This window comes from Salmo salar, chromosome 22, assembly GCF_965601325.2.
Source record: "Salmo salar chromosome 22, fSalSal1, whole genome shotgun sequence".
Taxonomy (NCBI): domain Eukaryota; kingdom Metazoa; phylum Chordata; class Actinopteri; order Salmoniformes; family Salmonidae; genus Salmo; species Salmo salar.
The window spans coordinates 12,010,807-12,587,522 of NC_138312.1; the positions used below are offsets into that span (position 1 = coordinate 12,010,807).

The following is a 576,716-nucleotide window of genomic DNA, read 5'->3' on the forward strand; positions in this document are numbered from 1 at the left end:
CATGTGCATGAGGGCGCACACAAGGATCCCGTTTGGTCATCATGTAATGTAATGTATTCCATTCGCAGTATTCCAAACAGGGGCTCTTGTTTCTAGGGGTGCCCAGGAACCGGTTTGACCATCAGGTAGGCATTCACTTTATTTTTCTTTAAAAGGTCTTGAACAGTCAGTCATTCTAATTCCCATGTAAAATAGCCTTTTGAGTGACTGAAATATCGCACATAATATTTTTTGAGGATAGAAATCATTTTTCTGTCATGGCTAACTACCAGGAAGTTTGAAAACAAAGGCTGAGTGGGCAGGGAGCTTATATTCATAAACTCACCTTCTGACAGGTCTTCGAAACACTTATGTCAAGAAACTTAGATGAAGTGTTGCAGTAAAATCATCTCAAGCTAATTTGGTGATACAGAAAGCAACATTGAAATTGCATCAAATGATGTCAATCTTTTTAATACATCACCTGTTTGGCACATGCGGTTCACAGCAGCACTGACGGATGACAACCCGACAACTGCATCAGTTTTGAATGACCCCCCCCCCCCCGCCCCCCTTTTTGTTCCATGCTAGCTGAAGACGTAGCTAGCCAGTAACTAGCTAACACCAGACACAGATGAAAGGGGAAACATAAGTATCTTTGCCATAGATGAATAGTATAAACTTTTAATTATATTTGCTGACACCCTACAGTGACATTTTGGCACCATTAGAGTAGCTATTTCGTTATGTAAACCCCGCCCCTCCGCAAACACACCTTCTCCGTTGTTGGTTACAAGGCGATACTTATTTAAATAAGAGAATATCATGTTACCATTGGTGTATTAAAAAAGTGAGTTAGGGTAATGTCACCCTATCCCCTTAATAATCCTGCCTCGTCAATCCAAGGATATGGCAACCATTAACTTTATGATCAAACTTTATCAATGTAGAAGCAAAAGTAATTTTTCATACTTCGGTGATCATACTTTTATCTGGTTTCATACATATATCATTCAATTTCATGAAAAACATGATTTTGCCTGTTCGTGACCGTTAAGAAATTAGATTTAAACATTGCAGACCATGCTTTCTTTGCATATTTGAAATGTAGTGGTCAAGTCATGGTCAACTATCAGACAGAGTTCAAAGGTAGTTTGGCCAAGTTATTGCAACATTGTAGATTTGTTACACATTCCATGGTGATAAGCACCATTGTTAAACTCTGCCTGTGTGATAATTCTGGGACTCATTAAATACAAAATGTTGTTTTTCTGGTCTTGCTAACATTCTTCAATTAAGATAATTGCTTAAACTAATGGATTATTTCATGATTTTGATTCTTTCTAAACAGGAGAGTTGTAAGAACGATGAGATCCTCCGGTTCCTGAAGTATATAGGTCCAGGAAGTGGCTTTGAGCCAAAATTCTCACTGATGTGAATGGGGAGGATGCCCACCCCCTGTTTGTGTAGCTCGAGGAGAAGTTGCCATTCCCCAGCGATGACTCCATGGCATTCATGGGCGACCCAAAGTTCATCATGTGGAGCCCTGTCTGCAGGAATGACATCTCCTGGAACTTTGAGAAGTTCCTGGTCGGTCCTGATGGGGAACCTTACAAGTGATACAGCAGAAGGTTCCTGACCAGTGATATTGAGGATATATTAAGGAGCTCCTCAAGGTGAAATAAATTGTCCAGGCAGAGCTATTACAGTGTTGGTGTTGATAAGGATGGAGAGAGCCTGACCACAGGGATAACACACAGCGTCTTCACTCTCCAGTCACACATCTGCAGTCACACATTTGTTTCATATTTTATCACAATATCCCCTCTCCAGGACTAACTGCTTTTGCTATTAGCATCTGCCTCCTTAGGCATATGCCGGCTGCATTTGTTTGGCTTTGCTCTCCTTCACAGGATACTGCTGTTGTTTAGACTCTACTGAATGAAGACATTCCTTAAAGCCTTTTTTTGTAAAAGGTTTCTAATAAAGTTGTAAAGGCCTGAATCTAACAGGAGTATATTACTCATGTTTCGCAAAGACCACACTGTTAAAAATAATTCCTGTAATTCTTTACAGTAAATTCCTAGCAGCACAGTAGATTACTGTAAATTTAGAGTAAATTACTGGCAGCACAGAAGCTAGTAAATTACTGTAGATTTACAGAACCTTTACTGCAACACAAATGTACAGCTTATTACTGGAATACCTGACTACAGCAACATTCTGTATTTCCATCATGGTTGACAACTCCACGGTATGCCCCTCCTAGAATGTAAAGAACCTTGTTTTGACCCTTGACAACACGCTGTCATTCTCTGCATACATCAAAGCAGTGACTCCCTCCTGCAGGTTCATGCTCTACAACAGAGGTGTCAAACTCACTCCATAGAGGGCTGAGTGTCTGCTGGTTATAAGACCTAGACAACCAGGTGAGGGGAGTTCCTTACTAACTAGTGACCTTAATTCATCAAATCGAGTACAAGGAAGGAGAGAACATGCAGACACTCCACCCTCCATTGAATGAGTTTGACATGTGCTCTGTAACATCCGTAAAATATGACCCTACCTCACACAGGAAGCTGTGCAGGTCGTAATCCTGACGCTTGTCATCTCCCGTCTGGACTCTGGACTACTGCAACTCGCTTTTGGCTGGGCTCCCCAATTGTGCCATCAAACCCCTACAACTTATCCAGAACACTGCCGCCCGCCTGGTGTTCAGCCTTCCAAAGTTCTCCCATGTCACCATGCTCTTCTGCACACTCCACTGACTTCCAGTTGAAGCTCACATCCACTACAAGACCATGCTACTTGCCTAGGGAGCAGCAAGAGGAACTGCCACTCCCTACCTTCAGGATATGCTTAAACCCTACACCCAAAACCGAGCAATCCCTTCTGGTCTTTTGACTCTTCCACTCCTTCGGGAGGGCAGCTCCCGCTCAGCCCAGTCCAAGCTCTTCTCTGTCTTGGCACCCCAATGGTGTAACCAGCTTTCCCCTGAAGCTAGGATAGCAGAGTCCCTGCCCATCTTCCGATAGCATTTGAAACTCTACCTCTTCAATGAGAATCTTAAATACGCCACCCGTACCACATCTCCCCCCAAAATAAAAAGAAATAAAAAGATTATCGGATGGGGCCACAGTGTCTCCTGACCCCTCCTGTCTCAGCCTCCAGTATTTATGCTGCAGTAGTTTGTGTCGGGGGGCTAGGGTCAGTCTGTTATATCTGGAGTATTTATCCTGTCTTATCCGGTGTCCTGTGTGAATTTAAGTATGCTCTCTCTTTCTCTCTTTCTCTCTCTCGGAGGACCTGAGCCCTAGGACCATGCCTCAGGACTACCTGACATGATGACTCCTTGCTGTCCCCAGTCCACCTGGCCGTGCTGCTGCTCCAGTTTCAACTGTTCTGCATGCGGCTATGGAACCCTGACCTGTTCACCGGACGTGCTACCTGTCCCAGACCTGCTGTTTTCAACTCTCTAGAGACAGCAGGAGCGGTGGAGATACTCTCAATGATCGGCTATAAAAAGCCAACTGACATTTACTCTTGAGGTGCTGACTTGTTGCACTCTCGACAACTGTGATTATTATTATTTGACCATGCTGGTCATTTATGAACATTTGAACATCTTGGCCATGTTCTGTTATAATCTCCACCCGGCACAGCCAGAAGAGGACTGGCCACCCCTCATAGCCTGGTTCCTCTCTAGGTTTCTTCCTAGGTTTTGGCCTTTCTAGGGAGTTTTTCCTAGCCACCGTGCTTCTACACCTGCATTGCTTGCTGTTTGGAGTTTTAGGCTGGGTTTCTGTACAGCACTTTGGGATATCAGCTGATGTAAGAAGGGCTATATAAATACATTTTATTTGATTTGATGATTATGTGAACTAACACTGACACTTCCCCCCCTACTAGCTCTGACCTTGCTGATAGCTACTTATTGAGGAAAAATGAACTTACTATGACTGTGATATGTGGTTGTCCCAGCTAGCGGTCTTAAGATGAATTCACTAACTGTAAGTCACTCTGGATAAGAGCATCTGCTAAAGCAGGGGTTCCCAAACGTTTTCACTCGGGGCCCCCCTTCCAGCATTGGGGAACATCCCGTACCACCCCTGCAGGCGCGCACACGCACCATGTCTATTTCTATGGGCACAAGCACTGTTCATGACACAAACTGTTCACACCCCTTTTGTTGGTGGATAGAATTTTGCAGTTTTAAAGCTTATTTCCTGCAATTCTTCATACTTGTCATGGGGTGCAAACAACATTTTGCAGTTTTAAAGCACATTTTCTTGCAATTCTATATATTTTGCCATGTCTAATGTGTATTCATATGATATTTGAGTGACAAAAAAATGACAACTATCTATGGGCAAAAAAAAAGACCTAATAAAGATTAACTGACATGGGCTAAGTTGATCTGGACATTTCTGACAAGTAATAAATAGCTCTCTAAGTTAAGCAATAACTAACATGACAAGAGGAACTGATGATGCACTATCTAATTTCGAAATTGCATATTCACTGTGCCACTGTGCTAAATGACTAAAATGTAGAATTTATTGTGCATTATTGGAAGCACAGCGGTAAACTGTTGCAGATTTACAGTGCAGGTAGCTTGTGCCAATGGCAGGCAGTATTTCTGTTACATGTATTTGATATGTACTTCAATACATTCAATACCTATTTTGTCATTTGTATTTCACTGGCCTGAACTACAATTCACTTGGCCTATTTTGTAACAGAATTAGAATACATGTATTTTGTATTTTCTAATACAATTATATACTTAAGTAGCCCACTTAACTAAAACGTTCTCAGTAATGGTAACAATATTTTTACTTGCTATGACTGGTATTTTCTTGTTTACCTATGGATAAGAGTACCTACTAAATGACCATAATGTAAAAATGATTTCATGCAATGCATGCTCCTGGGTATTATTCTAAACAAGGCCAAATTTGATCAAAATTCAAATAGTTTGAGGGAATAATAGCCAGCAGTGTGCTATGCAAATATAATTTTTTTCATACTTACATTTTGGTCATTTAGCACAGAGGTTCCCAAACTTTTTTCACTCAGGCCCACCTTCCAGCATTGTGGAAATTCCAACGCTTATTTCCTGCAATGACATTTTGTCATAGGGTGCAGAGAACATTGTGCAGTTTTAAAGGTAATTTTATTGCAATTCTATACATTTTTGCCATGTCTAATATGTATTCATGTAATATTTCAGTGACTAAAACATTACAACAAATTCTATGGGCCAAAAAAACCTAGCCAAAAAAACATTAGCTGACATGGGTTAGTTGATCTGGACATTTCTGACAAGTTATACAGTGCATTCAGAAAGTATTCAGACCCCTTGACTTTTTCCACATTTTGTTACAGCCTTATTCAAAAATGGATTTAAAAAAATGTTCTACACACAATATGCCATAATGACTGAAATATCACATTTACATAAGTATTCAGACCCTTTACTCAGCACTTTGTTGAAGCACCTTTGGCAGCAATTACAGACTCGAGTCTTCTTGGGTATGACGCTACAAGCTTGGCACACCTGTATTTAGAGAGTTTCTCCCATTCTTCTCTGCCGATCCTCTCAAACTCTCAGGTTGGATGGGGAGTGTTGCTGCACAGCTATTTTCAGGTCTCTCCAGAGATGTTCGATCAGGTTCAAGTCTGGGCTCTGACTGTGCCACTGAAGGACATTCAGAGACTTGTCCCGAAGCCAGTCCTGCGTTGTCTTGGATGTGTACTTAGGATCTCTGTACTTTGCTCCGTTCATTTTTCCCTCAATCCTGACCAGTCTCCCAGGCCCTGCCGCAGAAAACATCCCCACAGCATGATGCTGCCACCACCATGCTTCACCGCATGGATGGTGTCAAGTTTCCTCCAGACATGACGCTTGGCATTCAGGCTAAATAGTTCAATCTTGGTTTCATCAGACCAGAGAATCTTGTTTCTCATGGTCAGAGTCCTTTAGGTGCCTTTTGGCAAACTTCAAGAGGGCTGTCATGTGCCTTTTACTGAGTATGTGCTTCTGTCTGGCCACTCTACCATAAAGGCCTGATTGGTGGAGAAGGATTACTTTATCCTATCCCAGGTATTCCTTAAAGAGGTGGGGTTTCAGGTGTCTCCGGAAGGTGGTGATTGACTCCGCTGTCCTGGCGTCGTGAGGGAGCTTGTTCCACCATTGGGGTGCCAGAGCAGCGAACAGTTTTGACTGGGCTGAGCGGGAACTGTGCTTCCGCAGAGGTAGGGAGGCGAGCAGGCCAGAGGTGGATGAACGCAGTGCCCTTCTTTGGGTGTAGGGACTGATCAGAGCCTGAAGGTACGGAGGTGCCGTTCCCCTCACAGCTCCGTAGGCAAGCACCATGGTCTTGTAGCAGATGCGAGCTTCAACTGGAAGCCAGTGGAGTGTGCGAAGGAGCGGGGTGACGTGAGAGAACTTGGGAAGGTTGAACACCAGATGGGCCGCAGCGTTCTGGATGAGTTGTAGGGGTTTAATGGCACAGGCAGGGAGCCCCGCCAACAGTGAGTTGCAGTAATCCAGACGGGAGATGACAAGTACCTGGATTAGGACCTGCGCCGCTTCCTGTGTAAGGCAGGGTCGTACTCTGCGAATGTTGTAGAGCATGAACCTACAAGATCGGGTCACCGCCTTGATGTTAGCGGAGAACGACAGGGTGTTGTCCAGGGTCACGCCAAGCCTCTTAGCACTCTGGGAGGAGGACACAATGGAGTTGTCAACCGTGATGGATAGATCATGGAACGGGCAGTCCTTCCCCGGGAGGAAGAGCAGCTCCGTCTTGCCGAGGTTCAGCTTGAGGTGGTGATCCGTCATCCACACTGATATGTCTGCCAGACATGCAGAGATGCGATTCGCCACCTGGTTATCAGAAGGGGGAAAGGAGAAGATTAATTGTGTGTCGTCTGCGTAGCAATGATAGGAGAGACCATGTGAGGATATGACAGAGCCAAGTGACTTGGTGTATAGCGAGAATAGGAGAGGCCTAGAACTGAGCCCTGGGGGACACCAGTGGTGAGAGCACGTGGTGCGGAGACGGATTCTCGCCACGCCACCTGGTAGGAGCGACCTGTCAGGTAGGACGCAATCCAAGAGTGAGCCGCGCCGGAGATGCCCAACTCGGAGAGGGTGGAGAGGAGGATCTGATGGATCACAGTATCAAAGGCAGCAGATAGGTCTAGAAGGATGAGAGCAGAGGAGAGAGAGTTAGCTTTAGCAGTGCGGAGAGCCTCAGTGACACAGAGAAGAGCAGTCTCAGTTGAATGACCAGTCTTGAAATCTGACTGATTTGGATCAAGAAGGTCCTTCTGAGAGAGATAGCAAGAGAGTTGGCCAAGGACGGCACGCTCAAGAGTTTTGGAGAGAAAAGAAAGAAGGGATACTGGTCTGTAGTTGTTGACATTGGAGGGATCGAGTGTAGGTTTTTTGAGAAGGGGTGCAACTCTCGCTCTCTTGAAGACGGAAGGGACGTAGCCAGCGGTCAAGGATGAGTTGATGAGCGAGGTGAGGTAGGGGAGAAGGTCTCCGGAAATTGTCTGGAGAAGAGAGGAGGGGATAGGGTCAAGCGGGCAGGTTGTTGGGCGGCCGGCCGTCACAAGTCGCAAGATTTCATCTGGAGAGAGAGGGGAGAAAGAGGTCAAAGCATAGGGTAGGGCAATGTGAGCAGGACCAGCGGTGTCGTTTGACTTAACAAACGAGGATCGGATGTCGTCAACCTTCTTTTCAAAATGGTTGACGAAGTCATCCGCAGAGAGGGAGGGGGGGGGAGGGGGAGGAGGATTCAGGAGGAAGAAAATGTAGAGAGGAGGAAGTGAAAAGATGCCAGGTCCGCAGGGAGGCTAGTTTTCCTCCATTTCTGCTCGGCTGCCCAGAGCCCTGTTCTGTGAGCTCGCAATGAGTCGTCAAGCCACGGAGCAGGAGGGGAGGACCGAGCTGGCCGGGAGGATAGGGGACATAGAGAGTCAAAGGATGCAGAAAGGGAGGAGAGGAGGGTTGAGGAAGCAGAATCAGGAGATTGGTTGGAGAAGGATTGAGCAGAGGGAAGAGATGATAGGATGGAAGAGGAGAGAGTAGGAGGAGAGAGAGAGCGAAGGTTGCGACGGCGCAATACCATCTGAGTAGGGGCAGAGTGAGTAGTGTTGGAGGAGAGCGAGAGGGAAAAGGACATAAGGTAGTGGTCGGAGACTTGGAGGGGAGTTTCAGTGAAATTAGTAGAAGAACAGCATCTAGTAAAGGTGAGGTCAAGCGTATTGCCTGTGAGTAGGGGGGGGACGGTGAGAGGGTGAGGTCAAAAGAGGAGAGGAGTGGAAAGAAGGAGGCAGAGAGAAATTAGTCAAAGGTAGACGTAGGGAGGTTAAAAACATCCAGAACTGTGAGGGGTGAGCCATCCTCAGGAAAGGAACTTATCAAGGCGTCAAACGTTTATTGTTTGAATAACCAATTCAAACAATAAATAATCAATCTGTCACGTCCTGACCATAGAAAGCTTTTATTTTCTATGGTAGAGTAGGTCAGAGTGTGACAGGGGGTTTTGTCTAATTTATTTATTTCTATGTTGGTTCTAGTTTCTATGTTGGAGGTTTTGTCTAATTTATGTATTTCTATGTGGGGTTCTAGTTTCTGTATTTCTATGTTTTTTTGGGGATGATCTCCAATTAGAGGCAGCTGGTCATCGTTGTCTCTAATTGGGGATCATATTTAAGTTGTTGTTTTTCCCAGTTGGTTTTGGTGGGAGATTATTTTGAGTAAGTGTATGTTGCACGTCTTCGTCACGGTTTGTTGTTTTGTTTATTTGTATGTATTGCATAGTTTCACAGTTATAACAAAATGTGAAACGATAGACACGCTGCGCCTTGGTCTCCTTCATCATACGACAAACGTGACACAATCCAACTTAACTTATTCAAATCAAAATCAACCCCCCCCCCCAAAAAATGCATTAAATCAAATAACATTTAACAATTATCCGTCTTTTAATTTATTAGTAGGTCAGTCATGGGTCTGATTGACAGTGTGTTAAAAGGTTTAAGACCCATTTACTGTCAAGGCTGTGGGTAACTGGTGAAAGGAGTCAGGCGCAGGAGAGCTGAGATGCGTGGACAAGGTATTTAATACAATATAACACCAGTATACACAAAATACTATGGTGCGGGAAAAATACCGGTACCACGAAAATAAACAGGCATAATCACAAAACCCGGCAGCAATATACCAGCCGTAGGATAGAGTCTTCACAATAAAACAAACACGCACACAAACATGGGGGAAACCAGAGGGTTAAAATATGTAATGAGGGAATTGAAACCAGGTGTGTAGAAAACAAAGACAAAACAAATGGAATATGAAAAGTAGATTGGTGATGGCTAGAAGGCCGGTGATGTCGACCGCCGAACGCCGCTCGAACAAGGACAGGGACCGGCTCCGGCGGAAGTCGTGAGAGTACCCCACCCCCCCTGAAGCGCAGCTCCAGCAGTGCGCCGACACCGGCCTCGGGGACGACCCGAAGGGTGAGGCGCAGGGCGATCCAGATGGAGACGGTGGAAATCAAGCAACATCGAAGGGTCCAATACGTCCTCCACCGGCACCCAGCTTCTCTCCTCCAGACCGTACCCCTCCCACTCCACGAGGTACTGAAGTCCCTTCGCCCGACGCCTCGAGTCCAGTATGGATCGGACTGCATGCACCGGGGCCCCCTTGATGTCCAGAGGGGGCGGAGGAATCTCCCGCACCTCAGACTCCTGGAGTGGATCAGCTACCACTGGCCTGAGGAGAGACACATGGAACGAGGAGTTAATACGGTAATCTGTGGGAAGATGTAAACTGTAACAAACCTCGTTCACTCTCCTCAGGACTTTGAACGGCCCCACAAACCGCGGACCCAGCTTCCGGCAGGGCAGGTGGAGGGGCAGGTTTTGGGTCGAGAGCCAGACCCGGTCCCCCGGTGCGAACACCATGGCCTCACTGCGGTGGTTCTCTGCGCTGGCGTTCTGACGCCTCATGGCCCGTTGAAGGTGCACATGAGCGGCGTCCCACGTCTCCTCCGAGCGCCTAAACCAGTCATCCACCGCAGGAGCCTCAATCTGGCTCTGATGCCACAGCGCCAGAACCGGCTGGTACCCCAGTGGGCACTGGAAAGGGGAGAAGGTTGGTAGAGGAGTGGTGGAACGAGTTCTTGGCCATCTCTGCCCAGGGTATGAACGCCACCCACTCCCCCGGCCGGTCCTGGCAAAAAGACCGCAGAAACCGACCCACATCCTGGTTTACTCTCTCCACCTGCCCGTTACTCTCGGGGTGAAAACCTGAGGTAAGGCTGACCGAGACCCCCAGACGTTCCATGAACACCCTCCAGACTCTTGACGTGAACTGGGGACCTCGATCAGTTACTATGTCCTCAGGCACCCCGTAGTGCCGGAAGACGTGTGTGATCAGGGCCTCCACAGTCTGTAGGGCCGTAGGGAGACTGGGAAAGGGAGGAGACGGCAGGACTTAGAAAACCGATCCACAATGACCAGGATCGTGATCTGACCCTGTGAGGGAGGCAGATCCGTCAGGAAGTCCACCGACAGGTGCGACCACGGCCGTTGTGGAACGGGTAAGGGTTGTAACTTCCCTCAGGGCAGGTGCCTAGGGGCCTTGCACTGGGCGCACACCGAGCAGGAGGAAACATAAACCCTCACGTTCTTAGCCAAGGTGGACCACCAGTACTTCCCACTAAGACAGCGCACTGTCCGACCGGTGCCCGGATGACCAGAGGAGGGTGACGTGTGGGCCCAATAGATCAAACGGTCGTGGACAGCAAAAGGGACATACAGACGCCCAGCTGGACACTGGGGGGTAGTGGGCTCTGTACGTAACGCCCGCTCGATGTCCACGTTCAGCTCCCACACTACAGGTGCCACCAGGCAAGAGGCCGAGAGTATGGGAGTAGGATCCATGGACTGCTCCTCTGTGTCAAACATCCGGGACAGTGCGTCTGCCTTCGCGTTCTGGGAACCTGGTCTGTAGGACAGGGTGAAAACAAAACGCGTTAAAAACATGGCCCACCTTGCCTGGCGAGGATTCAGTCTCCTCGCCGCCCGGATGTACTCCAGATTGCAGTGGTCAGTCCAGATGAGGAAAGGGTGTTTAGCCCCCTCAAGCCAATGTCTCCACGCCTTCAAAGCCTTGACAACAGCCAACAACTCCCGGTCCCCTCGTCATAGTTTCGCTCCGCCGGGCTGAGCTTCTTCGAAAAGAAGGCACATGGGCGGAGCTTTGATGGCGTACCCAAGCGCTGAGAGAGCACGGCTTCTATCCCAGCCTCAGACACGTCTATGAACGCCAAAGAGGGATCCGGATGAGCCAGCACGGGAGCCGAGGTAAACAGAGCCCTCAGCTGACCAAAAGCCCTGTCCGCCTCAGCTGACCACTGCAAACGCACCGGTCCCCCCTTCGGCAGTGAGGTAATGGGAGCCGCTATCTGACCAAAGCCCCGGATAAACCTCCGGTAGTAGTTGGCAAACCCTAGAAACCGCTGCACTTCCTTTACCGTGGTGGGAGTCGGTCATTTACGCACGGCTGTAATGTGGTCGCTCTCCATCTCCACCCCTGAAGTGGAAATGCGGTACCCTAGGAAGGAGACGGACTGTTGGAAAAACAGGCATTTCTCAGCCTTGACGTACAGGTCATGCTCCAACAGTCGACCAATCACCCTGCGCACCAGGGACACATGCTCGGCGCATGTAGCGGAGTATATCAGAATGTCGTCGATATACACCACTACACCCTGCCCGTGCAGGTCCCAGAAAATCTTGTCTACAAAGGCCTGGAAGACTGATGGAGCATTCATCAACCCGTACGGCATGACGAGGTACTCATAGTGCCCTGAGGTGGTACTAAATGCCGTCTTCCACTCGTCCCCCTCCCGGATACGCACCAGGTTGTAAGCACTCCTGAGATCCAATTTTGTGAAAGAGCGCTCCCCGTGCATTGACTCGATCGCACTGGCTATGAGAGGTAGCGGGTAACTGTACTTCACAGTGATTTGGTTGATGCCTCGATAGTCAATACACGGGCACAGACCTCCATCCTTCTTCTTCACAAAAAAGAAACTCGAGGAGGCAGGTAAAGTGGAGGGCCGAATGTACCCCTGCCCCAGAGATTCGGAGATATGTTTCCATATGTTTCCATTTCCGCCGTCTCCTCTTGCAACAGGGGATACACGTGACACCTGGGAAGTGCTGCGTCTACCAGGAGATTTATCGCATAATCCCCCCGTCAATGGGGTGGTAATTGAGTCGCCTTCTTTTTACAGAAGGCGAGAGCCAAATTGGCATATTCAGAGGGGATGTGCATGGTGGAGACCTGGTCTGGACTTTCCACCGTAGTAGCACCGACGGAAACCCCTAAACACCTCCTCGAGCACTTTCGTGACCACCCCATGAGAGCCCTCTGTTGCCACGAAATAGTGGGGTCATGACAGGCCAACCAGAGTAGGCCCAGCACCACGGGAAACGCAGGAGAATCAATAAGGAAGAGACTGATTCTCTCCTTGTGACCCTCCTGCGTAACCATGCCCAGTGGAGCGGTGGCCTCCCTAATTAGCCCTGACCCTAATGGTCGACTATCTAGGGCGTGCACAGGGAAAGGCATATCCACAGGAACAATGGGGATCCCTAAACTATGAGCAAATGATCTGTCAATAAAAGTCCCAGCTGCGCCTGAATCTACGAGTGCCTTATGCTGGAAATGCGGGGCCCACTCCAGGGCTTTCCCTGAGAGGCAGGAGACGAGGGCGGCCACGCTCTCTCGGCCAGAAGGAGCCGGGTGGACGGTTGCCAGGTAGAGCTCTAGCTGGAGCAAGAACCCCTGACAACCCGTCGCCGTTCCATCATACTCCCTCGGGAGGGCGAGCCGAATCCCACTGGGCCCGGGTGAAGGAGGGGTGAGTGATGGTGAGACTGGTGGTACTGGTGGAGATGCTGGAGGGACTCCTCTTCTCTCCCAGCACTCCATAGTTTGGAGAACGCGATCCATGGCGCTGCCGAGATGTTGTAGCATGGCAGCGTGCTGCTGAACTCGCTCCTTAACCCCTACAGCCAGGGCACCTGCTCCTGCTGACTCCATTCCGAAGGGGTGCGTGTTTCTGTCAAGGCTGTGGGTAACTGGTGAAAGGAGTCAGGCGCAGGAGAGCTGAGATGCGTGGACAAGGTATTTAATACAAGATAACACCAGTATACACAAAATACTATGGTGCGGGAAAAATACCGGTACCACGAAAATAAACGGGCATAATCACAAAACCCGGCAACAATATACCAGCCGTCAGATACAGCCTTCACAATAAAACAAACACGCACACAAACATGGGGGAAACCAGAGGGTTAAAATAATGAACATGTAATGAGGGAATTGAAACCAGGTGTGTAGAAAACAAAGACAAAACAAATGGAAAATGGATCGGTGATGGCTAGAAGGCCGGTGACGTCGATCGCCGAACGCCGCTCGAACAAGGAGAGGGACCAACTCCGGCGGGAGTTGTGACACTTACACTCTGATCTGTCCCCTATATACATTAACTTGTTATGGCACAACTACCACATATCAGTTACATTGGTACAACATTCTCAGTAATGGGTGCAACAAGTATAGCCACTTACAAGGCACACATCGAAATATGTTAATGAGCCAGCGATTCTTTCCCCTCAAACTCAATTTTTCCACAATGCACCTGAATTTACAGAATGCCGATGTAAATAAACAGCAAAACAGTACTTTAACATTAAATTGTATTTTAATTTAAAAGAAAATTATAACAGTGAATACGTAACTATAATTTACAGCAAACCAATTAATATTTGCCATTTTATATCACTAGCACTTGTAGAGGCCTTAACAAAGTCTTCTAAACTGGCAGTGACTGCAGGGAGAAACAGATCAAAAGGACATTGCTAAACACTGAACCATTAAAGGTTTGAGACTTGCTGCCACTGATCTGTCCTCTGTATGCATTTAATTGTTAGGGAACTACTACCACATATCACTTAAATTGGTACAGCACTCTCACTAACGGGTGCAACAAGTATAGCCTCTTACAAGGTATTCCTCAATTTGTTAATAAGCCACAACAATACCATGCACCCAGAAAATATTTTTGGCGCTCCAGAATTACAGTATGGTACTGTATTCTGTGGGGTGGTATTGAATTACAGTAAATTACTGGCAGCATAAATCCTGTTGGGGCTAGGGGGCAGTATTTTCACGGCCGGATAAAAAACGTACCCGATTTAAAGTGGTTACTACTCTTGCCCAGAAACGAGAATATGCATATAATTAGTAGATTTGGATAGCAAACACTCTAAAGTTTCTAAAACTGGTTGCATGGTGTCTGTGAGTATAACAGAACTCATATGGCAGGCAAAAACCTGAGAAGATTCCATACAGGAAGTGCCCTGTCTGACAATTTGTTGTCCTTCTGTTGCATCTCTATCAAAAATACAGCATCTGAGCTGTAACGTGACACTTTCTAAGGCTTCCATTGGCTCTCTAAAGCCGCCAGAAAGTGGAATGGGGTGTCTGCTGTCTCTGGGCAAAGTACAGCAGCAGAGTTTGTAAGTGGTCAGCCTGGGGACAGTGAGACTGAGATGCGCGTTCACGAGACTTCTCCATTTCTTTCTTTCAGCCTTTGAATGAATACAACGTTGCCCGGTTGGAATATTATTGCTATTTTACGAGAAAAATAGCATAAAAATTGATTTTAAACAGCGTTTGACATGCTTCTAAGTACGGTAATGGAATATTTAGAAATGTTTTGTCACGAAATGTGCTCGCGCGTTACCCTTCGGCTAGTGACCTGAACGCACGAACAAAAACGGAGGTATTTGGACATAACTATGGATTATTTGGAACAAAAACAACATTTGTTGTTGAAGTAGAAGTCCTGGGAGTACATTCTGACGAAGAACAGCAAAGGTAATCCAATTTTTCTAATAGTAATTCTGAGTTTAGTGAGCCCCAAACTTGGTGGGTGTCAAATTAGCTAGCCTGTGATGGCCGAGCTATCTACTCAGAATATTGCAAAATGTGCTTTCACCGAAAAGCTATTTTAAAATCTGACATAGCGTTTGCATAAAGGAGTTCTGTATCTATAATTCTTAAAATAATTTATGTATTTTGTCAACGTTTATCATGAGTAATTTAGTAAAATCACTGGAAGTTTTCGGTGGGTATGCTAGTTCTGAACATCATATGCTAATGTAAAAAGCTGGTTTTTGATATAAATATGAACTTGATTGAACAAAACATGCATGTATTGTTTAACATAATGTCCTAGGAGTGTCATCTGATGAAGATCATCAAAGGTTAGTGCTGCATTTAGCTGTGGTATTGGCTTTTGTGACATATATGCTTGCTTTGAAAATGGCTGTGTGATTATTTTTGGCAGGGTACTCTCCTGACATAATCTAATGTTTTGCTTTCGCTGTAAAGCCTTTTTGAAATCAGACAATGTGGTTAGATTAACGAGAGTCTTATCTTTAAAATGGTGTAAAATAGTCATATGTTTGAGAAATTGAAGTTATAGCATTTTTGAGGTATTTGTATTTCGCGCCACGCGATTCCACTGGCTGTTGACTAGGGTAGCCCATAGAAGATAATAGACAGAAAATTACTGCAGATTTACAGGAAAAGGTTTTTAGATCCAAAAATATAGTATGGTGCTGTATTCTGGTACTGAATTACAGTAAATTACAGGCAGCACAATAGACAGTAAATGACTAGATTTACAGGACAAATATATAAAAAAAATACGGTATGGTACTCTATTATGTGGGGTACAGCATTCTCACTAATGGGCGCAACAAATAGAGCCTCTTACAAAGCACGCCTTGAAATATGCTAATGCTGTACTGTTTTTAGAGTTACAGTAGCTAACTAAAGGTTTTGCTGTAAGTGTACAGCAATGTGTTGCAGTGAGCAGAAAAATAAATATTATATTAAAGAATTGTTTATTGGTTTGCTTTTATTTTATTTTTTATGTAACTACAGTAATGAGGTCATTTAGGAGTAATTAAGCTTGCCAGTTGACAGGTTGAATATTAATATACAATCAATCAAAGATCTGTTTTTGCAACAGAGCAAAGTTTTATAGTACAATCAAAAGAGTTTTAATATTAGTTATAAATTATATGCAGGCCCACTGAATTTTTGGTGCATACATGTCCCTCGACAAAGAAATATGATCTTTTTTATTGCCTTGTTCTCAGTCACCAAACAATTCACTACAAGTGGCTTGTTTTATGTTCTGAGTCCAGTTTGAGTCTTTCCTGAGGACTTATTCAGCTGTGACTGAATAAGGGACTTCTCATTGAAGAAAGAAGTCATTGAAATTAACAGAAAGATCATACTCCCGCTACATTTCTAACACAATCTCTAACATGCAGTTATCTCCTTATGAACTGGACTCAAATATTATAGGGGAATGTATTATAGGGGCATGCCGCCACCTACTGTATTGACTGTGTATCAGTCTAGTATTCTGTAGTATGAATTCATTACACTTTGTGAACAATTGTCTTACCAGCTAACACTGCACCCATTAAAACCTCACCACTATTCTGGCCCTATCTGATCCTACTCCAGGCCAGCAGCCTGGGAGGACAAGACACTATTGTTCAAAACATCTTGTAACTCTTCTGCAGTAAAATCTTGTACACCCAAGTACTTTCTTCGCAGCTGCCACCACATCTATCCTCTGTGATTTACGTTCCATTTCTGCAGTACAATTGACAACCAACGGCCATGACCGCCAAAAAAAAACAACCTTACTGAAGTTCATGTTATTCCTATCACTCTCGATTGGCCTCGGCCTACTCACAGGGATACTCTTAAAGAACCATCACCCTGGACCCATCTTCCTCTACTACTCTCTTCACTGCCTCAGCATACGACACCTTCTGCATAACTCTGATCCTGGCAAGCTGCATTTCTCTCACCGGAAACCAGCACCATGAGTACCCCTACAGTTTACAAAAACTACTTTTTCCACCGATACTACACATTCCTTTGTCTCATGTCCTCCTGCCCACTTCTCACATCTCGGAATCTCCCTCCTATACACTGCTGCCACATGACTATAAGCTTGACACCTAAAACCCCATAATGGATTCAGGACAAAAGCTATCACGGGATAACTGACACATCCTAAGTTGACTTTATCTGGTAAAGACTCTGCATCAAAACTCAGTAGTAGAGACAGTGCCTTCTCTGTTTCACCACGCTCTCCACCAGGTCTACGTCACAACAAACGGCGGCTGTCACAGACACCAGGAATCTTCAACTACAGTTGATCCTCCTCAACATCTAACACCACTCCAGTTCACTCCTTTCAACGACACCCTGCTCCGGAGAGGAAAGCAAGTCACAGTTCTTCTCCCCAGTCACATGGTGTGGAGCACACGCTCCCTATGGATGGCAGAAAAAAATAAAACGATGCGGTTTCACATCGAGTCACTTTCACTGACCCAACATTCCCCAACCTCTTCTCCACCCAACCTGACAGCCCATATGGATCTGCCAGAAGGCAAGGATCCATTCTCTCCAAAAATCCCACTCCAGAATCATATTTGTCATCATCAGGATGAGGCTCAAACTCGGTGGTCTGCACCGTACCTGCCACCACAGTAAATTCATCCTCACTCTCGTCACGCTCAGTTTCCTCTGCATTCATTCAAAACATGTTCCCCCTTTTTTTTTTCCTGTCTGCCATATTCTCCTTCATCAGATCTTCCAGAACGCTTGTGCATTCCCACATTCCATATTTACTTATAATATGTTCCACTTCTCTCCTTTTTTTTCTCTTTTCACAATCTTACCCACATCTCATGTTCAAACCGGCAGCCGTACTGTCTGTGGTGATAGAGGCTCCACTTCTATGTCCTGATCACCACACATGGTTCAGCTCATTCTCAAACTCCAGTTTAGCCACCAGATCCTCCAGAGGCTGGATATCTGAAGTCCCTTTTCAGGGGACACAATGCAAGCTTTGAGTGGATGACTGGTGTCCTTTATATGTAATAGCTTTGTGTCTCTAAACTAATACGAGTACTGACCTTAAACATACATTTGTTTAATGTGGCGAAATGAAAAATAACTACCAGTGTGATCATCACAAATGGTAATAATGTTTTAATACTAACCTAGAACTTCAAGTTGATCTTTAGGGAATGGAACTTTGAATTTGCTTGACAGTGCAAAGTCTTCCTTTTTATGCCTTTCTACTCCTCTTGCCTTTTGAATGACAACGTTTCAAATTAACTCAACATAACATTGTTATAGGCTAGTAATTAAGTTTCCTTAATCTCTATACCTGAAATATTGTTCCTCAACTTGGAGCTTTGTTTGTGGGTGACTGAGTGAATCCTTGCTGGACTGATCAAGAGAAGAGGGTGTATAAATAACTGCTGCTGTAATATCCTCCATTCACGGTTGCAAGGCTTCAGTTAGACCTTGTCTCCTACAAGCCTGAAACAGTGTAGACAAGAACATTGTGGGATTATTTAAAGATATACTCTTTGAAGAGGTAGGGTTCTTTTCGGAATATGCAGGGACTCTGCTGTCCTAGCTTCTGGGAGAATCTGGTTCCACCACTGGGGTGCCAGGACAGAAAAGAGCTTTGACTGGACTGAGCGGGTGCTGCCCTCCTATAGGGGTTGTAGGGCCAAGAGACCAGAGGTGGCAGAACGGAGTACTCGGGTTGGGGTGTACAGTTTGAGTGTAGCCTGAAGGTAGGGAGGGGCCGTTCCTCTTGCTGCTCCGTAGCCAAGTAGCATGGTTGTGTAGTGGATGCAAACTTCAACTGGAAGTCAGTGGAGTGTGCGGAGGAGCATAGTGACATGGAAAAACTTTGGATTAGGACCGTGCGCCTCTTCCTGTGTGAGGTAGGGCCGTACTCTACAGATGTTGTAGAGCATGAACCTGCAGGAGCGAGTCACTGCTTTGATGTTTGCAGAGAACGACAGGGTGTTGTCCAGCATCCAGCCAAGGTTCTTTGCACTCAGGAAGGGGGACACCGTGGAGTTGTCAACCGTGATGGAGAGGTCTTGGAGCGGGCAGGCCTTCCCTGTGGGGATGAGCAGGGCCGTCTTCGAGGTTGAGCTTGAGGTGGTGGGCCGACAACCAAGCTGAGATATCTGCCAGGCACGCAGAGATGCAAGTCACCACCTGGGTGTCAGAAGAGGGGGAAGGAGAAAAGTAGTTGAGTGTCATCTGTATACAGTTGAAGTCAGAAGTTTACCTACACTTAGGTTGGAGTCATTAAAACTTGTTTTTCAACCACTCCACAAATTTCTTGTTAACAAACTATAGTTTTGGCAAGTCGATTAGGACATCTACTTTGTGCATGACACAAGTCATTTTTTCAACAATTGTTTACAGACAGATTATTTCACTGTATCACAATTCCAGTGGGTCAGAAGATTACATACACCAAGTTGTCTGTGCCTTTAAACAGCTTGGAAAATTCCAGAAAATTATGTAATGGCTTTAGAAGCTTCTGTTAGGCTAATTGACAGCATTTGAGTCAATTGGAGGTGTACCTGTGGATGTATTTCAAGGCTTACCTTCGAACTCAGTGTCTCTTTGCTTGACATCATGGGAAAATCTAAAGAAATCAGCCAAGACCTCAGAAAAAAAATGGTAGACTTCCACAAGTCTGGTTCATCCTTGGGAGCAATTTCCAAACGCCTGAAGGTAACACGTTCATCTGTACAAACAATAGTACGCAAGTATAAACACCATGGAACCACGCAGCAGTCATACCGCTCAGGAAGGAGACGTGTTCTGTCTCCTAGAGATGAACATACTTTGGTGCGAAAGTGCAAATCAATCCCAGAACAACAGCAAAGGACCTTGTGAAGATGCTGGAGGAAACAGGTACAAAAGTATCTATATGTATGTAAACATTATTAAAGTGACTAGTGTTCAAGGACTATGTACTATGTGGCAGAGACTCCAGACAAACATGGATTATGAAGCTCAAGCCAGCGACGTCGACTAGAGCTCAGCCTTCAACACCATAGAGCCCTATTGAATTGCGACTTCCCTGTAGTGTCATTTTTCCTCTTTGATTGCCTTATGAAGGTTGCAGTGGGTCTGTTTGTACATGTCCATGTTCCCAGTCACCTTGCCATGGTTAAAGGCGGTGGTTTGCACTTTCAGTTTTGCACAAATGCTGCCATCTATTCACATTTTTTTGTTTGGTTAAGTTCTAATCTTCAGTGGGAACAACATCCTCTATGCATTTCCTGATGAGCCCGTCACCGAGTCAGTGTATACATCAATACTATTCTCAGAGGCGGCCCAGAACATTTCCCAGTCTGTGTGATCAAAACAATCTTGTAGCATAGATTCTGATTGGTCAAACCAACACTGAACAGTACGCACCACGGGAGCTTCCTGTTTAAGTTTCTGTCTACAATCGGGTAGGAGCAGAATGGAGGCATGGTCTGATTTGCCGAAGGGAGGGCGCGGGAGTGCCTAGAAGGCCAGCACCCCGGAGTCACCTCTTCACTGTTGGCGTTGAGACTGGTGTTTTGCGGGTACTATTTAATGAAGCTGCCAGTTGAGGACTTGCGAGGCGTCTGTTTCTCAAACTAGACACTAATGTACTTGTCCTCTTGCTCAGTTGTGCACCAGGGCCTCCCACTAGTCTTTCTATTCTGGTTAGAGCCAGTTTGCGCTGTTCTGTGAAGGGAGTAGTACACCGCATTGTACGAGATCTTCAGTTTCTCGCATGGAATAGCCTTCATTTCTCAGAACAAGAATAGACTGACGAGTTTCAGAATATATTTTTTTTGTTTCTGCCCATTTTGAGCCTGTAATCGAACCCACAGAAACTCAACTAGTCTAAAGAAAGCCAATTTTATTGCTTCTTTAATCAGTACAGTCTTCTGCTGTTCTAACATAATTGCAAAAGGGTTTTCTAATGATCAATTAGCCTTTTAAAATGATCAACTTGGATTAGCTAACACAACGTGCCATTGGAACACAGGAGTGATGGTTGCTGATAATGGGCCTCATATAGCCTTCCCTGTAGCTCAGTTGGTAGAGCATGGTGTTTGCAACGCCAGGGTTGTGGGTTCGATTCCCACGGGGGGCCAGCAAAAAAAATGTATGAAATTGTATGAAATGTATGCATTCACTACTGTAAGTCGCTCTGGATAAGAGCGTCTGCTAAAATGACTAAAATGTAAAAAAAAAAAAAATGTAAATATATATAAAATATATGACAAAACAGACATCACGACGAGACAACACTACATAAAGCGAGACCTAGGACAGCAAGGCAGCAACACATGACAACACAGCATGGTAGCAACATAACATGACAACAACATGGTAGCAACATACGGCAGCAGCACAACATGGTACAAACATTATTGGGCACAGGCAACAGCACAAAGGGCAAGAAGGTAGAGACAACAATCCATCACGCAAAGCAGCCACAACTATCAGTAAGAGTGTCCATGATTGAGTCTTTGAATGAAGAGATGGAGATAATTATATATTTTTTTTAACTGTCCAGTTTGAGTGTTTGTTGCAGCTCGTTCCAGTCGCTATCTGCAGCGAACTGAAAAGACGAGCGACCCAGGGATGTGTGTGCTTTAGGGACCTTTAACAGAATGTGACTGGCAGAACGGGTGTTGTATGTGGAGGATGAAGGCTGCAGTAGATATCTCAGATAGGGAGTGAGTCCTAAGGCCTAAGAGGGTTTTTATAAATAAGCATCAACCAGTGGGTCTTGCGATGGGTATACAGAGATGACCAGTTTACAGAGGAGTATAGAGTGCAGATATGTGTCCTATAAGGAGCATTGGTGGCAAATCTGATGGCCGAATGGTCAAAAACATCTAGCTGCTAGAGAGCACCCTTACGTGCCGATCTATATAGTATGTCTCCATAAACTAGCATGGGTAGGATGGTCATCTGAATCAGGGTTAGTTTGGCAGCTGGGGTGAAAGAGGAGCGATTACGATAGAGGAAACCAAGTCTAGATTTATGGATGACCTGCAGCCTGTTCAGAATGTCGCTCAACAGTTGAGGGATACTGATACATTGCTTGTAAATTACATGGATTTTGTGGCGTTTATTGCGCTGCCCAAACAAACAAGAAGTTGAAGAGGGGACATAATTGTAGGTGCGGCTGAAAGGTTTTTGGGTCTGCAGGAATCAACAGCCAAAGCATTGCCGGGAAAACTGAATGAAGATGTTTCTCCCACATAAAAAAACATCCCACTGTCAGTGTATCTTTTTATTTATTTGTTCAACTTTGTTTGATATCATTTACTACCCATACAGTAGGTGGCTTATTGCACATACAATGTGTGTGAACGCCATTAAACTATAGAAGAAGAGAACATTGTCAAAGTTTTTTATATTTTTTATAACCCAAGATAAACCACAACCTGTCATTTACAATGGGCGCAAATTAATCATACTGTACAAAACAATCAAGGAGGTGGGCAGAGCTAAGCAGAGCCATGCATCTTATTGGCGTGATCTATCATATATTTGCATATTACCATTAGGGAACGTCTATTTTGAAGTGCGCGTGTGTAATAACTCAACTTGCCCTTGCACTCCTAAACGACGCCATTTTTTTTTACAACTTCGACAAGGGGTAAATTCTACAAAACTTTGTCCACTGTTCATAACATATTTTAGTTTTGGGAAGAGAAAATCTACTGAGCTCAAATGTGTCATCGATGAGAAAATGTGCAGAATTTTGGCCAAAATCCATCTCGATCCATGTTCTCCCACTGGGCTTCCTCTCATCCCCATATGTGGTTGTGAGTGGAAACACCAACCGGATGCTTCAGATTTATACATCCGGTGAAACATCTGGCTCATTGTTTGGTGATTTTGTTTTCCACGTCCCCGCCGCAAAGCATCTTGGGAAGAAGAAGGTGCTGAAGACCAGTAACCATTTTTCCTGTGAAATGTGAAAGTACTTGAATTGTTTGCAAAACCTATTTAGCAAACAGATCATCATCGGGAATCTCTTACAGGTTTTTTAAAATTGTGAGTTAATATGCTTCTGTACAGTTGTTACGTTACTGTTTGTTCTTGAGCTAGCTGGTTCGTTTTAAAGCGTAACCTTAGGTCATTAGCTAGCTAGCTAACGTTAGCTATAACGTAACTTTAGCAATGATAGAGTACTGTCTTATGAGTCACCATGTAGCTTCTGCTTCTAGTAGACAAGCCAATAAATGTTTTCTCTCTCCCCCCCCAATCTTTGATAGTCGTGACAACCATTGAAATGGGAGCTGATAAGCGGTGAGTAACAAATTAACATAACAATATAACGTTAGTGAACTGCACTGAGGTCGGAACACAATCGTTAGTTTAATGGAAAAATCCACTCATTCCTATTTAGTGTCACGAAACACTGCATTTTTTTGTTTAATGTTTCGTTTTGTCGTTTATAATAAGGTTGGTAACAACGTGGTTGAGAGCTTTGGGCCATTAATTTAAAGGTCGCTGGTTCGAATCCCTGGGCTAACTAGGTGAAAAGTCTGTAGTACCCTTGAGTAAGGCACTTAACTCTAATTACTCCTGTAAGTCACTCTTGATAAGAGCGTCTTCTAAATTACAAAAATGTAAATCTGTCAATGTTACAGCTCAAGTCAACTACAAAACCCGCAATGCTCTGTGGGCTGGTGAGGTAGCTATGCACAGTAGTACCAAAGTCAATATCAGCATTTGAAATAACTAAAATAGCCTAAACAAACGGCAACATCAATTTAGGAGTCTACAATCTCACCATGTTCAACCTGCAGATCGATGTGCCTCAGAGTGGAGTCTGACATCCGCAACGGCACCATGCAATGCACTGACGAGGCAGACAAATAAGAGAAATCTGTTAGACCCTCTTAAATTACAGCTTTCTGGAGGTAATATCGTAAGAATGGAATCCATGGTTTATTCGAGAGAAGACAATCTCCCGCGTTGACGTCAGCCAGCATTGAAACCTGCCATGTTTGATAATGTCCTCTAAAAGTCGTATTCATGTCCAGTGTCGTGAGAGCTGCTTTATCGGAATGCTACGTCATACCGACCAAATTTCTGCCTGCTTAAACGGCAATAACTCAGATGCCCAGGGAATCGCTAGAACATCGCTCAGCTGCACAAAAACAATAACATTCTAAACGGCTATGTCTTTAAGACGATGTGGAGCTGGCACGGGAGATGGGTCACAAAACCTACATCAATGGGATATGCCACTTTACTCAAAATTGTGCATTTATCCACACTGCGCAGCCGAGAAGATTGAAATAGTGCATGTTTTCCCAGAAAACGGCCCTTTTTATTCTCATTCAACCTACCAATAGCCACTGCAGCCATTATGGAATGGCATGTCGCGTTGAACAGAGCTGATTGGCTGACACAGCCATTTCAAAATGGCTACAGTGGCTACTGCTAGTTAGCTTGGGGATGAAAATGGCAGTTTTCCAGGACAATTTGCAGTATTTAAATCTTCGATATATCAGTGGCATATCCCATCTGTGCATTGAGGTACATTTTCCCACCTATATCCAGCGCCGGCTTCACAGTGTCATATGGTAACCATGATTGCGTTCTGACGTCAGTGCAGATCAGTGTAAACTAACCTCTGCCGAGTCCCCAAGGAAAAATGGAAAGAGAGCCTGCGGGGCGACTTCAGCTTTTGGACCTTAACAAGGCGACACTCCATCTTAACCCCTCCTCCACATTTACTGGATTGGTTGAACAGTGCAGAGGAGAATCTACCCTGACAGACCAATATGTAGGGGGATCTAGGTTCAGGTTTTCCTTTGACACCTACTTTGTTTGGTTAGTGTAAACAAGCGTATTGGTAGGGTCTGTAAAGTTAGCTAGATATAACATAACACTATGTATTGCTTACACTACCATTCCACGGTTTACTAGCAGTACAGAGTAAACAACTCTCCCTCCTAAAAACGCAATGAAAGACATCTGGTAGGGATGTGCGTCTTTCCCTTTCAAGATGAATTGATACATAGCTACATGGGCTCCGATACGCGATATGATTTCGTTTAAAAGGATTCAGTGTGACTGTTTGATTGGAGGAATGAATCGATGCAATTTGGTGCGATATGATTCGGTGCCCCAACATTTGTTGCATAAACACATTCATTTCCCATTCTAAATTCAAATCTGCTGCTGGTGGAGCTCATGTGTTGGGCCTCTGAGCTGGATCTGTCTGAGCTGACTTCTGTGTGTGTAAATGATATGTCTATCAGTGGTGTAAAGTACTTCAGTAAAAATACTTTAAAGTACTACTTAAGCTGTTTTTTGGGGTATCTGTACTATACTATTTATATTTGACTACTTTTTCTTCACTACATTCCTAAAGAGAATAATTAACTTTTTACTCCATACATTTCCCTGACACCCAAAAGTACTTGTTACATTTTGAATGCTTAGCAGGAGAGGAAAATGGTCCTATTCATGCAGTTGTCAAGAGAACATCCTTGGTATCTCTAATGCCTTTAAACTGCTGGCTCACTAAACACACATGCTTCATTTGTAAATGATGTCGTGAGTGTTGGAGTGTGCCCCAGGCTATCCGTAAAAAAAGAAAATGGTGGCATCTGGATTGCTTAATATAAGGAATTTTCAATTATTTATACATGTACTTTTGATACTTAAGTATCTTTAAAACCAAATACTTTTATACATACTAGTAGTATTTTACCCCCCCCCCCCCCCCCACACACACACACTTTTGATCTGAAATCACCATCACCCACTAATACATTTTTCATTTTCTTCAGATTTAAAAGTGTTAGTAATGTATCAATATTTAGCTGTGACATAGCCAATGAATATGTAGCACAACTTTGGATATTACGCCACTCATCATTTAATTGTTTCCACCTATCTAAAAATGACCATATATACTGATTGTTTAAAGCAAAACTTAACAAAAGTATTGCTCATGGTGAACCTGAACAATCGGTAAAACACAATTTTCAACAGAGCATTTTGATAAAAAATAACCTAGCAAATTACATTGGTTGTCACTCCACTAATAAACCCTAACATTGTGCAAGCAGCCATTTGACAAACATTTGAATGCAAGAATAGGCCTACCTTTCTTTGGCTAGTGCGCACACGCACAGCGCCACGCGCCACGCACAGCGTGCAGTTAGACTAGGCTACTGCTATAGCCTGGGTTTGTTCGGCATTCAAAATGACTTGTAGATCAATGATTGTCAACATAATGACATGCTCAGTTCGACACTGAAGATGAGGTATTTTCGGAAGGTAGAAAGTCGTTTTTAGGAAGAAGAAAAAAATGCTGGTGAACTGGCGATTTGTAACATTTCAATCTTTTTCTGACCGATGCGTGCTACATTTGGATCTGTTTTGGGTCCCGCGGACTGATGCACTCATTTCTTAATCATTTGAACCGGGGACCGATGCGTATCGGTGACTCTTCACATCCCTAGCATCTGGCAGAAGTAAAATCATCCATAAACACAAATATCATTTTTTTTATATATCTTATGATCGGGTTTTCATTAATTTGATGTAATCTTCAAACCCATTCAAAACACCAGCGACATGAACACTGAAGTAGGAATGAGTCACTTGCACAGGATATAAACTGGTTAGGGCGTTAGGCAGAGTTTCAGTGGCATTCACAATATAAGGAAGCAGAGTGGTTTGCAAAATAACACTGACTAAATCCCACACAACAATGCAATAGTAGATTTGTTTCTGCTTGAAAAAACATAATTGTAAGGGTTATGTTGTTAAAATTGTAAATAATAGTACTTGGAGGTTATCTTGAGCCATATAATTACATTGGAACCCATTTCTTATTCCTTGAGTGTGTCAAAATTAGATCTGCGTTTTGACTATGTGCGTATGCCTGTGCGCACAGGGTGAGTCGCACAGAGCGTAGCGGCAGATACGGTGGCAACAATCAGGGCCGGGGTGAGAGGCGAGAGCGAGGAGACCAGGAACGAGAGCACGCCATGCGCCGCTGGGGTGAGGAGAGACGCATCGAACGCTACGATGGAGGGGAACACCGGGGGAACAGAGCCAGTCCAGAGGTATGCGTTCCGAGTCAGACGCCCAGTGACATGACTTGGCTAGGGAGTGCAGCCAAAACCAATCTTATTGACGACTAGGAGAATACACTGACCCGTGCTGTTTTATCCGCGCCAGCAGAGAGAACGGAAGCGACAGAACAGCGATAGATCTGAAGAAGGCTACCACTCTGATGGAGACTACCCGGAGCAGGACTACAGGGAGGAGCCAGGGGAGGAGAAGGAGAGTAAGACCATCATGCTCCGGGGCCTGTCTCTTCACGTCACAGAGGGAGACGTAAGTTCTTCTTTCTCTGCTTTAGACCCCACCCACCGGTCAATAATGTGGTTTGTGCAAAGAAGAGTAGACTATACAGTGAAACTAAAGGAGATGTTAGCAACTGTGTAATGTCAACTGAAACGTGTTGCAGAACTGAGGGCTACGGATTTAAATGTTCTTGTGCCTTCCAGATCCGAGCTGCCCTGGACCAGCTGGAGGGACCCCAGCCAATAGATGTCCGGCTGATGAAGAAGAGGACAGGTGAGACCCAGGCGTTCCATGGAGTCCCTCCTTTCCCCCCGCCATCTTTGACCACAGGGCCAATCTGCTTCAATTGGCTTCAGTTTTGCCATAGCAACATAAAAATCTGATGAAGTCGTTATGAATTAATGTCAAAAGCAAAGAAACAATATTTTACATTCTGTTAAGATGTGGAGCGAAAAGGTAAGTAAGAGCATCAGCCAGTCAAGCGCTGTTTTCAAATGAAATAATACATTAATGCATATAGGCACACTGAGGATGTATGGTCCAGTGTCACCCTGCAGGATTTCTTGCTATGGCAAAACCCAAAATTAAGGGCCCACTGTTTGCCATATTGGGTCCTGAAGCAGTTTGTGACAGAGTTTGAATGTTGTGCCCATGGACTCTGACTAACACTCCTCCCGTCTATATTTGAATGCTGTCTCTAGGTATAAGCAGAGGTTTCGCCTTCGTGGAGTTTTATCACTTGCAAGATGCTACCCGATGGATGGAGACCAATCAGGTTGCTTCACAATCGCCAAGTCTAGTTTTTACCTTGGAGATCTGGAAAAAAAAGAGAACCAAATGGCAACCAAAGTGAACTGAATAAGAACAAAAAATGATTTGATGGAAATGTGGATTTAAGTTGGAATTTAGTTGGAGAATACTATATTGGAATCTTAATATGGTATCCATAAAGACTGCATGGTTTTAGGGGTTAATTTAACTTTTCACTGATAATTCTTTAATCTCACTGCCCCCCATATTTTCAGGGTGTAAGACTAAGGTTTTAAGACGTTCGATGTCAGTAAAATTGAGCCATGTAGCCTAATTTAACGGAAACTTACCTTAAAACACTTTTGAGATTATAGTACCCTGCAATCTGACTGGTAAGATAACTCAGGAAGACATTTTTCTGAAAAAAGATAGTCAAAGGCCATCGGGGAAAATAAGGAATTCTGGCTCCTAGCCTAGTGTCCTCCAAATTTGAGCACTTACTTGTCAGTTGATGTTTTTTTTTCTTTTTAGTGATTGATTCATGCTGTACTTCTTAGCAAATTAATTTGTCTGTTGGAAGCATATCCCTGGTTCTAGGGAAGCCGATCAAAGTATCTCTATCATGATAACATACACACTGCTCCGGCTCAGTCTGGACACTCGGGTCCCAAACACCTTAAGAACCCTCTGTACACAAGCTCACATACACATCCTTCCGTCTGTCTTTGACACAAACGCCAACCGGGGTTCCCTTCCCTCCTTGCCAACACTGCTTGTATTTTGGGTGCAGCTAGAGTGAGACCTGCGCCAGCCAGGAAAGCTTGAAATGACCAACATTTTGTCCCCCCTCTTACAGAAACTCCTGGTCATCCAAGGCAAGAGTGTGGCCATGCACTACAGCAACCCCCGGCACAAGTTTGAAGACTGGCTCTGCAACACTGTAAGTTTCTGCTCTGGCTTGACTCCATATCCCACCCTGCCTACACTGTTTTCCCCTTCCACTCCTATCTGAAATGCTGTCGTGACAATGTTAGGCAATCAATTGTTACCTTATAGTCCAGAATGAGCTCCTGCCAAATGACTTTGAGCACATTGTTAGGTGTAGGAATGCCTGATTTTATTAGTTGCCAGTGTGAGCGTTTGGCTCAGGTAAGCACCCAATGCTGCACTGCTTTTAGTTTGCTATTCATCTGAGGCAGCGGTGTCCTGGACCTAAGTAGCTGTATTTTCAATAAAAAATGTGACCGGTTGCTTGCAGTGCGGCCTGTACAATTTCCGGAGGAGGCTGAAGTGCTTCAGGTGCGGAGCATCCAAAGCTGGTAAGTAGTTCCTGAATCAGGAAGCCACTGCTTGCACCCATCTGGATGGCCTGAGACAATGCCATGGGGCTACGCACAGGTGCAGGCGCAATAGAGAATACAGATACAGGGCTCTACAGTGCGACCATTCTACTCTCATATGTGTCTAAATATTTTCATGTGCGACCTGGAATTTAAAAAAATATATATATATTTGTCATTGTGCTACTAAATTTCTTTGTGTGCGCCTACATTTTTCAAGTTAGCGCACATGTGCTCCTTGTAATGAAAATACATTTAAAAAAAGGTCCGCGTAGAGCCCTGACTAATCACATTTCTTAGTATTGTGAACAAACCAGATTTAGCTGAAAACGTACTTGAGAATTGACAGGTGGAATAGCGAGGATGTCAAATCCCTGTGGAGCAGAAACATTTTCTAACTCATGTCCTGGGCTCTGTCATGGGTACTGAGGGCGAGGCGACGCTAATTCCCTGCTCTCATTCTTCCTGCTTTTCCCAACAGAGTGTGAAACCAGCAACGCCACTGGAGTCCGAGAGACCCAGCAGAGCGGAGACTACTACGGCGACAGTGAGTACCTCTCCGCCGTCATGAAACTAAGTCCTGTCAGATGACCGGGGGGGGGGGGGTCTGAGAGCCAATGGGATCACTTATACTGAGTGTGTGTGTGTGTCCTCTCCAGCGATCATCCTTAGGAACATAGCCCCCCTTACCACTGTGGAGGCCATCATGACGGCCCTGGCCCCGTACGCCAACCTGTCAACCAGCAACATCCGTCTCATCAAGGACAAACAGACGGGCCAGAACAGAGGCTTCACCTTCGTACAGCTTTCTTCCCCTCTGGTATGCCAGCCTTTCAGCAGAGCTCTCAACATTTTATTTGGTTTGAGTTTCTTTACAGAGCGACCTTTGTATCTTCAGCGATGTTTCCCTTTTTCGATTGTTAATGGTCAACTGGTGTTTCTCATCTTTGGCTTGGTTTAGTGGAGTCTGTATGAACTTTTCTCTAAGTGAAATGACTATGTTTAGTCTTAAGTGCTTTGTTGTTTCTGCATCACAGGAGGCTTCTCAGCTCCTAACCATCTTACAAGGACTGCAGCCCCCTCTCAAGCTGGATGGGAAGACCATCGGTGTGGACTATGCCAAGAGTGCCAGGAAGTGAGTGTCCCGTCAGTGATGTCCTTGGTTAGGTTTAAGAGATCTCAATGGTTAGAGTTATAGTGTTCTCAGCATAATTCCAGTGGAGGATGTCCTCGAGGGCATAGAGATGGAGATGTCTCCCTCATCTCTACTCTTCTTGGTCTCTTCAGGGATCTCTTGCTCCCAGATTGTAACCGGATCAGTGCCTTCTCTGCGGCCAGCACAGCCATCGCTGCTGCCCAGTGGTCCTCCAGCCAGGTAAACGCGCACAAACCCACATCTCCTCACATACTAACCTGTGACGTTTTGTTTTCCCGATGCACATACTAACAGTCAGTGTGTTCCTTCCTAGCCACAGCAGGGTGCTGAAGGACAGCTGTCAGAGTACAGCTACCTAGAGGAGGGCTACGTTCCCTACACACAGGTACGGTGATGGTTACCCCAGTCTGTAAATACCTGGGATGCATTGCAGACACTGCTGCTTCAATGTGTGACTGAATGTGTGCCTTGCTGTGTCGATAGGACTACCAGGCCTACTACCAGCAGGCAGCAGGAGACCTCTCCCAGGGGAACGGAATACTGGGCGGTGAGAGGCAACATTTGCATTCAGTGTCCATGCCTTTTTTAATAACCTTCTAATTTGAGGAGAACGCGTGTAATAAAGCCTGGGTGTCTTTTATTCTCAGCGGCCCCAGCTGCTACAGGAGTGGTGATCTCACAGGTTGCACAGGTCTACCAACCCCGCCTCATCAGTCACACTGCCACACAGGTGAGTCTCTGTCTTTTAACCTTTGGGGCTGGTAATACACACACCGTCGCCTTTACTGCACCACAGGCAATATGCTTGCCGATAAAGATTCCCACAATGACCAATTGTGTGTCTGCAGGCACTGCAATTGGCCCAGCAACTGGAAGCAAAACAGACCGGCGTTCACTCGGCAGCTGCAACCATTACAGCGCCGGTTTCCACAGCAACAGCGACACTCTCTGGACTGGCCACAGACACTGGTAAGAGCCTCCCTCTCCTGTCTAACTGGCACTGCAAGTTCCAGTGCCGAATGAAGCATAAAAACTTGGTGGAATGCTTTCAGAATTAAAATGATCTACTCTACTCAAGCCAGGTTTTTGATTGTTTGTAATCTTCCATACTCTTGTCTTCATCCCCAGCTGTTCCCGACACCTCCACCTACCAGTATGACGAATCCTCGGGCTACTACTTCGACCCTGAAACTGGCCTCTACTACGACCCAAATACCCATGTAAGTACCCACACACCGGTCAATGTTTTCTGTTGCCATTTTCAAGGGTTCCACCATGCCTCATGAGTTGACTGACAGTTATCTTCTCTCCTCCAGTACTACTATAATTCCCAAACACAGCAGTACCTGTACTGGGACAGTGAGAAGCAGACGTACGTCCCTGCCTCAGCCGCCGACCAAACTGAGCAGACGGCAAACGCAGCAGCAGCTAGCAAAGAGGCTAAGGAATCCAAGGAGAAGAAACAAGAGAAGCCCAAGAGCAAAACGGCTCAGCAGGTACGCAGAGGAGACCGGGATCGCTTCAGATGTCAAGGCGGTACAGCTGTATATAAGAAAATGGAGGGGGCGTTGCCGTCTCTACATTCTGTTGGTATCAGGACAATGTCATGAAACCCTTGTTGCTGTCAAGGGGTGTTGTATTAAAGTGTGTGTAGTTTGACTGAGTTGTCATGCTCTTTCCAGATTGCTAAGGACATGGAGCGCTGGGCGAAGAGTCTGAACAAGCAGAAGGAGAACTTCAAGAGCAGCTTCCAGCCCGTCAGCCAGGAGGAGAGGAAAGAGGCCGCGGCCGCCGACGCAGGCTTCACACTCTTCGAGAAGAAGGTAGCCATTTTAGGTCTATCCATGACGATTAGAATCCTGTAGAGCAGGGTTTCCCAAACTCTGTCCTCGGGACCCCAAGGGGTGCACGTTTTTGTTTTTTGCCCTAGATCTACACAGCTGGTTCACATAATCAACTAATCATCAAGCCTAGTGATAGGGCAAAAATCAAAAACGTGCACCTCTCGGGGTCCCAAGGACCGAGTTCGGGGAAACGCTGCTTTAGAGGACTCATGCAGTGACACTTTTGACTTGATGGCATCAGATTGAAGAGGTGACTTGATGGCAGTGACTAGTGTTGTTGTGACTTTGCAGCAGGCTGGAAGCTTGGAAATGCTCATGTCAGAAGCAGTGCAGCGCCCAGAGGAGCAGGCCCCAACCAACTCAGCCAAGGTAAGATATTGATACTAGACTCAAATGTATGCTCAGAAATGACAGATCATACATTTTATCTTCCAGTCTTGTATGGTACCTACTTGGTTGTATGGTAACTATCTGGTCGTGTCTTTCCCCAGGTTGGTCTGGTGGCAGCCTACAGTGGGGACAGTGACCCAGAGGAGGGGGGTGCAACAGAGCCGGAGCGCGATGGTGGTGAGCAGGGCCAGGATCAGCTGACCGACTGGAAGAAGATGGCCTGCCTGCTGTGTAGGAGACAGTTCCCCAATAAGGATGGCCTGGTGCGCCACCAGCAGCTCTCTGACCTTCACAAGGTGCTGATCACTGACCCCCAGGAAGAACCCCACTTTAGTCTACTCACTAAACTGTTATGAAAATGAACATCTATTATGTGAAAGGAGCTTGTTTATGTATGAATTCAGTGTGAAGGGATCTTGATCTTTATTTGTCTTCAAATCCCAGCAAAACCTGGAGGTCCACCGCAGATCTAAGCTGAGTGAGGCTGAGCTGGAAGAGCTGGAGAGGAAAGAGACAGAGGTGAGCCTCAGACATGAAGACTGTTGGTTTAATGTTACTGGTTGACTTTTGGTTAATAGAAACCCTGTTGCCAGTTTTGTTTCTACATTCATTTTCTATTTCCCTCCCTGTGAACAGATGAAGTACAGAGACCGGGCTGCAGAGAGGAGAGAGAAATACGGCATCCCTGAACCCCCAGCACCCAAAAAGAAGAAATTCACAGCACAGCCAGCACCAGTCGTGTAAGCTGCTATTGTGCTATAATCAGGCTTATTCTTATTATCATTGTTACCCAATCCTTTGTATATATTTTGTGTAAGAATTTTAAGATGGGCACGTTCTTTCCCCACCCCCCTTTTTGCTGTGGCAATAGTATTTTGTCGGCATGTTATAAATGTACACTGTGAAGTGAGATTGGGTAACAATGATTGTGTTGTCATTTCCCCCTTCTCCTCTGCAGTAACTATGAACAACCCACCAAAGACGGTCTGAACAGTGACAACATTGGGAACAAGATGCTGCAGGCCATGGGATGGCAGGAAGGCAGAGGTCTGGGCCGCAACCAGCAGGGCATCACTGCACCTATTGAGGTGAATCTCGTCCAGTTAAAACCAGTAATAGTGCTGCTTCAACCCAAAAGCAAAACCTGTGAAGATATCTTTCATATACAACAAAGTCTGTTAAATTTGCTCTTGTAAGTGCAGAACCGCGTTGTAGTGGTAACACTCCTTCACATATGCACCGGAGAACAGGGTTCAATTTTTGGGTACACTAACCACTTTCTCCCTCTTGCCTGTCTCCTCGCCTAATTAATTATTTATTTATTTATATATTTGATTTATTTATATTTATTTATAACATATATTTGATTTTATTTATATTTATTTATAATATATATATTTTTTTTTATACGCCAGTGTTGAACGGCTTTACTTATCTCCGACCCGCTATTATCTCCCTACAGGCCCAGCTGAGGGCGAAGGGAGCTGGTCTGGGAACCAAAGGCAGCAGCTACGGCCTGTCTGCCTCAGACACCTACAAAGACGCTGTCCGCAAAGCCATGTTTGCCCGCTTCACTGAAATGGAGTGATTTGCCAAATATACCTGCCTCCCAAGAACAGCCATATCCTACTGACCTGGTGCTATGTTCCCTGGGTTTCTGTGTGGGGCAATCCCCATCCCTGGGCATCTTAACATCTCTCCCTACATTCATCCATAAACAGACGCCTTGAGATAAAGGGATTGTAATGGCAGAGATTACATGCTTTATTAGGGGATTGGAGGGAGGGCCTTCCTTTGCATTTCTTTGGATGAATTTCTGAGTGCAGTCACATTGTGTCATCAGTCTGCTAGGGAATAGGAAAACGGAGAAAGGACTTGTCTATTGGAGAAATGTAAAACTATGAATTATGTAGTTTATGATTTGTATATATTTTATTGTGTAAGAATTTTAAGATGGGCATGTTCTTTCCCCACCCCCCTCTTTGCTGTGGCAATAGTATTTTATCGGCATGTTATAAATGTACAGTTTGTATGGTATGCGTTCTCATTTTGTACAGAAAATATTAAATGAGAGTGATCAACCAATTAATGTGGACTTCATTGTGGATGCTGAGCATAATTCTATGACTTTTGCAATCTCTAGGTAAACAAGCTGTTCAATTGCAGACTTTGCTTTAGCTTGCACTCAAATTACTACTTTTCACAAACTTGGTGAAAAATGAAATCTAGAAGCGCATTCCAAACTTGGGGGTCGGTCAGTAAAAAAAAAAAAAAAAAACATTGAGAAACTTGTATTTGTTTATAGTTTGTATGGGCTCTTCAGTCTACAACCATCTTGGGTCGAACTTCTGAAGTAGGGCCCCTTCATTTAATTTCAACCTAAAGTAAATGTTTTGCAGATGCAGTTGACCCCCCCCCCCCCCCCGTTTCCTCCCACAGGCATGGCCATTCTACCAGAATTAAGATGTAGAGTACTGCAGACTACCGGCTACCCCTTTGCCATTAGGACCTCCCTGGTGTCTCACTGTACGAGGTAAGCAACCCGGTGGAGCTAATTTACTAGGTTTAGCATTGTTGAAAGGATGTGTTTTATTACAGCTCCCTTCTACTCTTCTGGATCTGACTAGATAGTTGTCTTTGCTTGATATCAATTGCTGTCCAATGGACTGGCTACTGTTGCGCTGTAGTTTGAGTCTGGTTCCAAAGACTCTATAGAGGTCCCATTCTTCACGCAGCTGGTACAAGAGCAGTGACAAGTGGTAATCGTTTCGACCGTAGGCAACATTGAATTAATTACGAACTGTGCTCTATTGTAATCCTTTTTCTGACCGTCGGTATCGCCTTCTAAATAAGAGAACCATGTCTCCTTGTATGCAAAATAGTATAACAGTTTTGGAAAAGTTGTCTTGACAACTGTCTGCAGTACTGATCTGTAGCGTTCTATAGCGGTCTCACGTTTACTAGTACAGTTTGTAGATTTGCTTAATGAAGTTGTCATTAGTTGAAGCACAAAGAACTGGTTCAGTTACTGATAAACTAAAGCCAAGTCACAAATGCACTATTAGAAACATGCAAGGAGCTGCTGAGGATACTATTTAATACTCAAATTTTTATTTTTTTTGCAAGGAAACATCTTTTTTTGGGAGGGGGTATTTATTTAAAAAAGATTCCCCCCCCCCCCCCCCCCCCCTCCAACAAAAATGGTAGGCATGGAATACCATTGACAGCCGTTACAAATAACCATCCCACAATAAGGAAGTGGGAGCTGAAGGTTCAGGGTCCCCTAGACTATCTCTTCCTCTTCAGCCCACTACTTTGGTGTGCTGGACCCACAAAAGCAAACAAACCATAAATTGCCCTAAAAAGAACACAAAAAGACAAACAGGAATTACGTAAAAAAAAATATGCATACTAAAAACAACTAGATTTGTCATATGGCTGGCGATTAAGAGCACCTTTCCTTTGTATATGAAAATGTGGCCCATACCTCTTGACGAGTTATTTGGTCCCACTTATCAGTAAAATGTTGGCCTCTTACTTACTTTAGCAATCAATCCTTCTAGTGTATAATAGTGTTTGACAGTTATTTTTGAAAGAATTCAGTACTAACATATTTGTTTTCTGAGTTTAAAAAAATCTAACCTTCCCCAGCAGAATCAAGAGATTGTATATCGTGTTGCATCTGTCCCTTAAGTCACCCAATATAACTTTGTAGAGATAATAAAATGGTGTAAAACTGAGTAAACGCATACAATACCAGAAAATGTGTAACAAATCCTCCACTTCCACATGACAAAAATAGCACGAAGGGGATTCTTCGATAATCCATATTTGTAACGTCTTGTTAGTAGCCAGAAATGTAGACAATATCTTCGACTGAAACGTTCGGATAGTGAAGTCGTCTGTTTTATAAATCAAACCAAACTAAATCCCTTTGCAAGGGTTGGGAGTATCAAACTGCTCTGAGTGGAATTTGTTTGGGATGGCAGCCAATTTATTTTCCAAAAGAAAATTGTACATGTCTATTGATTTTTATCTCTAGTTAAGCATCTGAGATTTAATGAGGTCTAAAAAAAAAAAAAGTTTATTTCCCATAACTTTTTCTTCCATTCTGTTAGAATTGCTGCAGTAACTGATTGTAATTATGATTTGTACATAGTGTACAAAACATTAGGAATACCTGCTCTTTCCACGAGACTAACCAGGTAAAAGCTATGATCCCTTATTGATGTCACTTTTAAAAACCTCTCAAATCAGTGTAGATGAAGGGGAAGAGACTGGTTAAAGAAGGATTTTTAATTGAGACATGGATTGTGTGTGCCATTCAGAGGGGGAATGGGCAAGACAAAAGATTGAAGTGCCTTTGAATGGTGTGTGGTAGTCAGTGCCAGGCGCACCGGTTTGAGTGTGTCAAACTGCAACGCTGCTGGGTTTTTCACGCTCAACAGTTTACTGTGTGTATCAAGAATGTCCATCACCCAAAGGACATCCAGCCAACTTGACACAACTGTAGGAAGCATTGGAGTTAAGATGTGCCAGGATCCCTGTGAAATGCTTTTGACGCCTTACAGAGTCCACGCCCTGACTAATTGAGTCTGTTCTGAGAGCAAAAGGGGTGCAACTCAATGTTAGGAAGGTGTTCCTAATTTTTTGTACACTGTAATATCCCCATACATTGTGCAGTGTTTTAAATCAAATACAATTACTCTCAATGATTTAAAAAAAAATACTTTTATCAGTACTTTTGAATTCAACAACATGATTAGGCTCTTAATTTCTGTAATTCTTTCTGGGGGATGGCTGTGGTTTTGGACAGCTCTTCCCAGGTGTGTTATTAGGGAGAGAGATGATGGGGGGGGGGGGAGCTAAACTCCATTATTTTCTCTTATATCAAAGTAACCCAGTAAATAATCTGATCTGTCTGAAATCATTGGCTCTCAATAATGTAGGTGGGATTTCAACTTTGTTGGAGCGCACAAATGCAATGGTTGGTGATTAATTTAAAGGACGAGACGACTTTTCTGGACCTTTCCTCTCGACAGCTTAAATGTCCCAAAGCTTCTGCGCATGTGTGGGATTCTCTACGTTACTCAGGCTCTGCTCTACTTGCAGAGAACCTCCCTTGTGCATTTCTTACTGTCAATTGTGAATGCAATTTTTTTTGTGAGTTTTACCAGTGAAATGCCCATCTGCATACCAATCATTTGATCTGTTTCATGGGGATATGATTTTAGATCTTGAGTTATAGGCTACAGAAATGTGACCATTTTGATCTCAATCATCCTAAAATCTTATAAGAAATTAGGGTGTGCTTTTTTGATGCTATTATATTTGGTTCTGTTATGTAGAATACTATCATTATCTGATCCTGCAGACATTGATGAAGCTTTGCTCTAACTTTATTGAAAGGCCACTGTATGCCAGTGTAGCCTGTTCTCAACAAGTAGAGCAGAGACTGCGTAAAGTGGAGAATCTCGCACATACATGTGCAGAAGCTTCGGGACTTTTAGCTGCAGCCTGGTCTCATAGACTAGACGTAACATAGTAAATGTAAATCCGAGACACTAAAATTAGTATGTTAATTAGGACAGGAGGGTGCTGAGGGCCAAGCTGGCAGCGGTTAGTGCTCTGTAGAGAGGTCTGGCGGTGGGGAGCAGCAGAGGGCAGGGTTGCATCTCAGACTGGATCATCCTGCTTGGATCCTGCCTCCTCAGTCTTTGGACCTGTCAGGGGTAAAACCAGAGGAGATTAAGAACCACAATCTCCTCTGGTCTTGACCACATGCAGGCTCACTGCCTGCGTAGTTCCAGAATCCTGGTGACTATGAAGTTAAGTTGCTGCACCTTGTCATTATCTCTTAACGTTTTCTGAAGTGTCTTAATATCTGGATGTCACATTAGTTATTTCATTTGCAACAGTTTTGCATGTATTCACAAGAAGCCATGGCTTACTCACTAATACAGTTATTAAATAATTGTAATAACAACCTGTCTATTGCATTATTCATTGTTGCTCACTAACTACCAATAGATGTTTCTTAGGGCATATGACTGCCATGACTCTTTTTGTGTGAAGATTACCCAATTTGTGCAACAGGGAAGCAATGGTATTCCTAAACACTTTTTCGGGATCGGTGTACCATCCACGGGACAGTTGAGCTAATGTAGGCTAATGCGATTAGCATGAGGTTGTAAGTAACAAGAACATTTCCCAGGACATAGACATATCTGATATTGACAGAAAGCTTAAATTCTTGTTAATCTAACTGCACTGTCCAATTTACAGTAGCTATTACAGTGAACGAATACCATGCTATTGTTTGAGTGCACAGTTTAACAAAGTTATTAATTAACAAATTTGGCATATTTGGGCAGTCTTGATACAAAATTTTGAACAGAAATACAATGGGTCATTTGATCAGTCTAAAACTTTGCACGTACACTGCTGCCATCTAGTGGCCAAAATCTAATTGCACCTGGGCTGGAATAATACATTATGGCCTTTCTCTTGCATTTCAAAGATGATGGTACCAAAAAAATACAAACGTTTTTTCCTTCTTTGTATTATCTTTTACCAGATCTATTGTGTTCTCCTACATTCCTTTCATATTTCCACAAACCTCAGTGTTTCCTTTCAAATGGTACCAAGAATATGCATGTCCTTGCTTCAGGGCCTGAGTTACAGGCAGTTAGATTTGGGTATGTCATTTTAGATGAACATTTAAAAAAGGGGTGACTCCCACTCTCTAATTTGTATAGTAATTGCCCATTTCAAGGAAGAGTGCAGTGCCAGACAATCATTGATTTTGGTGTGTGTCATCGTTACAGGCAGTCACGGTTTGTCTTTTCACAGGTCAGCCGGAGTGTGTGTGTCATGAAGACAAACAGTGAGAGAGAATTCAATAAGCTACTGAAGGTTCTCTATATCAGTCAATGATGGCGTAGAGAAAGACGCACAGACGAACACACAAGTAACTGCCTTTTTCTTTCTCTATAATACCTCAATTGTTTTCTTTCTCCATCCCTATTCCAATAGTTACATCAGCAGTTCAGTGAAGGAGATCAAGGCTGCTTGTTGGATCACACTGCTTGTTTGAGTCACTGTTGTTTTTGGCATCACTCTGTGAATTTGAGAGACCTTTCAGTTAATATGTGATAGGTGTCACGAGAATTTCTATCTCAATGTTCTAACAACTATTGTTTTCACTCCATCTGTATCCTAGAGGTTGTAAATCTCCAGTATTAAGAAACAGTCTCAGCATACAAATGATCAGTTCTTTATTCAGAGAGCTCTGCCCTCTCAAGTTCAGAGTCCATCTTTTATACACACATCAGTCGAACCCCACCCTGCTTTAGGAGGGTTGTATTGTTCCACTGTACACATGTTGCAGAATATGATAAACAATGTGTTATATTTTCTGCAAGCCTAACAGTTTCTCCACTCCACGGGTGGGGACAGAATGTCCTGTTATTGGTTGCACAAGTTGTCTGTCGATAGCTCCTCTTGTCATTTGTTTCACTGCTTACATAGCTAAAAAAGGAACACAATGTCCTAATTTTATCCTGCCTACGCTGCACACATTATCAACTTATAGTCTTGTGTCTAATGGATTTCACACACAGTGATACAGTTTCTGGGTGAAATATCTTAGTCATTACTTTAAACATATAAATTCTTCTATCAATAGGGCATTTACTGTTCATATAGGGCCCGATTCACACTTACGAAATGTACGCCTTTCCTACGCAGTAGTTGGTATTTCAGACTTAGCTTATCCAGGTGTGTAACATGCTTTGCAGGCGTGGTTCCCTTGTGTACTCTGAATATATTTTAATTAAACCGCTGAAAACCCTCCCACTTGCTGGCCAACTGATTTTATCAGACTCACTAGAATACATAGAGAGAACTGTTTCAGAATATAGATCGGGATCAATGAAAAGCCATATGCATATTGGTCTCTGTTTCAGCAGCAAAGTGGTAGATTTAAAAATAATTTATTATTATTTAGGCACATTTTGGGGATAGGAAATATGTTGGAATCATTATAAAAACAGGTTTGGCGAGCCTTAACGCACAAAATACACTACTCAAAAAAAATAAAGGGAACACTAAAATAACACATCCTAGATCTGAATGAATGAAATAATCTTATTAAATACTTTTATCTTTACATAGTTGAATGTGCTGACAACAAAATCACACAAAAATAATCAATGGAAATCCAATTTATCAACCCATGGAGGTCTGGAGTTGGAGTTACACTCAAAATTAAAGTGCAAAACCACACTACAGGCTGATCAAACTTTGATGTAATGTCCTTAAAACAAGTCAAAATGAGGCTCCGTAGTGTGTGTGTGGCCTCCACGTGCCTGTATGACCTCCCTCCAACGCCTGGGCATGCTCCTGATGAGGTGGCGGATGGTCTCCTGAGGGATCTCCTCCCAGACTTGGATTAAAGCATCTGCCAACTCCTGGACAGTCTGTGGTGCAACGTGGCGTTGGTGGATGGAGCGAGACATGATGTCCCAGATGTGCTCAATTGGATTCAGGTCTGGGGAATGGGCGGGCCAGTCCATAGCATCAATGCCTTCCTCTTGCAGGAACTGCTGACACACTCCAGCCACATGAGGTCTAGCATTGTCTTGCGTTAGGAGGAACCCAGGGCCAACCGCACCAGCATATGGTCTCACAAGGGGTCTGAGGATCTCATCTCGGTACCTAATGGCAGGCTACCTCTGGCGAGCACATGGAGGGCTGTGCGGCCCCCCAAAGAAATACCCACCACACCATGACTAACCCACCACCAAACCGGTCATGCTGGAGGATGTTGCAGGCAGCAGAACATTCTCCACGGCATCTCCAGACTGTCACGTCTGTCACATGTGCTCAGTGTGAACCTGCTTTCATCTGTGAAGAGCACAGGGCGCCAGTGGCGAATTTGCCAATCTTGGTGTTCCCTGGCAAACGCCAAACGTCCTGCACGGTGTTGGGCTGTAAGCACAACCCCCACCTGTGGACGTCGGGCCCTCATACCACCCTCATGGAGTCTGTTTCTGACCGTTTGAGCAGACATATGCACATTTGTGGCCTGCTGGAGGTCATTTTGCAGGGCTTTGGCAGTGCTCCTCCTTGCACAAAGGCGGAGGTAGCAGTCCTGCTGCTGGGTTGTTGCCCTCCTACGGCCTCCTCCACGTCTCCTGATGTACTGGCCTGTCTCCTTGTAGCGCCTCCATGCTCTGGACACTACGCTGACAGACACACCAAACCTTCTTGCCACAGCTCGCATTGATGTGCCATCCTGGATGAGCTGCACTTCCTGAGCCACTTGTGTGGGTTGTAGACTCCGTCTCATGCTACCACTAGAGTGAAAGCACCGCCAGCATTCAAAAGTGACCAAAACATCAGCCAGGAAGCATAGGAACTGAGAAGTGGTCTGTGGTCCCCACCTGCAGAACCACTCCTTTATTGGGGGTATCTTGCTAATTGCCTATAATTTCCACCTGTTGTCTATTCCATTTGCACAACAGCATGTGAAATGTATTGTCAGTGTTGCTTCCTAAGTGGACAGTTTGATTTCACATAAGTGTGATTGACTTGGAGTTACATTGGTGTTGTTTCAGTGTTCCCTTTATTTTTTTTGAGCTGTGGCAAGAAGGTTTGGTGTGTCTGTCAGCGTAGTGTCCAGAGCACGGAGGCGCTACCAGGAGACAGGCCAGTACATCAGGAGACGTGGAGGAGGCCGTAGGAGGGCAACAACCCAGCAGCAGGACTGCTACCTCCGCCTTTGTGCAAGGAGGAGCACTGCCAAAGCCCTGCAAAATGACCTCCAGCAGGCCACAAATGTGCATATGTCTGCTCAAACGGTCAGAAACAGACTCCATGAGGGTGGTATGAGGGCCCGACGTCCACAGGTGGGGGTTGTGCTTACAGCCCAACACCGTGCAGGACATTTGGCATTTGCCAGAGAACACCAAGATTGGCAAATTCGCCACTGGCGCCCTGTGCTCTTCACAGATGAAAGCAGGTTCACACTGAGCACGTGACAGAGTCTGGAGACGCCGTGGAGAACGTTCTGCTGCCTGCAACATCCTCCAGCATGACCGGTTTGGCGGTGGGTCAGTCATGGTGTGGGGTGGCATTTCTTTGGGGGGCCACACAGCCCTCCATGTGCTCGCCAGAGGTAGCCTGACTGCCATTAGGTACCGAGATGAGATCCTCAGACCCATTGTGAGACCTTATGCTGGAGCGGTTGGCCCTGGGTTCCTCCTAATGCAAGACAATGCTAGACCTCATGTGGCTGGAGTGTGTCAGCAGTTCCTGCAAGAGGAAGGCATTGATGCTATGGACTGGCCTGCCCGTTCCCCAGACCTGAATCCAATTGAGCACATTTGGGACATCATGTCTCGCTCCATCCACCAACGCCACGTTGCACCACAGACTGTCCAGGAGTTGGCGGATGCTTTAGTCCAGGTCTGGGAGGACATCCCTCAGGAGACCATCCGCCACCTCATCAGGAGCATGCCCAGGCGTTGTAGGGAGGTCATACAGGCACGTGGAGGCCACACACACTACGGGCCTCATTTTGACTTGTTTTAAGGACATTACATCAAAGTTGGATCAGCCTGTAGTGTGGTTTTCCACTTTAGTTTTGAGTGTGACTCCAAATCCAGACCTCCATGGGTTGATAAATTGGATTTCCATTGATTATTTTTGTGTGATTTTGTTGTCAGCACATTCAACTATGTAAAGAAAAAAGTATTTAATAAGATTATTTCTTTCATTCAGATCTAGGATGTGTTGTTTAAGTGTTCCCTTTATTTGAGCGATATATATATATATATATATATATATATATATATATATATATAGCGTTCTGTTGGTGGCAAGAAATTTATATAATTTAAATTAAAAAGTGCTGAATCAAGTGTATTTTATTTTTTTTTTGTACCAGTTCATAAACCATGTGACATGGAATTGGTATATCAAATCTCTTCCCATTTTATTTTACAACCTGTATGGCACAACAGTCAACATTTTTGTCCTCAAACGAAGCTGGTATATTTTTCTATTTATGCCAGTTCCTTTCTGCCAATTTGTGTCTTTTAATATATGACAAGCAAACAAGTTCCCTACCTTTTCCACGTGCCTCCTCCTTTTTTTGTGCTAATGCTGCATTCAGTTGGTTGTAAATTTGGATTGAGCAGATATTCCCATATACTGTATTTTCGATAGCTGCATATGTGACAATTCCTCTGTTTCTCTTCATAATATCATTAATAAATACACATTTCTAACATTTTTTCCATGGATGTTTTTTTATTTTTATTAATCAGTATATTTGAGGTTAAACATAACATTTTTGTAATATTTCTTCTATCTTTTCTGGAGGATAAAACTGAAATTGTAACCAGCTTTGTATGGCTTGTTTAAGAATCGGCGATACTTTTAACAAAATTTCATTATCAATTAGTCGGAAATGAGAAGTTGTAATCTTTATAAAGGCAGTTTTTTAACAACGGATGAGCCTTTCTTAATAATCTACTGGCGAACCATTTTGGGTTTAAGTATGAGTGAAGCTTTTAGTGAGAGGTTTAAAGCTTTAATATTTAAGAATTTTAGCCCCCCATATTCACTATATAAATAGGCACGTTTAATTTTGTCTGGCTTAGCATTCCAAATGAAATGTTTTTCTCAAATGATTTAAAAAACGAGTCGTTTGGAGTAGGCAGCGCCATAAGTAAGTAAACTGTTATAGGACCAAAGAGTTAATCAATGTGATTTTTTTTCTCCAAAAATAGACCAGTATTTACCTCTCCATGGTTGCAGAATCTTATCTATTTTTGCAAACTTTCTATTGAAATTGATTGTGTTAAGTTAATTTATATTTTTTGAGATGTGAATACCAAGTATGTCTACTTCACCATCCGCTCATTTTATTGGTAAACTACAAGCTAGTGTAAACCCTATCTTTTATATATTTTTTATTTTTACAATCCAATACCTAATATGGTACACTTGTCATAATGTAAATGTAAATGTAAATAATTAGGTTTTAATCCAGAGGCTAGAAAAGTGATCAAGATCTCAATAAGACTGTAGGAATCCAGATTGCTGACGTAAGAAAAAACTAGAGTCGTAGGCGTATGTTGACACTTTTTATCCCCTGGATTTCTAACCCCTTGATGTTCTTGTTGGATCTCATTTTAAGAATCTATTCTTACTCTTAATAGTAAGTTGAGACCCCACTGAGTCTCCCCTCCCCCTCACTTATGCCTGGAACTGGCCCTGGTTATCAACATTAGTACCATCAGACAATAGCCACTTTAATATGTCACCCCCATTTCTCCTCATTTACACCTACCACCGACTCCAGGCTACAGCTATAAGTCTAGACACACAACCCCTGTTTACAAAGGGTCTAGAGACCCTTACAAATGTTGTCTAATAATATTTTACATGTGTTCATATGTGTAAGACCTCTTACATGGACTACATGTTGGTCTAATAATATTTTATGTTGCATTGTACTTGTAAGTACACAGTTGACATTGTGGTCATAACAAGTGATGGGGAAACAAAGCTTCCTGAAGCATTAAGGCTTTCTAGCCACACTAGTGGCACCTGCTGGTCAAAATAATGTAGAGCAGAGTAGCCTTTTTGTCTTCTACTGAAACCAATACCAATCAGGTGGTTGTTCTACAAAACAAATCCAAGGACGAGCGGATAAGAGGCAATCCGTAATTTCGATTAAGACATTAATGAGCGAGCTAGGACGGATGTAGTCATAACTTTGTTCAGCACTTTTGAAATGTACAGTGACAGAATTCAGAACATGGGTTGTTCTTACAGTATTCTCCCTTTACACCAAGTCAGAACCATAGGATAAATAAAGGGGGCATATAAGTAGACAATGAAAGCTCTTAAAATATTAAATGATTACATTTCTCTAAAATAGGCTACATGTGTACCACCAAATCAGAACAGTAGGCTAAGTTATGAGGGGGAAAAGCACCAAATTATTAGGGTGAGGCACATGGGCTACTAACAGCTTACTACACAACATACACTTAGCTTTACTTTCTTAGCTACAGTATACAAATCTCCCTGGCATATTACATCATTTATGCAGCAGCATACAAGACATTTCTGGACACCCCTTGTTGTGCTGTACTAACTTGGAGCTGCCTTACTCAAGAAAGAGTCCATGTTTGTATGCGGCTTTATTAACTCAATTATATATATTTTTTACATTGTTTGCAAACTGGTATGTGACCTGTATTAATGCCAAAATAATATGCAAAACAGACAACAAAATTATATAAATATACAGTATCAGTCAAACGTTTGGACACCTACTTATTCAAGGGTTTTTCTTATTTTTTTTTACTATTTTCAACATTGTAGAATAATAGTGAAGACATCAAAAAAAATATGAAATAACACATATGGAATCATGTAGTAACCAAAAAAATTGTTAAACAAATCAAAATATATTTGAGATTCTTCAAAGTAGCCACCCTTTGCCTTGATGACAGCTTTGCACAATCTTGGCATTCTCTCAACCATCCCTAAGACACTCGTATCACACCGTAGTGCCATCAGACTTCTGATACCAGTGCAGGATGAAAGGGAGCCACAAAATGTGAACCTCCTATAAAAACAATGGTATAGAAAAGTATTTTGTATTTTCAAAATACAAACTACAGCTCTTAAAAGTATCTTGTTACAAAATACATTTGAGTGTAGTTCAGCCCAGTGTAATATAAATTACAAAATAGTGAGAAGTCATTTAAATACATATTTCAAATACATGTAACAAAAATACTGCCCGTCTTTGGTTGCATTTTAATCGGGATTGGAATGATTTTAATATCCATTTTTTGTAGTCTACTTTTACATTTTTGGTCTTGAGCTAGGGTATGGCTACTGCAAGTGCTTAAATAAGTCACCCACCACCAACTACATTAAGTCACTGAACCAAGTCACACAGCAAATTCTCCAGTTTTAAATCAACACTGACAGTGTTAAATTTAACACTATGCAAGTGTCAAGACCAAAATACAGGTCCACACTTTTCAGTGTTAAATTTACACTGTGCTTAGTGCTGATGCTATTACACTTTGTCAGTGTTAGGGAATGAACACTTACTGTTATGCAATAACACTTGATATTATTCTTAACAATAGGAAGTGTATATAGTTTACACCAACGATGTTATGCAATAACCTTTTTTGTAACACGAGGAAGTTTTTGCACAACGCTATTGTTACAGAGGTCCATATCTCTTGACAAGGTGGCTTGTGTATATAGTTTGCACCAATGGTGTCATCAATAACACCTCATACAGTATTTGTAACCATTACACAAATACTTCTGTATCTCTTGATAAGGTCGCTTGTGTTGGATTAAGGACATTACAATAATATTTACGAGTATTTAATCCCACATGCTCTTATGTAAGCATTTACAAAAACTTCATGACTGGCAGTGGACATGTTCAAACTTATTAAAATAACCATACCCCAGTTAAACTGGTACAACACTTCCACTCATGGGTGGCCAAAAAGAACTAATTGAAAGCCACGCCTAAGCCACACCGCAAATATAATTTCCCAGTGTGCCTTTGAGTGAATTGTACTTACCACCCATTACTATTTGTTAGTGACAGACAGTTGCTGAATTCATTCATTTTCAATCATGTGGACTTCACCAAGTGAGCTCCTATTGGAGGCAAATATTATCATTAAAATGAACCTCTTTAGGACAATACATTAAATAGATCATAAGGCCTTACTTTGATGGCCAAGTTTTACCCTAACACAGTGTGGTTAGGTGCCTCTTGGTTTAAAGGCCACGTCAGGCCTGCAAGTCACATTATGCTGGATTGCAAAGTGATGCGTAATTCCTATTTGAATCCAGACAGAGTTAGGTCCTTCAACAGCTGGAATTTGTATTCACCCGCAACCTGCATTCAGAATAACTTGCATGTCCAGAAGTAAATAACTTTGAAAGTAAAACTAAGATTTATTCTGTAATCTGAGTTTAGATGTATCATTTAGCTCACTGACGTGAGTATCAACATGTCGTGTGTAAGAGAGCGTGAAGGCCATGACTTGAATTGTTACCGTCATGTGTGTTCCTGCATGTTAGTTCTTTCTGCATTGCATAGATCAGTGTTTCCCAAACTCGGTCCTGAGGACCCCAAAGAGTGCAGGTATTCAAATAACCAAATCTTAATGATGAGTTCATTATTTGAATCAGCTGTGTAGTGCTCGGGCAAAAAACAAAACTTGCACCCCTCGAGGTCCCCAGGACTGAATTTGGGAAACACTGCCATAGATACGTTGTCATATGTTAGATAACTCGGTCTGCAATGACCTGTTGTTACTACTACACTACACAGGGCAGTGAGATTAGAAATCTTGTTATTGAAATAAACAAGACAAGTGCTGTGGAAATGAAATAAGTTTGACTTTAACTGTACACAGTATCTAGACCCCTCAAACTCAACTCTGGACCTCAAAGCCAGTTCCTCTGCGTTTTTTCATTGTTCCTCTCTAATCAGGGACTGATTTAGACTTGGGACAACAGGTGGGTGCAAATAAGGATCAGGTAGAACAAAAAAACAGCAGGCTCCGGACCTCACAGGGTAAGAGTTGAATACCCTTGCTCTAGATGGAACACCTGCTTCTGATGATTCACATGGTATTAAAGGATGTTGTGTGAATCCAGATCATCTGGGATCCACAGAGACAACATTGTAGGCTTTGAGAAACAGTTATTAAATACATGACGGGTGGTCTGAGACAATACCTAATCTGTTGGCATTCTAATTCTCTTGACTTTCTTTTGTGAATGCAATTTTGAAATGGACAGTAAAGATAGTTGCCTTTTACACAAGTTGCAGAAGATGTTATGTACAGTACAATACAATTTTCCAGGAAGCAGGAGAGTGTGCTCTTATGAAGTTTGATGGGGATTCGTAAACTTTTTCATTTTTGAATTTCAATGCAACTTTTTTTTTAAACCCACTGAGCTGCGCATTCTTCCTATTGCATGACATGTAAACATTTTATGATTGCACATGCTTTATCTTTTAGTAATCTGATCATCTTGAGGCCTTTATTGTCTGAAGCCAACATTATTCTACAGTGCCATACGTGAATATGCTAATGCAGGGCTCTCCAACCCGGTTTCTGGAGAGCTACTGTCCTGTAGGTTTTTACTCCCACCCTAATCTAGAACACCTGATTCTAATAATTAGCCGGTTGCTTAGTGACAACTAGGGTTGGAGCGTAAACCTACACGAGGATAGCTCTCCAGGAACAGGGTGGGAGAGCCCTGGATTAAAGGAATTGACCAAGGGGATTTAGAGACTCCATAACGAAACTCCATAACGAGACATTATCGTATCTTCCTCTCTATTTACTCCAGTCCACATTCCCATTTTATATTGTAATAGGCTCTCCTGCGTGGCTTCATTCTTCCCAGAGGTCTTAGCGTGCTGTCACTACTTTGGTACAAGCCGGTTTACTCTGAGGCCTGGATGTGGTGAAGCAAGGTCATGAGGGTTCTGTGAAAACGCTCGCTTATACTCAGTCTTGGGAAACATAATAAACACATTGACCATGGAATGCACCATCCTGGGTTTCATAAAAGGGTTCAGAGGTGTAGCACTTGAGTTTGATTGAGAGCATATTCACATTTATAGTGCTTTATATTGTACTAATCCACACAAATGAGCCACATTACAATTCCCACCAAGTGGGTTATCCCTATTGGCACGTTATCCTAGAGTGTTTGCCTTTCACGCCAATGACCAGAGTATGCATCCCTGTCTCACCCTTCACTGCATTCGTTTCAGAAGTGAGATGGCGGCAGTGAGGCGTTCGGAACGCACAGCCGGATATGTGAGCAGGCTGAAGTGGTCATAGCATGTGCCTTTCCGTTCGCAGGGGGCAGTGCAGCGATCCTCACTAATGAGCCATGTTACAATTCCCACCAAATGGGTTAACCCTATTTACACGATGCATAGAGCGTTTGCCTTTCACGCCAGCTACCTGGGTGCGCATCCCTAAGGCAATCTGCAGCATTTCCCAGAATTCAATACCCAGGCCTCAAAAATGCCTGATAAGAGCCATGAAGAAACCTATCCCGTTTCACTGGAAGAGGAATAACAGGGTTTAAATATTCTCCCAGTATGGTCTGCAATTGTTAACCAATCAATAATCCACCCCTTCAATAATGACATGAATAGAAAGAGTTAATATTAGCGGAGTACCAAACAATTTGTTTGCGCACTAACCAATTGAATTGATGTCATCCTACCAAACTCTAGACATAAGCAGCTCTGTGACACCACAGCTGCTTACTGAATGTGAATATATATATATATATATATATATATATATACAGTACCAGTCAGAAATGTGGACACACCTACTTATTCAAGTGGTTTTCTTTATTTTTACTATTTTCTACATGGGAGAATAACACACATGGAATCATGTAGTAATCAGGTATATTTTATATTTGAGATTCTTCGAAGTAGCCACCCTTTGCACACACTTGGCATTCTCTCAACCAGCTTCACCTAGAATGCTTTTCCAACAGTCTTGAAGGAGTTCTCACATATCCTGAGCACTGGTTGGCTGCTTTTCCTTCACTCTGTGGTCCAACTCATCCCAAACCATCTCAATTGGGTTGAGGTCAGGTGATTGTGGAGGCCAGGTCATCTGATGCAGCACTCCGTCACTCTACTTGGTCAAATATCCCTTACACACCCTGGAGGTGTGTTTTGGGTCATTGTCCTGTTGAAAACGCAGCAGGTAGCCTAGTGGTTAGAGCATTGGGCCAGTAACCGAAAAGTTGCTAGATCGAATCCCTGAGCTGACAAGGTAAAAATCTGTCGTTCTGCCCCTGAACAAGGCAGTTAACCCACTGTTCCTAGGCTGTCATTGTAAATAAGAATTTGTTCTTAACTGACTTGCCTAGTTAAATAAAGGTTAAATAAAAAACAAAAAAACAAAAAACAAATGGTGTGTCATTGCAGAATGCTGTAGTAGCCATGCTGGTTAAGTGTGCCTTGAATTCTAAATAAATCACAGTGTCACCAGCAAAGCACCATCACACCTCTTCCTCCATGCTTCACGGTGGGAACCACACATGCGGAGATAATCTGTGTCTCACAAAGACACGGCGGTTGGAACCAAAAATGTCAAATTTGGACTCGTCAGACCAGATTTCCGCTGGTCTAATGTCCATTGCTTGCGTTTCTTGGCCCAAGAAAGTCTCTTATTCTTATTGGTGTCCTTTGGTAGTGGTTTCTTTGCAGAAATTTGACCATGAAGGCCCGATTCACGCAGTCTCCTCTGAACAGTTGATGTTGATGTGTCTGTTACTTAAACTCTGTGAATGTATAACTCTGGGTCTTCCTTTCCTGTGGCGGTCCTCATGAGAGCCAGATTCATCATAGCGCTTGATGGTTTTTGCGACTGCACTTGAAGAAACGTTCAAAGTTCTTGACATTTTCGGGATTGCCTGACCATGTCTTAAAGTAATTATGGAATGTTGTTACTCTTTGCTTATTTGAGGTGTTCTTGTCATAATATGGGCTTGGTATTTTACCAAATAGGGCTATCTTCTGTATACCACCCCTACCTTGTCACAACACAATGGATTGGCTCAAATGCATTAAGAAGGAAAGAAATGCCACAAATGAACTTTTAACAAGGCACACCTGTTAATTGAAATGCATTCCAGGTGACTATCTCATGAAGCTGGTTGAGAGAATGCCAAGAGTGTGCAAAGCTGTCATCAAAGCAAAGGGTGGCTACTTAGAAGAATCTCAAATATAAACTATATTTTGATTTGTTTTACACTTTTGTGGTTACTCCATGATTCCGTATGTTATTTCATAGTTTTGATGTCTTCACTATTATTCTACAATGTAGAAAATAGTAAAAATAAAGAAAAACCCTTGAATGAGTAGGTGTGTCCAAACTTTTGACTGGTACTGTGTGTGTGTGTGTGTGTGTGTGTGTGTGTGTGTGTGTGTGTGTGTGTGTGTGTGGTTTTTTTAACAGTTAACTTTTATTAAAGTTTTGTAATCACTTTTATTTGGTCAAACCCTGGAACACGTGACTCATGTGACAAGTCACGGTCCATGTTTGGGGAGCCCCTTGTTTGTAAGTTGAATTGGAAGTTGGGAGAGAACTACTGTTGACTTTACTCTTCTATCATTGCTCTCTGGGGTTCTGAGATCAAGGTCTGTGTTTGTGCGTCTGTTTGTGTGTTAGAGATGGGGAGAAAAAGGAAAAACGAACAGATGGACAGAAAAGGAGGTAGGGACAAGATTCGAAATGGGCTCTCGCAATTCTTGAGATTGCATTGACAAAATGTAACTCTTGGATGGTTATTTAAAAATATTTTAGTAGAATGACAGTTCACACGTGACATGTAGGTGGTCTTGGAAGTCCCGATGGGCTGCAGATATCCTTCTGATATTACTACTTCTCAGGCACAAATGTGCTGACTTGCTTCTCAGCCCACCCTGGGGTTTGCCATATCTCTTTATAATCAGTGGTCTGTTATTCTTTCTCCCTCCTTCTCTTCCTCCACATTCCCAATTCCAGGAAATATTACAAGAGGACGGTGAGCCATAGAACCTTTTCCCATCTGCCTATTAAAAATGTTTGAAGATACTCTACACTGCCTTATTTCTCCAAACAAACAGAGTGAGATTGAATGGCATGGACTCTGGTCCAACTCTGGTCCAGGTTTGAAGCAGCAGGATCTGGCCAGGGTGTGGGGGACACATGGCCCATGCGAGGAAGCAGCAGGTAAGCGCATCCCGGAGAGACCTGGACAAAGAGCCTCTCTGTTCACCATGTTGGTTTGCACAGGGGACGAGGAGCCACGTCGGGTAGGACGAGGGGTGTGTCTGTTTTCCTAAGGATCTAGATAGAAGAGTCGAGAATGGTTGAGTTCCTACGATGCATCTCCCATGGCTTTCAAAGTTCTCTCGTTTATTCTGTTTCTATATTGTTTCCTGTACTACTGTAGTATGACAGAGATGAACTCAAAGCCGTCAGTGAACTCAACACCACAGTGCATGGCCACATAATGATTAAGCAATAGGTTTTCCAATTTAGCAAATTTTCTATACAGTCCTCACCATACAGAATGTAAAAATGTTTCTACTTCATGTTCATCATCTCCAGCACCACCCTAACATCAACATATGTGTAAATGGTGCGTTTCTATGTTTTGTAGTAAAAAAAGATAGAGAATAAGTGTTTCCAATGACATCATCGGTCTGCAGCGTGTGATTTTGACCAATTGTCAGTAGGCATTTCCTACTAATTGTCTACTAATTGGTTGATGATGTCAGTGGAAAAGCTTATCTTTATCTTTTTTCCTACAAAACATAGAAACGCGGCATTTTCATATATGTTGATGTTGGGGTTGTGCTGGAGATGATGAATATGAAGTTGAAATATTTTGACATGTCCCTTCAAGCTAGGTGAGACAACATATCACAGTCAAATATACAGGATGCAAACATTCCATTGCACTAAACAATGGAGTATACCAAACTTTAGGAACACCTTAAAAATAGTAATATTTTACACACACATAAGCAATAATTTCTGATGAAAAAACACATGAAAATTGGTGTATATATAATTTTGGAAATCAACTCATCAAATACTAACCTTAAAGAGTGATTGCCGCTAAAAGGCAACTTCTTGTTTGAAAACAGCCTGTGTGGCATTGATATGAGTCAGAAACATTTATTATTGTGTCATAAATTGACTATAAAGTATAAATAGGATATTTTTTATCATAAAGTCAGTCTGGTCCAAAACTGAGATTTGAGAGATGGTATGTCACAGAATGAAGGGTACTGTAACAGTTTTCCTTAGGTTGGGCTTGTTTCAATCCTGCCCACATGCCCACAGCTGGCAGGACCCAAGTAATCATCAATTCGGAGAGTGCAGCTGCTGCGCGGGAAGTATATCGAATGTCAAACCAAATTGACCATGAACATTTGATATTCTTATCCTTATCTACAATGTACATAGGACAGTATTTGAAATGGTCAATAGCTCCAAATTTCAATGACTTAAAAACCTCAAACCAATTATAAATTGTAGAAATTCATATACAAATATTGAAAAAAAAATTGTAAGACAAATAAAAGATGTGCAACATTAAAATATTGTTTCATTTACATTGTGTAATTTATTGACGATCCCTAATGAGCCTCAGAGATAGCCTATCCAAAGACAAATCAACTTTGCCATGATTCTACACCAGCCAGCTGAAGCTAATTGGCGAAAGAAGTTTGGCTCGTTTGAGTGGTAAGGCGAAAGCAACCAACTGTAGATGAAAGTCGAGGAGTAAAGTCGGGGGAGGTGCATCTGTGACAGCTGAAAGTCGGACATTGATGTGGTTTTTCAACCTCAAGGCGGTTTATAAAAGTAGTTCTTTATAATGCTGAAATAAACATGTCTCCAACCCCATATCACACACAAACTAAAAATATCTGTGTAAATTCAATTGGTGAGGTAGCCTAGTGGTTAGAGCATTGGGCCACTAACCAAAATGTTGCTGGTTTGAATCCCCAAGCTGACTAGGTAAAAAAATCTACTGATGTGCACTTGAGCAAGGTACTTAACCCTAATTGCTCCTGTAAGTTGCTCTGGATAAGAGTTGCTGCTAAATTACTCAAATGTGAGAGAGAGTCTCACATACATTTGTACATATCCACTGTATACATGAATTGTGGCAAAGTTGTTTCAGTCGCATTTTCATTTGTGTGGGTCAAACAAAACACCCTAATGATTGGTTGACAATAGAGCCTCCCACAATGAAGGCGATGGATGCAGGATGAGATGTGGTCTAAGGCACTGCATCTCAGTGCGTCACTACAGACCCTGATTCGATTCCAGGTTGTATCACAACCGGCTATGATTGGGAGTCCCATAGGGCGGCCCAGCGTCGTCCGGATTTGGCCGGGGTAGGCCGTCATTATAAATAAGAATTTGTTCTTAACTGACTTGCCTAGTTAAATAAAGGTTAAATAAAATATACAAAAATAACAAATTCAGCACGATCACTCAGTGGGCACGTTTGAGTGGTAAGGCGAAAGTAGACTGTAGACTGTAGACGGAAGCCGAGGAGTAATGTTGGGAGAGGTACATATGAAGCGACAGCAAGTCTGACAACTTCTGCTGTTTCTAGAAAACGCGACAATGGCATTCACCTTTATTATTGCCGATGAAGTAGATGATATGGAAATTCCACTTCACCTACAATATATATTCCATTTTATTCACAATTAATAGAAAATCAAGCAATTGGAATTTGTTTGGTGAAAATATTACAGACAAGACAAATTGTAGGCTATAACAGACACAACGTTACAGTAACATCTAGATAAATACATTAGCTATATTATTCGCAAGTAGGATATTTCATTGATTTATGTTAGAAATGTGGATCACATGTAGCCTATGTAATTAGATTGGAAGGATGTAAGGATGAAGATGTATTCAAGCTCTAAATAGTCATCCCCCCAAAGAAAGTAAACATGCATTGATAACCAATGATAGGTGGCAACATCAATCACTTATGATCATGTAGTGCCCTTTGCTTCCCAAAGAAACAGAAGGTTGTCTCCCACAATGCTTATTACATTAGAAAAGACCGAGCAGCTGGGTCAACCCAGCATGAAAGTGAATAAAAACCCAACTGATGGTTAAATTAACCCATGTTTGGGTAATCCAAAGGTGTGGCCAATTGGGGCGTGGCTTTCATATAGCTCTTTTTGGCCACCCCATGAAAGTACATGTCATTACTGGTCATGTTAATGACATCAACAACCCGACCTGGTGCTTTTTTTTAAAGAAAACAACCCAACTAAGTGACCCAACAACTGGGTCAAAATAACAATGTGTATTCTGTCCAATGTTTACCCTAATTGGGTTGTTTTCAACTGATCATTTTTTAAAGTGCAGGCTTGGCTCCATCACTTAGACACAGAGGAAATCGTTTCTTTGTCTGGATAGACCAGAAAATGTGACACATCACTCCCTGACACTTCAAGTCAACTCCACTGACAAAGTGGCAGTTGAGAGCAGACAGATGGGGCTTTCTGGCGCTATAAGGCACTGGACCCTGCGACTTTCACAGAGCACTTTGTACACCAAAATGTCAGTCGGAACCGGTTCAGAAACGCTCAAAATCGTATGTTCTGGAGCTTTATAACCAGGCAAGTCATGCTTTTTCAAGGCTCCACTGATTGGCTCCATCCAGAGTGGCATGGCTGGTGCTTGGCATTCCATGGAAGATCATTCCCCTCTTTGTGTGATGGTTCCTTCCCCTGCTGGCACCACAAGGCTTTGTGTAAGCCCCTGTGAGATTGGTCCAACACAAGGACAGGGGGGAGATCAGGGAGGTCATCGGGTACACAGAGTGAGGATGTAATTAAGTCCCTTTGTACAATCATATTACTACAATTAAAGTTTCCATAATGATTTGTCAACTCTCAATTAAGACATCAGTATGGTGATGCCGCATGGTTACACATCTAAGACTTACGTTGGAGTCTGAGATTCATTCAATCTGGCAGCAGGTCAAGAAGTCAACTGTCAAATTCAATCAACACTTTACATCAAGGTTTATTTAAAAAGCATTCATAAAGGGGTTTATAAGTAGCTTATAAACTGTTAATTATTAGTTTATACATAGTTCATGAATATGCAATATACTGTTAAATACATTGACTGAAATTGTTACCTCAATCAGGCTATTTGCATTGCTGACAAACTAAAACATACAAAGATACAAAGTACAGTGAAATACTACAAGTCAATTACTGTACTTGATAGGGAGTTAATTACTGTCTTCACGATAGGGACGGACTGGCCATAGGGCAATTCTGGCAAATCCCAAATTGGCTGTTCCCTCTTTAGCCCGGGCCTGTCAATTGGGCGTTTTGCATAAAATTATCATTATTTGGCTAATTAGGGATTTGATAGGAAAAATGTGGCCAATTTGGTGCCTCACATCTCTGAGCCCTGCATTGTGTGCCATTGCGTACCATTATGAGACTAATTTTCCACATTCATTCAGCAGGCACTTTCAACACTTTCATCTTGTTTACAGTACTCAGGATTGGTCAAATCCTGGTGCCTAGCTGACCCAGTTAGTTAGTAATGCATGTATGTACGGTAGCCTTCAGTTCAGCTTTCCAGGTACAGAACAAACAAATAAAACCAGTCATTATGAGATAAAAGAACGATTTCACAATGTAGGGTGACGTAGGGAGAGGGACTTACGTTACAGCTTTACACTTAAAAATGCTGCAATTTGGGTTCTTTGGTAACCCAGCGCTGGGGACATATTGGACAGAACACGTGCTGGGTTATTTTGACCCAGCCAGTTGGGCTTTGTGAATAACCCAAAATGTTGGGTTGTTTGGATTACCCAAGCATATTAATTTAACCATCAGTTGGGTATTTTTTACTTTCATGCTGAGTTGGCCTAGCATCTGGGTCTTTTTGAACCTAATACTTAGCTTGTTTTCAGGCGATTTGGATTTTAGATAAATCTTAATGGCAACCCGTGAGAGTAAATGTAATTCCTGTTCCTCATTCTAAGTTTACATACGACAAACGTATGTATTCCTTCATTTGTTTAGCATTTTACACATTCTTCTAGAATGTTATGATTATTAATTATAAGGTTTATCACCATATTGCATCCCAACAATTGGCTTTACATAGGCTTTTAGGGAACTCACACAGTTCTCTAAGCCTTATTGAAGCTACAAAATTGTCAATGTTTGACCTTAACAGATGAACAGAAATGGTATTTGCTCTCACCGGTGGCTAAAAATAACTGTAACCCACGCCCCTTACTAAACTACACTTCCAGTCTTCTGATCTGACCCCATGAGTCATAGCTCAATAACCCAGCAACAATATCCCAGCATCAACAACCAAACATTGCTTTTGGAAAGAAAACAACCCAACTAAGTGCCCCAAAACCTGCAACCCAGCAGTTGGGTTAACCAAACAACCCAGCATTATTTCGAGTGTACACACATTGGCTGAAGAAACTGAACGACTCTTCACAATAACTAATTTGGGGGTTGAATAGATTTCATTAGGTCAACTCTGTGTAAGGTCCTATTATGGATTTATTTAATATGAAACAACACAGAAGTGAGATTTTCCTCACCAATAGTCAAATGAAAGTAAAATTAAACAAGAGTTTGTCGATTTCTGTATTCATTTAAAATCAAATGTTTTTTTATTGCTCTTGAATTAAATATTTTACTGTTTTTAATCTGCAATCACTGTTGAATCACTGTTTCAGACATTGACGTCCAGTCAGGATAGGCAGGGTAGGCAATGCCTGCCCTGTGACAATGTAATAAACAAAGCCAAATATGAAAAGCCCCCCCCCCCCAAAAGGGTAAAAGGTACACATTTCTTTGGTAAAAACAGTAGGATAAATACACATGTAGGTAGAGACATTCCATTCTAGTTCTTTTTTGTTATCTGTGTCACATTCAATGCCTTCAAACTCCTGATCATAAATAAACCAAGGCGCAGTGTGCATGGAATTCCACATCTTTTAATGAAGATGAAACTCACCAAACAACAAAACAGGAGAAAAACAAAATGTGGCATTCTGGGCTGCTCACAGGCAGCTACACAAAAACAAGATCCCACAGTCACAGGTGGGAAAAGGCTGCCTAAGTATGATTCCCAATCAGAGACAACGATAGACAGCTGCCTCTGATTAGGAACCATACTCGGCCAAAAACAAAGAAACAGACAACATAGAATGCCCACCCCACATCACACCCTGACCTAACCAAATAGAGAAATAAAACGGCTCTCTAAGGTCAGGGCGTGACAATCTGATGTTTTTTTCTCAATGATTCTTGTTTTTTATCCTCAATAATGTGCCGTTTTGGAGGGTTTGAAGACTGGAACGTCAACAATAATGAAAGTTAAGACCAGATAGAGGCAGCATAAAGGAGCAGCTCTACAAGACGTGACACAACAGGCAACCACATTTTCCCTCACTGCTAGCTGTTGGGCAGGCGAGCAGTGAGTACTGGACTGTCCACTTGTCTGAAATGTCATTACCAATTAATACTTTTACTTGTACTTTACTTGACTATTTATACTTTTAACAACTTTTACTTTTACACTACTACATTCCTTAAGAACATTTTTACTTTTTACTCCCATACATTTTCCCTGACACCCAAATCTACTTGTTACATTTAGAATGCTCAGGCAGGACAGCAATATGTTGCAATTCACACACCTGCCTCTGATCTGGCGGACTCACTAAACACAAATACTGTGTTTGTAAATGACATCTGAGTGTTGGAGTGCGCTCCTGTCTGTCCGTAAAATTTTTAATTAAATCATGCCGTCTGGTTTGCTTAATATAAGGAATTTACTGCGTAGAATTTACTTTTACTCAAGTATGACAATTGAGTACTATTTCCACCACAGTACTTAAGTACACCTAAAACCACATACTTTTAGACTTTTACTCAAGTAGTATTTTGCTGGTTGAATTTCACTTTTACTTAACTTATTTTCTATTACGGTATCTTTACTTTTTCTCAAGTATGACAATTGAGTACATTTTCACCACTGCCAATAGTATTTGCCTTCACTGTAAACTACAAGGCATTTTAAACTCAAACACTTCTAGTAAGTTGAACTCAAAGTCAATGAAGATGTCACATCAACTGAATTTTTAAAAGTTATGATAACAAATGACCGTTTTTCACAGCATGTCCTACTGCAGGTAGATTTTGGGGAATTATTTTTAATATCTGTATTTTCACATGTGCATTTAGTGATTGATTAATCTAATCTAATTAATCTAATGCAACACAAATATAAAAAACATATATTTTTCTAAACTAATCCAATCATTTAGTTAGATTCTTTGCACCCGTTACTGAAATGGTTGTTTGAGTTTAAATGGCTTAGGTAGTCTCCTCACACGATTCCTAACCCTGGCAGTCATTATGAACTCTGGATGGATTCCAATAGGAATTACAAATCACTTTGCAAGCCAGGAAAATGTGATTTGGTGGTTGGGTTGCAAAAATCTGGCAGGTTTTCCAGAAATCCCAGTTGAAATATTCCTGAAAATCTTTCAACCATTTTGGGAAAGTTACTGGAATTTTGCAACCCTATGTGCATGCCTGGTGTGGCCTGTAAACCATGAGTTTCAGACCACTGTGTTAGGGTAAAGCTAGGCCATAAAATAAGGCCTTATGAGATATGTAATAATGCATTGTCATAAAGAGTTTAATTATAATAATAACATTAACCTAGGACTTCACTTGGTGATGTCCACAGTAGTGGCAAAAGACCATGTTCATAATCATCATCGTTGCCACTGTCTAATAACGGATGTAAAAAAGAACGATTGCAAAAATTTGTTATGTAAAAATTATTTCATACTCCACATTTAGGGGGGCCACAAGGGGGTCCAAAATTGTTGTCACAGGGGCACTGGCCCTGTGTTCAAACCATTTTAGACATGGGCTGCATCTCCCTGTCTTTCCTGGTCTAAATGTTAATTTCTTTACCAATGCTTTTATGCACTCTGGTCGAAAGGGACGGTTCCGTCAGGCTGACATGCTCTCTGACCTCCCTCGGGGCGTGGCTACTTACTGTGCAAAGTTTATAGGAGACAGTTATCTCTTATGGCTCCTAAACACATTTCTATCTTAACAAAAATACTTTCATAATTGTTAATATTTCATGCACAACGTAAAGAATGGAGACTTCGTACATTTAGTGTATATACTTTCAAGTTATAGTATTTCCTTCATAACATTTTTAATGACATCACAAAATAACAACCCATATGACATTATTATTCTTTAGATCACCTCTGACCATTCCCCACATTCTTATGTTAGAAATAGTGTTCCAGTATTCGCTTTTGAACGTGGGAAAGTTTCTTGAGACATAGCACATTCCTTTGTGGATTTTGGAGCGGGAGACCCAAGATCTCCTCTCCTTTAATTTACGACAGGGTGTGAGCTGTCAACCCCCCACCAGCTCCCTCCTCCCCCCCTCTGTGGGTGAGAGAGGGTCTGGTTACTGTCAACCGTTGCCAAACTGATCTGACCCATTTGGATCCTCACAGGACTGTCAAGACACTGGTCAAAGACACTTAAATCTTTTGTCTTGCCCATTCACCAATCCATGTCTCAATTGTCTCAAGGCTTAAAAATCCTTCTTTAACCTGTCTCCTCCCCTTCATCTACACTAATTGAAGTGGATTTAACAGGTAACATCAATAAGGGATCAAAGCTTTCACCTGGATTCACCTGGTCAGTCTATGTCACATGAACTTGTACTTGATTGATGAATTAAGGTCACTAATTAGTAAGGAACCCCCCTCACCTGGTTTTCTAGGTCTTAATTGAAAGGAAAAAAACAAACACCTGCAGACGCTCAGCCCTCCATGGAATGAGTTTGACAACTCTGGGCTATGTCATGGAAAGAGCAGGTGTTCCTAACATCTTCATTCCCTGTTCTCATAGAATATAAATACATTTCTCTATTTGTGGCAACGGAAATTAACATCTGGATTTAAAAAAAATAATTGCTGACCGTATTGGTGGTGGTGGTGTATCCAGAAGAAGGGCCTCTCATGGGGCATACTAGGGTCTTGCTGTTCAGACATGTTGACTTTGGTGTGTTTCTGTGGTTTTTGGCGGGACAACCAGTCTCCCACAGAACAGGATGACGCACTACTCCTGTGCCAATGAACAAGATTCAAGTGGAAGTGGTTCATTTAGATGTTCAGGATCATTGACCTCCTCAGCTTCTTACCACACCTTCCCATTTTGATTTATATTTCAGTCAAGGGTTTGGGGTTTGTTAACCCATAACCTATAACAAATACCACAGACACTTCTTCCATTCCTATCATTGACACTTGTGTATCGTTTGATCTGTCTTTCAGATATGTCAGTTAATATGTGTAAGACATCTTCCGTCTTACTGCTTGTCAATGTCCAAACCAGTTGCGCCACTGAAAAGTATCTGATTCAATGCATAGCTGTGGTTGATTTTGTCCTGTACAATCTCAATCCGTTACACTAGCACCAATGGCAATGATCGATAAACAGGGAATGGAAAACTGGATCCCACTGAAGGATTGAGACAGAGGCCAAACTCAGTGGGGAGGGAAGACAATGTTTTGGGAAAAACCCTGCAGTTTTTTATGTATCAAACGCTCATAATGGATGATTATTTACTCATTTCAAGCAGACAAAGTATCCATGGAATAAAGTGAAAATAATGTGACTGTTTTGCATTTCCTCATAATAGGAAGTGCTATCACATCAAGTATAATACTTTTCCCTCTGTAAAATAGAGCTCAACACGACAAACCATTCCAATCAAGACTTCTGAAACAAATACTCAGTGGTCATTATTTCATCTAATTAGAAAATCACACATTAAAACCACATCAACAGCACAGCAATGTCTAAGCTCTTGGCTCTGGGGTCTAAGTAGCCCCCCTACCAGACATTCTCAGCACGCACGCACACGCACACACACACACACACACACACACACACACACACACACACACACACACACACACACACACACACACACACGTGTGTTTTAGGGTTGTTTACCAAAATAACCTACAAGTGCAAGTGTGGCAGCATAATCCAACCAAGCCTGCTGCGGAACCAATCAGTTAAATCCAATTCATTAGTGAAGTGTCACACAGCCAGACTATTCATCTGTCAGCCCAAATGGTGACCTCTCCACCTCTGGCTCTCTAGCCTTATTGTTCTCTCTCATATCTCACCAGAGGCATCTGCTCCACTTCCCGTTCCATTAACACAGCATCCTCACATTAGAGACCTTGGTGTCAAATCTCTCTATGGTACTGTATGGTAACCAATTAGGCTTGCTGATGTGACTGGCAAATATGGGAGTAGTCGGCGTGCCTTCCAGGTCCAAGTCCAAGTGCCTTGCATGAAGAATAAGAATAAAGTTTTGAGTAGATATTGCTTTCCACCCTATGGAACCCTTTCTCGCCACCCCAACATTTTTCAAATGTTGATACTATCTCAAAATGTCTAGATACTATCTAAACATTTTGACATGCTAAGTCCCCAAAAAATTTGGGGGGGTATTTCGAGTTACTAACTCTACATTTTCAGATAGTAGACCATACTTATAAAATATGTTAATTCATTTTTTATCCCTTTTCGTGATATCCAATTGGTAGTGACAGTCTTGTCCCATCGCTGCAACTCCGTACGGACTCGGGAGAGGCAAAGGTCGAGAGCCATGCGTCCTCCAAAACACAACTCTGCCAAGCCGCAGTGCTCGCTTAACCTGGAAGCCAGCCACACCAAAATGTCAGAGGAAACACTGTACAACTGGCAACCAAAGTCAGTGTGCATGCGTCCGGCCCGCCATAAGGAGTCTTTATAGTGCGATGTGACAAGGACATCCTGGCCGGCCAAACCCTCCCCTAGCCCGGATGACGCTGGGCCAATTGTGTGCCGCCTCGTGGGTCTCCCAGTCGGCTGCAACACAGCTTTGGATCGAACCAGGGTCTATAGTGACTCCTCTAGCACTGCAATGCAGTGCCTTAGACTTCTGTGTCACTCGGAGGCCATGTTTATTCATTTGTAACGTTGTGTGATGATTCCAGAGGTGGCACCACAGGAGTGTTTTCTTGGGGCCCAGAGTTTTCCTGGCTAACCTAACCAGATCAAACTCCGGACCCTACACTCAAAGAAATGCTGGGTTTAAAACATCCCAATTTGGGTAAATACAGTAGTTGCTAGAACACATGTCAGAATATTTTGACCCAGCAGTTGGGTCACTTAGTTGGGTTATTGAGCTATGATCCACCGGGTCAAATCAAAAGACTGGAGGTGTGGATTAGAAGGAGTGTGGCTTTCAGATAATTATTTTTGTCATTCCAGTTCATGTTCTGTTGTATCTCCATCACATGTTAAGGTTGAGCACTGACATCTTTGTAGCTTTTGTGAGCCTTACCCAAGAGTATGAGTTCCTCAAGTGCCTATTTATATCCAAATGTTCGGATAGTTACCACTTTGTTCTAATATTTTAATAATGTTATTACAATATGTAATGTGCAACATTATTGAAGGACAATTTCAATTTGCAGTATACAAACTTTACACAAACAGTATACATTTACTCTCTCACATGTGACTGAAAAATAACTAATTAAAATAACCAGATTATCCAAACATGGCTTAATTTAACCATCATTTGGGGTTTTATTCACTTTCATGCTGGGTATTTTTTAATGAGGCGTTGGGGGCGTGGCTTTCAGATAGTTCTTTTTGGGCACCCATAAGAGCAAATGTCATTCCTGTTCAATATGTTAAGTTTCTACACTGCAAACTTCCCCTAAATAAATATTTTTGCACATTACATATTTTAATGTACATTTAAAACATTATTGTTTAAATATTGTAACAAAGTGGTAACTATTCCAACATTGGGCTATGCATAGGCTGTTGAGGAACTCATACACTTGTGTAAGCCTCTTTAAAGCTACTAAAGTGTCAGTGCTCAACCTTAACATGTGATGACTATACAACACGGGAACTGGTATGACATTCACTTTCTCGAGTGGCCAAAACAACCCAACTAATTTACCCAACTGGCTGGGTCAAAAATAACCCAACGTGTTTTCTGTCCAATATTTACCCATTGCTGGGTTGTTTGGACCATACAACACACTGCTGGTTCACTCATACTCCCTTCTATTCTCCTACTCTCTGCTCAATAAAATCACAGAAAATACTAATTTGAAAGGCAGAAATCATGGCTAAGATATCAGATATGTTAGTACTGGATATGTAAAATGATTAAGGGAATACCAGATACATAATATAAAATTTTCGGCGAAAATGACATACCCAAATCTAACTGCCTGTAGCTCTGGACCTGAAGCAAGGCTTTGCATATACTTGATACCATTTGAAAGGAAACACTTTGAAGTTTGTGGAAATGTGAAATTAATGTAGGAGAATATATCACATTGGATCTGGTAAAAAATAATACAAAGAAAAAAATATCATTTTTGTTGTTGTTTTATTGTTCCATCATCTTTGAAATGCAAGAGAAAAGCCATTATCTGACTTCGGACTCTAGGCGCTTTTAGATTTTGGCCACTAGATGGCAGCAGTGTATGTGCAAAGTTTTAGACTGATCCAATGAACCATTGCATTTCTGTTCAAAATGTTGTATCAAGTGTGCTCAAATGTGCCTGATTGGAAAATATATACATTTTCAAGTAAATAACTGCGCACTCTCCTCAAACAATAGCATGGTATGTTTTCACTGTAATAGCTACTGTAAATTGGACAGTGCAGTTAGATTAACAAGAATTTAAGCTTTCTGCCCATATAAGATACAGTTGAAGTCGGAAGTTTACATACACCTTAGCCAAATACATTTAAACTCAGTTTTTCACAATTCCTGACATTTAATCCTAGTAAATATTCCCTGTATTAAGTCAGTAAGGATCACCACTTTATTTTAAGAATATGAAATGTCAGAATAATAGTAGAGAGAATGATTTATTTCAGCTTTTATTTCTTTCATCACATTCCCAGTGGGTCAGAAATTTACATAAACTCAATTGGTATTTGGTAGCATTACCTTTAAATTGTTTAACATGGGTCAAATGTTTTGGGTAGCCTTTCACAAGCTTCCCACAATAAGTTGGGTGAATTTTGGCCCATTCCTCCTGACAGAGCTGGTGTAACTGAGTCAGGTTTGTAGGCCTCCTTGCTCGCACACACTTTTTCAGTTCTGCTCACAAATGTTCTATAGGATGGAGGTCAGGGCTTTGTGATGGCCACTCCAATACCTTGACTTTGTTGTCCTTAAGCCATTTTGCCACAACTTTGGAAGTATGCTTGGGGTCATTGTCCATTTGGAAGACCCATTTGCGACCAAGCTTTAACTTCCTGACTGATGTCCTGATATGTTGCTTCATTATATCTACAAGAATTTGCTTCCTCATGATGCCATCTATTTTGTGAAGTGCACCAGTCCATCCTGCAGCAAAGCACCCCCACAACATGATGCTGCCACCCCCGTGCTTCACGGTTGGGATGGTGTTCTTCGGCTTGCAAGCCTCCCCCTATTTCCTCTGAACATAACGATGATCATTATGGCCAAACAGTTCTATTTTTGTTTCATCAGATCAGAGGACATTTCTCCAAAAAGTACGATCTTTGATACTTTTTAAAAACCTTTTTGGATAGATGGAGATAAATCACCACATAACGCTACAAATTAAGAAACATCCTATATGCAGGGGTTAAAGCAAAAATATATCCCACGACTGAAACTTAAGTCGATCTCAGGTTGAATGTCTGGGGCCAAGTTAACCTCCCCTTTCATGTAAGAAAGTCATGACCATCATGCTTTTAGGGAAAGAGGATCATTTTGTACATGTATTAGTTTGACCAATTCCAGTCCTCTTGCTTAGGGGGTCTGGATCCTCCCCGTGATAAGTTTTATGTAGAAGGACTGAGAAGCTCAGTTCTGGTTACTTTATACTCCAAAATGAATGAAAATGAAATGATGCTGACACCATCTAAAATATTATTTCCACCTCCAGAAATTAATCCAATAACATACTGGTAAAAATGATGTTTTTAACATATTGGACCATGCTTATACCCGATGCATGGTCTATATAATCAGATGTTCTATTAGCAATAAGCATTATCCCCTGATGAACTGATGTAGCATAGTGGCTATAACATGTACATAGGCTATAGCATGGGGTTTGTCCATCTGCATTTACCCAATTGTCGTCACATTCTGCAATTGTTTTGCGAGGCTACGTCAGCCGATGTAGGCTACGTCAGCCGGTGGTCGTCTACGTCAATTGCAGCCGTGTATTTGATCTGTGCACGTGCCAGCACCAGCAGCGCAAGCCTCCCTTTACGCTTATGTTTGAGTAAAGTGAGTTTGGAAAAACTGAAAGTATGCATCTTAATAGTTTTCACATACAAACTTTACATGTCTGGACTCAGAATCAAAAAGGCTTCCTAAACACAACATGGCAGAATGTTGCCTGATTTCAAATGTGTCATGATTATTAGCTCTCTGCTGCACACATTTCATTTTTTCATAAAATAAATATTCCATCCTACATTTTGGAAGATTTAGGCTTTCTGATAATATATTGTTTTCCTTAACGCTGTCCCATAAGGGTACAAAACCCCCCAAGGAAAATCTGATCTTTTCAGACCATTTACTAAATGAATATCATAAAAATAAGCACTCTTTTCATAAGAAAATACAAGTTGGACATAAGCTAGTATTTCACTGCCTCTCAAAGCTGATTCTGGGGTCCATTCTTCCTTGCTGTCATTGTCCTAAAGCTCTGTCCTCTCTATCAAAGGGTAGGATCCTAACTGCTTGATTAGGCTCCTTTGACCTATAGAATGTCCCTGTGTCCATTGCCTGTGAATGTCAGTGGATATTTTGGTAAAAAAAATTGACCAAGGCCATCATTTTACATAATTGTACACGTCTTTCATTGAGCATGATCTTGCCCTGAAAAGTAGCCTAACTGCACAACGTTGCCCTGAGGCAACAAAAATGGGTATCCTAACTTCAGCTTGCCCTTGGTAGAACTCAGCTAGTGGAAGCAAACATCTGTGCCTGCATACTACCTTAAAAGACATTCGCTTGAAAAATAGCCAGTATACACTACCTCAAAATAGTCCGAATGAATCTACGTTTATGCTGAGGAGGTCATAGTCCTGCAATTTTAAGGCCTTCTCACACTTTACATTGGATTCAGTCTTCTACGATTATTATGTCACACCGTGCGATGTTGCCAAGTTAAAATGTTAGATGACAACTGAATAACTGAAAGTATGCATTTTAGTAATAGTTTTCACATAACAAAATGTATATGTCCGAACTCAGAATCAAGTAGACTTCCCAAAAAATGGTAGAATGTTTATTTTGAATGGCGATTTTGTGTGTTTATCAAAATCCCATCAGGTAGCCTGATTTCAGATGTTTCATGTACTGTAAATAAGATTATTGGGGAAATCGTTCTTCTTTCAAAGCATGTAAACGTTTAAATAAAATTATTATATTAATCTGACAATACACAATAATCTTGCCGGCTTGTAACACCAGCCACACTACATGATAAAGACTCAACTGAATCGGCAGACACAGACCCTGTCACGTTGAACTAGGCAAGACATCCGACAATTGTTTTACGACCTAAGAACTTGCACACGACATGTGACGTGAAAACTTTATCTGAGATGGCAAAATCGTGGCATAAGACTGTTAAAATCATACAGTCTGTGCTGGCCTTTAAAAGTTGGGTGCATTAAAACTTGCCGTCTCTCGTAGACAACAAATACTTAATTAAAGAATCCCGTCCATAGTTCCCACTCCTATAATTTTTTTTATTTAACTTTTATTTAACCTTTATTTAACTAGGCAAGTTAGTTAAGAACAAGTTCTTATTTACAATGATGGCCTACCAAAAGGCAAAAAGCCTCCTGCGGGGACGGGGGCTGGGATTAAAATGTAAAAATAAATCAAATATAAATATAGGACAAAACACACATCACGACAAGAGACAACACAACACTACATAAAGAGACACCTAAGACAACAACATAGCAAGGCAACAACACATGACAACACATAACGAACTTCGTCTTGCCACAAGAAAACATTTTGTGTGCGCGATCAGCGGGAAAAAAAACAGCCAAACACTAAAATGAAAACGTTAACGTTTTGTCATAATATACTGTATATAAAGAGTTTTGACTGGGAAGCATACCAGAGGTTTAAGAGCAGCCACACTAAATGATAAAGGCTTCACTGACAGAACTTTGTTGGGACCTATGACCGGAAAAAGTGGTACTTAATTGGCAGACCTAGACCTGTCATTCTGAATGAGCCAAGACATCTGCCAATTGTTTACGCCCCAAGAATTTGCCCACAACGTGAACATTTTGTCTGGGATGGCAAAATCCTGGCATAGAACGGCTAAAATCGCACAGTCTGTGCGGGCCTTCAAATTAAATTGAATAAAATCAAATTATGCGGGATGCAGAGTCTAAAAAATATAATAAAAATACAAATAGGGTAACACTTACCTTTAAGGGGTTCAAATTACAGTGTAATTACATGTGTAATTACACTAAATTACATGTGTAATTACACTGTAACACGTATTGTAGTTAACTGTAACAACTGATAGTTACAGTGTAATAATATGTAACTGGTAGTACTTGCGTCCTGTAATTACAGAAGTGTAACAATGAATGCTTGTTACCATGCTTGTTACAAATGGCTGAGTCACTGGCTTACTAGTGCTCTTCCATGCCGTCCCTAGGAGGGGTGCGTCAAGTCGTGCCAGGATTTGTTTGCATACTCGACTTGAGTGGGTTGAGTCACTGTGTCACGCCCTGACCTGAGAGAGCCGTTTTTCTCTGTTTGGTTAGGTCAGGGTGTGACATGGGGTGGGCATTCTATGTGTTGTATGTCTATGTTGTCTTTTTCTTTGATTGGCCGAGTATGGTTTCCAATCAGAGGCAGCTGTCATTCGTTGTCTCTGATTGGGAATCATACTTAGGCAGCCCTTTTTCCCACAGTCAGTTGTGGGATCTTGTCTTTGTGTTTGCACGCCTAGCTTTTCGTTCATTGTATTGTTTATTGTTTTTTCTGGTTCTCATTTATCAATAAATATGATGAACCCAACTCATGCTGCGCCTTGGTCTCCTCCTAACGACGAACGTCACACACTGACGTGATCTTCCTGTCTGGTTTTGTGCCCCCTCGGTGGTGGAGGAGATATTTTGTGGGCTGTACTGAGCCTTGTCCCAGGGTAGTAAGTTGATAGTCTGTTGATATCCCTCTAATGGGTTGGGGGCTATGCTTTGCCAAGTGGGTGGGGTTATATCCTGCCTGGTTGGCCCTATCCGAGGGTGTCATCGGACAGGGCCAGAGTGTCCCCTGACCCTCCCGTCTCAGCCTTCAGTATCTATGCTGCAATAGTCTAGGTGCCGGGGGTTAGGGTCAGTCTGTCCTATATGGTGAAATTCTCCTGTCTTATCTGGTGTCCTGTGTGAACTTAAGAATACTCCCTCTAATTATCTCATCTCTCTCGCTCTCCCCTCCTGGAAGTCCTGAGCCTCAGGACTACCTGGGTGATGACTTCTGGCTGTCCCTGTCCCAAGTCCACCTGGTTGTGCTGCTGCTTCAGTTTCAACTGTTCTGCCTGTGGCTATGGAACCCCGACATCCTACATTGTCCCAGACCTGCTGTTTTCGACCCTCCCTCTCCCTCCCCCCCCCCCCCCCCCCCCCCCCCCCTCTCTCTCTCTCTCTCTCTCACTCTCTCTACCACACCCCCCGTCTTGACCTCTGAATGCTCGGCTTTGAAAAGCCAACTGACATTTACTTGTTAGGTGCTGACCTGTTGCACCCTCTACAACCACTGTGATTAATATTTGACCCTTCCGGTCATCTATGAACGTTTGAACATCTTGAAGAACGATCTGGCCATAATGGCCATGTACTCTTATAGTCTCCACCAGGCACAGTCAGAAGAGGACTGGCCACCCCTCAGAGCCTGGATCCTCTCTAGGGTTTTTCCTAGCCACCGTGCTTCTACATCTGCATTGCTTGCTGTTTGGGGTTTTAGGCTGGGTTTATGTATAAGCACTTTGTGACATCTGCTGATGTAAAAAGGGCTTTATAAATCAATTCAATTTGATTTGTCAGGTTTCCACTAAATTCACCAACTTATTGTTTCGCTTCTTCTCAGCTGCATCCGATTCATTAACAACTGTGACAAAGGTTGGGTTCCCTTGTGGATGCGTGTCTGAGAGATTAGAGCCAATGTTCAATGGGCTCCAATTACTTAACCATGAATGTGCACTGCTCAAAATATATCTCCAGTCAACGTTGTTGCTAGCACTTGCCCCCAAAATATAGCGTACCGTCTGGGTTAACTTGGTTGACTTTATGGAAACAAATTTAATACGAGTGTAGTCCCAAATGAGGAATAAGACACTATTTCAAAGCATAGTACATGTAATGTTTTGTTAAGTACAATGCAATTACTAGTTGTTACACAGGAGTTAGCTAGTTAAACTGGAGTGATTCTTGAGTGGTACTTGTAATGAATGTGTAATTTGTTCTTAACTGACTTACCTAGTTAAATAAAGATTATATAAAAAAATGTAAATGAATACTTATGCAGTACATTACCCATCCTGACAACCTGGCCCTCATTTTTTAAGTCTCTGGAAATGCCATCCAAGTGGGAGAATACACACACTAGTATTTGCACTAATATTTGTACAATATTAATACACTAATATTTGCATAAGTATAATGTAATTACTATGTGTTACACAGAATTTAGCTAGTTAAAATAAAGTATATCTTGAGGGGTACTTACTTGTAATTCTAGTGTACCTACAAAGTACGTCACCCCACCTGACAATCTAATCGTCAGCTTCTGAAAGCGAAATCCATGTGATAAATAAACACACTAGTACACCACAGAGTACATGCAATATCTGCATAAATAGAATGTAGTTACTAGGTGTTACAATTTGATTTATCAATTTCTATATAATTAGTTACTGTAGGCCTAGAACACATTACAAATTGAAAATGCCAACAAACAATAGATGAGCTTCTACTTTAGTCAACTTTATTGCAACATGTAAAAATACCTTACATTTCTTACAAAATATATTGTTAGATTAATAATGTGATTAATTAGAACAATAACACAAAAATAACTATTCTAGTGGTGACTCAAATCTGTCGCTTATAGAATGGTGAGTAGCCTAGATAGCTAGTTTAGAAAATAGGGATGGTCTTTTTCTCCCAAATTTTAACATTACAAGTAACAATGGAAATCAACAACTCTGTCTCTGTCTTTATATGTTTCTTTCTTGTAAGCAATTTCCCATCCTGGAGTCTGAGACCTGGTGTAAATCTGTGGTAAAGAAGAAGAATGTATGGCAATTTAGCATTAGACACTAAGTTACTCTATACTTGTTATCATCATCATGCTTTCTATAGTTTAGGCCTATAGCTAGCTCGGCCTAGCTAGTTACCTAACTAGTTCTTGTGTTATTCAGCTAGCTATAAAATTGCATGCTAACACCAAAGATTTTTATAACTAAGCCAAGGTAAACAACACCCTTTTGTTTCCAATGGGGAGCTAGTGAGTCAAATGGGCAGAACAATCAAGGAGGTGGTCAGAGCCAAGCATGAGCTAGCAAGATCCTATTGACACATTCTAGCATGTATTGCATATTTCCATTAGGGAATGCCTAGTCTGTGAAGTGCACGTGTGCAATAACTAAATTTGCCCTTGTACTCCTTCTAAACATCAGATTTTTTTTAAACTTTGGCAAAGGGAGTCCACTCTGTTCGTGAAATATTATCAGTTTGGGGACAGATAACTGTACTGAGATCAAATGTTTCATTGATGAGAAAATCCTCAGAATGTCAGCCCAGTTCCATTTTGCTCCATACTCTCCCTATGCTTCTGAGCTTCCTCTCCTCACCATATTTGGCGAGGAAAGGGAACTCCAACCTATTGCTTCACATTTATATTTCCAGTGAAACATCTGGGCCATTGTTCTATCTGTGCTAACACTAATAAATTAGCTAGTGTTTAGCTACATTGAATAGGAACACGTAGATCTAACGTTAACATACTAGGTGTGCTCCGTCTGAGTCACTTTCAATGGGGGACTTGGCTAGGTAGCTGGCAAATGCTAGCTAGATAGCTAACTTTCTATGCAAAATTGTCCAGCAGAATTCATGTTTCCCCCCAAAAAACCAAATAAATTGCATGGAAAATGTACTTTCTCTCTCCTGTCTTGACGTTTTTTTGGCTCGTCTATAACACTTTTTTCTTTTGCACCAATCTATTATGTCTGGATTTTACACAATGATTGTTTTTCTCGATCCCGTTCTTTTACAAGGGGCCACGTTTAAGGTAATTGTTCTTTTTGAGCATGTGCAGATGGGCAGACATTAAGCATGAATTCCTTGAAATGCCTTAATTCCTGGGATAAATAAATAATAGCACCAATGCATCACATCCAAAAGTAAGGATGCTCTTCGAGAGTTTGTTTTCTGACCATTTTAAGTGTATTTATAAACCATTATTTGAATTTCAAACAAAAGCTTGACCTGGGCCTGGAAATCAGACTCCAGAGCCCTTTATAAGCTTTAAGCAGTGACCACTATTTCTGGCGCAGCCAGAGGTCGGCACTCAGTGCTAGAAAATGGTTTTCTCTCAGTGCCTTCAGGAGTTGCCAATGTTGATCGTAAACGATGTCCACAGAATTGCTTGGGCCACTATATCAGTGCTGAAAACCAAATAGGAGGACTTTAAATTCTATGTGTCGTTTATTTAACCGATTACAAAGGTATGTATACTTAACATTATTAACCAACTAGCTAGCAAGCTAGGCCAGCTCAGTACTTGCTAGCAGCGACAGCATTGGCCAGCAAGTAAACAAAAGCCAGCTAGCTAAACTAGTAAACAAAACTACCAAAGTTAACTTACTACCTGGCGATCTAAGCAGAGGAGATCGGTTCTCAGTTGGCTAACACATATCACAGGGTTGTGTAGGCTGAAATATGGTGTGTTGGGATGCTATCGGCAGTGGTGTAAACAAAAGTACCTCAATTTAAAGATGCACTCCAGGAACTTAAGCACAACAAATTTGTGACATATAGAACGTATTGGACTCGTAACATATCTTACAAATTGCACACACATTTTGTTTTTGCAGGATGTAACATCATACAAAATGGATGACGTAGTACTCAACTTGACGACGTAGTAAACAAAAAATGGGGAACACTTTTGGCACACGAGCACCACTTCAAAACTACTGGCTGAAATACAATAACAAATTGAGAGTGCATCTTCAAGTAAATAAACTTAAGTTGTTTTTTTTGAGTATCTGTACTTTACTACTTTTACATTTCCTCCACTACAGGTCTAAAGAAAATAATTTACTTTTTACTCTGAATACATTTTCCCTGACACCCAAAAGTAGTCATTACATTTTGAATGCTTAGCAGGACAGAAAAATGGTCCAATTCACTCACTTATCAAGAGAACATCCCTAGTCATCCCTACTGCCTCTGACCTGGCGGACAGTATATATTATAGTAGTATATATATATTATATTTGTTTATTGTTCCGTCTGGTTTGCTTAATATAAGGAATGTGAAATCATTTATAGTTTTACTTTTGATATTTAAGTTTATTTCAAACAAAATACTTTTAGACTTTTACTCAGAGTTTTTTACTGGGTGACTTTCACTTTTACTTCAGGAATTTTCAATTAAGATATCTTTATTTTTACTCAAGTATGACAATTGGGTACTTTTTCCACTACTGGCTATCAGTACACTATAATTACAAGTAAGTACTCCTCAAGATAAACTTAATTTTAATTAGCTAAAACTTTTTTAACAACTAGTAATTACATTGTACTTATGCAAATATTACATGTAATCTATGGTGTACTAGTGTGCTCCCCCCCCCTGATCGTACTTCCAGAAGCTTTAAAATGAGGGCCAGGTTGTCAGGATGGGTAATGTACTGCATAAGTATTCATTCAATTTTTTTAATTTAACCTTTATTTTACTAGGTAAGTCAGTTAAGAACAAATTCTTATTTTACCTTTGATGGCCTACCCCGGCCAAACCCTGCCTTAACCCGGACGACACTGGGCCAATTGTGCGCCGCCGTATGGGACTCCCGATCATGGCCGGTTGTGATACAGCCCTGGATCAAACCAGGGTCTGCAGTGATGCCTCTAGCACTGAGATGCAGTGCCTTAGACTGCTGCTCCACTCAGGAGCCTGAGTGCACATTAGTTACAAGTAAGTACCCCTCAAGATACACGTCATTAACAAGCTAAATCCTGTGTAACAACTAGTAATTAGATTGTACTTAGGCAAACATTACATGTGCTTTGAAATTGTGTTTTATCCCTCATCTGGGATTACATTCAGTAATAAATCTGTTTTCGTAAACTCAACCAAATTAACCGAGATGGTACGCTTTACTTTGAGGGCAAGCGCTAGCAACAACAGTGACTGAATATATATTTTGAACAGTGCACATTCATGGTTAAGTAATTAGAGTTTGTTGATCATAGGCTATAATCTCTCAGACACCCAGCGCATGCACAAGGGATCCCAAACTTTGTCGCAGTTGTTAAAGAATCGGATGATGGTTGAGCAGACGCAAAACACTAAGTTGGTAAATTTAGTGGAAACCTGCCCATTTGTAAAAAATAAATGTTACACTTCTGTCATTACATACCGCAATACTACCAGCTACATGTTGTTATTACATTTTATACAATGGGTGGGTCTAACCCTGAACGCTGCTTGGTTAAAACCGCATTCCAGCCGGTGTCTATTCCACAAGTTTCCACCAGCTAAATCTATGATGTTAAAATGCCTATTTACTCTGTTCAATCTGACTGTGTCATATTCGTGTATGTAGGTGGCAGGGAAGTCAGACGCAGGAGAAACCAAATTGGTTAATCTGGAGTATTTAATGAAAACGCAAACTCCAAAACCAATGTACAAAATAACATGGGTAAAATATACCCGTCGCACACCGATACATAAACCCACGTAACATAACATAACAAACAATCACCGACAAGGACATGAGGGGAAACAGAGGGTTAAATACACAACGTGATTAATGGGATTGGAAACAGGTGTGTAGGAAGACAAGACAAAACCAATGGAAAATGAAAAACTGATCAATGATGGCTAGAAGACCGGTGACGTCGACCGCCGAGCACCACCCGAGCAAGGAGGGGCATCAACTTCGGCAGAAGTCGTGACAGTACCCCCCCCTGATGCGCGGTTCCAGCAGCGCGTCGACACCGGCCTCGGGGACGACCCGGAGGACGAGGTGCAGGGCGATCCGGATGGAGACGATGGAACTCTCGAAGCAGGGAAGGATCTAACACATCCTCCACCGGAACCCAGCATCTCTCCTCTGGACCGTACCCCTCCCAGAACACTCGTCCGACGTCTTGATTCCAGGATGGATCGAACGGAGTACGCCGGGGCCCCCTCAATGTCCAGAGGGGGCGGAGGAACCTCCCGCACCTCAGCCTCTTGGAGCGGGCCAGCCACCACCGGCCTGAGGAGAGACACATGGAACAAGGGGTTAATGCGGTAATAAGAAGGGAGCTTTAACCTATAACATACCTCGTTCTTTCTCCTCAGGACTTTAAACGGCCCCATAAACCGCGGACCCAGCTTCCGGCCGGGCAGGTGGAGGGGCAGGTCTGCGCCCACTTTCTGGTGCCGCACGGCGCACTGTAGGATGACATGAGCAGCGTCCCAGGTTTCCTCCGCGTGCCGGAACCAGTCGTCCACCGCAGGAGCCTCGGTCTGACTCTGATGCCAAGGAGCCAGAACCGGCTGATACCCCAACACACACTGCAAGGGAGAGAGGTTAGTGGAGGAGTGGCGGAGCGAGTTCTGAGCCATCTCTGCCCAGGGCACAAAATCCTAGCAATAGACCTCAGAAACCTACCCACATCCTGGTTAACTCTCTCCACCTGCCCGTTACTCTCAGGGTGAAAACCCGAGGTAAGGCTGACGGAGACCCCCAGACATTCCATGAACGCCCTCCAGACCCTAGAAGTGAACTGGGGACCCCGATAAGACACTATATCCTCAGGCACCCCGTAGTGCCGAAAGACGTGTGTAAACAGAGCCTCCGTCGTTTGTAGGGCCGTAGGGAGACCGGGCAAAGGGAGGAGACGACGATCCACAACAACCAGGATCGTGGTGTTACCTTGTGAAGGTGGAAGATCGGTTATAAAATCCACCGACAAGTGCGACCACGGCTGTTGTGGAACGGGTAAGGGTTGTAACTTACCCCTGGGTAGGTGTCTAGGAGCCTTGCACTGAGCGCACACTGAGCAGGAGGAAACATAAACCCTCACGTCTTTAGCTAAAGTGGGCCACCAGTACCTCCCACTAAGACAGCGCATCGTCCGATCAATCCCAGGATGACCAGAGGAGGGTGACGTGTGGGCCCAGTAGATCTATTGATCGCGGACAGCAGACGGAACGTACCGACACCCAGCTGGACACTCAGGGGGAACGGGCTCTGCACGTGACGCCCATTCAATGTCCGCGTCCAGCTCCCACACTACCGGCGCCACCAAGCAAGAAGCTGGAATTATGGGAGTGGGATCCATGGACCGCTCCTCTGTGTCATACAGCCGGGACAATGCGTCTGCCTTAACGTTCTGGGAACCTGGTCTGTAAGAGAGGGTAAACACAAAACGGGTGAAAAACATGGCCCACTTTGCCTGGCGAGGATTCAGTCTCCTCGCTTCCCGGATGTACTCCAGATTGCGGTGGTCAGTCCAGATGAGAAAAGGGTGTTTAGCCCCCTCAAGCCAATGTCTCCACACCTTCAAAGCCTTGACGACAGCCAACAGCTCCCGGTCCCCCACATCATAGTTTCGCGCCGCCGGGCTGAGCTTCTTAGAAAAGAATGTACAGGGGCGGAGCTTTGATGGCGTACCCGAGCGCTGAGAGAGCACAGCTCCTATCCCAGCCTCAGATGCGTCCACCTCCACTATGAATTGCAAAGACGGATCCGGATGAGCCAACACAGGAACCGAGGTAAACAGAGCCTTCAGTTTCCTAAAAGCCCTGTCCGCCCCAGCCGACCACTGCAAACGCACCGGACCCCCCTTCAATAGTGAGGTAATGGGAGCAGCTACCAGACCAAAACCCCGGATAAACCTCCGGTAGTAATTGGCAAACCCTAAATATCGCTGCACCTCCTTTACCGTGGTTGGAGTCGGCCAATTACACACGGCTGCAATCCGGTCACTCTCCATTTCCACTCCTGACGTAGATATGCGATACCCTAAGAAGGAGACGGACTGTTGAAAGAACAGGCATTTCTCAGCCTTGACATACAGGTCATACTCCAACAGGCGACCAAGTACTCTGCGCACCAGGGACACATGCTCAGCGCGTGTAGTGGAGTACATCAGAATGTCATCGATATACACCACTACACCCTGCCCGTGCAGGTCCCTGAAAATCTCGTCTACAAAAGATTGGAAGACTGATGGAGCATTCTTCAACCCGTACGGCATGACGAGGTACTCATAATGCCCTAAGGTGGTACTAAATGCTGTCTTCCACTCGTCCCCCTCTCGGATACGCACCAGATTGTACGCACTCCTGAGATCCAGTTTAGTGAAGAAGCGTACCCCGTGCATTAACTCAATCGCCGTGGCGATCAGAGGTAGTGGGTAACTGTATCCCACTGTGATTTTATTTAGACCTCGGTAATCAATGCATGGGCGCAGACCTCCATCCTTCTTCTTCACAAAAAAGAAACTCGAGGAGGCAGGTGAACTTCAGGACCTAATGTACCCCTGATGCAGGGATTCAGAGATATATGTCTCCATAGCCACCGTCTCCGCTTGTGACAGGGGATACACGTGACGCTTGGGAAGTGCAGCGTCTACCATGAGATTTATCGCACAATCCCCCTGTCGATGGGGTGGTAATTGAGTCGCCTGCCTTTTACAGAAGGCGAGAGCCAAATCGGCATATTCGGAGGGAATGCGCAGGGTGGAGACCTGGTCTGGACTTTCAACCGTAGTAACACCAACGGAAACCCCTACACGCCTACCTGAGCACTCTCGCGACCACCCCGTGAGAGCTCTCTGTGGCCAAGAAAAAGTTGGGTTATGACTAGTTAACCAAGGTAGACCCAGCACCACGGAATAGGCAGGAGTGTCAATAAGGAAAATACTAATTCTTTCCTTGTGACCCCCCTGCGTCACCATACTCAAAGGAGCTGTGGCCTCCTTGATCAACCCTGACCCTAATGGTCGGCTATCTAAGGTGTGAACGGGGAAAGGCACATCCACGGGTACAATGGGGATCCCTAAACTACGAGCAAGAGCTTGATCAATGAAATTCCCAGCAGCGCCTGAATCTACTAGCGCCTTATGCTGGGAATGCTGGGAAAAATCAGGAAAAGTAACAGACACAAATATATGTGCAACAGAGGGCTCTGGATGAGAATGGTGCCTACTCACCTGGGGTGGCGCCAGAGCACCCTGCCTGTTACCTCGATTCCCAGAGGAACCTACCCGGCACCGACCAGCAATGTGACCTCTGTGGCCACCCATGGTGCACGAGCGGGAACCCCCTCCAGTCTCCCTGTGCACCCTCCCTCCTAGTTCCATGGGAAGAGGAGAGGGAGTGCAGGAGGATGGAACCACCAGACCCCGATCTGGACGTCTGCGAGCAGCCAGCAGGTTGTCCACCAGTTGGTCGAAGATGAGGGTGGTGTCTCTGCAGGCCAGCTCCCGACGGACGTCCTCACGCAGACTGCAGCGGTAATGGTCGATCAGGGCCCTGTGATTCCATCTCGTACCGGCTGCCAGGGTCCTGGACTCCAGGGCGAAATCCTGGATGCTCCTCGTCTCCTGCCTCAGATGGTAGAAGCGCTCACCCACCGCTCTGCCCTCGGGTGGGTGGTTGAAAACTGCCCGAAAACGGCGGGTGAACTCCTCAAAATGGTCCAACGCCGCATCTCCTTCTCCACACACAGCGCTGGCCCATTCCAGGGCTCTCCCGGTAAGGCACGAGACGAGGGCGAAACTCTTCTCACGGTCAGTTGGAACTGGGTGGACTGTGGCCAGATAAAGTTCTAATTGGAGCAGGAAACCCCGGCAGTTGGCAGCACTCCCGTCGTAACCCTGAGGCAAGACTAGACTGATGACACCGGGTTCCGGTTGGCACGGGGCGCTTCAGATAGACCCCGGTTGGGCTGGTGGAGGCGCTGGATGAATTCCATGTCTCTCCCAGCGGTCCAGATTCTGGACAACGCGATCCGTAGCTTCTCCACATTCTCCTGGATGCGCTCCTCCACCTCTCCGTCTGGGGTATCTTCTCCTGCTGACTTCAAAATGCAGGTCGGTGATTCTGTCATATTCGTGTATGTAGGTGGCAGGGAAGTCAGGCGCAGGAGAAACCAGATTGGTTCATCTGGAGTATTTAATGAAAAAACAAACTCCAAAACCAAAGTACAAAATAACATGGGTAAAATATACCCGTCGCACACCAATACATAAACCCACGTAACATAACATAACAAACAATCACCAACAAGGACATGAGGGGAAACAGAGGGTTAAATACACAACATGATTAATGGGATTGGAAACAGGTGTGTAGGAAAACAAGACAAAACCAATGGAAAATGAAAAACTGATCAATGATGGCTAGAAGACCGGTGACGTCGACCGCCGAGCACCACCCGAGCAAGGAGGGGCATCGACTTCGGCAGAAGTCGTGACAGACTGCGCAATCCACTGTCTCAGTCCAGCCAGGCAATTTATAAACTTGAACTCCACTATAAAAAGTATCTAGACATTATCTCACATTTATTTTAAACTAACATTTCTGAGATTTGTATAAGCCTTGCTGTCTGTCTCTCTGACATTTGCAACATTGTTTCAATATTCAAATTCGATCTCCTGCTGTCCAAATAGTAATGAACGTGTCGGGAGTCGGGACGAGATCGATAGGCAGGCAGCATTGCTCAGCCAGTCGAAATCATGAATCAGCTGGAATAATTTTTATAGGTATATACAAATAAATGTCAATTGAAAATCAATCAAATGTATTTATAAAGCCCTTCTTACATCAGCTGATGTCACAAAGTGCTGTACAGAAACCCAGTCTAAAACCCCAAACAGCAAGCAATGCAGGTGTAGAAGCACGGTGGCTAGGAAAAACTCCCTAGAAAGGCCAGAACCTAGGAAGAAACCTAGAGAGGAACCAGGCTATGAGGGGTGGCCAGTCCTCTTCTGGCTGTGCCGGGTGGAGATTATAACAGAACATGGCCAAGATGTTCAAATGTTAATAGATGACCAGCAGGGTCAAATAATAATAATCATAGTGGTTGTCGAGGGTGCAACAGGTCAGCACCTCAGGAGTAAATGTCAGTTGGCTTTTCATAGCCGATCATTCAGAGTATCTCTACCGCTCCTGCTGTCTCTAGAGAGCTGAAAACAGCAGGTCTGGGACGGGTAGCACATCCAGTGAACAGGTCAGGGTTCCATAGCCGCAGGAAGAACAGTTGAAACTGGAGCAGCAGCACGGCCAGGTGGACTGGGGACAGCAAGGAGTCATCAGGCCAGGTAGTCCTGAGGCATGGTCCTAGGGCTCTGGTCCTCCGAGAGAGAGAAAAAAAGAAAGAGAGAAAGAAAGAAAGAAAGAAAGAAAGAAGAAAGAAAGAAAGAAAGAAAGAAAGAGAGAAAAAGAGAGAAAGAGAGAGAGAATTAGAGAGAGCATACTTAAATTCACACAGGACACCGGATAAGACAGGAGAAATACTCCAGATATAACAGACTGACCCTAGCCCCCCGACACATAAAGTACTGCAGCATAAATATTGGCGGCTGAGACAGGAGGGGTCGGAAGCAGCTTAAGGGGTCGAAAACAGCTTAAACAAATGCAAATCCAGCTACTCTGCTGTTATTTTGGCTTTTTGACGTGACTGTAAGTTAGCCGTTGGCTAGCTAGCAAGCAAGGGATAAGAACGTTGCCAGTCATAGATACATAACAAAAAGACTGAACGACTGGGTTGCGTCTCTAGCAACCCTAGATTTGTGTCGGGACTATATCTTGTGGAAGGATGAAATAGTATGAATAAATGAATCAAAATAACGTTTTTAATGAAAATATGTCAATCATTTGAATATGTTGGTAACCCGTTGTTGTTGTCTCAGGCTTACAACACCCGTGCCAATATATCCTCCAAACACCGGCTTCCCTGGCATTATCACTTAAGTATCTATGAGTGTTTACTGTTTACTACAATACTTGCTACCGTGTAATTACACATGTAATTACACTGTAATAAGGATCCCTTAAAAGGAAGTGTTACCAAAAATGGTAACACAAGAGGAATCAACTAAAATACACAAGTATGGAGCTAGCCTACAGGGTGTAACAGATCAATGTGCAGGGGTAAGAGGTAAAAGAGATATGTGGCCTACATGAAAGCAGGGTAAAGTGACTAGGCATGGGGATAGATAATAATAAGTGTACAGTAAAGAACAGAGTAGCAGAAGCATATGGTGAGTGTAAAATTGTGTGTATGTTTTGTGTGCACGTGTGTGTTTGTGCTACAGGCAATAAAAACTCAGAACATGAAAGTGAAGTGATGAGCGAAATGAGAGCCAATTTTCTGTAGTCCACCGTCCGTATCATTTTCTCACCGCGCGCAGAGAGTGGGAAGCATGAACGAACAGGATCTAGGGAAGGAGGCGGAACTTAAACGAGCTCAACAGCTCAGCTATACTTTAGACCATATACAAATGCCGTTAATATCTCAATCGACAATTTTCTGTTAGGCTACTACGAGAGATAATTGAGTGCGCGCGATTACGGTAGAGTTTATATAGAGAAGAGACCTAGGAGTCAAGAAACAGAAGAGGAAAGTATCGAGATAAAGTAGATGTATGTGTAAAATGTCTCATTAATCGCGGAATTCATTCGAAACAGCGTGGCACTCGACTCAACTGGTAAGATTTTAGCATATTCCAGTGTTTCATATTCCTGTGATTTGTGAAATGTTCGAACGTTTTGATCGATTGTTCCGCAATTTACTAGCCAACATAATTAATACAAACTTTTTTTTCTTCAAAACTATAGCTCGAGAATTGCATTTATGAAATAAACCCAATTGAGCGTAAACACATTGTTATAGACAATAAAAACTTCAAATAACCATTCCTTATTCACATGAATGAACAATGCCTTAATATCAAAAATACGATTTAATATGTCTATTTTTGTATTTATTTTGATCATCTTAATTTGCCTTGACGCGTAAATTTCACCACCATCTGCCTTCTTCGAAGGATTCAATTATAAATTAATTTCATTGTTTGTAATTTGAAGACTACGTAACACTCACATTTTAATTTGATATAGCCACCTTTCACAATATCTTTTGTGCACTCTATGTGTGATGACTCAAGTTTAATTGTCTGATAGCAAATGCTATGGTCCCTGATATTAACAAAATAATAGTACACTGTGAAAATAGAAAGACTCAAAACACCATGATTGTGTAATGAAACCATGATCAGTAGTGCACCTAACCTGATATTTTGTGTTTGGAGGGGTGTTTGAATCTAAACCCAATGCATGTGTTATGATACACAGAATAAAAAAATAAAAAAACAGAATAGAAGTACTCTGAAACATCCAAAGTGGTTCTTCAATCTGAATATTGTTGTTTTTAAGTCTTGTGAAAGTGAGTGTAAAAGGCAGCATCAAAACACAATATATGTTTTAAAAAAATGTCAGACTGTGTCACTGCTACAATCAAATGATTAAGAAATGCAAAAAGTTTTTCGGCTAAATATTGATTGACCATATGGAGAATGGAGAATTCTCTATGAATTCTCTATTCTCTATGGAGAATATTTTGGGGTGGAATTCCACCTTTTTCTATGCTTTATAGATTACAGTGGTGTAAAGTACTTAAGTAAAAATACTTTCAAGTACTAATTAAGTGTTTTTTGGTATCTGTACTTTCCTTTACTATTTTTTATTTTTGACAACTTTTACTTTTACTTCACTACAGTCCTAAAGAAAATAATGTACTTTATACTCCATACATTTTCCCTGACACCTAAAAGTACTCGTTACATTTTGAATGCTTAGCAGGACAAGAAAATGGTCCAATTCATGCACTTATAAAGTCATCCCTACTGCCTCTGATCTGGCGGTCATCCCTACTGCCTCTGATCTGGAGGACTCACTAAACACAAATGCTTTGTTTGTAAATTATGTCTGAGTGTTGAAATGTGCCCCTGGCTATCCGTAAATAAAAAATAGATAATGGTGCAGTCTGGTTTGCTTAATATAAGGAATTTGAAATGATTTATACTTTTACTTTTGATACTTAAGTACATTTTAGCAATTACATTTACTTTTGAAACTTAAGTATATTTAAAACCAAATACTTTTAGACTTTTACTCAAGTAGTATTTTACTGGGTAACTTTCACTTTTACTTGAGTCATTATCTATTCATGTATCTTTACTTTTACTCAAGTATGACAATTTGGTACTTTTTCCACCACTGATAGATTAGGAACAGGAGGAGATTAAGAAGGAGCAGTGGCGTGTATTCATGGCTGCCAAAAACATATAAAATAATTTACAGTGCCTTCGGAAAGTATTCAGACCCCTTGACTTTTTCCACATGTTGTTATGTTACAACCTTATTCTAAAATCTATGATTTTTTTTTCTCCTCATCGATCAAGAAATCTTTGCAAATTTAAATAAAAAATAAAAACCGGAAATATCACATTTACATAAGTATTCAGACCCTTTACTCAGTATTTTGTTGAAGTACCTTTGGCAGCGATTACAACCTTGAGTCTTCTTGGGTATGATGCTACAAGCTTGGCACACTTGTATTTGGGGAGGCTGGACCACTCAAGGACATTCAGAGACTTGTCCCGAAGCCACTCCTGTGTTGTCTTGGCTATATGCTTAGCACACGTTGTCCTGTTGGAAGGTGAACCTTCACCTGGGTCTGAGGTCTTGAGAGCGCTGGAGCAGATTTTCATCAAGGAGCTCTCTGTACTTTGCTCCGTTCATCTTTCCCTCGATCTTGACTAGTCTCCCAGTCCCTGCTTTTGAAAAACATGCTGCCACCACCATGCTTCACCGTAGGGATAGTGTCAGGTTTCCTCCTGACATGACGCTTGGCATTTAGGCCAAAGAGTTGAATCTTGGTCTCATCAGACCAGAGAATCTTGTTTCTCATGGTCTGAGAGACTTTAGGTGCCTTTTGGCAAACTCTGAATGTATCTCACTGGAGAATGCATCCGAGCCAGCGAAACAGCGCCCCTCTGTCTCTGTACGTGTAGCCCCCCCAACATTAATAGCCAATAAGCGTTGAGCTAAACTGAGTGTGCTAAACTGTAAATGGGCCTGGCGTACCAAAATAAAGTGTCAATGGAAGCAAGTTTGAATTTGGCATCAAACCAATCCCAGTACATCAAGCCAAACGTCATTGACAGAAGAAATGTTGAATTGTTGCATCTCGTTGTGTTGTTGTCCTCTGGTGGCTAGGTAGCTAAAATGGACCCTTTCCTAAATTAGCCATGGATGGAGATAGGGATTTGGACTTGTGGTTTTAATTAATTATCCGTACTGGCCAATAATTATAACAGCAATTGTCATCCAACCATAAATTCCTACATTGTGCCTCTGGTCTGAGAGGATGGAAGTAGCTAGATATAGACTAATGTCAACCAGCTGGCCAATTGTTGCACATGAAAGGAAGTTAGGGTAGCGAGCAAGCATTTTAGCCAGGTAGCCTAGGACAACAAAAACTAAAAGCGTGTACTGTATGACAATCATAGACTTTTTCGGCAACATGAAAGAGAGCAGAGGGCATTGGAGTTTCTCTACAAGTAGGGTGAGTCAACATGTTTTCTTCTTACACACACACACACACACACACACACACACACACACACACACACACACACACACACACACACACACACACACACACACACACACACACACACACACACACACACACACACACACACACACACACAGAAATCAGTACCATGGGAAGCCACATCATATTTACCTTAAAATTGATTGGACTAAATACTTTTTGGAATCTTTTAGTTGTCACTGTATTAGGCTAAGCATAGGTGATGTGATGATGTTGAATTTGAAATGGTGCTAGTGGTGACAGCTCCTGATTTCTTTGCGAGTTGCGGTAATTCTCTGGTGTTCTAAATCAATAGTTGTTTAGTAGTCCGAATATGTCGGAAACAATAACTTGATTGACCATGCTGTAGGTCATGTAACTGTTTGTTAAATGCAATATGCTTTGTGGACTCTCCGGTTTTGTGATAAAACAAAAGGTGTGATTGAATTTATTCTGCCACTGCGACTTCTTATTGTCTCGGCCTAGGCCTGTATATCACGGTGGCAAGGCATATGAACTAACAGGTTATAGAGAAAACAACGAAATTATCACAACACGTAGATTTTAATATGGCTTTTTTCCCCTGGCTTGCCTTCCCCAGTGATTTTACCCACGCACCGCTACTGAGAAGTAGTCAAAATGGGACAGGCGGAAGCGGGAATTTAACCCCGATCGTAGGTTACATTTCAGGTTACATTTCATTGAACTTTCATTTGATTTTTACACACTCATCCACACAGCAAAAAAAAAAAAAATTCTGGGGTGAATTGAAATTGACAAAAAAACAAAAACACATACTGAATGCAAGTCATTTCAATGATTTGTTCATTTCATTTGACCCAAAAAAACATTTACAGTGAGGGAAAAAAGTATTTGATCCCCTGCTGATTTTGTACGTTTGCCCACTGATAAAGAAATGATCTGTCACGTCCTGACCAGTAAAAGGGGTTGTTTGTTATTATAGTTTGGTCAGGGGGTGTTTGTTTAGGGTGTTTTTTTTAGTGTATTTCTATATTTATTCTAGGTTTTCTATTTCTATGTCTAGTTTATTGGTTTGACCTTCAATTGGAGGCAGCTGTTTCTTGTTGCCTCTAATTCAAGGTCCTATGTAATAGGGGTGTTTTGTCCATGGGGTTTGTGGGTAGTTGTTTCTCTGTATAGACATTTTGTCCTTACAAGACTGTTTTTTCGTCGTTGTTTTGTTTCAGTGTTTTGTATCACGTTCTTTCTTTAAATAAAGAAGATGAGCATACACATTCCCGCTGCATTTTGGCCCACTCCTTACGACGAACGTGACATGATCAGTCTATCATTTTAAAGGTAGGTTTATTTGAACAGAATAACAACAACAAAAATCCAGAAAAACGCATGTCAAAAATGTTATAAATTGATTTGCATTTTAATGAGGGAAATAAGTATTTGAGCCCCTCTCAATCAGAAAGATTCCTGGCTCCCAGGTGTCTTTTATACAGGTAACGAGCTGAGATTAGGAGCACACTCTTAAAGGGAGTGCTCCTAATCTCAGCTTGTTACCTGTATAAAAGACACCTGTCCACAGAAGCAATCAATCAATCAAATTCCAAACTCTCCACCATGGCCAAGACCAAAGAGCTCTCCAAGGATGTCAGGGACAAGATTGTAGACCTACACAAGGCTGGAATGGGCTACAAGACCATCGCCAAGCAGCTTGGTGTGAAGGTGACAACATTTGGTGCGATTATTTGCAAATGGAAGAAACACAAAAGAACTGTCAATCTCCCTCGGCCTGGGGCTCCATGCAAGATCTCACCTCGTGGAGTTGCAATGATCATGAGAACGGTGAGGAATCAGCCCAGAACTACACGGGAGGATCTTGTCAATGATCTCAAGGCAGCTGGGACCATAGTCACCAAGAAAACAAGTGGTAACACACTACGCCATGAAGGACTGAAATCCTGCAGCCCGCAAGGTCCCCCTGCTCAAGAAAAGCACATATACATGCCCGTCTGAAGTTTGCCAATGAACATCTGAATGATTCAGAGGACAACTGGGTGAAAGTGTTGTGGTCAGATGAGACCAAAATGGAGCTCTTTGGCATCAACTCAACTCGCCGTGTTTGGAGGAGGAGGAATGACCCCAAGAACACCATCCCCACTGTCAAACATGGAGGTGGAAACATTATGCTTTGGGGGTGTTTTTCTGCTAAGGGGACAGGACAACTTCACCGCATCAAAGGGACGATGGACGGGGCCAAGTACCGTCAAATCTTGGGTGAGAACTTCCTTCCCTCAGCCAGGGCATTGAAAATGGGTCGTGGATGGGTATTCCAGCATGACAATGACCCAAAACACATGGCCAAGGCAACAAAGGAGTGGCTCAAGAAGAAGCACATTAAGGTCCTGGAGTGGCCTAGCCAGTCTCCAGACCTTAATCCCATAGAAAATCTGTGGAGGGAGCTGAAGGGTCGAGTTGCCAAACGTCAGCCTCAAAACCTTAATGACTTGGCGAAAATCTGCAAAGAGGAGGGGACAAAATCCCTCCTGAGATGTGTGCAAACCTGGTGGCTAACTACAAGAAACGTCTGACCTCTGTGATTGCCAACAAGGGTTTTGCCACCAAGTACTAAGTCATGTTTTGCAGAGGGGTCAAATACTTATTTCCCTCATTAAAATGCAAATCAATTTATAACATTTTTGACATGCGTTTTTCTGGATTTTTTTGTTGTTATTCTGCCTCTCACTGTTCAAATAAACCTACCATTAAAATTATAGACTGATCATTTCTTTGTAAGTGGGCAAACGTACAAAATCAGCAGGGGATCAAATACTTTTTTCCCTCACTGTAAGAATAAATCCAACTTAATATGTTGCTTGAAATGTAAGTATATTTTATGAGGATAACCAAAGGATATCAAAACAATGATGAGGTCGACCCATTCCCACTTTTCCAACTTTTAATGGTGTCAGCAAATACAATATCCTGCAAACCTCTAGTTACTGCTGGTGTATTGAGAACTTTGCACACCAATGCCTGCCAAAATGGGTTAAACTGGCAAATGATCAGATACATATATCAATGTTAAACATTAAAATACTCTAGAAGAAGTGAGTTCATTCTGCAGTAGACAGGATTTGAAACACCATTATAGTTTTTAGAAGCTATAGCGAGAGGAAACAACACCAAAAAATAAAGTATCTAATTCTGCGCTAAACAGAACTCGACACACCAAAATAGGGTTTTCAACCATAACCAGTGCTCCCAGTCCCTGGCAAGGTGTTGCACAACAGTTGATTAAGTGGTATTACAACACACCATGTAATGTTTCAAACTATCTCAGGATGATTTAAGGTTTTGTCTCCTTCACTTTGGTGGCAGCTCAGTTGCCATTAGTTTGGTGTTACAACGCAATTTTAACAGTGTATAACCCACCATAGCCTACTGAATATGTGAGTTTGGAAGTAAAATCCTTCACTGAATAAAACAAAAAAAGAGAAAAAAAAAACCGAGACGGGTTTGAGTGAGAGGTCTAATTGATCTTTCCAAGTTGCCACACAACGCTCCAAAGTTTGCATAGTTCCTAATTTCAATGTACTTTTATGACTCAGAGATGAGTCTTTAACTATAAGGTGCAATTTGAGCTCTCCTAGCTGTGCCGTTGAGGAACTAAAGCAAAGACACTTCTAGTTGTTTTCTTTAGAACACACCCCTGCATCCCTGCCTTTACACAGTTACTGCTGTTGTTTACGCAATCCAAAAACAGTCCATTTATAAATCTCAATCTGGGTCATGTGGTCATAATTTGAAAGCTTGTTCTGTTCAACATGGCTAGCTAAATTATAAAATAGGATTTTACGGTGTTAGGCTTTCACTAACACCGTAAGAGAAGATGATCGTAATTTTGGTGCGCATATGCAGTCATGAGTGCATTCAGATGCGTGGTCCGCAGCAAATGTTCTTCATAATACAACAAACATACCCTGGGTTGTTCTGAACAGAATGAGGCTATATCATCTTGTAACTTTACATCAAGTATAGTGATCATAAACGTTGTGAGATGGAACTCTGTTACATTCATTATTTGATTGGGAGAAAGCCATGAATAATACAATGAAGCGTAGCATTCCTTTTCATGTAGCCTATCGAATGAAGAGAGAAGGGAATATTGGCTTTTTTTTTTTAAACAGCTAAACACAAGATAGTTAAGGAGAGTCCTTATATACACTGCTCAAAAAAATAAAGGGAACACTAAAATAACACATCCTAGATCTGAATGAATTAAATAATCTTATTAAATACTGTTTTTCTTTACATAGTTGAATGTGCTGACAACAAAATCACACAAAAATAATCAATGGAAATCCAATTTATCAACCCATGGAGGTATGGATTTGGAGTCACACTCAAAACTAAAGTGGAAAACCACACTACAGGCTGATCCAACTTTGATGTAATGTCCTTAAAACAAGTCAAAATGAGGCTCAGTAGTGTGTGTGGCCTCCACGTGCCTGTATGACCTCCCTTCAACGCCTGGGCATGCTCCTGATGAGGTGGCGGATGGTCTCCTGAGGGATGTCCTCCCAGACCTGGACTAAAGCATCCGTCAACTCCTGGACAGTCTGTGGTGCAACGTGGCGTTGGTGGATGGAGCGAGACATGATGTCCCAGATGTGCTCAATTGGATTCAGGTCTGGGGAACGGGCGGGCCAGTCCATAGCATCAATGCCTTCCTCTTGCAGGAACTGCTGACACACTCCAGCCACATGAGGTCTAGCATTGTCTTGCATTAGGAGGAACCCAGGGCCAACCGCACCAGCATATGGTCTCACAAGGGGTCTGAGGATCTCATCTCGGTACCTAATGGCAGTCAGGCTACCTCTGGCGAGCACATGGAGGGCTGTGCGGCCCCCCAAAGAAATGCTACCCCACACCATGACTGACCCACCGCTAAACCGGTCATGCTGGAGGATGTTGCAGGCAGCAGAACGTTCTCCACGGCGTCTCCAGACTGTCACGTCTGTCACATGTGCTCAGTGTGAACCTGCTTTCATCTGTGAAGAGCACAGGGCGCCAGTGGCGAATTTGCCAATATTGGTGTTCTCTGGCAAATGCCAAACGTCCTGCACGGTGTTGGGCTGTAAGCACAACCCCCACCTGTGGACGTCGGGCCCTCATACCACCCTCATGGAGTCTGTTTCTGACCGTTTGAGCAGACACATGCACATTTGTGGCCTGCTGGAGGTCATTTTGCAGGGCTCTGGCAGTGCTTCTCCTGCTCCTCCTTGCACAAAGGCGGAGGTAGCGGTCCTGCTGCTGGGTTGTTGCCCTCCTACGGCCTCCTCCACGTCTCCTGATGTACTGGCCTGTCTCCTGGTAGCGCCTCCATGTTCTGGACACTATGCTGACAGACACAGCAAACCTTCTTGCCACAGCTCGCATTGATGTGCCATCCTGGATGACCTGCACTACCTGAGCCACTTGTGTGGGTTGTAGACTCCGTCTCATGCTACCACTAGAGTGAAAGCACCGCCAGCATTCAAAAGTGACCAAAACATCAGCCAGGAAGCATAGGAACTGAGAAGTGGTCTGTGGTTACCACCTGCAGAACCACTCTTTTATTGGGGGTGTCTTGCTAATTGCCTATAATTTCCACCTTTTGTCTATTCCATTTGCACAACAGCATGTGAGATGTATTGTCAATCAGTGTTGCTTCCTAAGTGGACAGTTTGATTTCACAGAAGTGTGATTGACTTGGAGTTACATTGTGTTGTTTCAGTGTTCACTTTATTTTTTTGAGCAGTATATATATATATATATATATATATATATATATCAAATAAAATTGGTTATAGCTTAAAGGCTTCGGTTCGGCTGGCGTCTAGTGTCTAAAAATCTAGAAAATAGCAGCAATAGTACTCCTTGTCTATCTTGAAACGCATCAAAATAGTCTGAATTAATCTAAAATGACCCATGAAATCTGTCATAAATGTGTACTTTTTGCCGAGGAGATCTTAGTCGCCCAACTTTACATCTACATCTAACTAAAATGTTTGGTGCAGTATTTCTCAAGTGAAAAAATGTGCATGAAAATGATTAGTCTCTCTTTGAATGACAACAAACTAAGGATTCTTCTTTGAAGAATCCCTACTGTTGACCAACACCGATGAAGTGGCGTAGACTTTGGCTACCGACTTCGGCTTGCCTCGAGAAAAAATGTGTGCACGAACAATTGAAAAAAAAACTTGCAGAAGACCAAACCTAACAAAAGCGTCACAAAATGTCATAGTATATGCAAAAACTGCTCCGAACTGTTTCGGCTGAGAAGCATGTGGATGCCTTAAAGACCTGCATAGGACACAGAGAGAAAGAAACAATATTTAATGACTGGACATTTTGCCCTGCTTTGGTGGAATTCTCTCCTCTGTTGCCTACATTCCTCTCTTGCGTTCTGTTTCACATATTTATTGAAATGGGCTATAGTAAATAGGAATAGGCAAATTACTCTGAATGTCTTTTGTGTGCTGCCCTGCAGTGTGCTGCGATACTCTGTTCTTTACTGCGTAGCACCAGTCAATTTCAAATAGGCTAAACCATCGTCTGTCACATAACAATGTCGTTACCACGATCACTGTCAATCATCGTCGATAGACGATGCCATCATAATATTCCCCTACCCTAGCATCCCGTGGTATTGTCATGAAGAAGGCAACAAGTAACCTAGAGACCATAAAACAGTGCATGCTGGACATCAAGCACATATCCCGAAATTAATGTGGTAATTGACACTAATGTTTCACTAATGCTCGCTCCACTAAGGTTAGTTTGAGCACAGTCTGCCACAGTCTGCCATGTGTCAAGTCTTCCTATTTACTGCCCCTGAGATGACCATTGAAAGGTATTTTCTACATAATCTGTTGAAATGACATTTCAGTACATTTCAGTGTGGACCAGTTAATTTCGTTGAAACTGACAAGTGTTTCTGGCCAGCTGGGGCACATATTTATTTTGGTGGAGTTTGACTCTAGACCTGCATGAGTGTCCATGATTTCCCGGGACAGGAGCTGGGGTGTGATGCTTTGGACTTTGGCCTTTATCTAAACACTACTAACCAACACGAGGGGCAGGGCCAGGGTTCATGAGGCTGGAGAACAGGGCAGATAAGCAGGACCACGGTCAATGATCCCCCAGCTAGGCCATGACGGATTGGATTAGATCAGTGGTCACCAACCTTTTCTGAGTCAAGATCACTTTCTGAGTCCATAAGCAGGCCTGAGATCTACCACTCAGATTACATTATTTTAACAGATTACATTTAAAGAACATAAGCCTATGCAACATTAACCTATTAAAAACAGTTCTGTAGCAATGAGGTTTGTGCAGTAGGCTCAGCCAGGTCACCCATTATACAAGTCAGTATTAGAAGTCCATCCAATTCTGAGGATATTGGGAAATGAGTTGGAAATTGGCCACTAGGGGCAACAGTGAGCGATGTTAACTTCAAGTATGTTCCGGTTTTGCTAGAGTGTTGTGGATGTCGATGGGTGTAAGCATCTACCTCTGGTGCAAAATGTTGCATGTGTTTGAATCCAGCAATAGAAAGTTGTTTTGAGATTTTTGTTTTAGCCTATCCCAAACCTTAACCCTTGCCTTAACCATTTAGAGTTCATGCCTAACCTTATGATTTCGGAGTTAATGCCTAAACTCACTTTAAACACTTCAAAATTTGACGTTTGGAACAACTTTCGAAAAGTGACGTTTAAGAAACATGGATGAACATCTAATTCTGACCTGAGACTGTGAGAGCTTGTTGGTAGTGTCACGATCACACTGTCCTCGAACTCCCTGTCATAAATAAGCCAAGGCGCAGCGTGCCGGTAATTCCACATCCTTTATTTAGAAGTGAAACCGAACAAAACAATAAAGAGGATAAACAGAAAGAAATGTGACGTTCTGGGGCTGCTCAAAGGCAGCTGCACAAAAACAAGATCCCACAACTCAAGGAGGGAAAAAGGGCTGCCTAAGTATGGTTCCCAATCAGAGACAACGATTGACAGCTGCCTCTGATTGGAAACCATACCTGGCCAAAACATAGAAATAAAATACATAGAATGCCCACACCATATCACACCCTGACCTAACTAAACAGAGAAAAATGGCTCTCTCAGGTCAGGGCGTGACAGGTAGGCTATAGGCCCAATTCATTATCACAGCATATTGGCTATGCTTGAATTGCCCTACTAATGTTGTTCTTCTCAGACAGTGTAGAAATGATTTCCAAATTGTAGGTATATGATCACACTGGTAATAGATTATTTGTTGTATTACTTGTGAGGCACAGCTGAGTGAGCGTAATAATTAGCTTTTATTTTATTTTACTGGACTGATGGCCTGCATCTGATGGTCAGTCTAAGGGGAGGGAGGAAGGGAGAGAGCAGCATTGAGTCTGCATCGTGAGGCTGTCTAACCGTCCCTCCGCTGTCCCTCCCTCCTCTGTGGAAAGGGGACACAAGTCTTCCAGCTGATGGCGAAACTCAAGTCGCATTGCATTATTTCTGCCTCATGCACCAAATCATGTTGTCATTCATATGGCCAGAGAAAGTGAAATATTCCTTGATATTAAAAAAGACACAAGCCGCTAATAATAACAACACTTTGCTGTACCCATTCAGTGCTGGTTGTAGCGTGAGTGGAAGCAGGGAGAACAAGCATTTTATGGCTTATAAAATTGTTGAACAAAGTGTTGACAGTGCTGAATAACAACTTAAGCATGACCTTACTTATAAAAACAGCAGCTCTTTGTTGTATTCATTGAGTCTCTGTCAAGTTAAGGTTTTAAACGTTTTGAAATCTCACAGTATCAATTTTGCTGTGCGCTCAAGGCTTCTTTTTACAGCCTATGGCTCGAGAAAACTGGGTGATCTGAGCTATCTGATTGGCCAGCGGTAGGCCTATAGGTGCACTTGATTTGCTCTCTGGGCCTGCCGGGTTTGCAGAGTTATACCTTCAGACACATGAAATGGTTCAAAATGGGAAAACTTTGCCATCCCGGTGCTAGGGTAGCTGAATCAAGTGCACCTACCACCAACAGCGCTAAAAGTAAAAAAGAATAATACAGAAATGTTTGATGATCGACTAGGAATGCCTCGCGATCGACTGGTGACCACTGGAGTAGATGATTGGTTGACCTGGCTCAGTATTCAAGATGTGATTGGTGGGTGGCTGGGGACCAGGCTGGATGGGAAAGGGGCCCAGCTGTACTCTCCTGTCTGTCTGAAGTGAAAAGCCCTGTGAATAGTTCTGTTTGAGCCAAGCATCCGGCTCTGTTAAAGTGGAGTTTATTCTTATCCCAGTCCTTTCTCTATCTGGGCCAGACAGGCCCCCTTCGGACCTGACCTTGTCACATTCTGTATTAATATACACTACCGTTCAAAATTTTGGGGTCACTTAGAAATGTCCTTGTTTTTGAAAGAAAAGCATATTTTTTGTCCATTAAAATAACATCAAATTGATCAGAAATACAGTGTAGACATTGTTAATGTTGTAAATGACTATTGTAGTTGGAAACGGCTGATTTTTAATGGAATATCTACATAGGCGTACAGAGGCCCATTATCAGCAACCATCACTCCTGTGTTCCAATGGCACGTTGTGTTAGCTAATCCAAGTTTATCATTTTAAAAGGCTAATTGACCATTAGAAAACCCTTTTGCAATTATGTTAGCACAGCTGAAAACTGTTGTTCTGGTTAAAGAAGCACTAAAACTGGCCTTCTTCAGACTAGTTGAGTATCTGGAGCATCAGCATCTGTGGGTTCGATTACAGGCTCAAAATGGGCAGAAACAAAGAACATTCTTCTGCAACTCGTCAGTCTATTCTTGTTCTGAGAAATGAAGGCTATTCCATGCGAGAAATTGCCAAGAAACTGAAGATCTTGTACAATGCTGTGTACTACTCCCTTCACAGAACAGCGCAAACTGGCTCTAACCAGAATAGAAAGAGGAGTGGGAGGCCCCGGTGCACAACTGAGCAAGAGGACAAGTACATTAGAGTGTCTAGTTTGAGAAACAGATGCCTCACAAGTCCTCAACTGGCAGCTTCATTAAATTGTACCCGCAAAACACTAGTCTCAACGTCAACAGTGAAGAGGCGACTCCGGGATGCTGGCCTTCTAGGCAAAGAAAAAGGCATATCTCAGACCGGCCAATAAAAAGAAAAGATTAAGATGGGCAAAAGAACACAGACACTGGACAGAGGAACATTGGAAAAAAGTGTTATGGACAGACGAATCTAAGTTTGAGGTGTTCTGATTACAAAGAAGAACATTCGTGAGACGCAGAAAAAATGTAAAGATGCTGGAGGAGTGCTTGACGCCATCTGTCAAGCATGGTGGAGGAAATGTGATGGTCTGGGGGTGCTTAGATGGCGGTAAAGTGGGAGATTTGTACAGGGTAAAAGGGATCTTGAAGAAGGAAGGCTATCACTCCATTTTGCAACGCCATGCCATACCCTGTGGACAGCGCTTAATTGGAGCCAATTTCCTCCTACAACAGGACAATGACCCAAAGCACAGCTCCAAACTATGCAATAACTATTTAGGGAAGAAGCAGTCAGCTGGTATTCTGTCTATAACGGAGTGGCCAGCACAGTCACCGGATCTCAACCCTATTGAGCTGTTGTGGGAGGAGCTTGACCATATGATACTTAAGAAGTGCCCATCAAGCCAATCCAACTTGTGGGAGGTGCTTCAAGAAGCATGGGGGAAATCTCTTCAGATTACCTTAACAAATTGACAACTAGAATGCCAAAGGCCTGCAAGGCTGTAATTGCTACAAATGGAGGATTCTTTGACGAAGCAAAGTTTGAAGGACTCAATTATTATTTCAATAGAAAAATCATTATTTATAACCTTATCAACTTCTTGACTATATTTCCTATTCATTTTGCAACTCATTTCATGTATGTTTTCTTGGAAAACAAGGACATTTCTCAGTGACCCCAAACTTTGAACGGTAGTGTAGTTCAACTCACAGGACAGTCTTTGTTGATGTTTTTGATGTATTGTTCCAGCCACCTATAGGGTCACTATACAGTATTTAAAACATTTTAATATTTCACCTTTATTTAACCAGGTAGGCTAGTTGAGAACAAGTTCTCATTTACAACTGCGACCTGGCCAAGATAAAGCAAAGCAGTGCAACACAGAGTTACACATGGAATAAACAAACATACAGTCAATAATAAAATAGAAAAAGTCTATATACAGTGTGTGCAAATGAGGTAGGATAAGGGAGGTAAGGCAATAAATAGGCCATAGTGGCGAAATAATTACAATATAGCAATATTGAAATGGCTGCTGGTGTGTAACTGGAGTTGTACTGTAATGACCTGTTGAGGTTTCCATCCCAGAATATCACAAACGATACCATGGAATGCCATAGCTTTCATGAAGGAAGAAATTGTCACGGCTGTCGAAGGAGCAGACCAAAGTGCAGCGTGGTTGTAGTTCCACATTTTCTTTAATCCGTGAAACGTTGCAATACATAAATAACTGAATAGACAAAACAACAAACCGTGACACAGAGTGAAACAAACACTAGTCAAAATATAATAACCCACAAACCCCAGGAAGAAAAACCCCTACTTAAATATGATCTCCAATCAGAGACAACGAGGACCAGCTGCCTCCAATTGGAGATCAACAAAAAACTCAACATAGAAATAGAAACCTAGAACATAAACATAGAAATACAAAACATAGAAAAACACAAAACACCCCCTGTCACGCCCTGACCTACTCTACCATAAAAAATAACCTCTTACTATGGTCAGGACGTGACAGAAATGCTAATAGTTATGACTGTATAATTCTCGTTACAGTACTGTAGTACTGATATTTTGATATTTTGATATTTTGATAAGTTCATCATGATCTTCCATGGTGAAAAACTAACAAGATAGCTGCTGATGTATAAAGCAGCTCTAAAGATCCTTATTGGAGACTCACCGAGACACTCACTTTCTTTTACTGGCTGCTGCTGTACAATACATTCTGATATACAGGTAACTGCCAGAATAATGAAAACACTTAAGTAAATGAGGTATACAAAGTATATTGAAAGCAGGTGCATCCATACAGGTGTGGTTCCTTAGTTAATTAAGCAATTTACACAGTGCCATGTATTCATTGATGCCAAGGGAAGCCAGGACTTCCCAAAATATTCCATCAATTCTCAAGTGGCTGAATCTGACCGGAGAAATCATCCAAGCGAGGGAAACAGCTCCCCTCTCTCTCAGTATGTGTAGCCCATGTATCGGATTCTGTCTGGACCAATAGATTATAACATGTTGCCGCCGTAGCATTTGATTGATTGATGCCAGCAAGCATTTGGCCTCCCTTGATAAAAAAAATTTATAAAGGAATTAGGCAACTGTGGGTGGCCCTGGTGTAGCAAAATGCCTCCATGGGAGGCCAGTTTGGATTTGGCTTCACACCAATCAAATAAATTCCTACGCAAAAAGTCATTTTCAGAAAAACGTGTCTGTTTCTGGTCTGCTTGTGTTGATGTCCTGCAGTAGCTAGCTTGCTAAATCTGCCCTTTCCTAAGCCATGGATGGAGATGGGGATTTGTACTTGTGGTTTTGACTTAATTCTCTTTACAGGCCAATGATTATGATGACGATTCAGATCTAACCATAAATTACTATATTGTGCCACTGGCCTGAGACGATTGAAGTTCAATATGTAGCCTAGATGTAGCCTAGTAGGCTCACGTTAACTAGCTAGCTAACTTAGCGGGTTCATTGTTAGCCATGCAAGGAAGTTAGGCTAGCAAGCATTTTAGCTAGGTAGCCTATAAAAATAAAAGTGTATGAGCCATAGACCGTTTTGCCAACATGAAAGAGAGGAGCATGGCATTTGCATTCAACTAGTCTACAAGTAGCGTGAGTTAAAAAAAAAATGTTTACTTGCGCATGCACACACATACACCTGTACAGACATAAATCCTTGCCATGGACAGACTCATAATATTTAGAACAATTGATTGGACAATTTTGTTTTCAATCTATTAAACAAAGCATATAGCCTTGTTTATTTGCTGTTTAAATGTTTAAGTTGAAATGGAATAGCGGAGGCAGTGCTCCTGTTGTCTTTGTGTTGACTTGAGGTAACTGTGGTTCTAAATCAGAGTTGTTTTTGTAAACTGTCATAAACATTAACTTGCTTGACCATGCTGCAGGTCATATACTGTAACTGTTTGTTATGTGCAATATTTGCTTTGTGAACTTCACCGGACAGATGTTGCTCTCCGGTTTTGTGATGAAACAAACGTATGTGTAGTTGAATTTTCCTCAAAACTGTGTGACTGTTGTCTTTTTGTTGTCACGGCTTTACTGTATGTCACGGTGGCGTATGAACGAATGGGTTATAGAGCAAACAAATATCACAACATACTGTAGGTTGTAATATGGCTTTTTTACTGGCTTGGCTTCCTCAGTGATTTTACCCAGGCACCGCTACTGAATTTACATCCCATTAACATGCTTCGGGTCATGTATAAAAATGCTGGCCAGGCCATTATTTTGTCTACCGTGCTGAAATCTAATGTTATTTGTCACATGCTTCATTATCAACAGATGTAGACTAACAGTGAAATGATTACTTACGGGTCCTTTTCCAACAATGCAGAGTAAAATAAAATATACGAAAATGCAAATAAAAAATAGAAATAGTGACACGAGGAATAAATAACAATAACAAATACAAATACCATGGCTATATACAGAGTTCCGGTACCGAGTAACAGCTTCTACCCCAGTACCGGGGTTAGAAGCTGTTCAGGGTCCTGTTGGTTCAAAGCTTGGCGCACTGGTACCGCTTGCTGTGCGATAGCAGAGAGAACAGTCTATGGCTTGGGTGGCTGGAGTCTGTCAATTTTTGGGATGACAATGCCCCGAGTGGTCACTGAATTGTTTGATGAGCATGAAAACGATGTAAAGCATCTGCCATGGCCGTCTCAGTCACCAGATCTTAACCCAAATGAACACTTATGGGAGATTCTGGAGCAGCTGCCTGAGACAGCGCTTTCCACCACCATCAACAAAACACAAAATTATGGAATTTCTGGTTGAAGAATGGTGTTGCATCCTTCCAATAGAGTTCCAAACACTTGTAGAATCTATGCCAAGGTGCATTGAAGCTGTTCTGGCCCGTGGTGTCCCGATGCCATATTAAGACACTTTATGTTGGTGTTTCCCTTATTTTGTCACTTCACTTTATGTTGGTGTTTCCCTTATTTTGTCAGTTACCTGTATCTGTCCATTGCTAGGCATACAAATACGATTATTTCTTAATACATTTGAATCTACAGACCCTGGTTTGATCCCGGGCTGTATTGCAGCCGGCTGTGATCAGTCCGTAGGGCGGTGTACTATTGGCCCAGCGTCGTCCTGGTTAGGGTTTGACTGGTGTAGGCCGTTATTGTAAATAAGAATTTGTTCTTAACTGACTTGTCTAGTTAAACAAAAGGTTAAATAAAGAATGACAAAATAAACAAGGTCTAGTTGTGGCCACAATTTAACTAAATTGTGAGCGACTGTTGACAGAATACATTGCTTGACTGCCGCGAGGCTGATAAGCAAAGTTGTTTGCGAACTACAGCCCCCAAAACGATTTTTTCTCAAGTTTGTTGAGCAGAGGCTGTGTATGTTTTGGTTCTACAAAGCTGTGTCCATCATAACATTCAATTGGCAATTCATTTAATTTATTCTTGCAACATGTGATCAGTTCTAAACATGTATTTTTCTTCTTTATGCTCATGATCTATTTCCCTGCACGCATATCACAGACAGTTGGCACTTGGTGGTTGGAGCATATCTCTGGAGCTGCTGAGCCTGGAGGAGCATGATTAATCCTGCTGTAGGACTCATTGCGGGCAGCACTAGCAGGTCAAATGAATGACTAAATTGAACGAGTCCGTCAGAAAAATAAATCATGCCTCTCCAGTCAGTAAAGAGTCTTTCATAAAGAATGAATCGTTCGCAAACTGCACATCACTAGTAGCTTGTGAAGTCACAAGTGTAAGCAGAGCCAATGGAGCCATCCTGACCTGGGCTCAGACCCAAAGTTGTGCCTCAACTGTCAGAAGAAGCGAAGTAGCGCCTGGAGCCTAATTGCAAAGTGGCTCTGTGGCTAACACTCTGTTACCAGGCTGTTACTTAGAGCAATGTTCCCTCTATGTAACCTCTATAATGAAGTCAGCTCGGGAGGTTCATTTCTTTCATAAGAATTCTCAGCTGGGTATGTGTTTAATTCAGTGCCACTGACATTTTATTTTGCATACCTGTCCTATCATGTAGGTTGATTACTCACTTTGCAGTAAGTTGACATTTCGCCCCTGTTGCTTCTAAGAACAATGCTTAAAACTCTTTTGGCATAGGGGGCAGCATTGGGAAGTTTGGATGAAAAGCGTGCCCAGAGTAAACTGCCTGTTACTCAGGTCCAGAAGCTAGAATATGCATATACTTAGTATATTTGGATAGAAAACACTCGAAAGTTTCCAAAACTGTTAAAATAATGTCTGTGAGAATAACAGAACTCATATGGCAAGCGAAAACCTTGCAGTTTTCAAGTGAATGCCTATCGAATATCCAGTGTCTGTGGGGTCAGATTGCACTTCCTAAGGCTTCCACTAGATGTCAACAGTCTTTAGAAGTTGTTTCAGGCTTCTATTGTGAAAGGGGAGGGAATAATTGCACTCTAAGCAGATGGCCCAGGTGAAAGCCTTTAGTTTAGTCACGTTTGTGGCCGTGAGCGCGAGCTCCGTACCCTTTCCTTTCTAATGAAAACAGTATTGTCCGGTTGAAACATTATTGAATATTTATGATAAAAACACCCTAAGGATTGATTAGAAACATCGTTTGACATGTTTCTATGAACTCAAATGGAACTTTTTCGACTTTTCGTCTAGACTTTGTGTCCGCGCTTTGTGCATTTGGATTACTGGACTAAACGCACAACAAAAAGGAGGAACAAAAAGGAGGTATTTGGACATAAAGATGAACTTTATTGAACAAAACAAACATTTATTGTCTAACATGGAGACCTGGGAGTGCCATCAGATGAAGATCATCAAAGGTAAGTGATTAATTTTAATGCTATTTCTGACTTTTGTGACACCTCTCCTTGGTTGGAAAATGGCTGTATGGTTTTTGTGGCTAGGCGCTGACCTAACATAATCGCATGGTGTGCTTTCGCCGTAAAGCCTTTTTGAAATCGGACACAGCGGCTGGATTAACAAGAAGTGTATCTTTAATCGTATGTATAACACTTGTATCTTATATCAATGTTTATGGTGAGTATTTCTGTAATTTGATGTGGCTCTCTCCATTTTCACCGGATGTTTGTTTGAGACAATGCATTTCTGAACATAACACGCCAATTTCAAATTAGGTTTTTTGACATAAGGATTAACTTTATCGAACAAAACAAACATTTATTGTCTAACATGGAGTCCTGGGAGTGCCACCAGATGAAGATCATCAAAGGTTAGTGATTCATTTTAACGCTTTCTTCTGACTTTTGTGACACCTCTCCTTCTTTGGAAAATGGCTGTATGGTTTTTTGTGGCTAGGCGCTGACCTAACATAATCGCATGGTGTGCTTTCACCGTAAAGCGGTGAAATCGGACACTGTGGTTGGATTAACGAGAAGTTTATCTTTAAAATGGTGTATAATACTTGTATGTTTGAGGAATTTTAATTATGAGATTTCTGTTGTTTGAATTTGGCGCCCTGAAATTTCACTACCTGTAGGCCAGGTGTTTCGCTAGCGGAACCCCCTTCCCAGAAAGGTTAAATGTTTTCCTCACGACTCCCTCAGGCTGAGGGATTTTCTTGTGCCTGCAAAATTGGTTTTGGCTCTATGACCGAACCAGACCATTGAGGAGAGGGGGAGTTTGCATCACTAAATGGTTTGTGTTGGCTTTGCTTAAACAGGTTTGGAAAGGAAGGGGTTCATTTGCGTAAAACCATTTACACATGTTTTGTTTTTACCGTGTTTGAAAATGCTTTGGTTGCTCTGTGTTTGCTTGGTTTTTGAGGTTGAATACATTCAGTTGTGCAACTGACTAGACATCCCTATTCTAGGGCTATTCTTATGACGCTCAGCCTTTTTTAACCTACTGCATGTAGACTTCACGTTCTATACAGTGTGCTGTCACAGAGCTTTAGCCATTAGGGGGTGTGTTATTACACCATTCTAACTAATGGTCTATGGAAAATATCATGGTTTTCCATTACAGTGGGACCACTGAGTTACATATCAAATATCACCCCGGCTTCAGTACATTTCAATGGTTTCCAGCAAGCTATAACGATTGTCGCCTGACGTGGCTGAATTTGATGAGATGTGGTGTAACTGAGTGGAACAGCTGCACTTGAGATTATCAGCTCTATAGCTCAACGTGGACTGACTGCCCATGGCACAGAGGCACCCCATTCCCGTCGACTCTGTCGCTAGATTCAGTCCACTTTGCTCTCTGTGTATGTATCCCCATGCACACTTCTTTGGGTTCTCTCAGCCCTGGTACTGTGAGAACGGGATGGAGGATCAAAGATGAAATGGTGGTCAAAACGTCCACAGCACTTTTATTTTGTGGGAAAACATTTTTGTTCCAATCTTTCTTAATTACAAGGTAACAAATTAGTGAACAACTATGAACAACAAGATTATTTTGTGGCCAATAGAAATTAATGGTAACTAATGTATTGTCATTTTGGGGTCATTTTTCTTGTAAATAAGAATATAATATGTTTCTAAACACTTTTACAAACATATTCTATTCTTATTTACAAGAAAAATGATTGAACATGTATTTCAATATGATTGAAATAGGCTTATAGCCTACTGCCCTTAAACTCAACGCTGGACCTCGAAGCCAGTTCCACTGAATTGATTTAATTGTTCCCCTCTAATCAGAGACTGATTTAGACCTGTGACACCAGGTGTGCAATTAATTATCAGGTAGAACAGAAAACCAGCAGGCTCCGTACCTCATAGAGTAAGATTTGAGTACCCCTGGCCTACTGTTTATATTTTAATGCAGTCATCTCAGTTTTTATTTGAAGCATATTGTTATATGTCACTTGTTTGTATCAATTGCAAAGACATTGGAAACGTATTTTGTACTGAAGTTATCGGCGGTCACAGAGAGATTCTATGTATAGCGGAGATCTTCTATTTTTGTTCAGTGTACATACAGTACCAGTTAAAAGTTTGGACACACCTACTCATTCAAGGGTTTTTCTTTATTTTTACTATTTTCTACATTGTAGAATAATAGTGAAGACATCAAAACTATGAAATAACACATATGGAATCATGTAGTAACCAAAGAAGTGTTAAACAAACAGATTCTTCAAAGTAGACCCCCTTTGCCTTGATGACAGCTTTGCACACTCTTGGCATTCTCTCAACCAGCTTTGTGAGGTAGTCGCCTGGAATGCATTTTCATTAACAGGTGTACCTTGTTAAAAGTTAATTTGTCTAATTTCTTTCCTTCTTAATGCATTTGAGCCAATCAGTTGTGTTGTGACAAGGTAGGGTTGGTATACAGAAGATAGCCCTATTTGGTAAAGACCAAGTCCATATTATGGCAAGAACAGCTCAAATAAGCAAAGACAAACAACAGCCCATCATTACTTTAAGACATGAAGGTCAGTCAATCAGGAACATTTCAAGAACTTTTAAAGTATCTTCAAGTGCAGTCGCAAAAAACATCAAGCACTATGATGAAACTGGCTCTCATGAGGACCGCCACAGGAAAGGCAGACCCAGAGTTACCTCTGCTGCAGAGGATAAGTTCATTTAAGTTAACTGCAGCTAAGAAATTGCAGCCCAAATAAATTCTTCACCTAGTTCAAGTAACAGACACATCTCAACACCAACTATTCAGAGGAGACTGCATGACTCAGGCCTTCATGGTTGAATTGCTGCAGAGAAACCACTGCTAAAGGACACCAATAAAAAGAAGAGACTTGTTTGGGCCAATAAACAAGAGCAATGGCGGAAATCTGTCCTTTGGTCTGATTAGTCCCAATATGAGAATTTTGCTTTGCCAATTGAGATGGTTTGGGATGAGTTGGACCGCAGAGTGAAGACAAAGAAGCCAACAAGTGCTCAGCATATGTGGGAACTCCTTCAAGGCTGTTGGAAAAGCATTTCAGGTGACTACCCCATGAAGCTGGTTGAGAAAATCCAAAGAGTGTGCAAAGCTGTCATCAAGGCAAAGGGTTTGCGACTTTGAAGAATCTAAAATCTAAAATATATTTGGATTTGTTTAACACTTTTTTGCTTGTTCCCATATATGCTGAGAATTTGTTGGCTGCTTTTCCTTAACTCTGCGGTCCAACTCATCCCATCTCAATTGGGTTGAGGTCAGATGAAAACACCTATGGGAGATTCTGGAGTGGCACCTGAGACAGCATTTTCCACCACCAACAAAACACCAAATTATGTAATTTCTTGTGGATGAATGGTGTCGTATCCCTCCAATAGAGTTCCAGACACTTGAAGAATCTATGCCAAGGTACATTGATGCTTTTCTGGTGGCTCGTGGTGATCCAACACCCTATTAAGACACTTTATGTTGGTGTTTCCTTTATTTTTGCAGTTACTTGTATAGTAAGCATTATGTTCAAATCTTAATTAAATCGCAGTATCGAATCGCAATGCAAATAGAATCGGCACCAAAGTATTGTGGTAATATCGTATTGTGAGGTCCCTGGAAATTCCCAGTCCTAACACACACACACACCCACACACATTATTGTCATCTTTGCCAAGGTGGACTGGAGATGTTCCCTTTGTCTCTAAGAGCTTAATGGACGTTTGGCTTAGGATGGTGAGGAGCGAGCACTTCCAGGCTGTCTGTGCTGGTATCTTGTGGTGGCTGCTCCTGACGTACCGACACACGGACTGGGCAGTGGGCATCTCCTCATCCCTCCACATCTGCCCACTGCCTGCTCTGGCTCTGTGCCCGCCCTGTTTCCCCCCCTGGCCAACAGATGGAGACTCTGAGTCCAAGGAAATGGAACTAAATTGACAGCATGCTACACTGATGGCTTAAGATTAAGACATCAACCAAGTAATAGAATGAAGAATGGAAAAAGCTAACACGCTGAAGTGTTTTCCAGACAGATGTGGCTAGGGGACAAGGTGTTTATAGTAAGGTCAGTCACATTGAGGACGGCTATAGGATCCGCTGAACACTAATAGAGCTGACGGACAGTGAAAAATAGGTTGCCGAAAATGCTTCCTTCCACTCAGCCTGTTTTCACCCACCTTACACCTGGCAACACTTTTCAAGAGGGTTATTTTGAGTCAGATTGCGACGGCAACAAGGAGCTCTCAGGTGTTTGTGTGGCTAATGGGTTACATAACAGCACCATGGAACCGTAGGTTAAAGGATGACCCTGCTGTGTAGCATGGTGTGACAGGTGTGGTCATACCCTCTGTAGAAGGAGATACATACTGGGGTGAGGGCAGGGGTGTGTTATAGGAACCCCCCCAACCGGCCCCAACCACCCCCAACGGGCCCCTGCCTGTAGAAGTGGATGAGGAGCATGGTGTGGAATGCACACCCCTCCTGAAGCGGATGTGGTACATGGTATGGTATGTCAGAAGGTATTGCTGGCTATTTAAGACAGCTGGGACAGGAGCTTCAAAAACACATGCAGTAATGCAGAGACAGCAGTTGATGCCTGTATCAACATAGTTTGGGGATCCTGAGTGGCGCAGCGGTCTAAGTCACTGCATCACAGTGCTAGGGGTATCACTATAGACCCGGGTTCGATCCTGGGCTGTATCACAACCGGCCGTGATCGGGAGTGCCATAGGGCGGCGCACAATTGGCCCAGCGTCGCCCGGGTGAGGGGGTGTTTGGCTGGGGTAGGCCGTCATTGTAAATAAGAATTTGTTCTTAACTGACTTGACTTCCCCCGGGAAAGTCTTACATTAAAGTATAATTCTAAACCTGCCTCATATGAAGATTACAGGCTGTTGATGGTGTGTCTTTGCTGCTTGACAGGACGAAGTCACCTAAACTTGGGCTTTTTATGGTTGTAGGTCTCAGCGGCCTGGCCCTGTCTTACTTATATGGCCTCCTCCTCTCACTCTGTTCCTCTCCCAGGGTCAGCAGCAGCTGTATGGCAGGGTGCGTCTTTGCTGCTTGACAGCTGTATGGCAGGGTGCTGCTGACGTTTGTTTGTTATGCCATGTGGCTCTGTGTGTCACCAGAGCAGGTCAAAGTGTTTAACAAGTCGCCAGAGCAGGTCAATACTGGCTGATTAACTATGTTGACTTTGGTGTAAAACAGAAGCTACCCACGGCCACTAATGGTCCCCACTCACCTTCATTCCCCCCGTTTTGCAACTAAAACAAGCATGTCTGGGGCCTCCCGAGTAGTGCAGTGGTCTAAGGCACTGCTATGTAGTGCTAGAGGCATCACTACAGACCTGGGTTCGATCCCAGACTGTGTTGCAGCTGTCCGTGACTGGGAGACCCATAAGGCGGCGCACAATTGGCCCAGCGTCGTCCGGGTTAGGGGAGGGTTTGGCCGGCCGGGATGTCCTTGTCCCATCGTGCTTTAGCAACTCCTTGTGGCCGGCCGGGTGCATGCACGCTGACTCGTGTCGCCAGTTGTACGGTGTTTCCTCTGACACTTTGGTGCCGAGCAGTGTGTCAAGAAGCAGTGTGGCTTGGCAGGGTTGTGTTTCAGAGGACGCATGGCTCTCGACCTTCGCCTCTCCCGAGTCTGTATTGGAGTTGCAGCGATGGGACAAGACTGCAACTACCAATTGATATCACGAAATTGGGGAGAAAAAGGGGTAAAAAGTACAACAAAAAAATTACTTATTAGACAAGTTTAAGTTAGTCTCTTCACGTTTCATCTGTTTGCTTCAGTTTAGTTCCAAGGAAATACACTCCTGGTCTGTGTGTTGGATTGGGTTGGGTAGGGTGGGCACAGTGACACATACAGTACAGAGTAAATAAGGGGTTATAACAACCCAATATAAATATACGAACATTGAAAGATGTGTGTGTGTGTGTGTCTGACTGTGTAAAGATGGAAGTGGACTCTTCTAACAAGTGGATTCTGTGAGACGTCTTACTGTTGGACCCATCTCAGTAACAAGAGGACTACAAGTAAAGGACATAGACAGGTTGTACAGCCAGCTGCTCTATAAATACACACACACACACATAATGATTCCATGTGCGTTCATATTCTCCAGAGTGCAGAGCTTTCTGGGAACAATTCACCAAATCCAATGGGACAACATGATTGAAATTGATTCAGAGAAGCCTATGGCAAAGGCTTGTATGATTCAGAAAATCAATTACGATGTACTTACTAACAATGAGTCACAGAGAAAGGAACGTGTTGTTTTTATAAGCCATAGTCAATGATTACAGTTGTAAAGAGTGGACGCTACTCCATTAGTACAACGGTAATAAATGCATGTACTGGGATCTTCCTGACGTAACACCCCTATCCAATCATATCATTTTCATTTAATACAGTGTTTACGTTGGGAAATAAACTCCACACGTATTCAAATATTTACATTGGGCCTGACAATGAGAACCGCATCTGTAGCCAGAGAGCATTGAGGAAGTGAATGAGAAGAGAAAATTAGCCAAATAAAGTGTAGAGACAGGAAATGCACACAGTGGCCATACAGAGACTGGGGGCTAAAGGTGCAGAGCAAAAGAGACAGCAGTATGAGAGAGTCTATAGAGGCCTGAGATACAGTGAAACGTTCTGAAACAAATTCACACAGTGACAGGTCGGATAATAAACATTGCTTTAATATTCCCATGCTCAAAATGAAAGATGAGGATACTTTGGTAATTAGAGTGTATTTGATGTAGTGGGCTTATATATCTTGAACTTGAACTCAACTATAATGTTATTTCTGCCCCCAGGGACACTAAAGTGGCCTAGCAACTCAGCAGAAGCAATATGCTATTATTGAGGGAGATCTTAGCACTACACATTCCATAGATTATTTCTCACCCACAAGGGGATAGGCACAGTCCATGTGTATTTTCTGTGTGTCTCGCTCTTTGTCTGTGTTTATCTGTCTAGTGGAAATTGGGTGTCTTTTCTTTGACCCTGAACTGACCATCTCACGTCTTCCAAAAAGTGTGGTCTGCCAGTGTCCTAGATCATCAGCCAAGGCCATGGAGATAAAATGGGGCCTAAATAGACACATGTAAAACATATACAGCTGGCCTTCTGCTGACTCATCTGATCTTTAATAACCTTTGATAGAATAAATCCTTGATCTATCTCCTCACTGCTTGATCCAGCTCCTGCCAGGCAGCACTGCACCCCACCAAGACAGAGAGGAAAGATGAAAGATTGATCTTTTGCAACCTTTCAGAATTAACGAATGATGTTACATTTGAACCTTTACTCATATGTTCTTCATTTCGAAGCTGCTGAGAGATATTCAAGGTCTCCAATGAACCTCACGGTGGCTCAGTTTCCTTAAGTTAATCCTATATTGTGATGTTCACTTTTAAACTGGAGTGGTGGTGGGTGATCCATTACCAGCTGTGTGGAGAGCTGCGGCTAAAGATGCTCTGCCAGGCAGGGTGACACTTGTTGTGGTGACACAATGGGGCTGCTGTCTTCACCCAGGAAGCAGCTAGATAACAACAACAGCCCATTGTCTGTGGAACGGACTCTTCCGGGGCCTCTGATCTCACAGAGGAAATTGGAAATGGGGTAAATCGGTGTCACTGAGGTCATGCAACCCAGTGGGGAGTAACTACACCATCATCGTAGAAAAGATAACTCCCGAACATAATTAAATAATTGATATTGGTCACATGCCCTGAATACAACAGGTGTAGACTTTACCATGAAATGCTTACTTAAGAGCCCATTCCCAACAATGCAGAGTTAAGTAAGACAAATATTTGCTGAATAAAAAAGGAAATAGTAGCACAATAAAATAACAATAACAAGGCTATATACAAGGAGTACTAGTACCGAGTCAATGTGCAGAGGTACAAGGTAGTTGAGGTAATTACATGTAGGTAGGGGTAAAAGTGACTAAGCAATCAGGATATATACCACTGATCAAAAATATACACGAAACGTGCAACCATTTCAATGATTTTACTGAGTTACAGTTCATATTAGGAAATCAATCAATTGAAATAAATAAATTAAGCCCGAATCTATGGATTTCACATAACTGGGAATACAGATATGCATCTGTTGGTCACAGATACTTAAAAAAAAGGTAGGGGTGTGGATTAGAAAACAAGTCACTATCTGGTGTGATCACCATTTGGCTCATGGAGCACGACACATCTCCTTCGCATAGAGTTGATCAGGCTGTTGATTGTGGCCTTTGGAATGTTGTTCCACTCTTTTTCAATAGCTGTGCGAAGTTGCTGGATATTGGCGGGAACTGGTACACGCTGTTGTACACGTCGATCCAGAACATCCCAAACATGCTCAATGGGTGACATGTCTGGTGAGTGTGCAGGCCATAGAAAAACTGGGACATCTTCAGCTTCCAGGAATTGTCTACAGATCCTTGCAACATTGGGCCTGGCATTATCATGCTGAAACATGAGGTGATGGCGGCGGATGAATGGCACGACAATGGAATATCGTCACAGTATATCTGTGCATTCAAAATGCCATCGATAAAATTCAGTGGTGTTCGTTGTCCGTAGCTTATGCCTGCCCATACCATAACCCCACCGCCACCATGGGGCACTCTGTTCAGAACATTGATATCAGCAAACCGCTCACCCACATAACAGCATACTGTCATCTGCCTGGTACAGTTGAAACTGGGATTCATCTGTGAAGAGCACACTTCTCCAGCGTGCCAGTGGCCATCGAAGGGGAGCATTTGCCCAATGAAGTCGGTTACGACGCCGAACTGCAATCAGGTCAAGACCCTGGTGAGGACATCGAGATAAGCTTCCCTGAGATGTTTTTTTTTTGTGTGCAGAAATTCTTTCTTGTGCAAACCCACAATTACATCAGCTGTCTGGGTGGCTCATCTCAGACCATTGCACACTTGCTCAAAACCTGAGACATCTATGGCATTGTGTTATGTGACAAAACTGCACATTTTAGAGTGGCCTTTTATTGTCTCCAGTGCAACATGCACCTGTATAATGATCATGCTGTTTAATCAGCGTCTTGATATGCCACACCTGTCAGGTGGATGGATTATCTTGGCAAAGGAGAAACGCTCACTAACAGGGATGTAAACAAGTTTGTGCACAAAATGATTTGAGAGTAATAAGCTTTTTGTGCGTATGGAACATTTCTGGGGTCTTTTATTTCAGCTCATGAAACATGGGACCAACACTTTACATTAATATTTTGGTTCAGTATAATAAACATAGTAGCAGCAGCATATGTGAAGAGTGAAAGTGTTTATATGTGTGTGTGTGTGTGTGTGTGTGTGTGTGTGTGTGTGTGTGTGTGTGTGTGTGTGTGTGTGTGTGTGTGTGTGTGTGTGTAGCATCAATACGCGTGTGTGTGTGTGTTTTGTGTGTGTGAGTGTATGTAGTATGTGTGTGTGTGTGTGTGTGTGTTGGAGTGTGCAAGACAGTCAAAAAATAAAGTAAAATAAATAAATAAGAAAGTGGGTCAATGTAAATAGCCTGGGTAGTCATTTGATTAACTGTTCAACAGAGGGTTTGGTTTGAACCTCGTGATCACCCTTACAAAATCGTACCATGATAGTACAATGAAAAAAATACAATGGTGCTATAATGTTTTTTTGGTCACTGCAGGGCAGGAAAATACCATGGTAATGTTGCAAATAGCAAGGTATTTTCTTGCCACATTAGTGACCAAAAAAACACAATAGTACCATGGTATTTTTTTCATTGTACTACCATGACAGGAAAATACCATGGTATTTGCAGCAATATTTTTGTATTTTCCTACCGTGGTAGTGACCAGAAAGACATAGGACCATTGTATTTTTCCCATTGTACTACAATGGTACAGAAATGTACCAGGGTGGTACAATGAAAAAATAGCATGGTTTTGTACTAGCAGCATGTATTGCAACATGAAAGCATGGTAGTTGTTTCCAATGTATTGTCATGATTGTCTGTGTCCCACTATTTTTCAGGTAAAGTGACCAAAAACATAGTATGGTACTCACATAATGCAACATTGACTTCTCGCTCTGCAATGGCAAAGCGTAGGCAGTGGTGGGAAAAGTACCCAATTGTCATACTTGGGTAAAAGAAAAGATACCTTAATAGAAAATGATTCAAGTAAAAGTGAAAGTCATCCAGTAAAATACTACTTGAGTAAAAATCTAAAAGTATTTGGGTTTAAATATACTCAATTATCAAAAGTAAAGAAATTGCTAAAATATACTTAAGTATCAAAAGTAAAAGTATAAACCATTTCAAAGTCCATCTTTTTTTAATATATTTTTTTCGGATAGCCAGGGGCATACTCCAACACTCATTTACAAACAAAGCATTTGTGTTTCGTGAGTCCGTCAGATCAGAGGCAGTAGAGATGCCAGGGATGTTCTCTTGATAAGTGTGTGAATTGGACCATCTTCCTGTCCTGCTAAGCATTCAAAATGTAACTAGTATTTTTGGGTGTCAGGGAAAATGTATGAAGTAAAACATACATTATTTTCTTTAGGAATGTAGTGAAGTAAAATAAAAAGTTGTGAAAAAAATAAATAGTACAGTAAAGTACAGATAACCAAAAAAACGACTTAAGTACTTTACACCACTGAGCGTAGGCCTAGTACCCTCTTAAACCCCTTTAGCTCATAGTGATAAACAAGAACGCACATGGTCTAGTAGTGTAGTGTACCCTCTTACACCTTGGGAACCGTATAGGGTATGGTGAGAATAATAAAAGGAGTCTGACACCTTGAAGATAAGGTTTAAAATAATGAGTTTATCTGGCGCTTCTCTCTTCAATACAGTTTTCAGTTGGCTCTCTCTCTCTTCAACGGACTAGGCTACTCGAATACAATTCTAAATAGCCAACATCCTAAAAACTATTTCTAAAAAGGTATCACCTTATATCATAAAGAGATGCTTTGATCTCAAGCCCTTTTTATGAACACATCTTTATTTTATGAACAAGTCTTATAAATTGATATGTTCTTGTTCCAGCTTATTAGCGTACACCTAATATGTTCTCCCTGTTGATGATGCTCATTATACATTAAGGTTGAACCAAAAGATTACATGTAACAAATACGAAAATAAATACGAAACAATTATGTGAAATTGCATTAAACAATAATGTATGCTGATGCTAATATGATGTACAATATTCAATTATGTTTCTATATGATAACAATAGAGTAATATATTTAATATGCCATAAACTATATATATATATTTTTTTTAACAGTTTCACTAATTCATTTTAATCAACCTAATAATTATGACACACCCCTCACTATTGTCATTGGTTTCACTAATTGCACTGTTTGTCTACATAACCTGGTTCAAGTATTCATGACATCACCCTGAGGAAGGCACAGTGATGCCGAAACGTTGGTAAATACCCATTAAATTGCTGGGAGTTTATATATGGAGTGTGCGACTTTCTTTATTTTGATAGTTTATAGTTTATTCGCCGTTAGTCAGCACCTCCACACAAACAAATGTTTCTGGGTGTGTGCCAGCTCATGTTTTTTAACATGTCATACCTAACAACAGCAAGTTACAATGTTTCCCTTTGTTTACACTCTCTGTGTGAACTTTTGTTGGAGTCCTCTGTCGCCATGACTATGAGAGGCTAGCTTGACTGGAGCTAACGTTAGCTGACGTTAGCTTCTATGCTAACGGACTCTTATAAATTAAACTATCAAAACATCATTAAAAAAATGACAATAATATATTATCACTCTGCTTAACTTGGTGTTTCATATCCTATGCTTTATAACTTGCTTACTGTGAAGATAAGGTTTTAAATAATAGTTTTATCTGGTGCTTCTCTCTTCAGTTTTCAGTTGTCTCTCTCATTCAAATGACTCCTTAGGCGTGTTCACACTCCACATTAGTCCAGGTCTAAGAGCCTCCTAAGCGAGTGTTCATACTTACACATTCTAAAGTAAGCTAGCACCATCCTTAGCCCAGGGCTAGCTGGCCCTGCTCCAGAGCACTGACTTTTCAGCATTAGTCCCATAAACACTGCCAAAATAGCCAGTGTGAAACGGGGCCAAGAACAACGCCTAGAATGCTCACTGTCCAATCATAAAAGCAGCCCTTTCCCTTAATTGACATATGCTCGCGGTGCCTGTAATGTGTTCTGCACATTATTTTGATGAGAAAACTCATGCTATTTATTCCTTCCGTCAGAGGACAAAAACCAAAATACTTAAATCTGTGGAAAAGCATAGGCTACCATACTGTTTATTTCACATTCTCACACATTTCTGGTTGGCAATACAGGGAACTTAAACATGAGCAAAAAACAATACTATTAATACAGTAAGTATTACCCCTTTTTGACAGCAACTATTTCCTTTTTCATTGATGTTACAGACAAACTAGTGGTAGGAAATGCCACTTATCAGAAACGTGCCTATACTGGTATATAAATGCATCAGTATAATACCAACTAACCTCTTTTGACCTTGGTGGGTTTATTTATTTAATGCATTATACTGCCATTGTACCATGGTAACCACAATTAATAAAGATGGTACCATATAATAATTTTTGGTACCATTTATCATAGCTGCGCGTTACCATGGGCTACCGAGTGGCCCAGCGGTCTAAGGCACTGCATCTCAGTGCTAGAGGTGTCACTACAGACCCTGGTTTGATTCCAGGCTGTATCACAACCGGCCGTGATTGGGAGTCCCATAGTGCGGTGCACAATTAGCCCATCGTCGTCCGGGTTAGGGTTTGGCTGGGGCAGGCCGTCATTGTAAATAATAATTTGTTCTTAACTGACTTGCCTAGTTAAATAAAGGTTAAATTAAAAATAGATTTAAAAATTATGTAGAATGCAGGTTAAAGCCATGGTATTTCCATGATCCACATCTATACCATGGTATAAATGATGCAATACCATGGTATTATATAGGTTCATGGAAGTAACATCATACTTTAAAGCTAAAAACATGGTACATTTCCATGATTCAGATTTTTGCATGGTATAAATGCAATGCCTTGGTAATATTTAGGTACAATGGCAGTACCATGGTAGTACCATCATACTTCAAGACTAAAACCATGGTACATGTCCATGATTCAGACTATACCATGGTATATGTGAAAGTACCATAATAGTACCATGGTATAAATAAAAGTACCATAGCAAATATTTGTAAGGGCAGCTGAGAAATGGGCTTCCTGTGTAAATACAGCCAATGTATGCAGGAAGTGTTTGAAACAGGTCATATCTTGGGTGTTGAAGTGAAAGGTTTACTGTGTAAATAAGAGTGGCCAGATAGTCATTAGCAGAGAGGGAGACTCGCTGTTCAGGTGTATTGCGGAAGTCAGTTGGATGTATTTACAGAAACGCAGTATTAACACACACAAGTGTCCCCAAATGGTTGTATCCAGAAGAAACACAAGAAGACAGACAGAAGAGTAGCTATGGGATCTGTGTCAATGAAATGCGTTCTGTCTCTCTCCTCTAGGTACAGTATCTGAGGGAGCAGACTGAGAGGACCACACCCAGTGTACACATACCACACGAGCCAAACAGACTTCTGGGATAACTGCTGCTTAGAGTTATGGAGCCGGCCCAATCAGAGATGAGCATCTTGGGATGCTCGCCCAATGGGAAAGGTCACAACCTAGGAGATGACAAGTATGTGCCTATGAAGACCATGCCAGAGGAATTAGACACGTGAGTTTCTTTTTGCTGTACTTCTACATTATTGTCACATAATTGTATTGTTCAACAACCACAACTAATCAGAATCAAGGCTTTGCATATCTGTCTGATAAGCATCTGAAAAGTTCTATACACTCACCTGATTGTCTTTGTGCCTCTATACCACAGAAACAATACAATACAATACAATGAATTTCATTCCAATTGTTTTTGAACTGATGCTTTGATATTATTATTGCATAAGGGCGGTGACATTTAGCCCGCTGTTGTGCCCAGCCCATAGACTGGAGAGAGTAATGGGTTTTGTGCTGTGTTGTGTTAAACTGTGAATGTGTCATGTGTTGTCATCATTTACCTACCAGTATGGAAACCAAAGCCCATTTAACAGTCTGTAAATGTCATCTGTGTTTTTCTAAAATACAGTAGCCTGTATTCATCAGGGTTGCTGTCAATTCCTTTTTCAATTCAATCAATTCTGGAAATAAACTGAAATTCTAATTTCAACCCTGATATTCATCCACATGATTCTATCCAAAAGTGGGTAACTTACCCTCTAATACAGACACCATTTGACAGACAGAACTCTTAAAACCCTGTATCTATTTCCACCATGCAAATTGTGTTTTGCTCGCCCAGTCCTCCTTGCTAAGTGTATGACATCAGCAATGAGTATGAAGTGTTTATACGCCGTGAATGACGTCTGAACAGACAATATAACTGATTTCCCGAGTGGTGTTTGTGTTCCTAAGTGCATGTTTGCCTTGTTTTTTGTCCCATCGCCTCCCTTGGATCCTTTGTTTGCCACACAGAAATGGTACTCAAAATGCCAGGTATGTTTATACTTCAGATATACAGTCACACGGACACAATCTCTATCTAGTAGGCTCACTGACTATGTAACATCATTACCACACAAACAATCCTTTAAGTGAAGCATGTTGTCACTGTTTTGACAAGAAACTCCCTTCTACCTGTGTAGCTTGAGTCCCTCATTTTAAGGTGCAGATTTTAGTGACTATCAATTGTAATGTCCTTTTCTGTTTCGTCCAGGTTTGATGATCCTGATGGCATCCTGGAGAGTGAGGAGTTTTTGCCCAACGGAGATGGGAAGAAGCCCATGCACTTCACAGATGTTAGTGTGACTGACTTTACTATCGCCACAACTGAAACATTACTCACTGGGCTGTTTCCCAAATGGCACCCTATTCCCTATGTCGAGCCCATATGACAAGTTGACATGGCCACAATTGTCATCTATTTCATGTTATGATGGATGTCGCTCATAGCCTACATGTATTTTTTTCTTTGTTAAAGCGCATAGATGTGCATGAAACTGTAAGCAAAAAACATATGCAGAAATGTGCCTTTCTGCTTTTTTAATTTTGTTTAACGTCAGTGGCCTAGTCAAGGAAGCATCATGTAGAATATATTGGCCACACTCCACTTACCAAGACCATTGCCAAATGAGGAGCACTGTCACCTGATTTTACAGTAAGCCCTGAGGTGGTGTAATGAGCCTACAATGGTACCGCCCAGCACATCTAGAAGGGAGTGTATTTCATACCGAATTCCTCACTTGGGATGACGTAGAGGCACCTTCTCAAGGTGATTTCAAGGGTAGAGTTGAACCGCTAGGGACCTCTAACTCAACTCAGGACCTCAAAGGCAGTTGCACTGCTTTTTTTTCATTGTTTCCCTCTAATCAGGGACTGATTTAGACCTGGGACTCCAGGTGGGAGCAATTCATTATCAGGTAGAACAGAAAACCAGCAGACTCCAGACCTCATGTGGCAAGAGTTGAATACCCCTGCGCTAGGGCCAAAAAATAGCTAGATTAACTACTAAAATATCAAAATATATCACTTTTGCAACAAACTGTCAGAATTAAGACAAGAATTTACATGTTTCACTAAAACTAAGCCTAAATCATCTGGTTTTCGATTATTATTATTTATTTTTTTTACATGAAAATTACTCTTTAAACGGTTATTCGTCTGTGCCCATGGGATAACCCTTGGAAGAACCCTTTTTGGTTCCATGTAGTACCCTTTCTACAGAGGGTTGTACATGGAAACCAAAAGGGTTCTACCTGAACCCAAAAGGGTTCTCCTATGGGGAAAGACGAAGAACCCTTTTGGAACCCTTTTTTCTAAGAGTGTACCCAGCTAGCACATTTGGTTCCTTGGAAGTTGTGGGAACGTAACTTTTTAGTTTTCCTTTGGTTCTGGGAATGAAGCAATACGTTTCCTGACCAGTAAAGCAGAAAATGATTTCAACATTCTTGAACTCCAAGCACAGATAGGACACATGGAAATTAATTTGCTTAGGCATTAGTCATGCAAACACATACATTTTTTCTTGTGGCACGGCATCAGTAAGATTCAAACCTATATTCTGTTGTCTATCCATGGAATTAGTCCACTGTACCACCAGGATGAAACTAGCATACCATGTTTTTTTTTACTTGTACAAAACTGTTCGTTTTAGTCTATTAAAACAGACCCCATTTCAAAGGAAACAAACATTCATTAACATTAGGTGTGGCCAATTAGTGGGCAAGACTAACATACCTGAACTCACTTAACAAGGTCGAGGATAGTTTTGTTGAAGCTGAGAACAGAATATATATTTTTTTCAATAACATTCTTTGCACATTACTAATGTTTTCTTGTGTTTTTATTTTACCTTTATTTAACTAGGCAAGTCAGTTAAGAACAATATTTTATTTTCAATGACGGCCTAGGAACAGTGGGTTAACTGCCTTGTTCAGGGGCAGAACGCCAGATTTTTACTTTGTCAGCTCGGGGATTCGATCTAGCAACCTTTACAGTTACTAGTCCAACACTCTAACCACTAGGCTACCTGCCACCCCACCCCATGGAAAGGGTTCTTAATGTCCTGAGAACATGACTTTAGATAGAGCCATGAGTAAACCTGCAGAAAATGTTATGCTGAAGTATTGAAATTCCCACAGGAGAACATTGTTTCTTAACGTTCTCTGAACTATTAGAGAATATTCCCAATGTCAAACCAGTTGGAGAATGTTCCTAGAACATTACCCAAATTTAATTAAATGTAACCATGTTTGAACGTTTAGTAATAGTTCTGATAAAGTAATGAAATACCAAGATCAATAACTTTATTTTTGTAAAGTTCCTTAAATGTGCTGAGAATGTTCCAAGGCCAAGCAACTATCCTACACCAATCCCAGAACGTTCTTGAAAGGTTGTATGTAAAACAACCATAGGACAACCACACTCACACCAAGCTCTAAGAAACATATGGTTATCAGAAAATGTTGTGCTAGCTGGGTAGAGAATAGGGTGTCAATGGGGTGCCATTTGGGAAGCTGACACTATGCTAATGACACATTCGGCTTGTCACATTGCACTTTACAAGAACATGAATTTTGAAATGTAAGAAAATCTGAACTTTTGAGCTATACATAATTATTGAATTAACTAAATCTGAGATTGTTGTATTTGTTTTTGATTAGTTTGAGGGAAAGACGTCTTTCGGCATGTCTGTGTTCAACCTGGGGAATGCTATCATGGGCAGTGGAATCCTGGGACTGGCCTATGCCATGGCCAACACTGGCATCCTCCTCTTCCTGTAAGTCAAACTGTTAGCTTTCTACACGTCTCTACATGTCTGTAATAATGACTGTAAGTCGCTCCGGATAAGAGCATCTGTTAAAGTACCAAAATGTAAAATCCTGCCCATGCTTCTTAACGGTCTCCTTGTCTCTCCGTTCCCCACTTGGCTTAGTGTTTATGTCCTTACTCTTCTCATAAAACCCGGGAAACTGCAAAACGACACACTGACTTTCAAATCACTGACACAATGAGCACAGACACAGTAGGAGTCACACATTAGCTATTGGTTGGTCTCTGTTGATAGTAGCACTGCCAGCTTGTTGTGATATGACATCCCTTTGCTTAACAAGAGAGCCTGTAGAGAACGTGCTCCCCAGTCCCAGTTATAGCCTTTAGGTTGCACATAGAGTCCACACTGTGGAAGGAGCCAGGGTGGGGGTTGAAAATAGCCACGACCTTCGCTTGTAGGAGAGAGCTGGGACAGCCAGGAATGCTATTTGCCCAGAGCCCCAGCTTGCCTGCCTCAAGAAGGGTGCTGTGCCTGGGTGGGGGGATAAGGGGCCAGGGTGGGGCTGGAGGCAGGGTAAGGGTCTGTGGTGACGTGACACTTCTCATGGCATGATCCACACTATCCCCTCCCTCCCATCCTCCAGTATTCTCCAACTCTTGTCCCCGCCCCTGTGGACACATACAGGCCCCAGAAAGGCCACAGCCCAGAATAGCCCCGCCTGCCAGTCCCCACGCCACTGGCCCCGTCTGTAGCGTTGGACATGTCCTCCCCTCTCCTTGCTCTGTCCCTCCTCCCTCTGCCCCCCCGTCCATCTCATGGAAACATACAGCTCCTGTTTATCGCTTTTGTGACTCCAGGTTATAGTACAGGAGAGCTTGGGTTCAAAAAGTTTAGACAGATATATTTGTTTGGACTTTGAGAAGCAGGAATCAATTCACATGGATTTGTTTTACTGTGTATTCTGCCCCATGGATGTTTCTTTCCATCCAAGTACAGTATTATCGACTTTGGACTCAAAGTATTGTCTTCTGGTAAAAGTAAGCTGATAAGTCTAGATTCCTGTAGCAAGCAAAATGTGATCAAATTTCCAAGACCTTGTTCCAAGTCCTATCTTTTCCCATGGAAAAACAGCCAATGTTATATTAGCAACTATATTGGATATTGGTTGCATTGTGGGTGTGACTGACACACAGCCTTCTTTGTCTCTCAAGGGTAACATACTGTAAAAAAAAACAGGGTTTCTCAAGGGAGACCTAAATAGATGTTCTCTGCCTCCCTCAGCATATTATCACACCCTAGCATTTCCAATGGGATGTGGGGAGAGCTCTGAAATGTCATTTAAACACGAGCCCTGAGAACTCAGATTCCACGCTCACAACGTGACATTTCCTGGACAATGAACCAAACCAACCATTAAGCAACTCATAATGGCTCTCATGACTCCTGCACTCTAAAAAAATGCTGGTTTAAAAAGCAACCCAGCACTGGGTAAATAGCGGGCAGAACACATGTCAGGTTATTTTTGACCCAGCACTTGGGTCACTTAGTTGTGTTATTGAGCTATGCTCAGATGGGCAGTATTTCTGTTACGTTTATTTAAAATTTGAATTTGAATTACCTCTGAGTGTTTTGTATTACACTGGGCTGAACTACACTCCAATGTATTTTGTGACAAGATACTTTTGAAAGCTGTAATTTGTATTTTCAAAATTATATACCATTTCTTTATAGTGGTTCACAATTTTGTGGCCCCCTTTCACCCTAAATTGGTATTAGAAGTCTGATCGGACTATGGTGTTGATAAGAGTGTCTGCTAAATGAACTAAATATAAATGCATATGTAAAAATAAACAATTGCAAAGGATGCCAATGTAAAATTTTGAGTTCCGCCCCGAAACAAGGCTAATGACAATACCCAGTGTGCTTTGCAGTCGCTCATTTTCACATATAAATTTTGGCCATTTAGCACAGGGTTTCCCAAACTCGGTCCTGAGGGCCCCCCCTGGGTGCACGTTTTTTTTGTCCTAGCCCTACACCGCTGATTTAAATAATCAAAGCTTGATGATGAGTTGGTTATTTGAATCAGCTGTGTAGTGCTAGGACTGTGCTGTGTCCAGGGTTGTTGCTGGTGTTAGGGCTGTGACTGGGACCGGGAAAACCTGGGTTGGTGTTTGGGCTGGGTTGGGTATCAGGGGGTGGTGCTGGGACTGGGGAAAACAGGACCGGTAACCAGGAACTGGGGCTGGTGCTGGGTCAGGATCTGTAGAGGGGAAGAAGGAAAATCTGAGGAGCAAGTAGACACACAATGGAGCCTTAGACCTAGAGGTCAATGGTGGTACTTCCCTGTCGGCTGCTTTCCTGTGGGCTGCTCGGCTGAAGATATTTTGTCCCTCCTCCATGCCTCGTCTGGTGGTTTGGTGCAGGGGATGACACTGGAAGCTGGGAACTGGGTTGGTGCTGGGACTGGATCTGCAGAGGGGAGGAAGGACAACCTGGGGAGCAAGCAGACACCCAAGGGAGTCCTAGAATATTGTGGCACTCCCCTGTGGTCAGCTCGCTATGGGTGAAGGTCTGGTGTTTGGTCCCTCTTCCATGTCTCTGCTGGTGTCCTGTTGCTGGGTCTGGTGCTGGATCTGTAGAGGGGAGGAAGGACAACCTGAGTAGTGAGCAGACACAACTGGAAGTGATGGTACTCCCATGTGGCTTTCTCACGTAGGTCTAGATCTTTGGTCCTTCCTCTGATTTGGTGATGACTGGTTCCTGATTCTGGTGAGAGGGATAAGTGTAATGGGAGGAGGGGGAAATGGATGGAGAGGGATCAGAGGGTGGGAGTGATGGAGGGTATGTTCATCAGTCTGGGCTAGTGTTGGAGGAGGAGCGGTGCGGCGATAAGGCTGGATGCTGGAAGACAGAGGGAGCAAAAAGGGCCCACACCCACCTGTCCACGGGGCACTCCCAAACAGCTGGTGGGTGTCTTCAGTGCGAGCGCCAACGTGGGGGCAGTTCTCTGTACGTAGCTTGTGCTGTCTATAGATGGATTCCCTAGTGGGGAGGCAACCATGAACAGCCGTCTGAGGAAAGTTCTTCTGTTCGGAGTGTGTTGTGAGGGTTATGATGATGGGTTGTTGGGGGGGTCCAGGTCTGATCATTTAATTACAGATTAGGACGAGGGCTTCTAGTGGGTTGTTTGTGTTGTTGAGTAGGTTCTTGGTTGTTCACAGGTCTTGCCATGTCTCCCCACTGACTACCCGGTGGCCCTGGTGGTTCTTGGAGGGGTGAAGGCGGTTTGTAGGGTCCGGTTTGGAGGGTCCGTGGGGTCTGGACTGAGGCTGGCTGGCTTGCTGCTTTGTGAGATCAGGGGCGGGGAGGGCTAAGGGAGGTGGGTCTGGGTCACTAAGTAGTGGACGGAGCGTAGCCTCTGTTGTTTCCTAGCGTGATGGTACTGGGGAGGTTTTGGATTCCGCCCACTCCGGTTGGGTCCGGTCTTAACCGGACCAGCCATTTTCGTTCCCCAGTCCAGACATGGTCTTTGTCCAGGACCCTCCTAGCTACTAAATGGAGGGTGGCTAAGCTGCTTAACCAAACTTCTATGTTCTAGTTCTGTATGCATTCCTTGTTAAACTATACTGTAACTATCTTGGATTCTGTGGCAGAAAGGGGGTATGCTCAGATTGTAAGGTTCTGTATTTATTTTCTTAGTCAACCTTGTGTTCTGTTTCGAAGTGTTCTTGAACGTAGCCCTGTATCTTTGTGTTCTTGAACGTAGCCCTGTCTTTCATTTTTGTTCATTGATTTAACCTGTGTCAGTTAGTTCATCTGGTCTCTCAGCTCATTTCGTTCAGTTCATTCTGTTTGTGTCTTTGTGAGGTATTGTTCGTTTTGTCTCTACCAAGCCTTTTCCTAGCTCGTTTGTGAGAACCAGTTATAGCCTTCAGTTCTAGTTTTGATTCACCTGCCTGTTTGCCTACCTGTGTATAACCATTGCCTGCCTGTGATCACGATTCCTGCCTTCTGCGAAGGCGAAATAAACACCTGCCGCACTCTGTGCGTGAATCTACCACTTTTTCTCCCTGAGTAATCATGACACAGAGTTTGTTACACAGGGCTGAATCTTTGCACTTTCTGAAATATGACCCAAATTGGGGGCCTTGAAACTAACTTCAAATTATTCCCGTGGCCTTCACCAGGGAGTTCAGGTTAGACGGCACAACGCCCAAACGGCTCTGGATAACTGCCCTACTCTTGTGTAAGCCTTATTAAAGCTACAACAGTGTCAGTGCTTAACCTTAACATTGTTGACAATACAACAGAAAAGATTAACAGAAAATTACATTTACTCACGGGTGGCCAAAAATAACTACCTAAATGCCAGACCCCTACTAAGCCACGCCTCCAGTCTTCTGCTATGACCCAGTGGATCATAGCTCATTAACCCAGCATCAACAACCCAACTTAAAGAAAACAATGGGTTGTTTGTGACCCAACTGGCTGGGTCAAAATAACTCAATGTGTGTTTGGTCCAATATTTACCCAAATTGGGTTGTTTTCAACACAGCATTATTTAGAGTGCTAGAATGTCAGGGCTCAACCTATGTGCCCACACTGTGGCCAGATGCTAGGATCCTTACCTCTACTGTGGTCAGTAGTCTAGGGGCCTCCATCTGGCTGCAGGGGCCGGACTCTGAGGTCTGGGAAAGGTGACGGTACTGGGAGCGCCCTCTGACCATCTAGGAATGCTGACTGGGGAATGCTCAGCTCCCTTCCTCAGGGGTCAGTGCTTCTGTAGGCAGACTGTGGCTCCTCTCTGGTCTCCCTTTCGGCACAGGGGTCTAAGAGGGAGATGGGTTGTGGGGAAACGCTCTTTCTCAGATTACACTGGGCCAGGATTGCTGGAAGGAGAGGTATGTCCTTTGTTATACCCCCCCCCCCCCCACCCCCACACACACACACAACTCGCTATTGAATTCTTACCCCAACATGATCTTCTCAGACTGTTGGCAACATCATATATTATTAGCATTTTCATAACATTTAGAGTCTGCTGGGAAAGCACTTGCCTTTATTAACTCTCTGGGCTTGAGCCCTGAGATCACATGGCTACAGTTGGTAGTTAGCCAGCCAGTCGGCTTTGTTCTAGCTAGTGTACTTCACTTTCCCTTCATGATACAATTAATGCCTTTTCAGTGAAACCTTAACATGTTTCTTTTTGGAATTATACTGAGGCAGTAATCTCAAACTGTAATTTATTTTGGTTTTATTGGCTCAAAGTCAAGCCACTAAGTGCAAGGGCTTGTCATAGAAATGTGTGTGTGTGTGTGTGCTATTCTTACATATTGATAGAGACGAGCTGAGGAGTTCACTACTACAGTTAGTTCTGAGCTTGTTAGTTGTTATGCTCAACTAACCTCCTTTTATTGCACTGAAATGAGGCAATGACATCTCTTATCATGGACAGTTGAAGTTGAAAGTTGACATACACCTTAGCCAAATACATTTAACCTAGGTTCTTCACAATTCCTGACATTTAATCCTAGTAAAAATTCTCTGTTTTAGGTCAGTTAGGATTACCACTTTATTTTAAGAATGTGAAATGTCAGAATAATAGTAGAGGGTGATTTATTTCAGCTTTTATTTATTTCGTCACATTCCCAGTGGGTCAGAAGTTTACATACACTCAATTAGTATTTGGTAGCATTGTCTTTAAATTGTTTAACTTGTATCAAATGTTTCGGGTAGCCTTCCACAAGCTTCCCACAATAAGTTGGGTGAATTTTGGCCCATTCCTCCTGACAGAGCTGGTGTAACTGAGTTAGGTTTGTAGGCCTCCTTGCTCGCACACACTTGAGGTCCGGGCATTGTGATGGCCACTCTAATACCTTGACTTTGTTGTCCTTAAGCCATTTTGCCACAACTTTGGAAGTATGCTTTGGGTCATTGTCCATTTGGAAGACCCATTTGTGACCAAGCTTTAACTTCCTGACTGATGTCTTGAGATATTGCTTCAATATATCCACATAATTCTCCTCATGATGCTGTCTATTTTGTGAAGTGCACCAGTCCATCCTGCAGCAAAGCACCCCCACAACATGATGCTGCCACCCCTGTGCTTCACGGTTGGGATGCTGTTCTTCGGCTTGCAAGCCTCCCCCTTTTTCCTCCAAACATAACGATGGTCATTATGGCCAAACAGTTCTTTTTTTGTTTCATCAGACCAGAGGACATTTCTCCAAAAAGTACAATCTTTGTTCCCATGTGCAGTTGCAAACCGAAGTCTGGCTTTTTTTATGGCGGTTTTGGAGCAGTGGCTTGTTCCTTGCTGAGCGGCCTTTAAGATTATGTCGTTATAGGACTCGTTTTACTGTGGATATAGATACATTTGTATCCGTTTCCTCCAGCATCTTCAGAAGGTAGTTTGCTGTTGTTCTGGGATTGATTTGCACTTTTCGCACCAAAGCACGCTCATCTCTAGGAGACAGAACACATCTTCTTCCTGGGCGTATGACGGCTGCGTGGTCTCATGGTGTTTATACTTGCATACTATTGTATGTACAGATGAACGTGGTACCTTCAGGCGTTTGGAAATTGCTCCCAAGGATGAACCAGACTTGTGGAGGTCCACCATTTTTTTTCTGAGGTCTTCTGATTTCTTTAGATTTTCCGATGATTTCAAGCAGAGGCACTGCGTTTGAAGGTAGGCCTTGAAATACATCCACAGGTACACCTCCAATTGAATCAAATTATGTCAATTAGCTTATCAGAAGCTTCTAAAGCCATGACATACTTTTCTGGAATTTTCCAAGCTGTTTAAAGTTAACTTAGTGTATGTAAACTTCTGACCCACTGGAATTGTGATACAGTGAATTATAAGTGAAATAATCTGTCTGTAAACAATTGTTGGAAGAATTTCTTGTGTCATGCACAAAGTAGATGTCCTAACCGACTTGCCAAAACTATAGTTTGTTAACAAGAAATTTGTGGAGTCGTTGAAAAACAAGTTTTAATGACTCCAACCTAAGTGTATGTAAACTTCCGACTTCAACTGTACTTTCTTTCCCTCCTTCCTCCAGGTTTCTGCTGACTGTTGTGGCGGTCCTCTCCTGCTATTCCATTCACCTGCTGCTCAAATCCTCTGGCATTGTGGGTAAGCTGGCCCTCGTCTTCAATTGACCTCATGCTTCAATAGTGCGTGTGTAACAACACTGTAACCCGTAGGGATGGGTCACACTATTGCTGAACCATTGATAGGAGATGATGGTATTACATATTGAGGGATGCTGCAGTGTCAAGTCACAGGGATTGGGCCAGATGGAGCCAGATGCCGCACTAGCATGTCTTGATTAATTTGGTATTTCCCTGTAATTCTGTGAATAGTTCCCCAATGGCCCAGCATTAAGGATGTTTACAAAACCTTATATATTGTTCTTCATATTCAGCTATAGGGGCCTAGCATGGAAATAGAGGCCCGGCATGAAAAACCTGTAAATGAACCAGGGGATTCTACACTGACTATCTAACTAAGTGTTGTTTAACTTACTACCTGGGTGTCCCCCTGTAAAGCTGTGTAATGATGATGTTGCGCAACCCGCTTCCTCTCCCAGGAATCCGAGCCTATGAACAGCTTGGCTACAGGGCCTTTGGCACCCCAGGCAAGATGGCCGCCGGTATCGCCATCACACTGCAGAACATCGGAGGTGAGAAGTCACTGTGGTCACTGGTCTAGTGTCCCACAACACAAATCTCTGTGTGTTTGTACAGGCTATGGTGTTATTATAAATCACAAAGCTCAGCAGCAGACAGGCAGACTGTCTCGTCTTCCTGGCCGTTCGATTCACCTAAAACTGTTCACTTGGAGTGCAGCCCTTCACATTACCCACCTATACTTTAGTCCATATTTACATAGCGCTAATACAGCCCTAACTTAACCCTTATGGTTTCAATATGCTGGTCTGGGAAACATGACAGTAGACATTTGAGGAAAATATCTCTCTTTGTCTGTCTCCCTCTCTCTCCCCATCTCTAGTCTCTCTGTATGATATAGGGGAGTATTCGGATCTAAGGCCAGCCGTCCAGTATATATTATATATATTTTTTATTTAACTAGGCAAGTCAAACAGCTGCTGCCGTGGATGTGGTGGTGTGTTGGCAATGGTCAGACTTCCCTCTCACTGCTAACAACCACTGAACAGTGCAGTGGCTGCCTGCCTGGCTGGCTGCGTGTGTGTGTGCTTGGGCAAATCCCTAGCTGTGACAGACACAGTCAGCAGTAGTCAGAAGCCATGTTACCAATCTTTGATTTGTTTCGGGACCTGATAAATAGCTTTAAATTGTTCTAAATCTATTTACAACTAATGCCTTTTGAAACCCACTTTCCACACCGTACCGTATTTTTTTCTAGATATCTGTAAGTATTTCTTTCTCGCTCGCTAGATAAGGCGGGATATTTTTGTGTCTGTAAAATTAAGAATGCAAGAAATGGATATGGAAATGCCTTTATGTGCAAATATTGGTATAATAACCATCATATCATGAGATGACATGTCGTGTGGTCCTCCCACCACGACTCGGGAAAGCATACCGTTTATTAGGCTGAAATAGGTTATGATTAACTTTACAAGGTTGTGAAAGTGAACGCGGTGATTGATGCTCCTTTCCAATAAATGTTGAGGGTCTTACTCTGGAGACGATGATGATCGATGCTTTGCTGGTGTTTGACCAATAAAAATATTATTGCTTGTTTCTCCATAATAGTCCATAATAGTCTGTCCTACCCCCACTGTATCTGCCAGCTGTTGGGTAGAGCGCACGCGCCAAGACCAGAGTGGGCACATACGCAATGTAACGAAACCATTTTTTGGGACCAAACCATCAGTAGAGTTGGTTTGCAATGGAAACCCATTTCAACTGTATTATTTAAGTTATTTTATTGTGCAATATGTCACCATGCACAGCCTTTTATCCCCATCAAGTTAATTTGATGGAGAAAAAAAATTCAGGTGGGAAAATGTGCATATTTCATGCAGATTGTTGAATATTCGCATGAAAATCTGTTGCCAGTTGAATGGATACCAAGCTACTGACTGTGTCACTCATAGTTCGGTCTGTCTCTATTCCCTCACAGCCATGTCCAGCTACCTGTACATCGTCAAGTCTGAGTTCCCATTGGTCATCCAGGCCTTCAGTAGAGCGGACCCCAACGCTGAGTGAGTACTCATTGGTCTATCCACTAGATCTACCTGAACATTTCTCTACATTCCAGTGCCCCGTTTAGTAGACAAATGTTTGCACATAGAAAATGCATGAGTAGAGTCGATGTGATTCCTTCTTCTACATGTCAGAGGCATGTTTGTTCTATAAAGTATATTCATATCTGAATGTTCCGCACCGTTGTGCTCTGCTGAACGTTCAGATGTAGGCCACTGCCTAGAGACTTCCCTTTCTGCCTTGTGTAGCTTTAGCTGGTAGCTGAGCTTGTACCATTACCCAGGCTCACCTGGCATGGGCTGTGGGGTGGCGTCCTCAGAGGTTGGTGCAGTGTACAGTGGCCTGGTGGCCTTGGCCTAGTATTCCAGGGGAGGGGTGGGGCAGGGGCGTGAGTCTGCTATTGGCTAGACAGAACCAAGGGGATTGTCAGGCATGGCTAGCACACACCACTTCTGCCGGTCCAACCCCCAGGTTGAGGTGACAACTGCTCCAAACAGCAGTATTGTGGTGATGGGGGTGGTGTGTTGGGGCGCAACTGCAGTCCCTGGCAGTAAGAAGGGGATTCCTGCTCTGCTACTCCCCCTGGCCGGATCTAAAAACAAACTCTGGACTAGACCGGAGAGGACAGGGAGTGCTGAGAGCTGAGCCCTGTCCTGCTCTACCCAACCAGCCAGCCAGGCAGGCTGCTCTAGGAAGCGTCATTCCACAACTCCCTTCTCTTTTAGTCTGTCCAAAGGGCTCAGCCCTGCATCAAAGCACACTGGCTATAGTTGACAAGGGGGAGTTGAATACATGAAATAAATGTACAGCAGTGCAGCCAGAAGAGCAGTAAAATTATGTTAATGGTGTTGAGACGGCTTCACCATACGTTCTCTCTGCTCTAGGTTTGACCCCTGTTTGTTATCCGGCCTGATGTTCTGCCTCCTGTCTGTGTTTATTCGTGTCCTGTAGCTAAGTGTTTCAGTGTTGTAGTTATGCGTGTGTGTTTCATTTCTGGGAGAGGGCAGATATTTCTCCTTAGGGATTTTAGAGCTCTTTGAAGGCCTATCAGCACCCTTTGTTGTTGATGAGGAGGGGTGTGACAGATTCAAATTGTGACGTGGGGGTGTGTATGTTGGGGGTAGAACCAGTAGTATGTTGGTTCACGCACACACATGCTCATGTGACAGCTGACAAGTGGCCAACTTCAAGAGGCCACACTCAATGTATTGTCAGCCCAGGCCCAAACATGACATGAGTAAGCCTCTCGACGCCCAAACATCCACCCACTTACAGATGTTCTATAGACTCACTCTCTCTCTCTGTCCAATGGCCAGCAGCTAGTACTTTTGTAACATTCAGTTTTCTGGTTTCATTTATCAAAGGTGCGTGCGCACAGAAAAGACTAAACCTTGCACGTTTTTCCCCAGAGGTTGGTATTTAGACATTTTGAAATTGACGGGAAAGTGTGCGTATCAATATTTTGTTTATCAATACATGATAGAAACACAATCTCCTGCCTTGGTATAGGCTCTGAGATTAAACAGGCTATTATGTCGTGCTCCTATCGCACAGCAATACTGTAGCCTACCCATACTGTCATAGGCTACCGGTCTATTTACTGTCAGGCATTGTTGTCTATTCAATGAGCGATTGATAAATGGTAGCCTAATACTTGTCGGTGGCGGGAATAAACCAGTCATATCAGAAAATGAGAGACATGCCCTGCAATATGATTATGATTTAGGCCTATATAATAAAAGTTAAATGAATAGGAGACATGCTGCTATGCGATCTTCTTACCAATGGGAAATGCATTTGTTTTATGATTAGGCCTACGCTTTAATGTTTTTATTAGCGTACCATTATTATAATTCCTGTGCATCAAGCACCACCTCCGTTTCACCCAAAATAACAATATTTGCTTGCAATACAGTTGCTCAACCACTAGAAGTTATGCTTAAGCATGGTCTGAGATTTGCGTGGAGATACGCACACTTTATCGTCAATTTCTTTGCTGGAAAACTGATGCGTAAAAGGTTTAGTCTTTTCTGTGCGCATGCATCAGTTTTCCTGCAAAGGTTGGTAGGGGTTTGTTTACAGTGGGGGAAAAAAGTATTTGATCCCCTGCTGATTTTGTATGTTTGCCCACTGATAAAGAAAGGATCAGTCTATAACTTTAATGGTAGGTTTATTTGAACAGTGAGAGACAGAATAACAACAAAAATATCCAGAAAAACGCATGTCAAAAATTTTATAAATTGATTTGCATTTTAATGAGGGAAATAAGTATTTGACCCCCTCTCAATCAGAAAGATTTCTAGCTCCCAGGTGTCTTTTATAGAGGTAACGAGCTGAGATTAGGAGCACACTCTTAAAGGGAGTGCTCCTAACCGCAGCTTGTTATCTGTAAAAAAGACACCTGTCCACAGAAGCAATCAATCAATCAGATTCCAAACTCTCCACCATGGCCAAGACCAAAGAGCTCTCCAAGGATGTCAGGGACAAGATTGTAGACCTACACAAGGCTGGAATGGGCTACAAGACCATCGCCAAGCAGCTTGGTGAGAAGATGACAACATTTGGTGCGATTATTCGCAAATGGAAGAAACACAAAATAACTGTCAATATCCCTCGGCCTGGGGCTCCATGCAAGATTTCACCTCGTGGAGTTGCAATGATCATGAGAACGGTGAGGAATTAGCCCAGAACTACACGGGAGGATCTTGTCAATGATCTCAATGCAGCTGGGACCATAGTCACCAAGAAAACAATTGATAACACACTATGCCGTGAACGACTGAAATCATGCAGCGCCCGCAAGGTCCCCCTGCTCAAGAATACATATACATGCCCGTCTGAAGTTTGCCAATGAACATCTGAATGACTCAGAGGACAACTGGTGAAAGTGTTGTGGTCAGATGAGACCAAAATGGAGCTCTTTGACATCAACTCAACTCGCCGTGTTTGGAGGAGGAGGAATGCTGCCTATGACCCCAAGAACACCATCTCCATCGTCAAACATGGAGGTGGAAACATGCTTTGGGGGTGTTTTTCTGCTAAGGGGACAGGACAACTTCACCGCATCAAAAGGACGATGGACAGGGCCATGTACCTTCAAATCTTGGGTGAGAACCTCCTTCCCTCAGCCAGGGCACTGAAAATGGGTCGTGGATGGGTATTCCAGCATGACAATGACCCAAAACACACGGCCAAGGCAACAAATGAGTGGCTCAAGAAGAAGCACATTAAGGTCCTGGAGTGGCCTAGCCAGTCTCCAGACCTTAATCCCACAGAAAATCTGTGGAGGGAGCTGATGGTTCGAGTTGCCAAACATCAGCCTCGAAACCTTAATGACTTGGAGAAGATCTGCAAAGAGGAGTGGGACAAAATCCCTCCTGAGATGTGTGCAAACCTGGTGGCCAACTACAAGAAACGTCTGACCTCTGTGATTGCCAACAAGGGTTTTGCCACCAAGTACTAAGTCATGTTTTGCAGAGGGGTCAAATACTTATTTCCCTCATTAAAATGCAAATCATTTTATAAAATTTTTGACATGCGTTTTTCTGGATTTTTTTGTTGTTTTTCTGCCTCTCACTGTTCAAATAAACCTACCATTAAAATTATAGACTGATCATTTCTTTGTCAGTGGGCAAACGTACAAAATCAGCAGGGGATCAAATACTTTTTTCCCCCACTGTATGGCCTCGGGCTCTTTAAATAGAGTTGGGTTTACAGTGATTCATACAGTCTGACGGCTGGATTAGGGCCTGTCACGCATGCACGCGTGAGCACACACACACACACACACACACACACACACACACACACACACACACACACACACACACACACACACACACACACACACACACACACACATTTGTTTTACTATCCTTGTGTGGACCAAGCAATTGATTCCCATTCAAAATCCTATTTTCCCTAATCTTAACCTAAAAACTTTAAACCTAACCTTAATTCTAACCCTAATTGTAACCCTAACCCCTAAGCCTAAAATAACCTTTTTCCTTTTGGGTACCGGTGAAATGTTCCCACTTGTCCAAATTTTACTGTCCTTGTGAGGACCCCTCAGAGCCTGGTTCCTCTCTAGGTTTCTTCCTAGCCACTGTGCCACCTAGCCACTGTGCTTCTGCGTCTGCATTGCTTGCCCTTTGGTGTTCTAGACTGGGTATCTGTAAAACACTTAGTGACAACTGCCTGCTTTATAAAATACATTTGATTTGATTTAGAAGCATGCACAACACAGCTAATAGGAGTTTCAGGAGTTGAATGGGTAGAGGGCCACATATTCAGGAAGAGCAGTACAATAGGTAACAGGCAGCTGGATAGAACAGGAGAGGGTTTGAATACAGGGAATAGAATGCTGTATGTAGAAGATGAACGGTATTGGTGAAATGAGGTGTTGTGAATCTGAAACACTCCGAGTGAGACAGAGGGAGATGGACAGGTGGATCACACATGGGGCTGACATAGGGTCCAGGACCCCCTAGACCCTGATCTGTAATGAAATCATCTGGACTCACTCAGTCACGGTCTATGCTTCCTGTTTTCTAGGGACTCTCTAAAGTCCCCTCCAACCCTCCTCTCCACCCACGCACACACCAACACACAGACAAAGGACAGTGCGTTAGCCCACTGTGGGCCGTGGACCAGACAGCCCTGTCTGTTGTATGGTCTTGCTCGCAGAGAAGTTTAAGAATAACAGCCTTAGCATCTTAACCAGGAGCCTATATGTCTGAAAGAGCTTCTCATACCCAGGTTGTAGGATACAATGTGCTGTAACAAGGGCTCAAAGACCCTCTCGCTGAAAAGCGTGTCAGGCTGTGGTTGTATTTTGGTGTAGCATTTAGCCGTCCTGCTACTGATTTCACCTTGGTGTTAATGTAACTACAGTAGCTTGTTCACAGCAAAGTGGCAGCAGCAGGACATGGCCAATCAGGCCTGAGGTATTTCACATAGACACAGTAAAAGACAATTCGATTTCAGGAATCGTTCTCTCAGACTGAGCCCAGGGTATACAGTAAGTGGCACTCAACCTGTGCCAAGCCACCATGTGATCCGACCATGGGGTAAAACATGTATCCAACATTCTCAACACTGAGCATGCAACATGTAACACATCTCAGTGCCTGGTGACGTTCACAAATGCATGAAGTGCACATGTGAACACATGCAGACCGTTATAGGTACAGTATGTACTGTTTATGGCTATTTAGGACCCTCAAATCCAATTTTTTGGCAAATCACAGTTTTAATGGGAGGACGTGTGTTTCCCATATACTGTATAGGAGATGCATGTAGAGGGGCCTGGCCAGTGTTTGGCTGAAGGGAGGGAAAGGGATGGAGGGGGAGTCAGGCTAAGAATAGGATCTCCCAGCCCAGACCTGCTCCTCACACGTACTGGAGCACTGCTCAGGCCAAGGCCCTGTGGAAGGAAAGTATGTTTGGGTCAGGGGAGGGGGTGGGTGTGTGGGACTGGGGGGTTGAAGTGAAGTGTGTTTGGGTTGGAGGGGTAGTTAGTACTTGAGGGTATTTGGGTTGGGGAGGGGATAACTAGAGGGATATGAGGAGAGAGATAGCTGCCAAAAAGCAAGCGGGATAGCGTGGGAACAGGGTGATTCTCAATCATTGAGAAGTTCAACCTCAGTGTTGTTTAGGCCCCTATATGCCACCCTTATTGGAACCGTAAACTTCAACATAAATCAGTAGCCTTACATAAGAGAGTGGCTTAGACCCGCGTGTCAGATGAAAAGAGCAACGTCTCGCAGCGACAACGGTTAGAAATGGACATATTTCCCCAATAAGCGCTACAGGCGTTCCACTGTAAATCAAGGCTGTTTCTATGGCTCTCACAGAACAGACCAGAGCAGACTATTATTCAGACTGGCAGTGACTCAGACTGGCAGTGACTCAGTCGACCAGTCAGCACATGCCGTCATCAGATGAATGATAATGGAAAGTAAAGGAATCAACATTTTTAAAATGAATAGATTTGGTTTACAGTTTCATTATTTTGACCTCCCCACAGTCCATTGGAAAAGGAAGTGTAAACTCTAACATAGTCTATTTGCTAGAAAGGTATCTTGGCAGCATAGATAAAGTGTTTCAGTTTTGAAGCTCATTTCCAGCAATTCTACACAGTTTGGCATGGAGCTAAGAGCTAAGAGACAATATATTCTATACATATACTGTCCATACAATGCATTCAGAAAGTATTCAGACCCTTTGACTTTACAGCTTTACACACAATACTGCATAATGACAAAGCAAAAACAGGTTTTGGAATATTTTCCACAACAAAATGTACTATAAAACTGAAATATCACATTTACATAAGTATTCAGACCATTTTCTCAGTACTTTGTTGAAGCACTTTTGGCAGCGATTACAGCCTTGAGTCTTCTTGGCTATGACACTACAAGCTTGGCACACCTGTATTTGGGGAGATCAGGTCTCTCTCTGTTTTTTTTAATACATTAGCAAAAAATTCTAAACCTGTTTTCGCTTTGCCATTATGGGGTATTGTGTGTAGATTGAGGGAAAAAATAAATGTAATCAATTTTAGAATATGGCTGTAATGTAACAAAATGCAGATAAGTCAAGGGGTCTGAGTACTTTCCTTCTGTATATATACAATGCCTTCAGAAAGAATTCAGACCCCTTGACTTTTTCCACGTTTTGTTATGTTACAGTCTTATTCTAAAATTGATTGTCCCAGATGCGACGGCAATAGCGTCATCCGTGGATCTATTGGGGTGGTTTGCAAATTGCAGTGGGTCTAAGGGGTCGGGTAAGGTGGAGGTGATATGATCCTTAACGAGCCTCTCAAAGCATTTCATGATGGCAGAAGTGAGTGTTATGGGACGATAGTCATTTAGTACAGTTACCTTCGCTTTCTTGGGTACAGGAATAATGGTGGCAATCTTGAAGCAAGTTGGGACAACAGAATGGGATAGGGAGAGATTTGGCAGCATTGTGAGGGTTAACATGCTTAAATGTCTTACTCACGTCGGCCACGGAGAACAAGAGCTCACAGTCCACGGGAGCTGTGGTGGACCATGTCGGCGGCACTGTGTTTCCCTAGGAAGCAGGCGAAGAAGGTGTTTAGCTTGTCCGGGAGCAAGACGTCGGTGTCCGCGACATGGCTGGTTTTCACTTTATAATCCGTGATTGTCTGAAGTCGTGTCTGAGCCGTTGAATTGTGACTTCACTTTGTCTCTGTACTGACGTTTTGCGGTGGTATGTGGTGGTATGCACTTTCAGTTTTGTGCGAATGCTGCCATCTAACCATGTTTTTTTGGTTTGGATAGGTTGTAATGACTAAAACAGTAACTTCAAACCTTGCTTACATTTGTATATGATCACATATATCTCTCTATGCGTGGAAATACTTTGGAACAGATTTCCAAAATGAAAATCACTTGGAGCTGATTTGCTGGTGTTTTTAGTCTTATGTCCCACAACAACAAAATAAAAAGAGAACTGGGGTGCAAATAAAATCAACCGTGTGCCGCCAGTTGGGGAACCCTGCTGTAAACTGTCATTATGCTAACGCTAGCTATCATTGGCTCGTGAAACTACCGCTAACTTCCTTCATACTGGACCCGGAGACATAAAAACAGTATCCAGAGTGGTATTTTGTTGCAGCTAGCGATATTAATAAAAAAAAATATATATATTCCTACCCCCCCTCAAAATAAATAAATAAAGTAATTTGTGGACCCCAGTTTGAAAACCCCTGCTGTAAGTAACCTCTCTCCTCTGTCTTATTTTCCCTCTCTCTGCTCTCTCACTAGTTTATGGTACTTGAATGGGAACTACTTGGTGGTCATGGTCTCTATTGGCATCATCTTACCATTGGCCCTGATGAAGCAGCTCGGTAAGTTGCACCTCTTCTCCCCTCCTCTAACCTCTTTGTTTTCCCTCAAAATAACATCAACCTTGTATGTGTCACCAACCAGGTAACAAACCAAACCTGTGTTTACACAACTCAATACTGTTTTACTTAACAGAGCTAAAGCCAAGCCGTTATGCTCTGGGAGATAAGGTGTTAAGGTCCCCGGCAAGGTTACTAATCAAGTTCGCTGTACCACCACTACAAAAGTACACACACGGCTGTCAAAAGGTTAATTAGAGTTACCAGCCTCAGAAATTGCAGCCCAAATAAATGCTTCACAGAGTTCAAGTAGCAGACACATCTCAACATCAACTGTTCAGAGGACACTGTGTGAATCAGGCCTTCATGGTCGAATTGCTGCAAAGAAACCACTACTAAAGGACACTAATAAGATGAAGAGACTTTGCTGTTGACATTGTCTGTGATTTATTCACAAATCAAGGCACACTTAACCAGCATGGCTACCACAGAATTCTGCAGCGATACGGCATCCCATCTGGTTTGCGCTTAGTGGGACTATCATTTGTTTTTCAACAGGACATTGACCCAACACAGCTCCAGTCTGTGTAAATGCTATTTGACCAAGAAGGAGAGTGATGGAGTGCTACATCAGATGACCTGGCCTCCACAATCACCCGACCTCAACCCAATTGAGATGGTTTGGGATGAGTTGGACCGCAGAGTAAAGGAAAAGCAGCCAACAAGTGCTCAGCATATGTGGGAACTCCTTCAAGACTGTTGAAAAAGCATTCCAGGTGAAGTCAGTTGAGAGAATGCCAAGAGTGTGCAAAGCTGTCATTAAGGCAAATGGTGGCTACTTTGAAGAATCTCAAATATAAAATATATTTTGATTTGTTGAACACTTTTTTTTGGTTACTACATGATTCCAGATGTGTCATTTCATAGTTTTTATGTCTTCACTATTATTCTACAATGTAGAACATATTCAAAATAAAGAAAAACCCTTGAATGAGAAGGTGTGTCCAAACTTTTGACTGGTACTGTATTTATGTACACTACCGTTCAAAAGTTAGGGGTCACTTAGAAATGTCCTTGTTTTTTAAAGAAAAGCAATTTCTTTTGTCCAAAATATCAAAATTGTTCAGAAATACAGTGTTGACATTGTTAATGTTGTAAATGACTATTTTACGCCTACACCTTCCAGCTACAGAGGCCCATTATCAGCAGCCATCACTCCTGTGTTCCAATGGCACGTTGTGTTGTGTTTATCATTTAATGATAAACTTGGATTAGCTAACACAACGTGCCATTGGAACACAGGAGTGATGGCTGCTGATAATGGGCCTCTGTACGCCTACGCCTTCCAGCTACAATAGTCATTTACAACATTAACAATGTCTACACTGTATTTCTGAACAATTTGATGTTATTTCAATGGACAAAAAATGTGCTTTTCTTTCAAAAACGAGGACATTTCTGAGTGAACCCAAACTTTTGAACAGTAGTGTGTGTGATTTAAATGATGAGGTGGAGGAATAGAGGGGTGTGATAAGGTTCCCATTGACATGTGGAGGTCCTGACATCATTGACAACACTCATGGGTCGTGTAACACAGCAGCCTATCAGACCCTCACAGCGCTCCCTCTCTCCTGTCCTGGTATTGGTGCTGCCGTGGAAATGTCAGAGGCCCAATTAGCTTCATGTCTCCACGGAGCTCAGAAACATGGAGTAGACAAGCAGAAGACAACACTAACACAAATAAGACCTTGCATCACACACACATTGCATCCACTGGGAATTATGGTGGCTCCATGCACCTGCAGCACACTGATTTCATTTCAAGAAATTAAGCGAATCAATCACCTCCTTTCACTCTACACTGGTATTCATGTCCATGTTAAAGACATGTAATCGGAGGTGGCCTTTCTCCAATTCTAGTGTAGTCACCCAACTCAATATAACACTGTAGAAAACCTCCCTGTAAATTACAACTCCAGGAGTCAGATGTGGGTTGAATGGCAATGAACTCACAATTCTATTCCATTGTTTCTAATATAACATTTGTCATTGTTTTGTGCTCTACAGGCTACCTGGGCTACACCAGTGGTTTCTCCCTTAGCTGCATGGTCTTCTTCCTCAGTGCGGTAGGTTTGCTTCTTCTCCATCGTCTCTCTCCATTCGTTAAGTTCATCTTATTAAGTGTCATTTTTTATGTCACGTGCACAAGTCCAGTGAAATGCCTTTCTTGCTAACTCAAAACCCAACAGTACAATAATCAACAACAATGTATTACTAGAAAAAAGCACACGAGAACTAAGAGCAATAAATATGAAATACACAAAGTATGCATACTAAACTCAGCAAAAAAAGAAACGTCCACTCAGTCAACTGCGTTTATTTTCAGAAAACTTAACATGTGTAAATATTTGTATGAACATAACAAGATTCAACAACTGAGATATAAACTGAACAAGTTCCACAGACATGTGACTAACAGAAATTGAATAATGTGTCCCTGAACAAAGGGGTGGTCAAAATCAAAAGTAACAGTCAGTATGTGGTGTGGCCACCAGCTGCATTAAGTACTGCAGTGCATCTCCTCCTCATCGACTGCACCAGATTTGCCAGTTCTTGCTGTGAGATGCTACCCCACTCTTCCACCAAGGCACCTGCAAGTTCCCGGACATTTATTGGGGGAATGGCCCTAGCATGCTGGAGGGTCATGTCAGGATGAGCCTGCAGGAAGGTTACCACATGAGGGAGGAGGATGTCTTCCCTGTAACACACAGCGTTGAGATTGCCTGCAATGACAACAAGCTCAGTCCGATGATGCTGTGACACACCGCCCCAGACCATGACCCTACACCTCCAAATCGATCCTGCTTCAGAGTACAGGCTTTGGTGTAACGCTCATTCCTTCAATAAACGTGAATCCGACCATCACCCCTCGTGAGACAAAACCGCAACTCGTCAGTGAAGAGCACTTTTTGCCAGTCCTGTCTGGTCCAGCGACGGTGGGTTTTTGCCCATAGGCGACATTGTTGCCGGTGATGTCTGGTGAGGATCTGCCTTACAACAGGCCTACAAGCCCTCAGTCCAGCCTCTCTCAGCCTATTGTGGACAGTCTGAGCACTGATGGAGGGATTGTGCGTTCCTGGTTTAACTCGGGCAGTTGTTGCCATCCTGTACCTGTCCCGCGGGTGTGATGTTCGGACTGATCCTGTGCAGGTGTTGTTACACATGGTCTGCCACTGCGAGGATGATCAACTGTCCGTCCTGTCTCCCTGTATAGCTGTCTTAGGCGTCTCACATTACAGACATTGCAATTTATTGCCCTGGACACATCTGCAGTCCTCATGCCTCCTTACAGCATGCCTAAGGCACGTTCACGCAGATGAGCAGGGACCCCAGGCATCTTTCTTTTGGTGTTTTTCAGAGTCAGTAGAAAGGCCTCTTTAATGTCTTAAGTTTTCATAACTGTGACCTTAATTGCCTACCGTCTGTAAGCTGTTAGTGTCTTAACGACTGTTCCACAGGTGCATGTTCATTAATTGTTTATGGTTCATTGAACAAGCATGGGAAACAGTGTTTAAAACCCTTTACAATGAAGATCTGTGAAGTTTTTTGGATTTTTATGAATTATCTTTGAAAGACAGGGTCCTGAAAAGGGGATGTTTCTTTTTTTGCTGAGTTTATATACAGGAATTATTTAAAAAGTCAGTTCACATCATCTGAGTGGATGAAGGTTTATGTGATTTGTCACTCATAACTTGGCAGATCTCCTTATTGGTTCCACTCTCTCCCTGTATCTATTTTCATAGGTATTTCATATATGGGAATGGTTTGTGTTGATGGCAGTAAACACATCAAAGGGAAAGAGCTCAACCAAAGTCCTTAGACTGACTCACTCTAATCTACTGTGAAATGGCTTTTCTGGGCTCTGTGATACTCCCTCTCCTTCCCTCCTTCTTTCCCCATCTTTCTCGTCCCAGTCCTCCTGTTTCTTCATATGACACTGACCTCTGAGACCTGTTGCTGCATTGCTTGACGTGTAACCCACCTCTCTCGCTCTCTCTCTCGTTCTCCCTCTCTCTCATTCATCCTCCTCTCTCTCCTTCCTCTTCCTCGCTCTCCCTGCAGGTGATCTACAAGAAGTTTCAGATCCCCTGTCCCTTCGAGGAGTTCTCGGCAGCCAATCACACAGTGTCTCACCTCGACATTCACCTAAACATCACTGACAACCATGCTACCCATGATAATGGTCTGGTACATGAGATGGATGACTCCCACTGCGGTGCCCGTATGTTCACCATGAACTCTCAGGTATAGCACACCAGACTCGAGGCCCAATGTTTCACCATTGCCCTCGTTCACATTGTCTGTGTCCCAAATGGCATCCCATTCCCTGTGTTGTAAAAGTACTTTTGACCATAGCTGGTCAAAAGTAGTGCACTACATAGGGAATAGGGCACTACTTGAAACGCGGCCTTTGCTCACCTATGTACTGCAAAGGTGCAGGCCATGTAAGTCTAGTAGATGAGTAAATGAGCGGTCCCTCTGAGGTAGTTCAGTGGTCTATGGTAACACTGGGCGTTTGTGTGTGTTTCCTTTACAGACAGCGTACACCATCCCCATCCTGGCCTTTGCCTTTGTGTGTCATCCTGAGGTTCTGCCTATCTACACTGAGCTCCGCAAGTGAGTATGCCTGCCCTTTCCTGCCCTGCTCCGTCTGTCTCCACACAGTGCCTCCCTAGTGTCAGCACGAAACCTGGCATGACACGTATATAGTATATGCAGCCCATGTGGGATTCAAACCCGCAAGACCTTGTTGCGAGCACCAACTGAGCCGTTGGATTGTCAATGCTGGCTGTGACGTTAACCAGTGTGTGTGTGTGTGTGTTATTCAGCCCTACTCAGAGGAGGATGCAGCACGTCTCCAACCTCTCGATCCTTGTGATGTACACCATGTACTTCCTGGCTGCTCTCTTCGGCTACCTGACCTTTTATGGTGAGCACTTTCACTTCACCACCCATGCCCTTTCCTCTGCCTGAAATATACTGTACTCATGACTATGTGTGCTATAGCCTCGAAGGCCCAGGCTTCTCACGTTACGTTCGAAAGCCCGGGGAGGTTCTCCTCAGAAGGTAGTCTAACGTGGGTTGAATATCTAGATGGAAACCTATCAAGTATTTTCCATGGGTGGAGTTCCAAAGAGACATTGTGTTTCGAAAATAAAATCTGACTTGCAACAAGCTAGCATGCATAAGATACAAAACAAATGCCACACTGTTGTGTGCAGTAACGTATAATTGAACAGAAACATTATGTCCTTTTGGGATAGTCCCCTGTGCCTTCATGAACATACTGAATGTTATTGAACAGTTGCAATGTCAGTTTTGTTGAATGGAAATTACAATAATAAATTATTATTACCCAAACACTTGTTTGCAGCGAGTTGCCTCAGTCTATTGGAAATAGGAGCATAACTCTCCCTTGTGGTCATTATGTAGTACTGCACACTACACTGTACTATTATGTTATACCTTGTGACACGTTGGATTATGTGTTTCAATGAGGAACAGCCGTCATCAATGTCTCAGTCAACACAAGTACGGCTTAGTTTGGGTTTTTTAGTGTATAATACTGTACCTCTTGATGTTCCCCCTGATGTTACCTTTACAGGTAAGACCGAGACAGAGCTGCTGCACACATACAGCAGGATCGACCCTTATGACACGCTGATCCTGTGCGTGCGATTGGCTGTCCTCACCGCTGTCACACTGACCGTCCCCATTGTGCTCTTCCCAGTAAGTTACACCCCCCTCCACTATACACTCTTCCCTCGTTTAAAAGACAGGGAACTGATATTGTATACTAGCTGTTGGGGTGGGATTGGTGTGGGGTCTGAGGGGGGTTACTAGGTGGCTTTTGACCAATCATTTGGATTCCTCATGTCTTAATCTGAAATGATGGGTGTCGTGGCTTGCTGAATTGAGATGCTCATTTGAAGTGGGATGACCCTGTTGTTTCTGAGAGTACCTCACGGATTCCTTTACTTTACTGCCTTTCCCCCTCCTTATCTCTCTCCCCCTCCCTCCTTATCTCTCTCCCCCTCCCTCCTTCTCTCTCTGCCCCTCTCCATCTCTCTCACGCTCTATCTATCCCCTCAGGTGCGGAGGGCTCTGAATCAGATGTTCTTCGCCAGTAAGTCGTTTAATTGGCTTCGTCACGTGGCCATCGCCGTCACCCTACTCTCCTTCATCAACATGTTGGTCATCTTCGCCCCCAACATCCTGGGAATCTTCGGCATTATCGGTTAGTTGCACAGATTAAACCTAGAAGTGTAAACTGTAGCCCTGCTCTCCATCCCACTCACTTCCTCCATCCTCTTCCTCCTCCAGGTGCCACATCTGCCCCCTGTCTGATCTTCATCTTCCCTGCTATCTTCTACATCCGCATTGTGCCTAAGGAGCAGGAACCCATGCACTCCATCCCCAAGATACTGGTGAGCACATATCTCATCCTCTCCCCTGTCTCACCCTAGCCATACGCTATATCACCATAGCGTGATGGCATCTTTCTAAGCCTCTCCACGATAATTGTAATATGATCTTTATGATTAGTATTGTGTCCTTATGGTTACTGTATGGTTATGGTTACCCCGTTAAAATACATTCTAATGATGGTGTTTCCTCTGTCCTCCCAGGCCGCATGTTTCGCTGGTCTGGGGGTCGCCTTCATGATCATGAGTTTGAGCTTCATCATCATTGATTGGACAACAGGGAGCAGCAACTCTGGCGGTGGCCACTAGAGGCCGCCCTCTGCACTGTGCAGGCCAGGGTCGGCAAGGGGCTGGCAGGGGCTTTGAAGGGAATCCTAGGAGTGTGTGTTTTAGAACTGTTTCATATAATTGATGCACTATCCCCTCTGTGGTAGAGCAAGGGTTAGAGGTTAAGGGACAAAGTAGTACAGACAAAACAGTCTGTACTACTGTAACGCAGTATGTAGCCCTGCACAGAGGAGTGCTTTATATGAATCATCAGCACTAGACATGGTATTTTTTAAATCATGATAATGTGTATTATTTATGAGTGGGATAGTGCATCCAAGTCAAAACATAATGGAAAATCCTGAAGAAACTCATGATGGCTTCCCTTCCCCCCTCCCTTCATCCATCCTCCCATCCTTATTTATCTCTTTTCCATCCGCCTGTTTCTTTCCCTCCGACGCCTTAATTCATGTCAACTGCAGCTAGTACTGTACAGAAGAAGCACAGATGGAGGTTTGGTTGAATCGCTATGTAAAGGAAGGAAAGGAAAGCACATGACTATACATTATATGTCATTTGGCATCTTTGTATGAGATAATCTGACATTTTGTCAATAGAAGAAATAGCTACATCTATAGATTAGGTGAGTGCTGTAAAAAAAAAAGTCTGCGGCTGTCTTGTATCCTGTCTATCACTTTGTGCCAGTAGCACTCAACTTAACCATCAAAGGGTAGTAGGCTTTTCCAAATATTCTATTGGCACTAGCACACAAAGATACCGTATATTTTCTCACAAGAGTGCATTTAGCCTGAGCTGTTTAATGTGCCAAAGCTAAGGCTGAACGTGGTTTGTGGTTGTCGGGCTTAGTGCAGGCTGATGTCCCATGATGCATTATGGTGTTCAACTCTTGCTGTATCCCTGGTACATACAGTACACTCAGATAATGTGGCGTTCAACCAACCACACACATAGCCTTTTCGTTGAATCAGTAATGTATATTTATTTAACTAGCTATATCCATGTTTTTTAATTTCACAAGTGAGCTAATAGACCTCAGAACAAAGTATTTAACTATATGATCAGGTATCTTGATAGACCTTATAGATGGTATGCGCAGTCTATAGTCGATGATTTTGCATATTGGAGGGTTTAGGTGACAGTCGAATGTGTAGGAGGTGAGCTATAGGGCACTGAGCTGATTAAGAAAAAAAACATATAGAGCCTTTTACATTCATGTTAGTTAGATGATCAACTGACATCCTAGATACAGAATTGACAGATTTTTATGATCAATTGTGTTTTAATTTAAGATCAACAACTTAAACTTGCCTTTTTAACACTAATAGCACATATTTCACTCGTACTTATATTTCTACAATTAATTTGTAACCCTCGTTTTAAATTCAGTACAGTTCAAGTGAACCCTTTCAGTTATTACGAATGGTTAAGCTTACTGTTTTTGGCATGACAAAATATGGAGGAAACGTGTTTTAGTTATGCGTTGGTTGTGACATACTGTCCGTCCATGTTGTTGAACTACTCTTTATTGTATTTTAATATCTCTTTTCCACTTGTTTTGTGATTGATCTTGTGGTTGAAGTTTTAGTGAAGGAAAGCTGATGTGTCACCTGTCCAGTCTGTCTGGTGATTGGCTGATTCATTCATGAATTTACCATAACTACTGTGATATTCAATCCATAATATGTTGATGTTTGGGCTCTATTTCCAAAAACGTATCTGGTCTCTAACAGTGAGGTCTTGTGATCGAGTACAGTTTGACAATTAAGTGAATTGTGATTGTTAGATTTTGTCTGATTCGACAGCCCAATGCCCCTTCTTAATGCTTCTCAATTGTGTAGTGGAACATTAAACACTGTGACATCATATCTCTCAAAAAACCTAAATAGCATTGTTACATTGTTACTAATATATTTTGGCAAGTAACATTGTTACTAATATATTTTGTCAAGTCCTACGTATGTATGTAAGACAATTGTACCTTTTTATTTTTATTTTATTCTAAAACACTGCAGCCGGTGTTGCTTTCTCTTTTGTACATGAATTGATTTGAATTTATAATCAAGAGAATGTTGAGCTGTTTCTTTTACTCATCAACAGCTAAAAGGTTATTGCATGTATCTGACTCAACCCTATATTTCTCCTGGTCTTGCTGAGGCAGTGGTTGTGGTAAAAAGGAATGCCTGGTTAAGACCAGTCAAGGAGGCAACAGTTTGCCATAGACTGGGATTAGGCCTCTTCTGTCTGGGATTGTGTCTACATATCTAGCTACTACCTAACTGTTTCTCTCTGAGAGGCCTTGCTCTTCAATATTCGAGCTTTGCTACCACTATTATAATGTCAGAGGCAACATTCTCAACATTTTGCCTCTTTCTCTTGTACCCAAACCAAACTATGCCAGCTGGTTAACCTGTTGTTATAGCTCTTGTTTTACCTTTGCAATTTATTTCTAAGGAAATTAAAGGACTATGAGTGAATAACAAGTTACATATGAATTTTGGGCTTATAAAGTGGCTTATATAAATAATGTATATAAATGTAAACCCTTTATATTCTTGATGCATATCTAGCTTGTATAGTGTAAATAGCTGGGACAGTTTTAGTCTGACAATTAAAAAACAAATATAGAAGTTTTTACACCTGTGTCACTTATGTCCTTCGTTTGTCTACTATAGCTAATCTAAGTGTTCCTGCTCCATGATCCATGGACCTGTACAGGTTAGGCAAGGACAGGGGCATAATAATCTAGTGGAAGTTCAGCATTGCCTTGACCAGCATGGCAGACCAGAGGAACATGCACTACTGCACAGCTGAACTTGGCCTAGATCATGACTGATGATCCTTGCTTAACCTGTACAGGTAACATCAACTCAAATGTTTATGGGACAACAAGGGGACATTTTCTGGGCAGCTTCCAGCTAGGTCAGATTTTCCCTTCACGTCAAGAGAATTATTACTAATTTCCACCACTTGAGGGCACTACAAACCACTCCATAATGTAGTTTTGTGCACTGTGTTATGAGAATGTGTCTTCTCCGATGCTTCAGTCGACCAAGTACAGAAAATAACATGGTCCTTTTTCATGTTCCAATGTATGTTCAGTGTAAATCTAATACATGTTCAACTCCTGCTACTATTCTCAGATGAATGGGCAATTGAAGGTCATAAGCTGTATTCAGCTCAAGTAAAAACCCCTCACACCATCCAAACATTTCAGACACTGTAGTCATTCATATGAAACATAAATCTTCTTTAATCACTATTAAAAATAACAGCATTTTGGAGAGGACTAACTGTTCCCAGTAGGCCCACATGAAACAGACTAAAGATCAGCTTGAGGGTCCCTTCAACAGAGCATTTCATAGTTGATGGCAGTATGAAAGGGTGTTTTCTTGTTAAGTAGTTAGTGATGGTATAAAATGTGTGTTCATGAATAGGCTTTTGAATATGAAATCATATGTGAATAGTTTGGATACCAAAGAAACCAAGAAGAATGCATCCATCGGTTTAATATGTTTGTGTTATTACACTTGTGTCAAAATCCATCAATGTATCCATTAGCCTATATATTAGCCTGCACTGTATTACACTCTATAACGCCTATGTAACTAGCCTATAATATAATTGTAGGCCACTTAATGTAAAGTGAGATAGATCCATGTCTATTTTTAGTGCAGTCTATAGCTAGTGCACATGTTTTATTGTCATCACATCCCATGTTCATTTACATGTATGCACACATTTCTTAGTTATCTGGAGAGAGAAAAACATGGATCCCTAGATAATCAGACCTATTAAACAGTCATTTAGTTAATAAATTAGTTAATAGACCAAAAATAACGTGTTCTAAACCTCTCCGCCAATAACAGCTATTTTTCAGTTCTCCCTTCCCCACTCAGACCACACCCAGACAGTCCTTGCTAAATTCTTGCTTGATAAATTGCCCTTCTAAGAAGCTATTTTGGTTTATTTTTGACAAGTCATTGAAAACAACCCAGAAATGATTTGATATTGAGATAAAAACGGATGCGTTGGACATTTAAATACAGTAGGCCTATTGCATTTCTGCAGAAAACTTCACAACGGGTGGTTAGACAATAAGAATTGTGAAAGATCTATGACGTCACATATCAACTGGGAGCAGAAAGGGTGCCAACAAATCCCCTTAGAAAGCAGGCGGCAGGTTGGCAGCTGAAGTGCACCAGCAGTTTCTCCAGATTTCCACTGGATAACTATGTTTACTTGACTGCGCGTTTGAGTCTGGGAGCGCAGTCGCTCGTCCATGTGATTGGATTCCACCTTACCTTCACTTGGTCGGAAGAAACGTAGGAACGAGGAATAAGATTGATTGTATCGGCGCGGCTGTCAGAATTGATCATATTGATAATAAACGGTCAACACTACATAACCAATTCGCGTAGCCACTCGAGATTTGACTGCAACTTTCTGCGGCATTCTTTGACCTCCAAGAAGATTGCTCTGCGACCGACAGGATATATTGATGGAACGTTAGTTTACATCACTCAGAATAACGCAGCCGAGGACCGACTTTTTTTCTGGACATTTTATGCGTGCCATAAAACTAGACATCCTCTATTTAGTATAGCAAATTCGCACAATCACGTCTCTTGAACGGGTCGGGAAGTATTTTGGAGAACCGTTTCTCTTGTGTAGGCATATCAAACAGAAGTCAAGACGAAATCGTTCAAGAATCCTTGCGCCGGCCGTCAGTGCGCGCGTGCTTTTGGAAACATGGGTTGTACATTAAGTGCAGAAGATAAAGCTGCTGTGGAGAGATCAAAGATGATTGATAAAAATCTCCGCGAGGATGGAGAGAAGGCAGCAAGGGAGGTAAAACTGCTCTTACTAGGTAAGGGTTGCCGTTTATTCTTAATCCTTTGTTTGTCCGGATGGACGGATAGCCAATGTACGTTCCTTGTTGAGCTCTGTTTCTGGGCTGAGTGCTTCAAACTCTTTTTATTAGAATTTCCCGCAGGTTTGATGTGGTAGCGTAATGGGTTGAATTGTCATACACCAAACAAGCATCGCACATCCATCACCACCTGGTCTCTTGCCACGGGTAGGGGGTTAATCAGCAGCGCGCACATTTTTATTTATTTACGTAAACTGCTGTGTGGTCGACTGTGTGCTGATGCTGAGCTTTCTCTGCCAACGCCGCAGAAATAACATAATTCGTGTACCAGGGAACCAAAAGCAATTATCCTAGTGCAACAGAGCTTTCGATCAAGCCGATATTTCAATGAAGTCCATTCGTTCATCAATGTGGTTCCGAATTCTACCATGCATCTGCTTAGGTAAAAATGAACATGGATGAGTCATCAAGTCAGTCAACATTTTGTTCAGAACAGGTAGCGACATTCCTATTATTACACAGCTTTATTACACAACCCGTATTGAACAGGCATGCTAATGTGTGCTGGAGAGTGATTTTGACAGGGATTTGTCAGGAATTTTACAGATTGACAGCAGGGTAGTTGCTAGGATTTTAAGACCTTGAGGGCTTAACCCAAAACCAGTAGGGGGCTCCGGGGGCATCCTCCCCTGGCAAAAAAGGGAATTTCAATAGCTAAATGCATGAATTTGGTGCACTTTGTGAGTAACATTGAGAGATTAAAACATTGAGAGATTAGATATTTTTCAGGTAACTTGCAAACATGCACCTTCTCACCTACCACAGCATACGCTGCCACTAATAAATTACAGTAGTTATTGTGGGTCTCTATACTCTGGAACACTCTCTACTCTGGAACACATTCAGTGCATCTAAAATGTATTGCCAAAAACCTTCATACCACTCAACAGCTTAAAACAGACTCTGACCTGTCTAATGAGCCAAACTGATTAAACAATCCCACAGAATGTCCTCACCCTCTCTCTCACACACAAACACAAAAATGCAGTAATTAGAATCCATAGAGCAGCGTTAAGTGATACAGTCTACTCTGTGCTCACCCATCCTCTGTCTCTCTCCATCGCTTTCTCTGTGTCATCTGTTGCTGTTCTTGTCTGCCCTCTTCTGTTGCTGTCTCTTAGTCTTCTATGTTGCTGTCTCATTTGTCTAACCTCCTCTCTCATCATGTCCTGGTTGTAAAAAAATGTAAATGTATAAAAGAAAATTGATAGTAATTTCAGTCTTTTTCACCTCACTTGCAAATTTGTTGTTAACCTAAAAATGCAGTGACTGCCATTAACTTCTTTGGGCTCAACTCCCGTTAACGGGATCGATTTGACAACATCTGGTGAAATGGCAGAGCGCCAAATTCAATTTTTTATTATTTTTATTTTACTTTCATACATTCACAAGTGCAACACACCAAATTAAAGCTTAACTTCTCGTTAATCTAGCCACTGTGTCAGATTTCAAAAAGGCTTTATGGCAAAAGCAAACCATGTGATTATCTTAGGACAGCGCCCAGCATACCAACACATGAAAATCAGATTTTAACCCGCCAGGCGCAACACAAAAGTCAGAACTTTAATTCATGCCTTACCTTTGAAGAACTTCTTCTGTTGGCACTGCAATATGTCCCATAAACATCACAAATGGTCCTTTTGTTCGATTAATTCCGTCGTTATATCTCCAAAATGTCCATTTATTTGGCGTGTTTGATTCAGAAAAACACTGGTTCCAACTCGCCCAGCATGACTACAAAATATCTAATAAGTTACCTGTAAACGCTGTCCAAACATTTGAAACAACTTTCCTAATACAACTTTAGGTCTTTTTTTACGTAAATAATCAATAAAATTTAAGACGGGATAAACGGTGTTCAATACCGGATAAAAACAATGTGAAGTGTGTGACCTGGAGCGCGCATCAAAACATTAGAGTGCACTAGGCTGGACCCTCGTTCTAAACTGCCGTACTTCTTCATTTCTCTAAAGAAAAACATCAACCACTTTCTAAAGACTGTTGACATCCAGTGGAAGCGATAGGAACTGCAAGCAAGTGCCTTATAAATCTAGATACACATAGAAACCCATTGAAAACACTGTCACCTCAACAACAACAAAAATCCTGGATGGTTTGTCCTCGGGGTTTCACCTGCCAAATAAGTTATGTTATACTCACAGACATACTTTTAACCGTTTTAGAAGCTTTAGAGTGTTCTCTATCCAAATATACCAATTATATGCATATCCTAGCTTCTAATCCTGAGGTGCAGGCAGTTTACTTTGGGCGCGTTTTTCATCCGGACGTCAAAATACTGCCCCCTAGCCCAAAGAAGTTGAGAAATCAAGGTACTCCCACCTCTCCTGAATCTCAGTTTGCAGTTGCTCTTCAATGTCTCCAAGGCCCTACACTACTGCTAAAACTCTTCCAAGACACCCTAGTAGCTTAGTGCATAGCGTTTTTCTCATGGTCACGCAATGAGTTCAGAGCTCTCTTCTAATTTGTGTACCCGGTGCTGATAAAATGTATCCTTACTGTTTCTTCTGTGTTGTCTTCCATACAGTCTACAGGACAAGCAGAAGGCTGCATTTCTAACTAATCAAGTATTCTAACCAATCAAAGGTTTCAAAACATTTGTGTTGAAAGGCCCTCTTTTTCAAAGCAAAGGGGTTAAGGGGATACTGGGGTAGCTTAATGGAAAATGTTTCTTTTTTACAGCCAAATCTCTATTTTTGATGTGAATGGGCATGAAACTTATCCCAAACGAAATAGTTTCCCCCCCTCATCAATCTACACATAATACCCCACTATGACAAAGCGAAAACATGTTTTTAGGAAGTTTAGCAAATGTATTCAAAATATAAACAGAAATAGCTTATTTACATAAGTATTCATACCCTTTGCCATGAGACTGGAAATTGAGCTCAGGTGCATCCTGTTTCCATTTATAATCCTTGAGATACTTCTAGAACTTGATTGGAGTCCACCTGTGGTACATTCAATTGATTGGACATGATTTGGAAAGGCACACACCTGTCTATATAAGGTCTCACACTTGACAGTGTATGTCAGAGAAAAAACCAAGCCATGAGGTCGAAGGAATTGTCTATAGAACTCCGAGACAGGATTGTGTCAATGCACAAATCTGGGGAAGGGTACCAAAACATTTATGCAGCATTGAAGGTCCCCAAGAACACAGTGGCATCCATCATTCTTAAATGGAAGAAGTTTGGAACCACCAAGACTCTTCCTAGAGCTGGCCGCCCAGCCAAACTAAGCAATCGGGGGAAAATGGCATTGGTCAGGTGACCAACAACCCGATGGTCACTCTGACAGAGCTCTAGAGTTCCTCTGTGGAGATAGGAGAACCTTCCAGAAGTTCAACCATCTCTGCAGCACTCCACCAATCAGGCTTTTATCGTAGAGTGGCCAGATGGAAGAAACTCCTCAGTAAAAGGCACATGACAGCCCACTTGGAGTTTGCCAAAAGGCACCAAAAGACTCTCAGACCTCTCAGAAACAAGATTCTCTGGTCTGATGAATCCAAGATTGAACTCTTTTGCCTGAATGCCAAGCGTCACGTCTGGAGGAATCCTGGCACCATCCCTACGGTGAAGCAAGGGGTGGTAGCAGTATCATGCTGTGGGGATGTTTTTCAGCAACAGGGACTGGGAGACTAGTCAGGACCGAGGCAAAGATGAATGGAGCAAAGTACAGAGAGATCCTTGATGAAAACCAGCTCCAGAGCGATCAGGACCTCAGACTGGGGTGAACTTTCACCTTCCAACAGGACAACGACCCTAAGCACACAGCCAAGACAACACAGGAGTGGCTTCGGGACAAGTCTCTGAATGTCCTTGACTGGCCCAGCCAGAGCACGGACTTGAAACCAATCTAACATCTCTGGAGAGACCTGAAAATAGCTGTGCAGCAACGCTCCTTGTCCAACCTGACAGAGCTTTAGAGGATCTGCAGAGAAAAATGGGAGAAACTCCCCAAATACAGGTGTGCCAAGCTTGTAGCATCATATCCAAGAAGAGTAAAAGGTCTGAATACTAATGTAAATGTATTTCATTTTTTTTTTTAAATATAAATTAGCAAAAATGTATAAAAACCTGTTTTTGCTTTGTCATTATGGGGTATTGCGAGTAGATTGATGAGTAAAAAAATCTATTTAATACATTTTAGAATAAGGCTGTAACGTAACAAAATGTGGAAAAAGTCAAGGGGTCTGAATACTTTCCATAGGTACTGTATATATTGTATATGTAAAGAATATCAAGAACAATCTAATGGGTGACAATATTAGCCTATCACTTGTGAATGATGCCCAGCATGTGTGCAGTAAGGCAAGAAACTGTGCATCCCTTTTTTTGCGACCTTTTTCAAATCATAGTCGCACACCTCATGTACAGTTGAAGTCGAAGGTTTACATACACCTTAGCCAAATACATTTGTAGCCTAGCCCACAGGCCTATATGTTTTGATAAGGTTTGTATCACAACTAAAGTGGCCAAATAACTTCTTATAATTATGCACATTAATACGCTTTACAATGGGTGTCGAGCGTGACTGTCATACATATGCAGGGCATGAGTATCAAGTTTGGGGAAGATCATTCTCAGCATAAAAATGCAAATTTATAATTAAGGCATTACATGCATAATCACATTTGCGGTCACTTTTTCCCGCTATTTGATTGCATTTTGGAACATTCGCGCTTGTAGCCTACTGCCGTGTGCGCATTGCTGTGATTATGTGAAGAAATAGCCTAATAGTTTATCAAGATTTTTAGCTAAACGTTCTGATCTGTGGCGTCAGCCTCATTGCATAAAAACATTTTTTTTTATGATAGTTTGTGTTAATTTGGAATTTATCACATCCCACAACTGTCTCAGACTTTGTTTGGAATATTTATTTCTCGCACAGAATAGAATAGGTCAACTTTTGTGCTATGGGGGATAGTAGATTGACATAGGCAGTTTATGTCAATCTACTATCCCCCATAGTACAAAAGTTGATAGGCTAGTGCTTTTGCTGTTCGTTAGGCCTACTCAACTTGTTGGCTGACGAAAAGCAGATGTGGACAGTTCTTCCAATGTCTTCAATATGCGCCTCAGAATTGGATAAGGACGTGTGCTGTTGTGTCCCCGATGTGTGTGTTTTCACTTGTAGCCTGTGAGAAGGACCCGATCGTGTGACGGGCATTGGCTAGTAAGAATTGAGCTATCTGAGAGAGCCATATGTGTGAGAGGTGGTTCAGAGCACGCAGAAGGGAGCAGGGAATTATAACTATTATATTCAGGCCAAGGGCACAACAGCCACTGGCCGCAAGAGGCATGAATATTTTTAGGGGACTTTGCGGACACACAACGGGATGCCGCCGGGAAATTTGAAGCATTATCAAGTGCCTGTCAAATTGTGAATGAGAGACTGATGAACTGGGTACAGCCTGCGCAAGAAACAAAGCAGAGCTCATGCCTTTTATGCAACTTTTTTTCAAATCATCATTAGAGTCGCATCATGCAGCCTTAGAATGTACACTGCTCAAAAAAATAAAGAGAACACTTAAACAACACAATGTAACTCCAAGTCAATCACACTTCTGTGAAATCAAACTGTCCACTTAGGAAGCAACACTGATTGACAATAAATTTCACATGCTGTTGTGCAAATGGAATAGACAACAGGTGGAAATTATAGGCAATTAGCAAGACACCCCCAATAAAGGAGTGGTTCGGCAGGTGGTGACCACAGACCACTTCTCAGTTCCTATGCTTCCTGGCTGATGTTTTGGTCACTTTTGAATGCTGGCGGTGCTTTCACTCTAGTGGTAGCATGAGACAAAGTCTACAACCCACGCAAGTGGCTCAGGTAGTGCAGCTCATCCAGGATGGCACATCAATGCGAGCTGTGGCAAGAAGGTTTGCTGTGTCTGTCAGCGTAGTGTCCAGAGCATGGAGGCGCTACCAGGAGACAGGCCAGTACATCAGGAGACGTGGAGGAGGCCGTAGGAGGACAACAACCCAGCAGCAGGGCCGCTACCTCCGCCTTTGTGCAAGGAGGAGCAGGAGAAGCACTGCCAGAGCCCTGCAAAATGACCTCCAGCAGGCCACAAATGTGCATGTGTCTGCTCAAATGGTCAGAAACAGACTCCATGAGGGTGGTATGAGGGCCCGACGTCCACAGGTGGAGGTTGTGCTTACAGCCCAACACCGTGCAGGACGTTTGGCATTTGCCAGAGAACACCAAGATTGGCAAATTCGCCACTGGCGCCCTGTGCTCTTCACAGATGAAAGCAGGTTCACACTGAGCACGTGACAGACGTGACAGAGTCTGGAGATGCCATGGAGAACGTTCTGCTGCCTGCAACATCCTCCAGCATGACCGGTTTGGCGGTGGGTCAGTCATGGTGTGGGGTGGCATTTCTTTGGGGGGCCGCACAGCCCTCCATGTGCTCACCAGAGGTAGCCTGACTGCCATTAGGTACCGAGATGAGATCCTCAGACCCCTTGTGAGACCATATGCTGGTGCGGTTGGACCTGGGTTCCTCCTAACGCAAGACAATGCTAGACCTCATGTGGCTGGAGTGTGTCAGCAGTTCCTGCAAGAGGAAGGCATTGATGCTATGGACTGGCCCGCCCATTCCCCAGACCTGAATCCAATTGAGCACATCTGGGACATCATGTTTCGCTCCATCCACCAATGCCACGTTGCACCACAGACTGTCCAGGAGTTGGCGGATGCTTTAGTCCAGGTCTGGGAGGAGATCCCTCAGGAGACCATCCGCCACCTCATCAGGAGCATGCCCAGGCGTTGTAGGGAGGTCATACAGGCACGTGGAGGCCACACACACTACTGAGCCTCATTTTGACTTGTTTTAAGGACATTACATCAAAGTTGGATCAGCCTGTAGTGTGGTTTTCCGCTTTAATTTTGAGTGTGACTCCAAATCCAGACCTCCATGGGTTGATAAATTGGATTTCCATTGATTATTTTTGCGTGATTTTGTTGTCAGCACATTCAACTATGTAAAGAAAAAAGTATTTAATAAGATTATTTCTTTCATTCAGATCTAGGATGTGTTATTTAAGTGTTCCCTTTATTTTTTTGAGCAGTATATTAAAAATACAAACGTTGGGCAATATGTTTTTATCACAACTAAAGTTGCATAATAACTTTCTTTGTTAACCGCTCAACACAATAGAAGTATGTGCACACTCCCTCAAATCTTTTGGAGAAAATATCCTTTCTATTTTATTCAGCTTTGTTCAATTGTATTCTTCATACTATAAAATAATATAAAATAATGCCACGGAATTCTAAGCAAATCTTGTCTGCTAAATTAACTAGTGTAGCCCTCAGCCATATGGCATAGCCAGATCAGGGTCTAACATAAGGACAAGGAGTATGCTTGGAGTATGCTTAGGAGTCTTCTTCTGAAATAGACTACATTTTCTTCATATCATGTTTCTTAAGACTTGTCTAAATTTCATAATGGATTTATTTTGATGGTGTAGGCTATGGATTTATTAGAGTTTTTAAAATGTAGCTGTTCCAAAGGTCTGCATCAGTGGCTTGAAGTCTGTGCATGGATGCCAGAAGATGCTAAATGTGTTTATGTTAATTAACGGTCAATTACCATGAGACGGGGCAGTTGTTTGCTTGACAATCACCGTCTGACAAAATGTCATGACCGCCACAGCCCTAGCCTGGACCATGAAAAACATCCCCAGACCATTATTCCTCCTCCACCAAACCTTACATTTGGCACTATGCATTGGGGCAGGTAGCGTTCTCCTGGCATCCGCCAAACCTAGATTCGTCCGTCTGACTGCCAGATGGTGAAGCGTGATGCATCACTCCAGAAAACGCGTTTCCACTGCTCCAGCGTCAAATGGCGGCGAGCTTTACACCACTCCAGCCGACGCTTGGCATTGTGCATGGTGATCTTAGGCTTGTGTGCAGCTGTTTGGCCTTGGAAACCCATTTCATGAAGCTCCCTACGAACAGATCTTAGAGAGTTATGGAGATTGCATGGCTGTGTGCTCGCTTGTATACACCTGTCAGCAATGGGTGTGGCTGAAATAGCCGAATCCAGTAATTTGAAGGGGAGTCCACATACGTTTGTATATATAGTGTGTTTGGCTTCATTGTCTTAGTAGTGCCATTAAATTGTTATCCAGTAGGCTATTCCAACATGCACAGTGTGGCCACTTACTCTCTGAATCCCATGTTATCTGTGTCATATCACAATTAGCTTGTACTTTTCTCACGTCTGATTTCAATACCACCCTCCTGTTAGCACTCAAACCCCCAAATTGAACCATCAGTAAAGTATTCTGGTCCCAGGGAAGATGACTTCATGGCCGAATAATAGAATCAATGCATTGAAGAGTATGTTGTGAACAATAACAGTAGCCTGGGTAACCTTCGTGTTATTGCTGATTCTTTAATAAAAAAAAAGAACGTTTTTACCCCCAATTTCATGGTATACAATTGGTAGTTACAGTCTTGTCACATCGCTGCAACTCCCGTACGGCCTCAGGAGAGGCGAAGGTTGAGAGCTGTGCGTCCTCCGAAACACAACCCGCACTACTTCTTGACACAACGGCCGCTTAACCCAGAAGCCAACCGCACCCATGTGTCAGAGGAATCGCCGTATATTGGGCGATCGTGTCAGCATGCATTGCACCCAGCCCGCCACAGTAGTCGCTAGAGTGAAATGGGACAAGAACATCCCTGCCGGCCAAACCCTCCCGTAACCTGGACGGCACTGGGCCAATTGTGCGCCGCCTCATGCGGTTCCCGGTCGCAGCCGGCAGCGACAAAACCTGGACTCGAACCAGGATCTCTTGTGGCACAGCTAGCACTGCAATGCAGTGCCTTAGACCACTGCACCACTCAGGAGGCCCGTTATTGCTGATTCTTATCCCAACCTCAAATTTGTTGGTACACTACAATATTAATCACTCCTTTCAACTGCAGTGCTGGAAAAATAACAGCACGCTAACTTGTAGAGATTCTGAGTATTTTGCAGGAGCCTCAACAAAACAAAGTACTGTATCTACGATACCACACATTCCTACCAATCACAGTTCTGTAAACAAAAACACCCAATGTTTTCACTTCTGCTGAACATGCCTATTTGCATGATGATCTACATTGGAACCCTTCAAGGTGCTCAAAGCAAAGCCAAAGAAAATATGGAAATATGGAGTAAATTATTGCCCAGGGTCCTGAGTTGCATAGGTTCCCGGTTTGCAGAGGGAACCACAATGGAGTCGTATGTCCTGTGATGTCCCACACTGAAGTCTTATGTCCTGTGATATCCCACAGCGGAGTCTTAAGTCCTGTGGTGTCCCACACTGGAGTCTTATGTCATGTGATATCCCACAGCGGAGTCGTATGTCCTGTAATGTCCCACACTGGAGTTGTATGTCCTGTGATATCCCACAGCGGAGTCTTACGTCCTGTGGTGTCCCACACTGGAGTCTTATGTCATGTGATATCCCACAGCAGAGTCGTATGTCCTGTAATGTCCCACACTGGAGCTGTATGTCCTGTGATATCCCACAGCGGAGTCTTACGTCCTGTGGTGTCCCACACTGGAGTCTTATGTCATGTGATATCCCACAGCAGAGTTGTATGTCCTGTAATGTCCCACACTGGAGTCTTATGTCCTGTGATATCCCACAGCGGAGTCTTATGTCCTGTGATGGGTGTAAAGATGTTACTGTAGCATCTGCTGACAAAGCTTGGCTGTACAGTACCTCTTTCATCATCTTGGCCAATGTTCTGGAAGAAACACTCTGTGCCTGAATACAGAAATCCTCAATTTGCACACCGTCTCGCTCCCTGAAAAAGGGCCAAAGTTGAAAGAACTACATTTTGGGGAGCTGCCGGGAAACTAAAACTCTCAACCAACTATATTAAAAGCAGTAGAATAATCTCCCCATTTGAATGTCACCATCGCTGTTTTTATCAGTGACCAAAAACCATGTTCCATTTTTAATGGAAAGATTTGTATGGAAAGCCAAGTTGAAGCCAACATTAGATGTTGTCATCATAATAAGCACACGTGGTTTTACCTCAACATCCTTCAATTGTAGTGGCGGGAAACAAATGATTGGCCATGGATAATTATAAGGGAGCAGGCAAACTGATAAATTGGCTACAATAATTACAAGGACATTTCACGCACCAAATTGTGAACATTTTGATTTTCCAGTACTTGAATTTCTGAGCTCAAAATTGAAGTTCAAGTAAGCTACTTCAAGCCTCTTGTATTGTTTAAAAATGTATTTATCATGTTATTTCATTACCAGATCATATTGTGAATAAGCCCACTAGGCTGTCATTTTCTGTCATTATATCCAGAATAATTAATAGGAATAGAGTTTTTCCCAGCACTTGGGCAGTTCACAACAGCTGTTCGTCACTTGACTGTCAATCGGAAAATTCTTTCCTGGATCAGATGATGATGTGTGAAAATATCACGGTGTAATTAATCAGCTCGACACCAAATGCGCAACCAGTATTATGCATAATTATTGAAGAACCAAGTTATTGAAAGTATCGATTTAGGTTTTAAGTACCAGGTAAGGTGACTCTTTCTGTTAGAAGCATTTGAATTTGCTATCGCATTTATTCTTTTGAATTTGTGTGCCCATGAAAACTGTTTTCACCATGTAACATAAGGAGAAACTAAATGTTACGCAGAAAAAAAAACTGACCGACAGCTAGAGCAAGGATTCTTACAGGGTAAAGATTTGATTCAAATCAAGAAGCCAAACATGATAAAGGATTAAACATACTGTAGGTTTTTAGAAGTCGTGAAATTGATTGAATATAGCTATGATTCCGACCTAATATCTTAATGTAATGACATGATAAAAATTGGCAGATTATTATCAATGACTTATCAACAGATGTAACAAGTTGTCCAGTGTAGGAAACACTGACTGGTACTATAGTTTATAGAAAGACCCATAACCAATGCTTTATTAAAATATCATGACTAGCCAAACAGTCAGACATTTCCGTTTTTTCTCTCGGTCTTTCAACTTTGGCCCATTTTCAGTGAGCGAGATGGTGTGCAAATGGAGGGTTTCTGTATTCAGGCACACAGTATTTCTGTCAGAACGTAGGCTATAGCATTATATCTTGGCCAATGTTTAACAATGTATTTCAATATGGACGCAATGCAATTAGATCAATGTGTACTGCAAATCTGTTCAACATATTTAGCAAATATGGGGCAGGCTATTTAATGAACTAGGCTATAATGGACTAACATTGGAATTGGAGTTGATGGCAAAGCAATACATAAAATACAGTAAATACTCAACTTGAAGCAGCTACATATTTAGCCATGAAGCACGTTCTGATTGGCCAGTGAGGGGGCCAAGCTTCGACACACCCACAACTTGTTTAATTCATCAAAACCCAGCCCTTTCGAGTCATGGCCAGCTACTGCACCCATAATTTTAGTTTTTTATAAATTACCTGGTTCATCAAAATCCCCCCCCAACCTATAACGCTACTGCCAGCGCTAAGATTTACCATTCCGTTGTTTGTTAAAATAGAGCCTAGAGAGAGAGACAAGTCATATGTCAGCACCAGGCTGAACACCTTCAGATTACAGAGGGACATGATAGGAAACGAAGATAGCTAGTGTGGATAAGAACTGAATAAGCTCTCTGCAGATGGAATTCTGCCCATTGTGTCTTGTGCAGCAGTAATTGCCTGTGCTACAGGGACACAGTCAGATAAGAGGCAAAAAATAGATTACCCAGACAAACAACCCACTCTCAGCGCAGGACAAGGAGTACATGGAATCTGAACAGCTTGACATTGGTCTAATCAAAGTCAACAGGCAAGGCTATGTGTAATTTAAATCCTCAGTGGAAGTCAAATAGCTTCTGCTAGGGTGTCCAATCAAAAACACATATTGTAGATCATTCTCTAAGAAAACTAATGGTCCAAACCTCATGTCTCATGTTTAAGTTTTTTCCCTAGTTTTTATCCCTTCAAAAATCAGGAAAATTGCATTTGCATCACCTTAGCTGGATTCTGTGAAAGAATGAAGGCTACTGGCTACCTGACAGGCTCACTTTCCCATTGAACTAGTCATCTTTATTCTTGACCAGCTTGATGATCACATTGCATTGCACATGGTGGTCTTGGGCTTGTGAGTGGCTGCTCGGCCATGGAAATCCATTTCATTAAGCTTCTGACAAACAGTTATTGTGCTGACGTTGCTTCCAGAGGCTGTTTGGAACTCGGTAGTCAGGACAGGCGATTTTTACACGCTACACACTTCAGCACTCGGCATACTCGTTATGTGAGCTTGTGTGGCCTACCACTTCGCGGCCGAGCCGTTGTTGCTCCTAGACGTTTCCACTTCACAGTAACAGCACTTACAGTTGACCGGGGCAGCTCTAGCAGGGCAGACATTTTACCAACTGACTTGTTGGAAAGGTGGCATCCTATGACGGTACCACGTTGAAAGTCACTGAGCTTCTCAGTAAAGCCATTCTACTGCCAATATTTGTATATGGAGATTGCATGGCTGTGTGTATGATTTTATACACCTGCCAGTAACGGGTGTGGCAGAACCAGCCGAATCCACCAATTTGAAGGGGTGTCCACATACTTTTGTAAATATAGTGTATCAGAATACCTCTCTGTGGTTAGTAACACATTGTGGCTATGTAATATTTGGGCAGTAAGCACATTTATTTTGGTTTCCTGGTGTTGGCAGCTGTGACAAACACTAACCAGATATGTTGCACCTAATGGCAAAGAAAGGTGACGTATGACAGGTTTTTAAAACGCTGTGCCTGCTCAGGTATCTGGAGGTAGGGAAAGGTGTTTTGGGAGATGAAATATAATACTTTGACCAAGTGTCAATGTAACTCTTCTTTTGTCCTCACTGCCAAGCTCCAAGAAAGGATGTGAGTAAGGTGAATTGCCCTGTGTAAGTGTTGCCTAGTCTAGTGTAAAAGGATTTTCCGATTACAGAGCAATGTAGAGGCATGCTTCTTCTCTTGGACACTGTAGACCAGGGTACCGCAATTATATTGAGCCGTGGGCCGATTTTTCCTTGAGCGGATGGTCGGGGGGCTTATAAATATATAAGTAATTATAAATTATAAATAATTACTACACTGCAAATTGACAGCAAGAATCCCAAACAGATATAGTATTTGAGAAAAACAGAACCATTTCAAATCTTGATTACATAGGGATGCAATCACATATGCTTCTTTTCTGTGCGTGGGAATACTTGGGAACAGATTTCCTGAAGTAAAATCACGTTGAGCTCATTTCCTGGTGATTTTACTTCCAAAAAAACTTGGAGAACCGTGCTGTAGACATATAAGGGAATCTCTGCGTAGGCTATACTGTATGTACAGTGCATTCGGAAACTATTCAGACCCCTTGATTTTTTTTCCACATGTTACGTTACAGCCTTCTAAAATTGATTAAGTTATTTTTTTCCCCTGATCAATCTACACACAACACCCCATAATGACAAACAGCTTTTTAGAAAGTTTTGCACATTTATCAAACATAAAAAACAGAAATACCTTATTTACATAACACCGGTCTCCCGCATGACCTGCATTCTGTAGTACAGACATGACCTGCTCTCCCTTATGTAAGGAATTAGGCACTTTCCCATGTTTAATACAGTATGTATTGTAGACTGCACAGTAGCCTAATAAACAAATAAACACATTTCGTTAATAAAATAGTGATAAAAAATACTCTTTCAAAATACAAATGTTGATTTATTTATGGATCCATAATGAATTATTATGGGGAAAAATATCACTGATTTTCAGAAGTATTGTAACAAAGTTGTCTAATGATGAAGGCAAACAATTTAGAATCCTCCGCTCCTGTAGCCGACTCCCGACATCACGTACAGCGTCATAGAAACCCTGAGGCTTTCGTTTTTCTCTGAATAGAAACACCATAATATTAATCAAATTAATTAAGCCAAATTTCTTAAAATCAATCCCATATACTATGTTATTACAAAAAAGGTTTTAAATTCTCTGGTAATGCCAATACGGAATAATATCAAATACTTCTCAAAGATACCCTCTGGTGGTCAAACTAGCAATATCTTGCAGTAACAGAAAAAATGCCTGAGAATTAAATGACGTGCTACGGCAGCACGCAAGGTGTGCCGCAGTATGACGCAACTTTTAAAGGAGGTACCACTGTATTCACACCCTTTGCTATGAGACTCAAAATTGAGCTCACATGCATCCTGTTTCCTTTGATTATCCTTGAGATGTTTCTACAACTTGATTGGAGTCCACCTGTGGTGAATTCAATTGATTGGACATGATTTGGAAAAGCACACACCTGTCTATATAACTTACCCACAGTTGACAGTGCATGTTAGAGCAAAAACCAAGCCATGAGGTCGAAGGAATTGTCCATAGAGCTCCGAGAGAGGATTATGTTGAGGCATAGATCTGGGAAAGGGTACCAAAAAATGTCTGCAGTATTGAAGGTCACAAGAACACAGTGGCCTCCATCATTCTTAACTGGAAGAAGTTTGGAACCACCAAGGCTCTTCCTAGAGCTGGCTGCCCGGCCAAACTGAGCAATCGGGGGAGAAGTGCCTTGCTCAGGGAGGTGACCAAGAACCCGATGGTCACTCTGACAGAGCTCTAGAGTTTCTCTGTGGAAATGGGCAGTCCACCAATCAGGCCTTTATGGTAGAGTGGCCAGACGGAAGCCATTCCTCAATAAAAGACACATGACAGCCCGCTTGGAGTTTGCCAAAAGGCACCTAAAGGACTCTCAGACCATGAGAAACAAGATTCTCTGGTCTGATGAAACCTAGATTGAAATCTTTGGCCTGAATGCCAAGCGTCACGTCTGGAGGAAACCTGGCACCATCCCTACGGTGAAGCATGGTAGTGGCAGCGTCATGCTGCTGGGATGTTTTTCAGTGGCTGGGACTGGGAGACCAGTCAGGATCGAAGGAAAGATGAACGGAGCAAAGTACCAAGAGATCCTTGATGAAAACCTGCTCCAGAGGGCTCATGACCTCAGACTGGGGGCAAAGATTCACCTTCCAATAGGACAATGACCCTGAGCACACAGCCAAGACAATGCAGGAGTGGCTTCGGGACAAGTCTCTGAATGTCCTTGGGTGGCCCAGCCAGAGGCCGGACTTGAACCCGATCAAACATCTCTGGAGAGACCTGAAAATAGTTGTGCGGCGACGCTCCCCATTCAACCTGACAGAGCTTGAGAAGATCTGCAGATAAGAATGGGAGAAACTCCCCAAATACAGGTGTGCCATGCTTGTAGCGTCATACCCAAGAATACTTGAGGCTGTGATCACTGCCAAAGGTGCTTCAACAAAATACTGAGTAAAGGGTCTGAATACTTATGTAACTGGGATATTTCAGTATAAATATTTTTTTAATCAAACATTTCTGAAAACCTGTTTTTGCTTTGTAATTATGGGGTATTATGTGTAGATTGAGGGAAAAAAGGATTTAATTCTGGAATAAGGCTGTAACGTAGCAAAATGTGGTCTGAATACTTTTCGAATGCATTGTATGATGGATAGGTCTGCCGATTTGATAGATGACTGCTTATACATTGCGTGTTAGTACACACTGTAGATAGCATGTAAAATATCCCCTCCATCTATGGCACTTCACAATCATTCAGTAAATATGCGTTTCATGGCCATTATAGAGCTTTAAAAGGAGAGATGGGATCGATCACGTGCACATCAATCCATCAGTTAAATAACAAAACAGTGTAACCTGTCCCCATACATGCTTTCTTTGTCATACCAAACTGTTGGGAGGATGGAAAGTATTGCTCTGTTGGTGAAATTGGTAATCTCTCGGTCCTGGCCTTTTGTTTAACAACATGTTTTTCTATTTCAGACCTTGACCTATAGGTAATCCTTTCATAAATCGTTTTCACAGCAAGTTTTCTCCAGCTGTTCTTACCTATTCGATTCTACTTTTCCACAATTTCTGTAAAGCCTCACACACATTATTTGTGTGTGTGTGTGTGTGTGTGTGTGTGTGTGTGTGTGTGTGTGTGTGTGTGTGTGGTGTGTGTGTGTGTGTGTGTGTGTGTGTGTGTGTGTGTGTGTGTGTGTGTGTGTGAGAGAGAGAGAGAGAGGAGGTACCGTATGTAAGCGAGAGAGAGAGATCGAAAGAGAAGAAACATGAGAAATCTCTAGTGCTGAGCGATTACCCGAAATGTCGTTTTTTTTCCTCCCGGTTATTAAACAACTAATTGACCTATGTTGGTTCAATTACTTGAATTCCATTATGTATTTATTTTTGTGAGCCCAACATGCCGTTTTTCTAGAGAGAAATCAAATAATTCACAAGAAATCAAGTCAAGAACAATGTGGGATGCTGTGCTGAAGGGAGTAGTTTTCATTAAGCAAATATTCAACGTAGTTCAGCGCAGAAACGTGGTAATTAACTATAATGACCATAATCTAGGAGAGTACAAGATAGTATGGGGAGTGCATATATCACTTTGGCTGGCTGCTACTGTCTGAGCAGAGATGAGGTGATGACTTTAAGGAATGGAAAAATAATAATAAAAGTCCTCAAATAAAAACTTTGAAGTAATAAACTATTTCAGTTGTATATATTACTTAGTCATTTCTTATTTTTCTATTGATGTCTACCCAATGTGGACCTGACCGAGACAATGGAATATTTTCTATGTTTTAGCAACTTAATGTTCACTCTTTTGGGGTTTGGAATTTCCATTCTAAAGCTCTAAAATAATTTTCTCATCATTATTTCATAATGCATTTAATGTATTTATTATGGATCCCCATTACTCTTCCTGGGTTCCAGCAAAATTAAGGCAGTTACACAATTTTAAAAACATTCCAACACATTCACAACACACTGTGTGCCCTTAGGCCCCTACTCCACCACTTCCACATATCTTCAATACAAAATCCATGTTTACTTGTGTGTATACCCTATGACAATCAATGTACCCTTTAATCATTTATCATTGGAAAGCCTAGTTTCACAGCTATCCATAAGGCACATTTTCAGAAGGTTCAGGTCAACAGGACTTTGACATCTATGGTACATATCAGAATTACCTGTACAAATTGCTTTTAAGAGGAAACCCTGATACATTTTCAACTTTGTTTGACAAGTGGTTCTGAAATGTCACCTTTCAAATTATATATAATATAATTCACTTTGAAAGCAACACATACAACTTTTGTAAAAAAAAAAAAAATGTAGCCCATATTGTGCCTTTGACATTAGAGTGTTGGAAGCCATATTATTCCATGTAGTGGGTCTTTACTTTGGTGATAGAAGCACCAAATTGCACACACACAGCTAGAACAGGGCTTAAAAAAAGATTTCTAGATACGAGGCCATCACAGGATTCATGCATTCATCCCACCAGAAGCCTGTTTCCAATATGGCCGCCAAACAACTCAATGGGGTCTTATTGGATCAATTTTGCATGACCATACCTGTATGAAATATAATTGTAGTATGCACAATAATATCTTAAAATGTACATAGTGATTTCGAATACACAAGCAAATGAGCCAGGTGTGCCAGATATTTAAAAATCTCACATGTTATTCTATTAACTGTTTTCATAAAACAGAGGACTAAAATGTAGGCAGCTGACAGATACCATAATATGAATTACCTAATAGCAATTACTATTTACAATTTAGCACATCACGGGTGATCTCACCAGTGATTTAAATAATTGAGCAAAACACATAAAAAAAATCTGACGATGGGTAGTTTGTGTGCTTAGAAGGCCAGCACCCCGGAGTCGCCTCTTCACTGTTGACGTTGAGACTGGTGTTTTGCGGGTACTATTTAATGAAGTTGTCAGTTGAGGACTTGAGGAATCTGTTTCTCAAACTAGACACTCCAATGTACTTGTCCTCTTGCTCAGTTGTGCACCAGGGCCACCCACTCCTCTTTCTCTTCTGGTTAGGGCCAGTTTGCACTGTTCTGTGAAGGGAGTAGTACACAGCGTTGTACGAGATCTTCAGTATCTTAGCAATTTCTCGCATGGAATAGCCTTCATTTCTCAGAACAAGAATAGACTGATGGGTTTCAGAAGAAAGTTCTTTGTTTCTGGCCATTTTGAGCCTGTAATCGAACCCACAAATGCTGATGCTCCAGATACTCACTAGTCTATAAAAGGCCAGTTTTATTGCTCCTTTAATCAGTACAACAGTTTTCAGCTGTGCTAACCTTCACCGTGGCTTCCCTGTGGCTCAGTTGGTAGAGCATGGTGTTTGCAATGCCAGGGTTGTGGGTTCGATTCCCATGGGGGGGTCAGTACAAAACAAAATGCATGAAATGGAATGTATGCATTCACTACTGTAAGTCGCTCTGGATAAGAGCGTCTGCTAAATGACTAAAATGTAAATATCCAACATAATTGCAAAATGGTTTTCTGATGATCAATTAGCCTTTTAAAATGATAAACTTGGATTAGGTAATAACATGCCATTGGAACACAGAAGTGACGGTTGCCGATGATGGGCCTCTGTACGCCTATGTAGATATTCCATTAAAAATCTGCCGTTTCCAGCTACAATAGTCATTTACAACATTAATCTCTACACTGTATTTCTGATCAATTTGATGTTATTTTAATGGACAAAAAATTCGCTTTTCTTTGAAAAACAAGGATATTTCTAAGTAAACCCAAACTTTTGAACGGTAGCGTATATATTTTTTTTATTGAATATTTAAAACATACAATATACTTGAGGTGAAGCCGCTCAACAACTACATCACATTAGTCATCTAACAGACTCACATCCAAAGCGACACACAGAAGCAACCAGGGTCAACGCCCTGCTCAAGGGCACGTCGACAGATCTCCCACAAGGTCAAAAACGAGGACCCAAACCAGCGATCCATCAGCCACCAGCCCAAGCTCCCAACCGCCAGGCCACCAGCCCTCCAAGATTCCACCCCACAGTTTCCCAAGAGCTACCCCTCAACCATCCAAGACCCCCCATGCACCAACAACCAACTAAATGAGCAAAAGAGAAAGACAAAGGAAAACAGAAAACAATGCAAAAAAACAAAAGACATCCAAGTACTACAAAAATCATAATAGCAAGGTCAACTGCATATAAATACTTTCGCTAAGAATATTCGTATATTAGTAATTGACCCGGTCTATCCAGATCTCCCAACAGTACTATTTCTAGGGTCAATTTTAGATCAATGTTATGCATTTTCAGCCATTCCTGAACCTTAGACCAGAAACGGGCTACCTGAGGGCAATACAAAAATAAATGAATGGTCTATTGATTCTGTATCCTCTCAACAAAATCTGCAGGGCTTTGATGATTTTATGCCCCACATATTCAACATTTTGTTGGTGGAAAGAATTCTATATAATAGTTTTAGCTGAAAAGCATGAAGTCTTGAATCTTGCGTCATTTTATATATCAACTCATGGAATCGGTACATCAAATCTCTTCCCAACTGTTTTGCATGGCACAGCTGTCAACATCCTGGTCCTCAAATTAAACTGGTAAACTTTCCTATTTATGCTATTTTTATTCTTCCACCAGTTTTGATCCTGTATATTGGGCAGACAGACCAGTTCCCTACCTCCTCCCTTTGCCACCTGTCTCCTCCATTTTTGGGGTAATGCTGTAATCAATTGGTTGTAATCTTGGATTGAGCAGACCTTCCCATACAATTCTGGTAACTCCATGAAAGACATAACTCTACCATTCCAGTTTACAATAGAATTTAATACAACATACAATCATGTACCTATAACTAACAGTACAAAGGAGGACCATACAGGGTACCACCACAGTGACAAGCGGTTGGTACCCCTTTAGGAAAAATCTAAACCTCTATTTCTGAGAGTGTACTGTAAAATCCCTATGGGAAAAAAGTATGGAATGCAGGGATGAAAGAAAGAGTGATAAAAGAGCTGCCATTGCTGCACTGCTATCACACATTTTCCACCTCTAGGGACACACAGTGCCTTCAGAAAGTATTGACTTTTTCCACATTTTGTTGTGATATAGCCTTTGGGGCAGCAGGTAGCCTAGTGGTTAGAGCGTTGGGCCTGTAACCGAAAGGTTGCTGGATTGAATCCCCGAGCTGACAAGGTAAAAATCTGTCGTTCTGCCCATGAACAACGCAGTTAACCCACTGTTGCCCGGTAGGCTGTCATTGTAAATAAGAGTTTGTTCTTAACTGACTTGCCTAGTTAAGGTCACATTTTTATAAAATAATAACTCAAAATTGATTAAATGTACCGCATAATGACAAAGTGAAAACGTAAAAGAAAAAATCGAATCCATGGAACATTTAAAGAAAATAAAGACAGAAATCTACTTTACATAAGTATTCACACCCCTAACTCAATACTTTGTAGAAGCACCTTTGGCAGCAATTACAGCTGAGTCTTTCTAGGTAGGTCTCTAAGAGCTTTCCACACCTGGATTGTGCAACATTTGCCCATTATTCTTTTCAAAATTCTTCATGCTCTGTCAAATTGGTTGTTGATCAATGCTAGACAACCATTTTCAGGTCTTTCCATAGATTTTCAAGTAGATTTAAGTCAAATTCACTATCTTCTTGGTAAGCAGCACTAATGTAGATTTGGCCTTGTGTTTCAGGTTATTGTCCTGCTGAAAGGTGTATTCATCTCCGTGTCTGGTGTAAAGCAGATGGAATTGTATTTTTATTTTAACTTTATTTAACTAGGCAAGTCAGTTAAGAACAAATTCTTATTTACAATGATGGCCTACCAAAAGGCAAAATGCCTGCTGCGGGGATGGGGGCTGGGATAAAAAAAATAATTTAAAGGACAAAACACACATCATGACAAGAGAGACACCACAACACTACATAAAGAGAGACCTAAGACAACATAGCATGGCAGCAACACAACATGACAAATATATGGTAGCAACACATGGCAGCAGCACAAAACATGATACAAACATTATTGGGCACAGACAACAGCACAAAGGGCAAGAAGGTAGAGACAACATTACATCACGCAAAGCAGCCACAACTGTCAGTAAGAGTGTCCATGACTTGGCATCTTTGGGGACCCCCATGGGGACATAGTGTAGTTATGATGGCCAGGCTATTTAGATAGCTAGGTAGGTTAGTTACGCTAACCAGCTAACATGGGCTAGTTCAGGGCTGTCAAACTAATTTTCCCCGCAGGTTGCATCTGGCCTATACTGTACTATCTTGTATTCCACCAGCTGTTTTCTGAAGTGCCTGCTGTGTAAAATGTTCTTGTGTCACGACCATACGTGGTGGCAATACATCAAGCTCAGTGACAGCAGCTGGAGTCCTGGCTGTCAAAGCTGCTTTTTGTGACAGTACAGTCATGCTCGGAGAGCCCCTGTGAGGGGACAGGTGTTACAGCCACACACTGAATCAGCAGAGCCAAAGACAGAGACTTAATTCATCAAAATATAACTTCCTTTGTTTGACACCTTCAGGAAATTACAGAAAAAGACAGTGTGGGAAGGAAACTAGTGTGTGGAGCGTGGGAGTTAGGAAACAGTAATAGAGAGATTATAGAAATCAGGCTTTGTAATGTTTCCTTGGCTTGAGGTTCTTATGACTAAACAGGACCAGTGGGAAATACCAGAGCAGGGTTTTTCCAAGCCTCAAATTAAGACAAGCCTATTCTACTCTGTTCTGATCCTGGCTACAAAAACTCCACCAATTATTTTTGGGGAGAATCGGTACAGTTCTCATTATAAAGATCCCTTGCCCCTATTCGGGTACCTCTTGGGATGCAGGAGGATAAACTTTATTATAGCCTGAGAGAACCTAGACCTTTGAATGAGTTTCAAGTAAATGTTTCAACTGTACCATTACCACATGCTCTTAAAGAAAGGTTGTCATAACATGGAAGTCAAGGTTGTCCCATTCTCTGTGAACAAAGGTAGAGAAAGGTAAAGCCATCAGAGTGGATTAAAAAAACAATTCACTCTCAGCCCTGACGGTCCCTCCAGGTTAATGGCGCAAGATTAATTGAATGTGACTAATCTATTCTTTGACGTCAACAAATGCTCTACTCTCTTTCATAGACACACACCAAAGGGCATTTATCTAGCTCTCCCCTAAAGTGTTTTCAGGTAAACCATTTATTTTGGGACTTGGTGACAGGTTAGCCCCTAGCAAGGTCTCTGTGACTGTAAAACGTGGGCCTTTTGTCAGGAATCCCGCTTCCTGAGTCTGTTTTCTGCCTGAGCTGACTGTTTTTTGTTTTGGAGTCTGTTTCCTGAGGTTCCTGAATGCACCCTGTCTGGTTGCCAGGTGACGAAGCTAGGCGGGAGAACTCTTGATTACCCGCACCTGCATCTCATCAGCCATCTGCACACCTGGTCCTGATCATCACCTCTTCTCTTCATAAGCCCTGACCTGACATCCATTCCCTGCCGGATCATTGGCAATGAACAGTATGTTGTGTCAGCGTATCAGCCTCAAGTTTACTAGAGTTAGTTTTGTTGTTCTGTATTTTTTGCTTGCCGTGTACTCACCTCCGTTTACTGTCTACAGTCATTCTCCCGGAACATTCACCCCACTCCTGCCTGGTCGTCGGCGGTTTGTGTGCCATCGTTGGATCTGCCTATTCACTCTCACCAACTTGCCTCCGCTGCCCGCTCCATCTCCTAGATTATTCTGCTTTCACATTGGAGTCTGTAAATAAATACTCACCTTCGTTCTACTCACCTTGTCCTGGTCTGCTTCTGGGTTCTGCTTTAGAGAATCGTGACTGAACGATCCGGCCAAGAATGAACCCAGCGGACCTGGACTCCGTTCGCCATGCCATTACCCATCAGGAGAAGATGTTGGGACAACACAGCACGGCGCTACAGAAGATAGCGTTTTCGGTTCGGAACTTTTCTGCTAGTCTGACGAGTATCCAGGCTCAGCTCAGTTTGCTGGCGGATCATCCACCACCTGCTTCACCCCTCTCACCTGTCGCTTCTGGAGCTGTTCCCTTCTGTGAGCCCAAGGTCCCGACGCCTGATAAGTACGAAGGGGATTTGGGAAGATACCGTTAGTTTCTTGTGCAGTGTGGATTAGTGTTTGATCTGCAGCCCCACTCTTACGCCACAGACAAGGCTAGGATAGCTTTTGTCATTGAACTGCTGCGTGGGAGAGCTCTGGAGTGGGCTTCAGCCGTATGGGAACGAAAGGACACCTGCATGGCGTCGTACGAGGAATTCACGGCAGAGATGAGGAAGCTTTTTGAACATCCTGTCCGAGGTAAGGACGCAGCTAAGCATTTGTTCTCTCTTCGCCAAGGAGCTCGCAGTGTGGCAGACTTTGTTATCGAATTCAGGACATTGGCTGTGGAGAGTGGATGGAATGAGGTGTCACTACAAGCGGGTTTTTATCAGAGGTTGTCGGAGCCTAGTGATCTGGACAGTCTGGTAGCATTATCTATTCGGGTGGATAACAGAGTCCGAGAGACGGAGGAGTGTGGGGCCAAGACTGAGATGATTCTTCCCCAGAACTTTGTCGTGGGAGCAGTCACATGGAGGATTGAGAAGGTTCTGGCGGCCCTTCGGACGCTGCCCGGTCCCGGTAACGGTCCACTCGGTCGGTTGTTTGTGCCTGAGTCTGTCCCTACTGCCGTCCTCCAATGGTCCCACGCCAGCAAGATGGCTTGTCACCCGGGGGTGGCTCGGACGATGGCGTTACTACGCAGACGATTTTGGTGGCCTGCCATGGGAGAAGATACCCGGAGGTTTGTTGCTGCATGCCCAGTATGTGCACAGAATAAAAGTGCCAATCGGGCCAGCTCTGGACTTCTTCACCCCCTACCTATTCCCCGGCGACCATGGTCGCATCTGGCCCTGGACTTTGTCACTGGATTGCCCTTGTCTGATGAACACGGTCATTCTGACTATTGTGGACAGATTCAGCAAGTTCGCCCACTTTGTACCGTTCTCCAAGCTTCCCTCTACCTCTGAGACGTCTGAGATCCTGGTTAGGGAGGTTTTCAAGGTCCACGGGTTGCCCTGTGACATAGTTTCTGACCGTGGTCCTCAGTTTACCTCTGCTGTCTGGAAATCCTTCTGTTTGGCCATTGGAGCTACTGTCAGTCTCACATCTGGATTTCACCCCCAATCTAATGGTCAGGCGGCGAGAGCCAACCAGAAGATGGAATCCACGCTGCGCTGCCTTGTCTCCTCCAACCCCGCCTCTTGGGCCTCTCAGTTGCCATGGGTCGAGTATGCCCACAATACTCTCCCTACATCTGCTACTGGGCTGTCTCCCTTCCAGTGCCTGTACGGTTACCAACCTCCCTTGTTTCCTTCTCAGGAGAAGGATCTCTCGGTACGCTCGGTCCAGGCCCACATTCGTCGTTGCCACCAGACCTGGCATCGGGCCAGAAAGGCTCTCCTTAGAGTTTCTGACCGTTATCAGCTCCAGGCGAATCGTCGCCAGATTCCAGTCCCCGCTTATGCCATCGGAGATAAGGTATGGTTGGCTACACGGGATCTTCCTCTGCGGACTGAGTCGCAGAAACTGTCACCGAAGTTCATTGGTCCGTTTGTGGTGGAGAGAGTGATCAATCCTGTTGTGGTTCGACTCAAGTTGCCTAGAACTCTCAGAGTCCACCCCACCTTTCATGTCTCCTGCCTCAAGCCTGTGCACCTCAGTCCTCTGCTACCCCCTCCACCTCCTCCTTGGATGATCGGAGGTGGTCCAGTCTACACGGTGCGCCGCATCATGGATTACAGACATCGGGGTTTCCAGTATCTCGTAGACTGGGAGGGGTATGGTCCTGAGGAGTTGGATTCCTCGGCGTCAGATCCTTGATGATGCCCTCCTTCGTGACTTCTACCGCCTCCATCCTGGCGCTCCGGGTTGTCCGCCCGGTGGCGTTCGTCGGAGGGGGGGTACTGTCAGGAATCCCGCTTCCTGAGTCTGTTTTCTGCCTGAGCTGACTGTTTTTTGTTTTGGAGTCTGTTTCCTGAGGTTCCTGAATGCACCCTGTCTGGTTGCCAGGCGACGAAGCTAGGCGGGAGAACTCTTGATTACCCGCATCTCATCAGCCATCTGCACACCTGGTCCTGATCATCACCTTTTCTCTTCATAAGCCCTGACCTGACATCCATTCCCTGCCGTATCGTTAGCAATGAACAGTATGTTGTATCAGCCTCAAGTTTACTAGAGTTAGTTTTGTTGTTCTGTATTTTTTGCTTGCCGTGTACTCACCTCCGTTTACTGTCTACAGTCATTCTCCTGGAACATTCACCCCACTCCTGCCTGGTTGTCGGTGGTTTGTGTGCCATCATTGGATCTGCTTATTCACTCTCACCAACTCACCTCCGCTGCCTGCTCTGTCTCCTGGATTATTCTGCTTTCACATTGGAGTCTGTAAATAAATACTCACCTTCGTTCTACTCACCTTGTCCTGGTCTGCTTCTGGGTTCTGCTTTAGAGAATCGTGACACCTTTGGACCTGGGCTCAGATACTATTTAGGGTATTACAATTACTTTCAATGACATTTGGAATGAAGTATTTAGATGTATTCCTTGAATTAGATTTTTATTTGAGAAGACAAGTAGTTGAATATTGGAATGTGTTGACTACAGTGACTCAAAAACCCATGCATTCGAAATTAGTATTTGAAATGAGTATTTCAAAAGGCTTTCAAATATTAGGCTATTTATAGGAAATTATTTGAAAATATTTTCAAATACTTCCAATATAAGTAGTTGATTTGCCCACATCATTTGAAAATACTCAAGTACACAGAAAATACATATTTAAGTAAATAATCCAATACACTTGTATTTGAACCGAGGTCTAGTTCCATCCCATGCCAGTGACAGAGATACTAATGCAGCTATGACAGTGTCATTTCATATGTTTCATTGGCTAGGGTTTTTCAGTGAAATCCAGCATGCAATCCTGGTGAGAGGGATGATGAATAGACTAGTGTTAAATCAATGAGACGTCTAACCCATATCATGCACATTCATCTGTTTCATATTAATTGAAACACTAATCTAATGGTCCCAGTGCAAATACAAACAATGTTATTTACCCAGAGGGATTTGGGTGTATGTGAATAACACCCTCTGAAGTCAGTAGGCTCTCAAACACAACATTAAAGAGCTAGAATACAGGCCTGTAATCCAGAAATCATGTTATAATCTTGTGATTACACCCTGAGCTCAACTTCACACCACATTATTTTCCTGCCCTAACTCCACCTCAATGTCTACTCCACTGCCATAAAAACATTTAATGAATCAATATATAAAAATCGAGGCAAACAGACGCAATACGATTTCTGGTTCACTCAACTTTGCGGCAGAAATGTTCTGCTAACATACATTATTGAGTTGTCTCTACACATTTGCCAAAGTTTAGTAAACTAGAAATAGTATTGCAGCTGGTTGCTTAGATTTTTTTGAAATTGACAACTCTCTACTTAACGATGTAAGGATATCATCTGAACTATTTAAAAGAACAACTGAAGGCAATATACAAATTGTCTGGTTTGAAACGACATGTGGCATCGATATTTGTCAGAAATGTTTATTCTAGTGTCAAAATTGACTAGAAAGTATAAAGAGGATCATTTGTGTCATAAAGTCAGTCTCATCCAGTCTCGTCCATTACGCAGCGCCTCTGACTTGTTTACATAAGACAACACGTCACCAATGTTATGTTGAAAGAACACTTGGCGCTAAGCCCTTTATGGAGTGATCACTTGTGTTTCATAGTGATCACTCGAGTACGACACTGTTTTGGGCAAAAGGAGAATTGAGATGATCGGAGTGCACTTGAATCCCAACAGGCCACTTGTCAATATTCAAAAATTCAAAACCCGTTCGCGAGCATGTTGTGTCCTCCCGTGACCTGTTTAGTAACATGATTCACTGTGAAATACTGTCATGCAGATGCACACTCGTAATAGATAGTGAGAAAGTTGAAAAATAAATAAACAGCATCAAAGCACACGTTGCCACTCACCAGATAAGGTGATTGTGGCCTGGCTTCTCAATGTGCCTGCTTTCTACTACTTGCTAGTTTCATTGACAATCACAGAGTTGGAACTTAGCTAAGTTCCAACTCTGTGATTGTCAATGAAACTAGCAAGTAGTAGATAGCAGGCACATTTTGGGCACTGTGTTTTTTATTTACGATAACTTGACAGATTAAGTTAATACATTATTGTTCTCAGAAATCAGTCCTGAGCGCATAGCCGGACTTTCCCGACTAGATACAGTGTATTATTTGTATTTGTTATGGATCTCCATTGCTGCTGCCAAGGCAGAAGCTACTCTTCCCAGGGTCCAGCAAAATGAAGGCTGATATACAATTTTATAAAATTACAATACATTTCACAACACTTAAGTGTGTGCCCTCAGGCCACTACTCTTCTACCACATATCTACAACACAAAATGAATGTGTACGTTTGTATAGTGTGTATGCATGTGTTTATGCCTGTGTGTGTGTGTGTGTGTGTGTCTCTTCACAGTCCCCGCTGTTTCATAAGGTGTATTTTTCTGTTTTTCTTTCATCAGATTTTACTGCTTGAATGAGTTACTTGATGTGGAATAGAGTTCTCTGTATGCAGTGCACTGACTAGTTTTTCATGAAGGAAGGGGTACAATACGACCGAGCAAGGAGAACAAAATGCCCGCTCCTTTTTCTTAGTATCAGTAAATTGAGTCATGACGGCTGCCAACCACATAGTCAGAATTACACCCAAAGGTATTGATCGGAGCCCTAAGCCCTCTCTGTGTCTAGGCTGGCTGAAGCGGTGATGTATCGACTGACCAGAGACTAAGTACCCACAGTGACTAAGAACTGACTGGTTGGACAGCTGCTAAAAAACAACAAGTTCAGAGAAGCGGAGGAGGAAGGTGCCATCTTGTTTAAGAACATTCTGCAACTAATTTCAGCACAGTACCAATTTAAACTGATTGATTTGTTGCATTCTCAAGAATTATTATTGACATCAGTTTCTGACTAGAACTAGTCTGTGTTACCAAACAGAAAAAACATAGTCTGGAAACATTGCTTGATCGTGCCACACACCAGAGCTGCGGCTTAGAAATTGGAGCCAGCTAGATTATTAAATTAGCTTTAAAAATGTCAAATTCTCTCAGCTTCTTTGCAAAATGTGTAGATTATCATGAGATTAGCTATTAAACTGCACATTTTTCTCTCTTCCCCATGGAAATATGTGTAGAATTGTAGGAAGTTAGCTGTCCCCCCCCCCCCAAAATAAATCATCAGGCTTGCTCAGACCTGGCTGTACACCACTGTTTAGGATTGTGGTGTGCCATTTTTATTTTGTGTCAGTAATCAGTCTGGCCCAATTCTGTTGACATGAAAGGACAAGTCTTAGACTTAAATAGTTGTGTTGATTTTCGCACCCACCCACGCGCGAGTGCAAACGCGCGCACACACACAATTACCTCTGGAGTAAAGCGTTGTGTGGTGGCACATCACTGTAAACCCCAAGCTTGTCACACAGCCACCGCAAAGACAGAACAGTAAATGGCACATGCTGAAATCAAATCTCACGACACAACTTCCTCTAACTCCATTGATCCCTCAACCAACCACTAGTTTGGTTGCTGACTAGGAAATATTTAGTGTCTGTGTGAGACCTTGAGACCTGGCTGCCACAAGCACTAACCTGACATGTCACTGACAGTTGAGAGACAGATGTCTGGGTGCTTGATGACACGACGAGGACATGTCATTTCCTCTGAGAGAAGACCTCACACTCACAGATACTTCAACAAGAACACAAACATGCACTCACATTCAAAACTGTAGAAAATAGGCTCAAAGGCATACACTTTAATCAAGAATTACCCTTTGTTGACCACATACAGTATAGAGTACGTACTGTACACTCAGATAGAAGGATAACAAAAGTGGTATAAGTTACTCAGGGGAATGTGACTGAGCCTGTGGTGAGCCAGCCATGTCAAGTCTGCACTGAAAATTGGCCGGTGTAAAATAACCCAGTGTTCGTGCTACTAACCAGAGTTGAGTGGGATTGTGCCAGTTTTACTCAGTGGAGAGTAAAACATTACCATCAAAACCACACTCATCAGGATCATATTTCCCAGCATGCTCTACTGCAGGTAGAGGTTTTTGGGTTTGTTTTTAACCCTTTGATGTGTACGATCACATATTTGTAATCATTGTTGAGTGGTCCCTGTACTGTACTGTTACAAATATGTGATTGGAACAGTAGCAACAGAACGTATGATGCAACAAATGCGTATATACAGCATTGTTGCCTGAAAAGCATCTCAACAATGTATTGTATTGATGGGAAATAAAAGGTCTTCACAACTTTATTTCTCAATTTCACCTTTTATTGTAAAAGATAAATGTATACTTCATCATCCAAGCATCACAGCCACACTCAATCCATACACCAGTCTAAATAACAGGTTGCACTGACAAAAAAGCAGTTAGCGACTTGTTTACAATATACCACATCTCTGGTGAGCACAAGGGAGAAATGTAATATTGTTTAGAAAAGAGATGCGGTATATTGTAAACAAGTCACTAACTGTTTTTTTATTTTACCTTTATTTAACTAGGCAAGTCAGATAAGAACACATTCTTATTTTCAATAATGGCCTAGGAACAGTGGGTTGTTCATGGGCAGAATGACAGATTTGTACATTGTCAGCTTGGGTATTTGATCTAGCAACTTTTTGGTTACTAGTCCAACACTCAAACCACTAGGCTACGCTGCCGCCCCAAGCTAACTGCAGTTCAATTCTTTATGATGGCAGCCATGTTTGTTTATGTTTGACTCCCTAACTCCCTATTCCCAGAATGCCATTCACTATAAAATGCAAATAAACAAAGATGGCTGTGCCCTTTGCCCGAACAATATTAACTTAGTTTGGCCACTTTTCAGCATTTTACAAATCTTCGATGTACTTTTACTGTGTATAAAAGAATCGGAGCACATGACTTGACAAATGTTTTACAGTTTTACAGTTGATAAATCACAAATCAAATCAAATTCTCTCACAGATCATCGCCCCAAACACAAGCACACTGCTTAGCCTAACCGTAGCACAAAAGCTACACAGGTTTGCCAGATTTGGATGAAGGGGGGGGTTCATTTTCCCATCTGGAGGCCCAATAACATTTAGGGTATCTCAATTACTTTCAAAGACACTTGTAATTAAGTATTTAGATGTATTCTTTGAATTAGATTTTTATTTGAAAAGACAAGTAGTTGAATATTGGAATGTTTGAAACTACACTTGGAAACTATTTGAAAATACTCAAACACACTGACTCAAAGTACTACAGGGAGACAAGACGGACAGCTGATCGTCCTCACAGTGGCAGACCACGTGTAACAACACCTGCACAGGATTGGTACATCCGAACATCGGCAGGTCCTAACCAGACATCACCGGCAACAAAGGTCGCTGGACCAGACATGACTGGCAAAAAGTGCTTTTCACTGATGAGTTGCGGTTTTGTCTCACCAGGGGTGATGGTCAGATTCGCGTTTATCATTGAAGGAATGAGCGTTACACCGAGGCCTGTACTCTGGAGAGGGATCGATTTGGAGGTGGAGGGTCCATCATGGTCTGGGCCGGTGTGTCACAGCATCATCGGACTGAGCTTGTCATTACAGGCAATCTCAATGCTGTGCATTACAGGGAAGACATCCTCCTCCCTCATGCGGTACCCTTCCTGCAGGCTCATCCTTACATGACCCTCCAGAATGACAATGACACCAGCCGTAATGCTCGTTCTGTGCATGATTTCCTGCAAGACAGGAATATCAGTGTTCTGCCATGGTCAGCGAAGAGCCCGGATCTCAATCCCATTGAGCACGCCTGGGACCTGTTGGATCGGAGGGTGAGGGCTAGGGCCATTCCCCCCAGAAATGTCCAGGAACTTGCAGGTGCCTTTGTGGAAGAGTGGGGTAACATCTCACAGCAAGAACTGGCAAATCTGGTGCAGTCCATGAGGAGATGCACTGCAGTACTTAATGCAGCTGGTGGCCACACCAGATACTGTTACTTTTGACCACCCCTTTGTTCAGGGACACATTATTCAATTTCTGTTAGTCACATGTCTGTGGAACATGTTCAGTTTATGTCTCAGTTGTTGAATCTTATGTTCATACAAATATTTACACTTTAAATTTGCTGAAAATAAATGCAGTTGACAGTGAGAGGATGTTTCTTTTTTGCTGAGTTTAGTATTTGAAATAAGTATTTAAAAATACTTTCAAAAAGTAGGCTATTTATAGAAAATGATTTGGGGGGGGGGGGGTAGAAATGGGGGAAGGTATCATGGGGGCATATGACGCAGGAGATATTACTATGATGGGGGATTTATCAATAAATGGGATAAAAACACAGGAGTTTATAAGCTAAATAAAAATAAAGAGCTGGCAACCCTGAGTAATGATAGTTACAATCTAAGTCAGTCGAGTGAACCATCCCTTCACCTCGTTTTGTTATAACATCTTTGGTCTGACAGGCGTTTATGTGACAACCAGAATGCATTGTATGTCGTCAACAAACATGGTGCCACACATAGCTGGCATTTATCTTAGCATTAGCTCATCATAATTAGTAAAACCTTCCAAAAACTATTTTACACACATCATATGTGTCCATTACAGTCTATTGAAGAATCGGAATGCATGATTTGTCCCCAGTACTTGAACATTTTAATAAAACAGTAAATACATTATGCTCGATACATACATACGGTGTGCTACTGTAGAAACAACATGACATACAGAAACTATAATGATGATGTAATAAGACACTTACTTTGATAGGAACAAACACATGTTCAAAGTTATTATTAGTAAGGAAAACAGCAATGAAGCCAATGCGGGTGCCAGCCGGAAAATGTGCCAGGGGGAAACATTTTGTGCAAGTTATTTTCTGACTGGAGATGCTTAAATGTCTGCATACTTAATCTGGGTAAACACTGGGTAAGTGCTTGGTCTTTCGTCGAAGAGAGAAGTTTGTCCGGCTCAGTAAAGCCTCAAACATAAATTGCCTACAACAGTGAAATGGACTCCTTCTATGCGAATTAATGAAGAGGCTGAGCACACCTCAATTCAAACTGTTGTTAGAAAATTATTATTTGAAATTGACAACTTGCAATATAGCCTATACATGCAATGCATTCGGAAAGTATTCAGACCCCTTGACTTTTTCCACATTTTGTTACGTTACAGCCTTATTCTAAAATGGATTAAATAAATCAGAAATCCTCATCTATCCATAATGATGAAGTGAAAACAGGTTATTTTATTTATTATCCCTTTTTTCTCCCTAATTTCATGACATCTAAATTGGTAGTTACAGGACTCTGGAGAGGCGAAGATCGAGAGCTGTGCGTCCTCAGAAACTCGACCCCACCAAGCCGCACTGCTTCCTGACACAATGCTCGTTTAACCCGGAAGCCAGCCGCACCAATGTTCGGAAGAAACAGTATACACCTGGGGAAAAGGAGATACCTAGTCAGTTGTACAACTGAATGCATTCCTCTGAATCAGAGAGGTACGGGGGGCTGCCATGATCGACATCCACGTCTTCAGCGCCCGGGGAACAGTGGGTTAACTGCCTTGCTCAGGGGCAGAACGACATAGTTTTACCTTGTCAGCTCGGGGATTCGATCCAGCAACCTTTCGGTTACTGACCCAACACTAACCACTAGGCTACCTGCCCCCCTGGTGACCGTGTCAGCGTGCATTGCACCCGACCCACCACAGGAGTCGCTAGAGTGTGATGGATCAAGGACATTTTTAGTAATGTATTAATAGAAAAACAGAAATCCCGTATTTACATAAGTATTCCGACCATCTGCTATGAGACTCCAAATTGAGCTCAGGTGCATCCTGTTTCCTCTGATCATCTTTGAGATGTTTCTACAACTTGATTGGAGTCCACCTGTGGTAAATTCAATTGATTGGACATGATTTGGAAAGGCACACAGCTGTCTATATAAAGGCCCCACAGTTGACAGTGCATGTCAAAGCGAAAATCCAATCGCTGCCAAAGGTGCTTCAACTTAGTACTGAGTAAAGGGTCTGAATACTTATATAAATGTGATATTTCAGTTTTTTTTATTTGAATACATTTGCAAACATTTCTAAAAACCTGGTTTTGCTTTGTCATTATGGGGTATTTTGTGTAGATTGATGAGGAAAAAAATACTATTTAATACATTTTAGAATAAGGCTGTAACGTAAAAACAAAAAATTGGAAAACGTCAAGGGCTCTGAAAACTTTCCGAATGCACCGTAATTAACAGGCAGCATGTTTTGGTTTGAGGGCAGCGTGGGTTAACGGTCCTGTTGTGTAACAAATCACATTTTGGAACAGTGAGTACATTCTGACATCACACACACACACAAAAAAACTCACGCTGTGGCGACCTTTAAAGATATTTGGAACTAACGCATCAAAAAGGTTTTTAATCTGTGTTTTTGCATGTATTAATTTATTGATTTATTCAGATCCCCATTAGCTTTTGCCGAAGTGGCACCTATTCTTCCTGGGGTCCACAAAAAACACAAAACATGACAAGTAACAAAACACAGAGACAAGGACAGTCACACAAATAAAAAATACAATGATATACAAACAATAAAAATAAAATAAAAATAATACTAAACAATAGAATTAAAAACATTGTGTGTGTTAGAGTGTGTTTGGGTGTGTGTCCCCTCACAGTCTTTGCCGTTCCATGAAATGTTCTTTAATCTTAAGGTAATTTTGAGTTCCAATGCGATCATGGCTCTGTATAATACTGTGCGTTGATGTGAATTAGTTTTGGACTTGGAGACTGTGAAGGGACCCCTGGTGGCATGTCTTGTGGTGGCATGTCAGCTATGGGTGTTTGAGCTGAATGTTATTTGATTATGCAGACAATCTGGAATTTTCATTACAATAATACTAGAAGATAAGCAGTTAATCTCTCGTCAACCCTCAACCAGGAAAGACTGCCATGCATGTTGTTGTTAATTCTGTAGGTGGAGTTAAGGGCAAGGCGTGCTGCTCTGTTTTGAGCCAGCTACAGGTTCTCTAGGTCATTCTTTGCTGCCCTTGACCATATTACTGGACAGTAATCAAGATGGGACAAGACCAGAGCCTGAATAACTACAGTAGTACAGTTGATTTGTGTCAAAAATGCAGAACATATTTTTATAACAGACAGACCCCTCCCCATCTTCACAACAACTTTGTCAATATGACTTGACCATGATAATTAACCATCCACTGTTATACCTAGGAGTTTAGTTTCCTCAACTTTCTCAATGGTCACACCCTTTAAGTATAACTCCAGCTAAGGTTTAGGTCTTAAATAATGTTTTAAACCAAATACAATGCTTTTAGTTTTAGATGTATTTAATACCAGTTTATTATGAGTCATTCATTCTGATACTAATTAACTCCTTATTTAGAATTTGGGTGCTGATAGAGTGTGGAATCATCTGAATACATAGTCATTCTAGCTTTGTGTAAGACCAGTGGCGAATCATTTGTAAAAATGGAAAGAGTAACAGCCCAAGGTAACTGCCCTGAGGGACAACGCACTGTACATATGAGGTTAGAGAAGCTTCCATTGAAGAACACTCTCTGGGTTCTATTGGATGATTAAAAAAAACTCTCCAACCATGTGATGGCAGGTGATGTAAAGTCATAGCAAGTGAGTTTCTTCAAAAACTATTTAGGATGAATAACATCAAAGGCTGCACTGAAATCTAACAATACTGCTCCAACTATCATCTTATTATCCATTTGTACATTCATTGATTAATTAATATTTTGCTACACAATCACAAATAACATTTTTCTAAACAAATCAGTTAGATATATTGCTCCCGGTATTGAAATGGTTGTTCCAGTTTAAATGGTTTAGATAGAGTTAGGAATATTGAGAAAGGAGACTGTCATTCTGCATGCAGGTGAATGAACATTCCAACTGTCGGATATCCTAATTACATCACTTTACAAACAGCATAATGTGACTTGCAGGCCAGATGCAGCCTGTAAACCAGTAGTTTCAGTACACAGTATTAGGATAAAACGAAGCATAATGAGAGTTGCCTGTCAAACAGTTTAATAATAATAATATTTACCTTGAAACTCACTAGGTGAAGGCTACAGGATTGAAACTGAACATATTCAACCACCATGTCTGTCACTAGCAAATACAGTCATGGGTGGCAATTCTGCAATTCACTTGAAAAGGAAAGGAACACTGGGAAATTATAATCGAGGCATGGCTTAGTGGGGGCGTTGTTTTCAGTTATTTATTTTTGGCCAACCGTGAGTGGAAGTGTTTTACCAGTTTAAGTGGTCTATGGTCATGTAAATTACATTTTAGCATGACTGCGGTCAGTTCTGAAGTCTGTAAATGCTTACATAAGAGCACGTGACAAAGTTCAAAATAATATTATAATCTCACAATGCTGAGTGATCTTGTCAAGAGATACAGACCTGTTGGCCAGGGTTCTCTCAAATCAAATGTTATTGGTCACATACACATGATTAGCAGATGTTATTGCGGGTGTATTGAAATGCCCGTTTTGGTTTTTGCCCAAGCACTAAATACCATGTGAGGTGTTATTGCATGTAACCTATATACACGTCCTATTGTTAAAAATTACATGAGGTGTTATTGCTTAACACTAAAAGTGTTAATTCCCTAACATTGAGACAGCGTCAGCACTAAGCAAAGTGATAATTTAACACTAAAAAGTGTGGACCTGTATAGACACTGGACCAGTGTTAAAATGTATCACTGTCAGTGTTGATTCAACACTGGAGGATTTGCTGTGTGTCTGTCGATTTGAGACAGACGTGACTCAGGTCCTGTGGCTCGATGGCTGGGTGGCTTCCAAGGAGAGCATGCCAGTCTGTCCACCGTGAACAGGTCACTGCACAGTTTATCTTCCTAGTTTTAATGTAACTGCATTTACCTAATTGCTTTTATGAACTTGAACCTAATTGCTTTTATGAACTTGCCTCCCAGATATGGATCTGACTAACATTACACAGACTGCTATTCCATACTCATACAAATGTTGTGAAGTGTACTATTCCATACTAAAATGTGTACAGAGCACATTAAGAGGCATACAGATTGGTTTATTAATGTCAAGATATATTCAGCTGTGGAATGTATGTGGTTGTGCTGTGGAGCTGGGAACTCCCCAGTGCTACAAGCCATTTATTAACATCTAATGCTTTTGGCCTGGAGGTAAGAGGCCAGGCCTAGCCACCCAGTGTGTGTGTGGAGGCAACTCAGAGGAAGAAGGGGGAGGACCATCCTCCTCAGTAAAAAATGAAATAAATAAGCGAAACCAAAAAAAGCTATCAGTTTTTGGCAAAACTATACTAAATCTATTCATGTCACTAAATAATTGATTAAAACATTGTTTTGCAATGAAGGTCTACAGTAGCCTCAACATCACTCTATAGGTTAGCACAATGGTCAATCAAATTTAAATCAAATGTATTTATAAAGCCCTTTTTACATCAGCTGATGTCACAAAGTGCTGTACAGAAACCAAGCCTATAACCCCAAACAGCAAGCAATGCAGGTGTAGAAGCACATGGTGTAGCCGGAGGACAGTTTGTTTCCGTCCTCCTCTGGGTACATTGACTTCAATACAAAACCTAGGAGTCTCATGGTGTTCACCCTCTTCCATAGACTCATACAGTAATTATGACAACTTCCGTACGACATCCTCCAACCTATCAGAGCTCTTGCAGCATGAATTGACATTTTGTCCACCCAATCAAAGGATCAGAGAATGAATCTAGTACTGAAAGGATAAGCTACAGCTAGCTAGCACTGGAGTGCATAACATGTGGTGAGTAGTTGACTCAAAGAGAGAGAAAGACAATAGTTGAACAGTTTTCCACAAATAAATGTATTCAAAAATGAAGGATGCAAGAAAGAGGGAGAGAGAGACCTGGCTATATTTCATAGTATTTTTTTACTTTCACTTGCTTAGCTGGTTTAGCCTACACAAAACACCTAGCTCAATCCAAGAGGGATGCTTTGTTAGCTAGCTGGCAATGGCTATCCAATGCTGGAACTCTTCCAAGTCAAGGTAAGCTTTTGGTTTTATTAATTAATTGCCACCGGGGACTGCTGGTGTAACCGCTAAAGTGCTTGCTGACTGTACACTGTGCTGCCTGATTGTAGCGGGTTTACTAATGCATTAGTTCTATTAGCTATATTGACTATGACGTTAGATGATATGGTGACAACGATGTAGGCTGTGTGTAGAGGTTAGAGGTTGTGATATGAAGGTTTGACTTGGAAAGGTTTTTTCTCCTGGTCACAGACAGCTGATGTGTTGTGTGCAGTCCACAAGCGAAGGGAAAAGGTAAGAGGAAGAGAGCGCGTAGATGCGAGAAGGAATTACAACGAGCAAAGTGATCATGCGGTTTGTATGTGGCTGCTATTATACTGAACTGTGTTTGCGTGTGATCAAGGGTGTATTCATTCCGCCAACTCGGTTTAAATACATTTCTTAAAATGGAAGCATATGTAACGAAACGGGGATAAACATGCCTGAATTTGTCCAATAGAAACTCTTGTTTGCAACTGTTGGACTAACAGTTAGATGCAGGCAAGAGTGTGCAAGGCGGTATTGAATGTGTCCCTGTCAGTCACCTTGATTACAAAGCATTCGACCTGTGTACCTACATTGTTAACTTCAATTAATAGACTAGTTTGTTGCAACCTCATGATGGGTATAGGTACATTTGAATATCATGAAGTAGCCTAAATCTATAAATGTTACATTGAGCTGGGTAAATGGAATATGAATGACAGTGATCCAATATGCTGTAATAGAAATAAAGCCATGCTCATAATTTTTTTAAAATGTTTTTTTAATTTAATTTTGTCCTCCCTCATCTTAAAAGGCACCGACCGCCACTGTGTGCGGTTGAACTGAAGGGTCACGTGGTGTCTGAACACTGCATGACATTGCCTTTCTGTGGGTGTGAAGTTAGGGTAACGGTGGGGAAGAGAGTGGCAGTAAACATCAGGAGTAAGTGTTAATTATTGTTTTAGTACCAGCCATTGCGCAGATAACTAGTTGGAGAATGACTGCTGATCCAAAGTCCTGTGCAGTAACAGACTATTTGACCAGTAATGATATGGGTGGCCACACCAGTTATCATTGTGTTTCTGTGGCATTAAAATGCTTAGCTAGTTCCTGTTCATTGGCTTGTAGCCTAGACAGCAAATTGGCCAGTGTTGATTTCAGTGTAACATTTCTAGTGTTGATTCAGGAGTTAAATTCACTCTGTTAGAGTGAAATTAACACTCAGGGGTGTAAAATAATTCCAGTATTGGTGTTAATAATCAGAGTTATTGTTTTAAACAGTGGAGAGTTAAAAAGTCCCATCAAACCCACACCCATCATTATCATATTTCCCAGCATGCTATGCAGGTAGATTTTTGTTAGGATTGTTTTGTGTTTTTGCATGTACATTGTTTGATTGATTAATCTTCAACTACACAAAGATAAATAGCATACATTTTTATGAACTAATCCAATCATATTTTTTGCACCTGTACCTGTCACTGAAATGGTAGGTAGTCCCCTCACAATGTTCCCAACCGTCATTATGAATGCAGTTTGCGGCTGAAGAAGTATCTAACTCTTGGCTATTTTTCTAAACGAATCCAATCAGGTAAATTCAATTTATTGCCCCCGTTACGGAATGGTTTTTCCAGTTTAAATGGTTTAGGTAGTCTCCTTTACCAGAGTTCCTAACCCTGGTAGTCATTCTGAATGCAGGATAGATATCTTAACTCTGGCTGGATTCCAAAAGGAATTACACATCACTTTGTCTGCCAGCAAAATGTGACTTGCAGGCCTGATGTGGCCTGTAGTTTGTAAACCAGGATTTTCATAACACCACTGTGTTAGAGTAAAACTAGGCCATCAAGTAAGGCCTCATGATATATGTAACATAGTAGTCTCATGAACTTACATTTTTTTATGATAACATTCACCATGGTACTCATTTGGTGAAAGCCAGAGGCCTTTAAAAGGAAAGCATTCAACAACCATGTCGCTGTCATTAAATACATTCATGGGTCGTAACTCTACAATTCACTCGAAAAGGCAAATTAGGCTTTACGCCATAGTGTTAAAACACCCCAAATCACTTATAGTAACATTGTTTTTGCATAACACTAAAGGAGTTAACTCTAGATTAACACTAATGTTGAATAGAAATAACACTGGGAGTGTTAATTGCCCTATAGTGTTACATTTGAGTAAAACTTGCAATGTGTTAGTTTACCATTTCGAAGTGTTACATTAACACTCAAAATGTAACACTATATTCAGAGTACTTTTTACACTCTGTAGAGTGGGACCATATGTTATCTTAGCTAGTGTTAAAATAAACTCTAAGTGTTGATTTAATATTGGAAAATGTACTGTGTACCTTGCCTCTCATTTAGGGCTGTGTGTATGTGGCACACATGATAACACACGTACAACTACACAAGTTGTCTGATTCTCCCAGAATTAGATATTTTCCATGTGGACTATCAGACTGCTGAACACTTGATCTGGACTGACCACTGGCTCTGATTCTCCGCACACACTCCCAGACTACGACCACTATTATTATTGCTAGATACCGCACATTTTAAACACTTTCCCCTTCAATCTCTCTTCCTCAAAACGTGTAAATATTGGACTATAAATTCTGCCTTCCTGTATTATGCTTATGTTCAAATGTTTATTCTATTCTACTGAGCCATTTACTTTATGTTCTTATCTTTTATTATTTCTTATTGTCGTTGCATTGCCAAGAAGGAACCTGCAAGTAAGCATTTTTTGGGACGGTGTATTCGATGTGTATCCCTTACATACGACTAATAAAAACGTGAAACTTGAAATGTGAATGTATCAATGTGCATGAGCAGTGCTGTGTATGTATCCAGTCCCCAGGGGGAAGAAGATGGATCGCACTATTTGCATGCATTTGCAGAGCTTGATGTAGTGATATTCACTGAGACGACCAATCCATTTTAGCCCCAATCAGACATTTCTGCTGAGTGGACCCTAGCCTTTGCTTGACCCCTGTTTGTCTTGTAGTTGTAAAAGGCATTTGTCATTGTTTGTTTCAATTTCATAGTCGGGTCTTTTATTGAAAATTCACTCTGATTACAGTCTATATCAATCAACCAATCCATCAAATCAAATTACATTTGTCACATGTTTCGTTAACAGGTGTGGACTAACAGTGAAATGCTTGCTTACGGACCCTTCCCAACAATGGAGAGAGAAAGAAAAGGGAGAAATAATAGAAAAGTTAAACACACAATAGTCGATGTGCAGGGGTATTACGTAATTGAGGTAGATACAGTGTATGTGCAGTACCAGTCAAAAGTTGACAAAGCTACTCATTCAAGGGTTTCTTTATTTTTACTATTTTCTACATTGTAGAATAATAGTGAAGCCATCAAAACTATGAAATAACACATGGAATCATGTAGTAACCAAAGAAAGTGTTAAAATATATATTTTAGATTCTTCAAAGTAGCCACCCTTTGCATTGATGACAGCTTTGCACACTCTTGGCATTCTCTCAACTAGCTTCACCTGGAATGCTTTTCCAACAGTCTTGAAGGAGTTCTCACATATGCTGAGCACTTGTTGGCTGCTTTTCCTTCACTCTGTGGTCCAACTCATCCCAAACCATCTCAACTGGGCACTCCATCGCTTTCCTTGGTCAAATAGTCCTTACACAGCCTGGAGGTGTGTTGGGTCATTGTCCTGTTGAAAAACAAATGATAGTGGGACTATGCGCAAACCAGATGGGATGGCGTATTGCTGCAGAATGCTGGTTAAGTGTGCCTTGAATTCTAAATATATCACTGACCGTGTCACCAGCAAAGCAGCCCCACACCATCTCCTCCATGCTTCACGGTGGGAACTACACATGCAGAGATCATCTGTTCACTTACTCTGCATCTCACAAAGACATGGCGGTTGTCACAAAGACATGGCGCTTCTCACAAAGACATGGCGGAGTCCAAATATCAAATTTGGACTCATCAGACCAAAGGACAGATTTCCACCGGTCTAATGTCCATTGCTCGTGTGTCTTGGCCCAAGCAAGTCTCTTCTTATTATTGGTGTCCTTTAGTAATTGTTTCGTTGCAGCAATTCGACCACGAAGGCCTGACTCACAAAGGCCTGACTCGCAGTCTCCTATGAACAGTTGATGTTTCTGTTACTTGAACTCTGCGAAGCATTTATTTGGGCTGCAATTTCTGAGGAAGGTAAATTTAATGAACTTATCCTCTGGAGCAGAGGTAACTCTGGGTCTTCCTTTCCTGTGGCGGTCCTCATGAGGGCCAGTTTCATAATAGCGCTTGATCGTTTTTGCGACTGCACTTGAAGAAACTTTCAAAGTTCTTGAAATGTTCCGGATTGACTGACCTTCATGTCTTAAAGTAATAATGAACTCTAATTTTTCTCTGCTTATTTGAGCTGTTCTTAACAAGTAACACCTGTTATTTGAAATGCATTCCAGGTGACTACCTCATGAAGCTGGTTGAGAGAATGCTTAGAGTGTGCAAAGCTCTCATCAAGGCAAAGGGTGGCTACTTTGAAGAATCTCAAATATATTTTGATTTGTTTAACACTTTTTGCTTACTAAATGGTTCCATATGTGTTATTTCATAGTTTTGAGGTCTTCACTATTATTCTACAATGTAGAAAGTAGTAAAAATAAAACCCTGGAATGAGTATGTGTGTCAACTTTTGACTGGTACTGTACATATTTCAAATATTTTGAACAGAAACACTGCCCATCTCTGTCTGGGATGATGGTGTTTATGTGAGCCATGACCAGCCTTTCAATGCTTTTCATGGCTACAGGTATGAGTGCTATGGGGTGATAGCCATTTAGACAGGTTACCTTGGCATTCTTGGGCAAAGGGACTATGGTGGTCTGCTTGAAACATGTAGGTATTACAGACTGGGTCAGGGAGAAAATGTTAGTGAAGACAATTGCCAGCTCATGCTCCGAGTACACACCCTGGTAGTCTGTGCCCAGCGGCCTTGTGAATGTTAACCTGTTTAAAAGGTCTTACTCACATAGGCTATGGAGAGCATAATCACACAGTCGTCCGGAACAGCTGATGCTCTCACGCATGGTTCAGTGTTGCTTGCCTCGAAGCGAGCATAGAAGGCATTTAGCTTGTCTGGTAGGCTTATGTCACTGTCCAGCTCGCGGATGCGTTCCCCTTTGTAATCCGTGATAGTTTGCAAGCCTTGCCATATCCGAAGAGCGTCAGACTATGTAATCTTAATCCTGTATTGATGCTTTGCCTGTTTGATGGTTTGTCACAGAGCGTAGCAAGATCTCTTACAAGTGTCCGGGTTAGTGTCCCGCTCCTTGAAAGTGGCAGCTGTACCCTTTAGCTCAGTGTGGATGTTGCCTGTAATCCACGGCATCTAGTTGGGATATGAACGTACAGTCACTGTGGGGACAATGTCGTTGATGCACTTATTAATGAAGCCAGTGACTGATGTGGTAAACTCATCAATGCCATCGATCCCGGAACATATTCCAGTCTGTGCTAGCGAAACAGTCCTGTAGCTTAGCATCCGCTTCATTGGACCACTTCCGTATTCAGAGCATCACTGGTACCGCCTTGGCACTGTACTCGTGCATGCAGGCTCGCACGCACACTGTAAAAAAACTTAACCAATCAGCATTATTCTGTGAGTTGAGTGGACTTCAAAAGAACAATCATTTTAGCTAATGTGTTAAAGTTTGTTTACTCAAATGTTCGAAGTGAGCTGAATTTGAACAAGCTTATTGAGTAAAATTACAAATTCATGTTTACTCAAAAACACACCCATGATTATCATATTTCCCAGCATGCTGTATTACAGGTTGACTTTCAGAATTGTTTGTGTCAATACATTCGTTTTTGCAAGTACATTGATTGGTTGATTATTCTTATGCTACACAAACGCATACATTTTTCTAAACTAATCCCACACGCACAATGCTTCAGGAAGATTTTATCCCCATCTCTTGGAATTACATGTGGTGATGGGGAAATTAAGCTTCCTGAAGCGTTGAGGTTTTCCAGTCAATGTATTGAAAATACACTACATGACCAAAACTATTGACACCTGCTCGTCGAACATCTCATTCAAAAATCATGGGCATTAATATGGAGTTGGTCCCCCCTTTGCTGCTATAACAGCCTCCACTCTTCTGGGAAAGCTTTCCACTAGATTTTGGAACATGGCTGCGGGGACTTGCTTCCATTCAGCCACAAGAGCATTAGTGAGGTCAGGCGATTAGGCCGGGCTCGCAGTCGGCGTCCAAATTACATTTGCAAAAGGTCGGAAACTTTCCGGTAAATTTTCGCAATTCTAGGTCTTGTGGCATATTTTGGTTAAACTATCCCCAGTTCAAAGGAATTGCAACCCTCTGCATGCACAGTGCACTCTTCCATCACATGTATAGTTGATTCTCATGATCTTGCACACTAATGAGATGCTATGGAGCCCACACTACGACACTGAGCCAAGGACTACATGCTTTCTGGTAAGTTTTGATTACAATACTGGGTGGGGTGAATGTATTTGATATGACATACACAATTTTTTGTTAACTAGTAAATAGCAGCCTAGAGCAAAGTGTGTTTAAATCAATTCTAACTTGTTAACAATTTCTGCTAGTTAGTTTTTGATACCATGTGTGTTTAAGCTTGCTTGAGCCTGCTAACTGAGTAGTATTAATTCACCTGTTTCCATACACATTTCATTTTAAAACATTTATCTTACAAAGAAGTTGTTTAATCTAACTGCTTAACTATTTATCTGTACAGCAACACCACTGTCTCTCCATCTCAGCCAGGCAGTCGCATTGTGCTCTGGTTGCAGTATCATCTCTTGCCCATATGTGAAATCAAGAAAGATGCAGAATCATCTGGCCAAGTGCATCAAGTTCCCTCAGCACTCACAACAAGCAACCTCTGACAAAACTCTCTACTTCTATTTGAGGTGAAAATGATGAATCAGACACCGTATCGATAGCAACAGCTCATGGTCCTCATGTAATCAGAAGTTTTTTTTGACTCAATGGAGGAACGTAGTCAGAGAAATGTCTTGCTCGAGCTGTGTATGCAACTGGTTCACCTCTGATGCTCACAGGCAGTGTGTATTGCAAGAGATTTCTGAATTTTCTTCGCCCAGCATACACCCCTCCAACCAGACATGCTTTATCTATTAATTTGCTGAATGCAGAGTTCAGAGTTCAAGTGATGGTCAAGCAAATCATAGAGAAAGCAGACTATTGCAATCATCTCTGATGGGTGGTCGAATGTTCGTGGGCAAGGAATAATTAACTATATAATCTCCACCCCTCAACCAGTATTCTACAAGAGCACAGACAAGGGACAGACACACCGGTCTCTACATTGCAGATGAGCTGAAGGCAATCATCAATGACCCTGGACCACAGAAGGTATTTGCACTGGTGACAGACAATGCTGCGAACATGAAGGCTGCTTGGTCTAAAGTGGAGGAGTCCTACCCTCACATCACACCCATTGGCTGTGCTGCTCATGCATTGAATCTGCTCCTCAAGGACATCATAGCACTGAAAAACAATGGATACACTCTACAAGAGAGCCAAGGAAATGGTTAGGTATGTGAAGGGTCAAGTTATAGCAGCAAAGTGAGAAGAATAAGAGCACCACATTGAAGCCGCGCAGCAACACCCATTGGGGTGGTGTTGTCATCCTGTTTGACAGTCTACTGGAGGGGAATTAGTCTCTCCAAGAAATGGCCATATCACAGTCTGCCGATATGGACAGCCCCAACAAGAGTATCCTCCTGGATGATGTATTTTGGGAGAAAGTGGTAAGCAGCCAGAAACCTATACCAGTAGCCATTGCGTGGATTGAAGGAGACACTGCCATCCTGTCTGATGTTCAGACTCTGCTTGCAGATGTAAGAGAAGAAATCCATACTGCCCTGCCCACTTCACGGTTGCTCCAAGCAGAGGAAACTGCAGTTCTGAAATACATCAAAAACGTGAAGACTTCTGCCTGAAGCCCATACACGCCACAGAATACATGTTGGACCCCAAGTATGCTGGCAAGAGTGTCTGTCTGGTGCAGAGATCAACAAGGCCTATGGTGTCATCACTACCGTGTCTCACCACCTTGGCCTGGATGAGGGCAAGGTTCTTGGCAGTCTGGCGAAGTCTACTTCTAAGCAAGGGCTTTGGGATGGAGATGCAATATGGCAGTCGTGCCAACATATCTCATCAGTCTCCTGGTGGAAGGGACTTTGTGGATCTGAGGCCCTTTCCCCTGTTGCCTCCACCATCCTCCAAATCCCACCAACATCAGCCGCCTTAGACTGGTCCTTGTTTGGGAACACACACACCAAAGCACGCAACAGGCTGACCAATACAAGGGTTGAAAACCACAACCCATTTTCAGTGCCCTGGCTGAGGGAAGGAGGTTCTCACCCAAGATTTGACGGTACATGGCCCCGTCCATCGTCCCTTTGATGCGGTGAAGTTGTCCTGTCCCCTTAGCAGAAAAACACCCCCAAAGCATAATGTTTCCACCTCCATGTTTGACGGTGGAGATGGTGTTCTTGGGGTCATAGGCAGCATTCCTCCTCCTCCAAACACGGCCAGTTGAGTTGATGCCAAAGAGCTCCATTTTGGTCTCATCTGACCACAACACTTTCATCCAGTTGTCCTCTGAATCATTCAGATGTTCATTGGCAAACTTCAGACAGGTATGTATATGTGCTTTCTTGAGCAGGGGGACATTACGGGTGCTGCATGATTTCAGTCCTTCATGGCGTAGTGTGTTACCAATTGTTTTCTTGGTGACTATGGTCCCAGCTGCCTTGAGATCATTGACAAGATCCTCCCGTGTAGTTCTAGGCTGATTCCTCACCGTTCTCATGATAATTGCAACTCATGATCATTGCAAAATCTTGCATGGAGCCCCAGGCCGAGGGAGATTGACAGTTCTTTAGTGTTTCTTCCATTTGCGAATAATCGCACCAACTGTTGTCACCTTCTCACCAAGCTGCTTGGCGATGGTCTTGTAGCCCATTCCAGCCTTGTGTAGGTCTACAGTCTTGTCCCTGACATCCTTGGAGAGCTCTTTGTTCTTGGCCATGGTGGAGAGTTTGGAATCTGATTGATTGATTGCTTCTGTGGACAGGTGTCTTTTATACAGGTAACAAACTGAGATTAGGAGCACTCCCTTTAAGAGTGTGTTCCTAATCTCAGCTCGTTACCTGTATAAAAGACACCTGGGAGCCAGAAATCATTCTGATTGAGTGGGGGTCAAATACTTATTTCCCTCATTTAAATGCAAACCAATTTAATAACATTTTAGACATGTGTTTTTCTGGATTTTTTTGTTGTTATTCTGTCTCTCACTGTTCAAATAAATCTACCATTAAAATTATAGACTGATCATTTCTTTGTCAGTGGGCAAACGTACAAAATCAGCAGGGGGATCAAGTACTTTTTCCCCCTCACTGTATGTCGTGAGTGTTGCAACCTTGGACTGATGATTTTTTACATGCTACCCGCTTCAACACTCGGCGGGCCCGTTCTGTGAGCTTGTGTGGCCTACCACTTTGCAGGTGACCCATTGTTGCTCCTAGACGTTGCCATTTCACAATAACAGCACTTACAGTTGACCGGGGCAGCTCTAGCTGGGCAGAAATTTGAAGAACTGACTTGTTGGAAACGTGGCATCCTATGACGGTGCCACATTGAAAGTCACATTGGCCATTCTACTGCCAATGTTGTTTATGGAGATTCCATGGCTGTGTGCTCGATTTTATACACCTGTCAGCAATTGGTGTGGCAGTCTGATTATTGTACTTGACGGGTGGCCGATGTTCATAGGGATGTTGGAGTGGGCCTCAGGTCAACTATTTCTGTGTTATCATTTTAGGCACTTTACCAACCCACTCATGACTGCTGTAACAGTGAATCCCGATTGAGTCATAGAAAGTTTGGATGAAACTTCTAAACATAATTTTGCTACCTCTCAGCATTTTGTCCTGTCATTCTATTGAGTGACATGCTAAGCTTGGTGTAAAATTGTGTTGGTCAATATTGACCTGAAGGCACTAACATGACTGTCATGGAATCGTTTAATGCCGTCTAAGAAAACCATATGTTATGCTACTGATTTTTGCTTGTAACAGCAATGACCAAATTGTTTGTGTGGCCATACATTGACCCAATGCAGATTTGATGAAAGATTTGACAAAGTTTCTCTGTATGACTAATGTGTGTTCTGCTATCCTCTGTGGTGTCATCGCAAGTCGGTGGTTAATTCCACTCATCCTTGCAAAATACCACTCAGTGGTTTCAACTATGTTTGTCATTTCTTGTCCCCATCTTTTCTTGCATGTACAGTGCCTTCAGAAAGTATTCATACCCCTTGACTTACGCCACATTTTCTTGTTACAGCCCAAATTCAAATTTGATTAAATATATTTTATTTCTCACCCATCTACACAAAATACCTCATAATAAAGTTAAAAAAAAATTGTAGAAATTTTAGCACATTTTTTTTAAATGAAATCTCATTTACAGAAATATTCACACCATATTCACAAGTCAATATCCTTTAGAAATCACCTTTAGCAGCAATTAAAGCTGGGTAAGTCTAAGAGTGCTGCACACCTGCATTGTACAATATTTGCACATTTTACTTTTACATTTTTTTCAAGCTCTGTCATGTTGATTGTTGATCATTGTAGACAGCCATTTTCCAGGTCTTGCCATAGATCTTTAAACTGATTTATGTCAAAACTGTAACTAGGCCACTCACGAACATTCAATGTTGTCTTGGTAAGCAACTCCAGTGTATGATTGGCCCTGTGTTTTAGGTTATTGTCCTGCTGAAAGGTGAATGTGTCTCCCAGTGTCTGTTGGAATGCAGACTGAACCAGGTTTCCTCTAGGATTTATTTGGATCCTAAAAAAGAAAAGAAAAGAAAAACTCCTTTGCCAGTGACAAGCATACCCATAACTATGCAGCCACCGCCATTCTTGAAAATATGAAGAGTGGCACTGTTATGTTGAATTTGCCCCAAACAATGCTCTGTTCAGGACAAAGTAAAAAATAAAAATAAATCAGTTGCCACATTTTTTGCCGTTTTACTTTAGTGCCTTATTGCAAACAGGATGGATGTTTTGAAATATTTGTATTCTGTACAGTCTTGGCGAAAAGTTTTGAGAATGACACAAATATTGATTTTCACAAACTCTGCTGCCTCAGTTTGTATGATGGCAATTTGCATATACTCCAGAATGTTATGAAGAGTGAGCAGATGAATTGCAATTTATTGCAAAGTCCCTCTTTGCCATGCAAATGAACTGAATCCCCCCCCCAAAAAAATCCACTGCCACAAAAGGACCAGCTGACATCATGTCAGTGATTCTCTTGTTAGCACAGGTGTGAGTGTTGATGAGGACAAGGCTGGAGATCACTCTGTCATGCTGATTGAGTTCGAATAACAGACTGGAAGCTTCAAAAAGAGGGTGGTGCTTGGAATCATTGTTCTTCCTCTGTCGACAATGGTTACCTGCAAGGAAACACGTGCCGTCATCATTGCTTTGCACAAAAAGGCTTCACAGGCAAGGATATTGCTGCCAGTAAGATTGCACCTAAATCAACCATTTATCAGATCATCAAGAACTTCAAGGAGAGCGGTTCAATTGTTGTGAAGAAGGCTTCAGTGCGCCCAAGAAAGTCCAGCAAGCGCCAGGACCGTCTCCTAAAGTTGATTCAGCTGCGGGATCGGGGCACCACCAGTACAGAGCTTTCTCAGGAATGGCAGCAGGCAGGTGTGAGTGTATCTGCACACACAGTGAGGCGAAGACTTTGAGGATGGCCTGGTGTCAAGAATGGCAGCATAGAAGCCACTTCTCTCCAGGAAAAACATCAGGGACAGATATTCTGATATTCTGTAAAAGGTACAGGGATTGGACTGCTGAGGACTGGGGTAAAGTCATTTTCGCTGATGAATCCCCTTTTCGATTGTTTGGGGCATCCGGAAAAAAGCTTGTCTGGAGAAGACAAGGTGAGCGCTACCATCAGTCCTGTGTCATGCCAACAGTAAAGCATCCTGAGACCATTCATGTGTTGGGTTGCTTCTCAGCCAAGGGAGTGGGCTCACTCACAATTTTGCCTAAGAACACAGCCATGAATAAAGAATGGTACCAACACATCCTCAGAGAGCAACTTCTCCCAACTATCCAGGAACAGTTTGGTGACGAACAATGCCTTTTCCAGCATGATGGAGCACCTTGCCATAAGGAAAAATGATAACTAAGTGGCTCGGGGAACAAAACATTGATATTTTGGGTCCATGGCCAGGAAACTCCCCAGGCCTTAATTAATCCCATTGAGTACTTGTGGTCAATCCTCAAGAGGCGGGTGGACAAACAAAACCCCACAAATTCTGACAAACTCCAAGCATTGATTATGCAAGAATGGGCTGCTATCAGTCAGGATGTGGCCCAGAAGTAAAATTGACAGCATGCCAGGGCGGATTGCAGATGTCTTGAAAAAGAAGGGTCAACACTGCAAATATTGACTCTTTGCATCAACTTCATGTAATTGTCAATAAAAGCCTTTGACACTTATAAAATGCTTGTAATTATACTTCAGTATTCCATAACATCTGACAAAAATATCTAAAGATACTGAAGCAGCAAACCTTGTGGAAATTAATATTTGTGTCATTCTTAAAACTTTTGGCCACGGCTATTCAGCCTTCTTTTCACTCTGTCATTTAGGTTACTATTGTGGAGTAACTACATTGCTGATCCATCCTCAGTTTGAGTTCTGTAATTGTTTGTCACCATTGGCCTCATGATGAAATTCCTAAACGGTTTCCTTCCACTCCGGCAACTGAGTTAGGAAGGACGCCTGTATCTTTGTAGTGACTGGGTGTATTGATACACCATCCAAAGTGTAATGAATAACTTTACTATGCTCAAAGGAACATTCAATGTCTGCTTTTTAGTTTTTACCCGTCTACCAATAGGTGCCCTTCTTTGCAAGGCATTGGGAAAACTCCCTGGTCTTTGTGGTTAAGTCCGTGTTTGAAATTCTCTGCTCAACTGAGGGACCTTACAGATAATTGTATGTGTGGGGTACAGAGATGAGGTATTAGTTCAAAAAGCATGTTAAACTCTATTATTGAAACTTAATGTGACTTGTTAAAACCTCTTGGGGCTAGGTGGGACGCTAGCGTGCCACCCGTGGTGCACTCCATCAACAGCAGGTGCATTTCAAGAGCGGCAAATTTGAATCCAAATAAATGTCAAAATTCAAATTTTTCAAAAATACAACTATGTTACACCATTTGAAAGATAAACATCTCCTTAATCTAACCACGTTTTACGATTTCAAAAAGGTTTTACGGCGAAAGCATAAATTTAGAGTATGTTAGGACAGTACATTTACAAGAGTTGTGTGTAATGTTTTGTCAAGTCAAAGACAGGGTCACCAAAACCATAAAACCAGCTAAAATGATGCACTAACCTTTTACAATCTCCATCAGATGACACTCCTAGGACATTATGTTAGACAATGCATGCATTTTTAGTTCTATCAAGTTGATATTTATATACAAAAACAGCGTTTTACTATGGCATTGATGTTGAGGAAATCGTTTCCCTCCAATAACCGGCAGTCAAGTCAGCGTCACAAATTAAATAATTAAAATTAGAAAACATTGGTAAAATATTATATTGTCATTTAAAGAATTATAGATTTACATCTTTTGAACGCAATCAACTTGCCAGATTTAAAAATAACCTTACTGGGAAATCACACTTTGCAATAATCTGAGCACTGTGCCCAGAAAAATACGCGTTGCGATACAGACTAGACGTCATGTTGGGGAGATCTAAAATCGAAAATACTATGTAAATAATCCATTACCTTTGATTCTCTTCATCAGATGTCACTTCCAGGTATCACAGGTCCATAACGAATGTAGTTTTGTTCAAAAAAGTTCATCATTTATGTCCAAAAATCTCCGTCTCGTTAGCACATGATGTAAGCCAGCCGGACTTCTCGTCATGAACGAGGGGAAAAAATATATTTCCGTTCGTTCAAACATGTCAAACGTTGTATAGCATAAATCATTAGGGCCTTTTTTAACCAGAACATGAATAATATTCAAGGTGGACGAATGCATAGTCTTTTATAACGTATTGGAACGAGGGTACCCAACATGAAGTAGCGCGCCAGGTGTCTAATGGGACATCACCGTTCCATGGCTCTTGTTCGGTCAGATCTCCCTCCAGAAGACTCAAAACACTTTGTAAAGGCTGGTGACATCTAGTGGAAGCAATAGGAAGTGCCAAAATATTCCTAAACCCCTGTGTTTTTCAATGGGATAGGTTTAAAGTCAATACAACACATCAGGTATCCACTTCCTGTCAGAAAATGTCTCAGGGTTTTGCCTGCCAAATGAGTTCTGTTATACTCACAGACACCATTCAAACAGTTTTGGAAACTTTAGAGTGTTTTCTATCCATATATAATAAGTATATGCATATTCTAGTTACTGGGTAGGATTAGTAACCAGATTAAATCGGGTACATTTTTTTATCCAGACGTGCAAATGCTGCCCCCTAGACCCAACAGGTAAACAAATCTTTACTCCTGAATTTATTTAGGCTTGCCATAACAAAGGGGTTGAATACTTACTCAAAACATGTCTTTAAATGTTTTATTCATTTGTAAAGATTTCTATAAACACAATTCCACTTTCACATTATGAGGTATTGTGACACAAAATCTCAGTTTAAACCATTTTAAATTCAGGCAGTAACACAAAATCAGGAAAAAAGACACGGGATGTGAATACTTTCTGAAGGCATTGTATATGGTATATACAGTATATCAAATATTATTCAGTACACTTTGAACACCCCCCACCCTACCCCTTTTAACCATTTGATTACATCAGAATGATAATGACGTTTAATTCTTTTCACTCCACATTTGTCTCTGCCTTAAAACTGGAAAGTACCGGTTCAGAGAGAGTGATTACCATCATCAGCCAGTGTTTGACGTCAGTAGTCAGTCAGTCCCTGTCATTATGCTCTCATCATAACCTCTGAAGCTTACTGTCAGGCTTAGGCCACTCTGGTATTGTTCAGTGTCTTTGACCTGAGGTGACACAGAGGAACACACAAACTCCACTGTGAAGTAATTATGTGGCTGAGCGGAATCTGAAATAATATTGAATTAAATCTGATGATAGCCCAGCCATCAGTGCGTCTCACTGTCGGAGCCAGCCTATCTGTATATGATACCATTAACTAGGCTTTACTTCCACATAATTGACTTAAAGGAGCCGCTTGATTGAAATATTAAATCACTACTGTAATTATGAAACAGAAGATTTGTTGGAAGCACAAGCATAGGTTTCTTATCAGACGTGTTTAATGCGCGTTATAGTGAGTTGAATCACAGCCCTGTGTAACGATCGTCGAAAGGAGTAGACCAAGGTGCAGCATGGTATGTGTTCATTTAATTTGTCACATGTGCCGAATGGAACAGGCGTAGACCTTACCGTGAAATGCTTATAATTACAAGCCCTTAAATCAACAATGCAGTTAAGATTTACTAAAACTAAAGTAAAAAAAGAAAGCAACAATAACGAGGCTATATACAGGGGGTACCGGTACCGAGTCAATGTGCGTGGGTACAGGTTAGTCGAGGTAATATGTAAATGTGAATAGTCACTTTACCCTTATGCATGAATAATAAACAGCAAGTAGCAGTGTAAAAATGCAAATAGTCCGGGTAACCATTTGATTAACTGTTCAGCAGTCTTATGGCTTGGGGATAGAAACTGTTCAGGAGCCTTTTAGACCTATACTTGGCACTCCGGTACCGCTTGCTGTGCGGTAGCAGAGAGTTATGACTAGGGTGGCTGGTGTCTGACAATTTTTAGGGCCTTCCTCGGACACCGCCTGGTGTAGATGTCCTGGATTGCAGGAAGCTTGGCCCCAGTGATATTACCCACTCGCCATCAGATCCTTACAAGGCACCCCGACCTACGTCCCAGATATCTCCGTCTCTTTCTCATGCGAATGACGGGGATTTGGGCCTTGTCAGGTATCTGAAGTAAATCCTTTGCGTCCGAATCGTTAAAGAAAATAAATCTTTGTCCAGTACGAGGTGAGTAATCTCTGTCCTGATATCCAGAAGCTCTTTTCGGTCATAAGAGACAGTGACAGAAACATTATGACATTATGTACAAAAAAACCCCACAATAGCACAAGTTAAATAAAGGTTAAATATATATATTTTTTTAAATGTTAGCTGCCGTTTTACGGGCTCCTATCTCCTCCGGCGCCATTGTGTGTACATTGATGAGGGGGAAAAAACAATTTAATCCATTTTAAGGCTGTGATGAATAAGGCTGTGATGTGACAAAATGTGGAAAAAGTCAAGGGGTCTGAATACACACACACATGCGCGTGTAAATCAGGGATCATCAACTAGATTCAGCCGCGGGACAGTTTTCTTGAGCGGATGGTCAGGGGGCCGAAACATAATTACAAATCATTTGTAATTTGGGGTGGCAGGTAGGCTAGTGGTTAGAGCTTTGTAACCGAAAAGATCGAATCCCTGAGCCGACAAGGTAAAAATCTGTCGTTCTGCCCCTGAACAAGGCAGTTAACCCACGGTTCCTAGGCTGTCATTGTAAATAACAATTTGTTCTTAACTGACTTGCCTAGTTAAAAAAATGGTTTTATTATTAAAGACTGCAAATTGACCGTAACATAATAATTTGACTAAAACAATCATTTCAAACCTTGTTTACATTTGTATACGATCACATATCTCTATTATGAGGGGGAATACTTTGGAACAGATTTCCCAAATTAAAAATCACTTGGAGCTGATTTCCTGTTTTTTTTTCCAGTGTTATGTCCACAACTTTAAAATAAATACATTCTCAGAAAAATTGGGGGACGGGCAAAACAAAATGAATCACCTAGTTGGGAACCCTACTGTAAATGAAGGGAAAACAGAGACAGAACGACAACATGTGTGGCTCAGCTTCAGTTCAGCCCCTCAAGCCAATACCTAAACCAGTCTATCGATTGTACTCATGTACCTCAGACTCGATGAAGTGGACCTCTTATTTAGTTTAATAATAAGATCAATTGGCTGGTGTTTTCTGGACGTTATCAATACAATACTGTCAGCACACACAGTACTATGGTTCAGGAGAGATGGTTATAGCGGAGTACCGGAGGCAGGGATAGGGAGAGGATATATCCGGCCTGGTGAGGTCTGATCTGCTTTTCCTTTCATCTCTGTAGCCCTGCCCTTTCTAACAAGCTCCTGATGAGTGAGGAATCCTGGGTAATTGTCACTGATGGCCCCAGTCTATGGTTCTTGTCAGTTTTCACTTTAGATTATTTGCAGAGGCTTGATTCAGAGGCGTGGTGCTGAATACAGGCAAACAAAGCTGACAGACACGGTGGCCAGAGAACTATGCCTAAGAAATGTGGAGAGCACTGAGACCAGGAGGGACAAGCTGACTGTTTGAAAGGATTTACTCTGATGGTCCTAGACAGTGTCCAAGTATTGCTCCTCACACCACTTCACACCCCCTGCAGGGAACAGAATGGCCTTCCTACAAGATAGTATGTAAGCATTTATGGTCAGTGTGTGTTTGTTTGTCATGTAGGCATTCTTATTCATTTGGTCTTCACGTAGTAGTAGCAGCGCCCTATCAGATGTTATTCCACACCATCAAAAAGAGCAAACCACTGGGGCAGAGAGACAGAAAGGAGAAAACTCTCAATTGAGTCAATACTTTTGCTTTCAGGTAATGTCTAGGCAAATAGGGAGGGAGTCTGAAGCACAGGGTTTGTTGTGGAGCTGAAATTGATTGGCGAAACACTTGAGCTGTTAGCATAGAGCCATATCATTTCTCCCCGCCAGCGTGGGTGTTTGCATGTTTGTATATGAGTGTGTGTCCCAAAGTGTGCTTGAGTGGAAAGTAGAACAGTAATCATCATTATGTGCATTTGTGTTTTGAGTGATTAGAGCGATTAGTGTGAGACAGTGGTGAACTGTGGCTATTGGACCTAGGCCTTCAGTGGGGGGAAAGTGTCTTCCAATATGTTTTACCAAATAAATTACAGAAACATTGCTTAATGCACCAACTAAATGAAAACAGGGCTGAGGCTGAGCCACACTTCGGGCTGCCACACACAGAGACAGCATCTGCACAGATAATACTACCAGCAACAACAACCACAGTGCTTACACAACCCATGGTAGCCGTACGCCATCACTATCACACTTTTACCAAAAGCGACAACAGTGACAAAGGATGTAAGTCTGACAGGCTCGTGATGTGACAGCAACCGTAATACCAGCACACTCGATGTAGGAAAAGCGCATTTTGTAAAACAAATAGGGCCAATAAAAAATGAAATCACTTCCCATTACCAAAAACTTTCATTCAGCACACAGTTTAAATGTTTCACCAATATACTTTTTTTTCAAAGAGATAGCTAACATCAAGAGAGCTGCAATAATAATAATAATTAAAAAAAAGTTCCACTCATTAGATGCTGATCATTTGAAACTGAACTTCTTGTTGAAAGTTCATCTTGAAAAGGGTGAAGCTAACAAATGAACATCCTCTTCGATAACACACATTGCAGCCGCTATACACTTAACTAGCCAACAAACTCTAGCTAATTAGACCATGGGAAAATAGACCGCTACAAAAAATACACTACTGCTTGCTATTGCGACCTGTCGGCCTTCCATACGTTTTTGTAAAAATGGTCCCACCAATCACATTGCACGTCAAAATGTGATTTGTTGATTCCACTGTCACTCCAAAAATTATGCCCTAATGCAGTTGAATGGTAGATGCCTTCTATCTAGCTTCTGAGTTCCTAGCCAATGGCTGATTTAGCTAGCTTGATTTATCTCCCCAGAGACCGCCAAAGAAAATCCTCCTTTGGATATTTCTCTTTAGTGTTAACCCTTTCCTTTCCAACACAAATTGAAGAGATTAAATCAGAATACCATTGAAAATATAATTTGAATACTATTTACAATGCCTTCAGAAAGTATTCCTACACCCTTTGAATTATTCCACATGTTGTGTTATAGCCAGAATTCAAAGGGATTAAATTGTTTTTCTTAATTAACTCATCAATACCCCATAATGACAAAGTGAAAACATTTTTACACATTTATTGTAAATTAAAAAAAAAAGTATTCACACCCCTGAGTCAATGCATGTTAGAATCACCTTTGGCAATGATTACACCTAGATTGTACAATATTTTTTTAATTCTTCAAGCTCTGTCAAGTTGGTGTTGATCATTGGTAGATGGCAACACTTGAAAATGGCTATAGATTTAAGGTGATTTAAATAAAAACTGTAACTAGGACACTCAGGAACATTCAATGTAATCTTGGTAAGCAACTCCAGTTTATATTTGGCCTGTTTTAGGTTATTTTCCTGCTGAAAAGTGAATGTCTCCCAGTGTCTGTTGGAAAGCAGACTGGACCAGGTGTTCCTCTTGGATTTTGCCTGTGCTTAGCTCTATTCCATTTCTTTTTATCCAACAAAACTCGAGTCCTTGCAGATGACAAGCATACTAATAACATGATGCAGCCACCACCATGCTTGAAAATATGAAGAGTGGTACTCCCTAATATGTTGTGTTGGATTTGCCCCAAACATAACGCTTTGTATTCAGGACATAAGGTTCATTTCTTTCGAACATTTTGCTGTTTTACTTTAGTGCCTTATTTAATGTTTTGGAATATTTATATTCTGTAAAGGCTTTTCACTGTCATTTAGGCATTGTGGAGTAACTAATGTTGTTTATACACTAGTTTTTTCCCATTAAACTCTAACCATTGGCCTCATGGTGAAATCCTTGAGCGGTTTCCTTCCTCTCCGGCAACTGAGTTAGGAAGGACGCCTGTGTCTTTGTAGTGACTGGGTGTATTTATACACCATCCAAAGCCTCGTTACTAACTTCACCTTCCTCCAAGTGATATTCAATGTCTGCTTTTTTTTATATACCCATCTACCAAGCCATTCTTTGCGAGGCATTGGAAAACCTCCATGGTTTTTGTGGTTGAATCGGTGTTTAAAAATTCACTGCTCAACTGAGGGACTTTACGGATAATTGTACAGTATGCGTGGGTTACAGGGATGAGGTATCCATTCAAAAATCATGTCAAATACCATTGCACACAGAATGAGTCTATGCAACTTATGTGACTTGCTAAGCAAATCTTTACTCCTGAACTTATTTAGGCTTGCCATAACAAAGGGGTTGAATATGTATTGACTCAAGACATTTCAGCATCTAATTTTTATTTTATTTTTTTATTTCACCTTTATTTAACCAGGTAGGCTAGTTGAGAACAAGTTCTCATTTGCAACTGCGACCTGGCCAAGATAAAGCTTAGCAATTTGACACATACAACAACAGAGTTACACATGGAATTAACAAAACATACAGTCAATAATGCAGTACAAAAAAAGAAAACAAAAAGTCTATATACAGTGAGGGCAAATGAGGTAAGATAAGGGAGTTAAGGCAATAAATAGGCCATGGTGGTGAAGTAATTACAATATAGCAATTAAACACTGGAATGGTAGATGTGCAGGAGATGAATGTGCATACTGGGGTGCAAAGGAGCAAGATAAATAAATAAATACAGTTCTTGAATGAGGTATTTATGAGATAGATGGCCTGTTTACAGATGGGCTATGTACAGGTGCAGTGATCTGTGAGCTGCTCTGACAGCTGGTGCTTAAAGCTAGTGAGGGAGATATGAGTCTCCAGCTTCAGTGATTTTTGCAGTTCGTTCCAGTCATTGGCAGCAGTGAACTGGAAGAAAAGGCGACCAAATAAGGAATTGGCTTTGGGGGTGACCAGTGAGATATACCTGCTGCAGCGCATGCTACGAGTGGGTGCTGCTATGGTGACCAGTGAGCTGAGATAAGGTGGGGCTTTACCTAGCAGAGACTTGTAGATAGCCTGTAGCCAGTGGGTTTGGCGACGAGTATGAGAGTGTACAGTACACTCTCAACTAATGAGAGTGTACAGGTCGCAGTGGTGGGTAGTGTATGGGGCTTTGGTGACAAAACGGACAATATATTTGAAAACATAATTCTACTTTGACATTATGGGGTATTGTGTGTAGTCCAGTGTGACAAAATCTCAATTTAAATCAATTTTAAATTCAGCCTGTAACACAACAAAATGTAGAAAAAGGTCAAGTGGTATTAAGTTTCAATATTTACAATGCCTTCAGAAAGTACATTTATATACTGCTCAAAAAATAAAGGGAACACTTAAACAACACATCCTAGATCTGAATGAAATAAATAATCTTATTAAATACTTTTTTCTTTACATAGTTGAATGTGCTGACAACAAAATCACACAAAAATAATAAATGGAAATCCATTTTATCAACCCATGGAGGTCTGGATTTGGAGTCACACACAAAATTAAAGTGGAAAACCACACTACAGGCTAATCCAACTTTGATGTAATGTCCTTAAAACAAGTCAAAATGAGGCTCAGTAGTGTGTGTGGCCTCCACGTGCCTGTATGACCTCTCTACAATGCCTGGGCATGCTCCTGATGAGGTGGCGGATGGTCTCCTGAGGGATCTCCTCCCAGACCTGGACTAAAGCATCCGCCAACTCCTGGACAGTCTGTGGTGCAACGTGGCGTTGGTGGATGGAGCGAGACATGATGTCCCAGATGTGCTCAATTGGATTCAGGTCTGGGGAACGGGCGGGCCAGTCCATAGCATCAATGCCTTCCTCTTGCAGGAACTGCTGACACACTCCAGCCACATGAGGTCTAGCATTGTCTTGCATTAGGAGGAACCCAGGGCCAACCGCACCAGCATATGGTCTCACAAGGGGTCTGAGGATCTCATCTCGGTACCTAATGGCAGTCAGGCTACCTCTGGCAAGCACATGGAGGGCTGTGCGGCCCCCCAAATAAATGCAACCCCACACCATGACTGACCCACCGCCAAACCGGTCATGCTGGAGGATGTTGCAGGCAGCAGAACGTTCTCCACGGCGTCTCCAGACTCTGTCACGTCTGTCACGTGCTCAGTGTGAACCTGCTTTCATCTGTGAAGAGCACAGGGCGCCAGTGGCGAATTTGCCAATCTTGGTGTTCTCTGGCAAATGCCAAACGTCCTGCACGGTGTTGGGCTGTAAGCACAACCCCCACCTGTGGACGTCGGGCCCTCATACCACCCTCATGGAGTCTGTTTCTGACCGTTTGAGCAGACACATGCACATTTGTGGCCTGCTGGAGGGCATTTTGCAGGGCTCTGGCAGTGCTTCTCCTGCTCCTCCTTGCACAAAGGCAGAGGTAGCGGTCCTGCTGCTGGGTTGTTGCCCTCCTACGGCCTCCTCCACGTCTCCTGATGTACTGGCCTGTCTCCTGGTAGCGCCTCCATGCTCTGGACACTACGCTGACAGACACAGCAAACCTTCTTGCCACAGCTCGCATTGATGTGCCATCCTGGATGAGCTGCACTACCTGAGCCACTTGTGTGGGTTGTAGACTCCGTCTCATGCTACCACTAGAGTGAAAGCACCGCCAGCATTCAAAAGTGACCAAAACATCAGCCAGGAAGCATAGGAACTGAGAAGTGGTCTGTGGTCCCCACCTGCAGAACCACTCCTTTATTGGGGGTGTCTTGTTAATTGCCTATAATTTCCACCTGTTGTTTATTCCATTTGCACAACAGCATGTGAAATTTATTGTCAATCAGTGTTGCTTCCTAAGTGGACAGTTTGATTTCACAGAAGTGTGATTGACTTGGAGTTACATTGTGTTGTTTAAGTGTTCCCTTTATTTTTTTGAGCAGTGTACTTTAAAAACTGCAACAATTGTTTAATAAATCCTTACTCTGAAGGTGTAGAAAGCCCCCATGGTAGAGGGCTGCATTCCCGCGGGATGCCTTCCGAACTTGCTGGCCCTGACAGAGATCATTGCAGTGCGGTCTGCATTTTTCATGCTGTGGGTGGGAGCCGGCAGCCAGAAAGACGACTTTGGACTGAAAATATTTTTTGGATCCCGCAGAATATTTGGAAAATGGTCATCTTTCTGCTTTTTATGCGTTAGCTTACCTATTGTATTGTTGAGGACAAACTTGTTCCAAGGATCAGGCAGAGCTCATTTTCCAGTTTATAAGAGTTTATTCAAGCAATTGCAAGGAAGTTCCCCCTCAGGATAAAGCCAGAGAGAAACTTGATTATTTACAAGTCACAGTCTTTATACACTTAATCTACACAGAGCTGTTTAGACTTCCTAGGGAGGTAAGCTTACAAAAGAGATAAGGTGTAATTAGCTATACTCCCTTAAAGCATTAAAACAAATAAAAGCAGGTTTTAACCAGTTCTCACAGCCCATGTGTCTAAGATACGGCCCAGTATATCACTGGGGCCAAGCTTCCTGCCATCCAGGTCCTCTATACTAGGTGGTGTCAGAGGAAGGCCCCCCAAAAATTGTCAAAGACTCTGGTCACCAAAGTCTTAGACTGCTCTCTGCTACTGCACGGAAAGCGGTACCAGAGCTTCAAGTCTAGGTCCAAAAGGCTCTTTAACAGCTTCTACCCCCAAGCCATAAGACTGCTGAACAATTATTCAAATGGACAAAAGGCACAGCACACCAACATTAAAACCTCATCACAACTGTAAAGTATGGTTGAGGGAGCATCACGGTTTGGGGCTGCTTTGCTGCCTCAGGGCCTGGACAGCTTGCTATCAGACGGAAAAATGAATTTCCAAGTTTATCAAGACATTCTGCAGGATAAAGTAAGGCTATCTGTCCGCCAATTGAAGCTCAAGATAAGTTGGGTGACTCAACAGGACAACGACCCAAAACGCAGAAGTAAATCAACAACAGAATGGTTTAAACAGAAGAAAATCCGCCTTCTGGAGTGGCCAAATCAGAGTCCTGACCTCAACCCAATTGAGATGCTGTGGCATGACCTCAAGAGACCAGAAATCCAGAATATTGCTGAACTGAAACAGTTTGTAAAGGGGAATGGACCAAAATTTTGACCGTTGTGCAGGTCTGATCCGCAACTACAGAAAAAGTGTGGTTGAGGTTATTGCTGCCAGAGGGTCAACCAGTTATTAAATCCAAGGGTTCACATACTTTTCCCACCCTGCACTGTGAATGTTTACACGGTGTGTTCAATAAAGACATGGAAACGTATAATTGTGTGTGTTTGCAGAAATCCAGGTATTTCCAAAGGGTTCACATACTTTTTCTTGCCACTGTATTCGGTCTCATTGAAATCGAGTAGGCTGCCTATGCGTGGGCGGATAATCACGTGGCAGTTATCTTTCCAAGGAAATTAACTTAAAAGTGATTAGACTATAGTGGAGGGAGCGCAACAAAACATGAGTCAAGGCGCATAAAAAAACCTGATAATCATTGAAAAGGGAAAGACACAACGTGTGCTGCACAGGCTACCATGGTGAGTGAGCGTTGCACCCTTGCAGTTTCTCTTGAGCTACGTATTGAAAAATGAAAGTCTTTCCCCCAACTCTGCTCTCTTCAAACTACGCCTAGCATATTGGCTGATATAATGGCCACTTCTGAATCTCTGGTAATTTAACCTATTTCTTAGGATGAATCAGTCCTGAACAGATCTCTACCTCATGGTTCCTCACTGGTGTGAGATTAGTTTCAATGATAGGTGTTTGTTAATATCCCCTCCTGCTTGGCATGAGTTGAAAGGATAGAGAGGTGTGGCGGTAGCCAGGGCTACCTGCTGATGCATGCTGCTGTGTATCTGGGCTGGTGGTGCTGTTGTGAGCAGCAGGGCCAGCTGATGGGAAACGCAGGCCCCAACCCGGGCCCCATACATCCCTGGCCTTCCCTTCCTGGCCTGAGCAATACTAGTTCTTATGTGTGGGTTAGCAGCGGACAGCACAGGTGGGTAGCAGCAGGTAGGATTCGAAATTAGAAAATTAGCCTTCGCTCATTTCTTTTGCTGAATACAGCACCAGGTGTAAACTGAGGGAGGTGGGTGACATGCTGCGTTAGAGAGATGATACTTTGTTGCTCCTTGCTGAAACAAGTAAGGTGTTGTAGCAAACAAGGCAACACCCTCCTTCCTGCAGCAGCAGCACATGCTGTCAAGAGCGGAGGAAAAGAGAAAATGCGTCTTAAAAACACACTTCATTTTCCTATTCAAAAATCGGTGACCGTGGTCATTTGGCTGACCAATAACAGTCATCCACGCATCTCCGTGGACTGAAGTAATTGCCTTTTAGATGCTCATCTTTCCCCTGCATCTGTAAATGTCACTTTGAAATGGCTTCTTGGTTGTGACCTTTAAATTGAACAAAAGCTTCCACAGAGATCTGAGGTCATCTATATTCCCTTTTATCAGCCTGGTTGTACACAGACAGACACCACACAATATTCACTAGTGGCTAATGAGAGTCGCACTCACTCCCGCCATCTCCATCACCCTGTGTCAGTTTCCATTGAGGCTAAAGCAGACGAAAAAGAGAAAGAGAGCGAGCGAGAGAGCGCGAGAGCGAGCGAGTGCGATCACGCTGCTAGGTCTGTCCCCTGTTAGTCTACTTTAGCAGGGCTTCATAAAACAGAGCCTGCCTTTGAGTGGAAGGCACTTAACAAGCAACCAGTCCCACCACCATGCATTTACAATAATAATCCACTATTAAGGGTCGTTGTATTCCTGTTCAGTCTTTGTCTGCCGTTTCATGTCTTTCCTAATTGTCTGGGTTCAGCTTGGCAGAGTAGTGTAATTAGAGCGCCATACAACAACTGGCCATCCCACTGCCAATGACTGACTACTACCGCTTCCTCAGTCTCACAACCAACTTCCAAAATAACATCATTCATATGGCCTCTCTTTATAGGAACCATTCAACGTTCTACTGCAGCTCTCATGCGGTATCAAACATTTGGCTGACATATCTGGGGTGTGAAACTGTATGTACTTTGTGATGTTCTCAAGGCAACACACAGAGACAGAGAAAGACAGGACCTGTCTGTCACCTAGGGTAAGGACAGAGGACCACTGGGAGAGGGACTCGGTGTAACAGGCTGCAGGGACAGGAAGTATCAAGTCTCACATAGCCATACCTCCAAATCACTTTGTTGGAAAATGTTGTATTAGCTGAAACGGCTAGAATGGTCTGCTGGATTCCAGCAGCTACATTTTGATTGGATGTTACATTTCAAGAACCCTCCCCCATATGCCTGTAGAAGGGGTGCTGCGAGTTGTGTTTGCCACCGTTTTCTGAGTTGAAGACATTACAACTCCTCTGCTTGAAAACTAAAAAAAAAATGCCATGTCTACCTACAGGCTATATTAACATTAGTGTATCAAGTGTGGCCGACAGTCTGCTATTTATTCAATTGAAAGTCACCACAAACACGGCATAATTACCGTATTTTGATGGGGTTTTAATCTGCGATTTCCCGGCCATCCTCACACGCTGTTGCTCTTACGGCACTAGTGGCCACCTTTTGAGCTCCGCCCAAGCAATGCATTTGATTGGTTGGATGTGTTGTGAGGCGTCAATGGTTTCCACCCTTTTGTAGCTACTTTCTGCAATGCACTTTACCAGGCTTTCCAATTCGGGAAGCCTGGTTCTCAACAAGGCTAGGAAGTATCCATTCAAACAAGTTCACACTAGGCTGCACGCTGGTGCAAGTTTGTTCAGCTGATTGAGCATGGTTTGCGTAGTAGCCACTATCCATGTCAGCGATGGAGAGCGGAGTGGTTTTCAGAATAACGAACTAGTGTTAGATGGGTGAGCAAAATCTAGATGTTTTCATTTTTTTTAGACGAGTTCCACGTCCTACAAGACAGATCGGTTGAAGGACGGACGTGGGGTAGGAGTGACGCCATCTAAAGTAAGACAATGGCTACGATCGCCATCTCTGAATTATGCAGATCTGAAGTCAGTGGCTGTAATGATGTTCAGAACACTTGGGCCTGAGGTTTTGGAGAATCATTGGAGGTGTAAATTGTTTCACCAGCTCAATGTCTACTTAACTTAAAAGAGACGAAAGAGAAACAATAAGTAGACCTAAAGCTGAACTTGCACTAGTCCTCCGGTTTGTATCATACATTTCTCAGTTCGCTGTACTACCCACTGCAGGCAACTAGAGCAGAGATGAGAATCAGGTTAGAGACAGATAGTCCACACAGAGAATGAAAAAGATGTAATCCTCTTTCACCATCATAGAATCGCCCAATAGTTGTGTCCAAGAGCCTAGCTCTTGGACACAAGGGATTGTTATCTTTCCTTCCAACTCATGTCTGGAGTTAGGAATCTCATCACATACCAACATGACCCACATCTACAGCCATTGAGATCCATCAGGTATTACAGCAGGGATGGGCAACTGAAGGCCCGTGGGCCACCCCTTTTGATGGCCCTCCGAACAATTTCCCCAAAAGTCACTCAAGCGAGTTAGAATACACAAGGTGTGATTTCGAGCTGTGGTTGTGCATCAGCAGTTTCTCTTATGTAAATCACTGATAGCTGACATGGGCATATTGACTTACAAAAATGTGATAGTTGGCCATAAAACTAATTTAGCAATCTAAACTTACCTGCCCCCATTGATTTTGTTAGTCAGTCTCACTCAAATATAATATTAGAAGTTGCAAACATTTTTCTCCACCCTATGGCAAAATGCGTACAATTGCAGGAAATTAGCTCTAAAACAGCAAATTTTCCTTTCCGCCCCATGGCAAAATGAGTAGAAAGAATTGCAAAATTAGATGTGGGTATGCAGACCAGCAAGCAACCGTGGCCCTTCATGATGAGTTCAGATTTTTTTGTGGCTCCCACCGCCTTCAAAGTTTCTCATCTCTTTATTACATCTATCAAGACTACCATCGCTGCTGTGTATCTGGACACAGCAGTAGGATTTTGCATTGTCAGTAGGCAGTGACATCACAGTGATGCTGTGGGTTACACAGAGAACATTTCTGACTGTTTACCCTTGATATCAAAGTTTGTCCTGCCCCCTCAAAACAAAGCTATTTCCACCACTGCTGCTACAGCCAAGCCCAGATAAAGTTACTTCCTCCCACTCACCCAGCGTTGTCCTTGCTTGGTGTAGCTTCGCTAAACAATCCACTTTGTTTCAGTTCCACAGTGCATGGACACATAAAACACAGTTTACTGAACATACACATTCTTACGAGACGGACACACAATATGTAAGTGGTCATCAGTTAATTTGCACTTCACTTTTAGTTAAATGTTAAAGGGTCACGAGACGTTTGCAATTAATGGGTTGTACAAAAAAACCTACAAAAAACCATACAATTGGAACATGTTGCTCCAGAACCACTGCAGAACTTGATATGGGGTTGCTATTCATTGTCGTGCTCATAACAGTAGAACATAAAATACTGTATCAAAAAAGCTACAGATACGACCTGCCGATAGTGTGGAAAGAGCGGCTCGCTCTGCCTACTGTCTCCCTCTCTGAAATGTCACTACCCTGCCAAGCTAAACCCAGCAATTTGGAAGGAAAGACACGAATTGGCTCTGCGATGCCAAATGGCAGATAAAGACTGAACAGGAATACAACGATCCTTCATTAAGAGCGATGGGCCAGTAACAAAACGGTAGAATCCCCATCTGACTAGGTTAAAAATCTGTCGATCTGCCCTTGAGCGAGACACTTACCCCTAATTGCTCTTGTAGGTCGATCTGGATAAGAGCATCTGCTAAATGACTCAAAATGTAAGGTCAGCTTCATGATTACAGTGAGAGCCATTCAAAGAGAATTTGAAATAAAAACAGAAGATCAAGGTGTACTGTAAGTTTGACACCATCAGGCTTCACTCTCCACATATACAGGGGCTCTCTTTCTGTGGTAACATCTGCAACATCCTCTGTGTCAGTTGGCTGTAAAAAAGGTGGAATCTTCTTTATATCATTGTCGCCATAGTAACAAAGATCTGTGGTTAGCACAAGGCTGTTAGCCATGCATAAGTCCTTCTGCTGCTATTTCCAAAATACAAATCTCACACTCCGCGTCCTACATATTAAGTTTATTTCCAAAACGCTATATCCACAAATGTTTCATATTTGGTGTTCACCATGGTGTTTTTCCACCAGAAGTGATTGCTTATGGGTACCTTCATGTATGTAAAATATTACGTTCTGATTTTATTACATGTTAGGTGTGTATTAAAGTGTACAACACTTTTGTTTAGCCTTAATGGAATGTTTGTATACTGTATATTTGACTGTGATAGGTGATTGTCTCACCTAGCCATCTTAAAATGAATGCACTTACTGTAAGTCGCTCTGGATAACAGCATCTGCTAAATTACTAAAATGTCAAATATAAATATTTTATCAGATCTCATATTACTGTATTGATTAATTTAATATATGTCACAAATGTAGGAATGTGTACAGTTCTTTAAAAATGAAGTTCTTTTACATTTGACTGTAAAAGCTAGCACTGCTACTTATTTCTCTGAGGCGGAAATGTAGCGTTTGGCAAAAAAAATAAAAAATGATTTGTCTCTGAAATGAACCATCAAATGATAGATTTCAAACAAGTACATGTCTGTCATTGAACAACCCCATGCAATGGTTAGAGAGCTTTTTCACTATCTTTTTCTTAAATTCTTTAAAAACAAAAGCTAATTTGCCAACATTTCTGAAAATGGATATAATGTGTTTTGGAAAGAAACTCTTCGTATGTGTGACGCTGCACTGGAGTATGACATGAGGACAGAGAATGTGTCCTAAATCACACCCTATTCCATATATAGTGCACTACTTTTTACCAGGGACCATAGAGCTCTGGTCCAAAGTAGTGCACTATAAAAGAGAATATGTTGCTATTTGGGATGATGACAGAGTGTTTGTTTCTCTGAGTGAGGATGCTAATGTCCCTCTAACATCAGAGCAGCCGCTACTCTACTTTACACACTGATTGCAGCTGAATCCTGTGGATAATTTATGATTACCAGGGGAGCTGTAGGGAGAGATGAAGATGTATTGTTGCTGATAGTGTGTGTGTGTGTGTGTGTGTGTGTGTGTGTGTGTGTGTGTGTGTGTGTGTGTGTGTGTGTGTGTGTGTGTGTGTGTGTGTGTGTGTGTGTGTGTGTGTGTGTGTGTGTGTGTGTGTGTGTGTGTGTGTGGTGGTGGTAGAGCACATGAGGGTTAGTCTACAATGTGCTTGCTCTTACATGTTCAATGTGAATGGTACAGACCATACATGTTTAGGAAAGAGAATGGTTTCATAAGCTACCCTGGGGTGGCAGGGTAGCCTAGTGGTGAGAGTGTGGGACTATTAACTGAAAGGTTGTAAGTTCAAATCCCCAAGTTGACAAAGTACAAATCTGTTGTTCTGCTCCTGAACAAGGCAGTTAACCCACTGTTCCTAGGCTGTCATTGAAAATAAGAATTTGTTCTTAACTGACTTGCCTAGTTAAATATGTTTTTTTTTATCTGGAACCTGGCATGGTACATCAGCTAAACTGCTGCATCCCTGGCACGGGCCATGTGGAGCAAACAGACGGTATGAGTACTGCAGCTAATCTAATGAAATGTGTGTCCAGATCTTTTATTTCCAAGACCTTTAAGGGTAATTATTGAACAGATGGCTTTCCCTGGGGCTACACACAACTTGCTGACATAAGTACATACAAATGGCACATTTGGGGCAGTGATAGTCCATTATGAATAGCTGCGTAGTAAAACAAGTCTGGATACGTTGAAGATATAAAAACCCAGGTCTGCTTTGGAAAAGCCTTTCTTGTATTACAAAACCCATGAGTTGCATCTGACTATCTTGTTGAGGTCTTTTAGGCTGCTACAGTATATCACGGCCCTGAAAGCAATACTTGATGCAGAACACCGTAGGAATAGACCTGGTCTTCCTTGTTTCTTCTAGTGCAATTGGTTCTCTGAATCAGTTCAAGACCTCATTCACTCGGGCCTCCTACGTTATATTCGCTCAGTGTTTAGAGCAGATTGTGAGTGGTTTAACGTGGCAATAGAAGGAGAAATAAACAGTTCTCATTTACTCTCCCTCCCCCTCACCATCTGACACTGGAGGTCATCTTATGCCTCCTACTACAGTCTTTGGTGCTTTGTACACCTGTGGTGCATTTATTACACACTGCTCCCTCCATCTCCTTTCCCCGATTTCTACCGCAGGCTCTGGACATTTACACCTGGATCTTGCAGCTAACTAGCTGCTACCTGAGTGACTATTGGCAACGTCGGTCACGGAATTAACACACATTATTACGGAGCTAGCCAGCTAGCCAGCTGAAGAGTTCCGTCAGCCACTCCTGGGCTATTCCTGAGCTAGCCAGCTGAAGTGTCTCCTGGGCTACAACTCACCTATCCTGACCCGTTTTACTGCCGATGCAGAGCCCCATCGGGTCTTCACGACTGGACCACCGACGTTATCTGCCCGAGGGAGTTATCCAACTGGCACCTCCGTCGCGACGTAACCTGATCTCCCATCTGCGGCCCGCTAATCGTTAGCTGTCTTTTCGGCTGCGATCTGAATAGGTCTATCGGACACTTTTCTTGGGCCACTATAACTAACTATTTTGCCAACTTGGACTGGTCCCCCCTTCCACACGGAACCCCACTAACCCACAGACGGAAACGCACGAGGTGGCTAAAAACAGACCTCCCTCCCATCTTCCACCAGCTTGCTACCTATGGCCCGGCTAGCTGTCTGAATCTCACTGGACCCTTTGATCACTCGGCTAAGCATGCCTCTCCTTAATGTCAATATGCCTTCTCCATTGCTGTTCTGGTTAGTGTTTATTGGCTTATTTCACTGTAGAGCCTCTAGCCCTGCTCATTATACCTTATCCAACCTCTCAGTTCCTCCACCCACACATGCTATGACATCTTCTGGTTTCAATGATGTTTCTAGAGACAATATCTCTCTCATAATCACTAAATGCCTAGGTTTACCTCCTCTGTACTCACATCCCACCATACCTTTGTCTGTACATTATACCTTGAAGCTATTTTATCGCCCCCAGAAACCAGCTCCTTTTTCTCTCTATTCTGGACGTCACAGACGACCAATTCTTATAGCTTTTAGCCGTACCCTCATACTTATTCTTCTCTGCTCCTCTGGGGATGTAGAGGTGATTCCAGGCCCTGCAGTGCCTGGCTCCACTCCTACTCCCCAGGCGCTCTCTTTTGATGACTTCTGTAACCGTAATAACCTTGGTTTCATGCATGTTAACATTAGAAGCCTCCTCCCTAAGTTTGTTTTATTCACTGCTTTAGCACACTCTGCCAACCCGGATGTCCTAGCTGTGTCTGAATCTTGGCTTAGGAAGTCCACCAAAAACTCTGAAATCTTCATCCCTAACTACAACGTTTTCAGACAAGATAGAACGACCAAGGGGGGCGGTGTTGCAATCTACTGCAGAGATAGCCTGCAGAGTTCTGTCCTGCTATCCAGGTCTGTACCCAAGCAGTTTGAACTTCTACTTTTAAAAATCCACCTCTCCAAAAACAAGTCTCTCACCGTTGCCGCCTGCTATAGACCCCCCTCGGCCCCTAGTTGTGCTCTGGACACCATATGTGAACTGATTGCCCCCCATCTATCTTCAGAGCTCGTGCTACTAGGTGACCTAAACTGGGACATGCTTAACACCCCAGCCATCCTACAGTCCAAGCTTGATGCCCTCAATCTCACACAAATTATTAATGAACCCACCAGGTACAACCCCAAAGCCGCAAACACTGGCACCCTCATAGATATCATCCTGACCAACGTGCCCTCTAAATACACCTCTGCTGTTTTCAACCAAGATCTCAGCGATCACTGCCTCATTGCCTGCACCCGTAATGGGTCAGCGGTCAAACGACCTCCACTCATCACTGTCAAACGCTCCCTGAAACATTTCAACGAGCAAGCCTTTCTAATCGACCTGGCCCTGGTATCCTGGAAGGATATTGACCTCATCCCGTCAGTAGAGGATGCCTGGTTATTTTTTTTAAATGCCTTCCTCTCCATCTTAAATAAGCATGCCCCTTTCAAGAAATTTAGAACCAGGAACAGATATAGCCCTTGGTTCTCCCCAGACCTGACTGCCCTTAACCAACACAAAAATATCCTGTGGCGTTCTGCATTAGCATCGAACTGCCCCCGCGATATGTAACTTTTTAGGGAAGTTAGAAACCAATACACACAGGCAGTTAGAAACACCAAGGCTAGCTTTTTCAAACAGAAATTCGCTTCGTGCAACTCCAACTCTAAAAAGTTCTGGGACATTGTAAAGTCCATGGAGAATAAGAACACCTCCTCCCAACTGCCCACTGCACTGAGGATAGGAAACTCTGTCACCACCGATAAGCCCACTATAATTGAGAATTTCAACAAGCATTTTTCTACGGCTGGCCATGCTTTCCACCTAACTACCCCTACTGCATTCAACAGCACTGCACCCCCCACAGCTACTCGCCCAAGCCTCCCCCATTTCTCCTTCTCCCAAATCCATTCAGCTGATGTTCTGAAAGAGCTGCAAAATCTGGACCCCTACAAATCAGCTGGGCTTGACAATCTGGACCCTTTCTTTCTAAAATGATCTGCCGAAATTATTGCAACCCCTATTACTAGCCTGTTCAACCTCTCTTTCGTGTCGTCTGAGATTCCCATAGATTGGAAAGCAGCTGCTGTCATCCCCCTCTTCAAAGGAGGTGACACTCTTGACCCAAATTGCTACAGACCTATATCCATCCTACCCTGCCTTTCTAAGGTCTTCGAAAGCCAAGTTAACAAACAGATTACCGACCATTTCGAATCCCACCGCACCCTCTCCGCTATGCAATCTGGTTTCAGAGCTGGTCATGGGTGCACCTCAGCCACGCTCAAGGTCCTAAACGACATCGTAACCGCCATCGATAAGAAACAATACTGTGCTGCCGTATTCATTGACCTGGCCAAAGCTTTTGACTCTGTTAATCACCACATCCTCATCGGCAGACTCAGTAGCCTTGGTTTCTCAAACGATTGCGTCGCCTGGTTCACCAACTACTTCTCTGACAGAGTTCAGTGTGTCAAATCGGAGGGCCTACTGTCTGGACCTCTGGCAGTCTCTATGGGGGTACCACAGGGTTCAATTCTTGGGCCAACTCTTTTCTCTGTATACATAAATGATGTCGCTCTTGCTGCTGGTGAATCTCTGATCCACCTCTACGCAGACGACACCATTCTGTACACTTCTGGCCCTTCTTTGGACACTGTGTTAACAACCCTCCAGACGAGCTTCAATGCCATTCAACTCTCCTTCCGTGGTCTCCAACTGCTCCTAAACACAAGTAAAACTAAATGCATGCTCTTCAACCGATCGCTGCCTGCACCTGCCCGCCTGTCCAGCATCACTTCTCTGGACGGTTCTAACTTAGAATTTGTGGACAACTACAAATACCTAGGTGTCTGGTTAGACTGTAAACTCTCCTTCCAGACTCACATCAATCATCTCCAATCCAAAGTGAAATCTCGAATTGGCTTCCTATTTCGCAACAAAGCATCCTTCACTCATGCTGCCAAACATACCCTCGTAAAACTGACCATCCTACCAATCCTCGACTTCGGCGATGTCATTTACAAAATAGCTTCCAATACCCTACTCAACAAGCTGGATGCAGTCTATCACAGTGCCATCCGTTTTGTCACCAAAGCCCCATATACTACCCACCACTGCGACCTGTACGCTCTCGTTGGCTGGCCTTCGCTTCATAATCGTCGCCAAACACATTGGCTCCAGGTCATCTACAAGACCCTGCTAGGTAAAGTCCCCCCTTATCTCCGCTCACTGGTCACCATAGCAGCACCCACCTGTAGCACGCGCTCCAGCAGGTATATCTCTCTGGTCACCCCTAAAGCCAACTCCTCCTTTGGTCGTCTCTCCTTCCAGTTCTCTGCTGCCAATGACTGGAACGAACTACAAAAATCTCTGAAACTGGAAACACTTATCTCCCTCACTAGCTTTAAGCACCAGCTGTCAGAGCAGCTCACAGATCACTGCACCTGTACATAGCCCATCTATAATTTAGCCCAAACTACTACCTCTTCCCCTACTGTATTTATTTATTTTGCTCCTTTGCACCATATTATTTATATTTTATCTCTGAACTTTCTTCAAACTACAAATCTACCATTCCAGTGTTTTTCTTGCTATACTTTATTTACTTTGCCACCATGGCATTTTTTTGCCTTTACCTCCCTTATCTCACATCATTTGCTCACATTGTATATAATCTTATTTTTTTTTATATTTAAAAAAAAAAAAATTCTACTGCATCGTTGATTGTATGTTGTTTTACTCCATGTGTAACTCTGTGTTTTTGTATGTTGTCGAACTGCTTTGCTTTATCTTGGCCAGGTCGCAATTGTAAATGAGAACTTGTTCTCAACTTGCCTACCTGGTTAAATAAAGGTGAAATAAAAATAAAAAAATAAAAAATGTAGTGTCCTAACCAGACGTTCAATTGGGAATTCAGAGGTGGGGGAGAACTGTTTGGAGGGGTTAGGGTAAGTGGGGAGCTGGGATTGAACATAAGGCGAGGGTTAGAGTTATCAAATGTTATTTGTCACATACACATGTTTAGCAGATGTTAATGCGGGTGTAGTGAAATGCTTGTGTTTCTAGCGCCAACAGTGCAGTAATATCTGACAACGTCAAGATTAGGATTATGGCTAGGGTTGAACATGAAGCTAGGGTTAGGAATCGATGTACTGTTTTAGGCAATGTATTACCATTTTAGGGTTAGTACTTTTATCCTGGAGCTCGGCTCAACTTAACCACTAGTCCTAACGCTGTTTAAGCCCCCTGTTAAATGGATCATATAAATATTCCAGAGAGAAATATGTATGGTTGAGAGAGACCTGCTCATGTGTCTGGCAAGCCATCGACTTACTGTACTTCCTTATCCTCACTGGATGCTAATATTGTACGTGTACACTACCCCCTTAAGCACAGAGCTGGCCCCGTCATGCACAGACCCAAGTACCGCGTTATCGTCTGTGTGCATCTACTGTATGAAAGAGTATTAGCCACACTTTACCTAGACGACAAGCCTGCCTCTGAGTTGTCAGATATATTTATTACAGAAATCTGAGTGATGTTTGGATAGAGGATTCAGAGTGAACGGTCCCTTCACATCATATTGCCTAGCCATACCACTGTGTAGTGCAGAGCAGTGGAATCGGCTACTGCACTATCAGGCCCTGGGAGGCTGTTGACCTACACTGTAAAGGGTTACCGAACATTTGACAGTAGCTTACAGGCAGCTCGTGGCAAGTGAAATTCTGTATTTCATATTACAATACACCTACTGTAATATACTGTATCAAAGCAAGTACTGTGTACACAGTACAATACAATAACATTTACTGTAAGATTTTTCGAAAAAGCTACCATAATCGGAATCAATAAATGGATGAATTAATGACACAAATTGAGGGACGGGGTTTGTATTTCACAGTATTTTACTGTAATTACAAGGTGGGGATTGGTGAAAGCTGTTTGGCTGCTAGGTAAAGTGTTCACAAACATTACAGCATGTTAATTTGGATTTTGTGTTTAATAAAACAGGCTTCCAAACTGGCAGCAACTACAGGGCAAAACAGAGCAAAAGGACATGGCAAAGTGCTCAATCATTTAAGGTTTAAAAGGTCCCGAATAGTCATTCTGATGTAAAATAGGCTCTTTTTTATACATCTCCTATTTGGCATGTCTTTTGTAATGCGGTTCACAGCAGTACTGATGGATGTGTTGACATGACAACTGTGTCAGAGTTTTGAATGTCCCTTCCCCCCTTTTGTTTACATTTCACATTTACATTTTAGTCATTTAGCAGACGCTCTTATCCAGAGCGACTTACAAATTGGTGCATTCACCTTATAATATCCAGTGGAACAACCACTTTACAATAGTGCATCTAAATCTTTTAAGGGGGGGTTAGAAGGATTACTTTATCCTATCCCAGGTATTCCTTGAAGAGGTGGGGTTTCAGGTGTCTCCGGAAGGTGGTGATTGACTCCGCTGTCCTGGCGTCGTGAGGGAGCTTGTTCCACCATTGGGGTGCCAGAGCAGCGAACAGTTTTGACTGGGCTGAGCGGGAACTGTGCTTCCTCAGAGGTAGGGAGGCGAGCAGGCCAGAGGTGGATGAACGGAGTGCCCTTGTTTGGGTGTAGGGCCTGATCAGAGCCTGAAGGTACGGAGGTGCCGTTCCCCTCACAGCTCCGTAGGCAAGCAACATGGTCTTGTAGCGGATGCGAGCTTCGACTGGAAGCCAGTGGAGAGCGCGGAGGAGCGGGGTGACGTGAGAGAACTTGGGAAGGTTGAACACCAGACGGGCTGCGGCGTTCTGGATGAGTTGTAGGGGTTTAATGGCACAGGCAGGGAGCCCAGCCAACAGCGAGTTGCAATAATCCAGATGGGAGATGACAAGTGCCTGGATTAGGACCTGCGCCGCTTCCTGTGTGAGGCAGGGTCGTACTCTGCGAATGTTGTAGAGCATGAACCTACAGGATCGGGTCACCGCCTTGATGTTGGTGGAGAACGACAGGGTGTTGTCCAGGGTCACGCCAAGGCTCTTAGCACTCTGGGAGGAGGACACAAGGGGGTTGTCAACTGTGATGGCGAGATCATGGAACGGGCAGTCCTTCCCCGGGAGGAAGAGCAGCTCCGTCTTGCCGAGGTTCAGCTTGAGGTGGTGATCCGTCATCCACACTGATATGTCTGCCAGACATGCAGAGATGCGATTCGCCACCTGGTTGTCAGAAGGGGGAAAGGAGAAGATTAATTGTGTGTCATCTGCATAGCAATGATATGAGAGACCATGTGAGGATATGACAGAGCCAAGTGACTTGGTGTATAGCGAGAATAGGAGTGGGCCAAGAACAGAGCCCTGGGGGACACCAGTGGTGAGAGCACGTGGTGCGGAGACAGATTCTCGCCACGCCACCTGGTAGGAGCGACCTGTCAGGTAGGACGCAATCCAAGCGTGCGCGGTGCCGGAGATGCCCAGCTCGGAGAGGGTGGAGAGGAGGATCTGATGGTTCACGGTATCAAAGGCAGCAGATAGGTCTAGAAGGATGAGAGCAGAGGAGAGAGAGTTAGCTTTAGCAGTGCGGAGAGCCTCCGTGACACAGAGAAGAGCAGTCTCAGTTGAATGCCCAGTCTTGAAACCTGACTGATTAGGATCAAGAAGGTCATTCTGAGAGAGATAGCAAGAGAGCTGGCCAAGGACGGCGCGTTCAAGAGTTTTGGAGAGAAAGGAAAGAAGGGATACTGGTCTGTAGTTGTTGACATCGGAGGGATCGAGTGTAGGTTTTTTCAGAAGGGGTGCAACTCTCGCTCTCTTGAAGACGGAAGGGACGTAGCCAGCGGTCAAGGATGAGTTGATGAGCGAGGTGAGGTAGGGGAGAAGGTCTCCGGAAATTGTCTGGAGAAGAGAGGAGGGGATAGGGTCAAGTGGGCAGGTTGTTGGGCGGCCGGCCGTCACAAGACGCGAGATTTCATCTGGAGAGAGAGGGGAGAAAGAGGTCAAAGCACAGGGTAGGGCAGTGTGAGCAGGACCAGCAGTGTCGTTTGACTTAGCAAACGAGGATCGGATGTCGTCAACCTTCTTTTCAAAATGGTTGACGAAGTCATCCGCAGAGAGGGAGGAGGGGGGGGGGGAGGGGGAGGAGGATTCAGGAGGGAGGAGAAGGTAGCAAAGAGCTTCCTAGGGTTGGAGGCAGATGCTTGGAGTTTAGAGTGGTAGAAAGTGGCTTTAGCAGCAGAGACAGAAGAGGAAAATGTAGAGAGGAGGGAGTAAAAGGATGCCAGGTCCGCAGGGAGGCGAGTTTTCCTCCATTTCCGCTCGGCTGCCCGGAGCCCTGTTCTGTGAGCTCGCAGTGAGTCGTCGAGCCACGGAGCAGGAGGGGAGGACCGAGCCGGCCTGGAGGATAGGGGACAGAGGAAATCAAAGGATGCAGAGAGGGAGGAGAGGAGGGTTGAGGAGGCAGAATCAGGAGATAGGTTGGAGAAGGTTTGAGCAGAGGGAAGAGATGATAGGATGGAAGAGGAGAGAGTAGCGGGAGAGAGAGAGCGAAGGTTGGGACGGCGCAATACCATCCGAGTAGGGGGAGAGTGAGAAGTGTTGGATGAGAGCGAGAGGGAAAAGGATACAAGGTAGTGGTCGGAGACTTGGAGGGGAGTTGCAATGAGATTAGTGGAAGAACAGCATCTAGTAAAGATGAGGTCAAGCGTATTGCCTGCCTTGTGAGTAGGGGGGGAAGGTGAGAGGGTGAGGTCGAAAGAGGAGAGGAGTGGAAAGAAGGAGGCAGAGAGGAATGAGTCGAAGGTAGACGTGGGGAGGTTAAAGTCACCCAGAACTGTGAGAGGTGAGCCATCCTCAGGAAAGGAACTTATCAAGGCGTCAAGCTCATTGATGAACTCTCCAAGGGAACCTGGAGGGCGATAAATGATAAGGATGTTAAGCTTGAAAGGGCTGGTAACTGTGACAGCATGGAATTCAAATGAGGAGATAGACAGATGGGTCAGGGGAGAAAGAGAGAATGTCCACTTGGGAGAGATGAGGATTCCAGTGCCACCACCCCGCTGGCTCGATGCTCTAGGGGTATGCGAGAACACGTAGTCAGACGAGGAGAGAGCAGTAGGAGTAGCAGTGTTATCTGTGGTAATCCATGTTTCCGTCAGCGCCAGGAAGTCTAGGGACTGGAGGGTAGCATAGGCTGAGATGAACTCAGCCTTGTTGGCCGCAGACCGGCAGTTCCAGAGGCTGCCGGAGACCTGGAACTCCACGTGGGTCGTGCGCGCTGGGACCACCAGGTTAGAGTGGCAGCGGCCACGCGGTGTGGAGCATTTGTATGGCCTGTGCAGAGGAGAGAGAACAGGGATAGACAGACACATAGTAGACAAGCTACAGAAGAGGCTACGCTAATGCAAATGAGATTGGAATGACAAGTGGACTACACGTCTCGAATGTTCAGGAAGTTAAGCTTACGTTGCAAAAATGTTATTGACTAAAATGATACAGTACTGCTGGCTGGTGGAGTAGGCTAGCTAGCAGTGGCTGCGTTGTTGACTTTGAACGTGTAGCTGGCTAGGTAACCTCGGTAGTTTCAGTACTACACCTTGTCATGATACAAAGCAACTTTGTAGCTAGCTAGCTAACATAACACTAATCAAGACGTTCCTTGTAGTGTATTTAGTTTCAACAATGCTGCTCGTCGGTAATAGTTGGCTGGGTTAGGAAAAATGGCGTCGCGGGGGACGGAAATAGCTGGCTAGCTAACCTCGATGGCTGGCTAGCTAACAATTATCAAGCTATGACAAAGACAACTAAGTAGCTAGCTAGGTAACACTGCACTAGTCAAATCGTTCTGTTGTAAAGTATTAGTATCTACAGCGCTGCTAGTCGGTAACGGTTGGCTAGCTGGCAGTGGGTTAATGATGACTAGGTGTGTTGAGTAAGTCTGGCGCCGCGTCGCGGCTGGCTAGCTCACCTCGATAATACTCAAACTCAAACTACACAATTATCTTAGATACAGAGACAGCAAAGACAACTATGTAGCTGGCTAACTAACACTAACACCACACTAATCAAGTCGTTACGTTGTAATGTAATAGTTTCTGCGGTGCTGCTAGTCGGTAGAAGTTGGCTAGCTAACAGTGACTCCTGTTAGCTAGCAGCTAGCAGTGTTGACTACGTTAGGAGGACGAAGATAGCTAGCCTCGATAATTACTCAGTTACTCTAAACTACAGAATTATCTTTGATACAAAGACGGCTATGTAGCTAGCTAAGAAGAATTGCTCAGATCAAACAAATCACGCCGTTGTAATGTAGCGAAGTGTAATATTACCTGTGGAGCGAAGCGTGGTGCGACTGCTCGCTCCAAACCGGAGTCCTCTGTTCCATGCTGGCTGAAGCCCTAGCTAGCCAGCACCTAGGTAACACCAGACACCGATGAAAGGGGAGACATAAGTATCTTTGCCAAAGACTAAGTGTAAACTTTATTATATTATCTGACAACCTACAGTCAAATTATGGCACTAATAGAGTAGCTATCTAGTATATAAACAACGCCCCTCCGCAAACACCTTCTCCGATGTTGGTAACGAGGCGATACTTATTCAAATTTGGTAAGAATAGATCAAGTTTCCATTAGTGAATTAAAATGAGAGTTAGGGTGATGTCACCCTATCCCGGGGTGAGGGCTGTTTTCTAGGACGTCTTGGGTGGTGCGTTGGGCAGTGCCTGTGGAAAGGTCCGGGTCTTCGTTATTGTCTGGTGGAGGGGGTAGGTGGGTTTACAGATCTTGCAGATGGCTGTGCAGGCTACGGCCAGATGGCCCAGTTGGTCGCAGTTCCTGCCTGCCATAGTAGTGGACGGAGCCTCTGTTACCTAACGTGAGGGTGTTGGACTCCGCCCACTCCGGTTGGGTCCAGTCTTATCAGGATCAGCCATTTTAGTGCCCCAGTCCAGACGTTGTCTTCTTCCAGGACTTGGGCTGTGGCGGTCACTACATTTTGTCAGCTGGTCAACGGTAATTTGGTCAACGGACTGCTGGTCTAACGGTAATTTACCATTAATTAACATAAACACGTTTAGCATCTCCAGGCCTCCACACATACAAGTAAAAATGATATCGTTTTCAATTTGGCAGCCATTGCGCATATGAAGGGGCTATGTTGAGCATAAAAGAGAATTTGAAACAGGTCCTATATGCTAGATTTAGAGTTATTTGGCAACTTTAGTTGTGAATGATACAAACCTTAGAATGTTTTAGGAATCAAAACATATGGGCTGCATGGTGCAGCTATAGGCTATTGATTTGAAAAAGTTGCAAAAAAAGCTTGCGTTCTGTTCCTTGCCTCAGGCTGCACAGCTGTTCTCTCATCAAGTGATCATATTTTCATCCATTAGACTACTCTCAATTGAATCTCGTATTTATTAATATGTCAAATTAGTATAAATTTAGAATGATGCATTATCAAATGGGCAGAAACAGGGGGGGGGAAAAACATGGTATCTGTATGCACGAATAGTGAACGGGGGCCGCAAGCTTTCCCACCGGTCCGTTTTGTAGGCTACTTCGGTTTTATAGCTGAGCATGTGCTTAAGATGAGTAGCTGATAAGACTTATTTCACTCCACACATCCACCACTGTTTTAGGAGCATGGTCTCGCTGCCCCAACAGATGATATTCTGCGAAACTCTGTATGCTATGGGCTCTCCAACCTTGTTCCTGCACCTACCCAGTGCTTCATTTGGGAACCAAGTAAAATCTGTTCGGTAACGTCGATAGTAACATGTTTTCTCAACTAAACATATTTATAAACTGTTGACAGCCCGTCTGCGCACTCGGGAATGGATTAAAGGAGAGAGGATATGGAAACGCATGGTGATGAGATTCTGTATAGCTGTCACCCAATTATGAAAATATAAATATGCCCTATTACTAGGGTATTCAAAATCAAATTGTACGCTAACTGTAAGCTGCGCTGCACAATCAATGAACCAACAGCGTCGCCTAGGGCATGCTATATGTTCTCTCCCATCCAGTATGCATAATACAGTCCACACTCAATGGTGATTACCCAAATGTATTTAATTTGAGTATAGGCTAGACCAATTATGTACCAAAGACATCTTAAATCAGTTTTGTTTTATCTTTTTCTGACATGCATAATATGCAATGGGCTATGTATTGTATAATAGCACAATCATAACCTTAAGAGCTGTCCATTTTGTTCTGTTAGGCTTTGAAACATCCACAACCACCATGTTTTACACACAGAATTTCAAAAGCAGGTTGAAACTTTCTTCAAATTGATCATCACAGTGAGGTGAGTTTTAAAAGTACTATAGGCCTTCTGTTTTGATGATCAGTGTTTGATGTGATTTCCTTTTGCATTTGCATTGATGTTAGAGTGGTTAGAGGGACAATAGAGCCCTGAGTACCAGGCCATTAGGACCTGCTGGTCATTAGCAAGTTGTGTACCAACAAAGTATGTCCAGAGTGCATAAAAGGAGCTTACCATGGCTCACGTGGAATTTTACTGCGGTCATGACTGCCGGTGTGACCGTAATACGGTCACCACAACAGCCCTATCCAGGACCCTCCTAGCTCCTGACTTGACAGTGGCGAACCTGCATAACTAAACGTATATGTCGTAGTCCTGGATGCATTCATTGTGAAGCTGTACTGTAACTTCCTTCTATTCTGTGTCGGAAAGGGGATATGCGCAGAGTTTTTTAAATGGGGCTGAATCTTTGCACTTTCTGAATTTTGACCAGAACTGTTATAGTAACTGGGGTGGGGGGGGGGGGGGGCTGTGGCACTGGGAGTTTCAACAGGCAGTTCAGGTCAGATGGCAAAAAGCCCATACCTCTGGAAAACTGCCCTGCTGAATTCCAGGCGGGCCATGGTTTCTGGTCTGGCAGTTGTTTCTACTGCTGCTGATCCCTGGCGATTGGCTGCTCCATCTTCGGCAGCCTCCTCATTGGGGATCAGCGTCAGTCTCACTGCACAACTGAACAATATGGCTGGTGGCATTGTCATGCTGGAGGGTCATGTCAGGATGAGCCTGCAGGAAGGGTACCACATGAGGGAGGAGGATGTCTTCCCTGTAACGCACAGCACTGAGATTGCCTGCAATAACAAGCTCAGTCCGATGATGCTGTGACACACCGCCCCAGACCATGACGGACCCTCCACCTCCAAATTGACCCTGCTCCAGAGTACAGGCCTCGGGGTAACGCTCATTCCTTCGACGATAAACACGAATCCGACCATCACCCCTGGTGAGACAAAACCGCGACTCATCAGTGAAGAGCACTTTTTGCCAGTCCTGTCTGGTCCAGCGAAGGTGAGTTTGTGCCCATAGGCGACGTTGTTGCCGGTGATGTCTGGTGAGGTCTGTGGAACTTGTTCACTTTATGTCTCAGTTGTTGAGTCTGGTTATGTTCATACAAATATTTACACATCGCTGAGTTCATGTTCATGAACTGTTTATCAATGATAAAACATTATGCATTGTTTAAAGTACTTTAGGTAAGAAAATTGGCTTGTCCCAGTAGTGGTGTAGAGTTGTAGTGACATATTTTGGAATTTAGAGATATCTATTATTTTGAATGCTAGAAAGTTAACAAAAGTATGATAAAATATACACAAAGTATGTGTACACCCCTTCAAATTAGTGGATTATTTTTCAGCCACACCTGTTGCTGACAGGTGTATTAAAAACATTTTTTTTTAATAAACGAGCACACAGCCATGGAATCTCCATAGACAAACATTGGCAGTAAAATGGCCTTACTGAAGGGCTCAGTGACTTTCAACGTGGCACCATCATAGGATGCCACCTTTCCAACAAGTCAGTTCATCAAATTTCTGCCCTGCTAAAGCTTCCCCGGTCAACTGTAAGTGCTGTTATTGTGAAGTGGAAATGTCCAGGAACAACAACAACGGCTCAGACGCGAAGTGGCTGGAGTGGTGTAAAGCTCACCGCCATTGGACTCTGGAGCAGTGGAAACATGTTCTCCTGAGTGATGAATCACGCTTCACTATCTGACAGTCCGACAAACTAATCTGGGTTTGGCGGATGCCAGGAGAACACTACCTGCCCGAATGCATAGTGCCAACTGTACATTTTGGTGGAAGAGGAATAATGGTCTGGGGCTGTTTATCATGGTTCGGGCTAGGCCCCTTAGTTCCAGTGAAGCAAAATCTTATCGCTACAGCATACAATAACATTCTAGACCAGGCCTGGGAAATTATTTTCCATGGAGGGCCACATTAAAATATATTTTTGCCATCGCGGGCCAGAATCATATTACAGGATTATACATCATGTGCATGACTGTGTTGACAGACATATCTACTGTAAATGACGTCCAGATATGCTACTTATTTTACTTTTTTAACATTCACAGAAATTAGCCACATCCATGTTCTCCTTTTGGTAGGCATTTTCATTATTAAAACATGCAAAGAAGTACACAGAGGGAAAAGTACACTGTGCATTCAGCACCACGGACAGAACTCTTGTTAACAGGTATGCACAAAAACACAAGAAAGCGAGAGCTCAACATTACATTTAAACTACTAACTGTGAGGAGTGAAGTCTCTGATTGGCATTGACTAGAGCAGTGAACTTAGGTATAGTTTCTCGCTATGCGCAGGATTGCTAAGAGGTGAGTCAGTAAGAGATGATCTGTGCCTTGACCTGTTATATTTAAGCACTGAAAATGTCTGTTCACATACGTAGGTTGACCCAAACAGTACAAACATCTTCTGAGAATCAATCCTAATCTTTGGAAAGTTGTTCATCAAGAGAGGCATAGAACCTTGTCAGTGACATTGGAGAACTATTCAAAACAATCACTGCATCAGACTGAAGATCGATGAGTTCAAGTTGCTGGTCAGTGGGAGCGTTATCCACATTGAAGGTGAAAGGAGACGAAACCAGCAGCATGTCATTTTCAAACACTTTGAAATCCTAAAAACGATAAGAAAACTCACCGTTCAAAGCACGCAGCAGCGATGTATACTTCTCCTGCTGGTCATCTGATAGGGAACAGACTAGTAGTGTCGGAAGGTGAGTGATATTGTTGGCTTCTACTTGGCGGGTCAGGAGGAGTAATTTTCCCTTGAAGGCTTTGACAAGGCTGTACATCTGATGTGCAAAAAGGCCCTTCCCTTGTAGTTAGGAATTCAGTTAATTCATGAGTGCCATGATGTCCACTGTGAAGGCAAAAAAATCAGCCAACCATTATAAATCTCGCAGTTGAAACAGGAAAGGGCCTTCCCCAAACTGTTGCCACAAAGTTGGAAGCACGGAAAAGTCTAGAAATCCACATATTTTCCTTTCATTTGCAAAAACTCTGCAATCTCCGACTTCTGGTCCCACAGCCTTTTAAGCATCTTCCCCAAACTCAGCCATCTCACGTTTGTGTGGTAGGGGAGATCTGCATCACCCGACTCTGTCTCTTCCAACAGTGAGACAAACTGCCTGTGGTTTAAAGATTTTTCTCTTATGAAGTTTACCATTTTGTCACATCTTCTCCTGCTCCTCCGGTGTAAGACGTCGCTGGAATACTAACCACCGGTCCTGGGATTCATCATTACGCACACCTGGCACTCAACATTACGCGCGCCTGTCAACCATTATGATTTGCACCTGGACTTCATTACCTTCATCATTTCCTCTTCTTTATATGTCACTCTCTTATGTTCACTCACCAGTTGGTATTATTCTTGTGTACTGGCGTGTAGCCACATGGAATTGTCTCGTTCATGTTTTTGTTGTTTTATTGAACGTTTCACCTGCTTCCCGACTCACAGCTCCATTATTACACACTTTTGTGACTGCATTACACAGCATGGCTCATTTTCAGAACACATTTACAGAGCACCTCCTGATGAATAATGCAATGCAGGAAAATTATTTTCTGATCTGGGTCCAGCTCAGCTACTTGATCTTGTATCCTTTTCAAAAGGCCAATGTTTTTTCCTGTGAAGTTTGGTCACACTGGATATCTTTTCAAAACTTAGTCCCAGCTTTGCCACACACTTATTAACCTCCTCCAATAAATCTTTCCCTGTGGTTGTGCTCTTCATTGACTGCACTGAAGCAAGCTCCTCTGTAATTTAAAGGTCTGGGGTTATGCCTCGTAAGAATATCAACAACTGCGCTGTGTCACGAACATCACTGCTCTCATACCTTGTCTTTCAACTGTTGTTCCATTTTCTCTGCAATGTCCTCAACATGCCATGTCACTGTTCGTCTTGACAGGGAAACATTTTCAAACAGCTCTTTCTTGTTGGGGCAAAGTATTGCTTCAGAGTCAATTAAACATTCTTTAATGAATTCGCCCTCTGTGAATGGCTTGCTATGTTTAGCAATTTTGTGGGACAGTACTTGGCAGTACTTGGCTAGCTCTCGCAGTTCCGTTGTTTACTGGATGCAGTTTTGTGAAAAGTTCTTGCTGCTTTTGCAACTGAGAAAGCAATGCTTTTGATGCAATTTTTTGGGGGGGCTGCCTCTTTACCTCCTGAATAAGAGGATACAACGCCTCGTAATTCCGTCGTTCCCTCTTCGCTTCCTCCAGCTCCTCCTTCGGGCGCTGGTACTCCCCAGCCTGGCTCCATGGACCCTTTCCATCAAGGATCTCCTCCCACGTCCACGACTCGAGATACCTCCTCTCCTGCTCCTTACCCTGCTGCTTGGTCTTCTTTTGGTGGGAGGTTCTGTCATAGGCGTCGATGAAAGGGGACCAAAGCGCAGCTGGTATAGTGCTCATCTTCTTATATTATCGTAATAAAGTGAACACTTAAACAAAAATAACAAACCGACAACAGTTCCGTGAGGTTCTCAGACTATACAGGAAACAACCAAACCCCAAAGCACACAAAAACAACACCCCCTGCCACGCCCTGACCATACTACAATGTCCAATGCCCCCTTTACTGGTCAGGACGTGACAGGGAGTGTTGGGACCAGTTGTAGTCTTTCAACACAGCGGCGCTCTCTTTGCACACTAAGTGCACAGCTTTCCCTGATGCCTCAATAAAAAAATATTTCTATGTCCACTCTAGCTGGAACACCCTACATTCCTTGTCTACTTTCCTTTTCTTTGAAATCTTGGGAAAAAAAATTATTGCTCAATTTCTAGCTAGCTACTATTTGTAACTGTGACGTGTGTGTCAGCCTGTCAGTTACTGTCTGTCCTCGTGCAGTTATTTATACGTGCCTTCAAAATAAATGACCCACAAGCTGTGGGAGTTAAATCGTTACACAAAGCCGAGTATTCTTTGGGGTTTTCATTTGAATAACAAATACGTTTTTCAAAACTTTGTGATCTGAGCATGATTCCGCGGGCCGTATTCAACCTGTCATTAAATGTTTTCCACACACATAGCTATGTGTAGCCTATTTAGACACCAGGTCCCCACAATTTCCCAATATTCGTCTTCCACACCAAATAGCCTGAAGCCACAGGGTTCTTCTCACAGGCTCTATTTCTCTACGTGGGAGCATTGCGAACATAAGGTCAAGATTTTTTTACCTAGTTACAATAACACAGCAGCTTTTCGGCATTTGTCATTTCTGTATAACAAAAAAAATCAACTATGAAGTTAGCTTTTTTACAATGGGGGTCAATGGGCGTGGTCGAGGGGAATTCCTTCTTATGACATGAACACAGACTCAGAGTATCAACTCCTAGCTGAACTCTACGTCACTGCTACTGACAAATCACATGCCATCAATCATCTAAAAGTAATCTAAAATAATTAATTACAGTTTTGTACAATCGCTAGGACCCATTTCTCAATACTTGGGTCACTTTTTCAAAACTTTTCACACAGTTCTCTTAACCAACTTTCAGCTTGGCACAGCAGTTCATTTCACATCCAAAATGCACTAAAACTACCAAAACACTTCATACATGTCTCAAATCAACTAATTCTTCCATAACACTAGTAAAGGTTGTCACCCAACAAGCACACTTTGTCACTCATAAAACAATGACCTAAAAAACACTAACAACAGGTAGCATTACACAATGTTTTATTTTGTCAAATTTCTTTGCAAAACAAGAATGACACCTCTCTGTTGTTTAGAATTCACTGCAGTATATGTTACAGGAATGAATCAGACATGATGCAATATGCTTGTAACGGTCGTCGTATGGAGTAGACCAAGGCGCAGCAGGTTGAGTGCTCATATTTACTTTTATTGAGACACTTAAAACATTTTTTTTTTTTAAACGAACGAACGACAAACAGTCTTGCAGGCTACACACAGCAATGCAAAAACAACTTCCCACAAAAGACAGGTGAAAAAAGGGCTAATAACCCCTTTACTGGTCAGGATGTGACAATGCTTCAATATGCTTTATGTCATTTTTTGGCATTGAGTGATTCCAAAAATACAAGAATTTGTATATACACCATCTACTGATACAGATACAGTAGCAATTCTAGTCAACCCTGTCTTCTGCATTTGGCCACAGGTACTCATCCACATCACATCTTATGTCATCTTGGGCAATACACATTTGATCATGTGGATGGTGGTCATAATAAGCCTTCCACCTCCATGTGGAAAACAATTCCTCTATGGGGTTGATGAATGGAGAGTAAGGTGGGAGGAAAAGCGACACCATCCTGGGGTGGGCTGCAAACCCTTCTGTGGCTGCACGGGAGTGATGAAATGCCACATTGTCCCATACAATTACAAACGTTGGCCAATTTCGTCTCACTTCAACCCTTTCCTCACCTGGCACAATCCTTCCATAGAGGTCATCCAGGAATGAAATGAGGCCCAATTATCGGTTTGTGTAACAGCAATCCATCAGAGGATATTTCTGCACACATTGTGATGTTGGCACCCCTCTGGCCCGGGACATCAACTGTGGCTCTTTTCCCAATCACATTTCTTCCTCGCCGCAAAGATGAATATGTGGGGTGTTTGCCTGGCTTCAATCTCCATGACTCTCTAAAATAAATCCACAAGGCAACATAAGAGTTAGGCTATTACGGTAGTTTACATTATACCTAAAAACATGCCATTGTGTGTGCCTCTTCTCGGTTTGGTTTTGTTCAAAACCAGTTGTGTATTTTATAGTCATCTTACCTGGACTTATTGGTTCCTGAGTTGCTTGACTCATTCAGAGTTCCTCTCAAAGGGGACAGTGTACAACTGCTTCAGCCTGACTTGATGTTGTTTCAGGACTCTAGAAATAGTTGTCATGCTTACATTGTGAAAATTTCCAAATGTAATGTTGTCTGCTAACACTCTGTCCCGAATCTCTGAGTTTTATGCCATTGTTTCTGATGACCATATCAAAGTTGCAGTTTCCTGCACAGCAGTGAGAATCCTACCTCTCCCGCCTGTGGGAGGTAACTGTTTGGTCCTATGCAGAAATACAAAAACAATTACACACAAATGGGTTTGGAGGCTTTGCTCAATTTACTTCTGTAATGTGCAGTTCTGTCAGATGCCCTTGCAAAATGCACATCTTACTGTTGTTTTGCCGGACATTTCTCATGATAGATGCCACTGTTGACCGTTGCAGATTTGGCTGCACTCTCAGGCCAGCCTCTGTCACGTCCTGACCAGTATAGGGGTTATTTGTATTGTAGTTTGGTCAGGACGTGGCAGAAGGTATTTGTTTTATGTGGTTCGGGGTGGTGGTTTGCTTAGAAGGGTGTTTGATTTATTATTTCCGGGTTTTGGGTTATGTTCTATGTTTTTTGTATTTCTATGTTCTCTCTATTTTAGTATTTCTATGTTAGGTAATTGGGTGTTGGACTCTCAATTGGAGGCAGGTGTTTGTAGTTGCCTTTGATTGAGAGTCCTATATATAGGTATGTGTTTTGTGGAAGATTGTTCTGTGTATAGCCTTGTGCCTTACCAGACTGTTATTCGTCGTTGTGTCTTTTGTGTACGTGTTTATTTTGGTTTCCCTTCCCTTCTGTTCTTTAATAAAGAAGATGAGTGCACATTTCCCTGCTGCGTCTTGGTCCGCTTTATCCGACGACAACCGTTACAGCCTCTCATTGATAGACCATGATTTATTACATGATCAATTATAGTAGCCCTAATCTCATCTGAGACTACAGCTCTTGATCTTCCTCTCAGTCTTCTTATACCACGCGTACGTACTCCTCTCCCTCTCCCAGCCACTCTTCTTTCTCTATCAGCCACTTCTCTATATCTGGCTGGGTCCATGTTTACATTATAGTACAGCATTATTCCTAAGATGTCCCCTTTTGTATAGATGGTAATGTAATTGAAAGACTAACACCTGGGTAGGTGTTCAGCTACAATGGGAATCAGCTGTGGTTGGTCTAATTGTTTTCATAGTATTTAATCGTTTAGATTTGGAATATATTTCAATACAGTATTACTGTCTTATTTAATTTTGTGTTATGTTAGGTTTTGAACTTAAGTTTAACAGTTTTGAAAAGAGTATGTAAACATGTGCAAATTGGCCTGTAGGTACATAGAGTTTTGGTGGTGGTTGTGTCTGAGTGAGAAAAGAATTCATGAAATTTGAAACATGTAGTCATTGAATGCATTTTGTGCCAAAGCAATGAAAAATGATCCACAGTTTAGCCCACATAGACTGCTGTTGTAGTCACTGTGTGAAGAGTTTTGAAAAAGTGACCTAAGTATTGAGAAATGGGTCCTAGCGATTGTAAAAAACTGTAAAAAGGTCTGTTTGCCATAGATGGCCAAGATGAATATGAGATGAAAGGAGAGTTCCTACCATGTTCAGGTAGCCAAGCTAGAGCTCTGTGTGACGTTTTGATCAAGAGAGACCTTTATAAAATATGCACATAAAAATATGTATTATACAGTTATAAGGAAGGTGAAATCTAATAGTTATTTTTTAGTTTCATTATACTATATTTGGAAAGAATATAAGTCATTTCAAGCCTTATTCAAACAGTTTTGTTGAATAGGAAGAAATACATAAAATATTTAATATTTTTTATATTGTTATCATATTTGTACTGTGTACTTGAGCTTGTGTCCTCAAAAGTGACTACACCTGAGCAGTTTATAACACTTTTTTACCAGAAAGGTGAGATTTGAACCTTTCTTGGAGTATACAGCATTACTAGTTATTGTTTATGGCCCTCTCATGAATAATAAATAATCACTTTTGGGGATTACGTAGATTACATTCCCCGCTGTTACAAAGGCATAGGTGTGCCTTTGTCAGACGATTGCTAGGAGTGGTGGTAGGAGTCAGGCGCAGAGAGCAGAGGTACGGAACTGTGTGTTTATTTTAATCAAAAACACAACACGAACAACGCCAACACAAACGGCGTGGAAAAAATGCCAAGTGCCCAAAACAGGTGCACAGCCAGCCTACAATATCACAGTCGTAAATCGCCAGCACATCCAATGAAAAAAACACAACCTGACGCTAAGATAATCCCGCACAACACTGGGCGGGCTAACCAGGCTTAAATAACCAAAATCAAAAGACAAATGAGGAACAGGTGCAAACAATAAGACAAACCAAACGAAAAGGAAAAAAGGATCAGCGGCGGCTAGTAGGTCGGTGACGACGACCGCCGAGCGCCGCCCGAGCAGGCAGGGGAGCCACCTTCGGTGGGATTCGTGACAGTACCCCCCTCCTGACGCGCGGCTCCCGCAGCGCGCCGCCACCGACCTCGAGGGCGACCCGGAGGACGAGGCGCAGGGCGATCCCCATGAAGGCGGTGGAACTCCCTCAGTAGTGGGGGGTCCAAAATGTCCCTCCTGGGTACCCAGCACCTCTCCTCCGCGCCGTACCCCTCCCAGTCGACGAGGTACTGTAGGCCCCCCCCCCGAAGTCTGGAGTCCAGAATGGCGCGTATTTTATACGCCGGGGACCCCCCAATGTCCAGCGGGGGGGAGGAACCTCCGGCACCTCACCTTCCTGCATGGGACCAGCCACCACCGGCCTGAGGAGAGACACATGAAACGAGGGGTTAATACGGTAGTAAGATGGAAGTTGTAACCGGTAACACACCTCGTTTATCCTCCTCAGGACTTTAAATGGCCCTACACACTGCGGGCCCAGCTTCCGGCAGGGCAAGCGGAGGGGCAGGTTTCTAGCCGAGAGCCAGACTCGATCCCCTGGTGCAAACACAGGGGTCTCACTGCGGTGCTGGTCAGCGCTCTTCTTCTGCCGTCCACTCGCCTTTGTAAGTGCGTCTTGGACGGCTCTCCAGGTGTCCTTCGAGCGCTGCACCCAATCCTCCACCGCAGGAGCCTCGGTCTGGCTCTGGTGCCATGGAGCCAGGACCGGCTGGTATCCCAACACGCACTGGAACGGTGACATGTTGGTTGATGAGTGCCGTAGAGAATTTTGGGCTATTTCTGCCCATGGCACGTATCTCGCCCATTCTCTGGGCCGGTCCTGGCAATACGTCCTTAGAAACCTACCCACCTCTTGGTTCACCCTCTCCACCTGCCCATTACTCTCGGGGTGGAAACCCGAGGTCAGGCTGACCGAGACCCCCAAACGTTCCATGAACGCCCTCCAAACTCTGGACGTGAACTGGGGACCCGATCAGAAACGATGTCCTCGGGCACCCCATAGTGCCGGAAGACATGAGTAAACAGGGCCTCCGCAGTCTGCAGAGCCGTAGAGAGACCGGGCAACGGGATGAGACGACAGGACTTCGAGAACCGATCCACAACGACCAGGATAGTGGTGTTCCCCTGCGATACGGGAAGGTCAGTGAGGAAGTCCACTGACAAGTGTGACCACGGCCGCTGTGGAACGGGAAGGGGGTGTAATTTCCCTCTAGGCAGGTGTCGAGGAGCCTTGCTCTGAGCGCACACCAAGCAGGAGGAAACATAAAACCGCACGTCCTTACCCAAGGTGGGCCACCAGTACTTCGCCCTCAGGTTCCGCACTGTCCTCTCGATCCCAGGGTGACCCGAAGAGGGGAGATTATGGGCCCATCGAATCAATCGATCACGGAGACCAAGCGGTACGTACTGAACACCTGCCGGACACTGCGATGGTGCAGGTTCCGACCGTAACGCCCGCTCGATCTCCGCGTCCAACTCCCATACCACCGGATCTACCAAACACGACGCCGGAAGAATGGGAGCCGGATCGATGGCCCTCTCCTCGGTGTCATATAGGCGGGACAGTGCGTCGGCCTTCGTGTTCAGTGAACCTGGCCGATAAGAGATTGTGAACCGGAAACGGGTAAAGAACATGGCCCACCTGGCCTGACGCGGATTCAGTCTCCTAGCTGCCCGGATGTACTCGAGATTACGGTGGTCAGTCCAGATGAGGAAAGGGTGCTTTGCCCCCTCAAGCCAATGTCTCCACACCTTCAGAGCCTTGACCACAGCTAACAACTCCCTGTCCCCCACATCATAGTTCTGCTCTGCCGGCCTTAGCTTCCTAGAGAAGAAAGCGCATGGGCGGAGTTTGGGTGGCGTGCCCGAGCGCTGTGATAGCACGGCCCCCACCCCAGTCTCGGACGCGTCCACCTCCACTATGAATGCCAAAGAGGGATCCGGATGAGCCAGCACTGGAGCGACGGTAAACAGCTCCTTCAGGCAACTGAACGCTCTGTTCGCCTCTGCTGACCAGCGCAAGCGCGCCGGACCCCCCTTCAGCAGTGAGGTAATGAGGGCAGCAACTTGACCAAAGCCCCGGATAAACCTCCGGTAGTAATTGGCAAACCCTAAAAACCGCTGCACCTCCTTTACCGTGGTCGGAGTCGGCCAATTACGCACGGCTTTAACGCGGTCATCCTCCATCACCACCCCCGAGGTGGAAATGCGATACCCCAGGAAGGAAACGGCTCGTTTGAAAAACTCACATTTCTCAGCCTTGACGTACAGGTCATTCTCCAGCAGTCGCCCAAGCACCTTGCGCACCAGGGAGACATGCGCGGCGCGGGTGGCGGAATAAATCAGGATGTCGTCAATATACACCACCACCCCCTGTCCGTGCAGGTCCCTGAGAATCTCGTCAACAAAGGATTGAAGGACGGCTGGAGCATTCTTTAACCCGTACGGCATGACGAGGTACTCATAGTGGCCCGATGTGGTACTGAATGCGGTTTTCCACTCGTCTCCTCCCCGGATACGCACCAGATTGTACGCGCTCCTGAGGTCCAGTTTCGTGAAAAAACGCGCGCCGTGAAATGATTCCACCGCCGTAGCGATGAGAGGTAGTGGGTAACTGAACCCTACTGTGATGGAATTTAGACCTCGATAATCAATGCACAGACGCAACCCTCCATCCTTTTTCTTCACGAAAAATAAACTCGAGGAGACGGGTGACATGGAGGGCCGAATATACCCCTGTCTCAGAGATTCCGTGACATATGTCTCCATAGCCAACGTCTCCTCCTGTGACAATGGGTACACGTGACTCCTGGGAAGTGCAGTGTTTACCTGGAGATTTATCACGCAATCCCCTCGTCGATGAGGTGGTAATCGGGTTGCCCTCTTTTTACAGAAGGCGATAGCCAAATCGGCATATTCTGAGGGAATGCGCACAGTGGAAACCTGGTCTGGACTCTCCACCGTCGTCGCACCGATGGAAACTCCCTTACACCTGCCTGAGCACTCCTCTGACCACCCTCTGAGAGCCCCCTGTCTCCACGAAATATTGGGATTGTGATTGGCCAGCCAGGGAATCCCCAGCACCACCGGAAACGCAGGAGAATCAATGAGGAAGAGACTAATCCGTTCCCAATGATCCCCCTGCGTTACCATGTCCAGTGGCACCGTGGCCTCCCTGACCAGTCCTGACCCTAATGGTCTGCTATCTAAGGAGTGCACGGGGAAAGGTTGGTCCAACGACACCAGGGGAATCCCTAGCCTTAATGCGAGCCCACGATCCATAAAGTTTCCAGCTGCGCCTGAATCGACTAGCGCCTTATGCTGGAAAGAGGGAGAAAACAAGGGGAAAGTTACTAAAACGAACATGTGACCAACAGGGAGCTCTGGGTGAGGTTGGTGCTTACTCACCTGAGATGGACGAGGAGTGCTCCGCCTGCCATCCCGATTCCCAGAGGAGCTCCCCCAGCACCGGTCGGTAGTGTGTCCTCTCCGACCACACTGGATACAAGGGGAGCCTCCTCCTCCGGTTCCCCTGGACGCGGCCCCCCCTAGCTCCATAGGTATGGGAGCTGGAGGACCTGGAGGTGGAACCAACAGGGCCCCGTCTGGACGCCCGCGCGCAGCCAGCAGATTGTCAAGACGAATGGACATGTCGATTAGTTCGTCTAGTGACAGGGTAGTGTCCCGACAGGCTAGCTCACGGCGGACGTCCTCCCGGAGGCTACACCGATAGTGGTCCATCAGGGCCCTGTCGTTCCACCCTGCTCCAGTAGCCAAGGTCCGAAACTCCAGAGCAAAGTCCTGTGCGCTCCTCGTCTCCTGACGCAGGTGGAACAGCCGTTCACCCGCCGCCCGGCCTTCTGCTGGGTGGTCGAACACGGCCCGGAACCGGCGGGTGAACTCAGGGTAGTGATCCCTTGCCGAGTCTGGGCCGTACCACACTGCGTTGGCCCACTCCAGGGCACGTCCCGTTAAGCAGGAGACGAGGACGCTTACGCTCTCCTCTCCCGAGGGAGCTGGATGAACGGTAGCCAGGTACAAATCCAACTGTAGCAGGAACCCCTGGCACCCAGCCGCCGCTCCATCGTACTCCCTGGGGAGAGCCAGGCGTAGGGCTCCGGGTCCGGACGTCGGTGGAGGGGTAGATGGTGGAGGGGGAGTTGGTGCTGGGGATGCGGTAGGGAGGCCACTCCTCTCCCATCGGTCCATCCTCTCCATCATCTGCTCCATCGCTGAGCCGATTCGGTGGAGGATGGTGGTATGGTGAAGGACCCGTTCCTCCATCGATGGGAGAGGAGGGGAGGCTGCTCCTGCTGACTCCATAGCTGGTGCGGGATTCTGTCAGACGATTGCTAGGAGTGGTGGTAGGAGTCAGGCGCAGAGAGCAGAGGTACGGAACTGTGTGTTTATTTTAATCAAAAACACAACACGAACAACGCCAACACAAACGGCGTGGAAAAAATGCCAAGTGCCCAAAACAGGTGCACAGCCAGCCTACAATATCACAGTCGTAAATCGCCAGCACATCCAATGAAAAAAACACAACCTGACGCTAAGATAATCCCGCACAACACTGGGCGGGCTAACCAGGCTTAAATAACCAAAATCAAAAGACAAATGAGGAACAGGTGCAAACAATAAGACAAACCAAACGAAAAGGAAAAAAGGATCAGCGGCGGCTAGTAGGTCGGTGACGACGACCGCCGAGCGCCGCCCGAGCAGGCAGGGGAGCCACCTTCGGTGGGATTCGTGACAGCCTTTGTCAGTTAATGCAGCATGGCATGGAATGCTGCTCATCCAATCAGCATCCAGGATCCAAACAACCTGTTTTATAATAAAGACAATTATTGGCTAATCACACCTGTTTAGTATGTCATACATTTTTGGATTCCATTGATAATTCAGTGTCTAAATCCAAAGTGTCACTTTGTGTTATTCAATTTAATTTGCACATTGTGAGCAAAATTATGAATCAATACACAGTAAATAATTGTTAAGGGGTTTAATGACCTTAGATTTGAGGATCTGTGGCCTCCGTTCAAGAAAATTCGCAATAACCTAAAATACAATATCTCATTGGTGTTACTACTGCTACTGGTGACACAATGCTATCCTAATAGTAAAAAAAGTAAGTTATTAAGCTGCCATATTAGTTGATATAGAATGGGAAGATATACCCAAATACATACTAGAAAAAAATGCCCAAATGCCACCGAAATTCAAGAACGACCCTTATGTTAGCTAGTGTGGTTATGAATCTGTTGCGGCTGAAAGGGAGTTGGAAATTCGAGGTTTTGTGTGTGTGTGTGTGTGTGTGTGTGTGTGTGTGTGTGTGTGTTTCTGTGTGTGTTTGACAGATGGATACAGAGGAATTTTCCTCATGTTTAGTCTGTGCCAAAGCGAGGTCCTGTGAAAAAGTGGAGGAATGTCAGACATAGAATTGAACAATTCTCAGATTTATTAGAGGCCAAATTATTCATCTGGAGAGCTGAGTATACAGTATTTTCTCTTACTTCATCTGAGCACAACCATCAGGCACATTTTATTTCAGCAGTAGTAGGCAATTTGGATTATTATCTATGAGCATCAATAAGTATTGCATCATGTTGCTATGTAAAAACAAAGTGTGAAGTAGTCAATAATATATATTTCTCCACCTCACTAAAAACTCTTTCTATTCATCAGGGATACTCAGCGCAATACAGGGGAAAACAACTATGCTTACAACTCTAACTGCTGTAAATAATTTCACGACTACTTGTGTTAGTCTCTCCTCTGTGCAGTGAGCACAGAGCCTGGAGCAGCAAATAGCCATGGCGTCATTGTTGTTGTGTGTCTTGTTCAATGTCACAAACCCCTGGAGGTGCTTAACCTTTAATGGCAATAACAGCCAGGCTGGATGTGAGCAGTCGTGAAACACTGCACTGCTGGGAGTGGTGCTGGATGGGTAGGGAGGGATGGGATGGGACTGGGGGACTAGGAAGACAGCAGACTATGATAGGCTATGAATCACAGGAGGTTGGTGGCACCTTAATTGGGGAGGACGGGCTGGGGTTAATGGCTGGAGTGGAATGGTATCAACTACATCAAACACATGGTTTCCATGTGTTCAATGCCATTTCATTCGCTTCGTTCCAGCAATTATTATGAGCTGTCCTATGGCTGTGGCGATCATGAAATTCTGTCAGCCGGTGATTGTCAAGCAAATAACTGCCGGTGTCACGGTAATTTCTCCCTAATTAACATAAACACATTGAGCATGTCTAATAAATCCATTTAAATAGCCTACACCGTCATAATAAATCCATGATTTATGTTAGACAGGACTAAAGAAACACTATCTTACTCGTATACATAATAGATGGACACGTCTCCTGTCGGATGCCATGGTTTCCCTTAGTTTGAAGATGTAATCCAGAGACAAGTGTTTTCTCCATCTCCTTAGCTATCACACTCGAATTCCACTGATTTCAAAACTTGGTCCCCTAGAAAGTGGAGAGCAACACTTATGCAGTTTTACTACATGATACATTTAAAAAAAGCTTTATATAGACATACTAACCAGCTTAAATAGACAGAAGCATGCTATATGGCAGACCAATCCAAACTCATCTCTCGGCATGTCAAGTCCACTCATTATCTCAGCCAATCATGGCTAGGGGAAGGTTGATGGCTTTTTCTGTGGCTAAACCAACTCGGCTCATAATTTAACACTTTTATTCATATTTACATATGGCATACACGTCTGTTATTAAGGCACATGAAAGTTCACATGTTCGAGAAGGCATTTCAGCCCAAAAAACACATTTTGATTTAAAAAAAAGTTCTCGTTCAAAACGGCTCTCCTGTGAAGTAGTGACCCACGACATACGTCTAGTTTCCTGAAACGTGTCACATATGCTGGGATGTGTGACTGTGGAATGAGGCCACAGCTGAGAGGGTAAGGGGAGGAACAGAGTGGTTGTGACTAGGGCTGTCCCCGACAAAATTTGGTCGACCGAGAGTCGTCTGTTCTTTCGACCAATCGATTGGTCTAAATATTCTTACGTGTTTTTTTCCATATACAGACACACCCTATGTTTTAATAAAATCAACATATATGTAGGCTACTGAGTTTGCCAGATCCTTCCCTCTCCTCCTCCCGCTGCTGCCAAACTTCCGTTTTTCTCCTGAAGTTGCTGGTAATGGGCTACACCAGCGGTCAGCAACCTTTTCCATTTGGAGTGCCAATTTATCGTACCATTTCTACTGCGTGCCAGTTATGATTTTCGTAATCACATTTTCGCGGGACAGTTTGAATTAATTTATAATAAAGTCTTCATATCTCAAAATCAATGTCATGTGGTTCTTCAAACTTTCGAAATGAAAATAATACAAATCCAAAAGTAACTTGCTTTTCCATTGCCAATATGTAAAATGTGCCTACATAAAGCCAACAAATAAAAACATTGCACCCTGCAGGTAGACAATATCCTGATAAAAATAAATAATCTATAAATCATATTGGCTGTGCATGGCCTGTCTGCAAGGAACTTGAAACATTGTATCAGCTATCAACTTGGTCCAGCTCGAAGATGGTGCTAGCAAACTTACAACATTATATAAAATATATTGAGCCCTCAGTTTCCCGCGCCAGTAAGCTCCTGACAGACACAGCTGTAGGCTATTTGCGCAAGGGATAAGAAGTAATTAGGGAGGCCTATATTATGACGTTTACACGGGATCAGAACATGACATTTTTTCCCCCCTTTAATGCTGAGTGGTTATCGAAAGGGAGAGAGCTGGAAATCATTTTTAAATAGGCTACATTGAGGAACTATTGTCATTCTCAATGGATATAAAAACAAGACTTTGCTTACTTGATGTTTGAGGTGAAGAAAAAATTACTTTGAGAAGCTCCACGGTGGTGGGCGCATTCATAGGCCTACATTTGCTCGCAGGCCAGGTAGCCTAGGCCTACTTCTATACGTAATCAGGTGCGTTTCCTTTCTGAAGAATGACAGGAGAGCTCCAAACCAAAGACAATGAATAAATTGACAACTCGTAAATGGAATGAAATAAATCAAAACCTGTTTCTCACAAGTGTAGCCTAGGCTGTGTGCTCTGCATACAACGTGTCCATTCCAACAATGAGAATGTTAAGACTGTCATAATAATATATTGAATGCATTAATAGAAATTACTGTCACTAAACAAACATTGTAGATGAGAAATTATGGGAATGAACTGGCCTACTACTGGTGTGCCATCTCCGCAGCCTCTGCAATGGATTAGTCCACTCAGACAGGCATGAATCAGATAGGTGTCTCGTGTGCCATAAAAAAGTATATATATTTGTGACTGCTCGACTAACAGCCTATCGACCAAACAAATGACCAGTCGACTAAATGGGGTCAGCCCTAGTTGTGACGCTCCGATTGCTTTTAACCAGAGGATAGACAGGGCTCCTCCAATGAGAGAACAGTTAAAGTGTTCTGGGACACAGACGTTGTACTACAAGTCCCTTTTTGAAGATGAGGGGAGAGGTGGGTGAAGGTGCCAAGAGTGATGTGATTGTCCTGTCTGCTCACCTGTCCTGCCTGTCTGCTCACCTGTCAGAAAATGTGAAATTCAGAGCAGGAGTGAAGTAAACTGTGTTAAGGAGATACATTCAACAGTAGGAAACTGTTAATGTATATGAGAGAGCCCATACGGAAAAAGTAACATTTAAAATATGTTTTTAGATACAAAATGTAGGATATACAGTATGTGACATTTTTTTAATTGCTAAAATAATTGTATTTCCAACATATATTAAGGAATGTATTTCAAATGTATATCACATTATAAGTTAAATGCATCGGAAAATGTATTTAATGTATTTCAAAATTAATTCTGAAATACATTAAAGAATGTATTTAAGAATATATTTTCACGTGTAGTAAAAAGAGCCAAACTTCCTGGCCCTATCATTTAAAAGTATTTTGTAAGAAATATATATTTTTGTTAAAATATATGGCAAATATAAAACATTTGCCAAATCATATTGTAACAGTTAAACTTTAGTAGGCTCTTTGGTATCACATGCATGTATCATGCTCATTAAGACTGCAGAACTGGCAGTGTACAAGCGTAACCTTTAATCTTCTTCTTCTGTTTTGGTATCATGGCGTTCACACATTTATTTGTGCATCACGCTACCTACTATGTGTGTAGTCGATCATGGTACATTTTGTGATACAAAAATAAAAAGGGGGAAAGGAAGAAATTGCACCACCGACTAACCCTACACCTAGTATATAACACTACTAATATATAGATATACACACATGCACACACTACCAGTCAAAAGTCTTAGAATACCTACTCAGTCAAGGGTTTTTCTTTATTTTTATTATTTTCTACATTGCAGAATACTAGTGAAGACATCAAAACTATGAAATAACACATATGGAATCATGTAATAACCAACAAAGTGTAAAACAAATCAAAATATGTTTTATATTTGAAATTCTTCAAATAGCCACCCTTTGCCTTAATGACAGCTTTGCACACTCTTATCATTATATCAACCAGCTTCACCCGGAATGCTTTTCCAACAGCCTTGAAGGAGTTCCCACATATGCTGATTACTTGTTGGCTGCTTTTCCTTCACTTTGCGGTCCTCATGAGAGCCAGTTTCATCATAGCACTTGATAGTTTTTGAAACTGCACTTGAAGAAACTTTCAAAGTTCTTGAAATTTTCCATGTTGACTGACCTTCATGTCTTAAAGTAATGATGGACTGTCGTTTCTCTTTGCTTATTTGAGCTATTCTTGCCATAATATGGACTTGGTCTTTTACCAAACAGGGCTATCTTCTGTATACCCCCTACCTTGTCACAATACAACTGATTGTCTCAAATGCATTACAAAGGAAAGAAATTCCACAAATTAACTTTTAAGAAGGCACAGCTGTTAATTGAAATGCATTCCAGGTGACTACCCCATGAAGCTGGTTGAGAGAATGCCAAGAGTGTGCAACGCTGTCATCAAGGCAAAGGGTGGTTACATTGAATAATGTCAAATATAAAATACATTTTGATTTATTTAACCTCTTGACGGTCGCCTAGGATAGGGGGCGCTACAGCGATTTTTGAAAAAAATTAGTGCCCATTTTAAACGGCCTCCTACTCAAACTCAGAAGCTAGGATATGCATATAATTAATACTTGTGGATAGAAAACACCCTAAAGTTTCTAAAACTGTTTGAATGGTGTCTGTGAGTATAACAGAACTCATATGGCAGTCAAAACCCCGAGACCGATCGTAACAGGATGTGGAATTCTGAATTGCGGACTCAACTTCACCACTTTGCCTGTAATTCACACAGTGAGCAATGGTTCATTGAGCACTTCCTATTGCTTCCACTAGATGTCCCCAGTCTTTACAAAGTGATTTGAGCCTTCTACTGTGAAAACTGAATGAATGAGACGCTGTGGAAAGTGGTCACATGAGAAGGGCCATCACCATTATGACGCCGGCGCCCCTGGCTACCTTCCCCTTTCGAAACATTTTGAAAGACAATGCAATCATCCCCCTTGAATCTTATTGGAGCTCTGGTTGAAAAAGGCCCTAAAGATTTATGTTATACAACGTTTGACATGTTTGAACGAACCTAAATTAAAAAGAAAATGCATTTTATTGAAAGAGTAGTCCCGCAGCCGACGGAAGTTTTGGAGCAGCGTTCAGAATGCGCTAACAAGAACAAGCTATTGGGATGTAAAGGATTAACTTTTTTGAATGAAAATACATTTGTTGTGGACCTGGGATTTCTGGAAGTGCTTTCTGAGGAAGACAATCAAAGGTAAGGGATTATTGACAATAGTATACAAGAGTAGATTTGATATGCGATTGTTCCAAGATGACGCTGACCTGTAACGGTAGCCTATTTTTCTGAGTATCGCATCCCCTTTTATCGCAAAGTGTGATTACCCAGTAAAGTTATTTTTAAATCTGGCATTACAGGTGCTTTCAAGAGATATTCATCTATAAATCTTAGAATGACAATATTACATTTTTAAAATGTTTTCGAATAGTAATTTAGTAAATTGTAGCGCTGTTTCACCGGATGCATTTGAGGGAAAATAGTTAGTCAACGTCACGCGCCGATGTAAAATGCTGTTTTTATATATAAATATGAACTTTATCGAACAAAAGAATGCATGTATTGTGTAACATGATGTCCTAGAAGTGTCATCTGCTGAAGATTGTCAAAGGTTAGTGCTGCATTTAGCTGTTTTTTGGTTATTTGTGATGCATGTGGTTGGTCGGAAAATGGCTATGTGGCTACTTTTACGATATACTCCTCTAACATAATCTAATGTTTTGCTTTTGCTGTAAAGCCTTTTTGAAATCGGACAACGTGGTTCGATTCAAGAGAGGTGTATCTATAAAACAATATAACATAGTCCTATATTTGAAAACCTTTTTTTTAAAAATTTTGTTATGCTAATGGGGATAGGATTTTTCGCTGGATGTCCGTCCCGAGCCCGACCAGGGGTTAACACTTTTTTTGGTTACTACATGATTCCATATGTGTTATTTCATAGATCTGATGTCTTCACTATTATTCTACAATGTAGAAAATAGTAAAAATAAAGAAAAACCCTTGAATGAGTAGGGGTTCTAAAACTTTTGACCGGTAGAGTATGCGTACAGGACCAGTGTTTAAATCAATAAAAAAAATCGAAATAAAAACATTATAAAAGGTACTGTCATTATTTTTGTCATTATTTAAGTAAGCTCAAGAGAGGCTTTTACTATTGTAAATGTTTTAACCTCTAGAGTAGGAAAACATGTTTTTTACAAAGTTGAACATGTGCTAATTATGACAGAATGTTCCATTTCTTTTTAATTCACCATGTTTAGGCTTGTTGGGCCCAAACATGATCTCTATTGATCAATACGTAAAGAGCAATTTAAGAAGCCGAATTAGGAACCCCCTTTGGCCAACTTGTAGAGTAGATGTCATAGCCATGCATTTCTGGAATATTGTCAGGCGTTACATGCATTTGAGAGAAGATGCAAAATGTATCTAGATGTATTTGAAATACATTTTACAGTGGAGAATATCATAAAATGGAGAGAGTAAGGAAAAATGGTGCTTGGGGGGGAAAAGCCTCAATGGTCTTGCCAAACACCCGCTTGTAACGATATAGAACTTGGTCCCAGCTCTGTGACTCCGTCCAAGCAGAGATAAGTCAGTTCAGTAGTAATAGTAGTTTGACCACACACCAGTCCCTTTTCTGGCCTGGCCAGAATGCAGCAGCCACTAATGAGATTTCAGACTCACAAATTATGTTGTGCCTACAGCCGGTCCAGGCCCTCAGTAAGTCATCCAATATGTCCAATCTTCTGGGACGCACTTTTTGAGGCTGTGAGGCAACTGCTTTAAAAGAGCGAACTGCGTCATCTTAGTTTTTGCAGGCCTTTGATGAAGTTGGATGTGGAGCTTTTTCTTTGCAGACTGCACAGTGCAAGCTGTCTCTTTGCTTCAACCCAGGGGCCCTGGAGGGCCAGCATCTCTCGCTCTCTCTCTCTCTCTCTGAGCCAGCTCCTGAAACACAACCCAAACCAAGACACACTGCTGACTCTGACCTGAATGTATCAACCCCCGCCCCTCTACTATCTACACAGGAGCAGCTGCATTTGTGTTGGACAGCAGTCAGCAGGGAAACACAGTCTTCATAACATCTTTGAAATTGATACTGTGTGTTGGAAAAAGTCAGGTTGTATCCATTGTTTAGGTTTTAGGGAGTCATTGCTCTGCAGTAATAAAAAACATTTGGATGACCTGAAGTAGCACTTTTGGTTTTCATGTCTATATTTATTGCTCTCTGCCTTGATAAGAGAAGTTGTTTTTGTTTCCGTCAAGTTCCATTACTGGTGTGCAGAACGAGCAGAATCGTTAAAAAGGGCTGCAGTGCACGCCTTGCTCTCATTCGAAAAGGATAAATGTAGCCCGGTGAAAGTAAACCCAGCACAGGACACAACTAATTTGAGGTTGTTTATTCGGTCAAAGCTTTAAAGTAAAAATAATAAGATAAAATGAATCGCAGAAATCTGAAACCCACTAAGGTAAATGACAATGGTGAAGTAAGGTCTGCGTGAAATGAATAACTAATCACAATACACTTAGTAAATGTCAGAGTAAAGTACATAAAAAACTATGGTCAAGTACAGTATGTACAAAGTGAATTGCATAAACGGCAGTGGCTCTGCTTTCTATGGAAAAACAAGAAAACATAAAACCACAGTTCACAGTTAGAAATATTAATCTAACATTTCCAATGTCTAAGTACAAAATGTACAAATGACAATAAACCAAATTAAAATACATGTATTTTGTATATTAAAATACAAAAATACATTTGCAAGTAGCCGGCCAAACAGCAACAACATTCTCAGTAACAGTTACAAAAAGGTTTTACCTGCAATGACTATGATATGTTGTTGTTTATGTACCTTAGTTGAGCAAGTCACTCTGGAGAAGAGTGTCTGCTAAATTACCAAAAAGTACATGTATATGTGAAGATGAACATACCAAAATGAACTGCAAAGCACACTGGGTATTATTATGGGCCTTGTTTCGGGGCGGAACTCATTAAAATAGTACTCAGCGTGCTTTGCAATTGTTAATTTTGACATATACAGTACATTTATATTTAGTTCCTTTAGCAGACGCTCTTATCACACCATAGTGCTATCAGACTTAGGATACCAATGCAAGGTGAAAGGGAGGAAATGTAAACCTCTATAAAAAAAAAATTATAAATTATTTTGTACTTTGAAAATACAAATTACAGTATTTTGAAAATACATTGGAGTGTAGTTCAGCCCGGTGTAATTCATTATGTCAAAATACTCAGAAGTAATTAAAATACATATTTCAAATAAATGTAATAGAAATACTGACTATCTCTGGTCCACTTGATACCCTAACACCACATTGAACAGCAGTTCGACCATAGATAATGATAGAGAACTCGAGTGACCAAAAGCTACTTTTAGCATGGGCAGCATCATTAAGGACTTTCACCATTTTGAAGAAGTCAACTGGGTGGGACATCCTATGGGTTAAATGGATCCGCCATTTCCTGGATGCTGGAATTCTAATAGTTCGCCTAATTTCAGTTTATGTGACAAAACAAGAAAGTATAGTGTAGAGAATCATTGTACAATCTAAACCGCTGTGAAATATATTTTCCATAACCAAAAATATTGTATTTTCAGCTATTTGAAGCTGGTGTACAAAACTGAAAGTAAAAGATGCAAAGACAAAACCTATGAACGGGAAGCATAGAAATAATGCACATATAACAGATCTACCACTTCTTACACTTGCTTTTATTGACAATGACAGATCTATAACTCACATTTATATGTGAATTTGGTCGGGCCATCCAAAAAGTTACCAATTCCAGCTTTAAAGAAGGATCACATAATTCCATGAAGGTCATCAGGAGGGATCAGCCAATGAATTATACTCGTGAGCAAACATTCCATAACTGCAGGTGGCAGTAAATCGCCAACCTTGGCTTTTTACCTGTTCACGCAACAAACTCCATTTGGCAGAATGCACCCTTTTAGTTTTTTTTACCAACTCATATAAGTAGTAGAAAAAGAAAATGGACAACTTCAAAGTGGAGATGGCCTCAATGTAGCCCAATACTAGACCTCTGATTAATTATTTAATTCATTAATAAGACGAGGTTTAAGGGCATTTCATAGCGACAGCGTTGGAGATGACTCATGGTCCAATGACTGTACCTGCTTGCAGCATGTGTCCTGCGTCCGAAGCTATATCCATAATTGGTAGACGGTTCTGATTAGAGAATTTAGTAGGTCAATGAGTCCAGCTTTCTTGTTCTTTTTTAATTCCGTTTTGATTTGTTAAAAAATGATGTTCAATGGGACAAAAAGTTGTTTTATAGTCATCATACATCTTGTCTTCAAAATCTTATTGTTCACATTGCATATTATTGTCCAGCATAGATTTTTAGTATTGTCATCCATGTGAGTATCAAAAACACTGTGAAAGACTGTCTTGGGATTTATACATACCTCGAAATCAATACTTATTTGGCATAGGACAAAATGTTCTTTTAACAAAACAGCTCCACTTTACTACAGCACGCACTGGTAAACGTCTTACAGAAAACAACCATGCAGTATCTCTGGCATTTTCTGAGTAATTTTTTTTGTACATTCTTTAATTTCTGCTTTAACCACTTGGTTACATAAAATATGCAGCTTTTTCAAGAGTTGACCATGAAATGAAGAGTTTATTTCCAAAATGCTATATCTACCACTTTCCACATTTGTGTTTTTTCATCAGAAATTATTGCTTGTGTGTGTAAAATATTACTATTCTCAGATATTTCTTATTCATCAATTTTAGATGTGTATGAAAATGTGTTTTTCTGCAAAACGCTATATATCCATTGTTTAGCTGGAATGGAATATCATATCCTGTATATTTGACAGTGATACGTGGTTCTCACCTAGCTATTTTAAGATGAATGCACTCATGGGGTCTGTCTGTCACCATGCCATGACGATATAGTGAAAAACACACCAATCTCTAATAATTTCTTTAAAACAATAAAAGCTAATGTACAAACATTTTGGAAAAAGGATATATAATGTTTTGGAATGAATCTCTTCAAATATCCATCATTTGAGTTTATTTTTTTTACTGTCCTCTCCCTTTACTTTCCTCATTTATGCTTTATACCTCTGTATGGCTTAGCCTAGTAGTCTCTACCCGACAGACCTGTTAAAGAGTTCTTTAACTGACAAGAGAGTTGATAGATTGAGCATAAACCAGCCACTGCCCATTAGCTATTGAGTGGACAGGAGCGGGATTGGCCCTGCAATAGTCTGGCTTTTACACAACTATTGATACCCTAACAGCCTTCATTTGCTCGTGTGACTGTGCAGTGCTTTCCAATAACACTTGCAAATAGGGATTTGGATTTCAATCTATGTATGGGTAGCTCAGTATTTATTGATAACGGGTCATCAAACATGTCTCATGGTGCATCCAGAGGAGGAGACAAACACCAGCTTCTCCTTAACAAAGGCTCTCCCTTCAGTATCTAAATTGGGTGGCTCATATTGGTATGGAAAGCTAGCTTCACAGATCCCGGCTGTCTAGAAGAAATCTCCCTCCATTGTTTGATTGTATTCTCTCTCTCTCGCCCTTTTTCTCTCTCACTCTCTGTTTTCATCTGATAAGACATACACTTCCCGTTCAAAAGTTTGGGGTCATGTACCTGTTTTTGAAAGAAAAGCAATTTTTTTTGTCCATTTAAAATATAATCAAATTGATTAGAAATACAGTGTGGACATTGTTAATATTGTAAATGACAATTGTAGCTGGAAACTGCAGATTTTTTTTATGGATTATCTACATAGGCATACAGAGACCCATTATCAGCAACCATCACTCCTGTGTTCCAATGGATTGTTGTGTTAGCTAATCCAAGTTTATAATTTTAAAAGGCTAATTGATAATTAGAAAACCCTTTTGCAATTATGTTGGCACAGCTGAAAACTGTTGTTCTGATTAAAGAAGCAATAAAACTGTCCTTCTTTAGACTAGTTGAGTATCTGGAGCATCAGCATTTGTGGGTTTGATTACAGGCTCAGAGTTCCTCTGTCCAGTGTCTGTGTTCTTTTGCCCATCTTAATCTTTTCTTTTTATTTGCCAGTCTGAGATATGCCTTTTCTTTGCAACTCTGCCTAGAAGGCCAGCATCCCCGAGTCACCTCTTCACTGTTGACGTTGAGACTGGTATTTTGCGGGTATTATTTAATGAAATTGCCCGTTGAGGACTTGTGAGGCGTCTGTTTCTCAAACTAGACACTCTGATGTACTTGTCCTCTTGCTCAGTTGTGCACCGGGCCTCCCACTCTTTCTATTCTGGTTAGAGCCAGTTTGCGCTGTTCTGTGAAGGGAGTAGTACACAGCGTTGTACAAGATCTTCAGTATCTTGGCAATTTTTCACATGGTATAACCTTCATTTCTCAGAACAAGAATAGACTGACGAGTTTCAGAAGAAAGGTATTTGTTTCTGGACATTTTGAGCCTGTAATTGAACACACAAATGCTGATGCTCCAGATACTCAACTAGTCTAAAGAAGGCCAGTTTTATTGCTTCTTTAATCAGAACAACAGTTTTCAGCTGTGCTAACATAATTGCAAAAGGGTTTTGTTACGCTCGTTGTTGGAAGGATCGGACGAAGGTGCAGCGTGGTAGGCAAAAATGTTACTTTATTTTTAAATGAACACGTCAAAACAACAAAATACAAAAATGAACGTAAAGTTCTGCAGGCTACACAGCAGCAATACAAAATCAAGATCCCACAAACAAAGGTGGGAAAAAAGGCTGCCTAAGTATGATCCCCAATCAGAGACAACGATAGACAGCTGCCTCTGATTGAGAACCATACCCGGCCAACAAAGAAATAGAAAACATAGATTTCCCACCCTAGTCACACCCTGACCTAACCATGTAGAGAATAAAAGGGATCTCTAAGGTCAGGGCGTGACAGGTTTTCTAATGATCAATTAGCCTTTTAAAATTATAAACTTGGATTAGCTAACACAACATGCCATTGTAACACAGGAGTGATGGTTGCTGATAATGGGCCTCTGTACGCCTACAGTATGTAGATATTCCATGAAAAAAAATCTGCAAGTTCCAGCTACAATAGTCATTTACAACATTAACAATGTCTACACTGTATTTCTGATCAATTTGATGTTATTTTAATGGACAAAAAAGCAAGGACATTTCTAAGTGACCCCAAATTTTGAACGGTAGTGTACATGTTTGATATGGTGCCTCTGGGGCCAGCACTGGGGATTTAAAGAGGAGAAATAAACCCAGGTTGTCATCATTGTATTGTTGCAGTTTTTTTACATCTACAGTATGACTGATGTCATAGGGCCAGACTCACTGGCATAGCACACACCCCACAGCTCCCTAAAGGCGTAAAGCAACTGAGTCATGAAGCAACTGAGGGAAAACTAAATTGCTAATGTGTTTACCACTCAATTGCATTTTTGTCAACTCTGTAAAACATCAACTCCATCAGATTTTTGTCTTACGTCAAGTCCATCAGAGTGCTGAAAGATCTGATACAATGGTTGTTTTTATTGGAGATTTTTTAAATGAATTATTTTCCATAGTTTACCATTTTTTTTTTAAATGGGGGGGGGGGGGGATATGTCTGTTTTGAGTGTCTGTTGTCAACTCCGTCAGTGGCTTGTCAACTCTGTCACTGATAGCTTAAATTGTAATCACTGTTCTGCAAGAAATGCTTAAACAATTGAAGTATTTGCTATGCTAGACCTAAGGCATGATGTTTGCTTTATAAATGTTTTTTTTAATGTTTTGATGCGAAACTGTGCTGCACCACTGGGCAGACTCATTTAACCTGGGTAGCTAGGCTTTGAGTCTGACTATAAACTTACTTGGTCCCTAACTGATTCTTAAGTAAGACGTTTGTTATACTTGTTCTAAATCAAAGACATGTTATGAACTTCCCTTCAATGCCAGACATTCCAATCCCTAAGCCTTGGCTTGGTGATGACACACACAGATTGGTGATAGGAATTAGAGATCCGTTTGGGGACCACGAGAAAGCAGCTTGTGGGTCGGATTTGATACCCGGGCCAGGAGGTTGAGACCCCTGAGCTAGTCTCGACAATTCCAAACACCCCATCTTAAAGCTGCAATACTGTATGTAACTTTTTTGGGCAACCCGATCAAATTCACATACTGTAGATATGTAAGTTATAGGTCTGTCATTCTCAAAGAAAGCAAGTCTAAGAAGCAGTAGATCTGTTCCTGGTGCGCTATTTCTGTGCTTCCCATTCTAAAGTTTTGTTTTTGCGTCTTTTATTTTCGGTTTTGTACACAAGCTTCAAACAGCTGAAAATACACTATTTTTGGTTATGGAAAGCATATTTCACAGAAATGTAGATGGTACAATGATTCTCTACACAATGACTGCTTGTTTTGTCACATAAACTGAAACTAGGCAAACTATTAGAATTTTAGCAACAGGGAAATGGCATAGAGATTTCTGCATATTGCTATTTAAGGGGTCACCCAATGTGCTGTTGATACTAAATAATTATTTGCCTTCCTCCATTATAAGGTTTTCAGCTTCCAGAAATGGTGTACAGATGCTTTGTCATGCTGAAACATGAGGTGATGGCGTCGGACGAATGGCACGACAACGGGGCTCAGGATCTCGTCACGGTATCTCTGCGCATTCAAATTGCCATCGATAAAATGTAATTATGTTCATTGTCCGTAGCTTACGCCTGCCCATACCATAGCCCCACCGCCACCATGGGGCACTCTGTTCACAACGTTGACATCAGCAAACCGCTCACCCACACGACGCCATAAACGCTGTCTGCCATCTGCATGGTACAGTTAAAACCAGGATTCATCTGTAAAGTGCACACTTCTCCAGCATGCCAATGGCCATCGAAGGTGAGCATTTGACCACATAAGTCAGTTACAACGCTCAACTGCAGTCCAGTCAAGACCCTGGTGAGGACGACGAGCGCGCAGTTGAGCTTCACTGAGACGGTTTCTGACAGTTTGTGCAGAAATTCCATCGGTTGTGCAAACCCACAGTTTCTGGTATCAGATGGCTGGTCTCAGACAATCCTGCAGGTGAAGAAGCCAGATGTGGAGGTCCAGGGCCATCCTGGATACAGGTTGTCTGCAGTTGTGAGGCTGGTTGAACGTACTGCCAAATTCTCTAAAACTATGTTGGAGGCAGCTTATGATAGAGAAATTAACATTACATTCTCTGGCAACAGCTCTGGTGGACATTCCTGCAGTTAGCATGCCAATTGCACACTCTCTCAAAATTTGAGACATCTGTGGCATTATGTTGTGTGACAAAACGGCACATTTTAGAGTGACCTTTTATTGTCCCCAGCACAAGGTGCAACTGATCATGCTTTTTTTTAAATCAGCTTCTTTATATGCCACAACTGACAGGTGGATGGATTATCTTGTCTAAGGAGACATTTTTGCACAACATTTGAGATAAATAAGATTTATGTGCATATACTGTAGAACATTTCTGGGATCTTTTGCTTCAGCTCATTAAACATGAGACCAACAGTTCAGTTTAGGTTAATACTACAGTATTTCATGTATTTCTCTTGTTGGCCTGTTCCCGCACTCTCTCTCATGGGTTGGTGTCTGTCTCGTGTTATGTGTCCTCCTCTGCTCAAATCCATAACGGGTGTGAGTCATCTGACCATAAGTGTATTTGGGCATCAAACACTCAAGGAGACAAGAGTTGAGTTATATCATAATGAATTCAACAGCTCCTTGGTGGACAGTGGACACGCTTATGCTGATCCCGAGGCCTCTTTCTAATAGCCCATTTTAAGTGTCTCACACAAACCATCTCTTGTCTTTCTGCCTCTCCATCTTTCTCTCACAAATCTCTCTCCTTCTTTTTAATTTTCCTTCTCTCTCTCCCTACACCCCCTCCCCCTTTCCAGACACACACACACACACACACACACACACACACACACACACACACACACACACACACACACACACACACACACACACACACACACACACACACACACACACACACACACATACACACACACACACTTCTCCTCATCCTCCTTCAACCCCTGCTGTTTCCAGTGTTGTAAGTAGAAGAGTACTTGTGAGGTAATTGCATTAAGTTAACTGGTTAATTTAGCGGTGCATCAGGTGAGAGAGAGAGGTCCTCTGGAGGCTGGAACCAGTGTTTGGGAAGTTACTTTGTAATCATAGTTTACCAAATTACCAATTACTTCGCACTTAAAGAAAAAAAGTAAAGCACAGATTATTAATTAAATTGACCAGATACTCTAGTGGCTGCTCTAACAATGGAAATACATGTAGGGAGGAGGAAAGATCAGGTGGGACCATTCTAGCCAATGAGAGGGCAGATATACGCGTGAACAACAGGCACAACGGTTTCCACTAGTTACAGTACCACAGCCACATAGTAAAAATGGGCTTCATTTAAGGTTAGGGTTAAGCATAAAGTTAGCAATGTGATTAGGGTTAGGTTAAAGATCACATTGAGGAAAGACGTTCCGCTAGCGGAACCCCTCGCCAACAGCCAATGAAATAGCAGGGCGCCAAATTCAAAACAACAAAAATCTCATAATTCAAATTTCTCAAACATACAAGTATTATACACCATTTTAAAGATAAACTTCTCGTTAATCCAACCACAGTGTCCGATTTCAAAAAGGCTTTACGGCGAAAGCCTACCATTAGATTATGTTAGGACAGCACCTAGACAAGAAAAACCACACAGCCATTTTCCAAGCAAGGAGAGGCGTCACAAAAACCAGAAATACAGCTAAAATGAATCACTAACCTTTGACGATCTTCTTCGGATGACACTCCCAGGACTCAATGTTACACAATACATGTATGTTTTGCTCGATAACGTTCATATTTATATCCAAAAACCCCATTTTACATTGGCGTGTAATGTTCAGAAATGTTTTGCCTCCAAAACTGCCGGTGAATGAGCACATCAATTTACAGAAATACTCATCATAAACGTTGATAGAAGATGCAAGTGTTATGCATAGGATTATAGATACACTTCTCCTTAATGCAACCTCTGTGTCAGATTTAAAAAAAGCTTTACGGAAAAAGCACACCATGCAATAATCTGAGTACAGCGCTCAGACACCAAAACAAGCCATACAGATACCCGCCATGTTGTGGAGTCAACAAAAGTCAGAAATAGCATTATAAATATTCACTTAACTTTGATGATCTTCATCGGAATGCACTCCCAGGAATCCCAGTTCCACAATAAATGTTCGTTTTGTTTCGATAAGGTCCATATTTATTTACATTTTATGAATGCATACATTTCATACATATTTTTTTTTTTTTTTGTACTGGCCCCCCGTGGGAATTGAACCCACAACCCTGGCGTTGCACACACCATGCTCTACCAACTGAGCCAACTGTCCAAATACCTCCTTTTTGTTCGCGCGTTCAGTTCACTATTCCAAATGCACTGCGTGAGCAGACGAAAAGTAAAAAAAGTTATATTATAGATCGTAGAAACATGTCAAACGATGTATAGAATCAATCTTTAGGATGTTTTTATCATAAATCTTCAATAATATTCCAACCGGACAATTCCTTTGTCTTTAGAAATGAAAAGGAACTCAGATCACTCTCACGGCCGCGCATGACTGAGCTCATTGCATTTTTCCAGACACCTGGTTCAAATAGCTCTTATTCTCTCCCCATTCACAGTAGAAGCCTGAAACAATGTTCTAAAGACTGTTGACATCTAGTGGAAGCCTTAGAAAGTGCAATATGACCCCACAGACACTGTATATTGGATAGGCAATCACTTGAAAAACTACAAACCTCAGATTTCCCACTTCATGGTTGTTTTTTTCTCTCAAGTTTTTGCCTGCCATATGAGTTCTGTTATACTCACAGACATCATTCAAACAGTTTTAGAAACTTCAGAGTGTTTTCTATCTAAATCACTAATAATATGCATATCTTAGCTTCTGGGCCTGAGTAGCAGGCAGTTTACTCTGGGCACGCTTTTCATCCGAATGTGAAAATACTACCCCCTGTCCCAAACAGGTTAGAAGAGAAATTGTAGAAATAGGCGGGGTTAATGACTTTGTGGCTGTGGTAACTAGGGAAGACAGACAACTGATATAGTGTACTACATTTCATGGTTTCACTACACAATCATGGTGTTTTGAGTATTTCCATTTTTACAGTATGGGTCCCTAAATGGGGGACCATTTGGGGGGTGTCCCCAAAATGCAGACCATTATCTAAGAGCGTCTCTCTCCCCCGCAGTGTGTGCTAACAGGCTTTGTCCTGAGTGTGTTAGGGTTGTCCAGACACATTGTTGTGCTGTGAGATGCTCATGTCTGCCTTCACAGGCAATGAAGCTGGCAGAAGAGTGAAGTGGCAGGCTTCCCCTCTTATTCCTCTCATCTTTCTTTTCCACTTCTTCTTTTTCAACCTTATTCCCCTTAACCCTCCCTTTTCTCTTATCTAATCACACACACTACCTTAGCACGCAACCTCCATCCCACCATTCCCATATTTATCTCATGGACTGGTTGTCCCCAAGGTGAGTAGAGGTGGTGTTAGGTAGAGGCAATTCTGAGCTCATCTACAGAGGGTGTGCTCTCTGTTCTGTCTTGGTGTAGTAGCCTTTTAAAGCTGACCAGAAATTTCTTCAAAGGGAATCTGCCTTGTCTGAATTAGACCAGTGCTCTCATGTTCTAACACACAGAGTCTTCCAGTGTGACTGGTACTGACACGGCGGTGTTACTGCAATTAAAGTTAAATTAAACGGGGGGGGGGGGGGGGGGGGTCGTGAATAACAGTGAAACTAATCTATCCATCATCATTATGACCACACGAGTCTCTCTTTCATGGCACGCCCCCACCGACAGCCACAAGATGTATCACCACCATTTGGCTGACTGTCCCCTTTACTGGTGCAAGAAACAGTGGGGTCTTTGTGAAATACACTGGAAGAAAATGGTTCCTTGGAGAACTCGCCCGATAAAGAACCAGTGGGATTCTTGACGTGGCATCTATGGTTCTTCAGAAGGCTAAAAGGTTCTTAAAATGTATGGAAGCCTGCAGATGTGTCCCTTTCATAGCACACAGCAAATTGGCCAGTGTTAGTTTGTGGGGATTCTTTCAGTGTAAAATGTTTATGGTTCATTCAAAAGTTAAATGAACACTGTAAATAGTTATATTAACACTCAGTGGTGTAAAATATTGTGTTCTTTTCATATTAAAATATGTAATGTGCAAAAACAGTGAAAGAAAACAGACATTTGCACTGTCCAAACTTAACAGGAATGACATTTACTCTCACGGGTGGCCCAAAATGTTATATCTGAAAGCCTCTGCTCCAATAGGCAACACCTTTGGATTACCCAAACCATCTGGGTTTTTTTTCACTTTCATGCTGGGTTGACTCAGCAGCTGGAGCTTTTATGATGTAAACTGTATGTTATTTTCAAGAAGCGTGGCCTATTGTAGGTGTGTCTTTTTCACCTTCTGTAAATGTAATTCCTGTTCATTATGTTAAGTTTGTACACAGCATATTTTTAACCCATTACATATTTAAATACAAAACAACATATATTTTTTTAAGTATTTTAACAAAGTGGTAACTATCCCAACATTAGGATATGTATAGACACTTGAGCCATGCCCCTACTAAGCCACACCTCCAGTCTTCTTATCTGATCTGGTGGGGTCAACAACCCAACTAAATGCCCCAACAGGCTGGGTCAAGACATTTATGCCGCGTTCAGTAAACTTAGTTAACTTCTGGAAAAAATAGTGTTTTACCAGATACAATGCTACTGTATTTCACAGTAACAAAATTGACAACAGACTTTCAGCACGCTTATAGGGAAGGACACTTAAACAAGCACTTACACAAATAAATGACTGATGATTGGCTGAGAGAAATTGATGATCAAATTATTGTGGGGGCTGTCTTGTTAGATTTCAGTGCAGCTTTAGACATTATCAATCATAGTCTGCTGCTGGAAAAACGTAAATGTGTTATGGCTTGACACCCCCTGCTATAATGTGGATAAAGAGTTACTCGTCTAACAGAACACAGAGTGTGTTCTTCAATGGAAGCATCTCAAACATAATCCAGGTAGAATCAGGAATTCCCCAGGGTAGCTGTTTAGGCCCCTTGCTTTTTTCAAATTGTACTAATGACATGCCACTGGCTTTGAGTGAAGCCAGAGTGTCTATGTATGCGGATGACTCAACACTATACACGTCAGCTACTACAGCGACTGAAATGACTGCAACACTTAACAAAGAGTTGCAGTTAGTTTCAGAGTGGGTGGCAAGGAATAAGTTAGCCCTAAATATTTCTGTAACTAAAAGCATTTCATCTGATACAAAACATTCACTAAACCCTAAACCTCAACTAAATCTTGTAATAAATAATGTGGAAATTGAGCAAGTTGAGATAACTAAACTGCTTGGAGTAACCCTAGATTGTAAACTGTCATGGTCAAAACCTACAATAGTAGATAAGATGGGGAGAAGCATGTCCATAATAAAGTGCTGCTCTGCCTTCTTAACAACTCTTATCAACAAGGAAGGTCCTACAGACCCTAGTTTTGTCGCACCTTGACTACTGTTTAGTCGTGTGGTCAGGTGCCACAAAAAAGGACTTAGGAAAATTACAATTGGCTCAGAAGAGGGCAGCACAGCTGGCCCTTGGATGTACACAGAGAGCTAATATTAGTAATATGCATGTCAATCTCTCCTGGGTCAAAGTGAAGGAGAGATTGACTTCATCACTACTTGTATTTATGTTGAATGCACCAAGCTGTCTGTCTAAACTACTGGCACACAGCTCGGACACCCATGCATACCCTGCAGGCATGCCGCAAGAGGTCTCTTCAACAGTCCCTAAATCAAGAACAGACTATGGGAGACGCACAGTACTATATAGAGCCATGACTACATGGAACTCTATTCCACATCAAGTAACTGATGAAAGTAGTAGAATTAGATTTAAAAAACAGATTAAAAACACCTTTGGAACAGTGGGGACTGTTAAGCAACACAAACATTGGCACAGACATATGTGTATACACACACACACGCACACACACAGACACACACACACACACACACACACACACACACACACACACACACACGATAAAATATGCACTATACACACACATACACATGGAATTAGTACTGTAGATATTTTGTAGTGGTGGAGTAGGGGCCTGAGGGCACACAGTGTGTTGTGAAATCTGTGAATGTATTGTAAAGTTTTTAAAATTGTATAAAATGCCTTAATTTTGCTGGACCCCAGGAAGAGTAGCTGCTGCCTTGGCAAATACAAATACAAAACAACTGGGAACTCAAACAAATCGCACGCACACACTCTGAAAAATTGAGCACACACACACACACACACAATCACATACACACCCTCATGCCCCTGTGCAACTGGCTAATAAAGGATGAAGTAACCTCAGCCAGAGGGACATATTGAATTAGCATCCTTCCTCTCCCTTTAGTGATGATACACTGAACGGTTGTAATAGCCTATAAATTACATTTCAATCAGCAGTTGCTTTTTTTCTCCTGGGAATAGCCACTCAACTCTTCAATCCTAATTGGATATAGAACTTTTTGTACAGATGTCTTGTCTATGCTAATACATTTTGTTTCCTTCATTTGGTTTGGCTCATGGCTGACAGAGACTGCTCCAGATACACTCGTTTTTGGGTTTGGACTTACTTGTTTAATTGTCTAGAACTTGGGAACACTTTTGTGAATGAAGACAGAACACAACAAAGTAAACTTAGTAAACCATGTAATTGTTTACACTTGTGTACGGTTAATAATAATTCTTACTTTGTTACAATGGATTTTTCTGCTCTCAGTTACTGCATGTGATTCCCTTAATGAGCTGAATGGCAGCCGGTAGTGTGTTTAATATGACACAGCCTTCAATACACTTCTTCTCTCACCTGTGTTCAATTTAAGCACCCTGTTATGGGCTCATACATCTTTGATGATAACCTACTAAGCTTTAATTGATTTATCTTGTGTGAACCATAACAAGGACAACCTCTTGTCCTCTTGGTGATTGAGCTTTGTTTCTGAGCTAAGGTGAACTGCACACCTGAATAAATAACTGGATTGTTATTCTGTGGTGACCCTCAGGGATCAATTACGGGACCGCTATGGTATGCCATTAGGACGTATTATGAGAGTAAACCTGGCCATCAGAGAGGAACTGTTACTCTCATGCTGGTGTTAGTTATCCACCCTGCAACTGTGCACACTTGCTGGTAAATATTTTGTCTTGAGTGGCCCAAAGTCAATACTTGTTTACCATGGGCCAGGTATTCCTCTTTGTGTCATGTTGTGTTTCTCTTCATGCTATCCATACAGTCCAAATGCATTGATCTGTTCTATAGTCTTATCAATAGCATGATTTTGTGTATCTATTTTTGCTGGCTCATCTCATTTATGTTGGTAGCGTTTTAGAGCAATCATGAGGCTGAGCAAATGGAATCTGGCTTGCTGGTCACAGAGAGATAAGCAGAACCTAATATAATCATCCCTGTTTCACGTAGGGAGTTTACTGTATACTGTCACGTAGCGCAAGGCCAATCACCAATATCTCCCCCACATCTGCTCTGCGCTCCAGTAACACAGCTCACTTACCCAAGCCAATTCATGATCAGAGAAAGAGTAACTTGTTCATATTGTTTACACTTTGTGTTCAGCCAGTTCTCCCCTTGGCCTTGAAATATTATCTTGAATTCTAGGCAGGAAGGTGACCTCTGTGGAATGTGGACAAAGATTCTCGTCTCAGATGTCGCCCCCTCATTTTTCCTATCAAATTATATTTTGTACTCAGGTCACCTCTAGTGCTGTACCTTATTCATCGTTCCACTTTGCATTTCTCACAGAGAAGCCAACCAAAAGCAATGGGGTGAGGGTTGACAGACTACTCAGACTCCACAGTGGACTTTATTCTTGCAAAGGTAGAGAGAGGAAGGAGAGATGAGAACAGTCTAACGTTGATAAGCTGATAAAGCTCTGTGGATGAGAATGTTGTGGATATCATCACCAATCAGTTGTGTTGTGACAAGGTAGGGGTTGGTATACAGAAGATAATCCTATTTGGTAAAAGACCAAGTCCATATTATGGCAAGAACAGCTCAAATAAGCAAAGAGAAACGACAGTCCATCCTTACTTTAAGACATGAAGGTAAGTCAATGTGGAACATTTACAAGATCTTTGAAAGTTTATTCAAGTGCAGTCGCAAAAACCGTCAAGCGCTATGAAGAAATTGGCTCTCATGAGGACCGCCACAGGCAAGGAAGACCCAGAGTTACCTTTGCTGCATAAGTTCATTAGAGTTACCAGCCTCAGATTGCAGCCCAAATAAATGCTTCACAGAGTTCAAGTAATAGACACATCTCAACATCAACTGTTCAGAGGCGACTACGTGAATCAGGCCTTCATGGTCAAATTGCTGCAAAGAAACCACTACTAAAGTACACCAATAAGAACAAGAGACTTGCTTGAGCCAATAAACACGAGTAATGGGCATTAGACCGGTCGAAATCTGCCCTTTGATGAGTCCAAATTTGACATTTTTGGTTCCAACCGACTTGTCTTTGTGAGACGCAGAGTAGGTGAACTGATGATCTCTGCATGTGTGGTTCCCACTGTGAATCATGGAGGAGGAGGTGTGATGGTGTGGGGGTGCTTTGCTGGTGACACTGTCTGTGATGGCCTCCACAATCACCTGACCTAAAACCAGTTGGACTGCAGAGTGAAGGAAAAGCAGCCAACAAGTGCTCAGCATATGTGGGAACTCCTTCAAGACTGTTGGAAAAGCATTACTCATGAAGCTGGTTGAGAGAATGCCAAGAGTGTGCAAAGCTGTCATCAAGGCAAAGGGTGGCTACTTTGAAGAATCTCAAATCTAAAATAGATTTTGAATTGTTTAACACTTTTTTGGTTACTACATGATTCCATATGTGTTATTTCATAGTACTGATGTCTTCACTATTATTCTACAATGTAGAAAATAGTAAAAATAAAGAAAAACCTTTGAATGAGTAGGTATGTCCAAACTTTTGACTGGTACAGTATATCAATTTTCTGTCAGCTGATAAGTTTTGACACATAATTCATTTTGCACTAAATATGGACCCAATTCAGTAAAACTTTTAAGTTTACCACATTTAGGTCATGGAAACAACATGCCTTATAATTTATAAAGGGAAAGGAACTAGTAAATTATTCACCAGATCGTTCTATTGTTTTTGCTCAATGGAGAATAAAACTCAAAAACCCAGCTAGACTTCCACTATGAAGCCAGAGATTTTGCCCTGTGGTTCACTAGAAATTCCTGTCATGAAGTAGAAAATCCATCATTGTTTGTTTTTTTGTTTTTATCTCTTTCAAAACAGACTCCAAGAGTTGTCATTTTATCGCTGCTCTCTGTGTGTTTTTATCTGAGAAGGGTAGAATTTTCTAGCTTCACCGCGACGTCCTCATGTTTGACCTACTGTACTCTGTCAGCAGATGGTCTGTCCCTTCAGATAAATAAACCATTCTCCATGTCAATCCCTCCACCCCCTGCCCAAATACCCATACAGACTCAGAGTATGCTACGTTAACACCAACCCACTCAGCAGGATTAGGGCCAAGACTCTCCAGTCTGAGAGAACCCTTGGCAGTGAGAGTCAAGAGATATGAGTGCATCTTTAGGGTTGAGAGCTTATTCAAATGAAAGATGAACAGTAGGCAATCTGGCTTTGTTATTGTTTTCTGTCTCTTGCTACTCGGTATTCTAATTTTGAGGACTGGCCACGTTTATCAAATGATCAAATCATCAGATCTGCTGTACAAGAGCAGGGAGATCGTTCAAGATTGACTTCCTGAGGAAGTCGGGAAATACCTTCAAAAGGGGCAACAGTGAGCGCTATTACCATCAAGTAGACTTGGGTTTTCCTCTGGCATTGTGGATGGGTGTAATCCCATGATTACACCCAATCCCATGGATCAGAAAATTGTGTGTTCAATCCCATTCGTCGACACTGTTTTTAGTCTATCCTTAAACCTTACATTAACCACTTGAAATGAGTGCCTAAATGGAATGTTTTAAACCTATCCCAAACCTTAATCCTTACTTTAACCATTCGGAATGCAGGCCTAAACTTAACCCTCAAAAAGGGGGATGGCGTTAGACACCAATGCATTCCTGAATGGACTAGGCCTCAGGGATGGGAAAGAGGTCATCCACATGGATGGATGAGCAGAACGTCTCTGTGCTGAGCTCGCCTTTAAAGCCACAACGCCCTACCAACTGAGCTCTACCCACATTTCAGCTTGCATTAGATGCTGCCCTCCCTCTGTGTCTGTCAGCAAACGCACACAAACAGAACGGACTGATGGAGGAGGAATTAGCTTTTCATAAGTGGTTGAGGACATGCACTCTCTTACTCTCCCCTTATCCCCCCCCCTCTCTCTCTGTCACTACCACCTTCTCTGGAAGGTATGTGTGTGTGTGTGTTTGTGTGCGCGAGTGCAGTGTGAGTGCCCGCGTGATGAGGTGTGAGTGGTGGTGACAGGCAAGGCCATGGCTGGAATAGTGCTGCTGGCCCCTCTGGGCTGTCATGGCAAGCTTGATGCACCATGACAGGGCCAGGCCAGGTGGAGCACAGGGACACAACACAGTGGCATAGCGAGCGCTTGCAGCACAGGGGCTGGGAAAAGAGCCCGGGCCTGGGACCTGCACTCAAAACAGGAGCACACCAGTGAGAATAGGCTGAATCACTACAGCACTAACAGTTCATATAGCTTAATATAATACAACTTATGTCAGAGTAAATAAAAACCATAGCAGTCAGATTTATGAGGTTTGAGGCCTCAAGGACATTGTCTTGCCTTGTCACAAAAGCTCTGACAGTGCCTTCAGAAAGTATTCACACCCCTTGACTTTTTCCACATTATGTTGTACTACAGAGATTTCCTGTCACTGGCCTTATTATTTTAAAATGAAAACCTGAAATGTCTTGAGTCAATAAGTATTCAACCCCTTTGTTATGGAAAGCTTAAATAAGTTCATGGACTCACTTTGAGTGCAATAATAGTGTACCCCACACATACACGGTTAGTAAAAAGGTGCTAAGTAAACCATACAATGTTCTTTGGTTTGTTCCCCTAGGGGAACCCTTTACAGAGGGTTCTATCTAGAACTCTTTGTAGGGTTCTTCAAACCTAGTTCTTCTACCTAGAACCCTCTATGAAGGGTTATACCAATAACCTTTTTATAATTTAAAGGTTCTTCCTAGAACCATCTATGAACCATCTGAAAACCCTTTTAACTTTGGAGGGTTCTTCCTGGAATTTTTATTCAACCACAACCCACATTCAGAATGACTTCCACAGTTATTAAAATGTATAAGAAGACTAACACAACCTTTTAAACTGGAACAACCATTTCTGTAACGGGTGCAATAAATCTGATCGGATTAATTTAGAAAAATTATATTCATCTTTGTGTAGCACAAGTTTAACCAATGTACATGCAAAAACACCTATATTTAAAAACAATCCTACAAAATCTAGTTGCCAGTAGAGAATGCTGGGAAATATAATAGTGATGGGGGTGGTTTTGATGGGACTGTTTTACTCTCCAAAGTGTAAAACAATAACTCTGGTTATTAACACCAACACTGGGGTTTATTATGCCATTCTGCCCCTGTGCAAGGCAGTCATCCCACTGTTCCCCGGGCGCCGATGACGTGGATGTCGATTGAGGCAGCCCCCGCACCTCTCTGATTCAGAGGGGTTGGATTAAATGCGGAAGACACATTTCAGTTGAATGTATTCAGTTGTACAACTGACTAGGTATCCCCCTTTCCCTTTATTTTACACTACTGAGTGTTGATTTCACTCTTACAGAGTGAGTTTAACTCCTGAATCAACACTAGAAATGTTACACACAGAAATCGAAACTGGCCAATTTGCTGTGCAGGAATCACTTCGGGGTTTAATTATTATCTCCTCTCCTGGGCTTTAGCAGAGTCTTTACAATACTTCCTACAGAGAAACAATGACTAATGATCTGTTGCTATCCAATGTGTTAACTGGTCATGAAATGGAATGCACTCCACAATTTTTTATTTAACCTTTATTTACGCAGGAAGTCATGCTGAGACCACGGTCTATGCCGCAGATCAGCCCTGCATGAACACATCAATAAAATAACAATTCACTATACATATCTATACACATCAATTACACAATACATGAAAAGAAAACACAAAACACGAAAAGTGAAACACAGTCATATGAAACAAACACATTCTTCAGTAAAAAGGCTCTCTGACATCTGCCTTAATTGTCATAGAGGCACCAACGCCACCAACGCCACCAACACCAAGTAAGGACTAGCCACAGACGGATCCATTATTAAAGTGAAAATAAACCTCTGAGTGAATATGAACTCAGCAAAAAAAGAAACGTCCTCTCACTGTCAACTGCATTTATTTTCAGCAAACTTAACATGTGTAAATATTTGTATGAACATAACAAGATTCAACAACTGTGACATAAACTGAACAAGTTCCACAGACATGTGACTAACAGAAATTGAATAATGTGTCCCTGAATAAAGGGGGGGGGGGTGTCAAAATCAAAAGTAACAGTCAGTATCTGGTGTGGCCACCAGCTGCATTAAGTACTGCAGTGCATCTCCTCATGGACTGCACCAGATTTGCCAGTTCTTGCTGTGAGATGTTACCCCACTCTTCCACCAAGGCACCTGCAAGTTCCTGGACATTTCTAGGGAGAACGGCCCTCACCCTCCAATCCAACAGATCCCAGACGTGCTCAATGGGATTGAGATCCGGGCTCTTCGCTGGCCATGGTAGAACACTGACATTCCTGTCTTGCACGGAATCACGCACAGAACGAACAATATGGCTGGTGGCATTGTCATGCTGGAGGGTCATGTCAGGATGAGCCTGCAGGAAGGGTACCACATGAGGGAGGAGGATGTCTTACCTGTAACGCACAATGTCGAGATTGCCTGCAATGACAACAAGCTCAGTCCAATGATACTGTGACACACCGCCCCAGACCATGGCGGACCTTTCACCTTCAAATCGATCCTACTCCAGAGTACAGGCCTCGGTGTAACGTTCATTCCTTCGACCATGAACATGAATCCGACCATCACCGCTGGCGAGACAAAACCAGAACCGAGCACTTTTTGCCAGTCCTGTCTGGTCCAACGACGGTGGGTTTGTGCCCATAGGCAACGTTGTTGCCGGTGATGTCTGGTGAGGACCTGCCTTACAACAGGCCTACAAGCCCTCGGTCCAGCCTCTCTCAGCCTATTGCGGACAGTCTGAGCACTGATGGAGGGATTGTGCGTTCCTGGTGTAACTCAGGCAGTTGTTGTTGCCATCCTGTACCTGTCCCACAGGTGTGATGTTCGGATGTACCGATCCTGTGCAGGTGTTGATTCACGTGGTCTGCCACTGCGAGGACGATCAGCTGTCCGTCCTGTCTCCCTGTAGTGCGTCTCACAGTACGGACATTGCAATTTATTGCTCTGGCCACATCTGCAGTCCTCATGCCTCCTTGCAGCATGCCTAAGGCACGTTCACGCAGATGAGCAGGGACCCTGGGCGTCTTTCTTTTGGTGTTTTTCAGTCAGTAGAAAGGTCTCTCTAGTGTCCTAAGTTTTCAAACTGTGTCCTTAATTGCCTACCGTCTGTAAGCTGTTAGTTTAACGACCGTTCCACAGGTACATGTTCATGAATTGATTATGGTTCAATGAACAAGCATGGGAAACAGTGTTTAAACCCTTTACAATGAATGTCTGTGAAGTTATTTGGATTTTTACAAAAAAGATTTCTTTTTTTGCAGATTTTAGAACGCAATATCTCCATAACTCTATATATCATGTCCTTTTGCTACACCCGCAATAACATCTGCTAAATATGTGTATGTGACCAATAAATTGAGATTTGATTTAATAAACAACCCTGTGTACAGTGTAGCGAGAGAAAGGTGAGGTAGCCTGTCTGAGGTTGTCAGAGGGTCACAATAGCTTTTGCTAGAGGAATGGTCATGGCTAGAGTTCAGTTATGATTCAGCAGATGCACGCAAGCCAAGGGCTGTTGCGGTGAACGTATAACCGCCACACCGGCGATCACGGGTCATGAAGGCAGTCAAATTCCACGTGACCACTTAGTCACGGTAATTAGGTTTCTCCCAACTCTGATGCTGATGGTCATTAGTAGCCTACCAAACTTGCTAACTGTCTGGTACTCTGCACTCTATTGTCCATCTAATCACTCTGACATTAATGTAATCGAAAATCTAATGAAACCCTTCGTGAGAGCCCATGAGCTCATGTTGCACAACATTTCTATAGGCTATGCAATTGGGCAAGAAAACAGAGTGATGACCTTTATTAAAAAGAGGGGAATCCCATCTGCCTACTATATTCATTTCTCAACTTTCCTAATATTAAGCAAATTGCTTATCTTTACAACAGGAGTATAGCCTACCTGGCTGGCATGAAAATGATCTACAGGAAAATCTTCCTCCATTTACTATTTAGGTGCATAGAGGACATGTTAGAGGACAGGGGTGGCAGGGTAGCCTAGTGGTTAGCGCGTTGGGCTAGTAACCGAAAGGTTGCAAGTTTGAATCCCTGAGCTGACAAAGTACAACTCTGTCGTTCTGCCCCTGAACAAGGCAGTTAACCCACTGTTCCTAGGCTGTCATTGTAAATAAGAATTTGTTCTTAACTGACTTGCCTTGTTAAATAAAGGTAAAAAAAAAACATGTATTTTTTCCCGCTGCCCCTGTTTCGAGACAGGTGCATTATAATGATCCATTCTAAATCCAAACAAATATTATTTAGTTTATGCAAAGACAAGATCACTTGTGAATTATACATTATCACTTGTGAACGATGCACAGCATATGGCAAGAAACAAAGCCTTTTTTTGTGACTTCTTTTAATCATAGCCGCACACCTCATGTTGCCTTGCCCATAGGCCTATAACTTTTGATAAGGTTTCTATCACAACTAAAGTGGCCAAATAACTTCTTAAAATGTAGCACATTAATCCGCTTTACAAGGGGTGTAGAGCCTAACTGGCATATATAAGCAGTGCATGAGTTTCACGTTTGGGGAAGATAATTCTAACCATAAAAATGCACCTTTATAATAAAAGCATTACATGCATAATCACATTTGCGGTCACTTTTGATAATGGTGTTTTCCCCCTAATGGAACATTCATGGATATAGCCTAGTGCCATGTGTGTATTGCTGCGCTTATAATGTGAAGAAATAGCCTAATAGTTTATCAACATTTAAAGCTAAACGTTCTGATCTGTTGCGTCAGCCACATTGCGTACCATTTTTTTGGTTTATGTGTTACTTTGGGATCTATCGCGTCCCACAACTGTCCCAGACTATGTTTGGAATATTTATTCCTCACACAGAACAGAATAGGTCAACTTTTGTACTATGGGTAATGGTAGATTGACATAGGGTTTTGTTGTTCGTTAGGCCTACTCATCTTGTTGGCTGACGAAAAGTAAATGTGGACAGTTCTTCCAATATCTTCAATATGCACCTCGGAATTGGATAAGGAAGCTCGCAGTTGTGTCCCCGATGTGTCTGTCTTCACTTGTAGCCTGTGAAAAAGACCCAATCACTCATGTGATGGAGAGCCATGTAAGTGAGAGGTGCTTCAGAGAGTGGAGCACTCAGGGAGAAGAGCACAACTCAGCACTCTGGGCCAAGGGTACAATGGCCACCGGCTGCAAAAGGCATGGATTTTTTTAGTGTGCATTACGGCCACACAAAGGGGATGCTGCCGTGAAATTTGAGGCATTATCAAGTGCTTGTCAAATTGTGAGTGAGAGACTGATAAAGTGTGAACAGCCTGCGCAAAAAAACCAAAGCAGAGCTCATGCCTTTCAAGCGACTTTTTTCAAATCATCATTAGAGTCGCATCATGCTGTCTTAGAGTGTATTAAAATTCTAAGCAAATAGCCCAACATTTGTAGAACAACTTACATTACCTCAATAACTCTAAATTAAGCATATAGGAGTACCTATTTCTTTTTTAACCGCTCAACACAGAATAGTCGCATGTGCACACTCCCTCAAATCGTTTGGAGAAGATATAATTTCTATTTTATTCAGCTTTGTTCAATTATATTCTTCATACTAGAAAATAATGCCATGGAATTCTAAGCAAATCTTGTCTACTAAATGAGCTAGTGTAGCCCACAGCCATTTGGCATAGCCAGATCAAGACCTAACGTAAGGAGGAATGCTAAAATGTGTTTGTTAATTAAAGGTCAATTCCCATGAGACTGACAGTTATTTGCTTGACAATCACCGGCTGACGAACTTTTGTGACCGCCACGGCCCTATGCAAGACCACACACACAAACACACACACACACACACACACACACACACACACACACACACACACACACACACACACACACACACACACACACACACACACAGTCTGCATAGAGATAATAGTCCGATGCAGATTCAACTCTAACCTGTGTGTTTGGTGTTCCTCCTACAGGTGCAGGGGAGTCGGGGAAGAGCACCATTGTCAAGCAGATGAAGTGAGTTACAGACATCTTTAATCAACAGTTTCTCTAACTGATAAGGACACATCATGACCTCCTTAATGTTAATAGATTATGCACTCTATCCTCCTTTGGTTTCATCGGTCATAGTCAGCCAGTCTTCCTCACTCCTTGTGGGATTGATCTACAGTACTACTGATACATTGTTGATTCAGTCCTGGCAGACAACCAGGCATGTTGAACATAGGCATATTAATTCGTTTTTAATGTAGATACAGTGCCTTGCGAAAGTATTCGGCCCCCTTAAACTTTTTTGACCTTTTGCCACATTTCAGGCTTCAAACATAAAGATATAAAACTGTAATTTTTTGTGAAGAATCAACAACAAGTGGGACACAATTATGAAGTGGAACGAAATTTATTGGATATTTCAAACTTTTTTAACAAATAAAAAACTGAAAAATTGGCCGTGCAAAATTATTCAGCCCCCTTAAGTTAATACTTTGTAGCGCCACCTTTTGCTGTGATTACAGCTGTAAGTCGCTTGGGGTATGTCTCTATCAGTTTTGCACATCGAGAGACTGACATTTTTGCCCATTCCTCCTTGCAAAACAGCTCGAGCTCAGTGAGGTTGGATGGAGAGCGTTTGTGAACAGCAGTTTTCAGTTCTTTCCACAGATTCTCGATTGGATTCAGGTCTGGACTTTGACTTGGCCATTCTAACACCTGGATATGTTTATTTGTGAACCATTCCATTGTAGATTTTGCTTTATGTTTTGGATCATTGTCTTTTGCAGACTCCATCAGGTTTTCTTCCAGAATGGTCCTGTATTTGGCTCCATCCATCTTCCCATCAATTTTAACCATCTTCCCTGCCCCTGCTGAAGAAAAGCAGGCCCAAACCATGATGCTGCCACCACCATGTTTGACAGTGGGGATGGTGTGTTCAGGGTGATGAGCTGTGTTGCTTTTACGCCAAACATAACGTTTTGCATTGTTGCCAAAAGGTTCGATATTGGTTTCATCTGACCAGAGCACCTTCTTCCACATGTTTGGTGTGTCTCCCAGGTGGCTAGTGGCAAACTTTAAACTACACTTTTTATGGATATCTTTAAGAAATGGCTTTCTTCTTGCCACTCTTCCATAAAGGCCAGATTTGTGCAGTATACGACTGATTGTTATCCTATGGACAGAGTCTCCCACCTCAGCTGTAGATCTCTGCAGTTCATCCAGAGTGATCACGGGCCTCTTGGCTGCATCTCTGATCAGTCTTCTCCTTGTATGAGCTGAAAGTTTAGAGGGATGGCCGGGTCTTCATAGATTTGCAGTGGTCTGATACTCCTTCCATTTCAATATTTTCGCTTGCACAGTGCTCCTTGGGATGTTTAAAGCTTGGGAAATCTTTTTGTATCCAAATCCGGCTTTAAACTTCTCCACAACAGTATCTCGGACCTGCCTGGTGTGTTCCTTGTTCTTCATGATGCTCTCTGCGCTTTAAACGGACCTCTGAGACTATCACAGAGCAGGTGCATTTATACGGAGACTTGATTACACACAGGTGGATTCTATTTATCATCATTAGTCATTTAGGTCAACATTGGATCATTCAGAGATCCTCACTGAACTTTTGGAGAGAGTTTGCTGCACTGAAAGTAAAGGGGCTGAATAATTTTGCACGCCCAATTTTTCAATTTTTTATTTGTTAAAAAAGTTTGAAATATCCAATAAATTTCGTTCCACTTCATGATTGTGTCCCACTTGTTGTTGATTCTTCACAAAAAATTACAGTTTTATATCTTTATGTTTGAAGCCTGAAATGTGGCAAAAGGTCGAAAAGTTCAAGGGGGCCGAATACTTTCGCAAGGCACTGTACATGGAAGATACATTGTCTTCCTGGCTGTGGTTGTTGGGCTGGCTTCCTCGCATCTTCCTGCCCATAATTGTCTTCGCTACTGAAAGCATGAGTCTCAGTGCACCGAATGTTCTAGCTAGAGGTCGACCGATTATGATTTTTCAACGCCGATACCGATTATTGGAGGACCAAAAAAAGCCGATACAGATTAAATCAGCCGATTTTTATATATACATATTTGACAATATAATGACAGTTACAACAATACTGAATGAACAATGAACACTTATTTTAACTTAATATAATACATAAATAAAATCTATTTAGTCTCAAATAAATAATGAAACATGTTCAAATTGTTTTAAATAATGCAAAAACAGTGTTGACGAAGAAAGTAAAAGTGCAATATGTGTCATGTAAAAAAGCTAACGTTTAAGTTCCTTGATCAGAACATGAGAACATATGAAAGCTGAAGGTTCAATATTCCCAGTTAAGAAGTTTTAGGTTGTAGTTATTATAGGAATTATGACGCGTCGACCATCTCTCTATACCATTTGTATTTCATTTCCTTTGACTTTTGGATGTTCTTATAGGCACTTTAGTATTGCCAGCCTAATCTCTGGAGTTGATAGGCTTGAAATCATAAACAGCTCTGTGCTTCAAGCATTGCTAAGAGCTGCTGGCAAACCCAGGAAAGTGCTGTTTGAATGAATACTTACGAGTCTGCTGCTGCCTACCACCGCTCAGTCAGACTGCTCTATCGAGTATCAAATCCTAGACTTAATTATAATATAACAAGCACAGAAATAAGAGCCTTGGGTCATGGAAACTATCAGGAAACTATCATTTCGAAAACAAAACGTTTATTCTTTCAGTGAAATACAGAACCGTTTCGTATTTTATCAAACGGGTGGCAACCCTAAGTGTAAATATTGCTGTTACATTGCACAACCTTCAATGTTATGTCATAATTATGTAAAATTCTGGCAAATTAGTTACGGTCTTTGTTAGGAAGAAATGGTCTTCAAACAGTTCGCAATGAGCCAGGCGGCCCAAACTGTTGCATATACCCTGACTTGCAAGAGAAGTGACACAATTTCCATAGTTAATATTGCCTGCTAACATTCATTTATTTTAAATAAATATGGAGGTTTAAAAATATATACTTCTGTGTATTGATTTTAAGAAAGGCATTGATGTTTATGGTTAGGTACATTTGTGCAGCGATTGTGCTTTTTTCGCGAATGCGCTTTTGTTAAATCATCACCCGTTTGGCGAAGTTGAAGTAGGCTGTGATTCAATGATAAATTCCCAGGCACCGCATTGATTATATGCAACGCAGGACAAGCTAGTTAACTTAGTAATATCATCAACCATGTGTAGTTAACTAGTGATTATGTGAAGATTGATTGTTTTTTTATAAGATAAGTTTAATGATAGCTTGCAACTTACCTTGGCTCCTTGCAGCCACAAGGTCCTTTTGACGCTGCACTCGCGTAACGAGTGGTCAGCCTGCCACGCAGTTTCCTCGTGGATTGCAATGTAATCGGCCATAATCGGCGTCCAAAAAGGCCGATTACCGATTGTTATCAAAACTTGAAATCGGCCCTAATTCCCATGCCGATTAATCAGTCGACCTCTAGTTCTAGCCCTGTGGTTACTGTATTGACTGATCAAGCCGACACTCAATTACAGGGACACGTTCACCAATGACGTATACAAAACATGTGTATGTCTATGCCTGACATACACACACACACACACACACACACACACACACACACACACACACACACACACACACACACACACACACACACACAAGCACACACAAGCACACACAGACACCCCCCCCCCTCAAAATGGTTTAATTATTCACATTCCTGTGTGCTAGCCAGGTGATGAATACATTTTTCGTGAGTGTAGAGTAGAGTACAGACTGTAGCTCTAAGCCCAGATTATTACTGTAACACGACCACATAGGAAAATCAGTACCTGGGAGACAGATACACACTCATAACACACAAACCGTCTCAGCTCTTACCACAGAGATCATGTGTCAACATAAAAGGAGGCCAGGGAGACCAGTAAAATGCAGTAAAAATGGTTGCTTTATTCAACACCTTCAGATAAAATGACGATATTTCATAGGTAACTAACTGGGTTAAATCCCTGTACTTTTCCTATGAGGTGATATATTGTGTTGGGATTCATGTGCGGTTGTCCTGGTGCTCCTGTGCTCTCTCTGCACTGCCTCCTGCATTCTGATGAAGTCTGGACGCTAGTATCACACACACACACACACACACACACACACACACACACACACACACACACACACACACACACACACACACACACACACACACACACACACACACACACACACACACACACACACACACACTTAACATGCAGAGCGTTCCCTTGTGCATGACAAGCTGAGAAGTGGATCAGATACCAACACACAGGGGAGACAAAACTTATTACACACAGAGGAGGTTTGCACAGGACTGCAGAGTAACAGGGCTAATATGCTACTAAACATTACGGTCATTGATTGAATATCCAAACTCTTAGCATCTAAACGTAGCACCTTGCACTCCAAAAAAGGCTTGTTTAAAAACTACCCAGCACTGGTTGAATATTGGACAGAACACACGTTGGGTTATTTTGATCCAGCCAGTTGGGTCACTTAGTTGGGTTATTGAGCTATGTCCCCACTGGGACAGATTCGAAGACTGGAGGCATGGCTAAGTAGGGATGTGGCTTTCAGATAAATATTTTTGGCCACTGGTGATAGTAAATGTAATCTGTTCAGGGTATTATTAACATAATGAACAGGAATTAGATTTACTCTCACAGGTGGCCAAAAATAACTACCTGAAAGAGACCCAAATACATTTTTTTTTTAAATCAGCTACTGCATCAATCCAGCATGAAAGTGGATACAAATCCAAATGATGGTTAAATTAACATGTTTGGTGTGGTCTATTGGGGGCGTGGCTTTCAGATAGTTATTTTTGCCCAACCATGAGAGTAAATGCCATTCCTGTTCATCAAGTTTGTACACTGCAAGTTTCAGTTCTGGCAATATTTTTGCCTATTAGATATTTTTATAGCAAATGTATAACATTATTATTTAAATATAAGAAAGTGGTGACTATCCTTAGTCATGTTACGTTTGATACTGGCTCTCCGAGGCATGCTTCAAAATCGTTAACTTCTCTAGGGCCAGTGGGACGATTTCGTCCCACCTACGTAACAGCCAGTGGAATCCCGTGGCGCGTTATTCAAATACCTTAGAAATGCTATTACTTCAATTTCTCAAACATATGACTATTTTACACCATTTTAAAGACAAGACTCTCGTTAATCTAACCCCACTGTCCGATTTCAAAAAGGCTTTACAACGAAAGCAAAACATTAGATTATGTCAGCAGAGTACCCAGCCAGAAATAATCAGACACCCATTTTTCAAGCTAGCATATAATGTCACATAAACCCAAACCACAGCTAAATGCAGCACTAACCTTTGATGATCTTCATCAGATGACAATCTTAGGACATTATGTTATACAATACATGCATGTTTTGTTCAATCAAGTTCATATTTATATCAAAACCAGCTTTTTACATTAGCATGTGACGTTCAGAACTAGCATACCCCCCGCAAACTTCCGGTGAATTTACTAAATTACTCACGATAAACGTTCACAAAAAACATAACAATTATTTTAAGAATTATAGATACAGAACTCCTCTATGCACTCGCTATGTCCGATTTTAAAATAGCTTTTCGGTGAAAGCACATTTTGCAATATTCTAAGTAGATAGCCCGGCATCACAGGGCTAGCTATTTAGACACCCACCAAGTTTAGCCCACACCAAAGTCAGATTTACTATAAGAAAAATGTTATTACCTTTGCTGTTCTTCGTCAGAATGCACTCCCAGGACTTCTACTTCAATAACAAATGTTGGTTTGGTTCAAAATAATCCATAGTTATATCCAAATAGCGGCGTTTTGTTCGTGCGTTCAAGACACTATCCAAAAGGGTAAAGAAGGGTGACGCGCCCGACGTGTTTCGTGACAAAAAAATTCTAAATATTCCATTACCGTACTTTGAAGCATGTCAACCGCTGTTTAAAATCAATTTTTATGCCATTTTTCTCGTAAAAAAGCGATAATATTCCGACCGGGAATCTGTGTTTTAGTACAAATAGAGAGAAAATAAAAACATGGGGTCGCCTCGTGCACACGCCTCAGTCTCATTGTCCTCTGATAGACAGCTTACCAAAGGCGCTACTGTTTTTCAGCCAGGGGCTGGAATTACATCATTCAGCTTTTTCCCGGGTTCTGAGAGCCTATGGGAGCCGTAGGAAGTGTCACGTTACAGCAAAGATCCTCAGTTTTCAATAAAGAGAGTCAAGAAGAACAAGAACTTGTCAGACAGGCCACTTCCTGTAAGGAATCTTCTCAGGTTTTTGCCTGCTATATGAGTTCTGTTATACTCACAGACACCATTCAAACAGTTTTAGAAACTTTAGGGTGTTTTCTATCCAAAGCCAATAATTATATGCATATTCTAGTTTCTGGGCAGTAGTAATAACCAGATTAAATCGGGTAAGTTTTTTATCCGGCCGTGTAAATACTGCCCCCTAGCCCTAACAGGTTAAGCAGTTTACGTCGAAGCAGTGTGTATCACTTCATCAGAAGCACGTGACTAATGACATCCAAAGCTTTGTTTTGTCCGCAAACCACCTGTATTGATTTTGATGGAAGACAAAAAGGCTACCCTGCGCACATGCAACGGCGTGTGTGACGTCATCTATAATCATTTTGCTGTTCAAAGGGACAGAGTGTAATTTAATGGGGGATAGGGGTGATCCAAATTATACATTTTTTATCTATGGGGAGGGTTGTGTGTTTTTTTTATTGAGCACCGGGGACGGTAGTACGTTTTACCCTGGTTTACGTTCGCTATTTGCAGGTTTTACTATATATTTACTAGACAAATTTCCCCATCTTCTTGCATGCGCCTCCCCTTTATCAAGGTGTTTTGGTACTTCCCTTATGCACTACGCTATATGGTGCTATGTAGAACCATGTACTGTAGGGTTCTTGGGTTTGTCACCATATGGAACCCTTTGCAGAGGGTTCTACCTAAAACCCTGTATGTAGACTTCTTCATAGAACCCCTGTATATAGTTCTACCTAGAACCCTCTATGAAGGGTTCCCCCAGCCTTATTAACCTTTACAATTAAATTATTTATTACAATACATTATCTATCTATCTAGAAATATCCATATATATATATATATATATATATATATATATATATATATATAAAACGCCGGTGGATATACAGTGCATTTGGAAAGTATTCAGACCCCTTGATTTTTTCCACATTTTGTTAAATTGCAGACTTATTCTAAAATGGATTAAATTAAACATTTTGCGCATCAATCTACACAGAATAACCAATAATGACAAAGTGACAACAGGTTTTTCTAAATGTTGGCAAATTTATTTAAAAAAAACTCACATACCTTATTCAGACCCATTACTATGAGACTCGAAGTTGAGCTCAGGTGAATCACATTTCCATTGATCATCCTTGAGATGTTTCTACAACTTGATTGGAGTCAACCTGTGGTAAATTCAATTGATTGGACATGATTTGGAAAGGCACACACCTGTCTATATAAGGTCCCACAGTTGACAGTGCCCTGCCAAACTGAGCAATCGGGGGAGAAGGGCCTTGGTCAAAGAGGTGACCAAGAACTCGAGTGTCACTCTGACAGAGCTCCAGAGTTTCTCTGTGGAGATGGGAGAATCTTCCAGAAGGACAACCATCTCTGCAGCGCTCTACCAACCAGCCCTTTATGGTAGAGCGGCCAGACGGAAGCCATTCCTCAGTAAAAGGCACATGACAGCTCGCTGGAGTTTGCGAAAAGGCACCTAAAGGACTCTCAGAACATGAGAAACAAGATTCTCTGGACACCAAGATTGAAATCTTTGGCCTGAATGCCAAGTGCCACATCTGGAGGAAACCTGGCACCATCCCTACGGTGAACCATGGTGGTGGCAGCATCATGCTGTGGAGATGCTTTTCAGTGGCGGGGACTGGGAGACTAGTCAGGATCGAGGGAAAGATTAACGGAGAAAAGTACAGAGAGATCCTTGATTAAAACCTGTTCCAGAGCGCTCAGGACTTCAGATTGGGGCGAAGGCTCACCTTCCAACAGGACAACGACCCTAAGCACACAGCCAAGAAAACGCAGGAGTGGCTTCGGGACAAGTCTCAGAATGTCCTTGAGTGGCCCATCCAGAGCCCAGACTTGAACCCGATCAAACATCTCAAGAGAGACCTGAAAATAGCTGTGCAGCAACGCTCCCCATCCAACCTGACAGAGCTTGGGAGGATCTGCAGAGAAGAATGCGAGAAACTCCCCAAATACAGGTGTGCCAAGCTTGTAGCGTCATACCCAAGAAGACTCAAGGCAGTAATCACTGCCAAAGGTGCTTCAACAAAGTACTGAGTAAAGGGTCAAAATACTTATGTAAATGTGATATTTCAGTTTCTTATTTTTAATACATTTGCTAAAATCTGTACAAACCTGTTTTGCTTTATTATGGGGTATTGTGTGTAGATTTATGAGGAGGAAAAAAATATTTAATCAATTTTAGAATAAGGCTGTAACGTAACAAAATGTGAGAGAAGTCAAGGGAACTGAATACTTTCAGAATGCACTGTATATATACACACACTGAACAAAAATATAAATGCAACGTGCAACAATTTCATTGATTTTACTGAGTTGAAGTTCATAATGAGGAAATCAGAAATGAGGAAATCAGAAATGTAGGCGCTAATAATATTGATTTCACATGACTGGGAATACAGATATGCAATACAGATATGCATCTGTTGGTCACAGATACATATAAAAAATGGGCCTCACAATTGGCCTCAGGATCTCGTCACTGTATTGTTGTGTATTCAAATTGCCATCAATAAAATGCAATTGTGTTCGTTGTCTGTAGCTTTTGCCTGCCCACACCATAACGCCACTGCCACCATGGGGCACTCTCTTCACAATGTTGACATCAGCAAACCGCTCACCCACACGATACCATACACGTGGTCTAAGGCCGGTTGAACGTACTGCTAAATTCTCTAAAACAACGTTGGAGGTGGTTTATGGTAGAGAAATTAACAATTCTGTGGCAACAGCTTTGGTAGACATTCCTGCAGTCAGCATGCCAATTGCACACTCCCTCAAAACTTGAGACATCTGTGGCATTGTGTTGTGTGACAAAACTGCACAGTTTAGAGTGGCTTTTTATGTCCCCAGCACAAGGTGCACCTGTTTAATGATCATGCTGTTTTATCAGCTTCTTGATATGCCACACTTGTCAGGTGGATGGATTATCTTGGCTAAGGAGAATAGCTCACTAACAGGGATGTTAACACACTTGTGCACAACATTTGAGAGAAATACGCTTTTTGTGCATATGGAAAATTTCTGTGATCTTTTATTTCAGCTCATGAAACAAGAGACCAACACTTTACATGTTGGATTTATGTTTTTGTTATATATATATATATATATATATACAGTTGAAGTCAGAAGTTTACATACACCTTAGCCAAGTACATTTAAACTCAGTTTTTCACAATTCCTGACATTTAATCATAGTAAAACTTCCCTGTCTTAGGTTAGTTAAGATCACCACTTTATTTTAAGAATGTGAAATGTCAGTATAAATCATTCTCTCTACTATTATTCTGACATTTCACATTCTTAAAGTAAAGTGGTGATCCTAACTGACCTATAACAGGGAATTTTTACTTGGATATATATATATTTCACTAGAGTATAATTTTGATAAAAAATCGATAGGGAAGCTTTTTGAGCTGTGTGTATATATATGGCCTGTCATTGAGGTCCTAGTTATACCCTAACACAGTGGTGTTAGGAAACCCCCGGTTTACAGGCCACATCAGGCCTGCAAGTCATGTTATACGGGCTTGCAAAGTGATGTGTAATTCCTATTGGAATCCAGCCAGAGGTAAGATATCCAACAAGTGGAATTTTTTATCACCCACAACCCGCATTCAGAATGACTAGACATGAGACACACAGCTCAAAAAGCTTCCCTATCGATCTTGTTTAGGGACAATACAATTATCCTACCTAGACTAGCCTACAACACCACAATTCAATGAATAATTGCATTAATGTTTTCAGGAAACTACAAAATTATACTCTAGGCATTTGAATAACGGCGCAAAAGCCCTGTTATTTAATTTGGATCAATTCTGGGTCTACTCTCGACAGTTTTAAGGTCTAGAAAGGCACTGTATCAGGCCAGTCTGGCTGTATTGTTTTACTTCTGATACTGAATGCACTGTCTGTTGCAGATCATCATTCTCCCAAGTCATCCTATTATAACGTGGCCACACACTGTATGCTACCGGCAGGCCCAGTTATTCAGGAAAGCTTAACACAGGCTCTGCCTCTATTTTTCCCTGCACCTAGAACACTGCAATAAAGCCTAAATATTGATCATTTAGCTTTTAAAAGGTATTATCTTTTACAAATGGCAAAACCACAACCAGTCACAATGTTTTAATTTGATTAGGCTACTTCAAAAGTCTGTAGGCCTGCACATGTTCATCAAAATATCATTTCAGCATTCTCAAAATGGCTTGACATTAACCAGGTTTCCATCCAACCTTTTTATGTGAGTAAAGTAGCCTACTTTCAAGGAATCATGAGAAAACATACAGTTTATTAAGCTACCGATTAAATACGTTCCGTTGAACTTCACACACTCTTAGAAAAAAGGGTTCCAAAAGGGTTATTTGCGGAGGGATAGAGTTCTACAAAGAACCGTTTTGATCTGAAAAACCCTTTTTGGAAGACAAGGGTTATTTGTAATCAAAGGGTTCAACCTAGAACCTTTAACATCCTAAGAACCATTTTTGGAAGAAAGGGTTCTTTGATGATTCTTTGGAAGGCAAGAAGGATTCTTTGGAAGGCAAGAAGGGTTCTACATAGAACCATATATCATATTTCCCTGCATATACATTGATTGGTTCATACATTTTATGTTACACAAAGATAAATAACATATATTTCTTAACTAAACCAATCTGTTAGTAGTAGGACTTATTGGACCCGTTACTGGGATGGTTTTTCCAGTTTACATCATTGAGCTAGTCTCCATATTCAATTCTGCTTACCCTGGCAGTCATTCTGAATGCAGGTTGCGGGTGATAAAAAAAATCATGTTGTTGGATATTCTGGTTGGATTCCAATAAGAATTACACATCACTTTGAAAGCTAGTATAATGTGACTTGCAGGCATGATCTGGCCTGTAAACCAGGGGTTTCTTAACACCAGTGTGTTAGGGTTTAACTAGGTCCTCAACGAAAGGCCTTATGATACACTACATGACTGAAAGTATGTGGATACCTGCTTGTCAAGCATCTTATTACAAAATCATAGGCATTAATATGGAGTTGGTCCCCCCTTTGCTGCAATAACAGCATCTACTCTTCTGGGAAGGCTTTCCACTAAATGTTGGATCATTAATGCTGGGACTTGCTTCCATTCAGCCACAACAGCATTAGTGAGGTCGGGCACTGATGTTGGGCGATTAGGCCTGGCTCGCAGTCTGCAATTTATCCCAAAGGTGTTCGATGGGGTTCAGGTCAGGGCTCTGTGCAGGCCAGTCAAGTTCTTCCACACTGATCTTGACAAACCATGTCTGTATGGACCTCACTTTGTGCATGGGGCATTGTCATGCTGAAACAGGAAAGGTCCTTCCCCAAACTGTTGCCACAAAGCTTGAAGCATAGAATAGTCTAGAATGTCATGGTATGCTGTAGCGTTAAGCTTTCATGTCACTGGAACTAAGGGGCCGAGCCCGAACCATGAAAAACTGCTCCAGACCATTATTCCTCCTCCACCAAACTTTACCGTTGGCACTATGCATTGGGGCAGGTAGTGTTCTCCTGGCATCCGCCAAATCCAGATTCTTCCTGTTGGACTGCCAGATGGTGAAGCGTATACGTTTACAACAAGCAAGGGGAAAATATCAGAATAGGGGCATTGGGGAATAACATATTATACGGAATACATTTGTACTGTAGTGAAGCCGTCTCCAGAGTAATGCAAGGTCTCTTTCATGATCATGTGAAACGTCAATTGCTATGGAAATGCTTGGATGTGTTTTTCAATTATGTTAAAGGTAGTTATAATGCAACTATGACAGTGCCACGATATGGATTACAATTATCATCATGAATATTAAGGCTATACGCACTACATGTAACACACATAGACACTCAACCATGCAAATTGGCGAAGTTATTATTTATTTGGACATCACACATTATAGTCTTACTCTTATACAGATATCGTACACACTCTCACTACATCACATCCAATATCATACACATCAACTTACTCAGATTTACTACACACATAAAAACTTGTTTCAATTTTCTAACATCTGTGGCACTGGCTCACAGGCAAACAGGTACAGGAATAAAACAAATATTGCTAGAACCTATTTCTTGAATTCTAAATATCAGACATTTGAAGCTCTAGTTTTGACTGTCATAATACCTCTGATGGCAGTAACTTTACAAACACTAATTATGGTCAATTTAGACTGAGAATAGTATCTAGTTATGGTAAGGGGTGAAATAAGTATAGCCAGTTATAATTGTAATGGTTTAGCAGATTATAAAAAAAGAAGATCAGTCTTTAAATGGCTAAAAGAAAATGAATATAACATATACTGTTTACAGGAAACTCAATCTACATCCTTAGATGAAGTTGCGTGGAAAAAGGAACGGGGTGGTGAAATAATTTTCTGTCATGGACAAAGGAACTCAAAAGGTGTGATGATATTAATTAACAAAAATGTTCATCTGAATGTGCAAATAGTCAGGAATGATTTGCAAGGAAGGTGGATCTTTTTGAATATGAACTGGACAAAAAAAAGATTTGGCTCATTAATCTATATGGTCCAAATCAGGATGATCCATACTTCTTCGAAAACATTTATACTAATTAATTGAACTTACAGACAACAAATGATCAAATCATTATGGTAGGAGACTATAACAGTGTTAAGTACCTCAATGGACCGTAAAGGTTATCACTCTAAAAACTATCATCACCGTGCCCTTAAGGGAATCACAAATATTATGGACACATTAGAAATAGTGGATATTTGGAGACTAAAAAACCCCGACCTAGTGATATATACGTAGGAGACTTAATAAAGCTAGTCGTCTTGACTACTTTCTTGTGTCTTTCTCTCTTGCATCAAAGGTTAAAAAAGTTTTAATAGGAGACACAATGCGATCGGATCATCATCTAATTGGCATTCACATAACTCTTATAGATTTTCCACGTGGAAAGGGATATCGGAAATTTAATCAAAGTTTACTGGAGGACAACTTATTTTTAACTAAGACAAAATCATTTATAACTGAATTTTTCCAGTATAATATAGGTTCAGAAAATCCCCTTATTGTTTGGGATACCTTTAAAATGTACCTTCAGAGGTCATTCAATATTCATCAATAAGAAAAAAGCAGTTTCTGACTAAAGAGACAAGACTAACAAGGGAAATCCATGAACTAATAGTACAGGTAGGTAGCAATAAAAATGATACTACAGAGATACAAAATAAGTTAGAGGAAAAACAAAAAGAACTTGAGGAACTTATTCAAGAACGATCTAATGTTATCTATTACAAAGATAAAGCAAACTGGATGGAATATGGAGAAAAATGCACACAATTCTTCCTGAATCTCCAATACAGGAACGCTAACAAAAATAATTTGCAGAAACTCGTTACTGAAGACGGAGTCATCTATGATTCTCCGAATGATATTTTAAAAGAGGAAGCTAATTATTTTAGGCAGATGTTCTCTTTTCCGTCTCATCCTCTCCCACTGAATGAAGATTACGGTATGGAATTCTTTCCAAATAATATAAAAAAATGGAAAATTAACTAATGTACAGAAAGATCAGTGCAAAGGCCAAATTACAGAGGAAGAACTTTTTGAGGCTATTAAACCCTTTCAGTCTGGAAAAGCCCCAGGGCTTCATGGCATACCGGAAGAGGTATATCAAGCCTTTTTTGGTACACTAAAAGCTCCATTGTTAGATTGTTTTAACAACTGCCATAGAAATGGTAGTCTGTCAGGTACTCAGCAGGAAGGTCTGATTTCTCTATTATTAAAACAAGACCCAGATGGCAAATATAAAGACCCAGTCTATCTAAAATACTGGAGGCCCCTTTCATTGTTTATTCAGTATTGTTGTAATTGTCATTATTACAAATATATATATAAAATCGGCATCGGCTTTTTTTGGTCCTCCAATAATCGGTGTCGGTATTGGGGTTGAAAAATCATAAATCGGTCGACCTCTAGTATTCATATCACAAAATATATAAATATGCTCTCCACAATGAATTTCAATAGAAAACTTGTAAAAATAGACAAGATCCTGCAACCATGGAGAGGTTAATACCTGTCTATTTATGGAAGAATTACCCTGATTAACTTCTTAATCATATCTCAGTTTACTCACTTACTTATGGCGCTACCGATCCTTGACTTTGGTGATGTCATTTACAAAATAGCCTCCAACACTCTACTCAGCAAATTGGATGCAGTCTATCACAGTGCCATCCGTTTTGTCACCAAAGCCCCATATACTACCCACCACTGCGACCTGTATGCTCTCGTTGGCTAGCCCTCGCTTCATATCTGTCGCCAAACCCACTGGCTCCAGGTCATCTATAAGTCGTTGCTAGGTAAAGCCCCGCCTTATCTCAGCTCACTGGTCACCATAGCAGAACCCACCCGCAGCACGCGCTCCAGCAGGTATATTTCACTGGTCACCCCCAAAGCAAATTCCTCCTTCGGCCACCTTTCCTTCCAGTTCTCTGCTGCCAATGACTGGAACGAACTGCAAAAATCACTGAAGCTGGAGACTCATATCTCCCTCACTAGCTTTAAGCACCAGCTGTCAGAGCAGCTCACAGATGACTGCACCTGTACATTGCCCATCTGTAAATAGCCCATCACCATATTGTTATTTATTTGATTTATTTTGCTCCTTTGCACCCCAGTAACGCTACTTGCACACTCACCTTCTGCACATCTATCACCCCAGTGTTTAATTTGGCATACTGTAATTCATTTCGCCACTATGGCCTATTTATTGCCTCACACCCATTATCCTACCTCATTTTCACACACTGTATATAGACTTTCTTTATTGTATTATTGACTGTATGTTTGTTTATTCCATTTGTAACTCTGTGTTGTTGTTTGTGTCGAACTGCTTTGCTTTATCTTGGCCAGGTCGCAGTTGTAAATGAGAACTTGTTCTCAACTAGCCTACCTGGATAAATAAAGGTGAAATGAAAAAAAAGCATGCCAATACCAGAGTGGGCACATTCGCTATACCTACAGTTGAAGTCGGAAGTTTACATACACCTTAGCCAAATATATTTAAACTCAGTTTTTCACAATTCCTGACATTTAATCCCAATAAAAATTCCCTGTTTTAGGTCAGTTAGAATCACCACTTTATTTTAAGAATGTGAAATGTCAGAATAATAGTAGAGAGAATGATTTATTTCAGCTTTTATTTCTTTCATCACATTCCCAGTGGGTCAGAAGTTTACTTGGTAGCATTGCCTTTAAATTGTTTAACTTGGGTCAAACATTTTGGGTAGCCTTCCACAAGCTTCCCACAATAAGTTGGGTGAATTTTGGCCCATTCCTCCTGACAGAGCTGGTGTAACTGAGTCAGGTTTGTAGGCCTCCTTGCTCGCACACACTTTTTCAGTTCTGCCCACAAATTTCCTATAGGATTGAGGTAGGTCAGGGCTTTGTGATGGCCACTCCAATACCTTGACTTTGTTGTCCTTAAGGCATTTTGCCACAACTTTGGAAGTATGCTTGGGGTCATTGTCCATTTGGAAGACCCATTTGCGACCAAGCTTTAACTTCTTGACTGATGTCTTGAGATGTTGCTTCAATATAGCCACATCATTTTCCTACCTCATGACGCCATCTATTTTTGTGAAGTTCACCAGTCCCTCCTGCAACAAAGCACCCCCACAACATGATGCTGCCACCCCCGTGCTGCACGGTTGGGATGGTGTTCTTCAGCTTGCAAGCCTCACCCTTTTTCTTCCAAACATAACAATGGTCATTATGGCCAAACAGTTCTATTTTTGTTTCATCAGACCAGAGGACATTTCTCCAAAAAGTACGATCTTTGTCCCCATGTGCAGTTGTAACTCGTAGTCTGGCTTTTTTATGGCGGTTTTGGAGCAGGGGCTTCTTCCTTGCTGAGCAGCCTTTCAGGTTATGTCGATATAGGACTCGTTTTACTGTGGATATAGATACTTTTGTACCTGTTTCCTCCAGCATCTTCACAAGGTCCTTTGCTGTTGTTCTGGGATTGATTTGCACTTTTCGCACCAATGTACGTTAATCTCCAGGAGACAGAATCCGTCTCCTTCCTGAGCGGTATGACGGCTGCGTGGTCCCATGGTTTTTATACTTGCGTACTGTTGTTTGTACAGATGAATGTGGTACCTTCAGGCATTTGGAAATTGCTCCCAAGGATGAACCAGACTTGTAGAGGTCTACACTTTTTTTTCTGAGGTCTTGGCTGATTTCTTTTGATTTTCCCATGATGTCAAGCAAAGAGGCACTGAGTTTGAAGGTAGGCCTTTAAATACATCCACAGGTACACCTCCAATTGACTCAAATTATTTCAATTAGCCTATCAGAAGCTTCTAAAGCCATGACATAATTTTCTGGAATTTCCAAGCTGTTTAATGGCACAGTAAAGTTAGTGTTTGTAAACTTCTGACCCACAGGAATTGTGATACTGTGAATTATAAGTGAAATAATCTGTCTGTAAACAATTGTTGGAAGAATTACTTGTGTCATGCACAAAGTAGATGTCCTAACCGACTTGCCAAAACTATAGTTTGTTAACAAGAAATTTGTGGAGTGGTTGAAAAACTAGTTTTAATGACTCCAACCTAAGTGTATGTAAACTTTCAACTTGAAGTGTATATGTAAAACAAATTGTGACAAAACCAATAGGCCTAGTGTTGAAAATGCGATGCAAACCCATTTAACTTGTATTTTTTATTCGGTTCATGGGAATCAAGATGGAATAAGGAGGATATCCGAAATCCTCCAACCAGCATTTTTGTCTATTATTGCGGTGTTGAACATGATAATGAAGTGCCTACGTCAGTATGCTTTGTTAATTGGTTACATTGGTGGTGAATTGCCAGGGAAACCTGTTGGTGGAAAATGTGTTGCATATATTCTATATAATTATAAATATGGCATCAAAATGTAGAATATCAGATATCCCACTAGCTGATCATTGGTCGTAGTGTAATGAAACAGGCAGGAAGAGTGAGTTTGTCTGTGGTGGTCGGCGAACCATCAAACTTCTGGCCCGTAGCCCTGCGTGGGATCGACTGTGCCACAAAAGCATACTGAAGTGACAACATTTATAAACACAGTGTTGCTAAATGTATTATTATTTGTCCTCGTAAACATTATTTTGAGTTAATTCTATGAAGGGGGAGGGTGTTTAATACATTTTACAGTACAAGGGGAGGGTCATGGGAAAGTATTGTTAGTGTTGGGGGGGTGCATTATAAAAAAAAAATGTATGACACCTTGAGTTGGACCGGCTACAAAAGCATCAGTGCTCACCCTTAACATGTGCTGACGACACAACAGAACAGATGAACCCGGAATGACATTTACTCTCAAGGCCAAAAATATATATTTTTAAGCCACGCCACCTACTAAGCCACGCCTCCAGTCTTCTGATCTGACCCGGTGGATCATAGCGCCTTAAACCATGCAGAATCAACAACCCAACCTGGCTTTTTTTTAAAGAAAACAACCCAACTAAGTGATCCAACAGGTTGCGTCAAAATAACCCACCGTGTGTTCTGTCCAATATTTACCCAAATTGGGTTGTTTTAACCCAGCACACTACCTTATAATGGCTTGCCTACTTACAAATCGCGGGATATTCAAACATGAACGTTCCTGTTAGCATCTAAAGAGTTTTCAATACGCCACACTGTCAGTATCACTGATGTCATTGTCATCGTAACACATTATCCCCAACACTGTTCCTGACTTGAGTGACATCAGAAGAATGCTCAGGTTTGTTTTCCTTCCCGATCAGGATCATCCATGAGGATGGCTACTCAGAAGATGAGTGTAAGCAGTACATAGCTGTGGTCTACAGCAACACCATCCAGTCCATCATGGCTATCATCAAGGCCATGGGCAATCTCAAGATTGACTACACAGAAGCCGCCAGAGAGGTAAGACACACACACACACACACACACACACACACACACACACACACACACACACACACACCACACACACACACACACACACACACACACACACACACACACACACACACACACACACACACACACATTCACACACACATTTGGGCATGTTTTTTGGGCTCCTCTGTTTCTGCAGTCAGATAATTAGAGAAGACGTCCAGCTTTGCCTCTACACATCCACTAGAGCTCTTAAGTTACCATGTCCTGGGCCTTAAAGACAAGTTTAGTCACTATCATCCATAATCCCATGCTCGATCCAAGGAGCCATTTCATGTACTAACATAGTTTGAAAAGAGCAGCCAATAGGAAATTGTGTGTACTATCATCCATAATCCCATGCTCGATCCAAGGAGCCATTTCATGTACTAACACAGTTTGAAAAGAACAGTCAATAGGAAATTGTGTGTACCATCATGCAACCATTGACATACCCCACCCTTCAGTCTGGCCCCCCATTAATGAGCACATGAATGCCTTACAACTTTCCATGAGAACATTTTACCAGGTGACTGAGTTGATTCCACAGGAGCTGGATCCTGTATAGATCCCAGATATATAAAGATATAGATAGATAAATAAGTGCGTTATTTGAAAAAAAGAAATACTTTTTTTTTAACCAAATGCAGCTAGTTTGCAGTCTTTCCAGCTTCAGTTTGAAGTTATTATTTTAGCTGTGTTGTTGGGTAGTTCCTCTGAACAACATTGTCCTGACGAGAGAGCACATTAGCTCATTGTTATGGATGTATCCAAATAAATGTCACAAGAAAACATCTTAAACAAACGCAAACGCAGCTTCTTTACTGTTATTCTGGCTGCACTGTTTGACGTGCCTGAAAGGTTAGCCATAGTTGGCTAGCTACAGTAGCAAGCAAGGAATAAGCAGGTTGCCAGCCAGTATGGCAATTGAACATTTAGAACGAACGTCCATAGATAAGAACAAAAAAAAGTTAGCAACTGTTTGTGTCGGGACTACGGGACTATATCATGTGGAAGGATGAAATAGTATGAATAAATTCATAAAATAAAGTTTTTATGCAAATATGTCAATCATTATTTGAAAATGTTGCTAACCTGTTGTATAAAAGTGATCATTCCGTCAAAGCCGGTGTTTGGAGGATATATTGGCACGCTTTGCCGGCCCTCGACTTTACTTAAGTAAAGTTACTCTTTTCAATTGTGATATCATCATATTCAAATGTACAGTACCAGTCAAAAGTTTGAACACACCTACTCATTCAAGGGTTTTTCTCCATTTTTACTACATTGTTGAATAATAATACAAAACTATGGAATAACACATATGGAATCACCGAGAAAGTGTTAAACAAATCAACATTTATTTTATACTTGAGATTCTTCAAAGTAGCCAACCTTTGCCTGGATGACAGCTAAGCAAAGAGAAACGACAGTCCATCGTTACTTTAAGACATGAAGGTCAGTCAATCTGGAAGCTTTCAAGAACTTCTTCAAGTGCAGTCGCAAAAAGCATCAAGCTCTATGATGAAACTGTCTCTCATGAGGTCCACCAAAGGAAAGTCAGACCCAGAGTTACCTCTGCTGCAGAGGATAACTTCATTAGAGTTAACTGCACCTCAGATTGCTGCCCAAATAAATGCTTCACAGAGTTCAAGTAACAGACACATCTCAACATCAACTGTTCAGAGGAGACTACGTGAATCAGGCCTTCATGGTCAAATTGCTGCAAAGAAACCACTACTAAAAGACACCAATAATAAGAAGAGACTTGCTTGGGCCAAGAAACATGAGCAATGGATGTTAGACCTGTGGAAATATGTCCTTTGGTCTGATGAGTCCAAATGTGAGATTTTTGGTTCCAACCGCCGTGTCTTTGTGAGACACAGAGTAGGTGAATGGATGATCTCAGCATGTGTGGTTTCCACCGTGAAGCATGGAGGAGGACGTGTGATGTGTGGGGGTGCTTTTCTGGTGACAATGTCTGTGATTTATTTAGAATTCAAGGCACACTCAACCAACATGGCTACCACAGCATTCTGCAGCGATGCGCATCTCATCTGGTTGGTGCATAGTGGGACTATCATTTGTTTTTCAACAGGACAATGACCCAACACACCTCCAGGCTTTGTAAGGGCTATTTGACCAAGAAGGAGAGTGATGGATTGTGGAGGCCAGATCAGATGACCTGGCCTCCACAATCACCCGACCTCAACCTAATTGAGATGGTTTAGGATGAGTTGGACCGCAGTGTGAAGGAAAAGCATCCAACAAGTGCTCAGCATATATGGGAACTCCTTGTTGGAAACACTTTTTTGGTCACTACATGATTCCATATGTGTTATTTCATAGTTTTGATGTCTTCACTATTATTCTACAACGTAGAAAATAGTAAAAATAAAGAAAATTGAACGAGTAAGTGTGCCCAAACTTTTGACTGGTAGTGTAAGTATATTGAATTGAATCGCCATAGCAAAGAAATAGACTGGGTTTCAAATCAACGCTGCTGCTCTTATCAACCAAATATTCTAAATTCCAACGTTCTACGAACATTGCTTTGGTTGATTTAGCATTTTTATTAGTTAGAATTGCCTTGACAATGGACAACTATTAATGGATGTCTTGTGCATCGTGCAAACACACACACACACACACACACACACACACACACACACACACACACACACACACACACACACACACACACACACACACACACACACACACACACACACACACACACACACAGTGCTCAGGGAGATGGAGAGAGAGAGTGAAGAGGTTTAGAGAGCGATTGAGAGAGAGGAGTTTGAGGCTGTGAGTGGGTTTTCCTGCCTCCATGAGGGCCATGCAGGCTTGATAATGAAGAAACATGAAGTGTGCTGAAAAAGGAAAAGGTGGCACTCGGACTGAGCTGTTTATTGGAAGGGGTTTATTTAAAACTGCTGGGAGGACACATTTCACGAGCAGATTTCCATAGCAGTGTATAGGCACTGTGCACCTCAAAAAACAATGCTGCTGCTGGGTTGTTCCACCAATTAGTTGCCTTTTGAATCGTGTAAAAAAAAAAGAATTTAAATAACATTTTTCGCATCTCAAGAGGTTAAATAAATAAAAATACTATAATGCCTATTAAGTGCCAAATAAAGTAACATGGTTGACTGTAACAGGGTTGACGACTTCATCTTAAATCATCTATAAATCCCCTTGTAACAGGGAAGATTGTTTTGTGCAAAAATTGTTTATTTGTTAAAACATTTCTAGCCTTTCTATCAATGCGTAACAGTGTTATGCTCGACCCGCTCAGTTTTCCATCACAAAACAGCAGAAAATTGCCTATAAGAGTAGAACCAGTTCACCTGCTTTTACATTAGGATTTGAGTATTAGATGTTCATCTTTCTTTGAAAAAAATATTTAAAAAGGAACAGTTTCACCATATTAAAACTAGAGTTCAGTTCACGTAACAGGGTTGACCTTAAAATTAGGGACATGTTGTTCTTTTTACTTTAATAAAATGAATCACTAATCACATGAAATAAATAATAATCTTTAGAAATGACTTTGTCAAAGCAACAAAATAACTAGGGCTTTACAATGATGGTGAAAATGTTGGGATTAAGTGGGTTAAAATCTTCCCAGAAGTCACAGAGGTTGCACAGAGGGACGAGGTCAAAATGCTGAATTTTGTCTTTATTTATATACACTACATGGCCAAAAGTATGTGGCCACCAATTCATGTTAGTGGATTTGGCTATTTCAGCCACACCCGTTGCTGACAAGTGTATACAATTGAGCACACAACCATGCAATCTCCATAGACAGACATTGAAAGTAGAATGGCCCGTACTGAAGAGCTCAGTGACTTCCAACAAGCCACTATCATAGGATGCCACCTTTCCAACAAGTAAGTTTGTCAAATTTCTGCCCTGCTAGAGCTGCCCCGGGCAACTGTAAGTGCTGTTATTGTGAAGTGGAAACGTCTAGAAGTAACACTCATTACCGAGTTCGAAACGGCTTCTGGACGCAACGTCAGCACAAAAACTGTTCATCTGGAGCTTCATGAAATGGGTTTCCATGGCCGAGCAGCCACACACAAGCCTAAGATCACCATGCGCAATGCCAAGCATCGGCTGGCATAAAGCTCGCTGCCATTGGACTCTGGAGTGATGAGTCACTCTTCACCATCTGGCAGTCCGACGAACTAATCTGGGTTTGGCAGATGCCAGGAGAATGCTACCTTATGCAATTCAAAGTGCCAACTGTAAAGTTTGGTGGAGGAGGAATAATGGTCTGGGGCTATTTTTTATGGTTTGGGCTCAGCCCCTTAGTTCCAGTGAAGGGAAATCTTAACACTACAGCATACAATGACATTCTAGATGATTTTGTGCTTCCAACTAAAGTGGCAACAGTTTGGGGAAGGCCTTTTTCTGTTTCAGCATAACAATGCCCCCGTGCACAAAGTGAGGTCCATACAGAAATGTTTTGTCGAGATCGGTGTGTAAGAACTTGACTCGCCTGCACAGAGCTCTGACCTCAACCCCATCAAACACTTTTTGGATGAATTGGAATGCCGACTTCGAGCCAGGTGTAATTTCCCAACATCAGTGCCCGACCTCACTAATGCTTTTGTGGATGAATGGAAGCAAGTCCCCGCAGCAATGTTCCAACATCTAGTGGAAAGCCTTCCCAGAAGAGTGGAGGCTGTTATAGCAGCAAATGGGGACCAACTCCATATTAATGCCCATGATTTTGAAATGAGATGTTCGACAAGCAGGTGTCCACATACTTTTGACCATGTAGTGTATATGGAGTTTTCCATGTGGTCTATATTAAAGGGCAATTCATTTACTACAACAGGCTTTTCAAATTAAATATTTATGCACAATGTCTACTTAAAATTTCAAAGGGATGCAAAAGGCACTCATTTCGTGGAACGACCCTGCTGCTGCATCATGCAGCCCAGACAATGCTGGATAGAAGTAGTTTGCTTCAGTTTGATCTTTTTTTACTTCATCGATATATCTAGAAACTTGGGGAGTTTGCTGTTCATCAACATCAAACGATGACTACCTCAAGCTGATAAGGAAGGCTTAATTCCCAACCCATCTTCAAGTCTTTCTTCTTATTTACAGACCCATACACACACACACACACACACACCACACACACACACACACACACACACACACCCACACACACACACACACACACACACACACACACACACACACACACACACACACACACACACACACACACACACACAGCTTCGCTGGTCTCACCTGTCACACCCAATGAGTCAGCAGTAAGAGCAAATCCAGTCCAGTGCTACCATGCAGAGGGCTCAGCCTGTGAACAAACTGTCAGTGTGTTTCTCAAAGAGAGCAAGCTCCAGTGTTTGACCGTATATATTAGAGGGCTTCAGTCTTGAGTTTGTAGCTGTAGGATGCGTGGATGTGCTTTATAACTGTACTCTAGTCTTCACATGGCCTGAGGGGAGGGTCTAACAGGGATGAGTAGAGAGGCTGCCTTGGTTTTTAAGGGAGGATGGATGGGTATGCTCCTCTGTGTTTTCAGACCATCCTTCATACAGTGTGTTGATGGACCTAATGATACTTATGCAGGCAATTAGTGCACCGGCTGCCACAAACATGCTCTCATATAGTACATTCAGACAACAGACAACATGTACTCATAGACAGTGATGCACAAGAACACACAGAGAACAGTGCATAGACACACACACACTTGTGCGCACACACACACACACACACACACACACACACACACACACACACACACACACACACACACACACACACACACACACACACACACACACACACACACACACACACACACACACACACACACATACTTGTGCCCAGAATTGGCTCAGTGAGTCATCCTAAGCCCAGTGCCCAGGGAGGATGCAGAAGAGAGGAAATCTTGCCTCCATATGCTGTGTTATTTCATTTAATTTGCTTTGCCATTTCATATCAGAGAAAGATGCCCAAAACACAGGCAAAAAATCCTCTGTGAACTGCACTCCAAGGCTATTAAACTGTCGTTTTGTGTTTTTATATTCATTATTATTTCTATTAGTTTTAAGATTTTATTTGAAATTCAGTTTAGTTTCAGTTTGTTTTCAGATCGACTTTAATAGTTTTATGAAAACATTTCTAATGAGTTTTTATATGATTTATTTTCAGTTTTAGTGTTAGGGACATAAAGTAGCCTATGCGTGGGAGGGTAGTAGCCATGAATGTGTTGTATAGTTTTGGTGTTTTTGGGGATGTCACTTCTTGCCACATTCGGGTGTCACAGATGCACCTCTCCCGACTTCACTCCTCGACTTTAGTCTACTGTCGGCTGCTTTAGCCTTACCACTCAAACGCTCCCAATATCTGTGGTGCTGCTCGTGGCAACGTCATCTTGCTGAGTCTACCTTTAAATTATAAAGTCAATCTCAATGTGACGTGCTAGATTCAGAAGCTTGAAAACCCTATTAGGAAAAAAAAGCTTGAAAAGCCCATTCGATTTGGCCCCCCCCCCCAAAAGAAAAAAATCACTGGACATATAGTAATTCATGATAGTTTTATTTTATTTTATTCCATGGCATGTTGAATACTTGTTTTTGTTTGGATTGAAGGGCATTCTATAGCGTCAATTATTTAAGCAATAAGGCACAAGAGGTAGTGCTGCATCATGAATACAGTCTGAGGTAAATGCCGTTGTTCGGCCTCATGCAATTTACCTGTGACTGTATTCATGATACTTTTATTTATAAAAATGTTATTTAACCTTTATTTAACTAGGCAAGTCAGTTAAGAACAAATTCTTATTTACAATGACGGCCTACCCTGGCCAAACCCTTACGATGCTGGGACAATTGTGCACCACCCTATGGGACTGCCAATCACGGCCAGTTGTGATACAGCCTGGAATCGAACCTGGGTCTGTAGTGACTCCTCTAGCACTGAGATGCAGTGCCTTATACCTCTGCGCCACTCGGGAGCCCCAGCACTGCCTCAATGCCTTATTGCTTTTATAAAACTGCTACCAACATATTAAAATAACAATGATTTATGATACATATTTTCATTAAAGTGTTATTTTCATAAGCAAATTAATACAATTTCATTCTTCCACCAAAATATATAGTCCGGACACAAATCTGGTTGTTACTTATTTTAGTCATGTTGCCACAGACCCAGTCGTTAATTATTTTTGCATAGTTGCTATGCAAAAGGAGTGGTCAACCGTTCCCAACAAAATGGTTGCTATGCAGGCTCGGTAACGTTCTTCACATTTGCTAGCTAGCTAAAACACTTCGGTTAATTCAGTCACCTCAAACATTGAACCTGGAATGGCAGTACGCTATAGCTGCATTGTTACTTATAGGCAGTTACTTGGATATGTCCATGATAATGACGGTGATGTGTGATTTCGCCTAGCTCAGAAAAAGTTGTCTCGTCTCGTCTGGGCACTGTTCACTCTCTATGTATAGACCCCTTTCCAGTACAAGACACACTGACGTAATGCACAGATGCGTGCAACTCTTTTGCAGCAGTAGAAAGCCATCTGTGCCCATTCAACATTGCCTAGATTTATAGTTTTATTACAAAATAACTTTTTGGGGTTCTCATATGCGTACAATGACGTTTTGATTCATGCCTGAATATTCGCTAAGATTATATTTGGATGTGATCTTTGCAAAATAACTATTTTGGATGCAGCAGTTGTTAGCTATAATGCTAACGCTCATTGATATAGGCTGTAACAAAAGCTAGCCAAAGAGCCATTTTACTGGTTGAAGTGTTTTTTAAGAATAATGCAGTTGATTTGTGATGATAACAAAAACATTCAATTGTAATCCAAAAGTAGTGTGAAATGCACTCATAAGAAACATGTAAATAGAGGCTTTATTTTTGCTGGTGTTCCATATTTGAACCCCCTTGTTCTGCCACCAATTTGCACGCATCACCCTCCTGTGACAATGTTTGTAAACACAGAAAGGCGTCTATGGATCCAAACAACCAGTTTTATGATTCCCTATAATGCACAGTATAATTCAATGACTATGTAGTTCATTCTTACATGTTCTATGTTTGAGCTGCTTTTGAAAGCCAAAGTCGAATTGAAAACATTATTGGCATTGTTCAATTTGGTTTTCATAATAGCAAGCAAGGACTGATTAGTTAGGTTGATTGATTAGTTAAGCTAGCAAGTCTTACTGTTTGGTTACCAAGGCAACCTCTGTAGCTAGCTAGTAAACTTGCTTGCTACATCAGTGGATGTTGAACACATTTCTACATTTATGGCGGAAATGTGTTCAATTATAGCCTTGGTATAAAAGGGATAATCAACTCGGGACTCTGGAAAATAATGCAACTCCGTGTAAAGCTAGTTCCACGCCGCTGAGTTTCAGTATAGTTTTAATTTTTCAAACAAGTCTGTTCATTATTTTATTTCAGTTAACTAATCATGAAAAAACTATTCCGTTTTCATTTTAGTTTCAGTTTTAGTTTACTGTAATAACATTGCTTCACTCCCAGTCTTAAATTGAACTGTATATTTATAGCAATTTTGGTCCACTTCACCAAATTGATTGATTATCCACTTTGAGTTTTGCTAATTTGCTAGTATGGAAACACAGATGACACAGCAGATCTGCATACTGTATGTGTATGTGGGTGGAGAGGTGTACAGTGTGTGGAGGTGTTCATCAGTCTGTTCTGCTGAGTCTATGGTTATGGAGGTGGCTGGCTCTCTGAGCCTAGACAGGCATTCATCTCACTATAGAGAGATGAATACCTGACTAGGTAGGGATTCCACAGTAGCTGGGCGGGTACAGAGCTTACTGACTTGCTAGCCCTCTCGCTCATTAGCTGGACATTAGGAGAGATATGTGTGGCCATAACTCTGAACTATTTAATGTCGTGACTTTGACCCCTTGTCTTCATATTGGCGACAGACTTCTGTTGTCATCATCACCATCATCCCATTAATTCCTGTCTATTTACAGTACAGAAGGTAGTGGGAGAAACACCCAGAGGAAATATATCTATCTCCTGCCTGCCACTAGCTGCCACTGGGACACTTTATTACAACAGTGCATTATTTATCAGCCGGACACCTTGTCCACAGACACTAATATATCTCCCATATTAGCCATCACACAGTGGAGATTGCCTGGCCTCTGGTTATGACAGGTCCCCAGTGATGACATAACAATATATAAAGCTACGTATTTAAACTGTGGCACAATTGACCTTGGGCCATTGACCACCTGTCAAAACACACCAATATTTATTAGCTTAATCTGAGTCACTCAATCATTGTGTCTTGTGGCTAGAGAGACCCTTTAACTATTTATGATAAGATCTTGCCTCATCACAGCAGATGTGTTTGCTTGTTGATAATGTGGGTTCTCCCTCCTGAGATTTAAACATAAGCCCTCACTCTCTGTGATGTCTGTGGCAATGACTGTTCTGTAGTCCTGTGGTACGTCTGACCTGCAACCTCCTAGCCCTGGCCATAATGGCCCTCTCCTGTCCTCTCCCACCCCTGCAGGATGACGCCCGCCAGCTCTTTGCCCTGTCGGCTGCTGCTGAGGAGCAGGGCATCCTGCCCGATGACCTGTCCAAAGTGATCCGCCGCCTGTGGTCCGACAGCGGGGTGCAGAGCTGCTTCACACGCTCCAGAGAATACCAGCTCAATGACTCAGCCGCATAGTGAGTAGGCATAGTGTGTGTGTGTGTGTGTGTTTGGCTGTTTGTGTGTTTTTTGTTGTGTTAGTTTGTTTGTTTATTTGTTTGTTTGCTGCAGCAAAGAGCGGTATGGGAGGGCCATCTTATTTGGTCTATGGTTAGTAATACAGTAAAAGACGCTCGATCACTTTAGACTACAATCCCTTCATGAGGATATAAAACTCTCTGTGGTTCCCTATCAGTCGGTCAACTCGTTACAACACAGCAATGGGGAGTTTGCGCGCTAGCGTTCTCTACTGAAGAACATTAGACTCACTTCTGACAAGGCCGAAGCACTCATTCCTTCAATGTTCTTCACCTTGAGCTTAGCGGGAAAATTTCACGCATTAAAAAAAAAAAAATGAACACAGAATCTATCAGGCTTTGCTCCAACTTAACTATCCCGCTTAAGGAGTGCGTGCTCATCCTTCTGGACGTTGTGTGTTAAAGCTCGATAACCGGTTTTGTGAGTTAAAATTTGGTCGGATCAAGTGACTTGTCGGGCTGAGGCATGCAAAAGTTGCCCTGGCTCAACCTGGTTGCTGTGCACTCTGCCGCTGGCTAAGGGAGGCGACTTGAAGGGAGAGGTCGGCCAGGTCGGTGGGCGCTCCCTGCCGCCTGTGCCCTGCCTCAGTCAAGCGCCGTTTACCTCTCTTCCCAGATTTGGTCGATGATCGTCTCTTATGTAGACGGGATCAGGCTAGTTAAACAGCGCTGTATAGCTAACTCATCAAGGCGAGTTAGCTAGCATACTGCCACTGGTGATTTCATGGGTTTGTGTAGCTCTCTCATTTAGCATATGAAGCATTCAGTCAATTGGTTATTCTAAATTGACTGTACTGCGGCTAGTGCTAGCCTGCGGGGATAATGCCAGGTAGCAAGACTGATAAGCTGCATGTTGGATGTCAGCTAACATACAGTACTGTGACAACAGTGCCTCTGTCTGTGCCTATAAAAGGGCCAGGCTATGGTGGGCTATACAGTATTACGGAAGCACAACGTGCTCCCCAGGTGCTCGCTAACCACAAGGGGGTACCCCTTTCCATAGGTGTCTTATTACTGGGATTCATTGCTGGGTCCTCCCTCTAGCTCACTGGTCCCTGTGAGGTATTTAGTGATATAGGTTATGGACTCGGTAGGTGATTGGCAATCATGCTTTTATCCCACACAGTCTCTGTGGTTCATATGAACTCCAAGATGAGATGTCTGTCTCCTGCTCAACGCGTTTTGTTCCTGGGAATTAGATTTAATTACGTATGGCCCTGTCTGTTATTCAGAGCTGTCTGTCCCTTTTCGAGCTGGGTTACAAGGTGCGGTGTCACCGGCACCTATCACTTGTGGGCATGATCACCTCCATGATAACGTTTTTTTCCTGGGTTTATTCTTAATGTGTGCAACAACCGCACACATAGCGCAGTGAAAGGGGAGGTGGCACCGGCTGGGGTCTCCCCTTGCCCCCCTCCCCAGATGTTTGCTGTGACAACTACCCCCAAGTGGCACTGCAAATTGGGGTATGTCACTGCTAGCCCCAATTCTGACTTGTGCTCTGATATCTGCTTCACTTCACTCTCGTAAAAGCCTGGGTTTTCTGCTTATTACCTAAAATTGATTAATTGAAAGTGTAGGTTCACAGCTCTAGTCCAGATGTGTTGGTCATTACTGAGACATGGTTAAGAAAGAGTGTTTTGAACACTGATGTAACCTTTCTGGTTATAACCTTTTTCGGCAAGACAGATCTTCCAAAGGTGGTGGAGTGATAATCGTTACCAAGGAACACCTTCAGTTGTCTCCACCAAGTCTGTCCCCAAACAATTCAATTTGCTGGTTTTACACATTAAACTTTCAAATAACTCTTTTTTGACTGTTGCTGGGTGCTATCGGCCACCATCAGCACTGGCCGGTACCCTAAATGCCCGAAGCTCTCTCCTGGCCCCTTACACTAAGTCTGAATTTGTCCTGCTAGGTGACCTAAACTGGAACATGCTTAAACCACCTGACCAAGTCCGAAAGCAATGGGACTCCCTAAATCTTTCTGCTACCATGTTGTGCTAAAGCCATGTTGTGACGCTACCATGTTGTCATGTTGTGTTGCTACCATGCTATGTTTTCATATGTTGCTGCCATGCTATGTTGTTGTTTTAGGTCTCTCTATATGTAGTGTTGTGGTGTCTCTCTTATCGTGATGTGTGTTTTGTCCTATATTTTTATTAAAAAATATATTTTTAATCCCAGCCACCGTCCCCCTTTTTTCTTTTGGTAGGCCGTCATTTTAAATAAGAATTTGTTAACTGACTCGACTAGTTAAAAAAAGGTTAAATAAAGGCCACAAACCCAGAGTGGACAGGGCAAACATCAGCTCTTATATTAAAACTGTCACGTCCTGACCAGCAGAGGGCGTAATGGTGTTAGTTTTGGTCAGGATGTGGCAGGGTTTTTGTGTGTGTGAATGGTTGTGTTGGTGATTGGACTCCCAATTGAAGGCAGGTGTGTTGAGTTGCCTTTGATTGGGAGTCCTATATAGTAGTGTGTGTTTTTCTTTGGGGTTGTGGGTAGTTGTTTTTGCACTGCGTGTTGTGTGCCTGCAAAACTGTTCCTGTCATCGTGAGTAGAGTTTATTGTTTTTCCCTGTGGATGCTTTACTTGTGTTTATTAAAAAACGATGAGTATCCACATTCCCGCTGCGCCTTGGTCCATTTTTGAAGACAGGTGTTACAGAACTACCCACCACAAAAGGACCAAGCAGCGGAAGAGGAAGGAGCATCGGGTGGATGAATGGACATGGGAGGACATCCTGGATGGCAAGGGATCCTACACCTGGGAAGAGATCCTGGCCAGAAGGGATCGCCTCCCATGGGAACAGGTGGAGGCACTGAGAAGAGCGGAGGCAGCAGGAGAAGGGAGCGAACGTTATGCTGGAACACGGCTGGCGAGGAAGCCGGAGAGGCACCCCCAATAAAAAAAATTGGGGGGGGGCACACGGGTAGTTTGGCCAGGCCAAGGAAGAGCCGTAAGCCAGCTACCTGTGATTACAGGGAGGTGCGTATGAGGTGGAGGGCGCCATGTTACGCTGAGGTACGCACCATCTCGTCTATACCTACGCACAGGCCAGTCCGCCCTGTACCAGCGCCCCGCATGTGCCAGGGTGAGGTGAGCATCGAGCCGGAAGGGGTGATGCCAACCTTGCGCTCAAGACCGCCAGTGCGCCTCGACGGTCCGGTGTTTCCCGCTATACGCACTAGCATGGAGGTGCGTGTCTCCAGGCTGGCACGTCCTGTACCAGCCCCATGCATCAGGCGTCTAGTGCGTCAGCCCAGCCTCGCCAGTCAAGAGTCGCCAGGGCTGCCCGCCAGTCAAGAGTCGCCAGAGCTGCCCGCCAGTCATGAGCCACCAGAGCCGCCCGACTGCCCGGAGCCGCCCGACTGCCCGGAGCCGCCCGACTGCCCGGAGCCGCCAGAGCAGCCCGACTGCCCGGAGCCGCCAGAGGTGCCCGTCTGCCCGGATCTGCCCGAGTGCCCCGCCTGTCCTCCGGCCCAGCCCGAGTGGCCCGCCTGTCCTCCGGCCCAGCCCGAGTGGCCCGCCTGTCCTCCGGCCCAGCCCGAGTGGCCCGCCTGTCCTCCGGCCCAGCCCGAGTGGCCCGTCTGCCCGGCGCAGCTATCGGCGCCACCGAAGTGGGCGACGCCAAAAGTGGAGCGAGGTCCACGTCCTGCACCTGAGCCACCTCCAGGAGAAGTGGGTTGGGGAGGGAGGGTGTAGCACAGTGCTGTCGTTGACGGCAGCCACCCTCCCTTCCCTCCCTTATTGTTTAGGGGGATATTTTTTGTTTGGGGGTTTGTTTTTTCTTTTAGGTGCATTCCGGGGTCTGCACCTTGAGGGGGGGGGGGGGGGGGGGGTACTGTCACGTCCTGACCAGCAGAGGGCGTAATGGTGTTAGTTTTGGTCAGGATGTGGCAGGGTTTTTGTGTGTGTGAATGGTTGTGTTGGTGATTGGACTCCCAATTGAAGGCAGGTGTGTTGAGTTGCCTTTGATTGGGAGTCCTATATAGTAGTGTGTGTTTTTCTTTGGGGTTGTGGGCAGTTGTTTTTGCACTGCGTGTTGTGTGCCTGCAAAACTGTTCCTGTCATCGTGAGTAGAGTTTATTGTTTTTCCCTGTGGATGCTTTACTTGTGTTTATTAACCCTTTCACACGTACCATCACACGGGGTGTGATCGTTCTACAGTGGTCCCTGAAGCGTACGATCACACCCCGTGTGATTAGAACACTAATTTAGAATGCTCATTTAGAACGGCCAGTTTCGAATGACGCAACAATCAACATTTGAGCTGGCCACACTTTTTTCAGAAACTATTTACACAAACAGTCCTTACGTAAACTATACCATGAATTAGCTAATAGCAATTACTATGTACAATTATTGAAAGTAATCCGACAATTAGTTTCAGCGCGCAGCTGGCCACACTTTTTTCATAAACTATTTACACAAACACAGTCCTTACAAAGTTATGTCCAGAATGTGAGCAGTTTATTTTTGGATGCAATGTTCAGATATTCACAGAAGTATCTATAGCATAACACAATCATCCTAACCGGAAAAATGTAGGCTACATTTGTCCTAGCGCTGAGGAAAGATTGACGCAACACAAGCGGTCATATTTTCTAACTCTCGGCTGACATAAACTACACTATGAATTAGCTAATAGCAATTACTATTTACAATTAATCACATCACGGGTTTGCTCACCGTTGATCAAAATAATTGAGTAAAACACTTTCTAGAAATCGAAAGTAATCCGACGATTAGTTTCAGCGCGCAGCCATGCATTTTTTTCCTCACAGAAACCGAAGATAATAACAGACAAAATGAGTTCGGTCTGTTTATAGTATGCACGTTGAAGGGGTGTGTCTACTGTCGTTCACATCCCACCATTCATTTCCAGAAGTCCTCAAAAAATGAGTGAACTCTTACTCACCTCATTTTGTTATAACATCTTTGGTCAGACGATTACGTGAAACCCAGAATGCATTGTATGTCAACAAACATGGCTCCATACACATAGCTGGAATTAGCTTAGCTCATCATAATCAGTATAACCTTCAAATAAGTATTTTACACACATAATATGTGCCCATTACAATCTATGCAAGAATCGGAATGCATGATTTGTCACCTAGAATTGAAAACATGTGAATAAAACAGTAAATACACAAATAATTACCACACAAAACATTTTCTGATGGTGATTTATTGATACAAGTGACGCATGCCGGCAGTCAATCACGTACCCTCTCACTCTGAGCCATTCAGTGTTGTTGTTTATGTATGTAGCTCGTGAGCTAAGCTGTAGCAATAGCAATGTCTTTCAAAAGGAGACAACTCACAAATGTGGAAATTCTGGAGATTTTTTTAAATTCTGACAATGAGTCTGAGTATGAAAGTCAGGAATCAGATTCTGACAGTGACAGTGAGGAGCTGCCCCCCAACCTTGTAGCCATTGAGAACCCTGAATCTGAGGTTCCCTTGTCCACTGACGAAGTACCAGGTCCCTTTGAAGATGCTGGTGGTGATGGAGGCAGACCGACAGTGGATGAAGTACAAGAGTTCTGTGGTAGCTGGAAGGCCGCCAGCCATTTCACCCCTCCTGGCCCTGCTGTTTGCTTTGACGAGTCCCAGTCTGGAGTGCAACGCCCCTTGCCATTTCCAACTGAGGCAGAGTGCTTCAAGTTGTTTCTGACAGAGGAGCTCGTGGGAAACATAGTACAGGAGACCAATCGCTATGCCTTGGAGCTACAGGAGAAGAGAGAGGCAGGAGTGAGGGGGAAACTCGCTAAATGGGTGACAACCACAATTAGTGAAATGTATACCTTCCTGGTGACAGTCCTCCTCATGGGGATAGTAAAGAAGAACTCCCTAAGAGACTACTGGAGCACAGATCCTATGTTTGCAACTCCCTTCTTTGCCACCCTCTTTTCCCAAGACCGCTTCCTAATTCTGCTGCGATGCCTGCATTTCGTCAACAATGCTACTGCCATCCTAAGTGACCCATTATACAAAATAAGAATTGTTCTTATCAGCCTGACATCAGCATTTGGTCGGGTCTTTGTGCCATACAAGGACCTATGCATTGATGAGTCCCTGATGTTATGGAAAGGTAGGCTGGCGTTCCGTCAATATATTCCCTCCAAAAGGCACAGGTTTGGGGTCAAGTTCTTTGTCATGTGCGACGTGAAGACAGGATATGTCCTGGATATTATAGTGTACACAGGGTCTACCACTGACATCAAACATTATGAGGGGCTTGGGGTGTCTGGGTCCGTGGTGATGACCATGCTGGCTCCTCATCTCGGCAAGGGACACACTTTGTACGTGGACAATTGGTACAGCAGTCCCACACTCTTCCAGCATCTGCTCTCCAACAGCACAGGGGCCTGTGGCACAGTCAGGTCGAACAGGAAGGGGATGCCGGCATTCGGATGCAGGAAGATGCAGAGAGGGGAGGTGGAGTTCCAGGAGAACGGTCAACAGCTGGCAGTAAAGTGGCATGACAAAAGAGACGTCCATGTCCTCTCCACTGTCCATACAGCAACCATGTCGGCCACAGAGAAGGTGGACCACCTGACGGGAGAGAGAAAGATAAAACCAGATTGTGTGCTAGACTATAACCTCAAAATGGGGGCCGTGGATAAGGCGGACATGATAAACAGCTTTGTGGAATGCACTCGGAAAACGACCAAGTGGTATAAGAAGATATTTTTCCAGCTGATCGACACTGCTGTCCTCAACGGCAGCATAGTTCACCGCCAACTAACAGGTGAGATGATTACTGAACAAGGTATTTTTGTAATTGGATGTACAGTTCACATACAAATCCATTATGCAATTACAGTGACAATATCTCACCAACCTACCCACTGCCTCATCATCCTCTAACTTTCCTCATCCTCCCCACTCCCTCATAGGTAAAGTAATTACCTACCAAAAATACAGAGAGAACCTCATGAGAGAGCTGTTGGAGGAGCACCACACCCCTCGGCGCCCCTCCACTGGGGGTCGCCCTGCTTTAGACAATCCCCTACGCCTCACTGCACGGCATTTTCCCTGCAAAGTCCCTCAAACTGCTGCTCAAGGTAGTCGCACACGGAGGCACTGCAAAGTCTGCCTGTCTGGCGCCAGGAGAAGTAAGCAGAGGAAGATGACAAAATACATGTGTTTAGCTTGTGATACACCTCTATGTATTTCACCATGCTTTGAGGAGTATCACATGCTCAAGCATTATTGAGCACATCTGCAGCAATAAGTGACTGAATGACCTGACAGGTGACTTGACAGGTGACCTGCCATGATACTATGCCTTTAGAGGTGGGGGTGGAAATGCAGTTGTTGTTCAGTCACTGCATGAATATTAAATATGGGTTATGCATATTCAATTTTTTGTCCTCTAGTAAAACAAGTTGTTGTTGAACCAACTACCAATACTTCAATAAAATAGACGACTATTACATATTGGCCTATGTGTTTTCTTGCTGTGTTTCCATCCAGTAAAACTGTTAAGGAGAGAACGTTAGCATACAAAAGCTGTCCTCAATCTTCAGCTCGAAAGATGTCCAGTTATGATATTGGCAAATACTGTTTGTGGTTTCTGAAAGTACAGAATAAAGAGGAATTATTAATTAGAATACAATATAAGGATATAGCAATAAAACAATATTACAAATAACATAATAAACACAGCTATAAAAATAGTTTATTGCATTGACAAAATCACAGATTTGAGTTATAACAGTAAGAAACTAACTTTTGAGCTCCACAAGGGGGCAAGGCAGGGCAGAACAGAGCCATGCTGAATAGACCAAATAAACAAACCATGGTCATATGTTTTATTTTATTTAACTAGGCAAGTCATTTAACAGCAAATTATTATTTACCTATGATGGCCTACACCGGCCAAACTCGGACAACTTGTGCGCTGCCCTATGGGACTCCCAATCACAGCCAGTTGTGATACAGCCTGGATTTGAACCAGGGTGTCTGTAGTGATGCCTCTAGCACTGAGATGCAGTGCCTTTGAGCGCTGCGCCACTAGGGAGTCATAAGGCCATGTAGCTTCAAAATACAACACAAGCTAATACTTCTCCGACGCAACTAGCATTGTTTTACAGAGCTAATAGAAGAATGTAGCTAGCTACCTAAGCACGATTGAATATAACACCATGAAGGTGGGCCTCCCTGTGGCTCAATTGGTAGAGCATGGTGTTTGCAATGGTGTTTGCAACGCCAGGGTTGTGGGTTCGATTCCCACAGGGGGCCAGTACGGAAGAAAAAAAAAACGTATGAAATGTATTCATTCACTACTGTAAGTCGCTCTGGATAAGAGCGTCTGCTAAATGACTAAAACGAAAAGTTATAAAATGAGTAACGTCCCCTCGCTTATAAGAAGTATACATTATTCTCGCTACAGCATACAGAAACTATTATAATGTAATAAGGCACTTACTTAGAAACGCAGCATGGATTTGAACCAGGGAGTCTGTAGTGACGTCTCTAGCACCGTGCTGTGCCTTTGACCGCTGCGCCACTAGGGAGTCATAAGGCCATGTAGCTTCAAAATACAACACAAGATAATACTTATCTGACGCAATTAGCATTGTTTTACAGAGCTGATAGAAAAATGTAGCTAGCTACCTAAGCACGATTGAATATAACATAAAGGTTATAAAATGAGTAACGTTACCTCACGTGTCCGCGGTTATAAAGAATATACACAAATCTATTATGCTCCATACATACAGTACGCTACAATAGAAACGACATACATAAACTATTACAATGTAATAATGCACTTACTTTGATAGAAACGCACACATTTCCAAAGTTATTATTAGTAACGAAAACAATGAGGGCAACAGATGGAAAATGTGAACACGTGTGCAGATCCTGTTCTGACGGGAGATTAGCAAATGTCTGCAGACTTGAACTGCACAAACAATTGGAAAGTGCTTGGGGAATTTTGTCCGGGTCAGAAATGTCCCAAAAATTCAATTGTCCGCAAAAGTAAAAATGACTATTTTTATGTGAATGAATGAGGAGGCGGAACACACCTAAATTCAAACTGTTCTTAGAAAATAAAAACTTGTTAGAAAATCATTTGAAATTGAAGTTGAAACAGCCTATAAATAAAAACAGTCTGCGTGCTTTGGTTTGAGGGCAGCGCGGATTAACCTGTTGGGGCTAGGGGGCAGTATTTTCACGGCTGGATAAAAAAACGTACCCGATTTAATCTGGTTACTAATCCTACCCAGTAACTAGAATATGCATATACTTATTTTATATGGATAGAAAACACCCTAAAGTTTCTAAAACTGTTTGAATGGTGTCTGTGAGTATAACAGAACTCATTTGGCAGGCAAAACCCTGAGACATTTTCTGACAGGAAGTGGATACCTGATGTGTTGAATTACCTTTAAGCCTATGCCATTGAAACACACAGGGGTTGATTAATGTTTTGGCACTTCCTATTGCTTCCACTAGATGTCACCAGCCTTTACAAAGTGTTTTGAGTCTTTTACTGTGAGATCTGACCGAACAAGAGCCATGGAACGGTGATGGCCGATTAGACTCTGGCGCGCGAGTTCATGTTGGGTACCCTCGTTCCAATACGTTATAAAAGAGAATGCATTCGTCCACCTTGAATATTATTCATGTTCTGGTTAAAAAAGGCACTAATGATTTATGCTATACAACGTTTGACATGTTTGAACGAACGTAAATATATTTTTTCCCCTCGTTCATGACGAGAAGTCCGGCTGGCTTAGATCATGTGCTAACAACACGGATCTTTTTGGATATAAATGATGAGCTTTTTTGAACAAAACTACATTCGTTATGGACCTGGGATTCCTGGAAGTGACATCTGATGAAGAGAATCAAAGGTAATGGATTATTTACATAGTATTTTCGATTTTAGATCTCTCCAACATGGCCGTTTGTCTGTATAGCAAAGCATATTTTTCTGGGCGCAGTGCTCAGATTATTGCAAAGTGTGATTTCCCAGTAAGGTTATTTTTAAATCTGGCAAGTTGATTGCGTTCAAGAGATGTAAATCTATAATTCTTTAAATGACAATATAATATTTTACCAATGTTTTCTAATTTTAATTATTTAATTTGTGGTGCTGACTTGACTGCCGGTTATTGGAGGGAAACGATTTCCTCAACATCAATGCCATAGTAAAACGCTGTTTTTGGATATAAATATGAACTTGATAGAACTAAAAATGCATGCATTGTCTAACATAATGTCCTAGGAGTGTCATCTGATGGAGATTGTAAAAGGTTAGTGCATCATTTTAGCTGGTTTTATGGTTTTGGTGACCCTGTCTTTGAATTGACAAAACATTACACACAGCTATTGTCAATGTACTCTCCTAACATAATCTAACTTTATGCTTTCGCCGTAAAACCTTTTTGAAATCGGACAACGTGGTTAGATTAAGGAGATGTTTATCTTTCAAAGGGTGTAAGATAGTTGTATGTTTGAAAAATTTGAATTTTGACATTTATTTGGTTTCAAATTTGCCGCTCTTGAAATGCACCTGCTGTTGATAGGGTGCACCACGGGTGGCACGCTAGCGTCCCACATAGCCCCAAGAAGTTAAATGCACTGTTACGTAACAATCACATTCTGGAATGGAGAGAACATTCTAACATCACGTGCACAAAAAAACTCACGCTGTGGCAACCGTTAGAGATATTTGGAACTCACGCGTGAAAGTGTTAAAAAACGATGAGTATCCACATTCCCGCTGCGCCTTGGTCCATTTTTGAAGACAGATGTTACAGAACTACCCACCACAAAAGGACCAAGCAGCGGAAGAGGAAGGAGCATTGGGTGGATGAATGGACATGGGAGGACATCCTGGATGGCAAGGGATCCTACACCTGGGAAGAGATCCTGGCCAGAAGGGATCGCCTCCCATGGGAACAGGTGGAGGCACTGAGAAGAGCGGAGGCAGCAGGAGAAGGGAGCGAACGTTATGCTGGAACACGGCTGGCGAGGAAGCCGGAGAGGCACCCCCAATAATTCTTTTGGGGGGGGCACACGGGTAGTTTTGCCAGGCCAAGGAAGAGCCGTAAGCCAGCTACCTGTGATTACAGGGAGGTGCGTATGAGGTGGAGGGCGCCATGTTACGCTGAGGTACGCACCATCTCGTCTATACCTACGCACAGGCCAGTCCGCCCTGTACCAGCGCCCCGCATGTGCCAGGGTGAGGTGAGCATCGAGCCAGAAGGGGTGATGCCAACCCTGCGCTCAAGACCACCAGTGCGCCTCGACGGTCCGGTGTTTCCCGCTATACGCACTAGCATGGAGGTGCGTGTCTCCAGGCTGGCACGTCCAGTACCAGCCCCATGCATCAGGCGTCTAGTGCGTCAGCCCAGCCTCACCAGTCAAGAGTCGCCAGGGCTGCCCCCCAGTCAAGAGTCGCCAGAGCTGCCCGCCAGTCATGAGCCGCCAGAGCCGCCCGACTGCCCGGAGCCGCCCGACTACCCGGAGCCGCCCGACTGCCCGGAGCCGCCAGAGCGGCCCGACTGCCCGGATCTGCCCGAGTGCCCCGCCTGTCCTCCGGCCCAGCCCGAGTGGCCCGCCTGTCCTCCGGCCCAGCCCGAGTGGCCCGCCTGTCCTCCGGCCCAGCCCGAGTGGCCCGTCTGCCCGGCGCAGCTATCGTCGCCACCGAAGTGGGCGACGCAAAGGTGGAGCGAGGTCCACGTCCTGCACCTGAGCCACCTCCAGAAGAGGTGGGTTGGGGAGGGAGGGTGTAGCACAGTGCCGTCGTTGATGGCAGCCACCGTCCCTTCCCTCCCTTATTGTTTAGGGGGATATTTTTTGTTTGGGGATTTGTTTTTTCTTTTAGGTGCATTCCGGGGTCTGCATCTTGAGGGGGGGGGGGGGGGGGGTACTGTCACGTCCTGACCAGCAGAGGGCGTAATGGTGTTAGTTTTGGTCAGGATGTGGCAGGGTTTTTGTGTGTGTGAATGGTTGTGTTGGTGATTGGACTCCCAATTGAAGGCAGGTGTGTTGAGTTGCCTATGATTGGGAGTCCTATATAGTAGTGTGTGTTTTTCTTTGGGGTTGTGGGCAGTTGTTTTTGCACTGCGTGTTGTGTGCCTGCAAAACTGTTCCTGTCATCGTGAGTAGAGTTTATTGTTTTTCCCTGTGGATGCTTTACTTGTGTTTATTAAAAAACTATGAGTATCCACATTCCCTCTGCGCCTTGGTCCATTTTTGAAGACAGATGTTACAAAAACATTGTTAAACACATACTTTCTTGTGGCCATATATTCCATTCACAGGAAGTTCCTGAAGTTCCATTTCAAGGCTGTGGTCTACAAGTTGATGGACCTCATTTTCACGCTTTCACTCTTGCCTCACACTTTCACCAAAGTTGTGGAGGCGGGTTTGGCACCTCTGTGGTGTCTGGGGCTCAGGATATTGGACGACCTGCATGATTGGCTGGTGGTAGCGGAGTCGAGGGAGCAGGTGGTGTAACACACATCCATGCTGGTTTCCCATGTTCAGTCTCTGGGTTTCATAGTGAATCAAGAGAAGAGCTATTTGACTCCATCTCAGCACATTCCGTTTAGACTCTTGGTCCAATTTCAGAAAGGTTTTCACCAGTGCCTGCGCCTATAAGAGATGATGGCTTCTATGATGGCTGTGTTTCCCCCCGGGCTGTTGCTCATGCGACCTTTCCAGCAGCAGTGAGTGAGGTCATCGTTCTCAGGTCATTGACTTCCCACCAGTCATTGCTCTTGACATGCGTGATTCTAATGTTATTCAGTAGAGGGCGCTGACGAGCAAACTCCCCATAGCTGTCTTGTACCTCGTTTCCCTCCTTCAGGGAACAGTATCACGACTCAGGATATGACCCAGATGCAGACATAGTAGGCGATAGTACAAAAGACAAAGTACAGTGAGACACAGGTTTTATCTTGGACACATGAAACATAGGATGGATACGGAGGGTGCGGGGCAACAGAAGACGAACAGCAAAGGGGCTAAGAATTTTAGAGATGGGGAAAGGGAATGTCCACTGATGATGAAACGGGTAAAGTTTACGGGACTCCACCAAGAGGAGTGGACAGCCATACCCTCTGCCCATGCCGATAGCGGGAAGCAGTGGTCTGGTGGTGATCCTCTTGTCATGTTACCTGGATGTGGTCTTCAAAAATTTCAGCCTAGTCTGACTTCCAGGTATAGTGACAGAGGCGGATGAACATCTGGGCAGAGGGTATGCTGACTTTTTGCTCAGGGAAGAGTGGGGGCTGATATCCCAAGGAACACTCGAAGGGTGAGAGACCAGTGGCCGAGCAGAGAAGGGTGTTATGGGCGTATTCTACCCACATGAGTTGCTGGCTCCAGGTGGTGGGGTTGGCGGAGATGAGGCAACAAAGGGGCATCCAGGTCCTGATTGGCTCGCTCCGACCGGCCATTAGATTGGGGGTGGAGACCAGAGGACAGGCTGGCTGATGACCCAATGAGGGTGCAGAACGCCTTCCAGAACCAGGACAAGAACTGGGGACCACGATCAGAGACAATGTCAACCGGAAGTCCATGGATCCGGAAGACGTGCTGCACCATTTGCTGAGCCTACTCCTTGACTGAGGGTAACTTGGGAAGGGGAATAAAATGGGCGGATTTAGAAAACCTATCCACCACCGTCAGGATAGTAGTGTTGCCGGGAGTGGTTGAAGAAGACGAAAGCCAGGGGCCTATGGGAGCCTGGATGGCAGGTCAATCTTGAGGAATGTGTCCAGGACAAACATCCGGTTAGCCTGGCTGGGAATGCTGCACCTTACAGACCAGGTTCTCTATACCCCAGACGACTGCAGCCGGTAGACAGGAGGTAGGGAGGATGATCTCTGGGTCAGATGGAGTAGCTGCAGGGAAATACAACCATGAGAGTGCATCAGGTTTTATGTTCTTGGAGACCATGTGAACGGAACCTTGGGAGAGGTGAGTGCTGAGAGGGGGGAAGCCAGGATACTGTAACCCCGGATGAAGCGGCGGTAGAAATTAGAAAACTCCAGGAAACGTTGCAGCTGCACTCTGGATGTGGGTTGAGGCCAATCCATCACCGCTCTCACCTTGTCGGGATCCATCTGTATATACCCTGCAGAGATGACGTATCCTAGGATGGAGATGGTGGAGCGATGAAATTCACACTTCTTCGCTTTAACGAAAAGCTGGTTCTCCAGGAGACACTGAAGGACTTGTCGGACGTGGAGGACGTGTTCTTGGGCTGAACAGGAAAGACAAGGATGTCGTCGAGGTAGACAAACACTAACTGTTCCGCATGTCCCGGAGCACATCGTTGACCAGGGCCTGGAACACCGCGGGAGTGTTGGTCAGTCCAAATGGCATAACTAAGTACTCATAGTATCCACTAGCCGTGTTAAAGGCTGTTTTCCACTCAAAGAAGAACCCTGCGCCGGCGGCAGAGGCCAATGGATGAATACTCCCTGCAGTGAGAGAGTTCTCAATGTACTCCATAGCCTTGGTCTCTGGACCTGACAGGGAGTTAAGCCACCCGGGATAAGGTCAATGGCGCAGTCGTAATGTCGATGCGGAGGAAGAGACGTAGCATGGGCCTTGTTGAAGACTTCCCGGAGACTCAGTTGGTAGAGCATGGTATTTGCAACGCCAGCATAGTGTGTGCAACGCCAGGGTTGTCGGTTCTTTTCCCACGGGGGGCCAGTACAAAAGAAAATGCATGAAATTAACCTCTATGGGCTAGGTGGGACGCTTGCGTCCCACCTACTCAACAGCCAGTTGAATCCTGTGGCGCGTTATTCAAATACCTTAGATATGATATTACTTCAATTTTTCAAAAATATGACTATTTTACACCATTTTAAAGATAAGACTCTCGTTAATCTAACCACACTGTCCGATTTCAAAAAGGCTTTACAACGAAAGCAAAACATTAGATTATGTCAGCAGAGTACCGAGCCAGAAATAATCAGACACCCATTTTTCAAGCTAGCATATAATGTCACATAAACCCAAACCACAGCTAAATGTAGCACTAACCTTTGATGATCTTCATCAGATGACAACCCTAGGATATTATGTTATACAATACATGCATGTTTTGCTCAATCAAGTTCATATTTATATCAAAAACCAGCTTTTTACATTAGCATGTGACTAGCATGTGACTAGCATTCCCACCGAACACTGCCGGTGAATTTACTAAATTACTCACGATAAACGTTCACAAAAAGCATAACTATTATTTTAAGAATTATAGATACAGAACTCCTCTATGCACTCGATATGTCCGATTTTAAAATAGCTTTTCGGTGAAAGCACATTTTGCAATATTCTCAGTAGATAGCCCGGCATCACAGGGCTAGCTATTTAGACACCCAGCAGGTTTAGCACTCATCAAAGTCAGATTTACTATAAGATAAATGCTATTACCTTTGTTGTCTTCGTCAGAATGCACTCCCAGGACTTCTACTTCAATAACAAATGTTGGTTTGGTCCAAAATAATCCATCGTTATATCCAAACAGCGGCGTTTTGTTCGTGCGTTCTAGACACTATCCTAAAGGCTAAATAAGGGTGACGAGCATGGCGCAATTCGTGACAAAAAAATTCTAAATATTCCATTACCGTACTTCGAAGCATGTCAACCGCTGTTTAAAATCAATTTTTACGTCATTTTTCTCATAAAAAAGCGATAATATTCCGACCGGGAATCTGCGTTTAGATAAACAGACAAAGGAAAAGAAAGCATTCGGTCGAAGCGGGCACGCGCCTAAGCCCATAGTACTCTGAGTGGCCACTTGCCAAAAGCGATAAAGTGTTTCAGCCAGAGCCTGCCTCGATATCGTTCAACGTTTTCCCGGGCTCTGAGACCCTATGGAAGACGTAGGAAGTGTCACGTTATTGCACAGATCCTGAGTCTTCAATAAAAAGAGCCAAGATGAAACACTACTTCTCAGACAGGCCACTTCCTGCTTGAAATCTTCTCAGGTTTTGGCCTGCCATAGGAGTTCTGTTATACTCACAGACACCATTCAAACAGTTTTAGAAACTTTAGGGTGTTTTCTATCCAAAGCCAATAATTATATGCATATTCTAGTTACTGGGCAGGAGTAGTAACCAGATTAAATCGGGTACGTTTTTTATCCAGCCGTGTCAATACTTCCCCTTAGCCCTAACAGGTTAAATGAAATGTATGAAATGTATGCATTCACTACTGTAAGTCACTCTGGATAAGAGCGTCTGCTAAATTACTAAAATGTAAAAATGTAAAATGTAAATGTCCAGGTACTCCGCGGGAATGGCGGAGAGATCCGAGGCTTCTCTCAAGCTTACAGGTAGATATCCCGGGGCAGGCTGGACCGACTTAAGACAATGAGCATGGCAGAACAGGCTCCAACCCACGATAGAACCAGTAGCCAGGTCAATCAGGGGATTGTGCTTCTGGAGCCAAGAATATCTCAAAACCACGGGTACATGGGGAGATTCTATGAGCAGGAACTCTATGCACTGTGTGATTTCCTGATACTCGTAGGTCGATCAGAATCATTGTGCGGGTGACTGCCAATAGAGCGCCCATCCAGCCCTCTGACGTCCATGGGAATGGAGAGGAGTTGAGTGGAGATGCCCAGCTCCGACACAGAGGTAGCGTCAATAAAGCTTTCATCGGCCCCAGAGTCAATGAGCACCCGGAGTGATTTGGCCCGGTCACCCCACAACAGGGTGGCATGGAGATGGGTGCGAGCAATGGGAGATTGGAAAATCCCCATACAGCTCACCAGAGTACTCGTACTTACTGATGAGCCTGGTCTTTTTAATGGACAGGTGGAAATATAATGTCCTGTAGTCCCGCAATACAGACAGCTCCAGGTGTTCAGTCTGCGTAAACGTTAATCTGGAGACAATCGAGCCCTTCCTGGTAGCTTGGGCTCTAGAGGAGGCGAGTTGACCGCCCTCAGCGATTCCCGTGAGCACTCAGGTGACATCGGATTCTCTCATAAATGACTTTGGGTGTTTCCGGGATTCCTCTGAGGCGAGGTGGGAATCGAGGGTGAGCGAGGGCGACAGGGAACAGATTCTCTCTCCCTCCTACGTTCTCGTAGCCGCCTATCAATCCAGATGGTCAAGGCTATGAGGGAGTCGAGGTCCATGGGCAGCTCCCGGGCTGCGAACTCATCTTTGATCACCTCCGATAATCCATGAAGGAACATGTCGAACAATGCTTCCGGGTTCCAGGCCCTGTCAGCCACCACTGTCAGCCGCCAACGAAAATCCACTGCGTAGTCTGCCACACTACGGGAGTCTTGATGTAGCTGGAGCAGTTTACGAGCACACTCTCTCCCGGACATCGGAGAATCGAACACCTTCTGTACTTCCGCCACAAACTCCTCCAGACTGAGGCAGACGGCAGACTGTTGTTCCCACACCGCCCGTAGCCCAGGCGAGTGCCCTCCTGGACATCAGCGTTATGAGGTACCCTATCCTCGAGCGGTCCGAGAGGAACGATGAAGGCTGTAGCTCGAAGATGAGGGAGAACTGGGAGAGAAAGGCCCAGCAGGTTCCAGAATCTCCAGCGTAGCACTCCGGGGGAGGTAGGCGGGTTTCTCGGGACACTGTGGTACGCAGGGAAGAAGTGCCGCTGGTGGTGGGGTTGCTGAGAGTCTGGGGAATTACTGGAGTGGCTTGCTGCCTTGTAGGGAATCCGCGGAATTGCTCCAGCAATGTATCGAACGCATGGTCATGGCGTTCTGCCAGGGTATGGAGTCCCTCCATAAGGCATTGTAGTAACTCCTCGTGTCTTCCAATGGTGGCTCCTTGCTGGGAGACAGCATTGTGGAGCTGGTCTGAGTCTGCTTGGTCAGTAATAGCCAGTTCGTACTATCACGACTCAGGATATGACCCAGATGCAGACACAGGAGGCAGAAAGTGCAGTTCTCAATAATTTCTTTTAACACTGGGAAAAGGGCAGGTCGAGGACAGGCAGAGGTTAGTAATCAGGTTAGAGTCAGGCAGGTACAGGACGGCAGCCAGGCTTGGCATCAGGGCAGGCAGAGGTTCATAATCAGGTCAGAGTCAGGCAGGTACAGGACGGCAGGCAGGCTCGGGATCAGGGCAGGCAGAATGGTCAGAACAGGGAAAACTAGGAAACAAACACTTGAGAAACATGAAAACGGGAAAGCACGCTGGTAAGACCTGACAAGACAAGACGAACTGGCAACAGACAGAGAACACAGGTATAAATGCTCAGGGGATAATGGGGAAGTTGGGCGACACCTGGAGGGGGGTGGAGACAAGCACAAAGACAGGTAAAACCGATCAGGGTGTGACAAACAGCATTTTTGTGGATTTTCAATAACACCTTCTGACTGTCAGTAACACTCCCCCATGCCAGGGGAATCAACTCCAAGACTTTCAATATCAACTCCTCCCTCCATCCCCTCTCTTCCTCTACTACAATCAGTATGCAATCTGCACACACACCAGGAGGCCAACATTTACCACCAGTTAGATCTCGCTATCCCCTCCTGCTGCTCGTTTATTTTTTATTCAAACTGGAAAACAAGCCTCCATCTACTTTGCATACAGCTTAACAACTCGGCTTTGTCTGCCAATTTCCTCTTTAATAGCATTACAGAAACATAGAGATCATTCATTTCTTCCTAGAGAAGAAGGCTGGGTATTTACCATGATGGTATAACAATGGCAGTTGGATTGATCGGTTGCTTGTTTGTATCATATCAGGTTTACTCAGGACTGTGTAATACCTCTGGCCAGCCTCCCATTAGACTGATGTATGGTGGTAATGTGTTCCTCTCCTCTCCTTTCCTCACCCTCCTCTCCTGCTCTCATCTCCTCTCCCATCTGCTGCTGTGTGAAACCTGTCACATTACTCCACAGGGGGAAGCATCAGCAGACAAATCTCTGAAACTTTCTCTAAATCATGATCCTCCTCCTAGCTTTGATGCTCTGACTCTCTCATATGGCTCTATCATGCTGGTTGGCTGTCCAGACAACATTAGAATGATAACGTGTTGATTAGTTATCTGAGATTCCATCCTGGCAGGCCCCAGGATTAGGACTCTCTTGCAGGGTAGGGTCAAGCTGCAGGGGTCAGCCTTAAGGTCAAGGATGACCTCTAGGATGACTTCCAAGGAGAGTCAGATTCCCTTAGGTTTTACATTGGTTTTCATATGCTGTTTTCTCCATACACTCTTACACTAATGATAATGTATCAAGGTTGATCAATGTCATAGTATGCATCATTCACTTCAAGAGAACAGAGTGAATTAATTATTCTATAGTTTTTTTATTGGATCACAAAGGCAATACAATCAATAAAACACAATACAATTTCCCCCTTTTTGAACAACCCCACATTCCCACGCAGTCACCCATCCCAAACATAACCTTGGCGGCACCCCATCCCCAACCCCAGTCAACACATAATATTAAAAAACATAAACATACCAAAAAGCAAAACAGAAAACAGACAAATAAAAATGACACACAGTAGCATTGTTTACCCATATAACATCACCAAGAGATTATTGAGGCAGCTACTTTCCAAATGTCTATAGTAGTATGTTTAGCTTTATTCATGCTGGCGGTGGATAACTCCAACATAACTACGTCCTGAAAGTATGCCAACCATTTCCTTATATGAAGGTCATGAGGTGGCAACCAGCGCTGAACAACGTGTTTTTTACTTCACTTTACACTGTTTCTCATTCAGCTGCATACCTGAATCATCATTAAGTGAAAGAGGAATTGGTTCAAAGGGTACAGTTTTATCAATCATGTCAGAGAGAATAGACAACACTTTCCTCCAAAACTCAAACCTCAGGACAACCCCATTTCATCTGTTTGTATGTGCCAAGTGTATCGAAGGAACATAGGTCACAGTTTGGCCTTAGATCCCGTTTTGCATTAAAATCTTAAAAGTGGTGTCCAGTACAACCTACGACAGAGCTTAAAATTAATTAACTGACGGTTTTGGGTTCTTTGATGAGTGAAATATATTCTGCCAGACATTTTCCCAATCAGTAGCATCATCATCAAGCAAAATCCTTTACATACACTTTAACCATTAAAATATCTTTCTGCTTTAGTAATTGAAGATGAGAGTAAATAACTGATACAAAACCTCTGGAAGAGAATGTAAAAATTCACTGGGTGCCTTTCCAAACGTGTACCCCATGGGACCCATAAGGGCACGAAGCGCTGACTGCAGTTAAAGAATGACGACCCTGGCAAATCAAAAAGGAGAAATTCCTGAAAACTAAGGACACCCTTTGAGTTTAATATATACCCTACATCAGGGGTATCAAACACGCGAGGGGGTCCAATCGTAAAAAATATATTTTTAGGGGGGAAACAAATTCAATACTTAAAATGACTAACACCAAATCGAATCTGTGGAGAAATGATAATGGACCTACGATGTATAGAGGACTATGTTTTTGATCATTTTAACGGCATTGAAAAATTAACAATTTTCAGTGCAGCCTTCAGTGCTTCGTTGGTTAATTAGCTGAAGAAATATGGCGATACCAGTTCCAGTTAACCTACACATTTCTCAAGCCTCCTAAAATGATCTATTGTATTAGGACCATAATATAACATGCATTTCTTATTAGTTATACCAGAACATAACAACTAGTAGGTGACCTTCTCTAAAGATGACAGAAGCACCATCAATCCAGAATCAATTGGAACCTTGTCAGTTTTCTTCATACATCGATTGAGCTCCTCTACTCAAAGCTGGAGCTGGAGGATCTACGATTGTCTCAAGGCACAGGAGCACAGGCCCATAGCTGAAACCAGTATTGACAGAGTTTGTTTTGACTGATTTAGGGAAATGAGGAATCTATGTTCATGAGGATGAATACTATGGAATGGATCCCTGCTGCTTTACAAGGCTATAGTGTACATGAGTTATTTTACATACAGTGTGTTTTATGGTCACTGTCTGTCTGTGTCTGTCTGTCTGTAACATCAGAGCAGAAGGGTTTATATGATCAAAACTCTATTTCTGATCATAAAGAATAGAGCTCTGCTTGGAATGCTAGTAGAATGGATTTGGTTTGCTCCACTATACCATGTAGTAGTTTATACCCCTTTATCAATGTGATCTTGGTAAAGCGTGGATACTGTATATCTATAGCCGTTGCTATAGAGAAAACCAAATCCATTCTACTGATGTTGTGAGCATGTCAGTCAGTATCCCTGTCGGTGCTGTGTTCATGGACTATTGGCTGGGGTACAAGCTAGCTCTGGCCCTAGCTGATGATTAAATCCGTAGAGCAGACAGGCTGTGTTCAGTATGGAACAGAATTACAGACAGAGTGCTACGGCCCTCCCACATCACAAAGGGAAGCAGAGTGAGAGAGGAAGAGTGAGAGAATGAGATGTTCTACACAGTGAAATTATCCCTACCTCCATTGACTTTTCCATCTTTGAAAAAACGTTCCATATATGTGTCGCATCCGGGGTGCCTGATCTATGGCTCTGTGTTACAGATCTGATTTAGCCCTGATATCCCTGACACATATTGATCTGAATGACAACATGGAATGTGAAGCTTCTTATCTGATGTCAACTCACATACAACTGAATAGCATGTGGAGTGGCCGATCTTATCTTAACTCCCAGTGACAGCTCTGGGATTTCTACGCATCATGGATTACAGCTCAAATTACCAATTTTGCTTTCCATAATGCTTAAAATATAATGCGTAAAAAGCCATTGAAGTGAAGCGGGGAAAAAAGTGCCGTTGCCATAGAAATGTTCCCTTTGAGAAAAGCAGAGGGAGTGAGAGAGAGAGGTGATCTAACATGACTATTTATGGCCTAGGACAAATGTAGAAAAACACAGCACGCACAGACTCTGTGGCCGTGCATGATTAACAGAACCAATCCAGAATCACTGTTGTGCTAAAACAGAACAGCAGAGAACATCTGTGATTGGTGTCTCTGCTTGGATATATGTGTGTGTGTGTGTGTGTGTGTGTGTGTGTGTGTGTGTGTGTGTGTGTGTGTGTGTGTGTGTGTGTGTGTGTGTGTGTGTGTGTGTGTGTGTGTGTGTGTGTGTGTGTGTGTGTGTGTGTGTGTTATTGTCTTGCCAGTGTGTGTGAGTGTCTCCCCTCATCATAATTATGTGTGTGTGTGCCGCAGCTACCTGAATGAAATGGAGAGGATAGCCAAATCAGACTACATCCCCACACAGCAGGACGTGCTACGGACCAGAGTCAAGACCACTGGCATCGTGGAGACACACTTCACCTTCAAAGACTTGCACTTCAAGTAAGGGCTCTCAGAACAAACTTGGCAACCTGACTAGTGTTTATTTGCATGGCTTTGTGTATTGTATTGAGACGGGCAAACTGAGCATTACATTATTATTATTATAATATACAGTGAGGGGGAAAAGTATTTGATCCCCTGCTGATTTTGTACGTTTGCCCACTGACAAAGAAATGATCAGTCTATAATTTTAATGGAAGGTTTATTTGAACAGTGAGAGATAGAATAACAACACCAAAATCCAGAAAAACGCATGTCAAAAATGTTATGAATTGATTTGCATTTTAATGAGGGAAATAAGTATTTGACCCCTCTGCAAAACATGACTTAGTACTTGGTGGCAAAACCCTTGTTGGCAATCACAGAGGTCAGACGTTTCTTGCAGTTGGCCACCAGGTTTGCACACATCTCAGGAGGGATTTTGTCCCACTCCTCTTTGCAGATCTTCTCCAAGTCATTAAGGTTTCGAGGCTGACGTTTGGCAACTCGAACCTTCAACTCCCTCCACAGATTTTCTATGAGATTAAGGTCTGGAGACTGGCTAGGCCACTCCAGGACCTTAATGTGCTTCTTCTTGAGCAACTCCTTTGTTGCCTTGGCCGTGTGTTTTGGGTCATTGTCATGCTGGAATACCCATCCACGACCCATTTTCAATGCCCTGGCTGGGGGAAGGAGGTTCTCACCCAAGATTTGACAGTACATGGCCCCGTCTATCGTCCCTTTGATGCGGTGAAGTTGTCCTGTCCCCTTAGCAGAAAAACACCCCCAAAGCATAATGTTTCCACCTGCATGTTTGACGGTGGAGATGGTGTTCTTGGGGTCATAGGCAGCATTCCTCCTCCTCCAAACACGGCGAGTTGTGTTGATGCCAAAGAGCTCCATTTTGGTCTCATCTGACCACAACACTTTCACCCAGTTGTCCTCTGAATCATTCAGATGTTCATTGGCAAACTTCAGACGGGCATGTATATGTGCTTTCTTGAGCAGGGGGACCTTGCGGGCGCTGCAGGATTTCAGTCCTTCACGGCGTAGTGTGTTACCAATTGTTTTCTTGGTGACTATGGTCCCAGCTGCCTTGAGATCATTGACAACATCCTCCCGTGTAGTTCTGGGCTGATTCATCACCATTCTCATGATCATTGCAACTCCACGAGGTGAGATCTTGCATGGAGCCCCAGGCCGAGGGAGATTTACAGTTCTTTTGTGTTTCTTCCATTTGCGAATAATCGCACCAACTGTTGTCACCTTCTCACCAAGCTGCTTGGCGATGGTCTTGTAGCCCATTCCAGCCTTGTGTAGGTCTACAATCTTGTCCCTGACATCCTTGGAGAGCTCTTTGGTCTTGGCCATGGTGGAGAGTTTGGAATCTGATTGATTGATTGCTTCTGTGGACAGGTGTCTTTTATACAGGTAACAAGCTGTGATTAGGAGCACTCCCTTTACGTGTGCTCCTAATATCAGCTCATTGCCTATATAAAAGACACCTGGAAGCCAGAAATCTTTCTGATTGAGAGGGGGTCAAATACTTATTTCCCTCATTAAAATGCAAATCAATTTATAACATTTTTGACATGCGTTTTTCTGGATATTTTTGTTGTTATTCTGTCTCTCACTGTTCAAATAAACCTACCATTAAAATTACATACTGATCATTTCTTTGTCAGTGGGCAAACGTACAAAATCAGCAGGGGATCAAATACTTTTTTCCCTCACTGTATATATGTTTTTACTCTTCACCCCTTTTTCTCCCCAATTTCGTGATATCCAATTGGTAGTTACATTCTTGTCCCATTGCTGCATTTCTCGTATGGACTCGGGAGAGGCGAAGGTCCAGAGCCATGCGTCCTCCGAAACACGACCCTGCCAAGCCGCACTGCTCGCTTAACTCAGAAGCCAGTCACACCAATGTGTCAGAGGAAACACCTTACAATTGGCAACCATGTCAGCGTGCATGCGCCCAGCCTGCCACCGGAGTTGCTAGAGCAATATGGGACAAGGTCATCCCGGCCTGCCAAACCCTCCCCTAAGTCAGACGATTCTGGGCCAATTGTGTGCTGCCTCATGGGGTCTCCCAGGCGCCACCAGCTGCGACACAGCCCGGGATCGAACCCGGGTTTGTAGATACACCACAAGCTCTGCGATTCAGTGCCTTAGACCGCTGCGCCACTCGGGAGGTCTACCGTTACATTATTACATTAATGTGAAAACAAAAATGTATTCATTGCACAAATATAAACATACCAGCCCCTGGTCTATCTTTCTGGCCCCCCTTGTCTTTAACTTTTTTTTAGATGTGTGCTGCTTCCTTATCATGTGTAGTTCTGCCAATCACAACATTTTAAAATGTCTCTCCGTAACACCAGTCACTCGAGACTAGAAGCCACAAGAGGGTAGAACACATTTCAAACGTTGCTTTTTAGATATGTCCAAAGTGTCTGTGGTTGTGTGTGTACTACATGTATGTGTTGCAGCTGAATGAGAGTGTGACCTCTGGCTGACCAGGAAGTGTCGTGAGACCCCCTCTACCTTCCTGGCTCTGAACAGTCTGAGGGGGACGCCACACCTTTTATCAAGCTCTATTTGTATCACCATTCACTTGACTTCAGAGTGAAATCTGAACTCATCTGTAATTTACATAATGTTGATAGCAGAGCAGAGATGCTACTGGAAAGCACTGGCACATGAACATAGAGAGAGCTGCTAGTTGGTCTAGTATGAGGTGCACGTCTTGGTGTCAAGGTTCAGGGATGTCAGTAACCCAGGCACATCTCTTTAAGACATCTAATACTTCCATCAGAATGGTTACAGTTTGGTTGTGACTGTGTTGCTGACAACTGTAGCATCAACTAATAACATCACCACACCTGATACAATGGGAGATCCATTCAAATTTCAATGGCAAGATTCACATGTGCTTTAAACAGCCAGATAGACGATGAGAAACATGGTGATAATCAGGCCATTCCTGTCTGTCTGTGTAAGAGGTCTGACATGAGTCCACAGTGACCTGGTTCCAGCTAAACTCAGAGCACTGGGCTGGCTGACATTTGCCTTCTGTCACAGACATGATGTCAGGGATGAATAATACATGGGGACAATCGATAAGAAAAAAGACACTTTTTTTTATCTTCATCCCGTTGACTGTAGCTATGGAAACTAATCTCCAGGAAAATACCAACAGAATGAATGGCATAAAAATGACAACGGCAACAGAAAAGGAAAAGAGATGTGGTACATTAGAGAGAGAGAAAATGAAAGAAGAAAGAATACTGTTTTTTTACTAGCTAGGTCTGTTTGTTTTGTATTGCCATCTCTGATTCCATATACAGAAACAATTTAAACTCAGAGAACCCCATGCCTACCGATATATCAGTTTGATTCGTTACCATGGGCCTGATTCAGACTCATGAAATGTATGCCTTTCCTATGCACACCTTTCTACACACTTCTCAGTAGTTGGTATTCAGACTTACCTTATGGAGATGAGTAACAAGGTTTGTGGCTCCCTTGTGCACACTGAATGCATTTAATTTAACCCCAGAAAACACACCGACTGGGTGACCTAATTTGATCAGGGAGTTGTTCAATTTTCCTGTTAATTTATCTAAAAGTAATCCTTTTTAAATACTGTGTTCCTTTTATTTGTATTTTATCAGCCCAAGACTAGAATGTCGGTTCCAAGTAGAACAACATCTACATTTTCCCTGATTGAAATAACACCAATCTCCATGCACTGTAATTTCGAAATTGATAAAAGCTATTGATAAGAGCTAGGTAAATGAGTAATCCGTTTGGTTAAGGGGTTTGTAAATATAGGCTAATTGTTTACATATATTTTACCTAATGATCTCTGGAGACAAATGTGAAACCACTTATATTTCAGCAAAATGAAAAGCTTGTCAACAAGACTGGTATTTCAGCCTCTTTTCCACAGTGAAGTATAAATAGCCTTGTGGTTTTTCATAATTCTAATTGTACTGTAGGCCTCTGGCTTCATAATTTGCGGGGGCGAAATTTGGAGACCAAAGCCTATGTAAATCCATGCGCACTGTCAGCGAAATTCTGTAATTTTCTGTTTTTTTAAACAACTAATTGACCAAGTCGGTTTAATTATTTGAATTCCATTTTGTTCTGTGAGCTCAATGTGCACATTGCACAGCTTCTGTAGAGGTAAGAGTTATAGTTTCCAACAGGCCAATATTCTACATAGTTAAGTGCAGGAAATGTGGTAATTAACTACAATGACCATAGTCCATTGCGCACCTACTTGTCCGGTCTGTGTGTTTCATTTATGCGATTGTGGGGGGGAATATTTAGAGCAGCTGTTGCTTTGCGTGGTATCTGCACCTGAAAATACATATTCTAAGTGATTGATAGGTGGTATTCAGCGTTCATAAAATGATGCCTTATTTACTTTAAAGAACTACAAAATAGTGATTTTGTCAGACCGCATAGGCAGCAGCTCTATAGAGAGTAGATGATGACTTGGAATAAAATAATAAAGTTGTCAAATAAAACAAATGTAATATACACAACAACTGAAATATTTTATTGTAATGTGAATAAATGATCGTTAATAAGTGATAAGCAGTAATGGGCAAGCACTACCATCACCACTTTGTATTAACTTTGTTGTGACGTTATCAGCGGTCACAGAGAGCCAGAGCAACGTCTTGATTTTATGTTTCGCAGAGATCTTCTGTGTTTAAAGTGACGCGATAGGGAAAAAATGCAAATAAGGACGCACTTAGCTGTTCTATGAGTGGTCTGATGCAGTCGGTAAATAACGAGCGTTTTCAAGTGCAACTTTAGTAACGATAGTTTTGGGAAACTGCTCGGAGATTTAACGATGTTCCTACGAAGATTCTAACGAGGAACTTAGCCTTAAGATGCTTTTGGTAAACCGGGCCCTGAACCATTCTCTCTATACATTCTAGTGAGTCTGTCTAGAAAATTGAGGTACAACAAATTTTAAGGGGTGGCTTTAGATAAATGAAAACTCCACAAGAAAATCTGTTGGCCAGGAAGTGGGAGGGTTGTCAACTGTTGAATTAAATATATTCAGTGCGCACAAGGGAACCACGTCTGAATACCAACTACTGAGAAGTGCATAGGAAAGTTGTGCATAAGAAAGGCGTACATTTCCTAAGTCTGAATCGGGCCCATGGTGAATAGTTCTGCTGTTTGGGCTGCTTCTTTGCTCTTCAGTTCCTCTACTTTGTTTTTGTAGAAGTGCAGTTCACTCTTAGTGACACACACTTCACTCTGATCCATTACCTCTTTCTTCAGCTCTTCTACTTGGCTGTCACTTTGGCTGCCATGTTCCTCAGCTCCACTCTCTGCCCACCACCATGCCTCTCAGCAGTCTCAGCAGCCTTTATTCTCTCCCCATTCCTGTGACCCTGTTGAGTGATGTCATTCTCTCCAACCTCTCCACTCTCTCCCTGTGCCGATGCCACAGAGAGGCAGAACAGCAACAACAGCAGCATTACAGTACTACCCATTCTTAAATGAATACCTCAAACTAATGAAGCACACTGGACTCAGTCCCTTTATATACACACTGATCTTTGTGGACCAGTACATGGGAAATGAACACTTGTTCACGGTGGAAATGTCAAGTTCATTGTCAAGGACTGTGGATGATAACATAATACAGGTACTGCTTATTCCATGCCAAGTCATTCACATTTTGGTTGTTGACAGAGCCACGGGACAGTCAAACCTGTTACTTAGTTCTAAACTAGATCATCTTCATCTTGTGTGTCTAAGCTTGTGAAAACCGATGTGTGCAGGTTGAAGCTCTCTGTGGTATAGTGGGTCATTAATGTGTGATAGAGAGGCTGTGTTGTTAGCGGGAATAACAGCTCGAGCAGGTGTATAACCTCAGCGTCCCCTGATAACCAGTGTATTCACACCTGTGTGGCGTGTTCACCTGGTAGAGCCTCTGTTACAGTGCAATGTGTCTACAGTTTTTAGGCGTCAAGCATCTGACCACTCAGAGTAAAAGTGAAGCGTTTGCCCCTGTGCCTTTTAAATCACGATGAATGTAATTATATGGACAGGGGGGACCTGATCCTAGATCACAACTCCAATTGTGAGATGCTTGATACATATGGCCCTTGAGGGCTTCCTGTGTTGGCCCTGCGGTCTTTTATCACGGCCCAGCATCTCTAATGGATCTCTCTCTGTCTCTCTCCCAAGCTGCCTTTGTTCTCAGAACAATCTCATGAAATGTTAATGCATAGCCTGGGATGGAATGTCATCCTCTCTTTCTCACTCTCTTTCTTCCCCCATTCCCAATCCCTTTTTCTTCTCTACTTCTCTCCTCTATCAACTTCACCCCCTTTTTATTTTTTTCAATCGACCTATTTTGGTGTTACAACCTTCATCTTTCTCTCTCTTTCTCTCTGTCTTTCTTTCTTTCTCTCTCTCTCTCTCACTCTCCCCCCTTTCCCCTCATCCCTCTCTCTCTCTCCTGCAGGATGTTTGACGTGGGCGGCCAACGTTCAGAGAGGAAGAAGTGGATCCATTGTTTTGAAGGAGTCACATCCATTATCTTCTGTGTTGCGCTGAGTGCTTATGACCTGGTGCTGGCTGAGGATGAGGAGATGGTGAGGAGGAAGAGTCACCTATCCTATCCTATTATATTTCTATGATCCACACATTTTCAACTGGTCACATGTTACTGGTCATCATGATGTGGGTTACACAGAACATCCATATACTGTACATATTATAAAGCATATGTTACTAATCTACATAATATACTGTATTTGCACTGGAGTAGGCTATTAGATGACATAGATTATTTATTTTATAAGGGTATACATGTAAATGGGGTCATTTATTTATTTTATAGGGGTGTAAATGTAATTGATAATCAAATCAAATATTATTTGTCACATGCTTGCTTCACAGACAACAGATGTAGACTAACAGTGAAATGTTTACATACGGGTCCATTTCCAACAATGCAGAGGCTTTCCACTAGATGTTGGAACATTGCTACGGGGACTTGCTTCCATTCAGCCACAAGAGCATTAGTGAGGTCGGGCACTGATGTTGGGCGATTAGGCCTGGCTCGTAGTCGGTGTTCCAATTCATCCCAAAGGATTTTGATGGGGTTGAGGTCAGGGCTCTGTGCAGGCCAGTCAAGTTCTCCCACACCGATCTCAACAAACCATTCTGTATGGACCTCACTTTGTGCATTGTCATGCTGAAACAGGAAAGGGCCTTCCCCAAACTGTTGTTACAAAGTTGGAAGCACAGCATCGTCTAGAATGTCATTGTATGCTGAATGTAGCGTTAAGATTTCCCTTCACTGGAACTAAGGGGCCTAGCCCGAACCATGAAAAACAGCCCCAGACCATTTTTCCTCCTCCACCAAACTTTGCAGTTGGCACTATGCATTCGGGCAGGTAGCGTTCTCCTGGCATCCGTAAAATCTAGATTTGTCCGTTGGACTGCCAGATGGTTGGACTGCCAGATGGTGAAGTGTGATTCATCACCCAAGAGAACGTGTTTCCACTGCTCCAGAGTCCAATGGTGGTGAGCTTTACACCACTCTAGCCAACGCTTGGCATTGTGAATGGTGATCTTAGGCTTGTGTGTGGCTGCTCGGCCATGGAAACGCATTTCATGAAGCTCCCAAAGAACAGATCTTGTGCTGACGTTACTTCCAGAGGCAGTTTCGACCTTGGTAGTGAATGTTGCATCCGAGGACAGCTGATATTTGCGCGCTACGCGCTTCAGCACTTGGCGGTTCCGTTCTGTGAAATTGTGTGGCCTACCACTTCACAGCTGAGCCGTTCGCAGCTGAACACTTACAGTTGACCGGGGCAGCTCTAGCAGGGCAGAAATTTGACAAACTGACTTTTTGGAAAGGTGGTATCCTACGACGGTGCCACGTTGAAAGTCACTGAGCTCTTCAGTAAGGCCTTTCTACTGACAATGTTTGTCTATGGAAATTGCATGTAAGAGAGTTAGTGCAAAAAAAGGGTCAATTCAGGTGGTCTGGGTATCCATTTGATTATCTACTTAGAAGTCTTGCTTAGGCTTGGGGGTAGAAGCTGTTCTGGGTCCTGTTATTTCCAGACTTGGCAAATTGGTACCGCTTGTCGTGCGGTAGCAGAGAGAACAGTCTGTTGCTTGGGTGGCTAGAGTCTTTGACAATTATTTGGGCCTTCCTCTGATACCGCCTGGTATAGAAGTCCTGAATGGCAGGGAGCTCAGCCCCAGTGATGTAGTGGGCCATATGCACTACCCTCTGTAGCACCTTGCGGTCAATGCAGTTGACATACCAGGCAGGGATACAGCCAATCAAGATGCTCTCGATGGTGCAGCTGTAGAACTTTTTGAGGATCTGAGGGCCCATGGCAAGTCTTTTCAAGCTCCTGAGTGGGAAGAGGCATTGTCGTGCCCTCTTCACGACTGTGTTGTGTGTTTGGACCATGATAGGTCTTTAGTGATGTGGACACTGACGAACTTGAAGCTCTCGACCCGCTCCATTACAGCCCTGTCGATGTGAATGGGGGGAGGGCTCACCCCTCCGTTTCCTGTAGTCCATGATCAGCTCCATTGTCTTACTAACATTGAGGGAGAGGTTGTTGTCCTGGCACCACACTGATATACCGCTCACACAATATTTAGAGTAAGTTTGGGCTGAGGACTTAATAACCTGAAGAGCAGTTAAAGCTGCTGAGATATCATCAAATTGCTGTGCAATGAGCCATTTGTTTCCCTCACTGTGGTGTGAAGCACCCAATCAATACACCACTTATTTAAGTCCAGGAAAAAATAAGATGGGAGGAGCCATCCTACTTCACAAACACTGCATTTTGTTAGAGAGTGTAACATCTTACGTTAATTCAATAGTCTTGTAAAGCAGTTGTATTTCACTAATTCTTAATACCAAATAGACCATTGCTTTATTTCTATGGATGTTATGTAGACTTTCACCTGTTTTACTTCTTATCAGTCCTTTTTTCTATGGCACATTAATCCATTTTTAACAGTCTGCTTGAACAATATACTTCCTCTAACCATCCCCCCAACACAAAGACACACTCTCACCTTCTCTATCGCTACTACTGCAGTGACAGAGGAGAACCATAGACACATTCACAAAATACATACTGTACCACTACCCTATACAGCTAGATTTGAAATGTGAGGAGTTACTTCCCCCTGGTGGCAGATTTTATGTTTTATCCTTGGATGCGATGGGACCCGGTATTTGTCTGTCTGTCTCTGTCTGTCTGTCTACCAGAACCGGATGCATGAGAGCATGAAGCTGTTTGACTCTATCTGCAACAACAAGTGGTTCACAGAGACCTCCATCATCCTCTTCCTCAACAAGAAGGATCTGTTTGAGGAGAAGATTACAGGCAGCCCCCTGGCTATCTGCTACCCCGAGTACACAGGTAGAGAATCCTACCAATGTGTCCCCCACCGGGCACAGACATCAATTCAACGTCTATTCCACGTTGGTTCAACGTAATTTCATTGAAATGATGTGGAAACAACGTTGATTCAACCAGTGTGTGCCCAGTGGGTCTGTATCACTGCGACATACAGCGATTGCACTGCACTCTGACAGAGAAATCATATTGTTGTGATTGTTGAGGCTGTAGCTATTTCAGCAGCAGTAGTAGCTCTAGCAGTTTACTGCTGATGGCACCAGCAGCAATTGAAACTGACAGAATATTGGGGGATATTGAGCACGCCAGTGATGATTTCCAAGAGATGTCAAGTTATAATTCATCAATAGTGTTTTATCTTGGAATCATTCAGTTGTAATGTCTGGCATCTCATCACATGCTATAATGCTTCATTTATGTTTACTATTTTCACCCCTTGCTACTCAGGAGCCAACAAATACGACGAGGCAGCGAGTTACATCCAAACTAAGTTTGAGGACCTGAACAAGAAGAAGGACACGAAGGAGATCTACACCCACTTCACCTGTGCCACCGACACCAAGAACGTCCAGTTTGTCTTTGACGCCGTCACCGACGTCATCATCAAGAACAACCTGAAGGACTGTGGTCTCTTCTAAAGGCGGGGCCAGGGAAGGCAGGCCAGAAGAGGAGCTAAGGTGAGGACAAAGATTAGGGAAAATCAAACAGCAAATCCAATGCTGATGATATAGCCCATTATCTCTTTTGGGGACTAGATGACCATGTTAGAAAGGACTAAATAGTCAGTGTGGGGATAACTAGGGCCCTGTGTTTTGCGCAGTCATGTTGTCATAGCAAAATCTTATCATGTATTTTAAGCCTTATCCGTACGTTAGCATTACACCAAAAATGAATGCAATTTTCTAAGGATGGTGCTGGACTGTTTGCTTAAAAATCTTTAAATAAAGGTTACAATCCAGGCATGTCACATGACTGCACAAAACACAGGGCCCGAGTCATAACTGAGAACATACAGTTGAAGTCGGAAGTTTCCATACACTTAGGTTGGAGTCATTAAAACTTGTTTTTCAACCACTCCACAAATTTCTTGTTAACAAACTATAGTTTTGTCAAGTCGGTTAGGACATCTACTTTGTGCATGACACAAGTAATATTACCAACAATTGTTTACAGACTATTTCACTTATAATTCACTGTATCACAATTCCAGTGGGTCAGAAGTTTACATACACTAAGTTGACTGTGCCTTTAAACAGCTTGGAAAATTCCAGAAAATGATGTCATGGCTTTAGAAGCTTCTGATAGGCTAATTGACATCATTTGAGTCAATTGGAGGTGTACCTGTGGATGTATTTCAAGGCCTACCTTCAAACTCAGTGCCTCTTTGCTTGACATCATGGGAAAATCAAAAGAAATCAGCCAAGACCTCAGAATAAAATTGTAGACCTCCACAAGTGTGGTTCATCCTTGGGAGCAATTTCCAAATGCCTGACGGTACCACGTTCATCTGTACAAACAATAGTGCGCAAGTATAAACACCATGGGACCACGCAGCCATCATATCTCTTAGGAAGGAGATGCGTTCTATCTCCTAGAGATGAACGTTCTTTGGTGCGAAAAGTGCAAATCAATCCCAGAACAACTGCAAAGGACCTTGTGAAGATGCTGGAGGAGGTACAAAAGTATCTATATCCAGAGTAAAACGAGTCCTATATCGACATAAACTGAAAGACCGCTCAGCAAGGAAGAAGCCACTGCTCCAAAACCTCCATAAAAAAAGCCAGACTACGGTTTGCAACTGCACATGAGGACAGAGATCGTACTTTTTGGAGAAATGTCCTCTGGTCTGATGAAACAAAAATAGAACTGTTTGGCCATAATGACCATTGTTATGTTTGGAGGAAAAAGGGGGATGCTTGCAAGCCGAAGAACACCATCCCAACCGTGAAGCCCAGGGGTGGCAACATCATGTTGTGGGTGTGCTTTGCTGCAGGAGGGACTGGTGCACTTCACAAAATAGATGGCGTCATGAGGAAGCAAAATTATGTGGATATATTGAAGCAATATCTTAAGACATCAGTCAGGAAGTTAAAGCTTGGTCGCAAATGGATCTTCCAAATGGACAATGACCCCAAGCATACTTCCAAAGTTGTGGCAAAATGGCTTAAGGACAACAAAGTCAAGGTATTGGAGTGGCCATCACAAAGTCCTGAACTACCTCAATCCTATAGAAAATGTGTGGGCAGAACTGAAAAAGCATGCGTGAGCAAGGAGGCCTTCAAACCTGACTCAGTTACACCAGCTCTGTCAGGAGGAATGGGCCAGAATTCACCCAACTTATTGTGGGAAGCTTGTGGAAGGTTACCTGAAATGTTTGACCTAAGTTTAACAATTTAAAGGCAATGCTACCAAATATTAATTGAATGTATGTGAACTTCTGACCCACTGGGAATGTGATGAAAGAAATAAAAGTGGAAATAAATCATTCTCTCTACTATTACTCTGACATTTCACATTCTTAAAATAAAGTGGTGATCCTAACTGACCTAAAACAGGGAATTTTTACTAGGATTAAGTGTCAGGAATTGTGAAAAACTGAGTTTAAATGTAATTGGCTAAGGTGTATGTAAACTTCAACTGTACATGATGTATGATTTGTTTTCTGATGGTTAAATTGACTCAGCAGTACATCATAGATAGACCCCCTGCATGTCTTACATGTAAAACGTTTCCCTTTCTCATTACCATACATACACAAACTGCACATCTCATATTTAATACATATTTGCTCAGCCATGTCTGGGCTAGCTGACTCTTCTTGCCTCTCTTCGCCAGGAGTGCTTATTCAATGAGTCTGCTGCCTGGGGGATAGAGTGGACAGACACACCACCGTCACAGACAGACTGTACCGGCCCTGAAAACTCCTGCTTTTCTATATGGAAACAAACATAACAAACTGAGAAGTTGGGAGAAAAAGCCTTGCAGAATTATTCCAATGATCACTTATTCTCAACTGTCATGTCCTCCTCTCCCTCTTGTGTATGTTTGTTTATTTTAGATATTTAATTTGATAGGGGTCTCTTTTTATTCTGCCAAGTCTGAATTTGATCTCAGATGTATAATTTTTTTGCTTCTTTCTTTGTTGTTTTATAAGTATTATCCGAGGTTAGAAAAATAGGGGGAAAAAACTTTTATATCCTTTACATTCACTTTACTTTAATAGATGTCGGCATTTTATGAAACTTTCAATTGCATAAAGCTTTTTTTTTAAGGGAAACAAGCATGGAGAGAGAACATGAATTGAGAGGAACAAGTTTTTGCTAATATTTACATAACAAACCAACGTTGTATGCTGTATCATATCACTTATCATTACACATGGACTGTCCGTTGATGATCATAGCTGTACTTCTTTAATCGTCACAATGTAACATTCCTTCGAAAATAATTACAAAAAGTCAAGAAAAAAAGTATCAATTTGAAGATTTAAAAACCTTCGAGATTTTTTTTAAACAATATTGAATACGTATGTTCCTAACATTAGTATATTTTGTTTTCATCCCATGTCTTTTGCAGTATGTTTGTGCCTTGATGTATGTATACACCTGTTACATCTAGAGACTTGCTTTCTCCATAGTGTGAATTAGGGCTATTTCTACTCCTATACTATTCACACACGACTGATAAAGAGGTAACATAATATATCACAATGATAAGAAAGAAATGAACAATGATAGTGTTTTGGCAAATATTTCAAATGCTTTAAAAGTCCTACTATTGTTTCATTTAAATAAAGTTTGGATCACCTCAAATACCATTCTCCTGGTGTCTCTAGAATAATATGACCTATCTACAGATTCCGCTGTAAGAATGCCATTTTGAACATGGCATAGCAATGCTAATCAGATTTAATTAGGGTCTTAAAGGTAAGTAGAACATCCCCATAAGGTAAACATTGCACATCCATCCTAATGTGCACAAATGTAAATGAGAATGTACCAACTGTGCCAACAATGCTTCATCCCCCAATTACATGGAGTATTCATATGCATGAGGAACAGACAATGGAGGGTGATGGGGGGGGGGGGGGCCTTGTACATTCAAATGTGCAGCTATGTACATGATCTGCCTAAGCCTATACAGACTGTGATGTGCAGTCTTGCTCGTTCCAATAAATTGATCGGGGACAATGTAACAGTCCAGCTCCAGCATTTGCACGGCAAAACTTCCATTAAGTAAAGAATGCAGCGAATGGTGTAGGCATTGGGACAACAATGGACTCCCAACAGCCCAGGGTACCAAGCGCTCAGGTAAAATAGGATGGGGGTAGTTTGAGTGTTCAAGTTGTGTGCCGTTCCATGGTTCCAGAACAATCCGTCAGGTGGTGCTACACGCCTCTATGTGCTTCAAATCAAATGTAGCCTAACTGCATCCACACGAGAAGAGCCCTTTATTCACTGTGTTGGAAATGAAAGGTTTTTCTTATTATTTCTCTATAGTGAAATGCAACTGATTACATAAACTTGGTAGGTCTAGACATTTTTCAACAAAGCATCATGCGCGTTTTACGGCAACTTTGAACTAAAAGTTGCACATTGGTGAAGAAGCCTAAATCCAAAACTGTATGTTGGCCTATGTAGGCTAACAGCCTATGATAATCGAAAAAACATCAAACAATATAGTTAGGTACTCCTATGTGTCTCTTTGTCCAGTCTGAGACAAATAATAAAAAACATCGTCTCGTCCATGATTGACACATGACTGAAATCCCACCAGTGTAGTCCTGGCGATTGTTTTAATTCCTGGCAATTGTTTTAATACAGCAGAACTTCTCAGGTGTGGGGAAATGTTTTGACGCGGTTGTTTAGGTGTTGGGTCGTATTTCAGGCGCGTTTCTATTGGCGCATTCTGTGATGCGCGCCGTTAACTGGCTGGGTGGAAAGAGACTGCGCTCACAAAGTACACGGCCTGCCCTACAACCACATGCACTCTTCTGTCTGAGAGGCGTTGAGTGGACATCGGACCTACTGAGAAAGTTGCAACCGCTTTGGATTAATTGTTCTATTAGAGAAGTCAATTATTCACCCGATGTAAGTAGCCTGATCTAGAGAAATGCATCCTATAGGCAAGGCAACTTTAGCGCTAGAGAACATCATTTTGTATGCTGAATAATTCTTGTCTTTTTGCAGGATAAAGTAATCAATTTGGATTTCATACAATCAGACACGACAAGAGCAATGGTAAGTTTATTTTGGAACATTTCCAGATTGTTATTTGTAGATGATTGCATGTGTTATTTTGTGTGAAGTGCCTATATATTTCTTTCTAACAGTTGTACAGAACAGTCGGGGAGGTTATTAAATTGAGCGGCTGAATGTTGTGGTAAATAAAACCAAATGGTCGGCGCTTATAACTTTACGACCCTCCTATGACAGTTAGACAATACAGAGCAGCTGAGAATAATTGTATTGGAAAGATTACAAACTCTTGTAATTATTCCATTTTAACTTTAAGGCCTAAATCCATTTTCTTAACGAATTTTTCTTGAGAAATACTGTTTTGTTTATTGCTTACTTTTTCCATAGGCTACTTAGTCATTTCTGGCAGATGCAGTTGCAAATGTCTGGAAATCAGAATATATTTTAGCTGGTTACTTGCAATAGACTTATTCATTGGTGCGTTATATATGTGTTATTGATGATTAATCAAGGATCAATAACGTCATAGACATGTCATTATCATTTCTGTACATGCCTCCCTCCATCATATGTGTGAAGTCCTTCCTTCTGAGTCTTTCCTGTAGCACAGATATGGCCTTTTTTAATTTATTTTTAATTTATTTCACCTTTATTTAACCAGGTAGGCTAGTTGAGAACAAGTTCTCATTTACAACTGCGACCTGGCCAAGCTAATGCAAAGCAGTTCGACACATACAACAACACAGAGTTATACATGGAATAAACAAACATACAGTCAATAATACAGTAGAAAAGTCTATATACAGTGTGTGCAAAGGAGGTAAGATAAGGGAGGTATGGCAATAAATAGGCCATGGTGGTGAAGTAATTACAATATAGCAATTAAACACTGGAGTGATAAATGTGCAACAGATTAATTTGCAAGTAGAGATACTGGGGTACAAAGGAGCAAGATAAATAAATAAATACAGTGTGGGGATGAGGTAGTTGGATGGGCTATTTACAGATGGGCTATGTACAGGTGCAGTGATCTGTAAGCAGCTCTGACAGCTGGTGCTTAAAGTTAGTGAGGGAGATATGAGTCTCCAGCTTCAGTGATTTTTGCAGTTCGTTCCAGTCATTGGCAGCAGAGAACTGGAAGGAAAGGCAGCCGAAGGAGGAATTGGCTTTGGGGGTGACCAGTGAAATATACCTGCTGCAGCGCGTGATAAAGGGTGGGTGCTGCTATGGTAGATGACCTGGAGCCAGTGGGGTTGGCGACGAGTATGAAGCGAGTGCGAGCCAACGGAAGCGTACAGGTCGCTGTGGTGGGTAGTATATGGGGCTTTGGTGACAAAATGCACGGCACTGTGATAGACTGCATCCAGTTTGTTGAGTAGAGTGTTGGAGGCTATTTTGTAAATGACATCGCCGAAATCGAGGATTGGTAGGATGGTCAGTTTTACGAGGGTATGTTTGGCAACATGAGTGAAGGATGCTTTGTTTGCGAAATAGGAAGCCGATTCTAGATTTAATTTTGGATTGGAGATGCTTAATGTGAGTCTGGAAGGAGAGTTTACAGTAACCAGACACCTAGGTATTTGTAGTTGTCCACATATTCTAAGTCAGAACCGTCCAGAGTAGTGATGCTGGACAGGCAGGCACGTGCGGGCAGCGATCGGTTGAAGAGCATGCATTTAGTTTTACTTGCATTTAAGAGCAGTTGGAGGCCACGGAAGGAGAGTTGTATGGCATTGAAGCTTGTCTGGAGGTTAGTTAACTTCTATAGGCTAGGTGGGACGTTAATCTAACCACATTGTCTGATTTCAAAAAGGCTTTACAGTGAAAGCAAAACATTAGATTATGTTAGGAGAGTACATAGACAAAAATAATCACACAGCCATTTTCCAAGCAAGGACATCTGTCAATAAAACCCAAAACACAGCTAAATGAAGCACTAACCTTTGACGATCTTCATCAGATGACACTCCTAGGACATTATGTTACACAATACATGTATGTTTTGTTCGATAAAGTTCATATTTATATCCAAAAACAGCATTTTACATTGATGCGTGATGTTCAGAAAATGTATTCCCACCAAAACGCCCGGTGAATGTGCACATCAATTTACAAAAATACTCATCATAAACATTGACAAAATATAAAACAATTATTTTAAGAATTATAGATAGACTACCCCTGGATGCAACCGCTGTGAGTACCTAGCTCAGCCATCACGGCGAGCTATTCAGACACCCGCCAAGTTCGGAACAACCTAAACTCAGAATTAGTATTGGAAATATTCTCCTACCTTTGCTGATCTTCGTCAGAATGCACTCCCAGACTGCTACTTCCACAAGAAATGTTGTTTTTGTTCGAAATAATCCATATTTATGTACAAATACCTCCGTTTTGTTCGTGCGTACAGATCACTTATCCAAAGGCATAACGCGCGAGCGCGGAATGAGAAACGAAAAGTCAAAATGTTCCATTACCATACTTAGAAGCATGTCAAACGTTGTTTAAAATCAATCTTTATGGTATTTTTAACGTAAAATTGCGATAATATTCCAACCGGACGATAGCATTATTGTCCGGTTGAAGAAAAAGAAGGAGGGGTGTGCTCGCGGGACCGAGCATATCCAATCCCTTTGTTGCCAGGCAGTCCACTCAGAAACTGAGCTCCTATTATCTGTCCAGTGACAGGAAAATGCTCAAACCACTTTCTGAAGGCTTTAGACAGCCAATGGAAGCCTTAGGAAGTGCAACGTCCCCCACAGACACTGTAGTTTTGATAGAGAATCAAAAGAAGAACTACAATTCTCAGACTTTCCACTTCCTGCTTGGAATTTTCTCAGGTTTTTGCCTGCCATATGAGTTCTGTTATAGTCACAGAAACCATTCAAAAAGTTTTAGAAACTTCAGAGTGTTTTCTATCCAAATCTACTAATATTATGAATATTCTAGTTTCTGGGCCAGAGTAGTAACCTGTTTAAATTGGGTACGGTTTTTATCCGGCCGTGAAAATACTGCCCCCTAGCCCAGACAGGTTAACACAATGTCCAAAGAAGGGCCAGAAGTATACAGAATGGTGTCGTCTGCGTAGAGGTGGATCAGAGACTCACCAGCAGCAAGAGCGACATCATTGATGTATACAGAGAAGAGAGTCGGCCCGAGAATTGAACCCTGTGGCACCCCCATAGAGACTGCCAGAGGTCCGGACAACAGGCCCTCCGATTTGGCCTTGGAGCATTATCTCTTACGTTAACCAATGACTGACTGGTGCTATCTACCGGTGTTTAATAACACCACAGTAATGGAAGGCTGCAGGGTACAATTTTGCTGCTTTTCGACTGTAACACCAGTGTTACACTATACACCTGAATGTTATGCTAGGGAAATTGGGTTTCCATATCTAGGGCTGACAGTGGGGACTTGTGAAGAGCAGAATCAACAACCTCTGCATCATCAAAACAGTTACTTTGTGAGAAGGTGTTGAAGTTCATAGTGAACCATTGTTAGGTAAATTAAAGCTTAAAAGTACCGGTGGCCTGGCTTTGGTCCCAAGTTAGAGCGGGTCCACCAGAGCCATGAGACATGTGCAGATGGAAACAGAAAAGTCAGAGCCTTTTGGGTAAAAAAACGAGGTAAATCCTTTATGGAAATGTGCAACATATTTATGTGCCCTCTTTCAGATTCTCTCCGAGATTCGATTTAGGGCACAATTTCTATCACCCGAGCCTTTCGGGGTATTGTATTGAGATGGATGAGTCAGACCTCCACACTATTGTGAAGGACAATGCACATGGCAGACCTTTCAGTGTTAATGCGCCTCCAAGGCCCTGTCTCACTGTCAAACAGAGCTCTCTTCTACAGCCAAATGGTTAAGTTCCCACAGCTGTGATAACATCAGGGCATCGTCTCTGCTGATTTGGTCTCCTCACTGTGCCTCCAAACAGCACTCTGGCCTAAGACGGATGAGGGTTGGGAGGTAGCAAACACAAGCATGCTACACAAGTATGCTACAAAACATGGAAAAACCTTGGAGGATTATTACAAATGAAAGTTTAACAAATGACATCATTCTAAAGCTGTTATTTGTGGTGATTTGTAGTACAGCAGGAAATGTTTTTTAAACAAGAAATGTCCTGTGCATACAGTAGCCTGTGTTCTGTTTGCTACAACACCCGAGTGAATGGGATTGATCTTGAGGTGTTGCCTTGTCACCTTTTAACCTTGATGTGATAAGATGGATTCAGTGGTGGTTCCCAAACCACACTAGGCACATTCTGTTTGGTTGTGGTTTCTGTTTTGTTTTCCCCTCCCCTTTTACATTACTTGATGTTCACCCATTTGAAATGTAGATTTAATTGTTAAGACATCCTGAGAATATTGTTGTAATGTAACTGAATGCCATGGGAACTTGTGTCATTCAGACTGTCATTCAGATTTCTATATTTCAGATGATTTGGTGATGACTTTGATATGATTCATACATAGGGTTTCTCACTCCCATTGTGTAATTCCAGAACGGTGATGTCATTTCCTGCTGGACAATATGGGCTAATCCCGAAGGCATCCTGTGATTCTTGTTTGTAGTAAAGGATGTGTAATACTGAGCGCCTCTAAAATGTATCAGTCTCTAGTTTGTCCAACCGAAAGAGGCAGCGAGTGTTTCCCTGTACATCCTGTTCCCACAAGCCATATTCTAATAAACTCAGAGCATGCCACTGAGAAGCTTCTCCATAAAGCTGCTCTGAGGTTTGGGTGGAATGTCTGACTTGATGTGTGGTGGTGGTACGGCTGCAGAGTGTGATCTCAACTGATTAGAATCTTGGTGCAGTGCTGGGTAGAAGCACAGGAAACTACTTAAGCTTTTGGACCAGGAGTTGGTGGATGGCATAGTTCTAATAAGAACTTGGATGGGGGGTGGACTAACCTTGACATTCAGTTAAAGTGAACTGTGAATTTGTTTCTGTAAAAGTGCTCTGTTACACATTTTGTTCTGAAATGTCCTTAAACCATGTATGGAGGAGTCAGTGTTCAGTCTGTCAGTAACCAACCTGTTATATCTCTCTCCGTCTTTCTAGCTGTGTCTGCGGGACTCTGGAGACTGTCTGGTGGACCAGATGCAGTACATGATGAGGTCCTTGCAGGATCTGAAACACATGAAAAGGCCGCTCAGCGAGCCCTCCGGCCATTCCTACGCCATGTCGCGCATTTGCCAGCAGGGAACGCAGCAGCGGGAGCGCCTGACATGCCTCCGTAGACCCATCTCTGAGGCCAGCGAGGCCAGCACCTATGACTCAGCTTGCTGCCTGGCCAGCCCCGTGGAGGAGGAAGAAGAGGTGGAGGAGGAAGGGCAAGAGCGGCTAATGCAGAGCTCCCCTAGCAGTGAGAAGAGTCTGGAGTTTGACTCAGGCTACTCAGAGGCGTCCTGGCAGGATGAGGGCGTGGTGCTCAGGAGGACCAGGAACGTACGGGTGTCTAACTCTGCCTGCCTCCGAACCAACCGGGGAGTGGGCTCTGCCGACCGGATCCGGCCCAAGTCCACGTCGGACGCTTGTCTGGAGCGCTGGACATCATTTGAGGCAAGCAGCGACCCGGAGGACTGGACCACGTCACTGCTGAGCCGCAGCAGGAACAGACAGCCCCTGGTGCTGGGGGACAACAGCTTCGCTGACCTCATTAAGAACTGGATGGATCTGCCAGAGTGTCCTGAGCCAGCAGAACTCAAGCCCCACGCAGGCCGGCGCCTGGCCAAGGACCTCCTGGTCAACATGAGGAGGAAGCTGGCGGGGATGTCAAAAAGCGTGGAGATGAGGGCCAGACCAGCAGACTCCACCAGGGTCAGTAGGGCCGCGGCAGCCCCAAAACGCATGTCCTGCCCTGTGGGCTTCCAGCCACGCAAACCCTTCTTTCACCAATCCCACACAGGCCTGCATGAACTGGGGACGGACTTCTACCAGTTCAACGCTCTCATGAAGACAGGCAGCCGACAACCTATCATATGTAATGACATTATCGGGTACATCTGATCTGAGTGATATTACAGCTACGGACTCCTACCACAGATTAATGTTATTTTATTTTTATATGCGCTTTATGTGGAAATAATGTTGAAATTGTTACAATAATAAAGTTTTTTTATTGAAAAGGGGAAAAGTGTTGACTGCAATAATTATTAACTTACAAGTTTTATTCTTAAATGACTATTGAAATAATAATGCATGCTTAGATTTAGGTTCAGCTCTAAAAAAGGTAGTGACGATTACATCTTGGTATAAACACTCTAGCACATTCTTTAAATGACCTGTCAACTGACCAACATGGTGGCAGTCAGAAATCTTGCCTTTGAATACCTGCCTATTTGAATAGAAACAGCAGGATGGGTGTTACGGTATTGTGTTTCTACTACTGTCAGATGGGAAGGTGAAAATTATATTTCCAATTGTGGGTTGTTAAGCCCCGTTTATACCTGGTGCTAACATGAACCCTTTGTCCTGATATTGTCCACATTTTGACTGTGCCCACATTTTTAGACGGATGTAGGCGATTAAAATACACATAATGATCTGATATTCTGGAGGTAGTCAGGCACACATGGTCTCTGGATAGCAATTAAGTGAAAACAGGTCTGGATGGCCAAACTATTTAAATCATCATTATACCGGCCTCTAAAATCATTGACAGCTAGCACCGCTGACTTAAGGCATCAGTAATTGTCTTAAAATAAATACAATCATATTATTTTGAATTAATATCTGTTAAATAATTTGCATACAGGGGGGCATTAGCTAATCTGGTCACAAAGTGGACACAGTGGATGGATAACAGACATCTTTTAATACAATGTGTAGATGCGACAAACTTGATCAGATAGGGATCGGATCATATTGATCAGATCACAGACCTCCCATGTTAGCGCAAGGTGTAAAGAAGGCTTAGATATGTCATGATTTTTTATTTTTTATTTTTTTATTTCACCTTTATTTAACCAGGTAGGCAAGTTGAGAACAAGTTCTCATTTACAATTGCGACCTGGCCAAGATAAAGCAAAGCAGTTTGACACATACAGCAACACAGAGTTACACATGGAGTAAAACAAACATACAGTCAATAATACAGTAGAAAAATAAGTCTATATACAATGTCAACAAATGAGGTGAGATAATGGAGGTAAAGGCAAAAAAAGGCCATGGTGGCGAAGTACATACAATATAGCAAGTAAAACACTGGAATGGTAGATTTGCAGTGGAAGAAAGTGCAAAGTAGAAATATAAATAATGGGGTGCAAAGGAGCAAAATAAATAAATACAGTAGGGGAAGAGGTAGTTGTTTGGGCTAAATTATAGATGGGCTATGTACAGGTGCAGTAATCTGTGAGCTGCTCTGACAGCTGGTGCTTAAAGCTAGTGAGGGAGATAAGTGTTTCCAGTTTCAGAGATTTTTGTAGTTCGTTCCAGTCATTGGCAGCAGAGAACTAGAAGGAAAGGCTGCAGAAGGAGGAATTGGCTTTGGGGGTGACCAGTGAGATATACCTGCTGGAGCGCGTGCTACAGGTGGGTGCTGCTATGGTGACCAGCGAGCTGAGATAAGGGGGGACTTTACCTAGCAGGGTCTTGTAGATGACCTGGAGCCAGTGGGTTTGGCGACGAGTATGAAGTGTGGGTTAACCAACGAGAGCATACAGGTCGCAGTGGTGGGTAGTATATGGGGCTTTGGTGACAAAACGGATGGCACTGTGATAGACTGCATCCAATTTATTGAATAGGGTATTGGAGGCTATTTTGTAAATGACATCGCCGAAGTCGAGGATCGGTAGGATGGTCAGTTTTACAAGGATATGTTTGGCAGCATGAGTGAAGGATGCTTTGTTGCGAAATAGGAAGCCAATTCTAGATTTTACTTTGGATTGGAGATGTTTGATGTGAGTCTGGAAGAAGAGTTTACAGTAACCAGACACCTAGGTATTTGTAGTTGTCCACATATTCTAAGTCAGAACCGTCCAGAGTAGTGATGCTGGACGGGCGGGCAGGTGCGGGCAGCGATCGGTTGAAGAGCATGCATTTAGTTTTACTTGTATTTAAGAGCAGTTGGAGGCCACGGAAGGAGAGTTGTATGGCATTGAAGCTCGTCTGGAGGGTTGTTAACACAGTGTCCAAAGAAGGGCCAGAAGTATACAGAATGGTGTCGTCTGCGTAGAGGTGGATCAGAGACTCACCAGCAGCAAGAGCGACATCATTGATGTATACAGAGAAGAGAGTCGGCCCGAGAATTGAACCCTGTGGCACCCCCATAGAGACTGCCAGAGGTCCGGACAACAGGCCCTCCGATTTGACACACTGAACTCTATCAGAGAAGTAGTTGGTGAACCAGGTGAGGCAATCATTTGAGAAACCAAGACTATTGAGTCTGCTGATGAGGATGTGGTGATTGACAGGGTCGAAAGCCTTGGCCAGGTCAATGAATACGGCTGCACAGTATTGTTTCTTATCAATGGCGGTTAAGATATCGTTTAGGACCTTGAGAGTGGCTGAGGTGCACCAATGACCAGCTCTGAAACCAGATTGCATAGCGGAGAAGGTGCAGTGGGATTCGAAATGGTCAGTAGTCTGTTTGTTGACTTGGCTTTCAAAGACCTTAGAAAGGCAGGGTAGGATAGATATAGGTCTGTAGCAGTTTGGGTCAAGAGTGTCCCTACCTTTGAAGAGGGGGATGACCGCAGCTGCTTTTGAATCTTTGGGAATCTCAGACGACACGAAAGAGAGGTTGAACAGGCTAGTAATCATTTTAGAAAGAAAGGGTCCAGATTGTCTAGCCTGGCTGAATTTTAGGGGTCCAGATTTTGCAGCTGACTGGATTTGGAAGAAGGAGAAATGGGGAAGGCTTGGGCGAGTTGCTGTGGGGGGTGCAGTGCTGTTGACCGGGGTAGGGGTAGCCAGGTGGAAAGCATGGCCAGCCGTAGAAAAATGCTTATTGAAATTCTCAATTATAGTGGATTTATCGGTGGTGACAGAGGTTCCTATCCTCAGTGCAGTGGGCAGCTGGGAGGAGGTGCTCTTATTCTCCATGGACTTTACAGTGTCCCAGAACATTTTTGAGTTTGTGTTGCAGGAAGCAAATTTTTGCTTGAAAAAGCTAGCCTTGGCTTTTCTAACTGCCTGTGTATATTGGTTTCTAACTTCCCTGAAAAGTTGCATATCACGGGGGCTGTTCGATGCTAATGCAGAACGCCACAGGATGTTTTTGTGTTGGTTAAGGGCAGTCAGGTCTGGAGAGAACCAAGGGCTATATCTGTTCCTGGCTCTAAATTTCTTGAGTGGGGCATGCTTATTTAAGATGATGAGGAAGGCATGATGCTGCTTAGATCTAAAGGGAGTAGCCCTGTAAATGTGCAGCCTTCTAAAAACAAGTTGTCAAAACAGTCATATACATGTACAGTGTTTAATGTAGCCACACACTTAAGGTTATTCAATCTGTATCGCTGAGGCATGCTAGAAATGTAAAGGTAATTTCATATTAAGCCGACATTGCCTTTAAATTTAAATCATTCTGTATCGCAGAATTTCTGCGATACGGATTGAACAGAGCCCTTTAATAGGTTAAAAAGATTTTATTACATTTACTACATGAACACATCAATTAATTCATTGGAATCTAGAAACAAAAGGAAAGAAGCAGAGAAGCACATTTTCTTTCTCAATCAATCACCTAATGAACAAAATCGAATCAAATCCCTAAACATAGGCCTATGTAGCAAAGTAGTGTATTTCAGAATAGACCTACAGATCTATCCTTCTGTCCATCTGGGGGCTTAGTTTTAAAGAGATTACTCCATGTGCATGTGAGACCTAGTGCTGGGTAGGTCTCCACAGAGAGAGACTGATCTTAGATCCCAGAGGGAGCGAGACCAAGAATAAGATGTTTACCTCTGAGGAAAGAGAGGAAGGCCTGCTCACAGCCTCCTGCCGCATTGGTTGATGAGCTCATGGCCTGGGTCCCCCTGGGGTTTCTGTGTGTGTGTGTGTGTGTGTGTGTGTGTGTGTGTGTGTGTGTGTGTGTGTGTGTGTGTGTGTGTGTGTGTGTGTGTGTGTGTGTGTGTGTGTGTGTGTGTGGAGGGAATGGTTGGTTGTTGGACTGGGCAGCTGTCTCCAGATGGTGACAGATTCAGTGAGCCTCTACTCACCCGACCCTCAATATTCCAGCACAAAGCTGACCAGGGGGCCGAGGCTCTGACTAGTCCGAACCAGTACAGCAGACTCCAGCCCAACCCAGCAGGCCTGGGCCAACTCATCTAATCCATATGCCCTGGCATATCCTCACAGCACAACTTCCCAAACACAGTCAAGACCTGCACGCAAATCTGATGATGTTTGCAAACATTGCCTCAGCATCTGTCACTTGGCATTACCCAAGCCCCAAGTTGATAAGAACAGATAATGAAGTAATCAAGGCTTGCCAGGCAGAGGCCAGAAGGAGATGCATCTCTCTAAATCACGGTCTAGCGGAGTGAACACCCTACAACCACTTCAATCACTCCTCTGCAAGGGGACTGGGTTATTTTTGGACAGTTTAGGGAAGTAATGTGTTACTTCATCTCTCCGCGCTTCTCTACTTGCAGATGTTCTATGTGGGTCAATTTCAGTGAGTTACGACTCGCACTGGTCAAATCAAAGTTTATTGGTCGCGTACACAGTTCAGCAGGTGTTATAGAGGGTGTAGCCAAATGCTTATGTTACTAGATCCTAACAATGCAGTAAGATGTAAGATCATTATTTAGATTTTTTTTTACAAGAAATCAAGAATGGCGGGATGAATTTGATTAATGTAACGGCCGTCAGAAAGAGTAGACCAAGGTGCAGTGTGGTTAGTGCCCATCATAATATTTTTATGGAACACTTTAAACAAAACAAGAAACGAACGACAGCCAAAACAGTTCTGTCAGGTAACACTAAACAGAAATGAACCACCCACAAAACCCAAAGGAAAACAGGCTACCTAAGTATGGCTCCCAATCAGCGACAACGAAGTACAGCTGTCCCTGATTGAGAGCCATACCAGGCCAAAACAAAGAAATACAGAACATACTGGCGGACTGGCGGGCGGCTCTGGCAGGGCCGGACTGGCGGGCGGCTCTGGCGGCGCCGGACTGGCGGGCGGCTCTGGCGGCGCCGGACTGGCGGGCGGCTCTGGCGGCGCCGGACTGGCGGGCGGCTCTGGCGGCTGGCTCTGGCGGCGCTGGACTGGCAGGCGGCTCTGGCGGCTGGCTCTGGCGGCGCCGGACTGGCGGCGGCTCTGGCGGCGCCGGACTGGCGGCTCTGGCGGCGCCGGACTGGCGGGCGGCTCTGGCGGCTGGCTCTGGCGGCGCTGGACTGGCGGGCGGCTCTGGCGGCGCCGGACTGGCGGGCGGCTCTGGCGGCTGGCTCTGGCGGCGCTGGACTGGCAGGCGGCTCTGGCGGCTGGCTCTGGCGACGCCGGACTGGCGGGCGGCTCTGGCGGCGCCGGACTGGCGGGCGGCTCTGGCGGCGCCGGACTGGCGGGCGGCTCTGGCGGCTGGCTCTGGCGGCGCTGGACTGGCAGGCGGCTCTGGCGGCGCCGGACTGGTGGGAATTTTCAGTAGGCCTGGCTCTGGGCACAGGCACAGGACTCACCAGGCTGGGGAGACATGCAGGAGGCCTGGCTCTGGGCGCAGGCACAGGACTCACCAGGCTGGGGAGACATGCAGGAGGCCTGGCTCTGGGCACAGGCACAGGACTCACCAGGCTGGGGAGACACACAGGAGGCCTTGTCCTTGACCGAGGCACCGGATACCCTGGGCCGTGGAGGCGCACTGGAGGTCTTGAGCTGAGAGCCTGCACAACCCATCCTGGCTGGATGGTGACCTTAGCCTGGCACGTGCGGGGCGCGGGCACAGGACGCACTGGGCTGTGCCGACGCACTGGAGACATAGTGCGCAGAGCCGGCGCAGGATATCCTGGCCCGAGGAGACGCACTGGTGGCCAGATGTATTGAGCAGGCATACTTCTCCCTGGCTGGATGCCCACTCTAGCACGGCACTTGCGGGGGGCTGGCCTATAGCGCACCGGGCTATGAGCACGCACTGGAGACACCGTACGCTTCCCAGCATAACACGGTGCCTGACCAGTACCATGCTGCTTCCGGTAACCACGGGGAGTTGGCTCAGGTCTATCGCCTGACTCCGCCAATCTCCCCGTGTGCCCCCCCAAAACAATTTTTGGGGCTGCCTCTCAGCCTTCTCTTGCCGTGCCAGCCGATCCTCCCAGAAACGCCATTCTGCCATCGCTGCCTCTATCTCCTCTGGCGGGCGACGGTATTCTGCCGCTTGTCTCCAGGGTCCCTGTCCGTCCAGAATCTCTTCCCAAGTCCATGAGTCTAGATAGCTCCTCTCCAGCTCCTTACCCCGCTGCTTGGTCTTCATGTGGTGGGTGGTTCTGTAACGGCCGTCTGAAAGAGTAGACCAAGGTGCAGCGTGGTTAGTGCTCATCATAATATTTTAATGGAACACTTTAAACAAAACAAGAAACGAACGACAGCCAAAAAAGATCTGTCAGGTAACAACACTAAACAGAAATTAACCACCCACAAAATCCAAAGGAAAACAGGCTACCTAAGTATGGCTCCCAATCAGCGACAACAAAGTACAGCTGTCCCTGATTGAGAGCCATACCAGGCCAAAACAAAGAAATACAAAACATAGAAAAAAGGACATAGAATATAACCCCAAAACCCCAAAACACACAGAAAAACACCACCTGCCACGCCCTGACCAAACTACAATAACAAATAACCCCTTTTCCTGGTCAGGACGTGACAATTAACAACCCAAATAGCACTTTAGCAGTAATCAAATGCAATCTATACGTATGTACACTAGGAGAATTTACACAAATCAGCTAGGAATGATATGTGTGGGTGATTTGAAAAGCCATTGTCAATAAATCAATAATATAATAATTATTTTTGCAAAAATGTTTATCTTTAATTTACAATCTGTAGAAGCTATGAGAATAGAAAGGTTCAGTCCTTTTGTGAAGCATCACAGCACAGTTGAAAAATATATGGCAAATAGAAATCCAAAATGGATGGTGTTAATAACCTGTTGGGGCCACCCCTTCCCGTTCGGATCCCGGTAACGGGATTGCTTGACAAGATACATGGCGCGAAATTCAAAACAGCAAAAATCTAATAATTTAAATTTCTCAAACAATCAACTATTTTACACCCTTTGAAAGATAAACATCTCCTTAATCTAACCACGTTGTCCGATTTCAAAAAGGCTTTACGGCGAAAGCATAAAGTTAGATTATGTTAGGACAGTACATTGACAAAACATTACACACAGCTATTTTCAATGCAAAGACAGGTGTCACCAAAAGCAGAAAACCAGCTAAAATTATACACTAACCTTTGACAATCTTCATCAGATAACACTCCTAGGACATTATGTTAGACAATACATGCATTTTTTGTTCTATCAAGTTCATATTTATATCCAAAAACAGCATTTTACAATGGCAGTGATGTTCAGAAAATATTTAGCCTCCAAAACTGCCGGTGAATCAACGCTACAATTTACAAAATTACTATTCGAAAACATTGGTAAAATATAATATTGTCATTCAAAGAATTATAGATTAACATCTCGTGAATGCAACCGCATTGCCAGATTTCAAAATAACTTTACTGGGAAATCACACTTTGCAATAAACGAGGTACTACGCTCAGAAAAATAGGCTAGGCGATACAGACTAGCTCCATCTTGGAGTCATCTAAAATCAAATATACTATTGTAAATATTCCCTTACCTTTGATTATCTTCATCAGAAGGCACTTCCAGGAATCCCAGGTCCACAACAAATATTTTGTTCGAAGAAGTTAATCATTTATGTCCAAATAGCTCCTTCTTGTTAGCGCGTTCCGAAGGCTACTCAAAATGTACGAGGCGCACAGAACATGTCGCCACGAAAGTACAATTTTTGTATTTATTTACGTTCGTTCAAACATGTCAAACGTTGTATAGCATAAATCTTTAGGGCCTTTTTCAATCAGAACTTCAATAATATTCAAGGCGGACGATTGCATTGTCTTACAAAACGTTTCGGAACGAAAGAGTACCCACATGCACACACGTCATAGTAGTAATCGCCTTCCCCTTATGACAAACTTTCCAGGCTTCTCGTTCGGTCAGTTTTTACAGGAGAAGACTCAAACCACTTTGTAAAGACTGTTGACATCTAGTGGAAGCCTTAGGAAGTGCTAAATGAATTCTAACTCACTGTGTGTTTCATAGGCAAAGGCTTGAAAGTGATTCCACACATCAGATTTCCACTTCCTGTTAGGATTTGTCTCAGGGTTTTGACTGCCATATGAGTTCTGTTATACTCACAGACACCATTCAAACAGTTTTAGAAACTTTATAGTGTTTTCTATCCAAATCGAATAATAATATGCATATTCTCGTTTCTGGGCAAGAGCAGTAACCAGTTTAAATCGGGTATGTTTTTTATCCGGCCATGAAAATACTGCCCCCTATCCCCAACAGGTTTTAAGAGATAGATGGGAGGGGTTGAATGGAGATGAAGGGTGGGACTAATAACAACAAGATAACAAATGTAAAACATGTAAAACAAATGTAAAATGTATATAGGTTCAGAAATGTTGTCAAATAGCAGAGTTACAAATATAAATCAGAAACAGAGGAAGGCCAGGACAAAAAACGAACAAAATATAACTAATGTGAAATAGATTGTGTCTGTAAAATGTGTATAGTATGGATAAACTGAAGGTAGAAGCCTAAGTGGTATTGTTTATTAGTTTACTCCAACTGGGGGAGGGGTGGTAGGGTTTGCGGGAAATAATAAAGGTATATTCTAAAAACAAGTGTGTATATGTATGTACAGTCAAAGTCAGAAGTTTACATACAATTAGGTTGGAGTCATTAAAACTCGTTTTTCAACCACTCCACAAATTTCTTGTTAACAAACTATAGTTGACCATCGTTATGTTTGGAGGAAAAAGGGGGAGGCTTGCAAGCTGAGGAACACCATCCCAACCATGAAGCATGGGGGTGGCAGCATCATGTTGTGGGGGTGCTTTGCTGCAGGAGAGACTGGTGCACTTCACAAAATAGATGGCATCATGAGGAAGCAAAATGATGTGTATACATTGAAGCAACATCTCAAGACATTAGTCAGGAAGTTAAGGCTTGGTCTCAAATGGGTCTTCCAAATGGACAATGACCCCAAGCATACTTCCAAAGTTGTGGCAAAATGGCATAAGGACAACAAAGTCAAAATATTGGAGTGACCATCACAAAACCCTGACCTCAATCCTATTTAAAATTTGTGGGCAGAACTGAAAAAGCATGTGCGTGCAAGGAGGCCTACAAACCTGACTCAGTTACACCAGCTCTGTCAGAAGGAATGGACCAAAATTCACCCAACTTATTGTGGGAAGCTTGTGGAAGGCTATCCGAAACATTTGACCCAAGTTAAACAATTTAAAGGCAATGCTACAAAATACCAATTGAGTGTATGTAAACTTCTGACCCACTGGGAATGTGATGAAAGAAATAAAAGCTGAATTAAATCATTCTCTCTACTACTATGCTGACATTTCACATTCTTCAAATAAAGTGGTGATTCTAACTGACCTTAGACAGGGAATTTGTACTAGGATTAAATGTCAGGAATTGTGAAAAACTGAGTTTAAATGTATTTGGCTAAGGTGTATGTAAACTTCCGACTTCAACTGTATGTATATGGGTATGTGTATGTATGTATATAGATATATATATAGATATTAACCAAAAACATATATGGGGGATTGGAAATGATGAAGACAATTACATTGATGGAAGCAACAATCTATCCGCAATATTAAAGCTGATCCACCTCCTATAAAAAATAAATAAAAAATAAATAATATAAGAATGTACGTACAGCAGTAGATATATTGGAGTAAGCCATGTCAAGAATGCAGTGTATAATAAACATATGGTGCGTAACTAAAATACAATGTACATTAGTATAAATATTATGATGTGCTGTGTTGGGGATACAGTATTTAAATACACAGTGTGAAACGGGAAGTGACCACTGGTTCATTGTCTCCATAGCGTGGGACAGCAGCATTGGCCGTGTGTGTATTTGAGTGTGTGTGATTGCTTCTGTGTGTGTTTTGTTGTCAGTGAGAGTGAATCACCAGGTACACGGCTAGCAACAGTCTGATGAAATGGTAATGTAAGCTGTTCAACAGTCTGATAGACTGGTAATAGAAGCTGTTCTTTAGTCTCTCTGTCTTAGCTCTGATGGACCTGTACTGTCTCTGTCTGTCGGTCGGTCCCGAGTGAACAGTCCGTGGTTCGGGTGGTTAAGGTCCTTAATTATGTTTTTGGCCTTCCTTTGACACCGGGTGCTGGAGGGCAGGCTGGAGGGCAGGCAGCATGCCCGCACCACCCTCTGGATAATTATGTGGTTGAGGGCAGAGCCGTTGCTGTACCAGGTGGTGATGCAGCCTAACAAAATGCTTTCAATGGTGCATCTTTAGAATGGGGCCATGCCAAATTTCTTCAGCCGCCTGAGGTTTTTCACCACGATATCAGTGGGGCGAGACCATTTCAGGTCCTCAGAGATCTGCACGCCGAGGAACTTGAAGTTTTTGACCATATCCACTTTGGCACGGTCCCTGATAAGCTCCTTTGTTTTGTTGATGTTGAAAGAGAGGCTATTTTCCTGCCATCACTCCGCCATGGCTCTAATCTCCTCCCTGTTGGCTGTCTCGTCGTTCTTAGTAATCAGACCTAAAACTGTTGTGTCGTCAGCAAACTTGATGATTCAGTTGGATGGACATGCAGTCATGGGTGAACAGGGACTACAGGAGGGGCTGAGCACACACCTCTGCGGTGTTGAGGATCAGCGTGGCAGAGGTGTTGTTGCACCATCTGGTGTCGGCCCGTCAGGAAATCTAGGATCTAGTTGCACAGGGAGGAGTTCAGACCCAAGGCCCCGGGCTTAATGACAAGCTTGGTGGGCACTATGGTATTAAAAGCTAAACTGTAGTCGATAAACAGCATTCTTACATAGGTATTCCTCTTGCCCAAGTGGGATAGGGAAGTGAGCAGAGCAACGGAGATCACGTTGTCTGTGTATCTGTTGGGGTGGTATGCAAATTGTAGTGGATCAAGGGTGTCTGGTATGTTGGAGGTGATACAGTCCTTGACTTTCAAAGCACTTCATGATGATGGGGTGAAAGTCTTTTAGTTCAGTTTCCTTGGCTTGCTTGGATACAGGAACAATGGTGGCCATCTTGACGCAACATTCCAGCCAACTGGTCTGTACATCCTCTGAGGACACGGCTTGGTATGCCGTCTGGGCCTGCAGCCTTGTGAGGATTAACATGCTTGAAGATCCTTCTCACGTCGGCTACAGAGATCGGGAGCCCGCAGTCCTCGTGAGCGGTGGGGGCCCACGTCAGCGGTTCTGTTGTTTTCCTCGAAGCAGGTGAATAATATGTTTAGCTTTTCTGGCATTGAGGCATCTGTGTCCACGACGTGGCTGGTTTTCCCTTTATAATCCGTGATTGTCTGAAGTCCCTACCACATGTTGTATATCTGATCCATTGAATTGTGACTCCATTTGTCCCTGTGCAGTTTTTATGCTTCTTTGATTGTGTCAAGGTGTGTGCGTACTGGTAGCGAAGTCAGGTGCAGGAGAGCAGAGATTTGTGAACAGGCGCACACTTTATTGAGGCAAAAGTGCAAAACGCGCAAAACAGTCACAAGAATTATGTTTAACAATAAACATCTTTGTGAAAATAACACGAAAAAACAAGCTAGTCTGGCGCGTCAACAAATACACACGTAACACGTAACAATCCTGCACAAAGACATGATGGGGAACAGAGGAATAAATACATGTAGATTGATTGGGGAATGAAAACCAGGTGTGCAGGGAACAAGACAAAACAAATGGATACATGAAAAATGGAGCGGCGATGGCTAGAAAGCCGGTGACGTCGACTACCGAACGCCGCCCGAACAAGGAGAGGAGCCGACTTCGGCGGAAGTCGTGACAGATTGTTTCGTGGAGGTCATAGGTGGTCTGTTTGTAATTGTCCAGGTTTCCAGACACTTTACCGGAGTTAAATGCGGTGGTTCAGCGGGCGAAGGAAGGCTTTGTATTGATCTCGGAATGGAGATTAACAATGGTCTAAAGTATTTCTCCCGCAAGTGAGGCAAGAGATGTGTTGGTGGAATTTTGGTAGAATTTTCCTTGCATTTCTTTTGTTAGGAATGCGGCCTTGGGATATGTTGTTTCCAGAGTTATTGAAAAAAAATGCACATTTTTCCACAATGCACAAACAATAATTTAGAATTAATAAACTGGATTCCTCAATCAATCAAATGTATTTATAAAGCCCTTTTTACATCAGCAGATGTCATAAAGTGCTGTACAGAAACCCAGCCTAAAACCCCAAACAGCAAGCAATGCAGATGTAGAAGCACGGGGGTTGGAAAAACTCCCTAGAAAGGCAGGAACCTATGAAGAAACCTAGAGAGGAACCAGGCTCTGAGGGGTGGCCAGTACTCTTCTGGCTGTGGAGATTATAAGAGTACATGGCCATTAAGGCCAGATTTTTCTGTTTAAACATTCACAGTGGTTGTAGAGGGTGCAACAGGTCAGCACCTCAGGAGTAAATGTCAGTTGGCTTTTCATAGCCAAGCATTCAGAGGTCGAGATAGCAGGTGCAGTAGAGAGGGAGAGAAAGAGAGGGAGAGTCAAAAACAGCAGGTCCCGGATAAGGTAGCACGTCCGGTGAACAAGTCAGGGTTCCATAGCAGGCAGAACAATTCAAACTGGAGCAGCAGCATGACCATGTGGACTGGGGACAGCCAGGAGTCATCAGGCCAGGTAGTCCTAAGGCATGGTCCTAGGGCTCAGGTCCTCCGGGATGTGAGGGAGAGAGGGAGAGAGAGAAAAATAATTGGAGGGAGCATAGTTAAATTCACACAGGACACCAGATAAGACAGGAAAATTACACTTGATATAAAGTGAACATTCTAGTGAACATTCTAGCAAAAGTATTTACCACTAACTGAAGTTCATTTAGTGCTTGTCAGATCAAACAGCAGATCTCTTTGTTTCTTGGCACCTAGAACTAGCATCTCTGTTTTGTCCGAGTTTAAAAGTAAAAACATTTGCCACCATCCACTTCCTTATGTCTGAAAAACAGGCTTCCAGGGTAGGCCATTTTGGGGCTTCAGCATGTTTCATCTAAATGTACTGCTGTGTGTCCACAGAGACAAACTAATATCTTTCCAACAGATAAGATTTAAACCAGGCAAGAACTTGTCTGTGTAGAGCAATTGGGGTTTCCAATCTCTCCAGAAGAATGTGGTGATCGATGGCATCAAAAGCGGCACTAAGCGGCACTATGCCTTCCCTGTAGCTCAGTTGGTAGAGCATGGTGTTTGCAACGCCAGGGTTGTGGGTTCGATTCCCACGGGGGGCCAGCACAGAAAAAATGAAATGTATGCATTCACTACTGTAAGTCGCTCTGGATAAGAGCGTCTGCTAAATGACTAAAATGTAAATGTAAAATGTAGATGGGGTCTAAAACCAGACTGAAGTATTTCAGATACAATATTTCTCTTCAGAAAGGCAGTGAGTTGCTGCGCAACAGCTTTTTCTAAAATGTTTGAGAGGAACAGGAGATTTGATATAGACCGATACTTTTTAAAAACATTTTCCAGGTCAAGTTTTGGCTTTTTCAAGAGAGGGTTTATTACTGCCACTTTTAGTGAGTTTGGTACACATCTGGAGGATAGTGAGCCGTTTATTATGTTCAACATAGGAGGACCAAGCACAGGAAGTAGCTCCTTCAGTAGTTTAGTTGGAATAGGGTCCAGCATGCAGCTGGAAGGTTTAGAGGCCATGACTATTTGTGAATGTGTCATGAGATCCCCACTCTGCTATTGCATGCGGAAACTAACATTGCAGTGCATGGCTAATGGGACATGGCTGGAGGCTGAGGGGCTGAACTGGTTATGTATGAGGGGACAGACAGGACAAGGGTGTGAGGTGTGGAGATCATAATCATTAGTCACCTTCTCTGTACTCCATTTCCTTCAGAGCCCCTGTATTCTACATGGTGATGGATGCTGATGGGCAGATAAAGCACGGGTTGATCTCTATGAATCACAAAGACAGGCTGGCGGGAACCAGGTTGGATCCCAACACACACAGGGGCTAATCACCAATCACAGGTGATTACAACAGGTCATTACAGAGGTCAGTAATTCAATAAAATAAAAGAATAGGCCATTCTTCCTGCTTATTTAAATAACAGGAGTATGATAATAGAAGTTGAAAGCTATTGTTTATTTATCACAACATTGCAGCTTCTAGAAATCCACCCCTTTGCAAAAATATTACATTTCAACATCCAAATGCAGCTTGTTTGAATTTACCAATATAATATATTGGATGTACCTTCTGCACTTGATTCGAGCAGATAACTATGACAGGAGTGTGTGGTTGGAATAGGAGGGTTGATACAGTGGCTCTCTGTACGGCTCTATTGTTAGGGCCTCTCAGGTCTGTCTCCTCTTGATGACATCATCTGAACAGGTACCTGATGGGAGGAAACATCCCCCAGTCCTTGTCCTTGGCGAAGGAAGGGAAAATCTCCAGAATGTGCAGGTGTCGGGGGATCTGTGTATTGGTCACCTGACTGACCACATCAGACACACTGCCAAGACAATCCATTATACACATATCAACACCAGCCTTGTGGTTTAGGTGACTTAAAACAATGCTCTCCATTCTTACTTCTAAGAATTGTTTTAACAATGAGTAGTGATGATTTGATCTCTAGTAGGAAATATGGGACTTACTGTATATTATAGCAATTCAGAGAGATCAGAAGTCCTATAGCTTGAGACAGTTTGCTAGAGAATCAAAATAATCCTGCAGCAACAGGAAATGTGACTTTTTATGTGAATTATAATTGATATTTGTTTTGTAGGGGCTGATACATTTTTCATAATGGCAAATCAAGGCGGACATTTTAAAGTGGAAATTACCAACTTTAGAAGCCTTTTTAAACCTTGAATACACTACACGTTTGCATTTCCTGTAGTGCAGGATAATTCTCAGCAACAGAAGAGATCCTACATCTGTATAAAGTGGTAAAGAACAGCTCCTGACTAGTCACAGCCATTACACTGACTGTGTCCTATAGCTAAATGGCCATCAGACAGAATACATAAGGAAGGTTCTTCATATCATCTGGATCTCAGTCCTCCATACATTCAACCCATCAGGCCTGTAAACACAGGAAGCTGAGTTGGTGCCAGGGCCTGATATCCCAGGATGTGACTCCTGGATAGGGCATTTGTCAAGTGAGGCCTGCTGTCCACACTAACGACCCTCTACCCCTGGCTTCACCCTGTCTTCTCTTAGCTTCCTGAGGCCAGGCACTGGGCTGAACACTGGGCTTTCCGGGGCCTGAGGTGTTAACACAAAGCCCAAAAAGACATATGCTGTGTGTCTGGAGGAACAGAGGGAAGGGGGAGGAGGTGCAGGTTCAGAGAGGTAGAGGGGGCGAGTGTCAGGAAGAACAAAGGATAGACATGGGGGAGAGGGAGAGAGCCAAGAAATTGGCTGTCGTTTTACAAAGCTAAGCTGGTGTATACTAGAAGTCCTGTTTCAGAGCTCTGAAACGCTAACTGTGTTTATGAACACAGGGATGGGTTAAGGACCTGAGGATACATATTCCTCTCTGTGTGCCAATGACTTTGAGTGAGTGAAAGAAAGAGCGTCACTTCATAATTTATTTCCAGCCTTCGGGTTGTTTTGCGTTTTGCAATGAGCGTGCCTCGACAACACAGGTACTGCCATGGCAAGCCAAAAGGGCATTGCTCACAGTTACTCAATCTTGCTCCTCACCTTACAGAGCACAGGAAGCCAACAAACTAGGAAGAGCCATATCTCAGTCAGCAGTGCCCACTGACGCACGTGACAGTGTGGAGATGACCCCCTCAGCACTCCCTTACTTTTGAGGAAACACCTCATCCTGCCATTGCCTTGTTAACAAACACCAGGGCTGCTGCGTGTGTTGATGCTTGGCTTGGACATAACCCTGTTGCCAAGGTCTTCCCACACACGTTACCACATTAGAAGACAGACTAAGGTATGGTGATGGCATCTCTACTGGCTCAAAAGCTTTGTTTCACCACAATGGTTCAGGACTTACCTCTTCACAAGCCTCTCCTTGTGATTGGAGTCAGCACGGTACAAGGCAGAATTCCCATTAAAGAAGCTGGTGATCTCCAAGCTGTATGTTTGCTGCAACATGAACAGTAATACAACATTACACTTAGGATCATGGAAATTAGAGCATAATAAAGTTCCTAATCAGTTCATATAGAATAACAAGCAAGATCCAATAGAGTCTTACAATTATTCTCAAATGCCAAGACACTTTTAATGAAACTGGGGTCCACTTGATCTCCATCATAACCTAATGAGCACACAATGCAATTGCTAGGCACAATATTGCCAAAACAGTAAACACAACTCTCTACAGGAGATGCAAAACTCAGTTGAGTAAATCATGACAAACAAAATGAAAACCTTTTGCACTATTGGTTAGAGCCTGTAAGCAAGCATTTCACTGTTGTATTCGGCGCACGTGACAAATAAACTTTGATTTGGTCACCGCTGATACATTTACATTTAAGTCATTTAGCAGATGCTCTTATCCAGAGCGACTTCCAGAGTGAAGCATACATTTCATAATTTTTTTTTCTTTTCGTACTGGTCCCCACATGGGAGTTGAACCCACAACCCTGGCATTGCAAACACCATGCTCTACCAACTGAGCCACGCGGGACCTACTAATTGCTGAATGTGAATATGAACCTCTTCTGCACGTGTGCAAAACTTCTATGCACAATTGTTCAATCAGCAGTCAGTCCTTACTCATACATAAAAGATGTCACATCTGAATTGCTGTTTGCAAGAATGGACCAATTAAGAGGCCGAGGGCAAGGACAAAGGAGAGGTAGAGGGGCCCATAGAAGAAGATAGTTCAGCTCTCCGTTACTGTAAAATGGAAAAAGGTAAAATAAAGCCTTTTGTTTATGGATATTCATGCTCTTGAGTGACATTCTTTCTGCATTGATCATCATTTCTAAAAAATAATTTTACGAAGAAAAAAAACAGCCCATGCAGTGATAATATGTTTACTTGCCTTTTATGGTCAATACTTTACAGAGGCAAGAAAAAGTATGTGAACCCTTTGAAATTATCTGGATTATGCATAAATTGGTCATGAAACCCTATGCCTGCATGCCGCTTCTCCAGGCAATGGAGGACGCATGTGGGGACATAGAGGTTGCCTCTGTCCAAGGTTGGATACGCCACGCTAGGAGATACTTCCCTCGATGTTTGGCAAGAGAAAACATATCTTGTGATGTGGACGAAGTATTGTGGCCAGACCCAGCCCGGAGAAGAGATGAAGCTTAGCACTGGTGACTGCCCCCCCTCACCACACACACACACACACACACACACACACACACACACACACACACACACACACACACACACACACACACACACACACACACACACACACACACACACACACACACACTTGTGTTCTTTACTGTATTCTAAAGAATATACTTTTAGTTTACATATGTTTATGGTTTTGTTGTATGCTACTGTATAGAACAGTAATTTTTGGCCTAATAAATATTTTCTGTTTCTACATTGCATTGGTGTTTACAGTGTACTTGTTACCCCTCTCAGCAGATTACTTTCACTGTAGAACATTGTATTGAAATGTAGATATAAGCCTATGAAAGACCAAAGAGCTTTAGATTTAGAACAACAGTGTTTACATGGTATATCCAAAAATGTACTATTATGATTGCAGTGTTTGCCATTTGATGCAAATGCTTCATTCTGACATGTGTTTATGGCATTTTGAATGCAGTGTTACATTTTGAAGGAGATGTGAGGCATTTTGTGTGTGCAGTTTTGGGAATTGTGTGTAGAGTTTGGAAAAAAGGAGACAGTTTTGAAAACGTGTAAGCAGTTGGAAAAAAACTGTAAACATTCATGGTGTAGGTTGGAAAAAGTATGTGAACCCCTAGGCTAATGACTTCTCCAAAAACTAATTGGAGTCAGCTAACTTGGAGTACGATCATTGAGACGAGATTGGAGATGTTGGTTAAAGCTGCCCTGCCCTATAAAAAACACTCACAAAATTAGAGTTTGCTATTCACAAGAAGCGTTGCCTGATGTGAACCATGCCTCAAACAAAAGAGATCTCAGAAGACCCAAGATTAAGAATTGTTGATTTGCATAAAGCTGGAAAGGGTTACAAAAGTATCTCTAGAAGCCTTGATGTTCATCAGTCCACGGTAAGAAAGATTGTCTATAAATGGAGAAAGTTCAGCACTGTTGCTACTCTCCCTAGGAATGGCCATCCTACAAAGATAACTGCAAGAGCACAGCGCAGAATGCTCAATGAGACTAAGAAGAACCCTAGACTGTCATCTAAAGACTTACAGATATCTCTGAGTCTACGATACGTAAAACACTAAACATGAATGGTGTTCATGGGAGGACACCAAGGGAAGAAGACACTGCTGTCCAGTTTGCAAAAGAGCATCTGGATGTTCCAAAAATATTCTGTGGACAGATTAAACTAAAGTTGAGTTGTTTGGAAGGAACACACACCACTATGTGTGGAGAAAAAAAGGCACAGCACACCAACATCAAAACCTCATCCCAACTGTAAAGTATGGTGAAGGAAGCATTATGGTTTGGAGCTGCTTTGCTGCCCCAGGGCCTGGACAGTTTGCTATCATCAACGGAAAGTTTATCAAGACATTCATCAAGTTTATCAAGACATTTTGCAGGAGAATGTAAGGCAATCTGTCCGCCAATTGAAGCTCAACAGAAGTTGGGTGATGCATCAGGACAATGACCCAAAACACAGAAGTAAATCAACAACAGAATGACTTCAACAGAAGAAAATATGGACCAGTCAGAGTCCTGACCTCAACCTGATTGAGATGCTGTGGCATGACGTCAAGAGAGCGGTTCACACCAGACAGCCCAAGAATATTGCTGAATTGAAACGGTTTTGTAAAAAATTGGCAAAAATTCCTCCTGACCGTTGTGCAGGTCTGATCTGCAACTACAGAACATGTTGAGGTTATTGCCGCCAAAGGAAGGTCAACCAGTTATTAAAACCAAGGGTTCACATACTTTTCCCATGCTGCACTGTGGATGTTTACACTGTGTGTTCAATAAAGACATGAAAACGTATAATTGTTTGTGTGTTATTAGTTTAAGCAGACTGTGTTTGTCTATTGTTGTGACTTAGATGAAGATCAGATCAAATTTTATGACCAATTTATGCAGAAGTCCAGGTAATTCCAAAGGGTTCACATATTTTTTCTTGCCACTGTAAGTCTAGTATCAACAAATGGCACAGACATATAGAAGAGGGTTCACCATGTTTGGGTATATTTAAGCAACGAGAAGTGCCCGGATACAGCCCTTAGCCGTGGTATATTGGCCATATATCACAAACCCCCGAGGTGCCTTATTGCTATTATAAACTGGTTACCAATGTTACCAATGTGATTAGGAGAATGTAAAATAAATGTTTTGTCATACCCATGGTACATGGTCTGATATACCACGGCTGTCAGCCACTCAGCATTCAGGGCTAGACCCACCCAGGTTATAATGATAGTTATAAACTGGGTGGTTCAAGGACTGAATGCTGATTGGCTGACAGCCGTGGTAATTCAGACCTTATACCATGGGTATGACAAAACATTTATTTTTACTGTTCTAATTACGTTAATAGCCAGTTAATAAAGCAATAAGGCACCTCGGGGGTTTGTGACATAGGGCCGCATTGCGTCGTGACTAAGAACAGCCCATGGCCATATACCACACCCCCCCGGGCCTTATTACGTAATTTTACTCTAGTTAGTATTTATTGGGCCATTGTGTAAAGATTGATTGAATTAACTTTTTATTATTCCAAAGGTTGTATGTTTTGATGGAAGCAGTTGATTTTGTGTCATGTATTTAATGTTTTGAGAATCTTACTGCTTTTTCCAAAACATGGGTCATTGTGGCCAACGTGTTTCAATCTGGGGCTACGTGTTCATTGTTTAAAAAAAAGAAGTCAATTCTGTTTGGACAAATGTGCACAAGCAATCGAGAAAAACTGATTATAGCGTCTGTAACCTCAATCAACCCCTGAAGCTCAGGAAGTGGTGCAGCACAAATAAACCAGCGGATCTCAGAGTCAGGGTGTCAAAGGGAAAACTGGAGCAAAAGAGAGCAATGTTGTTTTTGCCAAATTCTCTGCCTCAAAATAAACAGTTGGAGGAATCAACAAGCCAATGTTTTGTCCAGGGCAGGTAGCTACATGTGTACTCCACAGCCTATGGTTGTTGTGTTGACAGAGTAGTCATGTAGCTGACCTATGTAACTTCAGATAACTCGCTACACTAGCAACTATAAGGGAGAGGATAAATGGAGGGTGTGACATTTGGATGGAATGAGTCAGGAAAGTATCAGACGCTGACAGTCAAAGAGCAAAATGACACAGGGCACGTGCAGACAGGATCAGAATGCTTACAGGCATGCAGGCATGCACACATGCACACACATGCACACTCATGCCTAAAGAGTCACGCGTAAAGGCGTTGAATAAATCTGGAGTGAAAGAAAGACAGAGTTCCCATCCCTCATCGACAGCCAGATGAGCCACCCCATCATACCCCCCTCAGCCCCCTCCCCACTTAACTCCCATTGTGTTTGAAGAGATGAGGGTGACTAGGTCAGAGTAAGCTGTCCCAGAGAAACCCCTGCACGTCAAACTTTTCAATGACACACAAACATGTCATCACTACATGAACAATGTATTATGATTGCTCTGCCTCGTGAGTGTGTACAGCATCTGTCAATGGTTGGTGTGAAAAGGCATGCATAGAATGCATAGCTGTTTGCATACAATATTTATATAAGTGTGTGTGTGTGTGTGTGTGTGTGTGTGTGTGTGTGTGTGTGTGTGTGTGTGTGTGTGTGTGTGTGTGTGTGTGTGTGTGTGTGTGTGTGTGTGTGTGTGTGTGAGACAGTGTGTGTGCGCACATGGATGTCTAGTTTATCTAGTGATAAAGAGTGTCTTGTCAGTGTAGGGAGGGAGGCTGTACTATTGTACCTTGATGTGTTGCAGTAGCTCTCCCAAGGTCATTTCACGTCCACGGTCACATATTTTTAAACCACTGAGATACACTACATGACCAAAAGTATGTGGACACCTGCTTGTGGAACATCTCATTCCAAAATCATTGGGCATTAATATGGAGTTGGTTGTTGGGCGATTAGGCCTGGCTCGCAGTCGGCGTTCCAATTCATCCAAAAGGTGTTTGATGGGGTTGAGGTCAGGGTTCTGTGCAGGCTAGTCAAGTTCTCCCACACCGATCTTGAAAAACCATTTCTATATGGACCTCGCTTTGTGCATCTGGTCATTGTCATGCTGAAACAGCAAAGGGCCTTCCCCAAACTATTGCCACAAAGTTGGAAGCACAGAATCATCTAGAATGTCATTGTATGCTGTAGCATTAAGATTTCCCTTCACTAGAACTAAGGGGCCTAGCCGGAACCATGAAAAACAGCCCCAGACCATTATTCCTCTTCCACCAAACTTTACAGTTTGCACTATGCATTGGGGCAGGTAGTGTTCTTCTGGCATCCGCCAAACCCAGATTCGTCCATCGGACTGCCAGCTGGTGAAGCATGATTCATCACTCTAGAGAACACGTTTCCACTGCTCCAGAGTCCAATGGCGGACAGTTTTACACCACTCCAGCCGACGCTTGGCATTGCACATGGTGGTCTTGGGCTTGTGTGTGGCTGCTCGGCCATGGAAACCCATTTCATGAAGCTCCCGACAAACAGTTCTTGTGCTGATATTACTTACGGAGGCAGTTTGGAACTCGGTAGTGAGTGTTGCAACCAAGGAAAGACCATTTTTACGCTCTACGCACTTTAGTACTCGGCGGTCCCGTTATGTGAGCTTGTGTGGCCTACCACTTTGCTGCTGAGCCGTTGTTGCTCCTAGACGTTTCCACTTCACAATAACAGCACTTACAGTTGACCGGGGCAGTTCTAGCAGGGCAGAAAGTTGATGATCTGACTTGTTAGAAAGGTTGCATCCTATGACGTGCCACGTGGAAAGTAACTGAGCTCTTCAGTAAGTCCATTCTACTGCCAATGTTTGGCTATGGAGATTGCATGGCTGTGTGCTCGATTTTACTCACCTGTCAGCAACGGGTGTGCCTGAAATTGCCGAATCCACTCATTTGAAGAGGTGTACACACATTTTGTATATATATGAGCTGTATTTGTATTTCCATGTCCACGGTCACATCTACCCTGAACCAGGACGTCATTGCACAGGGAGCAGGCCTACTCCTTTCCTGCAACCTGCTAATAGACACAACACACACACACACACAGTCAGAACACCTTGTACATCGAATATCAGTCAGGAGAGATATCTTCCCAAAACAAGAACTGCAGCAATGGACAATTTTATTTATTTATTCAACTAAATAATATTCAACTAAATAAAGTCAAATAAAGTCAGTTCAGAACAAATCCTTATTTACAATGACGGCCTACCCCGGGCAAACCTAGACGACGCTGGGCCAATTGTGCGCCGCTCTATGGGACTCCCAATCACAACCGGATGTGATACAGCCTGGATTCTGCACTGTCGGTTAGGGGCTCGTAAGTAAGCATTTCACTGTAAGGTCTACACCTGTTGTATTCTGCGCATGTGACTAATACATTTTTGATTTGATTTGATAAGAACCAGGGACTGTAGTGACGCCTCTTGCACTGAGATGTAGTGCCTTAGACCTCTGCGCCACTCGGAAGCCCAACCTCAGCAGTGAGATCAGCTGCCCAATAAAACGAAGCAATGTGAAGTACAATATTTTTTAAATATCACCTACACTGGATAGGTGCAGTGAAATGTGTTGTTTTACAGGGTCAGCCATAGTAGTACAGCGCCCCTGGAGCAAATTATGATTAAGTGCCTTGCTCAAGGACACATTGCCAGATGTTTTACCTTGATGGCTTGGGTATTTGACCCAGAAACGTTTTTGTCACTGGCCCAACACTCTAACTGCCAGGCTACCTGCAGCCATATACTGCATACACAAGTCAAGTGTACTTCCTTACTATACTAGAAGAACCCTATTTTCAGCTTTACCAGTTTAGATAGAATAGGGTCCCATATCTTTGTCTACACTAGGTGAACAGTTGACTTCCTGAAGATCAGCCTCTGACAAACAAACAGACAGGGCTGAGTAGGTGCAAAACACAGACCTCCACGGGGTCCCAGGGTGCCTCCTCAGGGAGAGGAATATTATATCTCACATGGGGAGAATAAAGCTGAATACATAAATTAAAGGGATAGAAAAGCTGCAGTTTGCACAAGGGGCTACTCTCCCATTATGTATATATCTTCCCTTTCTCTTAAAGGGTCATTTCACAATTTCATATTCATCCTCTCCAGAACCAGCCCAACATTAACATATGTGAAGATGACACGTTTCTATGCTTTGTGGTAAAAAGATAGAGAAAGATTTTTAACTACAAAACATAGGAACACACCGTTTTCACATATGTTGATGTTGGGGTGATGGTTGAGATGATGAAAATTAAGTAGCATTTTTTCCCCCTTTAAGAGCCAAAACTCAAAAATAAAGTTGAAGAATGTAATGAAGTCCACACCTCTGTGAATATGAATCTGCTGCTTCTACTGTGAAATAACAACATAGGAATTTTCCAGAAGTTTGGCCAGACTGCAGATCAAATGTATTAACAGTGAGGGGCTTTAGTAAAGAGTTTTATGGGCCAATTTCCCTTCAGTATTTCCTGAAGCAGTGTGTAAGTCTGCCAGTTCATAAAGAGACTGTCTCTAAGTCTGGCTGTTGGACTGGAACAGTTTACTCAGACCAAGGGGTACAGGCAGGGTGGAAAATATAGATAGACAGAGATGTGCTTTATCCTGTCCACTCTGGGCTCTAAGCCAGCTTCCACTCCCTAAACTCTTATTTTAACTAGGTCTGCATATTCAAGAGGAAACACAACAGTGCTGCAACACAACAGAAGAGCTACACATAAATGACAGTAGAAGTCTCTTTATGAATGTTAGGGTGAATGACTAATTATCGAGTTGTGTTCTGTTGCATTCTAGCTTGAAATGTACTTATTCATGTTACCATACCAGAACTTAGTGAGGACTTTACATGTATAAGAAATGTATATGCTGGGGGTCAAGGAAGGTTAAAGAGGAACTTGGTGTGGGGAAAGTTACTGAGTGATATGTAAAGTGATTGTTCAAATATATTATTGTCGAATATGAATGTTGCTAAGGAGGGCGTTAAAAGGCAACAGTCTAGTTTCAGTTCTTGATAAGGCAGACTAGTTGCTGCGGAGGACCATGAGGGATGTAGAACTCAACTCGAGACAAGGTCAACAGTTGAAGAGAGAAGACACTGCTGGGAGGAGGGGGGGGGGGTCACAGGCCCTCCCCGAAGACCATCTGATTACAGTCCTATCTCACACACACACACACACACACACACACACACACACACACACACACACACACACACACACACCACACACACACACACACACACACACACACACACACACACACACACACACACACACATACACACACACACATTTCCACACCCATGAGGGTCCTGGACTGAGGCAGGGCCATGACAATACAAGTAAGAGGAACCTACTGTGTTTCTGCCTAACACCAAAGAAGGATTGGTTATCTTAGATATGCAAGGAGGTGGCTCCGCCTAGTCGTGAGGTCTAAAGATGTGCTTGTGTGGCTTGTATGTTGTCTTTGCAGCTGTATGACGCTGTATGTAGTGGCTAGACTTCCTCGGGTTTTAACTCCGTTTGCTCAGTACCAAACAGCATGTCATCGGTACACCCAGAATGCAACACTATTGCCAACCAAAGCCTGTCTAATGGGAGTAAGGGGCTTCATGACCCTAAAATGGCCAGAACATAGAGCTTCTGTCAGTATCCTACTGAGCTATATGAAGCTCTTCGTGTGACTCAACCATCATCCGCAAGGTGTGTTGGCTGGGAGACCTCTGGCAATCAAACCATTCATTTTCAATGGGGGGAGCAGACGTAAGGATACACCCAGCGACTTAATGGTCAGTGACGACGATCTCAGTGACAGGAGTTCAGAAAGTATAGGCAAATTATCAGTGACGCGACCGCACAAAACCAATCGGCAAAGGGAGCTAGCTTTGACACTATGCTAGATGACGTGATGTTATACATGCTGTTTGGAATATACACTAAGTGCAGTGGCGGCTGGTGGGAGGAGCTATAGGAGGAAGGGCTAAATGCTGCACGGCCAATAAAGACGACTGTGCAGCGCCTTTTACCCAACAAGGCCCGGAGCCTGCTGATTTTCTGTTCTACATGATAATTAATTGCATACACCTGGTGTCCCGGGTGTAAATCAGTACCAGATTAGAGGAGAACAATGAAATATGCCGTGGAACTGGCTTCGAGGTCCAGAGTTTAGTTTGAGGGCCATAGAGGATCATGCTGCGATGGCCTCTAACCCCATCCACTGTTTCTCTAACAGGATCAATCCCAGTACTCTAAACACAGTCCGAGAATGCCTCATCATAGTAATCCAGTTAAAGCTCAGCAAACATTTTTGCTTCTGTTGCCACCAGATGGACATTACTCCAGTGGTGTCACGTGACCCAGCTGTTTACCATCAACATCATAATCCTCTCTCAGGCTCCATGTGCACAACCTGACAGAAAGTGTCAAGTCACCTGACCACGGCACTGCCAGGGTGCATCACTCACGACGAGAATGTGTCAAAAGATGTCACTTCCTGGGTCTAACCAAACGCAAGATCTGTCTGGCTGGGGGTTTTGTGACAGATTAAAAGTTGGCCTGAGACACGAATACCAAAACCAGAGCAGAACCTGGGTCCAATTATCTGTGCTTCCAGGCAGCCAAGAGGAACAGTCATGGAGTATCTTACTGTCTAATGTCTACTATCACTGCCTAACTGCCTGGTGGGGTTAGGGATATGAAGATACACTCGTAGTTTGCTGCCTTATTGGGTGTGTAGAGATGTTCTCTTATGAATTAGAGGGAGAGCCAAGAAAGGGGTTGGGGGGGGGTTGTTTTAAACTTAACAGAGAGACTGTAAAATCTATAAAAACACAGATGTTGTGAGACTGTCGTCTTTGTGAAGAACTGCCTTGTTGAGTTTTTCCAGAGAGAATGGACCAGAGCAATGTTTCTAATTAAGGCCTTTCTGCGTAGATTGTTCAGAATATAAACCGGGCTATTTTTACTCTGCCTCCCTCCCTTCCTCTCTCACAGTCCTCTCCAGGAACTCTACAAGGAGCCTTCAGCCAATCGGCCACCCCATCAGTTTCTATAAGTAAGAACATAAGTAAGAATGGTGGAAACAACCAAGACGGCTGCTGCTGGAAACAATTACAAAGTTCTGAGACTCAACCCCCCTCCAATGTTTCTTTCTGTTAGAATTCCCATAGTATAAAAACACAATCGTCCCCATTGAACTGTAAACTAAAAGAAAGGGACCCAAAATGGTGGACAACAGCATATGTCTCTGCTTTGATGGTTTCAATTAACTCGCACATTTGAGGGAACGTTCAATAAGGAAACTAACACAAAGCATGAGAGCCTCCACTTACTGGTGATGCATAATGATAGGCTTTGCCGGTGATTTAATTAGAACTGCCTTGAATCCTGATTGATTAAAACAACCCTCTTGTCAAATAAATTTGAACACCTTGGCACAGGGTCTTAACGCTGGCTGAGACTTCATTGGGTGAGTAAACCCCAAACCTGTCAGAGTATTGTGCTGAGATGGGGCAGTGTTTGGCGGCCACCCAAAGAGCAGCAATCCATATGAGATCTCAGAGTGTGAATCTACAGAATAAGGGCTGATGGTGGACAAGGGTGTGCAGTTCATGTCAAACACTGTCCCTCTGGAGTTTATCCTGAAGTCTACTTTGGTCTAATTTGAGACAGTCAGTGCAAAGCTATTTGGAACCGGATCTTCTGATGAGCTGGGATATATGAGGCAGGCAGGCAGGCAGGCAGGCAGGCAGGCAGGCAGGCAGGCAGGCAGGCAGGCAGGCAGGCAGGCAGGCAGGCAGGCAGGCAGGCAGGCAGGCAGGCAGGCACTCACAACATATGGCCCATGTTGAGTACAGTCTGTCATGGACACAGGTTTTAATGCAGCCCACTCCGTCCATGGAGCACAGCCAACATTCTTATCTGCTATCCTCATATCATAGCCTGCTTTATAACTCTCTACTCAAACACGTCTTTACAGCTGTTGCCAGAACAACTGAGTATCAGAGCATGTACAGTACCAGTCAAAAGTTTGGACACAACTACTCATTCCAGGGTTTTTCTTTGTTTTTACAATTTTCTACATTGGAGAATAATAGTGGAGATATCACATCTATGAAATAACACATATGGAATCATGTAGTAACCAAAAATGTTTTCAACAAATCTAAATATATTTTATATTTGAGATTCTTCAAATTAGCCACCCTTTGTCTTGATGACAGCTTTCCACACTCTTGGCATTCTCTCAACCAGCTTCATGAGGTAGTCACCTGGAATGTATTTCAATTAACAGGTGTGCCTTAAAAGTTAATTTGTGGAAGTTATTTCCTTCTTAATGCGTTTGAGCCAATCAGTTGTGTTGTGACAAGGTAGGGGTGGTATACAGAAGATAGCCCTATTTGGTAAAAGAACAAGTCCATACTATGGCAAGAACAGCTCAAATAAGCAATGAGAAATGACAGTCCATCATTACTTCAAGACATGAAGGTCAGTCAATACTGAACATTTCAAGAACTTTGAAAGTTTCTTCAAGTGCAGTCGCAAAAACCATCAAGCGCTACGATGAAACTGACTCTCACGAGAACCGCCACAGGAAAGAAAGACCCAGAGTTACCTTTGCTGCAGAGGATAAGTTCGGCGAGTTAGAGTTACCAGCCTCAGAAATTGCAGCCCAAATAAATGCTTCACAGAGTTCAAGTAACAGACACATCTCAACATCAACTGTTCAGAGGAGACTGCGTGAATCAGGCCTTCGTGGTCGAATTGCTGCGAAGAAACCACTACTAAAGGACACCAATATTAAGAAGATACTTGATTGAGCCAATAAACACGAGCAATGGATATTAGACCGGTGGAAATCTGTCCTGTGGTCTGAGGAGTCCAAATGAGATATTTTTGGTTCCAACCGCTGTGTCTTTGTGAGACACAGAGTAGGAGCACGGATGATCTCCGCATGTGTGGTTCCCACCGTGAAGCATGGAAGAGGAGGTGTGATGGTGTGGGGGTACTTTGCTGGTGACACTGTCTGTGATTTACTTAGAATTCAAGGCATACTTAACCAGCATGGCTACCACAGCATTCTGCAGCGATACGCCATCCCATCTGGTTTGCGCTTAGTGGGACAATAATTTATTTTTCAACAGGACAATGACCCAACACACCTCCAGGCTGTGTAAGGGCTATTTGACTGAGAAGAAGAGTGATGGAGTGCTGCATCTGATGATCTGGCCTCCACAATCACCCAACCTCAACCCAATTGAGATGGTTTGGGATAAGTTGGAACGTGGAGTGAAGGAAAAGCAGCCAACAAGTGCTCAGCATATGTGGAATGTAGAAAATAGTAAAAATAAAGAAAAACACTTGAATGAATAGGTGTGTCCAAACTTTTGACTGGTACTGTATATCATAGGATTATGCACATGTACACACATCAAAAATCCAGATGAGGAAGCTACATTACAACATTATCTATGCTTTCAAAATGATGGCCCTCATGCTGCATTCCTCCCTTCATCTATATTGTAAGACAGATAACCATGATTAGATGTGGATCCCTCTCCCAGACAGAAATGTTCCTCTCAGATTGAGGCAGCTCCCCCTCTCTATCAGGATGTCTACATGAACCGCATGTCACTGTGCTGTTAGGGATCTCCTCTTCTCTCAGACAGGAAGCTGGGTGGGACATCCACTGAGACTCCACTGCTACTTCCTGAGGAAAAGGAAACCAGGCTGGGGCTGTGGTGGCTTCCAGGAAAAGACAGGAAATCAGGAATGGTCCTCTATAGACACCTTGACATCACGGGATTTTTTAACACACAACTTCCCAGAACCAGCTCAATTCAGCCGGTTACACCACTGTACATATATCCAGTTTATCCACAGCCCTTTACAAGACAGACACACATACACAGTCAGGGACACAGAGATAGAGACACACACAGACACACACACACACCTCACCACACACACCTAACTCTGCATCCAAATGAAGCCAGACGTAAACACAGGAAAATAGGAAAGCCATTCATTAGCAGACCAGACACATGGCTTAATGAATGGCAACACACACAAACTTAGTTTGACATATAACAGAGCTCAGTGATTGACGGAGTCCACAAATAGCAACAACTCCTGACAGCTGATATAACTCGCAGGGAAGCCGGGGGAAGTTCTGCCATTTAGTCTAGTGAACCCCAGCACCGGACTGATAAGGCAACCAGAATGGACCTGAGTCTGAGTCCCAGTCGAAGAGGACAATCGTATGTCATTTTGAAAAGGCTACATTGTTAGCTGTGGTACTGGGACTGTAATTACGATGTTAGGCAGCAATCTGCCCCTTCATACAATGGCCCATTCTCCTGGGCAGGAAGCTGGCTCAGGGGGCTAACCTTGATAAGTCCTCCTTCCTGCAGCACCAAAATCTCAACAACGGATTCCCTTTTAGAAACTAAACCAAATTCACTTGAGTTTTTTGTGGGGTAAAGTGGGCCCTTTTTCCTTTGAACATTTTCAAAGTGAGCTTTTGAGAGACAGATGGGATACGATCTGTGCTCTCTTACAGATCATCACATTATGACAGTGATCCATCCTGTATTCACCCTCTTCTCTTTCTTTCTGTGGTCTTTATCTTTCATTAAATTTCATAATTTCAAATCAGAGAGAGAGAGACAGTTTTGACATTTTCAAATATCCTCCTCACACCAAGCCAGAATGTGACAGAGGTAATTTCAGGAAATACCTATCTCTGGGCAGTTCTCTCTTCCGGCTGATGGTAGCAGTGAAACCAGAGAAATAAGTTAACAATCAATTTCCTCTTTTCCCTGTTGTGCGTATCATGGCAGTATTGCAAACCCTCCACTGACGTCCTCTCTACGTCATACTGACACCACACAGGGCATGCCGGAACGGGATGCAACCCATGTGTCTGAATATCAATAACTGCCTGTGAAGAGTCAGCTGGGGTTGCCGTATTGTCAGTCTTTTTCTTTTTTTTTTGACATGCTACTTCTAAAAGTGGTGTATAATAGCTACCCAATTGTGATGATAATGCAGAGATGCACTTGTGTTTGTTTTCGATTGTATTGGTAGTGGTGTTGTACATCTAGAGCCTGGGGTCATTATTGATCATTATTGATCAAGGTTCCCATAAGAGTACTGCAAGGAGGCAGATGGCAGCATAAAAGCCTCAACGTCCAAACGCCTCCTCACTCTCTAATCTCTTACCGCCACTCAAAAGCTTTCCAGTGTACCCACCTATCTGACATCACTCATCAATCTACCAACACCTGACACACACCACCACAATCGGGGTATATTACGGAGCAACCCGATTTCAAGATGGTTCATTGTTATTAAGCAAACACACCTAGGCTACGTTCCAGTATGTACCGCAAGTTTACACTAATTGTAATTCTATCAATGCAAATTCACCAATCCAGGGAAGCAGAGGAACAAAAAGGGAGGAAGTGGTGGCAGGCAGGCAGGCAGTATGGAGAGGAATCCCTCAGGAGACTGCAAGGGATTTAATACTCAGGCTAAAAGCGGCAGCAGCCAGTCAGTCCATTTCTAAAACCATCTATTGACATGTGAAAAGACAAACAGAAGCTCTGAAGATTGTCTTTTAAATGAGCAGAAAGCAGCCCTCCACCGACTGTGATGACCTAGGACTGAGTCAATAAAATCTGTTCCTTACAAATATTCCTCTCCATTGACAGGTTGGGTCCTGTAGATACTCAGTTGGAAAATGGTTTGAACTGACTCACTGATACAAACAAGTGTGTCAAAGAGCTTTGTAAGTAATACTAGCAACTTTAAAGCCAAAGACTTGTTTTGAGGTAATGATGATTCATGTTTGTTACAAGGATGATCTTTTTTTGAAAACTCATCAATCATCACGTGCAGTTAAGTATGTGCAGCTGTGTGCCAGAAAAGATCACATGCAGGGTTTTCCTGCTTTTCACTTTCAAGTGCTGAGCTTGAATATGATTTTGATGTTACCAATATTCTCACCTCATTAAAACAGTAGCTATTCTGTATGTGGTACACAGAAAAAATTACCCCATTGGCCCCATGTGGGTATTTGGTGGGCAGGGTGGGCAGGGGCTAGCCCACACAAAGACTACACGAGTCTAACGTGGGATAGCCCAGCACAGGCTAGCCCACAGCAATCCCACATCAGCCTGACCTAGCCCTTTTTTCAGATAGAACCTGACAGTTCTAAGCTCACAAATGATTTTTGCACAACTGTTACTGAGATTGTCGTTCCAGTTTAAGTGTTCTGTTGCGCAATGTCAAAAAATATTGATCTTCTACGCTGCCAATGATGAAGTCTGTAAAGACTTTACGTTTTTTGCCAATCCAAAAGGGTGGGCTTATTTCAGACAAAGTGAGGCCTGCCTTTAGGGGCACAGCTGCCTTGGAGCCAGTGTTGCCAAACCATGTCACAGCACCAATTTGCCTTGCTGCGACACAGCTGCTGTCCCCAATGAAGCATTTATGCCCCTCCCCTTGAGCTTCTCTGCCTGTGTGTGAGCCATTGCTGTGACCTGTCACAGACAGCTTCTCCCACACTGTTTTGTGGCAGAATTGAATGGGAAAAGTCGCTAAATGCTATCAGAATCAAAGAAACCATCGATGTCAAAACTCTGAAAAGTAGCTGAATTGTCGCTAGACTCTTTTACCAATAAAAGTCACTGGAGGGGTCTGAAAACCCCCTAAATATAGCGACTAAGTCACTAACTGCGTGAGGCCAATGTGGAGCTGATGAGCAAAGGTGCATCGGCCCAATGTGGGCCACCAATATTTTTTCCCCCCTGGCTCTATTGATCCGCTCTTATTGCAACAGGAGGTCACATCTGTATTGCCACGCAATACTTAATAGAATAATCAATTATGGAACACCAGTAACATTCCATGTGTTATTATGTCTAACGACGGCCTCATCATTAGCCTTATCATCAGCCTTATGTTCAACTACGGTGCTCAATACATGTAAACAGTTGTATATGTAATGCTGCAGACATATTTGGCCCTGATGACCCTCAGTCGGTGTGACATTTGACCGATCAATGCATTGGGACTGTATAGACTCTGGAGCAACTAGCCCATACGGAAAAAATACATGTAAGGCCTGACAACATTCCAGAAATGCATGGCTATGACATCTACTCTACAGGTTGGCCAAAGTGGTTCCTAATTCGGCTTCTTAAATTACTCTTTACGTATTGATCAATGGAGACACATTTTTTTTGGGATCACCAAGCCAAAACGTTGGCGGTGATATAATTACAATTGTGTTGGTGAGTATATCTTTTTTTACGTTATGGCATAAAGAGCATATGTTCAACTTCATAAAAAACGAGTTTTCCCATCTCAAGAGGTTATAAATGAGTATCGTAAGTGCCTCTCTTCAGCTTAATTTAACAATGAAAAAAGTTTTTGAGATTTTATTGATTCCAACAAAAACTATACATTGTACAATGCACCACAATATGTCAAAGTGTAGGTCTAGGTATTGTGCTTACAATGAATGATATTATACGGCTGGCTCTGCAGTGAATGGTTAGCGGTGTTATTGTGAGTTCATAACCAAGTGGGAAGTGGAACGGCCCTCCAAAAGCCTCCAGAATTTATGCTCCAATAGTTTATGTGTCGGGGGGCTATGGTCAGTCTGTTATATCTGGAGCATTTCTCCTGTCTTATCCTGTGTCCTGTGTGAATTTAAGTATGCTCCCTCTAATTCTCTCTCTCTTTCTCTCTGTCTTTCAATCTCTCTTCTCTCGGAGGACCTGCGTTCTAGGACCATGCCTCAGGACTACCTGGCTTGATGACTCCTTGCTGTCCCCAGTCCACCTTGTCATGCTGCTGCTCCAGTTTCAACTGTTCTGCCTGCGGCTATGGAACCCTGACCTGTTCACTGGACATGCTACCTTGTCCCGGACCTGCTGTTTTGAACTCTCTCTCTACCGCACCGGCTGTCTCTAATGATCGGCTATGAAAAGCCAACTAACATTTACTCCTGAGGTGCTGACCTGTTGCACCCTCTACAACCACTGTGATCATTATTATCTCACCCTACTGATCATCTATAAACATTTTAACATCTTGGCCATGTTCTGTTATAATCTCCACCCGGCACAGCCAGAAGAGGACTGGCCACCCCTCAGAACCTGGTTCCTCTCTACGTTTCTTCCTAGGTCCTGACCTTTCTAGGGAGTTTTTCCTAGCCACCGTGCTTCTACATCTGCATTGCTTGCTGTTTGGGTTTTAGGCTGGGCTTCTGTACAGCACTTTGTGACATCGGCTGATGTAAAAAGGGCTTTATAAATCAATTTGATTGATTGATAGTTAAAACTAGTTAAAAGCTTGTTTTGCGCAACAGGGAAGGGCAATTGAATACAAGATTCACATTTAAAAACATGTATTGTTAAAACATTTCTAGCCTGTCTATCTATGGGTAACAGGGTTTAACGTGTTATGCTCGACCCGCTCAGTTTTTCACCAAGAAACACCAGAAAATTGCCAAAAAGATTATCACCAGCTCACCTGCTTTGACACTATGATTTGAGAATTAAAATCTTCCCAGAAGTCACAGAGGGTGCATGGAAGGACATGTCAAAAATGCTAAGTCTTTATTCATATTGAAAATCAAATTTATTTAATTCTCCATGTGTTCTATATTAAAGGGCACTTTATTTCATATAACAGGCTTTCAAAAATGCAATATTGTTGCATAATTTCTACTTAACATATCAAACGGAATGCAAAAGGCACTCATTTCGTGGAACAACCCAGTACACGTTACGTTTTGCCCGTTGGACATTGGTTGCAATGCTGTCGTCAAGTTAGTAGTTATTTGTAATATGCACATGAAAGCCATGGAGTCACTACATGAGTGATAATGTATCATGTTTTTAGTCTTTTTTTATGCATGTTAGTGCTTTTAGTATGTGTCAAGTCAACAAAATATATTGTAGCGGAGGCAGCCTATTAGAGTACTTGGAATTGTTGGTTGTGGGGTGTGTGGCTTTGTCTTAGTGCTTTTTGGCCTCCCATGACACAAATTGTCACGTCATCTGTTATGTTGTGTTCTGTTAAAAGTCAAGGTTGAACACTGCCAATTCTGTAGTCTTAATGAGACTGACATAAGTGCATGTGATACCAAAGAGCCTACTAGTTTCATTGGTAAGACAATCACCATTTGTTACAGTATGATTTGCACAACATTTTAATTATTGTATTTTATTTTTGACAATTTTAAATACATTCACTTTACACCTGGCAACAGATACGTACACCAAAAACTGTTGAGGATATAAACACAATAAAGCCATAGGACTTGTTCCCATTTCCATAACAATATAAAAACATATATATTTTTTTTCAGAGGATTCCTAAAAAACAGCACATTGAACTATCTACACTGTGGGACTTCCTTTTCGATCTAATTGAGTTCCTACTTTCTACTTTATGATGCTGTTGTTGACTGCCACCGCATGCCAGTTTGTGACCCAGACCTAATATACTTCCCTTGTCAGTTACAGACAGATACTCAACGTTGTTCATTACTACACCTACAAGACAGTGGACCAAGGACGGTGTGTAGGACGTCAAAACTTGCTTACACAGCCAGGGTCACAGACCATCACATTGACGATACCAAAATAAGCACACACCTGTGCAAGCCCTCAAACACAAGGGTGGTTAGGCTACTGTATCACAGGTCATCGTGTGTTATATAAAACCAATACTAACGTCTCAACTTCTTCTGTTTTATCCGAAGGGCCAAATACAGACCAAAGCTTGTGGGTTAGCAAAGCCTTGGTAATAGCAATTGTGTAAACTGGTCTCAAATTTGGGTGAAGGCGCAACAGTTGTCAGTTGCATGATTTATTTTGTTTCATGATTTACGTCACAGTAGGGAATTGGAATGACTGTCTCAACAACCAGAGACCTCTGAGCTTGCAGGCATCTGATCGGCAGCCTTCCAGTTTTATCTGACCGGCCCTCAGCTGCCTCAGCTGACCAGCAGCAACACATGTCCCCCTGTCCTCCTCTCGGTTTATCTGGGATTAACCCTGACACACACACACTAACACCAGCATGCGCGCACAAGCACCAAAAAACATCTGCTTATCACCCAGTCAAGAATTATTTGAGTCAACCGAATGAGGTTGTAGTTTTATGCGCAAACAAGGCAGTGCTACATGGTTTCATGACACTATTGTTAGGTTGTGTATGAACACTTGCACAGACAAATAAATATCACTGTGTAAGTGCTTGTGTGTGATAGAGTTGGAGTGTGCGTACTGCAAGTTGGTGCAAGTGCTTAGGTGTGTGTGTTTTATTGTCAGTAGTCCAAATGCCTTGCCAGAGGCATAAATTCTAGCCTTCCTCAGAAGCCATATCCTGCAGGCAACTTCTGCAAATTCTATTCAGTGTAACAACAGGGAAAGTGAGGGTGTATGAATGTACCCTAAGTGAGGGGGATATTGTTACAGTGTTGCCCTTCTGCCTCTTTAGCCGACACATGGAACTACATTGTCCCCCTGTTGTTATGACTTACTGCCATTTACAGTAATCTTGACCATAGGGAAAAATAGGCATTTGAATTCTGAGTAGGACACACACGCGCACACACAAAAGTCACGTTTAAGTCAGATTTCTTAGACGACCAGAGGAAAATTAGGCCAGGGCATACCGAGGATACTTCAGATTTGACGGCATTACATCCAATTTGTTCCGCAGGGAGACGTTTTATATATTCATTTAGACTGACATTATTTTCATGCTTTGGGCCTGCTGTAATATTGGAAGATTAAATGTTGGAAAATGTTAAACATCATTTATTTCAGTCTCAGCTTTTTCCCATGGGGGATGGTCATTTACATGATGTCGTTTCACACGAGACTTTCTTAACTCTCTCAGCATAAACACACCAGGTCATTAGCAGCAGTAAATACAATCTGAAACCACAGCCTGTAGACCTCCACAGGTTGTTTCCAATTGCTTACTACTACATTAATGTGGAATTTAAGACCAGTAAAGATACATTTTATTAGTAATTTTCCATTACAAAACTGGACGTGTTACATGTTTTCTACCCTAAGCATGCATGTTTAACTTCAAGATGAACTTATTGGTGTCCTAAGGGGGACAAATGCACACACGCACACACACGTTCATGCACAGAAGAGCAAGGCCTTTGTTAAGCCTGTCTTATATCCTCCAGGCCTGTCTAGCCTTGTTCTGCAATGGAGATCTGAGTGTGTCTGTGAGTAATCCGTCTCATCTGGAGTAGAGATCTGAGGGTGAGACTGCATGAGGCCTCTCACCACCTGTCACATAACATACAGTAAGTCCGGCTGTGTATATGTGTGTGTGAAATCATAACATTGGCTAGAGTGCTGAGCTCAGAAGCAGCAGTAACCCCATCAGAAACCCCAGGAGCTGTGGTTGGAAGCTGAGGCAGCAGCAGACAAGCTAATTAGCACACTAATGAGAGGCTTGGCCTGGGGCACGATACTGGCCTGCCACCACTTTACACCTCTCTTACCTTAACACCTCCATGTGAACAGAGGGATACAGATCTATAACAAAGAACAAACAGCAGAAATATATACATGATCAATTACCAATCGTAGAATCAACTATTAAAGACTACTAGAACCCATTGGATATTCAATCAATTACATTGAATGAACTACAGGACAAAATACAAACCCTCCAACGTAAAAAGGCCTGTTGAGTTGATGGTATCCTAAATGAAATGATCAAATATACAGACCACAAATTCCAATTGGCTATACTTAAACACTTTAACATCATCCTCAGCTCTGGCATTTTCCCAAATATTTGGAACCAATGACTGATCACACCAATCCACAAAAGTGGAGACAAATTTGACCCCAATAACTACCGGGGGATATGCGTCAACAGCAACCTTGGGAAAATCCTCTGAATTATCATTAACAACAGACTCGTACATTTCCTCAGCGAAAACAATGTACTGAGCAAATGTAAAATTGGCTTTTTACCAAATTACCATACAACAGACCACGTATTCAGCCTGCAGACCCTAATTGGCAAACAAACAAACCAAAACAAAGGCAAAGTCTTCTCATGCTTTGTTGATTTAAAAAAAGCTTTTGACTCAATTTGGCATGAGGGTCTGCTATACAAATTGATGGAAAGTGGTGTTGGGTACACAAACAACAAGTGTGCGGTTAAAATTGGCAAAAAAAACATACACATTTCTTTCCACAGAGCCAGGGGGTGAGACAGGGATGCAGCTTAAGCCCCACCCTCTTCAATATATACAGTTGAAGTCAGAAGTTTACATACACTTTAGCCAAATACATTTAAACTCAGTTCTTCACAATTCCTGACATTTAATCCTAGTAAAAATTCCCTGTCTTAGGTCAGTTAGGATCAACACTTTATTTTAAGAATGTGAAATGTCAGAATAATAGTAGAAAGAATGACTAATTTCAGCTTTTATTTCTTTCATCACATTCCCAGTGGGTCAGAAGTTTACATACACTAAATTAGTATTTGGTAGCATTGCCTTGAACTTATTTAACTTGCGGCTATCGTTTCAGGTAGCCTTCCACAAGCTTCCAACAATAAGTTGGGTGAATTTTGGCCCATTCTTCCTGATAGAGCTGGTGGAACTGAGTCAGGTTATAGGCCTCCTTGCTCGCACACGCTTTTTCAGTTCTGCCCACACATTTTCTATAGGATTGAGGTCAGGGCTTTGTGATGGCCACTCCAATACCTTGACTTTGTTGTCTTTAAGTCATTTTGCCAAAACTTTGGAAGTATGCTTGGGGTCATTGTCCATTTAGAAGACCCATTTGCGACCAAGCTTTAACTTCCAGACTGATGTCTTAAGATGTTCCTTCAAGATATCCACATAATTTTGCTTCCTCATGATGCCATCTATTTTGTGAAGTGCACCAGTCCCTCCTGCAGCAAAGCACACCCACAACATGATGCTGCCACCCTGTGCTTCATGGTTGGGATGGTGTTCTTCGGCTTGCAAGCCTCCCCCTTTTTCCTCCAAACATAACAATGGTCATTATGGCCAAACAGTTCTATTTCTGTTTCATCAGACCAGAGGACATTTCTCCAAATAGTACAATCTTTGTCCCCATGTGCAGTTGCAAACCGTAGTCTGGCATTTTATGTCGGTTTTGGAGCAGTGGCTTCTTCCTTGCTGAGCAGCCTTTCAGGTTATGTCGATATAGGACTCGTTTTACTGTGGATATAGATACTTTTGTACGTGTTTCCTCTGGCATCTTCACAAGGTCCTTTGCTGTTGTTCTGGGATTGATTTGCACTTTTCGCACCAAAGTACGTTCATCTCTAGGAGACAGAACGCGTCTCCTTTCTGAGCGGTATGACGGCTAAGTAGTCCCATGGTGTTTATACGTGCATACTATTGTTTGTACAGATTAATATAGTACCCAAGGATGAACCAGACTTGTGGAGGTCTACCATTTTTTTTCTGAGGTCTTGGCTGATTTATTTAGATTTCCCTATGAGGTCAAGCAAAGAGGCACTGAGTGTGAAGGTAGGCCTTGAAATACATCCACAGGTACACCTCCAATTGACTCAAATGATGTCAATTAGCCTATTAGAAGCTTCTAAAGCCATGACATCATTTTCTGGAATTTTCCAAGCTGTTTAAAGGCACAGTCAAGTTACTGTATGTAAACTTCTGACCCACTGGATTTGTGATGCAGTGAGTTATAAGTGAAATAATCTGTCTGTAAACAATTGTTGGAAAAATGACTTGTGTCATGCACAAAGCAGATGTCCTAACCGAGTTGCCAAAACTATAGTTTGTTAATTAACAAGAAATTTGTGGCGTGGTTGAAAAACTAGTTTTGATGACTCCAACCTAAGTGTATGTAAACTTCCAACTTCAACTGTACATCAACGAATTGGCAAAGCACTAGAACAGTCTGCAGCACCCGGCCTCACCCTTCTAGAATCTGAAGTCAAACGTCTACTGTTTGCTGATGATCGTGTTCTTCTGTCCCCAACAACGGAGTGCCAATAGCAGCACCTAGATCTTCCGCGCAGATTCTGTCAGTAAGACAAAAATAATGTTTTTCCAACAAATGTCCAGTTTCCAGGACCATGAATACAAATTCCATCTAGACACTGTTGCCCTAGAGCACACAAAAAACTATACACAACTCAGCCTTAACATCAGCGCCACACGTAACTCCCACAAAGCTGTGAATGATCTGAGAGACAAGGCAAGAAGGGCCTTCTATCCCATCAAAAGGAACATCAAATTTGACATACCAATTAGGATTTGGCTAAAAATACTTGAAATAAGTTATAGAACCCATTGCCCTTTATGGTTGTGAGGTCTGGGGTCCGCTCACCAACCAAGAATTCACAAAAAAGGACAAACACCAAATCTGCATGCAGAATTCTGCAAAAATATCCTCATTGTTCAACGTAAAACACCAAATAATGCATACAGAGCAGAATTAGGCCGATACCCTCTAATGATCAAAATTCAGAAAAAAATATGTTAAATTCTACAACCACCTCAAAGTAAGCGATTCCCAAACCTTCCTTAAACAACAGAAATACAAACTCCTCGAAAATCCGAAAACTTCCATATTTCAAACATATTACTATTTTACAGCATTTTAAAGACAAGACTCTCCTTTATCTAACCACACTGTCCGATTTCAAAAAGGCTTTACAACGAAAGCAAAACATTAGATTATGTCAGGAGAGTACCAAGCCAGAAATAATCAGACACCCATTTTTCAAGCTAGCATATAATGTCACAAAAAACAAAACCACAGCTAAATGCAGCACTAACCTTTGATGATCTTCATCAGATGACACTCCTAGGACATTATGTTATACAATACATGCATGTTTTGTTCAATCAAGTTCCTATTTATATCAAAAACCAGCTTTTTACATTAGCATGTGACGTTCAGAACTAGCATTCCCACCGCAAACTACCGGTGAATTTGCTAAATTACTCACGATAAACTTTCACAAAAAACATAACAATTATTTTAAGAATTATAGATACAGAACTCCTTTATGCAATCGCTATGTCCGATTTTAAAATAGCTTTTCGGTGAAAGCACATTTTGCAATATTCTGAGTAGATAGCCCAGCCATCACGGGCTAGCTATTTAGACACCCACCAAGTTTAGCCCTCACCAAAGTCAGATTTACTATAAGAAAAATTGGATTACCTTTGCTGTTCTTCGTTAGAATGCACTCCCAGGACTTCTACTTCAATAACAAATGTTGGTTTGGTTCAAAATAATCCATAGTTATGTTCAAATATCCTCTGTTTTGTTCGTGCGTTCAAGACACTATCCGAAGGGTGACGAAGGGTGTCGCGCCCGACACGTTTCGTGACAAAAAAAATCTAAATATTCCATTACCGTACTTTGAAGCATGTCAACCGCTGTTTAAAATCTATTTTTATGCGATTTTTCTCATAAAAAAGCGATAATATTCCGACCGGGAAACCTTGTCTACGTTCAAAGACAGAGAAAATAAAAACATGGTGTCGCCTCATGCACGCGCCTCAGTCTCATTGTCCTCTGATCGACCACTATCCAAATGCGCTAATGTTTTTCAGCCAGGGGCTCCAAAGACATCATTCACCGGTTTGCCGCCTTCTGAGAGCCTATGGGAGCCGTAGGAAGTGTCACGTTACAGCAGAGATCCTCAGTTTTCAATAAAGAGAGTGTAGAAGCCCAAGAAATGGTCAGACAGGCCACTTCCTGTAAGGAATCTTCTCAGGTTTTTGCCTGCCATATGAGTTATGTTATACTCACAGACACCATTCAAACAGTTTTAGAAACTTTAGGGTGTTTTCTATCTAAAGCCAATAATTATATGCATATTCTAGTTTCTGGGCAGTAGTAATAACCAGATTAAATCGGGTACGTTTTTTATCCGGCCGTGCAAATACTGCCCCCTATAGAGAAATTAACCTGGAGAAGATCCCCCTAAGCAAGCTAATCCTGGGACTCACCTAATCCTGGGACTCACCTGTTCACAAACACAAACAGACCCCACAGATCCCCATGACGGCAACACAATTAGACCCAACCAAATCATGAGAAAACTAAAAGATAATTCTTGACACATTGGAAAGAATTTACAACAAATCAGAGCAAACTAGAATGCTATTTGGCCATAAACAGAGAGTATACAGTGGCAGAATACCTGACCACTGTGACTGACCCAAAATTAAGGAAAGCTTTGACTATGTACAGACTCAGTGAGCATAGCCTCGCTATTGAGAAAGGCCCCCGTAGGCAGACCTGGCTCTCAAGAGAAGACAAGCTATGTGAACACTGCCCACAAAATTAGGTGGAAACTGAGCTGCACTTCTTAACCTTCTGCCAAATGTATGACCATATTAGAGACAAATATTTCCCTCAGATTACACAGACCCACCACCAATTCGAAAACAAATCAAATGTTGATAAACTCCCATATCTATTGGGTGAAATGCCATGGTATACAATCACGGCAGCAACAAACACCATTGTAAAATACAACCTATATTTATGTTTATTTATTTTCCATTTTGTATTTTAACTATTTGCACATCATTACAACACCATATATAGACATAATATGACATTTGAAATTGGCTTTATTCTTTTGGAACTTTTGTGAGTGTAATGTTTACTGTTGTCAATTATCTATTTCACTTGCTTTGGCAATGTAAACATATGTTTCCAATGCCAATAAAGCCCCTTAAATTGAAATTGAAATCGAGGGTTGGCGGGGGGTGATGTAGATGTAATAAATCCCACGTTTTCCCTAAATCTAACTGAACAAAGAATAGAGGAAAGGATCAGAGAAATGCATACTGTAGTGAAGGAGTCAGTCTTTTTTGAAACCGGTGAGAGTTTCATGTTTGTTTTCACTGATATGGGCTATTCAGAGTCATTACTCTACCTAAATCATAATAAGCATAATGTGAAAGGCACAGAGCTGTTACTGTGTGTCATTATCACCCACAGAGAGGGTCTGTTGATTCAGGCATGAAGTTAGACAGTCACGGAGACTGGTGGCTTTGCCTGGAGATGTGCGTATCTATGTAAACTCAGCAAAAAAAGAAATGTCCTCTCACTGTCAACTGCGTTTATTTTCAACAAACTTAACATGTGTAAATATTTGTATGAACGTAACAAGATTCAACAACTGTGACATGAACTGAACAAGTTCCACAGACATGTGACTAACAGAAATGGAATAATGTGTTCCTGAACAAAGGGAGGGTAAAAATCAAAAGTAACAGTCAGTATCTGGTGTGGCCACCAGCTGCATTAAGTACTGCAGTGCATCTCCTCATGGACTGCACCAAATTTGCCAGTTCTTGCTGTGAGATGTTACCACACTCATCCACCAAGGCACCTGCAAGTTCCCAGACATGTCTGGGGGGAATGGCTCTAGCCCTCACCCTCCGATCCAACAGGTCCCAGACTTGTTCAATGGGATTGAGATCCGGGCTCTTCGCTGGCCATGGCAGAACACTGACATTCCTGTCTTGCAGGAAATCACGCACAGAATGAGCAGTATGGCTGGTGGCATTGTCATGCTGGAGGGTCATGTCAGGATGCGCCTGCAGGACGGATACCACATGAGGGACGAGGATGTCTTCCCTGTAACGCACAGCATTGAGATTGCCTGCAATGACAACAAGCTCAGTCCGAAGATGCTGTGACACACCGCCCCAGACCACGATGGACACTTCACCTTCAAATCGATCCCGCTCCAGAGTACAGGCCTCGGTGTAATGCTCATTCCTTCGACAATAAACGTGAATCCGACCATCACCCCTGGTGAGACAAAACCGCAACTCGTCAGTGAAGAGCACTTTTTGCCAGTACTGTCTGGTCCAGCTACGGTGGGTTTGTGCCCATAGGCGACGTTGTTGCCGGTGATGTCTGGTCAGGACCTGCCTTACAACAGGCCTAAAAGCCCTCAGTCTAGCCTCTCTCAGCCTATTGCGGACAGTCTGAGCACTGATGGAGGGACTGTGCGTTCCTGATGTAACTCGGGCAGTTGTTGTTGCCATCCTGCACCTGTCCCGCAGGTGTGATGTTCGTATGTAACGATCCTGTGCAGGTGTTGTTACACGTGGTCTGTCACTGTGAGGACAATAAGCTGTCCATCCTGTCTCCCTGTTGCGCTGTCTTATGTGTCTCACAGTACGGACATTGCAATTTATTGCCCTGGCCACATCTGCAGTCCGCATGCCTCATTGCAGCATACTTAAGGCACGTTCACGCAGATGAGCAGAGACCCTGGGCATCTTTCTTTTGGGTTTTTTCAGAGTCAGTAGAAAGGCCTCTTTAGTGTCCTACTTTTTCATAACTGTGACCTTAATTGCCTACCGTCTGTAAGCTGTTAGTGTGTTAATGACCGTTCCACAGGCGCATGCTCATTAATTGTTTATGGTTCATTGAACAAGCATGGGAAACAGTGTTTACAACCCTTTACAATGAAGATCTGTGAAGGTATTTGGATTTTTACAAATTTTCCTTGAAACACAGGATCCTAACAAGGGACTTTTCTTTTTTTGCTGTATTTATATGTGTGAAGAAAGCATCTCACTATCAGATGATTAAGATTCTATAGTCATTCAAATACCACATGGATAGGTTTATACCATATCAGCCAATATCAATAGGTCTCGCTTTCTCTGATTTCCATTGGAACAAAATAACACACCAGATGCCATGTTGTTTTAGTCATCTTACTAAATTTCCTCTCGGAAACGTTTGCATGAAATAAGTAATTGTTTTCATCCGTTTTCTAGATTTACATAACGGGCACAATCAGAGGCACATTGGTATACCATGACTATCCGCCTGTTAAGGAGCAATGCCTGGCTAATACATGTCAACATCATTATTATGATATCAATATACACTGTACAGTGCCTTCGGAAATATTCAGACCCCTTGACATTCTCCAGATTTTGTTACGTTACAGTTTTTTCCCCTCGTCAATCTACACACAATACCCCATAATGACAAAACAAAAATAGATTTTTTTGAAATGTTTGCAAATTTATAGAAATCAAAAACTTCAACATTACATTTACATAAGCATTCTGACCTTTTACTCAGTACTTTGTGGAAGCACCTTTGGCGGTGATTACAGCATCGAGTCTTCTTGGGTGTGACGCTACAACCTTGGCACACCTGTATTTGGGGAGTTTCTTACATTCTTCTCTGCAGATCCTCTCAAGCTCTGTCAGGTTGGATGTGGTTCTTTGCTGCAAAGCTATTTTCAGGTTTCTCTGGAGATGTTTGATCAGGTTCAAGTCCTGGCTCTGCCTGGGCCACTCAAGGACATTGTAAGACCTGTCCAGAAGCCACTCCTGCGTTGTCTTGGCTGTGTGCTTAGGGTTGTTGTCCTGTTGGAAGGTGAACCTTCACCCCAGTCTGAGGTCCTGAGTGCTCTCGAGCAGGTTTCATCAAGGATCACTCTGTACTTTGCTCCGTTCATCTTTGCCTCGATCCTGACTAGTCTCCCAGTTCCTGCCGCAGAAAAACATACATAGAACATGATGCTGCCACCACCATGCTTCATCGTAGGTATGGTGCCTGGGTTCTTCCAGACATGACGCTTGGCATTCAGGCAAAAGAGTACAATCTTGGTTAATCAGACCAGAGAATCTTGTTTTTCATGGTCTGAGAGTCTTTAGGTGCCTTTTGGCAAACTCCAAGCGGGCTGACATGTGCCTTTTACTGAGGAGTGGCTTCCGTCTGGCCACTCTAACACAAAGGCCTGATTGGTGGTGCTGCAAAGATGGTTCACCTTCTGGAAGGTTCTCCCATCTCCACAGAAGACCTCTAGAGCTCTGTCATTGACCATTGGGTTCTTGGTCACCTCCCTGACCGAGGCCCTTCTTCCCAATTGCTAAGTTTGGCCGGGCGGCCAGCTCTAGGAAGAGTCTTGGTCGCTCCAAACTTTTTCCATTTAAAAATTATGGAGGCCACTGTGTTCTTGGGGACCTTCAATGCTGCATAAATATTTTTGGTACCCTTCCCCAGATCTGTGTCTTGACACATTCCTGTATCAGAGCTCTACGGACAATTCCTTCGACCTCAAGGCTTGGTTTTTCGCTCTGACACGCACTGTCAACTGTGGGACCTTATATAGACAGGTGTGTGCATTCTAAATCTTTTCTAATCAATTGAATTTACCACAGGTGGACTCCAATCAAGTTGTAGAAACATCTCAAGGATGATCAATGGAAACAGGATGCACCTGAGCTCAATTGCGAGTCTCACAGTAAAGGGTCTGAATACCTATGTAAATACATTTTTTGCAAACATTTCTTAAAACCTGTTTTTGCTTTGTCAATATGGGGTATTGTGTGTAGATTGCTGAGGATTTTTTATTTATTTAATCCATTTTAGAATAAGGCTGTAAGTTATTAGAATGTTGAAAAGTCAAGGGGTCTGAATACTTTCCAAAGGCACTGTATATATTACCTTATGGACATATACTATAGCTATGACTACAGATTAGCCTCAGAGCCAAACATTCCCCTCCACATTGAGACAATAAAGGGCAAAACAAAGAGATACACTCCCACTGATTTAATTACTAGAGCCCATCCACAGTGTCAGCTACAGAGTAGCATGTGTCCAATCAGGAAGCATTACGTAAAGAACAGTTCATCTGATCATCTTGAGGGATTTCAACTCATGGGTTAAAATCATGGGTAAAACACTCCTGTCCCGTAGAGTAGAGAGTTTTGATGAAAAGCAGGTTGTAAAAATAGTTCCATCGGTGGCCTTTTTCAAGCTATGTAATGGTCGGCTAAAATTCCACCTTCAGCAACCAACTACGTAGAAAAGCTAGCAAAGGGGCTCAAGAGGAAACACATGGGAGAGTACGCTATAGTCACTTAGTGTGCTTATGGAGCAGAGCAGACTGCAGGGCTGCAGGGTGGGATATGTGTGTATGGAGAGATCTGGATGGACGCCAGGATCGCAGGGACTCTTTGATGATGGGGAAACATCAAGGGTTAATCCCACAAAGAAACAGTAATAGCCTGCGATCACCGCTGCTCTCTATCTCTCTCATTCTCTTTTACCAGACCATGACAGGGTTTATATCTGTCCAATCTGTTTGGAGAAATGTGGTTTGAAGATGTGGATTGAAGATGATTTGAAAATGCATTTCACAGAGGAGCCATTGAAACCCACTGAAAACCCTCATGGCTTTATGGTTTGGCTGACGGTGAGTATGCATGCTGAGTTTATGGGCTGGAGTCATAACGTTAAATTAATGAGGATATGTAAAGTTATTAAACATATGGAACACATAGACCAGCTCTACACAGGCTAAATTAATGTAGATGTGAAGTTATTACTCTCAGAAAATAAGGTGATATCTAGAACATGTAAAGGGTTCTTCGGCTTTCCCCATAGGATAACCCTTTGAAGAACCCTTTTGGTTCTAGTTAGAACCATTTTCGGTTCCATGTAGAATCGTTTCCATAGAGGATTCTACATGAAACCCAAAACGGTTCTGTCTGGAACCAAAAAGGTTTATCCAATGGGGACAGCCGAGGGAACCCTTTTGGAACCCTTTTTTCTAAGAGTGTATAGAGGAGCTGTTTCTATTCAATGGTAATCTCCTGGCCATTGTACTCTGCATGGGTTATGGGTTACAAGACAGCCACACCAGATTAGACAGACAAATCTGCACAGGTGAGGGATCCTGCTGCTGCAAACATTGAAGTAGGCCCCAGGTGACACCCCCTGTAACAAAGAAGACAATCCACACCAGGATGAGACTGGGTAATGATGAAGTCAACACCCATGTGTAGTGGACAAATGCCAGTGAGTAAACTCTAACATACCCAAATTCAAACATAAGGGTTTATACTATGAGGTTGGGATAATACTGTGGAATTTGGAAAATTATGATAATGCCCTTTTGGTGCAAGAACTGTTTGAAAAGACAGTCTGAAATTTCAGCCTAAATTAGTTAATAGTTAAATGAGTTAATAGACCAATAACAGAGTCCCAAACCGCTTTGCAAATAACAACTCGTTTTCAGTTTTCCCCTCCTCACTCAGACCCCTCCCATACAGTCTAAACTAAATTCATGCTTGAGAAATTGCTCTTTGCTAAGAAGCTATTAATTAATTGTTACCCAGAAATGATTTGTTATTGAAATAAAAAACAGCTGCATTGGATCTTTAAAACAATGATAAAAAGCCACCTCTACCAAACAAAGAAAAGAGGAACAACAGAAAGCACAAGCCGTCTGTGTTCTTCACAGATTATTTTTTATCCAGTGAGATAGTGAGAGAGAGAAAGAGAGAGGCAGGGCAGATGAGCTTCAAAGAGCTTCTCCCTGCAGCATAAAGCACCTATCTGGGCGAGGTGAGGCTGTGGTTGTGAGTGATTAACAGGAAATCAGCAACCCGATCACATGTTGCTCTCCTCTCGTCTCTGGAAAATCTGGTTTCAATACAGCGCTTCCTGTGAAGGCAGGAAATACCCCTAATTTCTGCAGGCATCTAACAAAGCAGCAGTGAGAGAGAGTCAGCCGTCCTTCAAAAGAGAGAGCAGCTTCACTGGGTTCAGGAATCTGCTGCCTTCACGCCAACACAGTTAATTAAATTAGGAGAGAGAGAGAGAGAGAGTTATAGAGCCCATTGCCCTTTATGATTGTGAGGTCAAGGGGTCCGCTCACTAACCAAGAATTCACAAAATGGGAAAAACACCAAATCGAGACTTTGCATGCAGATTCTGCAAAAAATATCCTCCGTGTACAACGTAAAACACCAAATAATGCATACAGAGCAGAATTAGGCTGATACCCACTAATTATCAAAATCCAGAAAAGAGACGTTAAATTCTACAACCACCTAAAAGGAAGCGATTCCCAAACCTTCCATAACAAAGCCATCACCTACAGAGAGATGAACCTGGAGAAGAGTCCCCTAAGCATATTGGTCCTGGGGCTCTGTTCACAAACAGACCCCACAGAGCCCCAGGATAGCAACACAATTAGACCCAACCAAATAATGAGAAAACTAAAAGATAATTACTTGACACATTGGAAAGCATTTACAAAAAAACAGAGCAAACTAGAATGCTATTTGGCCCTAAACAGACCACTGTGACTGACCCAAAATTAAGGAAAGCTTTGACTATGTACAGACTCAGTTAGCATAGCCTTGCTATTGAGAAAGGCCCCCATTGGCAGACCTGGCTCTCAGGAGAAGACAGGCTGTGTGAACACTGCCCACAAAACGAGGTGGAAACTGAGCTGCACTTCCTAACCTTCTGCCAAGTGATTGACCATATTAGTGACAAATATTTCCCTTAGATTACACAGACCCACAAAGAATTCGAAAACAAATCAAATGTTGATAAACTCCCATATCTATTGGGTGAAATACCACAGTGTACAATCACAGCAGCAAGATATGTGACCTGTTGCCACAAGAAAAGGGCAACCAGTGATGAACAAACACCATTGTAAATTCCCTTTTGTAGTTTAACTATATGCACATCATTTTTCACTTTTGCTTATTATCTATTTCACATGCTTTGGCAATGTAAACATATTTTTCCCATGCCAATAAAGCCCTTTAAATTGAATTGAGAGATGTAATGTACATCATTACAACACTGTATATGTACATACTACAACGTTTGAAATGTCTTTATTCTTTTGGAGCTTTTGTAAGTGTAATGTTTACTGTTCATTTTTTATTGTTTATTTCACTTTTATTTATTATCTATTTCACTTGCTTTGGCAATGTAAACATAAGTTTTCCATGCCAAAAAAGTCCTTACATTGAAATTGAATTGAGAGAGAGAGAGGGCAAGGTGTGGCAGGAGGAGAGCCATGGGAGGGAGGAAGGGTGCGGAAGTAAGAACTAAGAAAACCCAAGGACAGGGTGCAGCAGGGGGATATGTGGGGGAGTGTGGAGGTACGAGGGGGGTGATGAAGGGGCAGGATGTGGCCTGTCCACAGCAGGCAGGCAGCAGTACAAGCAGACACCACCAGCCAGAGCAGAGCAGAACAGGGCAGGGCAGGGCAGGGCAGACCAGTCCAGTCAGGCAGCTAGACTGAACGGCTGAACACCTTGCTGGACTCCTCACTCCCCACTCCTCCATCAGTCCCAGGACTGGGTCACGTTTCTGCTCTGCGCACCTTCCTTTTCTAGTTTAAGGGTCCGTGGCTCCCATTTCAGCTAACAGCACCCAGGGGCGTCATTAGGGGCCAACTCCTCCTCGCCCCCACACCCCTATCATCACGCAGGCTAGAGATAGCCCTGATAACAACACCAGTTACACTGACTAGAGTAATACTATAGGCCTACTGAACCTCGTGATATTGCTGACATTCCTTTATTGTAAAAGAGCTTGGTTGGAAATACAGAACTTTGATACTATATGGAATTCTGGGTTGTATTTCTGCAGCATGCTTGGACAATTACATTGAGAGCTGAGTGTAAGCCCTATTCCCACTCTAGGTCATAATAGAATATCAAATGACTCCACAGTGCAAGAATGTGGCCAGCAACTACCACTGTACTAAAGAGGCACATTAAACTGTATTGTGTTGAATTTTAAACACTCTCTTTGCAGTTCTAAACCGCAAATATCAATAACTGTGCCAAGTAAACAACAATGTTCAAAAAGAGAAGGATAAAACGTGAGGAAAGTTAGCTAGTTCTACTTGGACATAGTATTTCTTCATGTAAATCTCATAGATTAGAATCAGTGTTACAGCGTCATGTTTCAGTGCTCTCTAAAGTTATTCCCCTGCTCCCTAGTGAAAAACATCAACAGCGGAAAAATAGTCTCTCCGTGTGGCTGACGAAGGCTGCCTCCCATTTGTTTACATTTTTGTGCCTCTATCGAGAGAATAACAACAGTAGTAGGAAAGCAGGAGAGGGCTTCCTATTTTGTGAAACAGCTGTTTAAAGTCCACAGTCCCTGGGGTTGCAGGGGCAGTGGGAAAAAGTGCATTTGTTTTGTAAATTTGAAATAGCAAAAGTGCGGTTATAGTACCAAGTGCTTGCCAGCAAAGCCTAATTTCCTCAAATGTTTTAACACAGCACGAAATGCTGTTGCTCTTATTCCAAGTTAGTGTGCCAGATGGACACACCACTCCAGTCGCAACAAGAGTGTATTCAAAATGAACAACCTCAGATTCATCACATTTATGGTTGCAATAACTATCTACCACTCTCCATGGCCAGATGGTAATGGTCCATTTCTCTGGGTCATTCACTGCTGGCTTTCTTTTAGCCAAACCTTGTGTTTACTCTCTCTTTCTCCTCACAGAGCATGTTTTTGCAGAGAAGGAGGACTGTTGCACCCCGACAAAAGATCTAAAGATGGGTCAACCTGACAGAATACCAATAACATTCAAGGCTTTCTCTGGCTGGGCCACCTGGGCATAACACTTCTAGTCCAGTTATTTTATATAAAAAAACGACTGATTGTATGAGAGGATTGGTGTACAGCACTGAAGGTGTAAGTTGAGCCCTTGATACCCAGCGTCAGATCACCAGTGAAATTTAACAGCTGTCTTGCAGGGAAAAAGGCAGAGCTAAAAATGTAAAAGTACAGTCTAAAAAATGACAGGCTAAAAACAACCCAATTTAGGCTTTTTGGCAACCCAATGCTGGTGGTTAAAGAGTGGACAGAACACATGTTGGGTTATTTTGATCCAGCCAGTTGGGTTGCGTGAATAACCCAACATGTTGGGTTGTTGGGATTACCCAAATATGGGTTAATTTAACCATCAGTTTAGTATTTTATACTCTCATGCTGGGTTGACCTAGCAGCTGGGTCTTTTTTAACATAATCCTTAGGTTGTTTTCAGGAGGTGTGGTATATTAGGGCCGTGGCTTTCGGCTAGATCTTATTGGCCACCCGTGAGAGCAAATGCCATTCCTGTTCATTATGTTAGATTTACATATATAGGTATTTAGGGAACTCATATACTTCAGTATTAACGCTGCAGAAATGTATGTTACCTATGGATGGCTAAAAATAACTGTCTTAACTATCCCTCCAGTCTTCTGAGCTGACCCGCTGGGTCATATTACAAAAACCCAGCAGTTTTTAAAGAAACCAACCCAACTAAGTGAACCAATGCTTGCAACTGAGCATTGTTTAAAGTGTAGCATGTTGCAGCAATGACAAAACCAAATCATATGTACTCCAGTTGTGATACAGCTCTGTGACAAAGATGCAAAAGTTTAGAACTTCTCTGAAATGTATGTTTATGAATACGTATATACCAGTTTAGTGAAAGAAATGCAAAATACAAAAGTACAGTATGTTTGAAGCATGCAAACAGTATTTTTGTAGTATTTTGTTTAAGATTGTATAGCTACAATTTCATATTCAGCCATTTTCATCTAAACTGCTGCAACTACAAAAATCTCATCTCGGATAACTAACTAATTACTAGTGCTGTAGACTCAGCCCCTTGAGAAATCCTCCAAGTACTCCTCCTCTACTTCTCCTTCTCCTGTAGACACAAAGAAAATCTGGATTAAAAACAACCCAATTTGGGTAAATATTGGACAGAACACATGTTGGGTTATTTTGACCCAGCCAGTCGGGTCACAAACAACCCATTGTTTTCTTTAAGTTGGGTTGTTGATGCTGGGATATGGAGCTATGATCCACCCGGTGAGGTCAGAAGACTGGAGGCGTGGCTTAATAGAGGCGTGGCTTTGATATCGTTATTTTTGGCCACATGTGAGAGTAAACGTCATTCTGGTTAATCTGTTCTGTTGTAACATCAACATGTTAAGGTTGCGCACTGACCCTTTTGTAGCTTTTGTAAGGAGTAGACAAGAGAATGAATTCCTTAAGTGCTAATGCATATCCCAGTGTTGGGATAGTTACCACTTTGTTATTATAGTTAAAATGTGTAATGTGCAGAACTGTTGATGGAAAATAGACATTTGTAGTGTATAAATGTAACAAGATGAATGAAATGTAATCTCACGGGTGGCCAAAAGGGAACTTTGAAAAACATGACCCCATTAGGCCACGCCTTTGGATTACCCAAACATGGGTTAATTTCACAATCTGTTGGGTTTTTATTCACTTTCATGCTAGGTTGACCAAGCAGATGTTTTTTTTTTTATGTAATCCTAGGATATTTTCAGGAGGAGCGGCCTGTTGGGGGCGTGACTTTCAAATAGGTATTTTTAGCCATCTGTGAGAGTAAATGTTATTCCTGTTCATCATGTTTAAGTTTGAACACGGCGTATTAAAATGTATCTTAAATATTTTTGCACATTACATGTTTTGGTTCTTCTTTAAATTACATTCAGCTTATAAAGGCTCCATAGTTCCTACATAAGCACTACATAAATGTGTTACAAAGCACCTAAAACCATGTGTAATGCTTTATAAATCGTTTTTTAAATGTGGCAGAACTGTGTGACATAGTCACCGATGTCAAATGTGACATAACCCACTATGTCGAATATGATATAAACACATTCTTTATAAAAGGTGACATGTTGTGATGAAGGATGGCACATGCTGTAACGTGAAGTCATGTTTGTCACATTACACCTAATCTCACACGCAGACACATCTGCCCAAATGTGTGGAAGGTCTGATAGGCCAAACCATCAAATTTGGCCTTCATTAGCCAATACAGATTGCTGGGAGACACATTACTCATTGGCTTAATCTACCAACCAATCATCTCCCACAACACCTTCCCCCATGTGTCATGTCTTCGCAATAAAGAGATTGTGTTTGTAACTCTTATTGTGATAGTTTTCCCCACAAGCATGACACATGTTGACCACACATTTTAAGGGGTGTAGTCATTCTTCTTCTCGGTGAAGCCATTAGCTAGCTAGCTATGTCTTTGCTAGTTACTAGCTAGCTGGAAGGTAGGGCTTGTTGTTTTTTCTCCCTTGAGGCCAGGGTGAATGGTTTCCAATAGATAGCACAGCCACAAAGTAAAAATTGGCTAATCGTAAAAATGTATGATAACAAAAATGTGCTTTTGGATTTAATTTAAGGTTAGGGTAAGGGTTAAGGTTAGGGTTAGGTTTAAACTACAGTTTTAAGAAGATACATTGTGGAAATGGCTGGGGTTTAACCATAATTATGAATTTGTGGTTGTGTTTACTAGTGACGACCAGGGGTAATATTCTTATTCTTGCTAGCAAAGGACATAGCCTCATGACAAACACTTTACTTAGTAAGGCCACTCCGTAAGAATTCACTTTACTTTACTTAGAGGTCACACCCACTAAGACCAACTTTAAATGGTTGATATCCTAGGCTTATATGTGCTGGGTGTGCAATAACGGTAAATATACATAAGGAAATTGAACATAAGGACATTGAAAGTGGAACCAGGATATGTGTTCCTCAGCACACAAACATGCACACAACAGTATAAGGAGCCATACCGTGTAGTGCTGGGCCCAGTCAGGTATTTGACACATTTACCCACTCCCCTGCTGAAAGATCAACCACAAAATGTTGGCACCATTGTAACAGGTTGAAATCAAGCCTTGGTCTCCAGCATTTGACCAGAAGAGGAATACCTGGTGCGGTAGTCTCAGGTTTGATTAATCCAAATCATCATGGCTCTGATACACACACAAACGCATGCTTTGCAGGTCCATCAACCCATCTATATACATCTTACACCCTATAGTAACCTGTGGATCATGAGAACCTTCATAAATCAACAGAATGTTTTTATTGACACTTTATGTAGTGTCCTGTAAAAATTAGTTTGAAGTGAGACACTTTTGTGTCAATCATAACACATCTATAATCTTACATTTTAGTCATTTAGCAGACAGTAGTGAATGCATACATTTCATACATTTTTTCTCCGTACCGGTCCCCTGTGGGAATCGAACCCACAACCCTGGTGTTGCAAACACCATGCTCTACACGGGACACCTTATATCATATGACGCTGTACTTTCTATAAAGTCAGACACCTTTGGTCATTCATAAGACATACATAAATGCTTTACATCAGGGTTGCCCAGACATTGGTTACATAGGATCTACTTTTTCCACCCTCTTCCTAATGCGGTCTACCACCCCGCCAATATTAAATAACATTTCACCTTATTGATTGGATGATTTGCACTGCATGCTGTCAGCAAGCTCAGCATGGTCTGGGATGTAGCTACTGATTGCTTGCCTCAAACAGGTGTCCAGCGTCATCTGTTAGAGTGGACCGGTATTTTGACTTGATGATCTTCATGTCTGAAAATGCTGACTCGCAAATGTAGGTAGATCCAAAACATTCTGTCAAGTACATGCCAACTTTTCTCATGTTTGGATATTTTTCCTCCACGATAAGGTTCCAAAAGTGTTCTCCCGATGCCCTCGATTGATTTGGAGGTCGCTTTGCAGAGTCAAAATTTCACTCTTGACGGCTGATGTCTCCATGTGAAACTATGATGCAATTGTTGTTGCAATTTTGTCAACAGCAACTTCCATGCCAAACGGAAAGCACATAAATGTTGCCACAGGTTCCAGGATTGCAAGGTCTTGAAAGCATCGGTCAAAGTCTGCGACAATGTTGTTCACCTGTTCAACGTATCGACCACAGTCACAAAGTGCAGGTGCTTTTACCTGACTTTCGAGCTCTGACATCATATTTTTGAAATTCCTCAGTTCATGTCGCTGCAAATGTGAGGACAGCAATTTCAATTTTTGTTTAAAATCTGTCGCAGAGTTAATCATTTAAATAATATGTTTGTCTTTTCCTTGCAGCTCTAAATTTAGCTCATTCAGCTGAACAGTTACGTCGGTCAAAAAACTAATCTAACAACACTTTGTCTTCCAACTGCTCATATTCGGCATCTTTTGAGGTCAGAAACTCCTTGATTTCAAATAACAGATCCCTAAATCTCTGCAGGAATTTACCTCTACTAAGCCACCTTACATCCATATGTTGCAAGAGGTATGTGTGTTCAGCTTCACTTTCTTCCAGTTGAGACCTGAAGAGTCACCTCTGCAGACTTCTGGTCCAGCATTTTACCACACAAGGCCTGTTGATGGATCATGCAGTGATAATTGAGGAAGTCTGTAAAGTCATCATCACTTTTGCAAAAGGCAATAAACCCATTGATGCATTTGTCATGGCTGGTGCTCCATCTGTCGTTATGGACACAAGTTTGTAAATGGGTAACTGACTGCTATTAATAAAGTCCTTGAATGTCACAAAAAAGCTCCTCTTTTACTTTCAATGACATGATTTTGAGCAGTTCCTCTTTGGCAGTTATATCTTCCAACACCATTCTGTTGAAAATGCACCACTGAAATGTGTCGATCACGTCTGTCGACTCGTCAAATTGAAGAGAAAAGAACAATCACTCATTTATGTTTTTTTTAAGATGCTCTCTCAAATCCTCATCCATCAATTCACGGTATGTAACAGTATTTCTGGATAGCTGAACACCCTTAATAACTTAAATTATTTCTGATTTATTTTCGAAATCATCAAGCAATGATTTATAATTTCTCCATCCTGGAACGGTTTCTTGTGCTTTGTTAGTATGCAACTCACCCGGAACGATGCAATCGTGGCTGCCTTTGATTTTGAGCTGGCCTTGTAAAGATCGATTGTTGGGCAGCTAGTTGAGACTTAAACTCTTTTACTTTTCTCTTACGTAGTTCACTTTTAGCTGGAAAGTCACTTTCATATTTCTTGTGAACAGTTTTGAAATGTTTCTCGACATTTCCCTTCTTAGCAAGAGCTACATTTGAATGTCAGGTCAGACACACATTTTGAATTTACTGTGGTGAAAAAAGAATCTTCCTCCAACTCACTGTGAAAGTGGTAGATTTTCAGTTTCTTGCTGCTTGGTCCAGAACTCATTAAAAACATAACTGCAACTTCATAGGAAAACTTTTTGAAAAAAAAAACAACTACCACTGGAACAACAAAAAATATTCTGTTAGAGGTCTTTTACAGGTCTAGCAAGCGTGGAAATGTAAATGTACTAACTGTAGACAGTTGCTATGGTAGCGACAATTTGGAAAACAAATGTAGCAACTATAGTGCTGCGGGTTGGTCCAATTTTATGTCAATCAAGCAGTTTTTAAAAATATTTTGGCTGTGCAGTAATATTCGAGAAAGAAGCTAACCTGTAAGCAAAGCAAACGGTGCTTCAGAACTGTGGACCTCATTATTTTTAAGCGGACTCGATGGTAACGCTGTGAATTGCCAAAATATATACTTTTTGTGCATACATTTTGAAAAGCTCAAGTAAAGGTTTTGAGATTATGCTGCGGGATTTAGAGGTAATTTGTGGTTTAGTACGGTACCCTGCGTCATTGCTTCATTGCTCCATACCAGCGCAAGGTGGGAGTTAGAGCACTGATTATGGTTTTGGGTCCCAAGGCGCTAATGTGTCTCTAACTGACAATGAATGTGCGACATAAACCAAATAGAAACTGATAATTGTACACAACTTCAAAATTGAATTTCAATGAACTGAATGATGAGGATGAAGAAGATGATTGAATTTAGAACAATAGTGTAAGAATTGCTATTCCTCTGTCCTTCACACGCACACCTGGAAAAATATACTTATTTTTTATGTTACTACTCATCAATATTACTTACGAAAACTTGTTACACTATGGTTTATATTCTAAGAGTAATGAAAATGTTCAATTATATTCCACGATATTCTTAAAATATACACTACCGTTGAAAAGTCTGGGGTCACTTAGAAATGCCCATGTTTTTGAAAGAAAAGCACATTTTTGTCAATTTTGTACTTTTCCTCCTGAAAGCCCTAATCTGCTCACTTAAATTAATAGAGATCCTGGTCATGGTGCTACAGGATGTTGTTACAGCATAATCAAAGTGAGGACAATTGGCGAGCTGCTGTATACTTATGGCCTATTGTAACCTGAAAGTCACATCTTTCCAGTACTCCTCACCCCGCCCCAAACTCCACCCTTAACACAGTTACCATTCAAAAACGAGCTGTTTAGCTTAAAAAAATGATGGGCTGTTAGCAGGACATCATATATTGGTCATATTGGTCATGGCTCCTGAGTGGTGCAGTTGTCTAAGGCACTGCATCTACAGTGTAAGAGGCATCACTACAAACCCTGGTTGAAATCAAGGCTGTATCATGACCATGATTGGGAGGTCCATAGGGCGGTGCACAATTGGCCCAGAGTTGTCTGGGTTAGGGGAGGGTTTGGTCCATCGAGATGTCCTTGTCCAAAAGATAGGCATGGTGGGCTTTTGGCTTCTCTCCCTCTAAAAACAGAATAAATGTTTTGGCCTTTATTCAGATTACAATTGCTCACTTTCGGTTATTTGAAAACTAAATAATCTCCAAAATATCGTTATTTTTTTAACAAAGCAATTATTATTATTATTAGTTAATTAATTTAGAATTACATAAAAGCCCCTTAGATATTCTCACAGATCAGATTTGACATAACGAAAAATGCCCCTTAGATATTAGAAGCAATAGGATTTGAAGCAATAGCCTACCCACGTGTGGTCAACTATTTCAGCACCTTTTCGCGCTGCTCTTAGATAAGCATGGGGACTGGTCTTGATAAATCAATTCGATTTTTATTTTCACTGAATCTCCGTTTGGGTATTGGTCAGACTACAATTAGGGTGTGGAAATGTTATGCTCTTCGTACTGTAGCCTACTCCCGACTGTCACATTGTACAGCGCCATATTTTCTTAACGGAGGGTTTCATTTTTCGTTTTTTCTTGGAATAGAAATCCCATAATATGAATCAAATTAATTAAGCTGCATTTCTTAAAATCAATCCCATATACTATGTTCTTACAAAAAAAGGTTTTAAATTCTGTAGTACAGCCAATATTGAAGACTATCAAATGCTTCTCAAAGATGCCCTCTGGTGGTCAAACTAGCACTAACTATCATTAATGGCAACAATGGCTGACAATTACATAATATGCCATATAATTCTGCGGCAGCCCGCAAGGTGTGCTGCAAAATGACACAACTTTTACAGGAAGAACCACTGTACCAGGAAATTTGAAAAAACAGGCTAAGTGGGAAGGGAGCTTAAATTCATGAGCTCGACTTCACTGACAAGCTCTTTGAAATGCCTAAATCAGTAAACTTGGATGCAGTGAGGAGTGTTGTAGTAAATACATCTCTAGTAAATTTGGTGAAACATAAAGCAACTCAAACATTGAAATTGCATCAAAGATGTGAAACATTTTATACACCCTCTGTTTGGCATGTGTCTTTTGATGCAGTTCACAACAGCACAAATTAATGTGTTCACATTACAACTGCATCAGAGTTTAGAACAACTCTCCCCCCTTTTGTTCCATGCTGGCTGAAGACCTAGCTAGCCAGTAACTAGCTAACACCAGACACAGACAAAAGGGGAAACATATAAGTATTGTTGCCATAGATAAATAGGATCAACTTTTAATTATATTTGCGGACACCCTACAGTCAAATGGCACCAGTAGAGCGGCTACAGTATCTAGATATACAGTTTAGACACACCTATTCATTCAAGTGTGTTTTTTGCTGGCTGTAGTATAATGGGGTAGCAGGTAGCCTAGTGGTTGGAGCTTTGGGCCAATAACCGCAAGGTTGCTGGATCAAATCGCAGAGCTGCCAAGGTAAAAATCTGTTTGTTCTGCCCCTGAACAAAGCAGTTAACCCACTGTTCCCTGTTAGGCTGTCATTATAATATAAGAATTTGTTCTTTACTGACTTGCATATTTAAATAAAAATAAAGTAGTATTTACAGTTAACTTAAAATGCACACTGTAAAGGGTTTGCTATGAACTTGACAGTATCTTACAGGCGAGTAAAATTGGCGAGTAAAATTCTGTTTATCATATTACACCTACTGTAATATAAATACGGTACCATTGTATAAAATGTCAATGCTACCGTAATCGGAATGAATGAATGGATGAAGGAAATTCATTGAAGGGTTTGCATTTCACAGTATTTTACTGTAATTACAAGGGATTGGTGCAAGCAGGTTGGCTGCTTGCAGCAGCATATTAATGAATGTTTTAAATCACTTGCACTTCTAAAGGCTAGCAAAGGCTTCCAACCTGGCAGCGACTACAGAGCAAACCAGACCAAAAGGACATCGTAAAACGCTTAACTGTTTTACTGTTCCATTCGAAATACATACATTTTACCGCAATGCACCATCATTTACAGTATGCTGCAGTAAAACATTTGAGTTTTTTACCGCTGATAATACCTGAAATATTGTATAAATTACAGTTTTCTGTTACCGTATATTGTATACTGCAGTAATTCATGTAGTGTTTTCACAGGCTGTACAGGCTGTACAGACAATACAGTGGAATTTACTATGGTGTTTGTGTTTTATTTTCTTTGACATAGAGGTGGAGGCTTTATCCTTGAGAAAACCTATGAGAGAAATACTAAATGAGCACATTTTCCATATGAATCAGACTTTCTATAATCTGTTGGGAACACAATATATGGTCTATTAATGGCATGTACAGTTGAAGTTGGAAGTTTACATACACTTAGGTTGGAGTCATTAAAACTTGTTTTTCAACCACTCCACAAATTTCTTATTAACAAACTAGAGTTTTGCCAAGTCGGTTAGGACATCTACTTTGTGTATGACACAAGTAATATTTCCAACAATTGTTTACACACATTTTATTTCACTTATAATTCACTGTATCACAATTCCAGTGAGTCAGAAGTTTACATACATAAAGTTGACTGTGAATAAACAGCTTGGAAAATCCCAGAAAATGATGTCATGGCTTTAGAAGCTTCTGATAGGCTAATTGACATAATTTGAGTCAATTGGAGGTGTACCTGTGGATGTATTTCAAGGCCTACCTTCAAACTTAGTGCCTCTTTGCTTGACATCATGGGAAAATCAAAAGAAATCAGCCAAGACCTCAGAATTTTTTTTTGTAGACCTCCACAAGTCTGGTTCATCCCTGGGAGCAATTTCTAAATGCCTGAAGGTACCACGTTCATCTGTACAAACAACAGTACGCAAGTATAAACACCATGGGACTACACAGCAGTCATACCGCTCAGGAAGGAGACGTGTTCTGTCTCCTAGAGATGAACGTACTTTGGTGCGAAAAGTGCAAATCATTTACATTTTAGTCATTTAGCAGACACTCTTATCCAGAGCAACTTACAGTAATGAATGCATACACTTCATACATTTTTTTTTTTTCCGTACTGGTCCCCCGTGGGAATCGAACCCACAACCCTGGCATTGCAAACACCATGCTCTACCAACTGAGCCACACGGGACCAAATCAACCCCAGAACAACAGCAAAGGACCTTGTGAAGATGCTGGAGGAAACAGGTACAAAAGTATCTATATCCACAGTAAAACGAGTCCTATATCGACATAACCTGAAAGGCCACTCAGCAAGGAAGAACCCACTGCTCCAAAACCGCCATAAAAAAAGCCAGACTACGGTTTGCAACTGCACATGGGGACAGAGATCGTACTTTTTGGAGAAATGTCTAATGAAACAAAAACAGAACTGTTTGGCCATAATGATCATCGTTATGTTTGGAGGAAAAAGGGGGAGGCTTGCAAGCCGAAGAACACCATCCCAACCATGAAGCACAGGGGTGGCAGCATCATTTTGTGGGAGTGCTTTGCTTCAGGAGGGACTGGTGTACTTCACAAAATAGACAGCATCATGAGGGAGGAAAATAATGTGGATATATTGAAGCAATATCTCAAGACATCAGTCAGGAAGTTAAAGCTTGGTCGCAAATGGGTCTTCCAAATGGACAATGACCCCAAGCATACTTCCAAAGTTGTGGCACAATGGCTTAAGGACAACAAAGTCAAGGTATTGGAGTGGCCATCACAAAGCCCTGACCTCAATCCCATAGAAGATTTGTGGGCAGAACTGAAAAAGCGTGTGCGAGCAAGAAGGCCTACAAACCTGATTCAGTTACACCAGCTCTGTCAGGAGGAATGGGCCAAAATTCACCCAACTTATTGTGGGAAGCTTGTGGAAGGCTACCCAAAACGTTTGACCCAAGTTAAACAATTTAAAGGCAATGCTACCAAATAGTAATTGAGTGTATGTAAACTTCAGACCCACTTGGAATGTGATGAAAGAAATAAAAGCTGAAATAAATCATTCTCTCTACTATTATTCTGACATTTCACATTCTTAAAATAAAGTGTTGATCCTAACTGACCTAAGACAGGGAATTTTTACGAGGATTAAATATCAGGAATTGTGAAAAACTGATTTTAAATGTATTTGGCTAAAGTGTATATAAACTTCCGACTTCAACTGTATGTTTCTCAATTATGGGTGGCACAAATTGCGATTTGGGAGAGGGGAGTTGGCAGGGTATTTGCTAATTAAATACTGTAGTATTTACTATACTGTAGTTAAAAAAAAAGTGTAGTGTTTTTGCGGACTGTAGTGTTTTTGTCAATATTTCTCTAGTATTTACTACAGTGTTTTTAGCGGCTAATACTGTAGTATTTATTATAGTATTCTACAGTATAAGACAACATTCTATAGTAAGTACTACTCATGATTGAGGGATACTACAGTAAATACTATAGTATTCTATAGTAAACTGTAGTATTTTTTCATGTGGGCAGTACATCTCTTACCATTTATTTGTGTGCTGTGAACAATGGGAACACAAGTCGTTAGGTGAAGAAACGTGTGTGATATATCACGTGTGTGTGTGTGTGTGTGTTTATGTGCACGATAAAATCTACACATCTGATACAAGGAGTGAAGAGCAGAACTGCAGAGAACTATATCTCATGTCACACCAATCTGCCTGTCATCATCACCTTCCTCACTCCCAGAGCCCACCCAGACCCAGACCTAACACGCTGTCTGTGTTCTCTCCATCTGGAGGCCTCCTGTGCGGGGAGTGTCAGCTCAACACAGCCCAGTCCAGCCCAACCCAACACAGCAGAGCTCAACACAGCCCAGCCCAAAACAGAACAACAGCAGGGCTCAACACAGCCCAGCCAAGCTCAACACAGCATAACAGTAGAGATCAACACATTAAAGCATGCATTAAAACATGAGGACACTTATTGAGAAGCCGAGCTAAAATATATGCTGATACCACAAAAAAAGAGACTTGACACAACAGTTGGGATATGGAAGATAGTGTCCCCCTCCCCCTGGAAACGACCAGAAGATCTTTACTTTGTAGTGTGTTATACATCTTTAAAGGCCCAGTGCAGTCAAAAATGTGATTTCCTGCATTTTACATACACTGAGTGTACAAAACATTAGGAACCCTTTCCTAACATTGAGTTGCACCCCCTTTTGCCCTCAGAACAGCCTTATTTCATTGAGGCATGGACTCTTACAAGGTGTCGAAAGCATTCCACAGGGATGCTGGCCTATGTTGACTCCAATGCATCCCACAGTTGTGTCAAGTTTCAAGTTGGCTGGATGTCCTTTGGGTAGTGGATCTTGATACACACAAGAAACTGTTGAGTGTGAAAAATCCAGCAGCGGTGCAGTTCTTGACACACTCAAACCGGTGCGGCTGGCAGCTGCTTCCTACCATACCCCATTCAACGGCACTTAAAGGGAATACTTCAGTTTTTTTTGTTATGTCTCTGTGTTCAACATGATCTAAGTTAGTTTCGTGAGCCAAAGCTAACTAGCATTAGCACAATGACTGGAAGTATATGGGTATCATTGCGCTAACGCTAGTTAGCATTGGCTCGCAAAACTACCTGTAATTTTCTTCAAACCTGACACAGAGACACAAAAATGGTATCCACGAGTTCATCTGGGGAAGTACAGTACATACATGTAATCATTGCCAAAATCCCGGAGTGTCCCTTTAAATATTTTGTCTTGACCATTTACCCTCTGAATGGCACTCATACACAATCCATCTCTCAATTGTCTCAAGGCTTAAAAATCCTTCTTTATTAACCTGTCTCCTTCCCTTCATCTACACTGATTGAAGTGGATTTAACATGTGGCATCAATAAGGGATCATAGCTTTCACCTGGATTCACCTGGTCAGTCTATCTATTTCATGGAAAGAGCATGTGTTCCTAATGTCTCATACACTCAGAGTATATTTTCACACTATGATGTTGGAATAGTACTGTGAAATTGTGAAAATTATGATAATGCACATTTAGCGTAAGAGCTGCTTAAAAAGAATGTCTGAAATTTCAGCCTGTTTTGATGGGATGGAGTTTTGTCCTGCCTGGTGACATCACCAGGCGGTAAATAATAGACCAATACAAAATAGAGTTCCAAATCACTCTGCCAATAAAAGTTCATTTTAAGTTTTCCCCAGACCACTCACAGACAGTCCTAGCTAAATTATTTTTGAGCCCCCCTTGTTTCTAGGAAGCGCTACCTCTGCATGACTGCTAACAGTCACGGGTGAATCAACTTTTCCATGCAGTTCTGACTAGGTTTGGAATGTCTGTAAAAGGGAGAGGCGGGAGAGAAAGAGTTAGCAAAGACAGAACTTCCCTAGACAGGGGAAAGAACAAGGGAGAAGAAGCATGATTTCCAACATTAATCATAACAAAAAGCCATAGTCCCTGCCCCATTGTTCCCCTAGGTTTCATAAACAGGCCTACATATTGCTTTAGCCATCTAGTTGTTCAACAAGCTTTGGCATACCAAAACAAGAGAGGCCAGGATTGGTTTTAGCTGAGAAAGAGGACTGTACACTCTGTACAGTACTATACTGGTTTGGTGAGAGAGTCAGTCTCAGCACTGGATGGCAGTGAGGCACAGCTGTACCTGTCATCAGAACACACCATCACACAGCTGCAGCATGTTTGGTGGTAACCACGCTGTAACCGGACCTGCACTGTTTCAAAGCCTCCCTCGCCGCTCCCTCAGGTCCCAAGGGGCAGAGTTACCAGGGTTACCCCATTCTGACCTCCTACGACCCCCTCTAGAGGTGAGCTTTCAAGGGACAGGAGGGTGTGTAGGGAGGACGCGATCGCATGACATCATCATCAGGCACCCTCCAAATCCATGACCCAAAACTAGACCCCAAGTTCTGTTTGGCTTTCTTATTGCTAGGCGCAAATTCTTCCTCTAGGTTCTAGAGTGTGGCCATTTTTCCATATTACCCATTAAGCCTGGCATTACCTCTAAAGCCACTGGAGATTTGGGACTGAAAGCTCTCTTTTCTATTGCTTTACACTTGGGTGCCTTTATGCATTGAGGTCTTCTGGATTGTGCAAACACAGCTGCAGGCAGTGTGGTGGTGGTGGTGGTGGTAGGGTGGGGTATACAGTTACTCCTTGCCTTACCTGGATGCTAACACCCCTCGGATTAGACTGAATTTAGTAAGACCCCCCTCACGAACTTTGGATTCTCAGGTTAACTCTAGTTTTTAACACTTAGGGCAGTCACTCACTGCAGGAACCAACTCTTCCCAGAGAGAATGGATGTGATTTCATGTGTCTATAAAGCTGAAGATATTTAGGCCTAAATGCTTAAAGGAAAAATCCACCCCAAAACTATCTTTTTGTATTTTTTTTAATAAGTCCACTGTTTTTTGCATCATCATGATAATGTGGCAAGTGACACTTTGCTTTTTTAAAGTCCAATATCTTGAAAACTTGAGTGCTGACATGCAAAACAATGTGGGACTGTGAAACAAAAAAAACCCCACAGTTTTTGAGTGGAGTCTTCCTTTAAGTTAAGGTACTGTAGCAGTTAAGAGTAATATGCTGTTTTACCACCTAAATACTGTCATTTCATTCTCCATTAAACAACCGATAGCATTCGTCACTCTACACTAAGGGTGTGTGTGCTGACTGGTCACTCAACATGAAGCGCTGCGGCCTGAGGAGCTCTGACAGGACACAGTACAGTAAGAAAAAAGGGTTCCAAAAGGGTTCTTTGTGGAAGGATAGGGTTCTACCAAGAATCGTTTTGATCAGAATAACCCTTTTTGGAAGACAAGGGTTCTTTGTATGGCAAAGGGTTCTACTTAGAACCTTTAATAACCATTTAGAACCCATAGCGGCTGTCGACAGCCTTTCTTTATATTACTGTAGCGGCCACGAACAGCCTTGTTTTTCTAACAACAATATCTGTATCAACATCGCAAAATGAACTTGCGAACAACCTGTTGTCGTATTCGCGTGGCTGTCATCAACCAGAAATTGGAAACAGGGTATGCTGTCATTTGACTTTTAAAGTAAAAAAATCACTTAATGAAACTACTTTTCACTGTGGAAGAGGCTGTATCTATGTTGGTTGGTGATACGGATTCACGATGATGTCGAGGTGAGTGAAATAAGTCAACAGCAGATATATGTTTGGCGTTGATGATGTTTGATGCAATTCATTAGGAAACTGTCCCAGCTTCATAACTAATCAGCTAACATTCGAACACTCTGTAGTTAGTCTGTCAGGCAGGAAAGCGAGAGTTGGAGACAACTTTCTGCTTCGCTCGCGACGCTGTCAATTTCTCCCTACAAAGACAACCAGCTAACTATGCCCATCGAAATAGATGAATCATTATTCTAAACCTGTTTTGCTCAATTGCACATAGTGTCATCTTTGTAATCTTTTACTTTCAACATCCTAAATAAATAAACAATAGTTGATGGTGTGTTGAATCTGTAAACCGTTGCGCCACATAATTTGACTTCTTACCATCTATGAAAAGTAATCTGACTATGGGTCTTGAAGTGTGTGTACCCTATAGAGCCTTTATGGTTATAATCTGACCAATCTATGAACATATTCATGAACGTCTTTTTGTGTACACTATCCTGTCTGATTATCCATCAGTATGACATACATAGTATGAACTGAACTGAAAAACAATCTGGCCACTAAGGGCTTCATAAAACATTTTTTTTATGGAAACCCCATATGAGGTGATAATTAGGAAGAGATTATGTGTATGGTTGAGAACAAGAGAGGAAGGAAGAGAGAGACTGTGTGAGAGGGAGAGAGAGATGATGTTCCTGACCACAATTGTATGCTATTTGTTGCTCCTATCTTTCTCTCTCTCTCACTCTCTCTCTCACCAACCTGTCCACCATCGCATTCACTTCTCTATCTCTCTCTCTCTCTCTCTCTCTCTCTCTGTTTAACACCAACCTGTCTGCCACCGCATTCACTTCACCAAATGATTGTCAAAGCAAGCTACAATTTATACATTTTGTGTCAGGCTTGGTCTTTACTAAATCTTATTGAGAGAGGTTATCTACGTTTTGAAATAGTCTGAATAGTTGTTTACATTTTACATTGTTACAGAAGTAAAAATCGTTGTCAATCAAATAGCCTACTTTGTGTGGGTTTTGAAATAATTTCTGAATATTGTCCTCTAGTCACATTTTGTTGCTAGCACTATCCCCCAAAATAAAGCGTCTACCACCTGGGTTAACTTGGTTAAGTTTACGGAAACAGATTTAATACAAGTGTCATCCAAGATTAGGAATAAGAAACTATTTCAAAGCACATGTAATGTTTGCTTAAGTACAAAATAGTTACTAGTTGTTACACAGGATTTAACTAGTTAAAATAAAGTGTATCTTGAAGGGGTACTTACGTAAAACTAATTTGTACTTATATAGTACATTACCCATCCGGACAAACTGGCCCTCAATTTAAAGCTTGTGGAAGCGAGATCCAAGTAAATACACTAATACACCGTAGAGTACATGTAATATCTGCATAAGTATAATGTAATTACTAGGTGTTACACAGGATTTGGCAAGTTATAATGAAGTGTTTCTTGAGGGTTACTTACTTGTAATTATAGGGTACCGATAGCCAGTTGTAAAAAAAAGACCTAATTGACATACTTGAGTAAAAGTAAAGAAACCATAATAGAAAATGACTGAAGTGAAAGTAAAAGTAATTATGTAAAATACTCCTTGAGCAAAATTCTAAAAGTATAAGGTTTTAAATATACTTAAGCATCAAAAGTAAAATTATAAATCATTTCACATTCCGTATATTAAGCAAACCAGATGGCACAATAAAAACATATTATGGATAGCAAGGGGCACAATCCAATGCTCAAACATCATTATCAAACAAAGCATCTGTGTTTAGTGAGTCCGCCAGGTCAGAGGCAGCAGGGATGACCAGGGATGTTCTCTTGATAAGTGTGTGAATTGGACAATTTTCCTGTCCTGCTAAGCATTCGAAATGTAATGAGTACTTTTGTGTGTCAGGGACAATGTATTGATTAAAAATAAAATTATTTTCGTTAGAACTGTAGTGGAGTAAAAGTAGCAAAGTACAGATACCCCAAAAAACTACTTAAGTAGTACTTTAAAGTATTTGTACTTAAAGATGTACTCAAAAACTTTTGCATGATTTCAGCCAGTGGTTTTGAAAGTGGTAATCATGAGCCAAAAGTGGTCCCGAAGTCTTGTGCACTACGTCATCAAATTGTGTACTGTGTCACCCATTTCGCATGATATGTTACGTCCTGGAAAAAACAACACATTTTTGCAATTCCCATGACATGTTACAAATCCAATTCGTACTTTATGTTACAAATTTGTTGTTCTTAAGATCCCAGAGTGCATCTTTAAGTACCGGTACTTTAGTTTACATCACTGCCGATAGCATTCCAACACACCATATTTCAGCCTGCAGCCCGTGATATGCGTTAGCCAACTGAGAACCAATCTCCTCAGTGACACAACTCTGCTTAGATCGCCAGGTAGTAAGACATTTAACATTTAATTTATGATTAAAATGGTCAAAAGACTCTTATTCAATCATGTAACATTTCACTGTTGAAGAACATTTTCACTTTTGGATGTGATGCATTGGTGTAATTATATATTCATTAAGGCATCATGTCAAGGAATTAAGTCTTAAATTAACGTCTGCCCATCTGCGCAAGACTCAAAACAACGACCTCGAACATGTCCATTTGTGTTGACACTGACGTCATGTGACAGTATGCAAAGAACAGGGTCGAGAAGGTCAGTGTGCAAAGTACATTTGCCATGCAATATGTTTAGCTTTTTTGGGAGGGATACATTAATTCTGCTGGACAATTTAGCATAGGAAGTCAGGTATCTAGCTAGCATTTGCCAGCTACCTAGCCAGGTGTTAGCTAATTAGCTAACTAATTGCAAAGCCATATATGGCTCTTGCTAACTGTAGCTAGCTAGCAAACATAGCTAGCTAGGTAGCAAACTTTAGCTGGCGTTTCTGTTAGGGCTACCAACTAGGCTAGCTAGTTAGCTAGTTACCATAGCACATTCTACAGAATAGACTTTCTATGCAATCTGTTGAGTTTTGTTTGGAATAGCTAGCATGCTAGCTAGCTAGCTAGCTAGTTTTCTAACCTTGACTATCTAGCTAGCTAAGTTACTTAACCTAAAGCTGTCAAATAGCTATGCTATAGTTGCTACTCGCTAGCTAACTGAACTCAGCAAAAAAAGGGCTTGTAGGTCTGTTGTAAGGCAGGTCCTCACCAGACATCACCGGCAACAATGTCTCCTATGGGCACAAACCCACCGTCACTGGACCAGACAGAACTGGCAAAAAGTGCTCTTCACTGACGAGTCGCGGTTTTGTCTCACCAGGGGTGATGGTCGGATTTGCGTTTATCGTCAAAGGAATGAGCGTTACACCGAGGCCTGTACTCTGGAGCGGGATCGATTTGGAGGAGGCGGGTCCGTCATAGTCAGGGGCGGTGTGTCACAGCATCATCGGACTGAGCTTGTTGTCATTGCAGAAAATCTCAACGCTGTGCGTTACAGGGAAGACATCCTCCTCCCTCATGTGGTATCCCTCCTGCAGGCTCATCCTGACATGACCCTCCAGCATGACAATGCCACCAGCCATACTGCTCGTTCTGTACGTGATTTCCTGCAAGACAGGAATGTCAGTGTTCTGCCATGGCCAGCGAAGAGCCCGGATCTCAATTCCATTGAGCACGTCTGGGACCTGTTAGATCGGAGGGTGAGGGCTAGGGCCATTCCCTGCAGAAATGTCTGGGAACTTGCAGGTGCCTTGGTGGAAGAGTGGGGTAACATCTCACAGCAAGAACTGGCAAATCTGGTGCAGTCCATGAGGAGATGCACTGCAGTACTTAATGCAGCTGGTGGCCACACCAGATACTGACTGTTACTTTTTTTGACCCCCCTTTGTTCAGGGACACATTATTTATTTTCTGTTAGTCACATGTCTGTGGAACTTGTTCAGTTTATGTCTCAGTTGTTGAATCTTGTTATATTCATCAAATATTTACACATGTTAAGTTTGCTGAAAATAAACGCAGTTGACAGTGAGAGGACGTTTATTTTTTTGCTGAGTTTAGATAGCTGGCTGGGCTCACCTATATGTGAAGCCAGCAACAATAACGATAAATCAGTACTATGGAATTTATGGTTTGCCTTCATAATAAACGTCCCCCATTGAAGGTGATGCAAATGGAGCTCAACCAGCATGTTAACATTAACTAGCTTCGTGTGTCAACACACACTATGAGTAGCATTAGTTCCTTTTCAATGCAGCTAAACACTAACTAACTTATTAGTGTAAGCACAGACAGAAAAATGTCCCAGGTGTTTCACCGGAAGTATAAATGTGATGCATTCGGTTGGAGCATCTCAGTGCTAGAGGTGTCACAGACACCCTGGTTTGAATCCAGGCTGTATCACAACCGGCCGTGATTGGGAGTCCCATAGGGCGGCACACAATTGGTCCCCGTTTGGCTGGTGTAGGCTGTCATTGTAAATACAGTTTCTTTCTTAACTGACTTGCCTAGTTAAATAAAGGTTAAATAAAATAAAAAAAATTGGAATTACTCATCACTTTGCAAACCAGCATAATGTGACTTGCAGGCCTGATGTGGCCTGTAAACTAGGCCCTCAAAGGCCGTATGATATGCACTCACTGTACAAACCATTAGGAATACCTTCCTAACATTGAGTTACATCCCCTTTAGCCGTCAGAACAGCCTAATTTCGTCAGAGCATGGACTCTACAAGGTCTCGAAAGCATTCCAAAGGGATGCAGTTGTGTCAAGTTGGCTGGATGTCTTTTGGGTGGACCATTCTTGATACACACGGGAAACTGTGTGCATGAAAAACCCAGTAGCATTGCAGCTCTTGACACACTCAAACCAGTGCGCCTGGCACCTACTAACATACCCGTTCAAAGACACTTAAAACTTTTGTCTTGCCCATTCACCCTCTGAATGGCACATATACACAATCCATGTTTCAGTTGTCTCAAGGCTTAAAAATCATTACTTACGTAAGCTGTCTCCTCCCCTTCATCTACACTGATTGAAGTGGATTTAACAAGTGACATCAATAAGGGATCATAGAGTTCACCGGGATTCACCTGGTCAGTCTGTGTCATGGAAAGTGTAGGTGTTCCTAATTTTTGGTACGCTCAGTGTATGTATTGTATTGTCATAAATAATTACATTATAATGGCTAATAAGGCTAGATGAACCATTCATAGAGGGTTTTAGGAAGAGCCCTCCAAAGATAAAAGGGTTCTTGGTAGAACCTTTCATAGAGGATTCTAGGTAGAACAATATACATGGGTTTCTTAAAACCCTCTGTAAAGGGTTCTACCCCGACCCAAAACGGGTTCCCCTATGGGGACAAACCGAAGAACCCTGTATGGTTCTACTTAGCACCTTTTTTTCTAAGAGTGTATTGGACAGCCAGGTTGATGTAGGCTGAGCAGTAGGAGCTGATCCTCCTTGTACAGCTCCACACACATCAGACCTGTCACCTCAGCCATGGTCGTGTCTATAACCGGGATAATGCGCCCCGCGATCAGCTTACTCTGTGGGTGAGAGGGGAGGGAAACTGTCAGTCAGAGAGTGTGTGTGTGTTTGTGTGTTCTTGGATGTCTCCTAGGAGAACAAAAAAGAAAGGACAGGGGGAGTGAAGGTGATGTGATCTATAAACAAGATCCAACATGCATTAGCTCCAGTATGACTGGGCTGAAAAGTGCCCCCCCTGTCTTAAGGTTTCCGCATGCTTCATTTCAGTTCGGCTGGCACCTAGCTAGGCGAACCGAATGAGCGTGCTCACATACTCCCTAAAAAGACCTTTGCTTGAAAAACAAGAAAAAAGTGCCAATAGTACTGCTTGTCCATTTTGAGAGGCCGTAGCCAGTATACACTTCCTCAAAGTCCTCAAGTTAAACAATGTGCCTGAAAATGATTCATCTGTCATTGAATTACAACAAACACGTCATTGGAGAATCCCTACTGTTGACCAATCACTGACGAAGGGGCATAGACTTCTGCTACCGACGTCGGCTGCCTCGAGAAAAAATGTGTGCCCGAACAGCCGAAAACCCCCAAAATGCAAAAAAATGTCTTCATAATATATGCACAAACTGTTCCGAACTGTTTCGGGCCGGGAAGCATGCAGACACCTTTACCCTTTACACCTTTAACCCCCCCCCCCACCCCATTTGATTGGGTGTCTGTGTGTGCAGGGCCCAGCTCAGGTAAAGTGATTAGTTCGGCCTCAGGAACAAAAGTGAGTGGGCTGTCTTTCCTCTTTTAAAGCTCGCTTGGTGGCTTCAGGGCAGGTGAGAGCAGCAATAGAAAGTGCAGCCACTAGGGCAGAGGGGGATGGGGAAGAGTATGTTTGTGTGTGTGTGTCTGTGTGCGTGTATGTGTGGTATGAGTGAGGGGGTGGAGAGCGTTGCCATTAACTCTCAGTTTCTCTCAGTAGTGTCGTTGTGATAAGGGAAAATAAGGAAGATATCAAAAGACCCTAGTGAGATTGTTATGTTTTCTTTCAGGGAACATCTGCCACGGGAGGGACATCCTTTAAAAGAGGAGACAAATGGAGAAACATTCTGACATACATTACATCAACAGCTGTGAGATGAAGATAAGATGAGAACAAAGGACTCCAGGAGCAGAATCCTTCACAGCACACCCCTGTCTGAACTATGTTAGCCATATTAAAGCCGAATGAGTCAATGTCATGATGCCATGGGTCATCTGCTTTGAGCTCTGAGGCCTTTGTCTTTGTGTCTGTCACTTTAATTACACTAATACATGACTTATTCACCCCTCCGCGATGGAAATCAGATTTACCCTGTGAGCGACACTATCTATGAGCTCATGCCTCAGCCAGCACAGCTGAACAATGCCTGGTGAGGCAAAAGTCAATCAGAGGCTGCTGGAGGGGTCGTGAGGTAGTCACATCTGGCAACCCGATGCTGTGGAATCCGCTTCCACACATTCCAGGCATCTGCAACATGACCTGGCCAGGTAGTAGGGGTAGAGAGGAGGATGAGGCGGAGGAGGAGGAAGAAGAGCATGGCCGTTTTGATGGTCTCACGCCAATCAAAGATGACATCTGATACACACCTGACTCACCTCATCCACATCTCCTGACAACACTCAAATCAGTCATCCACACTACATGCCTCTAAACCTCATTTTAATGTCTAGAGAGTGCTAGATAAGGAGTGGGAGAGAAGAAGAGAGAGAGAGTGGGGGTGAGAGAAAGAAAGGAAAGAGACAGTGAATAGCTAGCTGCACAATGGAAGTGTTACAGAGGAACTGTTGCCCTCAGGGCTGTGTGAGTGTGCCACTTCAAAGAGCTGGGTGACATGGTGGTGGTAAACCATGCGAGATAGGGAGTGGGGGGACACTGCAGACAGGGATCCTTAGTGACTAAAACACCCTACAGCCTAACAAACAGAGCTGGAGGTCCTCACACTGCTGACTATTCATTCACCAGACTGTTTTTAACAGGATGTGCACTCTCTAAAATGCTCCCCCTTGCAGTGGTAGTGCAAAAGAAAGTCCCCAGAACACAGGACAGCACTGTTTCCTAGACACCCTCTTAAGGACTGGTACAGACAAGGTTCATAGAGGACCCAAAGATGAAACTGCCATTTTGTGGCCCCATGTAGAGTTTAGCGTGGCCCCCTCCCAGGGGCCAGCCACCAATGTGTCTGTGGCCCCTAGCATTATGCAGCGTGAGCAGTGGAGATATGCCGAGCATGGTACTGTGGTTTTATAACCTTCTCAAAGTCAATGGAGTGCATCTGCAGGGCTGAGCTGTTCACAGGAGGAGAGGACAGCTCCTTCTGCAACTCCTCCAGTCGCCATTTGTCTGGTCAAATTGAAAAGAAAAAGTGAGTAAGACATAAGACTGAAAAAACGGGCATATAAAACATCATACAGTACATTTATACTGAACAAAAATATAAACGCAACATGTAAAGTGTTGGTCCCATGTTTCATGAGATGAAATAAAAGATCCCAGAAATGTTCCACACGCACAAAACGTTTATTTCTCTAAATCTTTTGCCACGAATTTGTTTACATCCTTGTTAGTGAGCGTTTCTCCTTTGTCAAGATAATCCATCTAACTGACAGGTGTGGCATATCAAGAAGCTTATTAAACAGCATGATCATTACACAGGTGCACCTTGTGCTGGGGACAGTAAAAGGCCACCTTAAAATGTGCAGTTTTGTCACACAACACAATGCCACATATATCTCAAGTTTTGAGGGTGCGTGCAATTGGCATGCTGACTGCAGGAATGTTCACCACAGCTGTTGCCAGATAATTGAATGCTAATTTCTCTACCATAAGCTGCCTCTAATGCTGTTTAGAGAATTTGGCAGTACATTCAACCGGCCTCACAACCTCATACCATGTGTAACCACGCCAGTCCAGGACCTCCACATCTGGCTTCTTCACCTGCAGGATGGTCTGAGACCAGCCACCCGGACAGCTGATGAAACTGAGTAGTATTTCTGTCTGTAATAAAGCCCAAATAAAGCCTTTTTGCACAACCAAAGAATTTATGCACAAACTGTCAGAAACCATCTTAGGGAAGCTCATCTGCATGCTCGTCATCCTCACCAGGGTCTTGAACTGACTGCAGTCCAGCATCTTAACAATTTGAATGCACAGAGGTACCGTGACAAGATCCTGAGGCCCATTGTCGTGCCATTCATCCGCCGCCATCACCTCATGTTTCAGCATAATAATGCATGGCCCCATATCGCAAGGATCTGTACACAATACCTGGAAGCTGTAAATGTCCCAGTTCTTCGATGGCCTGAGTACTCACCAGACATGTCACCCATTGAGCATTTTTGGAATGCTCTGGATTGACGTGTATGACAGCGTGTTCCAGTTACCGCCAATATCCAGCAACCTTTGAAGAGGAGTGGGACAACAAGCAACAGCCTAGTCAACCTTATGCGAAGGTGATGTGTCACGCTGCATGAGGCAAATAGTGGGCACACCAGATACTGACTTGTTTTCTGATCCACGCCCCTAAAAAAAATTCTGGTATCTGTGTCCAACAGATGCATACATAGATTAGGGCCTAATACATTTTTTTCAATTGACTGATTTTCTTATATGAAGTGTAACTCAGTATAATCTCTGAAATTGTTGCATGTTGCGGATATAGTTTTGTTCAGTGTATGAAGGTGAGTTTACTCACCCAAACCTCCACTCTCCCTCTCCATCTCCTTGTCAGTGCGGTGGATCTTGACAGTAGACCTGGGGGTGAAAGCAGATACATGGACCCTCTCTAGGACACTCTTAATGGCAAAGATTGTGTACCCACAATCCCATAGATCGGCTCATAGAGGTTGGCTGCTGCCACTACACAGTCTAAATGGGTGGACTACAATACATGACAAGATAGCACAAACTGTTAATGATCCCCACCCCACCTCAACATTCAGAACCAGACCTGCTGAGTTAGAATACATAATTCTGTTACACATATGTTACTCAAACAAAATCCACAAATCCACTAGTTATTTCTTATCATTTCCTGCCAGTTGCACGTGGGGAGCAAAGGTTGTGGAAAATGTTCACATCGGACAGGATGTTCCTCATGGAATATGGCAACCACATGATGACTGGGCTGTATAAGCTATGAGCAGAGTCACCCGGTAGTGACCAAAGGAAAAACCTTTTGGACTTACAAGTCAGGAAATAATCGCAATTTACATCAGTTTAAAAACTCCCATCGGTAACCAACAAAACCCTAGTGATTCTTCATGCAGATTTCAAAAGTCATGTCTACCATTGAATACATCAGAGAATTGTGAAATATTCATTAGGTGGTTCCACTGACTTACAACTGATATTAAATGGCAGCTAAAAGGCCATGAATAGGCTCTATAGTTTAGAAGCAGTCAGTAGACTGATTTCCAGTGACCCAGGTTTATTAGACAATTGTGACGTGTGCAATAGAAACGGCAGCTATAGGAGACATGTTCTAAAGATCGAGAGCAATTTTATCTGTTCGACAGGTGCAGATTTTCGTTTGTTGATCTTTCTTTATTGCAGCAAATCGAGACCTCGGGACTAGAAGGTTCTTGTAACGCTCGTCGTTAGAAGGAGAAGTGGACCAAGGCGCAGCGTGGTAAGTGTTCATGATAATTTATTTCACAACACACTCAAACAAAATAACAACCGGTGGGGAAAAAAAAAAAACAGAACGTCAGGCTCAGGTGCTAAACAGAAAACAACCCCCCACAAACACAAGTGGAAAACAGGCTGCCTAAGTATGATTCCCAATCAGAGACAACGATTGACAGCTGCCTCTGATTGGGAACCACACTGGCCCAAAAACAAAGAAACAGAAAACATAGACTTCCCCACCCGAATCACACCCTGACCTAACCAAACATAGAGAAAAATAAGGATCTCTACGGTCAAGGCGTGACAGTTCTATCTGACATTTTTGTTAAAAATGAGTTCTACATATGTTTGTGGAGTTATGTTTTTGAAAAAGTACATTTTATATGAATAAATATAAAAAACTAGAAAGTTCTATCTGCATAAACCCATTTAAACTTGCCGCTATAAAATTCAATTTGCATTCCAATCACAAGCCTGAACAAACACAGACGGACCAATCAGAACACATATCTTTGCCATCTCCCTCTAAGTATGGTCTAGGCTAGTCTAGCCAGCAATAATGGCATGCAAGCAAAAAAACAACACTGTCAGAAATCTTAAAGTAAATGGTGTCACATTGTTGCTCAGTGATGACAGTAATTTGTCTGATGATTATAATATATTTCTTAATTTATTTTATGATGTGTTCTGACTATATCTTGCTAAAATAGTGTTATTCTATAATTTATGCTACAGTTTTCTTAAAAGCTGAACATGTTTAATTCAGAAATGTTAGATAGAACCACCTATCTATGATTGCACCCTCCTAAATAAACTGATTTACAAATATTTCAGGATTTTGATACTTTCTAAATGTCTACAAAAAAATCTCTGGACGAGTTAATGGAAACATAGCTAGTATGTGCATTGATAAACAGCATTCCTAAAGACCATTGCTGTTGTCCCATTGTCTGTCTGTGAGAGCTGCAGGTCCAGACCTGAGGACAACTGAGGTGACAACCCCTCATACCAGGAAAGAGGAGGGGAACATAGAGGAGAGAACAGGAGGGAAAGAGGAGAAACAGAGAATATGTGAAGAAAGATAAGGTGAGAGGAGGAGGAATGGAGAGGACAGGAGGAGAGGATTGGAAAGGAGAGAAGAAAGGAGGGAGGGAGGGAGAGCAGAGGAGTCAAGATAGAAGGTGAGCGTCATGTAAAAGATAAGAGAAGAGAGGTGGGACAGGGCACTAGTAGTGTGGCGAGTTAGCACTCAAAACACCGTTTATATGAACCACTTGGTCACAGACTTTTCACCTCAGTAGCTCCATTGTGTGCCTGGGCTTTGGGGATGTGCGTGGGTGCGTGTGTGTCTTTGTGTGTGTGAATGACGGTATTGATGGGTTTGATTTTATCCACCTTGCTTTGTCTGCAGCAGCAAGTAAGTGGTTCTCGCCGTTTGGATAATAATTAATTCAATACACAAGAGAAAGTAAGGAGTCTTATCTGCCGAGAAAATGACATTTCAATAATTTCTGCTGACCTTTACGAGAGGAAAATGAGGGCAACTGCAGTATGTGACTGAGACTGAGAAAAAATACAGTAGGTTGTGTAAAACATATTTTTTTGGGGTCGAAGGTCAAGGATGGGGACATCTTTTTTCTCCAGACCAAAAAGGCAGATCTGAACTCGTCAACTGAGAAGAGACAGACAAAGATGGTAAATGACAAAACACAATCACAGCAATAATTCCTGAATTTTCTTACCCCCCACACATCCAGGCTGCATCACATCCGGCTGTAATTGGGAGTCCCATAGGGCGGCGCACAATTGGCCCAGCGTCGTCCGGGTTTGGCCGGGGTAGGCCGTCATTGTAAATAAGAATTTGTTCTTAACTAACTTGTCTAGTTAAATAAAGGTAAACTATATATATATATATATATATATATATATATATATTATATAATAATTTAAAAAATCAATACAATCAGGGTATTCAAAGCAAGATGAGACTAAAGATACATGTGACTGTCTACACCAATCCATTGGAAAAATACATGACGCACTTAGATGAGCATGGGTTGATATTTTTTCAATAAAATATGATAAACATAATATGGTCATAATTACAGAGTACATTAAAAAAGGGATCCTACCCTTTCTCCTCATGTTTGGTAGATGCATGATTAGCACATTCTAATTTAATGGATGTCTAATCAAAAACTTTCCCTGGGTCATCATCTGACATACCAACACCACATTCCCAGTGGCCATGCAGGCAGACAGAGAGACAGACTAATGTTGTTATCAGGTGTGTTAACCACGCCATTTGTTGTCCTGATTAAAAAAGAACAGAGGAACCTGACAGCTTTGATCTAGCCAACAGTCCCAACAGTCTACCAACAAGCTTACAACACTTGGGCTTCAAAGAGAAAGAGAGAACAGGGGAAGAAAATCAGGAACTAAAAAAACTAACTGTAAACAACAGCGGATTTAAGTCCTTTTTAAAACATCTAACCCCAGACTCTTTCTCCCATAAGGCTCGAGCCACTGCAGAATAATAAGCTACACGCACACAAAGGGATCTTTCTTTTTTGTTTTTATGAATTACACTCATTTACGTGATGTATTGCAGCTGCTCAACAGAACTGTACCCCAGAAACTTGAGAAACTTCAGCATGTGAGGCACGGCCTGGCCCATTGTTTACCCATGACACATTTTCCTGCTAAATGAGTCCAATACCAAAAGGGTTCTCTCGGGGGACTTAGAGCAAAAATGCTATGTATTTCTTCGAGACGAACCCAGCCTCCCACCAACAAGGCTTTAAACAGGATACGAGTAGAATGGAATCAGTTTTCTCGGTCAGAGGTATGTTTACTGACCCATATTATATCAAGCAGGGGAGATAGTGTTTATCAGACCAGGCTAGACACGTCCGGTTGTCAGAGTCCTGTAAAGGGTTAATCCATATAACGAGGGTCACAGTGGGAGTATATGGGTTGGCACTAATTCTTCTAGAGTCCCCCAGGTGTGACAGCATGTATTATGATGTCACTCTGTCATCAGTCTACATGCCACGGGAGATTATATGGATCCCAATAGACACTTTTGAGGATAGCATAGTCTTGGGGTGTGAAATACTAACTATCCCAAGATATTTTCATGTTGTGATTAATAATGCTGGTAAACCAATTTAGAGCTAGCTGTATATTCTTGCATTATGCCTTTCAAGGTAAACATTACAGTGGACAGTTGCAGATGTTAAAGTTGCTGAGTTTCCAATTATTTAACATGTTACTGTATATAAACTGAATTCTTGCCACTACATATGGCATAGGTCTTGATCATGTATAAGCACACTATCACATGTAACAGAGATTGCTGCAAGCAATGCAGCAGCCGTGCAATGTTGTTGTTGTAGATGGTCTCTAATTGGCATCGGGCCCCACCCAACACAGTCCTCCCAGCCTTGGGGTTGCTGCCCCCCCATGCCTCCCCACACACACTGCAGGACCGCCAGAGCCTCTGCCTCCCCCCGGCGCAGGGTACGCTCCATGAACCCAACAGCATCCATGTAGGGAACAGCAGTGTAAACACCATTAGACCAGGACCCCTCCCCTAATGGGCTGGCATGTAATCCTCTTTCAAGAGGATGATACTCCAGAAAGAGACAGAAAAACCCAAACCCAAAGGAAAACAATAGGGGATGATGTAAGATGGGGGGACAGGATGAGTTGGGCTTTAAAGCTAATTTAAACCATCTCAAGGTCTCATAACATACTCCCCTCTCTCCCTTCTCCCAGGGTTTATCCTTCCAGAGGTAAAGGGATTGACTCCCATTGTTCTGGCCCGGTTTGTTTCAAATTCCAATGCTAATTGTTTAACAACTGAACAGTGGTGGTAGGAGCAGCCAAGTCCTGTTCAATAACACTGGTTTTACGGATCCTGTTCTGGTCAGACATGGACACATACTGTACTGTAACTGTCCTCTTGAGCCCTTTACCTGCATTTCTCTGAGCTTATCACAACTACATTGAGGGGACTCCTATGAGTGAGTCAGTGCATGGCAAACCCAAGATATACTAATTCCCTCTCTTTCCTTCTACTCTCTGTCTAACAGGAAGATGAACAACACTGCACACAGAGTCAGTCAGTTGGGGGTAGTATTGTTAGTGAGTAGGTGAGAGGTGGGTTAAGGAAGTTGCCTTTGAAACTGTCCAGAGGTCGCCCTGCATCTGAGGGGAAGGAAGTGTTCGGAGAGTTGGTGTGGTGACGGTGTGTGTGTGCGTGCGTGTGTGTGTGTGTGAGGGGTGTGCAGCAGAGCTCCATGAGTAGTATCTATCAGCCTGTCACGTCTGCCTGGTTCCTGTGCCACGGACAGTGGTAGAGTTCCTCTGTAAACACTCTTGGCTTTAATTTAAACAGCTCAGTGCTGCAGAGGAAAGACGAGCAGAGTGAAGTAGAAGCAGACTGTCTCCCCTGCAGACACTTACACTTTAAAGGGCTCTAAACAGGAAGCATTGGCAGCAGTTTGAGGGCCTGTTAAAGAACATTTGACTCTTCCTCTCTTCTTATACTGAACAACAATATAAACGCAACATGTAAAGTGTTGGTCCCATGTTTCATGAGCTGAAATAAAAGATCCCAGAAATTTTCCATATGCACAAAAGCTTATTTATCTCAAATTTTGTGCACAAATTTGTTTACATCCCTGTTAGTGAGCATTTGTCCTTTGCCAAGATAATGCATCCAACTGACAGGTGTGGCATATCAAGAAGCTGATTAAACAGCATGATCATTACACAGGTGCACCTTGTGCTGGGGACAATAAAAGGCCACTAAAATGTGCAGTTTCGTCACACAACACAATGCAACAGATGTCTTAAGTTTTGAGGGAGCGTACAATTGGCATGCTGACTGCAGGAATTTTAACCAGAGCTGTTGCCAGAGAATTGAATGTTTATTTCTCTACCATAAGCCGCCTCCAACGTCATTTTAGAGAATTTGGCAGTACGTCCAACTGGCCTCACAACAGACCACGTCTAAGTATGCTAAATGTTTGTAAATACGAAGAATACAGGCACCAAAAGCACATTGGGCTACTCTTGTCCCATGCGCATATGGGCAGTGTGTGTCACAGTTGGATAGGCTGTGTTTCCGCTGCGTAAACTCATGTCATAACCAAAACCAGCTTTTGGTTGGTCTTAAATATCGCTATCAGCCCTGCCTGAAATTAGCACTTTGGTTAATTTTTTGGAGGACACACCTGAAATATTTCCACACCGCTCATCTGAGCGCAAGCAAGCTGATATAAGACAGGTCAATTGCCGAACCTGGCGTTAGGGCTGGAAAATGCCAGTGTGGCAGTTTTTACATGACGAATTTGCAAACTAACATGTGTTTGACACTAGCGCCAGCCAAAAATTGCGCCCTTTGACGTTTTTACGCCAACCTTACCATGCGGCCAACTTTTTCCTCCTTTTCTTTCTATCTGAAAGGTATTTCCTTTATCAAAGCCAAAACTTTTATTTCCTCCAAATTACCTAGTAATAATTTCAGTAAAGTTCTGCCCATGGCTTAGTATGAAACATTGCCACAATGCTGAGGTGCCATTGGCAAGCAGATTCAGATTCAGAGTGTTTAATAGTCACATGTACAGGGTTGCAGTTGTGATTTCAGGGTGCAGTGAAAACCTTAGGCTTCTAGCTACAACATGTAGGACTATGTGAAATAAAATCATGAAAATGGTCATAAAAACAACATTAGAAATAGAAATAGCACTATATACATAATAACAACTGTGGCGGTGATGAATACATTTTATGTCCACTGGGTTGGAAGCAGAGTAAAGACTGTTGATGGGGTGGGGGAATGACCATAGGGGGAGAATTATGACCATTGAGGGGGTGTAGGGAACAAGTACAAAAATTAAATAATAATAGTGTAATAAAAAAGTAACACTAAACAATTTAACTACTGCAACAGTGATGAATGTAGTTGGGGGGAGCAGGTGAAAGAATGTCCATAGGGGGAGCAGTAGGTAAGGTAAGAGACCGTTGAGGGGGGCGTGTGGGGGGGGGGGGGGGGGTCCATAGAGGGAGTAGAGGGTGAGGGGTGGGGGACATCAGGCTATAGTTGACTATTGGTGGCTATTTTGCAGCCTGATGGTCTGAGGGTAGAAGCCATTGGCAAGTTTTTCAGTTTTTGTGATGATGCTCCTCTACTGACCGCGTCTGAGTGATTGAAGCGGGGAAAACGGCATGGCTAGGTGGCTGGGGTCCCTGAGGATCTTCTTGGCCTTCCTGCAACACTAGGTTTTGCTGGTGTCCTGTAGGGGAGGCAGTGTGCACCCAATGGTGTGCTCGGCTGCACGTATCACCCTCTACAGAGCCTTGCGGTCCGCGGTGGTGGAGTTGCCGTACCAGGCTGTGATGCAGCCCGACAGCATGCTCTCGATTGTGCTCCTGTAGAACACTGTGAGGGCCCTCAGGGACAGGCCAGATTTCTTCAGCATCCTGAGGTTCAAGAGTCACTGTCTTGCCTTCTTCATTACTGTGTCCGTGTGGTTAGATCATTTCACATTCTCTGTGATGTGTACGCCGAGGAATTTGAAGTTATTGACCGTTTCCACGGCGGCCCGTTGATGAGGATGGGGGCGTGTCCAGCCTGGTTCTTCCTAAAGTCCACAATCAGCTCGTTTGTTTTACTAATGTTGAGGGGGAGGTTGTTTACCTGGCACAACGCTATCAGAGTGCCTCCCTCCTCCGTGTAGGCTGTCTCGTTGTTGTTGGTAATCAGGCCTACTACTATCATGTCATCAGCGAACTTGATGATGGAGTTAGAGCTGTGCTAGGCCACGCAGTCGTGGGTATACAGGGAACACAGGAGGGGTTGAGGAATTGCATTGGGAGGAGTTGACAGTTGACAGTGCATATCAGAGTAAAAAACAAGCCATGAGGTCGAAGGAATTGTCCATAGAGCTCTGAGACAGGATTGTGTCTCGGCACAGATCTGGGAAGGCTACCAAAACATTTCTGCAGCATTGAAGGTCCCCAAGAACACAGTGGCCTCCATAATTCTTAAATGGAAGAAGCTTGGAACCACCAAGACTCTTCTTAGAGCTGGCCGGGGGAGAAGGGCCTTGGTTAGGGAGGTGACCAAGAACCCGATGGTCACTCTGACAGAGCTCCAGAGTTCCTGTGTGGAGATTGGAGAACCTTCCAGAAGGACAACAATCTGCAGAACTCGACAAATCAGGCCTTTATGGTAGAGTGGCCAGACGGAAGCCACTCCTCAGTAAAAGGCACATGAAAGCTTGCTTGGAGTTTGCCAAAAGGCACCTAAAGGACTCTCAGACCATAAGAAATAAGAATCTCTGGTCTGACGAAACCAAGATTGAACTCTTTGGCCTGAATGCCAAGGGTAACATCTGGAGGAAACCTGGCACCATCCTTACGGTGAAGCATGGTGGTGGCATCATCATGCTGTGGGGATGTTTTTCAGTGGCAGGGACTGGGACACCAGTCAGGTTCGAGGGAAAGATGAACGGAGCAAAGTACAGAGGGATCCTTGATGAAAACTTGCTCCAGAGTGCTCAAGACCTCAGACTGGGGCGAGGTTCACCTTCCAACAGGACAACGACGCTAATAGCTGTGCAGCAACGCTCCCCATCCAATCTGATAGAGCTTGAGAGGATCTGCAGAGAAGAATGGGACAAACTCCCCAAATACAGGTGTGCCAAGCTTGTAGCGCCATACCCAAGAAGATGCGAGGCTGTAATCGCTGCCAAAGTTGCTTCAACAAAGTACTGAGTAAAGGGTCAGGATACTTATGTAAATGTGATATTTTTCTTTTGATACATTTCCCCAAAATTCTAAAACCCTGTTTTTGCTACATCATTATGGGGTGTTGGGTGTAGATTGATGAGGGGAAAAAATGATTGAATCAATTTTAAAATAAGGCTGTAACGTAACAAAATGTGGTAAAAGTCAAGGGGTCTGAATACTTTCCGAATGCACTGTATATTAATTTGCTCGTCTATCACTCATCAGAAACATTTAGCATGCAACAATGTAGCCTATAACAAGAGTAGGACTATTATTTAGCTCGGTCATGTATAGTGAACTCCAAAAGCCTGCGGTGGTTGGGAAATATGAACAGGAGACTCACATGATTTCGAAAATAGCATTGCTTATTGGCAATTTATCATGACGAAGATAAGACCCTACACCTGTTCCCTTACAAAGTGGAGAAAAATAAGTGTGGGCTTGGCCCTGGTTTCTAAATATCACTTTTCATTTGACAGCAGTTCCACATGTTCTCGTAACACAAGTTGTGTGGAGAAAATATTATTTGTATTGTATTCTGTAATATTCCATTATATTCTTAGTATAAAATATACACTATTTATACAAAAGTATGTGGACACCCCTTCAAATTAGTGGATTCGACTATTTCAGCCACACCCGTTACAATCTCCATAGACAAACATTGTCAGTAGAATGTCCTTACTGAAGATCTCAGTGACTTTCAACGTGGCACAGTTATAGGATGCCACCTTTCCAACAAGTCAGTTCGTCAAATTCCTGCACTGCTAGAGCTGCCGCTGTCAACTGTAAGTGCTGTTGTGAAGTGGAAACGTCTAGGAGTGACAACGGTTCAGCCACTGTGAACAATAATGGGACTTAAATGGGATTTGAACTAATAATCCCTTGCTCGCTGCCAACCTGTAATGTCCTGCTACAGTGCAGCTAAACCACCAGATCTGTGAGCATAGAAGAGATAAGGCCATAGACTTATTGGCAAGAATGCATTTCTGCACTTTGCTAAAAGCTGCCCAGAATCAAGTAAATAATTGTACAATTATCACCATCTCTAACCAGTTTTCCATCAAACCTTTTTATCCGAGTAAAATACATGTCGGATAAAAAATGTCATGACAGCCTGATGAAGACAGAACATTTGGTGGTAAACTTTCTAAATGTCGACAAAACTAAATATGCTAGACAGTGGGATCTTTTTTGTGTCTGTAAAATGAATTATGTGAGAAACGTCGGTGGAAACACTTTTATGAGAAAATATTTATATAATAACCGTCATATTGATGTAAACTTGGAGTCATGCAATGACATGTTGTGTAGTCCTCCCACCACGATTTGCCGGGAAAGCATGCAGTTAATTAGACTACAGATTAAATAAATGATGATTCACACAGGGTTTGTGATGATCGTCAAAAGGATTAGACCAAGGTGCAGCGTGGAAAGTGCTCATATTTATAGTTGTTGTAACTCAGAACACTCAAACAAAATAACAAACCAAGGAAAAACGAACGTCACGTTCTGCAGGCTTACTGAGCTGACAAAAACAAGATCCCTCACAGAAGGAGGGGAAAAAGGGCTGCCTAAGTATGATTCCCAATCAGAGACAACGATAGACAGCTGCCTCTGATTGGAAACCATACTCGGCCAATCAAAGGAAAAAACACAACATAGAAATATAACCCAACCCCCTGTCACACCCTGACCTACCCAAACAGAGAAAAATGGCTCTCTCAGGTCAGGGCGTGACAGGGTTGTGAAAGTTTAGTGGTGAGCTTGTTGCTCCATTCCCTTCTGGTGACATGATCACTGATGCTTGGCTGCCGTTCGACAAATGAAAATAATCTTGTTATTTTGTCCAAATGAATCTTATCATGTAGGCTATACCCGCACTGTATTTGCAAGCTGTTGACTAGAGAGCATTTGGCAATGCCAGAGCGTGCACACGCGCTATATATAAAACATCAGTAGAGTCTATGGAAACCCATTTCATTTGTATTTTTTACTCAGTACATGGGAATTTAACCGCAAAAGGTATTTTTATGTGCACTCGTAATCAAGCACAGAACAAGTCAATTTGATGGAAACACATATCTGGTGGGAAAATGTGCAATTTGTTTTTCTGCGGATTTTTGAATATTTCGCATGAAAATCTATCACCAATTGGATGGAAACCTAGCTTCTGTAACATCAATGTAAAACTAGCAGTGCTCAAGGATTCTTAAAATGATTTGGGGATTAGAACTTGCAATCGCTTGGTTGGAAATGCATCGATGTTTCTGCAGTGCAAAAACTGCAGGTTCACAATGTTTAGATTTATTTACAACAACATTTCTTTTTTTAAATATCATTTTATTAACCCCTCCACCACCCGCCCTCTTCGGAGGACAAATCTCTTAGTTTTGTTTAGAGCTTTTTTGCTACATATACACTACCGTTCAAAAGTTTGGGGTCACTTAGAAATGTCATTGTTTTTTGAAGAAAAGCTAATTTTTTGTCCATTAAAATAACATGAAATTGATCAGAAAGACAGTGTAGACATTGTTAATGTTGTAAATGACTATTGCAGCTGGAAAGGTTTTTATGGAATATCTACATAGGCGTACAGAGGCCAATTATCAGCAACCATCACTCCTGTGTTCCAATGGCTGTGTTAGCTAATCCAAGTTTATAATTTCAAAAGGCTAATTTATCATTAGAAAACCCTTTTGCAATTAAGTTAGCACAGCTGAAAACTGTTGTCCTGATTAAAGACGCAATAAAACTGGTCTTCTTTAGACTAGTTGAGTATCTGGAGCATCAGTATTTGTGGGTTTGATTAGTCTATTCTTGTTCTGAGAAATGAAGGCTATTCCATGCGAGAAATTGCCAAGAAATGGAAGATCTCGTACAACTGTGTACTACTCCCTTCACAGAACAGTGCAAAGTGGCTCTGAGAAACAGACGCTTCACAAGTCCTCAACTGGCAGCTTCATTTAAATTGTGCCAGGAAAACACCAGTCTCAACGTCAACAGAGAAGAGGTGACTCCAGGATGCTGGCCTTCTAGGCAGAGTTGCAAAGAAAAAGCCATATCTCAGACTGGCCAATAAAAAGAAAAGATTAACATGGGAAAAAGAACACAGACACTGGACAGAGGAACTCTGCCTTATGCCTCGACGCCCCGCATATCAAACATATCACTACCAGTAACCTACTGTGCCTTCACTAATGTTTCTGTTGACAACATGGTCATCACTTGTTGATTGTCAACCCAGTTAAATGGTCTCTGTTGTATTCTGTTCATAAACATTACGCTTGTATACTGTCAGTTTTGGAGCTTTGTTAAAGGCAGACATTTCTGCATGTGATACAAAAGAGCCATTTGTTATTTCATTCATAGCAGTCACCATGTTTTTGTAATATTCACTTGCCTACCAGACTAATGTCAGTGAGATATATTAGCTACAGTAAGTTACTGGGAATTTTTACTATATCCCACTTACAACTGGTTCAAAGTAAGTTATTGAAAATTAACCATTAACTTCTGGTAAACCAACTAACATTAAGCTTTTAGAAGAAGAACAGTAACCTCTTAGCAGCACAGCTCATGATTGTCTCAAGTTCTTACAAAGGTTGCAGCACTCACAGTGTCAAAAGAGGTGCTCGACCTTGATCAACATAATGATTAAACAACTTAAACTGGTACAACACTTCCACTGACGGTTGTCACAAATACAACCTATTTTAGTCCATGCCCCCACATATGCTAATGCACCCCAGCCAGCACATTGCTTCCACCTTCCTGTCAAAGTGCAGTAGTGATTGTACCTAATCCAGTGTTCGTAACCAAGTGGGAAGTGGGAATTTACCACAATGACTGAGAAAAATCCACTTGAACAGCCCTCCAAAAGGTAATTACTAGTGCGAAATGCATCTATAATCCCTGAGCTCTGACTTCTCCTACATGCATACCTCTGACATCGCCTACTAAAAAAATTACCTTGACAACAGCATTTTCGGCACTTAAATGTAACAACAAAACATTATTTATAAAAAGATATCTATTAATACGGTTTTTGAACTATATAATTTGTTTACAAGCATGATAGCTGTACTTTTACGCCTGGCACCTATTGTCATACCCTGTTTAAAGGCACTTAAGTATTTTGTATTGCCCATTCACCCATGGCACACATACACAATCCATGTCTCAATTGTCTCACGGCTTAAAGACCCTTCTTTAACCTGTCTCTTTCCCTTTATCTACACTGATTGAAGTGGATTTAACAAGTGACATCAATAAGGGGCCATAGCTTTCACCTGGATTCACCTGGTCAGATGATATCATGGAAAGAGCAGGTGTTCCTAATGTTTTGTACTCTGAGTGTACGTTCTTGGTAACATATAACCGTTGTGTGGCACTGCTGAGACATTAATGCATTCCAGACCAAAAGGTTGCAAGTTCAACACTTGAGAGCATTTATGCACACTTATTAAGGCTATATTCTATCAGATCTGCACCAGCTATGTGGATGTTGATCTGATTGAATCAAGAACGTAATGTCAAGTGTCCCTGAGTACAGCTACTTTCTTGTTGGTGTTGTCAGATAATTGCATGATAATTGCACTTTTAGCAAAGTCCAGAAATGTATTCGTGCCAATAAACCAGTGGCTGATCTCTGTCATGGCCACTTACCTGGTGGTGAAGTAGGAAGTTGCTGGCACCCAAGAGGTTGTCAGTTTAAATCCTAGGTGTGGTTACATCCGAAGTGTGTTAACCAATGTTGAGGTCAATTCCATTTAAGTTTCAGTCAATTCAGAACATGCCGTCGTTCAGGGTAGGGGAGGATTTGGCCGGCAGGGATGTCCTTGTTCCATCGCGCACTAGCGACTCCTGTGCATGCTGACACTGTCGCCAGGTGTACAGTGTTTCCTCCGACACATTGGTGCGGCTGGCTTCCAGGTTAAGAGGGCATTGTGTCAAGAAGCAGTGCGGCTTCGTTGGGTTGTGTTCCGGAGGAAGCACGACTGTCGACCTTCGCCTCTCCCAATTCCGTACGGGAGTTACAGCGATGAGACAAGACTGTAACTACCAATTGGATACCATGAAATTGGGAAGAAAAACGGGGTAAAAAAAAAATATATTTGTGAATTCCACATTTTCCAGTATTGAAAATAATTGGAATTTAGGTGTACAGTTCGTTGTTGTACAGTATATTTACTGTAAAAATACAGTTCAGCTGTAGAAATACATAAAAAGTTGTTTCCACTACTTTCACCCCAACTTAGTAGCCAGTAAGTTAAAAAAAATTAAGATTGTGCCATATGTGCATCTAAACAAATATGCTATAAGTTTAAATGCAATTGAGGCGTGCCAAGTTAATTTGCAGGACAGTCCAAAAAAGTACCCGAGTGCATTGCGATTCACAGTAAATATACAGTATAGCAAAACACTATTACTGTAGAAATGTACCTAAAATGACAAAAATGTACAGCAAAGTAAACAGCAATGACTAACAGCGTAGTTTCATGTTGTCACATGTTGAACTACATGATTTCACATGTAGAAAATCACATGATTTAACACGATATATGAGAATGTGTTCTTGGAACACTTTCACAAGTGAAATCATGTTTTTGGAACACTTCCCATGATATTTCACATTTGAAAATTAATTTTTGGAACATATCACATCACATTTCACTTGTGAAAACGTGTTTTGGGGACACTTCACGTGAAAACGTGTTTTTGGAACACTTTCACGTGACATGTCACATGTGACATCTCATGTGAATTCATGTGAAAATTTGCTTTTCGAACACTTCACCTGACAACATGTGTTTTTGGAACAAAATATGTGTTTTTTAAATGTCATGTGCAATTGCGTGTGTTATCGATGTTCAGCTAAAAAATGACCCAACCTGGGATTTGAACTCACAATCTCTGGATTTAGAGGTCCACTGACCTTTTCTACTGCACGACAAAGTCTATAGCATTTACATTCGTTACCTATACTCTTTTGCAATTAGCTAAAGAGTGCCATCTGCACTGCTATTTTAATTATCAGCTATTCTGACATCATTTATTTCATTTAGTTATTTCAGCATTTTGAGGATTTTCTGTATAGTTGTCTAATGTTGGTGTGGCATACTATTTTCGTTTTAATGTTACTCCTGAAACACTATGATAAATATAATAAAATATACTTTTTCTTGAGTGTATTTTTAACAAAGCTGAGAATTACAAAGTGCACGAATACAGCTGAAGTCAGTTATTGACACAGACATGGTGGTGTAACCAGAAGATTTGAATACAGTGAACCAAGAGGTTGTGAGTTCAAATCCCAGGTGAGGACATGTTGAATAATAATGACTGTATAAATAAACACACAGTGTAGTCAAATGTGTAAGTCAAAAGAACTGTGTGTGTGTATTGTAAAGACTAATTTTTGTTTGCAGGTCATCACCTGGGAAATCTCATATGAAAACGTTAATACACATGTGAAATTTATGAGATCACGTGAAACTTCATGTGAAATATGATATGTGAAGTATTTCAAAAACACATGGTTTCACATGATTTTCAAATATGACAATATACATAATCACATGTGAACTGTTCAAAAAACACATGGTTTCACCTGATTTCACATGTGCAATTATGTATTTGAATGCTATGAATGGTTCCTCATATTTTCCCATCACCTCTTAACAACCGAACCACATTTCTGTGAGGGGATATTTTCCATGGCTACAGTATGGGGAAGTTTGTAAGAGGCCCTGAGAGAGGAGGAGGGCATTGGGTCCAGTTATAAGAGCATATCTTCTGTGCTACATAGCGTCCTCTCATACTATTTTAGCCTGAGACGTTTCAGTGGTTTCTGCTGAGTCTGTGGGCTGGCCAGGTGAGGTCCTCTCACTTCTCCAGGGAATACTAGTCTCCACAGGAGGCAGGGGGCTTTTCCACAATTTAAGGGGCTTACATTAAATCTCAGTAAGATACACTGAGCCTGGTAGGGAAACACAGGGAGGCCATGACTCTTAACTGGACTCTTACTGGGGCGGATTAACAGGACTCCGGAGCAGCAGAGCTACTGAGATGCTTTGTCACTCTCACAGACCCACAGGCAAGTAAAGAAACAGAAAAATATACAGAATATACAGGAAACATAGCAAGACGTCAACTGCATTTCAAAAGGTTTGTAAAAAAAATAACATTTACTCTATCACTAACACTTACTCTATCAGCAGTAAGTGAACTAGTCCTCAGGCCTTTTGGTGGATGGATGTATATGACTTGGAGCGCTCTGTCTAATTAGCTGACTGACTGTGTGCCAGCTCATTAAACCAGGAGGGTGAGCAGCTCTGAGGCCCACACGAGAGAGACGTCTCCTTGTGGGAGTGTGGTTTTACCCAGTACCTCTCTTACCTGAGCTTTACTGCCATACTGTATGTTCTTTACAAACAGCACCACTATTGCATAACCATCTGTAGGGCTCCCTATGTATTAGGGGCATCTATGTATGAGGGGAGACTAAGGCATCAAAAAGGAATGGTGGTAGGCTGGATGATTGGCCTATGGCTGGTATGACTGGTAGCATGAACATCCGGTCTGACATATGAGCACTCTGAGATTTAAACATTCTATTTCTGATCATCATGTGAGCATGATTGCAACTGACTGAGTATGTTATTGAAGAAGACTTACCTCAAGTACTGATTCACGTTCTCAGCCGCTTGCTTAAGAGTCCTTCAAACTGATCTCTTGCCAGCTGCAAAGACACGACAGGGACCTGATGCTAGATCTGCTTTACTGTGGTTTTCATTTGGCCTGGTCTCAATCACCCTCAAAAGCCTTATCCATTCTTAGGCAAGTTTGAGAGCTAAGAGTGTAAAAAGATTTGCATTTTAGATGAGTTGTGTGTGTGGGATTAAGAGATAAATGGAGTCCTGTACTGTGTGGACGGGGTAAAATTGAGTCAGTGTTGGGATAAAACGTTTTTGGTATGTTGACAGAAGGTTAGCATTGTAATCCCTGCTCTGGATAGCTTGCCAGCCTCGTGCCAGTCAGTCAGTCAGAGAGCAGCAGTGTTTAAAGTGGGTAAAATGTATCGTGGATGGCAGCACGTGGGGTAGAGGGATGCCATGAACCAAACTCCTTTAATATGCTAGGATTATAGGATGATGCTACAGTAGATTGCTAGGATGATTTTAGGTTGCTGGGATGCTTATAGGATGATGCTAGGTTGCTAGGATGGTGATAGGATGATGCTAGGTTGCTAGGATGGTGATAGGATGATGCTAGGTTGCTAGGATGGTGATAGGATGATGCTAGGTTGCTAGGATGGTGATAGGATGATGCTAGGTGGCTAGGATGGTGATAGGATGATGTTAGGATACTGGGATGCGTTCCAAAACACATACAATCAGACTGTGGTTCCATGCCTCAAGCACAGTGGGACGGCGTTCTGGGAGCCGGTCTTGGCCGGTCCGTAGGACTCAGTCAAGTGGGGAACCACCACTGGAATATGGTCCTTACTACCCAGGGTACGTCTCTCCAGTTTGGGCCTCTGGTGCAGCACACAGCGGCCATCCAGGTACACTCCTGTAGTCCACACAAACAGACAGCAATAGCACACAAATCTGAAAACAATAGGAACATCTTAAAGTGCCAGATCATATAGACATGTTGGGTTAATAAAAAAATAAAAAAACTTTACATTTTTTGTTTAACCTTTATTTAACTAGGCAAGTCAGTTAGGAATGGGGCTCCCGAGACGCGCAGTGGTCTAAGGCACTGCATCTCAGTGCTAGAGACGTCACTACAAACCCTGGTTCGATTCCAGGCTGTATCACAACCGGCTGTGATTGGGAGTCCCATAGGGCTGTGCACAATTGGCCCAGCGTCATTCGGGTTAGGGTTTGGCCAGGTAGGTAGTCATTGTAAATAAGAATTTGTTCTTAACTGACTTGCCTAATTAAATTAAATCAAATCAAAGTTATTTATATAGCCCTTCTTACATCAGCTGATATCTCAAAGTGCTGTACAGAAACCCAGCCTAAAACCCCAAACAGCAAGCAATGCAGGTGTAGAAGCACGGTGGCTAGGAAAAACTACCTAGAAAGGCCAGAACCTAGGAAGAAACCTAGAGAGGAACCAGGCTATGAGGGGTGGCCAGTCCTCTTCTGGCTGTGCCGGGTGGAGATTATAACAGAACATGGCCAAGATGTTCATAAATGTTCATAAATGATCAGCATGGTCAAATAATAATAATCACAGTAGTTGTCGAGGGTGCAACAGGTCAGCACCTCAGGAGTAAGTGTCAGTTGGCTTTTCATAGCCGATCATTGAGAGTATCTCTACCGCTCCTGCTGTCTCTAGAGAGTTGAAAACAGCAGGTCTGGGACAGGTAGCATGTCCGGTGAACAGGTCAGGGTACCATAGCCGCAGGCAGAACAGTTGAAACTGGAGCAGCAGCACGGCCAGGTGGACTGGGGACAGCAAGGAGTCATCATGCCAGGTAGTCCTGAGGCATGGTCCTAGGGCTCAGGTCCTCCGAGAGAGAGAGAGAGAGAGAGAGAGAGAGAGAGAGAGAGAGAGAAAGAGAGAAAGAAAGAAAGAAAGAAAGAAAGAAAGAAAGAAAGAAAGAAAGAAAGAAAGAAAGAAAGAAAGAAAGAAAGAAAGAGAATTAGAGAGAGCATACTTAAATTCACACAGGACACCGGATAAGACAGGAGAAATACTCCAGATATAACAGACTGACCCTAGCCCCCGACACATAAACTACTGCAGCATAAATACTGGAGGCTGAGACAGGAGGGGTCAGGAGACACTGTGGCCCCAACCGATGATACCCCCGGACTGGGCCAAACAGGCAGGATATAACCCCACTCACTTTGCCAAAGCACAGCCCCCACACCACTAGAGGGATATCTTCAACCACCAACTTACCATCCTGAGACAAGGCCAAGTATAGCCCACAAATAAAGGTAACAAATTCTTATTTACAATAATGGCCTACCCTGGCCAAACCCTAACAATGCTGGGCCAATTGTGCGCCGCCCTATGGGACTCCCAATCACAGCTGTTTGTGATACAGCCTGGAATCAAACCAGGGTCTGTAGTGATGCATCTAACACAGACCGCTGCGCCACTCGGGAGCATGTATTATGTTACTCCCGAATTGTGCGCCACCCAGCGGGACTCCCAATCACAGCCGGTTGTGATACAGCCTGGAATCAAACCAGGGTCTGTAGTGACACATCTAGCACTGAGATGCAATTCCCTAGACCGCTGTGCCACTCGGGAGCATGTATTATGTTACTCCACAACCGTACATATAGAGGACTAAAATGCTATGTCTGTCTGGTGTCTGGTACATTCCAGTGGCCATGCCATGAACCCCATGCATCCCACAATCCCTCTGAGCCAGCAGCTATCTACAGGATCAGTTACATACTGACCTCAGAGTCACAGTCACACTTGGGAATGAGGATAGTCTAGCTAACACAGCTAGACAGGCAGCTGGTAATGGACTGTCTGAGGCTGATAACTACACTGGTGCTGGTACTATGTAAGCCTAGGTGCTATTACCACAGCTATTACTACATAAATCAAGGAGAATAAAATGCCTCTATTGGTGTTTTTTACTGATGCCGTTGAGACTATTAGTTATTGGTGTGGTACTAGTAATGTTATTGGTGTCAATATAGCTAGAAGTGGGTGTTGGTCCTGATATTGACAGTAGTGTGGGTGGGTGTTGCCAGTGTATGGATACTGCCACTAGTACTAATAGTAATATCAGTAATATGATACACTGGGAGTGCTACAGGCACTGGTACTGACTGGCTTCCACTTTGTCCAGAGCTGCAGCCACTCCATCCAGCCCCATGAAGCAGTTGTGTCCACAGACCTGCTTACTGTCTGGGTCCACGCAGTTTTGTTGGGCAGTGATATTCATGCTGGGGTTCATGACCCTGATCACCTAGGCTGCTACCTCTGACTTCTATCTCTGTGGAAGGAGAGGTGGTCAGTGAGTGAAGGAGAAAGCAGTCTCTTGATTAACTATGCTCTTCTCCCATACTAAGAATATGTGCAGTACAGCAAACCCAGAGACACAAAGGGCAGAAAGCGAGAAAAAGAGGGAAAATGGTGGGAGAGTGGGAAAGGGGAGAAGACAAGAAAACGAAAGTAGGGAAAACTGAGGGGATTGGAAAACCCCAATATTTACACAGTAGTAAGAGAATATACATTCATCGGGATATACATTCATCATAGATGGATCTGATACAGCAGAGCCATGAATATGTTTACTTCTGAAGGACATCTGGAAGTTGCTAAAAAAGCCAATGGCAGGCATACGGCTACATTCAAATGCAGTGGAAAGGAAACCTAAATCAACATTACTGTGGCAAATGGTTACCCATTAGTTTTGGCTCACAGCCATTTAGCTACAGTGCCTTCGGAAAATATTCAGACCCCTTGACTTTTTACACATTTTGTTAGGTTACAGCCTTATTCTAAAATGGACTAAATAGTTTTTTCCCCTCATCAATCTACACACAATACCACATAATGACGAAGCAAACACTGTTTGATGTTTTTTTTCTAATTTATTAAAAATAAAAAACTGAAATATTACATTTACATAAGTATTCAGACCCTTTACTCTGTACTTTGTTGAAGCACCTTTGGCAGCGATTACAGCCTCGAGTCTTCTTGGCTATGACGCCTCAAGCTTGGCACACCTGTATTTGGGGAGTTTCTCCCATACTTCTCTGCAGATCCTCTCCAGCTCTGTCAGGTTGGATGAGGAGCGTTGCTGCACAGATATTTTCAGGTTTCTCCAGAGATGTTCGATCGGATTCAAGTCCAAGCTCTGGCTGGGCCACACAAAGACATTCAGAGACTTGCCCCGAAGACACTCCTGTGTTGTCTTGTCTGTGTGCTTAGGGTTGTTGTCCTGTTGGCAGGTGAACCTTCGCCATAGTCTGAGGTCCTGAGAGCTCTGGAGCAGGTTTTCATCAAGGATCTCAATGTACTTTGGTCCGTTAATCTTTTCCTCGATTCTGACTAGTCTCCCAGTCCCTGCCCCTGAAAAAAAAGCCATGTTTCCTCCAGACGTGACATTCAGGCCAAAGAGTTCAGTCTTGGTTGCCAAGTCAAGTAACGGTTAAGTAAAAAAAAAGATCTTGTTTCTCATGGTCTGAGAGTCTTTAGGTGCCTCTTGGCAAACTCCATGCAGGCTGTCATGTGCCTTTTACTGAGGAGTAGCTTCCGTCTGGCCATTCTACCATAAAGGCTTGATTGGTGGAGTGCTGCAGAGATGGTTGTCCTTCTGGAAGGTTCTCCCATCTCCACAAAGGAATTCTAGAGCTCTGTCAGAGTGACCATCGGGTTCTTAGTCACCTCCCTGACCAAGTCCTTTCTCCCCCAATTTCTCAGTTTGGCCGGGCAGCCAGCTCTTGGAAGAGTCTTGGTGCTTCCGAACTTCTTCCATTTAAGAATGATGGATGCCATTGTGTTCTTGGGGACCTTTAATGCTTCAGAAATGTTTTGGTACCCTTCCCCAGATCTGTGCCTCAACACAATCCTGTCTATGCGCTCTATGGACAATACTTTCGAACTCATGGTTTGGTTTTTGCTCTGAGATGCACTGTCAACTGTGGGACCTTATATGCCTTTCCAAATCATGTCCAATCAATTGAATATACCACAGGTGGACTCCAATCAAGTTGTAGAAACATCTCAAGATTGATCAATGGAAACAGGATGCACCTGAGCTCATTTTCGAGTCTCATAGCAAATGGTCTGAATATTTATGTAAATAAGGCATTTCTGTTTAATAGATTTTATACATTTGCGAACATTTCTAAAAACTTGTTTTCACTTTGTCATTATGGGATATTGTGTGTAGATTGCTGAGGATTTTTTATTTTATTTAATCAATTTTAGAACAAGTCTATAACGTAATAAAATTTGGAAAAAGTAAAGGGGTCCGAATACTTTCCAAAGGCACTATATGTAACAGTTTGGAGGGCACAATTTTTCCTACATACAATTATGTCCTAACTATTGTATGTTAAGATTTAGAGAAGACAGATGATGTCCTTTTTCTACCATTGTGTGTGTGTGTGTGTGTGTGTGTGTGTGTGTGTGTGTGTGTGTGTGTGTGTGTGTTTCGCATTAATTTCGGCTGAGTGGACTGAAAAAAAAATCAACATAATAGGATCATGTTTTACAACCTGCCCACTCAGCAATATATCTTCCTGTTTATGGATGGTACTGTGAAACGTGATATGAAAAGTAAATAGATATGAACATGTTGTTTTGTACATTGATCAATTCTTACGGGAATCTCATATCAACATAACAATTGTTTGAAATTGGCAGTTGTTTCCTTGTGGACAGCTTCCTCACATGAAAAATACTATGTACTTACTATAGAATTCTGTAGTGAACTGTGGAATATTATACTACACACTGTAGTATCCCACTGGGCACAAACTGGTTAAATTATTGTTGTCAACATATTGTGATGTGGAATCTACGTGGAAAATACATTAAATTTGAAAAAAGTCGTCAACCACAAGATAATGTCATCATGGTAACCAATTTTAAACGTAGACAACCCTTGTATGCAATATGTTGAGTTGGTACCTTTGAAACAACATCAGATCTTCAAGTTGTGGAGAAGTACAGATCAGGGTTGGGTTATAAAAAATATCAGAAACTTTAAACATCCCACGGAGCACCATTAAATCCATTATTAAAAAATGGAAGGAATATGGCACCACAATAAACCTGCCAAGAGAGGGCCGCCCACCAAAACCCATGGACCAGGCAAGGTGGTCATTAATCAGAGAGGCAACAAAAATACCAAAGATAACTCTGAAGGAGCTGCAAAGCTCCACAGCGGAGATTGGAGTGTCTGTCCATAGGACCACTTTAAGCCGTACACTCCACAGACCTGGGTAAGGAAGGGTGGCCAGAAAAAAGCCATCGCTTAAAGAAAAAAACTAAGCAAACACGTTTGGTGTTTGCCAAAAGGCATGTGGGAGACTCCCCAAACATAATGAAGAAGGTACTCTGGTCAGATGAGACTAAAATTTTGTTTTTTAGCCATCAAGGAAAATGCTATGTCTGGCGCAAATCCAACACCTCTCATCACCCCGAGAACACCATGTTTTTCATTGGCAGGGACTGGGATACTGGTCAGAATTGAAGGAATGATGGATGGCGCTAAATACAGGGAAATTCTTGAGGGAAACCTGTTTCAGTCTTCCAGAGATTTGAGACTTGGACGGAAGTTCACTTTCCAGCAGGACAATGACCCTAAGCATACTACTAAAGCAACACTCGAGTGGTTTAAGGGGAAACATTAAAATATCTTGGAATGGCCTAGTCAAAGCCCAGACCTCAATCCAATTGAGAATTTGCGGTATGACTTAAAGATTGCTGTACACCAGCGGAACCCATCCAACTTGAAGGAGCTGGAGCAGTTTTGCCTTGAAGAATGGGCAAAAGTCCTAGTGGCTAGATGTGCCAAGCTTATAGAGACATACCCCAAGAAATATGCGGCTGTAAATGCTGCAAAAGGTGTCTCTACAAAGTATTGACTTTGCGGGGGTGAATAGTTATGCACGCTCAAGTTCTTTTTTTTGTCTTATTTCTTGTTTGTTTCACAAATAAAACATTTGCATCTTCCAAGTGGTAGGCATGTTGTGTAAATCAAATGATACAAACCCTCCAAAAATCTATTTTAATTCCAGGTTGTAAGGCAAAAAAAATGAAAAATGCCAAGGGGGGTGAATACTTTTGCAAGCCACTGTATATGTGAATGCTAAAGACTTTGTGGCACAGCAGACAGGTCAGTGTCCATCAAATCCAGAGGTTGTGAGTTCAAATTTCAGGTTTAGCCATACTTTAGCTGAACACCGATATCTCACGCAATTGCATATTTTTACATGTAAAGTTATCCAAAAACATGTTTTCACACGTCAAATGTCATGCGAAGTGATCCAAAAACATTTAACGTGACATGTGAAGTGTTGAAAAATGTGAAGTGTTCCAAAAACAAATTTCCATGTGAAATGTCTATTTGTTTTTTTTTCTCATTGCAGAGATTATATTATTTTATGGACAGTATGCTGCTGTCTTGGGACTCAAACTCACAACCTCTTGCTTGCTAACTACCAGAAGTTCCTGCTGAGCCACCAGGTCTATGGATATAATGGAGATTGGCTATATTTTTTTTAGCCAAGAATACATTTCTGCACTTGGCCTAAAGTTGCATTAAAAATAAAGTAAATATATACAACTTGAAGGTCTTATTTCTAGAAAATGACAGTATGCTGCTCTATTCTGATTTCAATGACTTTCAATCTTGTGTAATTTTGTACCGTGAATAAAATTGCAACTCAGTCTTAAATGGTATTTGAAGTAACAACCCCTTGCTCACTACCAACCTGTAAAATCCTGCTGCAGTGCAGCTACACCACCAGATCTGTGAGTGTAAACTAAATATGGCCACAGACTTATTGGCAAAAATGCATTTCAGCACTTTGCAGAAACACTGCCCAGAATCAAGTAAAAAGGTTTGTACAATTATCACCACCAATGTAACATCAACTAGCAGTGCTCAAGGACACGTGACGTAGAGCAAACAAGAATTCTTTGCAGATTTGAACTTGGTTGGGAGTGCATGGATGTTTCTGCAGTGCCACCAGCTTCATACTTATTGTTTGGAAGATATAAATTCAGCAAAAAAAGAAACATCCCTTTTTCAGGATGCTGTCTTTCAAAGATAATTCGTAAAAATCCCCAAAACTTCACAGATCTTAATTGTTAAAGGTTTTTAACACTGTGTCCCATGCTTGTTCAATGAACCATAAACAATTAATGAACATGCACCTGTGGAACGGTCGTTAAGACACTAAAGCTTACAGACGGTAGGCAATTAAGGTCACAGTTATGAAAACTTAGGACACTAAAGAGGCCTTTCTACTGATTCTGAAAAACACCAAAAAAAGATGCCCAGGGTACCTGCTCATCTGCGTGAACGTGCCTTAGGCATGCCGCAAGGAGGCATGAGGACTGCAGATGTGGCCAGGCCAATAAATTGCAATGTCCGTACTGTGAGACGCCTAAGACAGCGCTACAGGGAGACAGAACGGACAGCTGATTGTCCTCGCAGTGGCAGACCACGTGTAACAAAACCTGAACAGGATCAGTACATCCGAACATCACACCTGCGGGACAGGTACAGGATGGCAACATCAACTTTCCGAGTTACACCAGGAACGGACAATCCCTCCATCAGTGCTCAGACTGTGCGCAATAGGCTGAGAGAGGCTGGACTGAGGGCTTGAAGACCTGTTGTAAGGCAGGTCCTCACCAGACATCACCGGCAACAACGTCGCCTATGGGCACAAACCCACCGTTGCTGGACCAGACAGGACTGGAAAAAAGTGCTCTTCACTGACGAGTCGTGGTTTTGTCTCACCAGGGGTGATGGTCGGATTCGCGTTTATCGTCAAAGGAATGAGCGTTACACCGAGGCCTGTACTCTGTACTCTGGAGCGGGATTGATTTGGAGTTGGAGGGTTCGTCATGGTCTTGGGCGGTGTGTCACAGCATCATCAGACTGAGCTTGTTGTCATTGCAGGCAATCTCAACGCTGTGCGTTACAGGGAAGACATCCTCCTCCCTTATGTGGTACCCATCCTGCAGTCTCATCCTGACATGACCCTCCAGCATGACAATGCCACCAGCCATACTGCTCATTCTGTGCATGATTTCCTGCAAGACAGGAATGTCAGTGTTCTGCCATGGCCAGCAAAGAGCCCGGATCTCAATTCCATTGAACACGTCTGGGACCTGTTGGATCGGAGGGTGAGGGCTAGGGCCATTCCCTGCAGAAATGTCTGGGAACTTGCAGGTGCCTTGGTGGAAGAGTGGGGTAACATCTCACAGCAAGAACTGGCAAATCTGGTGAAGTCCATGAGGAGGAGATGCACTGCAGTACTTAATACAGCTGGTGGCCACACCAGATACTGACTGTTACTTTTGATTTTGACCCCCCTCTTTGTTCAGGGCCACGTTATTCCATTTCTGTTAGTCACATGTCTGTGGAACTTGTTCAGTTTGTATCAGTTGTTTAATCTTGTTATGTTCATACAAATATTTACACATGTTAAGTTTGCTGAAAATTTCTTTTTTTGCTGAGTTTATTAACATACTTTCAAAAAACAAGGGTAGGGCCAGTGTTGTTCCCTGCGGTTCAAAAAGGTCAAAGGAACATTTCACAGCTAAACACATAAACTCACATGGTATAGTTTGATGCCTTGTAGGTATGGGAGGTTTTTACACTCAATATTTTGAATATAAGGTATGATCTTTGCTGCACTTTAAAATATAGGTGGGGCAATGAACTGATTCGGGCTCATTAGCATATGCAGGCATGGTTAAATATATATTTACTGGTGCCAACCGTCAGTGGAAGTGAGAGAAGTATTTGATGGTTATGACGATCCAAGTTGAGCAAGACTTTTGACAGTGTTCTGAAACGTTTGCAAGAGAATGTGTTAGTAATGAACTGTACAGTAAAGATGTTTTTGTGCATTTTCCAGTAGCTTACACAATGTAGCAGAAGACTGCAAGAGTGGCTTATTTGAAGCGTGGCTTTCAGCTAACTCTTTTTGGTCTCTGATGACAGGGAATGTCATCCCAGTCAATGTACTCTGTTTTATTCTGCTCATAAACTTTATGCTTGTATACTATCTGTAAACATGCTACCAAAGCGCCATACGCTATTTCATTGAGGCAATTACACACCAATTGCCACACTGACCATGTTAAAAGATATCTTTCATCAACATAACAATAAGACCACTTAAACTGGTACAACATTTCTACTGATGGTTGGCACAAATACAATATATTGTAGACCATGCCCCCAAATATGCTAATGAGCCCCTACCAGCTTTTCAAAGTGCAGTAATGATTGTACCTAATCCTGCATTCGTAACCAGGTGGGAAGTGATCATTTACCACATACGATTGGGAAAAATCCACTTTAACAGCCGTCCAACTGGTAATTACTAGTGGGAAACGTGTTTATCATCCCTGAGCTCCGACTTCTCCCACATACCTCTGATATCACCTACTAAGGAAATTACCTTGATAACAGCATTTTCAGCAGTTAAATGTAACAACAAAACATTATTTATATGAAGCAATCTGTTCATATGGTTAATTCATATGGTTAATTCATATCTATTAATTTCACATGAGATCATGTTCTCACGTGCTGTCATGTTGTCACACCCAAAACATAATGGTTCTAAACAGTACCAGATAGGGGTCATTTGGCTTGTAACAAAGAAGGTTCAATAAAGAGCCTTCTTTAGATACTAAATGGAACCAGTATGGTATTAAATATGACCCTTTCCTAAGGTTCTATAAATAGCTATTAAAAAAGGTTCTACACCAAAAATGGGTTCCCCTATGGGTATTACCCTTTTTGAGGCTATATAGAACCTTTTTTATGGTTCTTTATAGAACATTTATAAGGAATGGTTCTATAAAGAACCTTTTTCACTCTGAAAGGTTCTTTGTAGATCCCTTTGAAGAACCATAAAAGTTATGGTCAGCCATATTATATTGTTAAAATTCCATAGGCGGTTGTTGAGTCAAGTGAGCTACCTCTGGAACAGCTAGAGCCCCTGATGAGAGAATTGAGAAACACTGACTGATTCAGTCAACCGATCTCTTTCACAAAACACCGTCACTGGCCATAGTCATATACACTAAGTGTACAAAACATTAAGAACAACTTCCTGATATTGAGTTGCACCCCCCCACTTTTGCCCTCGAACAGCCTCAATTCGTCGTGGCATGGACTCTACAAGGTGTCGAAAGCGTTCCACGGGGATGTTGGCCCATGTTGACTCCAATGCTTCCCAGAGTTGTGTCAAGTTGGCTGGATGTCCATTGGGTGGTGGACCATTCTTGATACACACGGGAAACTGTTGAGTGTGAAAAACTCAGCATGGTTGCAGTAATTGACATAAACCGGTGTGCCTGGTACCTATTACCATACCCCGTTCAAAGGCACTTACATCTTTTGTCTTGCCCATTCACCCTCTAAAAGGCACACATGCACATACACAATCCATGTCTCAATACATCTACACTGACTGAAGTGGATTTAACACCAATAAAGGATCATAGCTTTCACCTGGATTCATCTGGCCAGTCTATGTCATGGAAAGAGCAGGTGTTCTTAATGTTTGGTATGCTCAGTGTAGCCTAGTGGTTAGAGTGTTGGGCCAGTAACCGAAAGGTTGCTGGATAAAATCCCCGAGCTGACAAGGTAAAAATCTGTCATTCTACCCCTGAGCAAGGCAGTTAACCCCTGGGTGCCGTGGATGTCGATTAAGGCAGCCCTCCGCACCTCTCTGATTCAAAGGGGTTGGGTTAAATGTAATGGCTTAACACATAAGATAAACTGTAATGGCACTCTCACTCATAAAAGGAGCTGGGGGAAAACCATGCCCAACAATATTCTAATAAACCACCTTCCCTACATTGTAATTATCAGTAAACAAGCAAAGAAAACTTTTGTGAACTGTAAAGAAGCATTGAAGAGCTCATTGTTTTTTTGAGTCATTATGGCTCCAGATAAAACCATCACCCTTCCCAACAAACCCTTAAGGAATCCTACATTTTTTTGGGTGTACGAGCACACACATGCGCACGCACATGCACAGCGAGCAATACACTAACAAAGGAAGCCTGGTGATGCAGGGCTTGGTAGTGCTGACTGGTTACTGCACGCGCAGGGCCAATTTCTAACAGGAAATTCCACTTGAATCACGGTTGTGTGTCATTTTCAAACAGCAGCCGTTACCAGAAGGAAACACTGATGCTGCAGCCTTTTTAGCCATGCACAGGTCACCCCCAGCTGGTGAGAGATTAGATGTGCACTCACAAGGAAATACTTCTGTTTACCAAGCCTCTACGGAAGACTGATCCAAACACAGCAGTCATTCCGAAAGCCTCTCTGCAACAGAGAAGTGGTTAGAGCACCCAGGCAGGGAATAAATATCCAGCAATGGATCAACATGTATGAGCAGTTTCTTTAGAGATTATATCATACTTGCTCTATTAATTGAAGGGGCTTCCACAGATTCTAAAGGATTTCTTAGCTTTCTGTTACAACACTTGGTGAAACAAGCAAATGTGATGTTAGAAAAATATTTGTGGAAGTAATTCCAGTTTTTATTGAGCAAAACATTTTATTTTTTAATTTAATTTTACCTTTCTGTACCCATGTAGGCGAGTTGAGAACAAGTTCTCATTTACAACTGCGACCTGACGAAGATAAAGCAAAGCAATGCGACACAAACAACAACACAGAGTTACACATGGATTAAACAAACAAACAGTAAATAACAAAATCAAAAAAAGTCTATATACAGTTGTGGCCAAAAGTTTTGAGAATGACACAAATGTACATTTTTAAAAAGTCTGCTGCCTCAGTTTGTATGATGGCAATTTGCATATACTCCAGAATGTTATGAAGAGTGAGCAGATGAATTGCAATTAATTGCTAAGTCCCTATTTGCCATGCAAATAAACTGAATCCCCAAAAAACATTTCCACTGCATTTCAGCCCTGCCACAAAAGGACCAGCTGACATCATGTAAGTGATTCTCTCGTTAACACAGGTGTGAGTGTTGACGAGGACAAGGCTGGAGATCACTCTGTCATGCTGATTGAGTTCGAAAAACAGACTGGAAGCTTCAAAAGGAGGGTGGTGCTTGGACTCATTGTTCTTCCTTTGTCAATCATGGTTACCTGCAAGGAAACACCTGCCGTCATCATTGTTTTGCACAAAAAGGGCTTCACAGGCAAGGATATTGCTGCCAGTAAGATTGCACCTAAATCAACCATTTATCGGATCATCAAGAACTTCAAGGAGAGCGGTTAAATTGTTGTGACCATCTCCTAAAGTTGATTCAGCTGCGGGATCGGGGCACCACCAGTACAGAGCTTGCTAAGGAATGGCAGCAGGCAAGTGTGAGCGCATCTGCACGCACAGTGAGGTGAAGACTTTTGGAGGATGGCCTGGTGTCAAGAAGGGCAGCAAAGAAGCCACTTCTCTCCAGGAAAAACATCAGGGACAGACTGATATTCTGCAATAGGTACAGGGATACGACTGCTGAGGACTGGGGTAAAGTCATTTTCTCTGATGAATCCCCTTTCCGATTGTTTGGGGCATCTGGAAAAATGGTCTAGAACCGCCACTGGTCCGGAGAAGACAAGGTGAGCTCTACCATCAGTCCTGTGTCATGCCAACAGTAAAGCATCCTGAGACCATTCATGTGTGGGGTTGCTTCTCAGCCAAGGGAGTGGGCTCACTCACAATTTTGCCTAAGAACACAGCCATGAATAAAGAATGGTACCAACACATCCTCAGAGAGCAACTTCTCCCAACTATCCAGGAACAGTTTGGTGATGAACAATGCCTTTTCCAGCACGATGGAGTACCTTGCCATAAGGCAAAAGTGATAACTAAGTGGCTCAGGGAACAAAACATCGATATTTTGGGTCCATGGCCAGGAAACTCCCCAGACCTTAATCCCATTGAGAACTGGTGGTCAATCCTCAAGAGGCGGGTGAACAAACAAAACCCCACAAATTCTGACAAACTCCAAGCATTGATTATGCAAGAATGGGCTGCCATCAGTCAGGATGTGGCTAGGAAGTTAATTGACACCATGCCAGGGCGGATTGAAGAGGTCTTGAAAAAGAAGGGTCAACACTGCAAATATTGACTCTTTGCATCAACTTCATGTTATTGTAAAAAAGGCCTTTGACACTTATGAAATGCTTGTAATTATACTTCAGCATTCCATAGTAACATCTAACAAAAATATCTAAAGACACTGAAGCAGCGAACTTTGTGAAAATGAATATTTGTGTCATTCTCAAAACTTTTGGCCACGACTGTACAGTGTGTGCAAATGAGGTAAGATAAGGGAGGTAGGCAATAAATAGGCCATAGTGGTGAAGTAATTACAATACAGCAATTAAACACTGGAGTGATAGATGTGCAGAAGATGAATGTGCAAGTAGAGGTACTGGGGTGCAAAGGAGCAAAAAAATGAAATAAATAACAGTATGGGGATGAGGTAGTTGGATGGGCTTATTACAGATGGGCTATGTACAGGTACAGTGATCTGTGAGCTGCTCTGACAGCTGGTGCTTAAAGTTAGTGAGGGAGATATGGGTCTCTAGCTTCAGTGATTTTTGCAATTCGTTCCAGTCATTGGCAGCAGAGAACTAGAAGGAAAGGCGTTCAAAGGAGGAATTGGCTTTGGGGGTGACCAGTGAAATATACCTGCTAGAGCACGTGCTACGGGTGGGTGCTGCTATGGTGACCAGTGAGCTGAAATAAGGTGGGGCTTTACCTAGCAAAGACTTATAGATGACCTGGAGCCAGTGGGTTTGGCGACGAATATGATGCGAGGGCCAGCCAACGAGAGCATACAGGTCGCAGTGGTGGGTAGTATATGGGGCTTTGGTGTCAAAACAGATGGCACTGTGATAGACTGCATCCAATTTGCTGAGTAGAGTGTTGGAGGCTATTTTGTAAATTACATCGCCGAAGTCAAGGATCGGCAGGATAGTCAGTTTTATGGGGGTATGCTTGGTAGCATAAGTGAAGGATGCTTTGTTGCGAAAGGAAGCCGATTCTAGATTTAATTTTGGATTGGACTTGCTTAGTGTGAGTCTGGAGAGAGAGTTTACAGTCTAACCAGATACCTAGGTATTTATAGTTATCCATATATTCTAAGTCAGAACCGTCCAGAGTAGTGATGCTAGACAGGCAGGTGCAGGCAGCAATCAGTTTTTTGAGCATGCATTTAGTTTTACTTGAATTTAAGAGCAGTTGGAGGCCACAGAAGGAGAGTTGTATTTTTCCATTTTAGTCATTCAGCAGACACTCTTATCCAGAGCAACTTACAGTGGTGAATGCATACATTTCATATTTGTATTTTTTTTCCCCGTACTGGTCCCCCGTGGGAATCAAACCCACAACCCCGGCGTTGCAAACACCATGCTCTACCAACAAAGCCACACGGGACCTAATGGCATTGAAGCTCGTCTGGAGGTTAGTTAACACAGTGTCCAAAGAAGGGCCAGAAGTAGACAAAATGGTGTCATCAGCGTAGAGGTGGATCAGAGAATCACCAGCAGCAAGAGCGACATCATTGGTGTATACAGAGAAGAGAGCCGGCCCGAGAATTGAACCCTGTGGCACCCCCATAGAGACTGCAAGAGGTCCAGACAACAGGCCCTCCAATTTGACACACTGAACTCTGTCTGAGAAGTAGTTGGTGAACCAGGCAAGGCAGTCATTTGAGAAACCAAGGCTGTTGAGTCTGCCGATAAGAATGTGGTGATTGACAGAGTCGATAGCTTTGGCCAGGTCGATGAATACAGCTGCACAGTATTCTCTCTTATCGATGGCGGTTATAATATTGTTTAGGATCTTGAGCGTGGCTGAGGTGCACCCATGACCAGCTCGGAAACCAGATTGCATAGCGGAGAAGGTACGGTGGGATTCGAAATGGTCGGTGATCTGTTTGTTAATTAACTTGGCTTTCGACGACCTTAGAAAGAAGGATAGATATAGGTCTGTAGCAGTTTGGGACTAGTGTCTCCATCTTTGAAGGGGGGATGACCGCGGCAGCTTTCCAATCTTTGGGGATCTCAGATGATATGAAAGAGGTTGAACAGGCTAGTAATATGGGGTTGCAACATTTTCGGCTGATAATTTTAGAAAGAGAGGGTCCAGATTGTCTAGCCCTGCTGATTTGTAAGGGTCCAGATTTTGCAGCTCTTTCAGAACATCAGCTATCTGGATTTGGGTGAAGGAGAAATGGGGGAGGCTTGGGCAAGTTGCTGTGGGGGGGGTGCAGGGCTGTTGAAAGCATGGCCAGCCGTAGAAAAATGCTTATTGAAAATCTGAATTATTGTGGATTTATCGGTGGTGACAGTGTTTCCTAGCCTCAGTGCAGTGGGCAGCTGGGAGGAGGTGCTTTAAGGGAGCATTTGACAGTGATGAGGGGTGGTCATTTGACCGCAGACCCATTACGGGCGCAAGCAATGAGGCAGTGATCGCTGAGATCCTGGTTGAAGACAGCAGAGGTGTATTTGGAGGGCAGGTTGGTTAGGATGATATCTATGAGAGTGCCTGTGTTGACGGATTTGGGGTTGTACCTGTTAGGTTCATTGATTATTTGTGTGAGATTGAGGGCATCAAGCTTAGATTGTAGGATAGCCGGGGTGTTAACCTCTCTGGGGTATGTGGGACGCTAGATAGACTTCTCGTTAATCCAACTACAGTGTCCGATTTCAAAAAGGCTTTACGGCGAAAGCATAACATTAGATTATGTTAGGACAGCGCCCAAACAAGAAAAACCACACAGCCATTTTCCAAGCACGGAAAGGCGTCACAAAAACCAGAAATACAGCTAAAATTAATCACTAACCTTTGATGATCTTCATCAGATGACACACCCAGGACTCAATGTTACACATTACATGTATGTTTTGTTCGATAAAGTTCATATTTATATCCATAATCCCATTTTACATTGGCGCGTGATGTTCAGAAAATGTATTGCCTCCAAAACCTCCGGTGAATGAGCACATCAATTTACAAAAATACTCATCATAAACGTTGATAAAATTTACAACAGTTATTGATAGAATTATAGATACACTTCTCCTTAATGCAACCGCTGTGTCAGATTTCAAAATAGCTTTACGGCGAAAGCACATTGTTCAATATTCTGAGTACAGAGCTCAGCCATCAAAGCAAGCTATATAGTTACCCGCCAAGTTCTGGAGTCAACAAAACTCAGAATTAGTATTATAAATCTTCACTTACCTTTGCTGATCTTCTTCGGAATGCACTCCCAGGACTCCCACAATAAATTTTTGTTTTGTTCGATAAACTCCATATTTATGTCCAAATACCTCCGTTTTGTTCGCGCGTTCAGATCACTAATCCAAAGGATAATGCGCAGGCTCAAAACCCGAGACGAAAAGTCAAATAGTTCCATTACCGTTCGTAGAAACATGTCAAACGATGTTTACAATCATTCCTTAGGGTCTTTTAACATACATCTTCGATAATATTCCAACTGGACCATAGCGTATTCATTACAGAGGAAAAAGAAGAAACGGCGTGCCTGTGTGCCTGCACAGTAAACAACTCACTGGTCCCAGGCTTGAGACAGCTCTTATTCTCTCCCCAGTAACAGTAGAAGCATGAAACAAGGTTCTGAAGACTGTTGACATCTAGTGGAAGCCTTAGGAAGTGCAAAATGACCCCACAGACACTGTAGTTTGGAAAGGCATCCACTTCCTGGTTGGATTTTTTCTCAGGTTTTTGCCTGCCATATGAGTTCTGTTATACTCACAGACATCATTCAAACAGTTTTAGAAACTTCCGAGTGTTTTCCATCCAAATCTACTAATAATATGCATATCCTACCTTCTGGGCCCGAGTAGCAGGCAGTTTAATTTGGGCATGTTATTCATCTGAATTTCCGAATACTGCCCCCTGTCAGCAATTCTTACTGACCTCCAGGCAATGACCTGGAAATTATCTGATGACATCAGACTCATTCTGAACAGGTTCAAATAAAATCATGTTTTATTAGTCACACGCACCGAATACAACAGGTGTAGTACTGCCTCATTGCTTGCGTCCGTAATGGGTCTGCAGTCAAACGACCACCCCTCATCACTGTAAGTACAGGTGTAGTACTCACAGTGAAATGCTTACTTACGCCTTACCCCTAACCGACAGTGCAGTTTATAAAAATACGGATAAGAATAACATGCTGACCAGACCGGACACGTTGCGTGCATGAGCGTCGCAAAATAAATGTAGAAATCAATGTTATTCAATTATTGCACCCACACTGCTCACGCACGCCAATGAGCTTCTGTGAAAACAGAATTCAGTTCTATTTCTGGCACAGATCACGCTGAAAGTCCTGCCTCTCCCATCTCCTCATTGGTTTATAGAAGCAGGTACCCATGTGCCATCTCCTCATTGGTTATACCCACGTTGGTGATTGAAAGACGAACTGTTTTGCCGGTTGTCATGGTAATACTATGAATGTTTAGATGCGATCACCATATAAGTTCAAAGAGGAAAAAGCCTGGAAGGAGGAGAGATGACTAGAAATGATTTGGTTGGCCGTTTTATGTGTGGATTAATTGTTGGAGTAGAGGACCTTGTGCATTTTAGGTAAAATAACAACTCAATGTTTATATCCCAGGACAAATTAGCTAGCAACAGCAAGCTAGCTAAATAGGACAAATTAGCTAGCAAGTGCAAGCTAACTAGCTAAATTGCCATACATGTTTAATGCTTTTCGACCTATTCCCAAATTAATGTCATTGGTTCAGAGTTTGAATATTTTAACCTGCGTGCTGTGATCGTGTTTGGTGTTGGGGGACAAAATAAATGTATGCACAATAGCGCACAATGGCGCACGCGCACCACCGGTTTGGGTTCCGTGTAAGAGATAAAAGTAACAAGTAATTAAAGAGGAGCTGTAAAAAAGACCAATATATACAGGGGGGTGCCGGTACAGAGTCAATGTGTGGGGGCACCGGTTAGTTGAGGTAGTATGTACATGTAGGTAGAGTTCATTAAAGTGACTATGCATAGATGACAACAGAGAGTGGCAGTGGTGTGGAGAGGGAAGGACAATGTGAATTGTCTGGGTAGCCATTTGACTAGATGTTCAGGAGTCTTATGGCTTGTGGGTAGAAGCTGTTTAGAAGCCTCTTGGACCTGGATTTGGTGCTCCGGTACCGCTTGCTGTGTGGTAACAGAGAGAACAGTCTATGACTAAGGTGGCTGGAGTCTTTGACAATTTTCAGGGCCTTCCTCTTACACCGCCTGGCATAGAGGTCCTGGGTGGCAGGAAGCTTGGCCCCAGTGATGTACTGGGCTGTTTGCACTACCCTCTTTATTGACTTGCGGTCAGAGGCTGAGCAGTTGACATACCAGGCAGTGATGCAACCAGTCAGGATGCTCTCGATGGTGCAGCTGTAGAACCTTTTGGGGATCTGAGGACCCATGCCAAATCTTTTCAGCCTCCTGAGGGGGAATAGCGTTTGTCGTGCCTGCTTTGCAACTGTCATGGTGTGCTTGGACCATGTTAGTTTGTTGGTGATGTCGACACCAATGAACTTGAAGCTCCCAACCTGCTCCACTGCAGCCCCATCGATGAGAATGAGGGCATGCTCGGTCCTCTTTTTCCAGTAGTCCACAATCATTTCCTTTGTCTTGATCACGTTGAGGGAGAGGTTGTTGTCCTGGCACCACACAGCCAGGTCTCTGACCTCCTCCCTAAAGGCTTTCTCGTTGTTGTCGGTGATCAGGCCTACCACTGTTGTGTCACTGGCAAATGTAATGATGGTGTTGGAGTCGTGCCTGGCTGCGCAGTCATGAGTGAACAGGGAGTACAGGAGGGGGCTGAGCGTGCACCCCTGAGGGGCCCCTGTGTTGAGAATCAGCATGGCGGATGTTTTGTTACCTACCCTTACCACCTGGTGGCGGCCCATCAGGAAGTGCAGGATCCAGTTGTAGAGGGAGGTGATAAGTCCCAGGGTCCTTAGCTTATTGATGAGCTTTGAGAGCACTATGGTGATGAATGCTGAGCTGTAGTCAATGAATAGCATTCTCACATAGGTGTTCCTTCTGTCCAGGTGGGAAAGGGCAGTGTGGAGTGCAATAAAGACTGCATCATCTGTGGATCTGTTGGGGTGGTATGCAAATTGGAGTGGGTCTAGGGTTTCTGGGATGATGGTGTTGATGAGCCATGATCAGCCTTTCAAAGCACTTCAAGGCTACAGACGTGAGTGCTACGGGTCGGTAGTCATTAAGGCAGGTTACCTGATTGTTCTTGGGCACAGGCACTATGGTGGTCTGCTTAAAACATGTTGGTATTACAGACTCAGACAGGGAGAGATTGAAAATGTCAGTGAAGACACTTGCTAGTTGGTAAAACTGATTTAAGTTTCCCTGCATTAAAGTCCCCGGCTACTAGGAGCGCCGCCTCTGGGTGAGCGTTTTCTTGTTTGCTTATGGTTGAATACAGCTCATTCAATGCTATCTTGGTGTCAGCCTCTGACTGTGGTGGTATGTAAACAGCTACAAAGAATATAGATGAGAACTCTCTCGGTAGGTTATGTGGTCTGCAGCTTATCATGAGAAACCCTACCTAAGGCGAACAATGTCTCGAGACTTCCTTAGATTATCGTGCATCAGCTGTTGTTTACAAAAATACATTGACCGCCGCCCCTTGTCTTACCAGATGCCGCTGTTCGATCCTGCCGGTACATCGTATAACCAGCAAGCTGTATGTTGATATTGTCGTCGTTCAGCCACGACTCCGTGAAGCATAAGACGTTACAGTTTTTTTATGTCCCATTGGTAGTTAAATCTTCCCAATAACTCGTCCATTTTATTGTCCAAAGATTGCATGTTTGCGAGCAGAATTGAGGGGAGTGGGGGTTTATTCGATCGCTGCCTATTCCTCAGAAGGCAGCCCGCCCTCCGGCCTCCAGCCCTTCACGCAGATCCCTGGGGTCGGAGCCTGTTCCCGAGGGAGTCGTGAAAGAAGAAAAAGGATTCTGCTAGTCCGTGGTGAGTAATCACAGTCCTGATGTCTAGAAGTAATTTTTTCGGTCATAAGAGATGGTAGCGGAAACATTATGTAAAAAAATAGTTAAAAAATAAGTTACAAACAACGTGTGCCTGTGTAAGCACAAACGCACACATAAACAGAACATTTCATAAGGATTTATGCTCAGATCACTTAATGGTCCGAACAAAATACCAGCCTTAGCAAAGTTGAGAAGATATTCTTAGGCCTTTTGACTCTACAGCTACAGTACTCACCAGTTTCTCCAGAGAGGTCCATAGGCCATCCCTGTAGACTGCCGAAGCTGGTGCCTTATAGCTGTGGACTTATCATGTAGTTATCGACTTAGGATAGTGCCCTAGCAACACATTGCAAATTAGGAAAGCCATAGATATGACATCAGATAATGCCATGATAGGGTCATTTTGCCAAGACATTGGACATATACAGAATACAATCCAATTAGATGAAGGTGTGATAACTATATTTTGTATATCTTTTGTTTATGCTTTCATTCCTTTTTGTTTCCTTTGACACTTAGGAAGTGATAGAGCCATAAACAAGTTCCCCATGCAACCAGTGCCACAACACCGCTCATTTGGGCGAGAAATGTAATTATGTATTTCATGAGTGTGCGTGCGTTGTTAACATCTGCCTATGTTACTGCCCAGATCCATCAGGCTGGACAACCAGATGACAGGTCCGGAACAGCGATCCTAATCCAGACAGCTACTGCCCACCCTTGTGGTGGTCTGCTCCATTTGCAGAAAGCCTACCCGGGTCAACCACCAGAGGGGGACTGCAACAGTGTACACCAACCGGACATCCACTGCTCATCCTTGCAAGTACCCCTGACTGTAGTGTGCAGTTTGGGGCGGGGCGGAATGTGGGCGGGGTCAAACGTTTGACTCCGCCCACGTTCGGCCCCACCCACCGTTTTTTTGTTGTTGCAGTGTGCAGTTCGGGGCTCAATGTGGGTGGAGTTTGACCCCGACCACCTGTATTTTTTTTTTCCATCTGAAGTTTGACAGTCACACACTGAATACGAACACACACATTTGTGCAAGGCACACGTTGAATACAAACATTTTTCATTTTTGAAGATCGTAAGAAATATTATATAAACTGGTACCAGCACATGTGTTGTAACACTTTTTGCTTCATGCTATATTTGAGACAATCTACTGATGTTGCAGTGAACAACATTCTTGTTATGTACAGTTTAAGTCTGAAGTTTAAATACACTTAGGTTGGAGTCATTAAAACTTGTTTTTCAACCACTCCAGAAATTTCTTGTTAACAAACTATAGTTTTGGCAAGTCGGTTAGGATATATTCTTTGTGCATGACACAAGTAATCTTTCCATATATTGTTTAGAGACAGATTATTTCACTTATAATTCACTGTATGACAATTCCAGTGGGTCAGAAGTTTACATACACTAAGTTGACTGTGCCTTTAAACAGCTTGGAAAATTCCAGAAAATTATGTCATGGCTTTAGAAGTTTTTGATAGATTAATTGACATAATTTTAGTTAATTGGAGGTGTACCTGTGGATGTATTTCAAGGCCTACCTTCAAACTCAGTGCCTCTTTGCTTGACATCATGGGAAAATCAAAAGAAATCAGCCAAGACCTTAAGTCTGGTTCATCCTTGGGAGCAATTTCCAAACGCCTGAAGGTACCACGTTCATCTGTACAAACAATAGTGCGCAAGTATAAACACCATGGGACCACGCAGCCGTCATACCGCTCAGGAAGGAGACGGATTCTGTCTCCTGGAGATTAACGTACTTTGGTGCGAAAAGTGCAAATCAATCCCAGAACAACAGCAAAGGACCTTGTGAAGATGCTGGAGGAAACAGGTACAAAAGTATCTACAGTAAAATGAGTCCTATATTGACATAACCTGAAAGGCCGCTCAACAAGGAAGAAGCCACTGCTCCAAAACCGCCAATAAAAAGCCAGACTATGGTTTGCAACTGCACAAGGGGACAAATATCGTACTTTTTGGAGAAATGTCCTCTGGTCTGATGAAGCAAAAATAGAACTGTTTGGCCATAACGACCATCGTTATGTTTGGAGGAAAAAGGGGGAGGCTTGCAAGCCGAAGAACACCATCCCAACCGAGAAGCACAGGGTTGGCAGCATCATGTTGTGGGGGGTGCTTTGCTGCAGGAGGGTTTGGTGCACTTCACAAAATAGATGGCATCATGAGGACGGAAAATTATGTGGATATATTGAAGCAACGTCTCGAGACATCAGTCAGGAAGTAAAAGCTTGGTCACAAATGGGTCTTCCAAATGGACAATGACCCCAAGCATACTTCCAAAGTTGTGGCAAATGGGCTTAAGGACAACAAAGTCAAGGTATTGGAGTGGCCATCACAAAACCCTGACCTCGATCCAATAGAAAATTTGTGTGCAGAACTGAAAAGGCGTGTGCGAGCAAGGAGGCCTACAAACCTGACTCAGTTACACCAGCTCTGTCAGGAGGAATTTGACAAAATTCATCCAACTTATTGTGGGAAGCTTGTGGAAGGCTACCCGAAATGTTTGACCTAAGTTAAACAATTTAAAGGCAATGCTACTAAATACTAATTGAGTGTATGTAAACTTCTGACCCATTGGGAATGTGATGAAAGAAATAAAAGCTGAAATAAATCACTCTCTACTATTATTCTGACATTTCACATTATTAAAATAAAGTGGTGATCCTAACTGACCTAAGACATGGAATTTTTATGAGGATAAAATGTCAGGAATTGTGAAAAACTGAGTTTAAATGTATTTGGCTAAGGTGTATGTAATCTTTCAACTTCAACTGTATGTCATATACTCTTAAAATTTAGTTGATAAATGTTATAACTTAATTATATTATTTCATTGAGCATATATATATACAGTTACTACCTATCCTTATTTATAATGCTATTTACTTTCCTCATGAGAATGGAGACAGACTATGCTATATAGACATACTGACAAGCTGCATGTGCTTTTGTACATTAAGTTATACCAGCTCCAGAAATGAAATCAGCGACTCGGGTGACTTCTACGTCATCTTTACTAAACAACATAACACAATTAACAATTGAAACAATTAACACAGCTGACAAAAACAAGGTTTGACCACTCCTCAAAAATGGCTTCACTCCTGCTCCTCAAAAGAGACAAAGACAATAGTGTTATTGTTGTCAACTGCCTCCACATAGAACATCTCATAATCTCTCTGTAACATGAATGGTTCCTTGAGGAGAATATTTTCCTCTTCATCCAGGCCATCATACAACCGTTGTTCTTTAAGGGTTGTAATGCGCTCTTCCCCGTCCATCCCAGTTACACTAGGGAGGGAAATGATTCCTTTAAATGTTTGGCGTTCGCACCACCTTGCTGCCTCTAGAGTGTCCCTTAAAAAAACATCTGCTTCCTTGAAGAAAAAGGAAGAATTAATATTAGGAGTAGTGCCTCATTGGGTGATCAAGAACAATTACACCCCACTTTCACAATATCACCATGCAAACAAAAGCCACTATTACTAAAGGGGTTTTCAGTGATATCTATAACTACTCAACAAGTCATCACAGCTATTATATCTTTCCATACATCAAGCCTTCAGCATTACACACAGTAGACTACATACCCAGTTCACAGCTCCCAGTTCGTCGTGCATTTTGTTTTCAGTATCATCTAGAAAGAAAACAGATTGTGGTCATTAAGTAATGTAAGGGAACCTCTAGGGATGGGTGTCAAGAATGCACCTTACTTTATCTACAGTGGGGGGAATAAGTATTTGATCCCCTGCTGATTTTGTACGTTTGCCCACTGACAAAGAAATGATCAGTCTATAATGTTAATGGTAGGTTTATTTGAACAGTGAGAGACAGAATGACAACAAAAATATCCAGAAAAACGCATGTCAAAACTGTTATAAATTGATTTGCATTTTAATGAGGGAAATAAGTATTTGACCCCCTCTCAATCAGAGAGATGTCTGGCTCCCAGGTGTCTTTTATACAGGTAACAGGCTGAGATTAGGAGCACACTCTTAAAGGGAGTGCTCCTTACCACAGCTTGTTACCTGTAAAAAAGACACCTGTCCACAGAAGCAATCAATCAATCAGATTCCAAACTCTCCACCATGGCCAAGACCAAAGAGCTCTCCAAGGATGTCAGGGACAAGATTGTAGACCTATACAAGGCTGGAATGGGCTACAAGACCATCGCCAAGCAGCTTGGTGAGAAGATGACAACATTTGGTGCGATTATTCGCAAATGGAAGAAACACAAAAGAACTGTCAATATCCATCAGCCCAGAACTACATGGGAGGATCTTGTTAATGATCTCAAGGCAGCTGGGACCATAGTCACCAAGAAAACAATTGGTAACACACTACCCCGTGAAGGACTGAAATCCTGCAGCGCCCGCAAGGTCCCCCTGTTCAAGAATACATATACAGGCCCGTCTGAAGTCTGCCGATGAACATCTGAATGACTCAGAGGACAACTGGTGAAAGTGTTGTGGTCAGATGAGACCAAAATGGAGCTCTTTGACATCAACTCAACTCGCCGTGTTTGGAGGAGGAGGAATGCTGCCTGTGACCCCAAGAACACCATCTCCACCGTCAAACATGGAGGTGGAAACATTATGCTTTGGGGGGGGGGGGGGGGTTTCTGCTAAGGGGACAGGACAACTTCACCGCATCAAAGGGATGATGGACGGGGCCATGTGCCGTCAAGTCTTGGGTGAAAACCTCCTTCCCTCAGCCAGGGCATTGAAAATGGGTCGTGGATGGGTATTCCAGCATGACAATGACCAAAACACATGGCCAAGGCAACAAAGGAGTGGCTCAAGAAGAAGCACATTAAGGTCCTGGAGTGGCCTAGCCAGTCTCCAGACCTTAATCCCATAGAAAATATGTGGAGGGAGCTGAAGGTTTGAGTTGCCAAACGTCAGCCTCGAAACCTTAGTGACTTGGAGAAGATCTGCAAAGAGGAGTGGGACAAAATCCCTCCTGAGATGTGTGCAAACCTGGTGGCCAACTTCAAGAAACGTCTGACGTCTGTGATTGCCAACAAGGGTTTTGCCACCAAGTACTAAGTCATGTTTTGCAGAGGGGTCAAATACTTATTTCCCTCATTAAAATGCAAATCATTTTATAACATTTTTGACATGTGTTTTTCTGGATTTTTGTTGTTGTTATTCTGTCTCTCACTGTTCAAATAAACCTACTATTAAAATTATAGACTGATCCTTTCTTTGTAAGTGGGCAAACGTACAAAATCAGCAGGGGATCAAATACTTTTTCCCCCCACTGTAAGTATTCAGACACTTTGCTATGAGACTCAAAATTGAGTTCAGGTGCATCCTGTTTCCATGGATCATCCTTGAGATGTTTCTACAACTTAATTGGAGTCCACCTGTGGTAAATCCAATTGACTGGACAGTATTTGGAAAGGCACACATCTGTCTATATAAGGTCCCATAGTTGACAGTGCATGTCAGAGCAAAAACCAAGCCATGAGGCTGAAGGAATTGTTCATTGAGCTCCAAGACAGGATTGTGTCAAGGCACAGATCTGGGGAAAGGTACCAAAACATTTCTGTAGCATTGAAGGTCCCCAAGAACAGTGGCCTCCATCATTCTTAAATGGAAGAAGTTTGGAACCACCAAGACTTTTCTTAGAGCTGGCGCCTGACCAAACCGAGCAATCGGGAGAGAAGGGCCTTGGTCAGGGAGGTGACCAAGAACCTGATGGTCGCTCTGACAGAGCTCCAGAGTTCCTCTGTAGGGATGAGCGAACCTTCCAGAAGGACAACCATCTCTGCAGCACTCCACCAATCAGGCCTTTATGGTAAAGTGGCCAGAGGGAAGCCACTCCTCAGTAAAAGGCACATGACAGCCCGCTTGGAGTTTGCCAAAAGGCACCTAAAGGACACGATTCTCTGGTATGATGAAACCTGACACCATCCTTACGGTGAAGCACGGTGGTGGCAGCATCATGCTGTGGGGATGTTTTTCAGTGACAGGGACTGGGAGACTAGTCAGGATACAGAGAGATCCTTGATGAAAACCTGCTCCAGAGCGCTCAGGGCCTCAGACTGGGTGGAAGGTTCACTCTCCAACAGGACAACAACCCTAAGCACATAGCCAAGACAATGCAGGAGTGGCTTCAGGACAAGTCTCTGAATGTCCTTGAGTGGCCCAGATAGAGCCCAGAGTTGAACCTGATCGAACATCTCTGGAGAGATCTGAAAATAGTTGTGCAGCGACGCTCCCCATTCAACCTGACTGAGCCTGTGAGGTTCTGCAGAGAAAAATGTGAGAAACTCCCCAAATACAGGTTTTCCAAGCTTGTAGCGTCATACCCAAGAAGGCTCGAGGCTGTAATTGCTGCCAAAGGTGCTTCAACAAAGCATTGAGTAAAGGTTCTGAATACTTACGTAAATGTGATATATTTTTTTCTTTAAATGTATACGTTTGCAAACATTTTTAAAAACCTGTTTTTGCTTTGTCATTATGGGGTATTGTATGTAGATTGATGAGAGGACAAAACAATTTAATACATTTTACAATAAGGCTGTAATGTAACAAAGTGGAAAAAGTCAAGGGGTCTGAATACTTTCCGAATGCACTGTATATGTGGCAGACGTTTCTCAGTGAGCATGGGTAGTTCCATCCCCAGCACTTATTCACTATGGTGTCCGTCAGGGGTCAATTCTGGACCCCATCCTTTTTTCCCTGAACATGCCTTCCCTTGGTGACATCATCCACAATCATAACATTAAGTTTCACTGCTATCCACCAATCATACCAGGTGACCAAGATAGCATCGCTACCCTTCACACATGTCTTGCTAACATCAAATTGGACGTCTGACAATTTTCTCCAGCTCAAAGATAAGAAATCAGAAGTTGTTTTATTTGGCTTGCTAAAACCCCGATTGTAAATGACCTTGGTAATTTGTCCACCAATGTCAAAGCCAGAAACCTTGTCTTCTTTGACCCTGACCTAAAGATGCATGTAACAAAGACTGTCAAGTCCTGCTTTCATTACTTAACAAATATAGCTATAGTTTAGTATTTTATTTCAGTCACTAATCTGGAGGAAGTTATATGTGCTGTTATGTACTCACACCTAAATTACTGTAACTCTTTGTCTCAGTCAGAAATCGCTACCTCGTCTACAGTTAGTTCAGAATTATGCACTTCTGCTTTTAATAACAAGCACCAAAAAATGTAACCATATCACACCTATTTTAGCTTCTCTACACTGCCTAACAGTCACTTTTAGAAGATAAAAAAAATCTACTAATCATGTTTTGGGATTGGTTTAGCCCCATCCTATATATCAGATATTTCATCTCCCTACGAGCCAGGACGCTGCCTGAGATCCTCTGGAAGGGCTACTGATGACGATTTGAAAGTATAGGCTAAAGTGAACGAAGACCAGGGATTTGCCATTAGAGCCGCTAGACTTTGGAATAGTCAACCAGATGAGATAAGGCTTACAGATTCAGTTCCTTTTTTTAAATCCCTGCTGATGGCGGCAACAGGTAAACACGCAGCACTGAGGAAGGCGACTATTTTTGTGTTAATTATTACTTTATTTGTTCAGAATGTTAGTGCAAGAGTTTCCTGCGACTGTCAAACACTTCTGGATCATGAATCGGAAGCTACACACTTATCTCTCAGCCTCCCAGATCTAGAATACTACATTCGGTCCTTTCTTCCGCACACAGCGTGTTTACCTGTTGCTGCTGACCAAGATGACCGAAGGCATGCTAGGCTGAAAAGAATGGCTACACCGCCTCCACTTGCTAGTATCCTGATGGCTAATGTCCAATCAACCAGACGGATTTTCCATTTTCCAAATTGATCGAATGGCGGCTGAGTGGGGGGGATGTTTCCTCATCAACAATTCCTGGTGTATCGAAGTTGAAAACATCTCGAGCACCTGTTCTCCTGACCTGGAGTTTCTGATGCTAAAATGCTGACCCAGCTATATGCGAGGGAATTAACGTGTGGCATTATCACCGCTGTGTACATACAGCCACAAGCAAACATGAAGGCGGCTTTCAGAGAACTGTACAAGATCATTAGCCAGTAAGAATCGTCTAACCCGGAAGCAGTCTTTATTGTTGCAGGTGACTTTAACCAAGCCCTTTTAAAACACATTTTTCCCAAATATCACTAACATGTATCTTGCCTCACAAGAGGAAGCAACATGCTGTATCATCTTCATACAAACATCTGTGACGAGCTCCGCAAATCCATTAGGGATACAAATATTTGCACGGCCGGATAAAAAAACGTACCCGATTTAATCTGGTTACTACTCCTGCCCAGTAACTAGAATATGCATATAATTATTGGCTTTGGATAGAAAACACCCTAAAGTTTCTAAAACTGTTTGAATGGTGTCTGTGAGTATAACAGAACTCATTTGGCAGGCCAAAACCTGAGAAGATTCCTTACAGGAAGTGGCCTGTCTGACCATTTCTTGCCCTCCTTGATCATCTCTAACAAATACAGGGGATCTCTGGCATGACGTGACACTTCCTAAGGCTCCCATGGGCTCTCAGAAGGCGGGAAAAAGCTGAACGATGTAATTCCATCCCCAGGCTGAAACACATTAGCGCGTTTGGCAAGTGCTCTATCAGAGGGCCATTAGACAGAGGCTCGTGCATGAGGGGATAGCATGCTTTTACTTTCACTGTCTTTGTAATAAAAAACGATTTCCCGGTCGGAATATTATCGCTTTTTTACGAGAAAAATGGCATAAAAATTGAATTTAAACAGCGGTTGACATGCTTCGAAGTACGTTAATGGAATATTTAGAATTTTTTTGTCACGAAATGCGCCATGCTCGTCACCCTTATTTACCCTTTTGAATAGTGTCTTAAACGCACGAACAAAACACCGCTATTTGGATATAACAATGGATTATTTGGGACCAAACCAACATTTGTTATTGAAGTAGAAGTCCTGGGAGTGCATTCTGACGAAGAACAGCAAAGGTAATAACATTTTTCTTATAGTAAATCTGACTTTGGTGAGTGCTAAACTTGCTGGGTGTCTAAATAGCTAGCCCTGTGATGCCGGGCTATCTACTTAGAATATTGCAAAATGTGCTTTCACCGAAAAGCTATTTTAAAATCGGACATATCGAGTGCATAGAGGAGTTCTGCATCTATAATTCTTAAAATAATTGTTATGTTTTTTGTGAACGTTTATCGTGAGTAATTTAGTAAATTCACCGGCAGCGTTCGGTCGGAATGCTAGTCACATGCTAGTCACATGCTAATGTAAAAAGCTGGTTTTTGATATAAATATGAACTTGATTGAACAAAACATGCATGTATTGTATAACATAATGTCCTAGGGTTGTCATCTGATGAAGATCATCAAAGGTTAGTGCTGCATTTAGCTGTGGTTTGGGTTTATGTGACATTATATGCTAGCTTGAAAAATGGGTGTCTGATTATTTCTGGCTGGGTACTCTGCTGACGTAATCTAATGTTTTGCTTTCATTGTAAAGCCTTTTTGAAATCGGACAGTGTGGTTAGATTAGAGTCTTGTCTTTAAAATGGTGTAAAATGTTTGAAAAATTGAAGTTTTTGCATTTTTTAGGTATTTGAATATCGCGCCACGGGATTACACTGGCTGTTGAGTAGGTGGGACGCAAGCGTCCCACCTAGCCCATAGAGGCTAGAAGACTCTCACTGCTCCGGACGACCAGGTGTTTTTGCGCTTGTGAGGCTGACGTGAGGAAAACTCTCAAACGAGTGAATACTCACAAAGCCGCTAACTCAGATGGCATTCCTGGCTGCGTCCTCAGTGTGTGCTGACAAGCTGGAGACTTCTTCTCGGACATCATCAACTTGTCCCTGTCCTAGGCTTTAGTCCCCACCTGCTTTAAGGAGATCACCATCGTCCAAGTGCCCAAGAAAAACAAGGTGACATACCCAAATGGCAATCGCTCCATCGCACTCACCCTGGTCATCATGAAGTCCTTCGAGAGGCTGGTCATGGCCAGCATGCCAGGCACACTGGACCAGCTCTAATATGCCAACCACTCCAACAGATCCACGGAAAATGCAATTTTTACCGCTTCTGTATTTACACGACCGTAAGACATCTGGACAAGAGGACCACCTATGTAAGAATGCTGTTCATTGACTACAGTTTAGCATTCAAAACTATTGTTCCCTCAAAGCTCGACACCAAGCTCAGAGCCCTGGACTTCTTTGCAAAATAGTATATTTTAATAAATTATTTGGTGACGTGATTATACAGTTGAAGTTGGAAGTTTACATACACCTTAGCCAAATACATTTAAACTCAGTTTTTCACAATTCCTGACATTTAAACCATGGCAAAAATTCCCTGTCTTAGCTTAGTTAAGATCACCACTTTATTTTAAGAATGTGAAATGTCAGAATAATAGTAGAGAGTATTATTTATTTCAGCTTTTATTTTTTTCATCACATTCCCAGTGGGTCAGAAGTTTACATACACTAAATATTTTTGGTGAAGTTCACCTGTCGCTCCTGTAGCAAAGCACCCCCACAACATGATGCTGCCACCTCCGTGCTTCACAGTTGGGATGGTGTTCTTCAGCTTGCAAGCCTCCCTTTTTTTCCTCCCAACATAACGATGGTCATTATGGCCAAACAGTTCTATTTTTGTTTCATCAGATCAGAGGACATTTCTCCAAATGTACAATATTTGTCCCCATGTGAAGTTTCAAACCGTAGTCTGGCTTTTTTATGGCGGTTTTGGAGCAGTGGCTTCTTCCTTGCTGATTGGCCTTTCAGGTTATGTCAATATAGGACTAGTTTTACTGTGGATATAGATTGTCATGGCCTGACCATAGTAAGATGTGATTTTCTATGGTAGAGTAGGTCAGGGCATGACAGTGGGTGTTTTGTGTTTTTCTATGTTTTCTATTTCTATGTTTAAGTTCTAGTTTTTCTATTTCTATGTTGTTGTTTTTTGGGTTGATCTCCAATTGGAGGCAGCTGGTCCTCGTTACCTCTGTTTGGAGATCATATTTAAGTAGGGGTTTTTCTTCCTGGGTTTCGTGGGTGATTATATTTTGAGTAGTGTTTGTTTCTCTCTGTGTCACGGTTTGTTGTTTTGTAAATTCAGTTATTTATGTTTTGCAAATATGTTTCACGGATTTAATAAAATGTGGAACTACAACCACGCTGCACTTTGGTTCGATCTTTTCGACAGCCGTGACAGAATCACCCACCCCAAAAGGACCAAGCAGCGTGCCCAGGAGCAACAGAAATGGACCAGGGAGGAAATACTGGACGGAAAAGGACCCTGGAGGCAGGCTGGGGAGTATCGCCATCAAGGGAGGAGATTGAGGCAGCTAAAGCGGAGCGGCGTCATTATGAGGCGCTGTATCAACAACGAGGTAAGGGCGTTGGGGGGGGGGGGCACACGGAGAGATTGGCAGAGTCAGGTTGGAGACCTGAGCCAACTCCCCGTGCTTACTGTGGGGGGCGAGTGATCGAGCAAGCACCATGTTATGCTGAGATACGCACTGTGTTGCCAGTGCGCAGCTACAGCCCGGTGCGCTCGGTGCAAGCTCCTCACAGGTGCCGTGCTAGAGTTGGCATTGAGCCAGGAAGGAGTATGCCTGCTCAGCGTTCCTGGTCTCCGGTGCGTCTTCTCGGCCCAGGTTATCCTACGCCAGCTCTACGCACGGTAACCCCAGTTCGCCAACACAAACCTGTGCGACCTGTCACAACGCCTCGTGCTTGTCGGGCTACGGAGGTTATCCAGCCAGGATGGGTTGTGCCAGCTATAAGCTCCAGACCTCCAGTGCGCCTCCACGGCCCAGTATACCCAGTGCCTGCTCCGCACACCCGGCCTCCAGTGACGTTCCCTAGTCCAGAACTCTCAGCGACGTTCTCTAGTCTGGTGAGACCTATTCCAGCTCCACAAAATAAGCCTCCAGTGATGATCCATGGCCCGGAGCCTGTAGGGATGATCCATGGCACAAAGCCTCCAGAGATAATCCATGGCCCGGAGTCTGTAGGGATAATCCATGGCAAGAAGCCTGTAGGGATGATCCATGGCCCGGAGCCTGTAGAGATGATCCATGGCACGAAGCCTTCAGTGATAATCCATGGCACAAAGCCTCCAGTGATGATCCATGGCGCGGAACCTGTAGTGATGATCCATGGCACGGAGCCTCCTGAGACGTTCCCCAGTCCGGAGCCTCCTGAGACGTTCCCCAGTCCGGAGCCTCCTGAGACGTTCCCCAGTCCGGAGCCTCCTGAGACGTTCCCCAGTCCGGAGCCTCCTGAGACGCTCCCCAGTCCGGAGCCTCCAGCGACGCTCCCCAGTCCGGAGCCTCCAGCGACGCTCCCCAGTCCGGAGCCTCCAGCGACGCTCCCTAGTACGAAACCTCCAGCGACGGCCTGCAGCCCAGAACCTCCAGCGGGGACCTGCAGTCCAGAACCTCCAGCAATGATCTACAGACGACGATCCATGGTCAGGTGGTAATAAAGCAGAAGGATCAGCGGGTGGAGCGGGGAGTACGCCCCGAACCGGAGCCGCCTTCTCTGCTGGAGGTTAAGGTTATGTGGACTGCATTTGAGCCGCCATAGACAATTGTCACCCTTCCTACCCTCCTTTTTGTTTTGTGGTTTCTTTTGTTTTAGGTGCATTCGGAGTCTGCACCTTTGTGGGGGGGGGGGGGGGTACTGTCACGTCCTGACCATAGTAAGATGTGATTTTCTATGGTAGAGTAGGTCAGGGCGTGACAGTGGATGTTTTGTGTTTTTCTATGTTTTCTATTTCTATGTTGTTTTTTTGGGTTTGATCTCCAATTGGAGGCAGCTGGTCCTCGTTACCTCTGATTGGAGATCATATTTAAGTAGGGGTTTTTCTTCCTGGGTTTTGTGGGTGATTATATTTTGAGTAGTGTTTGTTTCTCTCTGCGTCACGGTTTGTTGTTTTGTAAATTCAGTTATTTATGTTTTGCCAAGTTTCACAGATTTAATAAAATGTGGAACTACAACCACGCTGCACTTTGGTCCGATCCTTTCGACAGCTGTGACATAGATACTTTTGTACCTGTTTACTCCAGCATCTTCACAAGGTCCTTTGCTGTTGTTCTGGGTTTGATTTGCACTTTTTGCACCAAAGTACGTTCTTGAGCTGTATGATGGCTGCGTGGTCCCATGGTGTTTATACTTGCGTACTATTGTTTGTACAGATGAACGTGGTACCTTCAGGCATTTGGAAATTGCTCCCAAGGATGAACCAGACTTGTGGAGGTCTACAATTTTTTTCTGAGGTCTTGGCTTATTTCTTTTGATTTTCCTATGATGTCAAGCAAAGAGGCACTGAGTTTGAAGGTAGGTCTTGAAATACCTCCAATTGACTGAAATTATGTAAATTAGCCTATCAGAAGCTTCTAAAGCCATGACATAATTTTCTGGAATTTTCCAAGCTGTTTAAAGGCACAGTCAATTTAGTGTATGTAAACTTCTAACCCACTGGAATTGTGATTAAGTGAAATAATCTAGCGGAACGCCTCGCCAAATATCCCATGGAAGAATGAGACGCAAAATACAAATACCTCAAAAATGCAATAATTTCAATTTTTCAACCATACGACTATTTTACACAATTTTAAAGACAAGACTCTCGTTAATCTAACCACATTGTCCGATTTCAAAAAGGCTTTGCAGCGAAAGCAAAACATTAGATTATGTTAGGAGAGTACATAGCCAAAAACAATCACACAGCCATTTTCCATGCAAGCATATATGTCATATAAACTCAAAACACAGCTAAATGAAGCACTAACCTTTGATGATCTTCATCATATGACACTCCTAGGACATTGTGTTATACAACACATGCATGTTTTGTTCAATCAAGTTCATATTTATATCAAAAAACAGCTTTTTACATTAGCATGTGATGTTCAGAACTAGCATTCCCACCCAAAACTTCAGGTGAATTTACTAAATTACTCTTCATAAACATTGACAAAATACATAACAAGTATTTTAAGAATTATAGATACAGAACTACTTTATGCAATCGCTATGTCAGATTTTAAAATAGCTTTTCGGCGAAAGCACATTTTGCAATATTCTGAGTACATAGCTCAGCCATCACGGCTAGCTATTCAGACACCTGCCAACTTCGGCGCTCACTAAACTCAGAATTAGTATTAGAAAAATTGGATTACCTTTGCTGTTCTTCGTCAGAATGCACTCCCAGGACTGCTACTTCCACAACAAATGTTGTTTTTGTTCCAAATAATCCATAGTTATGTGCAAATACCTCCGTTTTGTTTGTGCGTTCAGGTCACTATCCAAAGGGTAACACGCGAGAGCATTTCGAGACAAAAAATGTCAAAATGTTCCATTACCGTACTTAGAAGCATGTCAAACGCTGTTTAAAATCAATTTTTATGGTATTTTTCTCATAAAATAGCGATAATATTCCAACCGGACAATAGTGTATTCATTCAAAGGACAAAAGAAAAAATGGCGAGGTCTCGTGAATGCGTATTTCCAATCTCTTAGTCACCAGGCAGTCCACTGACAAACTGTGCTCCTGTACTCTGCCCAGAGACAGGAGACGCCTCAATCCGCTTTCTGAGCGCTTTAGAGAGCCAATGGAAGCCTTAGAAAGTGCAACGTAACAGCTCAGATACTGTAGTTTCGATAGAGAAGCAAAAGAAGGACTACAAATTCGCAGACAGGCCACTTCCTGCTTGGAATCTTCTCAGGTTTTTGCCTGCCATATGACTTCTGTTATACTCACAGACACCATTCAAACAGTTTTAGAAACGTTAGAGTGTTTTCTATCCAAATCTACTAATACTATGCATATTCTCGTTTCATGGGAAAGAGTAGTGACCAGTTTAAATCGGGTACGTTTTTTATCCAGCAGTGAAAATACTGCCCCCTATCCCAGACAGGTTAAAGGCACAGTCAACTTAGTGTATGTTAACTTCTGACCCACTGGAATTGTGATTAAGTGAAATAGTCTGTCTGTAAACAATTGTTGTAAAAATGACTTGTCATGCACAAAGTAGATGTCCTAACCGAGTTGCCAAAACTATAGTTTGTTAACAATACATTTGTGGAGTGGTTGAAAAGTGAGTTTTAATGACTCCAACCTAAGTGTATGTAAACTGACTTCAACTGTATGTATAGTTTTATCTAACAAGGAGAACTTTTTAAATGTTTGACAATTAAATTTTTTATACAATTCATAGAGGAAGATGTTCCTCCCCTTCCTCATATGTGGCGCCTCCACTGCTGTTCACACATGACTGCGTGGCTTTGCACAACAGCAACTCCATCATCAAGTTTTCTGACGACACAGTAGTTGTAGGCCTGATAACCTACAACGACGAGTAAGCCTATAAGGAGGAGGTAAGTGAATTGGCATTGTGGTGCCAGGACAACAACCTCAACGTCAGCAAAATAAAGGAGCTGATTGTTGACTTCAGGAAGCAGAGGAGGGAACATGCCCCGATCCACATCAACCGGCATGCAGTAGAGAGAGTACGTTTGATACCGGAGCTCCAAGGAGTGAGTCGAAATCGCTAAGCAGTTTATTTTTAAGCAGTGTGACGATGCTTGTATCGCTTTATCAGAAGTATGTGACCAATGTTTGTTTCGTTGAACAACCACCTGATTGGTTTGGTATTGCTTTTGGTAGAAGAAGAAAAAGGCTACATTGCGCACGCGCTGCCGCGTGTGCGACATCATACATAATACACTGCATCAGGAAAGTACTCAGACCTCTTGAATTTTTCCACATTTTGTTACATTACAGCCTTATTTTAAAATTGATTCAATTGTTTTTTTCCCTCATCAATCTACAAACAATACCCTATAATGAAATCTCAGAATAGTAGCCAAATGTCCTAACTACGAGCCCTCCATCTCAGCACTACTGTATTTTTCTCCATCTGCCATTCCTCTCATGCTTCAGGCAACTCCTCAAATTATGTTATCAGAAGATCAGGAATTCGCAGCTAGGTGAAACAAAAGCTGGTTCTGTGTCCAGGTGTATTTTTCTAACAAAATCAATAGCCAGCTGGCTAGCTAGCCAAGCCAAAAAGTGTTAACCTGTCAGTCAATCTGCAAATCCGTGACTCAAAAACACCAGATATATGCAATAAAAACTCAATGTTATCAAAAACAAAAGAGCTGATTAAAAAATAAACAATTTAAAACACCTACAAAAATAACAAAATATGTACACATTTACAGGAGCTCTGTGCTCAGGCTGCTACTAGTGCGCCATAGCAACTATAGAACTACAGTGAGAAGCAATGAGTTTATAGCCCAAGAGAAGGTATTTTAGGGGAGGTGAGTTCATGCAATGGTGTATTTAGGAGAGATTAAGTTTAGTTTTCCCAGCTAGGTTCCATTCCTGTACAAATGAAGGTTCATTCTCGGACTGCCAAGTCCCTCCAAACAGACCTGTGAGTCAGTCCAAGTCAAACAGAGCTGCACTGAAAACAGCCAGGCATGTTGTTGACAGGCACTTAGTGGGATGGCTGCTAATGGGAAAGGCTTTATCGATCAGATTAGAAAATGACGGCACCATTGAAGTCGTACTACTCACCTTACCTAACCTTTATGCAACCCAAGGGGGCTGAATGTGGTATGACTGTATGAAGGATATGATCCTGTGTTATTTGTGCTTTGCTTCAAGCATATTTAACCCATTAGAGAGGGAGCCCTAGGTTCCCTTTTAGCCCCCTGTGGTTAAGGGATCAGGAAAACAAACTTATAAAATCAAAGTTTATTGGTTGCGTACACAGATCTGCAGATGTTATCACAGGTGAAACAAAATGCTTGTGTTTCTAGCTCTAACAGTGCAGTAGTAATTAGCAATAAAAAAAGTTATATACAGAATACCCCCCCCCCAAACAAAAAAACATTTTGCTACAGACAGTACACTCTTACACCGTACCCAAACTGGTCACGTGCGCAAATTGATTTTGTCCCCCCACACCAAACGCAATCACGCCACGCAGGTTAAAATATCAAAACAAACTCTAAACCAATTATATTAATTTGGGGACAGGTCAAAAAGCATTAAACATTTATGGCAATTTAGCTAGCTAGCTTGCAGTTGCTAGCTAATTTGTCCTATTTAGCTAGCTTGCTGTTGCTAGCTAATTTGTCCTGGGATATAAACGTTGATTTGTTATTTTATCTGAAATGCACAAGGTCCTCTACTCCGACAATTAATCCACACATAAAACGGTCAACCGGATCGTTTCTAGTCATCGCTCTTCCTTCCAAGCTTTTTCTTCTTTGTACTTTATATGGTAACTTTCATAGTTACCACGACGACCGACCGAACTCAGTTCATCTTTCAATTACCCAGGTGGGTGTAACCAATGAGGAAATGGCACATGGGTATCAGCTTCTATAAACCAATGAGGAGATGGGTGAGGCAGGACTTGCACCGCGTTCAGCGTCACAAATAGAACTGACTTCTCTCCGCACTGCTAAAGCTAACTCTCTCTCCTCTGCTCTCATCCTTCTAGACCTATCTGCTGCCTTTGATACTGTGAACCATCAGATCCTCCTCTCCACCCTCTCCGAGTTGGGCATCTCCGGCGCGGCCCACGCTTGGATTGCGTCCTACCTGACAGGTCGCTTCTACCAGGTGGCGTGGCGAGAATCTGTCTCCGCACCATGCGCTCTCACCACTGGTGTCCCCCAGGGCTCTGTTCTAGGCCCTCTCCTATTCTCGCTATACACCAAGTCACTTGGCTCTGTCATATCCTCACATGGTCTCTCCTATCATTGCTATGCAGACGACACACAATTAATCTTCTCCTTTCCCCCTTCTGATAACCAGGCGGCGAATCGCATCTCTGCATGTCTGTCAGACATATCAGTGTGGATGACGGATCACCAGCTCAAGCTGAACCTCGGCAAGACGGAGCTGCTCTTCCTCCCGGGGAAGGACTGCCCGTTCCATGATCTCGCCATCACGGTTGACAACTCCCTTGTGTCCTCCTCCCAGAGTGCTAAGAACCTTGGCGTGATCCTGGACAACACCCTGTCGTTCTCCACTAACATCAAGGCGGTGACCCGATCCTGTAGGTTCATGCTCTACAACATTCGCAGAGTACGACCCTGCCTCACACAGGAAGCGGCGCAGGTCCTAATCCAGGCACTTGTCATCTCCCGTCTGCATTACTGCAACTCGCTGTTGGCTGGGCTCCCTGCCTGTGCCATTAAACCCCTACAACTCATCCAGAACGCCGCAGCCCGTCTGGTGTTCAACCTTCCCAAGTTCTCTCACGTCACCCCGCTCCTCCGCTCTCTCCACTGGCTTCCAGTTGAAGCTCGCATCCGCTACAAGACCATGGTGATTGCCTACGGAGCTGTGAAGGGAACGGCACCTCCATACCTTCAGGCTCTGATCAGGCCCTACACCCAAACAAGGGCACTGCGTTCATCCACCTCTGGCCTGCTGGCCCCCCTACCTCTGAGGAAGCACAGTTCCCGCTCAGCCCAGTCAAAACTGTTCGCTGCTCTGGCACCCCAATGGTGGAACAAGCTCCCTCACGACACCAGGACAGCGGAGTCAATCACCACCTTCCGGAGACACCTGAAACCCCACCTCTTTAAGGAATACCTAGGATAGGATAAAGTAATCCTTCTAACCCCCCCCCCCCCCCCCCTTAAAAGATTTAGATGCACTATTGTAAAGTGGTTGTTCCACTGGATATCATAAGGTGAATGCACCATTTTGTAAGTCGCTCTGGATAAGAGCGTCTGCTAAATGACTTAAATGTAATGTAATGTAAATGTAACTTCTTTTTAGCGCTTGGCAACGCAGACGCTCGTTGGAGCGTGTGAGCAGTGTGGGTGCAATAACTGAATAACATGTATGCCTAAATTTATTTTGCAACACTCGCGCACGTGACGCGAGCGGTGTGGTCAGCATGTTAGAGAAAAGGGTTCTTTGCAGAGTGACCAAGAACCGTTTTGATAAAAATAACCTGTGGTGGTTAATTTCTGCATTACCAAATGAGGAGAGAGACAAACTTCACACACCAGTCAGTTATACTTAAACTACATATTTAATAATAAGAGCTTTGCAATAGCAATGACTTCAATGATGCACCATTTCTAATGAACCATTGAAAATGACAACACAAAAGTACAAAGATCTTTTATAGCCAAGATACACCCCTCTCAACCTGCATGACGAACAACAGATACATAGAATGGTCACAAGGTTAAGATTTGTATGAAAGGTATCTATAATACATAGCAGACAGCAACTGCTGTGTCAACAGTTTTCATTGTATAGACCAGTGTCTGGTCCTCCTACTCCAAACTGGAACCGTCTCACCCTGGTACGGTATAGCACAAAAACATTAACTCATGTTATCTGGAATGCTCTTTAGGTTTTATCACCCAAGGACATCATAAATTTCCTCCGTAGGTGCTATCTCATAGAGGCCTCCTCAGTAAAACACACACGCAGTAGTTAACAGAATACTCTATTCTGTCGAATAAAACAACCATTATAATACAATACAAGCATTATAACAGAGTCTTGCAATTTCCACGACAAACCTTTCTTGGAAAAGGGTTATTTGTAAGTCAAAGGTTTCAACCTAAAACTTTTAACATCCTAAGAACCATTTTGGGAAGAAAGGGTTCTTTGATGATTCTTTGGAAGACAATAAGGATTCTTTGGAAGGCAATAATGGTTCTACATACAGTGCATTCGGAAAGTATTTAGACAACTTTACTTTTTACATATTTTGTTATATTACAGCCTTATTATAAAATGTATTAACTTGTTTTTTCCCCCCTCATCAATTTACACACAATACCCCATCATGAAATCCCAGACATTGTGGGTGGCAACCTGTCTGCCTAGAGAGACTAATCCGTGATCACTGATTAGAAAAAGTACACGTCACTTGGGCAGGAAGTTATTCTGTGGATCATTGGCACATTGGCTGGGGTAATGATGTAATGAAGGGTGTGAGGCTAAGTCACTCCTCCCAATGGTGACACTGGCAGAGGTCCAGGATTCATACATGCATGACAGAGTGGAGAAATTGATTTATCTGCCCCCTAGGCATTGGTTATCATTTGGTAAAGTTTGACTTGTTGTTCCTGTTTCAGGAATATTAATAAATGATAGACTTCTAAAATAAATATTTGTGTCTGGTTTCACCTTCCTTATTGGAAAGGACTTTATCAGTTATTACCACTTACCAAGTGTTTAAAGGGAAATTGCACCACTTTTTAACCTCATATTCATCATCTCCAGCACCAAACCAGTGTCAACATACAGTATATGACTCTTATAGCCACTGGAGATCCCCTCTTCCACTCTGTGTATCACCACTTGGGTGATGCCTCAGCAGCTCTGGGTGCCAGAAAGCTCACCACACAAAGTTCAGAATAGTAGCCAAGTGTCCTAACTACGAGCCCTCCGTCTCAGCACTACTGTATTTCTCCATCTGCCATTCCTCTCATGCTTCAGGCGACTCCTCAAATGATGTTCTCAGAAGATCAGGAATTCGCAGCTAGGTGAAACAAAAGCTGGTTCTGTGTCCATGTGTATTTTTCTAACAAAAACATTAGCCAGCTAGCTAGCTAGCCAAGCCAAAAAGTGTTAACCTTTCAGTCAATCTGCAAATCCGTGGCTCAAAAACACCAGATATATGCAATAAAAACTCAATGTTAAAAACAAAAGAGCTGATTAAAAAATAAACAATTTAAAACACCTACAAAAATAACAAAATATGTACACATTTACAGGAGCTCTGTGCTTAGGCTGCTAATAGAGGGCCATGGCAACTATAGAACTATAGTGAGAAGCAATGAGTTTCTAGCCCAAGAGAGAGTATTTTAGGGGAGGTGAATTCATGCAATGGTGTATTTAGGAGAGATTAAGTTTAGTTTTCCCAGCTAGGTTCCATTCCTGTACAAATGAAGGTTCATTCTCGGACTGCCAAGTCCCTCCAAACAGACCGGTGAGTCAGTCCAAGTCAAACAGAGCTGCACTGAAAACAGCCAGGCATGTTGTGGACAGGCACTTAGTGGGATGGCTGCTAATGGGAAAGGCTTTATCGATCAGATTAGAAAATGACTGCACGATTGAAGATATACTACTCACCTTACCCAACCTTTATGCAACCCAAAGGGGCTGAATGTGGTATGACTGTGTGAAGGATATGATACTGTGTTATTTGTGTTTTGCTTCAAGCATATTTAACCCATTAGAGAGGGAGCCCTAGGTTCCCTTTTAGCCCCCTGTGGTTAAGGGAACAGGAAAACAAACGTATAACATCAAAGTTTACTGGTTGTGTACACAGATTTGCACATGTTACCACAGGTGCAGCCCCCCCCCCCCCCCCCCCAAATATATTTTTTTGCTACAGACAGTACACTCTTACAACGTACCCAAACTGGTCACATGCGCAAATTGATTTTGTCCCCCCACACCAAACGCAATGACGACACGCAGGTTAAAATATCAAAACAATCTCTAAACCAATTATCTTAATTTGGGGACAGGTTGTAAAGCATTAAACATTTATGTCAATTTAGCTAGCTAGCTTGCAGTTGCTAGCAAATTTGTCCAATTTAGCTAGCTTGCTGTTGCTAGCTAATTTGTCCTGGGATATAAACGTTGAGTTGTTATTTTACCTGAAATACACAAGGTCCTCTACTCCGACAATTAATCCACACATAAAACGGTCAACCGAATCTAGTCATCTCTCCTCCTTCCAAGCTTTTTCTTCTTTGTACTTTATATGGTAACTTTCATAGTTACCACAACGAACAACCGACTTCAGTTTATCTTTCAATCACCCAGGTGGGTATAACCAATGAGGAAATGGCATGTGGGTATCAGCTTCTATAAACCAATGAGGAGATGGGTGAGGCAAGACTTGCACCACGTTCAGCGTCACAAATAGAACCGACTTCTATTTTAGCGCTTGGCAACGCAGACGCTCGTTGGCGCACGCGAGCAGTGTGGGTGCAATAATTGAATAACATGTATGTTTACATTTATTTTGCAACACTCGCGCACGTGACGCGAGCGGTGTGGTAAGCATGTTAGAGAAAAGGGTTCCAAAAGGGTTCTTTGCAGAGTGACCAAGAACAGCTTTGATCAGAATAACCCTTCTTGGAAAATGATTATTTGTAAGTCAAAGGGTTCTACCTAAAACTTTTAACATCCTAAGAACCGTTTTGGGAAGAAAGGGTTCTTTGATGATTCTTTGGAAGACAATAATGGTTCTACATACAGTGCATTCGGAAAGTATTTAGACAACTTTACTTTTTCCACATTTTGTTATATTTACAGCCTTATTATAAAATTGATCAAATTGTTTTTTTCCCCTCATCAATCTACACACAATACCCCATAATGACCCCATACCCCATAACTCAAAAGCAGATTTTTTTAAATGTTTTTAGTAATATTATGTTTTTAGGTTTTTAGAAATATTTATTTAAAATAAAAAATAGGAATATCACATTTACATAAGTAATCAAACCCTTTACTCAATACTTTGTTGAATCACCTTTGGCAGCGATTACAGCCTCGAGTCTTCTTGGGTATGATGCTACAAACTTGGCAAAACTGTATTTGGGGAGTTTCTTTCATTCTTCTCTGCAGATCCTCTCAAGTTCTGTCAGGTTGGATGGGGAGCGTCGCTGCAAAGCTATTTTCAGGTCTCTCCAGAGATTGGGTTCAAGTTCGGGCTCTGGCTGGGCCACTCAAGGACATTCAGAGACTTGTCCTGAAGCCACTCCTGCGTTGTCTTGGCTGTGTGCTTAAGGTCGTTGTTCTGTTGGAAGGTGAACCTTCGCCCCCAGTCTGAGGTCCTGAGCGCTCCGGAGCAGATTTTCATCAAGGATCTCTCTGTACTTTGATCCGTTGATCTATCCCTCGATCCTGACTAATCTCCCAGGCCCTGTCGCTGAAAAACATCCCCACAGCATGATGCTGCCACCACCATGCTTCATCGTAGGGATGGTGCCAGGTTTCCTCCAGACGTGCGCTTGGCATTCAAAACAAATCAAAGTTTATTTGTCACGTGCGCCGAATACAACATGTGTAGACCTTACAGTGAAATGCTTACTTACAGGCTCTAACCAATAGTGCAAAAAAGGTATTAGGTGAACAATAGGTAGGTAAAGAAATAAAACAACAGTAAAAAGACAGGTTATAGAGTTCAATCTTATTTTCATCAGACCAGAGAATCTTGTTTCTCATGGTCTGAGAGTCCTTCTGGAAGGTTCTCCCATCTCCACAGAAGAACTCTGGAGCTCTGTCAGAGTGACCATCGGGTTCTTGGTCACCTCCCTGACCAAGGCCCTTCTCCCTTGAACGCTCAGTTTGGCCGGGCGACCAGCTCTAGGAAGAGTCTTGGTTGTTCTAAACTTCTTCCATTTAAGAATGATGGAGGCAACTGTGTTTTTGGGGACCTTCAATGCTGCAGAACTGTTTTGGTACCCTTCCCCAGATCTGTGCCTTGAAACATTGCTGTCTCGGAGCTCTGTTAATCTGTGGGAGTTTATATAGACAGGTGTGTGCCCTTCCAAATCATGGCCAATCAATTTAATTTACCACAGATGGACTCCAATCAATTTGTAGAAACATCTCAAGGATGATCAATGGAAACAGGACACACCTGAGCTCAATTTTGAGTCTCATAGCAAAGGGTCAGAATACTTATGTTTCTTATTTTCAATAAAATTTACAAACATTTCTAAAAACCTGTTTTTGCTTTGTCATTATGGGGTATTGTGTGTAGATTGATGAGTAAAACATGTAATTTAATCAGTCAAGGGGTCTGAATACTTTCCGAAGGCACTGTATAACCATATATAATATTTCCCAGCATTCTCTATTGCAGGGAGATTTTCTGAATTGTTTGTTTTACTGTAATGTCTGTGTTTTTGCATGTACATTGATTTGTTGATTAAATTTATGCTACGCAAAGATAAATAGCACATCAGTTTCTAAACTAATCTGTTAGTAATTGGATTTATTGCACCCGTTACTGATATGTTTGTTTCAGTTTAGATGATTGAGGTAGTCTCAGTATTCAATCTTCCATACCTTGGAAGTCATTCTGAATGCAGATTACACATCACTTTGCAAGCCAGCATACTGTATTGTCATGAATTATTACTTTTTTAATTTTAATTTTAGTAGACACACTTATCCAGAGCAACTTACAGTAGGGTGTGCATACATTTTCATTTAGGTCCCCCGTGGGAATCTAACCCACAACACTAGCATTGAAAGCACCATGCTCTACCAACTCAGCCACATCACCACAAACCGCTTGATGTCTCAATGCACTCAATTACTGTATCGTCCATTGTTTCTCTTCAGGGTGATGTCAAGTCTACAGATACAAACCTAGATGACCAGCCTATACACAATGCAGTAATGTACATCTACATTAAGTGGATTGTAAGGATGGTAAATAAATGCTGCACAAAAAGTGGTTGCTTTCCATGTTATTTGATCAAGAAAAAATATTTAATTTGATGTGGATTTTGCCCATAACTTTGCCCTTTTTGATGTACGGTGGTCCTGTGTGGCTCAGTTGGTAGAGCATGGTGTTTGCAATGCCAGGGTTGTGGGTTTGACTCCCACGGGGGACCAGTACTGAAGAAAAAAAAATATGTATGAAATGTATTCATTCACTACTGTAAGTCGCTCTGGATAAGAGCGTCTGCTAAATGACTCAAATGTAAAGGTAAAAATGATGTACATGTTTGAGGACAGGGACTTGTTCCTTCTGGAATCCATTAGAATGACAATCACAGAGAAAGGGACTGGGCAACAACTCTTACAATTCCAACTATTGAATCCTGAAATATACTGTTCGTAATTATACAACTATCTTTCTTGCTAAAGTGGAGATGCTTAAAAAAAAATGTTTTGCCCACGCTACAGATGTCTATATCTGTCTGCTAATAATAGTAAAGGCCCAGCGCAATATATATATTTTTTATTAATATTATTCAGATTTTTCAGGGGGTGCTCTAGCTCCCCCAGTACCCCTACTAACCGCAGCGATGTCTACTAGCACCTTTTTTTCCTAAAAGTGTACTTTGGCTTCAAACAGTTGAAGTCTGAATTTTCCATACACTTAGGTTGGAGTCATTAAAACTCATTTTTCAACCACTCCACAAATGTATTGTTAACAAACTATCGTTTTGGCAACTCGGTTAGGACATCTACTTTGTGCATGACACAAGTCATTCTTACAACAATTGTTTACAGACAGATTATTTCACTTAATCACAATTCCAGTGGGTCAGAAATGTACATACACTAAGTTGACTGTGCCTTTAAACAGCTTGGAAAATTCCAGAAAATTATGTCATGGCTTTAGAAGCTTCTGATAGGCTAATTGACATCATTTGAGTCAATTGGAGGTGTACCTGTGGATGTATTTCAAGGCCTACCTTCAAACTCAGTGCCTCTTTGCTTGACATCATGGGAAAATGAAAATAAATCAGCCAAGACCTCAGAAAAAAATTGTAGACCTCCACAAGTCTGACTTATCCTTGGGAGCGATTTCCAAATGCCTGAAGGTACCACGTTCATCTGTACAAACAATAGTACGCAAGTATGAACATCATGGGACCACACAGCCGTCATACCGCTCAGGAAGGAGACGCATTCTGTCTCCTAGAGATGAACGTACTTTGGTGCGAAAAGTGCAAATCAATCCCAGAACAACAGCAAATGACCTTGTGAAGATGCTGGAGGAAACAGGTACAAAAGTATCTATATCCACAGTAAAACGAGTCCTATATCGACATTACCTGAAAGGCCACTCTGCAAGGAAGAAGCCACTGCTCCTAAACCGCCATATAAAAGCCAGACTACAGTTTGCAACTGCACATGGGGACGAAGATCGTACTTTTTGGAGAAATGTCCTCTGGTCGGGGGTGGCAACATCATGTTGTGAGGGTGCTTTGCTGCAGGAGGGACTGGTGCACTTCACAAAATAGATGGCATCATGAGGAAGCAAAATTATGTGGATATATTAAAGCAACATCTCAAAACATCAGTCAGGAAGTTAAAGCTTGGTCGCAAATAGGTCTTCTAAATGGACAATGACCCCAAAGTTGTGGCAAAGTGGCTTAAGGACAACAAAGTCAAGGTATTGGAGTGGCCATCACAAAACCCTGACCTCAGTCCCATAGAAAATGCGTGGGCAGAACTGAAAAAGCGCGTGCGAGCAAGGATGCCTACAAACCGGACTCAGTTACACCAGCTCTGTCAGGAGGAATGGGCCAAAATTCACCCAAATTATTGTGGGAAGGTTGTGGAAGGCTACCTGAAACGTTTGACCCAAGTTAAACAATTTAAAGGCAATGCTACCAAATACTAATTGAGTGTATGTAAACTTCTGACCCACTGGGAATGTGATGAAAGAAATAAAAGCTGAAATAAATCACTCTCTACTATTATTCTGACATTTCACTTTTTTTAAATAAAGTGGTGATCCTAACTGTCCCAAGACAGGGACTTTTTAAAAGGATTAAATGTCAGGAATTGTGAAAAACTGAGTTTAAATGTATTTGGCTAAGGTGTATGTAAACTTCATACTTCAACTGTAGGTAAACGTTTGACTATGTGCACCATGGTGAACGGATATGTATTTTTTATGTATTTTGAAAGTGATGGAGTAAAACTGGTCCAAGACATGAGTGCCTTTAAGACATTGACCCATGCCTTTTGCATCTGTTCCTGGTCCCCCAGAAGAACATGTTTTTAATAAATCTAGTCAGTGAATAAATGTCCACACTTACCATGAAGTAATTGATCTTGCTATTATTTTAATGTCTTGTTGATTTGAGGTGAGTAGAACTATAATTATTTTACATGTAAATAATAATAGATTTGTTCCTTGAGACTGCACATTCTTTCCTGGGATGTGTTTGAGTTTCTTCTGATAGCGATGCATTTCTGGCAACTGTATGCAGACAGGCCTACCCCACAGCGGCATTCCTTCTGCCAAGAATGCTTGGACATACTGTAGTTGGGAATGTTGGGTTTCCTGTTACCTGGAAGAGTGACAGCGTGATCTCTTGCTTTCATGAGTGTGAAAATTGCTGTCCTTCAAGTGACTTCAGATGAGGATCTCATGAGAGTAAAAAGTAATCTGGATGTTACATAGGAAAGAAAAGAAACCTCAGTACTGAGATTGTGCAATCAAAATTAGTACATACTTCATTGCCGTAGGCGGGGCATGTGAGGAGTGTACAGGGAACCTTGTATTGTCCCACACGTAATTTCTGAAATTGCTCCATAATTTCGCACAGAACTGAAAAACGTGTAATGGTGCCACATACAACTAGACAACTGGTGTTGTGTCTGGGAATCAAGATTGTTCAATTAAACTGGATGCGCGGCATAATTTACGCACTCAGGTATGTAACGTTAATGGCAATCTGACTGGCATATGACTTTACACCAATTCAGTGCTTTTTTAAATGTGTTTATAAATTGTCTTAAACATGCATGCCGGTTGTTGGGCTACGTAGTATTTTTCTCTCCTTCTGTTATCAATTCATCCTGAATGAGATTGTTCCATCTATAATGTACTTTGATATGACGTAGTAGGCAAAATAGCAACTCACTAATTCTTACGCTGCTCTGTCGTTCGAGGGGGGACTATATTATATGGACACGCCTGGTGCCCAAATTGATCACATATGTTAGGCAGCTGAGAGTTGGGACGAACCGGTTCGGTTCGGTTCAGTCATTCTTCATGATGAGCACTCCCAGCTAGCTAGTGCTCGAGGCTAGAAACTTCAGGGAGAATTTGAAACTTGTCTGCCTAAATTGGAATTTGGGAGTGTTCAGACTCATTCAGTATTTATCGGAGTAATAGTTATTTAAAAAGGTTTTTTTTTTACAAAAATGTATATATTAAATGTCGCTTTAGCCAAAGACAGTTTTTAGATAGGCTAAAACTACTCCCAATAGAAATCCCCGATCACACGTGTCATGGCGACGTTGGCTATAAGCCGAACTAAGCATATCCAGGCCGTCAAATCAAAGGCTCTCATTCGATATAAAGTTGTTTTTGGCGAGGTTGGAGTAACATGTTCAACTACTTAAGATATTGCCTCGAATCTAGGTTGCACCTTTCGATTTCGAGAAAATGAACAGATCTCTTTCACTTCTCAAACCCCAACGCCTGGCCCGTTTCGCAAGCGTTCCCGGATGTTGCACGTTTGGGAATAAGAAACCGGGCGCTTTAGCGGTCACCCTGTTATATCGACTGATTGGTTCTGTATGGGGTGACAGGCTACATTTACATTGTAGTCATTTAGCAGACGCTCTTATCCAGAGCGATTTACAGCAGTGAATGCATACATTTCATACATTTATTCTCCGTACTGGTCGCCCGTGGGACTCGAACCCACAACCCTTGTGTTGCTCTACCAACTGAGCTACACGGTACAACACTATCTAGTTACATCCAAACAGCAGTGCTCCCTAAGCGGGAGCTGAGGACACTGTGCTGGGTGGTGTTGTGTTGACGGCTTGCAGCGCAAACTTTCCCCATTGAGCAGCAACGTTATACTGTATCATGGTGACATCCAAATGTTTACTACCAATGCAATAGGACAAGTTAATTATAATATAGGCTGCTATCATAATCAAAATAAAATACAGTGGGATGGAAAAAATTGGCCACGTTACTTCCGATGACATGTGATACAGCTGCCCAAAACAACAGCAATGGTAATTCGCACCGGTTTGTCGTTACCTTAGCTAAGTTAATTGGCATGTTACGCTGCTCTGTCGTTCGGGAGAGTCTATATGGACACGCCTGGTGCCCAAATTGACATCCGATGGTGACCAATACTACAAGTTAATTTTTTTTTTTTTTTAAGTTTTAACTAGCACCATGCTGCTATTGTTTCCAGCTAACCAGCATAAACTAGCTAGTTGGGAAGGGCTCATGAGGATGACTGATTGAACCAAATCTACGCTAAATCTCGCTTTCATTCTGGCAGTATATTTTCCTACATTAAGTATATCAGACAATGTAAAGAAACATATGAAATAGGGTTACACAAAGTGTTAGGTATTATTTTTAGTTGAGGTAAAAACGAGACTGAGAAAAATACAGTGCATTTCCACAGTTATGTCAACATGGTGAACGTTTTTGAGTTGTTTTGTCCAACTTTGAACAAGTTGGCATTTCCCATAGAGTGCAACCCCAATGACTCAGTCTGGACTGCTACTCACACATTTAAGTCATGCATACGAATTTGTTTGGATAATAATTAAATCATGTTTAAAATGTTAGTACAAAAAAACTCTCTCAACCACAGATTGTATTAGCAAACCTCCCCATCCCCCAGTAATACACATACTATCTTGTCTCTTTTACAACACATGTAGGGAGAGCAAAGTAAACAAAACTGTGACTCACTGGTCATTAAATGTCCTATCACTCAGTTTAAAAAGCTGAATACATCAAGCCACTGCAGTTCTCTGTTTAGTTCACACCCACTCTTCTCTTTTTCTCTCTGGCTGTCTTTCTTTCTCTCTTTTTCTCTCTCGTTCGCTCTGTCTCTCTCAATTCAGTTCAATGGGCATTATCAGACTCCCGAGTGGCGCTGTGGTCTAAGACACTGCATATCAACGCTAGAGATGTCACTACAGACCTTGGTTCGATTCCAGGCTGTATTACAACTGGCTGTGACTGGGAGTCCCATAGGGTGGTGCACAATTGTCCCAGTGTTGTCTGGGTTAGTGTTTGGCTGGGGTAGGCTGTCATTGTAAATAAGAATTTGTTCTTAACTGACTTGTCTAGTTAAATAAAGGGTAAATAGAATATGTTTACATTGCCAAAGCAAGTGAAATAAACAGTACACATTTCAGATGACATATTATGGCTATATACAGTATTGTAACGATGTGCAAATAGTTCAAATACAAAATTGGAAATAAATTAACATAAATATGGGTTGTATTTACAATGGTGTTTGTTCTTCACTGGTTGCCCTTTTCTTGTGGCAACAGGTCACAAATCTTACTGCTGTGGTGGCACACTGTGGTATTTCACACAATAGATATGGGAGTTTATCAAAATCGGATTTGTTTTCAAATTCTTTGTGGGTCTGTCTAATCTGAGGGAAATATGTGTCTCTAATATGGTTATACATTTGGCAGGAGGTTAGGAAGTGCTGCTCAGTATTCACCTCATTTTGTGGGCAGTGTACACATAGCTTGTCTTCTTTTGAGAGCCAGGTCTGCCTACGGTAGTCTCAATATCATGGCTATGCTCACTAAGTCTGTACATAGTCAAAGCTTTCCTTAATTTTGGGTCAGTCACAGTGGTCAGGTATTCTGCCACTGTGTACGTACTCTCTGTTTAAGGTCAAATAGCATTCTAGTTCTCTCAGTTTTTTTGTTAATTCTTTCCAATGTATCAAGTAATTATCTTTTAGTTTTCTCATGATTTGGTTGAGTCTAATTGTGTTGCTGTCCTGGGGCTCTGTGGGGTCTGTTTGTGAACAGAGCCCCAGGGCCAGCTTGATTAGGGGACTCTTCTCCAGGTTTATCTCTCTGTAGGTGATGTCTTTGTTATGGAATGTTTGGGAATCGATTTCCTTTTAGGTGGTTGTAGAATTGAACGTCTCTTTTCTAGATTTTGATCATTAGTGAGTATCGGTCTAATTCTGCTCTGCATGTGTTATTTGGTGTTTTACGTTGTACACGGAGGATATTTTTTCCGAATTCTGCATGCAGTCTCAATTTGGTGTTTGTCCCAATTTGTGAATTCTTGGTTGGTGAGCGGACCCCAGACCTCACAACCATAAAGAGCAATGGTTTCTATAACTGATTCAAGTATTTTTAGCCAGATCCTAATTGGTATGTCAAATTTTATGTTCCTTTTGATGGCGTAGAAGGTCCTCCTAGCCTTGTCTCTCAGATCGTTCACAGCTTTGTTGAAGTTACCTGTGGCGCTGATGTTTAGGCCGAGGTATGTATAGTTTTTTGTGTGCTCTTGGGCAACAGTGTCTATATGGAATTTGTATTTGTGGTCCTGGCAACTGGACCTTTTTTGGAACACCATTATTTTTGTCTTACTGAGATTTAATGTCAGGACCCAGGTCTGACAGAATCTGTGCAGAAGATCTAGGTGCTGCTGTTTGCCGATCATCAGCAAACAGTAGACATTTGACTTCAGATTCTAGTAGGGTGAGGCTGGGTGCTACAGACTGTTCTCTCTTTCTCTCTCTAACTCTCTCTCTCTCTCTCTCTCCTCACAGAGCTCCTGCTGTTCCCCAGAATGTTCAGGAGGAGAGGAGAAATCTCCTGTTCTCGTGGCTGTAGGTAACAGACAGTAGCAGTAACAGTGCAGTGTGGAGTGGCGATGGTCCCCTGGGCCACCTTCCTGGTGACATGCATGTGGATACAAACCCTCAAAGCCTCAGGACTGTACACCTGTCCCAGGACCCCTCGCAAGGAGGTGGATTTCAACGTTAGCTACTCTATACCCCACTTCCAGACTGCTAAACCCATCCAGAACATAGTGATCAACCCGTACGGGCATGAGGTTTATGTGGCTTCTCAGAATGTCATTGAGGCAGTGAGTGATAGGCTCAGTAAGTTATGGGAGCTGAGGACAGGCCCAGTGGGCAGCCCGGAGTGTCAGACCTGTGCCCTGTGTGGCATTGAGGCTGATCCTGAGGACTCAGTGGACACGAACAATGAGGTCCTGCTCTTGGACTCATCATCTTATCTTACCTCTCTATACTCCTGTGGGAGCTCTCAGCATGGGGTCTGTTACTTACATGAAATTAACTCTAATGGTACCCCACCTAAATCTGAATGTCTCTTCAGGCAGGATGCTAACTCACCCTCCGACTGCCCTGACTGCCTGGCCAGCCCCCTGGGCACTGAGGTCATCATCGTGGAGCAAGGCTACACAGCCTATTTCTTTGTAGTGGCTACACTCAATGATAGTGTGGCACAGAGGTATGGCAGATTGTCCATGTCGGTGCGCCGGCCGCTGTCGACCCTGAATGGCTTTGACATGGTCATGAAGGGTCTGACCGTGCTCCCTCAACTACAGAACTCCTACCGGATCGACTACATCTACAGCTTCTCCACACAGGACTATGTCTACTTCCTGTCTGTCCAGAGGGAGAACGTCCTGGACTCCTCTCTGTATCAAACGCGACTGGGCCGTCTTCCGGTGAAGGACACAGAGGTGTGGATGTACCGTGAGCTGGTGCTGGAGTGTCGCTTCGAGCCCAAACGCAGGCGGAGGAGGAGAAGGACGGGGAGCAAGGTGTTCGAGGACGTGGTTTATAACAGGCTGCAGGCGGCCCACTTCAGCCGGGCCGGGAAGGAGCTGGCAGACGAGCTAGGAGTGGGAGAGAAGGATGACATTCTCTATGGGGTGTTTGCAGAGACAGATGACTCTGGGAAACCCTACAGTAACTCAGCCCTGTGTGCCTTCCCAATTGACCACGTGAACAGGGCCATTGATGAGGGAGTGGAGGACTGCTGCAGCTCCAGTCCAGAGCAGCTTTCCAGGGGGCTCTGCCACTTCCAGCTCTGCGAGAGCTGCCCTCATGAGGTCAGTGGCAGGCCTACTCCGCTTTCTTCTGCTCTGCCAGGACTTCAGTTAGGTAGTTGGTGAAGCCTGATGGTAGACAGGAATATGTAATAGTTTGGTTGATATTCAACAGTCCAAAATCATGACTATGTCATTGGACTGATATAGGTTATTCTTATTGCATTGTCTATTAGAAGTCCCAGTACTATGAGAGGAGGAAGTCAGGTGTGTGAGAACGGGGGGAGGGAGGGAGGGGGAGGGAGGGAGGGAGGGAGGGAGGGAGGGAGGGAGGGAGGGAGGGAGGGAGGGAGGGAGGGAGGGAGGGGTGAATGAGTCAGATCTCACCAGCACATTGCCATACTGTTGTTCTGCTCTGTTGAGTTTCAGCACATGGTAATAACCATGATTGTAAGGGTCGGAACTGTTGATACTGCCTTAGTACATGAAAGCCCTGCAATCACTGTTCCCGAAATCTTAACTATGTTAGGTTAGGGTAGACTTGACCTATTGTATGATGCCCTATGTTTGAGAAAAACAAATTAAGCTGTGTAATAATATTATGACTATGACTAGGTTAAAGGGTGACATTAATTACTACTTTGAAGAAGAAGAATTGGAAATGTAGTGTATGGATAGTTGGAAAAATAGACAGCAGCTGCATTGAAAAAACTGTATTCGTTTAAAAAAAAAAAGTGTTTGGCTGTGTAATATCCGCTGTCAAGGTGTGGTGACTCTTAAACTTGACAACTCTGAGCTCATAGAACTATGTGTACACCTGCAGGTACGGTGTGCCAACTCAGAGGTTATAAATGGTGTTGATAAAGAGACGGAATGTGAAGGGGAGGGAGTGTATCCCTGCGCCTGGCTCCTACACGTTTTATATGAGCGCATGGAAACAGGCACATGAGACACAGAGAGTGCAAGCACAGGAAAGAGCAAGGAGCAGGGAATGGTCTCCATTTAAAGTAGCTGTGTCACTTCAAAGCATTTTACTGTCTGACTCAACCAATAGAGGAAGAACAGTGTTTGTAGGGTTACTGTTTATAGGAAGGGATACTCTACTTATTCCATCTCTGAGGTGTTTTAAGTGGATGACGCCATGAGTTGTCTGCTGTCGTTCGTCAGTACTGTCATTAGTGTTTAAGTCAATAAAGTACACTGTTACAAAAGTGTAACAGCCAGCCATATTGTCAATGTCAAACATTTCAATGGATTATAGTATTTGTATGAGCACTCAACAAAAATGCTGGGTTAAAAACAATCCAGTGCTGGGTAAATAGTGGACAGAACACAAGTTGGGTTATTTTTGACCCAGCCACAGGTCACTTGACCTGTGATCCACCGTGTTAGATCAGAAGACTGAAGGCATGGCTTAGTAGGGGAGTTACTTTCAGATTGATATATTTGGCCAACTGTGAGAGTAAATTTGATTCCACTTCATCTGTTCTGTTATATTGTCAACACAAGTTAAAGTTGAGCACTGACACTTTTGTATCTTAATGTCGATTACACAAGTTGATTTCTTCAAGGGCCTATGCGTATCCCAGTGTTGGGATAGTTTCCACTTTGTTATGCTGTTGAAATAATGTTATTAATCATTTTTTTATATATGAAATTATGTAATGTGCAAAAATATTGAAGGGAAAGGTACATTTGCAGTGCACAAACATGAGATGAACAAGTGGCCAAAAATACCTATCTGGAATCCACGCACCCAATAGGCCATGCCTCATGAAAATAACCTAAGGATTACATAAAAATACCCATCTGCTGGGTCAACCCAGCATAAAAGTGAATAGAAACCCAATTGAGGGTTAAATTTTAAGAAAATGGTCAAATTGTGTAATCCAAAAACGTGGCCTATTGGGGGAGTGGTTTCAGAGTTTTTTTTGGCCTGTGAAAGTAAATCTCATTCATTTTCATCATGTTAAGTTTATAAACTGAAAATTAAGAAAAATCTATATTTTTGCACATTGCACGTTTTAATATTTAAAAAAATATATAACATTATTTAAATATTATAACAATCTGGTAACTGTCCCAACTTTGGGATATACATAGGTACTTAATGAACTCATTCTCTTGTGTATGCCTTATTAAAGCTACAAAAGCGTCAGTGCTCAACCTTAAAACTTCTTATGGCTTGAATCCCGTTAGCGGGATCGATATGACAACAGCCAGTGAAAGTGCAGGGCGCCAAATTCAAAACAACAAAAATCTCATAATTAAAATTCCTCAAACATACAAGTATTATACACCATTTTAAAGCTTTACTTCTTGTTAATCCAGCCACAGTGTCTGATTTCAAAAAGGCTTTACGGTGAAAGCAAACCATATGATTATGTTAGGTCAGCGCCTACACACAAAAAAACACAGCCATTTTCCAGCCAAAGAGAGGAGTCAGAAAAAGCAGAAATAGAGATAAAATTAATCACTAACCTTTGATGATCTTCATCAGATGACACTCATATGACTTCATGTTACACAATACATGTATGTTTTGTTCGACAAAGTTCATATTTATATCAAAAAATCTCAGTTTACATTGGCGCGTTATGTTCAGGAATGTTTGCCTCTAAAACATCCAGTGATTTTGCAGAGAGCCACATCAATTTACAGAAATACTCATCATAAATGTTGATGAAAATACAGTTGTTATACATGGAACTTTAGATAAACTTCTCCTTAATGCAACCGCTGTGTCAGATTTCAAAAAAGCTTTACGGCGAAAGCAAACTTTGCAATAATAAAAAGCTTTACCGAAAAAGCAATAATCTGAGTATGGCACTCACACAAAAACATGTCATACAATATATCCTCCATGTTGGAGTCAACAATAGTCAGAAATAGCATTATAAATATTCACTTACCTTTGATGATCTTCATCAGAATGCACTCCCAGGAATCCCAGTTCAACAATAAATGTTTGTTTTGTTTGATAAAGTCCATCCTTTATGTCCAAATACCTCCTTTTTGTTCGCTCCTTCAGTTCACAAATCCAAATTCACGACGCGCAGGTCAGACGAAAACTCAAAAAATCCCATTACAGTTCGTAGAAACATGTCAAACGATGTATAGAATCAATCTTTAGGATGTTTTTATCGTAAATCTGCAATAAAGTTTCAACCGGAGAAATCCTTTGTCTTCAGAAATGCAATGGAACTGAGCTACCTCTCACGTGAGCGAGCATGGCTGAGCCTCATGCCCTGCTGGCAGTGTTCTGACTCCAGGAGCTCTTATTCAACTTCACTTCACAGTAGAAGCCTCAAAGAAGGTTCTAAAGACTGTTGACATCTAGTGGAAGCCTTAGGAAGTGCAAAATGACCCCACAGACACTGTAGTTTGGATAGGCAATCACTTGAAAACCTACAAACCACTTCCTGTTTGGATTTCTTCTCAGGTTTTTGCCTGCCATATGAGTTCTGTTATACTCACAGACATCATTCAAACAGTTTTAGAAACGTCAGAGTGTTTTCTATCAAAATCTACTAATAATATGCATATCTTAGTTTCTGGGAGTGAGTAGCAGGCAGTTTACTCTGGGCACGTCAGTCATCCAAGCTTCTCAATACTGCCACCATCCATAAGAAGTTTAACATGTTGACAATACAACAGAACAGATTTCCCAGAATGACATTTACTGTCATGGGTGGCCAAAAATAAATATCTGAAAGCACCTCCTCCAGTCTTCTGCTATGACCCGGTGGATCATAGCTCAATAACCCAGCATCAACAACCCAATTTAAAGAAAACAATGGGTTGTTTGTGATCCAACTGGCCTGGTCAAAATAACCCAATGTGTTCTGCCCAATATTTACCCAAATTGGGTTGTTTTTAAACCAACATTTTTTTTGTAAGTGGGGAAGATCAGATGAAAATGTCTATTGAAGACACTCAAAGGAATGGTAGAGGCATGTCGAGGTAGGTTAGCTAATTGTACTGTACTGGACTAGCTTTATTTATGTTCAGCTGTGTTTGTGTTGGTATATTCTGCTAAAATTCCACTCCATGTTTGATAGTGAATGGGGGAATAATCGATACAGTAACATATCAGGATATTATATTTGATGATATATCGTATAGTATAATTTTGACAATATTATTTTTGCGCTAGTTGGTTTCCTGAACCTTATCCTCACGATTCTATATTGTGATTCGATACTGTGATTTTTTTGCGATTCGATGTTCCAAACATATTGCTCACCAGTGTCTGCTGCAGCGGGACAAGAGAGAGCCATGAGAAAATGTGTTTTGATCAGTCATGGAAATAAAAGTGCTTTAAACAAATTGTATACTAAATAATATATGTGGGAAATTTGTTTGGATTTAGAATGGACCATTATCATACACCCGTCTCGATAGAGGGGAAGTGGAAAAAAATACATGTCATCTATGCACTTACATAGCGAATGGAGGACGCTTTTCTCGTTATTCATTTTCATGCTAGCCAGGCAGGCTATACTCCTGTTGAAAAGAGAAGCAATGTGCTTAATATTAGGAAAGTGGAGAAATAAATATAATAAGCCTATAGAAAGCTGATTGGAACCTCCTCTTTTTAGTAGAGGCCATCAGAACTCTGTGTTCTCAAGCAATTGCATAGCCTATAGAAATGTTGCTTAACATGAGCTCATGGGCTCTCATGAAGTGTTGGATTAGATTTTGTATTATGTTTGCATTGATGTCAGAGTGATTAGAGGGACAATAGAGTGCTGAGTACCAGGCAGTTAGCAAGTTTGGTAGGCTACTAATGAGCATCAGCATCATTAAAGCTTGAAAAAGCCTAGTTACCGTGACTAAATGGTCACATGGAATTTGGACTCGTGACCGCCGGTGTGGCGGTAATACGGTCACCGTAACAGTCCTAGTTGTGACTAAACTTAACAAAAAGAAGAAGAAATTACATTACCAAATCAAGATAAATTACATAAAACACAATGGGAAAAGACTGGAGTACCTTAAATGATATCATGGGCAGAAAACCCAATTAATCTCCATCGTTCATTGAAGTTGATGGGTTATTTATAACAAAACCTTTCAATATTGGCAATCGTTTCAATTACTATTTCACTAGTAAAGTGGAAAAACAACAGTCAACCATCATATTTTTGTATAAAAGCTTAAATAATGATTGAGAAGGATTGCTGTTTTGAATTTGGTCAAGTTCACGTGGGAGAGGTGGAAAAACTATTGTTATCTATTGTTTCACAACACTCTTAAAAACACCAATATTCAGGTTGAATAACTACTTTTGGTGTTTTAAAGTACTTCAATTCTGTTTTGAAATACATTCTGTGTATCGTAACGCTTACATTCAACTACCCTCCAAACACATTTTAGGTTAGGTGCACTACTTTTCATGGTTTTACTACACGAAGATGGTGTTTTGAGTCTTTCTATTTTCACAGTGTGAAGCCATGGTTCACTACTGTTTTATAGCTGTTTTCCTTTACGTGTCAGTGTTGTTAGGGCTGTGCTCTGTTACAGGGGTGAGGGCTGGAGGTGCCAGGGCTGGGGTACATCCTCCCTCACAGTGGAAGATTCCCCTCGCCGCTTCCTCTGTGTGTGTGTGTGTGTGTGTGTGTGTGTGTGTGTGTGTGTGTGTGTGTGCGTGTGCGTGTGTGCGTGTGTGTGCGTGTGTGTGTGTGTGGGAGGGAGGGTTGGTGGGTTCAGGACATTACAAAAACAAATCAGATTAACTTATTGCAGTTTAATGGAGGATATGACAAACAACCAATATAGGCAAAGTGGGATCCCGTGTGGCACAGCGGTCTAAGGCACTGCATCTCAGTGCTAGAGGTGTCACTACAGACCCTGGTTCAATTCCAGGCTGTATCACAACTGGCTATGATTGGGATTCCCATAGGGCGGCGCACAATTGGCCCAGCGTCGTTAGGGTTTCGCCGGGGTAGGCCGTCATTGTAAATAAGAATTTGTTCTTAACTGACTTGCCTAGTTAAATAAAGGCGAAATAAAAAACAACTATGTAATGTAAAATAAATCAATCTAAAAAGGGAAGTGGAAATTGTGTGAAATGAGTACTCATGTCTGAGTAGTCAGTCAGTCAGTATGAGTAATGTTGTTGTCTCTATGTGTGTTGTGTCTGTGCAGAGCTCAGAGAACAATTCTACGTGCATGGAAAGTCCCACCCTAGTGTCTAAACCCTACTACAAAGTGGACCTCTTCAACAGGTACATGAACAACGTCCTGCTCACCTCAGTGTTGGTTACCATCATCGGGGACAACACTGTGGCACACATTGGCACCAAGGACGGCAGGCTGCTGCAGGTACACTCACTGTGTCTATGTGTTTAGTGTGTTTGTGTTGCAGTAGAGTAAAGTCACTGAGATGTCTAGTAGGAGAATATGAAATTACAGTGTCTATTTCATGAATGCAGATTCAGTGAAAGTGGGGGTAGATTGAGCTATATTCAAAAATTGTACCATGTGCATGACTGTCTTTCCTCAGGTGTGAACATTATACAATCAGTTTTTTCCAATGAAGATCATTAGCTCTCTCAGCACTTTAACCAACTTAAGTAGAACATATAAATCCATTCCTTTCATAGGTCTGCCATGGCTCAATGATATAACTGTAGTGTCTTTGACTGATGTAGCTCATCCTGAGGAGGTCAAGTCCTATCATCTTTGCCAACTATTCTCTGGGTGAGGGAACAGAAGTGTCCAGGAAAGCTGCTGTGCAATCCGACGAGTCCTTGCTTTTTATTGTTGGAAATAAGGTGCCTTTCCTATTCAGTCATAAGTGCTCGTTACCACACTTTGCTTATTTGTTTTACTTTTGACTTCTGAAGGCAGAGCATACTGTAACAATTTCTTTCCCGCTCCCTTTTTTTCTCTCTCTCTCTCTCTCTCTCTCTCTCTCTCTCTCTCTCTCTTCCTCTCTCCCCCTCTCTCTTCCCTCTCTCCCCCTCTCTTCACCTCTCTCTCTTCCTCTTTCTTTGTAACAGATGTTCAGTGTGTCTCCTAAAGGGCCAGGATGTAAACACTTTCTAACCTGCTCCACATGCCTGGCGGCGCCCAGGTTTGCAGGGTGTGGCTGGTGCTCGGCGGTGTGCTCCAGGCAGGAGGAGTGCCCCGCCCAGTGGAAGAATGAGTCCTGTCCTCCCTTCATCACAGAGGTAAGACTGCGTGGGAGCCGGAGTAGGGAGTGGCTCTTTTTAAACTGATCCTCTGTTATAAATGTCAGAACAACGACCACCAAACACATGGGTCGAAGAAACCGACACATTGTTAATAGAATATTTGGAAGTGAGTAGTTGAGCATTTGAAGAAAAGTCAACTGCATCATGTTTCTCTGATTGTATTGTATGGGGGATCCAGTTCTTCCCTAAGACAGCTCCCCCTAATGGTGAGACAGAGCTTAAGCTGTGTGGCTGGGAGTTCCAGTCTCCTATAAGACCAGCCATCATCAGCAAGGAGACCCACCTGGTGAGGGTGGGAGAGACCCCCTGCACTGTACTGTCAGAGAAGAGCAACAGCACACAGTAAGTAACAGACACAGAATGCATGGAGACATCCAAACTTCAAATCAACTCTGTCAAATGACCTCATAGCTTTGTTATTATTGAGGCTGGAGTCAACACTGATCTTTCACCCTGACCACTCCTAGGCTGGTGTGTAGCATTCACCCTAATGTTACAGGCCGATACCAGGATCTCAACATCACCGTGGAAGTGCATGAGAGGAAGGTGGAGGGACGCTACTCAATCCAAGGGCAGGCTCAAATTATAGGGTTCACTTTTGTGGTGAGGAGGATTACATTTATTTGACTGTTGACACAACTTTTTATTCAAAACAATCTATTTCATCCACCCTAATGTCTACAATTCTATCCAGGAGCCAAGTATCACAGAAATCATACCTGACTACGGGCCTCAGGTAGGGGGGACTTTGGTCACACTGACAGGGCCTCACTTGAATACTGGGATGATTAAGACTGTGTCTATAGGAGACCAGGTCTGCCCCATCAAGAGGTAATTATGGGCATCTACTGTTTCACCTGTGCAATTTGCTCTCTCAGCCTGGGTGTCTCATTGTAACTGTAGAACCTGTGCCTTTCATAGTACACATGACTTTTACTGTTTCTGTCTGGATCTATTTCAGTGTCCATAATATTATGTTATTGTCTTACTGTGTCTCTGTCAGTGTCTCTAAGGGTACGGGGACCATGTCCTCCATAGTCTGCCTGTCTAAAGGTGTGGCAGCAGTGAAGAAGGTGCCCGTGAGGGTTGTCATTGACCAATCCCAGGTGTCCACTAACAAAATGTTCCACTACAAGAGCAACCCTGTGATCACTGAGATAGGGCCTGCCTGCAGCTTCCGAAGGTAGGCCATACAAATGGATACTAGCCACTAGGCATGATCTGTGTGCTTCTGGGCCTAGCTGACTGACCTGCAAATGTTGCTGACCAAGAAGACAGTGATAAGTCAAATGTATTCAGGGCAGTGCCTACACTTTTAGCTGAGGGAAAACATGCTGAGCAGGAAATGTGCAATCTCTCTAGAGGCAATGAGGTAAACCTAAGTGAGGATGTGATTAGCCAACAGAAATAAACAAGCTAAGACCTGTTGTGTAACAATGCTGTGCCTTTTCTGGGTCACATTTCAGCGACTGGCACAACCATTTGAATAATAATAGAGAATAAACTGCAAATAGTGCTGGTTTCTCTGGTTTCTACAGTCAGCAACGTTGACCTCTAACACCAAGTCTCCATGTGTTTGTTTTTCTCTTTGTTCAACCCTGTGATTAAGTGGATCCAAGATCATCATCAAAGGCAAAAATCTGGACTCTGCACACAAAACTGTGATCCACTACAAATCCACCAAACTGAAGAAGCCTCTGCATCGTGTAAGTTATCCTGCAGGGGCTCACAACTCTGGACTTCATAAACCTATGATGGGGGTAATATCCATTAAATGCCAGTCTTTGATTTTATTTGATTAAATGACCCCAGAGTACTGTTATTGACACTATTTGATGTGTTGAACATAACCCAGGTCTGCAGCGGCACAGCAAACGCCACGCATATGGAATGCTTTGCCCCCGTCTTCCCCAGAAATGAGACAGACAAGGGCTCAATCAATGTCAGCATGGACGGGGCCATCAATCTGGTGACGAAGAACTTTGAATACCAACCAGACGCCAGCATCACCCCCTTTGAGTATGAAGGCAACGTACTGAGCCTGAGCCCTGGACAGACTGAGGTTTCACTGCATGTACGTTCACAATCATACACACAGGACTCAGCTTTGAAGAGAGCCAGTTACGTAGTCAGTCAGTCAGTCAGTCAATCAATCATCATTGTTTTCAACAATTACAGTAACTCTAGATTAATCAATTGGTTGATGGGTGAATCTAACCACAATTTTTGTTGTATAAGTAGTGTAAGTAGTTGATTTCTTAGGTACCAGTGGGCAAAGCTGGTTGAACTGACTTCATTGCAACCAGTTTACAACTGAAACAGTGTGTAATCTGGTTTTAAAGATGTCATTTCAAGCAGCAATATTCAAGCTCCAATAAATTCCTCATTAAGGGTTTTTCCATGTTCTGCAGCACAACAAGCTAAGCATGGTGAGCCTCTGCATGGAGATCATAATGACCATCGGAGGTGCGAACTGCAGAGTCCAAGTACTGGACAACGAACTGACCTGCAGGATCCCCAAGGATCTCATCATCCCCAGGGAAGGTTCGCCTGTCATGGTGAGCTACTGTAATGGTTAACCTAATTGATCTTAATCCTTAAGAGTCTAAGCCGGGCGGCGGGGGGGGGGGGCTATTAGCCCATAGAAAGCATTAAATACAAGGGAAAACAAAGTCAAAAAAGAAATCAAAAGGAACTTTCTTGTCTGGGCATTAAACTACTACCATATACACTCAGTGGCCAGTTTATTAGGTACACCACCCCCTTCATGAAAATGTATCGCTCCTACAGACAGTGAGTCACGTGGTCATAGTTTATTATATAAAGCAGGCAGACAGACATTGAGCCATTCAGTTACTGTTCGATTGAACGTTAGAATGGGCAAAACGAGTGACCTAAGTGACTTTGAGCGGGGTACGATCGTCGGTTCTAGGCACTCCGGTTCCAATATCTCAAAAACAGCCGCCCTCCTGGGTCTAGGGTGTACCGCGAATGGTGCGACAAACGGAAAACACTCAGCCAGCGGCAGTCCTGTGGACAAAAGAGCTCGTTGATGAGAGAGGTCGAAGGAGAATGGCAAGAATCGTGCGAGCTAACAGGCATTGATATTTGAATTTCTGTTTACTTCCCAAATTAAAATAATTGAAATGGAATTGACCCTAACCTTGAAAGCAAACCATCAATCCATTAGTAAACTGGTCCTTAAATTAAAGCGATATCAAACTGATCCCAGAATAAGGTGTGAGTAATATCCAGTTTTTTTGTCCTAGGTGTTTGTGAATGGGCGTGCCTATGAGGTTGGCACGGTGGTCTTCGTCAACAACACCACCAACGTACTGGTTATCATGTTTGGAATTGTCATTGCGTTGTGTGTTGGTGCTGCCATGGCCTTCATCACCATGAAACATGTGAGGAGGAAGAAGAAAGGTGAGGACCGTTACTCTGTGTGGAATTCGCTACAAGAAGATGTACTTTCATTTACCAGTACTCTTAAATGATAGCACGGGTTAGACAAACCTACATTTTTTATGCCTTTAACAATTGTCATGTAAGCAATAACTTACCATGTGTGCATTTAAGACATTTCATATTTTCTGCTAGGTATCTCAAGTTTTTGAGTATGTACTGTATAAGGCAATGTAATTCATGATGTTGATGAAAACATTTCAGCCAAAGTAGACACTCGTTTAGCAAGGATGTTTGTCCGCAGTCGGATAAGCAGCAACCCTGACCAATCCCCCACAGGTGATTATCGACAAGGTAAGATCCTTGGTGAGAACATTTATTATGGTTCATTAATCTTGTGATTCATATCAATGAATCAATGGTTTCGCTTGCCGTGTCTCCTCTGTACTCCAGAATGGTCCAACCAGGTGAGCCAGAGGACAGGCTCAGGAGGGATAGCCTTACATAGCCTGCTCTACGCTGCCACCTTTGACCCCTCAGCCACACCTCTGATCTCATTGGAGACCCTGAGACCTGAGCTCCTGGAGGAGGTCAAAGACGTCCTGATCCCAGCCGACAGGCTCGACGTTCACCACAACCAGATCATCGGCAAAGGTATGGTCTGGATAACCCGTTCCAAGATCTGTTTGTGCTGTCTTGCCAACTCCTATGGTCATTGTCATGCCAAACAGATCGGGACCTCCTCAGATACTGACTAAGAGAAGCAAAATGGGTCTGGCCGTCATATTCATTAGAATCCATCTATTTCTATTTCTACTCATTTACCTGTTCATTCTTTTTTTTCTTTTTTTTTAAAGTATGTAACTAGACTAGCGCCATATCCCCAAAAACACTGATGTCATTTTGTCGTTATTCAGGTCATTTTGGGACTGTGTACCACGGCTACCTGACAGACAACAATAACCAAGAACAGTTAATCCACTGTGCTGTTAAGTCATTGAACAGTAAGTGGATTCTTCTCATTTTGTTGGGCTGAGCCCTCAAGCCATAAACAACTGTGCTAGTCATCTGTGGTGTATGTCTTGCTTGGTACACAGAGTTCAATTCTCCCCCTCTCTCAGGGATCACAGACCTGGAGGAGGTGGAGCAGTTTCTGAGAGAGGGCATCCTGATGAAGGAGTTCCATCACACCAATGTTCTCTCCCTGCTGGGTATCCTGCTGCCTCAGGAGGGGCTCCCCCTGGTGGTGCTGCCCTATATGAAACATGGAGACCTGCGCCACTTCATACTCTGTGAAAGGAGGGTACGTTAAAGGCCTACTTTTCCTCATACTTCATAATAACAAAGTATAGCCACTAGTCTGCTCGTCAGAGAGAATGTACGTTTATATTGTTCATGAATGACTCCTGTGTCACCTCTCTTCCTCCAGAATCCAACAGTGAAAGACCTGATTGGCTTTGGGCTACAGGTTGCCAAAGGGATGGAGTACCTGGCCCAGAAGAAGTTTGTACACAGAGACCTGGCGGCTCGAAACTGCATGTAAGTGCAGGGCAGCTCTATCACTCGTTAATGTTATGTTTATGCTATTTCTAAATCCAGTGCCTGGCTGTCCCATCTATAAAGTCTGTCTATTATCTATGGTCTCTTTAGGCTTGATGAAACGTTCACGGTGAAGGTGGCAGATTTCGGAATGGCCAGAGATGTGTTTGACAAGGAGTACTACAGCATCCAGGACCACAGGAAGGCCAAGCTGCCAGTCAAGTGGATGGCCATAGAGAGCCTGCAGACACAGAAGTTCACCACTAAGTCAGACGTGGTGAGTGATTATGACTACTTCAGTTTTCTTATAGCCATTGTATACTGTATCAGTCTTACAGTACGAAAAAGTATGAAAATGGATGCACTCACGTAAGTCGCTCTGGATAAGAGCGTCTGCTAAATTAACCTGGTCCAGGAGGTGCTAAAGATCCAGTTCTTGTAAATGTTTTCTAGCTCTTTATCCCTTGTCTTCACAGTGGTCATTTGGGGTCCTGATGTGGGAGCTGTTGACCAGAGGAGCGAGCCCCTATCCTGAAGTGGACCCCTATGACATCACTCACTTTCTGTTAAAGGGACGCAGGCTGCACCAGCCACAGTTCTGCCCTGATGCTTTGTAAGTGATCTAGTGTAAGATCATTTTAACGGGCATCCGGCGGCACGCGGATCACCCCAATCAAAGTTTCCCATTCCTGATCTACAGCTATTCTATCACAGTCGTTTATAGCTGTTGTTGTTGCATTAGGAACTCTGTCATGGTTGTTGACAGCTGTTGTCATTGTTCTATGCTGTTGTTTCTCTACAGGTACTCCATCATGCTGGAGTGCTGGGACCCGGAGCCAGAGCTCAGGCCTGACTTCCACACGCTCGGCCAGGAGGTGCTAGAGATCCTGTCCTGCCTGGAGGGAGAGCACTACATCAGCCTGAAGGTGACCTATGTCAACCTGGACCAGCCAGGGCCTTACCCTGCCCTTACCACCTCTGCTGATGAGGCTGAAGCCTCTGGATCAGACTCAGACAGCGTTGTGTCTAGCTGAGGACCACAGAGCCTCAGGGGTCAACAGAACTGACCGATCCATACCATACCAGAATTTACTGGACCAAACCAGACCAGGACAGGGACAGTAGGGCATGGTCAGAGGGCATGGCTTGGGGCATGACCATTCACCATAGATGGAGCGCTCCCCCTATTCCCATCCACAACGCAGTATTAGTACACAGAAATAATTGTTCACTTCTGTTACTCAAGACTGGATTGGTAAGGAATAGAATATTGATTATTGACTAAGAAGACCTTGTGAAATGTGTTTACTTGTGTGAGCATTCACACTGGATTTCAATGTAGTTTCCCCTTCCTTGTGAGTACACAAATTATGACTATATCATATTTGTCTGTACTTTCAATGCACTTGTGTTTTTTTTTTTTTTTTAAGGAAGATTTTCAGGTGAAGAAATTGTATTTATAATGGGACACCAAGTGAACCTTCTCCGTGTCTGAAGCACAGCTGTAAATATGAACAACTGAATGTACAGTATACTGTATGCCTGAAATGTGTATATGTGTTATAATAACTAAGGACTCTGATTTGAACTTGACATGTTTCACATTTGTCAGTCATATTTTTCAAACTTTTTTTTGCTGGCATCCAAAGACATGCCTTAGAGATGGTCATTTGTGTTGATGGTCATTTGATGTATGTTTCTGAATGTGGCCATTGACTGAACTGGTCATTCTCATTGATACTTCTGAGAGGATATTTCAGTGAACCAAACTAGCGTTGTCTATGGTTATCTGCTAGCGTTCTAGTAGATACACATAGACTTCCAGTCATTGCGCTAACGCTAGTTAGAATTGGCTTGCGAAACTACCTCTTACTTCCTTCATACTGGGCACAGAGACATACAATTGGTACCCATAAATGAATCTGAAGTAGATACAAAATATCCCTTTTGAGGGGCAATCTGCAAATGGTATATCCATTTGTGTATTTTTAAATTAACAATATATACACCTTAACTTTTCAAAAATATAATTATAAATGCCTAATGAGCTTAGATCAACATTTATGCCCCTTCCGAACCCATAATAGATTGTTTTACTCTATTGTTTGTAAACAATGTAATCGTAAAGAAACACTGTCAGCGTATAGCGTCAAGACATGGTTAAATCTATACTATCCTTGCATCTATAGCGCAGACCATGAATTTTAGGGTGGTTACAATTCTGTTTTGTTGTTGTTTGAACTGCAGATTGTCCCTTTTACTCTGAGGTATAAGTATGCAACCCATATCTTACTGCTTGTTAGTCTTTAAAACCACCACTGGATGTCAGCAAAAACCTTTGTCGCCAGTCCTTATGCTGCAGTATTCTGCACCTCATGAGACCACGGCACAGACAAGACCTTTGTTACAACAGTCTATGCTCCGGAATTATGAAACTGAAAGTTGATGAGAAGGGTGTTTATGCTTGGTTATGATTGGCACTGGCAGACTGTTGTCGGTCTCTTAAATGGCACTGAAATCTCACTCCCCATATCCTCTGTTCATTTCTTTTATTTCAGTCGGTAGATGTGGATTCAGTCACCTCCAACTGTGTTTGTCTTGTTGGTGGTTTCTGGTGGATTTAGAAACATCAATCAGAAAACACAAATCTGAATGTTTGTTTCAACATGAGGATAGTGAAATATTCCATTTTAAACGCAGCCAATCTCAGATGGTTTCTGTACAGTAGCTATGAATAGTGTTCATGAGAGATAGATTTTGGTTTATTGGCTATACTGAAGGGTTCTAAGTATTTCATAGACTTATCTGACCTCCGTCCTCTGAGCCTCTCACTCAGCTGAGCTGGAGATATTCTCACTGTGGAGATGATGATAGGTTTACATGTCATAAACAGCATCACATTGTGTGTGTGTGTTACGCACGTGCGTGTGCACGTGAGTGTGTGTGTGTGTGTGTTAATGTTAACCTTTTCAATTGGTAGGGTGTTCAATCAAAAACATAATTATTATTTTGACCAAAGGGTAAAATAATATGTTAATTGTGTAAATAATCCTCTAAGAAAACCAATGGTCCAAACCATTGGTCCAAACCAGGACGTCTTTGAAAAAGTGGTCAAAAATAAGGAAAATTGCACCACTTCTTGTCAACTAGGCTAGATGCTGTGCGAGGATTAAGGTTAAGGCTCACTTTCCCGTTGAACCCGTCATCTTTCTTCTCAAATCCATAGGACATAAAACAATATACAGTAGAGGTAAGATAGATATTGATTTTGAAAGATGACATGTAGTATTTTCTTCTTTTAGTATACACTTTCCATATGAATGCGAAGTTCCAGTCCTTTTTTCGAAGATTTCTCACTAAAAACAAGTGTATCTCTTTGAAATGTCATCGGAGCACTAAGTGTACCACAAGCTTTTGTATTTTCAAAGCCTTGTACATTTAATTCAGCTCGTCATGCTAATTTAGCTTTTTGTGACCCGCGGACACCACTTTGAAGACGCGTAAAATCCTCAAAAGTTTCTGCAAGAAAGCTGCATGGCTCTGTCAACCGAGCTCAGTGCTTATTATCGGATGCATTAGGTTACGAAATCCCACTGTTTGGATATACTGTAAATTAAATGTTAGAGAAAGACCCCACTGAACTATTCAGAACATGAATAATCATATTTGTCTTGGTAAAATGTATTTTCTGGGCAGAGTGGGTGGAAACCCTACAATTGGGCACTCAGCTTGCTCAGTGGTCTTCAGAGAGAAAAAGTTTGAGGAGACCACCACAGTACATCGTATTACAATTTCTTATTTTGACAGAATGCAAAATAGGTAAAGCTTGGTATAAAGGGCTTTTATATAAACAGTTATGTAAACGTGTTATACAGTGTTGTAGGCTGCGGTACTGATTCATGCTTTTCTGTGGGTACATGGTCCTTGAGACAAGTGTTTTTTAATTCAATCTGGAATGACGATCAGAGAAATTGGCTGGCCTGCTAATGCTGTAATGACTGGTGTACTAGCTGTCCTGTTAAGCAGCCAAGGAAAGCAAGCCATTTGCACTCACGGAATGGTGATGCAGAGTAATTTTCCATCACTCCTGCAGTGCTTTTTCTTCAGTGTTGTTCTTTGGGGGTGGGTAATTGTAACCCAAGCAGGTTAGTTTGCAGGTGAGGGGGATCTTGAAAGGTTGGATGGGAGGCAGGGAGAGAGAGAGGGAGGGAGTAGGAGGTGGATGGTGAACTGAGCTGGGCTTGAGGCTTCATCAGAGCCTCCTCCCCAGCTCTACTCTGTGCAGGTGGGGGGGGGGGATTTACAATGACCTGCCTAGATTGGACTCTACTGCGAAGGGTGAGCTAAGAATGTAGGATTGCTTAAAGCTATTGATTTAACAGCATGTTACCTGAACGAATGGGTTTTTACTATAAAGGTAATAGCTGCTTACATTTTAACACTTTAAAGGGCCATCTAAAAGGTTTTTAAAAAGTTCAGAAAAGCTGCAAAGAAAAGGGCAACGGGGAATTGAATTCTGTATAATGGTAAATGATCCAAATGATCACCGTTCTGTTATGATCAATGGGCCTCAGGACTCTTGCATGGTCCCCGGTATTAAACTTATGCTGAGTCCCTCTCTTTCACCATCACAAGGCACACTTAAGAAAAACTAGAAGATTAATCAAAATCTAATTATTTCTTTATGCAGAAAAATGTAGCTGGGTCATTCCTACCATGCGGTGCCATTTGGACCTCATAACTTTTGGGGTAAAAAGGTATACAGTACCGTTCAAAAGTTTGGGGTCACTTAGAAATGTCCTTGTTTTTGAAAGAAAGCACAAATTTATCAGAAATACAGTGTAGACATTGTTAATGTTGTAAATGACTATTGTAGCTGGAAACGTCAGATTTTGTTATGGAATATCTACATAGGCGTACAGAGGCCCATTATCAGCAACCATCACTCCTGTTTTCCAATGACACGTTGTGTTAGCTAATCCAAGTTTATCATTTTAAAAGGCTAATTTATCATTAGAAAACCATTTTGCTATTATGTTAGCGCAGCTGAAAACTGTTGTCCTAATTAAAGAAGCAATAAAACTGGCCTTCTTTAGACTAGTTGAGTATCTGGAGCATCAGCATTTGTGGGTTCGATTACAGGATCAAAATGGCCAGAATCAAATAACTTTCTTCTGAAACTCGTCAGTCTATTCTTGTTCTGAGAAATGAAGGCTATTCCATGCGAGACATTTTCAAGAAACTGAAGATCTCGTACAACACTGTGTACTACTCCCATCACAGAACAGCGCAAACTGTCTCTAACCAGAATAGAAAGAGGAGTGGGAGGCTCCGGTGCACAACTGAACAAGAGGACAAGTACATTAGGGTGTCTAGTTTGAGAAAGAGACGCCTCACAAGTCCTCAACTGGCAGCTTCATTAAATAGTACCCGCAAAACACCAGTCTCAACGTCAACAGTGAAGAGGTGACTCTGGGATGCTGGCCTTCACTGGCTCCTTAACAGCATTGCCACTCTGCATAGACATGAACCCGATACACCAATCCCAACCAGAGACTTAATGGGCTGGAGTGCTCCCACAAGAAGAAACAGCTTTTCTCTCTCTAATTTTTGTTTCAATTAAAACACTGAGAGACAATGTGTCCTTTCTCATGGAAGTCATGACAAACTGATGGATACGAAAAAACTGTTTTCTGCCGATCTTTATCTTTGGGCACTGTAGAAATGGACTGAAATCTTGCAGTAGGATGTGACTTCTCTGCATTGCTTTTTTGCGTAGGGATAACTACTGAGTGCTTTGTTTGTGAAGATAAAGGAATGTTTTTCCAGAAATCTAAATAGGGTTAGCCAACTAAAGCTGTTGACCCTCTGCATCTGTCAAGACAACTGGAGCACTGGGCCTGCCACTCTTAAATATCACCTGGGCCAGCGGCACCTTCCCACTAACGAGATGGCAACCAGCACAGGTGTAACACCTACTGAGTAATGAGGTGACACCAATCGGTGCACCCTATGTGCGAACATACTATATGTGCTAAAGTCCAACCTCAACTTAAATAGAAAAACCAAAACCTGTAACAGTTCTCTCCCTGGACTCTGTAGCAGGTCCAGATTGGATGCATGTAGACACTGTCCCATTACTGAGAATATCCTAGCTCCGTATACGAAATTAAGGACATGTGTAGCTGGAGCATGTCTACTCCTTCTATCTAATAAAATGTCAGATATCCAGAAATATACAGATAATGATATCCCCTGATAATGACCCTTTTCACCCAGTGAACGCCAATTGGCTAATGGCCAACAAGCTGCGTCAACCATAAACTTAAAGTACAGCTATTATGAAAAACTATATTAAAAGGTTGCTTTTTATAAATATTTGTGTTGTTGTTACATTTAATTGCTGAAAATGCTGTTATTGAGGTAATTTTCTTAGTTGGCGATGTCAGAGGTTCCACATATGTGGGCGAAGTCATATATCAGGGATGATAAACGCATTTCCCACTAGTAATTACCAGTTGGTGGGCTGATCAGGGAGATTTTACCCAGTCCTATGTGATAAATTCCCACTTCCCACTTGGTTGTGAAAGCATGATTAGGTACACTCATTACTGTACTTTGAAATGTAGGCTGGGGCATTGTGCTGGCGGGGGTTCATTAGCATATTTGGGGGCATGGTCTAAAATATGTTGTATTTGTGCCAACAGTCAGTGTACATGTTGTACCAGTTTAAGTGGTTTAATTGTTATGCTGATGAAGGTTAAGCATCTCTTTTGACTATCAGTTCTGCAGTCTTGTAAGGACTTATGACAATCAGGCGCTGCACTGTTTAGAGGTTATTGTGCTTCTTTCAAAAGCTGGATCACTGGAAGTTCATGTTTAATTTTCATTAACTTGCTATCAACTAGTTGCAAGTGGGTCAATGTAAAATTCACAGTAGTTTACTGTAGAGATTGCAACACACTTGCTGACAGTCTGGTAGGTAAGAGCATATTTAAATAATATAATGACTAGCTATGAATGAAATATCATACTTCACAATCACATGCAATATTTCAGCCTTAAAAAAACCCGTAGCACTGATAGTATACAAGCTTAATGTTCAGGAACAGAACACATTTACTAGGATAAAATGAACCAGATTCCTTCTCATGGGAGAGCAAAAAGAGTTGACTGAAGCCACTCCTTGAATAAGACACTTCTGCAATCTTCTGATAGGATGCTGCTGCTACAGTATGCTGCCAACCAGCAGGTGATGTGCATGTTGTCAACAGAAACATCAGTGAAGGCACTGTAGGTTACTGCCAAAGATGACAAATTCTGTAAGGATCTATGTGTAGCTGGAGCAGAGGAGTCAGGCGCAGGACAGCAGAGATGAGTAAATAAAAGTAACTTTACTCAAAATACAAGAGAATTACCAAGCCCACAATACGGACCACAATACAACAAACAATCACTCACAAACAAACATGGGGAACAGAGGGTTAAATAATAAACAGGTAATTGGGTGAGTGAAACCAGGTGTGTAAGACTTAAGACAAAACAAATGGAAAATGAAAAGTGGATCAGCGGTGGCTAGAAGGCCTGCGACGTCGAACGCCGCCCGAACAAGGAGAGGGACCGACTTCGGCGGACAAATTCACAGCATCTTCTGTCAATATGTGGCCATTAAATTACTGGAAAATGCACAATAACCTCTTTACAATACAGGCTATTACTGACACATTCTCTTGCAAACTTTGCAGAACAGTGTCAAAGAAAGGGGTTGCTCAACTTGCATCAGCATAACCATCAAACACTTCCACAGACAATTGGCACAAATGCACACATTTATCCACGCCCCAACCAGTACATTGCCCCCTACCTATATTGATGACTTATAGTGAAAAACAAGGTACCTAATCGTCCCATGTAATTTCTATGTGTAGCTGTGAAGTGAACCTTTGCCATTTTTTGTACACCAGGGAACAAGACTGTACCCTAACCATACCCTTATTTTTTGAGTGTGTTAATTCTTAACATTTCCCCTTAGATAGACCAGCTACAAAGTCAAATTTCGCTGTATTGTAAAAATTCATGAAAACAAACATTTTCTTTTTGGTCTTAATTTAAGGTTAGGATTAGGCATTAGGGTTAGCAGTGTGGTTAAGGATAGTGTTAAGGTTAGGTTTAAAATCTGATTTCATGACTTTGTGTCTGTGCTAGTTGACCAATCTGCAGTGCTGCCTCCAGAACAAGTATTAGAGTTTGTTTGTCACATATATTGTTTAGTGAGTTACAACTGTGTTGTTATTTGTGACCGATCGCCTCGATTTGGTCTTATGTAGCAAAATATGAAATTGTGGTTTTTACATTGAATAAAAGTAGAGACTCCGAGCTAGAAAATGGTATATCATACACTGCAGTTGAGGAACAATGGGAAAGTAATTCTGCTTTGAAAGTCGATAAACTTGTAACCCTACTTTTGAGAAAATGTCCCTTAAATGTTTTGGTACACCTACTGGAGAGCTCTTCTTTGTCTACACCCATTCAGCATCGTTCACACCCTCTTAAGCCTTAGTCCCACCCATCTTTTTAAGGATTCATATGTGAGGCCACGTGAAAAACAAAATCAACATTTATTTGTCACATGCACAGGATACAGAAGGCGTTAACGGTTCAGTGATAGTACTTGCATTCTAGCAATTTCACACACAGAAAGTGTCCTGGTAAATATATTTTATAAATATTTTATTGTTATTAGATGACGCTTACCCGACACACTTGTCTAAATTGATGGGTCGTGTGAAGGAAATGCTATAATCACCCCTCATCCACATCAAGCTAAGTGGATGGGTCACTATTGTCTAGACATGTACACATATTCATGAAATACAATCGATGGCTGTAACCACCCCCAGACACACCTGCTCATTTTATGGGTCATGTAATAATCCGGCCAGTGTGTCTGGGTAAGCATCATCTAATAATGATAAAATATTCATACAGTGTATTTATCTGTACACTTTCAAATTTGGTTACATCCCTGTTAGTGAGCATTTCTCTTTTGCCAAGAAAATCCATCCACCTGACAAGTGTGGCATATCAAGAAGCCGATTAAACAGCATGATCATTACACAGGTGCACTATAAAATGTGGCCTCTCAAAAGGCCACTCTAAAATGTGCAGTTTTGTCTAACAACACAATGCTACAGATGTCTCAAGTTTTGAGAGAGCATGCAATTGGCATGTTGACTGCAGGAATTTCCACCAGAGCATTGAATGTTAATTTCTCTACCATAAGCCCCTTCCAACGTCGGTTTAGAGAATTTGGCATTACGTCAAATTGGCCTCATAACTGTAGTCCATGTGTAACCACACCAGCCCAGGACCTTCGGCTTCTTCACTTGTGGGATCATCTGTTACCAGCCAGGTGGACAGTCGATGAAACTGAGGAGCATTTCTGTCTTTAATAAAGCCCTTTTGTAGGGAAACACTTATTCTGATTGGCTGGGCCTGGCTTCCAAGTGGTGGACCTATGCCCACCCATGGCTGCGCCTCTGCCCAGTCATGTAAAATCCATAGATTAGGGCCTAATTCATTTATTTCAATTAACTGATTTTCTTATATGAAACTGTAACTCAGTAAAAGCATTGAAATTGTTGCATGTTGCGTTTATATTTTTGTTCAGTATGTATACTGTAAATAATATTGGTCTATCTGTTAAAACTTATAATATTAATCTCATGCATACAACACCATTATGTATGCCATTATTCCAACTGTAGACCAGGTGTTGTTAGAGCTGCAATCTGACTTTGTTGCTTTACGAAAAGCCCTGGTTGGTTTAAAACGTGCACTTCATGTGGGCAAGACTAAATATATGTTGGTCTCTAATACTTGCAAAATATTTTCTGATGGATTGCTGTACATATTTGTTAATTGAATGTTTCTCCCAGCAATCGGGTTCCCGCATATAAATATCTGGGCATTTGGATGGACAAGGATTTAATGTTTAAAAAACATACTGATGAGCTAGTTAAAAAGCTAAGATTTAAAGTGGGCTTCTTTTTTAGAAATAGATCTTGCCTCTCCCTAAACAACAGGAAGCAGATTGTACAGTCAACTTTCCTGCCAGTTCTTGACTATGGTGACACCATTTACCAGAATGCAGTAGCCACTACTCTTAAACATTTGGATGCCATCTACCATAGTGCCTTTCTGCTTTATCACTGGTGACAGTTTTACTATGCATCAAAGCATCCTGCATCAAAAGATTGTCTGGTCCTCATGAAAGTCTTGTAGATCACTTCACAATTCCCTTTTAGTTTACACAGCTACACTACACAAGCTTCCGACTTACTTAACTTAGTTATTTCTTGAAGTATAAAAAAAATGTTTTTTTAGAGAGTTTTTTTATTGGTATGTCCGTGTTGAATTTGTTGTCCTCAGGGCACCATTGAAAATTAGACCCTGGTCTCATTGGGCTCCCGATTAAATAAAAATAAAATAAATAAATAAATAAAATACATTCTGTAGGGGCAGACATGAGCGTTAAGGGCTTGGAGGTAGAGTAATGTTAAAGGGAATGTACACTTCACAGATGATTGACACAGGAGGACCTCTTAAGTAAGTCAACAAATCATTTGGAGCAGATTTGGTGGTGAATGCTAAAAATACTTCTTCCTATCTTTCAGGTTACCAGAAATTTCCCAAGAAGGGAGGATTCCTCCGCCGTCTTTGGGGAGCCCTGAAGCGAGTCACCTGTGGCTGCTTTAGACGTGCTAGACCAAGACCAAGCCTGGACTAAAATACAGGCATTGTTATACAGTCAAAATACTACTGTACATCGGTTATTTTTTGTTAAATGCATTATTGTATTGATATGCATAAATGTTCTATTCATTAGACCTACTTGTCTGGCATTCTTTTCAGCCCTCATGTTTTGATGGGAAACTTTTGATACCTAAGGCACAGTGTAGAGTAGACCTACAGATGTAGGATCTTAAATTGATCACTCTTTTGTTGCTGCGAATTTTCCTGCACAGCAGGAAATACAAACTTGTAGTCTAAGTTTTAAAAGGCTTCTAAAGTTTGTGATTTACACTTTAAAATGTCAGACTTGATTTACCCTAACAAAAAATGCATCAATCCGTGCAAAAAAAAATCATTTAATTATATTCCATATAATAATTAAAATGTCCTGTTGCAGCAGGATTCTTTTTCTGCTTTAGCAAACTGGCTCAAATTAAGATCCTATATTCGTATGCTGCTTTCAAATTAAGCATAATTTCATTTAACAGATAAGATGACACTATTTTCATAATTTGTCAGTAGTTCTAGATGCATAACTACACACCATGATAGATGATCATCAACATCATAATTGGATAATGTAATATAAAGTGTTACCTTCAATTATTATAATTTTTTTATTTAACCTTTATTTAACTAGGTGAGTCAGTTAAGAAGAAATTCTTATTTACAAAGATGTCTTACACCGTCCAAACCCAGACGACGCTGGGCCAATTGTGTCCCGCCCCACTCACGGCCGGTTGTGATACAGCCCACAAACACCCTATAGATGAAGTAAATGGCTAATCTTAGAAGTACACGTAGCATAAGAAAACAAAACACTTGATTTTCCATCGTTATTCATTATTTTCAATGTTTGTCATGACTGTATTTTTGTCCAAACTGGGAGGCCAGTGTTTATTTTGGGTATACTGTTTAGCTCAGAAATATTTCAGAACGTGTATTTACTGCACTGCACCACTCTGGTACGGAAACGCCCCAGGAGAATTCAAGATAACACAAATAATTCAAGAGCCTTTGTTAAGGTTCACCTTTGATCTGCTTTGAGTTGGTTGTGTGTATGAGGCTCTGGGCTTTGTGTGGTCTTGAAAGTTTCTATCGCCACTAAATCTACACCGCTGACGGTCTCAGAGTTTAAAACCTGTTAGGGATAGGGGGCAGTATTTTCACGGCCGGATAAAAAACGTACCCGATTTAATCTGGTTACTACTCCTGCCCAGAATATGCATATAATTAGTAGATTTGGATAGAAAACACTCTAAAGTTTCTAAAACTGTTTGAATGGTTTCTGTGAGTATAACAGAACTCATATGGCAGGCCAAAACCTGAGAAGATTCTATACAGGAAGCGCCCTGTCTGACAATTTGTTCTCCTACTAGGGCATCTCTATCAAAAATACAGCATCTCTGCTGTAACGTGACATTTTTTAAGGCTTCCATTGGCTCTAGGAAGGCGCCAGAAAGTGGAATGAGAGCTCTGCAGTCTCTGGGCGAAAAACAGCAAGGGTTTTTGTGAGTGGTCCTTCTGAGGACAATGGCACTGGAGCGCGCGTGCACAAGACGACTCCATTTTTTTCTTTCAGTGTTTGAACAAATACAACGTCTCCCGGTTGGAATATTATCGCTATTTTACTAGAAAAATTGCATAAAAATGTATTTTAATGTCACGTCCTGACCAGTAGAGGGTGTAGTAGGGTCAGGACGTGGCAGAAGAGAAGTGTGTGTTTTGATTGTTTCGTTTATTTTGGCCGTGTGACTTCCAATCAGGCACAGCTGTAGAGGGTTGTGGCTGATTGGGAGTCACACATAAGTAGCCTACTTTTCCTTTGGGGGTTGTGGGTAATTGTTTCTGTTCAGTGTGTTAGCTGTCGGTACTGTTTAGATGTCGGTTGTTTCTTGTTTTGTAATTATATCGTGTTCTTTCTGAATTAAATTATGAACACTAACTCCGCTGTACCTTGGTCTTCTTCCGACGACAGCCGGTACATTGAAACAGCGTTTGACATGCTTCGAAGTACGGTAATGGAATATTTTGAAACGCGCCGGCGCGTCACCCTTCGGATAGTTACCTGAACGCATGAACAAAACGGAGCTATTTGAATATAACAATGGATTATTTCGAACCAAAACAACATTTGTTGTTGAAGTAGAAGTCCTGGGAGTGCATTCTGACGAAGAACAGCAAAGGTAATCCAATTTTTCTTATAGTAAATCTGAGTTTGGTGAGTGCCAAACTTGGTGGGTGTCAAAATAGCTAGCCGTGATGGCCGGGCTATGTACTCAGAATATTGCAAAATGTGCTTTCACCGAAAAGCTATTTTAAAATCGGACACCGCGGTTGCATAAAGGAGTTCTGTATCTATAATTATTAAAATAATTGTTATGTATTTTGTGAACGTTAATCGTGAGTAATTTAGTAAATTCACCGGATGTTTGTGGTGGGTATGCTAGTTCTGAGCATCACATGCTAATGTAAAAAGCTGGTTTTTGATATAAATATGAACTTGATTGAACAAAACATGCATGTATTGTATAACATAATGTCCCAGGAGTGTCATCTGATGAAGATCATCAAAGGTTAGTGCTGCATTTAGGTATGGTTTTGGTTTTTGTGACATATATGCTTGCTTTGAAAATGGCTGTGTGATTATTTTTGGGAGGGTACTCTCCTGACATAATCTAATGTTTTGCTTTCGCTGTGAAGCCTTTTTGAAATCGGACAGTGTGGTTAGATTAACGAGAGTCTTATCTTTAAAATGGTGTAAAATAGTCATATGTTTGAGAAATTGAAGTTATAGCATTTTTTAGGTGTTTGTATTTCGCGCCACACTATACTTTTGGATATTGGTGAGGCGTTCCGCTTGCGGAACGTCTGTCCCTAACAGGTTAAAAAAAATATTCTGTCTATAAGCCTGTCTGGTAGAAGAGTGAGAGACAGGGAGAGGATTCAAAAGTGGTATGATGATTTATTGGATGCAAATATTATACATGTACAAATGTAGGATCTTAATTTGAGCCAGTTTGTTACAATAGGAAAGTAATCCTGCAGTAACAGGAAATGTGAATTATTATGTGGATTATAATTAATGGACATTTTTGTACGGGTTGATACATTTTTCGTAAAGGAAAATGAAGTCTGACATTTCAAAGCGGAAATTAAACTTCAGAAGCATTTTTAAAACTTTTAAAAGTTATCCTGCAACAGGGTGATCAAATTAAAATCCTACATCTGTACTGTATTCTTTATGCATGTGCATGCACTCTCACACATACTTTAAATGTGGTGTACCACTCCCATTGTTAATATCAAACATAAGAGGCTGCAGAATGTAATTGTTCATGACTGGTACAAAAGGCTAATATTTAATACACCCTCTTCATTTTTTCAATGTCAGATCACAATTACGTCAGTGGAAATATATTTAGGGATGTTAAATAACTAGGGGAGCTCTCAGGGTCTCTGACCTTCAGGTTGATTATATCTCTCGCTGAATCATAAATGGCAAATTCTCTGCCTGCTTCCATGCTGAAGGAACATTTTATTTCAAGATCCATTTTGCACATCCTCAATGTAATGTTCGTCGTGAGGAATGGACCAAGGTGCAGCGGGTTGAGTGCTCATAATTAAACTTTTAATGTGAACACTTATAACCAACAAAACAAGAAAACGATGAATGACGAAAAACAGTCTTGAAGGCAACATACAGCAATACAAGAACAACCTCCCACAAAACCACTATGAAATCAAACTCGTAATTATAGCACCTTCAATCAGAAGCAACGATTACCAGCTGCTTCCAATTGAAGGTCCAACCCCAATAAACTAAACATAGAACTACAATAGACTAGACAGAACATAGAACTATAATAACATAGAACAATACAAAAAAACCCGGAATACATAAATCAAACACCCCTCTACATACACATGCAACCCGAACCATATAAAACAAATACCCCCTGCCACGTCCTGACCAAACTACAATAACAATATAACCCCTATACTGGTCAGGACGTGACACTCAAACTAAATTGTTTGGAAGAAAATGGACACCAAACAAGTTTAGTTTTTAGTCACTAAAAGTGCATGTCAGTTGCACATTCAGTTTAATATTAGTGGTGGCTTGAAGCCTCTCCTCTCTCAGACCTTTTCTTTTTAGTTCTTATCGTCTGTGGGCTTTGGCACCTTCTTCATCTACTTGTTTTCTGAAATCAATTTGCTATTTATCCTTGAGCTAGTGTATCAGCAGCAGACACCTGAATGTAAGTGCAGGATTTTTCCTCTCTCCCTACCTACAGTATCTCCTCCATTGTTGCCTACTATTAAGGAGACGATGTCAAACTCTGAAAGGTCAGAGAGAGAGAGAGAGAGAGAGAGAGATGGCATGTGTGTTCTCTTCCCCACTCTGCCAGTAAATGTGTCCACAGATGAGGAGAAATTGAAAAGCAAAGGATTTGCAGAGCATTGAAAGAGGCTTTGGAGACTCAAGGCCATGCAAGGCAGTGATTTTTATCATCCTGCAATTCACTGGGCCACAATGTCCAACAGTGAGGATAAAGGAAATGCTCAAAATATGTTTTTCAGGAATCACGTGTCTTTCGGGATTCATGTCAAATTGCTAAAATACATAGCTACATAAATTATACATATTTCTTGTCCTTTGTGGAAATCTTACAGAAGAATGTCAATGGTATGACATATTCTAACAGATTAAGCTTTTTCGTTATATACAGTTGAAGTCGGAAGTTTACATACACCTTAGCCAAATACATTTAAACTCAGTTTTTCACAATTCCTGAGATTTAATCCTTGTAAAAAATTCCCTGTCTTGGGACAGTTAGGATCACCACTTTATTTTAAGAATGTGAAATGTCAGCATAATAGAAGAGAATGATTTATTTCAGCTTTTATTTCTTTCATCACATTCCCAGTGGGTCAGAAGTTTACATACACTCAATTAGTATTTGGTAGCATTGCCTTTAAATTGTTTAACTTGGGTCAAACGTTTCAGGTAGCCTTCCACAAGCTTCCCACAATAATTTGGGTGAATTTTGGCCCATTCCTCCTGACAGAGCTGGTGTAACTGAATCAGGTTTGTAGGCCTCCTTGCTCGCACACACTTTTTCAGTTCTGCCCACAAATGTTCTATAGGATTGAGGTCAGGGCTTTGTGATGGTCACTCCAATATCTTGACTTTGTTGTCCTTAAGCCATTTTGCCACAACTTTTGTCCATTTGGAAGACGCAATTGCGACCAAGCTTGCTGAGCGCCATTTCAGGTTATGTCGATATAGGACTCGTTTTACTGTGGATATAGATACTTTTGTACCTGTTTCCTCCAGCATCTTCACAAGGTCCTTTGCTGTTGTTCTGGGATTGATTTGCACTTTTCACACCAAAGTATGTTCATCTCTAGGAGACAGAACGCATCTCCTTCCTGAGCGGTATGGCGGCTGCGTGGTCCCATGGTGTTTATACTTGCGTACTATTGTTTGTACAGATGAATGTGGTAACTTCAGGCATTTGGAAATTTCTCCCAAGGATGAACCAGACTTGTTTTTCTGAGGTCTTGGCTGATTTCTTTTGATGTTCCCATGATGTCAAGCAAAGAGGCACAGAGTTTGAAGGTAGGCCTTGAAATACATCCACAGGTACACCTCCAATTGACTCAAATGATGTCAATTAGCCTATCAGAAGCTTCTAAAGCCAAGACATTATTTTCTGGAAATTTCCAAGCTGGTTAAAGGCACAATCAACTGATTGTATGTAAACTTCTGACCCACTGGAATTGTGATACAGTGAATTTTAAGTGAAATAATCTGTCTGTAAACAATAGTTGGAAAAATTACTTGTGTCATGCAGAAAGTAGATGTCCTAACCGACTTGCCAAAACTATAGTTTGTTAACAAGAATTGTGTGGAGTGGTTGAAAAATTAGTTTTAATGACTCCAACCTATGTGTATGTAAACTTCCGACATCAACTGTATATTTTCAACGGATATTGCATATATTTTCATCACACCATACTGATAATACATACAGGTAGACAAGTGTTCTCAGTTAAAACAAACAAACAAGAAGACAGACAGATTTACACAGGCAAAAAAATTTATTCTCTGCCTGGAGCGATTCTCAGTCCTCCTCTGGGTTTACATCGGCATGAATAATGTATTGTATTGACTTTACACATACATTAGGAAATTAATTTCTCATAGGGCTTGTGACGTCATGCATGTTACAGTACCAACTCGTATAGTCCTACACATACATATAGTACAAACATAAATTAAGTATAATAAGGCCTACCACCAGCACATGCAAGCATGCACAGTATACATTATGCAAAATACATACAGTATAATTCCAATACTGTAAGTGCACTACCAACTCATGAGGTACATTAGCTAAATTAGACAGTATCCAGTGATGTAAATACCAACCCATAGTTCTAGGAAATATGTTCCTATAGAACTTGTTTTTGAATTGTGGTTGCAAGGTAAGTGATAATTTATTATTTTCTAGGACTGTGTTTGCACCATTATTCACTGTCAAATGAATTATCACACTAATAGTTTTTCCCATGCCTAAGTGGCAACAGTAAAACAACATCACGGAACCATCAGCCTGTTTATGTATTTAGGATAGTTAATTGGCTGTCGATGTTATATCACATTACAGTCTTGATTTGGTCTCACTTATTGTAATCAATTTAACCTCACTTGGGTAGGGGGCAGCATTCGAAGTTTTGGATGAAAAGCGTGCCCAAAGTAAACTGCCTGCTACTCAGGTCCAGAAGCTAGGATATGCATATAATTGGTAGATTTGGATTTGGATAGAAAACACTCTAAAGTTTCCAAAACTGTTAAAATAATGTCTGTGAGTATAACAGAACTGATATGGCAGGCAAAAAACTGAGGAAAATCCATCCAAGAAGTGCCTTTATTTTGAAATGCCTGTTTTTCCATTGAAAGCCTATCCACCATACAACGACTTATGACGCAGTTCACGATCTCTATGCCTTCCACAACATGTGGCCAGTCTTTAGGCATTGTTTCAGGCTTTTACTCTGAAAAATTAGGGAGAAACAGCACTTTCAATGAGTGGACAGTGGAAATGTCCAGACATGAAGCCAGCGCATGACCGGGAGTGCCTTTCTTGTTTCTCCATTTCTATTGATGAAGATATTGTCCGGTTGAATTATGATCGATTATTTATGACAAAAACAACTTGAGGATTGATTATAAATACCGTTTGACATGTTTCTATGAACCTTTAACCTCCCTAGTCAACAGCCAGTGGAATCGATTGGCACGAATTACAAATACCTCATAAATGCTATAACTTCAATTTCTCAAACATATGACTATTTTACATCATTTTAAAGACAAGACTCTCATTAATCTAACCACATTGTCTGATTTCAAAAAGGCTTTACAGCGAAAGCAAAACATTAGATTATGTCAGGAGAGTACCCTGCCAAAAATAATCACACAGCCATTTACAAAGCAAGCATATATGTCACAAAAACCAAAACCACAGCTAAATGCAGCACTAACCTTTGATGATCTTCATCAGATGACACTCCTAGGACATTATGTTATACAATACATGCATGTTTTGTTCAATCAAGTTCATATTTATATCAAAAAACAGCTTTTTACATTAGCATGTGATGCTCAGAACTAGCATACCCACCGAAAACTTCCGGTGAATTTACTAAATTACTCATGATAAACGTTCACAAAATACATAACAATTATTTTAAGAATTATAGATACTTATACTTATATAGATACTCTTTTATGCAATCGATATGTCCGATTTTAAAATAGCTTTTCGGCGAAAGCACATTTTGCAATATTCTGAGTACATAGCCTGGCCATCACGGCTAGCTAATTTGACACCCACCAATTTTGGCCCTCACCAAACTCAGATTTACTATAAGAAAAATTCGATTACCTTTGCTGTTCTTCGTCAGAATGCATTCCCAGGACTTCTACTTCAACAACAAATGTTGTTTTGGTTCCAAATAATCCATAGTTATATCCAAATACCGCCGTTTTGTTCATGCGTTCAGGTAACTATCCGAAGGGTGACGCATTTCGTGACAAAAAAATTCAAAATATTCCATTACCGTACTTCGAAGCATGTCAAACGCTGTTTAAAATCAATTTTTATGCGATTTTTCTCGTAAAATAGCGATAATATTCCAACCGGGCGACGTTGTATTCATTCAAAGGCTGAAAGAAAAAAATTGAGGATTCTGATGAACGCGCATCTCCAGTGTCACTGTCCCCAGCCTGACCAGTAACAAACAGAGCTGCTGTACTTCGCCCAGAGACTGCAGACATCTCATTACACTTTCTGGCGCCTTCTGAGAGCTAATGGAAGCCTTAGAAAATGTCACGTTACAGCAGAGATGATGTATTTTCGATAGAGATGCAACAGAAGGATAACAAATTGTCAGACAGGGCACTTCCTGTTTGGAATCTTCAAAGGTTTTGGCCTGCCATATGAGTTCTGTTATTCTCACAGACACCATTCAAACAGTTTTAGAAACTTTAGAGTGTTTTCTATCCAAATCTACAAATTATATGCATATTCTAGTTTCTGGGCAGGAGTAGTAACCAGATTAAATCGGGTACGTTTTTTATCCGGCCATGAAAATACTGCCCCCTATACCATAACACGTTAACTGCTTACTACACAACATACACTTAGTATTACTTTCTTAGCTACAGTATACAGTACATATCTCCCTGGCATATTACATCATTTATGCAGCAGCATACAGGACATTTTTGGACTCGCCTTGTGCTGTGCTCACTTGAACCGGAAGGTGGGGTGTCGGTCCTTCGTGGGCAAATTTTGTCATCAAACTTTGCCATCAGTCTGGAGTTCTCCGGATTTATGGTGCTTTCAAGACAACTGGGAACTCTGAAAAACACGGTTGAATCATGATGATGCCAGTGATCTTCAGGTCATAGCTCTAGAAAGAGGCCCAAGTTCCCGACTTACAATTCCGAGTTGGATGACCGTTCAAAACGTATTTTGCCAGTCGGAGCTCGTTTTTCCCTGAGTTCCCAGTTGTCTTGAACTCACTGAAGTCAGATTTCCCAGTTCCGAGTTAACAGTTGTTTTGAGTGAGGCAGAAATCATGCTGGATTGACAGCATGGACAATGTTGAATGTTAATCATTTTAAGCTTGGAAATGAAACCCTTAAACCCAGACTTGGGACCACACAGCCACTTTACTGAATAGCAGACTAGTGATTGCTTTGCAATGCTTGCAGTTAGCCACTTCCAAACCACTCATTATTGAATTTGCGATTTCTAACTTGTTGTGTAATCCTTATCATTTATCGCCCTCCAGGTTCCCTTGGAGAGTTCATCAATGAGCTTGACGCCTTGATAAGTTCCTTTCCTGAGGATGGCTCACCTCTCACAGTTCTGGGTGACTTTAACCTCCCCACGTCTACCTTTGACTCATTCCTCTCTGCCTCCTTCTTTCCACTCCTCTCCTCTTTTGACCTCACCCTCTCACCTTCCCCCCCTACTCACAAGGCAGGCAATACGCTTGACCTCATCTTTACTAGATGCTGTTCTTCCACTAATCTCATTGCAACTCCCCTCCAAATCTCCGACCACTACCTTGTATCCTTTTCCCTCTTGCTCTCATCCAACACTTCTCACTCTGCCCCTACTCGGATGGTATTGCGCCGTCCCAACCTTCGCTCTCTCTCTCCCGCTACTCTCTCCTCTTCCATCCTATCATCTCTTCCCTCTGCTCAAACCTTCTCCAACCTATCTCCTGATTCTGCCTCCTCAACCCTCCTCTCCTCCCTTTCTGCATCCTTTGATTTTCTCTGTCCCCTATCCTCCAGGCCGGCTCGGTCCTCCCCTCCAGCTCCATGGCTCGACGACTCACTACGAGCTCACAGAACAGGGCTCCGGGCAGCCGAGCGGAAATGGAGGAAAACTCGCCTCCCTGCGGACCTGGCATCCTTTCACTCCCTCCTCTCTACATTCTTCTCTTCTATCTCTGCTGCTAAAGCCACTTTCTTCCACTCTAAATTCCAAGCATCTGCCTCTAACCCTAGGAAGCTCTTTGCTACCTTCTCCTCCCTCCTGAATCCTCCTCCCCCCCCCCCCTCCTCCCTCTCTGCGGATGACTTCGTCAACCATTTTGAAAAGAAGGTTGACGATATCCGATCCTCGTTTGCTAAGTCAAACGACACCGCTGGTCCTGCTCACACTGCCCTACCCTGTGCTTTGACCTCTTTCTCCCCTCTCTCTCCAGATGAAATCTCGCGTCTTGTGACGGCCGGCCGCCCAACAACCTGCCCACTTGATGCTATCCCCTCCTCTCTTCTCCAGACCATTTCCGGAGACCTTCTCCCCTTCCTCACCTCGCTCATCAACTCATCCTTGACCGCTGGCTACGTCCCTTCCGTCTTCAAGAGAGCGAGAGTTGCACCCCTTCTGAAAAAACCTACACTCGATCCCTCCGATGTCAACAACTACAGACCAGTATCCCTTCTTTCTTTTCTCTCCAAAACTCTTGAACGTGCCGTCCTTGGCCAGCTCTCCTGCTATCTCTCTCAGAATTACCTTCTTGATCCTAATCAGTCAGGTTTCCAGACTGGGCATTCAACTGAGACTGCTCTTCTCTGTGTCATGGAGGCTCTCCGCACTGCTAAAGCTAACTCTCTCTCCTCTGCTCTCATCCTTCTAGACCTATCTGCTGCCTTTGATACTGTGAACCATCAGATCCTTCTCTCCACCCTCTCCGAGTTGGGCATCTCCGGCGCGGCCCACGCTTGGATTGCGTCCTACCTGACAGGTCGCTCCTACCAGGTGGCGTGGCGAGAATCTGTCTCCGCACCATGCGCTCTCACCACTGGTGTCCCCCAGGGCTCTGTTCTAGGCCCTCTCCTATTCTCGCTATACACCAAGTCACTTGGCTCTGTCATATCCTCACATGGTCTCTCCTATCATTGCTATGCAGACGACACACAATTAATCTTCTCCTTTCCCCCTTCTGATAACCAGGCGGCGAATCGCATCTCTGCATGTCTGTCAGACATATCAGTGTGGATGACAGATCACCAGCTCAAGCTGAACCTCGGCAAGACGGAGCTGTTCTTCCTCCCGGGGAAGGACTGCCCGTTCCATGATCTCGCCATCACGGTTGACAACTCCCTTGTGTCCTCCTCCCAGAGTGCTAAGAACCTTGGCGTGATCCTGAACAACACCCTGTCGTTCTCCACTAACATCAAGGCGGTGACCCGATCCTGTAGGTTCATGCTCTACAACATTCGCAGAGTACGACCCTGCCTCACACAGGAAGCGGCGCAGGTCCTAATCCAGGCACTTGTCATCTCCCGTCTGGATTACTGCAACTCGCTGTTGGCTGGGCTCCCTGCCTGTGCCATTAAACCCCTACAACTCATCCAGAACGCCGCAGCCCGTCTGGTGTTCAACCTTCCCAAGTTCTCTCACGTCACCCAGCTCCTCCGCTCTCTCCACTGGCTTCCAGTTGAAGCTCGCATCCGCTACAAGACCATGGTGATTGCCTACGGAGCTGTGAAGGGAACGGCACCTCCATACCTTCAGGCTCTGATCAGGCCCTACACCCAAACAAGGGCACTGCGTTCATCCACCTCTGGCCTGCTGGCCCCCCTACCTCTGAGGAAGCACAGTTCCCGCTCAGCCCAGTCAAAACTGTTCGCTGCTCTGGCACCCCAATGGTGGAACAAGCTCCCTCACGACGCCAGGACAGCGGAGTCAATCACCACCTTCCGGAGACACCTGAAACCCCACCTCTTTAAGGAATACCTAGGATAGGATAAAGTAATCCTTCTAACCCCCCCCCCCCCCCCCTAAAAGATTTAGATGCACTATTGTAAAGTGGTTGTTCCACTGGATATCATAAGGTGAATGCACCAATTTGTAAGTCGCTCTGGATAAGAGCGTCTGCTAAATGACTTAAATGTAAATGTAAATGTGTAATGTTTATGGCCGATGAGCACAGATATGTTTTATCTATAATTTCTCTTTTATAAGACAAGGATTAAAAATGATTTGCAAGTAGATTGTCAACGTAACCCTCCTGTTGTGTTCCCACGGGGGACCAGTACAGAGAACAAATGTATGAAATGAATGCATTCACTACTGTAAGTCGCTCTGGATAAGAGCGTCTGCTAAATGACTAAAATGTAAATGTAAAAAATGTGTTCGTTTCATGTTAATTAATTCTGTGTTCTCGGTCTAAAATGACAGCCCCATTATAGCTGATTATAAATCCATAATAATACATATATTATCACCAAATGTTGCGTTAGATCTGTTTTATCAACTTAAGTTCTTGTGAACATTACAAGTTTTGAACTTCTATTTGCTATTTATGACCTGTAGGCCTCATTGACCTGAGCTCATACAACTCATTTTTGAGTAAACAAAGCATAATGTATGGATTATTTTGACTATAACAAATACTCAGATGAAACATATTGTGCTATTTATGACAGACTACTTTGTGTCATCCTCACCAGTGTCATGATCAAAGATATGATCAAGAGCCTCACATACAATATATTGTTTGGTCATTGTGCTGCCACAGAATGAATTGTGAGCAAGGCCTCAAAAGTTTTATATACCAGAGCTGAGTGAAAAGTTCTATATATTATTGAAACAATGTTGCGATTGTTTGTTTGAATGACAACATGTGTGGTTCCCATGGGGGAAAGATTCTATTGGGGAAAGATTCCCATGGGGGTTGCCATGGAAGCCAAGAAGGGGAGTGAGGTGTGTGTGTGTGCTCAAACACACATGCATGTGGGGGTCTGGGAGAGAAAGTGTGTCCATCTGATGAATGGGCATGTGCCTGAACTCAATTCAATACACTAATTGTAGTCTCACCCATTCATTCCTGATGACCGGTAATTTTTTACCGGGAACACCACAGGTGTACAAAAGTTAAATGAAAATCATATAAATGTATTTTGTGTGTTCAGATGCCCTGTGTGGACAAAGTAATGGAACCTTATGACAATCAGATTAAATTAACTATATTTTTCAGAGAGAAAATCAGTCCAATTCGACCGGAACACAGCAGGAGGGTTAATTCATGATGAAAAAAATAAATAAAAATGTATGAAATGTATGCATTCACTACTGTAAGTCGCTCTGGATAAGAGCGTCTGCTAAATGATGTAAATGTAAATGTAAATGACTGCTAGCTAAGATTTTGAAATATGATGTTGACATGATCAGTCCAATTAAAGCTACTCTAGATACAGTATAACGTGATATGATGTCATTTTATCTGTGGACAATGACCTTGAGCCTTCTTGGATGGGCACTTCTAATGTAACTCTATGGCAGCACCCAAGGGGGTTGGATTTGTATTTATTTTTTGATAAAAATGTGGGGCTCAAAACATGACGGGTCGCCCCTGGGATGGATGGAGGGAGGGAGGGAGGGAGGTGGGAGGGAGGGAGGGGGAGAGAGAGAGTCAAAACAGCAGGTCCGGGACAAGGATATGGCTAATGCTATGTTCTTATGCTCAAACATTACAACAAAATCAATGGGGGCCAGACTGTTTTTTTATTTATTATTTTATTTTTTATTTATTTAACTTTTATTTTTTTGATTGTAAGTTCTCAAAGATTGTAGGCTATTATAAAAAATATATATAGATCCATTATCTTTTCTGCATACTTTCTATTGCATTTTAGTCATTTAAGTTGACACTGAAAGAGTTTTTCCATCCCGAAAATGTATTTCTAAATTTGTGCAATGCACAAAAAATGTCAGCCCGTGACCCACCTAGACCCCTGCTGTGACCCACAAGTGCATCCTGACCCACAGTTTGAGAACCACTATCTTAGCAGGCACAGAATAGGTCAATTAGCACAATATCCATTATTAACACCAAATCTGAATAACATTTTCCTTTACGGTGCTATTTTGATAACCGTCAAAGTCAAATGAATGAAGTCATCAAACTAACCAGAGGACACTGGGACTTCACTTTGCATGTAATTATGACATTAATTCATTTGACTGCTCTGGTCTTGACTTGAGGATCATGAGGTGACCCAGCCCTGTCTGTGACACAGCTGAAATGAGGTGCCATGGGAGTGTTCATACCAGATGTGGCTGTGCAGAGGTTTATGTATTATTAACAGGCTTGAGGTCACAAAAACTCTTTACTTAAATGATATGACAGTGACCCATGAAGTATGGGGTGGCGTTGTGTTCTATATATGTAAGTTGTGGAATCAAACAACTTCCACATCATTTCAATCCCCCAAAATGAATGTGATGACAGTGAATACATTTGGAAAACGAATTGAATTTGCAAAAAGTAATCAATGTAAGAGCAATTTGTCTTTTTTCAACCAAATTTTAACATACATCCAATGACATTGGTGAAATTATTTGTTGATTTCACCTTGAATTCACGTTACTTGAAAACTCAAACAAATATAAATGAAAACTAGATGTTGAACTGATGTCTGTGACCAGTGTGTTGCTACAGCAGGAAAATAATCCTGCAGCAACAGCAAATGTGAATTATTATGTGGATTATAAATAATGTACATTCTGAAGGGGCTGATAAAAATTGCAGGAAGGCTCTCATGCACCAGGGTGATCAAATTAAGATCCTACATCTGGTAGCTCCCTGACGGCTACTTGAAGTGAAATGCAACCCTGTCACAGTGATCCTTAATATTTCTCTCTAAAACCGACAGATTGAACAATTTCAAACTTGGCAGTGTTGGCCATGCCCTCTCCAAATCTCTCTCCCTTGTGTCCTACTTAAATGTTTTGCATATTACCAACTCTCCATAGTACTGACAGAAGAATAATTGAGTCAAGCTCTTTCTGACAATTTTTTTTTATTAAAGCAATCAGACTGTCATTCTTTACTTGGAGCTTTTATTGCATTTTTAATAAGACACCAGACAGCCCTTAATACATGCCTACATGTCTAGCTAAATGTGGATAGGTTGAAATACAATCAAAAGCCAATTACTCTGTAACGTCCGTCGTTAAAGGTAGACCAAGGCGCAGCGTGTGTTGGGTTCATCATCTTTTATTTAACAGTGAACCAGCAAAAAACAAAACAATAAACAACACAATGAACAAAAAGTTTTGCAGGCTACTAACAGCAATACAAAAACAAGATCCCACAAACACAGGTGGAAAAAGGCTGCCTAAGTATGGCTTCCAATCAGAAACAACGATAGACACCTGCCTCTGATTGGAAACCATACCCAGCCAAAACATAGAAAATAAAACATAGAATGCCTACCCCACACCCTGACCTAACCACATACAGAAACAAACCCTCTCTCTCAGGTCAGGGCGTGACATACTTAGATACAGACCTACCAGTTTAAAGTTGTATACTTTGTTTTTACAATGAATTTCCATTATAGTCCAGGACACCGTTACAAATCTCCCTCAGGCAGTGGTGTAAAGTGCTTAAGTAAAAATACTTTAAAGTACTACTTAAGTTGTTTTTTGGGGTATCTGTACTTTACATTATTATTTATATTTTTGGCAACATTTACTTTCACTTCACTACATTCCTAAAGAAAATAATGTACTTTGTACTCCATACTTTGTACATTGTACTCAATACATTTGTAATGCTTAGCAGGACAGGAAAATTATCCAATTCACACACATTTTTTTATTAATGTAGACTACACTGTCCCGGGAATGTCCGGCAAAATCATCCCTTTGTCCCACATTTGGGTATTTTAAATGTGGCCACCCTACGTGTGCCCCTGGCTATACATACACTTAAAAAAAACACAAAAATTGCTGTGTCTGGTTTGCTTAATATAAGGATTTTTTTATTGTTCATACTTTGATGAAAGTTTTCAGACCCTTTGACTTTTTCCACATTTTGTTATGTTCCAGCCTTATTTTAAAATGGACTAAATATAAAATGTTCCTCATCAATCTACACACAATACCACATAATGACGAAGTTAAAACAGGTTTTTAGACATTTTTGCAAATGTATTACAGATAAAAAACAAATACCTCATTTACATATGTTTTAAGACCTTTTGCTTTGAGACTCAGTTGAGCTCAGGTGCATTCTGTTCCCACTGATCATCCTTGAGATGTTTATACAACTTGATTGGAGTCCACCTGTGGTAAATTCAATTGATTGGACATGATTTGGAAAGGCACACACCTGTCTATATAAGGTCCCACAGTTGACAGTGCATGTCAGAGCAAAAACCAAGCCATGAGGTCAAAGGAAATGTCCGTAGAGCTCCCAGACAAGATTGTGTCGAGGCACAGATCTGGGGAAGGGTGCCAAAATATTTCTGCAGCATTGAAGGTCCCTAAGAACACAGTGGCCTCCATCATTCTTAAATGGAATAAGTTTGGAACCACCAAGACTCTTCCTAGAGCTGGCCACTCTGCCATACTGAGCAATCGGGGGAGAAGGGCCTTGGTCAGGGAGGTGACCAAGAGCCCGATGGTCACTCTACAAGAGTTCCTCTGTGGAGATGGGAGAACCTTCCAGAAGGACAACCATCTCTGAAGCACTCCACTGAGCCACTCCTCAGTAAAAGGCACATGACAGCCCCCTTGGAGTTTGCCAAAAGGCACCTGAGGGACTCTCAGATCATGAGAAACAAGATTCTCTGGTCTGATGAAACCAAGATCCCTACGGTGAAGCATGGTGGTGGCAGCATCATGCTGTGGGGATGTTTTTCAGCGGCAGGGACTGGGAGACTAGTCAGGATTGAGGGAAAGATGAACGGAGCAAAGTACAGAGAGATCCTTGAGAAAGTGATACGATTTCATGCTACATGCCTTACAAAATGTCGAACTACCAGACAATCCTCAAGGACATAAAATGAACGAGGGCAATAATGAATAATGGTTGTCGATTTACTTTAGTCAGTCAGGGTGCATTTTATGTGTGTCTGCTATTACAATGTAACAATGTCTTTGTCAATGTGAGTGTGTGAGTGTGTGTGTGTGATGTGATGTAATGTCTATTTTTGGTTTCAGTTTCCTAATGTCAATTCAGTTATATGGGCAAAACTCACGCGTTAAGCAACTGTCTGAAACTTGGAGATGTTTTTTATTTGCTGTCTCAAAGGTAAATCCGCTAATATTATCTCCATATGGCGATTATAGCGAATAATACATTAAATGATAGAAATAAAAGCTTAGCCTATTTCTCTTCACTGATGATATATTGTCCATGAATTCATCATCCATTGTAATGAAAGTGGAAGGTGAGAAACTCCAAATGATCATTTTTGGATGTTAAACAATGAAATAGTGGACTTTATGTAAAGCAGTAGGTTGCTGCTATAAAATGGCTACGTGGGGTTCCAAGCATTCTGACTCGTGTTGCTGTGCTACTGTATTTCTCAAGGTTGCTCTCCTTCAGGCGTATTCAGGTTGTTTTGCTCTTTCATCTGTAAGCCTGGGCTGCCTGGCACATTGAAGGATGACAGGTTTCCATCACATTGAGCCTCATTACTTCTGTCGTCTTTCTTTAAACTAAGCTAAGATCAAGTCCATTCCTCTCAGCCCATCAGGTTCAACTGCTAGCCAAAATTCTGATTTGAAAATATCCCTGTTGTATGGCTCTTCCTATTTATGTTGTAATAGTGGGGTTATTAAAAGCCTTCTCCAACATAGACCAATAAAGAGCAAATATCCAAATGTAAATAGAAACATGTTGTGTCTGACTGAGTCAACCTTGCAGCCTGATTTGACCTGTAACTCTCAGCTCTCTCACAATCACGCCGACCCACAGGTAACCCTCAACACTTACACTAATACATTCATGCGTTATCAACAAAAGTAGTCCCTCAGCTTTTTAACAGCATTCTTTTCTATATTCAATCTAACGTTATAGAAATAGAACACTAATCTATCAGTGTTACAATGTTTCTCAAATCTCTCCCAAAATAAAACCCTTCAGCAAGAAAAATCTGTCACCCCTGATGCTTTTCTGCACTAAGGGCTTCTAATTGAGTTTTGAAGTGTTGTACAAATCTCTGCTAACGTTGTTCTAATAGAGAGCAATAGTCATTTTTATAGGCACTAACGGATGCTAACTCTCCCTTGGATCGTTGGCCAAAGGCTATGGGGAAATTAATGTTTTTTGTTGTTGATAAATGCCAAAAATAATGTCTGTGGAAAACACAGGCTTAGAAGATCTTATTCATTTTGTTCTATGAGATAATCTTAATCAGTTAACATCACCTTTTTTTTTAATCATTTATGTAATCAAAACAAGTAAAAAGCTAACGCAGTGCTAGCATGTAAAAAATTAAACTACACCTCCGGTCGCATGCCTTTGACGTATAACTAACAGGCTTAGCTTACGTTATCCAACAGGCCCAAAGTCTCTTCTGGACAACATCGTTCGAGAACCGATAAAACAAGCAACTTCCCGTGGAAGAGATGTGGTTACAACCTGGAGCAAAACATTGTACCATCCTTGCGTTTTTGTTTGAGTTAGTAAGCATAAAGCAAACTAGATTTTTGGTGGACTAGTGTTAGTAGTGTACACTAGTTTGCGTGGTCAGCGTAGTGAAGTGAAACATTTTGCAACTAACGTTGTAGTTCCATTTCTATGGCAGTTAGTGACTTGTTAGCAACTGATTTATTTTGAGCACATGATATATTTATATTTTAATAATTTAGCAGATGCTCTTGCCCAGAGCAACTTACAGGAGCAATTCCGGTTAAGTGCCTTGCTCAAGGACACATCGACAGATTTTTCACCTTGCCAGCTCTGGGATTCAAACCAGCAACCTTTCGGTTACTGGCCCAACGCTCTTAAGCGCTAGCCTTCATAATTCATAAAGGTCATGTTAACTGATTGATATTATCTCATAGAACAAAACGTATAAGATCTCCTAATCTTGGGTTAACCTCAGACCTTATTTTCGGCGTATATCCAAAACCCCCATTATTTTTCCAAATCACTTCCACCATAGGAATGGGCAACGAACCAGGGGTAGAAAATGCTAACTATTTTTCAGTTTTAAGGACTACAAGCTGGCGAGCTATATTCCCTCATTAATTGGAGAACTTGATTAAAGATCCAGGGACCCAATGGCCCAGCTATTGTAACAGAAATTGTCTGTCATGCAGAAAAGATATTGAGGACTTTATTAAGCCCTGCTGACCAAGGGCTTGACTTCATTAAAAGTATCTATTAGAAGGGGATTGAAGTTCAAGAGGAGATATGTTAACAAAGATATAAATCCAGTAAAACCTGTCACCAAAAAAAGAAAGTCCTTGGACCAATATCAGACAAAACTGTCTCTGATGGACAGAGGAAGAGTGCTTACACAAGCTAACAGCAATAGCAGATAGCTACTCCCAGGACTGGGGAAGCAGAGTGTTTGCAGTGTCATGTGAATTACAGAGCAAAGGCGAGACAGCATTTGTTACAGTAACTTGCCTGATTCTCTATGTTCCATATAATGTATCCGCTTATGAAGCAGCTACGATGTTTGGTGTAGCGTATAGTAACACTGACCTCCATTTAGGAGCCACTCTGTTTCACATTTTGTACTGTAGAATTGATATTCCTCATCATTGTGCAGTAACCTTTCGGCTCTAGGAGGTCCTCACCTAGCTAACATGTCTCTGCCGATATGATCTGTTTGAGCTTTTCTCCCTTTGTGTTTCCTCCAACTGCTGGCTGGTTCTACTGCAATACAGGAGCAGCGAGTCACATCTTCTTTTAACAGCATTCTTTTAATAGCTCTAGTCTAGTGGTTAGAGCGTTGGACTAGGTTGCAAGATTGCAAGATCGAATCCCCAAGCTGACAAGGCACAAATCTGTTGTTCCGCCCCTGAACAAGGCAGTTAACCCACTGTTCCTAGGCCATCACTGAAAATAAGAATTTGTTCTTAACTGACTTGCCTAGTAAAATAAATGTCAAATCAAAAAACAAGCACTGAGCACGATCCTGACCTAGCATCTCCCTCAGTGACAGGCTGGTCTATGATTCCCCATCAGCTTGCTGTGCAGGGCCACCAGAACAGCCAGTGGGCCAGAGCAAGAGAGCAGCAGCTACTCTAATTACCATGGCCCATGTCAGAGAGCCTCATGTCAGCCTGAGCCTCCACACGTCTCACCATGGAGGTCCTGGAAGCAGCTGCCTGCTGGACACATTCACTGTTGCATTCAGTGAACCCTATGGTGTTGAAACAGTGTTATTCTGAAGCTAGTGGTACTCTGTGGTGAAAGCACAGTTTTTTTTTGCAATCAAGGATTTTCTACAAGTGACAGATTTGTGTTTATTTCTGAGTTTAATTGTAGTGTGAGCTGCAAGAACAGAGTGTTGTGGATAGCACTTTATTAGTCCATTATAGAACGCTAACGTAAATGTGTCTTTTGTGCAATCTAGATTGTTGAGCGTATAGTATCTGTGGCCTCTCAACAGCTCCAAGAAGCTATCCAGTAGAAAGGAGAGTAGTAAAGCCCTTTTCAGCTTAAGAAGGAACTTGGGAAACTTTAATCATGAAACTTTAATTCACTCTCTCAATGCTGGAGGGGATGATTAAAACAGGGACAAGGATGGAGGTCTTGTCTGTGTTCTGTAGAGTCCAATTAAAGTGGACCTATGCACTAAATCACATACCAGGGATAGACCACCAAAGTCATTTGGATGAAATAGATGAATGGTCTAAGTCACCGACTGACAACAAATGAGATCCGTTGACTAGTGTTCCATACCGAATAGTGTTGATGTGTTTGCCTCATTGCTGTGAGTCTTGGTTTGTTTTCATTTCTTAAATTAAAGCAGATCAATAATGGGATTGCGTCGGTGGTGTGTGTTTAGTAGTGCATGAATGCACAAATCAGTGTGTAAACGTGTGCATGCCTGCGTATGTGAGTGTATGCCTACAGTATGTGATGTGCCTCTGTGTAAGTGTGAAGCAACCTTCCAAATGATATTACGTTGTTCATACCCATACCTGTAAAAACGGTCAAGGTGAATTTAGACTCCGAGGGGGTAAAGAAGAGAGTTTACTCAGTCAAGAAGGCCTATATCCTGATCCTCCTCAAGGTCTCATCAGAGAAAACTCTTACAGTGCTGTGCCATCTTTCAAATGAAAAACAAGAGAAGGGAGATATCTACAAGACTCACCGTCATATTTTAAACTAAAGAGATCAACAAAGGTTGATATTCCCTTCCTATTCTTAACATTAGCTCCCATGAAAAAAAAAATTGTAAAACAAATCAGGTTTTGATAGAGTAGAATATTTGAACCAAAGCCAATACAATAGTAAAACAACTATCTTGCCGATCACAGGCCAGTGACAAAGTGATCTAAATACATCAGTCCATAGGCAATTATGTATTTAGAAATGTAACGATGTAAACAACATGCAACTAAAGCGTGTTAGTTTCAGTGAGTGTGTTTCTATGTGACTTAGAAGTGTTTCCAGACAGGAAATGTGTAACATGTTGACTAGACCATGTTCACACACCAGACACGATCAGGACACGCAGGTTGAAATATCAAAACAAACTCTGAACCAACTGTATTAATTTGGGGAAAGGTTGAAAAGCATTAAAAATGTATGACAATTTTGCTAGCTAGCTTGCTGTTGCTAGCTCATTTGTCCTGGGATATACACATTGGGTTGTTATTTTACCTGAAATGCACAAGGTCCTCTACTCCGACAATTAATCTACTGATAAAAGAGTAAACCAGGTTCGTTTCTAGTAAAATCTCCTCCTTCTGGCTTCTTCCTTCTTCTTCTTTGGACTTTATATGGCAGTTGGCAACCAACTTTAAGGTGCATTACCATCACCAACTCGACTGGAGTGTGCACCTCAGTTCATCTTTCAATCCCCCACGCGGGTATATGCTCCTAAAAACCAATGAGGAGATGGGAGAGGCGGGACTTGCAGCGCATCAAGCGTCACAAATAGAACCAAGTTCTATTTTAGCGCCTGGCTACGTAGACTCTCATTGACGTGAGTGAGCAGTGTGGATGAAATGATTGAATAACATGTACGTGCACATTTATTTTGGGATCAGCATATAAGAGAGAGTAATTCCATTACACTGATCCCCAGTCTGCTAAAAGCATCTCACAGCCATTTGTGTTCATTTACCAAGGGCGCTGTTGTGGCTTGTGAGCTTGTTGCCATGGTAACCACCAGTTTGACACCAAGGGTGTTTACACTGTAATCCCCAAGGACTTTTTAACTCAAATACTTCTAGTAAGTTGAACACAATGTCAGTGAAAAGGCATTACTACTTAAAATGTTTATGTGGTACTGACTCAAAACTAAAGGAGAAGTCACATCAACTCTAATGATAACAAATTAAGTTTCTTTCCAGCATGCTCTACTGCAGGTAGATTTTTTGAAATTGTTTTTAAAATCTGTGTTTTTGCATATACATTGAGGGATTAATCTTACGCTACACAAAGATAAATAACATATTTTTCTAAACTTTATAAAAAAAAAAATTATTGACGAATTCAAGAACCATGTCACTAACAAATACAGTCATGGGTGGTACAATTCACTGTAACAGCTGTCTTCATGAATGGACCAAGGCGCAGCGGGAATGTGGATACTCATATTTTAATTCAAAAGAGTAAGGCATCCACAGGAAAAAACAATAAACAAGACAGCAACAGTTTTGCAGGCTATACAAAACGCAGTGCAAAAACAACTACCCACAACCCCAAAGAAAAACACACACTACTATATAGGACTCCCAATCAAAGGCAACTCAACACACCTGCCTTCAATTGGGAGTCCAATCACCAACACAACCATTCACACACACAAAAACCCTGCCACATCCTGACCAAAACTAACACCATTACGCCCTCTGCTGGTCAGGACGTGACAGTACCCCCCCCTCAAGGTGCAGACCCCGGAATGCACCTAAAAGAAAAAACAAACCCCCAAACAACAGAAAATATCCCCCTAAACAATAAGGGAGGGAAGGGAGGGTGGCTGCCGTCAACGACGGCACTGTGCTACACCCTCCCTCCCCAACCCACCTCTCCTGGAGGTGGCTCAGGTGCAGGATGTGGACCTCGCTCCACCTTCGGCGTCGCCCACTTCGGTGGCGCCGATAGCTGCGCCGGGCAGACGGGCCACTCGGGCTGACCCTGGCAGACGGACCACTCGGGCTGGGCCGGAGGACATGCCGGCCACTCGGGCTGGGCCGGAGGACATGCGGGCCACTCGGGCTGGGCCGGAGGACAGGCGGGCCACTCGGGCTGGGCCGGAGGACAGGCGGGCCACTCGGGCTGGGCCGGAGGACAGGCAGGCCACTCGGGCTGGGCCGGAGGACAGGCGGGCCACTCGGGCTGGACCGTAGGACAGGAGGGCCACTCGGACTGGACCGGAGGACAGGAGGGCCACTCGGGCAGACCCGGGCAGTCGGGCCACTCTGGCAGCTCCGGGCAGTCGGGCCACTCTGGCAGCTCCGGGCAGTCGGGCCACTCTGGCAGCTCCGGGCAGTCGGGCCACCCTGGCAGCTCCTGACTAGCGGGCGGCTCTGGCGACTCTTGACTGGCGGGCAGCTCTGGCGACTCTTGACTGGCGAGGCTGGGCTGATGCACTAGACGCCTGATGCGTGGGGCTGGTACCGGACGTGCCAGCCTGGAGACACGCACCTCCATGCTAGTGCGTATAGCGGGAAACACCGGACCGTAGAGGCGCACTGGCGGTCTTGAGCGCTGGGTTGGCATCACCCCTTCAGGCTCGATGCCTACTTCGCCCTGGCACATGCGGGGCGCTGGTACTGTGCCTACCGGCCTGAAAATCCCAGGCCTCACCACAGCCCCAACCCCAAAGCACGGGACCTGTCCAGTCTGTCTCAGCCTAAACAGGGTACGGGGAGCTGGCCTGGGGCTCCTTTCTCGCCCCGTCAAACAGCCCTTGTGTCCCCCCCCAAAAAAATATTGGGGCTGCCTCTCGGGTTCCCTTAGCTCCCTTAACTTGTCCTCCCAGAATCCTCGCTCCTTCTGCCAAGTCCATCTATCCACGCTGTTCTCCTGTGGCACCTTCCTCCTCTGCTGCTTGGTCCTTTGGTGGTGGGTAGTTCTGTAACAGCTGTCTTCATGAATGGACCAAGGCGCAGCGGGAATGTGGATACTCATATTTTAATTCAAAAGAGTAAGGCATCCACAGGAAAAAACAATAAACAAGACAGCAACAGTTTTGCAGGCTATACAAAACACAGTGCAAAAACAACTACCCACAACCCCAAAGAAAAACACACATTACTATATAGGACTCCCAATCAAAGGCAACTCAACACACCTGCCTTCAATTGGGAGTCCAATCACCAACACAACCATTCACACACACAAAAACCCTGCCACATCCTGACCAAAATGAACACCATTACGCCCTCTGCTGGTCAGGACGTAACATTCACTCAAAAAGGCAAGGCATTCCGGCAAATTATATTGAAGGTGTGGCTTAGTGAGGGCAACCCCCTATAGGCAGAAGTGACGCTTGAAAATGGGCAAACCACAATAAATACATGTTTACTGAGATACTGTGGCTGATTCATATTTCCTCCAATAGCAGTGTATACCTGTATTGTACCTGTTCCTGTCATTTTCATTTTGAACTCTGCTTTGAAAGTTTTGCATTATATTTTTTGTTTCTTCCAGGAACCTGTTGTCACGATCGTCGAAAGGAGCGGACCAAGGCGCAGAGTGCGTATAGTTCCACATATTTTATTTCAAAGTAAACTTTAACAAAAACAACAAAGAATCAACGAACGTCCAGTACAGAGCGCACTAAGGCACTAACTATAAACAATATCCCACAACACAGGTGGGAACAATGGGCAACTTAAGTATGATCCCCAATTAGAAACAACGATAATCAGCTGCCTCTAATTGGGAACCATACAAATACCAACATAGAAATAGAAACGCTAGAAACCCCCCTAGTCACACTCTGACCTATACACCATAGAGAACCCAGAGGGCTCTCTATGGTTAGGGCGTGACAGTACCCCCTCCCCCCCCCCACCCCCCAAAGGTGCGGACTCCGACCGCAAAAACTTGAACCTAGATGGGGAGGGTTAGGGTGGACAACTAGCGTCGGTGGCGGCACCAGTGTGGGACGTAGGCCCCGCTCAGACCGCAGATCTGGCCCTGAAGCCGGGCTGAACACCGTGCCCGGACTGAGCACCGGAGCAGAGGAAGGCTCCGGCCATGGAGCGGGACTGGACGGCGTGCCTGGACTGGGCACCGGCGCAGAGGAATGGTCCGGCCATGGAGAGGGACTGGACGCCGTGCCTGGACTGGGCACCAGCGCAGAGGAAGGCTCCAGCCATGGAGCGGGACTGGACGCTGTGCCTGGACTGGGCACTGGCGCAGAGGAAGGCTCCGGCCATGGATCAGGACTGGACGCCGTGCCTGGATTGGGCACCGGCGCAGAGAAAGGCTTCAGCCATGGAGCAGGACTGGACGCCGTGCCTGGGCTGGGCACCGGCGCAGGAAGCTCTGGGCCGTGGACCGTCCCTGGAAGCTCCGGGCCTTTGACCGTCACTGGAGGCTCCGGACCATTGACCGGCACTGGAGGCTCCGGACCGTTGACCGTCACTGGAAGCTCCGAACCGTTGACCGTCACTGGAAGCTCCGGACCGTTGACCGTCACTGGAAGCTCTGGACCGTTGACCGTCACTGGAAGCTCTGGACTCTGAACCCAGAGGGCTCTCTATGGTTAGGGCGTGACACCTGTGCATATTTTTTTGAGATTGGCGAGAAATAGCAAGTGCTTAGAATGAGATCCATCTAAGCAGTGTTGACGATCATGTAGAGGCTACAAAAGGGGTCATGATTTTTTAATGGACTGGGATTGTAGTGTGTGGGTATTTGAGTTGGTGTATAGGCAAGGAAGGAACGTATCATACTTAATTTGTCGCCTTTCTACAGCTCTACACAAAAAAACCCAAAGGAGTCAATGATCTGCCAAGTAAACATTTAAAATGATAAAGACCATAAAAATATTCTTAAGAACTCACATATTAAAAATATAAAAAAATTGCAACGTTAAATGAATTTCATTCCCCAAGAATGGTAATCTAATTGTGCCTGAGTACCTGTTATTGTACCTTTTATTTAGGAATGTGGTGTCATAACAATACACATAATCTAGCCTTTTGATTGGGGAAAATGTTACTGCTGGCAGCCCCTTTTTTCTGTGTCTCTGTCTCTCTGTACCCATCAGAGTACTTAAGGATGGTTCCCTACACAGTAGCAACCAAATTACATTGGATAGATCAATCAACTCTACGAACACATCTGTTTAATAATGTATAGATACATTTAGAGGATAACCGATGCTTCAAACCATTGAGCTATCTTAGGAGAGTTCTGTACCAGGGTGAAATTGCAGCAGTACTGCATGCTATGGTACAGATCTTCTAAAAGCTTGAGGTAAGATAATGAAAGTGGTGAAGTGTTTCTAATGGACTTGGAACCGATCAATGGGACTGGAGTTTGGTGTACTTGAGTGGGTCTGTTCTCATAATTTATTTTGCATAGTATTTATTTGGCATTGTGAGTATTCACATGGTCTTGGGTAAGGAGAGTGATTTTTAAATTTTTTTTACATTGCGTGCTTGTACCAGACAGCTGAAGTCACTCCTTCAGCATAATTGCCTCAAGGTGCTGGTCTGGGCACTGTGCTTATAGTAAAGGTTTATATTATTAATACTATGTACTTGAGTTTGTGCACTCAGAAGTGAATAAACCTCAGCAATTTATAACAATTGTTACCAGAAAGGTGAGTTCCAGACCTTTCTAGAACCACGCAGAATTAGTTATTGTTGATGGCCATCTCATGAAAAAGTATTACTTTTGGGTATGTCTATTTACGCTGACATCTATATTTTGCCTTAACGTTCAAGAGGTAAAAAAAATCATATATAATTGTTTTCCTATTCAACAAAAGTGCTATAGGGCTTAACAATTATGGTAATTTTATATATATATTTTTTTACTCAGTCGGGCTCTCAAATTTTATTGTGCATCAGACGGTTTTGTCTCATTATGTCAGTCACTGACAGTCACTCAATTAGCCATGTCAGCTAACAGTTTTTTGATTGGTAAGTTAGTCTAGTCAGCTATCTAAACTTGAAGTAATCATGGCCAAATACCGACCGGGCAGGGCATGCAGGGCACGTGATCCCAAATAATGTCCCCCAGCCAAAAAGTGCCCCCCCCGCGTCACAATGGCATTCGATAAACTATTAGCGTCCGTTGCTATATCAACGGTGTGATGACCTAATGATTCGAATTTGGAGATCATTACAGCCTAAATTACGTTCTTTTCATCATCGCTATGCAAACAAGGCTGATTTCCGTGCTAATTTCGCTGTTTAAACAAGTTTTGTTTAGCTAACAAAATTAAAATATTACTTCAAACTACTTTTGGGCACGTTTTTAATATGAAATCCATGTCTTAAACTTTGCTATGTTTTGGAAATAGTCAGCTAATTTCCGCTCCATTCATAAGCAAATCCATTTGATTCATACACTGGCTTGTCTGGCTGTCATGTTTTTATTTTAACCTGCCCTTCCCTTCTCTACAATGAAATAATATCATTTCAGTAGTCCTCTATTACGATTCATTTTTTTCCCTAACTCGCATAGCTCATTAGTACACCCTTGTGGTTGACTATATACGCATCTATTGTAGGTCCTAGGATACAACAATGAATAATGTGGAACAAATAAATTCCATCAAAGGATACCTTACAACTTACAATAATTAACACCTTGTGAAACATCTGTGAAAACCAACCTGGCAATATTTAAGATTGTAGTACATAAACTTAGATATTATTTTTGGTACAGTTGTGTCATTAATTTATTTTCACAGATTTTTTGAACACTCACATGGCAATCATAGACTAAAAGTCTGAATTCTGGTGGGTGGAATATAGAGGAGGTGGTTGCTGTGTGGGTTTGAGGTTCTGCCTGTCACTTGTTCTCAACAGGCAGCCAGTCTCAGAAGGGGGACTTGAAGAGGGAGACTGCAAAGTCCAGGCACTGCTGCTCTCTTTGTTCTGAGTGTTTTCAGTGCTAGTGTTTTTATTAATTTGTGTATCTCAGTACTGTGCCCAGTATGATAGAGCAAGAAAACAATGACATTAACTGTAGATGATGGAATGAAAAGTTGGAGGGTGGTTGGTAATGGAGGACATCAGGTGGATCCATGTCTGGGTGTTGGGCAGAGTTAAAGGGAATAGGTTAGGAGACAGACGTAAACAAGCAAACACACAAGTTAGCCTTTGCTGTGAGAATATTTGATGGATTAGTGCAGTGTTATAAATGGGAGATGCTGTATGTACTTTTAAACCATTTTGGAAGGTATAGCCTACTTCAAGCTGGTCCCCCTCACACTCAGAGCACAGAGAATCAGACTGATCTGTACTCACTGGCTCTGGTTGATGGGATACCTCCTGGGGGTCTTGGACAGTCGATGGTCCTAAAGTCATTTGGAGTGGTAAATTGAAGTGGTACATTTTTATAAGCTAAGCATAACTACCATTTCTTGCTTTCTCGAATGTCAACCAAAGCTTAACATACTTTGTCTATTGGGCTTCACCGAAGTGTAGGGCGTCAGGGCTTTCAGTGGTCGACCGTCCAACTGCTCCAACTGAAGAAGAATGTTGGCTTCCACTAAGGTAACCCTATGAAGACAAAGAGAGAAATATAAGTGCTAGGGAAACTAAAACTACCTTCAGGTTATTTTGTTTGCAAATAGTTATTATCTGAGATGTTTTGTATTCACCTTAACCTGTCTGGTCTAGGGGGCAGTATTTTCACGCCGGATGAAAAACGTACCCAATTTAAACTGGTTACTACTCTGGCCCAGAAACTAGAATATGCATATTATTAGTAGATTTTGATAGAAAACAGTGTCTGAAGTGTCTAAAACTGTTTGAATGGTGTCTGTGAGTATAACAGAACTCATATGGCAGGCAACAACCTGAGAAAAATGCAAGCAGGAAGTGGAAAGTCTGAGAATTGTAGTTCTTCTTTTGATTCTCTATCGAAACTACAGTGTCTGTGGGGGACGTTGCACTTCCTAAGGCTTCCATTGGCTGTCTAAAGCCTTCAAAAATTGGTTTGAGCCTTCACCTGTCACTGGGCAGAGTATAGGAGCTCATTCACTGAGTGGTCTGCCTGGCAACAAAGGGATTAAATATGTGCGGTCACGCGAGCGTGCCGTTCCTTCTTTTTCTTCTTGAATGAATATGCTATTGTCCGGTTGGAATATTATTGCAATTTTACGTAAAAAATACCATAAAGATTGGTTTTAAACAGCATTTGACATGCTTCTAAGTACGGTAATGAAACATTTTGACTTTTTGTCTCTCTTTCCGCGCTCGCGCGTTATGCCTTTGGAAAAGTGATCTGTACGCCCGAACAAAACGGAGGTATTTGTACATAAATATGGATTATTTGGAACAAAAACAACATTTCTTGTGGAAGTAGCAGTCCTGGGAGTGCATTCTGACGAAGATCAGCAAAGGTAAGAGAATATTTCTAATACTAATTCTGAGTTTAGGTTGCCCCGAACTTGGCGGGTGTCTGAATAGCTTACAGTGATGGCTGAGCTATGTACTCAGAATATTGAAAAATGTGCTTTCTCCGTAAAGCTATTTTAAAATCTGACACAGCGGTTGCATCTTCTTTAAATAATTGTTATATATTTTGTCAACGTTATGATGAGTATTTTTGTAAATTCATGTGCTCATTCACTGGACATTTTGGTGGGAATACATTTTCTGAACATCACGCGCCAATGTAAAATGCTGTTTATGGATATAAATATGAACTTTATCGAACAAAACATACATGTATTGTGTAACATAATGTCCTAGGAGTGTCATCTGATGAAGATCGTCAAAGGTTAGTGCTTCATTTAGCTGTGTTTTGGGTTTTATTGACACATGTCCTTGCTTGGAAAATGTCTGTGTGATTATTTTTGTCTACGTACTCTCCTAACATAATCTAATGTTTTGCTTTCGCTGTAAAGCCTTTTTGAAATCGGACAATGTGGTTACATCAAGGAGAAGTGTATCTTTAAAATGGTGTAAAATAGTTGTATGTTTGAGAAAGTTGAATTTGACATTTTGTTGTTTTTGAATTTGCCGCCCTGATATTTCACTGGCTGTGTCCCGCAGGTGGCCCACCTAGCCCATAGAAGTTAACCTCTTACATCTAGACGTTCCGCTAGCAGAACACCTGCTCCAATATCCAATGATAGGCGTGGCGCGAATGACAAATTCCTCAAAAATCCAAAAACTTCCAATTTTCAAACATATGACTATTTTACACCATTTTAAAGACAAGACTCTCCTTTATCTAACCACACTGTCCGATTTCAAAAAGGCTTTACAGCGAAAGCAAAACATTAGATTATGTCAGCAGAGTACCCAGCCAGAAATAATCAGACACCCATTTTTCAAGCTAGCATATAATGTCACAAAAAACAAAACCACAGCTAAATGCAGCACTAGCCTTTGATGATCTTCATCAGATGACACTCCTAGGACATTATGTTATACAATACATGCATGTTTTGTTCAATCAAGTTCATATTTATAGCAAAAAACAGCTTTTTACATTAGCATGTGACGTTCAGAACTAGCATTCCCACCGAACACTTCCGGTGAATTTACTAAATTACTCACGATAAACGTTCACAAAAAACATAACAATTATTTTAAGAATTATAGATACAGAACTCCTTTATGCAATCGCTATGTCCGATTTTAAAATAGCTTTTTTCGGTGAAAGCACATTTTGCAATATTCTGAGTAGACCCACCAAGTGTGGTACTCACCAAACTCAGATTTACAATAAGAAAAATTGGATTACCTTTGCTGTTCTTTGTCAGAATGCACTCCCAGGACTTCTACTTCAATAACAAATGTTGGTTTGGTTCCAAATAATCCATAGTTATATCCAAATAGCGCCGTTTTGTTCGTGCGTTCAAGACACTATCCGAAGGGTAAAGAAGGGTGACGCGCCCGGCGCGTTTCGTGACAAAAAATTTCAAAATATTCCATTACTGTACTTCGAAGCATGTCAAACGCTGTTTAAAATCCATTTTTAAGTGATTTTTCTCCTAAAAAAGCGATAATATTCCGACCGGGAAACCCTGTTTTCGTTCAAAGACGAAAAAATAAAAACATGGAGTCGCCTCGTGCACGCGCCCCCAGTCTCATTGTTCTCAGATCGACCACTATCCAAATGCGCTACTGTTTTTCAGCCATGGCCTGCAAAGTCATCATTCCCCGTTCTGGCGCCTTCTGAGAGCCTATGGGAGCGTTAGAAAATGTCACGTTACAGCAGAGATCCCCTGTTTTGGATAGAGATGATCAAGAAGGCCAAGAAATAGTCAGAGAGGGCGCTTCCTGTTTGGAATCTTCTCAAGTTTTGGCCTGCCAAATGAGTTCTGTTATACTCATAGACACCATTCAAACAGTTTTAGAATCTTTGGAGTGTTTTCTATCCAAAGCTAATAATTATATGCATATTCTAGTTTCTGAGCAGGAGTAATAATCAGATTAAATCGGGTACGTTTTTTATCCGGCCGTGAAAATACTGCCCCCTATCCATAACAAGTTAACAGATGGTGACCCCAGCTACGAGCGAAAGTGCAGTGAGGTTTCCCAGGTCTCGCCTTCCTTTCCTACCTCTTCCAAACCAAGTAATTCGCCCGGATGTCGAAGCACTTGTTCCCCTTCTTGATTCTGCTCCGGTAGCTCTCCTTCTGTTTCTCTTGTACCTTGTCGATGTTCAGTTTCACCTTGATTGATAACAGGAATAAATGCAATTATATTTCATATAATTTTTTACCTCCTTACTCGGTGGAGGCCTGGACGCTGCTGTGAATTACCTTCAGGTTGTTCTCCCACTGTTCCTGGTACCCGCCAAGGGACTTGCCCATTGCAGTCTTGAGGGTCTGGTTGGTCCATTCACCAAACCTGGAGGAAGGGGTTGTCACGACTTCCGCCGAAGTCGGCTCCTCTCCATTTCTCATTATTCCATTTGTTTTGTCTGGTTTCATACACACCTGGTTTTCATTCCATAATCAACTGAATGTATTTAGTCCTCTGTTCCCCTCCATGTCTTTGTGTGTAATTGTTGAGGGTGGTATTTGTTACGTGTATTATTCCAGGCGTTGCACTTTTGTTTTTGACCATGTTTTGGCGCTTGTTTTGTTATGTGCTGTATCATATTATTACCGGTATTAAAGTGCGACTGTTATTTATACTCCGCTCTCCTGCGTTTGACTTCGCCTCCGTACACCTCTCCTAACAGGGGTAGGAAAGCGATATCTATTGAGAATGTAAGATATTGAAATATGTCTGATCATGTACCATGGAAAAACAAAAACAAATTGTAAAAAGTAAATAAACAAACCATTGGTGACAGAATATAACCTATAACATCCATACCTTGTTCCAGCGTTCATGACCTCAGTCACTCAAGAGGACCTCAGGAGAACCGTGGGTGTTGAAGATGTCCATCATCGCCTTGGATGTGGCCTCGCCAGTTTTTCGTCCTTGATGGGTATCATACAAAACGAAAATACATTTTTGGTTATAAGCACCATTTTTAATGGGTTACAGAAGGGAATTTAGAAGGGAATTTAGTACGTTCTCTTCCTTTACTGACCTTACTGGGTATTGCCTCCACCCACTTGGTAAAGTGATCGGTCGCCGTCAGACAGCAGCTGTTACCATTCCTGGATTTCGTGAAGGGTCCGAAGAGGTCCACCCCTAACATTTAACATGTTAGAGAGAATATGACTTTATGTATCTGTATCTGTGTCATACAGTAAGCAGAATTTCATATTCGTAAGGATACTGACACACACACACACACTCTGTAATATTGAACTCTGCTGTGGTCAAATAAAGCAACCATTACAAAACAACTTATTTTGAGTTGAATTTGAATTGGGACACTTACCGATCATGAGCCATGGTGAAACACCTTCGATGGGCTTCAACTCCGGCACCACAGTCTTTACGTTCTCAAACTTCTGGCAGGCTACACAGCGTACTGACCTTTAAGCAAAAAGTGACACATTTAAACATTGTGCGGTCTCTGATATGTCATTAATTGAAATCATAATAATTTCAGAAATAATAGAATGTGATTGATTAACAAAAGGTTATTTCACTTGCCCAGCTGTCCACCTCCTTGACAATTCCCTGTCAGAAGAAGCGTAGGTTGATTTTGGCAATCATGCTCTTCAATCCGAATTGGCCAGCATGCATCTCGGTCAGCACGGCCTCCTTCTCCTCTTTGGTAAAAAATCACCCTCCTGTGTGGCTGGCCATCCTTCCCCCGTAGGTACTGTGATTGCCTAACAAGTTGAAAGAGACGAGTTGTTGAAATACTGAAGTGTAAGTATATTTGCACTGCTGCCTTTCTCGCTCTCTGTTTCTCTCTCTCCATCTCTCTGTCTGTCTTCCACTCTCTTCCCACCTCTCTCACTTTCATCCTTTCTTTCTCACTTTCTTCCTTTCTCTGTGTCTGTCTAGAGAAGACACCTAGTTAAGGGCATTTGGAATTACCATAATTGCTTAGACCTATCCATTTGATTGATCAGGTTTAACGTATAGTTAGATACCTCAATATGACAGAAATATAACTATATCAGTGTATGCTGCTGAGGGGAGGACCGTTCATAATAATGGCTGGAATGGAGTCAATGGAATGGCATCAACCACGTGTTTGATACCATTCCATTACCTCCATTCCAGACATTATTATGAGCCATCCTCCCCTCAGCAGCCTCCACTGAACTATATGTACAGCTAGCAACATGTAGAGGACCAACTAGCTAGATGGAAAATGGTTGTTGAAAAATGGTTGTACATAGCTAAATCTGCCCAGTTAACTGCTTAACGTTACCCTGAATTGTGAATTTCTCTGAATGTTGTGCCTCTTGTCGAGATCGGTGCCTTCATAGTACTTTGCCTGGTTGGAAAGATAAAAGAAAATCTCCTCGAGGGATGCCATTGAAGTGCAAGCTACATACAAACAGAAAGCTACAATAAAAGTTACAGAACCTAGCTAGCTAACTGGCAGCTTCATTAAATAGTACCCACAAAACACCAGTCTCAACGTCAGTCAATCAAATTTATTATAAAGCCCTTCTTGCATCAGCTGATGTCACAAAGTGATGTACAGAAACCCAGCCTAAAACCCCAAACAGCAAGCAATGCAGGTGTAGAAGCACGGTGGCTAGGAAAAACTACCTAGAAAGGCCAGAACCTAGGAAGAAACCTAAAGAGGAACCTGGCTGTGCCGGGTGGAGATTATAACAGAACATGGCCAAGATGTTCAAATGTTCATTGATGACCAGCAGAGTCAAATAATAATAATCACAGTAGTTGTAGAGGGTGCAACATGTTAGCACATCAGGAGTAAATGTCAGTTGGCTTTTCATAGCCGATCATTCAGAGTATCTCTACCGCTCCTGCTGTCTCTAGAGAGTTGAAAACAGCAGGTCTGGGACAGGTAGCAGTCCGGTGAACAGGTCAGAATTCCAAAGTCGCAGGCAGAACAGTTGAAACTGGAGCAGCAGCACGACCAGGTGGACTGGGGACAGCAAGGAATCATCAGGCCAGGTAGTCCTGAGGCATGGTCCTAGGGCTCAGGTCCTCCGAGAGAGAAAGAAAGTAAGAGAGAGAAAGAAAAAAGAGCGAATTAGAGAGAGCATACTTAAATTCACACAGGACACCGGATAAGACAGGAGAAATACTCCAGATATAAGAAACTGACCCTAGCCCCCGACACAAACTATTACATCATAAGTACTGGAGGCTGAGACAGGAGTGGTCGGGAGACACTGTGGCCCCGTCCGACGATACCCCCGGACAGGGCCAAACAGGCAGGATATAACCCCACCCACTTTGCCAAACCACAGTCCCCACACCACTAGAGGGATATCTTCAATCACCAACTTACCATCCTATGAAAATAGCTCACGAAGATCTCCCCCACGGCACGAACCCGAGGGGGGCGTCAACCCGGACAGGAAGATCACATCAGTGACTCAACACACTCAAGTGACGCACCCCTCCTAGGGACACCATGGAAGAGCACCAGTAAGCCAGTGACTCAGCCCCTGTAATAGGATTTGAGGTACAGAATCCCAGTGGAGAGAGAGGGGAACCGGCCAGGAAGAGACAGCAAGGGCAGTTCGTTGTTCCAGTGCCTTTCCGTTCACACTCCTGGGCCAGACTACACTCAATCATAGGACCTACTGAAGAGACGAGTCTTCAATAAAGACTTAAAGGTCGAGACCAAGTCTGCATCTCTCACATGGATAGGCAGACCATTCCATAAAAATGGAGCTCTATAGGAGAAAGCCCTGCCTTCAACTGTTCGCTTTGAAATTCTAGGTTCAGTAAGGAGGCCTGCATCTTGTGACCGTAGCGTACATGTAGTTATGTATGGCAGGACCAAATCGGAAATATAGGTAGGAGTAAGCCCATGTAATGCTTTGTAGGTTAGCAGTAAAACCTTATAATCAGCCCTTGCCTTAACAGGAAGCCAGTGTAGAGAGGCTAGCACTGGAATAATATGATCACATGTTTTGGTTCTAGTCAAGATTCTAGCAGCCGTATTTAGCACTAACTGAAGTTTGTTTAGTGCTTTATCCGGGTAGCCGGAAAGTAGAGCATTGCAGTAGTCCAGCCTAGAAGTGACAAAAGCATGGATTCATTTTTCTGCATTTTTGGACAGAAAGTTTCAGATTTTTGCAATGTTACGTAGATGGAAAAAGCTGTCCTTGAAACAGTCTTGATATGTTCGTAAAAAGAGATCAGGGTCCAGAGAAACGGCGAGGTCCTTCACAGTTTTACTTGAGACGACTGTACAACCATCAAGATTAATTGTCAGATTCAACAGAAGATCTCTTTGTTTCTTGGGACCTAGAACTAGCATCTCTGTTTTGTTTGAGTTTAAAAGTAGAACATTTGCAGCCATCCATTTCCTTATGTCTGAAACACAGGCTTCCAGGGAGGGCAATTTTGGGGCTTCACCATGTTTCATCGAAATGTACAGCTGTGTCTCGTCCGCATAGCAGTGAAAGTTAACATTAGGTTTCCAAATGACATCACCAAGAGGTAAAATATATAGTGAAAACAATAGTGGTCCAAAAACAGAGCCTTGAGGAACAATTTACAGTTGATTTGTCAGAGGACAAACCATCCACATAGACAAACTGATATCTTCCCGACAAATAAGATCTAAACCAGGCCAGAACTTGTCCGTGTAGACCAATTTGGGATTCCAATCTCTCCAAAAGAATGTGGTGATTGATGGTATCAAATGCAGCACTAAGGTCTAGGAGCACGAGAACAGATGCAGATCCTCGGTCTGACGGCATTAAAGGGGAATTTACCACCTTCACAAGTGCAGTCTCAGTGCTATGATGGGGTCTAAAACCAGACGAAAGCGTTTTATATAGATTGTTTGTCTTCAGGAAGGCAGTGAGTTGCTGCGCTACAGCTTTTTCAACATTTTTTGAGAGGAATGGGAGATTCGATATAGGCCAATAGTTTTTTTAATATTTTCTGGGTCAAGGTTTGGCTTTTTCAAGAGAGGCTTGATTACTGACACTTTTAGTGAGTTTGGTACACATCCGGTGGATAGAGAGACGTTTATTATGTTCAACATAGGAGGGCCAAGCACAGGAAGCAGCTCTTTCAGTAGTTTAGTTGGAATAGGGTCCAGTACCAGCAGGCAGGACTTAGTCGAGAGCTCTTGGACAGACAGGACTGAATGCTCGCTCCACAGGTAATATTACACTTCACTACATTACAACGGTTTGATTTGTTTGATCTGAGCAATTCTTCTTAGCTAGCTACATAGCCGTCTTTGTATCAAAGATAATTGTGTAGTTTAGAGTAATTAGAGTAATTATCGAGGCTAGCTATCTTCGTCCTCCTAACGTAGTCAACACTGCTAGCTAGCTAGTCAACACTGCTAGCTAGCTAGCTAGCCAACTTCTACCGACTAGCAGCACTGTAGAAACTATTACATTACATTACAACGTAACGACTTGATTAGTGTAGTGTTAGTGTTAGTTAGCCAGCTACATAGTTGTCTTTGCTGTCTCTGTATCTAAGATAATTGTGTAGTTTAGAGTAATTATCGAGGTGAGCTAGCCAGCCGCGACGCCAGACTTAGTCAACACACCTAGTCATCATTAACCCACTGCTAGCTAGCCAACCGTTACTGACTAGCAGCGCTGTAGATACTAATACTTTACAACGGAACGATTTCACTAGTGCAGTGTTAGCTAGCTAGCTACATAGTTGTCTTTGTCATAGCTTGATAATTGTGTAGTTTAGTAATTATCGAGGTTAGCTAGCCAGCTATTTCCGTCCCCCGCGACGCCATTTTTCCAAACCCAGCCAACTATTACCGACGAGCAGCATTGTAGAAACTAATACATTACAAAGGAACGTCTTGATTAGTGTTATGTTAGCTAGCTAGCTACAAAGTTGCTTTGTATCATGACAAGGTGTAGTACTGAAACTATCGAGGTTACCTAGCCAGCTACACGTTCAAAGTCAACAACGCAGCCACTGCTAGCTAGCCTCCACCAGCCAGCAGTACTGTATCATTTTCGTCATTTTAGTCAATAAGATTTTTGCAACGTAAGCTTAACTTTCTGAACATTCGAGACGTGTAGTCCACTTGTCATTCCAATCTCCTTTGCATTAGCGTAGCCTCTTCTGTAGCTTGTCAACTATGTGTCTGTCTATCCCTGTTCTCTCCCCTCTGCACAGGCTATACAAACGCTCCACACCGCGTGGCTGCTGCCACTCTAACCTGGTGGTCCCAGCGCGCACGACCCACGTGGAGTTCCAGGTCTCTGGCAGCCTCTGGAACTGCCGGTCTGCGGCCAACAAGGCGGAGTTCATCTCAGCCTATGCTACCCTCCAGTCCCTAGACTTCCTGGCGCTGACGGAAACATGGATTACCACAGATAACACTGCTACTCCTACTGCTCTCTCCTCGTCTGCCCACGTGTTCTCGCATACCCCTAGAGCATCGAGCCAGCGGGGTGGTGGCACTGGAATCCTCATCTCTCCCAGGTGGACATTCTCTCTTTCTCTCTTTCTCCCCTGACCCATCTGTCTATCTCCTCATTTGAATTCCATGCTGTCACAGTTACCAGCCCTTTCAAGCTTAACATCCTTATCATTTATCGCCCTCCAGGTTCCCTTGGAGAGTTCATCAATGAGCTTGACGCCTTGATAAGTTCCTTTCCTGAGGAGGGCTCACCTCTCACAGTTCTGGGTGACCTGTTAGGGCTAGGGGGCAGTATTTACACCGCCGGATAAAAAAACGTACCTGATTTAATCTGGTTACCACTCCTACCCAGTAACTAGAATATGCATATACTTATTACATATGGATAGAAAACACCCTAAAGTTTCTAAAACTGTTTGAATGGTGTCTGTGAGTATAACAGAAGTCATTTGGCAGGAAAAAATCTGAGAAGGTTTCATTCAGGAAGTGGCCTGTCTGACAAGGTGTCGTTCTTCTTGTCTCTGTTTATTGAAGAGTGAGGATCTTAGCTGTCCCGTGACACTTCCTACGGCTGCCATAGGCTCTCAGAAGGCGGTAAAAAGCTGAATCGTGGCTTTGCAGGCTCTGGCTGAAAAAAAGTAGCGCGTTTGGGTAGTGGCTGGTTACAGTACTGTGAGACTCAGGCTCGTGCCCGCGTCGACCGAAAGCTGTGTTTTCTTTCCTCTGTTTAGCTAAATGGACATTCCCGGTCGGAAAATTATCGCTTTTGTACGAAAAAAATGGCATAAAAATGGATTTTAAACAGCGGTTGACATGCTTCGAAGTACGGTAATAGAGTATTTAGATTTTTTTTGTCACGAATTGCGCCATGCGCACGACCCTGATTTACCATTTCAGATAGTGTCTGGGACGCACGAACAAAACGCCGCTATTCGGATATAACGATGGATTATTTTGACCAAACCAACATTTGATATTGAAGTAGCAGTCCTGGGAGTGCATTCTGACGTAGACAACAAAAGGTAATCAAACTTTTATAATAGTAAATATGATTATGGTGAGTGCTAAACTTGCCGGGTGTCTAAATAGCTAGCCCGTGATGCCTGGGCTATGTACTTAGAATATTGCAAAATGTGCTTTCACCAAAAAGCTATTTTAAAATCGGACATATCGAGTGCATAGAGGAGGTCTGTATCTATAATTCTTAAAATAATTGTTATGCTTTTTGTGAACGTTTATCGTGAGTAATTTAGTAAATCGTTAGCGAATTCCCCGGAAGTTTGCGGGGGGTATGCTAGTTCTGAACGTCACATGCTAATGTAAAAAGCTGGTTTTTGATATAAATATGAACTTGATTGAACAAAACATGCATGTATTGTATAACATAATGTCCTAGGGTTGTCATCTGATGAAGATCATCAAAGGTTAGTGCTGCATTTAGCTGTCTTCTGGGTTTTTGTGACATTATATGCTAGCTTGAAAAATGGGTGTCTGATTATTTCTGGCTTGGTACTCTGCTGACATAATCTAATGTTTTGCTTTCGTTGTAAAGCCTTTTTGAAATCGGACAGTGTGGTTAGATTAATGAGAGTCTTGTCTTTAAATAGCTGTAAAATAGTCATATGTTTGAAAAATTGAAGTAATAGGATTTTTAAGGTTTTGAAAATCGCGCCACAGGATTCAAGTGGCTGTTACGTAGGTGGGACGAATTCGTCCCGCCTAGCCCAGAGAGGTTAACCTCCCCACGTCTACCTTTGACTCATTCCTCTCTGCCTCCTTCTTTCCACTCCTCTCCTCTTTTGACCTCACCCTCTCACCTTCCCCCCCTACTCACAAGGCAGGCAATACGCTTGACCTCATCTTTACTAGATGCTGTTCTTCCACTAATCTAATTGCAACTCCCCTCCAAGGCTCCGACCACTACCTTGTATCCTTTTCCCTCTTGCTCTCATCCAACACTTCTCACTCTGCCCCTACTCGGATGGTATTGCGCCGTCGCAACCTTCGCTCTCTCTCCCGCTTCTCTCTCCTCTTCCATCCTATCATCTCTTCCCTCTGCTCAAACCTTCTCCAACCTATCTCCTGATTCTGCCTCCTCAACCCTCCTCTCCTCCCTCTCTGCATCCTTTGATTTCCTCTGTCCCCTATCCTCCAGGCCGGCTCGGTCCTCCCCTCCTGCTCCGTGGCTCGACGACTCACTGCGAGCTCACAGAACAGGGCTCCGGGCAGCCGAGCGGAAATGGAGGAAAACTCGCCTCCCTGCGGACCTGGCATCCTTTCACTACCTCCTCTCTACATTTTCCTCGTCTGTCTCTGCTGCTAAAGCCACTTTCTACCACTCTAAATTCCAAGCATCTGCCTCTAACCCTAGGAAGCTCTTTGCTACCTTCTCCTCCCTCCTGAATCCTCCTCCCCCTCCCCCCCCCCCCCCTCCTCCCTCTCTGCAGATGACTTCGTCAACCATTTTGAAAAGAAAGTTGACGACATCCGATCCTCGTTTGCTAAGTCAAACGACACCGCTGGTCCTGCTCACACTGCCCTACCCTGTGCTTTGACCTCTTTCTCCCCTCTCTCTCCAGATGAAATCTCGCATCTTGTGACGGCCGGCCGCCCAACAACCTGCCCACTTGACCCTATCCCCTCCTCTCTTCTCCAGACCATTTCCGGAGACCTTCTCCCCTACCTCACCTCGCTCATCAACTCATCCTTGACCGCTGGCTACGTCCCTCCCGTCTTCAAGAGAGCGAGAGTTGCACCCCTTCTGAAAAAACCTACACTCGATCCCTCCGATGTCAACAACTACAGACCAGTATCCCTTCTTTCTTTTCTCTCCAAAACTCTTGAACGTGCCGTCCTTGGCCAGCTCTCTTGCTATCTCTCTCAGAATGACCTTCTTGATCCTAATCAGTCAGGTTTCAAGACTGGGCATTCAACTGAGACTGCTCTTCTCTGTGTCACGGAGGCTCTCCGCACTGCTAAAGCTAACTCTCTCTCCTCTGCTCTCATCCTTCTAGACCTATCTGCTGCCTTTGATACTGTGAACCATCAGATCCTCCTCTCCACCCTCTCCGAGCTGGGCATCTCCGGCGCGGCCCACGCTTGGATTGCGTCCTACCTGACAGGTCGCTCCTACCAGGTGGCGTGGCGAGAATCTGTCTCCGCACCACGTGCTCTCACCACTGGTGTCCCCCAGGGCTCTGTTCTAGGCCCTCTCCTATTCTCACTATACACCAAGTCACTTGGCTCTGTCATAACCTCACATGGTCTCTCATATCATTGCTATGCAGACGACACACAATTAATCTTCTCCTTTCCCCCTTCTGACAACCAGGTGGCGAATCGCATCTCTGCATGTCTGGCAGACATATCAGTGTGGATGACGGATCACCACCTCAAGCTGAACCTCGGCAAGACGGAGCTGCTCTTCCTCCCTCGCCATCACGGTTGACAACTCCCTGGTGTCCTCCTCCCAGAGTGCTAAGAGCCTCGGCGTGACCATGGACAACACCCTGTCGTTCTCCACTAACATCAAGGCGGTGACCCGATCCTGTAGGTTCATGCTCTACAACATTCGCAGAGTACGACCCTGCCTCACACAGGAAGCAGCGCAGGTCCTAATCCAGGCACTTGTCATCTCCCGTCTGGATTACTGCAACTCGCTGTTGGCTGGGCTCCCTGCCTGTGCCATTAAACCCCGGAGACACCTGAAACCCCACCTCTTTAAGGAATACCTGGGATAGGATAAAGTAATCCTTCTAACCCCCCCCCCCTTAAAAGATTTAGATGCACTATTGTAAAGTGGTTGTTCCACTGGATATTATAAGGTGAATGCACCAATTTGTAAGTCGCTCTGGATAAGAGCGTCTGCTAAATGACTTAAATGTAAATGTAAATGTAGTATGCAGCTTGAATGTTTAGAAGTCATGATTATTTTCATCAATGTGTCAAGAGATATAATATTAAAAAACTTGAGTGTCTCCCTTGATCCTAGGCCCTGGCAGAGTTGTGCAGACTCAGGTCAACTGCGCTTTGGAGGAATACGCAGATTTAAAGAGGAGTCCGTAATTTGCTTTCTAACGATCATGATCTTTTCGTCAAAGAAGTTCATGAATTTTTCACTGCTGAAGTGAAAGCCATCCTTTCTTGGGGAATGCTGCTTTTTAGTTAGCTTTGTGACAGTATCAAAAATAATTTTGGGATTGTTCTTATTTTCCTCAATTAAGTTGGAAAAATAGGATGATCGAGCAGCATTAAAGGCTCTTCGATACTGCACGGTACTGTCTTGCCAAGCTAGTCGGAAGTCTAGGGAGCTAGTTTCTTATGACAAATGTTTTTTGTTTTTAGGGGTGTGACTGCATCTAGGTTATTACACAAGGTTAAATTAAGTTCCTCAGTTAGGTAGTTAACTGATTTTTGTACTCTGACATCCTTGGGTAGGTGGAGGGAGTCTGGAAGGGCATCTAGGAATCTTTGGGTTGTCCAAGAATTTATAGCACGGCTTTTGGTGATCCTTGGATGGGGTCTGAGCAGATTATTTGTTGCGATTGCAAACGTAATAAAATGGTGGTCCGATTGTCCAGGATTATGAAGAAAAACATTAAGATCCACAACATTTATTCCACGGGACAAAACTAGGTCCAGAGTATGACTGTGGCAGTGAGTAGGTCCAGAGACATGTTGGACAAAACCCACTGAGTCGATGATGGCTCCGAAAGCCTTTTGGAGTGGGTCTGTGAACTTTTCCATGTGTGTATTAACCTGTTGGGGATAGGGGGCAGTATTTGCACGGCCGGATAAAAGACGTACCCGATTTAATCTGGTTACTACTCCTGCCCAGTAACTAGAATATGCATATAATATGCATATATTTGTTTGAGTTGGATAGAAAACACCCTAAAGTTTCTAAAACTGTTTGAATGGTGTCTGTGAGTATAACAGAACTCATTTGGCAGGCCAAAACTTGAGAAGATTCCAAACAGGAAGCGCCTCTCTGACTATTTCTTGGCCTTCTTGATCATCTCTATCCAAAACAGGGGCTCTCTGGCATAACGTGACATTTTCTAACGCTCCCATAGGCTCTCAGAAGGCGCCAGAACGTTGAATGGTGACTTTGCAGGCCATGGCTGAAAAACAGTAGCGCATTTGGTAAGTGGTCGATCTGAGAACAATGAGACTGGGGCGCGTGCACGAGCCGACACCATGTATTTATTTTTTCGTCTTTGAAATGAAAACAGGGTTTCCCGGTGGGAATATTATCGCTTTTTTTACGAGAAAAATCGCATAAAAATTGATTTTAAACAGCGGTTGACATGCTTCGAAGTACGGTAATGGAATATTTTGAATTTTTTTGTCACGAAACGCACCGGGTACATCACCCTTCTTTACCCTTCGGATAGTGTCTTGAACGCACGAACAAAACGGCGCTATTTGGATATAACTATGGATTATTTGGAACCAAACCAACATTTGTTATTGAAGTAGAAGTCCTGGGAGTGCATTCTGACGAAGAACAGCAAAGGTAATCCAATTTTTCTAATAGTAAATCTGAGTTTGGTGAGTACCACACTTGGTGGGTGTCAAAATAGCTAGCCCGTGATGGCCGGGCTATCTACTCAGAATATTGCAAAATGTGCTTTCACCGAAAAGCTATTTTAAAATCGGACACCACGATTGCATAAAGCAGTTCTGTATCTATAATTCGTAAAATAATTGTTATGTTTTTTGTGAACGTTTATCGTGAGTAATTTAGTAAATTCACCGGAAGTGTTCGGTGGGAATGCTAGTCACATGCTAGTCACATGCTAATGTAAAAAGCTGGTTTTTGATATAAATATGCACGTGATTGAACAAAACATGCATGTATTGTATAACATAATGTCCTATGAGTGTCATCTGATGAAGATCATCAAAGGTTAGTGCTGCATTTAGCTGTGGTTTGGGTTTATGTGACATTATATGCTAGCTTGAAAAATGGGTGTCTGATTATTTCTGGCTGGGTACTCTGCTGACATAATCTAATGTTTTGCTTTCATTGTAAAGCCTTTTTGAAATCGGACAGTGTGGTTAGATAAAGGAGAGTCTTGTCTTTAAAATGGTGTAAAATAGTCATATGTTTGAGAAATTGAAGTAATAGCATTTCTAAGGTATTTGAATATCGCGCCACGGGATTCCACTGGCCGTTGAGTAGGTGGGACGCAAGCGTCCCACTGGCCCAGAGAGGTTAAAGTCACAAAAAATTTGAATATTATCTGCCATATCGAACTACAAGGTTCGATAGGAATTCAGGGAACTCAGTGAGGAAAGCTGTATATGGCCCAGGAGGCCTGTAAACAGTAGCTATAGAAAGTGATTGAGAAGGCTGCATAGATTTCATGACTAGAAGCTCAAAAGACGAAAACTTCGGGTTTTTTTTTGTAAATTGAAATTTGCTATCGTAAATGTTAGCAACACCTCCGGTTTTGCGGGATGCGCGGGGGATATGGTCACTAGTGTAACCAGGAGGTGAGGCCTCATTTAACACAGTAAATTCATCAGGCTTAAGCCATGTTTCAGTCAGGCCAATCACATCAAGATTATGATCAGTGATTAGTTCATTGACTATAACTGCCTTGGAAGTGAGGGATCTAACATTAAGTAGACCGAATTTGAGATATCACAATCTCTTTCAATAATGACAGGAATGGAGGAGGTCTTAATTACAGTGAGATTGTGGCACAAACACGATCGAGGCACAAACATGGTCTCAATGGGGATACACTGACTGTGCTAGTGGCAGACTCCACTAAGCTTGCAGGCTGGCTAACACCCTGCTGCCTGGCCTGCACCCTATCTCATTGTGGAGCTAGGGGAGTTAGAGCCCTGTCTATGTTCGTAGATAAGATGAGAGCACCCCAGCCAGGATGGAGTCTGTCACTCCTCAACAGGCCAGGCTTGGTCCTGTTTGTGGGTGAGTCCCAGAAAGAGGGCCAAATATCTACAAATTCTATATTTTTGGGAGGGGCAAAAAACAGTTTTCAACCAGCAATTAAATTATGAGACTCTGCAGTAGAGCTCATCACTCCCCCTTCAACAGTGAAGAGGCGACTCCGGGATGCAGAGTTGCAAAGAAAAAGCCGTATCTCAGCCTGGCCAATAAAAAGAAAATATTAAGATGGGCAAAAGAACACAGACACTGGACAGAGGAACTCTGCCTAGAAGGCCAGCATCCCGGAGTCGCCTCTTCACTGTTGACGTTGAGACTGGTGTTTTGCGGGTACTATTTAATCAAGCTGCCAGTTGAGGACTTGTGAGGCGTCTCTTTCTCAAACTAGACACCCTAATGTACTTGTCCTCTTGCTCAGTTGTGCACAGGGGCCTCCCATTCCTCTTTATATTCTGGTTAGAGACAGTTTTCACTGTTCTGTGAAGGGAGTAGTACAAAGCGTTGTTCAAGATCTTCAGTTTCTTGGCAATTTCTCGCATGGAATAGCCTTCATTTCTCAGAACAAGAATAGACTGACAAATTTCAGAAGAAAGTTATTTGTTTCTGGCCATTTTGAGCCTGTAATCGAACCCACAAATGCTGATGCTCCAGATACTCAACTAGTCTATAGAAGGACAGTTTTATTGCTTCTTTTATCTGCACAACAGTTTTCAGCTGTGCTAACATAATTGCAATAGGGTTTTCTAATGACCAATTAGCTTTTTAAAATGATAAACTTGGATTAGCTAATGCAACGTGCCATTGGAAAACAGGAGTGATGGTTGCTGATAATGGGCCTCTGTACACCTATTTAGATATTCAATAAAAAAAATATGCAATTTCCAGCTAAAATAGTCATTTACAACATTAACAATGTCTACACTGTATTTCTGATCAATTTGATGTTATTTTAATGGACAAAAAAATTGCTTTTCTTTCAGAAACAAGGACATTTGTAAGTGACCCCAAACATTTGAATGGTAGTGTATACGTACATATACAGTATATACAGTACAGTTAAAAGTTTACACATCTAGACATTCAAAGGTTTTTATTTATTTATACTATTTTCTACATTGTAGAATAATGTTGAAGACATCAACACTATGAAATAACACATATGGAATGATGTAGTTACCAAAAAAAGGTTAAACAAATATATTTTATAGTTGAGATTCTTCAAAGTAGCCACCCTTTGCCTTGATGACAGCTTTGCATACTCTTGGCGTTCTCTCAACTGGCTTCATGATGTAGTCACATGGAATCCTTTTCCAACTGTCTTGAAGGAGTTCCCACATAGGCTGAGGACTTGTTGGCTGCTTTTCCTTCACTCTGCTGTCCAACTCACCCCAGACCATCTCAATTGGGTTGATGTCAGGTGATTGTGGAGGCCAGGTCATCTGATGCAGTACTCCATCACTCTCCTTATTGGCCAAATAGTCCTTACACAGCCTGTTGAAAAACAAATTATAGTCCCACTAAGCACAAACCAGATGGGATGGCATATCGCTGCAGAATGCTGTGGTAGCCATGCTGGTTAAGTGTGCCTTGAAATCTAAATAAATCACTTAGTGTCACCAGTGTAAGTATATTTCCAAGATAAATACACAACGCAGAGGACGAGAGGTCAAGAGGACGAGAGGTCAAGAGGACGAGAGGTCAAGAGGACGAGTACTAACCAAATCAAATGTATTTATATAGCCCTTCTTACATCAGCTGATATCTCAAAGTGCTGTACAGAAACTCAGCCTTACACCCCAAACAGCAAGCAATGCAGGTGTAGAAGCACGGCCAATGGACATAGTTGTTTTTCTGTAATAGGGAAATATTGATCAATGGTTCAGAGACATGGGAGGAATTGGCCCAGTTTTTCTGCAAGGAATTCTAATTGGTCAACCACAGGCTAGTGCTGGGTTATAAAGTACATCCTATGCCTTTGTTCTGTGGCGAGAATCACAGGAGAGAACCACAGGAAAGAATCACTGAGGACAGGTGAGCAAAAACATTGACCATCCACTTCCAAGCATGAATTTGTCAGCTTTGAATAAACCTATTTTCCTCCCCCTGATTTGCTTTGGGGTCTGTGTTATTGAAGAGTAACATCAACTGCTAACATTTGGTGCCGTGACCCGGATTAATTGGTCTGAACAACAAGAAAAACTCAACTGTGTGTTGATCCAGAAGAAAGAGAGAAGGCTGAGCGCAACCCACTTTGGCGAGTCAACTCTTAACCTCTATGGGCTAGGTGGGACGCTTGCGTCCCACCTACTCAACAGCCAGTGTAATCCCGTGGCGCGTTATTCAAATACCTCAAAAATGCAAAAACGTAAATTTTTCAAACATATTACTATTTTACACCATTTTAAAGAAAATACTCTCGTTAATCTAACCACACTGTCCGATTTCAAAAAGGCTTTACAACGAAAGCAAAACATTAGATTATGTCAGCAGAGTACCCAGCCAGAAATGATCAGACACCCATTTTTCAAGCTAGCATATAATGTCACATAAATCCAAACCACAGCTAAATGCAGCACTAACCTTTGATGATCTTCATCAGATGACAACCCTAGGACATTATGTTATACAATGCATGCATGTTTTGTTCAATCAAGTTCATATTTATATCAAAAACCAGCTTTTTACATTAGCATGTGACTAGCATGTGACTAGCATTCCCACCGAACACTGCCGGTGAATTTACTAAATTACTCATGATAAACGTTCACAAAAAACATAACAATTATTTTAAGAATTATAGATACAGAACTCCTCTATGCACTCGATATGTCCGATTTTAAAATAGCTTTTCGGTGAAAGCACATTTTGCAATATTCTCAGTAGATAGCCCGGCATCACAGGGCTAGCTATTTAGACACCCAGCAAGTTTAGCACTCACCAAAGTCAGATTTACTATAAGAAAAATGTTATTACCTTTGCTGTTCTTCGTCAGAATGCACTCCCAGGACTTATACTTCAATAACATATGTTGGTTTGGTCCCAAATAATCCATTGTTATATCCAAATAGCGGCGTTTTGTTCGTGCGTTCAAGACACTTTCCGAAAGGGTAAATAAGGGTGACGAGCATTGCGCATTTCGTGACAAAAAAATTCTAAATATTCCATTACCGTACTTCGAAGCATGTCAACCGCTGTTTAAAATCAATTTTTATGCCATTTTTCTCGTAAAAAAGCGATAATATTCCAACCGGGAATCTGCGTTTAGGTAAACAGACAAAAGAAAATAAAGCATGGGGTCGACTCGGGCACGCGCCTAAGCCCATAGTACTCTGATCGGCCACTTGCCAAATGCGATAATGTGTTTCAGCCAGAGGCTGCCTCGATATCATTTAGCTTTTTCCCGGGCTCTGAGAGCCTATGGGAGCCGTAGGAAGTGTCACGTTATAGCAAAGATCCTCAGTCTTCAATAAAAAGAGCCAAGATGAACAACAAATTGTCAGACAGGCCACTTCCTGCATGGAATCTTCTCAGGTTTTGGCCTGCCATATGAGTTCTGTTATACTCACAGACACCATTCAAACAGTTTTAGAAACTTTAGGGTGTTTTCTATCCAATGCCAATAATTATATGCATATTCTAGTTACTGGGCAGGAGTAGTAACCAGATTAAATCGGGTACGTTTTTTATCCGGCCGTGTCAATACTGCCCCCTAGCCCTAACAGGTTAATCTCCTGATTGATGGCATAATTGCTGGGTGAGTCTAAAACAATATCATTTTAAAAGAACCAAATCACGTTGAAATGTGTGCATGCAATGAGTGATACGTATATGTGATGTATAAGGTTCAAGTCCTTTGTAATCTATTATAGGGGTTCAAGTCCTCTATTAAAAGGTTAGTCCTTTCTGTTTTTGAAACCTTCTTAAAACCTCTTACATCTAGATGTTCCGCTAGCGGAACACCGCTCCAATATCCAATGATAGGGCGTGGCACGAATTACAAACTCCTCAAAAATCCCAAAACTTCAATTTTTCAAACATATGACTATTTTACACCATTTTAAAGACAAGACTCTCCTTTATCTAACCACACTGTCCGATTTCAAAAAGGCTTTACAACGAAAGCAAAACATTAGATTATGTCAGGAGAGTACGCAGACAGAAATAATCAGACACCCATTTTTCAAGCTAGCATATAATGTCACAAAAACCAAAAGCACAGCTAAATGCAGCACTAACCTTTGATGATCTTCATCAGATGACACTCCTAGGACATTATGTTGTACAATACATGCATGTTTTGTTCAATCAAGTTCATATTTATATCAAAAAACAGCATTTTACATTAGCATGTGACGTTCAGAACTAGCATACCCACCGAAACTTCCGGTGAATTTACTAAACTACTCACGATAAACGTTCACAAAAAACATAACAATTATTTTAAGAATTATAGATACAGAACTCCTTTATGCAATCGCGGTGTCCGATTGCATAAAGCTTAAAATTGCTTTTCGGTGAAAGCACATTTTGTAATATTCTGAGTAGATAGCCCAGCTATCACAGGCTAGCTATTTTGACACCCACCAAGTTTGGCACTCACCAAACTAAGATTTACTATAACAAAAATTGGATTACCTTTGCTGTTCTTCGTCAGAATGCACTCCCAGGACTTCTACTTCAACAACAAATGTTGGTTTGGTTCCAAATAATCCATAGTTATATCCAAATAGCTGCGTTTGTTCTTGCGTTCAAGACACTATCCGAAGGGTGACGCGCCGGCGCGTATCGTGACAAAAAAATTCTAAATATTCCATTACTGTACTTCGAAGCATGTCAAACGCTGTTTAAAATCCATTTTTATGCGATTTTTCTTGTAAAATAGCGATAATATTCCGACCGGGCGACGTTGCTTTCGTTCAAAGACTGAACATTTAAAATGGACTCTTCACGTGCACGTGCGCACCCGTTTCATTGTTCTCAGATCGACCACTATCCAAATGCGCTACTGTTTTTCAGCCAGGGACTGCAGAGTCATCATTCAACATTCTGGCGCCTTCTGAGAGCCTATGGGGGTCTTAGAAAATGTCACGTTACAACAGAGATCCTCTGTTTTCGATAAAGAGGCTATAGAAGGCCAAGAAATGGTCAGAGAGGGCACTTCCTGTTTAGAATCTTCTCAGGTTTTGGCCTGCCATATGAGTTCTGTTATACTCATAGACACCATTCAAACAGTTTTAGAAACTTTAGGGTGTTTTCTATCCAAATCTATCCAAATTATATGCATATTCTAGTTTCTGGGCAGGAGTAATAACCAGATTAAATCGGGTACGTTTTTTATCCGGCCGTGAAAATACTGCCCCCTATCCTAAACAGGTTAATGCAAAGAGGTGCGTTGCTAGTTGAGTAGGAACTTTTACACGTGTGCTTAATGTAAGCCTTCAAAAGCTTTTTGAAGTGAACATAAGTTTTATGGGTAGCCAGGCCCTACAGAAACAATTTGTGTTCTAGAAGAGGTTTGAGTCCTCAAAAGGGGATATAAAAGGGTATATATTTTGGTGTTAAATAAATATATAAACATGTAGATAAACTGTATCCAACTTTTGAAATGAATATGCCATTGTTAAGTGAGAGAACCACTCTGGAAAAGGGCGGAACAGCGCGTCTGGATGTGAGCATGAAAAATATTTTAAATTCACTGTCTAGTTTCAAAGTAGAGAAGTGTAGGCAAGAGATAATAAATAAATATTCTGTCATTGTTGACAACGATGGAATATCGACTATGTCTGATATACAAAAAGCTTAGGGAAAAATACAGAGAATGTCTAATTCCTTGACAAAGACACGATTGTCTTTAACTGTTTTAGCTGAAGTAAGATAACGGGATGAGAAATTCTTTCTGGAGAATCCTGACAGGTCATTGAAGAGAGATAAAGAATGTTTGAAAGCTCTTGGTGAACAGATAAAAACCTTGAAAGACGAGATTCAACAATTACAGGAGAGGGTCGTAAAAACAGACTTGGCTCCAACAAGTGGACCCAATGTCCAAGGCCAACCAGAACACAGGCTGTAAAAGGTAGTAAATACAAACCTCCAGTGACAGTAATCACACATAAATCAGCATCTCCAAAACAGTTGGATGAATGGTCAAAAATGTTGAAACATCCGCGAGAAGTTGGTATGAAAACATGGGACCATTTGAAGCGTTAAGAAACTTTACATCCTTATGATGGGTTACAGGTATTAGCCTTTGTTTTGAACAGCCGTGAACATGGTGTCCTTGAAGAAAAGGTTTATAGAGCTGTTGGTGGTGAAGAGCAAGATGTGGCCGATGGATGGAGAACCATACATATTTTCCTTAACACTCTGACCAATGCAACCACCAATTGGGGAGAGAAATACCGAAAGAACCGTTTGTTGAATTTGAAGAAAGGTTTAGAGCAGAGGTGGTTAGACACAATGGGTTACCTGACATGAAAGATGAAGATGCCCCATTTTTGGTGGAATTGAGTGTAATCACTCATCAGCTGATGCAATCCATACATCATTTGCGAAAAACTTATTTCCACAACTAATGACTGGGAGAGACAAAACTGCGGCGACATCATCGACAGGTTGTCACAAATGGACAGAGACATCAATCAACATAATAAACCGGCTGTTAGAGTTGTGCAAGTTCCGAGTGAAACCAACATTATTTGTTCAGCAGAAGAGAAACCTGGTGTATGTCATTATTGCAGGAATTCTAGTCACCGGCAACGATAATGTCGGAAAAGAAAACATTCTTATGAGGAATGGCCAGGAAAAGCAGGGTCTGTCTAATGTTGGGCTAGGCGTCCCGCTAGCGGTGAAACTGGAGGGCGCGCAATTCAAATAAATAATCATAAAAATGAAGGATTTTAAACATTTAGGTACATATAAGTGTCTTATATCGGCTGAAAGCTTTCATTTTTGTTAATTTAACTGCACGGTCCAATTTACAGTAGCTATTACAGCGAAAACATGCCATGCAATTGTTTGAGGATGGCGCACCACATCAAAGTATTTTTCCACCAGCACAGGTTTCATAAAGTCACAAATAGCAATGAAATTTTCACTTACTTTTTGAAAATCTTCCTCTGATTTGTCATCCAAAGGGTCCCAGCTATAACATGTAGTGTTGTTTTGTTAGATAAAATCCTTCTCTATATCCCAAAAAGTCTGTTTAGTTGGCGCCATCGATTTGACTAATCCCCTCGTTCAACTTGCGGAGAAAGGAATCCAAAAATGTACCCCAAAACTTTGTTTCAACAAGTCAAAATAAGTTTCTTTTTATTCATCAGATACCCTAAAATATAATCAAACTATAATATTTCTTACGGAAAGAAGTATGTTCATTAGGAAACCGATTTTAGCAGGTGCGTAATGTCTTCATGGCATGCAAACACAAATTTCCAAGACGGTGTCCTTCTGCTAAAACTGATATTTCTTATTCGTTTTTGAAGTTACAAGCCTGAAACCTGGAAAATAGACTGCTGACACCCTGTGGAAGCCATAGGAATTACATCCAGGGAGCTAATTCTCAATGACCTTTCGCTTGCATTTTTAAGAGGATGGTCTAAAAAAAATAATTCTGGTTGTTTTTTCTTTGGATTTTCTCCTACCATTTCTATTGTGTTTTATTCCAACATTTCTACAAACTTCAAAGTGTTTTCTTTCCAATGGTACCAATTATATGCATATCCTGGCTTCAGGGCCTGAGCTACAGGCAGTTTACTTTGGGCACGTCATTCAGGCAGGAAATTGAGAAAAAAGGGGCCTAGCCCTAAGAAGTTATCTATTGCTTTCAACTTTCTAATGCAGTAGGGGAAGCAAACAGACAAGTAAAAGAGGCGTGGGGAATAACTCCAGAGGGGAGACATGACTTAGTACCAGGACAGTGGGTAATGGTAAAACAATATTGTTGCAGGCTCAAGGGTGTGGGGTTTCCACGTCACCAAGTTCAATAACAAAACATGCACCGGTAGCACAAATAGAATGCAAATGGGGAGTTTATTAACCTCTTGGGGCTAGGTGGGACGCTAGCGTGCCACCCGTGGTGCACTCCATCAACAGCAGGTGCATTTCAAGAGCGGCAAATTTGAATCCAAATAAATGTCAAAATTCAAATTTTTCAAAAATACAACTATGTTACACCATTTGAAAGATAAACATCTCCTTAATCTAACCACGTTTTACGATTTCAAAAAGGTTTTACGGCGAAAGCATAAATTTAGAGTATGTTAGGACAGTACATTTACAAGAGTTGTGTGTAATGTTTTGTCAAGTCAAAGACAGGGTCACCAAAACCATAAAACCAGCTAAAATGATGCACTAACCTTTTACAATCTCCATCAGATGACACTCCTAGGACATTATGTTAGACAATGCATGCATTTTTAGTTCTATCAAGTTGATATTTATATACAAAAACAGCGTTTTACTATGGCATTGATGTTGAGGAAATCGTTTCCCTCCAATAACCGGCAGTCAAGTCAGCGTCACAAATTAAATAATTAAAATTAGAAAACATTGGTAAAATATTATATTGTCATTTAAAGAATTATAGATTTACATCTTTTGAACGCAATCAACTTGCCAGATTTAAAAATAACCTTACTGGGAAATCACACTTTGCAATAATCTGAGCACTGTGCCCAGAAAAATACGCGTTGCGATACAGACTAGACGTCATGTTGGGGAGATCTAAAATCGAAAATACTATGTAAATAATCCATTACCTTTGATTCTCTTCATCAGATGTCACTTCCAGGTATCACAGGTCCATAACGAATGTAGTTTTGTTCAAAAAAGCTCATCATTTATGTCCAAAAATCTCCGTCTCGTTAGCACATGATGTAAGCCAGCCGGACTTCTCGTCATGAACGAGGGGAAAAAATATATTTCCGTTCGTTCAAACATGTCAAACGTTGTATAGCATAAATCATTAGGGCCTTTTTTAACCAGAACATGAATAATATTCAAGGTGGACGAATGCATAGTCTTTTATAACGTATTGGAACGAGGGTACCCAACATGAAGTAGCGCGCCAGGTGTCTAATGGGACATCACCGTTCCATGGCTCTTGTTCGGTCAGATCTCCCTCCAGAAGACTCAAAACACTTTGTAAAGGCTGGTGACATCTAGTGGAAGCAATAGGAAGTGCCAAAATATTCCTAAACCCCTGTGTTTTTCAATGGGATAGGTTTAAAGTCAATACAACACATCAGGTATCCACTTCCTGTCAGAAAATGTCTCAGGGTTTTGCCTGCCAAATGAGTTCTGTTATACTCACAGACACCATTCAAACAGTTTTGGAAACTTTAGAGTGTTTTCTATCCATATATAATAAGTATATGCATATTCTAGTTACTGGGTAGGATTAGTAACCAGATTAAATCGGGTACATTTTTTTTATCCAGACGTGCAAATGCTGCCCCCTAGACCCAACAGGTTAAGGATTAGGGATTTTTGTACACTGGGGAAGAAGGGGGAATTCACCAATTACTTCACAGTCCACAAACCACTCGTTGTCCGTTCCGTTCTCCAGGGGTAAAAAACTTGGGTCCTCAGCCAATCCGGTTCCGTACACAAGGGGGTAATCTGACAGTCCAGGTCACAACAGGTAATCACAATCTCTTCTCTCTATTCTCTGCCCCTTTTTGCAGGCCACTTCCTCTTTTATCCCCAAGCACTCCCTGGCTTAATGATCCACAGCCTTGCCTCGTTGGGGCAGGAAGTCCATATAAGGCTTGGGGTGGAGCCAGCGGACTGCAAGATATCTCCCCTCAATAACCACTCCCCTCACCTCTCCCTGCCGTCTGCCACACACCCCATCGTTTTTACCTCGGTCCTGACAGCCTCTCTCCTTGCTTCCGGTATGCGGTAGGGTCTCAACTTTACCTTTTTCCAGGGTTCGGTGATGATAATGTGCTGTACCAGATCGGTGTGTCCTGGTTCACTGGAGAACACATTCTATTTCTTTAGCAAATGCACATGGTAAATCTGGGTCAGATTGACCATGATTTACCATGATTTACCATGATTTACGGCTGTCTGATTTACGGCTGTCTGACCCTATAGTTAACTTCACCCACCTTCTCAATTACTTTGTATGGCCTGTTCCATTGAGCCAAAAACGTACATTGGACCAAAACCAACACTTTTTCTCTGGGCTGAAAGTCCCTTCGTTGTGCCCCTCTGTTGTACACCCGCGCTTGGGCCTCCTGGGCCTCCAGAATGTGTTCCCGAACCAGGGGCCACAGGGTTGCCACCCGATCTCATGTCTCCCACGTTCTCCATCAAGGTTTGGTGGTGCGACGGTTGCTGTTCCCAGGATTCTTTAGCCACGTCCAGCAGTCCTCGGGGTCGTCTCCCGTACAGGAGTTCGAAGGGAGAGAATCCTGTTGAAGCTTGGGGCACTTCTCGGATCAAGAACATCAGGTAGGGTAGCAGCTGGTCCCAATTCTTTCCGTCAACCTCCATCACCTTCTTTATCAACTGCTTCAGGGTTCGATAGAATCTTTCCACCAACCCATCGGTCTGCGGGTGATACACTGAGGTGCGCAACTGGGTTATTTTCTCGATGGTCGTGAGTGTCAGGGGTTCAGCATTTAGCCTGCTCTTGGCCAGCCTAATTAGATCATGCATTTGTGATCGGGGGGATGGTGTAAGATCATACACCCAATCATGGAATCTTTGTGCCCTGCTAATCAGGGTGTAGCCATAGCGGCGCAGGTTTTCCTTTTTCAGCACCTCGTAATACGTTGCCTGGTCAACCGTCAGATCCTGATAGGTCTTCTATGCCGTGCCTGACAGGAAGGGTGCTAACAGGCTGGCCCATTGCTCATGGGGCAATTTCTCCCTAGCCGCCGCCCTCTCGAAAGCTTGGAGGTAAGCCTCGATGTCATCAGCCTCTGTCAGCTTCAGTATAAACTTACTGGGTTTGGGACGAGAGAATGCTGCGCTGCCACTATGCTGGCTTGGGCCGGCTGTCAGCTGACTGAGTTCAGCTCGCAGGAGAGCGGTCTGCTGACGCTGTTCCTCCAGCAGCTCCCGATGCATAGCCTACTGTGGTATGTTCGCCTTAACCAGCTGTTTCACCAATGCTTCCATTGTGCTCCGTGTCTGTTTAGTTATTGAGCTTGGTTTGGGTTACCCACATTCTCCACCATATGTAACAGACTCAAGGGTGTGGGGTTTCCACGTCACCAAGTTCAGTAACAAAACATGCACCAATAGCATAACTAGAATGCAAATGGGGAGTTTATTAGGGATTTTTGTACTCTAGGGAAGAAGGGGGAATTCACCAATTACTTCACAGTCCACAAGCTGTTCTCGTTGTCCGTTCCGTTCACCAGGGGTAATCCTAAAACTCGGGTCCTCAGCCAATCCGGTTCGGTACACAAGGGGGGTAATCTGACAGTCCAGGTCACAACAGGTAATCACACAGATATTGTTCTCTCTTCTCCCACTCTTCATAACGCACATTTCTTTCTCTCCATTCTCTGCCGCTTTGTGCAGGTCGCTTCCTCTTTTTCCCCAAGCACTCCCTGGCTTAATGATCCACAGCCTTGCCTTGTTTTGGCAGGAAGTCCATATAAGACTTGGGGGTGGAGCCAGCGGGCTGCAAGATATATCCCCTCACCTCTCCCTGCCTTCTGACACAATATGTAATAGACATTAGAGCCAAAAAGTTTTTCTCATAATGAGGTCAGCAGTAAAAGTCCAGGGAAAATCACGTTGGATACATGTCACTCATTGCACGGTTGTCCATTTTGATGACAAAGCAGAGCCTGGAGAATATAGAACTGATTGATTAGCTTATCGGGGGTCAATCTCAGGTGAAGAAGCATAGTAAGATGATCAGAATCTGATAAGCTTCTATGTTGTATACCGCAGTCATCACATTAGGGAAATGTCCAACGTTTTCCTGAAAATCGGGACATGCTAACTTAGGGAAACCTTTGTGAAATATCAATTTCTCTTGAAACCAGGACATGTTACTTTCACTTTTTTGTTTCCTTCGTTACAGGTTATGAGAATCTACCGTCTGAAGCTGAAACAATATTCCTTGACCCAAGGACAGTATCTGAAATGATACAAGATCACCGGTGAAGTGTTTATTAGAAAAGTCCTTATCAACCAGTGGAACAGAAGAAGAATTCCTCTCTACCGGCAGACTGTCAGAACATAATTTCTAATAGTTATCTATGTGGGACTGATACCAGTGTGGAAGAGCTGGTCACTTTTAAAGGACTTGGTGAATGATTACCTTGCCAATAGGACGATTTAATATTATTGTCTTGTAGACAATTATTTATTTTGTGAGTTTCCTCCTAATACAGGATGTGGTAGGAATCGTAAGAGACATCATCATTGTATCTGTTAATACTTATTTTCTATAACTTTGAAATCTATTTCTTATTGTAACAGCAAGTACAGTATGCCCTTTGTGTTTATAGAAATGCAAGGTGTTTAATGTGAATGATTTTATGCTGACTGCTAATGTTTTTTAAACTGTCTATTTTTTCATGTTTTTTATTGTTTTCTAAAATGACATTTGAAGTATATTTCTTTTTAAAATGGTCTAGGGGGCAGTGTAAGAATATTTCCAAGATAAATACACAACGCAGAGTACGAGAGGACGAGAGTCAATAGAGTACTAACGATCAATGGAAAAAGTAGTTTCTCTGTAATAGGAAATGATTGATCAATGGGTCAGAGATATGGAAGGAATTTGTCTGTGCATCGAGCCTGAAATAGGATTATTGTTATTTGGCCATTGGCCCAGTTTTATTGCAAGGAATTCTAATTGGTCAACCACAGAGTAAGGATGGGTTATAAAGTACATAATTTGTTCTGTGGAGAGAGTCACAGGAAAGAACCACAGGAGAGAATCACTGTGGACAGGGGAGCATGAACATATACCATCCACTTCCAAGCATGATTTGTCTGCTTTGAATAAACCTATATTCCTTCCCCTGATTTGCTTTGGGGTCTGTGTTATTGAAGAGTAACTTCAACTGCTAATGTAACCGATGTGAAATGGCTAGTTAGTTAGCGGTGGTGCGCGCTAATAGCGTTTCAATCAGTGACGTCACTCGCTCTGAGACCTGAAGTGGTTGTTCCCCTTGCATTGCAAGGTCCGCGGCTTTTGTGGCACGATGGGTTACGATGCTTTGTGGGTGTCAGTTGTTGATGTGTGCAAGGGTCCCTGGTTCGAGCCCAGGTTGGGGCGAAGAGAGGGACGGAACCTACACTGTTACACTAACACTAGTAAAGCACCCCCACACCATCACACCTCCTCCTCCTCACGGTGGTAACCAAACATGCAGAGATCATCCATACACCTACTCTGCGTCTCACAAATACACGGCGGTTAAAACCCCAAATCTCTAATTTGGACTCATCAGACCAAAGGACAGATTTCCACCGGTCTAATGTCCATTGCTCGTGTTTCTTGGCTTTCTTGGCTTTTTATTGGGCTTTCTGGCACTATAAAGCACTGGACCCTGCGTCAGTCGGACCAGTCAAGAACTGCTCAAAGTCTGCTAAGTAGGGGACTTAACAGCAAAGCTGTTCTTACCAGGGAAGGAGGATATGAGGTTCTGCCCAATCGTCTAGAACTATACATTTGTAGGATCTTAAATTCATATATATTGAAATAATCCTGCAGCAACAGGAAATGTGGATTACAATTTATGGACATTTTTCTGTTGGCTATTGATACATTTCCCGTATGAGAAAATCAAGTCTGAAATTTCGAAGTGGAAATTACAAACTTCAAAATACTTTTTAAACCTCAAATGCACTACAAGTTTTCAATTTCCTGCATTGCAGGAAAGTTAACCTGCAACAGGGTGATCAAATTAAGATCCCACATCTGTAGGTAGAATGTTTTTCTATTAAGGTCCTTCAAAATCTCACGATTTTCCATTGCCTTAGCATTGTGGAATGTTTTTGACGCTCATTTAAAGCCAGATCGATCCGTGTGTTCCCAAATGTTTTTGGAGTTATCTGGTGTTACATGTGCGATGAATATTTTTCATGTTTGTTGAGATAGTTGTTGAGGTTGCAGTAGCCGCCTTCTTTCCCAAACGCTGTCCCCAGTTGAGAAGTGCAGGCAGGGGAAACCGAACAGGCAGACACTGGTAGCGCAGCCACACAGCCAATCTTTTAATTCATACCACTTCTGTTTAAACAATCTGATGATTTTCTGTCTCTTGCTCTGATGAAGGTCAGGAAGCGAAGGTGTTGGTCTCCCTTTCTGAATAATATCAAGTTTTCCTTGGAAATTACATTTGGAATAAATTTGAGGTGCAGTATAGTAGTAGTTTCCATTTTGTTCGGTTGTTTTTCCTAGCTAGTTACAGTAGCTTCGTTCAATTTAAGGGATGCCAAATTATGTAGACGCCTAAATGTGCACTGCTCACCCCAGGCATTACCCACACAACATATTTAGGCAATACGCATAAGCCTACTAAACACAACATGTTTAGTAGGCCTACTGTAAGGGTTTCCTGTAGGGTTTATTAACTGCATTTGGGTCGCGTGTGCAATCCTGTGTGTGTCAATTTTGCATACGCTTTGAATTTATGGCGACTTTGTGTGAAGCAAATATGCTATGCTAAAGGCTTCCATGGACAACCTATTTGGATAATGTGCTATTTAATTTTTGGCTAATCTGATGCTGCACATTTTGTTTAAGGCTAGCATTAGTTCCAACATGTTGTAATTTCTGGGGTCTTTTTTCATGAACCAATGTTACTCCCTGATGCTGACCCTGTTTAGTAACAGTGACTGGAGTAACAGTGACTGGAGTCATGAACCTCCGCTCGCATCACAATTTGAATGGATGGGGACATTGGGGATGAAGGCATGCATACCCTGGTGCCTTTCCTGAAGTTTTAGCTTATTTTCAGATTTTTTTGCATAAAAACCATTAGATTAAAAAAAAACTATTTTTATTAGAATGTCACAGGGTAAACACTGCCTTCCCTGCCTACCCCGACTGCACGTCACTATGTGATACATCTCACTCATATTATCAGAGAACCGGGGTTACACTAGGAACTTTAAGTTCTCTTTCAAATACTTGTTTTGATGTATCACTATAGGGATATGGCCAACTCCCATATCGCAGACATGCTCTCCGAAACCAGGGTAGTCCCAACAGCATCACCCCTCAGAGACTCCGACACTGAGGACAGTATGTGTCAATGAAGATGCAGTGACGTCTATTCCGTAAATACCTCATAAACTTATGAGGGGAGGCCCAAAGAGATGTCTTTGAACAGAGATGTCTTTGGACAAAGTGTAGCCAAACCTCTGGTGGAATGAGCCCTCACACCCTCCAGGGGCTGTAAACCCTTGCTATTATAAGCCAACATAATAGCCTCCACTATCCAACGGGATAGCCGTTGACAAGAAAGGGGGGCCTTTCCTTGCACAAAGGTGCCCAAGAAACAATGAGTTGGTCATGCTTACATAAAGCTCTCGTTCTATCCAAATATATCCGCAAAGCACGCACTGGATATAAACAGCTGAGGCTTTTCTACGCAAAAGTGATGGAAGGCGGATGGAAGGCTGCAAGCTCCAAGGCAAGACAATTGTAATTGTTGCACACATTAGGCCTAAAGGCAGGGTTAAGTAACAAGGTCACCTTGGATAACCCCGGGGAAAATTGTAGGCATGAATGGTGAACTGACAGGGCGTGCAGCTCACTGACTCACTTTGAGGATGTAAGGGCAAGCAGTAAAGCAGTCTTAAAGGAGATATATTTCATTTTCACGCTTTTGAGCAGCTCAAAAGGCTGCTGTGAAATGACGTCAAGCACAATAAACAGGTCCCAAGACGGGACTAAAGGCTTGGAGACTGGGGGTATGTGTTGCACTCCCTTCATGAAACGACATAACAGAGGATGTTTTTCCAACTGTGTTATTATCGAAACCTATATGACAGGCCGAGATAGAGGCTAAATAAGCCTTAACAGTGGAAAAAGCCTTGCCCCCTTTATTGAACCGGAAAGTATGAGCAATTAATACTGTACTGACTATTCTTTAGCTCGATAGATCAGAGTTGCCATTGGCTCACCGAAGAACCCCAAAGACCCAGTGGGCTACGGGAGTCTCGCAATGGGCAAGAAAAAACCTGTTCCCCGGTTTCATTCTCTGCCTCGCTCACCTAGAGTGATGGCACCCCATTGTGAAGAACCAAGGGGGTGCACTCATGACTCTATTTCATTGTGTTCGCTTGTACGCAACAGACATATTGAGGCCAAATGCATGGCAAGAAGGCCATGATAAACGGCATTCTGTCAGCCTGCTTTATTGTAAAAAGAGACCGGAGGGAGAGTGGACATACTGACTTTTACCCCTGGCTGGAACAAATGAAATGGGATGCCAAGGGGAGAGATTAAGTAAGGATAGCACTTGGGGGTAAAGTGCAGCTGTGAGGTGAGGAAGGGGAGGAATGGCTCACGTTAAACCCAAGAGAGAGAGAGAGAAAGGGTAGGAAAGGGAGCCGGAGGCTTTGCGCGCTATCCTCCTCGGCTGCCAGGGCTTTGCCTTAACTTGGCCGGCTCCTCTTGCCCCCCATTAGGGGTTTAAGAGGGCAGAACCTTGCTGCAGCTAGAGCAAAGGAATTTTTACCTGCATGTGTGCACTGGTTCAGGGTCATAACCTGGGTATTGGCAGTCTGCTGCATTTCTGGGGGTTTTGGACCCCCAAAGCCAGCTTGTTTTTCCTTCCAGGCTGTGGGACTGGAACGAGTTGCAGGAACCAACAGGCTGCCATGGAGCCCAGATCTGCATGACCAGACAAGGGGAGCTCCTGGCAGGGAACTTGCTGGTGCCGGGCTTATCCCACAAACCCTTAGCTTCCCTAAGGCAGGCTAGGACCACGGGAAGCAGTTGTTTAGCAGGGGACGTACGGGAAGGGAGTCTCTTCCCATCGTACAGATCCCTTTCAGGATTCTGATCCCCCAAGGGAGCCAGCCACTTGATGTCGAGTCTGGCCATGGCTCACTTGCAAGCCTCTAAGAACCCAAACTCCAAGTGGGGGAGAGCAGCTCCTTCGTCCTGGGGGCACCCTCCATCTCAGACTTGAGTTTGAGGCGACTCACGAGAATAATCCCGTTGTCATCCTCACCATCACCTAGTTCGCCTTCCCCTGACAGCAAGTTGTCAGACAGTGAGCGGAGGGAATCGAGGCTATCTATAACCTCGCCCCAGCTTGGCTCAGTTGTGGGGAGATGAATCTCAACCTTGGCCGGTGGCCTAAAGGTGAGAGCAGACCCACCCTTGTCAGTGTCTTACACTGCTCACAGGACTCAGGGTCATCGAGTGCTGCCTGAGCATGTTCCCTTCCCAAGTAATCGATGCATAGAAGGAGCTGCAAGCACAAGAACATGGGAGTTCGAGTGCTGGGCATTGTTCATTTTGGGATGGGGTAGCAGTGGCCATTGTAAAGAACAAGGTTTGCTAAAAAAAGAGACATCTGTTGTAAAAAGCAACATGATAGCTGGTAAGGCTCTGAAAAGGCATGAGCTACTTAGGTAAAAAGCCATGAGGCTAATAGTTAGCTAGGGTGAGCACAATAAGAATGTTGTAGCTACGAGGATAGTGAGGTATTTAGCTAGTTAGCAGCTACCTCGTGGATAAGGTGCGCTCTAGCTATCACAGTGCTAGCCGCGGGGGACTGCATGGGTGCAAGATAAGACTTAGGGTTGGCAAATTCCCTTGACCAAGAAGCCTAAAGGCTAAACCGGTCAGTCTAGCGAACCCAACAAGTGAATGTAGGTTAACTAGGTGAGAAAAGGTAGCTAGCAATGCTACCTTGTGTGCAAGTAGGGATGCTAGCGTGAGTTGGCTGGCTAGCATCTACCTTGTGGCTAAGGTTTGCTGTAGTTAGCACAGTGCTAGCTGAAGGGAACCGGGTGGTGGCAGAGTTCTATTTCGGTTAGGTGTCCTCCCACGGCCGTAGAGCCGTGAGGCTAAACCGGTCGATCTAGTTAACACAAATGAGTGAACGTATTGTAGATTAAGGTAGATGAGAGAAGGGAGCTAGTAATACTTCCATATTTGCAGGTAGGAGTATGGTTAGCTTGCTTTCCAGCAAGCTGGCCAAGTTAGCTTAAGCCTTGCAGCGTGGTCTAACCAAGTCTAGATAGCTAACCATCTGACACTTGAAGCAAATTCTATTTGATGCAAAACTTTCCTTTCAGTCAGTACTCAACACTATAGACAGGAGCTGGGGTCCTACGTTCAGCAGCATTAACTTTGTGGTTCACCTGAGAACTGTTAAGTAAGAAGACAGGAGTTGAGTCGGAGGAGCCGTAGTGAAACTTCCGCAAGGAAGAGAGGCGAGAATGACCAAAAGGCAGGCGAGTGGTGCCTTATAAAGAGGAAGGGGCTCACCTCATTCGCCACTTGACCTGTCTGTCTCCAATAGACATTGTGTGTTTGGACTATTTGTAGTAGAGCCGCAGAGTGAATCCCCACAATGATACATCTAAATGAGTATTTGAAAGAGAACTACCTCTTATCACAGATCTGTTTGCCCTTTAGGATATGTTCACAATGACAAAGAAAACCATGGATATGCCACCAATAGTTATAACATTGGATGTAACTAGGGCATCTGGTCTAGCTGTGTTGTGGTAACTATGGCAACGGGTGTATTGCTGAGAGCACCAACTGCTCATTTTGGAAGTGTGAGGCCATCATCAGTGATGCGCTGCCTGCGCCTCCTCCCCCGAGTCCTCTATCTCTGAACTGTGTACTCTGGCACAGATTTGGTCCATTCCAGTCAGGGGACCCTAACCCTTTAACCAACATGGCATGGAGGTCTGAAGCCCTGTGTGAGGTGGGAACCATCTGCACCCCCCAAGGAGAGAGGCAGGTCATGCATGCCTTAGATGAATATAACAGATTTTCAGAATAGCTTAAAAAGAGCTTCTGTTGGGATTGCAATGGGACAAATGAGACCTTACCGCGTGTTAGGAAAGTGTGTTCAGGTGTGACATGTTTAAGTAACACATTTATTATCAATTTATTATACATGCAGTATTATAAATCGTTTGCCATTAGGCCGTGACTAAGGCAATGGCTAAATGAAGGTCTCAAATAAAAAACTGTTGAGAAACAGTGCTGAAGGATTTACAGT

The 576,716-nt window shown here is 42.6% G+C and overlaps 5 protein-coding genes and 1 long non-coding RNA gene across 13 annotated transcripts; 5 read left to right on the forward strand and 1 right to left on the reverse strand.

The window, feature by feature from the left end:
* Positions 1-22,914: 22,914 nt before the first annotated feature.
* Positions 22,915-34,917, forward strand: LOC106582750 (RNA-binding protein 5). 5 transcript variants are annotated; one of them, XM_082967369.1, is made up of 25 exons: positions 22,915-23,065; positions 23,287-23,320; positions 26,937-27,108; positions 27,224-27,382; positions 27,556-27,625; positions 28,054-28,127; positions 28,959-29,042; positions 29,361-29,421; positions 29,924-29,989; positions 30,102-30,262; positions 30,480-30,577; positions 30,730-30,817; positions 30,912-30,983; positions 31,082-31,145; positions 31,246-31,328; positions 31,447-31,567; positions 31,727-31,818; positions 31,915-32,094; positions 32,281-32,421; positions 32,734-32,811; positions 32,934-33,128; positions 33,277-33,351; positions 33,469-33,572; positions 33,791-33,920; positions 34,295-34,917. In XM_082967369.1, exons 2-25 carry the CDS (start codon positions 23,304-23,306, stop codon positions 34,418-34,420), a joined length of 2,511 nt encoding a protein of 836 aa, XP_082823495.1. In that variant the 5' UTR covers positions 22,915-23,065; positions 23,287-23,303; the 3' UTR covers positions 34,421-34,917. The 5 variants fall into 5 exon arrangements, with proteins under 5 accessions (XP_082823495.1, XP_082823497.1, XP_082823496.1 ...); XM_082967371.1 differs by having other exon boundaries at positions 32,737-32,811; XM_082967370.1 differs by having other exon boundaries at positions 27,227-27,382.
* Positions 34,918-82,296: 47,379 nt separating this feature from the next.
* Positions 82,297-145,520, forward strand: LOC106582752 (sodium-coupled neutral amino acid transporter 3). 2 transcript variants are annotated; one of them, XM_014166140.3, is made up of 17 exons: positions 82,297-82,600; positions 115,222-115,433; positions 116,231-116,251; positions 116,472-116,553; positions 118,918-119,033; positions 126,095-126,168; positions 126,626-126,718; positions 128,146-128,227; positions 136,025-136,107; positions 138,172-138,230; positions 140,227-140,409; positions 140,702-140,781; positions 140,994-141,094; positions 141,770-141,894; positions 142,258-142,402; positions 142,489-142,592; positions 142,794-145,520. In XM_014166140.3, the coding sequence occupies exons 2-17, from the start codon at positions 115,318-115,320 to the stop codon at positions 142,896-142,898; spliced, it is 1,569 nt and encodes a 522-aa protein (XP_014021615.1). In that variant the 5' UTR covers positions 82,297-82,600; positions 115,222-115,317; the 3' UTR covers positions 142,899-145,520. The 2 variants fall into 2 exon arrangements, with proteins under 2 accessions (XP_014021615.1, XP_014021616.1); XM_014166141.3 differs by lacking the exon at positions 116,231-116,251.
* A 1,608-nt stretch (positions 145,521-147,128) lies between these two features.
* On the forward strand, positions 147,129-337,081 carry LOC106582753 (guanine nucleotide-binding protein G(i) subunit alpha-2). The gene is made up of 9 exons (XM_014166144.3): positions 147,129-147,744; positions 273,440-273,482; positions 291,596-291,737; positions 301,327-301,487; positions 323,719-323,847; positions 330,332-330,461; positions 333,119-333,272; positions 333,717-333,946; positions 336,105-337,081. The coding sequence occupies exons 1-8, from the start codon at positions 147,627-147,629 to the stop codon at positions 333,905-333,907; spliced, it is 1,068 nt and encodes a 355-aa protein (XP_014021619.1). The 5' UTR covers positions 147,129-147,626; the 3' UTR covers positions 333,908-333,946; positions 336,105-337,081.
* On the reverse strand, positions 306,729-310,539 carry LOC106582754 (uncharacterized). Of its 3 annotated transcripts, none has more exons than XR_014382128.1 (5): positions 310,344-310,539; positions 309,994-310,074; positions 309,000-309,578; positions 308,810-308,890; positions 306,729-308,658 (listed from the first exon to the last, which is right to left on the reverse strand). It is a non-coding gene; the product is annotated as an uncharacterized LOC106582754 (long non-coding RNA). The 3 variants fall into 3 exon arrangements; XR_006761335.2 differs by having other exon boundaries at positions 309,000-309,138; positions 309,994-310,098; positions 310,344-310,515; XR_001323381.3 differs by having other exon boundaries at positions 309,000-309,138; positions 310,344-310,512.
* A 1,111-nt stretch (positions 337,082-338,192) lies between the features above and the next one.
* LOC106582755 (PAK4-inhibitor inka2) lies at positions 338,193-344,614 on the forward strand. The gene is made up of 3 exons (XM_014166145.3): positions 338,193-338,359; positions 338,459-338,509; positions 343,540-344,614. Exons 2-3 carry the CDS (start codon positions 338,507-338,509, stop codon positions 344,485-344,487), a joined length of 951 nt encoding a protein of 316 aa, XP_014021620.3. The 5' UTR covers positions 338,193-338,359; positions 338,459-338,506; the 3' UTR covers positions 344,488-344,614.
* Positions 344,615-484,144: 139,530 nt separating this feature from the next.
* LOC106582756 (macrophage-stimulating protein receptor) lies at positions 484,145-504,224 on the forward strand. Its single transcript, XM_014166146.3, has 21 exons — positions 484,145-484,435; positions 488,303-489,618; positions 495,706-495,882; positions 496,212-496,334; positions 496,563-496,733; positions 496,936-497,099; positions 497,225-497,360; positions 497,452-497,588; positions 497,761-497,940; positions 498,367-498,463; positions 498,613-498,831; positions 499,169-499,315; positions 500,027-500,183; positions 500,427-500,516; positions 500,616-500,816; positions 501,080-501,166; positions 501,284-501,465; positions 501,592-501,701; positions 501,813-501,978; positions 502,178-502,314; positions 502,504-504,224. Exons 2-21 carry the CDS (start codon positions 488,407-488,409, stop codon positions 502,733-502,735), a joined length of 4,125 nt encoding a protein of 1,374 aa, XP_014021621.2. The 5' UTR covers positions 484,145-484,435; positions 488,303-488,406; the 3' UTR covers positions 502,736-504,224.
* Positions 504,225-576,716: the final 72,492 nt, after the last annotated feature.

What these genes read in the sequence shown, in the direction of transcription:
- LOC106582756 (XM_014166146.3), top strand. Translation starts at nt 488,407, where the DNA reads ATGGTCCCCTGGGCCACCTTCCTGGTGACATGCATGTGGATACAAACC. An exon ending in TCATACTCTGTGAAAGGAGG is followed by an intron (nt 501,466 to 501,591) that starts GTACGTTAAAGG and finishes CTCTTCCTCCAG; the next exon opens with AATCCAACAGTGAAAGACCT. An exon ending in CAGTTCTGCCCTGATGCTTT is followed by an intron (nt 502,315 to 502,503) that starts GTAAGTGATCTA and finishes GTTTCTCTACAG; the next exon opens with GTACTCCATCATGCTGGAGT.
- LOC106582750 (XM_082967369.1), top strand. An exon ending in GGAACAGAGCCAGTCCAGAG is followed by an intron (nt 27,109 to 27,223) that starts GTATGCGTTCCG and finishes TATCCGCGCCAG; the next exon opens with CAGAGAGAACGGAAGCGACA. An exon ending in CCCAGTGGTCCTCCAGCCAG is followed by an intron (nt 30,818 to 30,911) that starts GTAAACGCGCAC and finishes GTTCCTTCCTAG; the next exon opens with CCACAGCAGGGTGCTGAAGG.
- LOC106582753 (XM_014166144.3), top strand. Translation starts at nt 147,627, where the DNA reads ATGGGTTGTACATTAAGTGCAGAAGATAAAGCTGCTGTGGAGAGATCA. An exon ending in ACCATTGTCAAGCAGATGAA is followed by an intron (nt 273,483 to 291,595) that starts GTGAGTTACAGA and finishes CTTCCCGATCAG; the next exon opens with GATCATCCATGAGGATGGCT. An exon ending in TGGCTGAGGATGAGGAGATG is followed by an intron (nt 330,462 to 333,118) that starts GTGAGGAGGAAG and finishes TCTGTCTACCAG; the next exon opens with AACCGGATGCATGAGAGCAT.
- LOC106582752 (XM_014166140.3), top strand. Translation starts at nt 115,318, where the DNA reads ATGGAGCCGGCCCAATCAGAGATGAGCATCTTGGGATGCTCGCCCAAT. An exon ending in CACACTGCAGAACATCGGAG is followed by an intron (nt 126,719 to 128,145) that starts GTGAGAAGTCAC and finishes ATTCCCTCACAG; the next exon opens with CCATGTCCAGCTACCTGTAC. An exon ending in GGGAATCTTCGGCATTATCG is followed by an intron (nt 142,403 to 142,488) that starts GTTAGTTGCACA and finishes TTCCTCCTCCAG; the next exon opens with GTGCCACATCTGCCCCCTGT.